The sequence below is a fragment of the Ornithorhynchus anatinus genome, chromosome 4 (assembly GCF_004115215.2).
Source record: "Ornithorhynchus anatinus isolate Pmale09 chromosome 4, mOrnAna1.pri.v4, whole genome shotgun sequence".
NCBI classification, from domain to species: Eukaryota; Metazoa; Chordata; class Mammalia; order Monotremata; family Ornithorhynchidae; genus Ornithorhynchus; species Ornithorhynchus anatinus.
Genome location: NC_041731.1, coordinates 113,344,544 through 113,921,259, shown reverse-complemented (window position 1 = coordinate 113,921,259; position 576,716 = coordinate 113,344,544). Strand labels below are relative to the sequence as shown.

Below are 576,716 nucleotides of genomic sequence, written 5' to 3'. Positions count from 1 at the left end.
TATATCTCCAGCTCCGATTTTTCTCCCTCTCTGCAGTCTCTTCTACGTTCAGGACATCTCTATTCGGGTATCCAGCAGACACCTCAAACTTATTATGACTAAAACCAAATTCCTTCTATTCCCACATAAACCCTATCCTCCTCTGACTTCCCAATCACTGTAAACAGCACCACCATCGTCCCTGTCTTGCAAGCCCATAACCTTGGTGTTATCCTTGACTTTTCTCTCTCATTCAATCCACATATTCAGTCTCTCACCAAACCCTGTCAGTTCCACCTTCATGACATAGATAAAATCCACCGTTTCCTCTCCATCCAAACTGCTACTATATTAATCCAAGCACTTATCCTATTCCACCTTGATTACTGGGGCATTCACCTCCTTATTGACCTCCCTGCCTCTTGTCTCTTCCCACTCCAGTTAGTCAATCGTATTTTGGAGCGCTTGCTGTGTCAGAGCACTGTTCAAGTTCTTGGGAGAGTACAGTATAACAGACACATTCCCTGAACATAATTAGCTTACAGTCTAGAGTCGGAGACAGTCATCAATATAAATAAAATTACAGATAAGTACTTAAGTGTTGTGGGGCTGGGAAGGGGGATGATTGAAGGGAATAATAATAATACTAATGGTAGTATTTGTTAAGCGCTTACTATTTGCCAGGCACTGTTCTAAGCACTGGGGCAGTTACAAGATAATCAGGTTGCCCCAGGTGGGGCTTGCAGTATTAGTCCCCATTTTACAGATGGGGCGCAGAGAAGTTAAGTGACTTGCCCAAAGTCACACAGCTAACAAGTGGCAGAGCTGGGATTAGAACCCATGACCTCTGACTCCCAAGCCCGGGGTCTTTCCACTTAGCCACACTGCTTCTCTAGGAAGGAACAGGTCAAGTTGATGCAAAAGGGAGTATAAGAAGAGGAAAGGAGGGCTTAATCAGGGAAGACGTCTTGGAGGATGTGTGCTTCCATAAGATTTTGAAGGTGGGGAGAGTAATTGTCTGTCAGATATGAAGAGGAAGGGAGTTCCAGGCCAGAGGCAGGATGTGGGCGAGAGGTCGGCAGTGAGATAGACGAAATTGAGGTAGTCCATATTTCATTCTGCTGCCCAGCTCATTTTTCTACAAAACCATTCAGTTTGTTTCTCTTCTCCACAAGAATCTCCAATGATTGCCCATCCACCTCCACATTAAACAGAAACTCCTTTTCATAGGCTTTAAAGCACTCAGTCATCTTGCCCCCTCAAGATTCCTCGCTGATTTCTTTCTACAACCCAGCCCACACACTTTGCTCTTCTAATGCTAACCTACTCACTCTACCTCTCTCTCATCAATCTCACCACCAACCCGTCGCCCACATCCTGATTCTGGTCTGGAACACACTCTCTCTTCATTTTCAGGCTATCGCTTTCCCCACCTTCAAAGCTTTATTGAAAACACAACTCCTCCAAGACACCTTCCCTGACTAATCCCTCATTTCTTCTTCTTCCACTCCCTTCTGTGTTGCCCTTGAACTTGGATTTGTTCACTTAATTCACCTCTCCCTCAGCCCCACAGCATTTATATGCATATCCACAATTTGTTTATACTAATGTAGTTATCCTCCCCTAGACTGTAAATTCACTGTCGGCAGGGAACCTGTCTACCAAATCTGTCGTATTATACTCTCTCCAAAGTGTTTATTACAGTTCTGTGAACACAGTAAGCTCTCAGTAAATAGGACTGATTTTTGATTGTTAGAAATAATACACATTTCCATCCTAAAGGAGGCTAAATTTAAAGCCACATCTTTCCTAACTGGCTCTATGCACCTAGCCCTGAGCTCTAGGGAACAGTCAGAATCTGAGCCATTCTCTTGCCAAGAAAGTATGCCCAGAGTGAATTCAAAGTAGGCTACACACTTTGAATCCTCATCATATTTAATATATCTAAAATTAATGGAGCAGATAAAGTCTCAGGCTTTAGGAGAAAGAAGAGGATTCACTTAGGAGAAACAGTAACAAAAATCTCCTTAAATCATATGTATATAACAACAACTTTAAGAAATGTCATATTGGGTCAAACTGATGATTTATTTAGGAGCCTGTATTCCCTCTCCAGTTGGGGCAGCAAAGCTATTTTGTCGAAAGCAGTGTGATGACTGCACACTCTACATCCATCTTGTAGTAAGTTATATACCTTATAATACCCCTAACCTGACCTTCTAATCACACAATCCAAACCCTTTACTAATTTTCTGGATGCACAACTTCCTGTAGCATCTATTCCCAACTGCCTATCCAGCACCCTGCGAAGTTTCATTGTGTTTCATTGTGTTTGACTTGAAACTATCATCTTGAAGTTTCAGGGAATGTCTCCAAGTTCTAGTACTGTGGGACTGGGAGTCCATTATGTTCATCTCTTTTAATTATTATGCTCATCCCTTTGAGAAGCAACATGACCTAATGGATAAAGGGTGGGCTTGGGAATTAGGAGGACCTGGGCTATAATCCTCTCTCTTCCACTTGTCCACTATGTGACCTTGAGCAAGTCATTTAACTTCTCTGGACTTCTGGTGTCTCATTTGTAAAAAAATGGGGGGTAAGACTGTGAGCCTAATGTGGGACAGGGACAGTTTCCAACCTGATTTGCTTAAATCCACCCCAGAGCTTAGTACAGTCATGGCTAAAAAATACAAGCATTATCGTTATTATTATTATGATTAATCAACTAATCAGTGGTCTTTATTGATTGCTTAATTTATATAGAGCCCTGTACTAAGTACTTGAGAGAGCACATTAGAGTTAGAATGCACATTAGAGTTAGAATGCACAATCTTACTCTCATGAAGTTTCAAGTCTAGTGGGAAAGATCGATATAAATAATAACAGATAGGATCATGAATAAGCATATAATCAATAAATAGCATTTATTAAATGCTTACTGTGTGCAGAGCTTTGTACAAAATTGTTTAGAAGAATACAGTACAACAGAGTTGGTAGGCATGTTCCCTGGCCACAAGAAGCTTACAGCCTAGAGGGGGAGACAGATATTAATCTAAATAAATTACAGATATGTACATAAATGTCACAGAGAGTGGGGCACCTACCAAATGTCCAGAGGGTACTGATTCAAGTGCTTAGATGATGAAGAGGGGAGAAGGAGTTGGAGAAAAGAGGGATTGAGGAAGGCCTCTCAACAGAATTGTAAACAGTAGAGTATGCAAGTCTTTATGTACAGTATTACCCTTCCTAGGATTTTTGTACACTGCAATTTTTCCCCACTCAATCTTCATCTTGCCAGACTAAAGGAGGCTAAATTTTTTCAACTATTCCCATATAACGACCGTATTAAATGCTTGCTATAGGCTGTGCTAACCGCTTGAGTAGATATAAAAGAATCAGATGGGTCATAGTCCCTGTCCTACATGGAGTTCACAGTCTAAGAAGGAAGAACAACATGCATTTTGTCCCCATTTGACAGAAGAGGAAACTAAGCTACCATGCAAGCACTTGAGGATTTTGTAAGCTTTCATGACTGCACATTAAGTTAATGATTTGAAGGGACTTTGACTTCTGTTCTACAGATCTATGTATTCACAGGGTCTGGCTTCACTTACTCTCTTGTCTTGGTCTCATGACCGTTTTGAAGTTTCTGCTCAAATCGAGCCACTCCTTTCTTGATTACAGTTTGTCATGGCAGTTTATCTGCCACAGTTAACTCCCAGCTCTCGGCTGTGTTGCCATGGTGTCTGTGAACCTCAGGCTTTAGTAGCTCACCTTTAGCTGTTGATTCAACAGCTCCTCACATGCAGTGCCAGTGAAGTTTTATTGACCTGAGTATGGTTTCCTCACTAGTTAACTGGTTTTGTTATAGAACTATTTTATGATCCTATTTTACTGCTTATTTCTAATATAGTCCATAAATAACACTGGTGGAAGTCTTTGTGTCCCTGCAATAGACTGCAGAAAGGCTTTTCAACCTGCCCCAGCCTTGGGTAAAAGATCCACACTATTCTAAGCTCCCTTGCAGTCTGAAATTCTCTTATTCCAGGATGTCTGCCAAATCACCAGGTGAAAGGCCAAGTCCAAGACCGTCCTGGATGATACTGGGTTTAGCGTTACCGTTAAATGCCATAAGGAGTTTTTTGTCTTTTTTAATAGCATTTGTTAAGAGCTTACTATGCATCAGGCACTATGTTAAGTGCTAATCAGGTTGGACACAGTCCCTGGCCCATCTGGGGCTCACATTCTTAATTCCCATTTTAGAGATGAAGTAACTGAGGCTTAGAGAAGCTAAGTGACTTGCCTGAGGTCACACAGCAGGAAAGTGATGGAGCTAGGATTAGAGCCCAGGTCTTTCTGACTCCCAGGGCCCCGCTCTATCCACGAGGCCACACTTCTACTCCATGACCTCACTTATAAATTAGAATCCGAATTAATCGAAAATATGTTCGTTAAATAAGAATCAGAAAGTTCTACTCTCATGAACAGCTGAAATATGAAATAATGGGCAGTTTGGGAACTGAAGAAGAGCCCACGTTATAAGGGATTAATTCTGCTCTACAGAGACATCCATGACAGATGCCCAGGGTGCTATTTTCCTTGTACAAGAATACAGAAAGTGGCAAGCTGCTATTGATACAATAGTCACCTGCAGAAATGAAGAGGAAAGAACATCTGAAGATTGGATGATAGATCATTGCAGTATTGTGGGTGGAGATGATTTAGCACTTAATCTATTATCTTGCTGCCTGAGACAGCCACATGAATCCAGGAATTTCCACATATGTTCGTTATCGCAGTAGAAGGTTGCCATGCGGTCTCAGGAAAGATCAAAAGGACTACAGGATAGAAAATGATTCTTTGAAGCAATAATATTCCCTACCATCTGGATTTAAACATGAATATATAAATGATGCAATTTAATTATTCAGGAGCCAGTTGTTTGGAGTTGGGCTATCCAGTTCCGCTTTGCTCCCAGCTGCCGGGTTTAGGGTCTTTTCAGGGACTAAATCCAGCTCCTCCCCAGGATTTAGTATGGAGGGGAAAAACCAAAGTAGTCATTTTAGCTAATTGTTGATAGTGTGGATGAGATGTTGGATGAGCAAGGTGGAAAAAAAGGTAGCTCAAATGAAACTCTATGTTCTTAGTTCTCAACAACACATCCGTCTCTTTTCCCCCCGATTGTCCAAAGTTGGTGGTCCTTCAATCGTTGCTCATCTCAACTTTGGATGCACGTTTTACAGAACTTATCTACAACATAGAGAGTGCCCTTCGAAGGACAGCCCCCTTAGAGAGATTTGCCTGTGAGTGGCTGAGGAAGCAAATGAGGGTCCTGCAGTCCCAAACACTTGGTAGATATAAAAAGACTGGCTGTCCCTCGTAGTATGGTCACATTCAAAATCTGCAGCAACCAGTGCTGTAGTCTCTTCTGCTTCCCTGTCTCTCATTCATTTAAAAAGAAGCACTGTGAATACCTGGAGCAATATCCCAAACCAAAGGAGACACACGAGTGAGGAAGGCAAAGCTCAGCAAATGGATTAGACAAATGGCTCAAGAACAAGTAAAGAACTCCTCAGTTAATGTGTCACATAATACAAATGCTAGTTTCATGAGTTAAAACAGCCCACTCAGTGTGCATCAAGTTTCTGCTGGCAGCCAGCAGGCAATCCAAGCAGCGGGATGGCAATACTCCCAAGTGAAAGTTATGTGAAATTAAATGTCTTCCTGTACAGCCTCACAGAATCATGAAATTAGAGAGGGAAAAGACCTGCTAGATCTGTAATTCACTCCCTGCTGATGCAAAATCCTTCCCTCGTTTATATGTAAACCAGCACTTTCTATAGACCCATTTTAAGTTCCTAAGCAATAGAATCGGTATTTCTTCTACTAGGGACACCGACTGTTGGAAAACTGATATTCAGTCCAAATTTTATTCTCCATAAATTAATTTATATTTTTATATTTCCATGGGTGTCTGTGTTCATGGACGATACATGTATAGAGGGTTGTGAGATTCATTCAATAGTATTTATTGAGCGCTTACTATGTGCAGAGCACTGTACTAAGCGCTTGGAATGTACAAATCGGTAACAGAGAGAGACAATCCCTGCCCTTTGACGGGTTTATAATCTAATCAGGGGAGATAGACAGACAAGAAAAATAGCAATAAATAGAATCAAGGAGATGAACATCTCATTAAAACAATAGCAAATAAATAGAATCAAGGTGATGTACATCTCATTAACAAAATAAATAGGGTAATGAAAATATATACAGTTGAGCGGATGAGTACAGTGCTTAGGGGAGGGGAACTGTACTAACCGCTGGGGTAGATACAAGCAAATCAGGTTCGACTCAGTCCCTCTTCCACATGGGGCTCACAGTCTCAATCTCCATTTTAACAGTGAGGTAACTGAGGTGCAGAGAAGCAAAGTGACTTGCCCAAGGTCACACAGGAGACAAGTGGTGGAGCCAGGATTAGAACCCACAACCTTCTGATTCTCAGGCCCGTGATCTGTCCACTACGCCAGGCTGCTGCTCTGTATTCACTGCAAACATTCTAAAGCCTCCATCAGTAAATTGGCATATAAATGTTTGGTCAAGGGGGAATATAGAATAAGGAAGTGAAATCTTGCCAGCGTGTTTGTTGTCTATGGACCCAAACATCTTCCCTCTAGAGATAGTCCAACCGTCTCCCCAGAGACAATTTAAATCACAACCGTGACTTCCAGATGCACAGAAGAACATTTGACTAAATCCATAATGGCAGCTGAAAATGTTGAATAGCGGAAAACTGGCAGGGATGGCTTTAGAGCTGGTAAATAAATAACTGGCTTGTTGTCCCACACGCTAGTTGATACTCTCAAGAGGTTCTTATGTTGCTTGCATTTAGAGGGCATGTAAACGAAACTCCCGTTGGCTCTGGCAGGTATTGGCCTCTTCGGTGACCTTGTTTGAGGTGTGTAGAGCACTGTACTGAGCGCTTGGAAAGTACAGTTCGGCAACAGACTCAGCCAGGCCCACCTTTGATGAACTTATGCTAATGCAGTAGGAGGAACAGTATTCATTAAGCACGTACTGCATGCAGAGCACTGTACTACACTGGGAAAAAATACACAGATGGCTGCAGAGAGAGAAAGGAGAGATGAAGCGAAACACTAAGGCAGCAACAAGTTAAAAAAGATCAGTATTTTTTCAACCTTCCTTCCCAAGTTTGTCTTCTTTAGACCAGCTGTCTACTTCACACCCTTAGACCTCATTAGATGGGTTCTCTGCCCATCCTGTGGAGAGAGCGGGTATTTGAGCAGAATATAGCACAGCTCCCTTGAAGCAGCATAGGCAGAAGCAGTACATTCTCTATAAGGCCCTTTCCAATAATCTCTCCCAGGCCAGAGGGTCCCAAGTGGGTCACTATACCATCACTGATATGGTCAGTATCAAGAACCACATAGTTCCACACCCACCCTGATGGTGACCATTTTGAGCCATGAGGTTCTATTTAAATGTCTCAAACGTCTCCAAGACCAGCGTATGTACAGATGAAGTTTTCACAAGTCTGTCAACTTGGATTTCTGATCCCAAAGACATGGAAAAATAAGCTTGGAGACATATAGTTCCAATCCACCAATTAGAGACCAACAGTGTTTTATTCACAACCTAAAATTTAAGGATCAGAGTGACTTGCCTGCAAATGACCAACACACACTGAAGAAAAGCCTGATTTTGGAATAAGTAAAAGGAAATTGCATGTGATTCTTATCACTTTGCAACTGTGGTCTGTGAATTACCCACAAAACAAGTTTCCTTTTGGGAGTTTACCCATTTGATTAGCCCCACAGACAAAGCCAGAACCTATTGTTAAACAATCTTTTCCCTAAATTATCTTGCATTTCCTTCAGCTCTTGACACCTTAGCTGACATATTTTCTGCCCTGCATAACTTTCTTCATTGTTTGGGGCTTCAAATGCAACCCGAACTCCTGTAATTTGGAGATGAAGGGGATCTCAATTCCACTTGGAGTCTATTAATGTCTTAAAGATCTTCAGGGATGGATACTCCACCACTTCCCTTGATAAGATATTTTTAGCAGGAAGTTAGCTGAGATGGAAGATTTCCACCCACTCAGTAATTTACTTCTACTCCCAGTGGGAATTTATTAATGGTGAGATTTGCATTATAGGAAGAATATTGAAATGTCTTGCTTAATTCCCATCATAATTCTATTTATTTATAGTGATGCTATTGATGTCTGTTTACTTGTTTTGATGCCTGTCTCCCCCCTTCTAGACTGTAAGCCCATTGTGGGCAGGGATTGTCTGTCTTTATTGCTGAATTGTACTTTCCAAGCACTTAATACAGTGCTCTGCACACAGTAAGCGTTTAATAAACATGATTGAATGAATAAATGAATGAATCTTCAATGGGGTTGCCAAGAGTCTGTGCTGGTGTAGGCAGAGAATAACAACAAATATTAAAGGTCAATAAAACTTAAGAAGGACCTGCCATCAACTTTCATAATTACAAGTGAGTTTTGTCCCGTAGTCCTTTGCTTATGAATTAGTGATTGTGACACTGAAGCTATCATACTCAGGAAGGACTGGAAAGACAGGCAAGACTGACCATCCATCTCACAAATTTTGCTGCTTTCAAAAGTTCACTAAGATTCTTAGGCTATTTTACAAGATACCATCTGTGAGTCGAGACCGAAGCTGCTCCGATGCTTTTTCTCTCACTACCAGAGTGAAGCAAAGCAAATGATGAGCAAATGATGCCCAACCTATTCTACTCCAGGCACGGGTCTGAGGAATCTGAAAGTTGGAATCAGCATATCAGTGACACTGATTGTTTACTATGTGTACAGCCCTGTATTAAATGCTTGGGAGAGTAGAATTCAACAGAGTTTGCAGTCCCCAAGGAGCTTAGAGCTTAAAGAGGTGGTAGCTGTTAAGAGTTTACTATATGCCAAGCACTGTACTAAGTGCAAGAGTAGATACAATCAGGTCCCAGATGACTTGTAAGAGGGAGAAGAGGTATTGAATCCCCATTTTGCAGGTAAGGAAACTGAGGCACAGAGAAATGACTTGTCCTTGCTCATACGGCAGGTACGTGGTGAACTCGGAATTGGAAGCCGGGTCCTCTGACATTCAGGCCCATATTCTCAGGAAGCTGTACCAATTCAGTAGTCTAGGGGCATCCATGATTGTTTCTGCGACCACCAGAGGCCGACCACTAACTCCTTTACCCCTTCAGTGAGGGGAGGAGGGAGATCATGGCTGAAAATTACATCGGGCCTCTCAGGCCCTGCTCGGAGCATCCTTCCACAGGGAGAGGAGAGGAAATGTGCAGAAGGGTCTGTCTTATCCCCATTACCATACTGCCTCTGGTGTCCTTTTCCAAGGAGAGTAGTGGACTGACCACTGTTGGACCCAGGCTTCTGTTAGTCATCCAACCCAGTAGATGAAGTGATCCTGACAAAAGGATTTGCTATGCTGGGAAGATTGGAAGCCATAATTATACTTCTGGAACAGAGCTCATATTTAGACCCTCTCATTTGGTGAATTCTCCAGGATGATCAAATAAGTTGCCACCTACCTGGAATTGCCTGTAAGCCCGTCATTGGGCAGGGATTGTCTCTATCTGCTGCTGAATTATACATTCTGAGTGCTTAGTACAGTGTTCTGCACATAGTAAGCACTCAATAAATACTATTGAATGAATGAATTGCCCATAAGCAGCATGGCATAGTGGATAGATCACAGGCCTGGGAGTCAGAAGATCAAGAGTTCTAAACTCGGCTCTGCCACTCGGCTGCCGTGTGATCTTGGGCAGTCACTTCAGTTCTCTGGACCTCAGTTACCGCATCTGAAAAATGGTGATTGGGACTGTGAGCCCCAAATGGGACAGGGACTGTGTCCAATCGGATTTGCCTATATCCACCCCAGTGCTTAGTACAGTGCCTGGCAGATAGTAAGCATCTAACAAATGCCATAATAATTATTATTATGTGCATCTGTATCATCTACCCCTAAGAACAACAACCTTAAACCTGGACTAATGGTAGAGAAGAGAAGCCCCTTCCTTCGTCCTCTGCTCTTCTCTGCACTCTTCTCTGGAGAGTTGCAGCCTAAGATGAGGTGAGCGTTACAAATGCCTGCAGTACAACTTTAACATAAAACTCTCTGAAATGCAGAATGACTAATAACAACTGAGCATCTCTCCGTCACCAACAACCCTATCCAGATTTCCTATTGAGACTATGAGCCCCACATGGGATAGGAACTGTGTCCAACCCATCATGCTCTGATCCACCCTAGGGCTTAGTACAGTGCCTGGCACATAGTGAGCACTTAATAAATACAACAATCAATCGTCTGCTGACATTCAAGGCAATCTGGCATAGTGGAAAGAGAACAGGGTTGGGAGTCATGACACTTGGGTTCTAATACCAGCTCTGCTACTAGTCTAATGAATGAGTCCTGGAAAGACGCTTAATTTTTCTGTGCCTCATCTGTAAAATGGGGATAAAATGTCTTCCCTCAGACTGTGAGCCCCATGTGGGACAGGGACTGTGTCTTTTGTATCTACTCCAGTACTTTTTATTATTTCACACCATTGCTTATGCTGGGTGTGTTCATTCATTCATTCAATAGTATTTATTGAGCGCTTACTATGTGCAGAGCACTGTACTAAGAGCTTGGAATGTACAATTCGGCAACAGATAGAGACAATCCCTGCCCATCAACGGGTTTATAGTCTAATCTGGGGAGACAGACAAACAAAAACAAGACAACTTAATTGCAATAAATAGAATCAAGGGGATGAACACCTCATTAACAAAATAAATAGGATAATAAAATAAATAGGGTAATAAAAAATATATACAAATGAGCACAGTGCTGAGGGGAGGGGAAGGGAGAGGGGGAAAAGCAGAGGGAAAGGGGGGAAAGGAGTTTAGCTGAGGGGAGGTGAAGGTGGGGCAGAGAGGCAGCAGAGGGAGCAGAGGGAAAAGGGGAAGCTCAGTCTGGGAAGGCCTCTTGGAAGGGGTGAGCTCTCAGTAGGGCTTTGAAGAGGGGAAGAGAGTTAGTTTGGTGGGTGTGTGCATGTGTTTGTATCTTTGTAGAAACATGCTTAGTGTGGTTGAGACTGAGGCCCTCACTCATCCCAGTGGGTGAATTTCACAGTCTGTGGCATTAATTTTATTTATGGAGGGCAACGATGCTGAAGTGCAGGGGCTAAGAACAATTGGCCACCCCAGGGGAGAAGTGGAGTGTAGCCTGACATTTCTGGTGTCACAAAGTAAGCATTCAATAAACACCACTGATTGATTGACTGATTGGAGAATGAGACTGTGGGGAGGAGGTGGAATGAGAATGGAAGAAGGGGAACACAGTGGTTTTCCTCATTTGAGAGGTAAATTTAAAGCTGCTGTTCAAGGATTTTTTCTTTCAGAACTGCAACTTCATGAGATCCACAGGGAAAATTCTGAGAAGTAACTTTAAATTAAAAACAAAAATAGAAAGCCACATCTCTCCTCTCCTCCCTTTTACCTCCCTCACCACTTCCTGATGATGATAAACATCACTGGTTGAGAGATGATCAGGGGTGTGGGGAGCCCAGCACAGGGATAGAGGAAGGGAAATATGGGTTGGGGTTGGGGAGTGGAGGGAATGAAGGGAGAAAGGGAGGAGGCAGAGAGGTGGGAAGAAAGTGGGAAGTGTGTGAAGAAAGGAGGAAGGAAAGTAGAGAGGGAGGGAGGAGCATATGAAAAAAAGATGGAAGAAAGAAGCTAAAGAAGAAAGTAGGGAGGAAGAGAGGGAACGGGCATGGAAAGAAAGAAGGGAAGAAACTATGGAGGGAGAGAGGAAGTAAAGGAGAAAGGGAGGGAGGAAAGGAGCATGGGAGAAAGAAGGGAAGAGAGTAGGGAGGGAAGGAGCATAGGAAGAAAGAAGGGAAGAAAGTAGGGAGGAAGGAAGGGAAGGAAATGCCCTATGATCGTCCTCCTTTGCTGAGGGCTCCAGGACACACAGTAGAAGCTCAGTAAGCCCTGTTGCCTAGTTGAATTGCTGATTTAATTGAGCCCAGAGAGCCCAGAGATGTTTTGACTTGGATCACTGGAATAACTATACACCCTCTACTTTAACTGTTCTACCTTAAAACTGAAGCAGAGTTTGAGTTCATTTAAAAAAACGAATTCTCTTTAAGTCAAATGTATTTTTCCTCTTACTTTTGTTCAACTGTTTGGCTCAGCTTTATACATGCTAATGAAAAATACAACGGAAAATAAATAAAAATGAGGAACACAAACTCATTTCCATTTACTAAAGTCTGCATGTGAATTTTTCACTGAAATCATGGGTGGGGTTTTTTCCTTCCATACAGATCCCATTAAAAAAAAATCAATTTATCATTGGGGTTAAACAACATTCTAGTCAAACTGTAGGTAAATATTTGGAGAGTCGATCATACTTTCCACAAACAACATTTCCAGATTCGGGTTTAGAGATTTTTGGACTTCCAGAACCATTTTTGTCTGAAATTATTAGCTGTTGTTTTTGATATAAATGTAGGTTTTCTTTCTGGAAGACTGAATATATGCTGCCATCTACTGGAATGTGCTGTTTAATTTAGAAAAAAACCATGAGTAAAGTTCGTCGTTCAGTTTGAAATGCAGGTGATGATGAGCTTGCATCCATTAACGTGAATGCCTTAGAGAGAGAAACCCTTGCACAGGTCGTCCATTGAAATACCGTAATGCACCTTTTCTGATCTCGTGGCATTTAGGTGAGCACACCTCAGGCATCAGTGGATGAGGGAAAAGGTATGGGCTTCTATGGGCAAAATTTCCACTTGAGTTGGTTTTGCAGTAGTGGTGAGGGTTTACCCTGAATCATCCAGACACTCTTGCCAAGTTCCCTTGTGACCAGCAGGAAGCATGGTGAAACAGTGAGCAGGGAGAATAGGTGGAGTCTGTAGTCACAGAACAGAAGATTTCAGAGGACTCAATAGCAGTTGAAAACATTGGGTCTGTCATGGAGAAAAAAGCTCAGATTGGCTAAGGATAGGGGTTCTCTTTCAGTTTCTATGCACAAAAATGAACTATGGTATTTACTGAGTGCTTACTAAGGTGCAGAGCACTGTAATAGACTGTAAGCTCTAAACTGTAAGCTCGCCCCTCTAGACTGTAAGCTAGTTGTGGACAGGAAATGTGTCTATTGTTATACTGTACTCTCCCAAGCACTTAGAACAGAGCTGTGCATATGATAAGTGCTCAGTAAATACGACTGAATGAATGCTAAGTCCTGGAGAAGACTACCATACAATAGAGTTGGTAACCGTGTTCCCTGCCCACAAGGAGCTTTAAGTCTGTAGAAGCAGCAACTTCAAGTGGATAGAGCACGAACTTAGCAGTCAGAAGGACCTGGGTTCTAATTTCAGCTCTGCCAGTCGCCTGTGTGACTTTGGACAAGTCAGTTCTTCTCTCTTTCCTCAGTTAGCTCATCTGTAAAATGGGGTTTTAGACAGGGAGTCCCATGAGGAACATGGACTGTGTCCAACCTGATTAGTTTGTATCTACCCCAGCACTTAATGCAGTGCCAAGAACATAGTAAGCACGTAAATATCATAAAAAAACAGATAAAGCTGTGATGACCAGTTCCACTAGCCACCACATTTAGCAGGGGGAGGAGGAAGCCAGGAGTGACACTCGATAGTGATCTCACAAACCCCACTCCAGAGTGCCCTTGCATGAGGGTAGGCTGGAGACTTAGCCAAATAAATCAGAGAGAGTGACTGGGGTGGGCCGGGGGTAGGGGGTAGGGGGGCAGGAGCAGGAAGAGCAGTTTGGGGGAAGAAAAGACGGGTACACTCAGCCATATTGAGGAGAGGGGAAGTGTAAGCCTGTCACTGGGCGGGGATTGTCTCTATCTGTTGCTGAATTGTACATTCCAAGTGCTTAGTACAGTGCTCTGCACATAGTAAGCGCTCAATAAATACTATTGAATGAATAGATGATCTGGGTGCTTGGGAGAGCAGGAGATGGGGAGTGCCCAAGCTAAGGACCCTAGATGGAAACCAGGTCCTAGAGAGTGATCAAGAGGATCTTTCTCCCTCTTAAGCTATAAGCCCCATGTGGGACAGGGATGTGTCCAACTTAATTCACTTGTATCTATCCCAGCACTTAAAACAGTTTGATACACAGTAAATGCTTAAATATAAAAAGAGGGTCACAAACTAGGGTTAGGATACACTGGAGTTTTGGGGTCCAGGGGCTAGGATTCCAGAGGAGTGAGACCCCCTACCCTTGAAGGGGAGAAAGGACACCTTGACACCAAGTAATAATAATAATGTCGGTATTTGTTAAGCGCTTACTATGTGCCGAGCACTGTTCTAAGCGCTGGGGTAGACACAGGGGAATCAGGTTGTCCCACGTGGGGCTCACAGTCTTCATCCCCATTTTACAGATGAGGTAACTGAGGCACCGAGAAGTTAAGTGACTTGCCCAAAGTCACACAGCTGCTAAGTGGCTGAGCCGGGATTCGAACCCATGACCTCTGACTCCAAAGCCCGTGCTCTTTCCACTGAGCCACGCTGCTTAAAGCATGAAAATGGAAGCTGGGCTATCTCAAGAGAAGAAGGGGAAGACTTAGAGGAACATGAGACCCACAGGGAAGTACAAAGGATCCTAGGAAGTAGGCTTGGAGTCAAGGAAAGGCATTTGGAACAAAACGTACTTTTGTAGTTACCTTCAGAGCTCATTAAATATTGTTGGAGATTTCAGATCTTGCTGCCTGGTTGCAGTAGCGGCTGGAGGAGAAGCTACCGGTGCCAGAGGGACACGTGGACCTGGGGATCTGCAGAAGCAGGAGGGAACTCTTTGCAAGCTTCCTGAGACCAGAACTGAGATGGGGGTTGTAGACTAGCCGCCAGTGACTACTATGCTTTGAAAGCTGCCTGGGATTCCGTTGTAGGATGGTAGCAGTGATAGGGTTTAGGGAACCTGAGAAGCCCTAAGCAGGTACTCAAAATCTCTGATAGAAGGGGAGAACTGAGAGGCTTTAAAAGCTAGCAGAGGCTGACCAGGGTCTAGGTGCTTCTAAAGTGATCCCCTTTTCCCTCTGCTGCCTCTCTGCGTTCCTTTCTTCACCTCCCCTCAGCTAAGCCCCCTTTCTCCCCTTTCCCTCTGCTCCTCCCCCTCTCCCTTCCCCTCTCCTTAGCACTGTGCTCATTTGTATAGATTTTTATTACCCTATTTATTTTGTTAATGAGATGTACATCCCCTTGATTCTATTTATTGTTAGTGTTTTTGTCCATCTGTCTCCCCCAATTAGACTGTATGCCTGTCAATGGGCAGGAATTGTCTCTATCTGTTGCCGAATTCCAAGCGCTTAGTACAGTGCTCTGCACACAGTAAGTGCTCAATAAATACTATTGAATGAATAAATGATCCCAGGGCTTGTTCTGGCTGGGATTTGGGGCTGCAAACTCCCTTAAAAGCAAAGAAGAAAAAAAAATCTAACAAAATCACATCAACGACGAGCAGCAGCAACAAAAACAACCAAAATTACAGAATCGTCCTCCCTGCAACGAGACAGGATGGAACCAGACGAGCAAGAGTATCAGAACAGGGCACACGTGGGCAAGGGCAGTCATTTCAGGGGGACAGACCTGCATCACCTGATTTCTACTTCTGACCAGGTTTGAAGACCTGAATCCAGCAACTGAGCCCAGCAATTGCCTGCCTGCATAAACAGCTCCCTTTAAATTTCTATCACGTAGGTAAGGAAAGACGTCTCTCCAAACAAGTCTGTCCAGATCACACCTGCCTGAACCATCCTACAACTCGCTATATGGCCTGGACCAGAGCATCTACTGAAGGCACAGTACTGTACAAAACCTGGAAAGTACCACAGAGGCACAATATTCCCAAACAGGGGAATCAAGCATGAAGAAAATAGAATCTTCAACCAAATATACATTATGACACAGGCCCTGAGGGTAGGCAAAAGTAAGCAAAAATTAACTTCCAAAGGTGGTTGAATATGGACAGTGAATTCTCATGATCATACAGTCAATCCTTAGAACATTGTTTGGCAAATAGTAAGAACTTAACAAATACCATCATTATTATAAAGAGAAATTACCAGTGCCACTAAAATGAGAAAGAAAAGGAGGGACAAAGGGGAGGAAGGGAGGATAAGAGAGTGAAGCGAGAGGAGGAGGGGATAAATGAAAGGGGGAAGGAAATTTTCAGAACCTCCACCAGATTGTAAGTTCTCTATGGGCAGAGATCTGCCTGTCAACGTTCTTGACTAAACAATTAGCTCAATGCTCTGCACACAGAAAGCTGTCAATAAAAACCATTGATTGAGATAGCAGGGAGGAGGACAGGAAGGAAAAAGGGTTAGGGGAAAATGGAGAGAAAAAAGGGAGGGGAAAAAATAGGAAAATTTGGATGAGAATGTAGAGCAAGAGGCAGGGAGTGTGATGATCGGTTCCACTGCCCCTCACACTTAAATTAGAAAGGAGGAAGACATGAGCCTCCTTCTGTGGTTCCTCTCCCAAAGGGAAGTGTAAAAGCTTAGCTGAATCAATCGGAAAAATTGGGGAGGAAGTACAAAGATCAGGTTGTGGAAGATGGAGACCCTTGGCCATCTGGAGGTTGGGTGGAGGCATCTGTGTGCCTGGGAGACCATGACACGGGGAGAACTTGTGCTTTATATCCTTAATGAACACAAGACACAAGGAAGGATCAAGAAGGTCTCTGGTCGGGGTTAGGATACACCAGAGCTTCAGCTAGGACTCTGGAGGAGTGAGGCTCCTGCCTCCAAGTGAGAGAAAGGACACCCTGCAACCAAAAGACTTGGAGATGTTGAAACAACCTGGGACATGTGGAGGGAAGATGGGAAGGATCAGAAGAACATGAGGCCCTGGACATTTACAAGGAAATAGAGAGGATCCTTGGGGGCAAAAGTATTCGATCCAAAGAAAGACAGCTTAAAGCTGGTTTTATTTTCACCGTTACCTTGTTCTAAAACTATTAAATATTGTTGGGATCACAGATCTTGGTATCTGCCGGGAGCAGGGGCTGGAACTGAGGAGCTGTGGGAGCAGAAGGGAGCTCTCTGTCTGCAAACTTGTTAGAACCAGCCCTGGGACAGTGATGGTATTCTAGTTGCCGATGACTCCTACACCTTTTGAGGGGTGAGGAAGAAGGGTCATGCCTGGGCTTCAGTTATAGGTCAGTGGCAGCAATTGGGGTGCAGAAATTTGGGGGAGTCCTGAACAGGTCCCCAAAGTCTTCATTAGAAGAATATGAGAACTGGGCCCAGCAGAGGCTGACCAGTGTTGGGGCACACCTAAAGTGACTCCATGGGGTCTTTTGGTTGGGATTTCGGGCTGAGGAATATTGCCATGGAGGTAATGGGAGATCATGGAGGCAGAGGGGGAAGAAAATGGAGAAAATGACAGGGGTCAGGAAGGGAAAATGACAGAGGGAAAATAATAAAGTCATCACTATTTTATCATCATCATCATTGTCTATGTTAAGCACTTACTGCGTGCCAAGCACTGTATTAAGAACTGGGGTAGGTACAAGTTAATCGGGTCAAAAAGAGTCCCTATCCCATATGAGGCTCACCATCTAAGTAGGAGGAAGAGCAGATATTGAATCCCCATTTTTCAGATGAGGAAATTGAGGCATAAAGAAATTAAGTGACTTGTCTAGGGCGACATGGCAGGCAAGTGGTGGAGCCAGGATTAGAAATCTGGTCCTTTGACTCCCAGGCCTATGCTCTTTTCATTAGGCCATGCTACTTTTCAAATTTGAAGGAGAGAAGTGAGGATATTAGGCAGGGCAACTGTTTAAAATAAAATCAGCATGTAGTCTATTATCAGTTCATTTGAAAAAATAAAACATGTTTTCTTTAGGGCCAGAGATTTGAACAAATCTGACTGCTGACAATACTGCTCTGATGCTATTTTTAATATAGCCACATGCCCAAGAAGTAAAAGAAAAAAATCTAAATTGCCAGAGAAATTACAAGATTTAGTTCCCATTCTGTGTTCTTCTGAACAAAATCAATGTTTCTACCTGCTACAGCTCATGCACCCCCATAGCCTAGATAAAGATCAATTCTCTGATAACTTAAAACCATTAGAACAATGCCCTCTAGATCCATTTTAGTACTAGTCACTTTTGTGTATTTTGGGATTTAATTTTTTCTCTTCTCAATAATGTCAAGCCTTACGATGAGATGAATAGCCATGACAGTTGCATAGGCAACACTTCCAAGATCTGCAAGCAGGCCAGGAAAAGATGTCGAGCAAAGATGACCTTGTGGACAATATAGAAAACTCAACTTTTCAAACAGAAATAGAAAAATAGAAAAGCCAGCAATGATACAGATTCTCACCCTTTGTCTTCCCACATCAAACGATCGATTCCTTCATAGCATCTACTGTTAGCAGAACTTTGTACTAAGTGCTTGGAAGTGTAAACAGATTTAGCAGACATGATCCCTGTCCTTGAGAAATTTACAATCCAGCAGGAGTGGGGTTTTTTTATGGTATTTTTTAAGTGCTTATTATGTGCCAGGCACTGTTCTAAACACTGGGGGTGTTACATTGTAATCAGGTTGGACACAGTCCCTGTCCCAGAAGGGCCTCACAGTCTAAATAGGAGGGAGAACAGGAGTTGAATCTCCATTTTGCAGTTGAGAAAACTGAGACACGGAGAAGTTAAGTGACTTTCCCAAGGTCACACAGCAGGCAGGTAGTGGAGCTGGGATTAGAACCCAGGGCCTCTAGCTTCCAGGCCCCTGTTTTATCTCCTAGGTCAGGCTTCTAGTGATGCTAGAGAAAGGGCAGCCTAGGCTACATAAACAAAGTGGACTTTGTCTGATCTAATTATTTTATAACCTATCCCCAGTGCTCAGCACATTGCTGGACATATAGTAAGTGTTTAATACAATTACTCTTGAAGGGAAAAATTATTTAATCAAAGCAAGCCCTCCACTTTGTACCAAATAGATTTAGCCTAAGCTCTGCTTCAATTAGAGATTTTTATTTCGATATTCTTACCAGAAAATTCATAGGATGCTCTCATTCTCTAGTTATCTCCAATATAGTTATAGTATATAGTATATATATAGTACATTCATTGTCAGTCATATTAATTGAGCACTGTGTGCAGAGCACTGTACTAAGTGCTTGGAAAGTACAATTCAGCAATGGACAGAGACATTCTCTAGCCAACAATGGGCTCTCAGTCTAGAAAATAATATATGATTATCTCCAATGAGAATGAAATTCACCTGTAATAATTATTATTATTATAGTATTTGTTAAGCTCTATGTGTCAAGCACTGTTCTAAGTGCTGGGGCAGATACAAGCTAATCAGGTTGAACATAGTCCCTGTCCCACATGGGGCTCACAGTCTTAATCCCCATTTTACAGATGAGGCAAGTGAGGCACAGAAAAGTGAAATGACTTGCCCAAGATCACTCAGCAGACAAATGACAGAGCCAGGGATATAACCCATGACCTTCTGGCTGCCAGGCCCAGGCTCTATCCACTATACCATGCTGTAAGTGCATGAGTGACTGAAAATGCGAACGTAGAACCCACAGTTCCAGGCATATTGGGTGTATAAAAGGTTGCCATTTTATTTTTATATACGGTGTATAAAAGGGCAGGAGATAATTGCCCCTATCCTGCATCCCAGTGATTGTAACCGCAGGGATGAAATCAATGGTTTTAGAGGTTGGCCTGTTCCAGCTCTGTGGTTGGTTAGTGGGCAGGTCCAAAGCAGCCAAAAAGCACCTTAAACCTCATGTTGCCCCACGTTGGTCAGCAGCCCCTTCTGATCCATAAATAGCAAGCCAGGGTGACCCTCTGATTGCTGCAGAGGGCTCAACTTGGGGTAAGGCAACAGACCGGAGGGAAGGGAAGAAGGACAAGGAGGGGAATAGGGACAGAGAGAAGATGGGACATGGTATTAGGGGATAAGGGAGGGAGGGAGGAAGACAAGGGCAGCACTCATTCAATTCATCCACATCTGTCTATGGCCCTGCTTCCTCCCAGAGACACAACCCATGACTGGCCCACTAGTTTATCCATGCCCAGTCCTCTGGCCCTGCCCAGGCAGCAGGGAAGGCTCTCTAACCCTGGTAAGCTGGCTACCCGGGGCTGGCTACTGGAGTGAGCCTTCCAGCTGACTCTCTTGGCCGTACTATCCAGCCTGCTCCTGAATCACAGGTCTGGAACACCGGCAGCTCCAGTACTGAATGAGCCAGAAGTTTGATGGGCAACTGCAGTCACCAGAGCCCTGTACCTACAGACCCAGACCCTACTAACAAGTCATAATCCCATTACCCATTCCCAACTTCCCATCCCAATCTGTCCCTTCACCTGTAAGGAGAGAGAGATAAATGAATGTATTTAAGTAAACTGTTGTGTTCCTTTGGGATTCTTGGGGATACGTACACCAAGTTTTCCCAATCAATTCCCAACCCTGCTTTTAGCATTGATATATTTATACCCATTTTCAATATATACATTCACACTATGTATATGTATATATATACACACACACACGATATTATATATGTATTGATTCCACTCTTCATAACTTATTTTATTTCTGTTTCCCCCATTAGAGCATGTACTGCTTACAGGCAGAGATTGCATCTTGTAATTCTGCTTTACTTTCCCAACCTGTTAAAACAGTGCTTTGTACCCATTGGGTGCTCAATAAGCAATTTCTACTCTGAAAAACCTAAGGCAAGGTGGGACGGAATTAAGGATTTTGAGGTTGGTTCAGTGAAATTAGAAGACCTCCTACCCTCATCCCAGGTACAAAGCTGGTCTGACTTGTGTCCCTAATCCATGGTTAGTCCATTTCCTCCTCCTCCCAGTGACAGACCCAAGGAAGAAATACACATGTGCTTGTTCTCATATTTGTTCTCTCTATTTCTCTCTCTCTCTATCTTCCCCAGCCCCCATCACATTCTTTTCAGTCTTCACTCTCCTCCCCGATCTGAATCTGTTTCTCTGTATCAGTATGCAGTCTTTGTGACTCTTTAGTTCTGTAGGCATCTCTGGGTCTCAGACAGAGTATCTGATGATCTTTTTTGATCTCCTTTCTGTCCTTTTTAAACCCCACCTGTTCACTCCCAAGGTATAAATGAAATCCAAAACCCAGGACTACATATAATGAAGTTTCTGACTGTTGTGCTTTTGTTATTGTCCAGACCAGGGTTGTCATCCATGTAACTCCGCTTGCTGGAGCGTGACCAGTGACTAAAAGGTAGACTCCCCTCACGGTAAGCTTCGCTGATGCAAGACTCACTGACAATCAGAGAAAAAAAAATATGAAGTGAAATTAATGCACGACACCATTTCTGAGGAAGGAAGATTTTCACTCATGTGTAACTGTGGCTTTTTCATTTGGCAACTTGAATTTTATTCACACACAACTGCCCCATGCCCACTTGAACACGTGAAAGACTCTTCAAAGGAGAGAAAACACTACTCTTCAAACAAACTGCGCTGACAAAGAATCTTCAGAATACACAAAACAACCTGCGAGATCTGTGTTATATAACTCAGGGCAAGTATGGTTTGCCAAAAGGGGGGAAAGTGCAAATTTGACAATTTGATACATTTCTGCAAGCATGCTCTACTTTGACAGCTTCAGGAGGATAGAATATGTTCTACACAATAATAGCTTCCACTGCGATAGACGCTTAGGCATCTATCAAAAACAAACAGTGGCCAGTCAAAACTTTGACACACTTTCGAAGTAGATGACATTAATCCAGTGACAGAGCTCTCTGCGAACGTGAGTTGATTCAAACGCTTTTTTGGAGGAGCAAAAGTAGACACACCATTGTTTGCTGTGTCATTCTTGAATAATTGCACCTCTGATTGTTCAAGGACAAGCCAATTGTTCCCATCAGCCAGAGATGATAATGATGAAGGTATTGTCCTTTGACAATAATCTGGTTACCATATTGCTGAATTTTTAATACCTCCTTTGAACATTTCTCAGTGACTTCAGGGAAGATAGACACCGCACCCTACACCCCATTTCCTGTCACATTCATTTTGTTATAATTGGTAATCAAGCCAATAAAGCACTGAGCATTTAAGAGCAATTCATAATCTAAAAATAAAATTGCATGTAACTGTCAGTGGAATTTACAAAACTACACTGATGGTCTAATATCTACCCTGTGTGAAAGATAAATGAGAAAAGATTTTTCCTAAAAAAAAAAAAATAGCCAGTCTTGAAATTTTGAATGCTTAAAGATGCAGCTTCGAGAGTAACTACCAGGAAAACATTGGGCTTCCTAAATTCATCTTCTTTTTTGTAGATTTGCATAATATAACCAGACTGTGGACCATCAAAGGGACTGGGACCAAATTGAGTTGCCGCTCGTGCCCTGTTTCCCAGGTCTTAATACAGTGCTCTGCACCCAGTAAGTTCTTAATAAACACTACCATTCATTCATTCAATCATATTTATTGAGAGCTTACTGTGTGCAGAGCACTGTACTGAGCACCTGGAAAGTACAACCAGTACCACTATACTATTACCACCAAATATTCACTCTGTATTTCCCCACTTCTCAAGAACCTCCAGAGGTTGCCCATCACACAAAAGCTCCTCACCATTGGATTTAAAGCAGTCAAACACATTGCCCCTTCCTACCTCATCTTACTACTACAACCCTGTCCACACACTTCACGCTTCTAACGCTAACCTTCTCACTGTACCTCGATCTCATCTACCTCACCACCCATCTCACAGCGTGGCTCACTGGAAAGAGCACGGGCTTTGGAGTCAGAGGTCATGGGTTCGAACCCTGGCTCTGCCACTTGCCAGCTGTGTGACTTTGGGCAAGTCACTTAACTTCTCGGTGCCTCAGTTCCCTCATCTGTAAAATGGGGATTAAGACTGTGAGCCCCACGTGGGACAACCTGATTCCCCTGTGTCTACCCCAGCGCTTAGAGCAGTGCTCGGCACATAGTAAGCGCTTAACAAATACCAACATTATTATTATTATCTCACACCCACATCCTTCCTCTGTCCTGGAAAGTCCTCTCTCCTCATATCCTCCAGACAATTAATCTCCCCTCCTTCAAAGCTTTACTGAAGGCACATCACCTCCAAGAGACCTTCCCTGATTAAGCCCTCCTTTCCTCTTTTCCCATTCCCTTTTGCATCATCCTGACTTTGCTCCCTTTGTTCATTCACCTTCCCAGCCCCATAGAACTCATGTACATATTTGTAATTCATTTATTTAGATTAATCTCCATCTCACTCTGGGCAGGGATTGTGTCTATTATATTGCTTTTTTCCAAGTGCTTAGTACAGTGCTCTGCACACAGTAAGCATTCAATAAATACGATTGATTGAATGAATGAACTAGATTATGTCTTTTTTTTCCCCCCGAATTGTCAGTGGGAACAGTTGGTTATTCATTTGGGAAATTTAACCACGGTTTGTAGCCAAAACTTAATTATCACATTAACAGTAATAGAGAAAAGAATGTATAATTATTGCCACAGATACTTAAAAAATCTTCTTTGCTCCAACCTTTGTTCCTTCAAAACTTTCTGCCAGACCATCTCATTAGTAGAAAAATGTACTGACCAGTTTCACCTCTCCCTACACCACCCACTCTCTGGTAGAGGTGCTAATGAGTGGCAAAATGACCCAAAGGTAGGCACCAAGAGGAAGGAGAGAAATTTCCAAGGGACCAGAAAACTAACATACTGGAAAATCAATTCCTGAATAATTGGGAGTTGATGATAAAGTTCAGATCATTATCCTTTCTATCAAAGAAAAGAAAAAGTTGGTTGCATTGAATAAAACACTCATGAAACTTTAACAGACCAATAGCAATTAGAAAACCCACACCTAGTCTCCCTAGACATTACCTTTGTGATATCTTCTAAGTCTCTATGTGCTTACAACAGCACAAACAATTAGAATCTGTTTGCTAAGGATGTTACCCAACCCAAGGTGAAACCTAAAGAAGAAAGGTTTGAATAACTGAGACAGATTGGAGAGGGAGCTACCCAAGAGCGTCAAACTCAATTTCATTCTGTCATTTGAGTAAGGGGTAACTTGAACTAGCTTCAGTTCTAGTTTGGATAATTGGCTTTGTACTCTATTACTCAAAACCTCTGCAAAATGAGAACTGTTTCCATGCCAGACCAAGTCCAAATCAAGTTGAACATTAATTTTTATTTTGGTTAGTTTCTAAACTAGAATGGAATCTAGTAGTAAAAAAACAAAAAAACACCAAGACTACTAAATTAAGGATTCTAGACTTGATAAATATTGCTTCCCTACCACTCAAACTCTAGCCTTTATTTTCCCTTTAATAATAATAATAGAATAGCAACATTTATTCAATTTGTTGATCACTATAGCCCTAGAGCACTTTAGTAGATCTCCTTACACACACTCTTTTCCCCTAACTGTAATTTATTCTAATGTTTGTCTCCCTTCCTAGACTGTAAGCGCCTCATGGAGAGGGCGCCATATTCTTGTTTATCTAGCACTTAACACAGTGCTCTGCCCATAGTAAGTGCTCAATAAATACCATTCATCAGTCAACTGATTGACCGTTTGGCACTTACTCTATGCCAAGTCCTTTGCTAAGTTCTGAGGTACATACAACAGTTCATTATGGATCTCTCACACAGGCATATATTAATTCATTCATTCAGTCATATTTAGTGAGGGCTTACTGTGTGCAGAGCGCTGTACAAAGCACTTAGGAAGTACAATTCAGCAACAGAGACAATCCCTGCCCACAGTGGGCTCACAGTCTAGAAGGGGGGAGTCAGACATCAAATCAAGTAAAGAGGCAACCAAAGTAGCATTATAAATAGAATTATAGATATATGCATATCATTAATAAATAGAATTATATTTATAAATGTGTACGTAAATACACAAGTGCTTTGGGGCAGGGAAGGGTAGAGCAAAGAGAGTGAGTTGAGGCAACGAAGATGGGAGGCGGAGCAGAGGAAAAGGGGGCTTAGCCTGGGAAGGCCTTCTGGAGGCCAAACTTCTTTTAAGCCATCTGGTATTCTGGATCTACACAATCTCCTCTGGGAATGAATTTCATATGCTTTCCACTTGGTATATGAAGAAATAATCACTTCTGTATTCTGCCCTCCCAGAGGAATCAAATTGTAAATCATTTCATCAGGTAAGTTCACTCATGCCTTATCATAAACCCCCCTTTTGAAAAAAAAATATATTATTTAAGCTCTTACTGTGTGCCAGGTACTGTTCTGAGCACTGGAGTAGATACAAAGTAATCAGGTTGGACACAGTCCCCGCCCCAAATGGGGCTCACAGTCTTAATTCCCATTTTACAGATGAGGTAAAAGACACAAAAATAAATGGCTTGCCCAAGGTTAAACAACAGACAAATGGCAGAGCCAGAATTATAACCCAGGTCCTTCTGATTCCTAGACACATGCTGTATCCCCTAAACCATGCTGCTTCTCTGCATCTATTCAGTAGCTGTCCTTCCAGTCACAGATGAAGCTGCTGAGAGTGTGATTGCATCCATGAATGTCTTTGAGAGAAAATATCTGGCATTCTTTATCAGTAAAAATATAGTAGGCCCCTTTTCCAGCCCCTCACACTCAAATGAACATTTTTCAGCCACAAACGGTTAAAGGGGGAAAGCTATAGCCTAACACTTGTCTTGTCTTATGCCAAGTCTTTTCCGACCCATAGCGACACCATGACACATCTCTCCCAGAACACCCCGCTCTCCATCTGCAATCGTTCTGGTAGTGGAGTCACAGAGTTTTCTTGGTAAAAATCCAGAAGCGGTTGACCATTGCCGCCTTCCGCCCAGTAAACTCGAGTCTCCGCCCTCAACTCTCTCTGTACCACTGTTGCCCAGCATAGGGGAGTTTTGACTTGTAGCAGGTTGCCTTCCATGCGCTAGCCACTGCCCAAGCTAGGAATGGAATAAATAGGCCTCTACTTGCCTCTCCCTCCCGTAGCCGAGACTGGTAGAGGACTGGAAAGTCTCCAGGTTCAACCATGAGAGGGGAGTCTGCCACTTGGAGACAAAAATTACTTCAGTTTTTTTTATATTAGTGGTTCCGGTTGGCCCTGAGTCTTCCCCACCCCCTTGCCGTATGACCCTGTCCTCAGTAGCATGCATCGCTAGGAAGAATAGGAGCAGGCTGTAGTTGCAGACCAGAATCTCTCTGAGACCTCAACAGCAGCAGACCCTACCATACACTCACCTACAGACCTGGATTCTAATCTCAGTTCCACCTTTCGCCTGCCGTGTGACCTGGGGAAAGTCACTTAGCTTCCCCCGAGCCTCAGCTACTGCATCTGTATAATAGGGATTCAAAACCTATTTTCCCTCCCTCTTCAACTGTGAGCCCCATGTGGAGTAGTGACTGTGTCTGCTAAGCTTGTACTGTATCAACCCCAACACTTAGAGCAGTGTTTTGCCCATAGTAAGCTTTTAATACTACAGTTACCATTATTATTCTTATAAGTGTTAGTTAAGCCATCATCGGCCACGATATTCAGATTGGCTTGGTAAGAGCTAAGAGGGCACTCTACAGATCCACTTACACCATCACTGAGAGCAAAGCCTCGTTTTGTGCCAGATAATACAGCACGGTGTGTCCTAGTCCTAAACAGACCTGGCTTTAATGGCAGGACAGATGGTTGTCACACCTCAGGCTGTTAATTCAGTGGTAACAGGCTTAAATTGATCACTGTAGGGTCACTGTCAAAAATGATCGCTTCTAAAAAGTTTAATCCTTCCTTTCATCTATTTTTACAGAATGCATCTTTCCATTTTTCGTAGCCTATACTCTCCCATCTAACTAAAACTGAGGAAATTGAAATGATTGTAGGCCATCAGGTTTTTAATTAAAATATGTATCCAAATTTTCATCTAGAAGTTATTGGCAGCTCTACACTGAAGGGCTCCGTAGAGATTTAGACAATTATACCAAATGCTGAAGACAAATGAGCGCCTCAAACAATGCTCTAGTTTTGCACACAATAAGGAAAACAATTGGTCAGAACAGAGATCATTATTTGAGAGTCGCAGCAATGTATTCTCAACAGTGAGATTGTTTTGAATTATGAATACAGCTTGAGGATGCTTGTGCTGTGACCTTCAGAAAATACAAATTTTATTGCTCCTTTCGAATATCATTCCAAGTAGGACGAGGTCATGAGAAAATCATTCTAGTGATGATTTCCAGCCCAACCATTTAGTTAAGGTTAAAAAAAAAAAAGAAATCAATGCCAGAAAGCTTGCTTTTATGTTTATTCAAATGACCTCTACGCACAAACCCTCACAATTTTCTCATATTCTTTTATCATTCAGCTTAAGTAGTTTGTAAAAGTTCTTTAAAACACTTGAAAATATTTTCTTGTTTTCCTTTGTCCATTTGGTAAGCTTAATAATGTATTTCAGGTTAAAAATGGACCCAAAAGAAACATTTTTTTTCACATCATTTAAGAGAAGCAAAGCCTAAGCATGCTTGTGCAAATATTAAATGTGTTTTCCATGTGACAGGGAGCTGTCTTAATATCAACCTAATTTACAAATTTGCAATTTCAGGTAAAAATCCAATTTCAATTCAACATTAATGTTTAGAAACACTACTTGGTAGTTCTATAATTCTTCTCTTCCAATAATTACAAAGTGTCTTTGTTTGCAATCTTTGTGATGTGTTTGCACTTACAGTCTGCTCTCTTAGGATCTGGGCCGTTTCCACCTTCCCCCTCCCACATCCCCCTAACTCTGATGCCAGATGGAGGAGAGGCAGGGACACTAAGAGATTAATGAAGCAACCCATCAAATTGTTCACTAAGCAAAAAATAAGATGAGAAAAACCAAATCTGTTGAAATGGTCTTCCAGAAATGACAGTTGCATGTTTGACTTAATACATCTAATACGCTTGATGGAAACTTAAATAAAGCTGGTAAAGAGAGAGCCGACAGCTGTTAGGGAAATTGTCCATTGCTTGTGCTTGGGTGTCTATTACTCATTTTAATAAATTGAGGAAGTGATGAGGGTAAGTCAGATCACAGTTCTTCTTTGTATCTGGGAGATCTCTGGTCTGTCCTGCTCAGATTCTCTTGAGGACACTAGTTGTTAATCATCTTTGAGTGTCTACTGAACACAAAGCATGGTACTATATGCTTGGAAAGTACAAATCTCATATCCTGTCCCACAAGGAGTTTAAATTCTAATGGGCATGTGTCTTATTTTTGTTTTAATTGCATTTGTTAAGAATTTACTGTGTGCCAGGCAATATACTAAACTATGACGTAAATACAAGCTAATCAGGTTGGACGCAGTCCATGTCCCACATGGTGCTTACAGCCTTAATGCCCATTTTCCAGAGGCGGGAACTGAGCCAGAGAAGTGAAGTGATGTACCCAAGGTCTTATAACCACTAAACTCTCTCAAATACCTAGTATAGTGCAGTGCACACAATAGATGCTCAATAAATACTACTGGATAAAGCTGCAGTGGTTAGAGCACTCAGCTCCCTTTGGTAATGGTGATGGAAAAGACTTCTCTCCTCAAATGCACACTATGTGTGGAATGGTCTCTTAGGGCCACCCAGCATTCCCCAGATATTACTCCCATAAGTAGTATGACCTAGTGGATAGAACATGGGCTTGAGCGTCAGAAGGATCTGGGTTTTAGTCCCAGCTCTGCCACTTGTCTGCTGTGTGACCTTGGACAAGTCACTTCACTTCTCTGGGCTTTGGTTACCTCATACGTAAAAGGAGGCTCACAGTCTTAATCCCCATGTTGGACATGGACTATACTTAACCTGATTTCCTAGTATCCACCCCAGCATTTAGTGCAGGGACCAGCATATAGTAAGCACTTAATGAATACCAAAAAAAAAATGAAATAAATCATACACCAGGCAAAATGATGGAACTGGGATTGGATTCCAGGTCTCCTGACTCCCAGGCCTGAGTTCTTTCTACTAGGCCATTCAGCGTCTCAAATATTTTTTTTTCCCCTTCTAGGATCTTTACCCCTTTCTCTCACACTGAGATCATTCCCCCTTATAGGTCTCTGTCTCTCCCTACCATAACCAATTTAATGTACTCTCTATATCATGGTGTGTGTGTGTGTGTCTTAGTATGTGTGTTGGGGGGCTGTTCAGGGGTCAGGAGGAGGAGAAGGAAGCATGGGGGCATTGATGAGGAGGGTAAGAATCAGAGTTGAAAACCCCTGTAAGGCCAATAAGGTAGAATGGGAACCTCAGAATATCCTTCCAAACAAGTTTCCAGCTTCATTTCAGGACACGAACTAGAAAAGAAGGACAAGTATTGAGGAAGCAAGATCTTCTCCGTAATCAGTGAAAGCAAGCAAGGGAAAGAGTGGGATTTCAATTGGAGCTGGCCCTGCTTCGGACTTATTTTAGAAAAGAATAAAAGCGGGCCAGCAGCCGATGAGAACCAGTGGGAGGTAAAAGACGAAAGCCTTGAAAACTGAGCGGCAAAACAGACAGCTCAGTTTGACAATGGTCCTTTGCAAAATGTATTCCATCAGCTATGACTTCAGTTTACATTGTTATAGCTTCAAAGAATCTAAGGCAAAGAACTACAGTAAGTAATACTATGAATTACGGTCTTGATAGCTTGATAAAACTTACACGGCGGGCAAATGATCCTCTGCATGTGTATAAGTGAAGAAAGGGTCATTGCCTCCAGGTCCCCTGTTTGCCTTGGTCTCTGTCTCTCTGTGTTCTTTCCTAACCTCAGGTGAAGTCTGGGATATTCTGCTGGTTAAATATATTTGTAAGCTTCTGTGCCCCAAATGAAGGGTAAATGATATAGGGCAGCCTCTCATTTGGCCAGTGAGCAAAACAGACATGTGGATTGATGGGAAGAAGGCACAGTACAAAAATTTTGAAAGGAAATATATGGGAAATAGGAGTTCTTTTTCATCATTGCCTTTTGTCACTGTTGGAGCCCTGGGACTGAGAGTGGAAGCTAAGCATGTTTACACTTGCAGTTGGATCTGTGCTCTTTGGGCATTTGGTATTAGCCCCACCCACAAACCCACAGCACCTATGAACACATCTGCCAATTATTTATTTACATTAATGTCTGTCTCCCCCCTCTAGACTATAAACTCATTATGGCCAGGAAATGTGCCTGGTGGTTAATCAGAGCTCTGCGGATGGTAATGACTCAAATACCATCGATGGATTTCTTGCTTGTTTTAGATGAAGGCACAGGGATATCAGTAGGTCACTCACTAAAATTTCTGGGCAGATTTGGGCAGCCAGAGATGAAGGACCTCCAGATTGCAAACACAAAACTCAGAGAGAGGAGGCCGCTCCAGGAAATGGTGCACTTAGCATCTCTCTGTGAGATGTCCATCAGGCAGTCTCAATCAGAGTTGTACTATCAATTACCAGGTCACAGTTAAAGTGTCCTCTTTCTCTGGGATGACTGTTGCTATCCCTCTCCTGTATGTCCTGGTGTTCCCTGGCACGATGGTTATATTCTGCCTTTGCAGAATAACTGCCCAGGTACAATTAAAGCTCAGTTTGGGGTTTGTCTTGAGGGAACTTTTCCTAGCCTCTCCCACATTTGGGGAGATCATCAGTTTCTTACAGCACCTGTAAGAAAACACTAAACCTCATTCTGAACGTGCTGATTGAGTTGGTTATATTTTTCACCATGCCTATCCAGAAACAACCCGTGGCTCACAGGAATGAAACACCACCATCCCAGTGACTTAGCTGCAAGATGAAACAAGTCACAACCTGGGATGGTGAGAATACCATTTTCAGGAAAGAGCTTATACAGACCCCCCATCTGCTATTAAACTGAGATATTTATTGTTCTTCCAACCCCCTTCTGAGAAAACAGAGACTCTCACATCAAAAAGGGCTCCACAGAGATAATCAGTAATGCCAGTTCTGGGTACATATTAAAAAAGTGAAGTAAGAGTCAAAACCATTAGACTACAGGTATAGGGTAAGGGGCACGTTCCTCCCTAACACGTGATCAGAAGCCTGCTGGACCTGAGAGCATGATACCATCCACTGATCCCTCCTCCCTCCTCCTGACCACAAGAGACTGTGGAGAAGCCTGCCTTCCCCTGAAAGGTTGGGCCAGTATACAACCCTTATGCACTTATCTAAAATTATTTATATTGTCTACCTTCCCCTGTAGACTGCAAGCTTGTAGGCAAGGAACGTGTATACCAACTGTGTTGTATTGTAACTCCCCCAAGTGCTTATTATATTGTTTTGTACAAACTAAGTGCTCAATAAATACTTGATTTACATCCAGGATTGTTTGCCTGGCTAACCCTTCACTCACCTCATTTTACCTACCAGTATTTTTCACCCACTACTTCCCAGCTCACCCTCTTCTTCCTGCCCAAGCTCCCCTTCTATATCTTGCTCTTTATTCTTCCACCATTTATTCATTCATTCATTCAATAGTATTTATTGGGCACTTACTGTGTGCAGAGCACTGTACTAAGCACTTGGAATGTACAATTTGTCAACAGATAGAGACCATCTCTGCCCATTGACGGACTTACAGTCTAATCGGGGGAGATAAACAAAAACAATAGCAATAAATAGAATCAGGGGGATGTACATCTCATTACCCCTCCCTCATGCTGCCCCCCAAGCAGGGATGTCACTCCCACCCCAAACTCACCAAACCATAGTTCTCCCCATTTCAAAGCCCTAAAACTCTCCTCCTCTGGGAAATCTTTCCTGATTATTCAACAACACCCAGTTGTGTCAAACCAACAGCCACCTTTTATGCTTATGACCAATAATTGATTGTTTCCTATCCTAAATGTTTATATAGGTGCATGTTTTTATTTACACATTAAATTATATCACCCTACAAAATCAATAGATGGTATTTATTAAGGACTGAGTGCAGAGCACTGAACTAAGTGCTTGGGAGATTACAGGGCAATAGAGTTAGTAGACATGAGCCCTGTCCTCAAAGACTTAACATTCCAGAGCAGGAGATAGATGCTAAAATAAAATTACATATAGGGGAAATGGGAGAATTTAGGGATAATCATATGCTGGGTCTATATAGATGCATACATGTAGCATATATGCATATCTACACACATTATATATATGTATATGTACACTGTAGGGGTGGGGTACTAGAGAGGTAATAATAATAGTAATAATAATAATCATAGTATTTGTTAAGCACTTACTATGTGCCAGGCACTGTTCTAAGCGCTGTGGTGGGTACAAGCAAACTGGGTTGCACACAGTCCCTGTCCCATGTGGGGCTCACAGTCTCAATCTCCATTTTACTTATGAGGTAACTGAGATACAGAAAAGCAAAGTGACTTGCCCAAGGTCACACAGCAGACAAGTGGTGGAGCTGGGATTGGTACAGACTCAAGTGCACAGGTGAAGCAGAGTGAGGGGGGCAAAAATAGGTTTAGGAAGTGAAGCGTTAGTTGGGAGAGGCTTCTTAAAGGACATACATTTGTGGTAGAGCTTTGAAGTTGAGGAGAGTGATGGTCAGTCAGATATGAAGTAAAAGGCCTTTCAGGCCAGAGGTAGGATGCGGGTGCAGTGAGATAAATGAGATAAATTATGGAGAAGCAGCATGGCTCAGTGGAAAGAGCATGGGCTTTGGAGTCAGGGCTCATGAGTTCAAATCCCAGCTCTGCCACTAACAAGTGGCTGTGTGACTGTGGGCAAGTCACTTAACTTCTCTGTGCCTCAGTTCCCTCATCTGTAAAATGGGGATTAAGACTGTGAGCCCCACGTGGGACAACCTGATTCCCCTATGTCTACCCCAGCGCTTAGAACAGTGCTCGGCACATAGTAAGCGCTTAACAAATACCAACATTATTATTATTATTAGATAAGTGTACAGTGAGTAGGTTGGCATTAGAGCTCTTTTTTTTTAAAAAAAAAAAGTGGCACTTTTAAAACATTTTCTATGTGCCAGGCATTCTTCTAAGTGCTGGGATAGATATAAGGTAATCAGGTAGGACATAGTCCATGTCCCTCATGGGGCTCAGAGTCTTAATCTCCATTTTAAAGATGAGGTAACTGAGGCACAGAGAAGTTAAGTAGCTTGCCCATGATCATATAGCAGGCAAGTGGGGGAGCCAGAACTAGAACCCCGGTCCTTCTGACTCCCAGGCCTGTGCTCCATCCACTAGGCAACGATGCTGCTCCTCAGTTGCAGTATGCAGGCTAATTTATAGCAGGAGACTAATGAGGTAGGGAAGAGGAGGGAGAGCTGATTGAAAGTCGATATATTTGTAATATTTCACATTATATTTTCTTCCTGTTCTAACTATTTAGAAATAGTATTTGCCTACTGCCCATTTTGGATAGTACACTCCCTGAGGTCAGGGAATGAGAATGTTTGCTTCTGTTGCTTCTCCCACGTTTTAGTTGAATGTTACATCCGTGGTGGTATTCAGTACATAAAAATGTTTAGAATTGCAAACTTCTTGTGGAATGCCCTTCCAATGTTGTGTAGCTAATACCCCTTTACTATTGATATATTTGTTTAATTTTATAGCTTGTGTTTATTTTGTTTATAGGATATTGATGTCTTTACTGGTTTAGAACATGAGCCCCTAATGGGCCAGAAACTATGCTTTTCTGATCTTTTGAATTCCCTCCAGCCCTTAGTATAATGACTTGAGCATAGTAAGCTCTAAATGTTAAACTGCTACAATAATATTAACCAAATAGTGATGATAAAATCTCATTTCCCCCAATTTCTTGCCCTTAACGACCTGGCCACATACTTTATTGATAAAACTGAAACCATCAGAAGGGATCTCCCTAAAATCTTTCCTGCTCCTCTGCAAATCTCTTTTTCTTCCTGCCCATTCTTGGACTCTTTCCCAGCAGTATCTTAGAGATCTCCTACCTTTTCAAAAATTTACCCCCGCCATCTGCACCTATGAATCCATCCCTTTGCACCTTACTGAAACACTTGGACTTTTCCTTCTTCCCTCCCTTACCACCATCTTCAACTGCTCACTCTCCAATGGCTTCTTCCCCACTACTTTCTAAACATGTTCATATCTCTCTTACCCTAAAACACACACACACACACACACACACACATCCTTGGCCCCATGACTCCCTCCATTTATCACCCCATGTCTCTCCCTCCTATCAACCCATTCCTCTTTGGACTCTGAGTGAGTTGTCCACATCTACTACCTCAACTTCCTCTACTCCAATTGTCTCCTTAGCCCAATCCACCTTCCCCACCCTCTTCACTCCAGGGAAACTATCCTCTCAAAGGCCACCAATGACCTCCTTCTTGCCAAATCCACTGGTCTCTACTCCATCCTAATCCTCCTCAATCTCAACTGGCTTTGACACAGTGCACTAGCCCATCTTCTAGAAACATTATCCAATCTTTGCTTCAAAAACACTCTCCTCTCCAGGTTTTCCTCCTATCTCTCTGACTGCTCATTCTCAGTCTCTTTCATGGGCTCCTCCTCTGTCTCCCACCCCATAACTGTGGGAGTCCCTCAAGGCTCAGTCCTCAGTAGCCTTCTATTCTTCATCTACATTAGCTACCTTGGAGAACTCATTTGCTCCCATGGATTACCATATCTGTGCAGATGATCCCCAAATCTGTATCTCCAGCCCTAATATTTCTCATTCTCTGCTGTTTTGGATTTCCTCCTGCCTCCAGTACACATCTACTTGGATGTACCACCAACACTACAAATTTTAAAAGTCCAAAACAAAACTTTTCTTCCCACTTAAATCATGTCTTCCCCTTGACTTTCCCATCACAGTAGACACACCACTATCCTCCCTGTCTCACAAGCCCATCTTGTCATTGTCCTCGACTCATCTCTCTTATTCACCCAATATATTCAATCGGTCATCAAATCCAGTTGTCTTTACCTTCACAAAATCTCCAAAATCCACCCTTTCCTCTACATCCAAAATGCTACCATGCTGATCCAAGCACCGATCCTATCCCATGTTGATCCTACATCAGCCTCCTTCCTGATCTCCCTGCTTCCTGTCTCTCCCCTTCCAGCTTATACTTCACTCTGCTGCTGCCTAGATCTTGTTTCTAAAAAAAAAACATTTAGTGCTTGCTTCCCCACTCCTCAAGAATCACCATTGCTTTCCTATCCACTTCTGCATAAAACAGAAACTCCTTGCCTTTGGCTTTAAAACACTTATTTACGCTGTTTCCCCCATCTTACCTCACTGATTTCATTTTACTCCTCAGATTACAATTTACTCACTCTACCTCAATCTCATCTGTCTCGCTGCTGCCTCCTGCCTGGAAGTCCCTCTCTCTTCATGTCCAATACACGATCACTCTCCCCACCTTCAAATCCCACCTAAAAATCACATCTCCTCCAAAAGGCTTTACCTGACTAAGCCCTCATTTTCCCTACCCTCTCCTTGTCACCCTCGAGCTTGGATTTGTACCCTTTGTTCACCTCTCCCTCAGCCCCACAGCACTTATATACATATCCTTTATTTCAATGCCTGTCTCCCCCTCTAGATTGTAAGCCTAGACCGTAAGGCTGTGTACCAGCTCTTTTACAGTGTACTCTTCGAAGTGCTTAGTACAGTGCTCTGCATGCAGTGACTTTGCATGCAGTGAGCACTCAGTAAATAAGGTTGACTGATATGGTGCTATGATAATAATAATAGTAACAGTATTTGCTAAGCACTTATGATGTGCCAAGCACTGTTCTAAGTAGGGGTAGATACAAGGTAATCAGGTTGTCCCAAGAGGGGCTCACAGCCTTAATCCCCATTTTACAGATGAGGTCACTGAGGCACAGAGAAGTTAAGTGACTTGCCCAAAGTCACCCAGCTGATAAGTGATGGAGCCGGGATTAGAACCCATGACCTCTGACTCCCAAGCCCGGGCTCTTTCCACTAAGCCATGCTGCTTCCCATGTTACTTGGTCTGACACCCCCATCACAGTATTAGCGAAGTCTGTGCTAGCCCTCTGGAACCTGGCTCTGTCTGGGGTGAGGCAGTGCCCGACGGCTGATTTCCCTTGGGTGTAGATATCACTTCCTGAGTCCCCTTGGACGGGGAAGCAGCGGTGGCGCAGTGGAAAGAGCACGGGCTTTGGAGTCAGGGCTCATGAGTTCAAATTCCGGCTCTGCCACTTGTCAGCTGTGTGACTGTGGGCAAGTCACTTAACTTCTCTGTGCCTCAGTTCCCTCATCTGTAAAATGGGGATTAAGACTGTGAGCCCCGCGTGGGACAACCTGATTCCCCTGTGTTTACCCCAGCGCTTAGAACAGTGCTCTGCACAGAGTAAGCGCTTAACAAATACCAACATTATTATTATTATTATTACTTCTTAAATCTATGAGATGAATGATGTGGGATAGGTACCATCGTCCATTGCTGTGTCCTACTGGGAGCTCCCCATTTCAACTGAGCTTTCCATTTCCAATAGAGGCAAGAGGAAGGAGGAGGAAGACTTTAACCCAACTCCACAATTAATAATAATCTGGGGTATCTGTTAAGCACTTACTACGTGCCAAGCATTGCATTAAGTGCTGGGGTAGATACAAGGTAGTAGGGTTGGACATAGTCCCTCCCCAACATGAGGCTCCATAGATGAGATAACTGTGGCACAGAGAAGTGATTTGCCCAAGGTCACAGAGCAGACAAGTGGTAGAGCTGGGATTAGAACCCATATCCTTCTGACTCCAAGAAATGTGCTCTATCCACTAGGCCAGGCTGCTTCTCTAGGAGCAGCTGTGAGATGGGAGAGTGATTAGTCTCCTGGAGCTACAGAGGGACACTATCCTTGGATGGGTGACTTTATGGATGTGCCGTAGGCCAGAGATGAATGAACATGAGGATGCATCATGGTACGTCATTGGCTTTTCTTGTTATCTTCCAATGTGCAACACTTTCTATTGAAATTTTTGTTAGGGTATTTTCCCACTTTTATCCATATCAATCAAAAAACACATTTCAAAATAACAGTGTAGGAATTAAAACCCTTTCCTTTTATTAAAGTATATATTATTTTACATGGTGGGGTTTGCCGCATGCACTTTCAGATGCAAAACCAGAAGATGATGGAGGAAGATGAGGGAGGAGGGAAAGAGGGGTCTTTTGAACAATTCAAAAACAACCAAATCTCCCTGTTCCCCACCTGCCATAGACCTAGAATTCATCAGAGCATCCCTCAGATCTTTAGGGGTATTAGATTTCTTCCCAGGCTTTGTAGGCACCTCAATTCTGTGCAGTTTTTTGAACTAAATCGCCACTTTCCTAATAATAATAATGTTATTTATTAATCATTTACTATGTCCAGACAGTGTGCTAAACTCTGTCCTAGATAAAAGATATTTAGATTTAAAATAATCCCTGCCCATATGGGGATTAGAGCCTAAGGGGAAAGAACAGCAAATATTTCCCATTTACAGATGAGGAAACTAAGATGTAGATAATGTAAGTAAGTTGCCAAAGATATTACTGCTACTAATGCTATCAATGATAATAGTGTTATTAAGTGTTATGTGCAAAGCAGTGACATAAGCCTGGGATTGATTTAATAGAAGCAGATCATATATATTCCTTGCCCTATATAAGGCTTGCAGCCTAAGAAGATAAACAAGGTATTTTATCCCCATTTTAGAGATGAAGTAACTGAAGCAGAGAGAAATTAAATTAACTACCCAGGGTCATATTACAGGCAAGTGGTGAGGTCAAAATTAGAACCCAGAACTCCTGACTCCCAGACATATGCTCACTCTACGAGATACCGCGTGCCAAAGATAGTGGTGGCCACAGGCCCCGTAGTTCCACAAACCCAGATTTCAGTTCCCTACAAAGACAGGTCCCTAATTGTCCTGGAATTAGGGAAAGAATATGTAGCTGGTTGTAGGAGGAGTTGGGATGATGCTTATTTCTTGCTGGGATTATAGGCTCTGACAGAGCCCACAATATCTGGAGGAGACCCTGAACCACAAGAGCCAGGAGATCTTTCCACCTTTATTTCCCACAGTGGAGAGGTGGGACTCTGTAGAATCAGCGTGGCCTAGTGAATGGAACAAGGACCTGGGAGTCAGAAGGTCATGGATTCTAATCCTGGCTCTGCCACTTGCTTGCTGGGTGACCTAGGACAAGTCACTTAACTTCTCTGTGCCTCAATTCCCTCATCTGTAAAATGGGGATTTAAACTGTGAGCCCCACGTGGGACAGGAAATGTGTCCAGTCCAATTATCAGGTTTCGACCCCAGCACTAAGAACAGTGCCCAGCACATAAAAATAATTTAAATACCTTAATTATTATCTTACTATAGCCAACCTTCCTCCATCTTTTCCAGCATTATCTCAAGAGCAGATCTCCCACATCTACTCAAAATCTATCCGCACCACCTGTGCCCATGATGACCCCATGCCTTCTTCATTTTCAACTGTGAACTCTCCATTGGCTTCTTCCCCACTGCTCTCAAATATGCTCATGTATCTCCAGTAGCGAACCCGCAGCAAGCCCTTTTACAAGTGACTGTTTCTGATCCCTCGAAAAACAACAGCGAAGAATGTATTCACGAAGGAACTAGGCTGCTCTGCTCCAGGACAGATTGTTGCAGGACTGGCCCGTGGGATTGGGGCATGGAGAGAGAAGTGGCCTTCCCTCCCTGCTCTACCCAGTAACAGGCCTAGACCAAACAACAACTGCCACATAGAGCCACCTCTGCAACACCCAAAGCAAATAAAAAACGCTCGCTCTGAAACCAATGGAGGCTTGCGTCAGAAGTCTATGCCGCGAGCACAGACTTGAGCATGGCCAAGCCGGCAGGAACTTCTCCAAAATCTTCCATCGTGGCCTGGACTAGTAGCATGGACTAGTGAAAGCCGTCAGATGGGCATCTACATTTTTTTGGAGTGGTTGTGAATGTGTTTGTGTTACTCAGTAAAGCTGTCCACAGTAATCTTGGTGGTTTGGCTTTTAACTCTGAGCTGTCACAGAGTACCTGATCTAGGAAATTCCTGGTTGGTACGATAAGCCCATATGTACTCCAGTACATACTTCACTCTGCTGTCCAGATCACTTTTCCACAAAAATATTACATCACTCTCCTCCTCAAAAATCTCCAGTGGTTACCTATCCACCTCCATATCAAACAAAAACTCTTTATCATTGGCTATAAAGCAGTCCATCACCTTGTCCCCTCCTGCCTTACCTTCTCTCCTTGTACAACCCAGCCCACAAACTTCACTTCTCTAGTGCTAACCTTCTCACTGTGCCTCAATCTCTCTTGTCTCGACACTGACCCCTGTCCCACATTCTGCTTCTGGCCTGGAATGCCCTTCCTCCTCAAATCCACTCTCCCCACTTCAAAGCCTGATTGAAGGCACAATCCTCCAAGAGGCCTTCCCAGACTAAGCCCCACTTTTCCTCATCCCCCACTCCCTTCTGCATCACCATGATTTGCTCCCTTTGCTCTCCCCTCCTCCCACAGCCCCACAGCACTTATATATTTATCTGTAATTTTATTCATTTGTATTGATGTCTGTTCCCCCCACCCCCAACCCTGCCCCAGACTGTGAGCTCTTTGCAGGCAGGAAATGTCACAGTTAATTGTTGCATTGTACTTTCCCAAACATTTAGTACAGTGCTCTGACACAGTAAACACATAATAAATATGATTGAATGAATGAATGAACCTCCATGTGTCCCAGTTTCATCATAAGTAAAATTGGAATTAATTACCTGCACATCCTCTCCATTAGGATGTGAACCCCTTCTAGATCGGAAATGCATCTGATCTTACATTGCAGCTACCCTAGCACTTACCATATTGCTTGGCACATAGTAATCACTTAAATATCATGATCAAAATATTATTATTACTAGTAATAATATTTTCTAGTGCATATAATATGGCTGGCATGAAACACCAAAACAGCCCTACTATATAAATTGTGATTATGTCATTATAGCTCTCTAAAGAATGAAGACACCTTTCTCTATCATCCCAAAATCTTTTCCCAAGCATATTAACATTAATTCAATCTTCCATTAGCTCAGTTTTAACGATATAGTAAGACAAAGTTTCATATAATCCTATATTCCAGATGAAAACTGGGAGTCAGTTGCTAATAGTAGACCAGCATGATGCACAGTCGAGAAGTGTCTCACTGAACAAAAGCTTCATGTGGAAAAGAGAGAAGGAGACAAAAGAGAAACATGGCTCTTGCATTGGCCTATTCAGTCAAAACACACTCATAGGTGAACTTCACCATCAGTGGTTTTGTCTTCAAATTTCAGGAAAAAACTATATATCTAGTAAACAGGATTTCACCCAAGATTCCTTGCTTTATCTACTCTTTGGGAAAAATCAGGCCATAGGCTTTTTAGAGTTTCATACAGCTTGATAGAGTTGTATATCATTCAAGCTTTAGCGTATTAAAGATCATTGCTTCTCAACATCTATCCTGTCTCCTAGTCAGGTGATTCATAGATGAAGCAGATATTGCAATGGATGCCATATCTCAGATGCCTAGGCTCTAAGATCAATCATCCATTATGACCCTGAGATGCAGCAGTACTGAATAGCCTTAGTGAGATCACAAAAGTTATTCAATTAGATCTGCTTTTGACTGTGGTTTGAAAAGTATGTACAACAATTTCATCTCCTGAGTCATTACCATGTACGAAGATGTTGGGAAGAGATCAAACGATTTATTACCTGATTTTAGACCTTTCTGGGAAATACGATTCGCAAGTTCTTCGAGTTTGTTCTTGCGGTGGAAAGTCTTTAAGGTGAAGGAGCAACTCTCAGGCAAGAAAAGAGACAACCTCAGCAATAGTGTAGTCATCCAATATCTGCAGAAAAAAAGGGCTTGGGCTCTGAATTTTTAAATTAACCTTACGAGCCCTTTTTGAGCTGGTAGCATTTTGCTGACATCACTGGAAGAGATAATGGTGGAAAAGGTTCCAGGAAAATCAACACCAGCCATTAGTCTTCATTGGCTATGCAGATACAGATTCTGTCTTCACTCTTATAATAATAATAATTTAGGTGCTATCTCCCCTGCTACATTGCAAGATCATGTCTACTAATTCTACTAATCAAAGATATTAAGCAATTACTATGTGCAGAGCACTGTACTAAGCATTTGGGAGAGTATAACAGAATTAGCAGACGTTCATTGCCCATTATTAAGCTCTTCCTAGTGCTCAGTAAAGTGCTCTGCCCTCAGTGAGTGCTCAGTGAATATGACTGACTGATTGTTGGGGTACTTGGTGTAGACATAGAATAGTTTCAATCTTCTTGGGACTCATCAACTAAGGGGACAAGAGAACAGATATTAATTCCCATTTTACAGATAATGAGTCCAAGACTCAGAGAAGTTAAAAAAAAATTCCCGAGTTTACCCAGCAGGTCAGCAGTGGAGCTGGGATTAAAATCCAAATTCCCCTGACTCCCATTCCAGTGCAGTTGCCATGTTTTCAATCTACCTGGAAAGAAATCAGGATCTCATCAATTTCAATGTGTTTTTATAGCTCTTCCGCTGCCCCTTAAAGCCATCCCAGGAAGGTTTGAAATCAGGTAACAAGTGGTTCAGGTTTTTCTAAATTGGTAAGCAAGATTCACTTAGGGAAATAGGAATCCCCGGGATCTTTGCTCACTTTTGCTAAATATTTGGCCCTGATTCCAATTCGTGGCTCATTGGAATGAGCACGGGCTTTGGAGTCAGGGCTCATGAGTTCAAATCCCAGCTCTGCCACTTGTCAGCTGTGTGACTGTGGGCAAGTCACTTAACTTCTCTGTGCCTCAGTTCCCTCATCTGTAAAATGGGGATTAAGACTGTGAGCCCCATGTGGGACAACCTGATTCCCCTGTGTCTACCCCAGCGCTTAGAACAGTGCTTGGCACATAGTAAGCACTTAACAAATACCAACATGATTATTATTATTATTAATTGCCTATGAAGAGGGTCTGCCTCTTGGTAGGAGTCTCCAAACCCTTGGTCAAGAAGAGAGGTTTGAAATTCTTCACAGTTAAACAAGAACCTATTGGACCAAATTGGCTTCTGTAAACTCATCCAGGGATTCAGTCTTTTGAAAACTGTGTTTTACCAAACAGAAATTCATTATAATAGCACAGTGTTAAGTGCTAAAGAGAAGGAGCTTCACTAGAGCCCACAATCCTGGAGGTGGAGTGGGAATAAAGGATAATCTGGTTCGATCACACTCCAGTAGACTTCTTTTTTTTATTTGCTTTATGGTATTTAAGTGCTTACTATGTGTCAAACACTGTTCTAAGCACATGGGGGTCACAGTCTAAGTAGGAGGGAGAACAGGTACCCTCATTTTACAGTTCAGAAAGCTGAGGCACAGAGAAGTTAAGTGACTTGCCCAAGGTCCCACAGCATACAACTGGCAGAGCCAGAATTAGAATCTAGATCCTTCTGACTGCCAGGACTATGCTCTCTGCACTAGGCCATGGTGCTGCTTCTCTTTCAATTCTCCCTGCCTGGTTTTGTTGCTTATCATAATCATCAGTTAATATTTACAAGGCTCCCAAGTCTTCAAACATAGCTTGTCTTTCTGATACATCAAAGTTAGGAGTTTAGCAACAGGTTCTTTCTTTGACTTTTGCAATTCTCTGAGACCTTCCTCCACCATTCCTCCAATTAATAACCACTGTCGGAGACAAGATCCTTGTGTTCCTCCATCCCATGGTGACTGCCATCAACCATCGGTCTTTCTAGACTGCTGCCAAGCTGTCTCTAGCCTCTCTTTGCCCAAGCCTCAAAAGCCATCTTATGGGAGCAAGTTCTGAAATGACATACCTCACTCCTTATCCTTTTCCTGCAATGTACTGGGGCAGAATAAATAGGACCAAACAGATGTGGCCAACAGCAAGAGCTGATAGTTGTGGTGCACATGGGGACAATAAGACAAAAGCCTCCACCCCTTATTCCCTAACTCTCCTCATATTTACAAACATCCAAGACCTGGACACTCTGCATCAGCGGCCTATTCCCTATAAAGATGGTCCATATCTGTTCAGTTCGACCACAGAGCAGACATCCGTCCTGTTGGACAGCTAATGATACCACTAAGTGTGATAAGGGCATCAACTTGGTTTTTGCTCAAAACTTCAGTGGCCTCTTGGGTCTCTATCATTCTTAGCAGCCACTGGCTACCTGTGCAGTATCCATTTTGTCTTAGGCCACTGAGTCACCTCTGACCCATAGCTATGTCATGGACACATTGCTTCCAGAAGATCTGCAATCATTCTAGTAGTGTAATCATAGAATTTTCTTGGTAAAAATATGGACATGTTTTACAATTGTCTCCTTCCGCGTGGTAAACTGGAGTCTCTGCCCTCAACTCTCCCATGCCTCTGCTGCCCAGCACGGGTGAGTTTTGACTCGCAGCAGATTGCCTTCCACTTGCTAGCCACTGACCAAACTATGAAAGGAATGGATATGCCTTTGCTTGACCGTCCCTCCCATAGTCGAGACTGGTAGAGTACTGGAAACTCTCCAGGTGCGACCTTGAGAGGGAGCAGTATCCATACTTCTGTTCAATAAAGTACAGGCCATTATTCGTACATCATCCTTTCCAATGTAGCACATATCCAAGGATCACCATCACGGGTGATGCCGGCCTCAGTTCTCAGACGGCTTCTCGAAAACAATCAATGTGCTCCATTAGAGTGGCAAGGCAAGCTAGCTGCAGTATTCTCTCAGTCCAGGCACTCAACCCACGCCAGAGTCTAGGGTGGGCTACCAGCCCACCGATGTTAAAAAGGACATCAATCAATGATTGAACACTTACAATGTGCCGAGCACTATACTAAGCATCTTGGAGAGGACAATATAACATAGTTGGTAGACATGATATGGCTTTGAAGGTGGGAAGAGTAGTGGTCTGACAGATGAGAGGAGGGAATTCCAGGCCAGAGGCATGATGTGGGCAAGAATTTGGTGGCTAGTTAGATGAGATCGGGGCACACAGTTTACTGTTGTTTACTAGCTTGTAGTGGAAAATCAGTGAGGTAGGATTAGTATAGTGCTCTGCACAAAGTAAATGCTCCATAAATACAAGTGATTGGATTAGCTGAGATGACTTTAAAGCTGACAGTTTCTGTTTGTTATGAAGGTGGAATGGGCAACCAGGGGAGGTTCTTGAGAAGTGGGGAAAACATGGACTTTATTTTTTTTTCTTTTTCTAGGAAAATGGTCTGGGCAGCAGAGGGAAGTATGGACTAGAGTGAAGAGAGAAAAGAGGTAGTGAGGTCAGCAAAGAAGCTGATGCAGAAGTCGAGGCAGGATGGGATAAGTGCTTGGATCAGCATAATAGCAGTTTGAATAAAGAGGAAAGGATGGATTTTAGCAATGTTGCAAAGGTTGAATTGGCAGGATTTGGTGATAGATTGAATATGTGGGTTGAATGACAGATTGTCAAAGCTAATACCAAGGTTATAGGCTTGTCAAACAGGGAGGACGGTGATGCTGTCTTCGGTGATGGGCAAGTCAGGGGGAGGACAGGATTTTTGTGGGAAAATGAGGAGTTCTGTTTTGAACGTGTTAAGTTGGAGGTGTCATCCAAGTCAAGATTTCCTGAATGTAGGAAGAAATATGAGACTGCAGAGATGAAGAGACATCGGGATGAAGATGTAGAATTGGGAATCATCAATTTAGAAATGGTAGTTGAAGGAAAAACTTAGTCAATTCAGATGAGAAGCTTATTATTATTATTATTTATTACTCAGTAGAAAAAAAAAATTGCTGCTAGTGGAGAGTGCAGCTCTAAATCATTCACGCCCAGTGCAGTGAGGTAGCTGGTTTGATATCAGATTCTTAGTCAATCTGACTCTTTAATGGAAAAGATTCCAAAGGAGAAACCTGCACAAAATGAAAAGCCCAGGAGAAAGCAGGTAACAAGTTTCCTCTAGATAGTAAGCTCTTTGTGGACAGGGAACCTGTCTACCAATTCTGTTGGAGTGTACTCGCTGAGTGCTTAGTACGGTGCTCTGAACGCAGTAAGTGCTCAATAAATATGTTTAATTAACAAATTGAGTGGAAAGAAGGTAATAGTATCAGGGAAGAAGGAATGGGCAATATCGTTGCATTGCAATATGTAGCCAAGGTCATTTTTGGTTGCAGCAACTCCTTGTGGCCAATTTATGGGTTCCAACCCCGACACTCCTCCTTTGCTTTTGAGAAGCAGAATCAGTGGCATTTATTGAGCACTTATAATAATAATAATAATAATGTTGCCATTTGTTAAGCGCTTACTATGTGCAGAGAACTGTTGTAAGTACTGGGGTAGATACGGGGTAATCAGGTTGTCCCTCGTGAGGCTCACAGCCTTAATCCCCACTTTACAGATGAGGTAACTGAGGCACAGAGAAATTAAGTGACTTGCCCACAGTCACACAGCTGACAAGTGGCAGAGCCGGGATTTGAACCCATGACCTGTGATTCCCAAGCCCGGGCTCTTTCCACTGAGCCACGCTGCTTCCCTGATGTGCAGGGCACTGTACTAAGCACCTGAGAGAGCACAAAAGAGTTGGTAGATACGTTCCCTGCCCACACGGAACTTATAGCCTAGAAAATGAGACAGACAATATAAAGGAGACATGCATAAGTCCTGTGGAAGAAAGGGTGGGAAGAGTTTGATGTGTTCCGACGAACAGATCCAAGTGCTTAGGCAAAGTAGAAGGGAATGGATATAGGGAAAAAGAGGGCTCAGTCAGGGAAGGACTTTGGGAAGAGTTGTGAGTTTAATAAGGCTTTGAAGATGGGGAGAGTGATAGTGTGGCATATATGGAAGGGGAGGAAGTTACAGGCCTAAAAGAGAATGTAGGCAAGGGGTCAGCAGCGACAAAAATGAAATCGAGGCACAGTCAGTAAGTTGGCATTAGACGTGTGAGGCAAGCAGGCTAGGGGGTTTAGGAATCAGAGATGGAAGATAGTAGAGGGAGAGCTGATTGAGTGCTTTAAAGCCGATGGCATGGAGTTTTTCTCTGATTCGTGGTGGATGGGCAACCACTGGAAGTTCTTGAGGAGTGGGGAGATATGGACTGAAAAGATTGCAATAATAATCACCGTGTTTATTAAAACCTTACTAGGTTCTAAACACTGCTTTAAGCACTGGGGAAGATAGCGGATAATCAGGTCCAAAGCAGTCCTTGTACCACATCTGAATTAAGGAGCACCAGAATCTTATCTCCATTTTATAAATGTGGAAAAAGACTCAGAGAAGTTAAGCAACTTGGCAAGGTCACACAGCTAGCCAGTGACAGAGTTGGGATTATAATCTAAGTCTCCTGTCTAGCATCCCCACACTCTTTCCATTACACAGTGCTGCCAAATTGGAGCAGGTCCAATAGAGATCAAATCAAAAGAATTTGAAAAAACTTAGTGTTCTGAGCACTGTACTAAGCACTTGGGAGAGTGACAAAAATGATAAAAGAAATATAAATAAGAAGTTAGAAATTCCGACGAACTGATGAGCTTGGAGAAGAGAAGGGTGACAACTGAAGAAAATATTTACAAGAGAAGTTCTGACTCGCTCTTCATATCTCTCAAAGACCAAAAGAGTGGGCTTTAACTGAAATAGTTGGACCAAAGGAAGAGCTTATTGCCTATAAGGACGATAGAAAATGAAACAGCTACAAGGGAGCCAAGGACATCATGAGATAATCAAGCACTTAATACAGTGTGTTGCAATCTGTTGGTGCTCAAAAATAAATGACTAAGCACCCATCTGTGTTGGATGCTTGAATCCTTACAGCTATTCTCCCTTAAATTGCCTACTGGTCATGCTATAACTAATCCAGTAATATCTTTCAACAGAATGACGACTCACCCTACAAAAAGGCATAACGTTACCAATATCACTGTGAAACATGGCTCCAGAAATAGTGTCAAAGAGCAGGCATTATTCCATTACAGACAATCCTATAAAAATCAGGATAAATGGAAAACTAGATCTAAGCAATATCTTGCTCTACTCAAATATTGATTTGTTTTAGCGAATCTTTTTTATGGGGGAGGATTTTAACTAGAACTTGTGTGAAGCAGTGTAGCATAGAGGAAAGAACATGGGTCTGGGAGTCAGAGGACCTGGATTCTAATCCCAGTTCTACCACTTGCTTGCTGTGTGACCTTGGGTAAGACACAGGAATTGCACTTTCCAAGTGCTTAGTACAGTGCTCTGCATACAGAAAGCACTCAATAAATATGATTGAATGAATGAATGCCTCTGTCCCTCAGGTTTCCCATCTGTAAAACAGAAATTAAATCCTGCTCCTACTCCCACTCTTGTATCTACGCCAGCACTTAATACAGTTCCTTGGCACATAATAAGTGCTTAAATACCATGGAAAGAAAAATTGGGGGGGAAGAGTGGCAGGCTAAGCCTATCTTTGCCCCCTTGGGCCACAGTCCACTCTGAAATAGGAAACAGACTCCTATTTCAGGGTGTCTAGATGACGGACATGGGGAATTCTGGAGGATTTTAGATAGGACCAGGCTTCTTTGAGTACTGACCCAAACCCCCGAGACACCCCATCCAGATGAGAAGCCAGCCTAACCCAGTGAACGTGTGGCTAATTACCTCCTGAATTGCCAAAGTGGCCTCAAACCCTAATCCAGCCAGGCATCTAGGAGAACCAGTTACCAGTATTAACACTGAGCTGCAGGGCATGGCTAACCCATCAAGAGAAATACCTAAACACTAGTGAAGTTTGAAATCTTTTCTCAGGTCTGGACTCTATGCTTTGCAATCCAGTGAATTCTGTGGACACAAACAAGGGTATTGTCAATAATGGTCTCTGACTACAAAGCTCAACTTGCAATTGACCCCACACTCAGAGCACCATAAGATGTAAACTCCCAATGCCAACAGGTAGCCTTGCAAATCATTGCAGGATTTCCAAATCAGTCAGCGGTATTTGAATGTTCATTGTGGTAAGAGCATTGTTTTAAGAAAATACAACAGAATCAGCAGAAACTATCTCTGCCCAAAACAAGCTTACAGTCTAGAGGGGGAAACCAAAATTAATATAAAGAAATAAATTGCAGATACATACATAAGTACTATGGCGCTTAGTTGGAATGAATAATAGTAATAATGGCATTTAAGCACTTACTGTTTGCAAAGCACTGCTCTAAGCACTGCGGGGGGGATACAAGGTGATCAGCTTGTCTTAAGTGGGGCTCACAATCGTAATCCACATTTTACAGATGAGGGAACTGAGGAACAGAGAAGTTAAGTGACTTGCCCAAAGTCACACAAATGACAAGTGGGGGATTCAGGATTCAAACCCATGACCTCAGACTCCCAGGGCTGTGCTCTTTCCACTAAGCCGCACCCTAAGGGTTCAGATATAAAGGAGTAGACAAATCCAAGACCATAGTGCAGAATCTTACCACATGAACTCCAAGTATATTTTTTCAACCCCTGAAGAAAGGCATACACATTCCTGTACGTTCCCAAGGGACGGTGTGACCTGGTTTTAATAAGCTTACTTATGATGAGAGCTCAGCTAGAATATTACTCACTTCTTGCTCTCAGCATGTTCCCAGTGGTATAATGCATTTTACCTGGATACGGAATCTTGCAAGCTCAGCTCCAAGGAGGCCACTCGGGGTCCAAGAATGAAGTACTGTTATCAGGATCGGAAGAAACAGCCAGCAGCCAAGCCCCTGATTGGAGGAAATCTTCACCCAGATGCACCTGAATGAAATTTTCAAAATCCAAGCCACCTGGACAATCCCTTCATGAGCAGGAGAGAGGGCAGTAAATTAGTAAGTGAGCATGAGTTAGAGAGACTGAAAATGAAAGAAATGCAAGTTGTCACTTCTTCCCTTTCTCTCCTTCCTTTTACCTATCGTTAGCTCCTTGTTACAGCTACTGGGAACAGCATTCTCCCTTCCCCAGGAATCACTTTTCTCTTGAGCACACAGGTCTCTTTCTTGAATTCTTGATCTCTTTTCTCTCCTCCCACACTCCCTCTTTTGAGCCCTCCTCTTTCTTACTCTTAGATCTCTTTCCCCTTCATTCAACCTCCAGTTCCGGTTCCTCTGATTGCCTAACTCTGATTTAGTCATGTGACGGAGATCTCTTTTCACCTTTCTCCATATGGGGGTGTCACAGCTCCAGGGCCTTGGCCCCAGCTACAATAAATCCTGCTAGTGTGAGAGAAAATCTGGGGCTTTGTCTTGTTTCATCAATCAGTGTCTTTTAATAATTATAATAATAATGGTGGTATTTGTTAAGCACTTACTATGTGCCAAGCATTATTCTAAGAACTGGAGTAGATAGAAGGTCATCAGGTTGTCCCATATAGGGCTCACAGTCTTCATCCCCATTTTACAGATGAGGTAACTGAGGCACAGAGAAGTTAAGTGACTTGCCCAAGGTCAAAGAGCTGACAGGCGGCGGAGCCGGGATTAGAACCCATGACCCCTGACTCCCAAGCCCCATGCTCTTATTGAGTGCTTATTATGTGCAGAGCACTGTACTAAGCACTCGGGAGAATGCAATGCAACAGAGTTGGCAGACATGTTCCCTGCACAAAATGATCTTACAGTCTGGGCAACAAACTAAATCTTGTTGTTGCTAAGTTCTATGAAAGTGACCACTAGTATTGAGAGGGGGAAAAAGACTTTAGAGGGTTCTGTTCCACTTCAGTCCAGGGTGGCAGATGAGAAGCAGCATGGCCTAGTGGTAAGAGCCTGGGCATCAGGGGATCTGTATTTTAATCCCAGCTCTGCCAGTTTCCTGCTGTAGGAACTAGGACAAGTCACTTCATTTCTCTATGACTCGGTTTCCTCATCTATAAGATGGAGATTAATTTCCCTGCTCTCCCACCTCCATAAACTGGGAGCCCCGTGTGGGCCCGGGGTTGGATCCAACCTATTATCGTCTATATTTCCCAAGGCTTAGTGTAGTGCTTGACACATAGTAAGAGCTCAACAAATAGCACTATTATTATCGTAGTAGAAGTGACATGGGGGATGGCAGTGGCTGACTGGCTCCAGCCCAACTGCTTGAATTTGACAGCAGCAGATGGCAGGGGATGGTGATGGAGATCACCAGTTTGCACCTGTGACTCTAGTGGTAGAGGTAATCCACCACACAAGTAGGGTGGCCTAGTGGTAAAACCATAGGACGGGGAGTCAGGAAACAAGAGTTCTAATCCTGGCTCCACTACTTGTCTGCTGTGTGAATTTGGTACCTCATTTGGTACCTCAGTTTTTTCATCTGTAAAATGGGGTTAAATACCAATTCTCCCTCCCCCTCTGAGAGATTTATGGGACAGGGACTGTGTCCCACCTGACTGCATTGTATCTACTCCAGATCTTAGTGCTCAGCACATAGTAAAATCTTAATAAATGTTACTATCGTCACTATCACTTTTTCTCTCCCCCTACCCCTTTCTCATTTGTCTTCCCGATTTCCGTTTTCTCTTTCTCTTTTCCCTTTTGTCAATCTTTTTTTCCTTAATTTTCCAACCAACTAATAGTATTTATTCAGGGCCAACTACATGCTGAGCACTCTATTAGTCTCTTAGAGAGTATAAGAGAATAGGAAGACAGGATCCCTGTCCTCAAGGAGTTTACAATTTACTCACTCCTCTCTATGCTCCCTTTTCCACAAAGTTGACCAAACCTGGGATCATCTTAGGTTCCACCTTACTGAATTTCCCTCTGTGACATTACCAGGGATTCTCAGCCCTAAATCCTGTCCAAAAGGGCCCCTGGCATCACTTTAAGAGATTTCTGAAGTTGTCTCCATTAGGTCTGAAGGAAGTTTTCCCTTCTTCTAATGCAGGTTCAGAGGCATTTTCCTCAGTGCCCCTCAAGTTCCTTCATCCCTTTAGCTATCACTCTATGGCTGAATCCCAGCTGTCTTCCTAGAGGTAGAGCGGTCATGGGGGCTGCAAGAAGCTCAGAGACAAAAAGTTCCCTCCACCCCAGTCTGCGTGAGCTTCTCCTCCAGCTCCTACCCCAGGCAGAAACCAAGATCTGAGAGCTCACAAATGTTTAATGGATTTTTAATTAGGTAACAATAAAAACAATTCTGGTTCAAACTGGTTTTTCCTAGATCTAATACTTTTCACCCCCAAGACCCTCTCCACTTTCCTGTAGGCATCCCAGGGCTCATATTTCTCTGATACTTTCCCTCTTCTCTAGGGGTATCATAGGTTCCAGGCTCACCCTCTCTGAGTTGCTTGAAAGAAGGGCTACTCTCAGGAGTCCTAGTCATTGGACCCTGAACCTCCAGGGCATTTTAAAGCTTCCCCTGGGATCCTCTCTGATCCCTTGTTGTGTTCTGTGTCCATCCAAAGTCACAGCATGAGTCCTTCCTGGGTCCTTCTCTCCCAGGCATATGACTCTCAACCTCTCACCTCCATGATAGCCAAGGGTCTCTTTTTCCAATTACCTGGCCTCTCTCATTGGCCTAGATAAGTATTTATACTTCTCCCAGGAAGCAGCACCATGGTATGACTCTCCTGGTTTCCTTCTCCCCTTCCTAAGTGTGGGGGTAAACTAAATCAGCTGTTGTAATAATGTTGGTGTTTGTTAAGCGCTTACTATGTGCAGAGCACTGTTCTAAGCGCTGGGGTAGATACAGAGTAATCAGGTTGTCCCACGTGAGGCTCACAGTTAATCCCCATTTTACAGATGAGGTAACTGAGGCACAGAGAAGTTAAATGACTTGCCCACAGTCACGCAGCTGACCAGTGGCAGAGCCGGGAGGCGAACTCATGACCTCTGACTCCAAAGCCCAGGCTCTTTCCACTGAGCCACGCTGCTTCCCATGAGCTGTTATACCCTCATGTTGTCATCTCTTGTGCTCTCTTGCCTTCTGCACCTCAACCAAAGCCTATAAATCACTAAATTAGTATGAGGGTGCCCTGGTTTCCCACATTTCTTCCCTTTTCACCATTATTTCTTATTAAATTATAGACTCTTGTAATCTCAATGGACCGATGTTAAAACTAGAAGGGTGACATCTTTATCCATTGTGAAAAAAACTGCAGAAATCAGGGTAGAAACAATGTGTCCAACTCTTCTGTGTGGTACCTTCCTTCCTCATCGTCAGGAAGCACAGCTTCCTGACAAGCCAACGTGTACATTAAGCAATCTCACCCCCAGTGGAAGTAGAAGGTTTTTTCAAAGCCGCAAATCAGCAGTATGAGTCTGTGTTCTCTTAGAGACTCTTCCCACAAGACATTAACTATACAATATTGATTAAGTTGGGTTTTAGGACATTTATTTACATCGAAGTGGAGGCATAGACACACCACTCAAAACAAAACACACCAAATCTTTGTACAAAACAAACTGAAAACATAATGACATATTAGAAAGCAGGTAATTAAACAATTAAAATACCTGATATCTTGATGAAAGTTAGCAGCTGGCACAGAATGTCCGCACTAAGAGACTGAAGATTCATCCTAGCTACGTCAAGTGGTATATGAGGGGGCAATATGGATACAGTAACTAGAGCTACACGAGTCAAACTTTAGTAAAGATCTCTGCAAAACATTTTGTCACCAGTTTAATCATCCTTTCCTTGCTCTCACAACAATCAGCATTAGAACATATTCAATCAATCAATCAATCAATAACATTTAATGAGCACCTACTGTATTAAGTACTTAGAAGCAGCATGGCTTAGTGGAAAGAGCACAGGCTTGAGAGTCAGAGGACACGGATTCTAATCACAGCTCCACCATTTCTCTGCTGTGTGACCTTGGGCAAGACACTTAATTTATCTGTCCCTCAGTTACCTTATCTGTAAAATGGGGATTGAAACTGATAGCCTCATGTGGGAAAATGTGTTTCCCTTGTATCTACCCAGAACTTAAAACGGCTTGGCACATCGTAAGCGCTTAACAAATGTCATAATTATCATTATTATTATCATAGAATGTTTACATGTTCCCGGGCCTCAAAGACCTTAGATTCTATCCTGGAAGTCTTGGAAGAAGTTTCAGCATATGAAAGAAATGTACATAAGTGCAGTGAGGGGGTTGTGAATCCTTACGTTCCTCAGGGCCCAGACTCTGACGTGGAGTGTTCTTGTCACTTTGAGTCTACTTTTCCTGTCTAGTAAGAGCAATGGAAAGCAAGGGCAGATTGGCATTCTTTGTTTAAGGGGCATTTTGCCTGGCATACCCAAGTACTGGAAGCAGCATGGCGTAGTGGATTGAGCACGGGCCTGGGAGTCAGAAGGCCATGGGTTCTAATCCTGGCTCCGCCACTTGTCTGCTATGTGACCTTGGGCAAGTCACTTCACTTCTCTGTGCCTCAGTTCCCTCATCTGTAAATTGGGGATTGAGACCGCAAGCTCCATGTAGGACAGGGATTGTGTCCAAAGTGATTTGCTTGCATCCACCCAGCACTTAGTACAATGCCTGGCACATAGTAAGCACTTAACAAATACCCTAATTATTATTACTTTCCCAGGCTCACAGTATAGTACTCTGCAAACTGCAAGCATTCAATAAATACCATTGACTTATTGATTGATGAGGAAATCTCCCATTAGCCTTCATTCCATCCAATACTAATAGAAAGGGCAGAACTAGCCAAACTAGCAAAAAACATTCCATCACTTAGCTCCAAAATACAGTTTCTTACAAATGAAAGTTTATTACATAGACTACTCTGGAAGAAATGGAAAAGTAGGAATTGGGTCAGAAGGACTTGTGTGTGGACTTTGTTTTCTCATCATAGCAACTTTTGCCTTGGCTTGCAGTATTCTCTCATTGGCCATCTGGAAAGCACAGATATTAACAGCCAAGTTTTCTTCACGTAACTTTGCATGTTTCAGCGCTCGTCTGGAAAATGAATAGAAAAAATTGAGGTTGCTTAATATTAAAAAACGGGTTACTGATGGATTGTTGGGTGATGAAATCTGGGCTCTTTTGCCAGCAGCTCAACAACACGCTACCAAAGATCCAACCTTTTCTCTCCATCCAAATTGCTACCACATTGATCTAAGCTTACTCACTGTTTCCTGCTTGCCTGCTGCATCAGCTTCCTTGCTGACCTCCATAACTCCTGTCTCTCCCCACTCCAGTTCTTATTTTATATTGCTGCCCAGATCATCTTTCTGAAAAAACATTCAGTCCATTCCTACCCGCTCCTCGAGAAAGTCCAGTGGTTGCTCCCCACATCAAACAGCAACTCCTTACCATTGGTTTTAAGTCAATTATCTCTCACCCTCCCACCAGACCTTGGATACAAGCCTGGAATGGCCACCTTCCTAAATTGCAGGTCCCTCCAGAGAAGTAGTTGGAGAAGCAGCATGTCCTACTGGATAGAGCATTGGCCAGGGAGTCAAAAGGATCTGGGTTCTAATCCCAGCTCTGTCACTTGTCTGCTGTGTGAACTTGGACAAGTCACTTCACTTCTCTGTGCCTCAGTTACCTCATCCGTAAAATGGGGATTGAGACTGTGAGCACTATGTGGGACAGAGATTTGCTTGTGCCCACCTCAGCGCTCATTACAGTACCTGGCACATAGTAAGCATTTAACAAATACCACAACTATTTTTATTCCAATTTAGTCCATTGTTTTCTATGGCAAGAGAGGCTGAGCTACAGCAGAAGTAGGGAGCCAGGGAGGGGTGGATCACACTGAGCATGGGAGCCTCATCACTCCGTTGTGGAGCTGCTGGGGTGAGGCAGGGTGGGAAGTCACCAGAAAGGCTGGTACGGAACCAAAGTGGTACACCAGCAGCATTGGCCATCAAAGATGATGCGGGGGCTATTTGTGTTTTCCAGAAATGAGTTATAGAGGGAAGAAAAAACTACTCTCATGGCTCTCCTGCTCTCTCTACCTCCCACTTGCTTCTTCTTTTTTCTATTTCTCCCCCTCCCTACACATATATATCTTTCATTTGAGATTCTTGATGTTACATTATTACTTTCAAAGTCATCGCAAACCTTGGCAAATGCGTACACACACACACACACACACACACACGTGCATTCCAATTAATGAGTTTAGTTGAAATGTTTTATGACAGAACATGGGGTTAAGCTCAATGTATTCCTGGTTTACACAGCCCCAGACTTGGGTCTGAGTTATTAATACCTGTGGTGAACCCACAATAAGCTGCCTTACTAGTGATTGTTTTTGATACATGAACGACAACAAGGAAGAGATTGGCAAAGGCGCTGATGGGCTCTACCTGAGACAGGTGATTGTCGGTTTGAGGGGGCGGAGCACGGAGGAAAGCACGGCGGGAAGCAGGGCCTTCTCCCCCGCACTACCCGATAACGGGCCTGGACCAATTAATGACTGCCACACAGAGGCCCAGCCGCAATGCCAAAGGCAGATAAAAGGTGGTCGGTTTGAATCGTGAGGAGGCATCTAAGAGGCAGGCAGAAAAGGAGATGGAAGCATCTGGAGCAGAACCTCGGCACAGAGAAGCAAGCACTGACGAAGCAAGCAGCAGAAGGGGTTTAAGCTTTTGCAGAATGGGTTCCCTTGACCAGCAGCCTGGTATTGGACCCTTGGTGGAGTGGAGTGAGTGAGAGCGGGTATGTGTCACTCCCTTCCATGTTGGTAAAACTAAGTGAACAACTTTTCACGATAACCTTAGTGATCAGAAGTTTGGTTTGACTATACTATGTGTTAGGGAGGTTCTTTGTTCCAGGAAGGTCCTGGTTGGTACGAGCTAGGGAGCTTGTGACAATACCTCCACAGTTATCCAAAAAAAAAAAAAATCTGAAGCACAATTGGTCTTGAGCCAATAACCTGTGGAAGGCTGTGGGCTGGATGTGAACATAAAGGAGGTAAACACTCCTCAACATATCCTGGCTAGACTACTGTGTCAGCCTTCTCTCTGATCTCCCTTCCTCCTCTCTTGCCCCGCTCCAGTCTATTCTTCACTCCGCTGCCCTGATCATCTTCCTGAAGAAACGTTCTGGGCATGTCACTCCCCTTCTTAAACACCTCCAGTGGTTGCCTATCAACCTCCGCTCAAAACAAAAACTCCTCATTCTAGACTTCAAGGCTCTCCATCACCTTGCCCCTTCATACCTCTCCTCCCTTCTCTCTTTCTACTGCCCACCCCGCACGCTCCGCTCCTCTGCCACCCACCTCCTCACTGTCCCTCGGTCTCGCCTATCCCACCGTCGACCCCTGGGCCACGTTCTCCCGCGATCTTGGAATGCCCTCCCTCCTCACCTCCGACAATCTAATTCTCTTCCCCTCTTCAAATCTCTACTTAAAGCTCACCTCCTCCAAGAGGCCTTCCCAGACTGAGCTCCCCCCTTTTTCCCTCTGCTCCCTCGACCCCGCCCTTCACCTCTCCTCAGCTAAACCCTCTTCTCCCCCCTTTCCCTCTCCTCCTCCCCCTCTCCCGTCCCACCCCCTCAGCACTGCACTTGTCCACTCAACTGTATATATCTTCATCACCCTATTTATTTTGTTTATTTTGTTTAATGAGATGTACATCACCCTGATTCTATTTATTTGCCATTGTTTTTATGAGATGTTCTCCCCCTTGACTCTATTTATTGCCACTGTTCTTGTCTGCCTGTCTCCCCCGATTAGACTGTAAGTCCGTCAAAGGGCAGGGACTGTCTCTATCTGTTGCCGACTTGTACATTACAAGTGCTTAGTACAGTGCTCTGCACATAGTAAGCGCTCAATAAATACTATTGAATGAATGAATGAACACTGAAATAAAATTCAATAAAGGCCTTCTATATGAGCATGATGTGGGAAGGGAATGTGTCTGTTTATTCTATTTTACATTCCCAAGCACTTAGCACATGGGTCTGCACACAGTAAGTGCTCAATGAATATGATCGACTGACTGATGTTCCTTGTACCAGATCTGAATGGGACAGCACCCAGATAGTCTGTGTTACTCTGGACGTTATCTTTGATGTAGCTTTAACTGGAGAGTAGAAGTAATTCAGTCAAGATCCATTAGGAGCTGTTACTTGACTCTGAATCCTCTACAGTTTAACGATGGCCAGACATTCAATTTGCTATGATAAAAGCTAAGCTAATTAAATTGTCTTAATGATGATGTGCCTAGATTTAGATTCCAATACCCTGCACTAGCATTCAATCTCTTTTCATTTATTCAAATAAATATTGATGCTTTTCTCTGCAAGATTATAAATATATACATACTGGTGTATGTAATGCATTTATTTAGCATATAAAATACAGAAACAACTTTGAGATTGCTATTCAAAATGGATTTGTAGAAATTTCTCAATAGCAATTTATTAAGCACTTAAATACTGAAGGGGATCAGGCTCATAATTAAAGTACCTCAGTGAACAGTCTCAAATTGCTTATAAAAAAGGAAGGGCAGATGTTTCCTATGGCATAGTGAAATGAAGTCATGCTGAAATGATTTAAACTTATTTCTGTTCTTATTTAAAACTACCATCTAGAGCAGAATAGTTTTTGTCCAAAGAATAAAATTCAAAATGTAGATTAAAAAAGCATAGCTATAGTTAAAGATCTGTAAGAATCTCCATTACAGGTTTCACTTTACAGGGGTTGATATAATTTGGGATTTCAAACTGCATCATCATGAAACTTTGGCTGATAAGCTAAAAGACAATGCATATTTATATTTAAAAAACCCTCTGAGTTTAACAAAAGTGATGGGCAATTCGAAGTCTCTTCACCAAATACATATTTGAGCTGAAAATTTTCATCTTTGTCCAAGTTTTTATACATCCTACAGCACTGTCTCTTGATCCCGAAAACCAATATGTAAGTTATAATGGAGACAATAGCTGCAGACTGTCGACTTGGGGAGAGCAAACATTGCGAGTGGCGAGGTGAGGATAATTGCCATTATGTAGGATGGAGTCAGCTGGTGGACAGCTATGAAGCCAGGAGTTCATTCCATAGTATTTATTGAGCACTTACTATGTGCAGAGCACTGTACTAAGTGCTTGGAATATACAATTAGGCAATGGGTAGAGATTGCACCAGTTAGGGATCGCGGGCTGGTGGTTATTGGTGCTACTGATGCCTGTTCATTTGTTTTGAGGTCCTTCTCCACCCTTCTTGACTGTGAGCCCATCGTGGGCAGGGATTGTCTCTACCTGTTGCTGAATTATACTTTTTAAGCTCTTAGTAGAGTGCTCTGCACAGAGTAAGGGCTCAATAAATATGATTGAATGAATGAGCTGAGGATGTAGAAGCACCAAAATAAAGTGTGGAAAGTAAAAAAGTGTGGAAAACTGCTCCCTCACCAGGCTAGTGCTAGGCAGTAGCTAAAGAGCAGCAAGCTGCAGGCTACTGACAGGTGGGCTGGCAGCTGGCAGAAGGCCGCATGCTGGGGCAGAGAAGATCAAGACTCAAGCAATGAAAAGCAGCATGGCATAGTGGATAGAGCACGGGCCTGGGACTCAGAAGGTCATGGATTCTAATTCCGGCTCCACCACTTGTCTGCCGTACCATTTGTCTGCCGTATGTGTTTGGACACATCACTTCTCTTCTCTGCACCTCGGTTAACTCATCTGTAAAATGGGGATTGAGGATTGAGAGCATGAGCCCCACATGGGAAAAGGACTGTGTCCAACTCGGTTTGCGTAGATCCTCCCCGGCACTTAACGCTATGTGCCTGGCCCATAGTAAGGGTTTAACAAATACCATCATCAGCATCATCAGGCAGTGCCATAATGGAGCAGTCCAGATATCTCTAGATGATCGTTTTTTGTTGGTTCTCATTCTCTTAACAAGTAGCCTAAAAGGTATTGATTTTTATATCCCAATTAAAGAAAGATAAAATGTATTAAAAATGCAGTGTTCAGAAAATGATAAATTGTAATAATGGTAGTTAGTAAGCACTTACTAGGGAGTAGGCTACAAGACAATCCAATTGGACATAGTCTCTCTCTCACAAGGGGGCAAAGTCTTTGAGAGAAGCAGAACAGGTGTTTTATCACCATTTTATGGTGAGGGAACTGAGGCTTCAAGAAAGTAAAGAGCATGCCCAAGATCCCACAACAAGGATTAGAATCTATGCTTTCAGATTGCCAGTCAGGTGCTCATTCCACTAGGCCATGGCAAAGACTAGGTGAAGCGTCAAAACCAAACTTACCCCTCTACCTGCTTTTTTCTAACCACCTCTTTCCAATGTTTGTGATGTTCTTTGCATTCCTTAACAATGCTGCTTTTTTCTTCCAGAATATCCTCTTTCTTCCTCGATCTGTCAAGTTTAAACAATTCTTTCGTCAGAGCGGCATGTTGATTGCTAAAGCTTTGAGCCAATAAACGCTCCGCTGCATTTTGCCTCTTTTCTTCTAGAAACTGAGACATTCTTTGCCTGGCTTCTTTGATTAATTTGGATCTTCTCAGCTGAACTTTTTCCAAACTTTCTTTAATTTTCTTATTATCTTTTTCATATCGCTTTTGGACATAGCCTTTTTTCTCCTCAAAAAACTCCCGAACATTTTGGTTCATTTCATTCCTGTCCATTTGGAGTTGATGAATGTTGTGGGCTCTTTTCCTCCATTCTTCACATTTATTTTTCTCCTTATAGATTTTGTCAATGGCATATAATGGTGCAAGTTGAACAGTACTATGTGTCTTAGCAAAAGGTCTCTTCTCCTTTCTCACCTGGTCGTAGTCAATTTTATGTTTGAGAGTGTGGTGAAGAATAGGAGCAAATCGGGAAATCACAGGTTGGTGATCTTGTTTTAGCTGTTGGTAAAACATTCCAATATTCTTCTCCGGTTGTGGTTCGTACACAGGTGCTTTAGAAATGGAAATCCTGAAGTTCATGTCTAGGTTTTCTTCCACATTGAGGTCCTCTTCATCCTTAAAATAATCTATGATACAAATAGCAAAAGCTTACTCTAACACATTTGTAATTTATAAATCAATCATTTAATCACAACAATAATAATAATGGTATTTTTTAAGGGCTTTTTTTTATGTGCCAAGCGCTGTTCTAAGTAGATAGAAGGTAATCAGGTTCTCCCACGTGGGGCTCAGAGTCTTAATCCCCATTTTATAGATGAGGTAAATGAAACACAGAGAAGTGAAGTGACTTGCCCAAAGTCACACACTACATTTGGATTTTCTGACTTTGATTTGTCTTAGTGAACAAAGACTACTTTAAAATAAGACTGAAAAACTACATGATTCATGATCTAGAAGCAGAGAGGCCGAGTGGAAAAAGCATGTGGCTGGGAGTCAGAGGACCTGTGTTTTGATCCCAGTTTTACCACTCGCCTGCTTTGTGACCTTGGGCGAGTCACCTAACTTCTCTGTGCCTCAAATTCTCAATCTCTAAATTAGGGATTCATTCATTTTTCACCTTCTCTTTTAGTCTGTGAGCTTCATATAATAATAATAATGTTGGTATTTGTTAAGCACTTACCATGTGCAGAGCACTGTTCTAATCGCTAGGGTAGATACAGGTAATGAGGTTGTCCCATGTGAGGGTCACAGTTAATCCCTATATTACAGATTGGGTAACTGAGGCACAGAGAAGTGAAGTGACTTGCTCACAGTCACACAGCTGACAAATGACAGAGCGGGGATTCAAACCCATGACCTCTGACTCCCAAGCCCGGGCTCTTTCTACTGAGTCACACTGCTTCTCATGGGACAGGGACTGTGTCTGACCTGTTTACCTTATATCTACCCATGGTTTAGAGGGTTTGGCACATAGAAAGCACATAACATATACCATTATTATCGTTATCATTATTATTATTTTCACTTAAAACAGTCAAGATTTCAGTAAAAAATTAATCATCAGCAGACCAATGCTTGATGCATAGTAAGTGCTTAACAAATACCATAATAAATAAATAAGCAGAAAACGCTGAGACTACTATAGGGGTAATCCTCTTGCTACAAAGGGCCGTGATTTGAGGTAGAAGAACCTTTGTTTATTCAATTGTATTTACTGAGCACTCACTGACTGCAGAGCACTGTACTAAGTGCTTAGGCGAGCACCCAGGATGGTTCACTGATTTGAACGGACCATGCTGTGATTACATCATTGTGATTCTGGTCATCATTAGTTGTTATCGATGCCAGTCTTGTCCTTTATACTTGTGTAGGGTTGTGTATTTGATATTGTTGTCTTTCTCATTAGGGTGTAAGTTCTTTGCGAGTGAGGAATTTATATTTTCGTGCTTTTCTGATGCATCTTCCCAGCTCAGTACAGGGTCCTTGGGAGGTGATCAACAAATGCCACTAGGACTAAAACATGACAAATGCAATTCTCACGACTCTTTACTCAAATGCAGTTTTATGCTCTCAGGTAGTGATGGAGCATTCATTTGGGCCTCCAAACTATCAGAATGTAGTAGAAATTGTAGGAATCATATTTTAACGAAAGGCCTTTGTCTGTAACTAAATTACCAAAGCTACAAAAGAGAGAGAGCCATGATGCTGTGCAGTTCTGATTCTAGTCCTGCCACCAGAAATGACCAGAAGAAAGAGTTCCCTAGACCCCCTCCACATCTCACCCCGGGGGCCAAGGCCATAGGAACTGGTTGCTAGGAAGCATCTCTCCAGTTGCTTGGAATTTACTCTCCTCCAAAGCTAAATCTTCCTCAAATTTAGATTTTCTAGCTGGATCATTTGTAGAGTGAATTTTGTTCTAGATGAACAAACCTTCTGTCATCGTAAAACTAAACATTTCTTGTTTACTCAACATACCATTTAAATGTACCAGAAGACAGGGTGTAGTAAAATCCATTCGTTCATGTTATTGTGAAAATGTATATTGTGGAGCTCATGATTTTCTAAATATTTAAAGGAAAATCATAACATTTCACAAATATAGGCTCATGCTTATCTTCAAATTGAGAAAAACATTTTCATTAGCTGTGGGAGCTTAATTACACTTGCATTTAAATGATCATCTTAAGCTTTGATGGACGGTAAAAGGAAAAAATTGCATCATTGCTGTAGATAATTTTCAATAAATATTTTAGGCCCGAATTTTTAAGCGCTGTTGTCCTGTTTTAAACAATTTTTTTTTGCAAATAGAATTTTCACACTCAACTTAACCATGCCCACATGTGATTACCAGATTCAAGGTTTAGTGTTTGCAGTTAATTTAAATTAACTACTGCCGGTGCTGAATATACTGTCCTTGCATTTTGTCTCTAAGAGTCTGGCTCTGATACTGATCTCTTCCTGTTTCAGCTAGTGGAATAGATTAGAATGGGGAGAGTGGCACTTGTCTGATTACAGTTTTCTAGTTATTGGAGCACATTGGAACATGAGGGAAAGGAAATGTCACCCACGGCCAGCGACATTTGTTTATATCCCATATGGACTGAAGGTTTATAAATCTATCCGAGAGCAGCGATAGTCACAGCAAGATTTTACGAGCCAACTCTCAAACAGAAGCCTGATTGACAGAATTCATGGCGAAATCCAAACTGCCGATCTCCCCTGACACTGAGAAGCAGACAATTGGGAAAATTATCTGAACTCTCCAAATGAAAAGGACTTTTGGCCTGAATTACATGGATAACTGCCCTACCTTCTATTCCTTCTTAGCTGTGAACACGTTTTGCAGGAACAAAATGAAGAAACACAATAGCAAAGTTCCCTAAAAATCTGCCCATTTTTATTTTGCACTGGTTTATTTTCTTCACTTTCACTCTCCTAAGAAACCATATAGGAGAGCATAGAGATTTCTAGTTCAAACATGAATAAATGTATTCTAATTGATCATAGGGAAGAACCAATGCAACTGATGTGTTGTATATGTCAGGCTACGATCCAGAAAAGGATACTGAAATCATTCCAGCAAAAAAAATAAAAATAAAGGAAAAAATGGGAAAATCAGGGAAATAACACTTAAAATGGCCTCAAGCAATGATAAGTTAAAATCGGCAAGATAAGATAAATTGCATGAATTTGGCAGAAAAATATAGGAAGTAAAAATGTAATCTGTTTCAATGGAAACCATAAGATTCCTATAGTGTATCTAATCTCAGACCTCTAAGTGGGTTTGGAGCAAGACAAAGTAGGTAATGGAGATAATATCACTGAAGATTGTATAAATTTGATCAAAGGCACTTTGATAGAATGACCCTCAAAAAATTAACCCTCTGACCTTATCCCATGAAGAGGAAATTTCAGTTTTCTTCTTTGAAATACCTCTTAGTTTAACGACCTCACTTTCTGTTCAAGATTTGGATTTTTTATTTTTAAATGTATTTGCTGAACCATTTATCCTCCCTGAAATAGCCATGGAGGGCTGATTTGTTCTACAGTAATGTTGACTATGGAGACTTTGTGAGGAGGATAACATAACTGTTACAGTTCAATTGCAGCCCGTGAAGAACTAATAGAAATTGTAAAAGTTGCAAGCTTCATTCATTTCATTACTTATTATTATTATTGTTGTTGTTGTATGATTATTCTTTTTATATTAGGTGCTAAATTCAATCATGTTATTTCACATATTTCATACATACAAAAAGGGAAAATGAGGCCATTGAAAGTAAACTGAATGAGTTATTTGAAGTTATTGCAAAAACCATAACACTATCCAAGTGGAAGACAGTGAAAGAGAAACAGCTCAGGATTGCTGAATAGCACTCACTATGCAGTGCTCCCCATCTCAGGGTCGCACCTGGAGAGTTTCCACTCCTCTACCAGTCTCGACTACGGGAAGGAGAGTCAAGCAGAGGCATATCCATTCCATTCTTAGCTTGGGTGGTGGCCAGTGAGTGGAAGGCAGTCTGCTACAAGTCAAAACTCCTCTGTGCTGGGCAGCAGTGGCATGGGAGAACGTTGAGGGTGGAGACTCAAGTTGACTGTGCGGAAGGTGTCAGTGGTAAGCTGCTTCTGTATTTTTACCAAGAAAAGTCTATGGATATATTACCGGAATGATTGCAGATGGAGGTGGGGCGTTCTGGGATAAATGTGTCCATGGTATCGCTACGGGTCAGAGGACTGGACAAAGCCCTACTGAGAGCTCACCTCCTCCAGGAGGCCTTCCCAGACTGAGCCCCCTCTTTCCCTCCGCTCCTCCTCCCCTCCCCATTCCCCCTACTCCTGCCTTCTGCCCTCCCCCCCCGCTCCCCGCAGCACTGTGCATATTTGTATATATTATTGATTACCTTATTTATTTTGTGAATGGTGTGTATATATCTATGATTCTGTTTATCTTGATGATATCTATGCCAGACCTATTGTTTTGTTTTGCTCTGCTGCCTGTCTCCCCCGTTTAGACTGTGAGCCCGTTGTTTGGCAGGGATTGCCTCTATCTGTTGCTGAATTGTACATTCCAAGTGCTTAGTACAGTGCTCTGCACACAGTAAGCACTCAATAAATACAATTGAATGAATGAATCAATTAATAAAACATCAACAATGCAATATCTACTGAAGAGTTCCATTTTATGTGCCAGTAAAATTTCTTGCTGCCCTTTCTTCCTGCTGGGAAGCAGCATGGTCTAGTGGATAGAGCACCAGTCTGGGAGACAGAAGGTTATGGGTCTTATTCCCAGCTCCATTAGACTTGTCTGCTGTGTGACCTTGGACAAGTCACTTCATGTCTCTGTGCCTCAGTTCCCTCATCTGTTAAATGGGGATTAAGACTGTGAGTCCCCACATGAGACAGGGACTCTGTTCAACCTGGTTACCTTGTATCTACCCCAGTGTTTAGAACAGCGCTTGGCATATAAGAACCTAACAAATACCATAATTATTTTCACTCTGGGACCTTTATTAAAGCAAAAAGAAAATACCTGGAAGTGAATTCAGAAAAAGCTTGCTATGATTTGAAAATATGATCCAAATTCCTGGATGGTGAATAAATATGGAAAAATAAAATGTCATTTTTACTGAATCATTTTACTGGTCATAAATACACTTCGTGAACAACTGAGTACAGATGTTTCTTTCCATCTTGCAAAGGCTTCAGAAAACAAATGAACTTGGGTTTAGATGAAAAATCCTTCTTCTAGAATTTTATAGCTTCGTGCGAATGACTTTTTTAAGGTGGGGTCTGAAAGTGTTGGATTGGCCTGTGGCTGGATAACTTTGTTCATTGTTTCACTAGGTTGTGTCAAATCTTATGGACACAGACTACAATTGTCTTCCTGTGTTTTTGTGGAATTAGTGAATGAACTGTATTTATGGATTACCCCTTGATGTTCTCATCACATGAAATAGACTACATGCTATTCCATCTTTGACACTACAGTATATCCAAATCATCTGAAAAGCCAAGGCATTTTTCTCTTGAAAAATTGAGTGAGTTAGTGGAAATTACTTGCTCGAATGTGATATTGGGGATTTTTGGTTTCCAGTGTCAACATGTCGTGTTTCCTGAGGGGGTCTCATGTTGAGAGTTATTACAGAGCCACAGTACAGTTAGGGCCATGAAGCTCAGCATGGGTCTTGTTGACACCACTTGCTCAAAATTTCCCAGTTCTTTCTACCATAAAGCAGGCACTCAACTGATTTAGTTGAGTTTAGTTAAACCTTGGAGTATGTGTACATTATAATGAAATATATCTAGTTTATTTGAAATTCTTTAAAAACTAGGGTTTGGGGATTTGGGACTTTTTTTTTTTTGAGGGCGATGGGATAAACTCTTTTTGGTTGTTGTTGTTCGTGGCGGATCTTTGGCATTGCTTAGAGCTATTCTAGAATTATTGACTTCCATGTCCAAACCCATTTGTAATTCTACTAATAATGATAATAGGAAAATCAGGTGTGACACCATCCCTGCCCTTCATGGGGCTCACAGTCTAGTGGTGAGGATGAACAGGTATTTTATCCCCATCTATAGAAGAGGAGGCTAGTGGTGAAGATGGTATTATTACTGTTCTAAGTGAAGTTTATTATGTGTGAATAAGATTCCCCCACTAGACTGTAAGCTCCTTAAAGGCAGGAAACATGACTACCAACTGTATTGTATCTTCCTCTCCCAGTGCTTTTTACAGTGCTCTGCACACAGTGAGTGCTTAATTCTACTATTAATATTGATAATAATTGTGGTATTTGTTAAGCATTTACTAAGCACTATTCTAAGTGCTGGGGTAGATACAAGGTAATCAGGTTGTCCCACGTGGGGGTCACAGTCTCAATCCCCATTTTACTGGTGAGGTAACTGAGGCACAGAGAAGTGAAGTGACTCACCGAAGGTTACAAAGCAGACAACTGGTGGAGCCAGGATCAGAAGCCATGACCTCTGACTCCCAAGCCTGTGTTCTTGCCACTAGGCGTATATGACTACTTTCATAGCAAATGAGATATACTATGCATTTTTCAAAATGACTAACATTTTTGCACTCGGTGGCCTCCCTTAATGGGTGCTGCCTTCTCTTTTCTTTTTAATTCTGATAAAACATAGGAAGCCAATTCTTTGTGCCCTGCGGAGTGGAAGCCAGATAGTGTTTGTAGATCAACAGCATGCACAATCTGTAAGGAAAAAAAAAACAAACTAAATGATATTCAGATGTGCCATGTTATTCCTGAAATTTAGTATTCTATATTAAAAAAAAAAACTACTGTGGGGTTTTCTTTCCACCTTTTTGCTTTGTTTTTTGGTGATGGTTCCTTATTCTTTCCTAGACAACCCATTTCTCTTTATGCAGAGTCATTTTCTGCATGGATGGGTGAATTCTTACTGTAAACTCAAACCTACCTGCTCCTGGAATAAATCCCAGGTTTTAAACTAAACAATTTCTCACTCACCATCTTTTACGCAATGTGCATTTCTCCCAGTCTGTAGATGACAAGGGCATCTTGCTTTTAGCTATGAAGACAAATGTTTCCTTCTTCGCTTATGTTCTATTTTCTTTATTTAAAACACAACAGATAAAAAACCTGTGTTTCTAAATGGATGCCTGTGTATTCAACTGAGTGCTTAAGTATTTTAATATTGGCTAATTGGAGGTCTTCACCTAAAAAACTTAACCTAAGGTACCTCTAGAACTAAGAGGGAAAAGTACCTGACCCTTGCTCCTCTCTCTCTTTAAAGCAGGATGGCAAGTCAAAACTGACAAACTTCTCTGCTGCTAAATTAACCAAGAACATTAACTCCAAACCCTTGACTTTGAACTTTTTCAGGCCTCCACTACACTACTGAAGACATTTTTCTTCTACCCTGATACTCCATCTATTTCCCTTTCTGCAGTCCAAAACCTTCTCTCAACCCTTATCATCTGTTTTTCCATTTCACAACAATGTTTTCTCCAACTTTATGCTTGGAAAAATGCCCATCTCTAGAAGCAGTCTTTACCACATAGTGTTGTTGAAAGTCTAATAGCACCATGTGGACAGGAACTGTATCTGATCTGATTAACTGAGAACAGTGTTTTGCACATAGTTAGTGCTTAATAAATACTATAATTATTTTTACATGGAAATGATGTCTCACTCTCTTGCCTGTGATGGAGGTGGTATTAGAACTCAAGACTAATTTTTGGCTGAGCTATAGCATATTTATTGAACACTTACTATGTGATGAGGACTGTACTAAGCAGCTTGGGAGAGTACAATACAAAAGAATTAGCAGATACGCTCCCCACCTATAACAGGTTTATAGAGAGAGTGAGAGAGAGATGTGTCTCAGAATGTTATCCCAATGACTAAGTAAATAGGCTTTTGACAACCCTGACCAAGCCCCCCTTTCCTTTACTCCCATTTCCTTGTGTGTTTTTCCGTGTTCTGTGTTGCAGACACAGGGAATGTCTGTTTATTGTTGTATCGCACTCTCCTAAGCATTTAATATAGTGTTCTGCCTACAGTAAGCACTCAGTAAATACAATTGAGTGAATGAATGAACAACATTATACTGTCAAACCTGTTACTAGAGAAGGGCATTTTTCCAAGCATAAAGTTAGAGAAAACATTGGTGTGAAATGGAAAAACAGATGATAATGGTTGGAAGAAGGTTTTGGACTGTAGAAAGGGAAATAGATGGAGTGTCAGGGTAGGAGAAAAATAGCATCTGCAGTATAGAAGAGGCATGTAAAGAGTTTAAAGTCAGGGGTTTGGAGTTCATATTCTCAGTTGTTAATTTAGTAGCAGAAACGATGGTCAGCACTGACCTGTTCTCTTTTTTAAAGAGGGCAAGGAACCAAAGGGTGAGGTGCTTTTTCCCTCTTAGTTCTAGAGGTGCAATAGGTCAGTTTTTAGATGAAGACCCCTAACTATATATAGCTCCTCTTCTGGACTATAAGGTCCTAGAGGGCAGGAAGTGTGTCTAACAACTATACTGTACACTCCCAAGAGTACAGTACAGCATTCTGAACACAGTAAGAGCAAAACAAACACCACTGAATATTGATATATTCTCATATTTTGCCACCCATCCCCACCCTTATCCTGTTTTTGAAATGGGGGGGATGAAAAAGAAGATGGAGGCAGAAATGCACTGCCTTTGCTCTGCAGGTGTTAAAATGAAAATTCCTCTTTTCTGTGTAGCTTGGGAGGAATGTCTGGATCCTGAAAGCAGTTCTTTGAGGTATCTGGTTGTCATTCCCAACTCAGAAATTTGACGAGAGGAAACTTTCAGAAATGAAATTGAGCTCAGATGAAGTTAATTTTTCTGAGGGCCACACGCTGACCCTGGGAACAATAATGACTTTGGTTTTTGTCTACTTGTTCAATAGTCTTATAAAATGTTTACTGCCATTTTTTACCTCCCTGGATTGGAGATTTTAAAACTGATGCTTGAGAAGAATAATGCATGCACCGAGAAATTATCTTTAATTTATACTTACCTGCACAATTTTTTTAAATTTCATGTTCAAAATTAAATTGAATCAGGACTCCAATAATATTAAATTACAGGGCATTAATTCTAAAAATGGAGCACTGGGAATTTTCCATCTCTCACTAATCCATTCATTCAAATAGAAAGGTTATGATTTTTTTTCCAGAATAAGTCATGCAGGAAGAAAAAACAAACCTTTACTCCTCCTCTGTCTCTGCTCAGCACCTGACAGAGAGGCAGTGACAGGAAGAGTTGAAACATAAGTAGCAGATGTGAAAGGGACTGTGCAAGGTCAAACAGGGGTGATATCCTGTAGCTCCAGCTAAACCCTATAGTGCCAAAATGGCAACAGGCAATCCAAGGGTCAGACTTACAATGGCCTTTGTCAATGACCACCAGATGAGTGTGAATTACATGTCTACTTTATATTATCACATGTGTCCAATATCATAAAAGTGACTGGGGGAGAGGTCAGCATAAAAAAATTGAAGGCTTATTTATTCAAAGCCCAGAGATGGAGGAGGAAATTGTACTACATATTTTCTCTAAATTAGGTTTAGAAAAAATAGAGAAATCTCTTCCAAGAATGTCAAGCCATATTAATCTTTACTATGTTCCTCGGAGGAAGACACTAATAACATGGTGATTGCTTCTATCATTAAAAATTTAGAATGCACCTTTTATATTTACAGAGTTTTTCACTAAAGTTTTCCTTGTTGGGTGAATCAGAGTTGAGGGTGTCACAACTGACCCATTTTCCATCACAACTCATTCTACACAACTCTGTGGGATTTGGGAGGAGCTGAGAGGAACCTCAATGCCAGCTTAGAATACCAAGGTAGCAGTTTGGATGGAGAGGAAAGGGCGGATCTTGACAATGTTGTGATGGTGAGATAGGCAGGTTTTGGTGACGGATTGGATGCGTTGGGTGAATGAGAGAGCGGAGTCAAGGATGACACCAAGGTTATGGGCTTGTGAGACGGGAAGACTAGTAATGATGCAGAAGGGAGGGAGAGTAGGAGAGAGACGGCTTAAACTTAAAGGCATCTTGGAGAAGGCTTTAAAAGCAGGGAGAGTGGTGGTCTGTTGAATATGGAGGAGAAGGAGAGAGTTCCAGGTCAGGGGAGGATGTGGGAAAGGGGTCGGTGGCGAGATAGATGAGATTGAGGGAAAGTGAGCAACTTGGTGCTAGGGGAGTGAAGTGTCTGGGTCAGTGAGGTAAGGGAGGAGGGGACAAGGTGATTAAGTACTTTAAAGCGTAGGGTAAGTAGCTTTTGTTTGATGCGGAAGTGGAAGAGCAACAACTGGAGGTTCTTGAGGAGTGCGGAGACATGGAATAAACTTCGCATAAAACAATCTGGGAAGCATAGCGAAGTATGGACTGGAGTGAGACAAGACAGGAGACAGGGAGGTAGGTCAGAAAGGAGGAAAGCAACGATCCATGTCCAAAAGGAACTCACTGTCTACAGGGGGAGGACCTGGGTTTCAATCAGTTAATCATTTATTTATTTATTGAGTGCTTATTGTGTGCACTGTACTAAGTGCTCGAGTGAGTACAATATAAATATAACAGCCACACTCCCTGCCCACAGTGATCTACCACTTGTCCGCTGTTGTATGATTTTGGGCAAGCCACTTAACTTCTCTGTATCTCAGTTCCCTCATCTGCAAAATGGGGGGTCCAATACCAGTTCTCCCTCCTATTTAGACTGTAAGCCCCATGTGGGACCTGATTTTCTTGTCTTTACCTCGGCACTTAGTACAGAGCTTGACACAGTAAGCAGTTAACGAATACCACAATCATTATTGTTATAATCAGCAGTAGTAATTCTAATAGTAATAGAAATAAAATAGACTAGGGGTGAAAGAAACAGTAGGGTAAATATCAAACAGATGGATCTAAGTGTTGTCCTGGAGTTGGGCTACCTAGGCAACTCTGGCAGACAAGTGAAAACAGAGTGAAGACAACCCCAATCTGTCATTTGGGCAATTTATAGTGTAGCAACACTAAGTCAGTGAATATCAGAAAGTTTATGATGTTGTCTGTGGTTCCAAGTGGTTGTGAAATCTGGACCCACCACATCAGATTTCTTGAGCAGTTCTGTCTGCATTGAGTAAAACAGATAGTCCACATCAAGTGAAAAGACAGGATCACATTTAATTTATAATCTGGTATTTTGTATCCTCAGCTTCCAACACTCCTTAAAGTACTCACCTGTCACCCCTATGCCTATATCCTACATACTGTATTATTTCCTCCTATCTATATTTTACTTAAGTGTCTGCCTAAGAGCAGGGATCATACATACTAATCATATGGTACTTTCCAAGCACTGAGTATAATGCTCTGAACACAGGCATTTAATAAATACTATTGCTTGATTGGTCATAAATGACAGCTCTATAAATAGCACTGTTGGATTGATTGAAGACTTCCATTAATTTATTGGTGGGGTCCAGGAAAAATGGCACGCTTCCAGCTTCAAAACCATAATTTCCTTAAAGCACCATCAATGGGTGGTATGTTTGCAAAGAACGATAACAATAATTATGATATTAAGTAAGTGCTTCCTCTGTGCAAAACATTGTGGTATCCATTCAATCATTGAATCATATTTATTGAGTGCTTACTGTGTGCAGAGCCCTGTAGATTCAAGGTCATAAGGTTGGACCATGTTCCCGCCCCACAGGTGATGTACAATCAATCTTGAATGAAAGAAAATATGATACCACAGAATGTCTAATCTCCATCTGCACCCTTTCACTGAATAACTCATTTGCTTCCATGGCTTCAACTATCTTCTTTATGTGGATGATTCCCCAATCTATATTTCCAGCTCTGACCTCTCTCCTTCCCTGCATGCTCACATTTCCTCCGGCTTTCAGGTAATCCCTGTGTTCTGTTGACACCTCAAACTAAACATGTGCCAAAGTGAAATCCTTATCTTTGCATACAAACCCCGTCTCTCTCGCTCATTCCTACCCTATAGACAATACAACTCTCCTTCCTATCTCACAAGCCCATAATGTGGACGTTGTCCTCAACTCAATTGTCACCAAATTCTGTAAGTTCTATTCTCACAACATTGCTACAGTCCCCTTCTCTCTCCACACAAACTGCTATCATGCTGATCCAAGAATTTATCCTATCTCGTCTTGACTAGTGTAGCCGCCTCTTTGCTGACCTCCCGACTTCCGGTCTCTCCTCACTCCAGTCCATAATGCACTCTGCTGAATGGATCATTTTTCAACAAAAATGTTCAGACCATATCATGGTCAGACCATATCTCCCCACTCCTCAAGAACCTCCATGGCTGCCCATCCATTTCCACATCAAAAAGAAAACCTTTATCCTTGGCTTTAAAGCACTCAATCAGCTAGCCTCATCCTAACTCACCTCACTGATCTCCTACTAGTCAGTCAGTCATATTTATTGAAAACTTACAGTGTACAGAGCACTGTACTAAGAGCTTGGCAGAGAACAATATAACGACTCATTTTCTCCCCACATTGAGCTTACAGTCTAGAGGGGGAGACAGACATTAAAATGAATAAATAAAAGTACAGATTATGTACATAGGTTGTGGGGCTGGGAAGAGGGATGACTGTGGGCAAGTCACTTAACTTCTCTGTGCCACAGTTACCTCATCTGTAAAATGGGGATTAATTGTGAGCCTCACGTGGGACAACCTGCTTACCCGGTATCTACCCCAGTGCTTAGAACAGTGCTCGGCACACAGTAAGTGCTTAACAAATACCAACATTATTATTATTATTATTATCATTATTAAAGGAAGCAAGTCAGGGCAATGCAGAAGGAAGAGGTAGAAGAGGAAAGGAGGGTTTAGTCAAGGAAGGCCTCTCGGAGGAGATGTGCCTTCACTAAGGCTTTGAAACAGGGGGAGAGGAATTGTCTGTTAGATATGAGGAGGGAGGGCATTCCAGGCCGGAGGCACAACGTGGGCAAGAGGTCGGTGGCATGATAGACGAGATTGAGGTACAGTGAAAAGGTTAGCATCAGAGGAGAGAAGTGTGCAGGCTGAGTAGGAGAGGAGCGAGGTGCGGTAAGAGGACACAAGGTGATTGAGTGCGTTAAAACCAATGGTGAGGAGTTTCCGTTTGATGTGGAAATGGCTGAGCAACCACTGGAGGTTGTTGAGGAGAGGGGAAACATGACCTGAACATTTCTATAAAAAAATTATCCGGGCAGCAGAATGACACGTCACTCCATTAGTGCCAGTTTACTGTGCCCTGATCTCATCTATCTCACCACTGACACCACTCCCACATCCTCCTCATTGCCTGGATCTCCCTCCCCCTCCTTATATGCCAGACCACCACTCTCCCTATCTCAGAGCATTTTTAAGGTCACATCTCCTCCACGAGGCCTTCCTAATTAAGCCCTCATTTCCCCACCTCCCTCTCCATTCTGTGTCATCTTCGCATTCGGATCTGTGGCCTTTGGGCATTTGATAGTCACCCCACCCTCAACTCCACAACATTTATGTACATATCTTTGTGAAGCAGCGTGGCTCAGTGGAAAGAGCACAGGCTTGGGAGTCAGAGGTTATGGGTTCCAATCCCGGCTCCGCCACTTGTCAGCTGTGTGGCTTTGGGCAAGTCATTTCTCTGTGCCTTGGTTACCTCATCTGTAAAATGGGGGTGAAGACTGTGAGCCCCACATGGGACAAGTGATTACCATGTATCCTCCCCAACGATTAGAACAGTGCTTGGAATATAGTAAGCATTTAACAAACCTGAGACACACTGATTACCTTGTATCCCTCCCAGCGCTTAGACCAGTGCTTGGCACATAGTAAGGGCTTAACAAATACCATTATCATTATTATTATTGAAATTATGTAATATGAATCATTTATTTACATTAATGTCTGTCTCCTCCTCTAGACTATAAAGTAGACATGGGCAGAGAATGTGTCTTCTGACTCTGTTGCATTGAACACTCCCATATGCTTAGTACAGAGCTCTGCACATAGTAAGCACTCAATAAATGTCACTGATTGATTGATTGAAATAAAGTACCAAGAGCAAAGACAAAAGAAATACTTTCAGGATTCAGGAAAATGTAACCCTGGACGATATGGTGTATTATTTGCATTTCAGGAAACAATGGTTTTTACAAAGCGCTTTACTATGTGCCAAGCACTGGTCTAAGCACTGGGGTAGGTACAAGTTAATCAGGTAGTAGACAAATAGACTCATGCAACTAAGAGGTAAAACCAAAGATGCTGGCAAGTGCTGTTCTCAACAAACATATCAGTCCCAGAGGGGTTAGTCTTTGTGTTGCAGTGTTGTTGTGATTGTTAATTAGTCAATTAATCAATCAATTAATCAATTACATTTATTGAACATGAGTGTAATATAAAACACTGTACTAAATGTTTGGGAGAGGGCAATATAACAGAGTTGATAGACACTTTCCCTGCCCACACTGGCCTACAGTCCAGAAGAGGAGAAGGAATTACTAAAGATAAAAAAAAATATGGATATGTAGATGGAGTGCTCTGGGTCGGTGGGAGAGGTAAATGAAGGGTGCAAATCCCAGAGCAAGGGTTCCACGGAAAGGAGTGAGAAGAGAAATGATGCGGGCTTAGTAGGGGAAAGCTTTTAATAAGACTTTGAAGGTGGGGAGAATGATTGTCTGCCGGATACGAAGAGGAAGGGTGTTTCAGACCTGAGGCAGGATGTGGGAGAGAGTTCGGTAGTGAGATAGATGAGAGAGAGGTTCAGTGAATAAGTTGGCACTAGATGAGTGAAGTGAGCATGCTGGGTTGTAGTAGGAAATCAATTAGGTAAGATAGTAGGGGGAAAGGTGATTGAACACTTTAAAGGCAATAGTAAGGGGTTTCTGTTGATGCACAGGTGGATGGGCAACCACTGGAGGTTCTTGAGAATAGTAACAATAATAATAATAATGTTGGTATTTGTTAAGATCTTACTATGTGCCAAGCACTGTTCTAAGTGCTGGGAGGGATACAAGGTAATCAGGTTGTCCCACATGGGGCTCACAGTCTTAATCTCCATTTCACAGTTAAAGGAAGTGAGGCCCAGAGAAGTGAAGTGACATGCCCAAAGTCACACAGCTGACAAGTGGCGAAGCCGGGATTAGAACTCACAACCTCTGACTCCCAAGCCCGGGCTCTTTCCACTGAGCCATGCTGCTCCTCTAGATGTGAGGAAACATGGTCTGAACTGTTTTGTAAAACAGTGATCCTGGCAGCGGAGTGAGGTATGGACTGGAAGGGGAGAGGCAGGAGGCAGGCATGGCAGAAAGGAGGCTGGAGCAGTATTCAAGGTGAGATAAGATAACTGCTTGGATTCCCGTGACAGCAGTTTGGATGGAGAGGAAAGGGTGGATTTTAGTGATGTTGTGAAGCTTGCACTGAGAGGATATAGTGATTGAATATGTGGGTTGAGTCAATCTATCAACTAGCATTTACTGTGTGCCAAGCACTGTAGTATGTGGACAAGCACAATATAATGGAGTTGGTAGATGGATTTCCTGCACACAAGGAGACACGGATATGTGCATAAATGTGGTGAGACTGAGGGTAGGCTTACTATCAAGTACTACATTTCACCCCTTCAAAACCCTACTGAAGGCTCACCTCCTCCAAGAGGCCTTCCCAGACTAAGACCCCTTTTCCTCAGCTCCTCCTCCCCTCCCCATCGCCCCGACTCGCTCCCTTTGCTCTACCATCCCCCCCCACCACCACCACACCCCCCCACTATTTATTTACATTCATGTGTTTACTTGTTTTGATGTGTATATATCTATAATTCTATTTATTTAGATTGATGCTATTGATGCCTGTTTGTTTTGATGTCTCTCTCCCCCCTTATAGACTGTGAGCCCACTGTGGGCAGGGAGTATCTCTCTTTATTGCTGAATTGTACTTTTCAAGCGCTTAGTACAGTGCTCCGCACACAGTAAGTGCTCAATTAATACGACTGAATGAATGAATGACTCAGAAAGAAGATGGAGTAGAGAAAATCGAGGATTTAGTTAGGGCAGGCTTCTTGGAGGACATGTGATTTTAATATGGCTTGGATGGTGGGGAGATTGTTGGTCCTGTATTGTCTTTTTCGGTCACATTGTACACGGGGTAAAGTTGAATATGAGAGGCAACATCATTGCATACTCAAAATATCTTATATCTTAGATAACTCTAGATATACACTCTGAGGGAACTCTCAGTATAAATCAACAATAATTATTGAACTCTTACCATGTGCAGAACACTATACTAAAGCGCTTGAGAGAGTACAATACAACAGAGTTGGTAGACACATTCTCTACCAACTTTCAGATTAGAGCTTTCAGACTAGAGGAGGAGACGGACATTAAAATAAATAAATTATGGCTAGGTACATAAGTGCTATGGGTCTGAGGGTCAGTAAAATATCAAGTGCTAGCAAGGTTACAGATCTAAGTTAATAATAATAACAATAATTGTTGTATTTAAGTGTTCACAATGTGCCTTAGTTGCCTTACTGAAGGTACATCTTCTCCAAGAGACCTTCCCAGACTAAGCCCCACTTTTCCTCATCTCCCACTCGCTTCTGTGTCACCCTGACTAGCTCCCTTTGCCCTTCCTCCCCTCCCTGCCCACAGCATTTGTATGTATATCTGTAATTTTAATTATTTATATTGCCATCCATTTACTTGTACTGATGTCTGTCTCCCCTGCCCTCTACATGGTGAGCTTGTTATGGCCAGGGATTAACTCTCTTTATTGCTCTATTGTACTTTCCAAGGCTTTTAGTACAGTGCTGTGCACACAGTAAGCGCTCAGTGAATACGAGTGAATGAATGCATGAATGAATGAACGAATGAATGAATATGTGCCAAGCTCCGTACTAAATGCTGGGGTGGATAGAAGCAAATCGGGTTGGACACAGACCCTGTCCCACATGAGGGTCATAGTCTTAATCCCCACTTTACAGATGAGGGAACTGAGGTACAGAGAAGTAAAGTGATTTGCCCAAGGCCACACAGCAGACAAGTGGCAGAGCCGGGATTAGAACCCAGGTCCTTCTGACTCCCAGGCCTGTGCTCTATCCATTATGTCATTCATAGGCAACACAAGGGAGGAGGAGTACAGCTAGGTGCATAAGTGCTCTGTGGAACTAAGGGTGGGTTAAATATCAAGTGCTAACAAGAGACTATAGATCCAACTTTCTAAACACAAGGGAGAGGGAGTAGAGAAAATGAGGACTCAAGAGGGGAAGGCCTTCTGGAGGAGATATGATGATAGATACGTTCTCTGAGAGAACTCTAGATGTACTTTCTGACAGCACATTTACAAGGCACTTCACAGAAAGTTGTTTCTAGTTGTTTTGTCGGGTTTTTTTTCTTTTTAGTTGTCTTCAGGTGCTTTGATTATCCTGCCAAGGATTTTGTTTGAATGATCAGGTTCGTGACAGGTTGTCTCGGGAAGGACTAAAGGTGAAGAAGAAGCTGAGAGCTTGATCAATCATCCCCTGGAGGTGAGAATGTCCGGTTATCCATGTGGATGAGGTGATAATATTCTTCCCATATTTTACAAAGTTAAGAAATAATGATGTGTCAATTTAGATGTATGATTTTGCCGAGACACCCTCCAGCAAAATTAAGTTGGTTATAATAATATCTTGTGAATTTGTGGTATTTGTCCCTGGCAAATCTCTCATCTCTCCACCCAATTCTCCATTCCCATTTAATAATAATGATGGTATTTATTAAGCACTTACTATGTGCCAAGCACTGTTCTAAGCACTAGGGCAGATACAAGGTGATCAGGTTGTCCCACTTGGGGCTCACAGTTTTAATCCCCATTCTATAGATGAGGTAACTGAGGCACAAAGAAGTTAAGTGATTTGCCCAAAGTCACACAGCTGACAAGTGGTGGAGCTGGGATTAGAACTCATGACCCTTGGCTCCCAAGCCCGTGCTTTTTCCAGTAAGCCTCGCTACTTCTCTGTGTATTTAGTCCTATCTTCTAAGTACTTAAGCATTCACCCTACCCTCACCAACAAACACTTCAATGGATGGATCAATTATTTGAATCCAGATTGCATTTATATTCGGAGGTCCTGACCATTTTGTTAGGTTTTCAACTTCAAATTCTTATTCAACGCTTTTAAAAATCTCCAACTTTTAGGGAATTTATGAAAGATTTGAATCTCAACCCACTGAAACGATGTCAAAACAGTCCAAAATTTCTATTTTTTTTTTACCTCAGTAATATCCTGTCAATCAACATTTTCAAATATAACAATGATCCCTGCAACAACTTTGGATGCCAGAGTGGTAGCAAGGTCTCAGATTTATCAAATTAAATGAACAATAAAATAGCCAAATATCTACAAACTTCTTAAAAAGCAGCTGAGTGGAATTCAAATTTTCAATTAAACCCTAGTACACTGTTTCATTCAACAGGTAAAATGAGTCACAAACATAAACACATTTAATAGAAGAAAATCTTCTCAGTAGTTTATGGATAGAAGTAAAGCACAAAACAGGAAATGAATTGCTACAAGCAATGCAACATTTATTATGAGTAATAAATTGCTCCAGTTTCCAAGCTACTTTTTTGGGTCTCCTAATGGGAACCGAGCATGCTCCCTCTCTTTTAAAGATCCAAGTACAAACTGTTGAGCAGCAACTGTGAATCATAATGAATCAGCTTTCAAGCTAGGTGATTTAGTTCGGAAGAAGTGGTTCTTGCCCAAAGACAGAGTCTCAAACACTGTCCAGACAAAATGCTGTCAAGTTGAATAGTGACTCATTTTCGTATAGTTTCAATCCCTCAAAATATAGACTGACTCTCTTCAGGCTCAAGAAAACTTCCCTTCATGAAATTCATTGTGTTTTGGTGCTATAAACAAGTGCAGCCTAGTGAAAAGGGCACGGGCCTGAGTGTCAGAGGACCTGAGCTTTAATCCCCATCTCTGCCACCACTGTTGTGGTGACTGTTGTGTGACTCTGGGACAAGTACTTCACTTCTCTATGCCTCAGTTACCTCATCTGTAAAATGGGGATTAATATTAAGACTTTGAGCCTGCTTGGTACATGGACTGGGTGCAACCTGATTAACTCGAATCTATTCCAGCACTTAGTATGGTGCCTCAATAGTAAGCGCTTAACAAACTGAATCCCCCTTTTCCTCTGCTCCCGTTCCCCTCTCCTTTGCCCCCACTTGCTCCCTTTGCTCTAGCCCTCCTCCCCGTCCCACAGCACTTGTGTATATATGCACATATTTACATTTATAATTCTATTTCTTTTATTAATGTCTATAGATCTATAATTCTATTTATTTTGTATTGATGCTACTTATGCCTGTTTACTTGTTTTGATGACTGTCTCTCCCCTTCTAGGCTGTGAGCCTGTTATGGGCATGGTTTGTCTCTTTTTATTGTTGAATTGTACTTTCCAAATGCTTAGTACAGTGCTCTGCAAACACTAAGCACTCAATATGTACAATTGAATGAATAAATGAATGAATACCTTAAAAAAAAGCTGGTGGACTTGGGTTCTAATCTCAGCTCTGCCATGTGCTTATTGTGTTACCTTGGGCAAATCATTTAACTTCTCTGAGCCTCATTTTGCTCATCTACAAAATGGGGATTTAATACTTGTACCCTGTCCTCATTAGACTGATGCTGGGACTGTGTCTGACCTGATTACCTTAGGGCTTAGTACATAGTAAGCACTTAACAAATACCACAGTTATTATTCATACTTACGTTCTTATCTTGGACTTGGAAAATAACTGATATATAATAATGATAAGATGGTATTCGTTAATGGCTTCCTATGTGCCAAACACTGCTCTAGGTGCTGAATAGTGTTCTAAGTGCTGGCACTGTTCTAATTAAGAAGATATGGGATTTCAGAAGGACTTCGAGGTGGTGAGAGCAGTGCTCCGTTTTCAGGTAGGAGGAACTCCAGGTAAATATCATCTATAATAATAATAATAATGATGGTATTTGTTAAGCAGCGTGGCTCAGTGGAAAAAGCACGGGCTTTGGAGTCAGAGGTCATGAATTCAAATTCCAGCTCTGCCACTTGTCAGCTGTGTGACTGTGGGCAAGTCACTTAACTTCTCTGTGCCTCAGTGACCTCATCTGTAAAATGGGGATTAAGACTGTGAGCCCCACGTGGGACAACCCGATTCCCCTGTGTCTACCCCAGCGCTTAGAACAGTGCTCTGCACATAGTAAGCGCTTAACAAATACCAACATTATTATTAAGCCCTTATTATGTGCAAAAAGCACTGTTCTAAGCGCTGGGGGGATGATACCAGGTGATCAGGCTGTCTCACGTGGGGCTAACAGTGTTTAATCCCTATTTTACAGGTGAGGTAACTGAGGCACAGAGAAATGAACTGACTTGCCCAAAGGAGCACAGCTGACAAGCATCAGAGCTGGGATTAGAACCCATGACTTCTGACTCCCAAGCCCAGGATCTTTCCACTGAGCCACACTGCTTCTCTTTGATGTGAAACTCATATAATCCACATATAATCACAGGCACGGTTAAGTGCTGAAGGAGACTATCAAAATTCATTGTTTGGCGCTGTTATTGTCTGTACAGGGAAAGCAGGAACGAGTAAGGTGTGACTGGTAATCACTCTACACTGTGGGGTAAATTCTCCCTTGTTGGTTTCCCAAATGTTGCTGAGTCAATGGCCTTGTTCTAGTTTCTGGGTCAGGGCATCACAATTTTCCCGAAGCTTTGCTCCCTAATCCAGGCAGTTCTGCTTCTGCTGCTGTATCACAGCTGCTCTCAGCTACTAATCACTCAATCAGTGGTATTCACTGAGCAGAACACTGCACTAAGCGCTGGGGAGCGTACAATGCAGTAGGGATGGTAGCTGTATTGTTTGAAGTTTGGCTTTGGGTTTTCAAATTGTTTCTTCTGTCAGTCAGTCAGTCCATCGTAATTATTGGGTGCTTACTGTCTGCAGAGCACTGTACTAAAAGCTTGGGAGAGTACGATATAACAAGAAACAGATGCATTCCCTGCCCCCAGTAGAGAGAAGGAGACAGACATCAAGCACTTAGTACACTGCTCTGCACAGAGTAAGCACTCAGTAAATACATTTGAATGAATTGAATATAAATAAATTTACAGATATGTTTCTAAGTGCTGTGGGCTGGGCAGGGGATGAATAAAGGGAGCAAGTCAGGGAAATGCAGAAGGGAGTGGGAGGTGAGGAAAGAAGCAGTGTGGCTTAGTGGAAAGAGCAGAGAATATGGGCTTGGGAGTCAGAGATCATGAGTTCTAATCCCGACTCTGCCATTTATCAGCTGTGTGACTTTGGGCAAAAAGCCTTCCTTTTCTTCTCTGTGCCTCATTTACCTCATCTGGAAAATGGGGATTAAGACTGTGAGCCCCATGTGGAACAACTGATTACCATGTATCCTCCCCAACGCTTAGAATAGTGCTGGGAACATAGTAAGCACTTAACAAATGACATCATTATCATCATTATTCTCTTCGGGCCCCGTGATACACTCAGTTAAGAGCACCAAGGGGACGTCAAGAGGGAAGAAGTGGAAAAAGGCGGTAGCTCGCCTGGTGGCTGACTGCCATCTTCTGCTTTCTTTGTTAATGGCTTCTTCACTGTCATCTCATCATACAGCAATTGCTTTGGTCTCTATCTGTCATCCCTATCCCACCAAGAGATGATGGGAAATGAGACCGATAGATGGAATTTATTGAGAGCTTACTGTGTGCCGCCTGGTGTACTAATAATAATGTTGGTATTTGTTAAGCGCTTACTATGTGCAGAGCACTGTTCTAAGTGCTGGGGTAGATACAGGCTAATCAGGTTGTCCCACATGAGGCTCACAGTCTTAATCCCCATTTTACAGATTAGGGAACTGAGGCCCAGAGAAGTGAAGTGACTTGCCCACAGTCACACAGCTGACAAATGGCAGAGTGGGATTCGAACCCATGACCTCTGGCTCCCAAGCCCATGCTCTTTCCACTGAGCCACGCTGCTTCTCTGAGCACTTATACTAAGTACTAAGCACTTATGTGATATGATGAATATTGCTCTGAAGCTGGTAGATCAATTTCAATGGGCCCTTATTAGTCTTGTTGCAGCGTGGCTCAGTGGAAAGAGCCTGGGCCCAGGAGTCAGAGGTCACGGGTTCAAATCCCAGATCTGCCACTTGTCAGCTGTGTGACTGTGGGCAAGTCACTTCATTTCTCTGTGCCTAAGTTATCTCATCTGTAAAATAGGGATTAAGACTGTGAGCGTCACGTGGGACAACCTGATTACCCTGTATCTCCCCCAGTGCTTCGAACAGTGCTCTGCACATAGTAAGCGCTTAACAAATGCCAACATTCCCCCGATTAGACTTTAAGCCCATCAATGGGCAGGGATTGTCTCAAACTGTTGCCGAATTGTACATTCCAAGCGCTTAGGACAGTGCTCTGCACATAGTAAGCGCTCAATAAATACTATCGAATGAATGAATAATTCGATGAGCTTTGGGTAGTAGTTGTAAGATTTATTGAGCACTCTCTATGTGCAACATACTATCAATGAATGAATCAATCAATGGTATTTACTGAGCACTTATGTGCACAGCGCTTGGCAGGATGCAAGACAACATAGCAGTCATGTTCCCTGCCCATAATGAGTTTCCAGTCTAGACGGGGACTACACTAAGCAGTTGGGAGATACAAAAGAAGAACAACCAGGTCATTCATTAAGGGACAGAAAGATGAAAATAAAATAATTGTGATATGTGTTAAGCAGCATGTCATAGTGAATAGAGCACAGGCCTGGGAGTCAGAAGATCATGGTTTCTAATCCCGGATCTGCCACTTGTCCAGTGTGTGACTCTGGGCAAGTCATTTCACTTCTCTGTGCCTCTGTGACCTCATCTGTAAAATGAGGATTGAGACTGTGAACCCCAAGTGGGACAGAGACTGTGTCCAATCCTATTTGCTTGTATCCACTCTAGTGCTTAGAATAGTGCCTAACACATAGTAAGTGCTTAACAAATACCATAATTATTATTGTTATTTACTATGTGTCAAGCGCTAATCAGGTCAGACACAATCCCTGTCCCACATGGGTCTGACAATTTTGGTAGTAATAATAATATTAAGCACTTTCTGTGTGTTCTAAGCATTGGGAAGGAGTATGCAGGTGGGAATTAAAAAACAGACTCTGACCCTTGAGAAGTTCACAGTCCATATGGGAAGGGAAACAGATACAGGAGCCCATTTTACAGGTGAGGAAACTGATGCACAGAGAGAAGTTAAATTACTTGTGCAAGGTCACATTGCATGCTAATAGTGGCTTTGGGATTAGAACTCAGGTCCTCTGATGCTCAGGCCCACGTTCTCTTCCTCTAGGCCAAGCTGCTTCTCCTCCTCCTGGTTTGTTATGATTCTGTAACAATACGAGCACATTCAGTATTTGCTATCTTTCTAGTCCTAAATTCTGAAATGTTGATATTGTATAAGAGACCTGGATCATTCCTGGTTCTGAAAACTATGAGAGGTGGTGGCCTCGCTAACTAGAAGTCAAGTCCACTGTAGAGCACGCTGAGAAGTTTTAAGTTGTTCTGTAAAGAATACATAACATTGGGACAGCATCTAGGTTTTGGATCACCAAACTCAGTTTGAACCTAATATGGTCAATTTCTTTGAGTTCAAGTTTGTTGTTCTCCCCAGACCAAACCCATATCTTTGGAGCTGGACAGAAACTAGCATAAATATTGGGGTTTGAGGAGCAAAACACCATTACTCTGTTGGAAAATAATGGATTTGCACCTTTCATCTCCAATACCAATAGCATTTATTAAGCTTATTGAGCACTTGCTATGTGCAGCACCCTACGCTAAGCGATTAGGTTAACACACAATAGAAACGATGAAAGATGTAGTCTCTCCCCGCAGGGCATTTACAACTCCAGTTCTGTGATAAAACATCTTCACAACATTTAATGGTGAGGGTTATAATAATAATAATATTATGATGGTATTTGTTAAGCGCTTACTATGTGCAGAGCACTGTTCTAAGCACTGGGGTAGATACAGAGTAATCAGGTTGCCCCACATGAGGCTCACAGTTAATCCCCATTTTACAGATGAGGTAACTGAGGCACAGAGAAGTTAAGTAACTTGCCCACAGTCACACAGCTGACAAGTGGCAGAGCCGGGAGTGGAACCCGTGACCTCTGACTCTGAAGCCCCGGCTCTTTCCACTGAGCCACGCTGCTTACTATCTGCCAAGCACTGTTCTAAGCGCTGGGGTAAATACAGGGCAATCAGGTTGTCCCATGTGGGGTTCACACTTTTAATCCCCATTTTACAGATGAGGAGACCAAGGCACAGAGAACTGAAGTAATTTTCCCAAGGTCGCCCAGCAGACAAGTGGCAGAGCTGGGATTTGAACCCACATCCTCTGACTCCCAAGCCCAGCCTCTTTCCACTAAGCCACGCTGCTTCTCTATCCATTGTCCATTGTCATCAGGAACTAATCTACACAATCACCCCTAATCACATAGAGTTCTAGTGTGATTTGATGACTATTCATGTTATTTAGCATAAGTCCCTTAACCTCTCCACTATTCTGTTTTTCTACCTCTAAAATGGGAATCATACATATAGGAGCAAACTCCTTGTAGACAGAATTCTCCCTCCCTAAAAGTCCCTACCACACTCAGTTCAAGGTTTATCACCTCCTCAAAATGAAACATTGATACCTACTATAATTGGCATAACAATCCCAAATTCAAAAGGAGGTTGTGAGCATGCAATAAACAAAAATGTCACTTATGAAGGGTTGAGATCTCTTAGAAGAAACATTGAGGCAGCCATCGTATTAAATATGCATATATAGTAAATATTTATTTACATGGAATTCTTTATAGTTAATGATGATGATAGTAACAATAATGGCATTTGTCAAGTACTTACTATGTGTCAAGCACTGTTCTAAACCCTGGGATAGATATAAGTTAATCAAGGTGGACACAGTCCTCGTCCCACAGGGGGCTCACAATCTAAGTAGGAGGGAGACAGGTACTGGATGCCTGACCAATGAGGAAATTGAGGCCCAGATAAGTTCAGTGGCTTGCCCAAGGAAACTCAGTAGATGAGAGGCAGAGATGGGATTAGAACCCAGGTCCTCAGCCTTAGGCTTGGGCTCTTTCCACTAGACCACTCTGCTTCTCTTATGATGTTGATGATTATATGATGATAATCATGCTCACAGAGGTATTTCTCTTGTTGGATTCCAACCAGCAGCAGACCATATCCATCTGAAGTTTCTTTTTATGGCTTGTGCTGAATTTCATTCATTCATTCATTCATTCATTCATTCATTAATATTTATTGAGCGCTTACTATGTGCAGAGCACTGTACTAAGCACTTGGAAGGTACAAATTGGTAACAGATACAGTCCCTGCCCTTTGAGGGGCTTACAGTCTAATCAGGGGAGACGGACAGACAAGAACAATGGCAATAAATAGAATCAAGGCGATGAACATCTCATTAAAACAATAGCAAATAAATAGAATCAAGGTGATGTACATCTCATTAACAAAATAAATAGGGTAATGAAAATATATGCAGTTGAGCAGACGAGTACAGTGCTGAGGAGATGGGAAGGGAGAGGGGAAGGAGCAGAAGGAAAGCGGGGAAAAGAGGGCTTAGCTATGGAGAGGTGAAGGGGGGGCGGTAGAGGGAGCAGAGGGAGCTGAATCTTTCCTGCACTCTTACTCATGATCCTGTGATTCAGCAGCACATAATTCAGGATGGCTAGCAGGAGTTTAGGTGCAGTACATACCCCTGCTGGATTTCTTGGTGACATTTTTTAGTAGATTCAGAGAAATAGTAAGTTCCATTGTCAGTTATTCATACCCCGTTTACTGAGAAGAGGAACATCAAATCCATCATGACACTTGTTGCTTTCTTGCTGTTAACCACTCTTACTATTGCTTTAAGAAAAAATGTGCAGAAAGAAGTGTAGATATTGGTGTTTCTTTGAGAGTGCCCGAGGGAAAGCATGGAATAGACCTTAGAACAATAGGAACAATGAGGGAAAGATCCACTAGACTATACAGTCCTATTTATTTTTATGGTATTTGCTAAGTGCTCGTGGCTCAGTGGAAAGAGCCCGGGCTCGGGAGTCAGAGGTCGTGGGTCCTAATCCTGGCTCTGACGCTTGCCAGCTGTGTGACTTTGGGCAAGTCACTTAACTTCTCTGTGCCTCAGTTCCCTCATCTGGAAAATGGGGATGAAGACTGTGAGCCCCATGCGGGAAAACCCGATCACCTTGTATCCCCCCAGTGCTTAGAACGGTGCTTTGCACATAGTAAGTGCTTAACAAATACCACCATTATTATTACTACATGCTAGGCACTGTTCTAAGTACTATAAGATCATCTCTAGATTCTAAACTCATTTGTAGACTGCCAGCTCACTGTGAGCATGGAACGCATCTACCAACTCTGTTATACTGTACTGTCCCAAATGCTTAGCACTATGCTCTGCATATAGTTGTTGTTGTCTTATGCTGTCGAGTCGTGTCCGACCCATAGCGACACCACGGACACATCTATCCCAGACCACCCCACGTCCAACTGCAATCGTTCTGGTAGTGGATCCATAGAGTTTTCTTGGTAAAAATAAGGAAGCCGTTTACCATTGCGCAGTAAACATGAGTCTCCACCGTCGACTTTTTCCCATGCTGCTGCTGCCCAGCACAGGTGAGTTTTCACTTGTAGTCACTGCCCAAGCTAGGAATGGAATGGACAGGCCTCTGATTGACTCTCCTTCCCATAGTAGAGACTGGTAGAGTCCTGGGCACTCTCCAGGTGTGATCCTGAGGGGTGACTGCACATAGTAAACACTCAATAAATGGGATTGATCGATTGATTGGGGAAAATAGAAAGTAATCAAGTCAGAGATTTGGCATGAGCTAGAGCATGTAGATGGGAAAAGAAATGGAGTGATTTGGGCTACCTCTACTAATTGCAGTCTAATAATAAAGCAGTCCTAAATGTCATTCCCCACTGGTACTTAATGTCAAAGAGAAACAAATAGAAAGAAAAAAAAAAGGAGCGCTAATTCTGTATGGAAATCTAAAGCCATATGATGGACAATTCAAGAGTTTCAACTTCATGGTTGGTAGCAGCCTGAGCTTCATTCACCATTTAATTCAAATTAACAAATTCCCTGCCAGAAACTGAATGCAATTATGTTTAACAAGAATGTGCTGTATGAACAAAATAAAACAGAATTAAGTGAATGAACAGAACAACAGCAAAAGAGGATATTGTACAAAGTTGAAATTAGCTGCAAAAAAATAGATGGAGGGTTAAGAAGTGGTTTCTTAGAACTTCTTTCACATTTCCCTTCAGTTCATCTGATTTCTTTTTCCTCCTTCAGTATCTTCTCAAATCGGGGGAGAATCACTTTGTATTAATCGTTTCAAAGTAAAATTTCTGACAATCAACCAACAAAATTATAAAAAAAAGGTAAGAGCAGCCAAGACTGGATAGGTTAATTTGTTCTGGTATCAATTATGTGCTTACTAAGTGCCAAACACTGTGCTACACACTGCGGAGCCTCAAGATTACAGATCAGAGGTTGGAAAAGATAAGATCGACCAAAGAAACTACATTCCTGAGAAATGAAAAAGGATTTAATACTAAAATTCATATTTTTAATTAAAAGTGGGAAGTCTTCATAAAGCCATTTCAATTGAAGATGAAGCACCCAGATGTACTGAATAGCTAAACAGTGGGATGGTGTAGTTTCCAATTTTCTATTGATGAGCATTGACTTGACATGAGAAGCAGTGTGGTCTAGTGGAAAGAACCCAGGCCTGGGTGGCGGGGGAACTTGATTCAAATCTGACTCTAACACTTGTCTGTAGGTGACCTTGGGCAAGTCACTTAACTTCTCTTGGCCTCAGTTTCCCAATCTGTAAATAATGATTTAATACCTGTACTCCCTCCTACTTAGATTTTGAGCCCCAAGTGGCTCGTATTTACCCCCCGTATTTATCATGTCTGAATCTTGAACAGTTTGCTTGCATCCCCATGAGCTTTCTTTCGTTCACACATGTGCACCTCTGGCCTGAAACTACATCCCCCTCTAAATCCTCCAGACTTCAGCCTTCTCCACTTTCCAAGCCCCTCGGAAAGACTGCCTCCTTCAAAAAGCCTTCCCTGATAAGTTCCCATCACCTGAGATCATATCTAACGAAGCAGCATGGCTTAGTGGATAAAGCATGAGCCTGGGAGTCAGCAGGTCATGGGTGCTAATCCTGGCTCCGCCACTCATCTGCTGTTTGATCTTGGGCAACTCACTTCACTTCTCTGGGCCTCAGTTCCCTCATCTGTAAAACGGGAATTGAAACTGTGAGCCCCATATGGGACATGGACTCTGTCCAACTTGATTTGCTTGTATCTACTCCAGCGCTCGGAACAGTTTCTGGCACATAGTAAGTGCTCAGCAAATACCATATTTATTATTATTATTATTAATGGTGTCTATGGTTCCCAGGAAAGAATGGACAACAATGATGGCAAATTCCTTAAGGATTGGCAGCGATGAAGCTGAATTAGCAAGCTGACTGGATGTCTTCCCATGTCCTTTACCGGTACTAGCGAAGAGGGGGCGACTCAGGGAAAGTAAGCAGCGTGGGACTTTCCTTTTGCCTGGGAGCACACCGCTTCCCTGAGAGTACATTCATTCATTCATTTAGTCATATTTATCGAGCGCTTACTGTGTGCAAAGCACTACTAAGCACTGGAGCTGTTGCCACGGCCACAGCGACCCCCCCAGGATCAAGCTTCAAACCCAAACCCTGCTACAGAGGGCCCCACCAACCCCTTTCCTTACCTGGGCCCATTTGGACTGCAAATATTTCATTATAAGCATTTTAAAACAAAATGTAAAATGTGAAATATGAAATTCCCTCCTGGCAAAGTTTGCAGCCACCAACATACCCTTTCCTCCCCACCCCTCACCAATCAGATCATCAATCAAGCAATCAATCCATCATATTTATTGATAGCATATTATGTGCAAAGTACTGTACTAAGCTCTTGGAAGGGTACAATATAACAGAGTTGGTAGAGACGTTCTTTGCCTACAATAAGCTCGCAGTCTACTGGGAGATACAGACATTAATATAAATGAATAAATTACAGATAAGCACATAAGTGCTGTGGGGTTCAGGAGGGGTGAATAAAGGGTGCAAAGGTGATACAGAAGGGAATGGGAGAAAAGAAAATGAGGGCTTAGTCAGGGAAGGACCCTTCGAGGAAATGTGCTTTGAAGGTGGAGAGTGCAACATGGCTTAGTGGAAAGAGTATGGGCTTGGGAGTCAGAGGTTGTGGGTTCTAATCTCAGCTCCGCCACTTGGCAGCTGTGTAACTTTCGACAAGTCACTTAACCTCTCTGTGCCTCAGTTACCTCATCTGTAAAATGGGGATTAAAGACTGTGAGCCCCACATGGGATAAACTGATTACCTTGTGTCTATCCCAGGACTTAGAACAGTACTTGGCATAGTTAGTGCTTAACAAATACCATCATCATTTTTATTACTATTATTATCTGTCGGATATGAAGAGGGAGGTTGTTCCAGGCCATAGGCAGGATGTGGGTGAGAGGTCAGCAGCAAGATAGACAAGATCAAGGTACAATCAATAAGCCAATAAATGGTATTTTTTCAGATCTTACTATGTGCAGAGTACTGTACTAAGCACTCGGGAGAGTACAATACAATGGAATTAGGGGAAAGGTTTCTTGCCCATAACTAGTTTACAGTCTACAGGAGGAGGCAGATATTAACAATAATAAACAATTTATAATATACAATTTAAAGATATGTGCATTAGTGGTGTGGGTGGTGGGACAAATATCCAACATCCAAAGGTCACAGAGTCAAGTTCATAGACAACGAAGAAGGGAAAGGGAGTTAGGGAAAAGAGGGCTTAATCAGGGAAAGACTCTTGAAAGAGATGTGACCTTAATAAAGCTTTGAAGTTGGAAAGTGTGGTGGACTGGTATATACGGAGAGGGAGGGAGGTCCAGGCTATGGGGAAGATGTGGAAAAGTCATTGGCAGTGAGATAGATGAGATCGGGGCACAGTGAATGAGTTGGCAATAGAGGAGTGAAGTGTGCAAGCTGAGCTATAGTAGGAGATGATAATAATTTTAATAATTGTGGTATTTGGTAAGCACTTACTATGTGCCAAGCTCTGTTCTAAGCACTGGGGTAGATACAAGGTAATCAGGTTGGAAACAGTCCATGTCCCTCAGGGGGCTCACAACCAAGATTCCCCATTTTACAGAAGAGGTAACTGTGGCACAGTGAAGTTATGTGATTTGCCCAAGGTCACACAGCAGACATGTGGCAGAGCCAGGATTAGAACCCCCAACCTCTAACTCCCAGGCCTGGGCTCTTTCTACTAAGCCATGCTGCTTAGGTAAGGTACAATGGGGCAAGCTTTAAAGCTTTAAAGTCAACTGTAAGGAGTTTCTGTTTGATGAAGAGATGGATGGGAAGGCACTGGAGATTCTTGAGTGGAGAGATGTGGACTGAACATTTCTGTTGGAGAGACATGGACTGAACATTTCTGTTGAAAAATGAGCCCTGCAGCAGTGAAGCACGAAATGAAGTGCAGAGAGACAGAAGGCCGGGAGGTCAGTGAGGAGGAAGATTCGGTAGTCATGGTGGGGTAGGATAAGTGCTCGGATCAGCATGGTAGCAGTTTAGGTGGAGGGGAAAGGACAGACTTTAGCAATATCGTGAAGGTAAAACTGACAGGATTTGGAGACAGATTGAATATGTCAGTGGAATGAGAGACGAATCGAGGACAGTGCCAAGTTTAGAGGCTTATGAGGGGAAGGGTAATGGTATTTTCTACTGTGATGGGACAGACAGGGAGAGGACAGGGTTTGCGTGGACAGATAAGGAGTTCAGCTTTGGACATATTTAGTTTGAGTTTAGTTTGGTGGGACATAAGGGTAGAGATGTCCTGAAGGCTGTAGGAAATGCGAGAATGCAGGGAAGGCTAGCGATGGAGGCTGGAGATGTAGATTTGGGAATCATCTGCATAGATGTGGAAGTTAAAGCCATTGTAGCGAATGAGTTCTCCAAGGGAGAGGATGTAGATGGGGAATAGAAGTGGATCTAAAACTGAGCCTTGAGGTTCCCCCACTGTCACTGGGTGGGAGGCAGAAGATGAGCCCCCGAAAGAAACTGAAAAAGAGCAGTCGGAGATATAGGAGGAGAACCAAGAGAGGACAGTGTCAGTGAAGCCAAGGTTAGATAAAGTTTCAAGGAGAAGGAGGTGGTCTAAAGTTTCAAAGGCAGCTGAGAAGTCTAGGAGGATTAGAATAGAATAGAGGCCATTCATTAGTTTTGGTGAGAAGAAGGTCATTGTTTACCTTAGAGATTACTGTTTTTGTGGAGTAGAGGGGGCCTAAATCAGGTTGGAAGGAATCTAGGAGAGAACTGGAGGAGAGGAAGTGGAAATGGTAGGTTTAAACAATGGTCTCAAGAAGTTTGGAGAGAAACGGTAGGAGGGCAATGGGACAATAGCTGGAGGGAGCCATGGGGTCAAGGGAGAGGTTTTTTTAGGATAGGCGATACATTGTTCTATTATACTTTCCCAAGCACTTAGTACAGTGCTCTGCAGACAGTAAGCACTTAATAAAAGCAACTGAATGGAATGAATGAATGAATGAATGAATGAATGAATGAATGAATGAATGAATGAATAAGCAACAATAAGAGGAGGTCAACAGAACGGTGTTCTCTGTCATGGAAAATACAGATCTGTCACGGGTGGGTGTGTGGGAAAGAGAACACGTGAGGAGGTTGTAGTAGGAGGAAAGAAGGGAAGTAAGGTAGGAAGGGGCAAGGTAATTGAGGACCTCAAAGCCTGCGGTAAAGAGTTTCTGCTTGATATGAAGGTGGACAAATAACAGGAAACCACAGGAAGCAGTGTGGCCTAATGGAAAGAGTACAGGCCTGAGAATCAGAGGACCTCAGTTCTAATCCTGGCTCCACCTTGCCTACTATGTGACCTTAGGCAAGTCACTTAACTTCTCTGTTCCTCAATTCCTCCATCTGCAAAATGAGGATTAAATACCTGTTCTCCCTCCTATTTAGACTGTGAGCCTCTTGTGGGACTCCATTATCCTGTATCTACCCCAGCATTTAGTACAGTTTTTGGTACACTCTGCTAAGCATTGGGGTAGAAGAAAGGTAATCAGGATGGATAGAGTCCCTGCCCCACAAAGGGCTCACAGCCAAAAGGTGGGGAGAACAAATATTTTATCTTCATTTTACAGATGAGAGAGACGAGGCAAATAGATACAAAACGACTGGACCAAGTCATATCAATTGATATATTGATATGTTGATAATATATTATTATATCATATATTGCTAATAATATATCATTCTCAGATGGTAATTATTACTGCTATAATGATGGTATTTGTTAACCGCTTAGTCTGTGTTAAGCACTGGGGTGGATACAAACTGATCAAGTTGGATACAGTTCCTGTCCCAAATGTGACTCACAGTCTTAATTCCTATTTTACAGATGAGGTAACTGAAGTACAGAGAAATGAAGTGACTTGCCCAAGGTTGCACAGCAGACAGGTGTCAGAGCTGGGATTACAACCCAGATTCTTCTAACTCCCAGGCCCATATTCTAACCGCTAGGTCAAGCCGCTTCTCAATCTAGGTTAGACTTGATTCCATGCATTTAGTACAGTTCATTGTATTCAGTGAGTGCTCAACAAATACTAACAATAACATTGGTATTTGTTAAGAGCTTACTATGTGCCGAGCAATGTTCTAAGTGCTGGGGTAGATACAGGGTAATCAGGTTGTCCCACGTGAGGCTCACCGTCTTAATTACCATATTACAGATGAGGTAACCGAGGCACCGAGAAGTTGTGACTTGCCCAAAGTCACACAGCTGACAGGTGGCAGAGTGGGGATTAGAACTCATGACTTCTGACTCCTAAGCCCAGGCTCTTTCCACTGAGCCACACTGCTTCTCTACTGCCAGAGCAATAGAGTAATATAAATGTGCAGTCTGGCTTATAAAAAGAGTGGCATGTTTACAATCAAGATTCCATACTACTTACTTCTATTGTACTATGTTCTTCTTTCCTCTGGTATTAAATGTCAGAGAAGCATCGAATTTCTAATTATATTTTTAAATTTTAAGAACGAGGATTTTTAACAGAGGTTCATCGGTTTTTTAAACCTATCCCTACTATCTGCAAATAGTTCTTAGCAATCTGCTGAATACACAATTTTATAAAATAAAGTTTTAACGTGAACATTTAATAGCATACTTACTGGCGTCCCAGTTGTAATCTTTCCTTTTTCAGTTTTCTGTGCTGATTTAAAGATATGATACATAAAGCTTTTATCATACATGGTAGGTTTGTAGAAAACGTAAATCTGTTTTGCTCCACTGAAGCTGTAATGTCTCTGCCATTTCCTTTTAAGACGGAAAATCTTCCTATAGGAAAAAAAAAGTTGTGTGTGTGTGTGTGTGTGCGTGTGGTTTACCACAAACTTTGCCAGTGTTGTGGGCTGGAGAAAAAGGGAAAAAATATTCACAGGGAATCATGGCAGCTGATCAAGTGAACCTGGGTTGAAGTTCAGGAATTCCACAATGGTTTGGATAGTCCAGTGATAGTGGTTAGAACAACCACGTCCAATGTAACCTAAATATTGAAGTCACATCTCCTCCAAAAGGCCTTGCATGACTAAGTCTTCCTTTCTTCTTCTCCCACTCCTTTCTGCATCACCCTGATTTCCTCCCTTTATTCACCCCCCCTTCCAGCCCCACAGAACTTATGAACCTATCTCTTATTTATTTGTTTATATTGTCTCTCCCTCTAGACTGTAAGCTCACTGTGGGCAGGGAATGTCTGTTTATCATTATATTGAACTCTCCCAAGTGTTTAGTACAGTGCTCTGCTCACAGTAAGTGCTCAATAAACATGACCGAATGAAGGGGACTACATATATAATCTTCAAGATTCTTCTAGAATATTAATGAAACCAATCTGGATTCTTGCTAAGAGTTACAGCATAACTACAGTCTTCAAAAACATTTTCCACTAGGCATGCATTCATTTTAAAGGAAAACATTGGAGGATTGACTTGAGAAGGGTAATAAAAGTCAATATCCCTCAAATTTAGAGAGAGAAAGAGAAAGACAGAAAGGGAGAGAGATAGTGAGGTAGAGAGAGAGGGAAGAAGAACACTGTGCTTGGGTCAGCTCTTTGTGGGCAGGGATCCTGTCTATCTTCTCTATGATACTGTACTGTATTCTTCCCAAGTCAGATTTTATCACTACATGAAATCTCCAGCTCCTTTTGAATGCTCAATATAATAATAATAATAATAATTAATGTTGGTATTTGTTAAGCGCTTACTATGTGCCAAGCACTGTTCTAAACGCTGGGGTAGATACAAGGTCATCAGTTTGTCCCACGAAGCGCTCACAGCCTTCATCCCCCTTTTACAAATGAGGTAACTGAGGCACAGAGACGTTAAGTGACTTGCCCAAGGTCACCCAGCTGACAAGCAGCAGAGCCAGGATTAGAACCCATGACCTCTGGCTCCCAAGTCCAGACTCTTTCCACAAAGCCACGCTGCTTTTCGAGATGCTGGGCAATTCCTACTTCTCCCGAATGCTCTTTCTTGATTAAGATTTTCCCATATCCATCTCTTTCCCCACCTGAGCAGATACAGTATGAGTGATTCACATAGCATTTCCTCAGCCTATATTACTTCTTCCACCAAAACTCAGTGGTAAATGTTTATTGGACAATAGGAAGGTGGAGAGCTTCTTAGAAAAGAACTGGAGCACACAATGGAGGGGAGGATGAACATTCTAAAGCAGACAAAATGCCCTCTCTCAATCATTCAATAGTATTAATTAGCACTTACCCTGTGCCAAGCACCACAATCAATGAGTAGTCTTTACTGAGTGCTTATTGTTTGTAGAGCACCATACAAATTGTTTGGGAAAGTACTCTAGAGAAAGTAGACGTGATTTCTGCCCTCAAGTTGCTTCCAATCTGCAGATTATTTTTTTCTGTTCCAGGCAGGCATGGAAATAAAATGAAGTGGAGAGTCCAGTGAAGGTGACCCAACTGGGTTATTCAGCTCCTGATCTAGATTTCTTTTTTTGCCTGAATAATTCAGTTAGGTGGCCTCTAGGAATAATAATACTTGCGGTATTCGTTAAGCACTTACTATGTGCCAAGCACTGTACTAAGCATTGGGGTGGGTTCAAGTTCATTAGGTCAGTCACAGTCCCTTTCCCTTTTGGGACTCAGAACAGGTAATGAATGCCCATTTTACAGATGAGGAGATCAATCGATCAATGTATTTATTGAGGGCCTACTTTGTGTAGAGCACTGGGATAAGCACTTTTTATGGTAGGTTCAGTGCTTATTATGTGCCGGGCATTGTACTAAGCCTGGGGAAGATACAAGCTAATCAGATAAGACATATGTGGCTACCAGTCTTCATCTCCATTTTACAGATGAGGTAACTGAGGCACAGGGAAGTTAAGTGACTTGCTCAAGGTCACACAGCAGAGAAGTGGCAGAGCTGGGATAAGAACCCAGATCCTTCTGACTCCCACGTCCGTGCTCTATTCACCAGGCCACACTGTTTCTCACTTGGGAGAGTACAATATAACAGAGCTGGTAGACATGAGTCCCACCCACAAGAAGCTTGCAGTCTAAAGTTGCAGTTTACAAACTTGCTGAAGGTCACACGGCAGGCAAATGATGGAGCTGGGATTAGAATCCAGTTGCCCTGACCCCCAGACCTATGCTCTTTCCACTAGGCTATGCTGCTTTAAACACCATACAAATTTTTAGTAGTTAATCTTTTCAACAGTACTGCATATCAACCATGTCTGAGAAATGCAAATACTATGTATTTCATTAGCAGTTAGCAAAAAGATAACAGTAATAATGTTGGTATTTGTTAAGCACTTACTATGTGCAGAGCACTGTTCTAAGTGCTGGGGTAGATACAGGGTAATCAGATTGTTCCACATGAGGCTCACAGTTAATCCCTGTTTTACAGATGAGGTAACTGAGGCACAGAGAAGTTAAGTGACTTTCATTCATTCATTCAATAGTATTTATTGAGCGCTTACTATGTGCAGAGCACTGTACTAAGCGCTTGGAATGAACAAGTCGGCAACAGATAGAGACAGTCCCTGCCGTCTGACAGGCTTACAGTCTAATCAGGGGAGACGGACAGACAAGAACAATGGCAATAAATAGAGTCGAGGGGAAGAACATCTCGTAAAAACAATGGCAACTAAATAGAATCAAGGCGATGTACAATTCATTAACAAAATAAATAGGGTAATGAAAATATATACAGTTGAGTGGACGAGTACAGTGCTGTGGGGATGGGAAAGGAGAGGTGGAGGAGCAGAGGGAAAAGGGGAAAAAGAGGGTTTAGCTGCGGAGAGGTAAAGGGGGGATGGCAGAGGGAGTAGAGGGAGAAGAGGAGCTCAGTCTCACCTCTTGGAGGAGGTGAGTTTTAAGTAGGGTTTTGAAGAGGGAAAGAGAATCAGTTTGGCGGAGGTGAGGAGGGAGGGCGTTCCGGGACCGCAGGAGGACGTGACCCAGTGGTCGACGGCGGGATAGGCGAGACCGAGGGACGGTGACGAGGTGGGCGGCGGAGGAGCGGAGCGTGCGGGGTGGGTGGTAGAAAGAGAGAAGGGAGGAGAGGTAGGAAGGGGCAAGGTGATGGAGAGCCTTGAAGCCTAGAGTGAGGAGTTTTTGTTTGGAGCGGAGGTTGATAGGCAACCATTGGAGTTGTTTAAGAAGGGGAGTAACATGCCCAGATCGTTTCTGCAGGAAGATGAGCCGGGCAGCGGAGTGAAGAATAGACCGGAGCGGGGCGAGAGAGGAGGAAGGGAGGTCAGAGAGAAGGCTGACACAGTAGTCTAGCCGGGATATAACGAGAGCCTGTAATAGTAAGGTAGCCGTCTGGGTGGAGAGGAAAGGGCGGATCTTGGCGATATTGTAGAGGTGAAACCGGCAGGTCTCGGTAACGGATAGGATGTGTGGGGTGAACGAGAGGGACGAGTCAAGGATGACACCGAGATTGCGGGCCTGCGGGACGGGAAGGATGGTCGTGCCATCCACGGTGATGGAGAAGTCTGGGAGCGGACCAGGCTTGGGAGGGAAGATGAGGAGCTCAGTCTTGCTCATGTTGAGTTTTAGGTGGCGGGCAGACATCCAGGTGGAGACGTCCCGGAGGCAGGAGGAGATGCGAGTCTGAAGGGAGGGGGAGAGGACAGGGGCGGAGATGTAGATCTGCGTGTCATCTGCGTAGAGATGGTAGTCAAAGCCGTGAGAGCGGATGAGTTCACCGAGGGAGTGAGTGTAAATGGAGAACAGAAGAGGGCCAAGAACTGACCCTTGAGGAACTCCAACAGTTAAAGGATGGGAGGGGGAGGAGGCGCCAGCGAAGGAGACCGAGAATGACCGGCCAGAGAGGTAAGAGGAGAACCAGGAGAGGACAGAGTCCGTGAAGCCAAGGTGAGATAAGGTATGGAGGAGGAGGGGATGGTCGACAGTGTCAAAGGCAGCAGAGTGGTCAAGGAGGATCAGAATGGAGTAGGAGCCATTGGATTTGGCAAGAAGGAGGTCATGGGTGACCTTAGAGAGAGCAGTCTCGGTAGAGTGGAGGGGACGGAAGCCAGATTGGAGGGGGTCTAGGAGAGAATGGGAGTTAAGGAATTCTAAGCATCGATTGTAGACGACTCGTTCTAGGATTTTGGAAAGGAAGGGTAGTAGGGAGATAGGATGATAACTGGAGGGGGAAGTGGGGTCAAGAGCGGGTTTTTTAGGATGGGGGAGACGTGGGCATGTTTGAAGGCAGAGGGGAAGGAGCCCTGGGAGATTGAGTGGTTAAAAATAGAAGTTAAGGAAGGTAGGAGGGCAGGGGCGATGGTTTTAATAAGGTGAGAGGGAATGGGGTCCGAGGCGCAGGTGGAGGGGGTGGCACTTGCGAGGAGGGAGGAGATCTCCTCTGAGGATACTGCAGGGAAGGATGGGAAAGTAGGGGAGGGGGTTGGTGGGGGGGAGGGGAGAGGCGGAGGGGTGACTTTGGGGAGCTCAGACCTGATCGTGTTCATTTTCGTGAGGAAATAGGTGTCCAGATCATTGGGGGTGAGAGATGGGGGAGGAACAGGGGGCCTAAGGAGAGAGTTAAAGGTCCGGAACAATCGGCGGGGGTGACGGGCATGGGTGTCGATGAGGGAGGAAAAGAAGCTTTGCCTGGCGGAGGAGGAGAGGGCAGAGTTAAGGCAGGAAAGGATAAATTTGAAGTGTGTGAGGTCGGCTTGGTGCTTGGACTTTCGCCAGCAGCGCTCAGCAGCTCGAGCATAGGAGCGTAGGAGGCGGACGGAGGAGGTGATCCAGGGCTGTGGGTTAGTGGAGCGAGAGCGGCAGAGGGAAAGGGGGGCGAGAGAGTCGAGATGAGTAGAGAGGGTGGAGTTGAGAGCGGAGACCTGATCGTCGAGAGTGGGAAGAGAGGACAGGGCGGCAAGGTAAGGAGAGATGCTATTGGAAAGACGGATGGGATCGAGAGAGCGGAGGTCTCTGTGGGGCAGTAGCGAAGATTTGCAGGGGGAGGGAGTGTGAGAGATGAGGCAGGTGAGAAGGTTATGGACTTGCCCACAGTCACACAGCTGACAAGTGGCAGAGCCACGAGTCGAACCCATGACCTCTGACTCCTAAGCCCAGGCTTTTTCCACTGAGCCATGCTGCTGAATATTACATCATTACTAAAAAAACCCATTAAAAACTAAAAAAAAAAAAAATAGGCTGAGTAGACCCCCACTCTTACCACATAAAATGGAAAATAGTTTGGAACAATGGAGATAATTGGTCTTTCTTCCTAGTAACAGGGCTTCTGCCAAAACAATGTGAATGCTCATTGTGAAAAAATGGGCACTTGGTCAGTCAATTTCCTGAGGACCATAGACAAATGGAAGTTAAAAATGTATATTCAACGACTTTATTAACTTTCAACTTTGTTCTAAGCAGAAATGGAGAAAGCATGCATTCTCTTCCCAATAATGAGGTAGTGGACTTGATTTTTATTTAAGCTACCTGTGAGAAAGAACAATTTGCACCATTATTTTATCTACAAGGTTTTAACCTTAACAAGCACTTTCTCTTGTTATGCTCAGTGTAATCAGCTATGGAAAAAGACAGGTATTTGGTAAACTCAGAATTTGACTGGAGTTGGTTCAAAGTTTTAATTTGACTGGCAAACCTTAGGTTTCTTATCCAAAATGTGACATTTAGAAATCCTATGCCAAATATTAACATAAGACAATCCCTGTGGTGAAATGACAGTAAGTTATAAAGTGAGAAATGGAAAAAAAAATTTCTTTAATGGTATTTGTTAAGCACTTATATTTATGCCGCTCACTATACCAAGCACTGGGGTAGATACAAGTTAATCAGTTTAGACATAGTCTCTGTTCCACATAGGGCTCACAATCTTAATCCCCATTTTTCAGATGAGTTAACTGAGGCACAGAAAAGTGAAGTTACTTGTCCAAGGACCTACAGCAGACTTGTGGAGGAGTCAGGATTAGAACTCAGGTCCTCTGACTTCCAGGCCCACACTCTAATCCACTAGACGTCTCACTGAAGGTGGTTATGGAGGTACGTCATTATCCATCCTTATTCAAGTTAAAGGAGAATTCTGTTGTCATAAAATAAAATAGTAACATATGTATTCTTATGTTGAAATGCATCTGCATCCTACTATGTAAAATGGATCCATGGGCATTTGAAAATGCTGAAATCTAGTATTTTTAAAGTAGTCTTTTAACCAGTCCTTTGTTGAGCTGCTTGTTTGTGGTGGAGGTAGGGAAGTGGGAAGGGAACAGGGATACGAAGCAAAGGGGGACTGGAATACACTGGCACTCTAAGGTGCGGAGAAAAGCTTCCGAAAGAAAGACAGTTCAGCTGGATGTAAAGCACAGTTAAGATGCAGTGCCCCACATCAGAGATTCCTCTTTAGTATTGGTGTTTTATTTAGCTGAGCAGCCAATCTCCTGAATAGATCAATTTGCTGTGTAGTCATCTGGATGATCTTACATAGCTTTAAAGCTAAGGGTAATATTTTGTGGTTAGGGCATATATTGCCAAATAAACAGAATTTAACCACATTCGAGCTTCTATCCAATACTCGGATAACTGCTAACTTGTGCTTAGACAGTGTCCCTAATTCAAATTAAATTTCTTAGTCTGAATAAATTTTTAAAAATCTCCCACATCTCCTTCTCTAAAATCCTAAACACCTTGTAAGTGTACCCACATAAATTGAAAACATTGATAAAGTAGAAAGCTGTGCTCTATAAGATGGGATTTTGAAACTGCAACAAAGACATTATGTCAGCAAGTTTATGCTTTTAGAAGTAGGGGAATAGCAATATGAAAGTAAACCATTATATTCTGAGATTTGAGGGAGAGAGAGGCATTATACTTTTCAAAGTCAAATAATATTTGCTATGCATCTCTTAAAGGAGTTATGGACATTTACCCAATCTAAGTTTGCAATGGAATAAGAAAATGAACAGTTTGGGTTCAGATTGGGTGAAGTTTCCAGATTTTCCCCCTTCGTGGGGCTGGGAGTTTAAGGGCATTGGGAATGGGGCATGGGACACTTTCAGTGACCGGGGGTCTGGGTAGTTTTAGAAATGAGAATTCAAAATGGGGATGGTGGTTAGAATCTTCTCTCTGGGCAATTTTAGAAATGAGAATTCAAAATGGGGATCGTGATTAGAATCTTCTCTCTGGGCAATTTTAGAAATGAGAATTCAAAATGGGGATGGTGGTTAGAATCTTCTCTCTCATTCAACCCACATATTCAATCTGTCACTAAATTCTAGGGGTACTACCTTCACCACATAACTAAAATCTCCATCCAAACTGTGACCACATTGATCCAAGTACCTATCTTTTCCTCCCTTAACTACTACATAAGCCTCCTTGCTGACCTCCCTGCCTCCTCACTCCAATCCGTATTTCACTCCGCGGACCTGAAACATTTTTCTATAACATGTTTTGCCACTTCTTAAGAACCTCTAGTGGTTACTAATCCACCTCCACATCAAACAAAAATTCCTTACCATTGACTTTAAAGCATTCACTCACCTTACTTCCTCCTATCTTATCTTGCTGATTTGCTACTATAAACCAGCCCTCATGCTTCACTCTGATGCCAACCTACTCAATGTGCATCAATCTCCTGTATCTGCATCAATCTCCTGTATCTCACTGCCAATCACTTGCTCAGTCCTACCTCTGCCCAGGAACTCCCACCCCCTTCACATCTGACAATCACTCTCCTCACCTTCAAAAATTTAATAAAATCACATCTCCTCCAAGAGGCCTTCCCTATGTCCCCATTTCCCCTACTCCTTCTCCCTTCTGCATCACCCTTGCACTTGACTCTGTAACCTTTTGTTCCCTCAGTCCCTCTAAACTGTAAGCTCCTTTTGGACAGGGAATGTGTCTGTTTCATGGTTACACTGTACTCTCTCCAGGGTTTAGTATAGTGCTTTGCACACAGTAAATACTCAGTAAATACAATTGACTGATGGAGGCAGTCCAACAGGACGTTTACGTGTCCATAATTTATTTTAATGTCTAGCTCTCCCTCTAAATGTAAACTCTTTGTGGGCAGGGAACCTGTCTACCAATTCTCTTATCTGAGCTCTTCCAAGTGCTTAGTACAGTGCTCTGCACACAGTAAATGCTCAATAAATATGTCCGATTGTAAAGGAGGATTGTGACTGCTTTGCAATATAGCAACCATTGAAGTAGTCTTCGGGAGCAGACTACATCGGGAGCAGCATGGCTCAGTGGAAAGAGCAAGGGCTTGGGAGTCAGAGGTCATGGGTTCAAATTCCGCCTCTGCCACTTGTCAGCTGTGTGACTGTGGGCAAGTCACTTAACTTCTCTGTGCCTCAGTTACCTCATCTGTAAAATGGGGATTTAGACTGTGAGCCTCACGTGGCACAACCTAATTACCCTGTACACCCCAGCGCTTGGAACAGTGCTCTGCACATAGTAAGCACTTAACAAGTACCAACATTATTATTGTTAGTCTAAAAGGATTGACCACCCAAATGTCTACATCATCCCAGGCAAGTATGATAGGTCACGGGCCTGGGAGTCAGAAAGACCTGGGTTCTAATTCCAGTTCTGGCACCTGTCTGCTTTGTGAACTTGGGCAAGTCATTTAACTCCTCTATGTCTCAGTTCTCTCACCTGTAAAATGGGGATTAAGACTGTGAGCCTCATATGGGACATGGACTGTTTCTAGTTGGATTAGGTTATATCTACCCCCGTGCTTAGTGCAGTGCCTGGAAGATTGTAAGTGCTAAAAAATATCATTAAAAAAGAGCAAAGTACTGAACTGATTAATATATCAGGGAGTGATTAAATAGGGAGAATTTCCATTAATTTAACAGTGATAGCTGGTTCACTACACCTTACCTACCCATTGTTCAATGACTATGGCCTACAAACCACTATTTCTACACCTCCATATCACCCCCCAAAGCTCTTGTACTGTGTCTCAATAATGATAATAATTGTAGCCGATTAATGAATCAATCATATTTACTGTGCCCTTACTGTGAGCAGAGCACTGTGCTGAGTGCATGGGAGAGTACATTATAACAGTGTGGGTAGAGATGTTTCCTGCCCACAACAAGATTTCAATCTAAATCACTGTGCTATGGCATAGTGAATAGAGCACGGACCCGGGAGTCAGAAGTCATGGGTTCTAATCCTGGATCTGCCACTTGTCTGCTGTGTGGCCTTGGGAAAATCACTTCACTTCTCTGAGCCTCAGTTACCTCATCTGTAAAATGGGGATTGAGACTATGAGCCCCACGTGGGACAGGGACTGTGCCCAACCTGATTTGCTTGTATCCACGCTAATACTTAGTACAGTGCCTGGCATATAGTAAGTGCTTAACAAATACCATAATTATTATTACTATTATTATTATTATTACTAAGTACATGGGAGAGGCAATACAACAATGTTGACTGTAGTATTTGTTAAGTATTTACTATGTGCTTAGCACTCCGCTAATAGCAAGGGCAGATTCAAGCATCCTGGCCTTGTAAATATTATATTATCGAGCACTTACTATATGCAGAGCATAGGGGAGTACAACATAACAGAGTTGGTAGAAATTTTCCATGCCCACAAGGAGAGGTTCTGCACATGGTATGTGTTTAATAATCCTGTTGCTGCACCTGCTGACGATACTAATAATTAAGGAAAAAATGCAACTATTGTCAGTGTCTGTACTAAATCATTTGTTGATAAAGGAGAGCAATGATTAATGTGAACAAAAGATGGAGTTGCAATTAGCTAAATATCCAACTATATTCATATGGTAATCTCTAATTGGTGGATTCATTTTCTGAGGTCACGGTTAAGCATAAAAAGGAAGCATATAACATTAAGTTTAACTTGAGGGCCTCGAAACATTGATGTTGGTCATTCGAAATGATACAATTGGGTTCAAAGGAAAATATATAGCTCAAAAATGCAATCAAAATTCAAAGAAATTTATTGACCACCGTAATTACTCAGTGAATACAAAGAATAAGTATATAATTTATAAAGAGCATTGTACGGTACTTCAAAAAGATCTAAGAAACATCATCTGTAAAGGTTTCGTATTAACATATTAATGAAATAGTTTTCTAGCTACTATGAAGGCATTGAGATTTTTATGGTAATATGTAATGTGCCATTAATAACCTGTAAAATGCATAGGCATGAAGGACAAAATTTTTGAAAGTCTGGACTCTGAACCGTTATTAGTTTAGGAGAGTACAACTGCGGTATTATGGATTTAGGTATTTAGTCTATTTGTATCCCCCCAAAATTATTAAGACATTGTAGCTAATACCTTATAGGTATAGGCTCTTTGAGAATAACAATAAGAAGCCTGTATAAAAGGATTCAAAAAATAGTAAGTTCACACTACAAAGAGAAGTGCAAAGTTAAAAAAAAAGTAAGCTAATGGGAGGCATCACAAGAGCATATTTTTGTCAAAGCCTGAAAAATTTTACAGTCTTTGAGATTTTGGATGATAACTGTTCTGTGTGTTTCCATTTCATTAGGTATTTAGAATGTGAGTGTTGAATGTGCATTTTTGCAAGTTTCTGCAATTGTGCACAAACTTAGCTCATTATTGACTTGCAAACTAGTTTTCTTCATAAGGAAAAGTACCTCACCTAGGATTTTTAGGAATAATAATTAACAATGCCTTCAATTTACATAGCATATCTCGTCCCCTTGGAAGAATACTTCCTAAATGTTTTCCTAGATGATATTTCCTTTATCCATGCAGCATTCCTGTGAGATAGGAAGGGCCAGGTGCCATTTTCATTATACAGGTGAAGGAACAGGACAGTTAAGGTCAAAACATGACAGGGCAGGACCTAGAACTGAGTGGGATTTACAGTATGAGGTAGTCTAGAATTTGGGGCTTCTGGAGAGTCCTATTTGGGGTGAATGCACCAGATTAATGGCCTCAGCAAGTGTCTGAACTCTGAAACGATTCAATGTGATGCTTTGATGCTTTCAATGTGATCCATTTTCATTTCTGAAAATAATAATGATAATAACAATATTTGTTGAGCACTTACTATGTGCCAAGCACTGTTCTAAGCACTGGGATAAATACAAGTTAATCAGGTTGGACACAAACCTTGTCCCACATGGGGCTCACACTCTTAAACTCCTTTTTTTTTTTTTTTAAGATGAGGTAACTGTGACCCAGAGAAGTAAAGTGACTTACCCAAGGTCACACAGCAGACCAGCAGTGGAGACAAGATTAGGACCCATGACCTTCTGACTCCCAAGCCGGTGCTCTAGCCACTACACCAAATACAAGCTCCTCCGGTGGACACACACTCCACGTCCCAAATGGGGGCTCACAGTCTTCATCCCCATTTTACAGATGAGGTAATAGGGGCAGAGAGAAGTGAAATGACTTGCCATGGATTACACAGCAGACAAGTGGCAGAGCAAGGATTAGAATCCACGTCCTTTGGACTGCCAGGCCCAGGCTATATAGACCAGGCCACACTGCTTCTCACTGGCCATAGTACTTCTCTGTGCTGGAGTGGTAATTCCACCCTGAGACACAGGAAGCCACTCCCTCACTCACACCTAACCCCTGTTGTCAGATCAGGTCAACAGGGCCTACATGGAACTGGAAGTCAGGAGAAGTCAGAAAGCTCATCTCCTCCAGGAGGCCTTCCCAGACTGAACCCCCCCTTTTCCTCTGCTCCTCCTCCCCTCCCTATCGCCCCGACTCCCTCCCTCTGCTCTCTCCCCTTCCCTGCCCCACAGCACTTGTGTATATTTGTACATATTTATTATTCTATTTACTTTATTAATGATGTGTATATATCTATAATTCTATTTATCTACTTTGATACTATGGATGCCTGTCTACTTCTTTTGTTGTCTGTCTCCCCCTTCTAGACTTTGAGCCTGTTGTTGGGTAAGGATTGTCTCTATCTGCTGCCAAATTGTACTTTCCAGGTGCTTAGTACAGTGCTCTACACACAGTAAGCACTCAATAAATACGATTGAATGAAGGAAAGGAGACACAGATTCAAGAGCCAAACCTGCCACTTGCTTACAGTGTGACTTGACGCCAGTCATTTACCTCTCTGGCTCTCAGGTTCGTTATCTGCAAATTGGGGAGAAAATGGATTGTGAGCCCTGTCTATAATGTTGTTTCTAACCCAGCACTTAGCAACTAGTAATACTGAATCCCAATTTTGACTTTTATAACTATGGATGTCTTGGTAATCTGCTCTCCTGATCTGTAGCCCAGGAGACACACAACTCTGCAGGCAACAGAGTCACGATCAATGAAGTGCAATGTTAACGACTTGATAGAGCACAGGCCCGGGAGTCAAAAGGAAGTGGGTTCTAATCCCAGACCCGCCACTTGTCTGCTGTTTGACCCAGAGCAAGTCACATAATCTATCTGTGCCTCAGTTACCTCATCTGTAAAAAGGGGATTAAAATAGTGAGCTCCATGTGGGACAAGGACTGTGTCCAACGTGATTAGCTTGTATCTATCCCAGAGCTTAGTACGGTGCCTGGCACATAGAAAGTACATAATGAGCATGATTTTTAAAAATGTGAGAAACACAGAAAACCCTGACAGTTTGAAATTCAGTAAACCAAAAATACCTCTGGAAAGGAGAACTCTTTTGGAACTTTTGAATAGCCCTGATTACTTGTAAATGGAGGAAAGCTGAGGTGGGGAGAGAAATGAAAAGGTTACTTGGTTTTCAGTGCTCATCTTTTCCCTCTCTCCTATTGGCAAACAAGTGTCTTTCACAGATGCTGATTCACTTCCAGATGATTTACACCACCTGCTTCAAATTAACCAACACATTTGTGAAGGCACAGGATCTTAAGCACTAAATTCCTATTTCAAATTTCACGTTAGACATATGTTTAGTTAATGTTATCAATTAAATCCTACATGGCTGTATGGGAAAAAATAACTGGCTTCAAATTCAGATCTTGAATAATAAATCAATGAGATTTTTACTGCTGTGATTCTACAGTTCTCCGTTAGATGTGGAAATTCCCAAACTAAGCCGTTCAAAATTCTATCAACATTCCACCGACGTTTCTAAAGCAACTCCTAAGTGATAATGATAATGGTATTTGTTAAATACTACTATGTGCCAAGCACTGTTCTAAACACTAACTCAGGAAAACAAGGAGAGTGTCCATGTTATGTGTGCAGCAAGGACCCTGTGGAGTTTAATCATCATAAAGAAACGGGATCAAACAGAGTAATGGAAATGGCCAGGGGCCATATCTAGTTCCCATCTATGAAGTCTTTCCCAGTTCTCAGTGTAGTGCTCAGCACATAGTCAACACTTATGACTATGGGACTATTTATAAGAGCTCACCTCCTCCAGGAGGCCTTCCCACACTGAGCCCTCCCTTTCCCTCTGCCCCTCTTCCCCTCCCCAGTCCCCCTACTCCCTCCTCTGCTCTACTCCCTTCCCCTCCCCACAGCACTTGTGTATATTTGTATATATTATTTATTACCCTATTTTATTAATGATGTGTATATATCTATGATTTTATTTATCTATTTTGATGGTATTAATGCCTGACTACTGTTTTGTTGGTCTGTCTTCCCCTTTTAGACTGTGAGCCCGTTGTTGGGCAGGGATTGTCTCTGTCACCCAAATTGTACATTCCAAGCACTTAGTGCTCTGCACACAGTAAGCGCTCAATAAATAGGATTGAATGAATGAATTGAATGAATGCTTAATGAATACTGTTACTACTTCTACTTTATGGCTGGAGCCCAACATTTGGACTGGTGACTCAGTGGTCCTTTTCCCTTTTTTTTATAGTGGATAGAGCACAGGCCTGGGAGTTCCCGGCTATGCCACTTCTCTGCTGTGTGACCTCGGGCAAGTCACTCCACTTCTCTGTGCCTCAGTTATTTCATTTGTAAAATAGGGATTGAGACTGTGAGCCCCACATGGGACAGACTCTGTGTCCAACTCAATCTGCTTGTAGCCACCCTGGCACACAGTAAGCGCTTAACAAATACCTCTTTGTTATCGTTATTTTTACTGTAAAACACCAGCGGGCTAAGCCACTACATCTGCACTCGGCCTTGGCTGCAGGAGAAAAATGCAACTTCTTTCCCTTTTGCATCCTGAAGGCTTCTTCTAGTCATATTATTTACTTGTATCCCTCAGTTCCTCATTTGTAAAATGGGGATTCAATACCCGTTCTCTTTCCCATTTAGGCTGGTAGCTCCCTGTGGGACAGGGACTGTGTCTGACCTGATTATCTCATATCTACCCCAGTGCTTAGTACAGTGCTTGGAACATGCTGCGATTATGGTTATTGTTATTGTAGTACCCACTGCTGAATGTTGAGCTTTGAAACCATGACTGTAATCTCACTGTCCCTTGAAATTTCACATCACCAGTGTGAGAGGAAGAAAAATGGTAGGAGGCACCTCAAGGTTATACACTGACCGTAGAATTTTTAATTAGCTGTATCTGCCACTAATGTTTTTGTTTTTGTTGTTGTAGAGGGCATTTTATGAGAGGCAAATCATGAGAGGCAAGAGCACAAAAGATATGGAAGCAAAAGAATTGAAAGCAAGCTTCTAAATTATCGAGCTACCTCACGACAACCCTAACCTCTTAAAAGCAAACGGGAGAAAAGAAGAATACTCTAGAAAAAATTAAAGGTATTTTTTAACAGTTTACAAAAAAAATGAAAAGAATAGATTCTGCTAGCAAACCACAGACCCTAATGGGGTCAACAAAGAACTTGGTCAGTCAGAGAAACTGGATCAACTGTAACAGCACGGCATTGATGCTGTAATCAGGGGCATTTATTGACCACTTATTCTATGTGGAACACTGCACTAACCAGGTGGGAGAGTGCAATAGAGATAGAAGACGCAACATCCGCCATCAAGGAGCTTATACTCTAGCGGAGAAGTAAGTGTTCATTCACCCAGAGTTACCTCAATTTTATTCAACTATTGCCTACCAAAAACTCTGTCCTCAAAACCTTAGGATGGTGTTAGTGGCAATGACGCTTGCTTGGATTTCAGTCCATCAGTTGTATTTATTGAGAGCTTACTGCATGCAGGGCAGTGAACTAAATTCTTTGAAGAGGATAATACAACGGAGTAGATATCCAGGGGTTAAGAGTTTAGAGCGGGAGACAGACATTAAAATAAATTATGGATTTGTACATAAGTCAGTGGAACTCATGGTGTGGTGATTATCAAGTGCTTAAAAGGTGATGCATAAGGGAAAGGGAGCGACAAACTTGTTGAATTTCACAGAATTTTGAAGATTGCTTTGCCTACAAAAAAATCTTCCAAAACTAGTGATATTTGGTAAATGTTGGGTATTTGATAATCTATTCGGGAGGCTAGATATCCAGGCAAATCTGTAATTGGCAAATCTGGTATAAATTAGATTTTATATTCAGTATGTGCAAATAAATATTTTGAGAACATAAAGAGATTTTGAGCAAGATGAAAGGAATGATGATCCCTAAATGTTAACGAAATTAGAAAACTGAAATGCCTAAAATGCTATGCTTAACCGGTTCTTCCCACTGACGCCACATTCAAATTCTGGAATAGTTCTGTCAAAGCCACCTGCTTCCCCTTCTTAAAAACAAAGATAAGACAAAATGAAAAATATTGAGATTCTGGAATTTAGTCAGCCCAACATCAAACAGAAGTTAGCAATTCTTATGGATCCTACAGAAAGGGTGGCCAAGAGCTTGACAGAGAGTTGTAGTAGACTTGTTGGAATCTGGATCCTCATATTAAAGCTCCACCAAATAATAACTTGGACATTGTTTGAAAATTCTGGTTTCAAAAGTACAAGTCAAGGACGTTGGCTTTTATGAGGACCCTAAAGCCAGGTCTTTAGCCTGGGATGTAGGTTTCATCTTCTCCTCTCGTAAAAGAACAAATAGACTTTGAATAAAACCTGAGAAATGTTTTAGTCAAAGAAATACTTTTATAAATAATTTTCTTTTTGCCTTTCTCCAAATAGGAACTCAGAGGAACTACCAGAACAACAAGAATGCAGTTGACTCTTGAATCATTACTGAATAACTGAACATTTTATTTCCCTCATCCTTTAAAATTACTTTTCTTTAGACAAGGTGGATAAATATTATAGTGAGAATGCAATAACTGGACCAAACAGAGACTGGACCCAAATCATACATATCGCTGAAAATAAATTCCCTGAGTTCAAAACATTGTTACATTTCTTTCTTCTCTTTTCAATTCTTAATTTCAACAAAATTGGATGCATCAAAATACGTTTTGAATGTGAATCCTTCAACTACAATCAGTTCAATTTATCTTAGAAAACCAGTGAAACTCTCATGATAGAATTGTCTTCATTGAAAAGAATGTATAATAATTGTTTAAATTTATGGATTCTAATTACAAACAAATTTGTTCTAGTTCATCAATCATCAGAATCTCCTGGTTACTTGAATATTCAAAATTATTTTCCGATCATAAAATGGTCTTCTAATTTCCTACCATATCTTAATAAAAGTCCTTTTTTTTTGTTATGCCACAACATTATGTGAAATACCTGAGTTCTAAGAGCAAGATAAATAGATTACATTTTAAGGGTACAGAATACTACATGATACTGCTCCATATGGGGGTGAATCAACACTCAAGTAGCTGAAGATATTACTCGAGCTTCACACATTTATAAAAAAAGTTCCGATATGAATCTCTACGCTGTCTTCAGAGAGGAGATAGGTGCCAGTGGATTTTTAACCTGTTGTAAAAGGAATCTGAGGAATTTAACTATTGATCTATTCCTTCCTGACTGACCCGCCCAAAGTCACACAGCAGACGAGTGGCAGAATGAGATGGGAACCCAGGATCTTCTGAATCTCAGGCCTACGCTCTAACCACTAGACCATCAAATACCACAGTTATTATTATAACACCAAGACAACTAAATGAGTAGTTGGTGGAGATGAAATCTTTAGATTCTTCAGAGTCCCCAGATGCTAGAATTCTGTTTTCTGGAAAATTAAAACATTCTCAGCACCAGAAGGATTCATTTTCCCAGTATGCTTCAACGAGAAGAAGTTCATCTGACATCAGAACTTGCACTATAATAAAAATAATTGTGGTATTTGTTATGCACTCACTATGCACTCATCACTGTATCAGGCACTCAGGTAGATACAAGGTAAGCAAGATATAGGCCCTGTCATACGTGGGGCTCGAAGTCTAAGTAGCGGGGAGATGGGGGAACTGAGGTATAGAGAAGTGAAGTGACTTGTCCGAGGTCACATAGCAGGCAGGTGGCAGAACTGGTATTAAAGCTCCATTCTTTTGACTCCCAGGCTGTGCTCTTTCCACTAGGCCACACTGTGGTAATAATAATAATGTTGGTATTTGTTAAGCGCTTACTATGTACAGAGAACACTGTTCTAAGCCCTGGGGTAGATACAGGGTAATCAGGTTGTCCCATGTGAGGCTCACAGTCTTCATCCCCATTTTCCAGATGAGGGAACTGCGGCACAGAGAAGTGAAGTGACTTGCTCACATTCACACAGCTGACAAGTGGCAGAGCTGGGATTCAAACCCATGACCTCTGACTCCCAAGCCCGGGCTCTTTCCACTAGGCCACGCAGCTCTAACCAAACAGGCCTTCTGATTGTATGCACATCCTCCAATTCATGGAAAACAGAGTTATAGCAGCTGGGGAGTCTAAAGTATCTAAAGACTCCCACCTCTACCAACTAAGAGAAGCAGCGTGGCTCAGTGGAAAGAGCCCGGGCTTGGGAGTCAGAGGTCATGGGTTCGAATTCCGGCTCTGCCATTTGTCAGCTGTGTGACTGTGGGTGAGTCACTTACCTTCTCTGTGCCTCAGTTCCCTCATCTGTAAAATGGGGCTGAAGACTGTGAGCCTTACGTGGAGCAACCTGATCACCCTGTATCTACCCCAGTGCTTAGAACAGTGCTCTGAACATAGTAAGCACTTAACAAACACCAACATTATTGTTATTATTACTCATTTACTTGTCTCAGTATTATAATGATAATTGTGGTACTTGAGAAGCAGTGTGGCCTTCTGAATAGAGCATGGGCCTGGGATTCAGAAGATCCTGGGTTCCGGTCCCGCTCTGCCAGTTGTCTGCTGGTTGACTCTGGGCAAGTCAATTAACTTCTCTGAGCCTCAGTTCCCTCATCTGTAAAACGGGGATTAAGACTGTGAGCCCCACGCAGGACGTGGATTGTGTCCAACTAATCTGCTCGTATCTACCCCAGCCCTTAGAACAGTGCCTGGCACATAGTAAGCACTTAACAAATACCACAATTATTACGGTTATTACTATTAAGCACATACTTTGTGTGAGACACTGGTGCCAGACACTGTACTGAGTGCGAGGGTAGATACAAGCTAATCAGGTTGGACAGAGTCCCTGTCCCACATGAGCCTGGCAAAACGCAACTGCTTAATAAGTACCATCATTAACCAATTATCACAGAGTGAAAACAGTAGTCCTGGCAGAATTTAGGATTTGTGGATGGGTGTAGTCTATATGTATGTGTGTGTGTCTTTGGGGGTTGGGGGGTGTCTATTCAAGTTATCAGGTACACAAAAAAAGGCAATTAATTGAACTAATCATTTAAAAACTACTAAGAAAAGTGTCATTAAAGATAAAGTATACTTGAGTTTTCTCCTATAGCTTTACGTGTAAAACACGTTACAGAACCACTCACTAAATTATCTCTCTGTGCAATTATAAAGTGGTATTCCTTTGATTGTCATTCATAATAATATAAAAAAATCCCAGAATAATTTAGGGCATTTGGCTATTTCCAACCAAGTCCTTAGGGTAATCCTTGTTAAGGGAAGAAAACGACAGGGAGGAGCCTCTATGAATATTTTTACAACAGACACCCCATGCCTGTGAGAATTAAAGAAATAAATTTGATACAGCGCTCTTAATCCCTTTGAAGCTTTCTATGTTCTCACTGCATAAATATATTTTCTAGAGGAATGCTATCTAAAAATTATTCCATAAGATGGAAGAATTATTCCTCTTTGATGTACTGTTTGCCTTTGATGTACCATGATGCATTCTTAATTTAGACAACATTGGTGATAAATAAAAAATTTTAAAGCATTTCCCCAGCCCAGAAAATTCCAAGTTTAATAACACGGGTTAGATCATGACCATCATGATAGGAAATGGCAACTGTATATTAAAATGCTAATAATCTCAGCACGGGTCCCCAATATAAGGACTGAGCTTCAAGAGCCTATATACATCAAGTTGGAGAATGAGGTGGCCGTGCCATAAATCTTGTACATATAGCCAAACATACATATGCAAGTGACAAGGGAGAAGCAGAAATATACAAGGTGCTGTCTAGGCAACACAAGTATCTGACTTCAAATGGACTGAAGGATTTAAATGGAGAGCTCAGGAAAAAAAAGGCCTTCTCTAAAGTGAAAAACTAGCAATTAACTTCAGAGATAAGAGGATGTTAGTTGTTGAAGGAATTGGTACCTCCGGCCATCTGAATTTAAACTCTAACCACTGCAAGACAAATTGTAAGCCTTGTTAGGGAGATGAGAACATACCCCCTCAGTAAATTCATTTATGTCACTAGTTCTGAAACAAAATTAGGATTTACGTTCAGCGGAAGACAGGGCTGAAAGTAATCCAGAATTGATGCTAATCAGTCCCAGAATGAAGACGAGTGTGTGGGTGTGTGGGGGTGTGTGTGTGTGGGGGGGGAGAGGTTAGTGGAAAGTGCACGGGTTTGGGAGTCAGAAGACATGGGTTCTAACCCCAGCTCCGGTACCTGTCTGCTGTGTGACCTTGGGAAAACCACCTAAATTCTCTGTGCCTCAATTACCTTATCTGTAAAATGGGTATTAAGACTGTGAGTCCCACATGGGATAGCCTGATTAGCTTCCATCTACCCCAGCGCTTAGAACAGTGCTTGCCACATAGTAAACGCTTAACAAATACCATAATTATCATTATTATTTTTTTAATAATTGTTGTATTTATTAAACACATGTGACAGGCACAGCACTAAGCTCTGGGGTAGATAGAAGCTAATCAGTTTGGACACAGTCCATGTCCCCATGGGGCCCACAGTCTTCATCCCCTTTTACAGATGAGGTAACTGAGGCCCAGAGAAATTAAATGACTTGCCCAAGGTCACGCAGCAGACAAATGGAAGAGCTGGGACTAGAATTCAGGACCTTCTGACTCCCAAACCCGTGCGCTATCCGCTAGGGCACGTGTGTGTTTGTGGTGGGGGGTGGGAGGGGATGAAGGGGACCATGTGTGTGTGAGGGTGTGCATCCCCGTAGGGCCAGGGAGAAGTAGGCCTGCCCAGCTCCACTCCCAGCTCCTGCCCTGTGACGTCTGCTCTCTGCTGTCTCTGGGGCAAAGCCAGCTGGAGCCCTATCTTGCCTACTGTGACAGCGTGGCTCAGTGGAAAGAGCCTGGGCTTGGGAGTCAGAGGTCATGGGTTCAAATCCCGGATCTGCCACTTGTCAGCTGTGTGACTGTGGGCAAGTCACTTAACTTCTCTGGACCTCAGTTACCTCATCTGTAAAATGGGGATTAACTGTGAGCCTCACATGGGACAACGTGATTACCCTGTATCTACCCCAGCGCTTAGAACAGTGCTCTTCATATAGTAAGGGCTTAACAAATACCAACATTATTATTAGTAGTACCATTCTCTGCCCTGAGGCCATGAGTGGCAGGCCTGACATCTTCTTCAGTGGATGACCACCCACCCTCGGCCCCACCAAAAGTCTACTCACTCATTCATTCAGTAGAATTTATTGAGTGCTTACTATGTGCAGAGCACTGTATTAAGCTCTTGGAACGTACAATTCGGGAACAGATAGAGACAATCTCTGCCCAATCACATCCATCACTCCCGCTCCCACCCTCTCTCCCTCCCCAAATCCTGCCCACCACTCGGGCAGAAGGGGTAGCTGGTGTTCTGCTTAGAAATTAGTTTCACGTTCAGCACTGGTTGAGTGTTTTGAGATTTTTTTTTCTTTCTTATAGTATTTTTTCAAGTACCTATTACATACTAAGCATGGTTCTAAAATCTGGAGTAGATACAAGACAGTCAGGTTGGACTCAATCCATGCCCCACATGGGACTCAAAGTATTAACCTCCATTTTACAGATGAGTTAACTGAGGCACAGAGAAGTTAATCGACTTTCCCAAGGTGATACTGCAGACAAGTGGCAGAGCCAGCATTAGAACCCAGGTCCTTCTGACTCCCAGGCCTGTGCTTTATCCACTAGATCATGCTGTTTCTCTATTAACTATTCAGTAAAGATTTAATTTTATCATTGTCATACTGTAATAAAAATTACCACAAAACTAATATGACTTTATGGCCAGGGATCCTCACATTTGGCAAATTCCCCAACCTGGATGATTTTAGAAGCGGCTTGTACAAAATGATTTTTCCCTTTCTCGAATCTCCTAAGACTCGATTTTGGCAGTGCTAGTGAAGAAGAGGAGAGGCTGGGGGAGGATGCAGCATCCTTCCCTCTCTGCCTCAAAGCCAACCCTGACATTTCCCCATTTTCCTGAATCTGGAAGCCTGGAAAGACGGCTCACCTTCCCCTGCCTTTCCCCCCACCAAGGAAGAAATCCACAGAGGTGTTGAGGGAGTCCAAGGAAGCAGAGAAAAGGCTGTCAGGAAGGCTGAATTAGACCCATGCTGAGTGGAACAAGGTCCAGCATTCCCCCTCCGAGCCCCACTGCCTCTCCATATACCACATGTGTACCTCAAATGTGTCTGACATCCCTTTTCCCAAAGTTCTTGCTTTTGGAAGTCCTATGGAAAGAGTACGAGTCTTGTAGTCAGGAGGACTGGGAAACCAAGAATGCCTGAAGCCACGAGAACTGAGATGCAGTTGGCTCTGGGTAGGTTAAATGGAAGACTGGAAACAAGGTTCTGCTATGTGTGTTTGAGGGAGGGAATTTGGATGGCTATTTGTGGGGACATTTTATGAGAACAGAGATGAGAGAAAGAGCTGCTGGAGACCCAAAGTAAGTGGCCCCATGAGCTCCCTTTCCCCTTTCCCTGGGTTCAGCATTACTGGTGTGAGAGGGTCATCAGGCAGACGTGCCCAATCACATCCTGCCAAGTATGGTGAGCACTCAACAGGCAGATTGACACACCAATCGGATCATTCATCCAGTAGGATTTATTGAGGGCTTCCTATGTGCAGAGCACTGTACTAAGCGCTTGGAATGTACAATTCAGCAACAGATAAAGACAATCCCTGCCCAGTAATCATGCCTGAGGGAACGAATCAAAGAAGGATGGGAGATGCGGATCATAGACCAAGATTTGAATCAGAGGAAGAGAAAATAGAAGAGTTGCCCAGAAGCCTTTCATTATTGAAAGAGCTGTAGATTAGCAAACTGCAGGCCTATTGGCTACCCCTCCATTTCAGAGATGATGACCCTGAGACACAGAGACAATAAATGAATTGCAGTTAAGTAATTTGCCTCACATCACACAGCAGGCCAGTGGCAAAGCTGGGGCTAGAACCCAGTTCTTTTGACTTTCAGCCCACGCTTTTCCCACTAGGCTATGCTGGCCCCCAAGCAAATTTGTAAAAGTAAAGACTGTCTGCCACAGCATGCCAGGCATGCCACTTGCTAATCTCTGTCTCCCTCGACAGCGAAAGTTCTGGGTAACCTCAGTTTGTCAGCCTCCTTCAATTAAAGCATTGCTTTATGATCTGCCCTTCTGATCTCTTTTCTCGCAATGGTTCCTCCAAGTGGGACCCGATCGGTGTGCTAATATGGTTGAGGAGTGTTTGCCACGCCTAACCCAGATATAACTGAAGGGAAAATCTGCCTGTGAGACCCCATCCCAGTGAAGAACCCAGAAGAATACCCCATATTCCTCACTTGGCAGCTTTCCAGGTCCCTTCTTACTCTCCAATCTGACCAACTGTCTCCCCACACCACCCCTCACTTTAGATCTTTTCCTGTAAGTTTTATTTTTCTACGGTTTCAACCAATGGACTTCACCGCTGCTTCTGCAACTCCTGCCACTAACATGGGTGGCCTGCCCCTCCCGGGGGTGTGATTCAGGAGACCAGAGCAGGATGTGGGAGAGAGGTGGAGAAGAAGAGCTGGGAAGAGGGGAGGAGGTCTGAGACTCTCCCGCTTCCCTGTTTAGCCACATCTTCTCCTCCACAGCCACAGTCTCAGTCTCTTTCACAGACTCCTTCTCTTCCTCCCACCGCTTAACTGTGGGAGTCTCTCAAAGGTCAGTTCTGCATCCCCTTCTATTCTCCATCTATAATCAATCCCTAGAAGAACTCATTCACTCCCATGACTTCAAAATTATCACCTCTATGCAGATGGTTCCCAATTCTACATCTCTAGCCCTGAGCTCTCTCCTCTGCAGTCTCAAATTGTTTCCTGCCTTCAGAACATCTCTACTTTGATGTCCCACCGACACCTCAAACTTAACATGTCCAAAACAGCACTTTTTTTCTTCTCACCCAAACTCTGTCTTCCTCCTGACTTTCCCATCACTGTAGACAGCACCACCAACTTTCCACCTCACAAGTCTATAACCTCGGCGGTATCCTCGACTCATCTCTCACATTCAACACACATATTCAACCTGTCACCACATCTTGTCAGTTCGACCTTCACACCACCCCTAAGATCTGCCCTTTCCTCGCCATCCAAACTACCACTTTAATTCAGGCATTTATCTTATCCCGCCTTGATTACTGTAGCAGCCTCCTTGCTGACCTCCCTGCCTCCTGTCTCTTCCGACTCCTGTCCGTACGTCACTCTGCTGCCTGGATCATTTTTCTACAGACCATTCAGTCCACATTTCCCATTCCTCAAGAACCTTCAGGGGTTGCCCATCCACCTCCACAACAAAAAGAAACTCCTCACCATCGACCTGAAAGCTCTCAACCACCTTGTCCCCTCCTACCTTACCTCCCTGATTTCCTACTACGCCCCAGTCCGCACACTTCACTCTTCTAATGCTAACCTACTCACTGTACCTCAATCTTGTCCATTCACCTTCACCTCTCTCCCATGTCCTGCCTCTAGCCTGGAATGCCCTCCCTCTTCGTATCCGAGAGATAATTGCTCTCCCCGCCTTCTGAACTTTGTTGAAGGTACATTTCCTCCAAGAGGCCTTCCCTAACTAAGCCCTCTTTTCCTTTCCCCCCACTCCCTTCTGTGTCAACCTGACTTGCTCCTTTCATTCATCCATCCTCCCATCCCTACAGCGTTTGTCCATAATTTATTCATTTACATTAATGTCGGTCTCCCCCTCTGGACTGTAAACTCATAGTGAGCTCATTGTGGGAATGTGTGTGTTACATTACTATATTTTACTTTCCCAAGCCATTAATTCAGTGATCTGCACTCAGTGAGTGTTCAATCAATATGATTGATTGATTGAGCATTTACTGTGTGCCGAGCACTATTCCAAGCACTGGGGAGGGTACAATATAATAGAGTTGATGGACATGTTCCCCACCCCCAGTGAATTTCTGTGTCATCTTCGCACTTGGATTTGCACTTTCTTCACCCCTTCCTCAGCTCCACGGCGTCTGTCTTCTCCTCTAGACTGTAAGCTCATTGTGGGCAGGGAACCTATCTACCAACTCTGTTATACTGTACTCTCCCAGGTGCTTACAGTACAGAGCACTGTATACAGTAAGCACTCAAAAAATTATTTCATTCATTCTTTCAGTAGTATTTATTAAGCACTTCCTTATTATACTTATTGTATGCAGAGGTGCTAAGCTCTTGGGAAAGTACAATACAACAATAAACAGTGACATTCCCGGCCCACAAGGAGCTCTTAGTCTAGAGGAGGGGAGGCAGACATAAATACAAATAAATGAAACTACAGATATATACATAAGTATTGTGGGGCTGGGATGGGGGTACAGCAAAAGGAGCAAATCAGGACAACGCAGAAGGGAGTGGGAGATGAGGAAACATGGGGCTTAAAGTGGGAAGGCCTCTTGGAGGAGATGTGCCTTCAATAAGGTTTCGAAGGTGGGGGGAGAGCAATTGTGTGGAGGATTTGAGACGAAAGGGTTTCCAGGCCAGAGGCATGATGTGGGCCAGGGGTCGGCGGCGAGGATCACCCGTCTCCCGGGACAGGTTCTTTCGGAATCGGCTCAGCGAGACAGAGAGAGAGAGAGAGAGAGAGAGAGGCCGGGGATGGAAAACCTGAGTTTTGCATAGAATTTATTCCGCCGGGCGAATTGAATTAATCAATTATTTAGACGCGACAAATCGGCCTTCCCTTTTGGGAGAAATATGGTGTTAAAGCTTCCTTAATGGGAGGAATACACTGGTATGTTACTTGAGTGTGTCCAGACACCTGAGCCCACTTATGATTCTCTCACAATGTGGTGAGACGGCTGGCTCCCACCATGTGCTCGCCCCACCCAGGAGGAATCCACCTTTGCATTAAATACACTTATGCGTTAAACACTAATGAGTTACATACACTTACGAGTTACATACACTTATGAATTGCATACACTTATGCGTTACATACACTTATGCGTTAAACCCAGTTATGCATTACCCACTTATGGTTACTCGTACTCGGTGAGGCAGCTAGCTCCCACCATATTCACGTCCCACTCGGGAGGCACCCACTTAGGCATCAAATCCACTTATGTGCTACTCGCACTTGATGAGGCGGCTAGCTCCCACCCTGTTCACGTCCCTCTGGGGAGGCACCCACTTAGACATCAAATCCATTTAAACGTTACATACCCATGGTGAAGCTTCCAACCCCACGAGGGCTCAGCAGGATAGGTCACTCACCCATCCCACGGCTCCTCACTCGGTGCAGGCAGAGCGGCCTTCTGACGCTCTGGACAGAGGCGACCTGCAGCCGGCTGCTGCAAGTCCAGTTCCTCTGCACAGGAGATTAGAGGCGGCAGGTATCTATCACCTGTGTCTTTAGGCCATTCCAGCTTCCGGCCTCAGTTTATCCAATCTCTGCCCTCCACCCCCCTCCATTCTTAATTTGATTGGCACGGGGGCAAGGGGCACCTTCTGTATTCCCATCTTGGGCTGTCAATCTGGCAGTTTCAGGTGTGGGGGTGGTGTCCCACCCTCACGCCTGAGTTCCACCTGCTGGCTCAGGAGGTCAAGAGATAGCATTTGACCTTGAGATGGTTGGTACCCCAGGGTCACCTTGAGACAGCGAGAGAGGTGAGATCGAGGCACACTGAGAAAGTTAACACCGGAGGAGTGAAGTGTGTGGGCTGGGTTGTAGAAGGAGAGAAGCGAGGTAAGGTAGGAGGGGGCAAGGTGATGGACTGCTTTAAAGCCAATGATAAGGGGTTTTAGTTTGATTGGGAGGTGAATAGGCAACCACTGGAGATGTTGTGAAGGAGGGACCGACAGAATTTGATGACATATCTAGTATGTGGGTTGAATGACAGAGGGGAGTCAAGAATAACGCCCAGAAAATACGATTGATTGAATGATTGATTGATTGATTGATTGATTGATTACACCAATTCTCCCCCAGTCCAGCCTCAGCTCTTCCCACTTCCCAGTCTTTTTAGTTGGGGACTGCCACCCTCAGAAGAGTCTGAGGAGGAAGAAGTGGGGAGAGCGGTAGTGAGGCCCAGGGCTTTGGGGCTGTGCTACAAATGGTTAAAATCAGTCATTCAATCAGTCAGTTGTATTCAATGAGCACATAATGTGTGGAGAACACTGTACTAAGCGCTTAGGAGAGTATAATATAACAATAAATGGACATATTCCCTGCCCACGACAAGCTTACAGCCTAAATGGGGACAGGTGAACAGTGACGAGAAGAGTGGGTAGAGAAAGGAAAAGGTATCTGTCTGTGGGTCCCCAGAGCAGTAAAATCAGCTCCTCTCATATGTACCAAAAAAATTTGAATGAATTCTGGATTATCACTATTTAGATAAAGTCATTTGGTCACTAAGTGATCTGAATATAGAACCCTTATTTCAATTGTTGTCTTTCATTAAATGATATTAAATTACATGATTACATTTAGAATGCATGAGCTATATTAAGTTGCTAATTAAAAGCATTTAACATTTTAAAGTGAAAAACAAACATACCTATATCTCCTCCTGGTTAAATATCCCCGAATCCATTTTTGAACAATTACCACTGGAGAATATTGAGCCACGATTGTATTGACTTTTGAAAGAATATTTGTTATCACGTTCATTTCCTCCACAAAGGATGTCTTCTGCATAAATTAAATGCAAACTAATTAAAAACGTTTTTCAGTAATGTATTTTAAAAGTTGAATACTTCAAAAACCTAGAAAGCAAGTAATTTGAATATGAACCTCCTCTTTGGAAAAAACATGATTGGCAGAGTGGAACTGTGAAATAATTTTAGGGGAAAGAGGAAACTTATTGAGACATGATATTCATCTTAAAATACAAATTAAAAACACTTTCTTTGACATGCTTCTGTTAAAAAAAACAAAAACAGGAAACTGCAATCTTGGGGGGAGTGGAGGTGGTTGACGGATTTTCTTCTAGAATCAGGTACCTTGTTCTGATTCTTTTCATTTGTTTTTTTCTTTAAGTAGTGGAGAAAGTGGACTGATTTTTCCAAATTAGAAAAATTCAAAAGAGGGGAAAAAGAGATGGTCCTTCCCACCTCCTACCTCTAAGAGATGCCATAATTTACTTTCCAGAGTCCCAGGGAAATTGCGTTTATAGCAACTTCCCCGAAATAGCTGGGTGATGCAGGAGTTGGCCACATTGGCCTGGCAGGCTCAGAATGCCCATGCCACCAGGGCTCCAGAAGATGCTAAAGGGGTTGTAAGGGACTGGGTAATAGGGGCAGTGTGGCCTAATGGAAAGGGCACGGGCTGAGGATCAAAGGATGTAGGTTCTAACTCCAGCTCTGCCATTTGACTGCTGTATGGCCCTGGGCAAGTCACTTAACTTCTTTTTGCCTCAGTTGATCATCTGTAAAGTAAGGTTAAATCATATTCCTTCCTACGTAGACTGTGAGCTCTTCATGGGTCAAGAACTGTGTTCAACCTGATTATCTTCCACCTACTCCAGGGTTTAGAACAGCACTCGGCCCAAGTTGTCTTGTCTTATGCCGTCGAGTCATCTCCGACCCATAGCGACTCCATGGACACATCTCTCCCCAAATGCCCCACTTTCCATCTGCAATTGTTCTGGTAGTGGATCCATAGAGTTTTCTTGGTAAAAATCCTGAAGTGGTTTACTATTGCCTCCTTCAGTGCAATAAACTTGAGTCTCCACTCTCAACTCTCTCCCATGCCTCTGCCTCCCAGCACAGGTGAGTTTGGACTTGTAGCAGGTAGCCTTCCACTCACTAGCCACTGGCCAAGCTAGGAATGGATTGGGTAGGCCTCTGACTCTTCCTCCCATAGCCAAGACTGGAAACTCTTCAGGTGCAATCCTGAGAGGGGTAGTTGGCACTTAGTAAGCGCTTTATAAATAGCATAATTATTATTAAGATCACACGATGACCAACATGACAACAGTGGAGGGCAGCCTTTCCTGAAAGAGTGGCATCGGATTTTAACCAGTGAGTGTTTTGCTCGGTGGATCTCAGAACGAACCTTCCCTCCCCCAGTACCTTTGAACTGCTAGATTTTCACTGTTAATATTTTAATTATTGAATTTTACTCTGCTGATATTGAACTATTTTCATTGCATTTGTTTTCTAATTCTTTTGGGCGACGGGTCTGTCCTCTTTGACTAAGATTGTGGGCCCCTCGTGAGTCAGGAATCATCTTAATTAACTTTCTTGTAATCGCCCTAGAGCTCGGTACAGTTCTTTGTATAGCGTAAGCACGTGATCCATTTCAGTATTGATAATAACGACAATGGCAGAGGAGAGCAGGGGAGAAGTGGGTGAGTAGGGAATTAGGGAACTATGTGCTGCCGGCACAAAACACTGACAGCAGCTCTGTCTTCGAGTGCCCGTGGCGACTCTTGGATGGTATCAAGAGGATGCAACGTCAGTGGCATTTTTCGAGGATCTACTACATGCGAAGCACAGTATTAAAAGGCAGTCCTTGCCACAGGAGTCACAGACAGCCTGGGGAAATCAGTTGGTAGCCATTGGGAAGCAAAATAGCGCAGCATACCTTTCCCTGGAATACATGCCAGGGTTTGGCAAATGCTTGTTCTAGGTTTTACCTACTAACATCAAGTTCTAAAAAAAATCCTTCCGAAGGGAAAATGCTCATTCAATCATATTTATTAAGTGCTTACTGAGTGCAGAGCTCTGTAAAAAGCACTTGGGAAAGCACAATACAGCAATAAAGAATTACAATCCCTGGCCACGATGAGTTCACAGTCTAGAGCGGGGGAAATGCTGAATTCTAATTTTCCAGAGAAGTCACCATATTCAAATATACAGTTTTTTGCTATTTAAATTTTGCTTTCTGACTCTCCTTTCAAGGGTGTGAAGTTCAGTTAATAATGCATTAGCAAAATAAGGGGATACTTTTACTAGGGAAATTTTGCCATAATTTTTCAGATGAACAAAACTGGGCAAAGGAAAAGGAAATTTCACGTGATCTTTGGAAAAATCAGTCTTTAACATCTATCTCCTTTGATTAAAAAAAGTTACTGAGATTTTAGCAAAACAAAAAACTGAAAATATTGGCACTGTTTTTTTAAACATTTCAGAGAAATGCACAGCTCCAACCTTGCCAAGTTTCAGAGAGTGTTTTGACGATGATAACAATAGTATTTGGTATATGTCAAGCACTGTACTAAATGCTGGGGTAGGTACAAGATAATCCAACTGTACACAGGCCCTGGCCCACAGGGACCCACAGTCTAAGTAGAAGGAAGAATAGATAGTTGAACTTTATTTTTACAGATGAATAAACAGAGAAGTCAAGTGACTTGCCCAAGGTCATACTGTAGGCAAGTGGTAGAGCAGAGGTTAGACCCCGGTTCTCTAAAACCTGGGCCCACTTGGTCTCCCTGCTTCCCACTTGCTCTTTTTACCTCTTAAGACTGTGAGCCCAATACCTGACCTGACTACCTTGTATCTGTAGCACTGTATTTATCACTCATTAAATGCTAAATAAATACTATTTCTACCTAACTATAACAAGTCAAGAAGGGCACCGTATTTGTGAGGGAAATCAATGCAACTACTCCATGACCATTATTTTTTTACAGTTAAATCAAGGAAGTCATCATTTTTCTAATTTCAATCATCTTTCATGCAAAACTATCATTATGGGGCATGGGGTGGAATTGGGGAGAACCCTGTTGTTGCCTTTCAAATTTTAACCTTTAAACTCTCCAGATCACATGATTCACATTTTAAGGATTCTTTCCATCCCTACAGAGAACTAAAATTGTTAGAATTCACAAGCACCTTAAAGCACCTCTGGAACTTACTGTTTCTAAGGCAAAGTTAATATTTGCAGACTATCTTTAACTAAAGGTGCGCCTCAATCTTTTTAAACTGCATTTGCATTTCCCTTTAAACTATATTCATGAAATCTGCCTCAGGAAAAAAAAGTGAATAGGAAGATTATGGGTCCATTTTCATTGAAATAGGCTGGATTTACCTATTCCTTCCTCCCTGGCATTGGTAGGAGTTTTGCTTTTAACTCCCTGAGCATTCCGATAATAATAATTGTGGTGCTTGTTAAATGCTTAGTACTTGGCTAAGCAATGTACTAAGTCTTGGAGTAAATGCAAGTTATTCAGGCCTCACATAATAATGTTGGTATTTGTTAAGCGCTTACTATGTGCAGAGCACTGTTCTAAGCGCTGGGGTAGATACAGGGAAATCAGGTTGTCCCACGTGAGGCTCACAGTCTTAATCCCCATTTTACAGATGAGGTAACTGAGGCACAGAGAAGTTAAGTGACTTGCCTATAGTCACACAGCTGACAACTGGCAGAGTCGGGATTCAAACCCATGACCTCTGACTCCAAAGCCCGTGCTCTTTCCACTGAGCCACACTGCTTTGCTAATGGGGCTCCCAGTCTAAATAGGAGGGAGAACAGGTATTGGATCCCCATTTTGCTGATGAGGGAATTGAGGCACAGAGAGTGACTTGCCCAAGGTCGCACAGTAGACAAGTGGGAGAGCTGGGATTAGAATCCAGGTCCTTTGACTCCCAGACCAGCGCTCTTTCTGCTTGGTTGCTTCTCTGCTGATGAAAATGGGCTTCCGATTGGCACCTGGGGATAGATCAGGTTCACCTTTGTCCAAGATGCCACAACCTTCTGAAAGTCTTGCAAACTGGCATTATCCTATTAGCTTAGGACAAAGCATAATATTCATTCATTCAATCATATTTATTGGGCACCTGTTGTGTGCAGAACACTGTACTAAGTGCTTGGAAAGTACAGTTCGGCAACAGAGATAATCCCTACCCAACAATGGGCTCACAGTCTAGAAGGGGGGAGACAGACAACAAAACAAAACAAGTAGGCAGGCATCAATATCGTCAATATAAGTAGAATTAGACACATATGCACATCATTAATAAAATAAGTAAAATAATAAATCTGTACATATATACACAAATGTTGTGGGGTGGGGAGAGGGTAAAGCAGAGGGAGGGGAGGAGGAGCAGAGGCATAGGGTGACTGTACACAGCCGATATTATAGCTGTGGGGTGAGCTCTTTCCCTTCCCCAAGGCACAAGGCAATGTGGCAACATAATGTGGTTCTGCCACTTGCTTGGTGTGTGACCTTGAGTAAGTCACTTAACTTCTTTCTGCCTCAATTATCTGATCTGCAAAATGGGGACTAACACTGTGGTCCCCATATGGGAGATGGACTGTGTCCAACCTGATTATCTCAAATCTACCCGAGCTCTGAGTAGAGAAGCAGCGTGACTCAGTGGAAAGAGTCTGGGCTTAGAGGTCAGAGGTCATGGATTCTAGTCCAGACTCCACCATCTGTCAGCTGTGTGACTTTGGGCAAGTCACTTAACTTCTCTGTGCCTCAGTTACCTCACCTGTAAAATGGGGATAAAGACTGGGATCCTCACATGGGACAACCTGATTACCCTGTATCTATCCCAGCGCTGAGAACAGTGCTCTGCACATAGTAAGCGCTTAACAAATACCAACATTATTATTATTATTACCTCACGTCACTAATCTCCTACAGCCCAGCCCGAGCGCCCCACTCCTCTATCGCCAGTTTAATCACTCTACCCTGATCTCATCTGTAAGAAAGTAAGTACTTATGAAAGTACTTATGGATTTTCCATATAGAATAGAGTAGATATATTATTGTAAATTAATTTGGCTCCAAGATCAGGTAAGTCAAATAATTTTAGGTCACAGCCTTCGAGATCAGGCCAGTCAAATAATTTTAGGTCACAGAGTATTCAAGCAAGCATTTAGTGCAGTGTTCTGCACATAGTAAGTGCTCCATAAATACAATTGAATGAATGAATGAATGTCAACATTTGCCCTAAAGGTTTTATCATCCATTAATTTCTGCTTCATCTTTTTTTCCATCAAAACTTCACACAGCACAGAGTAATATCAAATAGCAAGTAAATATAGGCAGTTAGCGGTCCTGAATGCAAGCTTAAACTAGCAATATGCGGATTCTCTTCTGGGGTGATTTTTTATTACTAAACCACACGAGTAGGAGAACCAGGCTTCAGAGACATGGACTTGCCGAAGCGTGAAACTCTTTGGCAGGTCGGTGTATGCTGAGCTGTGAGGTTCACAGGAGATGTTGGGAGGCTGATCCTGCCTGCAAGATCCCCAAGGGAGAGGAAGGTCAGTCTAGCTTCCAATTAGGGGACTGCCTTGGGGCTGGGAAAATGACAAAGAGGCAGTGAAATTCCTCACTTCTGGGAGGGCATGTGTGCGTAATTGTTACGATTATGATTTAAAGATGAACTTCTTTGACAGCCCCAAAAATGGCCTGAAGACCTTATTATGGTTTGGGAGCAATGGCATGTATATTTAACTGCTTGGTTTTTTGTCTTGAATTTCATTTTTTAATGTATGTAAAGCAGCTCTGAAGAATCCCAAATCAACTTTTATGAAAAATTTCCCAGGATTCCATATAGTATATTTCTGCAACTCTACTCTAGTCAACTCTATAACCGGGTTGGTGAAAAGGTCAAAGGAATAAGTAAAATGCTCTTAAAACAATTGTTCTACTCAAAGGAGGATGGTATATAGGAGTGAAGACTTTGAGTTAAAAGGATAGTTGCATCTATCTGACGATTAATTCAGCGGTATGGAGTTGCAATATTCATTCATTCAATCATATTTATTGAGCGCTTAGATTCCAGTTTCCCCCTCTAGCCTGTGAGTTCCTTCTTTTAATGGTATTTGTTAAATGTTTACTATGTTCCTGGCACTGTACTAAGCATTGTAATAGAAACAAAGTAATCGGGTTGGACACAGTCCATGTACCATGTGGGATTAACAGTCTGAATCCCCACTTTACAAATAAGGTAACTGAGTCCCAGAGGTGTTAAGTGATTTGTCCAAGGTCATACAGCAGTCAAGTCGAGGAGCAGGGTTTAAAACCCAGGTCCTTCGGACTCCCAAGCCAGGGCTCTAATAATAATAAAAATTATGGTATTTGTTAAGCACTGATTCTGTGCCAGGCACTTTTCTAAAAGCTGGGGTAAATAGAAGATAATCAGGTTGGACACAGTCCACATCCCACATGAGGCTCACAGTCCTATTGTGGTATTTATTAAATATTTACTATGTGCCAGGCACAGTACTAAGCACTGGGGAGGATACAAGTAAATCAGGTTGGACCAGGTTCTCCCCTTCTAGACTGTGAGCCCACTGTTAAGTAGGGATTGTCTCTATCTGTTGCCGAATTGTACTTACCAACTGCTCAGTACAGTGCTTTGCACACAGTAAGAGCTCAATAAATGCGACTGAATGAATGAATGAATTAATCTCCATTTTACAAATGAGGTAACTGAGGCACAGAGAAGTTAAGTGACTTGCCCAAGGTCACAGAACTGACAGAAGGCAGAGCCAATATTAGAACCCAGGTCCTTCTGACTCCTGGCCTATATTCTATCCACTAGGCCATGCTTAATTATCTTGATTCAAATGCAACTTCAAGTCCGTATAAACATTTACCAGGCTGAAACATTTTCATTAGTTTTTTATTTTCATCCTACCTCTATCAGAAAGATGATGCAGGAGCCTGACCAATAAAAGTACCACATAGTTTGTAAACATCTTAGTTGTTTGGAGCCTGATATCTTTTAAGCCCAATTACTTCTTTCAAAATAAGAAATATTTCTAACTGAGGTCTCTAGGCATATACTTGGCCTACTGGGAGAGCTTTGGACAGGGAGTCTAACAGTTGTTTGCTGAGCGACCTTCTGTGATGCACCACTGCGTGCCTCTATTCTCCCATCTGCAAAATGGGGATAAACTACCCATTCTCTTTTCCTCTTAGACTGTAAACCCTGTGTTGGACATGGACTACATCCAGGTAGGCTACCTTGTATCTATCCCAGTACTTAGGGCAATACTTGATACATAGCAGGTGCTTAATAAATACTATTATTTTTATCGTCACAATGTACTTATTAGCATATCTGAAAAAAGCGGACACCAATTTTCTTACTGATGATATTTTATACATTACTCAATTTTATAGATTTTACATTATGATTAGAAGGTTATCAATTTAATAATAATAATGGTGGTATTTGTTAAGTGCATACTATGTGCAAAGCACTGTTCTAAGTGCTGGGGGGATACAAGGTAATCAGGTCGTCCCACACGGGGCTCACAGTTTTAATCCCCATTTTACAGATGACGTAACTGAGGAACAGAGAAGTGAAGTGACTCGCCCAAAGTCACACAGCTGGCAAGCGGCAGAGGCAGGATTTGAACCCATGACCTCTGACTCCCAAGCCCAGGCTCTTTACACTGAGCCACGCTGCTTCTCTCTAACACAGCACAACACAACATTCAATAACAGGAAAGTCAATTCAATCGATTTGACATAACCATACCTTCAAAATCAAAACTTGACAGGTAAATATGCACGCTTACCTTTCCCAGTACAGGGCATAAATCAAGAAAAAGATGACGGCTAAAAGTTTTGTATTTGTCGGGAAGATGCCAGTCTTGGATTATTTCTTCGTCAGAAATTACATAATGATCCAGGACTTTGAGAGACTGCACACAATTGACAACAAAGTGTCGGTATGCTTTTTTTAAGCTCACAGGAGTGTCAAACATCGTGAGGATGATCAGATTAGGACAGCTAGAGAGCGAAGACACACTCTCTAGACTTCCAAACCCATTATCATGAAGATAGAGCAGTTTTAATTTCTTCAGCCTAGTCCAAAATTTGGAGCCTGGTAGACTCTGCATCTGAAATGATATTGGAAATCATTCTCATCCATTATTCCGTTTGAACCCCATTCATTACGAACTTTCTTTCGAAGGAGTATGAAGTCCAAAGGAAAATCTGAAGTTATTGTTGTCCTTCATTTGTCCAGAGCAGGGCAAATACAGAATTATTGCCATTGTTCTTATCTATCTCCCCCGATTAGACTGTAAGCCCGTCAAAGGGCAGGGACTGTCTCTATCTGTTACCGATTTGTACATTTCAAGCGCTTAGTACAGTGCTCTGCACATAGTAAGCGCTCAATAAATACGAATGAATGGATGAATGAATGGATGAATGAATGAACGAATGAATGAATGAATGAATGAATGAATGAATGAATGAATGAATAGCACAATGATGGTGAAAAGCGAAGAATCAGGCCAGTGAAGCTCATTGACTATAATCCAATCAACTGCAGGTCGTTTTTGTGGGAGGTTTCTTTTGGTTTTGAGTGGGTTTTTTTGTGGAATTTGTTAAGAACTTATAATGGGTCAATCATGGGGGTAGATACAAGCTTTTCAGCTTGGGCACAGTCCATCTCCTATATGGGGCTCGTAGTTTAAACTGGAGGGAGGATTTAATTCCCATTTTACACATGAAGCAATTGAAGAATAGAGAAGTTAAGTGACTTGCTCAAGGTCACACAGCAACCGCTGGCAGAGGTGGAATTAGCACCCAAGTCCTCTCACTTCCAGGCCTGAGCTCTTTCCTCTAAACCATGCTGTTCCACTCTTCAGTGATCACTGAGATTACTACTTCTACTGCAAGATTCAAACATCCACTCTCCTAGATTGTAAAGTCTTCAAGGGCAAGGTATTATGCCTACTCACCCAATTTTTACTCTCCCAAAAATTGAGTATAACCTTCTGTAACAGAAGGCACCCAATAAATGCTGCTGATTGATCCACCATTTGGAGGGGTTGCTAATGCAAATAATAGTGTATCTTTTCCATAATTTGAAATTTCTCTCTAACATGCAATGAGGGCATTTCTGTTATTTCTTAAACAACGTGAAAATTAAGGATTGCGCATACATCTTCAGTTTAAAAACAGGCAGCTATTTCTAAGATCGCATACCTGTTTTCATACAACTACCAAAGTTTCCAAACACAATTCTTTTCAAAGAGAATATTTCAGTAAACTAGAAAACCTTCCCTTTTCCCATTTCAAAAATCTAATATATTTTTTTTTTTGCCAGTGACGATGAGGCCAAAAGCCATCATCCTGGAAAATAAATTTAATTGATAATAAACAGGGCAAAAAAAGACTGTTCCTAAGGGTATTTGTGATGACATTTGGAAAATTATTTTATCTTTTTATCATGGTGTGTAGTCAGATATGATGACAAGAAAAAACCCTAGCACAAGCAATTTTAGGGGCTGCTTTAGGGAAACAAGTTTTGTCTCATTGCTGCTGAAGGAGACCCTACCATTGTGGTTTTGAAAAACGATAACAGATTTGTTTCAAAATATTTTTCCATAAACATATAGATATCAGTAATTAATAAAAAACTAAAGTGAAATAATACATTTATCAATTAATTGATTAGTTCAAAACATTAGTTTTTAGTTTTAGTTTTAACTATTAGTTAAAAACATTATATTCGGGTTTTGAAGATTAATTACTGAGGGAAACAACATACTTGGGTGCATGTGCACATATAAATAAATGGATATATACATGTAAAATTTTTATTAAAATATGCATATAAACCTTGTGTTAACCACTCAAAGTCTAAAATAAGAAAACTAAATAGCAACTCCACCTGAAACAAATTTGCTTCCAAAAGAAATATGGCATTGATACAATACGTGTTTAAAGACTAATTTATTCCATTGGGAAATTTGGGGGTTGCAAATTTCTAAGAGACTTATTGTTTACCTGATTTCCATGGAGATCTAGTTTAACCAATTGAAAACAAAATTCAAATGCATCAATGTTTTGAATATAATTGTTAGACAAAATGCAAACTTTAAGTGAAAGGCAGCACTGTAAATTTTCCACGCTCCTTAAATGTAGGCCGCTGAACTTTACGAACAAGAGGTCTTTTAGGTCATTTACTTGGTTTTGATTTATGATTTTTCTGACTGCGAAGTTTTCCGTGGCTTTTTCCATGGACTCTATCATTCCTAAGGTTCTGACACAGACGATCTAAGACAAATAAAAAATCACACAGCAGATCATACTTCTTTCACTTTTAAAAGGAAACAAACTAAACACTTAACAAATATGATAACTTCAAAATCTCAATGTTTATTTTCAGTTGTTCATTACTGGTTCAATATGTAAAATGATATACATCTGAAGGGAAAGTAGCAATCTAAATTAGCTGTTATTTTGAAACATTCAATACGTTTGTTAAGAAATAGTCATAATGAGGAATACTGCTAGTATAATTTAAATAAGAATACAAGACAAAATTTAATCCCAAAGTAGCTAAAGCAGCGGGGCTAGTAGAATGAGCAGGGGTCTGGGAGATAGAGGACCTAGGTTCAAATTCTGGCTCTGTCTTGTTTCTGCTGTGTGATCTTGGGTCTGGTATGTGACCTTGGGCAAGTCACTTAATATATCTGTGCCTCAGTTTCCTCTACTCTAAAATGGGGATTAAATCCTACTCCTTCTTACTTAGACCGTAAGCCCCATATGGAAAAAGCACGGGCTTGGGAGTCAGAAGTCATGGGTTCTAATCCCAGCTCTGCCACTTGTCAGCTCTGTGACTTTGGGCAAGTCACTTAACTTCTCTCTGCCTCAGTTACCTCATCTGTAAAATGGGGACTAAGACTGGGAGCCCCACTGGGACAACCTGATTACCTTGTATCCTCCCCAGTGCTTACAACAGTGCTTTGCACATAGTAAGCACTTAACAAATACCATCATTATTATCATTATTACTTTAGGGGACAGGGACTATGTCCAACCTGACAAATTGTAAATACCCAGGCCTTAGGACAATGCCTGGCATATAGTAAGTGTTGAACAAGTACTTCATTACTATTATTATTATTGTTATTATCATCTTAAAAAAACTGACATACGGCAATTCCTCATGAATTTGGGGAGTTCAAATTTGGGCTGATTGGACTACAGATAAAAACCAGCCACATAAATGTCCATCCAAGGCAGTGAGAGAGGCAACCCCAGAGCAAAGGAGAGGTGTGGTGGTGAAGAAAGGGATAATGTCTGATGCAGATACATTAGGAAATTGGAGTGAGGCAGAGGAGAGGACATGGATGAAAAGAAAGTCAGAGCAGAGCACCCGACTGGAATCTCGTACCTTTAATCAATCCAGAACCCTACTCTCCATCTATGCTCCCTTGGAAGGAAGTGCACAGTTAGGGTAGGGGGAGTGAGAGGGAATAAATAGAAAACTGGAAAGGGAAGGAGAAAGAGAGAAAGAGAGAGAGAGAGGCAGAGAGAGAATTTAAATGTAATATACTTCAATAACTGTCTCCCCATGTAGACTGTAAAATATATATGGATAGGGATCACATCTACCAACACTATTGCATTATACTCTTCCAAGTACAGTGCTTTGCACAAAGTGAGTGCTCAATAAATTCTGTTCATTGATTGAAATGAATGAGAATTAATCAAAATGCACCTCATATCATTATATCTTGGACCGCTGACACCCAAAAACAGTTTTTGATGACAGAAGAGAGATTTCATTACTGGTTCAATGTATGAAACGATATACATATACATGGAGACAGAAGAGCTCTCACTAGCAATAGGCCCATCAGTCAATTCCAAGCGATTAATACAGTGCTCTGCACATAGTAAGCACTCAATAAATACTATTGAATGAATCAACAGACTTTCCTGAGTACCTAATGAGGACTAGACACTGGACTAAAATTCTGTAGAGGTGTTCTTCAGTTTAGATGTGGCACTGTTGAAGGAGGGACTGAATGAGTGTGACTGGCCTTGACAGAGGGAATCTCTTACATGCTTACACATGGAGAACATAAAAATACCATAGTACAGCTCTTCTAGAGATTAATAATAATAATAATAATAATATTTGTTTAGCACTTATGCTATGCCCAGCACTGTACTAAGTACTAGAGCAGATACAAGATAATGAGGTCAGACATAGTCCCATTTCCTGATTGAGCTCTCAGTCTAAGTAGGAGTGAGAACAGGTATTAAATCCCCATTTTAAAGATGAGAAAACTCAGGCACAAAGCAGTTCAGCTCCCTCCAGACTGAGAGCTCGTTGTGGGCAGGGAAGGTCTACAAACCCTGTTATATTTTACTCTCCAAAGTGCTTAGTACAGTGCTCTGCACACAGTAATCACTCCAGTGCTCAGCACATAATAAGCACTTAACAAATGGCATCATTATTAATCAATCAATAAATTTGATTAAGTGGTTTGCCCAGCTTCACCCAGCAGGCATGCAATCAATTAATAGTATTTATTGAGTGCTTAGTGTGTGCTGATGACTGTATTACGTGCTTAGGAGAGTTCAGTACAATGGAATTTGCAGAAATATTCCCAACCCACAAGGAGCTTACAGTCTAGAGAGAGAGAACGGCATTATAGTAAACTGTCGCGTTGAAGATGGGGTGAATATCTTAAAGGATACAAATCCAAATGCATAGGTGATGCAGAAGGGAAATAGAACAGGGGGAATGAGGGGAAGATATTTTGGAGGTGTGATTTTAATAAGGATTTGAAGTGGGGAAAGTGACGGTCTGTCGTATAATGAAGGGGAGGGAGTCTGGAAGGAGGATGTGGGCAAATGGTCAGCAGCAAAATAAATGAGAAAGAGGTATAGTGAGTAGTTAGGCCTCAGAGTGAAGTCTGTGGGCTGGTTTATAGTAGGAAATCAGCTAGGTAGGGTAGGAAGGCGCCAACAGTGTTTCAAAGCAGTGAGAAAGTTAGTATTAGAAGAGCAAAGTGCGTGGACTGGATTGTAGTAGGAGAGTAGCAAGATGAGGTAGGAGGGGACAAGGTGATTGAGTGCTTTAAAACCAATGGTAAGGAATTGCTGTCTGATGCCCAAATGGATAGGCAACCACTAGAGGATCTTGAAGGGTGGGAATGGTGGACTGAGCTTTTTTTTTTTTAGAAAAACTATCTGAGCAGCAGAATGAAGTAAGGACTGTAATGGGCAGGGAGGCCAGAGAGGAAGCTTATGCAAAAGCCAAGGCAAGGTAGGATTAGTGGTTGTATCAGTGTGGTTCAGATGGAAAAGAAATAAAGGGAAAATTTTAGCAATCTTGTTCAGGTAGAAGAAACAGAACTCAGGGATGGACTGAATATGGGGGTAGAATGAGAGAGATGGCGAGGAGAGAATAATAATACTAATAATAATAATCGTGCTAATTGTTAAGCGCTAACTACGTGTCAGGCTCTGTACTAAGCGTTGGGGGAGATACAAGGTAATTGGGTTAGACACAGTTAGACACCGATAATGCCAAGGTTATGGACTTGCGAGACAGGGAGGATAGTGTTACCATCTACCATGATGGGAAAGACTGGAACAGCAAGCTTTGGGTGGGAAAATGAGGAGTTCTATTTTGGACATGTTAAGTTTGAGGAGTCAACAGGACATTCAAGTAATAATAATAATAATAATGTTGGTATTTGTTAAGCGCTTACTATTTGCAGAGCACTGTTCTAAGCACTGGGGTAGATACAGGGTCATCAGGTTGTCCCACGTGAGGCTCACAGTTAATCCTCATTTTACAGATGAGGTAACTGAGGCACAGAGAAGTGAAGTGACTTGCCCTCAGTCACACAGCTGACAAGTGGTGGAGCCCAGATTAGAACCCACGACCTCTGACTCCCAAGCCCCTCTTTCCACAGAGCCACGCTGCTTCTCTACATAATAAAGAGCTGTCCTGAAGGCAGAAGGACATGAAAGACTAAAGATTCATTCATTCATTCAATAGTATTTATTGAGCGCTTACTATGTGCAGAGCACTGTACTAAGTGCTTGGATTGTACAAATCGGTAGATCGGGGTGGCGAGGAAGATTTGGGAAACCACTACAGAGAAATGGCAGTAGATGCTGTGGGAGAGAATGTAGACAGAGCTGAGCTGAACTGAGCTTCGAGAGTTTCCCTCAGAGAGAAGGTGGGAGGCAGAGGGAGAGACTGTAAGAGAGAATGAAAAGGAGTGGATAGAGAGATAGGAGCGGAACCAGAAGAGGACAGTGTCGGCGAAGTCGAGGTTAGATCTTCTGACTCCCAGGCCCGTACTCTTTCCACTAGGCCACGCTGCTTGTAGGTCATACGGCTTAGAGAAGCAGCGTGGCTCAGTGGAAAGAGCCCCGGCTTGGGAGTCAGAGGTCATGGGTTCTAATCCTGGCTCCACCGCTTGTCAGTTAACTTCTCTGTGCCTCAGTTACCTCATCTGTAAAATGGGGATAAAAACTGAGTCCCACGTGGCACAGCCTGATCACCTTCTTTCCCCCCACAGCTTAGAGCAGTGCTTTACACATAGTAAGCGCTTAACAAATACCACCATTATTATTATTATTATTCCCCATGCGGGTCAGCGTTGCTCAGACACCCATAGTTAAGAAGAGAAAGTGTGCCCTACTGTCAGTAGAGTACACATTTGAGTTGCTTTTGGAGTTATGGTGATGGGTGGCTCTGGTCAGACTTACTTTTTGGTTACAGGACAGGTTAACTCAGACCCCAACAGCAGCAGATATCACTGCGCCCTCACCCATTTGACAAGTCACTGGACCGGTAGAGTACGGCAACATATCATGACCAAGACCCACATTCCCTACCTCCACAAGCTTATATTTGACCTGGGGAGACATATAAATGTTACTAAATATGATGGATAGAGCCCGGGATGGGCAGTCAGAAGGTCATGGGTTCTAATCCCAGTTCTGATACTTGTCTGCTGTGAGACCTTAGGCAAGTCATTTTACTTCTCTGTGCCTCAGTTACCTCATATTCATTCAATCGTGTTTGAATATGTAAATGTGTATGTAAAGTCATATGTAAAATGGTGATTGAGACTGTGAGTCCCACATGAGACAGGGACTGTGTCCAACATGATTTGCTTGTATCCACTCCAACGCTTAGTACAGTGCCTGGCATATAGTAAGCTCTTAACAAATACGATCCTTATTATCAAATCTCCATCTCCAGCCCTGATCTCTCTCCCTCTCTGTAGTCTCGCATTTCCTCTTGCCTTCAAGACAGCTCTACTTGGATGTCCTCCCGCCAACTCAACCTTAACATGTCCGAAATTGAACTCCTTGTCTTCCCACCCAAACCCTGTTGTCCCCCTGACTTTCACATCATTTATATGGGACCACCATCCTTCCTGTCTCACAAGCCCGTAACCTTGGCGTTTTCCTTGATTCCTCTCATTCAACCCACATATTCAAGCCATCACTAAATCCTGTCGGCCCCACCTTCACACCATGGGTAAAATCCATCCTTTCCTCTCTATCCAAACTGCTATGTGAATACAGTTACCCATCCTATCCCGCCTGGATCCGATCCCCTTCTTGCTGACCTCCCAGCTTCCTGTCTCTCCCCGCTCCAGTCCACACTTCATTCTGCTGCCTGAATCATTTTGGCCCCTCCCTTAACTTTGATACATTTGAAATGGCATTTAAGTGCTTACTATGTGTCAGGCACTAAACGCTGAGGCTAGATATTAGCTGATCAGGTTGGACACAGTCCTTGTCCCCCATAGGACTCACTGCCTTAATCCTCACTTTTCAGATGGGGTAACTGAGGCACAGAGAAATTAAGTGACTTGCCCAAGGTCACACAGCAGACAAATGGCAGAGCTGGAATTAGAACCCAGGTCCTGACTCCCAGACCCATGCTTTATCCACTAGGACATACAGCTTCTATATTTGCTCTTTTGTGGCAGGGTCACACCCCAGAACCTTTACCACTTCCCTTTAATTCATTACCCTCTTCCAGCCCCACAGTACTTAATAATAATAATAGTATTTGTTAAACTCTTACCTGTACCAAGAACCGTTCTAATCTCTGGGGGAGATACAAGGTAATCAGGTTGCCCCACGTGGGGCTCACAGGCTTAATCCCCTTTTTACAGATGAGGCAACTGATCTGTAAATGACTTGCCCAAAGTCACACAGCCGACAAGTGGCGGAGCAGGGATTAGAATCCACGGCCTCTGACTCCCAAGCCCCTCTTTCCACTGAGCCACGCTGCTTCTCTATGGACACATCTACGGACACTTACAGACGTATCTGTAATTTATTCATTTATATGAATGTTTGTCTCTCCCTCTAGACGGTAAGCTCATTTGTCGGCAGGGAATGTTTCTGTTCACTGTTGCACTGTACTCTCGCAAGTGCTTAGTACGGTACTCTGCACACAGTAAAGGCTCCATAAATATGATTGAATGAACTTCACTCTGTATGAACGCACCCTGCCATAACCCCAGCTGGTGCTGGACAAAAAGTTTGGGGGCCATGTAGCAGTTTCAGGCCCCATCTGTAGCAGAAGTGGTTCTCTTTCACATGTAAGGTCACGCACGAGATTCTTCAATTTCCTTTTTTGCAATACTGTCCGGAGATATTGCTGAGCTGCAAACCTGGTATTTAGCACTCAGTCTCCAGTAGTGGGGCCTGAGGGCATTTCAAAAGGCTTTCAGTGGAATGATTGAGGACTGGGAACAAATCAGTTCAAATGTTTTAAAAGCTCACTGATTTGGGCCTAACCTTCCCCACCGTTCAGCTCATGACCAGAGTCGTGACCGGGTAGAACCTCTTGCATTAGTTTCAAGTTTCTTCATATTCATCATTTGGTTCTTTATTTCCCATGCTATTTTACACTTTTAAGATCTGTGCTCTGAGGGATAATCCTTTCTCTACCATCATCTCATAACCCTGCTGTTTCATTAAGCCCCTCCTGTTTCAGGAGTCTTGTCTGTTTTAGATTTCTAAAATATTCCAGTCCATAGTGTGATTTCTCACAGCATCCTACGCTCGGGTCTTCATCCTTTCTGTGGTGATATTTTATCCAAGCTCTGTTATAACATGGAGCCAACCCTTCCCGTCTTCTTCACCATATTAAACGCCCCTCCTCCTTTAAATCCCATTTCCCTAACTCTATCCCCTATTACTGTATTTGTAAAGTGCTTACTCTGTGTCAAGCACTTTTCTAAGCACTGGGTAGATCGATTAATCATATTTACCGAATACTTTCAGTGTGCAGAGCACCTTATTAATTGCTTGGGAGAATCCAATATAATGATATAACAGAAACACTCCCCACCCACAATGAGCTTAGAGTCTAGAGCGGGTAATTAATCAGGGAATTAATTAATGAATTAATCTCCACACATTGAATCCTCCTATCACAAATGAGGAAACAAGCACAGAAGAGTTAAGTGACTTGCCTAAAGTCATGCAGCAGGCAATGGGGAGAGCCAGGATTCAAATCCAGGTCTTCTGACTTCCAGGCCCATGCTCTTTCCTCTCATTCCTCACACCCATTTTCTATCCACTTAAACCATTCCCTGCCCTCTCCCTTCAATTCATTCTTACAATTACTAGACTTTATTTTATTCTCTTACGTATATATGTAAATGTCTATGAACATTTATGTGTGTGAATACATATACATAATAATAATAATTGTGGTATTTAAGCCCTCACTATGTTCCAGGCACTGTACTAAGCACTAGAGAAGCAGCGTGGCTTAGTGGAAAGAGCACAGACTTGGTAGTCAGAGGTGGTGGGTTCTAATCCTGTCTCTGCCACATGTCTGCTGTGTGACCTTGGGCAAGTTACTTAACTTCTCTGTGCCTCAGTTACCTCATCTGTAAAAATGGGGATTAGAAAATGTGTGTGAGCCCCACGTGGGACAATCTGATTATCCTGTATCGACCCCAGCGCTTAGAACAGTGCTCTGCACATAGTAAGTGTTTAACAAATATCATCATTATTATCATTATAAGTTAATCGGGTTGGACACACTTTCCGTCCCACACAGGACTCCCAGTCCCAATCTCCATTTTACAGGTGAGGGAACTGAGGTACAGAGAAGTTAAGTGACTTGCCCAAGGTCACCCAGCCGACACGTGGTAGAGCCAGGATTAGAACCCAGGTCCTTCTGACTCCCAGGCCCGTGCTCAACCCACTAGGCCATGCTCATATATAATGAATATTCGAGACTGTGAGCCCATTGTGGGCAGGGATTGTCTCTCTTTGTTGCTGAACTGTCCTATCCAAACACTTAATGCATTGCTCTGCACACAGTAAGCGCTTCATAAATATGACCGAATGAATTAATGAATATCCGGGCATGCCCCAGAATTCCCCACCCGAGGACAGAACCTGGGGTTTGCTTGATCCTTTCCCTCAGGTTCCAACCAGCCCTTGACAACCACCACTTGGACGTACAATCTGTATCATTTGATGCCTTTCTCCACACATAGGCCCAATGGGGCCCCATTCATTCATTCAATAAATACTATTCAATACTTACTATTATTATTAATTATTAATACTATTATTCAATAAATACTATTGAATTAATGAATGAATTCTTTCTTATTTATTGAGCGCTTACTGAGTACCAAGCACTGTATTAAGCATTTGGAAAGTACAATTCAGCAATAAAGAACGACAATCCCAGTCAGTGGCTTTGGGAAAATAAATCCCATACAGCGGGGTGAAATGAAGCAATCAACAGTAGGAGAATGTTGAAGGAAACCCCCAGCAGATAACCAGAGAAGTGGTTGAAGTGAGGAGGGGCCTTATACAGATGCAGATAATTTAACGATATCTAATTCAGAGGCAGGCCCCAATTGACTTCAATAATCCAATTTATCTTTGCAAGCGGTAGAAACAGATGGAGGTGAAGTTACGGCTGCTCCGCCAACAACTAACATTTTGGAATTGAAAAGTCTTGCATCAATTTTCAAGTAAGCTGATGGATGTATAAATATCAATCAGTAGTATTAATTGAGCATTACCGCGTGCAGAGCATTGAGAAGGTACACAAGATGACTGAAGAAGAAACGCTTAATGAGGGAAGAGCTTCAGGTGTGCTAAAGTGTTCTGCAGGCATCCAGATGTCGCAAGGTGCATTACAAAGCAAAAATGACTATTATATCACCGAAGTTGGACAAATTCTTCACCAAAGTCAAAAAGACACTTCCAAAGTCAGCAGAATGAACTTCGACTTTTGTAGCCTCTCATTAACACTCCTAATAAAATTACAATTTATTTAATTTTGTCTTTTTATACCTTTAATCACTTACTATCTCTGTGATGTGTACTATTAATGAATCCCATCAACTGATTGATGGACTGATATTCCAGGGAGTTATTTATTGGGAATGTTGAATGACCCTCCATCCTGATATTTTAGGACCGAGAATCTGCCAAGAGAAATCTGCAAGGGGCTTGTTCAGAACTACTCACACTCCCTCAGGTGAGTAGTCAGACAAGGATGCAACACATTGTGGAATGCATGCAAACAAAAGGGGTTTTTTTTGTGTGTTTGTTTCATTTTTTTTTGGTTTTTTTTTTACCTAAAGGAACTATTAAGGCCAAGTACTGAACCATAATTTCAATGCTGCATAAAATCCGTACCAACTCTGTCGTATTGTCCTCTCCCAAGTGCTTAATACAGTGCTCTGCACACCCTAAGCGCTTAATAAATACGATTGATATACGATGCCACAACTTTTTGCCTTGGTAAATGCTATATTGCCAGTCCTCTTTACCCATTTCAGGACATCCCTTTAGTCGGAAACTTTTATCATTGATGCCCTAGCTCTAGCAGGTAGAATTAGGACTAGAGCCCAGGTTTTTGGGTTTCCAGAGCAGTATTCTTTCATTTAGAACAATGGCAGGGCTATTAGAGAATGGATCACTATTTTCTTTTACAGAAGTTCTGAAATAGAGCCCAATTTAGAAAATCTAGGGATATGAGGAACTCTTTCTTATGATACTACCATTAACAATATCGCATGTGTATGAGTGTATAATAATAATAATCGTGTTTGTTAAGTGCTTACTATGTGCCAAGCACAGATCTAGGTACTGGGGGAGATAGCATGGCTCAGTGGAAAGAGCCTGGGCTTTGGAGTCAGAGGTCATGAGTTCAAATCCCGGCTCTGCCACTTGTCAGCTGTGTGACTGTTGGCAAGTCACTTAACTTCTCTGTGCCTCAGTTCCCTCATCTGTAAAATGGGGATGAAGACTGTGAGCCCCACGTGGGACCACGTGGGACAACCTGATTCCCCTGTGTCTACCCCAGCGCTTAGAACGGTGGTCTGCACATAGTAAGCGCTTAACAAATATCAACATTATTATTATTATTACCAGGTCATCAGGTTGTCCTACATGGGGCTCAAAGTATTCATCCCCATTTTACCAATGAGGTAACTGAGGCACAGAGAAGTTAAGTGACTGGTCCAAAGTCACACAGCTGACAGTTGGCGGAGCCCGGATTAGAACCCACGATCTCTGACTCCCAAGCCCATGCTCGTTCCGCAAAGCCACGCTACTAAACAGAATAGGTTGTCCAGAAGTTTTTTTTATGGTATTTGTTAAGCTCTTACTATGTGTGCAGCATTGTTCTAAAACCTGAGGTAGATAATCAGGTTCGACACAGTCCCTGTCCCAAACCTCTCCAAATTCCTTGAGCGAGTTGTCTACACCCACTGTACACCCACTCAAATTCCTCTCCTCCAGTTCTCTCCTTGACCCCCTCTAATTTGGCTTCCCTCCCCATCACTCCACAGAAGCGCCCTCTCAAAGGTCACTAATGATCTCCTTCTTGCCAAATCCAACGGCCTCTACTCGATCCTAATCCTCCTCAACCTCTCAGCTGCCTTCGGCACTGTGGACCACCCCCTTCTCCTGGAAACGTTATCTAACCTTGGCTTCGCTGACACCGTTCTCTCCTGGTTCTCCTCTTATCTCTCTGGCCATTCATTCTCAGTCTCCTTTGTGGGCTCCTCCTCACCCTCCTGCCCCCTAACTGTGGGGGGTCCCTCAAGGTTCAGCTCTGAGTCCCCTTCTATTCTCCATCTACACCCACTCCCTTGGAGAACTCATTCGCTCCCACAGCTTCAACTACCCCACTACTATGCAGATGATCCCCAAATCTACATCTCCAGCCCTGATCTCTTTCCCTCTCTCCAGTGTTGCATCTCCTCCTGCCTTCAAGACATCTCTACTTGGATGCTCTTTCATCCCTTCAAACTTAACATGTCAAAACAGAGCTCCTTACTTTCACACCCAAATCCTGACTTTGCCATCACTGTAGATGGCACCACCATCCCTCCTGTCTCACAAGCCCGTATCCTTGGCATTATCCTTGACTCCTCTCTCTCATTCAACCCACATATTCAACCCATCACTGAATCCTGTCAGTCCCACCTTCACAACATCGCTAAACCCCTTTGTTCCTCCCCATCCAAACCGTTACCACGTTAATAATACAGTCACTCATCCTATCCCGCCTGGGTTATTGCATCAGCCTCCTTGCTGACCTCTCAGCCTCCTGTCTCTCCTCACTCCAGTCCATACTTTACTCTGCTGCCCAGATCATTTTTCTAAAAACCGGTCAGGCCAGGTCACCCCGCTCCTAAAAAACTCCAGTGGTTGCCCATCCACCTCCACATCAAACAAAACCTCCTCACCACTGGTTTTAAAACACTCCACCATCTTGCCCCTTCTTACCTCACCTCACTTCTCTCCTTCTACATCCCAGCGCACACACTTCGCTGTTCTGATGCTAACCTTCTCACTGTGCCTCGATCTTGCCTGTCTCACTGCCGACCCTTAGCCCATATCCTGCCTCTAGTCTGGAATTCCCTTCCTCCTCATATCCGACAGACAACTACTTTCCTCCCATTTCCAAGTCCTACTGAAGGCGTAACTCCTCCAAGAGTCCTTCCAAGACTAAGCCCCACTTTCCCTCATCTACCACTCCCCCTCCATCTCGCTGACCTGCTCCCTTTGTTCTCTCCCGCCCAATCCCACAGCACTTATGTACCTATCTATAATTTGATTTATTTGTATCTATGTCTGTCTCCCCCACTCTAGATTGTAAGCTTGTTGTGGGCAGGGAATGTGACTGTTTATTGTTGTATTGGACTCCCCCAAGCACTTAGTACAGTGGTCCGCATACAGTATGTGCTCGATAAATACAAATGAATGAATGATTGAAAATTGAGATCATTGTCTAAGTTGGAGGAAGGAGGAATGGATCTCCACTGTACTGTTGAGGTAACCAAAGCCCAGAGAACTTAAGTGACTTGGCCAAAGTCATGCAGCAGGTAAGTGGCGGAGCTGGGATTTGAACTCAGGTCCTCTGACTCCCCAGCCCATACTGCAGTTGGTAGACACATTCCCTGCCCACAGAGAGCTTACACTATAGAGTTTATAGCATATGACAGGAGAGGCTAACTGTGGCTCTTTTTCACAGGTTGTAAGGCTCTTGATTAATTATTTTTGCTATGGAGGGTGACGGTGCTAAGTAGAGTATTCTGCACATAGTAAGCGCTTGAGAAATATCATTGATTGATGGAGTGACTACCCAGTCTTATCTTCAGTGTAACAATAATAATAATAATGATAATGACAATAGCATTTGTTAAGCACTTACACTGTGCCCGGCACTGTACTAAGCGGTGGGGTAGATACTAGCAAATAGGGTTGGACCCAATCCCTGACCTGCATGAGGCTCACAGTCTTAATCCTCAATTTATAGATGAGGGAACTGAGGTCCTGAGAAGTGAGGACCGCAGCAGCCAAATGGCAGAGCCTGGATTAGAACCCAAGTCTTTCTGACTCTCAAACCCCTGCTCTATCCACCAGGCCATGTTGCTTCACTTCAATCGGGGCTCCCTGGATGTCTCACTCACTGCCCCCACATCTCTCGCCAGCATGCCTTCTCTCCACCACCTGCACCCACAGAACTCTTGCTCTCTGCTGCTCCCTTTCCCTTATCTCGGCCCACCTTCTTCCCCGCAGGATGCCTGCTCGATGTGATTGATCTGTGGCTGGAGGTCATTAGGTTTTTGGTTTGTGACTTTTCATTTAGGTTTGTGGCCTGTGGTTCTTTGATTCGTGACACTTGCCCACCCCGACGCAAATAGAATTGGGCCCAGAACACAACTCTGCTTTATTCTATTGCCAAGGCCCTGATCTGAAGCAGCCCGCCATATGTATACTAGCTTTAGGTTGATTTTACTGTATTTGATGGTTTTGCCACTCTTTTGTAAGCTCCTAGAGGGGAGGCCTCTTGTCACCTCTTCTTTCCTTTCTTCCTCAAATCTCTGATCAAGGACTTCACAGTGATGAAGTGAGGGGACATACAGGAAATCACTTTATGTTCTCCGTAAGAGCTTCAAAGATTCAAGATATTGTGTTCCTAAATTCTGCTTTCATTTCCTCCCAATTTGGCCTCCTTGATTTAAAACAGCCTTGGAAACCATTCTGTTTGTGAGAGGGCCTCTTACTAGTATCGTGGCTACTTGTACGGTGGTATTCCATTATTTTTATGTCGCCCATCAATTCTTTCCTTCTGCTGAGCATTAGAAGACATTAGCTGCATTCTCTGGCTTCTAGGCGTTGAGTAGTTCCCTATTTTACTTTGGAAACTTCCTGATGGTTTGCCTTTGGCTACTTTTGTAACCACAGCAAATGGATATCACATAGCCCTGGGTGTCTGGTAGACCAGGGAAGTGGTGCTGCGTATATTGTTCTGTAACTACTCTTGTTTCATAGGGCTCTCTCCTCTAGATCTCCTGCAAAGATGCCATTTCAATTAACAAAACGATCTTAACGTGTTTCATTCTAAGTCATAACTTCATTAATGGATGTTTCTGCTTTACCCGGCTCATACTCCCTGCATCTTTGGCTTCAACTACCACCTCAGTGTGGATGATTCCCCAATCTACATCTCTTCCCCTGATCTCTCTCCCTCTCTACAGTCTCGCATCTCCTCCTGCCTTCAAGGCTTCTCTACTTGGATGTCCTCCCGTCACCTCAGACCCAACATGTCTAAAACAGAGCTCTTTATCGTCCCACCCAAACCCTGTCCACTCCCTGACTTTCCCATCACTGTAGATGGTACCATCATCCCTCCTGCCTCAAAAGCCCATAACCTTGGCTTTATCCTTGACTCCTCTCTCCCAATCAATCCACAGATTCAACCCATCACTAAATCCCGTCGGTCCCACCTACACAAAATCCCTAAAACCCACTCATTCCTCTCCAACCAAACTGTTAACACGTTAATACAGTCACTCATCCTACCCCTCCTGGATTACTACATCAGCCTCTTTGCAGACCTCCCAGCCCACTATCTCTCCTCATTCCAGTCCATACTTCACTCTGCTGCCCAGATCATTGTTCTACAACAACGTTCAGGACACATCACCTTGCTCCTCAAACCACCTCCTCATCAAACAAAAACTCCTCACCATTGGCTTTGAGGCACTTCATCACCTTGGCTCCTCCTACCTCACCTCGTTTCTCTCCTACTACCATCCAGTCCAAATACTTCGCTCCTCTGTTGCCGACCTGCTCACGGCACCTCGGTCTCGTCTGCCTTGCCGTCAATCTCTTGCCCATGCCCTGCTTCTGCCCTGAAACACCCTCCCTCTTCCTATCCCACAGATAATTACTCTCCCCCGCTTCAAGGCCTTCTTGAAGACACATCTCCTCCAAGAGCCCTTCCCTGACTAAGCCCTCTTTCCCTTTCGTCCCACTCCCTTCCGCACTGCCCTGACTTGCTCCTCGGCATGGTGTGGTGGATAAAATATGGGTCTGGGAGTCGGAAGGTCACGGGTTCTAATCCCGGCTCTGCCACCTGTCTGCTGGGTGGCCTTGGGTAAGTCACTTGACTTCTCCGTGCCTCAGTTAGTTACCTCATCTGCAAAATGGGGATTAAGATTGTGAGTCCTCTGCGGGACAGGGTCTACGTCCAACCCGATTTGCTTGTAGCCACCCCAGTGCTTAGAACAGTGCCTGCCACATAGTCAGCATTTAACAAATACCATAATCATTATTATTTTTTATCAACCCCTTCTGACCCTAAAACATAGTATCGCTGTATTGTACTTTCCCAAGCACTTATTACAGTGCTCTGCACACAGTCAGTAACACAAATACAATTGAATTAACTGAATTTATATATTAGCACTTCGCATTAGTATCGTTTTCCAGATACCAAGACTCGTCTTACATGACATCAACCTCTTTTCTATTTTGTGTGTTCGAAATACACGGGGGATTACTTTAGCCAAAGGCTAATGCCATTTTCTCCTTTATACCCGGCTTGATGTCGGCTTAACAAGCCAGACCCATTTCGAATGCGGACATGAACAGTTGGACTCGGTAATTTTTGTTCCTTTTAGACTTTGATCATTTTAACTTGAGAAATGCAAATACAAATGTGTAAATTGTTAAGTTCAAATAATACAATAATGTTCAGAAGGCAAATTTGGTTTAAATAACAGTAACACTTTAGAGAAAGCGTTAGGGCTCCAATTATAGCTTCAAAGAAGTACTGCAGTTAAAAAGAAATCAGTATTATTGTCAGTAAACCTTTCATTAGTTTGTATCTACAGCAGTGCTAATTTTTAAATTATCATACATTTTTAATCACACTGTGGAAACTAAGCTTTTGTGGAATACAATACACACTGCTACAAGCAGCACGTCTTTGCTTCCAACTTTGGTCCGTTCAGAACGACGGCGGGGGGGCATGCACAAAGCGGAGGAACATAGGCAGCTACAAGGAATGAGGATCTAATGACAATATTAAAGAAGAGTTGAAATCCTTTATTTCAGCTCTTTTGCCACTAAAGTAATAGCATTCAAAATGTTTTTTGCTGAGGATAATGAATTTGTGCAGACCTGGCAGTCACTGAATGAGACCTTTGGATTTGGGAGGATGATAATAATAATAATAATCCTGGTATTTGTTAAGTGCTTACTATATACCGTACTAAGAGCTGGGGTAAGATGCAAGCAAACCAGTTGGACACAGTCCCTGTCCTACATGGGGTTCACAGTATTAATCCCCATTTTTACAGATGAGGGAACTGAGGAATAGAGATGTTAAGTGATTTGCCCAAGGTCACACAGCAGACAAGTGACAAAAGGCAGGATTAGAAACCAGGTCCTTCTGACTCCTGGGCCTGTGGTCTACGCACTAGGCCACACTGCTTCTCTTGGATTGCGGAGGCATTAGAGCCTGAGTGCTTGGAGCAATCATGGAGGGACAAGAGTGGGGATAAGTGTTTTATAAGAATACGAAGGGATTAAGAAGCAGTGTGGTTTAGGAGAAAAACCATGGGTCCAAGAGTCAGGAGATCTGGATGCTAATACTGGTTCTATCACTTGCCTGCTGTGTGTCCTTGGGCAAGTCACTTCACTTCTCTTCCTCTGCATAATGGGGATATAAATCCACCCTTTCCTCTCCACACAAATAACAATAATTATGGTATCTGTTACGTGCTTACTATTTGCCAGGCACTGTACTAAATGCTGGAGAGGATACAGAGAAGCAGCGTGGTTCGGGGGAAAGAGCCCGGGCATGGGAGTCAGAGGTCATGGGTTTGAATCCCGGCTCTGCCACTTGTCAGCTGTGTGACTGTGGGCAAGTCACTTAACTTCTCTGTGCCTCAGTTACCTCATCTGTAGAATGGGGATTAACTGTGAGTCTCACGTGGGACAACCTGATTACCCTGTATCTACCCCAGCACTTAGAACAGTGCTCTGCACATAGTAAGCGCTTAACAAATACCAACATTATTATTATACAAGCAAATCAGGTTGGACACAGTCCCCGTCCTACTTGGGGCTCGCAGTTTCAATCCTCATTTTCCATATGAGGTAAATAAGGCACAAAGAACTTGACTTCCCCAAGGTCACACGGCAGACAAGTGGCTGAGCCGGGATTAGAAGCCATGACCTCCTGACTCCCAGGCCTGCGCTCTATTCATTACACCATGCTGCTTCTCAAACTGCTATCACTCATCCTATTCCTGACTGGATTACTGCATCAACCTCCTTACTGACCTCCCAGCCTCCTGTCTCTTCCCACTCCAGACCATAGTTCACTTTGCTGGCCGGCTCATTTTTCTTCAAAAGCACTCGGGACAGATTTCCCCAAGTCTCAAGAAACTCCAGTGGTTGCTCATCCACCTCCGCAACAAACAAAAACTCCTCACTATTGGCTTCAAAGGTCTCCATCCCCTTGACCCCTCCTACCTCACCTCCCTTCCCTCCTTCTACATCCCAGCCCGCACACTCTGCTCCTCTGGTGCTAATCTTTTAACTATGCCACGATCTCACTTGTCTTGCTGTCAACCCCAGCCCACAGACTGCCTCTGGCCTCGAATGCCCTCCCTCCTCAAATCCGACAGTTACTCTCCCCTGCTTCAAAACCTTAATCTCTTCAAGAGGCCTTCCTTGATTAACCCCCCCACTTTCCTCTCCTCCCACTCCCTTCTGCTTGGCCCTGACTTGCTCCCATTGTTCACGTTTGCTCCCAGTCCCACAGCTTTTCTGTACGTATTTAGAGAAGCAGCATGGCTTAGTGGAAAGAGCACGGGCTTGGGAGTCAGAGGTCATGGGTTCTAATCCCGGCCCCCGCCACCTGTCTGCTACGTGACATTGGGTGAGTCACTTAACTTCTCTGGGCCTCAGTTCCCTCATCTGTAAAATGGGATTAAGACTGTAACTACCTGATTATCTTGCATCTACCCCCACGCTTAGAACAGTGCTTGGCACATAGTAAGCACTTAACAACTACCGTCTTCATTATTATTATTAAATTTGTAATGTATTTATTCATTTATTTATATTAACGTCTGTCTCTCTCCCCCCAACCCCCGGGACTGTAAACCCATTGTGGGCAGGGAATGTGTCTGTTTATTGTAATATTGTAATTCTCCCAAGCGCTTAGTATATTCATTCATTGGATTTATTGAGCACTTACTGTGTGCACAGCACTATATAAGCATTTGGGAGAGTACAGTATAACAACAAACAGACACATTCCTGCCCACAGTGAGCTCACCGTCTAGGGACAGTGCTCTGTGCATAGTAAATGCTCAATGAATACAGTTGAATGAGTGAATGAATTACGGGATCAGAGGTGCCGTGGGTGGGGGTGGATTTCAAAAGCAACTGGGAGAATTCCACATGAGAGATGGATGGGAAGGATGAGACAGTGGAATGGTGCGGAGCGGGGGAAGATAGGAGGGAGGTGGGCAAGTGAAGGCCACATACACCCGAGAGTATCGATTTTGTCAGCAGAGTAGTTGGCAAGGTCGTGAGGGATGAAAGTGGTGGGAGCACTAGGGTTTTGGAGCTGGATGACAGATGAATAGGACCTGAAATGCTGAGTTAATCCGGGTGACAAATTGGAGGAGGTGGGCCTCCAGGAAAGGCTCTGAAAATGAGAAGGTCTGATGAATCTGGGGAGAGAGGGAGATCTAAGCCTGAGGAACGGATGGCGAGAGGGCGGGGGGTGTTGCCACATTACCACATTAATTACCGCGTTAATCCAGTCACTCATCCTATTCCGCCTGGATTACTGTATCAGCCTCCTTACTGACCTCCCTGCCTCCTGCCTCTCCCCACTCCAGTCCATATTTCATTCTGCTGACCGGATCGCTTTTCTAGAGAATAGTTGAGGATATGTTTCCCCACTCCTCAAGAACCTCCAGTGGTTGCCCATCCACCTCCTCATCAAACAGAAACTCCTCATCTTTGGCTTTAAAGCACTCAATCACCCCGCCCCTCCCACTTCACCTTCCCACTCATTTATTTATTTATATTAATGTCTGTCTCTCCCCCCCGCCCCCAGGCTTGTAAACCCATTGTGGGCAGGGAATGTGTCTGTTTATTGTAATATTGTAATTCTCCCAAGCGCTTAGTACATTCATTCATTGGATTTATTGAGCACTTACTGTGTGCAAAGCACTATACTAAGCATTTGTACACTACACTACACTCCTCTAATGTTAACCTTCTCACTGTAGTTCCATCTCGTCTATCTGACCGCCGACGTTTCACCTTAGGCCCTGCCTTTGACCTGGAATCCCCTCTCTCCTCATATCCGACACACAGTTACTCCCTCCCCATTCAAAGCCTTCATGAAGGCACTTCTTTTCCAAGGGGCCTTGCCTGACTAAGCCCTCCTTTCCTCTCCTCCCACTCCCTTCTACTTGACCCTGACTTCTTCCCTTTATTCATCCCCCTCCCGAGGCCCGCAGTACTTATGTACCTATCTGTAATTTATTGATTTATATTAATGTCTGTCTCCCCTTCTAGGCTGAAAGCTCACTGTGGCCAGAGAATCTGTCTGTTTCTTGTTGTCCTGTACTCTCCCAAGTGCTTAGTACAGTGCTCTGTAAGTGCTCAATAAATACGAATGAGTCTGACTGAGCTCACCCATCCCCAGAACCCTTGGCTGTGAGAGTGCTGACCTGGGCATTGGTGGTGCCAACTACAACCTCGGAGCCCAAATGCTAACCGCCCGATTAGCGACTGTTAGTGGGAGAGGCTCCCTGGCCATCCACCGGGAGAAATATCCGTCTCCAACAGCTGGGGGTGGCAGTGTGGAGATGAGGGGTGGCTCCTTTTTAGGCACTCATCGGTAATATCTGGGAGAAGACTTGAATGTAGGGTCATATGCAGCATGATTTAATGACAGGGCATGTCACATGGGTTGTGACATGTCACATGGGCGCCCGTGCAAAAATCTACTAGCCCTAGAGGCATTTAACATGGCCCCGAGAGAGTGGAAGGGGCAAATACCCGAGAGATAATAATAATAATTATGGTATCTGTTAAGCCCTTACTATGCGCAGAGCACTGTTCTAAGTGCTGGGGTAGATACAGGATAATCGGATTGTCCCATGAGGGGCTCACCTTTTCTAATCCCCATTTTTGCAGATGAGGTAACTGAGGCACAGAGAAGTGAAGTGACTTGCCCAAAGTCACGCAGCAGACAAGTGGCGTAGCCAGAATTAGAACCCACAACCTCTGACTCCCAAGCCCAGGCTCTTTCCGGTTAGGAAGAAGCGAGCGGGCACAGGAGCCAAGGTTGACTTCCTATGAACTCTAGTCCCACGGGAAATTCCCAAGAATTAAATTTCACTTTACAAAAGACATAAGGCCAACCCTCAATCTCCAATTTTCACCTAATCCATCGTCCAGGAGAATGTGGCCTAGTGGATCCAATTTTCACCTAAACCATCCTCCAGGAGAGTGTGGCCGAGTGGATAGAACACAGGCCTGGGAGTCTGAAGATTTGGGTTCTAATCCTGGCTCCGCCACTTGACTGCTGTGTGACCATGGATAAGTCACTTTGCTTCCCTGTGCCTCAGTTTCCTGATTGGTAAAATGGGGATTTAATACCTTTTCTCCCTCATACTAAGACTATGAGCCCCATAAAGGACAGGGACCGTGTCTAACCTGATTAACTTGTCTCTACCCCAGTGCTTAGAACAGCGTTTGGCACATTGTAAATGCTTAACAAATACAATGATAATAATGATGATGATAATAATGATAATAACATCGATAATGAATGCTCCTAGGTGATAAACTGCTTAGGGCACATTAAGACCCTGAAAATGGAGGAATGCATTTCTTAGTCGATTGAATTGCTAGACCAGGATTATCGTAAGAAAAGCAAACAATTATCCACAATTTAGAACTACGTCAGGATGTTGAGTTTTATCCATGTTCAGCCATATAAATCAGTTAAATTTCTCCATAAGGTCTAATTTATCTGATCAGTCTCTTCATGTTCTAAAACAATGCACATTAACTATAATCACCATATTTTTTGATGAGTAAATGATCAGATGTAAAAAGGGTGACCAATCTGTGGTCTAGAAATCAGGTGAGGGGCCAGTAGGATAATAATTGTAGTTATTATTGAATTTAAGACAGATGAAAATGGAAAATGTTTTTTTAATTGCGTATGAAATAACCTTTCAAATATTTGAAATATTAAATTGTCTTGGCATACTCTGCCTGCTGGAAGATTAATGATGTTTAAGGAATCACTAAATTAAACTCAATTATATATTGGAATTATTGCTATATTTCACACCCATCATGATGATCGCTCCAAATTCTTATTATAGAGCGCTTATAGCTATAAAACAAAAATGATTTTTTCTATTTATCATGAGACTGCTTTTTCTTAAGGTTCACTTGGTAAATCCTGTTCACTTCCAAGGGTTTATTTTATTGAAATTAATATGTTGGGACCCCTGGAAAAGAACACCATCATCTTAACTTCTATTGATAATCCACAGTCGTGGCCTGTAAAATCTTAATCTTAAGTGTATTATAATAATGTTGGTATTTGTTAAGCACTTACTATGTGCAGAACACTGTGCTAAGCGCTGGGGTAGATACCGGGTAATCGGGTTGTCCCACGTGAGGCTACAGTCTTCATCCCCATTTTACAGATGAGTAACTGAAGCACAGAGAAGTGAAGTGACTTGCCCACAGTCACACAGCTGACAAGGGGCAGAGCGGAATTCGAACCCATAACCTCTGACTCCCAAGCCCGGGCTCTTTCCACTGAGCCACGCTGATAAAATCCATAGAACTCAAAGGACACCGCAGATAAGAAAACAAATGTTCAAAAGCTGAAGAACTACTAAGCAGCACGAAACTTCTCTTCCTTGCCTCTCTATTGCAGCTCTTTGGCTTCTGTTTCCAGTATTCCCTGTGCACAGTGCGTCGACTATTTGAGATTTAGCCGCTGGTCATTGTGGCCTGGACCATCCCACCACATGGCTGCGTGACTCCTCCAGCGTCCTGGCATGTCCCATCCTGGCTCTCGGGGCTCTAAGCATCCCCTGCTACTGGACTCCACCTTGTCTCCTAGGGACCTGGCCCTAACTCTTCTCCACATTCCCAAAAACCTCCATCCCAGTCCACCTTCCACCACCTGGGCGGGACAAAAGAAAAGCAGCCACAGCCTGGTGATGCCTCCGCAAAACCTCAGAAAGAACGTGGCAACTGCTGTGTGCCGATCTGTTTTTGTCTTTACGTCGTCTTAGTGCTTTGTTTCATCTTTTCGTAAGCATCTGTCACCATCTCATAATAATAAGAATACTGGGTCTATTTGTTTCTATGTGTCGAGCACCATTCTAAGCACTGGGGTAGATACAAGTCCATTGGGTTGTCCCACGTGGGACTCACAGTCTTAATCCCCATTTTACAGATAAGGCATCTGAGGTCCAGAGAAATGAAGTGACTAGCCCAAAGTCACACAGTTGACAGGTAGTGGAAGCGGGATTAGAACCCATGACCTCTGACTCCCAAGCCCGGGCTCCTTCCATCAAGCCACACTGATTCTAGATTGTGAGCCCCTCAAGGGAGAGGGACTGCTAGAGGACGGTCCTGGGAGTCAGAAGATTCGTGGGTTCTCTCCCCGACTTCACCCCTCGTCATCTGTGTGACTTTGGGTAAGTCGCTTCGCTTCTCTGGGCCTCAGTCACCTCATCCATACAATGGGGATTGAGACTTTGAGCCCACGTGTGTCCAACCCAATTTGCTTGTATCCACCCCGGTGTTTAACACAGTGCCTGACAGTAAGTGCTTAACAAATACCACGGTTATTATTATTATTAATTCCCAGCTGTGTATTCTCTCCTACTACTTAGTACAGCGCCTTGTACTTATATGCCACAAGTTCTTCGAAAATACCACTACCATATCATCATCATTTCTCCATCCAAACTACGACCCCGTTAAAACAATCACTCATCCTATCCCATCCGGATTACCGCATCAGCCTCCCTGCCGGTCTCCTTGCCTCCTGTCTCTCCCCACTCCAGTCCACACTTCACTCCGCTGCCCGGATCATTTTTCTACAGACACGTTCAGGATGTTTTTCCCCAGTCCTCAAGAAACCACAGGGGCTGCCCGTCCACCTCTGCAACAAAGAAAAACTCACCATTGGCTTTAAAGCGCTCCGTCACCCTGTCCCTTCCTACCTCACCCCGCTACTCTCCGATTACAACCCAGCCCACACGCTTCGCTCCTCTAATGTTAACCTCTTCACTGGGCCTTGATCTCATCTATCTCGCCGCCAACGCCTCGCCCATGGTCCTGCCTCTGACCTGCAACTCCCTCCCTCTTCAAATTCAACAGGCAATTACTCTCCCCTCCTTCAAAACGTTATTAAAACCAAACCTCCTCCAAGAGGCCTTCCCTGATTAAGCCTCCCCTTTCCTCTTCTCCCAGGCCCTTCTCAGTCGCCCTGACTTGCTCATCCCTGCCCCAACCCCACAGCACTTCTGTACCCATCTTATTCATCTATATTAATGCTCTCCCTCTAGACCGTAAGCTTGTTTGGGACAGGGAATGTGAATGTGTCCGTTTATTGTTGTATTGTAAATAACGATAATTATGGTATTTGATAAGCACTTATTAGGTGCCAGGCTGGGGTGGATACAAGCAGATCAGATTGGACACAGTCCCCGTCTCACACAGGGCTCCCAGTCTCCATCCTTTTTTACAGAGGAGGTAACTGAGGCACAGAGAAGTGAAGTCACTGGCCCAAGGTCACGCAGCAGACAAGTGGCGGAGTCAGGATTAGAACCCATGACTTCTGACTCGCAGGCTCATGCTCTATCCACCGCTCCATGCTGCTTTTCGATATAACTGAACTAATGTTCATGCATTCATTCATTCCTATTTATTGAGCACTTACTAGGTGCAGAGCACTGTACTGAGCGCTTGGAATGGACAATTCGGCAACAGACAGAGACCATCCCTGCCCAATGAGGGGCTCACAGTCTAAATGGGGGAGACAGGCGGCAGAGCAAAACAAAACGAGACACTGTCATCGAGATAAATAGAATCAAAGGGATGGACACCTCATTACCAGAAGAAATAGGGTAATAAATAATATATACAAATGAGCACAGTGCTGAGGGGAGGGGAAGGGGGAAGAGGAGAGGGTGGGCGGAGGGGAGGGGGAGCAGAGGGAAACAGGGGCTCAGTCCGGGAAGGCTTCCTGGAGGAGGTGAGCTTAATTGAGCATTTACAATGTGCCCTTACTAAGAGCTCGGGAGAGAACAATACAACGGAGTTGGTAGACGTGTTCCCTGCTCACCACAGACATACAGTCTTAGAAATTTACAGGGGGAGATTATTCCATTCAATTACCGGGTCTGTTTACTCTCAAAAACATCTGTGCTCTCGAAATGCCCGATCAGACACTTCGTCAGTGGGATGGAGTGGAATGAGCACCGGTCTTGGGAATCTATTTATTTTGTTAATGAGGTGTATATCCCTTTGATTCTATTTACTGCTATTGTTTTTGTCCATCTGTCTCCCCCGATTAATAATGATAATGTTGGTATTTGTTAAGCGCTTAACAAATACCAACATCATTATTATTATTATTATTATTATTATGTGCAGAGCACTGTTCTAAGCGCTGGGGGAGATACAGGTTCATCAGGTTGTCCCACGTGAGGCTCACAGTTAATCCCCATTTTACAGATGAGGTAACTGAGGCACAGAGAAGTCAAGTGACTTGCCCATAGTCACACAACTGTCAAGTGGCAGAGCCGGGATTCAAACCCATGACCTAAGCTCGGGTTCTTTCCATTGAGCCACGCTGCTTCTCTAGACTGTGAGCCCGTCAGTCGGCAGGGACTGTCTCTATCTGTTGCCGAATTGTACATTCCAAGGGCTCAGTACAGTGCTCTGCACATAGTAAGCGCTCAAGAAATACTATTGAATGAATGAATGAATAAATAAATCAGGATACCCTGAGCACTGCCCTGAAATCAAGAGGCCTAGGTACTAGGTGCCTGCTGGGTGACCCTGGGCAGAGAAGCAGCATGGCTCAGTGGAAAGAGCACAGGATTGGGAGTCAGAGGTCATGGGTTCGAATCCCGGCTCTGCCACTTGTCAGCTGTGTGACTGTGGGCAAGTCATTTCACTTCTTTGGGCCTCAGTGACTTTATCTATAAAATGGGGATGAAGACTGGGAGCCCCACATGGGACACCCTGATGACCCTGTATTCATTCATTCATTCAATAGTATTTACTGAGCGCTTACTCTGTGCAGAACACTGTACTAAGCACTCGGACTGTACAAATCGGCAACAGATAGAGACAGTCCCTGCCCTTTGACGGGCTTACGGTCTAATCGGGGGAGACGGACAGACGAGAACAATGGCAATAAATAGAATCTAGGGGAAGAACATCTCATAAAAACAATGACAAATAAATAGAATCGGGGTGATGTACATCTCATTAAACGAAATAAATAGGGTGATGAAGATATATACAGTCGAGCGGATGAGTACAGTGCTGAGGGGGTGGGACGGGAGAGGGGGAGGAGCAGAGGGAAAGGGGGGAAAGGAGGGTTTAGCTGAGGAGAGGTGAAGGGGGGGTGGTAGAGGGAGTAGAGGGAGAAGGGGAGCTCAGTCTGGGAAGGCCTCTTGGAGGAGGTGAGCTTTAAGTAGGGATTCGAAGAGGGGAAGAGAATCAGTTTGGCGGAGGTGAGGAGGGAGGGCATTCCGGGACCGCGGGAGGACGTGGCCCGGGGGTCGACGGCGGGATAGGCGAGGACGGGGGACAATGAGGAGGTGGGTGGCAGAGGAGTGGAGCCTATGGGGTGGGCAGTAGAAAGAGAGAAGGGAGGAGAGGTAGGAGGGGTCAAGGTGATGGAGAGCCCTGAAGCCTAGATTGAGGAGTTTTTGTTTGGAGCGGAGGTCGATAGGCAACCATTGGAGGTGTTTAAGAAGGGGAATGACATGCCCAGATCGTTTCTGCGGGAAGATGAGCCGGGCAGCAGAGTGAAGAATAGACCGGAGCGGGGCGAGAGAGGAGGAAGGGAGGTCAGAGAGAAGGCTGACACGGTAGTCTAGCCGGGATATAACGAGAGCCCGTAATAGTAAGGTAGCCGTTTGGGTGGAGAGGAAAGGGCGGATCTTGGCGATATTGTAGAGGTGAAACCGGCAGGTCTTGGTAAGGGATAGGATGTGTGGGGTGAACGAGAGGGACGAGTCAAAGATGACAACCAGGTTGCGGGCCTGAGAGACGGGAAGGACGGTCGTGCCGTCCACGGTGATAGGGAAGTCTGGGAAAGGACCGGGCTTGGGAGGGAAGATATGGCCCTCAGTGCTTAGAACAGTGCTCTGCACATAGTAAGCGCTTAAACACCAACATTGTTATTCTTATTCTCACTGTTTCTAACCCCCCCCTCCACCAAAGGCGCTTAGTACGGCGCTCTGCGGAGAGTCAGAGCTCACTAAACATGATTGACTAATCCCCTCCACCACCCGCCGGGCCCCGGTAAGGTGCCGGGGCCTAATGGAGGCCGAATTCAGGCCACGACGTTCCTCCCCCTGTTGACCTCGGGTTGGGCGGCTACTACGGAGGCCTGGCCCCACTCACCGGAGGGAGGCCCGGCTGGGAAGGCCCGCCGATGACATGGACGGATGGGTGGGTGGATGGAAGGATGGACGGACGGATGGATGGAAGAATGGAAGGTTGGTTGGATGGAAGCATGGATGGAAGGAAGGATGGATGCTGCTCGGTTGCCATGGAAACCGGAGGATGCTCCGAAGGCCGGGCTGGGTGGGACCCGGTGACGTCATCGGGCAGGTGGGCGGAGCGAGGGCAGATGGCTAGCGAAGCCCGGGTTGGGGAGCCAGAGGTCACGGGTTCGAATCCCGGCTCTGCCACTCGTCAGCCACCCGGGATTCGCTTCCCTTCTCTGGGCCTCAGTGACTCAACTGTAAAATGGGCAGGAAGACCGGGAGCCCCACGTGGGGCAACCTGATCACCTTGCATCTACCCCAGCGCTTAGAACAGCGCTCGGCACCTACTAGGTGCTTAACAGATACCAACGTCGTTATGGTTGTCGTTAGGAGGCTCGGTGGCGTCAGCGGGGCTGTGGGCGCGGCCCTTTCGGGGGCGGGGGGGCGGGGGGCGGGCATAGTGACGTCACGGGGGTACGGGCGGGGCTGGCTCCGGGTGACGTCACCGATGCTGTGCGGGTACCGTGACGTCATCGGAGAGGTGGGCGGGGACGAGGTCGCGGGCGGGGAAACTTGAGGTTGTCAGGGGAAACGTAGTGGCCTGAATTAATAATGGTAATAATAATGAGGTTGGTATTTGTTAAGCGCTTCCTAGGTGCAGAGCACAGAGCTGGGGGGGGCGGGGGAGGGGGAGATACAGGGTCATCCAGTTGTCCCACGGGGGGCTCCCAGTTTTAATCCCCATTTTCCGGAGGAGGGCACTGAGGCCCAGCGAAGTGAAGCGACTTGCCCCCAGTCCCACGGCGGGCCAGGGGCAGAGCCGGGATTCGAACCCAGGACCTCGGACTCCCCAGCCGGGCCTCTTTCCACGCAGCCCAGCCGCACTTCGCTCGGGCAGCTTGGCGGTGCCCGGGACGGGACGGGACGGGGATTAATCAGTCAGGTTGAGTGAGTGCTGACTCTGTGCAGAGCGCTCAACTAACGCCTCGGCAGGTGCTTAGTGACAGCGAGACGAGGAGGAGCGCTTAGTACGGCGCTCGGCCCAGGGTAAAGCGCTCATTCCAGCCCCCTGAATAATAACAACAGAATAACGACATCCCTCGGTTAAGCGCCGGCTCTGGGCCGAGCCCCGTTCTAAGCGCTGGAGAGGAGGCAGGGTGATCAGGTTGTCCCCCGTGAGGCTCACCGGCTGCAGCCCCATTTTCCAGAGGAGGTCACTGAGGCCCTCCAGAGAAGGGAAGTGACTTTTCCACTGCCGCACAGCTGACAAGCGGCCGAGCGGGATTGGAACTCCTGACCTGTGACTCCCAAGCCCATGTTCTGGGGGGAAGCAGCGTGGCTCAGTGGCAGGAGCCTGGGCTTGGGAGTCAGAGGTCATGGGTTCCAATTCCGCCTCCGCCACTTGTCAGCTGGGTGACTGTGGGCGAGTCACTTAATGTGGGTATTTGTTAAGCGCTTACTATGTGCCGAGCACTGTTCTAAGCGCTGGGGGGGACACAGGGGAATCAGGTGGTCCCACGTGGGGCTCACAGTCTTCATCCCCATTTTACAGAGGAGGGAACTGAGGCCCAGAGAAGTGAAGTGACTCGCCCACAGTCACCCAGCCGACAAGTGGCAGAGCCGGGATTCGAACTCATGACCTCTGACTCCAAAGCCCGTGCTCTTTCCACTGAGCCACTCTGCTTCTCCATTCGAACCCATGACCTCGGACTCCCCAGCCCGGGCTCTTTCCCTTCACGACAACGTGGGCATGTGTTCAGCGCTCACTAGGTGCAGAGCGCTGTTCTCAGCGCTGGGCTAAGAAGAATAGTAGTAATAATAACGTTGGTATTTGTCAAGTGAGCCCCGTTCTAAGCGCTGGCTGGGGGGAGAACCAGGGTGATGGGGTTGTCCCGCGTGAGGCTCCCCGGCTGCAGCCCCATTTTCCAGACGAGGTCAGTGAGGCCCAGAGGGGGGGGATTCGAACCTATGACCTCTGAGTCCCCAAGCTCAGTGGGCGGGGCCGTGGGGGGGGGCGGGGCGGGGCGCGCGGCCGTTGAAGGGGGGGCGGGGCGCGCGGCGGGGCCGGGGGAGGGGGGGCGGGGCCTTCGGGGCGCGCGGCGGGGCGCGCGGCCGTCGGGGGGCGGGGCCTTCGGGGCGCGCGACGGGGGGCGGGGCCGTGGGGGGGCGGAACCTGGGGGCGGGGCCTTTGGGGCGCGCGGCGGGGGGCGGGGCCGTGGGGGCGGAGCCTGAGGGGCGGGGGCTTTGGGGCGCGCGGCGGGGGGCGGGGCCGTGGGGGGGGCGGAGCCTGAGGGGCGGGGCCTTTGGGGCGCGCGGCGGGGGGCGGGGCCGTGGGGGGCGCGCGTCGGTGACGTCACGGTGGGGCGGTGGGGGGGGGGCCATGGCGGGGCGGGGGCGTCTGGCGCGTTTTTCCCGGCTCAGAGGTAACGGGCGGGGGAAGGGCTCGGGGCCGGTGGGGGGCGGGGGTCAGAGGTCCTGGGTTCTAATCCCGCCCCCTCCCACCTCCCTCCCCCTGCGACCGTCACTTGGCCTCCGGGGCCTCGGGCCCCTCGTCTGCAAGAGGAGGGTGAAGCCTGGGAGCCCCCGGGCCGCCGCCGCCGCCGCCGCCCTTAACAAATACCCCCCTTATTGGGTCCTGGGTTCGAATTCCTGGCCCGCCACGTGTCAGCTGTCTGACCGTGGGCAAGTCCCTTCACTTCTCTGGGCTTCAGTGACCTCCTCTGGAAAATGGGGATGAAGCCTGGGAGCCTCCCGTGGGACAACCCCATCACCTTGGATCTCCCCCAGGGCTTAGTACAGTGCTTGGCACATAGTCAGCGCTTAAACAATGCCATAATTATTATTATTATTGTTATCAGTGTGCCCCCCCCGTGGGACATCCTCATTACTTTGGGGCTTTGGAGTCAGGGCTCATGAGTTCGAATCCCGGCTCTGCCACTTGTCGGCTGTGTGACTGTGGGCAAGTCACTTCACTTCTCTGTGCCTCCGTTCCCTCATCTGTAAAATGGGATTAAGACTGTGAGCCCCACGTGGGACAAGCTGATTCCCCTATGTCTACCCCAGCGCTTAGAACAGTGCTCGGCACATAGTAAGCGCTTAACAAATACCAACATTATTATTATTATTATTATTACTTTGGATCGACCCCAGCCCTTAGAACAGTACTTGGAGCATAGTCAGCACTTAACCAATACTATAATAATTAGTATTATCATTATTATCAGTGTGCCCCCCGTGGGACATCCTCATTACTTTGGATCGACCCCAGCGCCTAGTACAGTGCTTGGAGCATAGTAAGCACTTAACAAATCCTATATTATTATGGCTATCGGTGTGCCCCCCCCATGGGACATCCTCATTACTTTGGATCGACCCCAGCGCTTAGTACAGTGCTTGGAGCATAGTAAGCACTTAACAAATACTATAATTATTATTATTCTTATTAGTGTGCCCCCCACGGGACATCCTCATTACTTTGGATCGACCTCAGCCCTTCGTACAGTGCTTGGCACATAGTAAATGCTCAACAAATACTATAATTATTATTATTATTCTTACTAGTGTGCCCCCCGTGGGACATCCTCACTACTTTGCATCGACCCCAGCGCTCAGTACAGTGCTTGGCCACAGTAAGCACTTAACAAATACTATAATTTATTATTATCATTCTTATTAGCGTGGGCCCGGGAGGACCCTCCTCCCCCACCCTGCCAGCTTTCCTTTGCCACGGCTTGTGTTTTCTCCCGCTGCTGGTTTCTGAGAAGGCCTCGCCTTCCCTCCGCCATCTCGCTCCTGGACCCCGTCCAATCCGGCTTCCTTCCCGTCCCCTCCACCGAAACCGCCCTCTCAAAGGTCACCCGTGACCTCTTTCTTGCCGAATCCCATGGCTCCTCCCTCCATCCTCCTCCTCCTCCACCTCTCAGCGGCCTTTGACACTGTGGACCATCCCCTCCTCCTCCACACCTTGTCTCACCTTGGCTCCGCGGACTCCATCCTCTCCTGGTTCCCCTCTTATCTCTCTGGACGCTCATCCTCCGTCTCCTCGGACCGGACAATCGGGCAACAGATAGAGACAATTCATTAATAATGTTGGTATTTGTTAAGCGCTTACTATGTGCCGAGCACTGTTCTAAGTGCTGGGGGAGATACAGGGTAATCAGGTTGTCCCACGTGAGGCTCGCAGTTAATCCCCATTTTACAGATGAGGGAACTGAGGCACAGAAGTGAAGTGACTTGCCCACAGTCACACAGCTGACAAGTGGCGGAGCCGGGAGTCGAACTCATGACCTCTGACTCCGAAGCCCAGGCTCTTTTCCACTGAGCTGCTTCACATCCTTAATAAAATAGAGTAATAAATAATATATACACATGTGCACAAGTGCTGTGGGGAGGGGAAGATGGAAGAGCAGAGGAAAGGAGTAGGGGGAATGGGGAGGGGAGGAGGAGCAGAGGGAAAGGGGCGGCTCAGTCTGGGAAGGCCTCCTGGAGGAGGTGAGCTCTCAGTAGGGCTTGGAAGAGGGGAAGAGAGTTAGTTTGGCGGATGTGAGAAGGGAGGGCATTCCAGGACAGCCGGACCCCCGTCTCACATAGGTACATATTCTATTTATTTTATTAACGAGGTGTATATACCTCTAATTATATTTGTATTGATGCTGATGATGCCTGTCCCCTTGTTTTGCTGTCTGTCTCCCCCCTTTTAGACTTTGAGCCCGTTATTGGGTAGGGATTGTCTCTGTTACCGAATTGTACTCTCCGAGTGGTTAGGACAGTGTTCTGCACGTGGCGCCCCATAAATACACTTGAATGAATGGGGCTCACAGTCTCCATCCTCATTTTACACGTGAGGTAACCGAGGCACCGAGAAGTGAAGCGCCTTGCCCGAGGTCACGCAGCAGAAAAGTGAGATGGATGAGAAGCAGCGTGGCTCAGTGGAAAGAGCCCGGGCTTGGGAGTCAGAGGTCATGGATCGAATCCCAGCTCTGCCACTTATCAGCTGTGTGACTGTGGGCAAGTTACTTGACTTCTCGGTGCCTCAGTTACCTCATCTGTAAAATGGGGATGAAGACTGTGAGCCTCACGTGGGCCAACCTGATGACCCTGTATCTACCCCAGCGCTTAGAACAGTGCTCTGCACATAGTAAGCGCTTAACAAATACTTTTTTTTATCATTTATTATTTTTATTATTATGAAATGACCAGTAGCTCATCAAGGATTACCTCCAAGTCGGACACACCGAAAATAGAAAACTGCTGTATTACCACCATTAACACCTGTGTGTTGTAGTGTAAACCAAAATAATTAGGTATTAAGCACTTACTACGTGCCAGGCGCTGTACTAAGGGCTGGGGTGGTTGCAAGCAAATCGGGTTGGACACAGTCCCCGTCCCACCCGGGGCCCACAGTCTCAATCCCCATTTTACAGACGAGCTGAGGCCCAGAGAAGGGAAGTGACCCGCCCGAGGTCACCCGCAGCGGATAAGTGACGGAGACGGGATTAGAACCTGTGACCTTCTGACTCCCCTGCCCGTGCTCTGTCCACTAAGCCAAGTAAAAAGCGTGGTGATAGTGGCCGAGATTCATTTTAAAAGCAGCGCTGGAAATAATCCTTGCAGGATTTTCTTCCGTTTGTGGTCAGAAACCAAGGCTTAACCGTCCGGAGTGAAAAAGGGCAGTGATTTATTTTAGCATCCAAGAAACAGAAGGTCTAGCTGTCCACCAACGGCTCCGCTTGTTGCCTTTCTCGTGACTAGAATCTTGTGTGAATGTCAGAAAACGGATCCTCTTTTTCTAGAACCTGGTCTGCACCCGGCTCAAGTCCTGAAAGCCTTGTGTTGGTGAAACTCTCCGGAGAGTAACAAACAGGTGCCGCACGTAATAATTCCGGCACCGAAGGGCCGGATCCCTAGGTGGCCGGAGAGCGACCGCTTTTCCCCTGGTCGGCCAACTCGGAATGGCTGTCATCTGGGAAAATGGATTTTTTTTTTAAGGCATGAGCTTCATTTCTGTGTGCCGCTCTCCTCATCTCCTTGAAAGATTGAAATAAAAGCCTGTGACGAGTCAAAGATCCGTCTCTTAATCAAGAGACGTTATACGTTCGGTGCCTCCACAGTTAATCCCTTTCATCTCGGGGACCCGTTCTGTGGCGGGAGCCGAGGGAGCTGTTTAAAAGTAAAGTTTGTGCTCCAGCCTTATTAAAACGGCCTTGATGCTAACTCGCCCCTCATTACGGATACCCGGTTGGTTCCCAGCTGAAGGGATGCCCCCAGAAATTCGTCAGCGCATCTGGTTTATGGATTTCTCCTTTTTTCCGCCTAGGAAAAACCGTGAAACCGGGAGAATTCTGGGACGCCGTGGTAATAACCGCCGCTGACGAGAAACAGGAATCCGCTTACCAGCAACAGCTGGCCTCAAAGCTAAAAAGAAAGGAACTTCCCTTAGGTGTTCATTATCACGTTTTCGCCGATCCCGCCGGAACCAAGATCGGTGGGTATTTCCGCCCCAGTTTAGCGCCTCTGAGTTTGGTGCGGGCCGATCGTCGGGAAGAGCCGTCCGCCCGCTTTCCAGATCCTTTCCTCTGTAATTAACGGCTTCTCAGCTAAGTCAATTTAAAGATTCGGCCGGCGGATGGTTCAGGATGCTTTCTGTAACATGACCCATTTCCAGCCAGGTAGAGAGTTGGCATTCTTAGAGTCGGGCTCCTTGGAGGGACAGATTTCCAGAGGGTAATTTAAAATGGAATTGTGTTTAAATCACAGGACGTTTTAACGGCAGCAAGGGCTTATATTCTTTCGGTTAACGTGGAAGATGCTCTTTAGGGCCTCGTCAACCAAGCCATTAGGATTTTTTCCAAATCCCCTCAGAACCCCTAGTGTGAATTTGCGGCATATTTTGGAGCGGTTTAAACTAAGCCAGTAGATCAGTAAAAATGCATTTTGGGCACCCCGGGAACTTATAATAATAATGTTGGTATTTGTTAAGCGCTTACTATGTGCAGAGCACTGGTCTAAGCGCTGGGGTAGATACAGGGTAATCAGTTTGTCCCACGTGAGGCTCACAGTCTTCATCCCCATTTTACAGACGAGGTAACCGAGGCCCAGAGAAGTGAAGTGACTAGCCCACAGTCACACAGCTGACAAGTGTCAGAGTCGGGATTCGAACCCATGACCTCTGACTCCCAAGTCTTGGCTCTTTCCCCTGAGCTATGCTGCTTCTCTAAAACGTCAAGGAGCATAGTGTGGAAGCTGAAGTGCTAAGATCTACCCAGATCCCTGGAAACCTCCTGTGGAAATCTTATTCCGTGTCAGTTCAGCGTCATTTCCCTATGGCAAATAGAATGGGCAATAACGGCTATTTTGAGCCCAGGTCTTCGCGGACCTTAACACAAGAACTTATTTATGACATGACTGGTTTCCAACCACCCAACTGCAGCTTTGCCGACTGCCCTTCCTTGCTGCAGTGGTTTGCTCACCGTACGAAAATAAATTTTGGCTTTTGGTGTATCGATGGTGCTAAAAATCCATGTGGCAGGCCTCAACAAATACACTTGTCTGCTTGTTAACGGTGAATGAGGGGAAAAAAATAAGCCAGCTGCCTTAATTCTGTCGGCAATTGCAAAGCAATAGCGGGAGATGGAGAGGGATTGAATAATAATAATATAATTATGGTAATCAGGCCTCAGAAACAGGCAGAAATCAACGGATGCCATAAATTTGGTTGCGTGTACCTGCTCAGGACTGATTCTTGAGATTGTGTGACGTTTGATGTCCTTCGTCCACTTTTCGTTTTCTCACATCACTCACACACAAATCATTGTTCACCAACTAGCCTGTGTTTTTGTGTGTCATTTTTTTTAGAGGAGCAATTTGGCAGTGGTACATTTGGCTTCCCGGCTTTCAGCGTGGCTCAGTGGATCGAGCGGGGGATTGGGAGTCAGAGGTCAAAAGTTCGAATCCCCGCTCTGCCACTTGTCAGCTGTGTGACTGTGGGCAAGTCACTTCACATCTCTGTGCCTCAGTTCCTTCATCTGTAAAATGTGTAAAATTTGACTGTGAGCCTTACGTGGGACAACCTGATGACCCAGTATCTACCCCAACGCTTAGAACAGTGCTTGGCACATAGTAAACGCTTAACAAATGCCAACATTATTATATGTTAGGTATCGATGTAATCAATTCAAAAGACGTTTTTCAAAAACACTAAAACTTCTTTAATGGGGAATCTAATGAATAAAAATGGAAAATAAGGGTCTAATATTGAGAAACTTTGTAAATGTGCATCTATTTAGAATATTGTACTATATTTCACATCTCATATTGCATGTTTTCTGGAACTGCTCTTTACAGTTTTAGTTTGTGGCTCTTAGTTGTTTTTTTTTTTGTTGGGGGGGTGCTTTGTGGAAAACACAAAAGCGAATTACTTCCTCTAGATGCTTAACTAATTAAAATATCCACGTTTTTAGAATTGAAGGCACGTTCATATTGCTGTGAGAAAGGCTCCTGAATGTTTTTCTTAGTCTTTAAAACATGTAAAAGTTATTTGAAAGCATCTGGTTTGTATTTGGGGGGGTGTTTTTAAAAACCACTCATGCTGGGGCTTTTTATATGATCTTTCTGAGCAGTTAGAGCTGAGAACCATTAACTTGAAAATCACGATACTACAACCGCCTTTCTGTTGAAAGTTTAAATGTAAAGTTCCATTAACTGATTTTGCATCTGATGTACATTTGAATATTTTTTAGGAAACGGAGGAGCAACACTCTGTGCCCTTCAGCGTTTGGAGGAACTGCATAGGGATAAATGGAATTGTTTCACCATCCTGTTAATTCACTCTGGTAAACTCCTACTTTTACTAATTTATGTTTTCCTATGACTGTGTCGCCTTTGATACTGTGGGGATTTCTTTCTTTCCCCCCCCAACCCCTTGGGGAAATTTTTGTCTTAATCCTTGAGATTGTTCCCCTTTGTAAACAAACATTTCATTTTTTTCCTTTGTTGTTTTTTTTTATTTTGAAGACAGCATAATGTGGCTTTTGGAGTTAGTGTTCTTAAAATTGCAGATCACATATTTTCTCATAAATGTTTTGTTAGAAATTGCTTCTGATATGAAAATTATGTTCTTATAGTTATACTCGTCAAAAAATGCACACAAATTTAGTGATTTTTTTTTTTGGAGGGGTGGAACCGCTGTCAAATTGGAATTAGTAAAGTAAATTTAATTTGGGTGGGACCGAGTTGAGGTCCTAACCACAAGATTAAAAATCAGAAATCATCATTCCACTCTAAAGTAAAAAAACACTCCTCATGTTACCTTAAATCAGGGTAGATGAGTTCTAAAATTCATTTTCTACTCCCAGTGGGGTTTTAACTTTAAATGATAATGATAATAATTGTGTATTAAATGATTACTCTGTGCAAAGCATTGGAATAAGGTCCAGAGTAGAGACAAGGTAATCGGGTTAGACACAGTCCCTCTCCTCTCTGCGGCCCGCGGTCTACGCTGGGGTAAGAGCAGGTATTGAATTCACATTTTCAAATTGAAGAAATCAATCATGTTCATTCATTCATTCATTCAGTCGTATTTATTGAGTGTTTAGCCTGCGCAGAGCACTGTACTAAGCGCTTGGAAAGTAGAATTCAGCAACAGAGAAGCAGTGTGGCTCAGTGGAAAGAGCACGGGCTTGGGTTCGAATCCCGGCTTGTCAGCTCTATGACTGTGGGCAAGTCATTTAACTTCTCTGTGCCTCAGTTACCTCATCTGTAAAATGGGGATGAAGACTGTGAGTCTCATGTGGGACAATCTGATTACCCTGTGTCTACCCCAACGCTCAGAACAGTTGTCTGCACATAGTAAGTGCTTAACAAATACCAACATTATTATAAAATACCAACAAATAGAGACAGTCCCTGCCCACAAGGGGCTCACAGTGGGAGATGAGCACTCACTCTGTGTAGGGCGCTGTATTAAGTGCTTGGGAAAGGGTCATCCAGCAGAGTTGGTAGAGACGTGATCCCTGGCCACAAGGAGCTTATAATCTATGGAGAGCATTCAACACAGAGAGGAGGGCGGATAGGGGAAATGTAGGGCGTAGTCTGGGAAGGCCTCTTGGAGGAGATGTGATTTTAGGAAGGTTTTAAAGTTGGGAGAGTGGTGGGTATGTGGTGGGGAGAGAAGGGGTGACCGGGCCTGAAGGAGAACGGGGACGGGGGACCGGGAGCGGGATAGATGAGATCGAGGTACAGAGAGAGTAGCTGGGTGTTAGAGGAGGATAGCCTGCAGGTTGGGTTGGATTAGGATAGGCTCAGTGGAAAGATCCCGGCTGGGGAGTCAGAGGTCATGGGTTCGGATCCCGGCTCTGCCACTCACTCGTCAGCTGTGTGACTGTGGGCAAGTCACTTCACTTCTCTGGGCCTCAGTTCCCTCATCTGTCAAATGGGGATTAACTGTGAGCCTCACGTGGGACAACCTGATGACCCCGTTTCTCCCCCAGCGCTTAGAACAGTGCTCTGCACATAGTAAGCACTTAAATACCAACATTATTGTTATTAAACCCTTACTCTGTGCAAAGCACTGTTCTCAGCCGAGTTAGGAGACCGCCGGTGGAGTGCTTTAAAGCCAGTGGTAAGGAGCTTCTGTTTGAGGCAGAGGTGGGCGGGCAGCCATGACAGGTTTTTAGGAGTGGGGAGCTATGGCCTGAAAGTGTTTTTGGAAAAATGATCCGGTCAGCTGATGAAGTATGGACCGGAGAGGGGACTGGACGGAGGCAGGGAGGTCGGCGAGGAGACTGACGCAGTAGTCAGCATGGGAACTATGAGCATTTGGATAAGTGTGGTAGAAATTTGGAGAGGAAAGGGCAGGTTCTAGAGATTTCGTGACAGTAAAAGTGACAGGATTTAGTGGCAAATTGAATAGGTGGCTTTAATGTGAGAGATGAGTCAAAGATAACATCAAGGTTGTGGGCTGGGGAGAAAGGGAGGATGGTAGTGCCGTATACAGTGATAGGAAAGTCGTGGGGAGGACAGGGTCTGGCTAGAAAGATGAGTTTCTGTTATGGACAGGTTTGAGGTCTCAGCAGGACGTCGATCAATCAGTGGTATCGAGTGCTCACTCTGTGCGGAGCACTGTACTAGTTGCCAGGGGGACATCAGAACAGAGGTGGTAAATAGGTTCTCTGCCTACCACGAGGTTACAGTCTGGAGGGGGACACCAACGTTAATATAAATAATCTGTAATCTCGAATTTATAAATAGGTGTCTAAGTGTTGTGAGGCAGAGGGAAGGGCGAATACCACATGCCCCAAGCTCACAGATCTAAGTGCAGGTTGGGGTGTTCTGAAAGCAGAAGGAAAGATGAGACTATTGAGATTAAGTTAATTAAAGCTTTTTTCTTTTTCTGGGATTTAAGTGCTTACTATGTATTCAGCACAGTTGTAAGCGCTAGGCTAGATACAAGTTAATGTGAGACCTGATTATGTCGTATCTACCCCAGCACTTATTTAAGTAGTCCAATGCTCTGCGTACAATAAATGCTCAGAAAATACCATCGATTGATCATCGGAGATCGGATTAGCTTTAGTGGTTATATTTCCACTCAAAATAAGAAGCGTGATGGCTTTAATGTTTTTTATTATCCGTAACAAAACTATCACTGACAGTAATAGTGTCAATAACAAAAAATAGCGATATTTAGGTAGCTCTGTAATAGAATAATTCATTCAATCGTATTTATTGGGCACTTACCGTGTGCAGAGCCCCATACTAAGAGCTTGGGAAGTATAATTAGGCAATATACAAAAGAAACATAGGACGTACTCCCTGCACTCAAGAACAGTACACTCTGAGAGAGGTAAAACAGTGAGAGTAGGTGAAAACAAGCCTGGAAGAATTAGTAAATACATAAGGAGATTGACTTAAATCATGTCCGTGGTGACTGAAAGGATTGCATTACTAGGAAACTAGGTAATCTGTCACAGAGGAGTAGCTTTTTGGAAGGAATTTAAAGGTTGAAGAAGGACAGGGTTGAACATTCATTCATTCATTCATTCAATAGTATTTATTGAGCGCTTACTATGTGCAGAGCACTGTACTAAGCGCTTGGACTGTACAAATCGGCAACAGATAGAGACAGTCCCTGCCCATTGACGGCCTTACAGTCTAATTGGGGGAGGCAGTCAGACAAAAACAATAGCTATAAATAGAATGAAGGGGATGAACATCTCATTAAAACAATAGCAATAAATAGAATCGAGGTGATGTACATCTCATTCACAAAATAAATAGGGTAATGAAAATATATACTGTTGAGCGGACGAGTACAGTGCTGAGGGGAAGGGAAGGGAGAGGGGGAGGAGCAGAGGGAAAGGGGGAAAAAGAGGGCTTGGCTCAGGGGAAGTGAAGCGGAGGCTAGGGATAGACCAAGCTCCTTTTGGACAGGGATCGTGTCTACCCTTCTGTCATGGTGTACTCGCCCAGCAGAGTGGTCAATAAATGCCATGTGATTGATCGATGGACAAGAGATTGTAGTAATAATAATAATAATGGTGGTATTTGTTAAGCACTTACTCTCTGCAAAGCACTGTTCTAAGCGCTGGGGGATACAAGATGATCAGGTTTTCCCACCTGGGGCTCACAGTTTTAATCCCCATTTAACTGATGAGGGAACTGAGGCACAGAGAAATGAAATGACTTGCCCAAAGTCACACAGCTGGCAAATGGCGGAGCCGGGATTAGAACCCATGACCTCTGGCTCCCAAGCCCGGGCTCTTTCCACTGAGCCATGCTGCTTAAAGGATAGGTAGGTGATCTGTTTGGGAGAAGCCATTTGTTGCTAGGCACGATTGTGCCGGCTTTTGGACAACCTGTGAAACCCAAATCAAAACTTTCGGTGTATGTGGAGTAAAGAAGAACTTTGGTGTCTTTGAGGAGTGTTTTTCCCCAGTTGGTATGTATAGAAAGGTGATTTGTGTACATTTACCTTGTTGATAATTGTGTAGATAATTGTAGATATTGCAGATAATCGTGTAGATTACACAATGGATAATTGTGTAGATTTACCTCATCTGTAAAGTGGGGATTAAGACTGTGAGCCCCACGGGGGACAATCCGGTTACCTCGTATCTACCCCAGCGCTTAGAACAGTGCTTGGCACATAGTAAGCGTTTCACAAATGCTATCGTTATTAAAACAGAGCTCCTTATCTTTCCACCCAAACCCTGTCCTCTCCCTGACTTTCCCATCACTGTAGGGAGCACCACCACCCTTCCCGTCTCACAGACCTGTAACCTTGGCATTATCCTTGACTCCTCTCTCTCATTCACCAAATCCCGTCAGTCCCACCCTGACAGAAGGGCTAAAATCCGCCCTTTCCTCTCCTTCCAAACCACTACCACGTTAATACAATCACTCATCCTGTCCCGCCTGGATTACTGCATCAGCCTCCTTGCGGATCTTCCAACCACCTGTCTCTCCCCACTCCAGTCCATATTTCACTGCTGCCCGCATCATTTTTCTACAGAAACATTCAGGACATGTCACCTCGCTCCTGAAAATCTACCGTGGTTGCCCATCCACCACCTCCGCATCAAACAAAACCTCCTCACCGTTGGCTTTAAAGCCGTCCATCACCTTGCCCCCTCCTACCTCACCTACCTTCTCTCCTTCTACAACCCAACCCACACACTTCATTCCTCCGGTGCTGCTAACTTTGTCACTGTGCCCCGATCTCTCCTGTCTCGCCGCCGACCCCTGGCCCACATCCTGCCTCTGCTCTCGAACGCCCTCCCTCCTCAAATCTGCCAGACAATTCCTCTCCCCCTGCATCAAAGCCTTATTGAAGGCCCATCTCCTCCAAGAGGCCTTCCCGGACTAAGCCCCGCTTTTCCTCCTCTCCCACTCCCTCCTGAGTTGCCCTGACTTGCTCCCCTTGCTGTCCCCCAAAATTTCCAGCCCAGAGCACTTAGGTATATATCCGTAATTTCATTTTCTTGCATTGATGTCTGTCTCCCCGCCTATAGACTGTGAGCTCCCTGGGGACAGGGAATGTCTCTGTTTATTGGCGTACTCTCCCAAATGCTTTGTACAGTGCTCTGCACGCAGCCGCCGGCGTGCTTGCTTGGTGACTGATTGGATGGACGGGAAGGGGTGAGAGTTGAACCTGTAACCAGCTTGCTTTGTTCGTTTAATTTCTCTAGGACAGTCCTTGAAACTTGGAGTGAAAATTCCTTTTTAAATGATTACATTTTTACAGCATTTTTCGATCTGTTCATTTTAGGTGGTTATAGTCAACGCCTTCCAAATGCAAGTGCCTTGGGAAAGATTTTCACAGCTTTGCCTCTTGGCGACCCGATATTTCAGATGTTGGAACTAAAATTAGCCATGTACATTGACTTTCCGGCCCACATGAATCCCGGAATTCTGGTTACCTGCGCAGATGACATTGAACTTTATGACACTGGGAAAACAGAGTTCATTAAGTTCGATAAACCTGGCTTTACCGCGTTAGCCCATCCTTCCGATTTAGGAATAGGTACATCCCATGGGGTGTTTGTGTTAGAGCACTCTGATGTTTCAGAATATGCCGACCTCGAATATCAAATCTGTAATCTTTACCTCCATAAGCCTACAGTCGAAGAGATGCATCGGTCTCGTGCTGTGTACGGCAAGAGATACGTTCCCCAGGGAGAGGCTTCAGCGTACTCTCGCTTATCCGATGACTTATTCAGTGAGTACGTGTTCACAGATAGCCTGTATTATATGGATCATGCTTCAGCCAAAAAGCTGTTGGCCTTTTATCAAGGGCTGGGTACCCTTAACTGTGAAATAGATGCGTACGGTGACTTTCTACAGGCTCTAGGGCCCAAAGCGACCATCGATTACACCAGAGACGCGTCGAACGTCACAAAAGAAGACCCCGAGTTGGTAGGAATGAGAGAGAAAATATTTCTCCTCCTCAAAGGAACGCCACTCAACGTCGTCGTCCTCCGTAACTCCAAATTTTATCACATTGGAACCACTCTAGAGTATTTACATTATTTGACTTGCAGCAGCCTGAAATCCGAGCTTGGCTTACTGTCAGAAGCTTTCAGCATCGTTCCGGCGAAATCAGGATGCGTCTCCCCGAAACCGTGTATAATTCAGAGCATTCTTGATTCAAGCAGTTCTGTGGCCCGGGGCTCAGTTGTGGAATATTCTAGGCTGGGGCCAAATGTTTCCATAGGAGAACAGAGCCTCATCAGTGGGGTTTGCATTTTAGATAAAATGGAACTGCCCTCAAATGCTTTTGTGTGTTCGTTAAGCCTAAAACTCAGCGAGCGCGTAACGTTTGCCACGATGGCGTGCGGGGTGAGAGACGACCCGAAAAAGAGTGTGAAAGGGCTCTCAGATCTGCAGTCGCTTCAGTTTTTTGGAGTCGGTTTTCCAGACTGTTTAGCGCTCTGGAACCTGCAGATTACGGAAGAACGGTTCTCTGGTGATAAAACGAGTTTATGGACTGCCCGGATTTTCCCAGTGTGTTCTTCTCTGAGTGATTCCGTAGCCATGTCTCTAAGAATGCTCAGAGCTGTGACGAGCAAGAAGTCTTTCCCACTGAGCGGCTACAAGCTTCTGTCGATGGAAGAAATGCTTATCTACAAAGATGTAGAAGACATGTTGAAATTCAGGGAGCAAATTTATGAAGAAATCACTGGGCAGAGAGAGCAGTCTGGTTTGTGAAAGTTTCATTATTTGTAATTTTCTTCCATTCAGTGTAAGGATGATCGTCGAGAACCTCTAGGTCGCATGTATTTTTTGATGGTGTCACCAAAGCGGAAAGAATGAAAGTACATTAGTGTCGTTACTGTAGCATGACACTAATAATGTAAAAGTAGAGATAAATCCTTCACTCGATGAGGGCCTCAATTAAATATTTCAGTTCTAAAAGTTCAGAAAGCAACATATTAGACTGTTCCTGTTTTGGGAATTTTCTTTGGATGTGGATCAGGGATTGTGGGTAGTTCACTGGTGGTTTTCACTGAAACACCTAGCTCTGTGACTTGGCATACCATATTCATTCAATCAATCATATTTACTGAGTGCTCACTGTGTGCAGAGCACTGCACTAAGCGCTTGTGAAAGTACAATACAGCAGGAAAGAGAAACAGTCCCTTCCCACCATGGAGTTCTTTGTATCCGTGTTCATGGTTTCACTTGGGAAAATAGTTAAGGGTCTTAGACCATTATTTTGTCTAAAGAATGCTAAGGTATTTGTCTCAAGTTTAAGTGAGGGAGAGGTGAAATGAAGACACTTTGGAGTTAAATATAACTCTACTCCATCCTAAACCGCCTCAACCGGTCAACTGCCTCTGACACCATGGACCACCCCCTTTTCTTGGAAATGTTATCTAACCGTGGCTTCACTGACACCGTCCACTTCCGATTCTTCTGTCTCTTCGGCTGTTCATTCTCCATCTATTTCACAGGGTCCTCCTTTGTTTCCCACCCCCAAATTGTGGGAGTCTCTCAAGGCTCAGTTCTGGGTCCCTTTCTCTTCTCCCTCTACACCCATACCCTTGGAGAAATGGAGGAATCATTTGCGCTCATAGCTTCAACTGCCATCCCTATGCAGATGACTCCCAAGTCTCATCTCCAGCCATGACCTTTCTTCTCCTCTGCAGTGTCAGATTTCCTCCCGCCTTCAAGGCATCTATCAAATGGTTCCCCTGCTGATCCATAACCCGTCCAAAATGGAATTCATCTTCCCACCCAAACCCTGTCCCCCCCCGACGTTTCCATCACTGTAGACAGCACCACCAACCTCCGTCTCACCGGCTCAAACCGTGGCATTTTCCTTGAGTCATCTCACTCATTCAACCTGCATATTCAGTGTCACCAAATCCTGCCAGTTCTACCTTCATAACATTGCTAAAATCTGTCCTTTACTCTCCATCCAAACTGCTATTATGCGGATCCAAGTACTCATCCCACCTTGGCATCTGCATCGGCATCTTTGCTAACCTCCCTGCCTCCTGTCTCTCCCCACCCCAATCCGTACTTCACTCTGATGCCTGGATCTTTTTTTTTTTTTAAACCTTTCAGTCCGTTTCCCCACTCCACAAAAACCCCCAATGGTTGCCCACCTACCTCTGCATTACCAGAAACTCCTTACCATTGACGTTTAAGCACTCAATCCTATTGTCCCCTCCTATCTTAACCTCGCTGATTCCCTACTATAATCCAGCACACTCACTTTGCTCCTCTAACCCCACTTAACTCACTCTACTTTCATCTCAACTTCCTTGCCCCTGCCCTGGAACTCCATCCTCTTCATCAAACAACCACTTTCCCCACCTTCAGTGCCTTATTAAAATCACATCTCCTCCAAGAGGCCTTCCCTAACTAATTCATCGTCCCTACTCTCTCTCCCTTCTGCGTCATCCATGATGTTGAATTTCTACCCTTTATTCACCCCAACCTCATCTCCACAGCACTTATGTAGAAATCCGTAATCTTTTTGAGTGTCTTTCTCCCCCTGCTAGACTGAAAGCTCACTGTGGGCAGGGAACGTCTACCAGCTCTGTTATACTGTAATCTCCCAATCACTTAGCGCAGTGCTCCATATGTATGACACGCTTAATAAATGCTTGATTATAAAAACTCTTAAAATCCCTTTCCACTTGAAATGTAATCTTATTTCGTGAAATAAATATAGTCTCATACCTGTGATTATGATTCCTTTCTTACAATCCTTTTATTTTAGGAGCAAATCCACCCGCCGCCAGCTAAATTGCAATTAAATCAATGTCCTACACCGTGAGATTCATTTTAAGCTACAGATCGACCCGTGAGGTCCTAGTGGTTTCAGAAATTGACAAAAAAATTCTTCTATCCCTCAATTAGTGTGTGCTGATCTTATCAAAGTAACATGAGAGGTTATGCCTGTGTGCATTTTTGAATGTGTTTGAAGTCCTTAATGCATAGATACATTTTCAGTTAATATTAGGCTTCGTCGAGCACTCTCCGCCATCCACTCCTGTTCACTCTGAAATAATCGAGCTGGAGGGGCTGGGCTAAGCTTATCTGGTTCAGCTCCGTCCCTTCAGGCAAGTGAAGGACTAAAATGAGCATGACAGAGAGCGCTGAAGAGCACAGGACTGGGAGTCACTAGACTTGAGTTCTAATTTCAGCTCTGCCACCTTCCTGCGGGTGACCTTGGGCAAGTCACTTTACCTCCCTGTGCCTCAGTTCCTTCATTGTATAATGGAGATGAAGTATCTGTTCTTCCCCATTAAACCCTGAGCTCCGTGTGAGACAGACTGTGTTTGATCCCACTGTATCCACCTCAGTATGGTGCTGGGCACATAGGGCTTACAAGTGCTATTATTACTAGTAGTAATAGTAATATTGCTTCTAATAATAGGGAAGCAGCGTGGCTCAGTGGAAAGAGCCCGGGCTTGGGAGTCAGAGGTCATGGGTTCGAATCCACGGTCCGCCACTTGTCAGCTGTGTGACTGTGGGCAAGTCACTTCACTTCTCTGGGTCTCAGTGACCTCATCTGTAATAATAATAATAATAATGTTAGTATTTGTTAAGCGCTTACTATGTGCCGAGCATTGTTCTAAGCGCTGGGGTAGACACGGGAATCAGGTCGTCCCACGTGGGGCTCACAGTCTTAATCCCCATTTTACAGATGAGGTAACTGAGGCACCGAGAAGTTAAGTGACTCGCCCAAAGTCACACAGCTGACAAGTGGCCGAGCCGGGATTCGAACCCATGACCTCTGACTCCAAAGCCCATGCTCTTTCCACTGAGCCATGAAAATGGAGATGAAGACTGGGAGCCTCACGTGGGACAACCTGATTACCCTCTATCTACCCCAGCGCTTAGAACAGTGCTCTGCACATAGTAAGCACTTAAATACCAACATCATTATTATTATTAATATGAGTTCTAACAACCTTGAAGGATGGAGTTACCTAGGTAACCTTAGTAGTACATTACAGTTTTTGATCACCTGGAGTCCTCTGGACTATAAACTCCTCGTGGGCAGGGAAAATGTCTACCAACTTTACTCTGCACCCACAGTAAGTGCTCAAGCAGTAGGACTGATTGTCTAAAAAAATCTTTCCCTTGGTCAAACCACTTTATGGGAGCCACTTATTTGGGCCTCTGCAGACCTGGAGCATAACTGATGAGAAGCAGAGTGACTTAGTGGAAAGAGCCCGGGCTTGGGAGTCAGGGGTTGTGGGTTCTAATCCCAGCTCTGCCATTGATCAGCTGTGTGACTTCGGGCAAGTCACTTGACTTCTCTGTGCCTCAGTGACCTCATCTGTAAAATGGGGATTAAGGTTGTGACCCCCACGTGGGACAACCTGATTACCTTGTATCTACCCCAGCACAGTGCCTCGCACATAGTAAGTGCTTAACAAATGCCATCATTATTATTATTATTATTGATAGGCCTCCTGTCCATCCAAAGTCGTATATTTCAAGGTAATCAATACTATTTATTGAATGCCTACCACGTGCAGGGCACTCTATCCCCTCCACAGTGCTGCCAAGTACGACCTGTGGGGAAGCTCCCCTTTATCCTTGACCTGTTCCTGTTTCAGTCCCTCTTCCTCCTCCTCGCCATCACTGAGCCCTGGCCCTTCCCAGGCGACACGGTCTCCCCTGCTGCTCTCTCCAGAGGGGGCCTTTTCCCCCAGACTCACGGAGAAAGGAGGAGGTGTTGGCTTCCTTCTCGTGCCCCGGTGTTGCTTTCGCATCATCCCACCCCTCCCTTCCCTTTTTTTTCTCTCCTCTGAAGCCCATATCATCCGTCCCTCCCACCCCCTCTAGCAGCGTGGCTCGGCGGAAAGAGCCCGGGCTTGGGAGTCCAGAGGTCATGGGTTTGAATCCCGGCTCTGCCACTTGTCAGCTGTGTGACTGAGGGCAAGTCACTTCACTTCTCTGGGCCTCAGTTCCCTCATCTGTAAAATGGGGGTTAAGACTGTGAGCCTCACGCGGGACAACCTGATTACCTGGTATCTACCCTGGCGCTTAGAACAGTGCTCTGCACATAGTAAGTGCTTAACAAATACCAATATTATTATTATTCTAGTAGCTGTCCCACCTCCAACTTCTCTAACTATTTGGATCCCTTCTCTCTTTCCCTATGCCCACTTTGATCCTTGGGGACTTCAATGTCCATATAGATGTTCCTGTTGACCCCTCCGCCACCTGCCTTCTATCACTCCTCAACTCCGCCTACTCCGTGTTCCACCCCGCCTCCTCCACTCACCAACCTGGACACACGCTCAATCTCATCATCTCTAACGACTGCACGATCTCTACACTCACCGACTCTGAAATCCCTCTATCGGACCACAACCTTCTCACTTGCCTCCTCTCCCACCCTCTTCCTCCCTGTCCCGTCCTCACTGACCCCTGGCCCTCATCCTACTGCTGGCCTGGAACGCCCTACCTCCTCAAATCCGACAGACCATTATTTTCCCCCCGTTTCAAAGCCTTATTGAAGGCACACTAGACCCCACTTTTCCTGATCCCCCACTCCTTTTTGTGTCACCCTGACTTACTCCCTTTGCTCTTCTCTCTCCCAGCCCCAGAGCACTGATGTATATATCCATAATTTTATTTATCTGTATTGATGTCTGTCTCTCCCCCCCCCCGACCCAAGACTGTGAGCTCGTTGTGTTCAGGGATTGTCACTCTTAATTGTTGTATTGTACTTTCCTAGGTGCTTAGTACAGTGCTCTGCACCCAGTAAGCACTTAATAAATCTGAATGAATGAATGAATTGATTTACTAGGCATTTGGGAGAGCACTGTAGAATTAGAAGACACTGACTCGACCCTCAAGGAGTTTATAGTCCAGTGGAGTAAAGTGATATAAAGAAGAAAGAAGAAAAAAGGACAAGAACCTCCAGTGGTTGCCCACCCATTTCCACATCCATTCATTCAGTAGTATTTATTGAGCGCTTACTATGTGCAGAGCACTGTACTAAGCGCTTGGAATGGACAATTCGGCACCATCAAGCAGAAACTCCTTACCACTGGCTTTAAAGCACTCAATACCTTGCCCCCTCATACCTTACTTGGTTGATTTCCTACTACAACTCAGCCCTCTCATTTGGACTCTAATGCCAACCTACTCACTGCACCTCAATCTTTTCTATTTTGCCACCCATCCCTCACCCACATCTTGCCTCTGGGCTGAAACTCCCTCCCACTTCATTTCCAACAAACTATTGCTCTTCCCACCTTCGAAGCCTTATTAAAATCACTTCTCCACCAAGAGGCCTTCCTTGACTAAGCCTTTAAGGTCCTACTCCCTCTTCTGCATCACTCCTACATTTAGATTTATACGATTAGCTCCACGACACTTACGCACATTACCCAAATTTATTTTAATGTCTCCCCCTCTAGACCATAAGATCCTTGTAGGCAGGGAATATAGCTGCCAACTCTGTGGTATTGTACTCTCCCAAGTGCTTAGAACTGCTGTGTCCACAATAAGCGCTCCATAAATATGATTAATTGATGAACCCAATTAAGTTAGCTCCTAGCCTTCCCTAGATGAAACAATACCATGTCCTTTTTTATTTCTTAACAGTGTCCATTTCTCTCCTTTCATTCATTCATTCAGTAGTATTTATTGAGCGCTTACTATGTGCAGAGCACTGTACTAAGCACTTGGAATGTACAAATTGGTAACAGATAGAGACAGTCCCTGCCCTTTGATGGGCTTACACTCTAATCGGGGGAGACGGACAGACAAGAACAATGGCAATAAATAGAATCGAGGGGATGAACATCTCATTAAAACAATAGCAAATAAATAGAATCAAGGTGATGTACATCTCATTAACAAAATAAATAGGGTAATGAAAATGTATACAGTTGAGCGGACGAGCACAGTGCTGAGGGGAGGGGAAGGAAGAGGGGGAGGAGCAGAGGGAAAGTGGGGAAAAGAGGGCTTAGCTGAGGAGAGGTGAAGGGGGGGTAGAGGGGAAGCAGAGGGAAAAGGGGGAGCTCAGTCTGGGAAGGCCTCTTGGAGGAAGTGAGCTTTAAGTAGTAGGGTTTTGAAGAGGGGAAGAGAATTAGATTGTCGGAGGTGAGGAGGGAGGACATTCCAGGACCATGGGAGAACGTGGCCCGGGGGTCAACGGCGGGACAGGCGAGAACGGGATATGGTGAGGAGGTGGGCGGCAGAGGAGCGGAGCGTGCGGGGTGGGCAGTGGAAAGAGAAGGGAGGAGAGGTAGGAGGGGGCAAGGTGATGGAGACCCTTGAAGCCTAGAGTGAGAAGTTTTTGTTTCAGTGGTGTGTGTTTGCTCTTCTTGGAGCCTTCAGTTAGTCTGCACCCTCCTTGAAATTTTCAAATAGACGCAAGTGTCCAAAAAGAGTTTGAGCTAATTTATAGCCTAGCAGAAGCATTACCTTAGATGTTCGAGTCCCGTTTACAGATTCCAGTATAGCAGAATCCCAAACTACTCATATCTGACTTTGACCTCTGTGTCTTTTCCTGCTGTATTGCTGCCAAGCCAATCAACGCCAAAATTTTGTTCGTTTTTCATTGCTAACTGTATTTCATTGCACCCGACCCTAGTGAATTCCATCCAATTTTTGTGGGAATATTTTTCCATCCTAAGTCATTTCGAATTCTATTCCTCCCTACCAAAGTGTTGGCAATCCCACCCGAAATGATGTCACCTGCAGATTTGAGCAGTTCATTCTTTTTCCCTACATCCAGGTGATCGACGTATTAACGCCCACACTTAAGGGGTGACCCTTGAGTCAGCATACCCCCAACTAATGTCAACCTGGTCATGACTGTACTTCCTTCCTCATGTGCCAAGAAGAACGTTGTTCTTGTCTGTCTCCCCCGATTAGACCGTAAACCCGTCAAACGGCAGGGACTGTCTCTATCTGTTGCCGACTTGTTCATTCCAAGCGCTTAGTACAGTGCTCTGCACATAGTAAGCGCTCAATAAATACTATTGAATGAATGAATGAATGAACGTCCATAGGAATAAAATCCAAAGTCTTACTGAAACACAGATAAATTAAATCTACTGGTTTTCCCTCCACTGCATTAGTCTAGCATAATCATGAAAGTAAATTCAATTAGTCTGGCACAATTTGCTCTTCACAAAACCTAGATGGCTGCTTGTTGGCTGCGTTATCTAGGCAATTGCCGATTAATGGTTTAATCATTTGTTCTAGTTTCCCAGATTTCAATCACAAACTCACTCGTCTCTAGTAATATAGATATAGTTGTCCTTCCTATTCTGAGAAGAGACCGCTGACAATTATGTTCATCCGTGAGCACGCGTGAGGCTGAAAAGGCCAATGAGGCATCTGGCCATTTTGGAGTGTTCAGCACACAGTAAGCACTCAATAAATATCTTTGATTGCCAGACTTACAAAAACACACGAACATCCCTCTCATTCAGAATCGACCATACTTAGGTGAGATTTTTATCTACTGTGTAATAGGCTCTTTAGTAATAATAATAATATTTGTTAAGCACTTACTTTGTGCCAGGCACTGTACTAAACTCTGGGGTGGATACTCAGCACTGTACATATTTGTATATATTATTTCTTACCCAATTTATTTTGTTAATAACGTGTATATTTCTACGATTCTATTTACCTTGATGTTGTTGTTTTGTTTTGTTCTGCTTTGCTTTGTCGTCTGTCTCCCCCGGTTAGGCTCTGAGCCCGTTATTGGGCAGGGATCATCTCTATTTGTTGCCAAATTGTACATTCCAAGCACTTAGCACAGTGCTCTGCACATAGTAAGCGCTCAATAAATATCTTTGATTGACAGACATACACAAACACAAGTACATGCCTCTCATTCAGAATCGACCATACTTAAGGTAAGATTTTTATCTACTGTATATTAGGTTCTTCAGTAACAATAATAATAATAATAATATTTGTTAAGCACTTACTCTGTGCCAGGCACTGTACTAAACTCTGGGGTGGATACTCAGCACTGTGCATATTTGTATATATTATTTATTACCCTATTTATTTTGTTAATGACATGTATATCTCTACGATTCTATTTATCTTGATGTTGTTGTTTTGTTTTATTCTGTTTGGCTTTGATGTCTGTCTCCCCTGGTTAGACTGTGACCGGTTACTGGGGAGGGATCATCTCTATCTGTTGCTGAATTGTATATTCCAAGCGCTTAGCACAGTGCTCTGCCCATAGTATGAGCTCAATAAATACTATTGAATGAATGAATACAAGCAAATGGGGTGGGACACAGTCCCTATGCCGCATGGGACTCAGTCTCAATCCCCATTATACAGATGAGGGAACTGAGACAGTGAGAAGTGAAGTGACTTGTCCAAGGTCACACAGGAGAAAGGGGCAGAGCCGGGATTAGAACCTCCATACCTTATCTCACCTTGGCTTCACGGACTCCGTCCTCTCCTGGTTCTCCTCTTACCTCTCTGGCCGATCATTCTCGGTCTCCTACGCTGGAGCCTCCTCCCCCTACCATCCTTTAACTGTTGGAGTTCCTCAAGGGTCAGTTCTTGGCCCTCTTCTGTTCTCCATTTACACTCACTCCCTCGGTGAACTCATCCGCTCTCACGGCTTTGACTACCATCTCTACACAGATGACACGCAGATCTACATCTCCGCCCCTGTCCTCTCCCCCTCCCTTCAGGCTCGCATCTCCTCCCGCCTCCGGGACGTCTCCACCTGGATGTCGGCCCGCCACCTAAAACTCAACATGAGCAAGACTGAGCTCCTCATCTTCCCTCCCAAGCCCGGTCCGCTCCCAGACTTCTCCATCACCGTGGATGGCACGACCATCCTTCCCGTCCCGCAGGCCCGCAATCTCGGTGTCATCCTTGACTCGTCCCTCTCGTTGACCCCACACATCCTATCCGTTACCAAGACCTGCCGGTTTCACCTCTACAATATCGCCAAGATCCGCCCTTTCCTCTCCACCCAAACGGCTACCTTACTGTTACGGGCTCTCGTTATATCCCGGCTAGACTACTGTGTCAGCCTTCTCTCTGACCTCCCTTCCTCCTCTCTCGCCCCACTCCGGTCTATTCTTCACTCCGCTGCCCGGCTCATCTTCCTGCAGAAACGATCTGGGCATGTCACTCCCCTTCTTAAACAACTCCAGTGGTTGCCTATCGACCTCCGCTCCAAACAAAAACTCCTCACTCTAGGCTTCAAGGCTCTCCATCACCTCGCCCCTTCCTACCTCTCCTCCCTTCTCTCTTTCTACCGCCCACCCCGCACGCTCCGCTCCTCCGCCGCCCACCTCCTCGCCGTCCCTCGGTCTCGCCTATCCCGCTGTCGACCCCTGGGTCACGTCCTCCCGCGGTCCTGGAACGCCCTCCCTCCTCACCTCCGCCAAACTGATTCTCTTTCCCTCTTCAAAACCTTACTTAAAAATCACCTCCTCCAAGAGGCGTTCCCAGACTGAGCTCCTCTTCCCCCTCTACTCCCTCTGCCATCCCCCCTTTACCTCTCCGCAGCTAAAGCCTCATTTTCCCCTTTTCCCTCTGCTCCTCCACCTCTCCCTTCCCATCCCCACAGCACTGTACTCGTCCGCTCAACTGTATATATTTTTGTTACCCTATTTATTTTGTTAATGAATTGTACATCGCCTTGATTCTATTTAGTTGCCATTGTTTTTACGAGATGTTCTTCCCCTTGACGCTGTTTAGTGCCATTGTTCTTGTCTGTCCGTCTCCCCCGATTAGACTGTAAGCCTGTCAAACGGCAGGGACTGTCTCTATCTGTTGCCGACTTGTTCATCCCAAGCGCTTAGTACAGTGCTCTGCACATAGTAAGCGCTCAATAAATACTATTGAATGAATGAATGAATGAAAAGGGTCAGTTCTTGGCCCTCTTCTGTTCTCCATTTATACTCACTCCCTCGGTGAACTCATTCGCTCACACGGCTTTGACTACCATCTCTACGCAGATGACATGCAGATCTACATCTCCGCCCCTGTCCTCTCCCCCTCCTTTCACGCTCGCATCTCCTCCCGCCTCTGGGACGTCTCCACCTGGATGTCGGCCCGCCACCTAAAACTCAACATGAGCGAGACTGAGCTCCTCATCTTCCCTCCCAAACCCGGTCCTCTCCCATATTTCCCTATCACCGTGGATGGCACGACCATCCTTCCCGTCTCTCGGGCCCGCGATCTCGGTGTCATCCTTGACTCGTCTCTCTCGTTCACCCCACACATCCTATCCGTTACCGAGACCTGCCGGTTTCACCTCTACAATATCGCCAAGATCCGCCCTTTCCTCTCCACCCAAACGGGTACCTTACTGCTACGGGCTCTCGTTATATCCCGGCTAGACTACTGTGTCAGCCTTCTCTCTGATCTCCCTTCCTCCTCTCTCGCCCCACTCCGGTCTATTCTTCACTCCGCTGCCCGGCTCATCTTCCCGCAGAAACGATCTGGGCATGTCATTCCCCTTCTTAAACACCTCCAGTGGTTGCCTATCAACCTCCGCTCCAAACAAAAACTCCTCACTCTAGACTTCAAGGCTCTCCATCACCTTGCCCCTTCCTACCTCTCCTCCCTTCTCTCTTTCTACCGCCCACCCTGCACGCTCCGCTCCTCCGCCGCCCACCTCCTCACCGTCCCTCGGTCTCGCCTATCCCTCCGTCGACCCCCGGGCCACGTCCTCCCGCGGTCCCGGAATGCCCTCCCTCCTCACCTCCGCCAAACTGATTCTCTTCCTCTCTTCAAAACCCTACTTAAAACTCACCTCCTCCGAGAGGCCTTCCCAGACTGAGCTCCCCTTCTCCCTCTACTCCCTCTACCACCCCGCCTTCACCTCTCCGCAGCTTAACCCTCTTTTCCCCCAATTTCCCTCTGCTCCTCCCCCTCTCCCTTCCCATCCCCTCAGTACTGTACTCGTCCGCTCAACTGTATATATTTTCTTTACCCTATTTATTTTAATGAATTGTACATCGCCTTGATTCTATTTAGTTGCCATTGTTTTTACGAGATGTTCTTCCCCTCGACTCTATTTATTGCCATTGTTCTTGTCCATCTGTCTCCCCCGATTAGACCGTAAGCCCATCAAACGGCAGGGACTGTCTCTATCTGTTGCAGACTTGTTCATTCCAAGCGCTTAGTACAGTGCTCTGCACATAGTAAGCGCTCAATAAATACTATTGAATGAATGAATAACCTTCTGAACCTAAGGCCCGTACTGTATCCCTTACACCATGCTGCTTCTGCTGTCTAAAGCCTGACCTCCCTGATAACCACGGAGCAGCTATTAGCTCTCCTGCTGTTGTCCGCTGGGGATTAACTGTGAGCCTCACGTGGGACAATCTGATGACCCTGTATCTCCCCCAGTGCTTAGAACAGTGCTCCGCACATAGTAAGTGCTTAACAAATACCAACATTATTATTATTATTCTTTACAATTAGCCCCACGCTTAAGATGAGTTGTGCTTCTGACTGCATTGCGAGAACTCGTTGTTTGTGATGCTCCACATCCATAGAGTTTTGCTAAGATTTGGCTTCTAAATGCGATGAACGTGTGAGCTCATCGTCTAGATTGTAAGCTCGTTGTGAGCAGGGAACGGGTCTACCCAACGCTTAGTACAGTCCCCTGCACACAGTAAGCGCTCAATAAATATGATCAATTGACTGATTCCAGAGCACGGTCCTCATTATATAGAAGCAAGTATGGCCTAGTGAATAGAGTTTGGGCCTTGGAATCAGGACCTGCCTTCAAATCCCAGTTCTGCCATTTCCCCGCTGTGTGACCTTGGGCAAGTCACTAAACTTCTATGGGCCCCGGTTATCTAATCTGTAAAATGGGATTGAGACTGTGAACCCCATGTGAGACATGGACTGTGGCCAACCTGATTAACTTGAATCTACCCCAGCGCTTAGTACAGAGCCTTTCACTGTCCAGTCCTTCCCTCTCCTCCCCACTCTTTGACTCATTCATTCATTCAGTCGCGTGTATTGTGTGCTTACTGTGTGCAAAGCACTGTACTAAGCACTTGGGAGAGTACAATATAAAAATTAACAGACACGTTTCCTGCCCACGACAAGCTTATTCTCCCATCTTTCCCAGCAGTATCTCAAGAGGATATCTTCCTCTTCCTCTCAAAATCTGCCTGTGCCTCTGACTCTTCACACCTTATGAAAACCCTTGCTCCCTCTCTTCTCCCCGTTTGACTGCCATCTTCAACTGCTCACTCTCCAATGGCTTCTTTCCCACTGCTTTTGAATATGCTCACGTACCCCATCCTTAAAAAACTCGCGACACCAAGTTTCCCTCCAGTTATCACCTCATCCCCCTCCCAGCATTCCTCTCCGAACTCGAGTCGCCTATGCCTCCTCCTTCCATTTCCTCTCCTCCAGTTGTCTTCTTGACCCCCTCCAATCCGACTTCCACCCACTTCACTCTGTTGAACCAACACTTTCAAAGGTCACCGGTGACCTCCTTCTTGACAAATCCAGTGACCTCTACTCCATTCTGTTTGTCCCAGAATCCCTCAACTGTCTTTGACACTGGGAACCACCTCCCTCTCTTGGCTTCACGGTCGCTGCCCTCTCTTGGTTCTCTTCCTATCTCTCTGGCCGTTCATTCTTCGTCTCATTCACGGACTACACCTCTGCTTCCCAACTAACTACGGGAGAACCTCAAGTCTTGGTTCTGGGTCCCCGTCCCTGTAGACTACACCCACTCCCTCAGAGAACTCATTCGCGTTCACAGCTTTAATTACCAGCTCTATGCAGATGGTTCCCCAAACTACATCTCCACCGTGATCTTTCTCCAGCATCCTCAGATTTCCTCCTACCTTCAGGACGTCTCTTTTTGGATGTCCCACAACACCTCAGACTTAACACGTCCAAAACATTTCCTCAGCTTCCCATGCAAAACCTGTCCTCCCACTGACTTTCCCATCATGGTAGGCAGCACCGTTATCCTCTCTGTCTCACAAATCCATATCCTTAGGGCATTATCCTCAATTTGGCACTTAGAACGGTGCTTGGCACAGAGTAAGCACTTAATGAAGGCCACCATTATTATTGTTATTACTATTCATCTCTCATTCAACCCATTTATTCATTCCTGTTGGTGCGAAGCTACCTTCACAACATCTCCACAGTCTGCCCTTTCCTCTCCAACTCTGCTAGTGCTTACTTGATTCCTGCCTCATTCTCCTCAGAGACCTCCCTGCCTCCTGTCTCCCCATACTTCAGCCCATTCTTCACTCTGCTGCCCGGATCATCTTTCCAAAAAAAAGTTCAGTCCGTGTTTCCCCACTCCTCCAGAACCTCTAATGGTTACCCCTCCACCTCCACATCGAACGGAAACTCCTATCATCGGCTTTAAAAATCACTTTTCCCCTCTCTCTCTTATCTCACTGCTCTCCCACCACATTCCAGTCCACACACTTGGCTCTTCTAATGCCAACCTGATCACTCTACTTCGATCTCATCTTCCTTGTCGTTGACAGTTGTCCGCATCCCTTCTTTGGCCTGGAACTCCGCCCTCCTTCAAATACGACAGACCACCACTCTCCCCACCTTCAAAGCCTTATTAAAATCACATCTCCTCCAAAAAGCCATTCTCAACTAAACTCTTACTTCCCCTATTCCCTCTCTCTTCTGTATCACCCATGCACTTGGATCTATTCCCTTTAAATACGTGATATTCACAACACCCTCAGCCCCTCAGCACTTGTGTTCACATCCATAGTTCATTTTAATCTTTGTTTCCCCCTCTAGACTCCATTCATTCATTCATTCATTCATTCAATAGTATTTATTGAGCACGTACTATGTGCAGAGCACTGTACTTAGTGCTTGGAATGTACAAATTGGTAACAGATACAGTCCCTGCCCTTTGACAGGCTTACAATCTGATCAGGGGAGACAGACGAAAATAATAGCAAAAATAGAATCAAGGGGATGTACACCTCATTAACAAAATAAATATGGTAATAAAAATATATATGAATGAGCAGATGAGCACAGTGCTGAGGGGAGGGAAAGGGAGACGGGGAGGAGCAAAGGGAAAGCGGGGGAAAAGGGGCTTAGCTGAGGGAGGTGAAGGCGGGGGCAGAGAGGCAGCAGAGGGAGCAGAGGGAAAAGGGGAAGCTCAGTCTGGAAAGGCCTCTTGGAGGAGGTGAGCTGTTCTAAGCACTAGGGCAGATTTGATATAATCGGGCTGGATACAGTCAGTGGTATTTATTGAGTGCTTACTGTGTGCAGAGCACTCACTCTTAATCCACATTTTCAGATGAAGCACAGAAAAGTTCAGTGATTTTCCCAAGGTCACACAACAGACAAGTGGTTGCGCCAGGTTTAATAATGTTGGTATTTGCTAAGCGCTTACTATGTGCCGAGCACTGTTCTAAGCGCTGGGGTAGACACAGGGGAATCAGGTTGTCCCACGTGGGGCTCACAGTCTTAATCCCCATTTTACAGATGAGGTAACTGAGGCACCGAGAAGTTAAGTGACTTGCCCAAAGTCACACAGCTGACAAGTGGTAGAGCCGGGGTTCGAACCCATGACCTCTGACTCCAAAGCCCGTGCTCTTTCCAGTGAGCCACGCTGCTTCTCTAGGTTTAGAATTCAGGTCCTTATGACTCCCAGCTACACGCTCTATCCAGTAGGCCATACTGCTTCTCAAGGAGCTTAGAGTCCTATAGACGCCTATCCCGCTGTCTCCACGTGCTCCCGCGGTCCTGGAATGCCCTCCCTCCTCACCTCCGCCAAACTAATTCTCTTCCCCTCTTCAAAACCCTACTTAAAGCTCACCTCCTCCAAGAGACCTTCCCAGACTGAGCTCCCCCTTTTCCCTCTGCTCCCTCTCCCGCCCCCCCACCGCCTTCACCACAATGGGCAGGGATGGTCTCTATTGCCGAATTGTACATTCCAAGTGCTTAGTACAGTGCTCTGCACATAATAAGCACTCAATAAATACTATTGAATGAATGAACAGTGCCCAGCCTATAGTAAGTGCTCAACAAATATCACGATTATTATTACTACTATTAGTAGGGCAGGGAACGGGTCTACCAACTGTGTTGTATTCTACACTCCTAAGTCCTTAGTAATGTGCTCAATAAATGCCATTGATTAATTGATTTGGAAGGCAGTGAGATCCCAGGGTCATTTCTCTAGTCACCTCTCTTCCCTTTCTTCTTGATGGTGACAGTGAGCGTGGCATCTTCGGTATCCTGCAGTGTTTAGCGTTCCATATGCTCAGTAAGAGCCTGTGCAGATGACTAAACAACTTTACTTGTAGTTCTTGGCTGGTATATGAGCAGATCTGGGAGTTATGCCATTCTTCACGGCTCTTAACAGCAGTGGTGACTTCATTAAGTGTTGAAGCGAAAACCATGTCTTTGTAGGTTGGCAGGCAAACCTTTGCAGTGCAGCCTCATTCTCCCTGGTGGAGAGTGTTCTGAGGAGATCATCGAAGAGCTATTATCAGGTCTTTATTAATACTAATAATGGTGGTATCTGTTAAGCGCTTACTATGTGCAAAGCATAGTTCTAAGCGCTGGGGGATACAAGGTGATCAGGCTGTTCCACATGGGGCTCACAGTTTTAATCTCCACTTTACAGATGAGGTAACTGAGGCACCGAGAAGTGAAGTGACTTGCCCAAAGTCACACAGCTGGCAAGCGGCGGAGCCGGGATTAGAACCCATGACCTCTGACTCCCAAGCCCGGGCTCTTTCCACTGAGCCACGCTGCTTTATTCTGATAACAGTGGACCCATCTTTCTTCTTCCCCATGTGATGCGGCAGTATAGGATTTCATTTTTAGGATGGGTACAAGATAAGATCAATAAATATAATTTTTTGATTGATGTGCCCTTTTATATCCCTTACATCATCCCTTCCATACAATATCTTTTCAATACAATGAGAAGAAGCGTGGCCCATGTGGAAAGGGCACAGGCGTGGGAGTCAGAAGACCTGGACATTAATCCCGCTCCACCTCATGTCTGCTACGTGACCTTGGGCGGGTCACTTAACTTCTCTGTGCCTCAGTTGCCTCATTTGTAAAATGGAGATTAAGACTGTGAGCCCCATGTAGGACAAGGACTGGGACCAACCCGCTTACCTTGACTCTACTCCTGATTATCTTAGTTCAGCGCCTGGCACATAGCAAACATTTAACAAATACCACAATTATCGACAGCTGGTGGTTTATTCATTCAATCATATTCACTGAGCACTTACTGTGTGCAGAGCACTGTACTAAGCGCTTGGTTCTGTTGGTACCACAGATTCCTAGGATAAGTAACATCAGATCTGGAGAAGCAGCGTGGCTCACTGGAAAGAGCATGGGCTGTGGAGTCAGAGGTCATGGGTTTAAATCCCGGCTCTGCCGCTTGTCAGCTGTGTGATTTGGGGCAGGTCACTTCACTTCTCTGTGCCTCAGTTGCCTCAACTGTCAAATGGGGATTAAGACTGTGAGCCCCACGTGGGACAACCTGATAACCTTGTATCCTCCCCAGTGCTCAGAACAGTGCTTTGCACATAGTAAGCACTTAACAAATGCTATCATTATTATTATTACCTGTTTGATTTAATTATATCTGCTTTCATTCATTCAATAATATTTATTGAGTGCTTACTATGTGCAGAGCACTGTACTAAGCACTTGGAATGTACAATTTGGCAACAGAGACAATCCCTGCCCAATAACGGGCTCACAGTCTAAACGGGGGAGCCACTGAAGCTTGGGAGATGCACGCTGTTTGGATCAGTCTTCCTCTCCCTGCCAGGCTCCTCTGTAAAATGGGGTTAAGACCGTGAGGCTCGTGTGGGACACGGATTGGGTCCAACCTGATTAGCTTGTATCTTCCCCAGTGCTTAGAACAGTGTCTGGCACACAGTAAGTGCTTAACAAATACCATAAAAACCAAAAACCACCCTGAGCATGAAGGCCCACCACCCTGCAGAAACAGGTTGAGCAGAAGCCTGGAGTCCCACAGCCACAAGACCCAGACCAGCCTCCCAACTCCCGCTGATCATCGGGGGAGCGAAGCTCTCCCACCCTCTATAGAGGACCAAGGTACAGATAGAAACTCGTCCTCTAACCTCTCGGGACACGGGGAAGGTTGTGGCAACCAAGGATGTACCCATGAAAGGCCCCTCCGAGTTCTGTTTAGTTCACAGAATGATTACCATTCTGTGGCTCAGTGGAAAGAGCCCGGGCTTGGGAGTCAGAGGTCATGGGTTCGCATCCCGATTCTGCCTGACTCTGTCCCTTGTCGCATCCTGACTCTGCCCCTTGACAGCTGTGTGACTGTGGGCAAGTCACTTCACTTCTCTGTGCCTCAGTTCCCTCATCTGTAAAATGGGGGTGAAGACTGTGAACCTCACGTGGGACAACCTCATTCCCCTGTATCTACCCCAGTGCTTAGAACAGTGCTCTGCACGTAGTAAGCGCTTAACAAATACCAACATTATTATTAGCATTTATAGTTTTCGTTCTTTTACGGGAACTTGTTTTAAATGGGGTACCATAACATCCTTCCCTTATATGTGCTGTCTCCCCCAACTTGGACTTTGAGCCCCCTGTGAGCCATGCGACGAGTCTTAACGTGAGCTTCCCTATCCCAGGATGTAGTATATTGCCTTTGGCATAGTAAGCACATAATAAACGTCAGGAATAATCTACACCAAAAACTAATCCAAATCTGCCCCACACTGGTTTATTAACATGTCTTCTATTCCAGCAACTGTAAATGGAAAACTGAAAATTGGCTATGCAAGAAGCTAAATCAAACAATTAGATGACTAGTTAGTCAACTTCATGTAACTTGAAGGGTGAGTTTCTCCTTGGTTAACAAAGATATTGGTTATCCTTAAAAAAAAAAAGCCAACTAGTTTTTAAATGGATAATCAGAAAATTTGAAGAGTTTATCAGGCATTTTAATCTCAAATAAATTCACATCCCTCTCTCTCAACTTTGTCTTTCCATGGGGAACACATTCCCTTCAAGGATTACTCAATAAAACAATCATGGCTTTTTTAAATCACCTTTCTAGGTTTTAACCCCTATTTTACTTTGACTTACCCCTTCCCCAATCCAAAGACACTCATTTTAGGCAGTGATTCTCATTTGATCTATTTTTGTAAAGGTGGAGGTGAAAATGCATGAAAAGTCTCCCCCATTTCAATGACCCAAAAACAGTTTCTCCTATTGCCTACCAAGGGAGCAATGCTTTCTCCGGTCTTCTTTGGCCTAGAGTACTTTGGTTTCCTTTTATGTCTTGTCCTAGCAGCTATGATTTAGCTTTTCTCTTATTATCCCTTCACGTGTTAGCTTTTTACTCTTTGATCATCGAGTGTAATTTTCACCAGTTTTAGCTTTTCCATCAGTTCCACTGGGGTCTTGTAGGGTCTGGGGTAACCATCGAGACAGTGATCATCCAGTCATAGCAGTGGAAGCCCGGGAATGCATGGATTCTTAAAATCCATGAGCAAATTCCCTTTAAAGTCATTCATTTTAGCCTCTTTCTTACTCAGCTTTGTTACACAGCTGCTAGCAGGGGGCAAAATAGGTAGCTTTGAGTTTCTTCACCTTTCCTCTTCCCTGCCTAGCCTCTGATGCCGGCAGTTTCAAGGAATTTTTTGTTGTTATTCTTCTTTGTAGGTTTTTTTTAGGTTTTTTGCAAAAAATTAGAAAAGACTTTCCTCTCACAGAGCCAATCTAAGTATCATGCGCAAGGTTACCAAAGCGGCACCCGTTCTCCCATCTCCCATGGAAGTATATGCCACTGGGACCCGGAGGACCTGATTCATTCATTCATTCATTCAATAGTATTTATTGAGTGCTTACTATGTGCAGAGCACTGTACTAAGCGCTTGGAATATACGATTCGGACCTGATGAGAGAGCGTGGATGACTTAGAGCAAACCATCACCGTTATAGCGATAGCAACTCAAGGACATGTCTTGCTGGCGGTAGGACATTCCTTCTCCTCTTAATCAACTACTGGTCTCTGACCTCAATGGCAAGAGGTCAGAAAAGATGTCTCAACATGTTTCAGTGGACGTGAGCAATTTGCAACTCTCACTGTCACCAGCGTCATCTTGGAACCGAAGAACAACCGTTGGGATCAAAACCCGATGATGGCCTGAAGATAAAATTACCTCACTGTATTTTGATTTTTCCTGTCCAACAAACAGTAAATAAGATGAAATAGAGAATTGATAGTTGACCTTTTAGTGCTGAATTATATTGTCCTTGTTTCCCAGATCCGAATTAATCAACAGTGACTGGAGTTGGAGTATTTGGTTCTGTTTCTCCAATCCCCTAATAAAAAGGGGGCAGTAACACTAAAATTTAAAGGATTGTTAACTTTCTTTGAAATAAGGAATCTTTTTGAGGGAATAGGAATGTTGGTGTAATAAAATGAATACTAAAATATGCTAGAGTGTAACAATAGAAATAGAGAAATTATTGATGACCTACTCTGCGTTTTCTGAATTTTCTCAGGAGCACAGAACTAAATCAAGACAAAATTTTTAAAGAGAAAAATATTCAAAATTACACTCATTTTTCCTCAGGGTTTCAGTATTTGGCTTCCTAAAACTTACATTACTAATCTCCCAAGAGCAGAGCCTTTATAAATGGAGAGTGAGTCATAAACTAAATTTGTTCTAAATCACATAGATTGAGGATTATGTTTAAAATTTAAATATACCATAAAATGTTTAGCTGGATTTAAGGCAGACATCCAGACAATCTAGTGAATGTTCTAAATTGGTAGTCCGAGAGGATTTTTTTTTTTAATACTATGTGATTGAATTTTTTTAAATTAGTTATACCAGGGACTATACTTGTAGAAAGTACAGTTCTGCAGGGCTCTTTCATGCCAAAATGGATTGATAGTGTCTCAGTTTTGGAGATTATTTACATCTCCATGGTGAAATTATATTGGGAATGAATAATACTCTCGTAATGAGTTCTGATCTTTAGAGAAGCAGAATGGCCTATAGGCCTGGAAGTCAGAGGGACCTGGTTCTAATCCCAGCTCTGCCACTTGTCTGCTGTGTGACCTTGAGCAAGTCACTTAACCTCTCTGGGCTCCAGTTTCTTCATCTGTAAAATGGGGATTGAAACCTATTCCTTTCTACTTAGACTGTGAGCTCCCTATAGGACAGAGACTGTGTCCAAACTGATTATAACGTATTTGCCGCAGGACTTAGTAGAGCACTTGACACATAGTAAGCACCTAATAAATACTATTAGCATAGTATACTAATGATAATAATAATAAGAATTATAATAAATAATATCACTACCAATTCTGTTATAAATGTCAGTACTACTATGGCAAAGCTTCCCAAATTCATCGAGCATTAAGGTTACAAGTCCAATTAAGTTACTAATGCAGGGGAGAGTGGCTTGTTTTGGAAAATCATATCAAGACAGCAGCATTCTTTTGAAAGATTGACAATCTGCTCTGGGTTTCTAGGCTGGGTGAAAACAAAATCGTCCTTTTTCCCTTCACAGAAGGAAAAACAGAGGTCAGGGTTCCCTACCAACCCAAGATCTTGCTATGGAAGCAATATGGCCTAATGGAAAGAGCATGGGCCTGGGAGCCAGAGGACCTGGATGCTAATACTGGCTCCGCCGCTCATCTGCACTGTGACCTTGGCAAGTCATTCAAGTTCTCTGTGCCTCAGTTACCTCATCTGTAAAATGGGGAACAAGACCGTGAGCCCTCTGTGGGACAGGGACTGTGTCCAACCTGATCTGCTTATAGCTACCCCAGTACTTAGTACAGTGACTGTCACATAGTAAGTGCTTAATACCATAATCATTATTATTATTGTTAAATTTTCTGTGCCTCAGTTACCTCATCTATATAATGGGGATTCAATTCCTTTTCAACCTCCTTCTTATACTATGAGTCCCACGTGGGACCTGATTATCTTATGGCTATTCCAGCATTTAGTACATAATAAGCACTTAACAAATACCACGTTGGGCTCCCCGAGCTGTGCACTTTGCCGCTGGGGCACAACTGCCTAGCAAGACCTTCGGTCACCGTGGATGTGTTTGGGAAACCGAACACCCTGTGGGAGTCGGCTCTGAGTGAGAACTGGTCCCGGGAGATCCGGGGCCCGGCCCCCCTCCAGCTCACTTCTCACAGATCGCGTCTCTGACGGCCGGCTCTTTTGGTCTCACAAATATCCGAGGGCTCCGGCGCTGGGACCTTTCCAACATTCTGACTGATTACGTCTCGTGACCTTGGGTAAGTCGCTTCACTTCCTTGTGCCTCTGTTACCTAATCTGGAAAATGAGGATTGAGGCTGTGAGCTCCATGTGGGACAGGTACTGTGGCCAACCTGATTATCTTGCATCCACCCCAGCATTTAATACAATGCCTGGCACATAGTAAGTGCTTTACAAATACCACAATTATTATTATCATTATTTCATCGGGAGCGACACCCTCGGGGGCCTCCATCAGCTGGGGGAGCAGGACCTCTCCGGAAGACGCGTTCATTCCTCTCCATCCGCTCGTCCTCCTGGGTTCGGAGGGGAATGCGGGGAGCTGCATGTGTGATCTCTATCCACTGGCCCCCTTTCTGAGAATGGATAAGGCTCCTCCACCTGGACACTCGGGAATGCTGACCATCTCAGCCGCCGGGCTTCCCGACATCTGGCTGTAGGAAGCCAACCGTGATCTCTGGCCCTGGATTTGGATTCTGATTTTCAAAGACCAGCGGGCCCACGTTTGCTTTGCAAGTACTTTGCTCCCAGATGGCTGTCAAACATCCTTTCAGGGACCCCAATTCCTGGACTGCCTGAAAAACACCAGGGCTCATGGAGAATTATTATTATTCTGATGGTATTTGTTAAGCGCTTACTATATGCCAAGCACTGTTCTAAGCAATAGGATAGTTACAAGGTAATCAGGTTGTCCCACTTGGGGCTTAAACACCATTTTACAGATGAGGTAACCGAGGCACAGAGAAGTGAAGTGGCTTGCCCAAGATCACACAGCAGACAAGTGGAGGAGCCGGGATTAGAACCCACGTCCTCTGACTCCCAAACCCGGGCTCTTTCCAGTAAGCCACGCTGCTTCTCTACTTCTAGTAGGAGAGGTAATAATATTTAGAAAGCACTTACTGTTGTGAGACCACTGTAGTAAGCACTGGGAGAGAATACAGAGGTGGGAATTAGACATGGGTCTTGGTCCCTGGGTGGAAGATGGCCACTGGTCACCTATAGAATCTTTCTTATAGGTGTGGTATGAGTATTTCCTTAACTCATAGGCACTCAGTGTATAACATTATCAATCAATAATAATAATGTTGGTATTTGTTAAGCGCTTATTATGTGCCGAGCACTGTTCTAAGCGCTGGGGTAGACATAGGGGAATCAGGTTGTTCCACGTGAGGCTCACAGTCTTAATCTCCATTTTACAGATGAGGGAACTGAGGCACAGAGAAGTGAAGTGACTTGCCCACAGTCACACAGCCGACAAGTGGCAGAGCTGGGATTCGAACTCATGAGCCCTGACTCCAAAGCCCGTGCTCTGTCCACTGAGCCACAAAATAGATTCAATCATCTATTGAGCACTTACAATATAATGGACATATTCCCTGCCCACAGTGAGCTTACAGTCTAGAAGAGGGCAGCGTGGCTCATTGGAAAGAGTCCGGGCTTGGGAGTAAGAGGTCATGGTTCGACTCCTAGCTCTGCCACCTGTCAGCTGTGTGACTGTGGGCAAGTCACTTCACTTCTCTGTGTCTCTGTTACCTCATCTGTAAAATGGGTATTAACCGTGACCCTCACGTGGGATAATCTGATTACCCTATATCTACCCCAGTGCTTAGAACAGTGCTCTGCCCATAGTAAGCGCTTAACAAATACCAACATTATTATTATTATTCTTAAACATTAATATAAATTGCAGATATGTACAGAAGTGCCAAGGGGCTGGGAAGGGGGATGAATAAAGGGAGCAAGTCAGAATGACACAGAGGGGAGTGGAAGAAAAAGAGAAGAGGACTTAGGGAAGGCCTCTTGGAGGAGATGTGCCTTCAGTAAGGCTTTGAAGTCGGGGAGGGTAATTGTCTGTAGGATATGAGGAGGGAGAGCGTTCCAACCCAGAGGCAGCATGGAGGCGAGAGGTTGGCAGCAAGATAGAAGAGACTGAGGTACGGTGAGTAAATTGGCCTTAAAGGAGCAAAGTCTGCAGGCTGGTTTGTAATAGGAGAGTAGTGAGGTGAGGGAAGAGGTAGCAAGACGATTGAGTACTTTAAAGGGGGTGATAAGGAGTTTCATTCATTCATTCTATAGTATTTATTGAGCGCTTACTATCTACAAGCGCTTGGAATGTACAATTCAGCAACAGATGGAGACAATCCCTACCTGATGACGGGCTCACAGTCCAACTGGGGTAGACAGATGGACAAAATAAGACAACATAATTACTATAAATAGAATCAAGGGGATGTACAACTCATAAACAAAATGAATAGGGTAATAAAAATCTATACAAATGAGCAAATGAGCACAGTGCTGAGGGGAGGGGGGAGGAGCAGAGGGAAAGGGGGCTTAGCTGAGGGGAGGTGAAGGGGGCAAGGGGGAGGGAGCAGAGGGAACAGAGGGAAAAGGGGTAGCTCAGTCTGGGAAGGCCTCTTGGAATTTAATTCATTCAACAGTATTTATTGAGGGCTTACTATGTGCAGAGCACTGTACAAAGCGCTTGGAATGTACAATTCAGCAACAGAGACAATCCCTACCCAATAACGAGCTTGATGTGGATCAATCATTACTATTATTATTAGTAATATTACAGTAATTATTAAGTGCCTAATCTGTATTAAGCACTGGACTAAGCCCTGAGGTAGGTACAATATAATCAAAGTAGCCACAGTCCCTGTCTCACACTGGGCTCATAGTCTAAGAGGGAAGGAGAGAAGCTATCTTATGCCCATTTTGCAGAGGAGGAAATTGAAATCAAGAGAAGCGAAGTGGCTAGCACGAGGTCACGCAGAACTCGAGAGGCAGAGGTAGAGGCAGGCACATAGGTCTTCTCACTCCCAGATACATGATTTTTTCACTAAGGCACAATGTCGCTGATATTCTGAACCAGGTTGCCTTTTATTAAATATACCTGAGCTTGTTTGACCTGAAAGCAAATCAAGAAACCTCACCTGCTACTGAATTTGTGCAGGTAGATCTAGGAATACCCACGGGTAGGGTCTGAGGAAAATTTCCTTTGCTATCACAGTTTGCTTGGAAGGTACATTCGGGAGTCCGTTTTTGTTCAAATGAATGAATGGAATTACAGATATTAGAGAAGAAAAAGCCCGATTAGGTCACTTCGACTTTAACCCTTCTGGTGTAAGAGAAGCAATTGGAGTAACTATTATCTGCTCAGCTGAACTGAAATCTGTGCTTCTTTAGATTGTGAAATTTACTTCAGACCAGTCAGGTATATTTCAACTGAGGCCAGTTATATTCAGATTTTATTATTTCTCTTTCTGAAATTGGAGGGGGTTTTTTGCTGTGAATGAAGGTTAGTATGGTTTGAAAATAATAATAACAGTTATTATTATTATTTTAGTACCTGTTAATCACTTCTATGTACCATGTTCTGCCCTAAGCACTGGGGTAGATATGAGATAATCAGGTTGGACACAATTCTTGTCCCACATGGGGCTCACAATCTAAGTAAGAGGAAATAGGATTTCAATCCCCATTTTAAAGATATGGAAACGGACACAGAGATGTTAATGATACTAACAATAATCGCGACATTTGTAGCATTTTGTTAAGCCCTTATTTTGATTCAAGCACAGTAATTGTCTCTATCTGTTGCCAAATTGTACATTCCAAGCGCTTAGTACAGTGCTCTGCACATAGTGAGCGCTCAATAAATACTATTGAATGAATACTGAGCACAGGGGTAGTTGCAAGATAGTCAGGTCCCACATGGGGCTCACATTCTCAATGTAGGTGGGAGTATAGGTATTGAATCCCCATTGTGCCAAAGAGGAAACTGAGGTCCAGAGAAGTTAAGTGACTTGCCCAAGGTCACACAGCAGACAAGTGGCAGAGTCAAGATTAGAAACCATGTCCTTTGACTCCCAGGCTGTGCTCTTTCCACTAAGCCACACTGCTTCCCTATTTGTGGTGATGGTATTTGTTAAGGACTTACTACGTGCCCCCTTGGCCCCCTGCTTTGGTCGCTGAGGCAACCGTGCCACCGACCAGCTGCCGGGTATCTTGGGCAGCCCGTTTTAGGGCTGAGTGGGCGAGGTGTACAACGATCCATGAAGATTTGTATCCCGGACTCAACTCAGGCCCGCTAGAGGACTACAGAGCATCTCCAGAGAAGAGAATGGTTGAGAATAGTTAAGCACTTTCAATTCATCAGGCAATAGGTTACGGTGATTAGTCCTGTCTTTTTCGACCTTTCTGCCCAATTGCACTTGCCCAAGCAGCACCTTAAATGTTGCTGTAAAAATATCATTATATTTGTCGTAAATTCCTGACTTAGATTTGAGCGCATCATTGAAAATCTTTGAAACGCTTTTATTAGGGTTGCGTTACATGGACGAGAGGATTTGCAAATGATTAGGGATTGATTGGGTGGCCTGGTAAATAGCGATAGAAAATGCACTGCTCCAGATTACCTTCACACTGTGGTGTAAGAGCAACACAGTGTGACAACACAACAGCCTGACATCCAGTCCAGTACGGAAAATACCAGATCTCCAACGTTCAGCTCAGTTTCTGCAAACAGTCAACCAGTAGCAGGGCCTAGTGGTGTAGAACACCGGTCTGGAAGCCAGAAGGACATGGGTTCTATACCCAGCTCTCCCCCTTGTCTGCTGTGTGACCTTGGGGAAGTCGCTTCACTTCTCTGGGCCTCAGTTACCTCATCTGTAAAATGGGGATTAAGACTTTGAGCCCCAAGCGGGACGAGATTGCGTCCAATCCAATTTGCTCGTATCCGTGCCAACGCTTATATAGTGTCATGCCTGGCACATAGTAAGTGCTTATTCATTCAATAGTATTTATTGAGCGCTTACTATGTGAAGAGCACTGTACTAAGTGCTTGAAATGTACAAATCGGTAACAGATAGAGACAGTCCCTGCCCTTTGACGGGCTTACAGTCGATTATTATTGATATTTTTACTGAGCACTGACTCTATGTAGAGCACTGTGCCAAACATTCGGGAGAGTACAATCAATTTCGTGGACACGATGCTGCTCTCAAGAGACTAACAATCAGGTGTGGGTAGAGAGATGCTGTGATAAATTAGAGATAAGAGGAAGCGACGGGGTTTAAAGATATGTACGTACGTGTCGTCGGAGGCCGAGGGGAGGGCCTAAGTCCCTAAGTGCTCGTGTCCAGTATGATTAACTCGAATCTATCCCAGCACTTGGTGCTTGACGCACAGTAAACATTTGAATATCCAAATTATTAGGGAATGAGGACTCAGCTTCATAGCTGATATAGCAGGAGAAAAAGTAGGGGGGGTGGGGAGAGATTAGCCTAGCAAGGCTTCGTGGAGAAGATGCGATTTCGGAAGGTCTTTGAAGATGAGGAGCGTAGTAATCCGTGGAGGTGAAGGTGGAGGGAGTTCTAGGCAGAGGGAAGGCCTAGAGGGAAGGCAAAGGTCGATCGAGGGGCCCGAGATCGAGGTAGGGTAGATAGGTCGGCAAGCGTGGCTCAGTGGAAAGAACGTGGGCTTGGGAGTCAGAGGTCACGGGTTCTAATCCCGGCTCGGCCACTAGTCAGCTGTGTGACTGTGGGCAAGTCACTTCACTTCTCTGGGCCTCAGTGACCTCATCTGTAAAATGGGGAAGAAAACCGTGAGCCCCACGTGGGACAACCTGATCACCTTGTATCCCCCAGTGCTTAGAATCATGCTTTGCACATAGTAAGCGCTTAACAAATACCACAGATTATTTTTGTTAGAGGTGTGAAGCATGTGGGCTGGATGTAGTGGGAGGGGAGGGAAGAGGAGGGGAGAGAGCTGATTGAGTGCCTTAATAATAGTAATCATAATGTTGGTATTTGTTAAGCACTTACTATGTGCAGAGCACTGTTCTAAGCGCTGGGATAGATACAGGGTAATCTGGTTATCCCACATGAGGCTCACAGTTATTCCCCATTTTACAAATGAGGTAACTGAGGCCCAGAGAAGTTAAGTGACTTGCCCACAGTCACACAGCTGACAAGTGGCAAAGCGGGGATTCAAACCCATGACCCCTGACTCCCAAGCCCAGGCTCTTTCCACTTAAAGCCACCGAGCGAGCGTGAGAGCAGGGAGGTGAAAATGGGTGACTTTTCTCACCATTATACGTGGATGCAGGAGTCTCCGGTTAGGGTCTTCACCCACTTTGGTCTGGTCAACATTTCCTGGAGTGACTTTGGGGAAAGAAGCACGGAGTACCCATGTGGCTTCAAGCTTCAGACCAAATGAAATAACTGTAACGCATATAGCATGAGCTATGTGTGTGCCCAGGGTGGAGATCGATTATGATGATGATAATAACAATGATAATGATATCATATAACAATATATAATCATGATAAATCATATCATAATAATAGTATTTGTGAAGCAATACTTTTTGCTCCAAGCCCTTTCCTTAGAGAAGCAGTGTTGCTTAATGGAAAGAACCCAGGCTTGGGAGTCAGTGGTCATGGGTTCTAATCCCAGCTCTACCACTCAGCTGTATGACTTTGGGCAAGTCATTTCACTTCCCTGTGCCTCAGTTGCCTTATTTGTAAAATGGGGATTAAGACTGTGAGCCCCATGTGGGACCACCTGATTACCTTGTGCAGAACAGTGCTGGGCACATGGTAAACGCTTAACAAATACCACTATTATTATTATTAAGTGATGGGGTAGATAGAAGATATCCAGACGCAGCTCCTGTCCCACGTGGAGCTCAGATTCTAAGTCAGAGGGAGGACAGGTATTGAATCCCCATTTTTTACAGATGAGGAAAGTGAGCCACAGAGAAGTTAAGTCACTTGCCTAAGATCACAGAGCAGACAAGGGGAAGATCCAGGATTAGAACCCAGGCCTTCTGAAGGTTTTCCACTAGCTCACACTGCTCAGAAAGGCAGCGTGGCTCAGTGGAAAGAGCCCGGGCATGGGAGTTAGAGGTCATGAGTTCGAATCCCGGCTCTGCCACTTGTCAGCTGTGTGACTGTGGGCACGTCACTTAACTTCTCTGTGCCTCAGTTACCTCATCTGTCAAATGGGGATTGAGACCGTGAGCCTCACGTGAGACAGCTGATTACTCTGTATCTACGCCAGCGCTTAGAACAGTGATCTGCACATAGTAAGCGCTTAACAAATACGGACATTATTATAATTATTCTCTGAAGAACACACAATGACTTTAGTTTTCATGCGGTTTAAGTATCTTTGGAAATTGAGTGCAAGTCGTTGCGACAGCTGAATGCAGTTTTGCTGAGCCATCCCGGAACACAACCCTGATTGCTGCTGGCCCACACAGTCGTTTTCCAGCAACCGACATGAGAATTATATTCATTCAATAGCCCTTCAGTTCTCCACTGAAGTGTTCTAAGTCCTAATCTCTGTCTTCTCCCCTCCAAGCCCCCAGCATTTATGTTCCTATCTGTAATTTTTTTTTGTTAATATTAATATCTGTCTCCCCGGGCTAGACTAGACTAGACTAAAAGCAGAGTGGCTCAGTGGAAAGAGCACGGGCTTTGGAGTCAGAGGTCATGGGTTCGAATCCCAGCTCTGCCACTTGTCGGCTGTGTGACTGTGGGCAAGTCACTTCACTTCTCGGTGCCTCAGTTCCCTCATCTGTAAAATGGGGATTAAGACTGTGAGCCCCATGTGGGACAACCTGATTCCCCTGTGTCTATCCCAGCACTTAGAACAGTGCTCTGCACATAGTAAGCGCTTAACAAATACCAACATTATTATTATTATTAGAAGCTCACTGTGGGCAGGAATTGTGTCTGTTGATGGTTATATTATACTTTCCCAAGTGCTTAGTACAGTGCTCTGCCCCAGTAAGTGCTCAATAAATATGATTCATTCAACAGTAATTATTGAGCGCTTACTATGTGCAGAACACTGTACTAAGCACTTGGAATGGACAATTCAATAACAGATAGAGACCATCCCTGCCCAATGACGGGCTCAAAGTCTAATGGGGGGAGAGAGAAGGCAGAGTAAAGGAGAACGAAACAAAAACGAGACAACATTATCACGATATATAGAATCAAGGGGATGTACACCTCATTAACAAAATATGTAGGGTAATAAAAAATATATACCAATGAGCACAGTGCTTAGGGGAGGGGAAGGGAAAAGGGAAAAAGCAGAGGGAAACGGGGAAATGACTATTCTACAACAATATGCTTGGTGTAACGTTTAATGAGGTGTCACCAATCTGCTTGTTGAACGTCCAGTCTACTTCTGCTGCTTGGAGAAGCAGCGTGGCTCAGTGGAAAGAGCCCAGGCTTGGGAGTCAGAGGTCAGGGGTTCGAGTCCCGGCTCTGCTACTTGTCAGCTGTGTGACTGTGGGCAGGTCACTTCACTTCTCTGTGCCTCACCTACCTCATCTGTAAAATGGGGATGAAGACTGTGAGCCTCACGTGGGACCACCTGATGACCCTGTATCTCTCCCAGTGCTTAGAACAGTGCTCTGCACATAGTAAGAGCTTAACAAATACCAACATCATTATTATTATTATTCTGCTCTAAAAGACTTTGCTGCCCACCACATTTTGCAACTAAGTAACTCACCCCATCTTTCATTTATTCATCGGTACTTTTGGTCAAGTTTCTGGGCGTCCCACTCGTCTTCCTGGGGTGTGTCATTTGAAGCTCATTTTCATTTACCGCTTCTCAGTAGGAGAGCGAGGCAGTGTCCAAAGACAAATTAGAACATTTACATCTTGAGGCAAAAATCTTTTAAAAAGCGACTCTTTTGAAATCAAGTAAGTGTACATTTCATTTGCTGGTTGAAAAATGTTACGCTTCTCTATGGGATTGCATGTGATTGGTTTCTTTCCTATTATTTTTAGCCTTGGGGTTCCAGAAAGTAAATTATAATCTCAAAGATGCTTATGAAATGTGTTGTTCTTTATGAAAATGCTTTAAATATTTTGGGCAAAATCTAAAACTAAGAAGGTTTTACTGCTCAAGTGGTAATAATATTTAGTCCAACTGCACAGTTAAAAATGTTCAGTCACAGTTACATACATCTTAGGCTGCTCAGAGTCTGCACTGAAGCTGTTGCTTTACATAGCTCGGTGATCGATTTTATCGATTCCATATGTCATGCAAAATGGCTGCTGCTCTTAGCCATAATATGAACACAAGAGGAGGTGCGTGGTAGCTGGGAACAAAGCCGAGAAGTGATGGAGTTGCATTTTTTTTTCAGTTAACTGCTTTGTGCCTCAATGTCCTCATCTGTAAAGTGGGTATTAAAGATTAGGGAAGCAGCATGGCTCAGTGGAAGGAGCCTGGGCTTCGGAGTCAGAGGTCATGGGTTCGACTCCCGGCTCTGCCACTTGTCAGCTGTGTGACTGTGGGCAAGTCACTTCACTTCTCTGGGCCTCAGTTACCTCATCTGTAAAATGGGGATTACCTGTGAGCCTCATGTGGGACAACCTGATTACCCTGTGGTTTTTGATACTTCATTTCTTGCCTAAGGAAGCCACCTTGATGTATGTAGATGTAATTAAGGTTAGGATTAGTGAAGGTACATTGTTTGAAATCTGTGGGTGTTTTGGCATTATCAGTCGGTCAATAGTATTAATTGAGTACTTACTATGTGCAGAGCACTAGGCTATGTGCTGAAAGAGTACAATAAAACAATATACAGGCAAATTCCCTGCCCACAACGAGCTTACAGTCTAGACACGCAATATGGTACAGTACTGTTTGGGGGGCAAATAACATCCCTAAAAGCAGCACTAGGCCATCAGAAAAGAGTGTAATAGCTTCATGATTATCCATATGCATAGAGGCAATAGAGAGCTTAATAGAAAATTCAAATTGACTTATGCTAAATTAATAAATTGAACACATGTGCTATCCAAACTTTAAGGGTGCTCAAGATTAACAAACATAAATAGAACATAATGTACATCTGTCACAAAAGAAAGAAAAATATGTTTTTGAGGATCAGTGTCAATCAGCGATTTATGATTGCCAAGCTCTTTAGAGGATGTCAGAGGTCTCCATGATATTTCTGGAAGCTGAATCTTGTGTTTTCATACTCTGAGTTAATCTAAACAATTCCTAAAATCACATGTAGCCAGATGGCTTTCAATTGCCTATGCTTATGAGAGATTCATGTGCATTATTTATTCTAGCCAGTGCCTAGAATAGAGCACACTCCTGATGGGTGTTGCTGAACTCTGACCTCTGTAGATGGAGTAATAATGTCTTTTTGTTTAAGTCTTACCAAGGACAGTGATGTTTGGGCCTAAGAGACAGGGCAAGGGGACCGAAACGGTACATGATATTCTGCCTTGACTACAGCATTAGCCTTCTCACTGACCTCCTTGCCCCCTGCCTCTCCCCTCTCCAATTCATACTTCCCTCTTTGGCCTGGATTGCTTTTCTGAAAATATGTTGAGGAATAATAATGTTGGTTTTTGGTATTTGTTAAGCGCTTACTATGTGCAGAGTGCTGTACTAAGCGCTGGGGTAGATACAGGGTAATCAGGTTTCCCACGTGAGGCTCACGGTTAATCCCCATTTTACAGGTGAGATAACTGAGGCACAGAGAAGTCAACTGACTTGCCCACAGTCACACAGCTGACAAGTGGTGGAGCAAGGATTAGAACCCACCACCTCTGACTCCCCAGCCCGTGATCTTTCCACTAAGCCACATTTGGTTGATCAGCCACTTGATGCAGTATGCAGTACCAGGAGCTTGGGCAGTATAGAATCAATCTAAATCATTTTTTTAGCATTTTCTCTATGCAGAGTAACGAACTAAGTGCTTCAAAGAGTTAGTAGAGTAGGCGAGTGGGACAAGATGAGAGATTAGTCAGGGAAGGTGTTATTTTAGCAAGGGCTTTGGAGGTGAAGAGAATAGTGCTCTACTAGATATGGAGGGTTAGAAATGATAACATAAAGAGCTGCAATATTCCTTCCCTGCAAGGAGATTACACTCTAATGGGGGAAAAAATGGGGGAGAGGTCACCTCCTCCAGGAGGCCTTCCCAGACTGAGCCCTCCCTTTCCCTCTGCTCCTCCTCCCTCCCTCTGCTCTACCCCCTTCGCCTCCCCACAGCACTTGTGTATATTTGTACATATTTATTGCTCTATTCATTTTATCAATGATGTGCATTTATCTACAGTTCTATTTATCTCTTTTATTGGTAATGATGCCTGTCTACTCGTTTTGTTTTGTTGTATGTCTCCCCCTTCTAGACTGTGAGCCCGTTGTTGGGTAGGGATTGTCTCTGTTGCCGAACCGTACTTCCCAAGCGCTTAGTACAGGGCTCTGCACGCAGTAAGTGCTCAATAAATCCGATTGAATAAATGAACGAATGAACTAGCATAAAGATGTTTACAACACTTTTAAAATAAAGAAATTGGAGGACATATATACGGGAATGGTAGACATTGGAAAGGTCCATAGTGGAAGCTTGCTCCACCGAGGCCAGTAGAAAATGAGGTCTCCAGTTGGGAATGCCTCAGTTTGTAACAGAGCTCATTAAACAGAGGAAGATTAAGGTAACAAAACCTTTATTGCATCCCTACTCACTGGATCTTTTACCAGAAGAATACTGTGTCTGAATGTTTCATATGATGCCGCATCTCACATGGAAATTATTCTCCAAATTGGCCCTACCCATAAGCAGATTTCAAAATAATCCATTTTAAAATGTAAATCCTCTAGGTTGACTGGATTGGAATAGACACTAAGAAGAGTTTTCTCATTAGATTATTTTAATATGGGTCAGAGACTGTGTCCAATGTAATTATCTTGTATCTACCCAAATGCTTAAAACAGTGCTTGGAACTGGGTAAGTGATTAACAAATGCCGTAACTAACCACATCTTGAGTTTGCTATCCTTTTTCAAACTCCATCCGTCCCCTTTTGAACTCTTTTTCTCTGTTGTTCTATTGGTCTTTTTCTTTTAATTTCCAAACTAGATCACTTTTCTGCTACCTAAGTAATAAAACAAATCCAAAAGGCGATTTACATGATTTTTCACTCTTCAACTCAACTACTGAATTTGTCAGGAAGGAAGAACGCAGGTGAGGAAGGATAGAAGCAGTTATCCGTCCCGTCTCTATAGTCTAGATCCCGAAACTTTTCTTAGTGGTTATTTATTCTGGACTGAAGTAAAGGCATTATATGCCAGATTTTTTTAACATCTTTAGCCCTTGGCTTTTATACTGCATACTCTCTTTTCAACCCATTTCTTAGCAATGTTCTTATTTGGACAGTTCAAGTTACCTTCCTTCTAAGCAGCATGACTTAGGGGAAAGAGCACGGGCTTGGGAGTCAGAGGTCATGGGTTCTAATCCCAGCTCTGCCACTTTTCAGCCTTGTGACTTTGGGCAAATGACTTCACGTCTCTGTGCCTCAGTGACCTCATCGGTAAAATGGGGATGAAGACTGTGAGCCCCACGTGGGACAACCTGATAATCTTGTATCGCTCCCCCACCCCCCCCCAGCGATTAGAACGGGGCTTGGCACATAGTAAGCACTTAACAAACCCCCCATTATTATCATTATTATTCTTTCTATCTTTCTCCCTTCATTATCTTCAGTGAGCTGAGTTTAGTTTGCAATAGGCTTCTTCAGTGAGAGTGAAATGCACGCCCCCAAGATGATGGAATTACTCCAGAGTGCCCACATGGAGCAAAGCCATCATCATTATTCTCAAGAAATTGGTTATTAAGAGTACTTTGTTGTGTCAAGCACTGAAAAAAAATGCAAAGAAAATTGTAGGTCAGGTCTCCAATCTCCAAAGATTTATCATTTAACTAGGAGAGGACAGCATTCATAGAAAAAGCCCTAATCTTACAAACTGCTGATATAGTCCATAATAACAAAATAACAACTAATAAAGAGCACCAGAAAGAATGCAGTTCCATTGATAACATTTATTGAGCACCCCCTAAAGGAAGAGTACTAAGCTAAGTCCTCATGAGGATAAAATACACTTAAATATATCCCTGCTCTCAAGAAGCTTACAGTCTAGCATGGGAGATGGACACCCAAATTACAGCTAGGGAGTGTAATAGAGTATACAAGAGCAATCAGTGGTATTTACTGGACACTTATTGTGGGCAAAGTTCTATATTAAGTGCTTGGATGAATACTCCAGAGTTTGTAAACACCATCCCTGCCCTTAAAGAACTTAGAGTCTAGTGATATATGTACAAAAGTAGAACAGTCTAACTGTTGGGGCCTCTTTCTGACATCAGAGTCGGGTCTTTCCCAAGAATAAAATCTTGGGTGGGGTTTTAAGCCTTCCTAAAAAATGCAAACAGCAATGAAGGTTGCTAATTAAGACAGGAGGGGTTCTGAGTTTTTTCTTTTTTAAGAAGCACTGGGCTTTTCCCATGCAGATAAAACATTTACGGTTTCCAGCTATTCTACAGAAAGGTCATATTTCATCATTCTTAGCAAGGAACTAATAACAACAATTACCAAAATCCTGACACAAATGCATATTTTATAGACTTTGATGACACAATAGCAAAAACAATAAAAAAATCTTCCAGGTTTTCCAGCAAAAAAAAAATGTGGCTGAAAGCTAAATGGAAGAAGAGAGGCTCTGAACCATTAACTACATGGTTTACTTTTACCGACTTGCTCAGTTACCAAAATTTCTCTTGAAAAATGGGATAGGCCATGAATGCATACTATGGGAAATATCAGTCGCAAAGAGATTAGCAAAGAGATAAAGTACTTTTCAAACACAAAAACGTTAGAAATGGTAGCAATAGGTTAGTTACCATAGTTATAGTACCTAAGAAAACTAAATGAAATTACCAAAGGTAGTCTACACTGACAACTAACTGTACCACATACTTGAATTTATTTCTTATTTTTTCTTCTTATCTGTCTCTTCTTCATCTTTCTCGTGAAATCTTTCTTCATCATCTCTAAATCTGAATGCAGCTTTTGAATGTAGTCAACAACATTGATGCAATGGATCAAATTATTTTTCCCCCCTTTTATGCCACAATAATGCCCAAACAACTCAATTTACCCTAGTGAATTTCTGGTCAAAATGCCCAGTGAACTCTGATCCAGGTTTCTGCTCCTCATCGTTTGTGAACCTCCTTGATTCTTGCCCTCTGTGAGGTGTTTCCCTGCCCTTTGATAACTGTGATTTCACTGCTTTACCAAGACTTACCCATTTACATTTAATCCAGATGAAACTCATTTTTTCTTACTTGCCCAGAGTTCATTCTTTCTTCTTTAAGTTCCTTTGTTCAATTTCTCTATCATTACTTGGGTTTGCAAATCTCCTGATTTAGTTTCATTATTAGAATGTTTCAAAGAAAGGCGACATGAAACTTTAAATTATTTCATTCCTGTCAGATGTATTTAATTTGTTTTACTGTGTAGCGCAATAATAGGGGTTATAATGAACATCATCCTAATAATTTCCCTGAATGCTCCAAGGCGGTGATATAATGAACTAAATGTAAGTTGGTTCTCCATCTATCATTTTACGAAACTTGGGGAGAAACTGTTTCAAGAGACTCTGACTCTCAAAATACGGGAAGGCTAAGGAATCGAAGAAGAATTCTGGGCTATCATCCACCCGAAAAGTGAATCAGACTCAACTCAGAATGAAAACAATAAATACTATGGCCAAAGAGGTGTTATAGGAAGTCTTCAAATCAATTCGGCCAAAATATATGAAAATCCTTATATCTGGGGATAGTTAGTTATGATATTCATTCAATAGTATTTATTCATTCGATAGTATTTATTAAGCGCTTACTATGTGCAGAGCACTGTACTAAGCGCTTGGAATGTACAAATCAGCAACAGATAGAGACAGTCCCTGCCCTTTGACGGGCTTACAGTCTAATCGGGGGAGACAGACAAGACAAGAACAATGGCAATAAATAGAGTCAAGGGGAAGAACATCTCATTAAAACAATAGCAAATAAATAGAATCAGGGTGATGTACATCTCATTCACAAAATAAATAGGGTAATGAAGATATATACAGTTGAGCGGATGAGTACAGTGCTGAGGGGGTGGGACGGGAGAGGGGGAGGAGGAGAGGCAATGGGGGGAGAAGAGGGTTTAGCTGCAGAGAGGTGGGGGGGGGGGGTAGAGGGGGCAGAGGGAAAAGGGGAGCTCAGTCTGGGGAGACCTCTTGGAGGAAGTGAGCTGTAAGTAGGGTTTGAAGAGGGGAAGAGAATTAGTTTGGCGGGGGTGAGGAGGGAGGGCATTCCAGGCCCTGGGAGGATGTGGCCCAGGGGTCGACAGCGGGATAGGCAAGACCAAGGGACGGTGAGGAGGTGGGCGGCAGAGGAGCGGAGCATGCGGGGTGGGCAGTGGAAAGAGAGAAGGGAGGAGAGGTAGGAGGGGGCAAGGTGATGGGGAGCCTTGAACCCTAGAGTGAGAAGTTTTTGTTTTGTGCGGAGGTTGATAGGCAACCACTGGAGGTTTTTAAGAAGGGAAGTGACATGCCCAGAGCGTTTCTGCAGGAAGATGAGCCGGGCAGCGGAGTGAAGAATAGACTGGAGCAGGGCGAGAGAGGAGGAAGGGAGATCAGAGAGAAGGCTGACACAGTAGTCTAGCCGGGATATAACGAGAGCCTGTAGCAGTAAGGTAGCCATTTGGGTGGAGAGGAAAGGGCGGATCTTGGCAATATTACAAAGGTGAGACCGGCAGGTCTTGGTAACGGATTGGATGTGTGGAGTGAACGAGAGAGACGAGTCAAAGATGACACCGAGGTTGTGGGCTGAATATGCGGGATGAATGTTTGATCAGTTTAGTAGCAATCTAGACGGAGAGAAAAGGGCCAATTCTAGAGATGTTGTGAAGGTAGAACCGACAGGATTTGGTGACAGATTGAATGTGCGGATTGAACGAGAGAGGTGAATCAAGGATAATGCCAAGGTTATGGGCTTCTAGAGCTTACCCTGTGCTTAGTTAAGTGGGGGGTAGGGGCTAGGGTACCATTGTGGGCAGGGATTGTCTCTCTTTATTGCTGTATTGTACTTTCCAAGCACTTAGTACAGTGTTCTGCACGCAGTTAGCACTCAGTAAATGTGACCGACTGAATGAATGTACATAATATAATGAGATTATGCACGGGGAGTCAGTGTCAGAGCACTCCACTTACTGGGGACCCAGTGGACCAGATAAGTGGCATATAGACTTGACATTCGTACCAAATAGTATGTGCCAGTTGTGGGCAACACCAATCCAGTACCTGGTCCCTTGGAGTTTCCCTAAGAGTGAGGGCTTCAACGTACTGAGCTCGGGAGATAGACTGTCAGCTTGGAAAATTCCAGAGCCTGAAGGCTCAGGCAACTCTAGCGCCTAACTTGGCCAGGAGACGTGGGTCTTAGTGCATCTGGCCTACAGAGTGATTTTTAGACAAGATCCCGGACCTTGGTTTCCTCCTCTGTAACATGAACAGCTTCCTGTTCTCCTTCTCTCTGGGAATGTCAGCCCCTATCATTCATTCATTCAATTGTATTTATTGAGCACTTTCTGTGTGCAGAGCACTGTACTAAGCGCTTGGAAAGTACAATTTGGCAACAGACAGAGACAATCCCTACCCAACATCAGGCTCACAGTCTAGAAATCTGATCTGATTATTATCCGCTTCTCTTTAAAATAAATGGTGGTATTTGTAAAGTGCATACTATGTGTGACTGTGGGCAAGTCACTTCATTTCTCTGTGCCTCAGTTCCCTCATCTGTAAAATGGGGGTGAAGACTGTGAGCCTCACATGGGACAACCTCATTCCCTCCGTATCTACCCCAGCACTTAGAACAGTGCTCTGCACATAGTAAGCGCTTAACAAATACCAACATTATCATTATTATTATTATTATTATTATTATTATGAGCAAAGCACTGTTCTAAGCGCTGGGGGATACAAAGTGATCAGGTTGTCCTACATGGGGCTCACAGTTTTAATCCCCATTTTACAGATGAGGTAACAGGCACAGAGAAGTTAAGTGACTTGCCCAAAGTCACACAGCTGGCAAGCAGCGGAGTCGGGATTCGAACCGATGAACTCTGACTTCCAAGCCCGGGCTCTTTCCACTGTGCCATGCTGCTTCTCTTTACTTACCCCAGTGCTTGATACATGCCAAAATTTCATAATGTTTTCATTACAGAGGTAAGCCAAGAATACATTCCTTAATCAATACTATTTGAGGGTTTACTGTGTGCAAAGCATGACGTTATGCATCTGGGACAGTACAATAGAACTGGGGAAGAAGAGTGGTCTAGTGGGTAGAGCAGCGGCCTGGGAGTCAGGAAGAGCTGCATTCTAATCCGACTTTGCCTCTTGTCTGCTGTGAGACCTCGGACAAGTCACTGAACTTCTCTGACTTCAGTGACTTCATCTGTAAAACGGGGGTTAAGACTGTGAGCCTTATGTGGGACATGGCTCAGTGGGAAGACTCCAGGCTTGGGAGTCAGAGGTCATGGGTTCTAATCTCAGGTCTGACGCTTGTCAGCTGTGTGACCTTGGGCAAGTCACTTAACTTTTCTGTGCCTCAGTTACCTCATCTGTAAAATGGGGATGAAGACTGTGAGCCCTACATGGGATGAGCTGATGACCTTGTATCTACCCCAGCACTTAAAACAGTGCTTGGCACATAGTAAGCACATAACAAATACCAACATTATTATTATTATTATTAGCTTGTATCAGCCCAGCATTTAGAACAGTGCCTAGCACATAGGCAGCTCTTAACAAATTCCATAAAAATATTATCAATGATGATAATAGCAGTGCTTGTTAAGCAATTACTATGTGCCAAGCACTGTTCTAAGCACTGGGGTAGATACGAGTTAATCAGGTTGGACTCAGTTCCTTTCCTACCTGGGGCTCACACTCTTATCCCCATTTTACAGATGAGGCAACTGAGGCACAGAAACGTTAAGTGACTTGCCCAAGGTCTCACAGCAAATATGTGGCAGAGCCAAGATTAGAACCCAGGTCCTCCTGACTCTAGGGCCTGTGCTCCATTAGAGAAGCAGCGTGACTCAATAGAAAGAGCCTGGGCCTGGGTGTCAGAGGTCATGGGTTCGAATTCCGGCTCTGCCACTTGTCAGCTGTGTGACTGTGGGCAAGTCACTTCACTTCTCTGGGCCTCAGGTTACCTCATCTGTAAAATGGAGATTAACTGTGAGCCTCACGTGGGACAACCTGATGACCCTGTATCTACCCCAGTGCTTAGAACAGTGCTCTGCACATAGTAAGCACTTAACAAATATCAACATTATTATTATCCACTAAGCCACGCTGCTAGTAGGTGTGAATCTGCCATGGACTTTACAGTGCAGCCGAGGAGACAGATACTAAAATAAAGTACAGGTAAGAGGAAGCAATAGGGTATAAAGATACGTAGTTCTGTGCTACAGCATGGTGGGCTTCGTTGAATGTTCAAATGCTTAGGTTATGTGGAGTAGATAGAAAGAGGGATAGAAAGAGGAGTAATAAGATACTATCAGAGAAGGCCTCATGAAGGAGATATGATATCAGAAGGGCTTTGAATATGAGGAGAGCAGTGACCTGCCAGACGTGAAGGGGAAGAGAATTCCAGGCAGAGAAGAAGTTGACAGAAGGAGAGAAGGGAATAAGGCACTGTGATTAGGTGGGCTTGAAAGAAAAGTAGGATGCCGACTGAGGTGAACTGTGGCGGGGGTCCCTAAAGGCTCAGTTCTGGGTTCTCTTCTAATCTACATTTATACCCGCTCCCTGGAAGAACTAATTCATTCCAGATACCAGCTTCAGTTTCTACATCTATTTGTTAAGCACTTACTATGTGCAGAGCACTGTTCTAAGCGCTGGGGTAGATACAAGGTCATCGGGTTGTCCCACATGAGGCTCACAGTCTTCACCCCCATTTTGCAGATGAGGTAACTGAGGCAGAGAGAAGTGAAGTGACTTGCCCACAGTCACACAGCTGACAAGTGGCAGAGGGGAATTCGAACGCATTACATCTGACTCCCAAGCCCGGGCTCTTTCCACTGAGACACGCTGCTTCTATGCCTCCTCAGTCCAGACCTCTCTCCTCTACAACCTCCCATTTCCTTCTGCCTTCGGGATATCTCTCTTTGGATGTCCCACTGACACCTCCAACTGGATACGTTCAATGCAAAACTTCTCATATTTCCACTCAAACCTGCTCTTCCACCAGACTTTCCCATCACCATCTTCCCCATCTCACAAGGCTGTCACTTAAGCATTACTTTCAACTCTTCTCTTTTATTCAACCCACTCATTTTGTCAGTCACCAAATCCCGTTGGTTCTGCTTTAATGACATCTCTGGAATCCATGCCTTCCACTCCATCCAAACCGCTACCATGCTGGTCCAAACACTTGTCGTACCCAGATCTCGAATACTCCGCATCCTTCCGTTGTGTGTCACCTATGCAGTTGGATCCGTATCCCTAAGCACTTTAATACATCCCTTCTCCCCCCACCACGGTCCTTGTGTACATATTCTTAAACTCTGTTGCTTCCCCTTTTAATAATTTATTTCAATTTCTGTTTCCACAGCTGGACTGTAAGCTCCTTGTGGTCATGCATCATGTCTACCAACTCTATTGCATTTCAGTCGATCAATTAATCAACCAATAGGTTTTATTAAGTGCTTACTGTGTGAGGAGCACTGTACTAAGCGCTTGGGAATGTACAATGCAATAGTGTTGTTAGACATGATCCCTGTCCAAAAAGAGATCACAGTTTATGGGGGGAGACAGACAATAAAATGAATTTGAGAGGGAAAATAATAAAGTACATAAGGATATGTACATAAATGTTTGGGCCTGGGGAGAATATCAAAGTGCTTAAGGAGCACACAACCATATGCATCACAGAGGGGTGGGGAGAGGAAAAGTGGGCTGTCAAAGATGGCCTCTTGAAAGAGATGTGATTTTAGTAGGCTGTGTGATTTTAGTTGGGCTTTGAAGGTGGGGAGAGTGGCGATATGGAGAGGGAGGGAGTTCTAGGCCAGAGGAAGGATATGAGCAAGGGGTGAGATAAAGCGATCGAGGTACAGAAAGGAGGTTGGCTTAGAGCAGTGGCGTTTGTGGGCTGAGTTGTAAGAAATTGGTGCTGTAAGGTGGGAGGGAGCTAATAAAGTAACTTAAAGCTGATGGTAGGGAGTTTGTGTTTGATGCAGAGGTAGAGTCATTCATTCAATCATATTTATTGAGTGCTTACTGTGTGCAGAGCACAGTACTAAGCGCTTGGAAAGTACAATATAGCAGTAAAGAGAGATGATCCTGGCCCACAACGGGTTCACAGTCTAGAAGTGGGGAGACAGACTTCAGTACAAGTAAACAGGCATCAATATAAATAAATAGAATTATAGACATATACACATATACATAAGTGCTGTGAGGCGGGGAGAGAGGGGAAGAGCAAAGGGAGCGAGTCGAGGTGACGTGGTAGATGGGCAACCACTGGGAGTTCTGGAGGAATGGGGAAATATGGCCTAAGCAATTTTTTCAGAAAAATGATCTGGGCAGCAGAGTGACGTATGGACTGGAGAAGGGAGAGACAGGAGGCAGGGAGGTCAGCCAGGAGGTGGATGGAGTAGTCGTGGTGAAAAATGATAATCGATCAATCAATGCTATTTATTGAGCACCTACTGTGTGCAGAGCATTCATTCAATTGTATTTATTGACCAGTTACTGTGTGCAAAACAGTGTTCTAAGCACTTGGAGAGTACAGTGCAACAGAGTTGATAGGCATGTTCCCTACCAACAATGAGTTTACAATCTATAAGGGGATATAGACATTAATATAAATAAATAAATGACAGATAGGTACATAAGACTGGTGGGACTGAGGGTGTGGGGGGGAATAAAAAAAATAAATGTTGGTATTTTTTAAGCGCTTACTATGTGCCAAGCACTGTTCTAAGCACTGGGGTAGATACAAGGTAATCAGGTTGTCCCACATAGGGCTCACAGTCTTCATCCTCATTTTACAGATGAGGGAACTGGGGCACAGAGAAGTTAAGTGACTTGCCCAATGTCAAACAGCTGACAAGTGGCGGAGCCGGGATTAGAACCCATGACCTCTGACTCCCAAGACCGGGCTCTTTCCACTGAGCCACGCTGAATACCAAGTTTCCTGAGAGTACAGATCCAGATACCTAGATGATGCAGAAGGGGGAAGGAGTCGGGGAGAAGAGGGTATAGTCAGGGAAGATCTCTTGGAGAAGATGAGACCTTAATACAACTATGAAAGCGGGAAGAGTGGTGGTAGGCCATATATAGAGAAGCAGTGTGGTTCAGTGGAAAGAGCCCGAGCTTGGAAGTAAAAGGTCATGGGTTCGAATCCCGGCTCTGCCACTTTTCAGCTGTGTGACTGTGGGCAAGTCACTTAACTTCTCTGTGCCTCATCTGTAAAATGGGGATGAAGACTGTGAGCCTCATGTGGGACAACCTGATTACCCTGTATCTCCCCCAGCGCTTAGAACAGTGCTCTGCACATAGTAAGCGCTTAACAAATACCAACATTATTATTATTATTATTATATATGGAGGGGACTGGAACGCCCGGCTAGAGAGAGGCCATGGGAAAGGGATTGGCGATGAGCTAGATGAGATCAAGTCACAGGGAGCCATCTGGCACTCAGTGAGTGAAGTGTGTGGGCTGGGCCGTGGAAGGAGATCAGCAAGGTAAGGTAGGAAGGGGCAAGCTGACCGAGTGCTTTAAAGCCAATGGTAAGACGCTTCTTTTGGATGTTGAGGCGGGTGGGCGACTACTGTAGGTTCTCGAGGAGTGGAATGATGTATACTGAAGAGCAAGCGGGAGACTGATTAGAGGGTGAGAGGTAGATCGGGGAGTCGTAATAACAAGAACTGTGATATGTGCCAAGCGCTTACTATGTGCCAGGCACTGTACTAAGCACTGGGGTTGATTCAAGCAAATCGGGTTAGGCACAGTCCCCATCCCACATGGGGCTCGCGGTCTTCATCCCCATTTTACAGATGAGATAACTGAGGCCAAGAGGAGTGAAGTGGCTTGCCTAAGATGACACAGCAGACAATAATAGTAATAATAATGTTGGTATTTGTTAAGCGCTTACTATGTGCAGAGCACTGTTCTAAGCGCTGGGGTAGATACAGGGTAATCATGTTGTCCCACGTGAGGCTCACAGTTAATCCCCATTTTACAGATGAGGGAACTGAGGCACAGAGAAGTCAACTGACTTGCCCACAGTCACACGGCTGACAAATAGCAGACTCGGGATTCGAAACCACGATCTCTGACTCCCAAGCCCGGGCTCTTTCCACTGAGGCATGCTAGCACTGCATTCTGTCTTCAATTCTTCTACCTTCTCTGCATTCTGCATTCTGACCACATTCTCCTCTTGATCTTCAAATCTCTAAAGCCCAGAATCGACTTTTCTACACAGTCTCTGGGCAGCTCAACTGATGACTGTGAATATTAATACCATTTTTTATGGTATTTTTCAAGTGCTTACTATGTTCCAAGCACTGTATTAAGCTATGGGATCCATACAAAATAATCAGGTTGGACAAAGTCCCTTTTCATTTATTCATTCATTCATTCATTCATTTCCTCCTGCCTTCAGGACATCTCAATTTGGATGTCCTGCCTTCACCTCAAACTTAACTTGTCTAAAACAGAACTCCTTATCTTCCCACATAAAGCCTGTCCTTCTCCTGAATTTCCCAGCACCATAGGCAGCACCACCATCCTTCCTGCCTCATACGCCCGTAAGCTTAGCATTATTCTTGACTTCCCTCTCAGTAAATGCACATAATCTATCACTCAGTCCCATCCATTCAACTTCAACAGCATCACTAAAATCCATCCTTTCCTCTCCATCCAAACTTCTACCATGGTAATCCAATCTTCTATTCTAACCTGCCTTGATTACCGTATCAACCTCCTTGCTGACCTCCCAGCCTCCTGTCTCTCCCCACTTGACACTTCACTGCAGTCTATACTTCACTCCATTCATTCAATAGTATTTATTGAGCGCTTACTATGTACAGAGCACTGTACTAAGCCCTTGGAATATACAATTTGGCAACAGAGACAATCCCTGCCCAATGACGGGCTCACAGTCTAATCGGGGGAGACGGACAAAAACAAGACAACATAATCACGATAAATAGAATCAAGGGGGTGTACACCTCATTAGCAAAATAAATAGGGTAATAAAATCTATATAAATGAGCACAGTGCTGAGGGGAGGGGAAAGGAGGGGGGAGGAGCAGAGGGAAAGGGGGGGAAAGGGGGAAAGAAGGCTTAGCTGAGGGGAGGTGAAGGGGGGAAGGGGGAGAAGCAGAGGGCGGAGCAGAGGGAGCAGAGGGAAAAGGGGAAGCTCAGTCTGGGAAGGCCTCCTGGAGGAGGTGAGCTCTCAGTAGGGCTTTAAAGAGGGGAAGAGAGTTAGTTTGCCAGAGGTGAGGAGGGAGGGCATTCCAGGACAGTGGGAGGATGTGGACCAGAGGTCAACGGCGGGATAGGCCACTCATAGGCTTATTCTCCATTTTACAGATGAGGTAACAGAGGCACAAAGAAATTAAGTCATTTGCCCAAGGTCACACATCAACAGAGAGGCAGGGCTGCATTAGAACCCAGATCCTCTGACCCAGAGACCCATGGATCCCCTAGGCCAAGCTATTGTTATATAAGGGTTATAAAAATATTAGTGAAATTTTTTCATGCCCTTTAATCTACCTTCCCAATTGGGACATGATGAGTACCTGTTTAATTTGCTGGCATATTGATTTCCTTCTTTTAATTTTCATAAAATCTGGTTTATTTCTCAAGTGTTTTCATTTTTGATGATGGATATGAATATTACCCAAACACTGTTAAGATGGGAGATGATGATTTATTGGTCTCGCCAAGACGTTATAGATTTGGATATCCTCTGTTGAAAGTTATGTCTCAAATGGCATGAAAAGAATCTTATGAGCTGTGTGTCCTCAAATGCAAAAAAAGGACAAAATGTAAAATACATTAATCAAACCTGAATGTAGCTATTTCATTTAGAGGCATTTTCATTTAAAATACTGCTCTGAACTCTTTAGTGCTAAATGTCCTGCGTTGGAACGATTGGACATATCTGTGTTTAAGTTAAAAAAACCCAGCTCAAATACGTAGCAATTAGTAATTAGAGTTTATTATGTTTAAGGTAATAACCCTCTCAATTGCTTAGCAACCAGATGCATCATATTAGAGGGTGTTATCGTCTCAAAATCTTGAGAGCTAAAGGAGGCCTTATAATTTATTTTTTTTAATTACCCTTAGTTCTATATTTATCCAATATAAAGGAATGTATACACTTGTCCAAGGTTGGAAGATGCTTTAGGTCTTATCCTATGGTTAGAATGAGGGACATTTAGAAGTCCTATATATATCACTGATGTAATTCTGAAAAGTAAGAACGGTCAAGTTCATTTTTTTATCCTTTACAACCCCCAAGCCCATAGTATGAGGAAACAAGAAAATTACAGGGTATTGGACTAGTCTCCCTTATGTGAAGACAGAGCAAGGACAAATATCTAACTGAGATGGTCAGTTCAAAAGTCAGTTGCATGGTGGCTTAGTGTAAAGAGTCCGGGCTTGGGAGTCAGAGGTCGTGGGTTCTAATCCCGGCTCCGCCACTGATCAGATGTGTGACTTTGGCCAAGTCACTTGACTTCTCTGTGCCTCAGTTCCCTCATCTGTCAAATGAGGATTAAGGCTGTGAGCCCCACATGGGATAACCTGATGGCTCTGTATCTCCCCCAGTGCTTAGAACAGTGGTCGGCACGTAGTAAGTGCTTAAAAAATACCAGCATTATTATTATTGCAAGACAAGAATTAGTGGGTAGAAGAACGAGGCAGCTACATCTGCACCCTAGCCTTGGGAATGATGCAAAGGGAACCTGTTGCAAATGAAAAGTTCTGAACAGAGTCCTACTTCAATTGGTAAAGTCTCTTGACTCTCATACTTTCAGGCAGGGATTTTGTTCGAGAAGACAGTGAAAAGTAAAGCCCTGGGAAGTCATCAGTGGGGGAGATTTGTAGGGTACAGGGTGGGTCAGTGTTTTGGAGCAGAATTTTCTAGTGGGAAATTCTTCTTGTGATAAGAATCATGGCAAATCTGACCGGCAGCATCAGGGCAACCCTGGAAGATGCTCTTTTCCCTTTTATATGCTATCTAATAATCCTTTCAAAGCTTCTGCTCAAAACCAACCATTTTCATAATTGCAGTGCAGCAAGCTGATCTATGTGTAACAACTGACTCCCCGATTTCAACTGGGCTACAATACTGAACGAGCTTTTATGTACTGTACCCTTCAAATGCTTTACGTCCTTCTTGCTTTTAGTTTCCCAATCTCAGGTCTCTAAATTAGCAAGCATATCCTACTATTGGCCAATTTCTGTGCAGAACATCTGGGTCGAGGTGAACTGAACTTCGATGCTAGGGGCCAAGCATGATCGTGTACTGCCATTTTGGGTGTATGTGTGTATCTGCCCCACATTTTCAAAGATGCTGCTGATAATTTATTGCCATTGTTCTTGACTGTCCCTCTCCCCCGATTAGACTGTAAGCCCGTCAAACGGCAGGGACTGTCTCTATCTGTTGCCGACTTGTTCATTCCAAGTGCTTAGTACAGTGCTCTGCACATAGTAAGCGCTCAATAAATATTATTGAATGAATGAATAATAATGTTGGTATTTGTTAAGCACTTACTATGTGCAGAGCACTGTTCTAAGCGCTGGGGTAGATACAGGGTAATCAGACTGTCCCACGTGAGACTCACAGTTGATCCCCATTTTACAGATGAGGGAACTGAGGCACAGAGAAGTTAAGTGACTTGCCCACAGTCACACAACTGACAAGTGGCAGAGTCAGGATTCGAACCCATGAGCTCTGACTCCCAAGCCCGGGCTCTTTCCACTGAGCCACGGCCTAGTGGAAAAAGCACGGGTCTGGGAGTCAGAAAGACCTGGGTTCTAATCTTGGCTCTGTCCCGTGTCAGCTGTGTGATCTTGGACAAGTAACCTGACTTCTCTGTGCCTCAGGTACCTCATCTGTAGAACGAGGATTAAGACTGTGAGCCCATGTGGGACAGGGCCTTTTTCCAACCTGATTAGCTTCTATCTACCCCAGTGCTTAGAACCGTGCATGGCACACAACATGCACTTAGTAAATACCACAGTTATTATGATTATTATTTTTTAATTCATATCTGCAGGTGTAGTTGGAAAAAAAACTCACTACACTCCCTTCCCTATCATTTGTGCCTAAGAGTAGACCCCCCGCTGGGCTTACCAGCTTTGTCTTAAGAGGGAGGCCCATCTCTGATTTCAAGTCTGCTCCTCAGTAAACCCAGTCTCTGCAAAGGCTTTGTTCAAGGAGAGAAAACTCTCTTCTTCTTCCAACCTTCTAGAACGACCGCCACCTACATTATTAAGAACATTGGCACCATCAAGTGTCAACTCCCTAAAATCACCCCTGTCCCTCCTCAGTCCCTCCCACTTCTGGTCCCGTTTTACGCTCTCCCATTCTTTCCAGCAGTATCTCTAAAGGACATCTCCTACCTCCTCTCCAATACCACCCCCTCCACCTTCACATAAGACCGCATTCCTTTGCACCTTATCAAAACTCTCACCTCCTCCCTTCCTCCCTCCCCAACAGCCATCTTCAACCGTTCACTCTCCAATGGCTTCTTTTCCACTACTTTCAAACATGCCCGTGTCTCCTAAAAGTAACCTCCCTTTATCCCATGGCTCCCTCCAATTAACTCCCCATCTCCTTCCTACCATTCCTTTCCAAACTCCTTGAGCGAATTTTCTACACCCACTGTCTCAAATTCCTGTCCTCCAATTTTCTCCTTGACCCCCTCCAATCCGGCTTCTGTCCCCTTCACTCCACAGAAGCTGCCCCCTCAAAGGTCACCAGTGATCTCCTTCTTGACAAATCCAGTGGACTCTACTCCATCCTAATCCTCCTTAACCTCTCAGTTGTTTCAACAACGTAGACCAACCCCTTCTTGTGGAAACATTATCCGACCTTGGCTTCACTGACTCTGTCCTCTCCTGGTTCTCTTCTTATCACTCTGGTTGTTCATTCTCAATCTCCTTTACGGGCTCCTCCTCTGGCTCCCTAATTGTGTCCCCTTCTATTCTCCATCTACACCCACTCCCTTAGATAACTCATTCACTCTCATGGCTTTCTGTCCTCCCACTTACTGTCCCCTCACTGTAGATAGCACCACTATCCTCTCTGTCTCACAAGCCCATAGCCTTGGCCTTATGTTCCACTCATCACTCTCCTTGTTTCCAGGAATGTATTTAGCCACTCTGTTTCACTGTACTCTCCTGAGTGCCTAGTACAGTGCTCTACATGCAATAAGTCCTCAATAAATACGATTGATTGTTTGATCACTGTAGACAACACCACCATCTATCTTGTCTCACAAGCCCATAATCTTGGAATCACCCTCAATTAATCTCACTCATTTAACCCATGTATTCAGTCGTGGCTTAGTGGAAAGGCATGGGCTTGGGAGTCAGAGGTTGTGGCTTCTAATCCCGGCTCTGCCACTTATCAGCTGTGTGACTTTGGACAAGTCACTTAAATTCTCTGTGCCTCAGTTACCTCATCTCTAAAATTGAGTGAGGTCTGTGAGCCCCATGTGGACAACCTGATTACCTAGTAGCTACCCCAGCACTTAGAACAATGCTTGGCACATAACAAAAAACAAAAAACATTTAAAAAACATCATTATTATTATTATTACCTGTCTCCAAATCCGTTTTGTTCTCCCTTCACAACATTGCTAAAATCCTCCCTTTCCCACTATCCAAACTGCTTTATCATTGATCCAAGCGTGTATCTTGCCTTGAATTCTGCTGACCTCCCTGCCTCCTGTTCATCCCCACTACAGCCCATACTTCACTCAGCTGCCCGGATCATTACTTTAAGAATCCCATCAGTTCATGTTTCCCCACTCCTCAAGAACTTCCAGTGGTTGCCCGTGCATGTCCATATCAAACAAAAACTCATTTTAGCTTTAAAACAATCAACTTGCTCCTTGCTATCTTACCTTGTTGATTTCTTACTACAAACCAGGGAATTCTCCATCACTGGACCCCTCCTACCTCACCTCCCTTCTCTCCTTCTATAGCCCAGCCTGCACACTCTGCTCCGCTGCTGCTAACCTCCTCACGGTGCCTCGTTCTCGCCTTTCCCACCGTCGATCCCTGGCCCATGTCCTACCACTCACCTGGAATGCCCTCCCTTCTCACGTCTGCCAAACTAACTCTCTTCCCCTCTTCAAAGCCCTACTGAGAGCTCACCACCTCCAGGAGGCCTTCCCAGACTGAGCCCTCCCGTTCCCTCTGCCCCTCCTTCCCTCCCCATTCCCCCTCTTCCCTCCGTCTGCTCTACTCTCTTCCCCTCCCCACTGCACTTGGGTATATTTATCTATATATTATTTATCACTATTTTATTAGTGATGTGTGAATACCTATGATTCTATTTATCTTGATGGGACTGATGCCTGACTACTTGTTTTGTTTTGTTGTCTGTCTCCCCCTTTTAGACTGTGAGCCCATTGTTGGGCAGGGATTATCTCTATCTGTTGCTGAATTGTACATTCCAAGCGCTTAGTAAAGTACTCTGCACACAGTAAGCACTCAATAAATACGATTGAATGAATGAATGAATGAACTTCACTCCTCTAACACCGACCTACTCACTGTATCTCGATCTCATCAATCTCACCACAGTCCCCTTGCCTCTGACCTGGAACTCTTTCTCACTTCATAGCTGACAAACCTTCATTCTCCCCACCTTCAAAGCCTTAATAAAATCACATCTCCAAAAGGTCTTTCCCAACTTAAACCCTCATTTCCCCTACTCCCCCTCCCTTGCACTCAGATTTATACCTTTTATACAGCCCACTGTCAGCCCCACAGCATTCATGTATGTATCTGTAATTTAATGTCTGCCTCCCCCAATAGATGGTTAAGCTTCCTGTGGGCAGCGAATGTGTCTACCACCCGTGTTACATTGTACTCTCCCAGACACATAGGACAGTGTTCTGCACACTGTATGTGCTCGATAAATATGATTGATTGATTGAGACATTTGTGCACTCAGAGGTGAATTTAACCATCAGTACTGTCTTCAAGTATGAAGGACAACTATATATAATTATATTGAGCCCATACACTTACCGTTTTTCCACAGGAATAATTTAGAACCATCCCCCGACCCTTCCGAAGGATCGGGACTCAACATCCCATTGGTTTTCCCTTGCCTCATCAATCAATCAATCAATCTTATTTATTGAGTACTTACCGTGTGCAGAGCACTGAATTAAGCTTTTGGGAGTGTACAACATAATAGAATCGGTAGACGCACTCCTTGACCATAATGAGCTCACAGTCTAGAGGGGGCAACAGACACGAATATAAATAAATAAATTGCGGATATGTAAATACATGCTGTGGGACTGAGGGAGGGGCGGATTAAGGGAGCAAATCAGGGTGACACAGAAATGGGAGTGGGAATATAGTAAATGAGGACTTAGGGAAGACCCCTTGGAGGAGATGTGCTTCATTCCGTACTTCTTTCTCCCGCTCTTCGGGTTAAGTTCTGGATCGACTTGAAACTCCTTTGTCAGTGTATGAAATGGTAGATCCCACCGGCTCGGTTGTAGTCCAGAGGATGTGGAAGGCCATTCCTCTTCCTACACAGGGCTGTCCAAAGGTCCAGTGGACAATAGAGAACAACCATTTTCCAGGGGAATACAGAAACCTAGCAAGAGATTCCTCTAGCTGTATTTCTCTCAGGTTGTCCACCCACTATGCTACGGGCTCTGTTGGCTAACTGAAATATGCCTAAAAGGAAGGTCCCCTAGAACAAAACTAGTCTGCAATTTGCAGTACGTTTTAAAGAACGTTTCCTACCGACCGCAGTAAATGCCATAGCTGCCAAGGGGAGAAAGAGGCAGACGCTAAAGCAGGAAACAAAGCAGGGAATTTTTAACATGCACTTTATAAATGTGCCATTAGCAGACAAGTGGCTTTTACTTACATCACTCTGACACTCGTGAATAGTTCAGCCAGTCAGTCACCATATTTTTCTAACCTCTTATCGTTGTTGAATATTTATTTAGCTTTGCAGAACACATTCTTGACGGATCTTCTCGTTAGGAGCTGCCATTCTGAGACCTGCATTTTACTATTGTGGGTTGATTTGTGAGAAATATATCTTTCTTACTTTGCCCAAGCCTCCTTCTCTCCCTCTCGTCGCCTGTCTACCTTTGTCTCTGTTCCTTCCTTGTTCTCTCTTTCTAATCTTTTTTTCTCTTGCCTCTCTCTAACAAATGCAATTCTCTATTCCTTACAGAGATAAAACTTCTATTCATTTCTAGGAGAGACATGGTTGCTTAAGAACCGCAGATTTGAGCCCTCTGTTATTTATATGGATATAATTCCAAATTCTGCCTTCGAATACCCACTAACTCCCATTGACTTGGATCGAGAGAGATTGGTAGTGAAAGATTGCTTATGCTATTTTAATAACTTTTTTGTGAGCCTCAGATGGAACCAGACTATTTTTTAGATTTATCTATTTAAGACAAAGATACATAACACGTACATATGGGTAGGTAATCAATTGATGGAAGCCAAATAACTCTATTGGATCATTTGCAATTTATTTTTGATACTTTCTTTAAAAACAAACTGATTAGTTACCTTTATTATTTTACACTTGATAGCACACACTGTTTGGCTCTGTGTCATTGTTGCATGACATTCCATTTGGCACACGGTTTATTTTTAGCCTGAGTCTATCAAAGTATTTTTCAGCAGGACTGTCATTGCAGTTGAACAAGGAATCATATTACAAGGAGAACTTCGGAGAAACGAAGAAGAAATATTGAACAAATGGGGAATTATAAATCTAGACCAACCCAAACATGCACTGGTAATTAATCTTCTTTCTTTAAATCTAATATGATCCAAATGTGATGGTAGCTAGTGTAGCTTTGGAAAATGAAGTCTTTTAAATTTTTAGGTAAAGGATGAGATCTTTTTAGGGTAGGGAGTTTTGAAGATGAGATGGACTCAAACCAACTCTCTTCCTAAAGGAAAGGTCTGCACAGGACCTGTTAAATGACTTGAAAAAATTCTAAGTGGATTATATTGTTAAACCGGCTTGGACATTTCACTGGAATATTCAAAATGTAGAGATTTTAAAAGTAATTTAAGCACTTCCTATTTAAAGATCTCAAACTCAGCCTGAAACCTAACTTTACGATTAAGTGTACATAAATGCAGTAGCCTTACAGAAAAGTGTACTACCTGATTGAAGAAAAAAATGGGGTCTCAATTCCTGAGATACCATTTTTAAGTATGTTTTTAAGTTCGCAATCAGCAATTTAACCACGTAATAGATTTTAAAATGAAAACTATAGTGTTGATGACTTGTATGTTCAAAAATGCCTCTGCCTGGTGAAATTCAATGGTCAACCTAACCTTGTTCGTTTCCCTTCATTAGATGAATGGAAAAAGAAAGTCGGTGAATCTTATGCTATTATCATCGAAAAATTGGAAGAAGACTTGCAGATTCAAGAAAAGGAGCTAACCGAACTGACCCATGTTTTTAGGTAAGTAAGCCCTCATGCATTACTTTTCTGCATGCCAGCTTTAGGATGTGATAAGAAGCCGTATCATTTCTGTTGCACCTGCGTCTCAAAGGACAACGCCATTTCCCCAGCCTGGATTCCCATTTCCATCTCCTCAGACTTATTTCCTCAAAGACATAATGCACCCACTGCTCTCCTCCGGCTTGAGGAGACTGGTTTTTAAAGCAAAAGTTCCATTGAGAGACCCATTTTGTAATGTAAGTCTTGCCAGCACCGTGAGGCGAGACTTATCCTTCTTAATGGCTGGAGCAAATAGTCCCCATTGTTCTCTAGAGCTATTAGGTCGAGTCCAATTTTAGCAAACCCTGCAGTCGCCTGACATTTGAAAAGATGGGCCGCAAAAGGCAGAGTGTCATTGCACTCCGGGTCATTCACAGAGAAGTAGGTAAGATTAGCAGGGTTTTGCAGAAGGTTTTGTTCTCAGAGAGCAGGAGCAAAATAATTTGGCATCGTGTCACAACCTCTGAAGAAGTAATATGCCCAAATAGGGGTGGCAGGACCCCTCTCTGTGTTAGAAGTGATCGGCGGAAATTGAATTTGCTATTGAAAGGCTGAATGTATTTTAGGTAGGGTGAGAGAAGATGACTGGCTGAGTGTGGAAAAATTAAATGCGAGCGATTCAGCTGGTTCACTCTGAAGCTAAGTTATTCTCCAGGATGTTACAGGAAATGCTATTTCCCTCCCCACACTCTGAAAGCGTGGGTTACTGAGGACTAAATACCGCTGCACAGGAAAAGATGTCCAGCCACTTGGGTATTTTGGTATAAATGTACCTAAGCACGAGTGGGTGTGTGTGTCTCTGGGTGTGCATGATTGTCCCTTGGGGGATTGGTTAGGGAAACTCCAGCTTCAGGGTGAAACGGCACATACCATCCACACTGGAGGACAAAGGCTAATTCACCAACTCATGGGTGTCTGTGAAGGAAGGGACAGAACTGCGGCTGATGGTGGCCGAAGGGGAGGCAGATGTTGAAGTGGAGAAAGAGATGGAAATGCAGGTGGGCTCCAGTTGCCGCTGCAGCAATGACTATGAATCCAATTAACTGCAAATAAGTGAATCTGTTTATCTGTCTGCTTGTTTTATGCCCCATGTTAAGCACTTACTATGTGTCAAACACTGGTCTAAGGGCTGGGGTAGGTACCAGTCAGTTAGGTCGGACACAGTCCCTGTCCCACATGGGGGCTCACAGCCTTAAGTAGGAGGGAGAACAGGAATTGAATCCCCATTTTCCAGTTGAGAAAACCAAAGCACAGTGAAGTTAAGTGACTTGCCCAAGGTCATACAGCAAGAGATTGGCAGAACCTGTCCTCTGACTCTCAGGCCCATGCTCTTTCCACTAGGCCACTCTTTGTTTACCTATATACACATATGCAAATATATGTATCATTTTAACAATCAATCAGTGGTATTTATTGAGTGCTTACTATGTACAGAGCACTGTACTAAGTGCTTGGGAGAGTACAACACAAAAGAATTAGTGGTCAATTCCCCGCCCATGTTATATATGTATGAATATATAGCATAACATAAAAAAGATCGTGTTTAATGCCTCTAGTGTATGCTTCCAAGCACAGTGCTCTGCACACAGTAAGTGCAGTGGGCAAGCAGTGTGGTCTGGTGGAAAGAGCATAAACCTGGGAGTCAGAGGACCTGGCTTCTATTCTCAGCTCCATTATTTGTCTGCTGTGTGACCTTAGGCAAGTTACTTTTCTCTGTGAAATGGAGATTAAATCCTCCTTCCTCCTACTTAGACTGTGAGCTCTATGTGGGACAAGGACTGAGTGCAACCTGATTATCCTGTACCTACCCCAGAGCTTAGTACAGGGTCTGGCACATAATGAACACATAGCAAGTACCATAACAAAATCCAACTGATTGATAGACCTGGAATGAAAAATGCCAATCTGACCCATAGGAGAGATATACATCACTCCCTCCCACACCTCTCCCATTCTCCTCACAGCTATAAGTTGAGATCTCTGTGGGGTAACTAAAACAGCCTAGGAATTCAGGTCTGGAATCAAAGTGGGGTTTTGTGTTTGTTTTTTGTTGTTGTTGGTTGTTTTATTGTTAATTGCTTATTTTCTGCAGGCACTGTACTAAGCACTAGGGTAGAAAGAAATTAATCCAATTGGACACAGTCACGACCCACGTGGAGCTCAGTCTTAATCAACATTTTACAGATCAGGCAACTGAGGCTCAGAGAGGTTAAGTGACTCGCCCAAGGTCACACAACACAGTGACGGAGTTGGGATTAGAATCCAGGTCCTCTGACTCCCAAGCCCGTGCTCTTTCCACTAGGCCATGCTGCTTCCCATTCAGGTTCCTGTTCAGTCTGGAAATCCCAGGAGTCCTAGTTTGGCTCATGCTTTGGTCTTGGTCCAGAGGACTCCTATGAGTGCCAGGGTATTTTGGAAGTTAGCCTGGGCCCTGGGTTGATGAGGAGAGTTTGAAATGAGAGAGATTCCTGGACTCCCCTTGATGAGCCCTGTAGCAGTCCAGGAATGGGCCTTTGGGAAGCCCGTTGGACAGGGAGTCACCGAGGGCTAAGCATTCCATGACCACAGTCAACTACTTCTAAGCCTCCATTGGACATTAGATCCACATCCCACGACAGCTTGAAATATTCAGGAGCCAGCTCAGAGATCCTCAGTGAAACTCCACATGGGACTACCTGATTAACTTGCATCTACCCCAGCACTTAGAACAGTATTTGGCACGTAGTAAGCGCTTAATAAATACCATAATTATCATTATCACAATTTGCCAAAATGTACATTCCAAGTGCTTAGTACAGTGCTCTGCACATAGTAAGCACTCAGTAAATACTACTGAATGAATTATTAGGTCCCAGGAGGCTCTTTTTATGATATCTGTTAAGCGCTTACTATGTTTCAGTCACTAGAGTAAGCCATGGTTAGGTTCAAGGTAATCAGGTTGGACATGGTCCCTGTCCCACGTGGGCCTCACAGTCTTACATCCCATTTTACAGATGGGGTAACTGAGGGACAAAGAAGTGAAGTGACTTGCCCAAGGTCACGCAGTAGATGAGTGGCAGAGCTGGAATTAGAAACCAGGTCCTTCTGACTCCCAGGCCTATATGCTACTCATTAGGCAATGCTGCTTCTCTCGTGCAGTGTCTCAAATCCTGGTTCCTAGGAAGTACTACTGTGGTAAGTCCTGGGCCCCTGACTCTCCCCTCAAAGCCCATGGGTTCTAAATTGATCCCGACCTCTGGCATCAAACACTGAAGAAGAAATCTGTCTAGACCCAAATTAATCACTGTCCCGCGCTAATAATAACAATAATAATAATGATGATGACATTTGTTAAGTGCTTACTCTGTGCCAAGCATCCTTCTAAGCTCTGGGGTAGATACGAGGTAATCAGATTGTCCCACGTGGGGCTCACAGTCTTAATCCCCATTTTACAGATGTGGTAATTGAGGCACAGAGAAGTCAAGTGACTCGCCCAGAGTCACACAGCTGATCAGTGGAATTAGAACCCACGATCTCTGACTCCCAAGCTCGGGCTCTTTCCACTGAGCCACGCTGCACTATTATGCAGGTGACCCACTTTGGGATTGTCATCATCACCATGGCCCAGTGGACAGAGCCTGGGACTTGGAGGTAGGAGACAGTCATTTATTCACTCGTATTTATTAAATGATTACTGTGGTGAACACTGCTCTAAGCACTTGAGAGAGTTACCCTCCCACGGGCAGCTGTGCCAATCTGGGCCATCAAGGAAAAGTCTGCCACGGGTGAGGCTTCCCGGGTGCCCCTGACCCGACGTCTGGCCACAATGGCTCCAGGTCACTGCGAAGACACCACTTAGTACGGTGCTTGGCACATAGTAAGAGCTTAACAAATGCCATCATTGAGAAGCAGCGTGGCTTAGAGGAAAGAGCACAGGCTTGGGAGTTAGAGGTCATGGGTTCTCATTCTTTCATTCATTTATTCAATCATATTTATTGAGCGCTTACTACGTGCAGAGCACTGTACTAGGTACTTGGAATGTACAATTCGGCAACAGATAGAGACAATCCCTGCCCAACGAAGGGCTCGCAGTCTAAACGGGGGAGACAAACACAAAACAAAACAAGTAGTCAGGCATCAATACCATTAAGATAAATAGAATCATAGATATATGATAAAATAAATAGACTAATAAATATGTTCATTCATTCAATAGTATTTATTGAGCTTGAGTGGTTACTATGTGCAGAGCACTGTACTAAGTGCTTGGAATGTACAATTAGGCAACAGATAAAGACAGTCCCTGCCCTTTGATGGGTTTACAGTCTAATTGGGTACACACCCAAGTGCTATGGGGAGAGGAAGGGGGAAGAGCAGAGGGAGGGAGTAGGGAGAATGGGGAGGGGAGGAAGGGCAGAGGGAAAGGGAGGGCTCAGTCTGGGAAGACCTCCTGGAGAAGGTGAGCTCTCAGGAGGACTTTGAAGAGGTGAATTTGTGTGACTTTGGGCAAGTCACTTAATTCTCTCTACCTCAGTGACCTCATCTGTAAAATGGGGATTAATGATGATGATGGTGGTATTTGTTAATCACTTCCTATGTGCCAAGCACTGTTCTAAGAGCAGGAGGGGGGGATGCAAGATGATCAGGTTGTCCCACGTGGGGCTTACAGTCTTAGAGAAGCAGCTTGGCTCAGTGGAAAGAGCCCGGGCTTGGAATTCAGAGGTCATGGGTTCGAATCCTGACTCCGCCCCTGTCAGCTGTGTGACTGTGGGCAAGTCACTTCACTTCTCTGTGCCTCTGTTCCCTCATCTGTAAAATGGGGATGAGGACTGTGAGCCACACGTGGGACAACCTCATTCCCCTGTATCTACCCCAGCACTAAGAACAGTGCGCTGCACGTAGTAAGTGCTTAACAAATACCGACATTATTATTATTAATCCCCATTTTACAGATGAGGTCACTGAGGCACAGAGAAGCTAACTGACTTGCCCAAAGTCACACAGCTGACAAGTGGTGGAGCTGAGATTAGAATTTCTGTCCTCTTACCCCCAAGCCCGTGCTCTTTCCCCTGAGTCACACTGATTAAGGGTGTGAGCCCCACGTGGGTTAACCTGATTACTTTGCATCTACTCCAGTGCTTAGACCAGAGCTTGGCACATAGTAAGTGCTTAACAAATACCATAGTAATTATTAGTACATTTCTGCCCCTGCTCTGCCGTTTGCCTGCTCTGTGACCTTGGCAAAGTCACAACTTCTCTGTGCCTCTCTTTTCTCATCAATAAAATGGGGATGAATAATAATGTTGCTATTTGTTAAGCACTTACTATGTGCAGAGCACTGTTCTAAGTGCTGGGGGAGATACCGCACTTAATATGTGCCGGAAACTGAACTAAGCACCGGGATAGGTGCAACCTAATCAGATTGGACGCAGTCCCTGTCCCACATGGGGTTCACAGTATTAATCCCCATTTTGCAAATGAGGGAACTGAGGCCCAGATAAATTACGGGAGCAGATCTGTGCTATCAACCCCATTCCATATTTCTTTGTGCCAACCCTACACCACTGGCCCCAGGCGAGGAAGAGACAAATATGGCTAGAACTGAGGAGAATCTGGCTACCATAATCTACCAAAGCTTTCCTTGACTAGAATTTCATTAGACTATAAGATTTTTAAGGGCAGGAAACATGTCTGCTAAGTCTATTGGACACCACTAAACACTGAGTATAGTGCTGTGCACACAACGAAAGTGCCCACTATATATCACTGGTTGAATGACTGATTCTCCCGCTCTACCCAATGATCATAGGTCCATGCTCTAATAATAATATTTATCAACTGCTTACTATGTACCAGGCACTGTACTATAAGCTGGGGTAGAAACAAAGTAATTGGGTTGAACATAGTCCCTGTCTCACAGGGGGCTCACAGTTTCTATCCCCATTTTACGGATGAGGTAACTGAAGCACAGATAGGGAAGTGACTTGCCCAAGGTCACACAGCCAACAGGTGGCAGACCTGGGATTAGAACCCAGGTCCTTCTGACTCCCAGGCCCGTGCTCCATCCACTAGGCCACAAAGCTTCCCTAAAAAGCTGTGCTGGGGCTCACTTTTCTTGGCTACAACTTGCCAAATCCCAGCTGTTGATGTGGTGGGCAATTCTTTGGGGGTGTTGGAGTAAGTGGGAGGTCAGGAAAAATAGAAATTATCTTGGGGTAACTGGCTTGCTCATTCTGAATCCTCACTCCCAAGACATCATCTTTACAGAAGCTATAAAGTTACCCAAAGAGGATACATTTAACTGGAGAGTCACAGGTGGAAGATCACTGATGTAAACATGTGTTTTTCCATTTGTTAACAAATCTCTATGGCATATCTAGTGGATGTTAATTCCCTTCATTAAAATAGATTTTCCAGTACATAATGGCCAAAGCCTCTGTCAGTTGCAATATATATCCTCCCAGGCATGGTTTTCACCCACAGTATAGAGCTGAGAGTGAACAACTAAAGTGCAGTGAGGCAGTGAGAGTTACACTACTGTCCTTCATCTTCCAATAATGATCTGAAGGAAAGCGAAATGGAATTGTAAGCAGATTTCAAATTTAAAGATGTCTCACTGAATCGACTTGTATATTTTCTCTTTGATGAACTGGAAACTGTGTTATTTCATATCGTAGTCCACTAGTTGGTCTGAGCCTGGAATTTTAGCTTCACCAAGGAAGACTTTTGGATCATCGTGGGAAATGGCGGTTTTGTTAACAGTGAAATGCCAAATTTTAATGTGAGGAAAATGAATAGATGAAATGACTATGATAGGCAACTCCAATTGGTTAAGATGGTTCCACCATGTGTTTGGCACATTTTGCTCTATGAAACATTATTCAGGGGAAATTCTTCAAAATGTTGTAATGAATGGGTGGTTCATAACAGGTGCTGATCAATCATCTCATAACTTAAACTACAAGGTCTCCATATATTCTGAGAAGAGCGAGGTGTGGGAGGAGAGGGGGTCAGGACTTTCCGTGGAGCTTCATAGGAGGAAAGGACTGTCACGTGGGGAGAGGACGGGAGCAGCAAGCACACGTGGTTTCCTCCAAAATTGAACTGTGTGGGGGTGAAGCTGGAGCTGACCTCCGCCCAAGGGGCAAGGGAGATTCCCCACCTGTGACATTGCACCTGCAGCTCTCTCAGCTGGTTGTGGAGAGCTGCAGCTCTGCGTGGGTGATAGCATCAATCAATCAATCAATCAATCAATCAATCGTGGTACTGTGTGCAGAGCACCGTACTAAGCACTTGGGAGAGTACAATATAAAAAAAATTGGTAGACATGTTCCCTGGCCACCACTAGCTTACAGTCTAGAAGGGAAGACTGACAGTATAAGTAAATAAATTACAAATAGGTACATAAGTGCGGTGGGATGAGGGAGGAGTGACTAAAGGGTACAAATCCAAGTTCAAGGGTGACTCGGAAGGGAGCGAGAGAAGAGGAAGAGGGTCTGGTCGGGGATTCTCCATGAGATTCCAAAGGCCTGAACTAGGTCTGCTTCTTTGAATTTTGGTGACACCTTTGTGATCCATATTTTGCCTGGGGCTCCAGTGTTGCACTTTAATAAGTTCTCATTTGGGGTTACATCTGATGTCCGCTAGAAAAGCAGGATCATGGAAAAATAAGTTTAATGGAATGATGAACTGCATTTCTTTCTGAGTAAAAGGTAGAGGCTAAAAAAGTGGGTTCATTATGCTAACAGAAATAGATAACCTTCAAGTGCAGAGCAACCATTTTTATTAATATCAGGCAGACACTGAAGGAATTTATGTGATTATGTATTTGTAATATTTGCTGCATTTTAATTAGGAACTTCATCCCTGCCGCAGTAAGCACTATGCACTCAGTAGGATGTGGAAAGAGTGTGGCATGGCAGGTGATTAAAAACATAGAGAAATTTTAAAAAATGAACTGAGCTTAGAATGTTGGAGTGCATAAATAGGATTCGATTGGCGGTGAATCTGATACCCTATTACTTGTAGAAAGATGAAATTTCTCTTTAAAGAAGGGTGAGTTTTAAAGTCTTGAATATTTTAATTGCATGCATCAAAACAGAAACATTTGACTAGAAATGAATGGGAAGTGAGAATTTGAAAGTAAATATAGTCCAAAGTTATTTTCTTTTAAAATATAACATTCCAATTATTAATGCTAACACAAGATTTTACAATTGAACTCACACATGATGGTGAACCACTGTACGTCAAATCTCCCACTGATTCACAATGGACTAGTTCCCTACCATCAAATGTGAATTATTTCTATTCAGAGAAGGAAGGATTAAGCCTGGTGGAGTAGCAAACTTCTGAGCAGGGGGAAGTATATGAGCTCTCGCTACGAGCTATGTAGAAACCATCCAAGGGAAGATTCAGTGAGGAATTAAAGAGCAACACATAATATTTTGAAACAAAGGTTATTCTTCCTTTGATTTTCTCTTTTGTCAGCAGAAGTAGTAATAGCACTGATTAAGAAGCACTTTATTTATAGAGAGGAAGCACGGTCTACTGGAAAGGGCCCAGGCTTGAACCAGAGGACCTGGGTACTTATCTCAACAATTCTATTTTCCTGCTGTGTCACTTTGGGCAAATCACTTAACTTCTCTGGGCCTAGTTTCCTCATCTCCTAAATGAAGATTAAGTTCCTATTCTCTCTCCTACTTAGACCATGAGCCACCTGTGGGACAGGGACTGTGTCCAACCTGATTAACTTGTATCTCCCCCAGTGCTTAGAACAGTGCCTGACACGTGGTAAGCAGTTAACAAATACCATAATTATAATAATGATCATCATAATTATTCATTGACTGCTTTCTGTAATTCGTTTTAGTAAAGACTTGGGAAGTACAGCCCCCCAAAATGATGCACTTAGTGCTTAAAAGGAACTTACAGGCTAGTGAATGAGTTAGATGTAAAAATAATTACAAGTAGAATAATAAATTGTATTTCTATGACTGAATACATTGACAGATGGAAGTCTTGACTTTTCTTTAGACCAGAAGCTACATGGACTGTGTAAGTGAATTGTGGTGATTCTGTACGTGGCTCAGTGGAAAGAGCCCAGGCTTGGGAGTCAGAGGTCATGGGTTTGAATCTCTGCTCTGCCGCTTGGCAGCTGTGTGACTGTGGCAAGTCACTTAACTTCTCTGGGCCTCAGTTACCTCATCTGTAAAATGGGGTTTGACTATGAGTCTCACGTGGGACAACCCGATTATCCTGTGTCTACCCCAGCGCTTAGAACAGTGCTCTGCACATAGTAAGCGCTTAAATACCAATATTATTATTATTATTATTTTCTCTCTCTGGGGTGGGAAGATGTAGGAGATGTAGAGTTAAAAATCTTGGGCTTACACTTTTAGTCATTTAGCAATCCTATTAAATAGAAAGTCACTTAACACCAAGCTATGGGACTGAGGTTCATAGAAGATCTAGGACAGGTTATTTATGAATTTGTAAAACAGGCATGATTGTGAAGAACCAGATGGACCCGTGGTCTGAGAAATAATTTGGAACAAACTTTGAGGTCGGGTCTACAATGAGCAAGGTGAAAAAGAGTGTTTAGCAGTTACTCACTTAATTTTAATCAGAGTAGATGACCAATTCAGCAGTTGCTTAATTCAGATTATATGGCCTGAATATCAACTCTCCTTCAGTTTGTATTATTCAGATGTAAAGCAAGCTTAAGTTTCCTTCAACTTAATAATAATAATTATGGTACTTTTTAAGCGCTTACTAAGTCCCAAGCACTGTTCTATGCACTGAGTAGATACAACTTAATCAAGTTGGAAACAGTCCCTGTCCCACATTGGACTCACAATCTTAATCCCCATTTTTTACAGATGAGGTAACTGAGGCCCAGAGAAGTGAAGTGACTTGTCCAAGGTCACATAGCAGACAAGTGTCAGAGCCAGGCTTAGAACCCATGATCTTCTGATTCCCAGACCCATGCTCTATCCACTACACCATGCTGCTTCTTGATTTCCCTTCATTCTTTCATTCATTTAGTAGCATTTATTGAGCGCTTTCTCTGTAAAGAACACTTTACTGAGTGCTCAGAAGACTATAGTAGGTGCAAAAGACCTGATATGATTTTTATCCTTATTCCCATGACTCTATCGTACATGGCCTAGTGTTGAAAGCACAAGCCTGAGAGCTAGAGGACCCGGGTTCTAATCCCTACTCCTCCACTCTCCTGCCGTGTAAATATTGGGCAAGTCTTATAACTTCCCTAAGTTTCAGTTTCCTCAACTGTAAAATAGGGATTCACTCTTTGCCCTTCTTCCTTCTTTGTCTGTGAGCCCCATATGGGACAGGGACTGTTTTCTCCTTCTAGTAATATTGTTTCTACCCCAGAACTTAGTTCAGTACTTGATACATAATAGGCATTTAATAAATGCCACAACTGTTTGTCAGTATCAAAACTGCACGATGTCTTTTAAAGTTCTGAAAAGTTCTTAGATGGGGTTAAGTCTTTCAAAAGTAAATAAATGTTTTCTTGGGGTTTTTAAAAACTGCATGAAAGGAAAGTCAATCATTTATTTATTTACATGGCTGGAGTCAGGTCACTTTGATACATAAATAATTGGACCAATATGAGAAAAAACTGCAAGAGAGCAGTCTTAATGTACAGAAATACATCTAAGGTTGGAAATATTCCCATTAAATTTGTCACTGAAAAATTGTGCAGTTCAAAAGAAAGTTTCAGAATAAATGTGCAAACAATTTGATGGTCTAGATTTGTTATAGGACTGAAATATAGTCTTTTGTTGGTCCTTTTCCACTTAGTGCAACCTCCTTATTGGGGGCAAGGTATTCTGGAATGTGAGTTCACTTTGGGGTTTTAATTAATTAATTAATTCATTCCTTCAATAGTATTTACTGAACATCTACTGTATGCCGCTTGGCACATAGTAAGCACTTAACAAATGCCAACATTATTATTAACTGTTTGGGTGAATAAAATAGATGTAAAAGTTCTGGTCTCTGCTCTCAAAGAGCTTACAATTCTGGGAGATTCCCTTGGGAAAAGAGTGGATACCAACCCTAGAAACTGTTTGAGGGGAGAGACCATTAAGCTCGTTGTGGTCAGGGAATGTGGCTGTTTATTATTATATTGTACTCTCCCCAGTGCTTAGTACAGTGCTTTGCACAAAACAGGTGCTCAGTAAATATGATTGAAAGAAAATATGATTGAATGAATACTTCTCGAGCATGGTTCCAAGAATCTAATACAGAACTATAAACCTAGTAGGAGTGTAAGCATGCTGAGGGCAGGAAACTTCTTTGTTGTGTAGTCCCAAGTGCTTAGTACTTTGAATACATATCAACTCTCCTTCAGTTTGTATTATTCAGATGTAAAGCAAACTTAAATTTCCTTCAACATAATAATAATAATTATGGTACTTTTTAAGCGCTTACTATGTCCCAAGCACTAATCAAGTTGGAAACAGTCCCTGAACACAGGGAGAATTCAATATATACTATTTCCACTACTACCGTCCTTAATGATTGATATGCCCATTAGCCCACATAATACTTCAACTCACTAAACCAAACTTAGGGAAAACAATTTCAATTGCTCTGCAAAGGGCTGGAAATGTACATTTATACATAAGATGAGTAACAGGATGAAAGGAACAGATTTATCACGGTGATCCATAAATGAAAAAAGCAACTATAAACCAATCCTGGCAATACATGCTCATCTACGTAACCATTTCTTCCATTCTCTTGGCACTCGATCAGCTCTTTCTTCCTCATATTTATCCTTGCTACTCTCCCACTACATTCCAACTTGCATACTTCACTTCTCTTGAACCAAACTACTCACCGTGCCTCGTTCTCACTCTCTCTTGCTGCTGAGCTCTTGCTCACACCCTCTCTTCTGCCTCCCTCTTCACATCTGGTAGGCCCCATCTTCAAGACCCTTCTGTAATCACATCTCCTCCAGGAGCCCTTCCCTGCTTATCCTCTCCTCTCCCTGTCCTATTTCTCCCCCTACTGCTTCTTCTGAATGACTTAAGCTCTTGGATACTCCTCCCTCCGCCTCCACATAGCACTTAGGTAACATATCTTTAAACACTATTACTTTTCCCTACTTATAATTTATGTTAGTGTCCCTATTCCCTGCTAATTTGTAAACAACCTGGGGACAGGGGTCATAGAGAAGCAGCGTGGCTCAGGGGAAAGAGCACAGGCTTGGGAGTCAGAGGTCGTGTGTTCGAATCCCAATTCGGCCTCTTGGCAGCTGTGTGACCTTAGGCAAGTCACTTAACTACTCTGTGCCTCAGTTACCTCATCTGTAAAAGGGGGATTAAGACTGTGAGCCTCACATGGGACAACCTGTTTACCCTGTATCTACCCTAGCGCTTAGAACAGTGGTCTGCACATAGTAAGTGCTTAATAAATACCAACATTATTATTATATGTACTAACTCTATTGTACTCTACCAAGTATTTAGTACAATGTTCTGCCCAGAGTGAGCACCCAATAAGTACTCTGGATTGGTCTATTCTATCTATAAATTATTTTGTGTCTGGTATATTCGATCTATAAATTATTTTGTGTCTTCCTCCCTCTCTTTAGGCTCTATGCTTCTTGAGGACTAAAATTGCATCTAATAATAATAATTCTGGTATTTGTTAAGTGCTTACTATGTGCCAGGCACTGTACTAAGCACTGGGGTAGATACATGCAAATCAAATTGGACATAGTTCCTGTCCCACTTCGGGCTCACAGTCTCAGTCCCCATTATCCAGTTGAAGTAACTGAGGCACAGAGAAATCCATGACTCGGCCAAGGTCACGCAGCAGACAAGTGATGGAGTGGAGATTAGAACCCATGACCTTATAATAATAATAATGTTGGTATTTGTTAAGCACTTACTATGTGCAGAATACTGTTCTAAGCACTGGGGATCAGGTTCCTTAACTCCCATTCTCTCCTAGACCCCCTCCAATCTGGCTTCCGTCCCCTCCACTCTACTGAGACTGCTCTCTCTAAGGTCACCCATGACCTCCTTCTTGCCAAATCCAATGGCTCCTACTCCATTCTGATCCTCCTTGACCTCTCTGCTGCCTTTGACACTGTCGACCATCCCCTCCTCCTCCATACCTTATCTCACCTTGGCTTCACGGACTCTGTCCTCTCCTGGTTCTCCTCTTACCTCTCTGGCCGATCATTCTCGGTCTCCTACGCTGGAGCCTCCTCCCCCTCCCATCCTTTAACTGTTGGAGTTCCTCGAGGGTCAGTTCTTGGCCCTCTTCTGTTCTCCATTTACACTCACTCCCTCGGTGAACTCATCCGCTCTCACGGCTTTGACTACCATCTCTACGCAGATGACACGCAGATCTACATCACCGCCCCTGTCCTCTCCCCCTCCCTTCAGGCTCGCATCTCCTCCTGCCTCCGGGACGTCTCCACCTGGATGTCGGCCCGCCACCTAAAACTCAACATGAGCAAGACTGAGCTCCTCATCTTCCCTCCCAAGCCCGGTCCGCTCCCAGACTTCTCCGTCACCGTGGATGGCACGACCATCCTTCCCGTCCGGCAGGCCCACAATCTCGGTGTCATCCTTGACTCGTCCCTCTCGTTCACCCCACACATCCAATCCGTTACCAAGACCTGCCGGTTTCACCTCTACAATATCGCCAAGATCCGCCCTTTCCTCTCCACCCAAACGGCTACCTTACTATTACGGGCTCTCGTTATATCCCGGCTAGACTACTGTGTCAGCCTTCTCTCTGACCTCCCTTCCTCCTCTCTCGCCCCGCTCCGGTCTATTCTTCACTCCGCTGCCCGGCTCATCTTCCTGCAGAAATGATCTGGGCATGTCACTCCCCTTCTTAAACAACTCCAGTGGTTGCCTATCGACCTCCGCTCCAAACAAAAACTCCTCACTCTAGGCTTCAAGGCTCTCCATCACCTCGCCCCTTCCTACCTCTCCTCCCTTCTCTCTTTCTACCGCCCACCCCGCACGCTCCGCTCCTCTGCCACCCACCTCCTCGCCGTCCCTCGGTCTTGCCTATCCCGCCGTCGACCCCCGGGTCACGTCCTCCCGCGGTCCTGGAACGGCCTCCCTCCTCACCTCCGCCAAACTGATTCTCTTTCCCTCTTCAAAACCTTACTTAAAAATCACCTCCTCCAAGAGGCCTTCCCAGACTGAGCTCCTCTTCCCCCTCTACTCCCTCTGCCATCCCCCCTTTACGTCTCCGCAGCTAAAGCCTCATTTTCCCCTTTTCCCTCTGCTCCTCCACCTCTCCCTTCCCATCCCCACAGCACTGTACTCGTCCGCTCAACTGTATATATTTTCGTTACCCTATTTATTTTGTTAATGAATTGTACATCGCCTTGATTCTATTTAGTTGCCATTGTTTTTATGAGATGTTCTTCCCCTTGACGCTGTTTAGTGCCATTGTTCTTGTCTGTCCGTCTCCCCCGATTAGACTGTAAGCCCGTCAAATGGCAGGGACTGTCTCTATCTGTTGCCGACTTGTTCATCCCAAGCGCTTAGTACAGTGCTCTGCACATAGTAAGCGCTCAATAAATACTATTGAATGAATGAAAGGTTGTCCCACGTGGGGCTCACAGTCTTAATCCCCATTTTACAGATGAGGTAACTGGAGCACCTAGAAGTTAAGTGACTTGCCCAAAGTCACACAGCTGACAATTGGCCAAGCTGGGATTCAAACCCATGACCTCTGACTCCATAGCCCGTGCTCTTTCCACTGAGCCACGCTGCTTCTGCTCTTTCTCCTCCTGCTTCTTCTGACTACCAGGCCCAGGTTCTATCCAATACACCATGCTGCTTCTTATAATAATAATGATGGTATTTGTTAAGCGCTTAAGAGGTGCCAAGCACTGTTTTAAGTACTGGGTTAGATACAAGGTAATCAGGTTGTCCCACTTGGGCTCACAGTCTTAATTCCCATTTTACAAATGAGGTAACTGAGGCACACAGAAGTTAATCAATCAGAACAAAGTCAGTTCAAAGCTGGTAAGTGGTGGAGCTGGGATTAGAACCCATGACTTCTGACTCCCAAGCCTGTGCTCTTTCCACTAAGCCATGCTGCTTCTTTTTCTAACTCTGTTCTATGCTCTCAAGTGTTTAATATATTGCTTCATACAGTCGGAGCCCAATAAATGACTGATGAGGTCAATATGGCCTAGTGGATAGAACATGGACATGGGAGTCAGAAGGATCTAGATTCTAATCCCAGCTCCAGCAGTTGTCTGCTGTGTGACCTTGAACCAGTCACTTAACCTCTCTTGGCCTCATTTATCTCATCTTTTCAATGGGAAATAAGACTGTGAGCCTCACAGGGGATATTGCTTCCAACCTGATTAGCTTGTATCTACCCCAGTGCTTTGTACAATGCCTGGCACATAGTAAGTGCTAAACAAATACCATAAAAAATACACATTTATGGAAGCCTAAGCTCTAGTACAGAATATGAGCTTTTTAAGTTAGTCTTGAATATAACAATGGGGTGGTGCCTCTAAGACTCCTAGGATCTTTTGGTAGGAGTCCCTAAAACAGCTGAACCAAGTCTGAGGGTTTTCTCACTTTCTCTAACTGCTAATTCTCAGCGGCATAAAAACTCCAATTAGGAGGAATTGGGAAGCCTATTACCTGTTTCCCTTCTCTTCCCTTTAGCACTTTGAAGTTCAACAGCAACCCGCGATTTGCTAGTTCTCATTGTGTGAAGTCTTTCTGAGTTCAGTCTCCTTCCAGGGTCTGTCTGTTATTGTTGTTTTTCATTCAGAAGCTGCTAGCATTTAGCTTTTTCTGCTTCAGCAGCTCTGATCCTTAGCTGTGTGACACAGACTGCCCTGCCACCCTGCAGCTCTGCCCAAAAGAGAAGGTATAATACTACAGTGTCCTTTTACTACCCTCTCTTACTTCTCCTCTTTTCTCTATGGCAGGAAAAGGCTTTAAAGGTCTGCACCCTCTGGACTATATTAAACACAGTAAAACCTTATTATGGAGAGGGCTTTTTGAGGGTATTGGCTAGAGTGACTCTTGCATTAGGACTGTCCTCTTTAGAGCAGCCAGGGCCCTGGAAATGTCCCCATCCGCTATGATGTCTTTGTGATTTTATGTTTATTATTTTTCTTGTGTTACGTTTTGGGGTCTTTGTGTGTTCAGTTGTTCTTCACTGCCAGTCTCTCACCAGACTTTTTTTTCTTTTGTGATCCAGGAAAAGGACTAGGGCAGTTAGAGAAGCAGTGTGACTTAGTAGATAAAGCATAGGCCTGGGAGCCAGAAAGACCTGGGTTCTAATCCCAGGTCCACGATTTGTCTGCTGTGTGACCTTGAACAAGTCCCTTAACTTCTCTTGGCCTCATTTAGCTCATTGGCCTCAGTTCCATCACCTGCAAAAAGGGGATTCAGTATCTATTCTCCCTTCTACTTAGACTGTGAGCCCCATGTGAGACAGGGACTATAGCCAGACTGATTAATTTTTAACTACCCCTGTGCTTAGAACAGTGCTTGACACATAGTAAACACTTGAGAGGCCATGAAAAAGGGAACAGGTACTACGTGTCATTCATTCTTTGTCATATTCTTCCTCAAGACTTTAATATAGTGCTTTGCTCGTAGTGAGTGTTCAATTAAAAACTTTGAAGGAACGAATTCATAATCTATCCCAGAATTTGGGCTATACTGGTAGAAGACCTTTATTCCTTGTGCTTTCCTTTATCCTTCCTGCTTCTAAAATAAGAAGACCATTTTGAGAGCAAGTTGCATTAATGAAATTTATTAAGCACCTAAAAAGTGCAATGCACTGTACCATGTATTTGGGAAAGTACAACAGAAGGAAAAATCAATTGAGGGGTAGTTGTTGAATACTTACAGGCTGGAGAACCTTGAACTAAAAATTGGGAGTGTACAATGGAGTTGGTAGAAACCATCCCTACCCTCGAGTTTACAGTCTAGGAGGGGAAGACTGATATTAAAATAAATTTCAGGTAATAAAGCAACAGAACACAGGGATAGGTGTGTATGTGCTATGGGGGTGAGGTGAATATCAAACTGCTTATGGTGTAAGGACTTTGCACAAAAGATGCAGGAGGGAAGAAGAGAAAATGAGGGGAGGTGAGAGATTAGTCAGAGAAGGCTTTCTGGAGTAAATAGATATGGTTTTTATGGGGCTGTGAAGAGGGGGACACAGGTGGTGGTCTGTTGGATACCAACATGGGTGGTAGAGTTCCCCACAGGAGTGTTGATGTGAGCAAGGGATTGACGGCAAGAGACAAGATCAAGGCACAGTAAGTAGAATGGTGGAATGAAATTTTACTACATTTGTGTTCCCCTTCTCCTATTGTTCTAATATAAAAATTTCTTTATCTTTGTAATGAAATGTGTGTACCTTCAGCTGCTGCTTAGCCTAAGACCTAATTTTTGCTTTAAAAGTCATATTTCCCAATTTAAAAAATAAATTGTGGATTTCAACTACATTTTATGTTCTTTTATTTAACCGAGGTCCCTTTTCTGTCAGGAATGACTAGTTGCTTGACCTGGTGGCTTTTTATGTGATTTTCTTCCTGCACAATCGAGTGGCAAAGCCAAAGCACCTTAGAGCTTATCGTCCTGCAGCACTTCTAGTTAATCACAATTTCCTTTTCCCTTTTATTTATAGTCATCAATTCTGGCATTATTTCTTGGTCAAATCAAAACAAACCCAGAAAGGATTCAAAGAGCTGGCTCTGTTCTTTCAGCTTGTATAAAAGCCAAGCTCAGCTCTTGAAAACCCCTGTTCTTTTTGAAAATCCTTCACAGCAGCCCTCCTTTCCAACTCCTAGATGCTGAAAAGCATCTCTTGGGTATTACTTTCTCTATGGGGTCTTTAATTTTTCCCAGGATATTAATTTGTGGAGCTGCTTGCTTAGATTAAGAAACTGTGACAGGGCTCAATCCTGACTTCTGTAAGACTGTTATATATAGTGCTAAACGGTGTAAGATTTTTGAATAGGCTCCAGTTGTTTTCAAAGCTTCAACAAACCTTTCCAGATTTAACTCGTTAATAGCTAACTTTAAAGGCAGAACTTTACAGCAGGTGGAATCGAATTCTTAACCATCTGGCACCAACTCCAAGCCACCTTAATATTTCATCTTTATGCCATTTCACTTTTAGATATGGTAATGTGATTTGATTTGGAAAATGGAAATTGGTTTATAAACATTCTTATACCAAATTTCTGCTGTTTTTTCCATCAATAATAGGCAGAGGCAAAACTTTAAATCACCAGAGAAATTATTGGCTAGGCTCCTTTTTGTGCTCTTGTTCATTTCTCTTATGTTCTCTTTTTTAAATAGTATTTGTTAATCATATTTAATGAGCGCTTACTATGTGCAGAGCATTGTACCAAGCACTTGAAAGCATCTAACACAACAGAATTAGCAGACACATTCCCTGTCCATAATGGTGAAAAGTCCGGAGAAGGGGAAAGACAGTAGTATGAATGAATAATTTATAAAATATAATTTAAAGATATGTACATAATTGCGGTGGGAGTCGGGTGAGCATCAAATGCCCAAAGGTCATAGATCTAAGTACATAGATGACACAGAAGGGAGATCAAGCCTGGGAAAAGAAGGCTTAATCGGGGAAGGCCTCTTGGAGGAGATGTGATCTTAATAATGCTTTCAGGTGTAGAGAGTGATGGTCTGGCGTAAAGGGGTTTTCCCCTAAAATTTACTACCACCATGAGGCTGTATGGGTTAATTAATCAATGAATTATATTTATTGAATGCTTACTATGTGCAGAGCACTTTAATGAGCTCTTGGGAGAGTACAACACAACAATATAGCAAACACATTCCCTGCCCGCAGTCAAATGTGCTATTTGTTAAACACTTCCTTTGTGCCAATCTCTGTGCTAAGCACTAGGGTAGATACAAGATAATTGGGTTGCACACTGCCCCTGTCCAACATAAGGTTCACAGTCACAATCCCCATTTTACAGATGAGGTAACTGAGGCATAGAGACATGAGCTAACTTGCTCAGGGTCACTGAGCAGACAAGAGAGAGTACAGGATTAGAACTCAGGTCCTCTTATTCCCAGGCCCATGTTCTCTCCACTATCCCATGTTGCTTTTCAGAGTGTTCTCTCTTTCCTTCTCCTAGAAGTCTTTGGTATTTCTAAGGGAGCACTTGGATAGTAGTGCTCCCCGGCAGAACTCTCTCAAAGGCCAGCTGGGCATTGCCTGATGGTCTGTGGGTTAATTGGTCTTAGAGAAGCAGTGTGGTTTAGTGGATAGAGGAAGGACCTGAGTTCTAATTCTGACTCTGCCACATGTCTGCTTTGTGACCTTGGACAAGTCACTTAACTTCTCTGGGCCTCAGTTCCCTCATCTGTAAAGAGGGGATAAGACGGTGAGCCCCTAGTGGGACAGGGACTTGATTAACTTGATTAACTATCCCAGTGCTTAGAAGAGTGCTTGGCACATAGTAAGTACTTAGTAATTACCATTATTTTCACAAAGTATGATAGAATTGCAGCATTTCTGCTCTCCTTTAAACCCCAAACCTTAGATTAGACATCCCTAAATCATGTGGGAAGCAGCATGGCTCTGTGGAAAGAGCATGGGCTTGGGAGTCAGAGATCATGGGTTCAAATCCTGGCTCTTCCTCTTGTCAGATGTGTGACTGTGGGCAAGTCACTTCACTTCTCTGTGACTCAGATACCTCATCTGTAAAATGGGGATTAAGACTGTGAGCCTCATGTGGGACAAATGATTACTCTGTATCGACCCCAAGAGCTTAGAACAGTGCTCTGCACATAGTAAGCACTTAACAAATATCAACATTATTATTATTATTATGTGGTCTTCTGATAGCTCTGAAACTGGCCAGCTATCTAATTTTGGGCAAGTCACTTTTTTTAATGGTATTTATTATGTGCTTACTATGTGCTGGGCACTGCAGTAAGCTCTGGGAAGATACAAGTTAATCAAAGTGGACACAGTATAGGTTCCACATGGATCTTAATCCCCATTTTACTGATGACATAACTGAGGAACAGATAAGTTAAGTGACTTATCCAAGGTCACACAGTAGACAAGTGGAGGAGTGGAATTAGAACCCAGGTCATTCTGGGTTAGCGCCTTAACATTTAACTTTTCTAAGCTTCAGTTTTAACAGCAGGTAATGATTGCAGGGAGGAATCACGGAAGGGGTTTTATACCTTAAACTTGGAGACATTTATGTAGGTAAGGGATGGATTGGAATATACCTGGGAAATCAAAATTCTGCTTCCATCACTAGTAAAAAATGTCCCAGGAGTCTGAAAGATGATAAGGTATTTTGACCCCATTTAAAAGACTAGTCTTGCCTCCAGAGGTCACCTCGGGGTTCCGGGTCATTGATCGCCCAAAGGCAGGGGTGTCACTTGGGGAATCACCCACACAACCGGGTATGTCGTCACTCACTCCTAGCCAAGAAATCAGTCCTGCTGAGCCCTCCTGCCTTGTGAAATCTGATCCCATCAAGAATACAGGCAGGTATGGCTTCAGGCAGAATTTGTCTTGCACTGAAAATGTATTCCTATCACTGATTCTTTCACATATGCTCTTCAGAAAATATTGCATTGAATTCCTGTATAAAGCTGATGGGTGTATTCTTAACATGACTGGTGCCTCTTCAGAATGGCTGTGTCTTCTGATTTCACACATTTCCCATTCACCCACTTGCCTTAAGAAGCCTAAACAAAATACAAGATTCTGTATCAAAACATTGATGTGTTTTCTTTTTTTTAAAGCCTTTGACAGGTTGGTTTTTAATATCCTCCCTCTTGCGTGTAGAGTTATTTTCAGTAGCATTTGTCTTTACGGAAAGGTGATTCGGAAAAGAAATGTCCACGGGAAATTATAGTTACAAATTTCTCTTCTATAATTTTCCAAATGAAAGACAATATACCAGAAGATGAAATCTGTGACCATCTGTAAAATCTCTTTTTTCAGCTCTGATGAAGCCTTCAGCAAAGTCAATTTAAATTACCGCACAGAAAATGGGTTGTCTCTACTTCACTTAGGTTGTATTTGTGGTGGTAAGTACTTCAGCCCTGCTACTTACAAAAGGGTACATGTATATGATCTGGGATTTGTGCTGCCTGGTAAGATTCAAAAGCTTCTTTTTCTAATCAGTTTCTTCCTGTACTTTGCCCCGATGAACTGAGAGAACTCCCCGGCCTAAATATCAACTGGGCAGGGCAACGCGGCTCCGTTATGCTTGAACCCATGTTTGCTAATTCTCCTATCCAGCAATATTTCCATTGATTTTGCTGTGAATTTAAGTGTAAAGGTGCACAGAGCCCTAGAGAATTTAACTACATTTATTTGGAAATCACAGAATATTCTTCAGGAGTGAGTGCTCTTATCAGCGAAGTAGCGAACACTGGTCTCTAGGAAGTTTATTTACAGTTTTCCCCAAAACATCGTTTAGTGCTCGCTTCACTGAATGTGGAAATGGATGGTCTGTGATAAACACAAAATCAATCAATACTTTTGAGAAAAGGATTAATTGATAAGGATTTAATTTGGTCCATTTTTAAATTTCCTTTGCTTCAACTCTCAAGTCTTGAAAGCACCAGCCTTTGAGGAGGACACAGGCAACCTGACTTTTCTCTCTCCCTGTTGGAACAATAGGGTTGGTAGAATTGATTGAGTGGGTGAAAATATGATGGAGTGAAAAAAGGTGTGTGTCCTGCACAGATTATTCCCACTAATTAGGTTAATAATAATAATAGTGGTGTTTATTTAGCACTTTCTATGTGCAAGCATTATATGAAGATACTCAGGTTGGATTCATTCATTCATTCAATTATATTTATTGAGCACTTACTGTGTGCAAAGCACTGTACTAAGTGCTTGGGGGACTATAATATAGCAACAGACACATTCCTGCCCATAATGAGCTCACAGTCTAGAGGGGGAGACGGACATTAAAATAAATAAATGAATAGGTAGATATATAAATTACAGATATATACATATACATACATATGTGCTGTGGGGATGGGAGGAAGGATGAATGAAGGAGCAAGTAAGAGCAGCAGAGAGAGGAATGGGAGAAGAGGAGAGGAGGACTTGGTCAGGGAAGGCTTCTTGAAGGAGATGTGCCTTCAACGTTGGATGTATTCCCCTGGCCAGCATGAAGCTAGCAGTCTAAGGGGGAGAAGAATCACAGTTGAACCCTCATTTTACAGATAAGGGAATTGGCGACTAAATGACTTGCCCAAGGTCACATAGCAGAGAAGACGTATCAGAGCTGGGATCAGAACCCAGTTCTCCAGATTCGCAAACATTGGTTCTTTCCATTAGCCATGTTGCTTCTCAGAACATCCTTTTTGGGGTGATGGAGAGAAAAGGAGGATTGGAGTGGGTGGAAAGGGAGATCCCAGTGCTTTAGAATGAGAGAGCATAATCTACTTGAAAAAGACACATCTACTGGTTTTTTTTCCCCAGATCTCTCTGGTTCACTATAGCCTTTCTGTTATTATTATTATTATTATTTCTCGATAGCATACAAGTAAGCTCTTTTGGACTCAATATTCCCATCTCTAAAATGGGAATCAAGTTTGCCACATATCCATTTATGTAAGGAATGTTGTGAAGATGAATAGTTTTCTTCTGTAAAGTGACCATGTCGATATAGGCCTTCCAAAAGGAACTTCAGAGGTAGAGGCTCAGAATCTGGGGAAGATGAAATGGTGAAATGAAAGTTTATCAGGCTCATTTGAAAGTCTTATGAAATGGCTGATATGAAATTGGTGCTTGGAATAATTGTCACCCATCTGTGTTTAATTCACTTTTCTTCTGCTTTCCCATTAAAGCCAATAAATCCCATATTCGGACTCTTATGTTAAAAGGGCTGCGACCGTCCAGATTAACAAGAAATGGATTTACAGCTCTGCACTTGGCAGTTTACAAGGTCAGTAGCTTTTATGTGATATTGGTGCTCTTCAGGAGCCAAAGACGAGGTTTGCCTCTATCTAGGAAACATCCCGATCACTTTTTTTGGAAATGGCATCAACGGCATGTCTCAAGGCAGTGTTGGTCCTAGCTGTGCTATCAGAGGCCCGGCGAGTGGAATGCGATCACCACTTTCACCAAGGTACCCGCTGCTTTGCGGGACGAAGGAGATGGGATGCTGCGGGCAACGATGACTCGCACAACACAGTGACTCTCCATCACTCAGCGGAAGGCACTCCAGATGAGACCCAGCCTCATTCTGGAAATGACTAACGAGAAACAAAAAAGGAATCCCGAACACGAATGTCCTCTAGGATTGGGAAGCAGCATGGTGTAATGGACAGAGTATGGGCCAGGGAGTCAGAATTTAATTTTCTCTTCATTTCTAATCACCTGCCTTGTCACACTCTTCCTTAACATATCCTAATGAGTTCATAGTGTTTGCTGGGGGCATGGATGAAGTTCCTAATTAAAATGAAACAAATATTACAAATATAGGCATATTGGATAAAGCATGGATCTGGGAGTCAGAACGTCATGGGTTTTAATCCCAGCTCCACCACTTGTCTTCTGGGTGACCTTGGGCAAGTCACTTTACTTCTCAGTGCTTCAGTTACCTCATCTGTAAAATGCCGATTGAGACTGTGGGCCTCACGTGGGACAGGGACTGTATCCAACCCGATTTGCTTGTGTCCAGCCCAGGACTTAGTACAGTGCCTGGAACATAGTAAGCGCTTAACAAATACCACAGTTATTATTCTTATTATTATCATTATTAATGTTATTCTACAATATACCAAATTCTGCCTAGAGACCTCGACATCTGATTCTGGGCCTCCCCCACTAGACTGAAATGTCCTGGTGGACAGGGGCCATGTTTTGATTCTATTTCCTGAGTACTTAGTACAGTTCATTAGATTTTGTGGGTTTTCTAAAAGTATTATTACTACTGCTAATATTACTCCATTGCCCCCAAATTGATATTCACCCAATGAATTTGCTCATTTTTGAGATGCTTTTGGTGGAAGGTCCTTATGAGTGACCTAAACCTTAGATTCTATAAAAACCACCTCAACTGAGTTTCTTTCTTTAATGAGTGAAATAGCCGATTGTTTCCCAAAGTAGCACACCAAGGTCAGTGGGAACCTTTCTATTCTACATAGAGAAAATGAATAGAAACTGGAATGTTCACATCCGATTCTAAAGTAAATTAGAGATCGAACAATCCAAATAGCATCAATTCACCCTGTCAAGGTAAGCAAAAGTAGTAATGGGGTCTGCACTCAAGGATCTTACATTTTCAGGAGCTTGAAACACTCAATCAGTGGTATTTATTGAGTGCTTACTATGTGCAGAGCACTGTACTAAGCACTTGGAAGAGTATGACATAATTTAACAGACATATTCCCTGCCCACAATGAGCTTACAGTCTTTAAACATGATCTAACTTGCTGCTATATTAACCACATGCCCCTTCTGATGAATAACAATTCCCAGGACTACTCTTAGCTTTCTTGGTTAGGAGTGGATTCCTTAATGTCCATTAGCACAGAATGTGCAGCAACCCATGTTCCCCCATTGGTTTGATTGCATGTTGTTCAGAAAAAGGTTAAAGACTGTGGAATCATACTGGAGCCTGGAGCTTTAATATTACTCCCTTGAGGAAAATGCATTATCGTTGCAAATAATGTATTTGAAACTGCTTGGGAAGCATGCCAGAGTTAGGTGAGGTGGAGATATGTTGGCCATAGATACAACGGGAAGCATCATGGTTTAGTGGCAAGAAGAGCACTTGCTTGGGAGTCAGAGGATGTGGGTTCTAATCCCGCCTCTGCCACTTGTCTGCTGTGTGACCTTGGGTAAGCCATTTAACTTCTCTGCACCTCAGTTACCTCATCTGTAAAATGAGGATTAAGACTGTGAGTCATACATGGGACAACCTGATTAGCTCATATTCATTCAATCATATTTATTGAGTGCTTACTGTGTGCAGAGCACTGTACTAAGCACTTGTATCTACCCCAGTGCTTAGAACAGTGCTTGGCATATAGTAAGCGTTTAACAAATACCATAATTATTATTATGATGATTATTATCCCAGATGTACCTGGCTCAGATTTAGCTAAGGTTTCACTGAGGAAGAGTTAGGAACTAAACCAGGGGTTGGGTTCTAGGTAGCTGCATCATGAGGCCTAGAGGCTGGAAGAGGCCTGAAAAGGTCACTGATCAATCAGTCAATTCATTCATTCATTCAATAGTATTTATTGAGCGCTTACTATGTGCAGAACACTGTACTAAGCACTTGGAATGTACAAATCAGTAACAGATAGAGACAATCCCTGCCCTTTGACGAGCTTACAGTCTAATCGGGGGAGAGACAGACAAGAACAATGGCAATAAATAGAATCAAGGGGAAGAACATCTCATTAAAATGATCGCAAATAAATAGAATCAGGGTGATGTAATAATAATAATGTTGGTATTTGTTAAGCGCTTACTATGTGCAGAGCACTGTTCTGAGCGCTGGGGGAGATACAGGGTCATCAGGTTGTTCCACATGAGGCTCACAGTTAATCCCCATTATACAGATGAGGTAACTGAGGCACAGAGAAGTTAAGTGACTTGCCCACAATCACACAGCTGACAAGTGGCAGAGCCGGACTTCGAACCCATGACCTCTAACTCCCAAGCCCAGGCTCTTTCCACTGAGCCACGCTGATCCATTAACAAAATAAATAGGGTGATGAAGATATATACAGTTGAGCGGACGAGTACAGTGCTGAGGGGATGGGATGGGAAGGGGGGGGAGGAGCAGAGGGAAAGGGGAGAAAAGAGGGTTTAGCTGCGGAGAGGTGAAGGTGGGGGGGTAGAGGGAGCAGAGGAAAAAGGGGAGCTCAGTCTGGGAAGACCTCTTGGAGGAGGTGAGCTTTAAGTAGGGTTTTGAAGAGGGGAAGAGAATTAGTTTGGCGGAGGTGAGGAGGGAGGGCATTCCAGGACCACGGGAGGACGTGGCCCAGGGGTCGTTGGTGGGATAGGCGAGAACGGGGGACGGTGAGGAGGTGGGCGGCAGAGGAGCGGAGCGTGCGGGGTGGGCAGTGGAAAGAGAGAAGGGAAGAGAGGTAGGAAAGGAAGGGGCAAGGTGATGGAGAGCCTTGAAGCCTAGAGTGAGAAGTGTTTGTTTTGCGCGGAGGTCAATAGGCAACCACTGGAGGTTTTTAAGAAGGGGAGTGACATGCCCAGAGCGTTTCTGCAGGAAGATGAGCCGGGCAGCGGAGTGAAAAATAGACTGGAGTGGGGAGAGAGAGGAGGAAGGGAGATCAGAGAGAAGGCTGACAAAGTAGTCTAGCCGGGATATTACGAGAGCCTGTAGCAGTAAGGTAGCGGTTTGGGTGGAGAGGAAAGGGCAGAGCTTGATAATATTATAAAGGTGAGACCGGCAGGTTTTGGTAACGGATCAGATGTGTGGGGTGAACGAGCGAGCCGAGTCAAAGATCACACGGAGGTTGCGGGCCTGAGAAGGAAAGGATGATTGTACCATCCATGGTGATAGGGAAGTCAGGGAGAGAACCGGGCTTGGGAGGGAAGATGAGGAGCTCAGTTTTGGTCATGTTGAGTTTTAGGTGGCGGACAGACATTCAGGTAGAAACATCCTGGAGGCAGGCAGAGATACGAGCCTGAAGGGAGGGGGAGAGGATGGGGCAGAGATATAGATCTGGGTGTCATCTGCATAGAGATGATACTTGAAGCTGTGAGAGCGGATGAGTTCACCGAGGGAGTGAGTGTAAATGGAGAACAGAAGAGGGCCGAGAACTGACCCTTGAGGAACTCCAACAGTTAGAGGATGGGAGGGGGAGGAGGCACCTGCAAAGGAGACCGAGAATGACCGGCCAGAGAGGTAAGAGGAGAACCAGGAGAGGACAGAGTCTGTGAAGCCAAGGTGAGATAAGGTGTGGAGGAGGAGGGGATGGTCCACAGTGTCAAAGGCAGCTGAGAGGTCAAGGAGGATTAGAATAGAGTAGAAGCCATTTGATTTGTCAAGAAGGAGGTCACGGATGGCCTTAGAGAGAGCAGTCTCGGTAGAGTGGAGGGGACGGAAGCCAGATTGGAGGGGGTCCAGGAGAGAATGGGAGTTAAGGAATTCTAAGCAGCGAGTGTACATGACTCGTTCTAGGATCTTGGAAAGGAAGGGTAGTAGGGAGATAGGGCGATAACTGGAAGGGGAGGCGGGGTTGAGAGAGGGTTTCAGTAGTATTTATTGAGAGCTTACTGTACACAAAGTACATCCTAAGTGCTTGGAAGAGTACAATATAGCAGAGTTGATAGATACATTCTCTACCCACAAGGAGCTTGTAAATTATTTATTCATATTAATGTCTGTTTCCCCTTGTAAACCATAAGCTCAGTATGGACAGGTAACATTTCTGCTAATTCTGTTTTAGTGTTCTCTCCCAGAAAGTAAGTTCAGTGCTGTGTGCATAGTAAGCACTCAATAAATATGGTTGACTGATTGAGGAGGAGCAGACATTAATAAGAATAAATGAATTACAGATATGCACATAAGCATTGAGGGCCAAGAATGGGGTGAATGAAGGGTGCAAATCCCAAGTCCAAGGGCAGAAAGGAGAGTCTGGCCCTTTGCCAACATGCAAGGCCATATTTAACCCAGCCCAAATGGAGCAAAATCTCTGTTATTCACCTACCAAAATCCTTTACCTTTCTAATGGAGGGTCCAGGGAGAGCTTTATTTAAAAGCTTGCCTGCCACTATTAAAACTGTCCTTATTTTCTTGTCAGCAGAGCTTCAATTGCAAAGTCAGAAAATATAGAACCAAAAGAACTTGATTTATAAAGAAAATTTCCCAAACCTTCACTTCTTAGGGAGCACATCAGAGAACTGGCACTATTAGCTTAATGGCATTTCCTTAAATCTAAGGATCCCTTTTAAATTTGCACAAAACCCCAAATGCAGTGTCTGAGATTAATCAAGGCTTTTCTTCTTCCCATAAATATTGATCACTAAGAGGGTAAGGAAGGAGAAAGACTTTGAAGTGCAATATTTCAAAGAGGAAAGCCCTTTTTTGCATAACTGATTAACTTCACTCACTAATGACCACTTTGACAACTCTAAGACATTTGATCTCATGATAAAGGAGTTGGAGACTGGTCAGAACCATATATTTTGATAGCCACACATGGATGCCAAATATTGGTGCATGTAGACAAAAAAGGTTATTCCCCTTATCCAGGATAGGTATGGATAGATGTCTCCTAGTAAGATAATTATGAAACAGAAAAGTATGTGGAACAAATTAACTTACCATGAAACTAGAATCAACCAGAGTCTCCCTTTGAATTGTCATAAGCATCCTCGATCACAGTCAACCACTGGCTTCCTTACTACTATGACACCGAGATTGCGGGCCTGCGGGACGGGAAGGATGGTCGTGCCATCCACGGTGATGGAGAAGTCTGGGAGCGGACCGGGCTTGGGAGGGAAGATGAGGAGCTCAGTCTTGCTCATGTTGAGTTTTAGGTGGCGGGCCGACATCCAGGTGGAGACGTCCCGGAGGCAGGAGGAGATGCGAGCCTGAAGGGAGGGGGAGAGGACAGGGGCGGAGATGTAGATCTGCGTGTCATCTGCGTAGAGATGGTAGTCAAAGCCGTGAGAGCGGATGAGTTCACCGAGGGAGTGAGTGTAAATGGAGAACAGAAGAGGGCCAAGAACTGACCCTTGAGGAACTCCAACAGTTAAAGGATGGGAGGGGGAGGAGGCTCCAGCGTAGGAGACCGAGAATGATCGGCCAGAGAGGTAAGAGGAGAACCAGGAGAGGACAGAGTCCGTGAAGCCAAGGTGAGATAAGGTATGGAGGAGGAGGGGATGGTCGACAGTGTCAAAGGCAGCAGAGAGGTCAAGGAGGATCAGAATGGAGTAGGAGCCATTGGATTTGGCAAGAAGGAGGTCATGGGTGACCTTAGAGAGAGCAGTCTCGGTAGAGTGGAGGGGACGGAAGCCAGATTGGAGGGGGTCTAGGAGAGAATGGGAGTTAAGGAATTCTAGGCATCGATTGTAGACGACTCGTTCTAAGATTTTGGAAAGGAAGGGTAGTAGGGAGATAGGACGATAACTGGAGGGGGAAGTGGGGTCAAGAGCGGCATTTTTTAGGATGGGGGAGACTTGCCCAAGGTGCCATGAATATAGAACATTAAGCACAAGAGCACTAGGATGGAAGTATAATTTCTCATAGAAAAAAAGTGTAACGTACATTAACAATTACGAAAGTCTCCGTAGTTGATTCAAACCACATGACTTTATTAAAAACAGTGATAACATATGGAATACAGTTACGGTTTGTGTGATCCTGTAAGAAATACGTAGTCTGTGTGCAGGACACTGTACTAAGCACTTGGGTAAGTACTAAAGCAGCGTGGCTCAGTGGGAAGAGCCCGGGCTTGGGAGTCAGAGGTCATGAGTTCGAATCCCAGCTCTGCCACTTGTCAGCTGTACGACTGTGGGCAAGTCACTTCACTTCTCTGTGCCTCAGTTCCCTCGTCTGTCAAATGGGGATTAAGACTGTGAGCCTCATGTGGGACAATCTGATGACCCTGTATCTCCCCCAGCTCTTAGAACAGTGCTCTGCACATAGTAAGCGCTTAACAAATACCAACATTATTATTATTACTAAAGACATGATTCCTTTCCTTAAGGAGCTTACAGTCTAGCAGGGGGAGAGAGGCTAAAATATTTGGTCTTCGGTGTTTCCTGAAACTTCGCAATGTAAGTAGTTACTAGGTAGGTTTATGTCTTAGGTATTCATTTGGGTCCAGAACAAGGTGTTGGTGTCTCTTGTTTCTGTCCTGGTTTTCCCACTGCTCATTAAAGTACATTGCACGCAGGAAGTGCTCAATAAATATCATGGCTATGATGATAATGATAATAATAATAATTATGGTATTTGTTAAGCACTTACTATGTGTAGAGCACTGTTCTAAGCGCACAACGACAACATCTACTATTACTATGATGGCTTAATTCTCAATCTTTGTTACAAGGTTTTACGGGGGTGTATTTCAATTGGATTCATTTTTTTTCCAACTTCTTTCTGCCTCTGTCTCTGACCAGAGAGATATTCTACCTTTCTTTCTGTATTTAATTCTCCTGCAACAGGTCTGGGCTTTGTTACTCCCAGGATTCAGCTTACATCTGCAAGTGATTCAGTGAAATATTGTCCTTAAGCCTGGATCTGAGGACATATCCATTCCACCCTTAGAGTGCCTGTGTGTGGCATATAAAAAAATAATGATGTAAATTTGGCCTGAGATCATATAAAGAAAAACCTGCTAATTCCCTTGGAAATCATTCCTCATTCAATCCTAATTAGCCTCCACATTTCTTTTAGAAAAGCAAAGGTTATTTACACATTGTCTTTTGAATTCATTAATTAATGATGGTATTTGTTATGCGCTTACTATGTGCCAGGCACTGTTCTAAGCACGGGGGACATACAAGGTAATCAGGTTGTCCCACGTGGGACTCAAAGTCTTCCTCCCCATTTGACAGATGAGGTGACTGAGACACTGAGAAGTTAAGTGACTTGCCCAAGATCACACAGCTGGCAAGTGGAGCGGCCGGGATTAGAACTCATGACCCCTAACTCCCAAGCCCAGGCTCTTCCCACTGAGCCACGCTGCTTTGGAAGCTCACTGTAATGCTTGCAGTCAGCTTTCGAACCTTCGTGATCTGCATTATGCATAGATTTGATATCAAATGTGAATTTACTGCATAGCTGACTTTCTCAATTCATCTAAGAGTGCAGGAATAGGTCTATACTAGGGGCAAAACAAATACAGACCCAGTCTTGTGACTGTACTTTGTGTTCAAGTAAAAGGAAACATCATGATGAGGAGAAATATGGAAATGGGGAGCATAGGGAGCAGCATGGCTTAATGGACAGAGCTTAATGGCTGGGAATCAAAAAGACCTGGGTTCTAATCCTGACTCCGCAACCTGTCTGCTACTTATCCTTGTGGAAGCCACTTAACTTCCCTGGGCCTCAGTTACCTCATCTGTAAAATGGGGAGCCCCATGTGGGACGTGGACCGTGTCCAACCTGTTTAGCTTCTGTCTTTCCCAGCGCTTAGGACAGTGCCTGGAACATAGTGACCATCTAACAAATCCCATAAAAAAACTGTGTTCTCATTCACCTAATTAACCTTGCCTCTAAGCTGTTTGATGCAATTTGGCAACTTGCCTCTAACCTCTCTATTTACCGATCGAGAATCGGCTATTGCAATGGCAACTTCAAAATAAACAGGTTCCTCTAGGGTTAGGGTGACCGCTAATGAGGGTTTCTTAGGGACAGGTCTCACAGCCACATGGCCTAAGGCCCCAAAGGAAGCTCTCCCACTTTTACATTCCCACAAGCTGCTGTCCTTTTGTGGCTTTATAAATAGGAAGATCAGACTAAGAATGTGATTCCAGTGGTAGGGATACCAAACCCACAGGATGGAAACTGGGTAATCCCTAACACCATTTGGTCTTGCCACCGGGAATACTGGGCATGGCACAGCATGATCTAGTAGAAAGAGCAGAGGTCTGGCAATTAGGAGAGTCTGAGCTCCTTGCGGGCAAGGAACTTCTCCCAACTCTGTTATATTGTACTCTCTCAAGTGCATAATACAGTGCTCTGCACACAGTAAGTGCTCAGTAAATAATAATAATGTTGGTATTTAAGTGCTCGCTATGTGCAGAGCACTGTTCTAAGCACTGGGATAGATACAGGGTAATCTGGTTGTCCCACATGAGGCTCACAGTCTTCATCCCCATTTTACAGATGAGGTAACTGAGGCCCAGAGAAGTGAAGTGACTTGTCCACAATCACACAGCTGACAAGTGGCAGAACTGGGATTTGAACCCATGACCTCTGGCTCCCAAGCCCATGCTCTTTCCACTAAGACACATTCCTTCTCTGACCATTGACTGATTCTAATTCCAGCTCTGCCACTGGCCTGCTTTGTGACCCTGATCAATATTCCTCTGCTATAGAACAGGGATAACATACCCACTCTCCTTACCTTTCATACTTTGAGGTTTGAGTGGGACAAGCACTGTATCCAATATGATGGGCTTGAGCTTGAGAGCTCACCTTCTCCAAGAAGCCTTCCCAGACTGAGCTTCCCCTTTTCCCTCTGCTCCCTCTGTTCCCTCTCTGCCCCCCTTCACCTCCCCTCAGCTAAGCCCCCTTTTCCTCTGCTCCTCCTCCCTCCCTTCCTCTCCCCTCAGCACTGTGCTCATTTATATTTATTTTTATTACCCTGTTCATTTTGTTAATGAGGTGTACATCCCCTTGATTCTATTTATTGCGATTAAGTTGTCTTGTTTTTGTCCGTCTGTCTCCCCGATTAGACTGTAAGCCCGTCAATGGGCAGGGATTGTCTCTATCTGTTGCCGAATTGTACATTCCAAGCACTTAGTACAGTGCTTTGCACATAGTAAGCGCTGAATAAATACTATTGAATGAATTTATACCCTGGGGATGGCATAGTGCTTTGCACGGAGTATGGGCTCGTTAAGCCTGTACCATAACTAATGTCTTCTCAGAGTGAACCCTAGGAGTGTCTTGAGAGATACTAAATGGAAATCCATGGGTCTTCCCTTTTATTTAATGACACTGATGTTATGAGACTTATTTTCACCTTAAACAAAGGGGTCATGATATGAATACTTTTGCCAATATGGCAGGGCTGAAAAATACTTAACTGGGCTTGTGGAGAGAGGGCTGGGCTGCCTGTGGAATTGCTTCCTTGCTTATTTGGGTATGCTGATAGTCTTCTACTCCCCTTTAACGTCACAAAGTGTATCCTGGGGACTTCCATGAAGCTACCAAGTTGCAGAGGGTGGAGGAACTAGGTCATCAGTCCATCGGGAAGAATTGGTGACTTCAGGATTTCTGGTCTGAGTTTGCAGTTTCTTAATATTTGTTGGATCTGCCTGGTTTAATCATCACACACAACCACTACACATTTACACACATGGCCAGACACACACACACACTCACACACACCCACATACTCAGGATTTGGCAATTGGTTGAATATGCAGGTTGAATGAAAAAGATGAATCATGGTTAATGCCAAGTTTGTGGCCTCATGAGACAGGGAAGGTGAAAGTAGTTTCTACAATGATGGGAAAGTCATGGGGAGGATAGACCTTAGGTGGTATAATGAGCAATCCTACTTTGGAAATGTTAAATTTGAGATATCAGTTTGACATCCAAGTCCCGAAGGCAGTCGGACATTTGAGATTGGACAGAATTTGGGGATCATCTGCGTGGAGATGGTAGTTGAAGATGAAAGCGAGAGTAGCCAGGAATCAACACCTGAGCCTTGAAATATTGAGCAGTGTGTCACAGCTAAAGAGTGGGAGGCAGAGAAACAACTTCTAAGAACTACTAGACGTAACCCAGGACACAAGCATAGTGGATAGAGCATGTACTGGAGAATCAGAAGGACTTTGGTTCTATTCCCACCTCTGCCTCTCTTCTGCTGTGTTACCTAGGACAAGTCACTTCACTTCTCCATGCCTCATTTACCTCATCTGTAAAATAGGGATTGAGGCTGTGACCCCCACATGGGACCAGGGACTGTGTTCAACTCGATTTGCTTATCTCCACCCCAGCGCTTAGTACAGTGCCTGGCACATAGTAAATGCTTAAACAAATACCGTCAGCTTTATTTTATTTATCCGACTGCCAGCCGCCCCAGCTGTGACTACCTCCGGGCTCCTCCTTTTTAGCTTAGAGCAAGAATGGAGGCACTTGGAGTCAACCATATTTATTGATTTCTTACTGACTGCAAAGCACTCGAAAAAGCACAACTGAGCAAAACACGTTCCCTCTCCGCAAAGGGCTTAGAATCAAATGGGGAAGCTGTGGACACCCAGCATTTCCTGGATCTGACCCTTCCTCTCCCCACCCAAACAGCTTGACCATTTTAGTATAAGTTTGGCTCGCAGGTGAAGATAGATGATTGTATCAGGTTGGCCTCCTTCATGCCAGCTTCTCCCTTCTCCAACCTAAACTGCATGTTGTTGTGAGGATCATCTTCCTGAAGTGTCTTTCAGCGCAAGGCTCACTCTTCGTCAGAACTCTCCCTGAATCCTGGTATCCCTCCTCATCAAAGACAAGTTCTTCACAATTAGCTTCAAAGTTCTCCATCAACTCACCCCATTTCATATAATTGTTCTTTTCACCTACTATATCCCATCCCTCTCTCTTTTGTTTCTCTCAAGCTAAAATTCTAGCTATCCATGTTCTTGACTTTCTCCTTCAATCCCTTTGATTAAGCTGTTCGCCATGATTTGAACTCCCACATAAATCAGACCACAACCCTTCCCATATTCAAAGCCATTCTTACAGCCCACTTCTTCCAGCAAGCCTTCTCAGATTGATTCCCATCATCTCAAACCATAAAAACCCACCAGTCAAATCTATCAGTTAAGAATTTATTTATGGTACTTGTTAATTATGGTCTTTATTAAACATTTACTACGTGCCAAACACTTTACTAAGCACTTGGGAAGACTTGGATAATCAGGTTGGACATAGTCCCTGCCTCACATGGGGCTCAGAGTCCAAGTAGAGAGGAATAGGATTTAATCCCCATTTTAAAATTGAGGTAATTGAAGCACAGGGAAGCAGCGTGGCTCAGTGGAAAGAGCACGGACTTGGGAGTCAGAGGTCATGGGTTCGAATGCTGGCACTGCCACTTGTCAGCTGTGTGACTGAGGGCAAATCACTTAACTTCTCTGTGCCTAGGTTACCTCATCTGTAAAATAGAGATTTAGATTGTGAGCCTCACGTGGGGCAACCTGATTACCCTGTATCTACCCCAGTGCTTAGAACAGTGCTCGGCAAATAATAAGTGCTTACCAAATGCCAACATTATTATTATTATTATTGTTATTAAGTGACTTGCCTAAGGTTGAACAGTAGGCAAGTAGTGGATCTGGGATTAGTGGTCTTTCCACTAGGCCATGGTACATCTCATGAACTTGCATTCTTCAAAGCTCTTGTACTCTCCCCATTCCACTTCAATCAGTTAATGGTATTCAAGCACTTACTGTGTGCAAAGCATTGGATTAAAGCTTTTGGGTGACTACAATATAACAGAGTTAGTAGGTGCATTCTCTGCCCCCAAGAAATTTACAGTCTAGAAAGGAAGACAGAAATTAGCATAAATGAATTATGGCTATGTACAGAAATATTATGGGCTGAGAGAGGGGTAAAATAGAGGATATAAATCCAAGTTCAAGGGTGATGCAGAGGGAGAAGGAGTAGAGGAATTGAGAGCTTAGTTAGGGAAACCCTCTGGGATGAGATGTGATTTTATTAAGGCTTTGAAGGTGGGGAAGATGGTGGTCTGTTGTATATGAAGGGAGAGGGAGTTTCAGGCCAGAGGCAGGATGTGGAGGAGAGGTTGGCAGCAAGGTAGACGAGCTCACAATAGAGAGAATAGATTGGTGCTAGAGGAGTGAAGTTAGTGTGCTGGATTGTAGGAAATCACTGAAGTGAGATAGGAGGGGGAAAGGTGATTGAGTACTTCAATGCTGCTGGTAAGGAGTTTCCATTTGATGTGGAGGTGGAAGGCAACCCAGAGAGGTTCTTGAGGAGTTGGGAAACATGAACTGAACAGTTTTCTAGAAAAATGATCCAGTCAGCAGAGTAAAGTATGGCCTAGAGTGGGGAGAGACAAGAGGAAGGGAGGTCAGCAAGGGGGCTGATGCAGTAGTCAAGGCAGGATAGGATAAGTGCTTGGATTATGTGGCAGCACTTTAGATAGGGAAGAAAGGATGGATTTCAGCAATTTTCTGGAGCTGGAACCACCAGGATTTGGTGACAGATTGAATATTTGGGTTGAATGAGAGAGAGAAGTTGGGGGTCATACCAAGGTTACCAGTTTGTGAGACAGGGAGGATTGGTGGTGCGGTCTATAATAATAGGAATGTCAATGAGAAAGACAGGATTGTGGTGGGAAGATGAGGACTTCTGTTTTAGACATGTTAAGTTTGAATTTTCAGAGGGACATACAAGTAGAGATAATCTGAAGGTAGGAGGAAATTCAAGACTGCAGAAAAGGAGATAGATCAGTCCTGAAGATGTAGATTTGGCAATCATCCACATAATTATGGTAATTAAAGCAGTAAGAATGAATGAGTTCCCTGAGGGGGTGGGTGTAAATGGAGAATGAAAGAGGCCCCAGAACTGAGCCTTGAGAGACTCCCACAGTTAGGAGGTGGGAGGCAGAATAGACTGGGAATGAGCATCCAGAAAGAGAGGAGGAGAACCAGGTGACAACTGTGTCAGTGAAGCCCCGGATAATGTTTCCACTAGAAGGCCGAGGTCCACAGGGTCAAAGGCAGCTGAGAAGTCTAGGAAGATTAGGATGGAGTAGAGGCTGTGGGATTTGGCTAAAAGGAAATCACTGATATCGTTTGGGAGGGTAGTTTCTTTGGAGTGAAGGGGATGGATGTCAGATTGGATAGAGTCAAGGAGAGAAGTGGAGAGGAAGTGGAGGCTGCAGATGTAGTCCGCTCGCTCAAGGAGTTTGGGGAGGAATTGAGCGCTTACTGTGTACCAAGTGCTTGGGAGAGTACAGAAAGTAGAGTTAATAGACAAAATCCCTGCCCATAAGGAACTTATAGACTAGAAGGGGAGACAGATATTAAAAGAAATTACAGGTAGATGAAGCAGAGAGTGAAAGGATAGGTACCTAAGTGCTGAGGGGCTGGGGTGAAGTGAATATCTAGTGCTGAAGAAGTTCGACTCAAAGTGAATAGGCGATAGAGAAGGATGGGTGAATGCTTTCTTTGCCCTCTCCACTGTCTCATCAATTTCATGCATTCATACCAGGCTTTTCCATAAAGAATTTGAGATCCAACTCTACCCTGCTAGTAATTTCTATTGGCAGTCAGCCTAATAAAAAAAATAATCACTAATAGAAAATGCCTAACCTAGCCGCATTATATAATATTGTCAATAAACACAAATGGTGACCATGATATATTGCATTTAGAGCAGTGATAAGGTTCCCCTAGCAGCCCTCGACACAGCTGCTGTCCCAGTTTTCAGGATCCTCTTCTTACATGGAAACTTTCTTCTGCCATTCTAAAAGTCCTTCACAAATGAACTTAGAAGATGCTCCTGAAATAATGGGGCTGGTGACCTCTTCGCAGGGCAAATGATGGATGCTGAGGAAAATGCTCTCATTTGAAATGACCTTCTTCCTGTGGGCCAACCTCAGCCTGCAAGGCCCAAGTGTGTGTCTGATAACGGCACTTTAAATAAATGTTATTACTGACTTTCAGAGTGATGTGGCAGAGGTTCCACCAGAACTTAGGGCCCTTGACAGGAAGCGGCGTTACATAGAGCAATTCAGGAGTTTGTCATAGTGGCCTGCTGAAAGTCTGGACACACGAACCCAGGTTTATGTTTTCTCCACACCTGACCCAGCTGACAGGCAGGAAATCAATAGGGCTTTGCACTGGGTTTTGGCAGCCTCTGTTGAAAGAGAAGTCACACTGATAATATGTTTTCTTTCAGGACAGTGTGGAACTGATTACAGCACTGCTGCACAGTGGAGCTGATGTTCAACAAGTGGGATACGGTGCCTTAACCGCTCTCCATATCGCGACCATAGCTGGTCACCCTGAGGTAAGTTCTCCACTGGGAAAAACCATTTCACCTAGTGAGATCCTGCTGAGCTCTGTCAGGTTGTCTCCTCAGGGAAGTCCAGATAAATTTTCCTGCCACAACCCTGGGTGGAGCTTCCACTAGGCACAGTTTCCACGGGTCTGGGTTTGAATAAAATGGAAATATTCCCCTGGAGTAAAGTGTTGTTCTCTGCAGCAAGAACTGTGAGCCCCAAGTGGTGCAGAGACTTGTCCAAACTGATCATCTTGTATCTATCTCAGCGCTTAGTACAGTGCTGGCACATAGGAAGCACTTATTAGTAGAAGTAATAATAATGACTGGTGATTTGGACCCTATTTCATTTCCCCTACCTTCCATTGGGGGCCAGTTTCCCTTTCCATTGGCAGCCAGTTGTAGTGGACAGTGTAGTCCCAGTGCTCTGTATAATATAGTCCTTTAGTTTAACTTTAAGCATTTTGATAAATCCTAGACTAGGAGTAAACCCAGGAAAAAATGAAAGAAAACTCAGCCCAAAGTGTCCATTTTTATGATTGATGGTAGTTGATGACTGATGTCTCATGGACCACAGACACCCAGATAGCCTTTCCCCCATCACTGGCACCCCCATTTGGTTCTATGTTTCTGCTTTCCTCTGCTCAAGCTTGCTCCAAAATCACATCCACTATCCTCTTCCCTTCTTCTATATCCTAATGGGAAGCCCATTCTGCTCCCATGATGACTCAGACACCTATGGCTTCAAAGATCAATTATCTTCCTTCCCTTTTCTTCCAAGAGGCCCTCCCCAACTGCACCTTCATCTCCCCTAGTCCCTCTCCATTTTGCATCACACTGCACTTGGATGTGTATCCTTTAAGCACTTGCTATTTACCCTACCCTTAGCCCCAGAGCCCTTATGTACTTATCCATTACTCTATCTCCCCCCTGACTTTCCCATCACTCTAGACAGCACCACCATCCTCCTTGTCTCACAAACCAGTAACTTTGGAATGATCCTCTACTTCTACCTCTCATTTACCCTACAGATATATTATGTCAGCAAATCCTATTGGTTCAGCCTCCACAACATTGCTGAAATCCACCCTTTCCTCCCCATATGACTTCAGTCCCCTTCCTTTCCACTGCTGGCCAGCTGGGTCAACTTGGTCAAGTCACATAACATCTGGGTGCCTACGTTTCTTCATCTGTATGAGTGATTGATTAAGAAATAGATATTACAATAAGCTCCTTAAGGGAAGGGACTGTGTCTACCAACCCTACTGTTCTCTCCAAAGCATTTAGCATAGAGCTATGTACATGATAAGACTTCAGTGAATACCACTGTTTGATTGAATGAGAAAGTTGTTTTTCTGTTTGTTTGTTGTTGTTTTTTAGGGGCTGGAGGTTGCCAGGGAAAGGCTAATGTTGGAAAGGATTATTGCAGGCCCTGGTGGCAGGGTGGAGGAAGAAAGCAGTGTGACAGGATTTTGCAGTGTGTTGCAGGGAGAGTTCTTGTTCTCATGGGTGTTTCCAGAGGGTGGGAAGGGGTTCCCAGAAGGCCTGGAGGGCAGACAGGTTTACCAAGCTCTCATTCTTTCAATCAATAATATTTATTGAGCATATACTGTATGCATAACACTGTGCTAAATGCTTGGGAGAGAACAACAGGTTAGTGGGTTTGGTCCCTGCCCTTAAGGAATTGACATTTTTGCAGGGGAGACAGATGTTAAAGTAAATTTCAGATAGTAAAAAAGAAAAAAGGGACATGTCCATGAATTAGGGCGTACATGAGGTATGGGAAGGAGCGTGGACTAATAATAAAAATTGTAATATTTCTTAATCTGGGCCAAGTACTGTAATAAACACTGGAGTAGATACAAGATAATCAGTCTCTGTCCTACATGGGGGTCAGTGTCTAAGCAGGAGGGATAATAAGTATTAAGTCCTGATTTTACAGATGAGGAAACTGGGACACAGAGAAGTTAAGCCTAGAGGAAAGAGCTCGGGACAGGAAATCAGGAAACTTGGATTCTGATTCTAATTTCACCACTGGCCAGCTGGGTCACCTTGGTCCGGTCACAGAGCCTCTGTGTGCCTCAGTTTCTTCATCTGTAAAGTTGGGATAATATTAGATGGTGAGACACGTGTGGCACAGGGACTATGTTCAATCTAAGTATCTTGTACATATGTCATCACTTAGGACAGTGGTTGGCTTGTAGTAAGTGCTTAATAAGTGTTGATAATATAACAATTAATATAATAATAATAATAATAATGTTGGTATTTGTTAAGCGCTTACTATGTGCCGAGCACTGTTCTAAGCACTGGGGTAGACATAGGGGAATCAGGTTGTCCCACGTGGGGCTCACAGTCTTAATCCCCATTTTACAGATGAGGGAACTGAGGCACAGAGAAGTTAAGTGACTTGCCCACAGTCACACAGCCGACAAGTGGCAGAGCTGGGATTTGAACTCATGAGCCCTGACTCCAAAGCCCGTGCTCTTTCCACTGAGCCACGCTGCTTCTCTAGCAGTCTTGGCTCTTCTACTATAGGCCACCATGGCAGTTTCTCTTCCAGTACCCACATAGGTCTGCTTTCAGCTCCCTCAAACCTGGGTGGGTTAATGCTCGGCTCCCCTTCTTCTGTCCCCTTCTCCTTCCCTAGGACGGAGACTGTGTTTCAGAATATAAGGCTGATGGAGGTGAGGAAGACCAATGATTTGTTCTGAAACACAGTCTCAGAACAAATCATTGGTCTTCCTCACCTCCATCAGCTTTATATTCTGTTCTCTGCTGCCCAGATAAACCCAGGCTCAGCCTTCCTGGCCCTTGCTAGCTTCTCTCACTGGCCTCTGTGACTTAGAATGGTTCAGTGTCTCAGACTGGAGTGTGAAGACCCCTTCTTCCTGTCCGTCTCTCTGCCTGACCTCCCCTGCGAGGCCCCCATAAGCTCTATGGGCCCTCTACTATACAGACATACCCTCCTTCATTTATTCAATTGTATTTATTGAGCGCTTGCTGTGTGCAGAGCATGGTAGTAAGCACATGGAAAGTACAATTCAGTAACAAATAGAGACAATCCCTGTCCACAGTGAGCTCATAGTCTAGAAGACTCTACTCTCGGATGGAACAGTTGGACATGTTATTCTACATTGGAACCCATTTCACACAGAGATTCCTATTTGAAAAGTACATTTCTTCATCTTATTATTCAATCGACAAATATATCTTTTGTCTTATGAGGTTATGTTTGACCATTAAATGAATATGATGCCGACAGCTCCATAAATCCTATAATCACATTTATAGCAACTTAAAAATATTGCCAGAATTAAACATTTCAAGATGGTTGTACCCTCCTCTTTGGATAGGGTTTCTATGCATTTTATTTATAGGGAAGTTTTTAAATGTTCCTTCTAGACACTGCTTTGTGGTCACTGTTCTTCCATTTGTTCCTTTCCATGTTGTGCTTGAAAAGACAGGGCAGGTGGGTGGAATGACCGGCGATTTGCTTACAAATGGTTTACCTTCATGTTTGACTGATGTTTCTGTTTCACTTCCTATTCAAGGAACTACTTCACTGTTCCACTTGGGAAACTTACTCATTGTATTGTATAGCAAGAATGGAGAGGGGCTGGAAATGTAATTGAGGTGCGAGAGCAGAAGGGAGGTTGTATTTGCTGTGAGAAAGAAGTGGGGGAGAAAGGGGAGGGCTGGGGGGTTGTGCACGAAAGGTTTCCAAGAAGCCAATCCTACCTTATGGACAGGGATCCTCCTATTTGGCGAGTTCCCTGAATATTGACCGTTTGAAATGATTTTACAAAATGACTATTCCCTTTCCTGAGCAAACTAAGGCTCAGTTTTGGCACTGCTAGAGAAGATGGGGTGAGGTAGGGACACTGAGGCAGGGTGGGGTTCTCCCTACATCCAGGATGGAGATGGTATTTGGGAACAAATAGCCGGATGCTTTCATTGCCTGGAGTTTTGGCTTGCAGCAGCGGAGGTGTGAAAAAGCTGCCTGGTATGCCGGTCAGTCGGGTGTATTTTATTTATTTGTTTTGATGTCTGTCTCCCCTCCTCTAGACTGTGACTCGCTGTGGGCAGGGAATGTAGAGAAGCAGCGTGGATTAGTGGAAAGAGCCCAGGCTTGGGAGTCAGATGTCATGGGTTCTAATCCCAGCTCCGCCTCTTATCAGCCACGTGACTTTGGGTAAATCACTTAACTTCTGTGTGCGTCAGTTCCTTCATCTGTAAAATGGGGATTAAGACTGTGAGCCACAAGTGGGATGACCTGATTACCTTATATCTATCCCAGCGTATAGAACAGTGCTTGGCACATAGTAAGCATTTAATAAATACCATCATCATCATCACGGTTTACTGTTGTACTTTCCCAGGCATTTAGTACAATGTTCTGCAAACAGTGATTAATAAATACGATTGAATGAATGAATTGTGATTAAGTTGGTACTAGATGAGTGAATTGTACAGCTTGGTTATAGTAGAAGAGTAATGAGGTGTGAGGTAGGAAGGACAAGGTGATTGAGTGCTATAAAGAAGAATAGTAAAGTATTTATGTTAGATGTGGTGGTGGATGGCAACCACTGGAGGATTTTGAGGAATGGAGAAATATGGATTAAATGCTTTTGGAGAGAAATGATCCAGGCAGTGGAGTGAAGTATGGACTGCAGTGAAGTATCAACTGGGGAGAGAGAGGAGGCTGGGAGGTCAGCAAGGAGGCTGATACAGTAAAGGTTAGAATAAAAGACTGGATTACCATGGTAGACGTTTGGATGGAGAGGAAAGGATGGATTTTAGTGATGCTGTTGAAGTTGAATGGATGGGACTGAGTGATAGATTATATGCATTTATTGAGAGGGAAGTCAAGAATAATGCCAAGCCTACAGGCGTATGAGGCAGGAAGGATGGTGGTGCTGCCTATTGTGCTGGGAAATTCAGGAGAAGGACAGGCTATATTTGGGAAGATAAGGAGTTCTGTTTTAGACAAGTTAAGTTTGAGGTGAAGGCAGGACATCCAAATTGTGATGTCCTGAAGGCAGGAGGAAATGTGAGACTGCAGAGAGGGAGAGAGATCAGGTCTGGAGTTTAGATTTGGGAATCATCTGCACAGAAGTGGTAGTTGAAGCTATATGAATGAATGAGTTCTCCAAGGGAGTGGGTGTAGATGAAGAATAGAAGGTGATCCAGAACTGAACCTTGAGGGACCCACACAGATGGGGGATGGGAGGCAGAGGAGGAGCCATCGAAAGAGTGTGAGAATGAGCGGCCAGAGAGCTAGGAGGAAAACCTGGAGAGGACAGTGTCAGTGAAGCCGAGGTTAGATAAAGTGTCCAAGGAGAAGGGGGTGGTAAACAGTGTCTAAGGCAGCTGAGAGGTCAAGGAGGATTAGAATGGAGTAAAGGCTGTTGAATTTGGCAAGAAGGAGATCATTTGTAACCTCTGAGAGGGCTGTTTCTGTGAAGTGAAGGAAATGGAAGATGGGAGGGGATCAAAGAGAATATTGGAAGAGAGGAACTAGAGGCAGAGAGTATGGACAACCCACTCAATGTGTTTGGAGAGGAATGGTAGGAGGGATATGGGTGATAACTGGAGGTAGCTATTTGTCTACCCCAGATCTAAGTACATTGCCTGGCACATAGTAAGTGCTACTCTGCATAGGATAAGAGCTTAATAAATACGAGTGAATGAAATACTATTAAAAAAAAATGAGCTGACAATCTATAGGGTGTCTATATGTGTGTGTATCTACTGAGAAGATGGTGGGGACTGTCAAAGCCCAACTACTGCTGTTTCCTAGTAACCTCTGTGGAGAGATTAGCAGTCCACAGTTCCTCAAACTTAAGATCACAAAACGGTCCATCCGTCCCAAAAATCGGTTTCCAAAAGCAACACCACAGATTATGTAGAGGGAACACGTGATGGCTATCCTTTCCAACTTGACAATATCTTAGGTGAAGTAGAAACTCCTTCTAGTTGACTTGAATTCTTCCCATTTCTCCAAGTCTTACGTGGTTTCTTTCCCACTGTTGTCCAGTTTTGTTCCTCCCAATCTAACTTTTTTTTTACTGTACCTCTTTCTCAAAGTCTCCTGCCTCCCTCCCATCACTCACCCTGTTCCCCAGCTTGTTACTCCCTCCTGTCAGGAAACCCAGGTTCCAGCCCCATCTGCAATCGTTCTGGTAGTGTATCCATAGACTTTTCTTGATAAAAATACAGAAGCAGTTTAGCATTTCCACCAACTTGAATCTCTCCCCTCGACTCTCTCGTGCTGCTGCTGCCCAGCACAGGGGAGCTTTGACTTGTAGTAGATTGCCTGCCACTCGCTAGCCACTGCCCAAGCTAGGAATGGGATGGGTAGGTCTCTGCTTGACTCTTCCTTAGCCGAGACTGGTGGAATGCTGGAAACTCTCCAGGTGCGACCCTGAGAGGGACATACTAGAATTAGCATACATATTCCCTGTCCTCCAGGATCTTACAATCCTGTATTGGGGAGAGGAAATTGAATAAATCACTGATAGGAAGAAGTGATAGAGTTTATGAGTGTTCAGAGCCATTTTTTTCAGTGGCATATATGAAGTATTTACTTTCTGCCAAGCACTGTGCTAAGTTCTGGGGTAGATAAAAACTAATGAGATCAGGCACCTTCTCTGCTCCTCAAGGGATTATAGTTAAACAGAGAGGGATAAAAGGCATTTTATCCTCATCTTACAGATGAGGAAACTGAGGCACAGAGAAGTTAAGTAACTTGCCCAAGGTCACACAGCAGACAAGGAGCAGAGCTGGGACTAGAACCTGGGTTTGCTGACACTCAGGCCCAGGCTCTTTCTATTACTGTGCTCTGCACACAGTAAATGCTCAGTAATCATATTTAACTGACTCACTGACTACTAGGTCAAGCTGCCTTCCATAATGACTGAAATGGCCATCTGTGGCTTGTAGGTGCATGTGTTTATTAATTTATAATAATAATAACAGCAATTATTATGGTATTTTTAAGTGACTGCTACATGTCATGCTGTGGGATCGATACAAGATAATCAGGTAGAACATAGCCATTTGGATACTTAGATATTTATTTTATTATTCATTTTATTCATTTTAACTTCTCTAGTTGTATTTTCATGTCTGTCTCTTTCATTAGACAACAGTAAGATTTGTGTGGTCAGGAAATGTGTCAATTATCTGTTTTGCATTTCCCAAGCATTTAGTACAAGGCACTGCAAAGAGTGGGAACTCGAAAAATACTGTTATGACTACTATAAATATTACTCCAACCTCCTGTGAGTGGACATATCATCTCACATCCCTAATTTTCTCTTCAAGAATCCACCAGGAGGCTAACACAGGTTAAATCTTCCTAGGTAATCTTCAAGGACTGGGGAAAGATGAGTTTCCATGCATTTGCCTGGAATTTAGCATCTTCATGGTTCAGTGGACTCTCCCTAATCCTGGTATTGTAGGATTTGGAGCTAATCCATTCCTTGCTATCCTATCCCTTTGCAAAAGCTTCAGTTTGACACCAGGGGTTACAGGCCGATGGACATTTAACTCCGATAAATCCATCCTGTTTATACAAACAGTAAAATGTCTTAACCAAGAGGGGCACAATATGTGGGCTAATCATCATCAGCAGCAGCAGCAGCAGCACAGCCTAGTGGGAAGAGCATAGGACTGGGATTCAGGAGAACCGAGTTCAAGTCCCAGCTCTGCCTCTGGCCTGCTGTGTGACCTTGGGAGTCACTTAACCTCTCCGGGCTTCAGTTTCGTCCTCTGTAAAATGGGGATTAAGATAAAATGTTGGACAGGGACTGTGTTCAATTTCATCACCTTTATATCTACCCAAACACTTAGCAGCTAGTAATAATTGTGATAATTGCAGTATTTGTTAAGCATTTACTATACATTCATTCAGTTCAATCATATTTATTGAGACTGTGTGCAGAGCACTGTACTAAGTACTTAGAAAGTACAATACAGTAATAGAGACAATCCCTGCCCACAACAGACTTACAGTCTCGAGGTATAGAGTCTAGAGTCTGTATCAGTCACCATACTAAGTGCTGGGCCCAATACAAACAAATTGGATGGACACAATCCCTGCCCCATATGGGTATCATAATCTTAATCCTCATTTTACAGATGAGGTAACTGAGGCCCAGATAACTGAAGTGACTTGCTCAAGGTCACATAGCAGACAAGTGGTGGAACTGGACCACCATTCATTCATTCATTCATTCAATAGTATTTATTGAGTGCTTACTATGTGCAGAGCACTATACTAAGTGCTAGGAATGTACAATTCGGCAACAGATAGAGACAATCCCTGCCCATTGACGGGCTTACAGTCTAATCAGGGGAGACAGATGGACAAAAACAAGACAACTTAATCGCAGTAAATAGAATCAAGGGGATGTACACCTCATTAACAAAATAAATAGGATAATAAAAATATATACAAGTGAGCACAGTGCTGAGGGGAGGGGAAGGGAGAGGGGGAGGAGCAGAAGGAAAGTGGGGGAAGGGGGATTAGCTGAGGGGAGTTGAAGGGGACACAGAGAGAGAGCAGAAGGAGCAGAGGAAAAAAGGGAAGCTCAGTCTGGGAAGGCCTCATGGGGGAGATGAGCTCTCACTAGGACTTTGAAGAGGGTAAGAGAGTTAGTTTGGTGGAGGTGAGGAGGGAGGGCATTTCAGGACTGCGGGAGGACGTGGGCCAGGGGTCGACGGCGGGATAGGCATGAATGAGGGATGGTGAGGAGGTGGACAGCAGAGGAGTGGAGCGTGCGGGGTGGGCAGGAGAAAAGAGAAGGGAGTAGAGGTAGGAGGGGCAAGGTAATGGAGAGCCTTGAAGCCAAGGATGAGAAGTTTTTGTTTCATGTGGAGGTTGATGGGCAACCACTGGAGGTTTTTAAGGAGAGGAGTGACATGCCCAGAGCGTTTCTGCAGGAAGATGATTCGGACAGCGGAATGAAGAATAGACTGGAACGGGGAGAGACAGGAGGAAGAGAGATCAGAGAGAAGGCTGACACAATAATCCAGCCGGGATATTATGAGAGCCTGTACCAGTAAGATAGCCGTTTGGATGGAGAGGAAAGGGTGGATCTTGGTGATATTGTAAAGGTGAGACTGCAGGCCTTGGTGACGGATTGGAAGTGTGGGGTGAATGAGAGAGTGGAGTCCAGGATGACCCCAAGGTTGCGGGCTTGAGAGACGGGAAGGATGGTCGTACCATCCACAGTGACAGGGAAGTCAGGAAGAGGACAGGGCTTGGGAGGGAAGATAAGGAGCTCAGTTTTGGACTTCTATCACCCAGGCCCGGGCTCTACTCATTAGGCCACACTGCTTTGCTTCTTAAATGCCATAATAATATTCAACATCATTTATAATGTGTCTGAATAAAGAGCATTGCCCAGACCCTTGGAGAACACACAGAGATGCAGCATGGCATAATGGAAAGAGCATGCACCTGGGCTCTAATTCCGACTTTGACATTTGCTTGCTGTTTGACCTTGGGCAAGTCATTTAACTTCTCTGTGCCTCTATTTCCTCAACTGTAAAATGGGGATTAAATACTCCCTCCTCCTTGGACCCTGAGCCCCATGTGTGAGAGGGATTGTGTCCAAACTAATTAACTTTTATCTACTCCAGTGCTTAGAACAGCATTTGACACATAGTAAGTACTTAATAAATACCATTAAAAAAGCCCACAAGAGAAGGTAAAGACGCAAAACAAAGCTTTGAATGCAGCTGACAGTCCACTGGGGACGGAATTTCAGAGGGTCAGCAACAAAGAAGGTCAGCTATCAATGTTCTTTCCATCTGATCTTCAAAATTCTGATTTGGGGTTTTCAAATCTCTTCTAAAGATTGACATTCTGAACATCCAGGATAATCCCTCAAAAGGATCTGCTCCTTTATTCTCTATCATGACAGTTCTTCTCTTGGAAATATTTCCATCTCCCCAAAGTGCTGACCAGACTTGATGTAATTATAGAGACCAAACCCTTATTGTCCTAATCATAGCTTCTTCTCCCATTTTCATCTCCTCCCTTCCTGGAGAACGAGCTACCTTTTATGTGCTGTCTTTCAGAATCTGTGCCCACCTATCTCCAGGAAACAATAACTGATGCTAGATTTGACAGGCCTCTTTGTCTCCACTTATCAAATTCAGACCCTCCATTAGCATCTCCAGTGTGTTTGTCCTCCTATAACACAGAATCCTATTTAGCAATTTTACAATAAAATTGCACTGACTAGGCAGCTGTCTGCCTCAGTAATATGAAAAAAACAAAAACAAAAAACCCATGTCCTTCACTCTCTAGATGAGCTGACTGCTGTTGAGTCATGCACGCAGATTTACTGGGTTTTGGAAATGAGGATTCTGTGGCTTGGGCCAAGGCTTAAGTTTTCCTTTGATTAATACATGTACACAAATCAAACACATATTTAGCTCTCCTGTTCAGTGTCTACTCCATTTTTGGCTGTCAATAAACATGGATTATTAAACATATGCCAGGGTCAAAAGGCACTTTGGTTCATTAGTCATTGCTTATGCCTTCTCAGATCTATAACAAGTGCTTAGTACAGTGCTTTGCACACAGTTAAAAAAAATTGTGGTATTTGTTAAGCACTTACTATGTGCAAAGCACTATTCTAAGCACTGGGGGATAGAAGGTGATCAGCTTGTCCCATGTGGAGCTCACAGTTTTGATCCCCATTTTACAGATGAGGTAACTGAGGCACAGAGAAGTTAAGTGACTTGCCTAAAGTCACACAGCTGGCAAGTGGCGGAGCCGGGATTAGAACTCATGACCTCTGACTCCCAAGCCCAGGCTCTTTCCACTGAGCCACGCTGCTTCTCACTGACTGATTAACAGTCTTTAATTTCTTCAGCACATCTGGACATTGTCAATATTTTCAATGTTTTTGCTCATCTTCAACCTCCCTAAAGGGAGAGTGAGAAGCCAGTTGGAGAAAAAATAAAAGAATATCCACAAGGCTTTGCCTTGAATTCTAGGAAAAAAATAAAATGAAAGAAAGTTCAAATAAATCCAAGCTTTCTGCTTCCCTCTCCACCACCTCCCAAATTCCTTCAGATGTGACAAAGCAGTGCCATAGTTTAGAAAAAAAACATAAAACACTTTTACACTTCCCCCAAATAACTCCATTAAGAAGCTGTTATTCTCCTGAGTTTCGTGCGGCAGCTTCTAAAAGTTATCAGGGGACAAATCAATTTTCAGTAACCGTAGACAACTGTGTAATTCAGTGAAGGGAGAAGCATGTTAATACCCCAGGCAGATACGACGCTGGGTGGTCGTTGAAGTTGTGAGGATCGTGGGAGCGGTGAAGAATGACTGATTTTGGTGTGGACGTGTTGTAGCTGAGATTAATGTGGCCATACTAGGGTTTGTATGGCTCCTTAACTTACTCATTGGCTCTTCTAACCTTCCAGTGTCTTTGCACAAGCATCATTTCCATTGACTTTGAAATGCATTTATAATAGAAAAGAATTGTATAACTCCAGAACAGTAATAAAATCATCTAAGGTTTGTTTTTTGGAGAGTTACTGTTTTAGAAAAAGTTGATTTTTTTTTGCCAAAGAGGATAAATGTCAAAATAATTAGAACTTATCATTCTAATTAATTGTTCTTTGATTCTTGGGTTAATCGTAACTGGTCTCCCCGAAAGCCATTTGGAGCAGTCCCTTGCTGAATGTGCTTCTCTGCAGGCCGGGCCTTTTCACTTTGATTTCCAAGTCCAAATTTAACAGACTCCATTCAATTAATAAAAGAGATAGGAGTTTCTATCTGGAAGTTAGGAAGCAGCAAAGTTATCAATTTGGGGAAGGAAGGACGGAAGGAGAGTGATAATGGAGTTAATCATTCAGCATTATGGGACATTTCACATAGGGATTCCAGAATGCTGGAGACATTAATCTCTCACTTCCCCCTGCTCTCATCCCTAATTTCTTGGTCCCCAAGAGAGGAGAGGGATGGAAAGTGTGCAAGCTTCAGGTGGTATTCTGAAATTTCAGTTTTCAATCAATCATCATCAATGGTGTCTACAGATACCGTTACTAATTGTACTTTCCAAGGACTGCACACAGTAAGCACTCAACAAGTACAACTGAACGAATGCTTACTCTGAGCAGAGAGCACAGTACCAAGCACTTGGGAGAGTACAGTACAACCGAGCTTGTAGACACGTTCCTTGCCACAGTGAGGGGGAAAAATAATAGGGTCGGCAGATGTCTGGAAAACTTGAAGCAGTCCCTAAATTTACAAACAGGGAGTAGATTTGGCAGAGAGAAAAGAGAGAAAATCTGACACATTTGACCCATTCCTGTTACATTAAATGAAGAAAGAATACATTTTGGACTCTGTCTGCATCATCAGGGATGCTTGCAGCTCGGCATACAAAGTACGGTATGTTTAGCCTGTCAGGGCAGAGCCTGTCAAAGAGGTCACCTAATTCTACTAATACACTAATTGCATTAGTGGAGTCACAGACCCGCTATTGCTATCTGTTGAACATTCTTAAAATCTCTTTCCCAATGCTTGACCGAGCCATCTAACAGGTTTATCAAAGATGTATTATAGGGTTACCCAATATCAGCGACCCCTGCTACGGCCTGGTACCAACCAAATCCAGGGCAATTGCCAAATCGCCTTAATCCTAGATATGAGGACAAGCAGAGCCTCACAGTGGTGAACCCATTGGCAGTTGGAATTCTGAAGGTTATCGAGCACATACTGAATACAATGCATTGTGCTAAGCATTTGGGAAAGTATAGCAGGAGCTAAAGGTGCATTCTCTGCCCATGAAGAGAAACACCAATTCAAAGGGTTTGGAAATGATGTAATGTGAGTAAGACTACATGGGGCTCGGTTCCAAGGAATCTCAGGACTGTGTCCTCCACAGAATCTCCATTTGTCCATAACCTGTCTGTAATTTACTGTGAGCCCCCAGTGGGACAACCTGATTATCTTGTGCTTGGCACATAGTAAGCGCTTAACAAGTACCATTATCAGTATTATTTCCCAGCGCTTAGTACAGTGCTCTACATCCAGTAAGTGCTCAATAAATATAATTGAATGTTGAATCTACCCCAGTGCTTAGAACAGTGCTTGGCCCGTAGTAAGCGCTTAACAAATACCATCATTATTATTATTGTTATTTCTTTTTCAGAAATGTGTGTCCTTGCCCAACAACTAGTTTGATTAGCTAAATCAACCCTTGTAGGATAGTGTCCAAATTTGTTTATTTTGTATTATCTCCAGTGATCGTATTTATTGATAAGGGTAGTATTTATTAAGCCACTACTTGGTGCCATCTAGGTGTTAAGTGCTGGATTGAAAGCAATATAACTAGATAACACACAAGCCCTGTCCTATGTAGGGCTCAGTCAATCAGTCAATCCATTCTATTGGGCTCTAACTGCATGCAGAGCATTGTAAAAGAGCTTGGGAGAGTACAACAGGACAATGTAACAGACACGTTCCCTGCTCACAATGAGCTTATGGTCTAGAAGGAAAGACAGACATTAATATAAATGAATATATTATGGATATGTACAGAAGTACTGTGGGGCTGGGGGAGAGGATGGGGAATAAAGGGAGCAAATCAGCTGACCCAGAAGGGAGTGGGAAATGAGGACTCAGGCACGGAAGGCCTATAGGAGGAGATGTATCTTCAATAAGGCTTTGAAGGTGGGGAGAGTAATTGTCTCTCAGTTATGATGAAGGAGGGGGTTCTGGGCAAGAGGTTGGTAGTGAGAAAGATGAGATGGAGATATGTTGAATAGGTGTTCAACAGAGGAGTGGAGGGTAAGGACTGAGTTGCAGTAAGAGAGCAGCAAGCTAAGGTAGGTAAAGTAAGGTAATGAATCCTATTACTACTGCTCTCCCAAGCACCTCCTACTCTGCACAGAGTAATTGCTCGATAAACACTGATTGATTGAAGTCACTGTTACTATGTAAAAGCAACTCATTTCCTACCACATGGATGGGATTAGATAAAGCACACACCACACACACACACACACACACACACACACGTTGAAATAAAGTAGTTACAGTCTCCAGGAGCCCCAATGCCTTTCTCAAGTTTTTTAACAGTTAAAAGTCTCTTCAGTGTCCCAGAGCTTAGTGGCAAGAACACGGGCTTAGGAGCCAGAGGACTTGGGTTCTAATCCCACCTCCACCACTTGTGTGCTGTGTGACCTTGGTTGATCCACTTAACTTCACCGTGTCTCAGTTACCTCATCTGTGAAATGGAGATTAAGACTATGAGCCCCACATGGGGCAACCTGATTACTTTGTATCTACCCCAGCGTTTAGAACAGTGCCTGGCACATAATAAGGGCTTAAGAAATACAATTATTATTATTATTGTTATTATTATTAACATTATACTCCATGCCCCATGATGGTTTTCAGCTTTATCTGCATTGCATTCCATACTCCCTGGAAGCAGCGTGGCTCATTGGAAAGAGAACGGGCTTTGGAGTCAGAGGTCACGGGTTTGAATCCCAGCTCGGCCACTTGTCAGCTGTGTGACTTTGGGCAAGTCACTTCACTTCTCGGTGCCTCAGTTCCCTCATCTGTAAAATGGGGATGAAGACTGTGAGCCCCACATGGGATAACCTGATTCCCCTGTGTCTATCCCAGTGCTTAGAACAGTGCTCGGCACATAGTAAGCGCTTAACAAATACCACCATTAACACTCAAGGATCACCAGACTGACCCACCTACGCAATAACAGCAATCTTAAAATCCAGTCAATCAATCAATCAGTATTAATGGAGTGCTTACTATCTGCAGAACACTGTACTATGTTCAGGTACAGTACAAAAGAATTAGCCTCCCCGCTTCTAGACTGTGTCCCGCTTTCTAGACTGTGAGCTTGTTGTTGGATAGGGATTGCCTCTATCTGTTAGCACTTAGTACAGTGCTCTGCGCACAGTAAGCACTCAATAAATACTATTGAATGAAAGAATGAAGTAACAGACACATTCCCTGACCATAATGAATTTAGAGTCTAGAGTGGGAGACTACATTAATAAAAATAATTTATAATATATTATTTAAAGATATGTACAGAAGTGCTGTAGGAATGGGAGTGGGAAAATATCAAAAGTCTAAAGATCCCAAATCCAAGTGCACAGATGACACAGAGGGGAGAGCGAGCTGGGGAAGAGACGGCTTAATCAGGGAAGGCCTTTTGGAGAAGATGGGACCTCAGTAAAGCTTTGCAAGTGGAGGGAGTACTGGTCTGGCATATATGGAGGAAGAGGGAGTTCCAGGCAAGGGGGAGGATGTGGGAAAGGGGTCAGCAGCAAGATAGATGAGATTGGGGCACAGTGAGTAAGCTGGTACTAGAGGAATGGAGTGTGCAGGCTGGGCTGTAGTAGCAGATCAGTGAGGTGAGGGGGGATGGGGCAAGCTGATTGAGTGATTTAAAGCCAATGGTAATAATAATAATGTTGATATTTGTTAAGCACTTACTATGTGCCAAGGACTGTTCTAAGCGCTGGGGTAGATACAGGGTAATCAGATTGTCCCACGTAAGGCTCATCCCCATTTTACATATGAGGTAACTGAGGCACAGAGAAGTTAAATGCTTTGCCCACAGTCACACAGCTGACAGATGGCAGAGCTGGGAATCGAACCCATTACCTCTGACTCCCATGCCGGGCTCTTTCCACTGAGCCATGCTGCTTCTCTAAGAGTAAGAGTTTCTGTTTGATGTGGAGGTGATGGGCAGGCACTGGATGTTCTTGAAGAATCAGAGATGTGGAGTGAACATTTTTTGTAGAACTATGATCCATGCACCAGAGTGAATTATGGATTGGAGTGGGGAGAGGCAGGGAAGTCAGCAGGGAGGCTGATGCAGTAGTCAAGGCAGGATAAAGGGCAGGGAATGTGTCTGTTTATTGTTGTATTATACTTTCCCAAGCACTTAGTATAGTGCTCTGCAGACAATACGTGCTCGATAAATGATTGAATGAATGATAGGAAAAGTGCTTGGATCAATGGGGTAGCAGTTTGGATGGAAGAGAAAGGGTGGATTTTAACAATGTTGTGAATGTAGAACCAACAGGATTTGGAGACAGATTGAATGTGTGGGTTGAATGAGAGAGATGAGCCGTGGACAAGGCCAAGGTTTTGGACTTGTGAGATATGGATGATAGTGGCCTACAGTAAAGGGAAAGATGGGGAGAGGCCAGAGTTTGGGTGGGAAGTTAAGGACTTCAGTTTTGCCCATGTTTAATTTGATGTGGGACATCCAGATAGAAATGTCCTGAAGGCAGGAGAAAATGTGACATTGCAGGGAAGTAGAGGACTTGGGACTGGAGATGTAGATTTGGGAATCTGCCTAGAGATGGTAGTTGAAGCCATAGGAGCAAATGAGTTTTCCAAGGGAGTGGTTGTAGATGGAGAATAGAAGGGAACCTAGAACTGAGCCTGGAGGGACCCCCACTGTCAGAGGGTGGGAGGCAGAGGAGGAGCCAGCAAAAGAAACCGAGAAAAAACAGAGGACAGGGTTGATGAAGCCTAGGTTGGATAAAGTTTCAAGAAGAAAGGGATGGTGTACAGTGTCGAAAGCAGCTGAGAGGTCTAGGAGGATTAGGATAGAGTAGAGGCCATCAGATTTGGTGAGAAGAAAGTCATTGGTTACCTTAGAGAGGACTGTTTTCATGGAGTGAAGGGGATGGAAGCCAGATTGGAGGGGATTTAGGAAAGAATTGGAGGAGAGGGAGTGGAGACAGTGTGTAGGAACAATTCTCTCAAGAAGTTGGAAGAGAAATGGTAGCTACTTTTAAAGCTACTTTAATCTCCTTTTAGGATTCCCTTTTGAATTGAAGATTCCTAAAGGAGTTTAACACATGTACTAATCTACCCTTTTCTGTGAATTTAGAGTATTCAGGGGTGAACATTTATCAGCTTGAATCACTGCCCTTGTGATGCCAGGAAAAAATGACTTCTGTCTTCCTGCTCTTTAAGTTTCTGGTTCAAGAGATAGTGTCCTAGATCTGTTTTCATACTTCATGATAAAGGTACTGCTGGAATTTCCTTAGCGAATGACTTTACAGTTTATTGTACTTCATTTTTATGTTTGATCAAGGAGATGTCATCTGTGTTGTCCCTAATTAGAGTTGGATGGCTATTAAGCTGTTCAAATCTAAGTTTATGAAGTTGTCTAAAGCTGTTATAAATTGGTTTATCTCCAGAAAACGATTGACTCCACTGATACTGATAACCAAATTTTCATATTTAAATCCTGGATTAACCGTGGTTTAATTGAATAGATTTCTATTCTATTTAAAAATATTGGGAGGTTAATTTTTCATAATGTCTTATAGTGAAAAGATAGAGTCTTTTACACATTGCAGTTGCTTAGTAAGTGGATGATGGTGCTGAAAATTTACTCAGTATTATTTCGTGAGCCTTAAGAAAGTACATTCTTGACATTGATTCAATGGCTTTCATGTATCATCATAATCAGGATGCATATGATCTTTCCTGCTTACCCTCCCTCCCTCTTAGACTGTGAGCTCCAAGTCGGACAGAGACCTGTACCTGACCTGGTTATCCTGTATTTACCCTAGAGTTTAGTACAGTGCTTGGAACATAATAAGTGCTCAAAGAATACCACAAAAAATATTGTCCCGGAGAAAGAGCGTGGGTCTTGAATCAGATTAAGAGGCTGTGAGTGTAGAAGAGATTGGAGTCCACTCACTGACCCGAGGCCTACTGCTTGCCCCAGGCTCAACCAAACAGGAGCTGGGATGGCACTGGAGATGATAGGAGCAAGACAGAGGGTCACTGAGAACTCAAACTTCCCATTATATATAAACTGAGTAGAAGTAGAGCTAATTTGAAAACTATAGTAACCCAATGAGAGATTCCATGCCCTTAACTGAACATCTGGCCTGAATATGCATCGGGGCAGGAGACCCTAAATACATATGCACTCTCAAGCACACACGTCTACAAACACACACACACACACACACACACACACACACACACACACATTTACATCTATACTCACAGTTGCAATCCCATTAGCCCACAACCAAATATTCTCCATGATTGGAACACATGAGGACACATGATGACCAAAGGAAAAATAGAGCAAATGAATACAGTGAAAAGAGAAGAAGAGAAAGGTGAGACAGAGTCTGATCAGGGATTCATGTGGAAGGCAGGAGAGCGTAGGAGGAAGAAGGTTGGGTAATTTGACAGACTTTGTCAAATGCTTCTGTGATTTTAATGCCCTCAGAGTGGCCTAGTGTAAATAGGGTGGGGAAAGATGTAGTGGTTAATGGTGGAGCGCAGCCATTCTTTCAAGGAATGTTTCAGGGAGCCCTCATTGTGGGGGACTATCTGGCTCCAATTTATTTAAATTTTATAAGCTGGATATCCTCCTAAGTATCATCCAATTGTGAGAAGCACTGTGGCCTAATGGAAAGGATAAGGGCCTGGGAGTCAGGTTCATTCATTCATTCATTCATTCAATAGTATTTATTGAGCGCTTACTATGTGCAGAGCACTGTACTAAGCGCTTGGGATGAACAAGTCGGCAACAGATAGAGACAGTCCCTGCCGTTTGACGGGCTTACAGTCTAATTGGGGGAGACGGACAGACAAGAACAATGGCACTAAACAGCGTCAAGGGGAAGAACATCTCGTAAAAACAATGGCAACTAAATAGAATCAAGGCGATGTACAATTCATTAACAAAATAAATAGGGTAACGAAAATATATACAGTTGAGCGGACGAGTACAGTGCTGTGGGGATGGGAAGGGAGAGGTGGAGGAGCAGAGGGAAAAGGGGAAAATGAGGCTTTAGCTGCGGAGAGGTAAAGGGGGGATGGCAGAGGGAGTAGAGGGGGAAGAGGAGCTCAGTCTGGGAACGCCTCTTGGAGGAGGTGATTTTTAAGTAAGGTTTTGAAGAGGGAAAGAGAATCAGTTTGGCGGAGGTGAGGAGGGAGGGCGTTCCAGGACCGCGGGAGGACGTGACCCAGGGGTCGACGGCGGGATAGGCGAGACCGAGGGACGGCGAGGAGGTGGGCGGCAGAGGAGCGGAGCGTGCGGGGTGGGCGGTAGAAAGAGAGAAGGGAGGAGAGGTAGGAAGGGGCAAGGTGATGGAGAGCCTTGAAGCCTAGAGTGAGGAGTTTTTGTTTGGAGCAGAGGTCGATAGGCAACCACTGGAGTTGTTTAAGAAGGGGAGTGACATGCCCAGATCGTTTCTGCAGGAAGATGAGCCGGGCAGCGGAGTGAAGAATAGACCGGAGCGGGGTGAGAGAGGAGGAAGGGAGGTCAGAGAGAAGGCTGACACAGTAGTCTAGCCGGGATATAACGAGAGCCCGTAATAGTAAGGTAGCCGTTTGGGTGGAGAGGAAAGGGCGGATCTTGGCGATATTGTAGAGGTGAAACCGGCAGGTCTTGCTAACGGATAGGATGTGTGGGGTGAACGAGAGGGACGAGTCAAGGATGACACCGAGATTGCGGGCCTGCGGGACGGGAAGGATGGTCGTGCCATCCACGGTGACGGAGAAGTCTGGGAGCGGACCGGGCTTGGGAGGGAAGATGAGGAGCTCAGTCTTGCTCATGTTGAGTTTTAGGTGGCGGGGCCGACATCCAGGTGGAGACGTCCCGGAGGCAGGAGGAGATGCGAGCCTGAAGGGAGGGGGAGAGGACGGGGCGGAGATGTAGATCTGCGTGTCATCTGCGTAGAGATGGTAGTCAAAGCCGTGAGAGCGGATGAGTTCACCGAGGGAGTGAGTGTAAATGGAGAACAGAAGAGGGCCAAGAACTGACCCTTGAGGAACTCCAACAGTTAAAGGATGGGAGGGGGAGGAGGCTCCAGCGAAGGAGACCGAGAATGATCGGCCAGAGAGGTAAGAGGAGAACCAGGAGAGGACAGAGTCCGTGAAGCCAAGGTGAGATAAGGTATGGAGGAGGAGGGGATGGTCGACAGTGTCAACGGCAGCAGAGAGGTCAAGGAGGATCAGAATGGAGTAGGAGCCATTGGATTTGGCTAGAAGGAGGTCATGGGTGACCTTAGAGAGAGCAGTCTCGGTAGAGTGGAGGAGACGGAAGCCAGATTGGAGGGGGTCTAGGAGAGAATGGGAGTAAAGGAATTCTAGGCATCGATTGTAGACGACTCGTTCTAAGATTTTGGAAAGGAAGGGTAGTAGGGAGATAGGACGATAACTGGAGGGGGAAGTGGGGTCAAGAGCGGGTTTTTTTAGGATGGGGGAGACATGGGCATGTTTGAAGGCAGAGGGGAAGGAGCCCTTGGAGATTGAGTGGTTAAAAATAGAAGTTAAGGAAGGGAGGAGGGCAGGGGCGATGGTTTTAAGAAGGTGAGAGGGAATGGGGTCCGAGGCGCAGGTGGAGGGGGTGGCACTTGCGAGGAGGGAGGAGATCTCCTCTGAGGATACTGCAGGGAAGGATGGGAAAGTAGGGGAGGGGGTCGGTGGGGGGGAGGGGAGAGGCGGAGGGGTGACTTTGGGGAGCTCAGACCTGATCGTGTTGATTTTCGTGAGGAAATAGGTGGCCAGATCATTGGGGGTGAGAGATGGGGGAGGGGGAGGAACAGGGGGCCTAAGGAGAGAGTTAAAGGTCCGGAACAATCAGCGGGGGTGACGGGCATGGGTGTCGATGAGGGAGGAGAAGAAGCTTTGCCTGGCGGAGGAGAGGGCAGAGTTAAGGCAGGAAAGGATAAATTTGAAGTGTGTGAGGTCGGCTTGGTGCTTGGACTTTCGCCAGCAGCGCTCGGCAGCTCGAGCGTAGGAGCGTAGGAGGCGGACGGAGGAGGTGATCCAGGGCTGTGGGTTAGTGGAGCGAGAGCGGCGGAGGGAAAGGGGGGCGAGAGAGTCGAGATGAGTAGAGAGGGTGGAGTTGAGAGCGGAGACCTGATCGTCGAGAGTGGGAAGAGAGGACAGGGCGGCGAGGTGAGGAGAGATGCTATTGGAAAGACGGATGGGATAGAGAGAGCGGAGGTCTCTGTGGGGCAGTAGCGAAGATTTGCAGGGGGAGGGAGTGTGAGAGATGAGGCAGGTGAGAAGGTTATGGTCAGAGAAAGGGATTTCAGAGTCGGTGAGGGAGGAGATAGTGCAGCGGTAGGAGATGACGAGATCGAGGGTGTGCCCGAGTCGGTGAGTGGGCGCGGTACGGTGGAGGAGGAGGTCGGCAGAGTCGAGGAGGGATAGCAGGCGGGCGGCAGAGGAGTCGTCGGGTACATCCGTATGGATGTTGAAGTCTCCAAGGATCAGAGTGGGCAGAGAGAAGGAGAGAAGGAAGGTGAGAAAGGGGTCAAGGTGGTTGAAGAAGTCGGAGGTGGGACCGGGAGGGCGGTAGATGACGGCGACAAGTAACTGGAATGGGTGGTAGAGGCGAATGATATGGGCTTCGAATGAGGGGAAGGAGAGGGAGGGGGGAGGAGGGATAGTGCGGAAGCGGCATCGGGGCGAGAGGAGGAAGCCGACGCCTCCTCTAGGTTCTATTTCTGGCTCTGCTCTAGCCTGTTGTGTGTGATCTTGGGCAAATCACTTAACTGCACTGACCCTGCTTACTCTGCGGCAGAATTCTGACCCTGACCTTACCAGAGTTAAATAAAAATATGCTTCAGTTTTGTTAATCTCTAACTTCATTTCAGAATGAGTGCATAGCGGTGCAGTTTTCTTAGGAAGTTATAGTCATAAGCTTTCTGGGTTACAGTGATTGCTTTTTGTCCTGGCCCGCACATGTTGTTTGCTAAGGGAAAGAGAGTGTCCGCCTCAGTTTAGGCTTTGGGATAGAAACCAAGACAAGCTCCCAGATCATGGGTCATAATCAGGACTGTTAGAATCCCAGAAGGAAATACTTTCAATATACCCTATTTTTTAGTGCTCCTATAAGAGATCGAAGGCAATAATAGCACTTGTAGCTTTGAACTCTGCTTTATCATTTCTATAAGCTGCTGGATTCTGCTTCCAGGGGAAAAGGGTAAGGGACTACAAGTTGAGAAAACTTAATAGGAAAATGCAAAAGAAAATGAACAGTTCCCCATGCTGCTGCACCAGCAAAGGAAGGAGAAAAACATCAGCCGGAAAGCAGGAATCTGAGATCATTGCTAATCAGATCACCTCAAAAGACAAGTCAAGTTGGGGCAACATAAAATGTATGCTAATTTACCTAGGCTAACGTCTCGGCATGTTCAGTCAGATTCTCTCGCTCCTATAGCCACTCACTGTAACGCTCCTAATTATATCATGTTGTGTCAGAATTCTTTGTGCTCATTTGACCAGCAGCACATTTCCCTGTGAAGGCCTCCCATTGTGCTAGTTGATGAGACGGGGCCATGGTTTGACTGCAGCGAGGTGCAAAAATGTCTTGCTCCAAACCGAGCAAAGCATCAGAAATTTGGTCTTTCATATTTGCATTCTATGTTGCCTGCAAATCTCATCTAACTAAAGCAGTTTCTCCACTCCTTTTTGACAACCACATATCCCCCTGCCCTCTCCCTCTCCTTTCAACCCCTTTCCTTATTAAAATCTGAAGTAGCACCCCCAACCCACATTTCCTTGTCTTCCTTCCACCCCACTCTTCCCAACAATTCAGTTGTCCTCTCCCCAGACTACCTCCAGAGAGTTGAGGTGATAGAGCTGCTTTTGTTTCCTTCAGAGGAGTAGCCCACCCATCACGGCCCAATTCCTGATGTAGACCATTTTCCTAGTCTCTTCAGGGTGAAAAAGTAGTCAGGACAGTGCTTTACCTTTGGTCCTCAGAGACTTGAGCAAATCGGAAAATCTTCCTCAGTTCTGATTAGGTAAATTGCCATGGTTCCAGGCCACTGGATAATAATAGTAATGATGGCATTTGTTAAGTGCTTACTATGTGTCAGGCACTGTACTAAGCATTGGGGTGGATAGAAGCAAATCGGGTTGGACACAGTCCTCGTCCCATGTGGGGCTCACAGTTTCTACCCCCATTTTACAGATGTGGTAACTGAGGCCCAGAGAAGTGACGTGACTTGCCCAAGGTCACAGAGCAGACAAATGGAAGATCCAGGATTAGAAACCATGACCTTCTGTCTCCCTGGCCTGTGCTCTATCTACTACGCCACGCTGCTTCTTACTGGATGGTTCTTCCGGAGAAGTCTGGGGAATTTCTTCTGGTCTGTGTAGCATCACTGTGGTGCAGTGATAGGGACAAACTAAAGGGCAGCAGCTCCCAACTCTACTTTGGAAAGAGAGAAAACCTGTTGCTGGATTAGGTAGATGCTCAAATCCTTTACAGAGTAATCTCTTGATAGTTGTGGGAGAGGCAGGGCAGAACTATCAGAGGCAGGAGAAGCAGCATGGCATAGTGTATAGAGCATGAGCCTGGGAGTCAGCAGGTCATGGATTCCAATCCCAGCTCCATCACTTGTCCTCTTCGTGACCTTGGGCAAGTCATTTAACTTCTCTGGGCCTCAGTTACCTCATCTGTAAAATGAGTACTGAGACTCTGAGCCCCACATGGGCCAAGGACTGTGTCTAACCCAATTTTCCTGGATCCAACCTGGCACTTAGTACAGTGCCTGGCACATAGTAAGCACTTAGCCAATACCACAATTATTATTTAGTATTATTAGTCAGGATCCAACTTTGATTTTAAGGCTATTGTCAAGTACAGGGAATTGAATAACCCAACAGAGATGCAGAAAGCTCATGACAGAGCTTCCATTTTTTACCATCATGCTTTTGACTGTAAATTCCTTGAGGACAGAGATCATGTCTGCTATATCTGTTGTACTCCCTCTCTCCGTCTCCTTTAGTACAGTGCTCATTCTACATACTGATATTGTTCAGGAAATGCTGTTGATTGAATGATCGATTAAAGCAAGTGAGGGGTGCGTGTAAGATGTTAGGTTTAAAACAAAGGCGTGGACTTCATTGTCACTGGAAGTTGTGTAGACTGAACATACCAGCAGGTTCAAGAGGGGTTTTCAAAAGTTCATGGATGGTCCGTTTCTAATTATTAGGATAGATGTCACATGTTTCTCTTAGCATCCTATTGTCACAGTCAAAGGCAGAATTGTGGGTTGGATGGACCATTGATCTGACCCAATAAGGAATGACTATGAGCATATGACCTGGTTTTGATATCTTGTATTCAGAAGAGAACAGTGAAAGTGGCTAGAAGTTTGGATAATGGATCCTATGAGACAAGGACATCATTGACGTTACAGAGAAGATGGGCATTCAGGAGTTATCTTCATCAAGCAGCTGGGTGCCCTCAGAGCCAGAACACGGAGAAATTGGTTTAAATTACTAAAGGAAAGGTTAGTTATTAACAGTAATTTCCCATGTGAGACCTCACTGGATCTGAGACACTGTGGATTATCAAATCAATCGATCCATGACATTTATTGAGCACTTAGTGGTACTGACTGCTTGGAAGACTAAAGTACAACAGATGTGGTAGACACGGTCCCTGCCCACATCAAGTTTATAATCTACCAGCTCTGTTATACTGTACTCTCCCCAGGGCTTGTACGGTGCTCGGCACAAAGTAAACTCTCACCAAATAGCATTTATTGACTGATTGATAGAATATTCTAAGAGCAGTCTTTTTATTCCTAAATGAGCTTTCTGGTTGGTGCTGACAGTGGAATTCGGGGGAGGAGAAAGGCAGAGTTTTGCATCTGGTTGCCTGAGGTTATTGATGCACTAGGCCCTAACAGAAGTGAAGTTAATGGGGGTGGTATTATGGGGCTGGTTGAAGAATGGAGCAGCTGCCGCTTCTTGATGAGGCATCATCGTCCCGTTAATGAGCCGCCATGTTCTTCCCATTAGGAAACCAAGTTACCTCTTACTTTAGGACTGGCTCAACCTAATCACCATCGAAATCAATGACCTCTACTCAAATAGAACAGGAGAATTGTATTGTTTGGCACGAAATCAGTTCCTGAGTCAGAGCCTCTTGGTATCATAAGCTTTACAGCAGCTGCGGTATTCATTGTTAGCTTGGGAGCCGTTTGTGAACTGTCGAGATGAATAAAGATCGTCAGATGATATATGCCTACTTTGTACATGAACTGAGTGCATAAAGAATTACCTATACTGGCACTGCTTTGCCAGTTGATTTTCCTATCTTCCATCCCAATACCTATTTCTAAATTTCTCTGGGCCTCAGTTCCCTCATCTGTAAAATAATAATGATGATGGTATTTGTTAAGCGCTCATATATACCAAGCACTGTTCTAAGCACTGAATTGAGTTAGTTTGTCAGATGTGAGGAGGGAAGGCATTCCAGGTCAGAGGTAGGACTTAATAATAATAATAATAATAATAATAATGATGGTGTTTAATAAGTGCTTACTATGTGCAGAGCATTGTTCTAAGCGCTGGGGTAGATACAGGGTAATCAGATTGTCCCTCATGAGGTTCACAGTTTTAATCGCCATTTTACGGATGAGGTAACTGAGACACAGAGAAGTTAAGTGTCTTGCCCACAGTCACACAGCTGACAAGTTGCAGAGCCGGGATTCAAACCCATGACCTCTGACTTCCATGCCCAGGCTCTTTCCACTGAGCCACACTGCTTCCCACGCTGCTTGACTTGGGCCAGGGGTCAATAGAGGGACAGGCTAGAACGAGGCACAGTGAGGAGGTTATCGGCAGAGGAGCAGAGTGTGCGGGTTGGGATGTAGAAGGAGAGAAGGAAGGTGAGGTAGGAGGGGGCAAGGAGATGGAGAGCTTTGAAGCCAATAGTGAGGAGTTTTTGCTTCATACGAAGGTTGATAGGCAACCACTGGAGATTTTTGAAGAAGGGAGTGACATGTCTAGAGCGTTTCTGTAGAAAGATAATCTGGGCAGCAGAGTGAGGTGTAGATTGAAGTGGGGAGAGACAGGAGGATGGGAGATCAGAAAGGAGGTTGATGCAATAATCCAGTCGGGATATGATGAGAGATTGTACCAGCAAGGTAGTAGCTTGGATGGAAAGGAAAGGGTGGATCTTGGTGATTTGTGAAGGTGAGACCGGCAGGTTTTGGTGATAGATTGGATGTGTGGGGTGAATGAGAAAGCAGAGTCAAGGATGACACCAAGATTGTGGTTTGTGAGGCAGGAAGGATGGTAGTGCTGTTATTATTATAATTATTATTAATAGATATGTGCCTTGGGCTTTGGCAAGAGTCACTCCTCTGATAGAGTAGCAGCCATCTCTGAACTCCTGCTGTTCTACAGGCTATGAGAAGGTTGGGGTTTTTTTATCTGAAGAGTGAGGTTTGCCAGTAAACCGTAAATAATCAAGGTTGGGCTGTTGGTGGGCATTCAGGAATCTTTTCCAGGAGAAAAGATTAGTGCAACCTGATACTACCTTCTTAGCTGAATTAGTTTCGAGATTGGATCCTCTCTAATTTCCTCAGGCTGGACACTACTAGGCAAATGAATTTGTGGTGCTTTATCAGTCATTAATATTTCTTGACCATCTACTGTGTGCAGCTCACTATACTAAGGGCTTGGTAGAATAATTATGGTACTTGCTAAGCACTTACTATGTGCCAAATTCTGTTCTAAGCACTGGATACAAGATAATCACCTCAGACACAATCTCTGTACCATATGGGGCTCACAAACCTAATGTGGGGAGGAAGAACAAGTATTCTATGTCCTTTCATATAGATGAGGTAACTGAGGCACAGAGAAGTGAAGTGACTTGTCCAAGTTCTTTAAAGCTTTTTCATTCATGAAATTCACCAGTTGCCCTATAAACATTCCCCCAGACCAGAATCTGATTGCCATTTTTGCCTTGTTTAAGGCTAACAGTCATTATCCACATCTACTGTCCTTCTAATTCTTTCATGCCAATGTCAACCATCTAGTTGTGTATCCCAAGTCTGGACATGTTCAGATCAGTGATCCTTGTTTGTTCTCTCCCAGTGCAAAACGCGCAGGAGATATACTGAGCACTCCCTCCAAGAAACACTCAATTCATGTCTACCTGTTTATGGAAATAAATCTCAGAATCATTTCAAGCTCAATTTTAGAGGAGAGTGACCTCACAGGTCTTTCCTGGCTCAGAGGTGTGTAGTACAGTACCAGAATACAGTACATGATCAACAATACTACATTGCATTCTATATATTGCTAAATGCAGTGTTCTGCATACAGTGCTCGGTAAATTCCATTGAGTGATGATTATTGCTTAGTTCCAGCCATTTATGTCAATCAGATAGTAGATGCAGTGAGTGGTCTTGACCTCTGCAGAAGAGTCAGACAGGTCTGCTAGAAAGTGGCTATCTCTGCTCCAGGTAGCTTCTTTCAGCTTCTTCCCTAATCATCAACATAATAATAGCTTAAACAATAAACAATAATATTTAGCATTTACTATGTGTTCTAAGCACTGGGGTAGATCCAGGTTAAGCAGGTCACACACAGTCCCTGTCCCATATGGGGCTCACACTCTTAATCCCCATTTTACAAGTGAAGTAACTGAGGCCCAGAGAATTTAAGTAATTTCTCCTGGGTTACACAGCAGACATGTGGCAGAGCTGGGATTAGAAACCAGATCCTTCTGACTGCCATGCCCATGCTCTATCCACTAGGTCACACTGCTTCCCTGTGGCCAGCATAGGCTCTGTAAAGCCATGGGGGGAGTCTGATGTTTGAGGATTAATCAGTCAATCACTCAATCATATTTATGGAGCACTTACTGTGTGCAGAGTTCTTTGCTAAACATTTGGGAAAGTACAATGCAACAGAAGTGGTAGACACATTTCCTGCCACAAGGAGCTTCCAGTCTAGAGGGAGAGACAGACATTGATATAAATAAATTACAGATGTGCATAGGGGCTGTGAGGACGAACTGAGAACCTTCACACCTTTACAAAACCTTCTGAGGGGGAAACGGACTGGATATGGTAGCTCATTTTATTACAATGACAAGCAGCAAATAAAATTTCAAATTTGCTTCTTCCTTGCTTTAGAATATAGATGAACTGATTATTTATAGTTAATTTTAACTTGATTTGCGAATGGAGGAAAATGTTGAAAGAAAACAGACAGTTCCAAATCAATTAATCAGTTGCATTTATCCAACATCTTCTGAATGCATGCATTCTCAGTGTTAGGAAAGTAGAGGATAAACAAAAGTTCCCTGTGTCAGTGGTCAAGGTCCTGCATTTGACACCTTCCTCTCTGATCTTTCCCTCTGCCTAGGTCCCCTTGACCACTTCGGGTGTGCCTGATGGGTAGAGTAACTCCGGGCTGGGTTCCTTGATTCAATGAAGTCAAGCCTAGAAGTTTCATTAAACCAAACTATCTGATTCCTTGATTTACTCAAAGCCAAGTCCACTCATTTGATTGACTTAAACAACTTGGCTATATGATTGACCCAAATAAGTTGGTTTCACGATTGACTCAAATCGAGTAGCCGACCTTGATCTGAGTCCAGCACATTACAGCATGGTAAAACCACTCACTCTCTTGAACTAATCAAGCCTCTAGTCCCTCTTATCACTTATCAAAGGAGATCAGGACTAAACAGAAATGCCCCAGGGACTCACTGCTTTCTATCCTAAAGTATTTCTCTTATTGAATTGTTCTGATCATTATTAATGTGGTACTAATAACATATAAAGAAACTCCGTATTGCTTGAAGTTGAGCTGGCCTTGACTAGCAGAGGGAATCTCTGATATTCGATGCCTCTCCCTACTAGTGCTGGATGAATCTCTAGTAGTAATAAACTTGTCTCTGACATACCCTTTTCTAAACACAATGCAGTCTGTAAAGTTTTTCTTCCGCACCTGCCTTCAGGAGGCTTACAATCTAAAGGATGATAGCCAGAAAGGAGTAGGTAGGTGGACTACTACATGAGTGAGGTATTTTTTGAAAGGACTTTTCTTCAGGAATATTCCATTTTTAACTCAAATGTGTGCAGTGGAGCCAGTGAGAGGCACCCAGATTATTTAATGGGGAATGCCCTGTGTTCTAACCATTAGACCATGCTGATTTTCATGGGTCCCATTTTGGGGATCAGCCCAGAGACTCTGAAGTACCATGTCTTTCTCCTCCTGGCTGACTGTCTCATTTCTAGCCCCAGGTCTTTTCCCATAACCTCCTGCTCCTGTGGGGAGCTTTGGGGCAGACTCGAGTTCAGAGCCTACAGTGTGGGGAGAGCAGGAATCATGATGTCTACTAACTCATAATTGCTCTCATAATATCCTGAATGGATTATGGTGACAGCTTTTTCTCTGATCTCCCCTCCTCCTGTCTCTCCCCACTCCAGGCTATTCTTCATTCTGCTGCCCGGATCATCTTCCTACAGAAACTCTCTGGGCATATCACTCCCTTCCTTAAAAACCTCCAGTGTTTTCCTATCAACCTCCGCACAAAGCAAAAACTCCTCACTCTTGGCTTCAGAGGTCTCCATCACCTTGCCCCCTCCTACCTTACCTCCCTTCTCTCCTTCTATTGCCCACCCTGTACTCTCCGCTCCTCTGCCGCTCACCTCCTCACTGTCGCTCACTCACGCCTATTCCGCCGTCGACCCCTGGCCCACGTCCTACTGCTGTCCTGGAATGCCCTCCCTCGTCACCTCCACCAAACTCTCTTCTCCTCTGCAAAGCCGTACTGAGAGCTCACCTCCTCCAAGAGGCCTTCCAAGACTGAGATATCCCTCTTTACCCTCTGCTCCCCTTCCACCCTCTGCTCCTCCCCCTTCCCCCTTCACCTCCCCTCAGCTGAACCCCTTTTCCCTCTGCTCCTCCCCTCCTTCCCCTCCCCTCAGCACTGTGCTCATTTGTATATATTATTTATTACCCTATTTATTTTATTAATGAGGTGTACATCACCTTGATTCTATTTATCGTGATAATGTTGTCTTGTTTTTGTTTTGTTCTGTTTTGCTCTGCCGTCTGTCTCTCCCAGTTACACTGTGAGCCCATCATTGGACAGGGATTATCTCTATCTGTTGCTGAATTGTACATTCCAAGTGCTTAGTACAGTGCTCTGCACAAAGTAAGTGCTCAATAAATATTATTGAATGAATGAATACTAATTGCACTGAATTGTACTTTCCCAAGTTCTTAGTACAGTGTGTTGAAAACAGCATTTTGTGATGGTATTTGTTAATTTCTTATTATGTGTCAAGCAGCGTTCAAAGTGCTGGAGTAGAGACAAATTAATTAGGTCAGATCCAGTCCCTGTCCCACATGGGGATCACAGTCTAAGTAGGAGGGAGAACAGGTATTTAATACTCATTTTATAGTTGGGAAACTGAGGCACAGAGAAGTTAAGTGATTTGCCCAAGTTCACACAGCAAGCAATTGGCAGGGTCAGGATTAGAATGCAGGTCCTCTGACTCCCAGATCCATCCTCTTTCCACTGAGCCATGCTGATTGATTGATTGATTGATTGGTGACCCAGAATCACTACTTCCATTAGGCAGATTATCCAGCCACCTTAGCCAACTGTATTATTTCCTAACCAAGACAGTCTTAGATTTAAAAGAAACTTCTAAAATTGTATGCTTGGTGTAGAAATTGATTCATCTCTCTTGCCTTACTCCTTTTGTCAAACATCTCTTTTCCTCTCCTTCTCTTGTCTTTAAAAGATACCTTACAGTGTTCTTTTGGGAAGAGCAGAAAATATCTGAAGGTTTAACCTAAGGTGGTACCAGGAGGTGAGACAAGAGGTTCACCACCATGAAGGCATAGAAAAATGCTGTTTGAGTCAGAGAAAAGACAGAGTTAGATTTAGGAACAAAGAGAGAGAGAGAATCTGAAGGACTCTGAACAAAGAGACAGACACAAAGAGCAGAGCGACTAAGGAAAGAAAAAAGACATAGAAAGTAAGAGAGACACCTCAGGGGAGAGCCTATAAGTTATTTCAAAAATAGTAGCATGGACACATGGATAGAGAGTATGGGCCTGGGAATCAGAGGACCTGAGTTTTACTCCCAGCTTTTTATTATTATTTTGTCATGGTATTTGTTAAGCACTTACTATATGCCAGGCACTGTACGAAGCACTGGGGTAGATACAAGATATTCAGGTTAGACAGAGTCTATGTCCCACATGGGGCTAAATCTTAATCCCCATTTTACAAATGAAGTAATTGAGCATACAGAAGTTGAGTGACTTGCCCAAGGTCACACAGCAGACAAGCAGTGGAGCTGGGATTAGAATCCGGGTCATCTAACTCCTAAACCTGTGCTCTTTTCACCAGACTATGCAACCCTCTACATTTTGAGCCCATTGTAGTCAGGGATTATCTCTCTTGATTGCTGTATTGTACTCTCCAAGCCCTTAATACAGTGTTCTGAACACAGTAAAAGCTCAATAAATATGAATGAATGAATGCTTCTCTCCTACTTGCCTTGCCATGTGAACTTGGGCAAATCACTTAACTTCTCTGTGTCTCTCAGTTACCTCTTCAGTAAAATGCAGATTCGGACTGTGAGCCCCATTTGGGACATGGACTGTGTCCAACCTGATTAGCTTGTATCTATCCCAGTGCTTAGTACAGTGCTTGGCACATAGTGAGAACTTAATGAATATCATTTAAAAATACCCAAAAGTCAAACAAAAAAAAATTATCTTTTTTTAGTTTCCTCAACTGCAAAATGTGTCAGTACTTTCTCTCTCTCTCTCACTCTCTCTTAGACCATGAGCCTAATGTAGGACAGAGACTGTGTTTGACCTGATTATCTTATATCTACCCCAGCTCTTAATCCAGTGCTTAGGAAATAGTAACACTTAAATGCCACAACTGTTATTATTATTATTGTTATTATTATCATACTTGACATTCTTTCTCAATTATATCAGAGAGACTGATATTGATTTTTTTTTGAGGTGTGCCAAATTGCCCGCTACCATAAAAGTTAATAGCATTCTACCTGACATACACTGATCTGTGAATATCTTGAAATATTTTGTTCCTCTTGGAAAATGAATTCTGCTTCTCTATAAGGAAATACCACTTTTAATTTTGCAGCTGAAGGTGTGTTTTTGAGAGTACTGTCCATTTACCTAGGTAGGTAGCAAAGCTGTACGCATTTGTGGTTTGGTCATATCATAAATGTACATATAGCTATATTTCTATATGAATATATATGTGTGTCTATATATATAGACACACATATATATTCATATGTATATGTATGCACACACATATATATATTCATATATATAAAATAGAGACTCTAAATAGTCTCTATTTGTTGCCAAATTGTACTTTCCAAGCACTTAGTACAGTGTTCTGCACACAGGAAGCACTCAATAAATATGATTGAATAAATTTATATATATATGTGAATGTATATACACATATATATACACACACAAATATGTACATAACTATCTCCCTATCTCCTCACATAAATAATCATCTCTCAAGAACTTGTTCAGCAATCAAGTCCTGAAAAAATATCTTTTCTAAACACAGTCCAAGAAATAGAGCGTAATAAAGCAGGCATTGTGTTCTTCTCAAAGGCTTTACAAGGCTTGTATGTATTTTGACATTTCAGCACTGCATGTACTTCCTTCCGCTTTGGATTTAGCTGCTTTGGATAAAGAAATATCTTTGCCACCTGATTTATTTTTAGAAACAGAGTTAAGGGCAATCTGTCATCTTTGTCATTGTGTAGAAAAGCACCAAGCGGGCTACCGCTCGTCAGAAAGGATAATAGGCTGGATGGAATCTCTATAAAGGATCTTCATTTGCCAAAAGGATGAGATGTGGCTTGAGAATAGCCATCTTCTTGTTTTTGTGCAGAAAAGACCAAAAATAGCCACAGAGCCACTAGTTAGCTTAAGTTTTTTTAAAAAAAATCTTTGAATGAACTCAAGAATCAGAAAGCTTCCTGGAAGATCAACTGGAAGAAATATCATTTGAAATTTACAAATTGCCTCACATCCCTAAAAATGCTTTCCAGGGATTTTTTAACAGTTTACCTTCCCATGATCCCTGTGGGCAAGCAGTCTACTAAGTCTCATTCATTCAATAGTATTTATTGAGCGCTTACTATGTGCAGAGCACTGTACTAAGCGCTTGGGATGAACAAGTCGGCAACAGATAGAGACAGTCCCTGCCTTTTGACGGGCTTACAGTCTAATCGAACTGAAAAACATGCTTATGGGAGACACTCCAACTCTAATCCCACCGTATCTCCCCTACAGCCCAAGAAAGAACTTTTGGTGACATCTGTGCAGAAGGTCGGCCCTGAGGAAGTGGGGCCACAGACTGCTCTTTTTGAGTGGGCTGGTGGGTAGGGTGTCCTGTTTGGGCTCCCCTGCAACATTTCATCATCATAGCTTACAGTGTCATCGAAAAGGATGGGAGTTTTTCTCCAGTCACCGTTGTCTGGGAAATGATTTCTGGACATTGGGGCCCATCTGCTTCAAAGAAGAATAAGGTTTATTTCCCCAGGTGTTTGAGCTTAGGTTTTACTCACTAGTGATCTTGAATGGGAGAATAGAGTTGGTTATCAGTTGTCAGCTGTGTGACTGTGGGCAAGTCACTTAACTTCTCTGTGCCTCAGTTACCTCGTCTGTAAAATGGGGACTAACTGTGAGCCTCACGTGGGACAACCTACTTACCCTGTATCTACCCCAGCACTTAGAACAGTGCTCTGCACATAGTAAGCGCTTAACAAATACCAATATTATTATTATCACCAATTTCCACCTCTGTATTCATTCCCATCACTTAGTACAGTATTCTGCACACATTAAGTACAAGTAGATATCATTGCTTTAATGTTGGTATTTGTTAAGCGCTTACTATGTGCAGAGCACTGTTCTAAGTGCTGGGTTAGATACAGGGTCATCAGGTTGTCCCACCTGAGGCTCACAGTCTTAATCCCCATTTTGCAGTTGAGGTAACTGAGGCACAGAGAAGTGAAGTGACTTGCCCACAGTCACACAGCTGACAAGTGGCAGAGCAGGGATTCGAACCCATGACCTGTGACTCTCAAGCCTGGGCTCTTTCCACTGAGCCACATGCTTTATTAACTAATTGATGATAAATACTATTACAACTATTATTACTGTTACTCAGCATATAATGACTGAAGTTAGAGAGAACCTTCCAGCGGAAGGCTGGATTAGAATCCCGATCATTTTTCTGCTTCTTCCTGCCATGGACGATTTCCATACTTGAATGAAATTCTCTCTTTCACAGTCTTCCTCTTCCTGTGGCTTTAAACTATGTTCCAACACTGGAAAATTCCCTACACAGGTAAAGAAAGATGGGCTCTCCCTTTCCAAGAGTGTTATGTTAAAAAAAAAAGAGATGGGTGAATCAGTTCCAGGCAACCCAGCTTCTGTAGTCACAGTGTAGTCATTTAACTTCTCTGCACTTTGGTTTCCTCATTTGTGAAATGGGGATTAAGACTGTAAGCTCCATGTGCGACATGGACTGTGTCCAACGTTATTAGCTTGTATCCAACCCAGTGCTTAATACAGTGCCTGGAACATAGTAAGTGTTTCACAAATACCACTAAAAAATGGCTTTATAGAATATATGTGAGGAGTAACTATCACATTCTTCCTCAAAATATCCTTTGGCACCAATGTCGGAGTTAAAAGTGCTGGGCTGGTTGAGCCAGTAAGCTTGAGCCAAGGCTGCTTTGCTTAGATTCTCTGAGAACACAGTTGGCCTAAGCCCCTAGATAGCCCACATTTCTTCCTCAAGGTTGGACCTTCAAACTGTGGAGTCAGGAAGCCAAGGAAAATAGCTTTTTTCTTATTGTCAGCTCGTTATGGGACTCTGACAGTTATTTGCTTTGTGACCTTGGGCAAATCACTAGCTTCTCTTTGCCTCATTTTCTCATCCCTAAATTGGGGATTACATACCTGTTCTCCCTCCGACCTAAACTGTGAGCCCTATGTGGAACAGGGACTGTGTCCAACCTAATTAACTAGTATCTACCCAACTCTTAGAACTGGGTTTGGCACATAGTAAGTGCTTAAAAAATACCATAAGAAAAAGTACTACTTCGGGATAATACTTAACATGAAATTCAGGGCCCCTGAACACTTTGAAAGTGTAACTTGGTTATTTTTTTTCTGCACAAATGCCGAGCTATATTTGGAGGTGAATGAGTTTATCGAATGCATTTTAATTTCTGGTTAGCTAGGCAAATTAGTGCACAACTTGTGGGCCCTCGGTTTTCAAGAAAAGATCTGTCGGAACAGCACATTTTTTATTACTTAATTACAGATACTTGCTTCGAGAAAAAAGTCATTGGTCCAATTAAAAGCCATCTTAACTATAGCTGTAATAAAGTGGGATGTAAATGGCACCTCCTTTTTTTGGCAGACCTAAACTGCAATTTCATATGATCATGAAAGAGAATAATCCTTGTAATTGATACAAATTTTTATGCTGCTTTTGATTCCCCTTCGTAACTCCCAAGGTGAACTCTGGGGGTGAGTCCAGCCCACTAGATTGCTTGGGGGTAATTAGAGGAAATATTGTAGGGAACTTCAGTTTTGATTGTTCTTGGGCTATTTTATCATGTAAATGTGGGCTAGTACTGGATGCAGATCTGTGAAACAATTTTGTCCTCTTTGTTTTGGTTGCTCCTCTGAATATTGAAATTATTTATCCAGTAATTTTCCTGCTATTCATGAAGAGGCCTGGGCAGAATGACATTAGCACAGTAAATTTTCTGTAGGTGTCTGTTGCAAGGGAATGTACAAACCTCCCAGCTTCATGTTGGCCTAAGCAGAAGGAATTAAAATAGAAAATTAGGATTTTTGCTTCACATCTTCCTATATAACCTCAGTGAAATGCAGTCCTCCAAGTTGGTTGGGGAATTTTGCTAGGAATCTTCTTTAGAGTGATACTGTGTTCTCTAGGTGAATAATTGCTCTTTTCACAGATGAACAGATTTCACAGGAGAACAGATTTCATGGAAAAAATATGAATATTGTATTTCTTTTGAAGGGAAACTGGATTTATTTTATTTGAAACATTTGGCTAGATAAGATGAATGGATTTATATAAACCTATCTCTCTAGGTATAATAATAATTCCCTCACTCTCCTCAACATCAGTGTGGTTGACAGCAAAGTACTGTTGTGTATTCCATTTTAGGACTCCTTGTTTTAAAGCAGTTGTGGATTGATGGGGAATGTTCAGTGGAGTGTAATGGAAATTATTAGAGAGTTGAAAATATGATCCAGAAGAGAGAGCTGAAGAACTGGGCTTATTTAACCTGAAGCAAAGAAGACTGGGAAGTGATTTAATAAGGGTCTTGGAACAGACGGAAAGGCATTAGGGGGAGGCTGCTTCTACATCTTCACTACAAGTAAAGCAAGAGAGAAAACAAATTTAAACTTCAGTGAGAAGTATTTAGCTGAGAGCAAGAATGGCGCTTTGCAATCCAGTCCATACAATCCAAATGATTTTCAAGTTGGTTTTGTTACCCTCATTCTTCAGTTCTTTTCTCTCCTGTTAATTCCTGGGGATCATACTGCACCAGAATTAAAGTTGAGTGAGGATCCAAGTCGAACAAAGCAGGATAGTTATTGGCTCGTTACATACTTTGGGTTGGTCAGTGATGACGGCAGTACCAGGCAAGAGAACAGCTTGGGCTCCGGCTCGATAATAATAATAACAAATGCCAAGTATTGTTAGACCTAGTCCCTGTCCTACTGCAGGCTCATAATCTAAGGGGGAGAGAGAACATGCTTCTAATGGAATTGGCCCAGGCCGATAAGGGAAACAGAATTCTGGTCATCTCAAGTGGGCTGGCAGGAGATTATAGGATTAACTCTTTGTGGGAGACCAAGAGAGAGATGGTTGATGATGAAGGAAAAAGGCAAATGGAAGAAGGAAGAAGAAAGAAGCCGGAAGGAAGGAAATGGGAATAAAAAGGAAGTTTAGAAGGGCTTCAAAATGGTCACCACTGCCATTTCCATCACTTTTCATAATTTTGGTAATAACAATAATAATATAATTGTTATAGCTAATACAGTCTTCTAGACGGCAAGCTCCTTATAGGCAGGGTACATTTCTAAAAATTATATCATACTTTCCCAAGCACTTAATACAGTGCTCTGCACATAATTAAGTGCTCAATAAATGTGTGACTGATCGATAATATTAATAATTGTGGTTTTTTAATTAAGCATGCTGTGTACCGAGCATTCATTCATTTGATTGTATTCATTGAGTGCTTACTTTGTTCAGAGCACTGTATTAAGCACTTGGAGGAGTACAATATAACAATAAACAGACACATTAGCTGCCCACATTGAGCTTACAGTCTACAGCGGGGAAGACAGATATTAATATAATAAGTAAATTATAGATATGCACATAAATGCTATGGGGCTGGGAGGGAGGACAACAAAGGGAGCAAGTCAGGGTGATGCAGAAGGGAGTGGAAGAAGAGGAATGGGGGGGCCTAGTCAGGGAAGGCCTCTTGGAGGAGATGTGCCTTCAACAAGGCTTTGAATGTGGGGAGAGTTTGTCGGATTTGAGGAGGGAGGATGTTCCAGACCAGAGGCAGGAGGACATGGGCCAGGGGTTGACAGCAAGATAGACAATATTGAGGCACAGTGAGAAGGTTAGCATTAGTGGAGTGAAATGTATGGGTTGGTTTGTAGTAAGAGCGAAGCGAGGTGAGATATGAGGATGCAAGGTAATGGACTGCTTAAAAGCCAATTCATTCATTCATTCAATAGCATTTATTGAGCACTTACTATGTGCAGAGCATTGTACTAAGCACTTGGAATGTACAATTCGGCAACAGATAGAGACAATCCCTGCCCAGTGACGGACTTACAGTCTAATTGGGTGAGACAGACGGACAAAAACAAGACAACATAATCTCGATAAATAGAATCAAGGGGATGTACACTCATTAACAAAATAAATAGGGTAATAAAATATATACAAATGTGCACAGTGCTGAGGGGAGGGGAAGGGAGAGGGAGAGGAGCAGAGGGAAAGGGGGCTTAGCTGAGGGGAGGTGAAGGAGGGAAGCAGGAGGGAGGAGAGGGTGGAGGGGGAACAAAGAGGGAGCAGAGGGAGCAGAGAGAAAAGGGGAAGCTCAGTTTGGGAAGGCCTCTTGGAGGAGGTGAGCTGGTGAGGAGGTTTTGCTTGATGCAGAGGTAGATGAGCAACCACTGGAGTTTTTGAGGAGTGGGGTGGCATGTCATGAACATTTTTGAAGAAAAATCATCCAGGCAGCAGAGTGAAGTATGGACTGGAGTGGGGAGAGACAAGAGGCTGGGAGGTCAGCAAGGAGGCTGATGGAGCAGTCCAGGCAGGATAGGATGAGCGATTGTATTAACATGCAGTGGTTTGGATGGAGAGGAAAGGGTGGATTTTAGCAATGTTGTGAAGGTAGAACTGACAGGATTTAGACTGAATATGTGGGTTGAATGAGAGCCAAGGATAATGCCAAGGTTAAGATCTTGTGAGACCAGAAGGATGGTGGTGCCATCTACAGTGATGGAAAAGTGATGGGGAGGAAAGGGTTTGGGTGAGAAGATAAGGAGTTCTGTTTTGGACATATTAAGCTTGAGGTGATGAGAAGAGATCCAAGTATAGTTGATTTGAAGGCAAGAGGAATTGCAAGACTAAAGAGAGGGAGAGAGATCAGGGCTGGAGATGTAGATTTGGGTATCATTTGCATAGAGGTGGTAACTGAAGCCGTGTAAGTGAAAAAGTTCTCCAAGAGAGTGGGTGTAGATAGAGATTAGAAGGGAACCCACAACTGAACCTTGAAGAACCCCCACAGTTTGGGAGTGGGAGGAAGAGGAGCAGCCTGAGAAGGAGACAGAGCACTGTGCTAAGAGCTGGGGTAGATACAAGAGGATCAGATAATAATAATAATGATGATAATAATAATAATAATAATTGTGATAGTGGTTAAGCAGCATGGTCTAGTGGAAAGAGCACAGGCCTGGGAGTCAGAGGTTGTAGATTCCATCCCGGCTCCGCCACACATCTGCTGTGTGACCTTGGGCAAGTGACTTCACTTCTCTGTACTTCAGTTACCTCATTTGTAACATGGGGATTAAGACTATCCCCACGTGGGACAGGGTCTGTGTCCCACCTGATTACCTTGTTTCTACTTCAACACTTAGAACAGTGCTTATCACATAATAAGCGCTTAACAAATACCATTATTATTATTATTATTATTATTATTATTATTATGCATTTATGTTAGACACTTTTCTAAGCACTAGGGTTGATACAAGATAAGCAAGTTGGACACAGTCCCTGTCTCTCATAGGGCTCACAATCTTAATCCCCATTTTACAGATGAGGCAACTGAGACATAGAGAAATGAAGTGATTTGTCCAGGATCACACAGCAGAAAGGTGGCAGAGCTGAGACTAGAACCCAGGTCCTTCTGACTCCCAGGCCTGTGCTCTATCTACTAGGCCACACTACTTTTCTAACAGATCTAACACAGTCTCTGCCCCACAGATGACTCGCAGTCTGAGGGGGAGGTAGAGCAGGTTTATCATGCCAATTTAATAGGTGAGGAAATCGACCAATCATTAGTATTTACTGAGTGCTTACTTTGGGCAGAACACTGTACTAAGCACTTGGGTAGGTAAAATACAACAGTTGGTAGACATGTACCCTGCCGACAAGGAGCTATAGTCTAGGGTGGGAGATAGACATAAAAAATAAAATTATGGGTATGAACTGAAGTGCTGTAGGTTCTGAGGGTGGGATGAATATCAAGTGATTAAAACGTGGCTCAGTGGAAAGAGCCCGGGCTTGGGAGTCAAAGGTCATGGGTTCGAATCTTGGCTCTGCCACTTGTCAGCTGTGTGACTGTGGACAAGTCACTTAACTTCTCTGTGTCTCAGTTACCTCATCTGTAAAATGGAGATTAAGACTGTGAGCCTCACGTGGGACAACCTGATGACCCTGTATCTACCCCAGCGCTTCGAACAGTGCTCTGCACATAGTAAGTGCTTAACAAATACCAACATCATTATTATTATTATTAAAGAATACAAATACAAGCAGAAGGGAGAGGGAGTCAGGGAATGGAGGGCTTAATTGGGGAAGGCCTGTTGGAGGCAATGTGATTTTAATAAGGCTTTGATGGTAGGAGGAGTGGTGGTCTAGTGGATATAATGGGAGAAAAAGTTCCGGGACAGAAGGAGGATATGGACAAGGGATCAGTGGTGAGATAGACAAGATCGAGATACAGTGAACTGGTTAGTGTTAGAGGCGAGAAGTGTGTGAGCTGGACTGTAGCAAGAAATCAGTGAGGTGCAGTAGTAGGGAGCCAGGTGATTGAGTGCTTTAAAGTTGATGGTAAGGGGTTTCTCTTTTATGTGGAGATCAATGGATAACCTCTGGAAGTTCTTAAGTAGTGGGGAGATAGGGAAAAAATGCTTTTTAGTTTTTGGTTGTTGTTTTGTTTGTTGTTTTTTCAGAAAAATGATCCACGAAACAGAGTGAATTATGTACTGGAATGGAGAGAGAGAGGAGGTAAGGAGGTCAGAAAGAAGCTGATGCAGTAATCAGGGATGGATAGGATAAATGCTTGAATCAGCATCATGGCAGTTTGGTTGGAGAGGAAAGGATAGATTTTAGTAAAGGTGTAAATGTAGAACAGACAAGATTTGTGACAGATTGAATGTGTGGGTAGAGTGAGAGGGATGAATCATGGATAATGCCAAGGTTACAGTTTTGTGAGAGAAGAAGGATGATGATACTCTATACAGTGATGGGAAAGTCACAGAGAGGACAGTGTTTGCGTGGGAAGATGAAGAGTTCTGCTTTGGACATGTTCATTTTGAGGTTTTGGCGAATCATCCAATTAGAGATATCCTGATGGCAGGAGAAAATGTGAGACTGCAGGGAAGGGGAGAGATCAGGGCTGGAGAAGTAGATTTGGGAATCTTCCATGTATTGACATTGTTGAAGGCAGGTGAATAAATTCATTCATTCAATAGTATTTATTGAGCACTTACTATGTGCAGAGCACTGTACTATGCACTTGGAATGTACAATTCAGCAACAGATAGAGACAATCCCTGCCTGATAACGGGCTCACAGTCTAAACAGGGGAGACCAATGGACAGCAAGGCAAAACAGAAATAAACAAAAACAAGACAACATCATCAAGATAACTAGAATCAAGGAGATATACACTTCATTAACAAAATAAATAGGGTAATATATAATGTATACAAAAGAGCACAGTGCTGAGGGGAGGGGAAGGGGGAGAGGGAGGAGCAAAGGGAAAGGGGGCTCAGCTGAGGGGAGGTGAAGGGGGAAGGGGGAGGAGCAGAGGGCAGAAAGGGAGCAGAGGGAAAAGGGGAAGCTCCGTCTGGGAAGGCCTCTTGGAGGAGGTGAGCTCTCAGTAGGGCTTTGAAGAGGGGAAGAGAGATAATTTGGCGGAAGTGAGGAGGGAGGGCATTCCAGGGCAGTGGGAGGACATGGGCCAGGGGTCGACAGTGGGACAGGCGCGAACGGTGGGTGGTGAGGTGAGTGGCAGAGGAGCAGAGTGTACGGGGTGGGCAGTAGAAAGAAAGAAGGGAGGTGAGGTAGGAGGGGGCAAGGGGATGGAGAGCTTTGAAGCAAAGAGTGAGGAGTTTTTGTTTCGTGCGGAGGTTGAGAGGCAACCACAGGAGGTTTTTAAGGAGGGGAGTTACAGACCCAGAGCCTTTCTGTAGGAAGATGACCCAGGCAGCGGAATGAAAAATAGAATGGAGCTGGGAGAGACAGGAGGAAGGGAGATCAGAGAGGAGGCTGACACCATAATCCAGTCGGTAGGTTCTATTCCCACTCTCGGTTCCGCCACTTGTCTGCTGCATGACTTTGGGCAAGTGAAGCAGCATGGCTCAGTGGAGAGAGTGCAGGCTTGGGAGTCAGAGGTCATGGGTTCAAATCCCGACTCTGCCACTTGTCAGCTGTGTGACCGTGGGCAAGTCATTTCACTTCTCTGTGCCTCAGTTCCCTCATCTGTAAAATGGGGATTAAGACTATGCGCCTCACAAAGGACAACCTGATAACCCCATATCTTCACCAGCTCCTAGAACAGTGCTCTGCACATAGCAAGCGCCCAACAAATACCTACATTATTATCAAGTCACCTCACTTCTCTGGGCCTCAGTGACCTCATCTGTCAAATGGAGATGAAGACTGGGAGCCCCACGTGGGACCAACTGATGACCTGGTATCGACCCCAGCTATCTCCTACTACTTAGTATCTACTTAGTTCTTACTCTGAGGGAGTAGGGGTAGATCTAGACTGGAAGGAGACCCAGAACTGAGCCCTGAGGGACTCTTTACAGTTAGGAATTAGGACGCAGAGGAGGAGGTCATGAAAGAGAATGGGAATGAGTGTCCAGGTTGATAGGTGAACCAGGATGGGGCAGTGTAAATGAAGTCAAGGTTAGATAATGTTTCAAGTAGAAGGGGGGTGGTCACAGTGTTGAAGGCAGCTGAGAGGTGAGAAGGATTGGGATGAAGTAGAGGCCATTAGATTTGGCAAGAAGGAGATTATTGATGATCTCAGAGAAGGCCATTTCCATGAATTAAAGGCTGGTAGCCAGATTGGAGGGGGGCAAAGAGAGAATTGGAGGTGAAGAAGTGGAAACCACAGGTGCTGATAACTTGCTCACAGAATTTGAAGGGGAATGGTATGAGGGAGTTGGGGTAAAGATTGAAGGAAACGGTGGAGTCTAGGGAGGAAACTGAGGCATAGAGCACTTAAGTGACTTTCCTAAGTTTACACAGCAGTCAAGCAGCCACCCAAGTGTTAATGGTGAAAGAGTCCAACCCAAGGTAGTCAGTAAGCTGCGGCTAGAGTGAAGAAAGCACCCAGTCCCGAAGGGACTAGACCTCTATCAAATGAGCCCATTAGCTCTCTCATCTTGTCTGTAACCTAAACAAGGTCTTCACCCAGAGACATGCCAACACATAGCACTTACTTGACCCAAGGAGGGAATGTAGGACATCCGATTGGGCCAGAAAATGCTAGATCCAAATTCTAGAGCAGTTCCAATGATTGGCTGAATCCATGAATGGCCCCTCCTGCCATGCTTGACATCAATGGCAAGACAGGATGGGAAACGATGAGGTCGAGGACCACTGCAAATCCATCAACATCGGAGCAGTCATCTTGGCTTGTGATGAAAAGTGAATGTACGGCGGCAGGATACCCAAAAAGCTTTTGAAGGGGGAAACATAAATGAGGAAGGCAGAAGAACCATTTGAAGACGCAAGGAAGCAAAACGTCTAAGGATGCGCTATATCTCCAGGCAGCTGAATGACAGCAGTAGACGATAGGTCCGCCTGGGGTGTTTTCTTAGATCGGAAACTTCAAGAAGATTGTGACATCAAGGGATAAAAATGAAAATAGCATTAGACATTACAGGTAATGAATGCCTTAACCCATCAAAGTACTATTTTTACATGCATGTCACGGTAAAATGATTGTCAGTTATTCATCATCCTTAACGGCCATGTTTTCACATACAGAAACAATTTCACCTCCGAGACCATCATCTTAATACTCCAAAGGGCAATGCATCACGTGGGCACATCTTCTTTCTCTCTCTACCTCATATATACTTGAATATAAGAGAATGCATAGCATATAACTATATATATGTAAGTCTATATATATATAACATAGATGATCTCCAGTTGTTGCCCATCTATCTCCTCATCAAACAGAAACTTCTTAGCATCAGTTGTACAGAACTTGCCCCTTCCAACCTTACCTCCCTGATTTTCTACTCACCCAGCTCACACACTTCACTCCTCTAATACCAACCTACTCCCTGTAACTCAGTTTCATCTACCTTGCCACTGACCCCCTCACCCACATCCTGCCATGGCCTGAAACATCACTCCCACCCACCCTACCCCAGCATAACTGATAGGAGACCACTTTCCCCACCTTCAAAGCCTTATTAAAAGCATATCTCCCCCAAGAGGCTTTCCCCAGTTAAGCCTTCATTTTCCCCCACTCCCTTTTGCATCACCATTGCACTTGGATTTGCTTCCTTCACCCCTCCCTCAGCCCCACAGCACTTATGTACATACCCAAAATTTATATTAATATCCGTCCCCTAGACCGTACACTTGTTGTGTTCAGGGAATGTGTCTACAAAATCTGTTGTACTCTCCCAAGTGCTTAATACAGTGCTCGGCACACAGAAAACACTCAATTAATGCAATTGATTGATTGCTTGATTGATAAATGCTTGACTAACAATACTTGCAAGAGACAGGTTTATCTGGGGTGAAACAGTCAAGCACTGTATGAGAGATTGGAATGGAAGCACATTTCCCACAGGGAAGGGTACAAGAAAAGGGGACTTTATTCTCCCTTGAAATTCCATGATTTCTAATTGTTGTATTCTACAACTATTCCTAATATTCACATGAACAGATCTTTGGGGGATATTTTTTACATGGTGATATTCCGAAACATCAAAAGAAAGGGAGAAGTTATGAAAAGCTAGAGAAATAAATCATTCCATTTTCTTTTCACTTTTAAATAGACATGCTCATTATATTTTATTAATTGAGGAGACTTCTGAGTTCTTAAAATATATTTGTAATTCAATAGTGAAGATAACATTGTAAAAACTTTTCAGGTTTTTTGTTTTGTTTTTATGTTTTTTAAAGGGGAATGAAATACTACATATTGCATTTATTTTTGCTGCTGGCTTGGAACCTGCCAAGATTTATAGCTAGGGTTTTATGCTATCTCTCTCTCTGTCTCTCTCTCTATATGTATGTATATGTACATATATGTACATATATATGTAAAATGCATATATATTTTTGGTAACTTTAAAATTTTCAGGCTGCTAAGAATATTTTTGCTGCCTTAACTAAAGTGTTTACCACTAAATTTCATAAACATTCATGGAATTGTTATAGCATGAAAATAACTAAAATTGTAATAAAGTGAGAGAAACAGAGAATGGAAAGAAAAAATTTATTTCTGAATATACATGTTTCTGAATATACGTTTCTATATAGAAACATATTTGCTTAAATCATTAAGCTAGGAACAAGCCATGGCCTACATATTTTTGCAAATTTAAAAAAAAATGACTTGGGTCAATATGATTTAATATTTGAGAAATGAAACCTAGGAAAGACTTGGTGATTTCAAACGTAAATCTCCCCTTCATTACCGGGGTATTTGTTAATTTGTTAATTAAAATGGAATTTGTTAGTTTGGAAACGTGAAAACACACCACCTGCATGGCAAACATGCCTATAAAACTAAGACATTCAATGATATTCTTCCCAGAGACATATTCCATTTGGCTTAAAGTAGCCTGGTATATGACTATTTCATCTGTTCCATGACTGTGTCATCTGTCCTCACCTTGAACAAATCAGATTTTCCCATTGTATCCATTTATGTTTAACTATGGGCCATTTCTACATGGAGAGGGTGGCATCTCTGGACTGATCTTTAGGGAGAGGGAAAATGGAAACCAAATTGGAACAGAAATATTACATTTGAGTTCAAACCTATTTCCTAGCTTGGCATTTTAAAAATCTTGCAAGAATTCATCCCAGAGAGAAATCACCACTAAATAAATGATATGCTTTAATGTGTATTTAAAGTTTGCAGTTTTCCATGTAGAAAAAGTATTTTTATTGCATATATCATTTTACAAATTAATGTTGGGATTGGAAATTACAATATCATTGAGCTTGTGAAGTGAGCTGAGGTACAATTTGGAAAAGAGTAAATTTATGTGGCTTGTCTCCCTAAGCGTTTGAAATATATGACTTGTGTTTTATTTAAGAATTTGTAGAATTAATGGTTGGTATGTGTCCCATCAGGACAGTTTCCCTACCTGCAATTTCATGGCTCTAATTACAAATGCATTTCCATTATCAGGCCATGTTTCCCAGTAGGTGGGAAATTGTCATCATTTGTTTCTTCTTCTGTGACTGCCATTTTTGCTACAAATGTATACACCTCACAACTTCAGGAGCTCTTCTAAGAGCTTGTTTTAATCAATCAATCTATCATATTTATTGAGCGCTTAATGTGTGCAGGGCACTCTAGTAAGTACTTGGGACAGTACAACATAAGAATATAACAGACACATTCCCTGACTACAATGAGCTTATGATCATAAACTTAGAGGGGGAGACAGACATTAGTATAAATGAATAAATTATGGACATGTACATAAGTGCTGTGGGTTTGGGTGGGGAGGTGAATAATGGGAGCAAGTCGGGGTGACACAGGAGGGAGTAGGAAAAGAGAAAAAGAGGGCTTAGGGAGGGCCTCTTGGAGGAGACATGTCTTCAATCAAGGTTTTATTGAAAGCCTTATTGTTTCAGTGTAGTAAATCCTCCCTTTCCACCTTCCCCAGATCCTCACATCACAGACAATATGTTAATAATAATAATAACTATTATTATCATTGTAGTATTTGTTAAGGACTTAGAATTTGCAAGACATTGTAGAAAGCACAGGGGCGGATACAAGCAAATTGGGTTAGACCCAGTCCCTGTCCCATGTGGGGTTCACAGTCTGAGTCTCCATTTTACAGAGGAGGTAACTGAGGCACAGAGAAGTGAAGTGACTTGCCCAAGGTGACACAGCAGATAGGTGGTGTAGCTGGAATTAGAACTCAAGTCCTCTGACTCCCAAACCCGTGCCTTATCCACTAGGCTGCACTGCATCTCAGCATGTTGGGTAACAATGTGGTCCAAATGGGAAGAATGAAGTCAGGATGGTAAATATTAGGTAACAGTGACTATGGATAGATTTGATTTTAAAATTTTAAAGGAGGAAAGAATAGGAGGAACAACACCACCAAAAAAAAAAAAATCAAGAAAACAACCCATAGGAAGAAATGTCAAGGGGCAAAGGGATTTAAGAGAGTTGTTCCAAGAGGAAACAGTAACAAGAGCACTCCCTTTCTCTGATTCTCTCTTCTGAGGACTTTAATAATGTTTAAAAATGTAAAGAAAGTTTGTTGAACTAAGAATTCCTTGCTCATCATCCGCATTAGGGTCTTCTAAAGGTACTTCATTCATTCATTCAATAGTATTTATTGAGCACTTACTATGTGCAGAGCACTGTACTAAGCGCTTCGAATGAACAAGTCGGCAACAGATAGAGACAGTCCCTGCCGTTTGACGGGCTTACGGTCTAATCGGGGGAGACGGGCAGACGAGAATAATGGCAATAAATAGAGTCAAGGGGAAGAACATCTCGTAAAAACAATGACAACTAAATAGAATCAAGGCGATGTACATTTCATTGACAAAATAAATAGGGTAATGAAAATATGTACAGTTGAACAGACGAGTACAGTGCTGAGGGGATGGGAAGGGAGAGGGGGAGGAGCAGAGGGAAATAGGGGGAAAAGAGGGTTAAGCTGCGGAGAGGGGAAGGGGGGTGGTAGAGGGAGTAGAGGGAGAAGAGGAGCTCAGTCTGGGAAGGCCTCTTGGAGGAGGTGAGTTTTAAGTAGGGTTTTGAAGAGGGGAAGACAATCAGTTTGGCGGAGGTGAGGAGGGAGGGCGTTCCAGGACCGCAGGAGGACGTGACCCAGGGGTCGACGGCGGGATAGGCGAGACCGAGGGACGGTGAGGAGGTGGGCGGCAGAGGAGCGGAGCGTGCGGGGTGGGTGGTAGAAAGAGAGAAGGAAGGAAAGGTAGGAAGGGGCAAGGTGATGGAGAGTCTTGAAGCCTAGAGTGAGGAGTTTTTGTTTGGAGCGGAGGTTGATAGGCAACCACTGGAGTTGTTTAAGAAGGGGAGTGACATGCCCAGATCGTTTCTGCAGGAAGATGAGCCGGGCAGCGGAGTGAAGAATAGACCGGAGCGGGGCGAGAGAGGAGGAAGGGAGGTCGGAGAGAAGGCTGACACAGTAGTCTAGCCGGGATATAACGAGAGCCCGTAATAGTAAGGTAGCCGTTTGGGTGAAGAGGAAAGGGCGGATCTTGGCGATATTGTAGAGGTGAAACCGGCAGGTCTTGGTAACGGATAGGATGTGTGGGGTGAACGAGAGAGACGAGTCAAGGATGACACCGAGATTGCGGGCCTGAGAGACAGGAAGGATGGTCATGCCATCGACAGTGATGGAGAAGTCTGGGAGAGGACCGGGTTTGGGAGGGAAGATGAGGAGCTCAGTCTTGCTCATGTTGAGTTTTAGGTGGCGGGCCGACATCCAGGTGGAGACATCCTGGAGGCGGGAGGAGATGTGAGCCTGAAGGGAGGGGGAGAGGACAGGGGCGGAGATGTAGATCTGCGTGTCATCTGCGTAGAGATGGTAGTCAAAGCCGTGAGAGCGAATGAGTTCACCGAGGGAGTGAGTGTAAATGGAGAACAGAAGAGGGCCAAGAACTGACCCTTGAGGAACTCCAACAGTTAAAGGATGGGAGGGGGAGGAGGCGCCAGCGAAGGAGACCGAGATTGACCGGCCAGAGAGGTAAGAGGAGAACCAGGAGAGGACAGAGTCCATGAAGCTAAGGTGAGATAAGGTATGGAGGAGGAGGGGATGGTACTTCTTCAACTCTTAAGTACACTTGGCCTTTAACTAGGGATTGTGAGAGAAAATTGAATGGAAGAGGGTCCCACCCTCAAAAACTATAGATCTGAAACAGGGAAATTATAGAAAGTTTAAGCTGGAATACAGTTTCAGTCATATTTTAGTCAGTCTGACTATCTCTCTCAAACCATCTCAGAGAGGTGAGAATATTTTCCTTACCTCTTGGAAAGGTGATTTCAAAACTGAGCTCAATAGCTGTGGTTCCATATGGCTACTTAAATAATTACTCAACCAATCAATAATCAATCATATTCAGTGAGCACTTACTGTGTGCAGAGCACTTTACTAAGTTCTTGGGAGAGTAAAATATAACAGAGTTGGTAGACATGTTCCCTGCCCACTTGGGAGTTTACAGACTAGCATTAAATTCTAGCATTAAACTAATTTCTCTTTTTTCCTTGCTTCATGGAAAGGGAAAAGGTATGATCATCATCTTGGGTACAAGAGTTCCTCATAGACTTGAAGAATGCTATTAAACTACTCTTCAAACTTCTCAAGGCTACGCAATCCCAGTTCCTTTAACTTTTCCTCAAAGGTCTAATTTTCCAATTATTGATTCCTCCGTGGCTACTTTCTGAAACCTCTCCAAATCCTTCTGGAGAGAAACAATGAGGCTTAGTCAACAGAACATGGTCTGGGAATCAGAGAACCTGAGTTCTAAGTCCAGCTTTGCCACCTTTTTAAATGGTATTTGCTAAGCACTTACTACATGTCAAACACTGTTCTAAACACTGAGGAAGATACAGGTTCATTGGTTCAGACACAGCCCCATCCCCCATGAGGCTTATAGTCTAATTAGAGGAGAACAGGTATCCCCATTTTACAGTTGAGGAAACTCAATCATAGAGAAGTGAAATAATTTACCCAAGGTCACACCGTATGCAAATGGTAGAGGCAGGATTAGAACCCATGTCCTTCTGACTTCCAGGCCCATACTCTGTCCATTAGGCCACACTGCTTCTGTGTGATCACTTAACTCTCTGGGCCTCAGTTTCCTCATCAGTAAAAGGAGGATAAAATACCTCTTCTCCCTCTTAAATGGTAATCTCCATGTGGGACAAGCACCCGAAGCACCTATAGGACATACATATGTAAACACATGTGCACAAACACACAGGGACACATAAAATCCTCTAAGATTTGCATCTGTATGTAACATTTATATATGTATCTGTCTCTCCCACTGCATTGTAAATTCCGTGGGGCCTTTATCTACCCCAGCACTTAGGCAAATCATACGGACTTACTACCATAATTAAGGAACTTTTGCCCTATTCTGAATGTGAGAGAGCATTGCCTTAGAGTTTTGAGTATCTAACGAAGACTTTTGCAACCTTAAACAATATTACTTTTCGGTGGTTATCCACGCTGACCCTTAAAGAGCTTTCTGCTCTAACAGCTCATAATTAGTGCTTTGCCAAGTGTTAATGTGTGCTACTTTTTCACCTGGCTAGGTGGCTACTCTTTACTTGTTCTTCCTGAATCTTCTCCCCAGGATGCCCAGTAAAGAGGGTGGCTGCAGGTTGGCTTGAGGTCAACCACCTGGGGCCCGAGGTGGGAAGGGGGATCAGATTTTGGAAAGGTGAAAGTAACTAGTCTCCCTCCGCTCACATCGAAAGCAACGTACATAGTAACAGGGACCTGAGAAGGGTAAACTGTGGCGTAAAAGGGAGAATCAGGGACCCTCCTGGAAAACAACTCTAATTTTGGGGGTTTGGACAGACTCTCTTATGCTGACATTATTTGAGGTTGCAATCCTGCAATCTTGGATTGTGAGCCCCTTGAGGGACACAATTCCCAACTTTGTATTGTCTCCCATTGCTCAGTAAAGTGTGGTAGACACAGAAAGCACTTAATAAATAATACTACTAGTAATTACCATGAACCCCCAGAACCCTTAGAACCTAAAGCTAGAACTAGAGCAGGCATGAAGTGGAAAAAAAAATCAGAATCATCCATCTCCCCCTTAACTGCCTCTGAAGCAAAAATTATTCAGAGATAATTAGTGTAGTGCTTCAAACTGTCAATACCTACAGCTTTCCTTTTTGATTCTCATCTCTAGCTTATCTGCATTTGTCTTTGTTTAATAGGACCGACAGAATGCTTGAAATAGTTTACCTCAATTCTGCCTTCTGTTTTCTGTTCGCGTAATAGGCGTCTGACAAGGAGAGGGCATTCCTCATTTTTAATAGGCTTCTTCTCTGGAAAGCAAATTTTCCCTAATTAATTCTTACACCTTTCATCAGCAAGAGGATGTCATAATCATTGGGAACTTACTTTTCAACACTGCTTTCTTCAATTGGATGAGGTCTAGTTCCGAAATTCTCCCAGGCCAATGGGTTATTATTCTATCGCTAAACAAATTGCTTTCTCAGAAAGCAATTGATTACCCATATCTGTATCATTTAGGAGACTTGAGATAGCAACTTGGAACGGTAATAATAATTGTGGTATTTGTGAAACACTTACTCTGCAGAAAGCACTATAGTAAGCCCTGAAATAGATACTAGATGATCTGTTCGACTGCAGTAATGACAACAATAATAATGATGGCATTTGTTAAGTGCTTACTATGTGCCAAGCACTGTTCTAAAGCACTGGGGTAGATACAAGGTAATCAAGTTGTCCCACGTAGGACTCACAATCTTAATCCCCATTTACATTTTACAGATGAGGTAATTGAAGCACCGAGAAGTTAAATGACTTGCCCAAGGTCTCACAGCAGACAAGTGGTGGAAATGGAATTAGAACCCACATCCTCTGACTCCCAAGCCCGGGCTCTTTCCACTAAGCCACACTGCTACTTTAAATATGTCCTACATAGGACTCACAGTCTAGAACTCATCATATTGTGAGTTTACTAGATTAAGCATTGTGGAAGCCCAAAAAGTCAATCAATCGGTCAAATGTATTTAGCACTTACAGTGGACATAGCATTGTACTAAGCATTTGGGAGAATACAGTATAACAGGGGTGGTAGATATGTTCCCTGCCCACAAGGAGCTTACAGTTTAGAGGAAGAGACAGATATTAAAATAAATTACAGATATGTACACTTGTGTTGTATGGAGTGAATAAATGGTGCAAATCCAAGGGTAACGGTGACACAAAAGGAAGAGGTAATAAGGGAAATGAGGGCTTAATCAGGGAAGGCCCCTTGGAGGAAATGTGATTTTAATAAGGCTTAGAAGGTGGGGAGAAGTGATGGTCTGTTGGATACGAAGAGGGAGGTCCAGGCCAGAGGCAGGAAGTAGGGGAAGGTCTGTGATGAGATAGAGCAGATTGAGGTAAACTGAGCAGGTTGATGACTAGAGGTCAGAGTGGGGGTTCTGAGTGGTGGAAGGAAAGTGGGAGGCAAGATAGAAGGGGTCAGGATGATTGAGTGCTTTAAAATCACTGAAAAGGAGTTTTCATTTGATGTAGAGGTGGATAGGCAACTGGAGGTTGGATCACTGGAGGTTCTTGAGGAGTTGGGAAATATGATCTGAACTTTTTTTTAGAAAAATGATCTGGGTAGCAAACTGAAGTATGGACTTGAGTGGGGAGAGACAGGAGGATTGAATATTCTGTAGATATTATAACTCCAGGATATAACTGAACTGATGGACCTGCATGTGGCTTAATTGTTAAAATTGTCTTTCCGTTTTTACTTCTTCCCACTAGAAATTCAATAAGCACTGATTTAATTTTGTTAAAAGAATTATTGCTTACCCTTCTTTAAAAGACAAAATCTTTCTATGTTCTTATGTTCTATTTGTTAGATCTATCTGCCCTTCAAAGTGTAACTAAAGATGTGCTCTCTCATTTGGACAGAAATTTCCTTGTTTTTCACAATGTTCAGGAAGAGGCAGCTTGAAGAAGAAAATCTGGGCAAACTGTGAGGCAAATTGCCAAGAAGCTTTAGTGGAAAATTGCAAACTTATGTGATTCTCAACTCTAGGAATTAGGAAAAAACAACAACAACAATGAAGGCTGAGTCATGGGGACCGAGGGAAAAGATGCTTATGGATCTTGATCACATTTCTTCTTTGTAAATCACTTTTACCTATGTGTACATCACTTTTTATCTTTCAGACTCCCCCATCAATCAATTAGTGGTGTTTACTGAGTGCTTACTGCATGCAGAGGACTCTACTAAGTACTTGGGAGAATACAATACAACTGGGTTGGTAGACACATACCCTACCCACAATGATGATGCTATTACTTAAGCACTTACTACATATAAAACCCTGTTTTAAGTACTTGGGTAGATACAAGTTAATCACACTGAATATAGTCCCTGTCTCACAATGGGCTCACCATCCACACAGGAGGGAGTGGGATTTAATCTCCATTTTACAGATGAGGTAACTGAGGCCCAAGAAAGTGAAGTCACTTTCTCAAGATCATACAGCAGACAATTGTATTGTACTTTCCCAAATGCTTAGTACAGTGCTTTGCACACAGTAAACACTCAGTAAATGATTGAATGAATGAATGAATAATTGGCAGAGCAGGGATTAGAACCCAGATCCTTTGACTCCCAGGCCCGTGCTCTTTCCTCTAGCCATGCTGCTTTTCGGTCTTACTGTCTAGAGGGGGAGGATCCAAGAGAAAGTGAGGGCACTGACCAAAGAGAAAAGAAAGTGTAGGATGGGAAAACATGACTTGCGGGGAAGACAGACAATGCCACTGCATTTTCCTACTGGGTCCTTCTGTGCCATTTTGGTGGGCACTATGGGTCTAAGGGGCAGGATGGATCCCACCTGCAGAGCTGTAGGTCCTGCCTATCACAGCCCCTGGCTTCAGCCTCCAGGGATGCACCTATCACCACCTGGGCCATTCTACTGCCTTTGCATATCATGGTTAGACTATTGCAGACATAGGCTCACTAATCCAATGTCTCCAACCTTTCCCAGCTCCAATTCATTATGTCTCTTGCTTCTCATAAATATCTAATAATGCCCCATATTTGGGGGTCCTCACATTTGGTTTCAAGACTATCCAACAAGTCTTTCCATCTTATATAATGGATCTGTTCTCCCTCTGCTACTCAAGCTCACCCTTTTCATTCCTCCCAACCCAACCTTTTAGCTGTTCTTCAATTGACTTTTCCACCTCCATTCACTTGCTCTCGCTCCCTCCTCTCAGCCAATCAACCAATTAGCCAATCAATCCATCAGCTGTATTCATTAAGGAGTTACTGTGTGCAGAGCCCACTACTTAGTGCTTGGAAGAGTGTGATATAGAAGAATTGGTAGGTATGTTCCCTGCCCACAGGGAATTTACAGTCTAGAGGGGGAGAAAGACATTAATAGAAATGAACACATTATGGATATGTACCTAAGTGCTGTGGGAGTGATAAAGCAGTCCAAGTGCAAAGGCGACCAAAGGGAGAGGGGAGTAAGGGAAATGAGGGCATATTCTGGGAAACACTCTTGAAGGAAATTTAATTTTATAAAGGCTTTGAAGTTGGGGAGATTCATGGTCTGTTAGATATGAACAGGGAGGAAGTTCTAGGCTTGAGGCAAGATGTTGGCAAGGGGTCAGTGGTGAGATAGGCAAGTCTGAGGTAAAATAAGTAGGTTGGCAGTAGAGGAGCAAAGTGAATGGGATGGGGTGTAGGAGGAAAGCAGGGAGCTAAGCTAGCAAGAAGTAAGGTGATTGAGTGCTGTCAAGACAATGGTAAGGTGTTTCTCTTTGATGTGGAGGTGGATGGGAAACCACCTGTTTGTTCTTAATTTGTTCTTTAGAGAAGCAGCATGGTGTAATGGATAGAGCCAGAGCCTGCAAGTCAGAGGGTCATGGATTCTAATCCCAGCTCCACCACCTGGCTGCTCTGTGACCTTGGACAAGTCACTTAATTTCTCTGTGCCTCAGTTACCTCATCTGTAAAATGGGGATTAAGACTGTGAGTCCCGTGTGGGACAACCTAATTACACTGTATCTACCCCAGCGCTTAGAACAGTGCTTGGCACATAGTAAGCGCTTAACAAATACCAGCATTAGTATTATTATTATTAAAAATGATGAAAGAGTCAATTTGTCCCTAGTTTTATATGGGGACTCTGGGGTAACAGAAATTCCATACTGTGTCTTTTCAGAAGTCACAGTTGAGCTAATGACAGAGCTGGCATGTGAACCTCGATTTTCTGACATTTTGCCCAGTCCTCTTTCCATCAATCCACACTCCATCCCACCTTCTTAAGAAAGTGCTTAATAAAAGCCATAGTTTAATATATGACATATAATATGTTTTGGCCTCTTGGAAGCGGTTTCTTTTTTCTCAAGATTCCAATTCTATTTTTGAGCTTCTTGCAAGCATTCCGAGCCCATTTCAGGACCCTTTTTTCTCAGAAGAAAAACGCTCTAATTCTAAGGCAGGCTGAAGAAGCAATTTTTCTAATAGGTCTTCAACCATAAACCCCTAATTACTGCAAGGCCAGGTGAGAGAAGTCATTTTATCAAAACATTCCCTGGTGTTAATAGAAATATTCTAGAAGAAAGAGATCAAATAATCTCTCCTGAACTGAAACGTTTGGTATGAATGTCAAGAAGCAGGTATGTTTAAGAGAAAAATGCATAATTCTGCTGGAAATGGGCTGGAAATAGAAGTCTTAGTGATACTGGATGAAGTTTGGGGATTGGTTTTATTTCCAAACAAAGCATAATGCAATTTTGATATGAGCGTAAAACGATATTTATGTACTGCTGTTCAGTTGAAAGTGGTCTTCTGATCCTTCAGTTTCAAGCTTGAGAACTCTAGAGAAGTGATTTAGAGACTCTTGCTAACTCTAAAGGACTAGCAGTTCGAGGAAAGGAGCAGAGTGAGGAGTTGCGGGTCTCCTTAAGAAAAAGAGGAAGCAGCCTGGGGCGCCCACTAGAACCAGAAAAGGGAGAAATTATGTGGAAGTGTAGTGGAACAACAAAACCTGGCATTTGGTCCTAGTAAGAACTGTTTATGGTGAAGTTCATGTGAATTTGGACTACCTGTACAGTATACTATTTGGTCGAGGCAGGTGAAACATTTATAAAAGGAATTTCTTTCTGACAAACTTTCCAAAATAATGAAGATTTCTGGGTTCCTCATTGCCCTGTATTATTTAGTTTACTTTGGAATCCAGACGATGAACCAAATCTTCACCAAGTAGCTTCCACTATTTTCTCGAAAGAGGTTTGGCTGCTTATTGGCCCAAGTGCAGCAGAAACATCAACAGTTGATTGCTTTTATTAACTGCTTACTGTGGATGGATCACTAGTCTAAGCTCTTGGGAAAATACAATAGCATTAATAGCCATGATCCCTGTCCTCAAGAAGCTCTACCCACTCTGCCCTGCTGCTCTCAGAAGAGCAGCTTCTCGGAAGAGCTGTGCTGTCTGGCCAAAAGATAGGATTTGGGGGCTGTAGGCTCTTCCTGCTTGACCTTACATGGAGAGGAACTGGAGGCAGAGCTTAGATCCCCAGTGGGTATCCCTACTCTTCCCCTACAGCACAGACCTACCCACGCACCTCAACGCATTTATCCAAATTTCAGATAAAAGCTTCTTCCTGCTTTTAAGATTTCTGTATGGATTTTTTGCTCCCATCTAGAATGTAAGATGCTTGTGGGTTAGGATTGTATCTACTATTGTACTCTCTCAAGCACTTAGTACATGTTCTGTACACTAGGAGTATTCAATAAATACAACTGCTTGATTTATTGATTGGTTGATTCTGATCACATTAATCCTGTAGGTAGCAACCTTAATTTGACTAAAAGCAATGAAGGATGGGAGAATTATTATAGATGGGAAAATCAAGCCATCAAAACGTCTCACTGGAATCTTCCAGACAGATTGAGGAAGGTGGGAATTAGTGATGTAACAGCAAGGAAACTCATCCATCATAACCAAGATCCAATAAGAATAGCAGTGACCTAAGATTTTAACAGACTGTAATATGAAAGTTGGTTATTGTTGTTAATGATTATTCAACATCAACAGTAAGGTAGGTGACAGGGGTTAAATTTGCATAAGAGGCATTTAGTGGATTATGGTTGTTTCTGTATGTCCTGCCAAATTCATTCATTCAGAGAAGCAGAGTGGCTTTGTGGAAAAAGCATATGGAGTCAGAAGATGTGGGTTATAGTCCCAGCTCTGCTACTTGTCTGCTGTGATACCTTGGGCAAGTCACTTAACTTCTCGGTGCCTCAGTTATGTCATCTGGAAAATGGGAATTAAGACTGTGAGTCCCACGTGGGGCAGCCTGATTACCTTGTATCTACCTTAGTGCTTGGCACATAGTAAGCACTTAACAAATACCATAATTATCATCATTATTATTATTCATTCAGTCATATTTATTGAGTACTTTATGCAGAATACTGTACTAAGCACTTGGGTAAATATCATGCAACAATAATAAAAAAAAGTGACTTTCCCCACCCACAACAAGCTCATAGTCTATAATGGGGAAAACAAACATCATCTACCAATCCCTTGTAGAAGGGGTTGAACTATGACCCAACCCGATACCATTTTCCTATGATTGACATCTGTCTGTCATATGGTGCAATCTGATGTCGGCCTGGAGCCTGCCCCCAGTCCAGAGGAGGAAATACAGGCAGAGCCACAGCAGCATTAAACCATGAAGACCATGGGTATGAAGCCGATGTAAACTGCTAGTTTACTCGTGTATCATCTCATCCTGAAGTATTTTGCCTGATTAACATGTAATAGCACAAATTGTACCCTTCCATCAGGGAACCCAACAATACAATGAATACTGAAATTTTGTTCCATTACAGTTCCCATGTACTCTACAAATATGGGGGAGGATAGGATGCCAGAGAAAATATCCATCCCATCCTAATCCAAGGCCATTTCATTAAAACATCCATTTTGACAGTTGTTCAGAAGGCCAGCATTTTATCACTAATAGCTGTTCAGCTCAAAGGTGATCCTTTAAATGGCTGGAAAGCACAAACTGAAAGAAAAATCCACTCTGCATCATTTTATGAAGACTCAGAGTAGTTTCCTTGTGAAATGAGAGTGGGTCTTGGAATCGTGCCTCCCAAATTCCCTCTGTGTTCCCACTTTACAAAGCCCTATAAGAATAAAATGGGTGCTGTGACTGTGATGGGAGCTTTATGCTCCATTTCAAAAACCGACAGAGTTGTCCTTTCATTTAGAGATGATGGTTCTTATAGTGACAGTGTATCCTTGAGTGGTCTTTGCACACTTTGCCTGTAAAAATACTAAAATTAACGGTACAAACACCAATAGTTAACAGGTAAATGTTTGCCCTGCTTCTGGTAGAATGAGGCCCTAAATTGGTTTTGTCACAGTAGGGACAGAACGGTGTCTGACCTGGTTAACTTGTTTCTGCCCTGGTGGTGAGAACAAGCTTGACGAATAGTAGGTGCTGAACAATTGTAATGACAATGACATCATCAACAACAATGATAATAATAATGGTGATGATAATATAGCAATGACAATAATAGTGGTGATAACCTGGCCTGAGTCATCCCCACTCTCTTGCCCTTTTGTGCTGCAGCAAGTATATTGAAAAAGAGCAGGTAGGGGGAGTGCATGCTATCTGAAGATTCAGAGCAGAAGATCTCAGGGGGATCAAAGTCCCTGGTCTAAGCAGCAGTGTCCTGGAAGAGTGTGGTCTTATGAGAAGTGAAGTGAGTTGCACAAAGCAGACAAGTGACAGAGTCATGATTAGAACCCAGGTCCTTCTTACTCTCAGGCCCATGCTCTCTCCTCTAGGTAACACTGCTTCTCACCCTGGGTTCTAATCCTGGCTCTGCCTCTTTTGGGCTGAGTGACCGTGGGCAAAACATTTAACATCTCTGTGCCTCAGTTCCCTCATCTGTAAAATGGGGATTAAGACTGGGAGCCCCACGTGGGAAATGGACTGTGTCCAACCTGATTATTTTGTATCTACTCCAGCACAGTTCCTGGTACATAGTAAGCACTTAAATACCATTAAAAAAAGAGAGAAAAGATTGGTTCATTAATTCATTTAATAGTATTTATTGAGCGCTTACTATGTGCAGGGCACTGTACTAAGCACTTGGAATGTACAATTTTGCAAAAGATAGAGACAATCCCTGACCATTGACAGGCTTACGGTCTAATCAGGAGAGACAGACGGACAAAAACAAGACAACTTAATCATGATAAATGATAAATAGAATCAAGGGGATGTACACCTCATTAGCAAAAATAAATAGGGTAATAAAAATATATACAAATGAGCACAGTGCTGAGGGGAGGGGAAGGGAGAGCAGGAGGAGCAGAGGGAAAGGGGGTAAAGAGGGTTTAGCTGAGGGGAGGTGAAGAGGGAGCAGAGGGAGCAGAGGGAAAAAGGGAAGCTCAGTCTGGGAAGGCCTCTTGGCAGAGGTGTCCTCTCAGTAGGGATCTGCTGAATATGCTGTGCTCAGTTGGGCCGTTGGAACTTTAATTCTTCATTTTTAGTGGTTCATACCATTACAACTTCAACTGCCTTTCTCATTATAAACCCTCATTTTCCTGCAGCCGTTTTACTACCAAAGAGATTTCAGGTAGAAACGATCAAGATTTCCTGACAGTAAAGATGATTCAAATCTTGTCAGTTTACCAAGAGAGGTTACAGGATCCCTCTCCAAGGATAACTCACTGGTTTGGATCATTTTTGTTGAAGGCAGGAGGCTGAATCTGAAGACTTCTTTATCCTTTCTAAATATTGTGATTCTCAGACTATTTAGGAAGTCATAGAATGTAAATCATTGCCGGCAGAGAAGACATATGTGGCATACAGTAGATGATTGATAAGTCCCATTATTGCTCCTATTGCCTGTTTACTTGTTTTAGTGTCTGTCTTCCCCATTCTAGACTTTAAGCCTGGTGTGGGCAGCTATTGTCTCTCTTTATTGCTGGACTGTACTTTGCAAGCGCTTCATACAGTGCTCTGCAAACAGTTAGCATTCAATAAGTACAACCGAATGAAAAAATGAATGAACTCACTGTATTCACCAGAAATTACCTCGTCTGTAAAATGGAGATGAAGACTGAGGCCCACATAGGACAGGGACTGTGTCCAACCTGCTAAACTTGTTCAGCTTGATAAGCTGATCAGCCTAATAAGCTGATCTGCCCAAGTACTTAGAACAGTGTCTGGCATACAGTAAACGCTTAACAGATACCATAAAAAATGACCTTATCATGCCCTTCCTCAGGCCTGAACTCCCTGCCTGACCCGTCAAATCCAACAGACCACTGCTCGTCCCAGCTTCAACAACTTTCTTAGATCACACCTCCCAGAGGCCTTCCCTGATGAATCTCTCATTTCCCCTGCCTCAGTTCCCCTCTACTGCCATTTCAGCACTTCTGCCTCACTTAAGCATAGAAATTTATTTCAACGTCTGTCTCCTCTGATAGGTTTAAAGCTCCCTGAGCCCAGATGATTATGCTTGTACAGGACTGTACTGTGCAGTATTAATAATAATAATAATGAAGGTATTTCATTCAATAGTATTTATTGAGCACTTACTATGTGCAGAGAACTGTACTAATCGCTTGGAATGTACAAATCCACAACAGAGAGAGACAGTCCCTGCCCACTGATGGGCTTACAGTCTAATCGGAGGAGACAGACAAGAACAATAGCAATAAATAGAATCAAGGGGGTGTATATCTCATTAAAACAATAGCAATAAATAGAATCGAGGTGATGTACATCTCATTAACAAAATTAATAGGGTAATAAAAATATATACAGTTGAGCAGACGAGCGCAGTGCTGAGGGGAGGGGAAGGGAGAGGGGGAGGAGCAGAGGGAAAGGGGAGGAAAAGGGGGTTTAGCTGAGGGGAGGTGAGGGGGCGGTGGAGGGGGAGCAGAGGGAGCAGAGGGAAAAGGGGAAGCTCAGTCTGGGAAGAAATGTTTTTAGTTTGGTGAAGAGACACTTAGGTGAAATAAATTACTAAAGAAAGATTGTATGTGAATTATTTTATGGTATCTTATAAGTGCTTACTATGTGCCAGGCATTGTACTAAGAGCTGGGCTAGAGATAAGGTTGGACACAGTCCATGTCCCACATGGGACTCACATTCTTAATTCCCATTTTACAGATGAGGTAACTGAGACACAGAGAAGTAAAGTGATTTACCCAAGGTCACAGAGCAGACAACTGGCAGAGTTGGGATTAGAACATAGGTCCTTCTGACTCCCAGGCTCGTGCTCTATCCACTACGCGCACACACTGCTGTGAATGATGATGGGTGACTTCTTTATTTAGGCTAATGGCAGGCTGGAGGGAATGGAATTTAAATCAAAGACTGGGGAATTTAGGAATTCAAATCAGATACAAGGAAGAACTCACAGACTGAAGTTAAGATATGAAGTACATACATGACATGTAGTCTCCTCTTCAGAAAATGTTAAAGTTAAGGCAACAATATTTCAGAAGAAGCGTGGCTTAGTGGAAAGAGCATGGGCTTGGGAGTCAGAGGTCATGGGTTCTAATCCCGGCTCCACTGCTTGTTAGCTGTGTGACCTTGGGCAAGTCACAATTTCTCTGTGCCTCAGTTACCTCATCTGTAAAATGGGGATGAAGACTGTGAGCCCCATGTAGGACAACCTGATTACCTTGTATCTACCCCAGCGCTTAGAACAGTGCTTGGCACATAGTAAGCGCTTAACAAATACCAAAATTATTACTATTATTATCATTATCATTTTTAGAAACACAGTGTTAGTGGATATTTTGTAGGGAAGGAGTACCTCAGAAAACTGGATGACTTAACAAAAAGAACCTGGGCCAACCAGTCAGAGGACCTGGTTTCTAATTCTGGCTCTGCCACATGCCTGCTGTGTGTCCTTGGGCAAGACGCTAAACCTTCCTGTGCCTCAATTATCTCATCTGTAAAATGAGGAGTCAATACCTTATTTTAGGCTGTGAGTCCCATGTGAGATAGGAACAGTGTCTGATCTGATTATCTTGTAGCTCTTCCAGTGCTTAGGAAGGTGCTTGGTGCATACCAAGCTCTTAACAAAGACCACTATAGTTAGAAAATATCTTCACCTCGGTGTCTTTTTTTCCAGGCGGTTGATGTTCTGTTGCAGCATGGAGCTTATGTCAACGTTCAAGATGCTGTCTTTTTCACCCCTCTGCATATTGCAGCTTACTCTGGCCATGAACAGGTGAGGCAGGTGGGAAGCCCAGACACATTCAATGATCAAAGAAAGAAAGAATTAAGGAAGCAAAGATTGGAAGCTTGGTAGTGTGTTGGACAAGTCAGCACTTCATTCGTATATAGACTGTCACTGCTGCCAATACTGAGAAACAGTGTGGCCCGGTGGGAAGACCGTGGACCAAGGTTCAGTTCTGGGTCTCCTTTTATTCTCCATTTACACCCACTCCCTTGGAAAACTCATTCACCTCCATGGTTTCAACTATCACCTTTATGCAGGTGACACCCAAATCTCCATCTCCATTCTGATTTCGCTCCCTCTCTGCAGTCTCACATTTCTTCCTGCCTTCAAGACATCTCTATTTGAATGTCCTCTCGTCACCTCAAACTTACATCCAAAACAGAACTCCTTATGTTCCCTCCCAAACCCTGTCCTCCCCATCACTTTCCCATCACTGTAGAAAGTGCCACAAAACTTTCTGTCTCTCAAGTCCATAACCTTGGCGTTATTCTTAACTCCTCTCTCTCATTCAACCAACATATACAGTTATCACTCAATTCTGTTGGTTCCACCTTCAGAGCTTCACTAGAATCCACCCTTTCCTCTCCATCCAAACGGCTGCCACATTAATACAGTCATTTATCCTAACTTGTCTTGATTACTGTATCCGCCTCCTCGCTGACCTCCCTGCTTCCTGTCAGTCCTCACTCCAGTGCATACTTCATTCACTCTGCTGCCTGGATCACTTTTCTAGAAAACATTCAGGGCACATTTCCCCACTCCTCAAAAAACTCCAGTGGTTGCCCATCCACCTCTGCATCAAACAAAAACTCCTCACCATTGGCTTTAAAGCAGTCAATCACCTCACCCCATCCTACTTTACCTCGCTATTCTCCTACTACAACCCAGCCCGCACACTTCGCTCCTCTGTTGGTAACCTTCTCGCTGTGCCTCAGTCTCATCTATCTCACTGCCAACCCCTCGTCCACATTCTGCCTCTGGTATGACCTCCCTCCCTCCTTAAATCCTAATTCTCCCCCTCCCTTCAAAGCTTTAGTGAAGACATATTTCCTCAAAGGGGCCTTCCCTTACTAAGCTTCCCTTTTCTTTTCTCTAACTTCCTTCTATATTGCCCTGACTTGTTCTCTTTTTTCTCACCCCCTCCCAGCCCCATAGCACTTATATACATATCTGTAATTTATTTATATTTATGTCTTTCTCCCCCTCTAGACTGTAAGCTCGTTGTGGGCAGGGAATATGTCTGTTTATTGTAATACTATACTCTCCCAAGTGCTCAGTACAGTACTCTGCATATGGTAAGTGCTCAATAAATATGATTGATTGATTGAATGAATGAATGAATGAATGAATGAATGAATGAGTTCAGAGGCATAGGTTCAGAGACATTTGCTGTGTGTGACTTTGGGCAAATCACTTAAATTGTCTGTTTCTCTGTTTCCTCATATGAAGAATGGGGATTAAATATCTGTCCTCCCATGCCTCTAGACTGTGTCCCCCATAACATTATTATAATCATTGTATTTGTTAAGTGCTTTACCAAGCACTGCTCAAGCACCAGAGAGGTACAACACATTATTTGAACTTCCCAAAGTCCATGAACAAGAATCCTTCATGATCTTTGCTGGTTACTTACCCTGTAGTTATAACCTGTAAAATGATACCAATAGAGTTTGACCAACTTGGATTTTGCACTGGAGGAGAAATGGTCAGCTCTACCTTTTATATTTCCTTCTTTCTGCTCACTCTGATTGGGTAAAACTGTAACCACAACCCAAAGCACCAACACTTATCCCGTCAGCAAATAAAATGATAATTGTGCTTTGGAGAACACAGTAGTGGTATCTGTTGGGCATTGAGCGCTTTAAGATGTCTCAGAGTATAATTATCAGCATAGAACTGATTTAGCCACATAGCATTTATTGCTAGCTGGTCTGTCAAGATTACTGGTAAAGGGGACCAAAATAAATTCATGTTGTCTCTAGACATTCCCAAATGAAACATAGAAAGAAATTTAATTTTAAAGTACGAACGAGAAAGATGAGAAAACAAAACCAAATCGAAATTACAACACCCCTTGCCCCAATTTGCAAGCTTCTATAAACACACAAACACATCTTTATGAAGTTCTTTAGATAACTTTCTAAGAGGGTATGCTCCTGAATGGCAAATGACATTCCACAAGTTAATAAATTAATCAATCATTGGATGGTATTTATTGAGTAGTTATTGTGTACAGAGCACCATTCTAAGTTCTTCTTGGGAAAGTGCAGTACAGCTGAGTTGTTAGATATGATCCCTGTTCACAAAGAGCTTTCAGTCTACATGAGGAGGCAGACATTAAAATAGATTACAGAAAGGGTAAAGAGTCTATCTATATATGTCTATCTGTACAGTTCCTCAGCTTGGCAGAAAGAGAATGACAGAATCCTGGAAGAGCCAGAGAGATTCCTCTCCTGAATTTAAACAATACCACCCAGTTTGTTTTGGTCTCATACCTCAATCAATCAATCATATTTGCTGAATGCTTCCTTTCATTCATTCATTCAGTCATATTTATTGAGAGCTTACTGAGTGCAGAGTGCTGTACCATGCGCTTGGGAAGTGCAATAAAGCTATAGAGACAATTCTTGGCCCACAGTGAGTGCACAGTCTAGAGGTGGGGGAGATTGACAAATATATAAATAAACTACAGACATTACATGAGCTCTGAGGGGCAGGGAAAAGGAGGAAGAGCAAAGGGAACAAGTCAGGGTGATGCAGAAGGGAGTGGGAGATGAGGAAAAGTGGGGGTTCGTCCAGGAAAGCCTCTTGAAAGAGAGGTGCCTTCAGTAAGGCTTTGAAGTGGGGGAGAGTAATTGTCTGTTGGATCTGAGGAGGGAGGGCATTCCAGGCCAGAGGTAGGATGTGGGCCGGGGTCAGCAGTGAGACAGGTGAGATTGAGGTTAGCACTATATGAGCAAAGTGCATGAACTGGGTTGAGCAGAGAAGGGAAGTGAGGTAGGAGGGGGCAAGGTGATGGAGAGCTTTAAAGGCAATGGTGAGGAGTTTTTGTTTGATATGGAGGTGGATAGACAACCACTGGAGATTTCTGAGGAGGGGGTTGACATGCCCTGAACATTTCTGTAGATAGATAATCTAGGCAGTGGAGTAAAGTATGGACTGGGGTTGGGAGAAGCAGGATGATGGGATGTCAGAAAGGAGGCTGATGCAGTAATCCAGTCAGGATAGGATGAGTGATTTTACTAACATGGTAGTGGTTGGGAGGGAAAGGAAGGGTGGATTTTAGTGATGTGAAGGCAGAACAGTGGTCGTTGTTGGGCAGGGATTGTCTCTATCTGTTGGCAAATTGTACATTCCAAGTGCTTAGTAAAGTGCTCTGCACATAGTAAGCACTCAATAAATACGATTCAATGAATACTAAGTGCTTGGAAGAGTTGATAGATTCATTCCCTGCCCATAAGGAGCTTGCAGCCTAGAGGATTAAACATTTAATGCGAATAAATCAATTTTGGATAGGTATACAGTGCTGTAAGGTTTAGGGTGAGGTAAGTAAACTCACGAGCAGGGAACGTATCTACCAACTCTATTATATTGTACTCTCCCAAGTGCTTAGTACAGTGCTCTGTACATGATAAGAGCTCAATAAATATGATTGATTGATAAAGGGCACAAATCCAATTGCAAAGGCGAGTGGGAGAGGAAATGACGGCTTTAATTGGGGAAGGCCTTGTGCAGGAGATGTGATTTTAATAAGGTTTTAAAGATGAAGAGAGTGATATGGTTCTGAGAAAGGTAGACAATTTTCCTTCTGGGAAATGTAGTTCCTGGACAGTCTTCTTCCTCTCTCTTATCCTCAGCTCCACTACTGAAGGAATACGTGATAGTCCCAACAATGTCTTTCTTCATTCTGAAAACTTTCCCCATTTTGAAGTGCCGTGCTTCCTGTGGTGTGTTACAGCATCTGTCATTTCCTGCCAATGCATTTCAGTGGCAACAGGAGAGGTTCTCGTGTTCACAGGCAAGCTTGTCTGCGCAAAATGGGTCACTCCTTATGCTTCATCTTTACCAGTAAAGATGCAGGCACTTTCAGGGTTTTGAATCATGACCTCCAGGCAGAATAGCAATCTCATTTCATCGATGTGCTCCTTGGAGGACACTGGGTGCATTTGAAGAGCTGAACGCGGATAATGTTTTTGAAGGGACAACAGCCATCTTACCCACTGATTGAAATCTCTGTACTTCTCCAGTTCAGTCCCTGAAAGGATGTGCATAGTGCATGCCATCCTGAGTTTCTCATTCTTTTAGGATTAATCCCATCGTCAAGGAATAGCTAAAGAAAAACCTTTACATGTTAGTTGCGGAGATAAATTTACACACCTGCCGAGAACGAATGGACACAGTCTTGTGAAACTATGCTAAAATAGCTATGGCACTTTGGTAATAAGGGACTCATCCTCCTTTCTGAAAGTGGAAGGATCACGTATGTAATTTGGAGAAGTTAGGGTGATTTGCAGTGTTATGCTGACGAGCAAGATGGTGCCTTATTAAGCCGTATGTCTTCGTTACTACCCTCTTTGCCTGACAGCCATTTATAAATGGATGAGGGCATATTATCTTGCAAGTGTAATACTTCCTACACATGGAATAATAATGCTTAATACACTGTAGATTTCTAAGATAACTACACTGTACACGTATTGATTTTCAGCTCAAAAACAATTCATGTGTTTCAGGACCCTACACATGCAAGTGTCCTGAAAGACATTTTTAAAGTTCTGATTCCTCGTCTTTAAATGGTTTGTCTGAGTGTAAATGGGGGAGTGATGAGGGACTCTGACATCACCCAAAACCATATGACAAGAGTTTTTTATGGGTAGAGCATGGCAAATGAGCCTTAGGGATCCCAGATACAGAACAGTATTTGGTGTGATACCCTCCCTGAAGGAGTTCGTTCATTCACTCGCATTTATTGAGTACTCTCTGTGTCCGAAGCACTGTGCTAAGCACTTAAGGAGTTTCAATATAATTTTCCACTACAGCACTTAGCTTGAAAACACAACATCCTTTTGTATAGGATACATGGATATCAGTACGTAAATCTTTGAGTTTTACATTTCTTCCTTCCCTTTGTTTTCCCCCCCAAATATCCACGTCCAAAAAATGGATGTTCAGGTGACCCGTCTCCTCTTGAACTCTGGTGCCGACGTGAACGTAAGTGGGGAAGTTGGGGACAGGCCCATGCATTTAGCCTCTGCTAAAGGATTCCTCAATATCGTAAAACTCCTGCTGGAAGAAGGCAGCAAAGCCGATGGTAAGATGATGTTTTTACCCGATACATTCAAATGGGGATGGGGAGATTGGTTTGGAAATGTACTCAAGAAAGAAAGCGAAATCTTCAGAATTGCTCCCTGTCGTGACATCTCTGCTCTTCATTTGAAGTTCCCTTAATCACTGGGAAAATATTTTGAAGCCACTTAACCCTGAACTAATAGGCAGTGGGGTCCTTGAGCATGGTTTTGATCTCCTTTCTACAAATACATCAAAGTTGTCTCCGAATCCCTATTCCCAGGTTTACAGCCACAATGTTGATGTTCGTGAACAGGAATGTTGAAAGTGAGTAGTGGGGAGATGATTTTCCAAGAGGAACTGTTTTTCAAGTGAAGAAAGGGGGTGCAGTGTGATGAGAAGTGTGACAGGTGATGTCTGTGAGGGATGAAACCTGTGCAAAAATTGAGCGTAATCCAAGATCACCCTGACAGGCCCCTTTTTGATTCTTGCAAGGGCCGTTTTGAGCTGAGTCAGGTAATCAGGGTTTGTTGCATTTTTTTTAGGATACAGACTCTTAGAGGGTTGTACATGCCATTAAATCCCCTCAAGCATATAGAATCCGACGGTCTCCCTTTGATCCCCAAGAGACCTAATTAAAAACACAGCTGGAAAATCTGCTGGCCTTTGCTGTGAGAATGCTACACTTTTCAGAAAGGACAAGGTTGTCAAACCTCTCCAGCTGGCAGCTCCTGGTCTAAAATTTTGATTGTTTTTCAAGGGCTAATCAATCTCTTTTCCTTCACCGAACAAAAGCCCAAAAGCTCACCTTGGGGAAACGGAGGAAAGGATGTTATTTTTGATTCTACCCTGAAAAATGGCATTATTGAATGGGTAAGAATCCAGAGAATAGTGTCCCATCTCTATGAAACCTCTTGATGAGTTTTAAAAAATTGAAGATAAGGATCTTAATTGTATATAATTCACTAGGCCCATAGTTGAACAGTGCAAACCTTGCCATTTTGGCCAAGAACTCTTTATTCAAAGGCAGAGAAACCTGCCTTTTATTATGGTTATCAATACATTAATTGACTGAATTTCTTGACTGCCTACTGTGTGAAAGACACTGGACTAAACACCTGGGACAGTACAATGGAGAGAAGCAGTGAGGCCTAGTAGATAAAGCATGGTCTTGGAAGTCAGAAGGACCTGTGTTCTCATCCAGACTCCGGCATGTTTCTGCTCTGTGACCTTGGGCAAATCACTTAACTTCTCTGTGCCTCAGTTTCCTCTTCTGCTAAATGGAGATTAAGACTGTGAGCTCATGTGAGACATGGACTATGTCCAAAATGATTAGCTTGTATCTACCCCAGGGCTTAGTACAGTGCCTGACATATAGTAAGTGCTTAAAAATACCATAAAACAAATAGAGTTAGAAGATACACCCTGTCTTCAAAGAAGTTATCATTTTGTTAGGAAGACAGACACAAAAGAAATTACAGTCGGGAAGAAAACAAAATTGAAAAATGGCTATAAAGATGAGTTTGTACTTAAATATTGGAGTATCAGATAAGCAGCATGGCCTATGGGAAAGAGCATGGGCATGGTAGTGAGAGGACTTAGGTTTAATCCTGGATCTGCCACTTATCTGTTCTGTGACCTTGTAAGTCACTTCACTTCTCTGTGCCTCCGTTTCTTCATCGATAAAAAGGAAATTAATTACTATGCCCTCTTACCTATCCCTCTCTCAGGGTCACACCTGGAGAGTTTCCAGTACTCTACCAGTCTCAACTACGGAAGGGAGAGTCAAGCAGGGGCCTATTCCATTCCTAGCTTGGGCAGAGGCTAAAGAATGGATGGCAATCTGCTACATGTCAAAACTCACCTATGCCGGGCAGCAGCAGTGTGGGAGAGAGTCGAAGATGGAGACTCAAATTTTCAGCGCAGAAGGAGGCAATCTTAAACCACTTTCAAATTTTTACCAAGAAAACTCTATGGATCCACTACCAGAACGATTACAGATGGAGGTGGGGCCTTCTGGGAGAGATGTGTCCATGGCGTCACTATGGATCGGAGATGACTCGACGGCATAACACAAGTCCTACCTATTATTCAATCAGTCTGTCATAGTTTTTGAGTGCTTACTGTGTGCAGAGCATTGCACTTAAGCTCTTGGGAGAGTACAGTATAACAGAGCTGATAGACCTGTTCCCTGTCCACAGTGAGCTTGCAGTCTAGAGGGAGAAGCAGACACTAACATAAAAAATAAATTAGAAATATGTACATGTTGTGTGGAGTTAAGGGAGGGGGGAATAACAGGAGCAAATCTAACTGCAAATGCAGCCCACATAGGAGTGAGAGAAGAGGAAATGAGGACTTATTTGGGGAAGATCTCTTGGAGGAGATAGGTTTTTAGTAAAGCTTTGAAGGTTGGGAGACTAACTGTCTGTGGGTTATGAAGTGGGAGGATGTTCCAGTTCAGAGGTACTGACGTGGGTGAGAGGTCGGCTGTGAGATAGATGAGATCAAGGTAAAGGAAAAAGGTCGACATTAAAAGAGAGAAGTGTGTGGGCAGGATTACAGTAGGAAATTTGGTAGATAAGGTAGGAGGGGGCAGGGTGATTTATAGCTTTAAAGACTATAGTAAAGTGGTTCTGTTTGACAGAGGTGGACCAATCAATCAATTAATCAATAGTATTTACTGAGCACTGTATTTACTGAGCACTTACTATGTGCAGACTTGTTTACTTTAGTGCTTGGGTGAGTACAGTATAACTGAATTAGCAGACATGCTCCCTGCCCATAATGAGCTTACAGTCTAGAGGGGGAGAGAGACATTAATACAAATAAATAAGCAATTTATAAAATATAATTTAAAGATATGTACATGAGTGCTGTGGGTTTGGGAATGGGATGAATACCAGATATCCAAAGATCACAGATTGAAGTGTATAGATGCTGTAGATGGGAGAGCGAGACAAGAAAAAAGAAGGCTTAATGGGGGAAGGCCTCTCATGGGAGATGTGATCTTAATGATGCTTTGAAGGTGGAGAGAGTGGTGGTCTGGTGTATATAGAAGGGGAGGGAGTTCCAGACTAGAGGGAGGATGTGGGAAAGCGCTCAGCGGCGAGATAGACGAGATCAGGGCACAGTGCATAAACTAGCTCTAGAGGAACAGAGTGTGCAGATTGGACTCTAATAGATTAGTGAAATGAGGTAGAATGGGATGAGTTGATTGAGTGCTTTAAAGCACTCAAAGCTGACTGTAAGGAGTTTCTTTTTGATGTGGAGCTGGATGGGCAGCCATTGAAGGTTCTTAAGGAATTAGGAGATGTGAACTGAACGTTTTTGTTGATAAATGATTTGTGCAGCAGAGTGAAATGTGGATTGGAGTGGGGAGAGACCAGAAAAGGGGAGGTCAGCAAGGAGCCTGACACAGTAGTCAAGATGGGATAGGATCAATGCTTAGATCCAAGAGGACTTCCCAGAATGAGCTTCCCCTTTCCCCTCTGCTCCCTCTCTGCCTCCCTTCAACTCCCCTCAGCTAAGCCCCCTTTACCCACTTTCCCTCTGCTCCTCCCCCTCTCCCTTCCCCTTCCCTCAGCACTGTGCTTATTTGTATAGATTTTTATTGCCCTATCCATTTTGTTAATGAGGTGTACATCCCCTTGATTCTATTTATTGCGATTAAGTTCTCTTGTTTTTGTCTGTCTGTCTCCCCTGATTAGACTGTAAGCCCGACGATGGGCAGGGATTGTCTCTATCTGTTGCCAAATTGTACATTCCAAGCGCTTAGTACAGTGCTCTGCACATAGTAAGCGCTCAATAAATACTATTGAATGAATTGACATGGCGTCAGTTTGGATGGAGAGAAAAGTGTGGATTTTAGCGATGCTGTGAAAGTTGAACCAAAAGGATTTGGTTGAATGTGTGGATTAAATGAGAGAGAGGTTTCGAGGATAACCCCAAGGTTAAAGGCTTGTGAAACAAAGATGATGGCGCCATCTACAGTGATGGGAAAGTCAGGGGCAGACAGGGTTTGGGTGGGAAAATGAGGAGTTATCTTTTGAATGGGTAATGGTGAGCCCTATGAAAGACAAGGAGTATCTCCAACCTGATAACTATGTTTCTACCCAAGGATTTGGAATAGTGCATGGCTTATAGTGATCACTTAACAAATACCGTTATTATCATTATTATTATCACTATTAGTATGGCAGTAAATTCACACAGGTGTGCTGCAGGTATTGGAAAGCATAAATATCCAGAGGTAGCATAAACGATCTGAGGTGGTGTCGGGAGATTTTGACTTGGGCAGAAGAAAAATTAATCAAAGAGGGTAAGATTTCAGGATGGTTTTGAAGATGGAGAAAGCTATGGTTTGGTGGGTTTAAAGGGAAGGGAGCTCTGGGCAGTATGAAGGGCATGAGGAGTCAGAGAAGTGAGACCCAGGCTCGGTAAGTTGATTAGCTTGAAAAGATACAAGAGGGTGAGTTGGGATGTAGTTGGAGAAGAAAGTACTAAGATTGTTCTCCCAGTGCTGTGACGGGGCAATTTGCATGACAATCAAACAAACAATCAATTGTATTTACTGAGCACTTACTGTGTGCAGATAACCATACTAAGTGCTTGAAAGAGTACCATATAACCTTTGGTAGACACATTCCTTGCCCACAATAACAATCCCACAATAAATAAATAAATTATGGATAAGTATTCAAGTGCTGTGGGGCGAGGCAGAGGAAGGGGTGGGTAAAGGGAGCAAATCCAAGTCCAAGGGTGACACAGAAGGGAGTGAGAGAACAGGAAATGGTGTTAACTTCCAATGTCTTTAATGGGATCATCCCAAAGAATGATGCTTCATTAACTTGGCAGAGAACCAAGTCCGGGTAGTCACTGTGGGATTATTTTTCCCCTTTGTGATCTTTAAAGTCGCTCGGATACAAACCAATGTCTTTTGTGCTCCACCACTCAAGTCTCCAGGGTCTCAGAGAAGCTGGCACCAACAGCTCTGTACATGTGTCTACCATCAGCATCCCCTCCTACATACTAGTCTCATGGAGTAAAAATGTCATGTTTTCTCTGTTAGTATTACAACCCTCCTACTCCTCTCATTAGAAAACTGTGGTGCCAGTATTTTTTTTCCCAAGGGCAAGCTTGATATTTAAGACACAATGTACTTAGCCAGCATCACTAAAATAAATGGAAGAGTTCAGGCTCTGCCATACGATATCACACAGGACTTGTTATCAGTGAATTCGTTCAATCCGAAAGTAGGATAAGCTTCCAGATGATTTATTTCCCCACCGGACCTTTCCTGTAGAATAGAAAGAGGAGGATGAAATGAGTGACCCAGAAAGTAGTACAATTTGAAACCTGCTATTTACAGTGGGTTGTCATGGCAACCAGGGATGTCACAAACACTTCAAAACGAGAATAAATTCAGGATGTAAAATTAACCAAACAAATGGTCTCGGCGGTCGAGGATGTTGGAGGAGTCAGGTCCTTTTCCTTTCCAATGCTTTTCACTCGTTGGTCATTTTCTTCCAAGCTCTTGGGTCAGAGAAAAAAAGAGGATTTGCGGGACTCGATGAAGCAGATTGAAAAGATTGAAATACTTTCAGATTTCAGTAACATTTGCAAAATGCGAGCTGTATTAAAGTTCCTTCACTTCACCCTGCTGATTTTAAAAATGCAGGATTTATTCATTTTCACCTCTAATGGAAATGCTACATACTCTAGCCCTTTTAGGTGACATAGTTCTGTAGCAAGGCACACTGCGAATTGCAGTAAATGGCAAAGAATTTCTAAGTGGGATGACCAAATAAATGAAGCATTTTACTGTGTGAAATGTGTCCCGTCAGAGGTATTGCCCTTTAGCAGGGTTCTTTTCAATTGGGAGCTCAATTTACTGCCATTTATGGTGATTTTAAAGTGCAGTTTACTGCTGTGAGCAGTTTCTTAGTCATTGAAGTAAACTTTTGTGATCATTCGCTTAATGATCTTCCTTGATGAACTTGGAAAATAATAATAAAATCGCCAGACAGCTGAAATAGGGGCATTGCTCTACAATGAGGTGCCATTTAAATAAAGTCTCCTAGGTGTTGTCCTAATAATAAAATGCCTCCTCTGATAATTGAGAGTATGTGTTACTTTGATTCTCTGAAAGGCAGAACCAAGGAACAACCAAAACAATGCAGAGAATAAGGTGCAGGGTGGGAAGAGAGGGTCGGGGTGTGGCGGGGTAGCTGTGAGCGGAACAAAAAGGAAGACAGACTGTTAAAGAAGACGACTGGAGAGGGAGAGAGGAAGAAAATGAAAGTGCAATAATGAAGCCAGAGCCAACTGTTAAACATAGAGGTTCACTTTGCTACAATATTCTGAGTCTGAATTCCGTGGGATAATTGAAACTCAGTGATTCTGTCAGAAATTTAATTGAGTAACAAATGCCATGCTCTGGGGGACCTTCAAGTAAGTAGCAAAAATCAGAGGGCACCAAAGCATCCCCCAGAATCTGACCTGGAAGTATTCAAGGTTGGAGGATTTCCTTGCCCACTCCTAATCAGTCAATGAGAACCTGCAGGGTGCAGAGCACTATACTAAGTGCTTGAGGGAGTAAAATACAGTAGAAATGATAGACACTATCCATGTCCACAGGTGCCCTGAGATTCAGTAGGTGCTCTGAAGACTCCAGACTTTGGAGAAATTCTGTAAGGAGGTTCAGAAAGGCTTTTGGATTCATTCCATTTTTCTCAGTCCTTGGATCTTTGGAACCAGCTTAGTTAAAAATTGTGGTATTTGTTAAATGCTTACTATGTGGCAGGAATTGTATTCATTCATTCATTCATTCAATAGTATTTATTGAGCGCTTACTATGTGCAGAGCACTGTACTAAGCGCTTGGGATGAACAAGTCGGCAACAGATAGAGACAGTCCCTGCCGTTTGACGGGCTTACAGTCTAATCGGGGGAGACGGACAGACAAGAACAATGGCACTAAACAGCGTCAAGGGGAAGAACATCTCGTAAAAACAATGGCAACTAAATAGAATCAAGGCGATGTACAATTCATTAACAAAATAAATAGGGTAACGAAAATATATACAGTTGAGCGGACGGGTACAGTGCTGTGGGGATGGGAAGGGAGAGGTGGAGGAGCAGAGGGAAAAGGGGAAAATGAGGCTTTAGCTGCGGAGAGGTAAAGGGGGGATGGCAGAGGGAGTAGAGGGGGAAGAGGAGCTCAGTCTGGGAACGCCTCTTGGAGGAGGTGATTTTTAAGTAAGGTTTTGAAGAGGGAAAGAGAATCAGTTTGGCGGAGGTGAGGAGGGAGGGCGTTCCAGGACCGCGGGAGGACGTGACCCAGGGGTCGACGGCGGGCTAGGGCGAGACCGAGGGACGGCGAGGAGGTGGGCGGCAGAGGAGCGGAGCGTGCGGGGTGGGCGGTAGAAAGAGAGAAGGGAGGAGAGGTAGGAAGGGGCAAGGTGATGGAGAGCCTTGAAGCCTAGAGTGAGGAGTTTTTGTTTGGAGCGGAGGTCGATAGGCAACCACTGGAGTTGTTTAAGAAGGGGAGTGACATGCCCAGATCGTTTCTGCAGGAAGATGAGCCGGGCAGCGGAGTGAAGAATAGACCGGAGCGGGGCGAGAGAGGAGGAAGGGAGGTCAGAGAGAAGGCTGACACAGTAGTCTAGCCGGGATATAACGAGAGCCCGTAGCAGTAAGGTAGCCGTTTGGGTGGAGAGGAAAGGGCGGATCTTGGCGATATTGTAGAGGTGAAACCGGCAGGTCTTGGTAACGGATAGGATGTGTGGGGTGAACGAGAGGGACGAGTCAAGGATGACACCGAGATTGTGGGCCTGCGGGACGGGAAGGATGGTCGTGCCATCCACGGTGATGGAGAAGTCTGGGAGCGGACCGGGCTTGGGAGGGAAGATGAGGAGCTCAGTCTTGCTCATGTTGAGTTTTAGGTGGCGGGCAGACATCCAGGTGGAGACGTCCCGGAGGCAGGAGGAGATGCGAGCCTGAAGGGAGGGGGAGAGGACGGGGCGGAGATGTAGATCTGCGTGTCATCTGCGTAGAGATGGTAGTCAAAGCCGTGAGAGCGAATGAGTTCACCGAGGGAGTGAGTGTAAATGGAGAACAGAAGAGGGCCAAGAACTGACCCTTGAGGAACTCCAACAGTTAAAGGATGGGAGGGGGAGGAGGCTCCAGCGTAGGAGACCGAGAATGATCGGCCAGAGAGGTAAGAGGAGAACCAGGAGAGGACAGAGTCCGTGAAGCCAAGGTGAGATAAGGTACGGAGGAGGAGGGGATGGTCGACAGTGTCAAAGGCAGCAGAGAGGTCAAGGAGGATCAGAATGGAGTAGGAGCCATTGGATTTGGCAAGAAGGAGGTCATGGGTGACCTTAGAGAGAGCAGTCTCGGTAGAGTGGAGGGGACGGAAGCCAGATTGGAGGGGGTCTAGGAGAGAATGGGAGTTAAGGAATTCTAGGCATCGATTGTAGACGACTCGTTCTAAGATTTTGGAAAGGAAGGGTAGTAGGGAGATAGGACGATAACTGGAGGGGGAAGTGGGGTCAAGAGCGGGTTTTTTTAGGATGGGGGAGACGTGGGCGTGTTTGAAGGCAGAGGGGAAGGAGCCCTTGGAGATTGAGTGGTTAAAAATAGAAGTTAAGGAAGGGAGGAATTGTATTGGTATTAGGTGGATATTGGGTTGGATGCCATCCCTATACCACATGAGGCTATACGGTCTCAATTCCCACTTTACAAATGAAGTAACTGAAGCACAGAGAAGTGAAGTGACTTGTCCAAGGCCACACAACAGACAAGTGGCAGAGTTGGAATTAGAACCCATGACCTTCTGACTCCCAGGGCCGTGCTCTATAAATGACACCATGCAAGCTCTACTCAATCTTGCCTTGCCTTATGCTTTTGGTCGCTTCCGACTCAAAGCGACACCACAGACACATCTCTCCCAGAATGCCCCGCTCTCCATCTGTAATCATCCTGGTAGCGTATCCATAGAGTTTTCTTGGTAAATTGTCTCTGCTGCCGAATTATACTTTCCAAGCACTTAGTACAGTGATCTGCACACAGTAAGCACTGGAGAAAGAAAGAAAGAAAGAAAGAAAGAAAGAAAGAAAGAAAGAAAGAAAGAAAGAAAGAAAGAAAGAAAGAAAGAAAGAAAGAAAGAAAGAAAGAAAGAAAGAAAGAAAGAAAGAAAGAAAGAAAGAAAGAAAGAAAGAAAGAAAGAAAGAAAGAAAGAAAGAAAGAAAGAAAGTGGTTTACCACTGCCGCCTTCTGCGCAGTAAACTCCAGTCTCCACCCTCGATTCTCATGCCACTGCTGCCCAGCACAGGAGAGTTTTGGCTTGTAGCAGATTACCTTCCACTCCCTAGCCACTGCCCAAGCTTGGAATGGAATGGGTAGGCCTCTGCTTGACTCTCCTTCTGGTAGCCAAGACTGGTAGAGTACTGGAAACTCTCCAGGTGCGACCTTGAGAAGGGGTCTACTCAATCAAATGAAGGTACTTATTGAGCCTTTCCTGTGTGCAGAGCAGTATGCTAAGTGCTTGGAAATGTGCAGTAGAGTTAGCAGGCACCGTCTCTGCCTTCAAGGATCTTACAATCTGCAGGAGCCTTCCTGAAATGAGAGACCGGAGCAATTTCAGATCAACCAGTGGTATTTAATCAGTCAATCGTTTTATTAAGAGAAACAGCATGGCCCAGTGGAAAGAGCCCGCGCTTGGGAGTCAGAGGTCATGGATTCGAGTCCCAGCTCTGCCACTTGTCAGCTGTGTGACTTTGGACAAGTCACTTAACTTCTCTGTGCCTCAGTTCCCTCATCTGTAAAATGGGGATGAAGACTGTGAGCCCCACGTGGGACAACCTGATCACCTTGTATCCCCCAGAGCTTAGAGCAGTGCTTTGCACATAGTAAGCATTCAACAAATACCAGCATTATTATTATTATTTATAAGCACTTACTCCATGCAGAGCACTGTATTAATAACTGTTTGGGAGATTACAATACCTCAGAGTTGGCAGACAAGTTCCCCTCCCACAATGAGCAGAAGGAATGAGGAAATGAGGGAAACACTATTTCCTAGTGGTTAGTGAACCGGCCTGGGAGTAGGAAGGACCCGAGTTCTAATATAAGCACGGGCTTGGGAGTCAGAGGTCATGGGTTCTAAACCCAGATCTGCCACTTATCAGCTATGTGACTTTGGGCAGGTCACTTAACAAGCCCACAGGAATCAGCGCTCAGAAATAGAGGTCTGTTTCACCCAGCTGCTAGATGGTACTAAATGAATAATAATGTTGGTATTTGTTAAGCGCTTACTATGTGCAGAGCACTGTTCTAAGTGCTAGGGTAGATACAGGGTAATCAGGTTGTCCCACGTGAGGCTCACAGTTAATCCCCATTTAACAGATGAGGTAACTGAGGCACAGAGAAGTTAAGTGACGCCTATAGTCACACAGCTGACAAGTGGCAGAGCGGGGATTTGAACCCATGACCTCTGACTCCCAAGCCCGGGCTCTTACCACTGAGCCACGCTGTTGAGTAGAAGGGAGATGCTTGGAAGCATAGAGCAGATGAAGACAGTAGGGTAAAAGTAATCCCTTCTTCTACCTCCCAATACCACCTAGCTGAATCTTGCTCACTTTCATGGTGGACCAAGTGTCTGCCCTCCCATCCCCCCATCTCACATGTTTCTGAACTAAAATTAGCACTTCTGTAAGCTGAGAAATAATTTGGAAAGCAATCCCTCCAAATTTCACTTTTTAGCTGTAGCTCTTCCACCTCCCATATCTCGTTAACCCTCTCCTTCCCATCTGGGATACTCTCTCCTCTCAAATCCCCCCAGACCACAAGTCTTCCCAACTTCAAACCCTTCTAAAATCCAGCTTTGTCTAAGAAGTTTTCCCCAGTTTTAATTTGCAACCCCCTCAGCCCAATATTCACCCTTTGATATAGGTGTTCTTTCATTCCAGTCCTCAGCAATCGTGTACGTATGTTTATTTCTTAATGTATTCCTCCATTTATTTGTGCATTCTTTTCCTTATTCAGCTATCTCCTCCAGGCATGTTTGTCATCTTCCTGCTCTAATCTCCTTCTTCCTCCTGTTCCCACTACTCGTGGGTGGTTTTTGCCTGTTTGTCACCTCCTCTAGATTGTAGGCTCCCTAAGTACAGGGAATTTTTACAGAGCTTGGCTGAGTTCTCCCAAGCACTTCAGTGTTTTGCTCTCACATTGCACTCAGTCATTTGGTTGATTGACTGATCCTGTGTCTTTGGTGACAGTGAATGCTCAGGACAATGAAGATCACGTGCCTTTGCATTTCTGCTCTCGGTTTGGACACCACGATATCGTCAAGTTCCTGCTCCAGAGCAATTTTGAGGTTCAGCCCCATGTTGTCAACATTTATGGAGATACACCTTTACACTTGTAAGTAATTTTAACCAGGAAGGTCTCCTCGAGCTATTGCGTGGTCCATACCATTCCACAATTAAAAAGTGATTTAATTTAACTTTAGGGCATGCTACAATGGCAAGATTGAAGTTGTCAAGGAAATAATCCAACTCTCGGGGACTGAGAGCCTGACTAAGGAAAACATCTTCAGTGAAACAGCTTTTCACAGGTAAAGGATTTTAAACACAGTGACCTGTCAAATTCAGCAGTTGTCCAAGTGGGGGTCAAATATGGTTTGCAGCACACAGTCGTGGATACCACAGAAGCAGGCCAGAGGCGTGGGCTTGTGCCTGACAAAGTGGTAAAGGTAGGAGCAGATGCTGTCGTCAAGACAACAGATGGGGGATAACACCAGATGCTGCACTCACGGCAAGAGCATTAAAGCCAGGGATGATGATTGCTATGGCAACGAGGGCAGCAACATCTGCGAACATGTTGCTTCTATCCCATCTATTCTTCAGAAAACTGCCCAGAGTGGCAACGTCTAATCGCTGTTCATACTCAAGATTCTCAATTATAATAGTCCTCTGCTACCTGCATCCTCATAGATTCATCTACCTTGCTAAGGACTCCATTAGCCATTCTTGAAATGGTCACTAAATACCTGATGATATACTAGTTTTCATTTTAGGAATCTGAGAGAACCCTCCAAAGAGACTTTGTGAAATAAGCTCACAGAAGGAAACAATTTTTTTTTAAATTAAAAATGCAGAGGGGTAAAAACCAGAACTGGAAAAATGGTGCGACGTTGTGGAGACATTTATATTATAATAATTGTAATATTTGGTAAGCGCTGACTGTGTGCCAGGCACTGTACTAAGCACTATGTTGAATACAAGCAAATCAGGTTGGGCACAGTCCCTGTCTCATATGGGGCTCACAATCTCAATCCCCATTTTACAGATGAGGGAACTGAGGTCCAGTGAAGTGACCTGCCCGAGGTCACACAGACGACAAGTGGCAGAGCTAGAATTAGAACCCATGACCTTTTGACTCCCAGGTCTGTGCTGCTTCTCGTTTTTATTGATTGGGTAGCCTTGCTTTGAGGGATTTAACTTGAAAAGAGACTAACCTGGAGTACTCTGGCTCTACCCAAGGCTTGGGGCTACTCTGATTGGACCATCATATATGACAATATGAGAAGAACAATTGGAGTGTGATTTGTGACCTCGAGAGAAAGAAGAGAGAGACAAAGAGATTTTCTGGGTTAAATGGGACTGAAACATTGGTCTGCTGTATATGATGTGGGAAGGAGTTTGAGGCAGGAGGAAATGATTCCTATACTTGTCTTACTCTGTCATCGGAGCTTTTTCATTTTACAACAGTAATTGAAGGGGCCCCTTTGGTATTTTTCCAGGGGAATGGGAAGATAAGTGGTCATAATGTAGCTATTGAGTTCCCACTGTGTACCATATACTTTAATACATGCTGAGGGAAGTCCAATGGAAGACCAAGGCATGTTCCATGCTAGAATAAACTTCCACTCCATTCCCTAATATTCATGCTCCAGTTTATTTTCTTTAGAAGTTCCGTTTTCTAGACTTCCTTCCACATGAAAGTGCAGTGCTTGACGTTAGAGTACTTTTCTGGGACACAGAGGAGATTGTGGGTTGGCTTAGATTTGCGTGAAATTTGAGCTTTTTAATTCTAAACCACCAACCCCACCCAGCCTATTTGCTATGAAATGTTGGCAGAGATTTTCTTTGGACACAGTGCTTATTCCTGGTAAGCAAATTCCAGAAACACTGCTGTTCTGCCATTCAGGACGGGGAGGAGGCCATTGTGAGAACCATCAGGAAGTTACCCTACTTTTCTTACATTTCTGTTCTGCCTTAATAATCACAGCATGTGTTTTCACATAAGCCCACCATTCTCTTAACTAGTGCCTCCAATATCAATGGTCCTGGAAGCTGGCTGCTGATTTCTTTGCTCTCAATTTTCACAGTGCTTGTACTTACGGCAAGAACATCGAACTTGTTAAGTTTCTTCTTGACCAAAATGTGTTAAGCATCAATCATCAAGGAAGAGATGGTCACACGGGTAAGATTAGGACCCCAGCATGTGATTAAAAGCACGGTAAAAAAAAGCCCCTTTGACGGCTTTTGCTCTCATTCTTTTAAAAGTTGCTAGTTTCTGCTTGTGGTAATTACAGTATGTTTGAAATGAGTTAGACATTCTGCTGATGCCAGAGGCCCGCAGTGGCTTCTATAGATGCTCTGTCTTTTCCTTCGAGAATCCTATCATTTGCCCAATAATAGGATTGATTCCTTATCAAGGAAATCAATCCTAGCTTTATGGCTATTGCTGCAGTTCTATTAGTGGATAACAATTGTCTTTATGGCAGAAAGGACGTCGTTTTCTTTCTCCTAGGACTCCACTCCGCTTGCTACCATGGGCACATTCGTCTGGTCCAGTTCTTATTGGACATTGGAGCCGATATGAATCTGGTGGCCTCTGACCCCAGTCGATCTAGTGGGGAAAAGGACGAGCAGACCTGTCTGATGTGGGCTTATGAAAAAGGTATTTTAATCCTCTCGTTCCTAAGAGAAACACATTTAGGCAGAGTCGTAGATTCTGACAGTTCCCGGGGAAATTCCTTTATCCCTACTGATGATACTCTCATTTTTCCCCAGGGGATTGTGCAAAGGCATACTCATACCTAGATCAAAAAGTGAAATGGAATCAATACAGTGGAGATCTGGTGGGTGTCAGAATGCTAGAGATGTGTGGCTTTAAAGAAGAACTCACTGTTAACCCCAAAGGGGTTTGCAGAGAAACTATCGGAAGCAAGGAGAGGGGAACAGATAATGGGATCGAAAAGGAGGAGGAAAAGACTTGAATGTAAGGGATTTCCTATTGTATTGAGAAAACTAGGAATAGTTTAAAGGTAGAAGAAGAGAGATAGCAAAATATTAAAGGATATCATCAAATTACCATTGTCCCAAAAGAGGGTCTACATGAGGTGTTGGTATTTTTGATGTTATCTCAGAACACGATTCCAAGACAACAGACCACAGTTACCTATCTAGATGTTTTGTGAGCGACAGTCTGTTAGGGTTACTGGAAGAGGAACCTGAGAGAAATTCATGCTGCCTCCAAACAAATCTGTAAATTTTGGGTGGCTGTGTATCAGGTTTTATACCAGACAGTCTAGGTTTCATCTGGTCCGCCACCTGCTTGGTACAGAATCATCATCAGACCCCTTTATCTGGTATTTATATTTTCACACAAAAGCTTCCTCAACCTTAGCTCTTAATATTGAGTCCTTCAGCCCAGAAGCAGGAATTGTTGAATGAGGTGTGGCAAGACCAGGGACCAGTTCTGGAAAAGGGATCAAAGTGCCCTTGGGAAACACTCTAGATTTGGACAGATTCAGTCAGATAGAGCAAACTTTCAAAATTGGTATCTGAATGATGGCACTGTGAGACACTGTGAGCTGGTATGTCCCATGAGAGTTGGAAATCTCATGGCTGGTTAGATCTCTTGATGCATTTTCTTTTTTTTTTCTTTTTTTTTTTTCTATGCACTCTGGCCACTCTACCATACCCTCAGAACCAGGCATAGTTGTTTGATTTAATTTAATATACCGGAAGAGAAAGAAGGGAAGCTAAACACAGCCAAAATGTCTCCATGACCCTAGATAGGTATAGGCTCTTTAAAGCACACAAACTATTATATAGCTTTACAAGCAAAATTCCTTAGGTCTATTAATGTTCTGAGCATATGGACTCACAGATAGAGGCTTTTCAACATATCTATCGGCACAACTCAACAACAAGGCAGGGAGAGAGAGAGATCCCTCTCCTAAATGTAAAGAGCTATCCCCAATTTGATTGACTCTCTTTCCCCATCTTTGGCTGATGCATTAGTCGATACTAGAGATGACAAGTGCTTGGACCAGAGCAGAAGCAGTTTGGATTGAGAAGAAGGGGTGGGGCTTGGAGATGTTGTGAAGAAAGAAGCAACAGGCTTTTGTGACTGATTGAATATGGGAGCTGAAAGTGAGGGAGGGATAATGCCAAGTGGTGAATGTAAGAGAGGGAAGTAAGGTAATGTTAACAGGGATGAGAAAGCTGGAAGGAAAAGAGAATTTGAATGGGAAGATGAGGAGTTCTGTTTTGGATATCCTCAATCTGAGATTCCAGTGGATTTATCCACGTAGAGAAGTAGAGATGTCATGGAGCTAAGGAGAAGACGAGAAATTGCAGAGAGGGAGAGATCTGAGAGATAGCGAAGTAGATTTGGGAGTCATCCATTGTCAAAACTGTGGGAATGAGTGAAAATTGTGAATAGAACTGATCCTTGAGGGACTCCCATAGTTAGGGAGTGGGAAATAGAGAATGAGCTGGCACAAACAACTGAGTAGGAGTTGGTAGAGAGGAGAAACAGGAGAGAACTTAGTCAAAGAAACCAAGGTTTGATAGTGTTTCCAGAAGAAGGGGCTGATCCACAGTGTCAAAACCTGCCAAGAGGTTAAGGGTGATTAAGATGTAGTAGATTTCATTAGATGTGGCTAGGCGGAGGTCGCCGTGATAATGGGATAGAGCAGGTATAGAGTGGAGAGGGGAAAATGTTGCATTTTAAAGGGTCAAGGAGGGAGATGGGAAGAGGAAATAGAGGCAGTGGATGTAAATAATCCATTTGAGGAATTTGGGCAAAGATGGAAGGAAGGAGATGTGACCAAAGCTGGAGGGTATAGAGGGCACAAGATAAAGTTCTTTTAGGCCAGAAGTCATTTCAGAGTGTTTGAAAACAGAGGCTTCAGAGAGTGAATGGCTCAAGATGGCAGTCAGAGAGTGAGGAAGGGTGAGAGTGAAGAGTGAACAAGTGTGAAGAACATTTCCTATATTCATTCTATCGTATTTACTGATCACCTTCTGTGTGCGGAGCATTGTCCTAAGCACTTGGGAGAGTATGACACTAAACGGGCACATTCCCTGCCCACAGTGATTTTATAGTGCGGGATTGGTGTTGAAGTTGTGGGAGGTGGGCAGAAAATGTTCTCCCTCCCCAATTTGTTCCTTATGGAGTGATATTCCACTGGATGTGTTCTGCTGCCCACAAATGTGATGACATCATTTGGAATTCTACTCAAATCCCTGAACCCCACCTCTGATCCTTTGTGATCCTGCCCAGGTCCCTGAAGACAGAAGGGCCCATTGCCCCTTGAGGGCAGGAGGGCTTTGGAATCTTTAAGAAGCAGTCTAGTCTAGTGGAAAGAGAACTGGGCTAGGAGTTTGGCGTCTCCCCCCCCCCAATAATAATCCCAGCTCTCCCACTTGTCATCTGCGTGATCTTGGGAAATCGATTGACTTCTCTTGCTCGTTGTGGGCAGGGAACGTGTATATCAATGCAGTTATATTGTACTCTTCTAAGCACTTAATACAGTGTTCTGCAGATAGTACACACTCCAAAATTATGATTGATCGATTCTCTGCACCTCAGTTCCCTTGTCTGTAAAATGGAGATAAAATACCTGGAGTTAAAATACCTGCTCTCTTAGGTGGTGAGCCCCATGTGGGTCAGGAGGTATATCTGATATGATCCTCTTATATCTACCCCACTGCTTAGCATAGAGCTTGACACATGCTAAACCATATTATATATAATGTGTTGTTATATTATCATACAATGATAGTAATCATAATAATAATAATTATGGTATTTGCTAAGTGCTCACTCTGCCAGACACTGCACTAAGCAAATTGTGTTGGACACAGCCCCTGTCCTGCATGGGGCTTACAGTCTTAATCCTCATTTTGCAGCTAAGGTAACTGAGGCACAGAGAAGTGAAGTGACTTGCCCAAGGTCACACAGCACAATCTAAAGTCATTATTGATAACAATAACCGTGACTGCCCTGAGGCAACTGTCGCCATTGCTTAGCATTTGTAGCCAGCACTGAGTTCAGGGCTGGATCAGGCCTGTACCAAAGACCCGAGCCCAGTGCCACTGGGGAGTAGGCATCCCACAAACTGGAGCTTCAGGAGCCTGAGGAGTCTGAGGCTCCAGGTGAGAACTGATCTTTGCCTTTGAGATGAATTAGTGGCCAGGACAGCTGGGTCCATAGGTTAAATGACTTTCTCAGAGCACTCAGTCACGCCCCAGTGCCTCGCAAGGTCTAATTGGACCTATTTCGGGATGAACTGCCTCCTGAGAAAACAGCTTACTCCTTCTGGCTCAGTGGCGGGTCAGCTTATTAAGAAGATTTTATATTTCTAAGAACTTTTTCAGATAAAACCCTCCAAACAGACCTCGTGATGATCTTAGACTTCTTGCTTCAAAACAGCCAGTTAGAGGTTGACATTTCAGTATTTCCTAAACCACTTTCTGCATCCTACTGTTTTAGAATCTTCTCAGTTTTCCATTTTGCTCTCTTCTGTGAATCCATCTGAGTAGGTCGAGATAGCCATCTTTTCTTTCTCTCATCTCTTTGTCTCTCTTTGTCTCTTTCTGTTTCTCTCTGCTTCTATCTCTCCCTTTCTGTCGGTCTCTCAACCCCTCTCTTTCTCACTCACTTGGATTTTCTCAGTCTCTTCTCTGGGATACAAAGAAGTTCTATGAATCAATTTAAATTGTCCAGAAGAAATGGCCAGCCACCTGTTATGTTCAAATCCTCTGTCCTGATCACCAGTATGGAAAAACCATTGAAAAGGCTCGCACCTAATCTTACATCCATTGAATTAAAGATGAAACTGTGGAATTGAAAAGAATGCAGCCAATTAGAATTGAGCGTGGAGCCCATTGCAGTTTGCCGAGCAGTTAGATTTGAAAGGCAGACAGAGAAAAAGGCTGACAGAGTTTGGACCACTGAGGGTCAAAAAATAGCCCAAACTAGGGGTAGAGCTGAAAACTTCTTATTTACTTCAGTTTTGATACCAGTTAAAGTAATTTGACTGAGCCTCACATCCCAATATCTAATTATCTGAAATACAATATTTGTTCAAAGCAGAACCGCTCTAATCCACAGTGACAGAGAGCTAGAGCTAGAGAATTAGCAAGTGAGTGAACAAAAACAATAAAAATCTAGGGTCCTGCATCATGATATATACTTTGCTCATTCATTTTGACAAGTATAGTGCGGTGTGAATTATTTATCATAAATGTCCTATAGTGTATTCTGTAAAAGTAATGAAGTCTTGCAGAGCTGAGATCTCGCCTGTAAGAGTTGGCTACTAAAAGGGGTGTAACTCTCAGATTCTAAGAGAATTGTTAGCAAAATGTCCGTTCCTAAGATTCTACAGATGGCATTTTCTGAGATGTTTAATTTCAATCCATCACCTATATTTACTGAGGGCCTACTGTGTGCAGAGCACTGTACGAAGTGCTTGGGAGAGTACTCCGGACCAGGGTCGATAGGTTAGCTGCCTAAAGTGAGTTTACAGGGTGGATTTCAGGGGCCACATCTAAGCACTCTAAGAAGCCATGGAAGAATGGTCACTCAGCTCCCCACTCCCATACAAATCAGTCAGTCAGTCATCCATATATATTGAGGATTTACAGTGTGCAGAGCACTGTACTATATGCTTGGTAGAGTACAATATAACTACAAATATACATGTTCCCTTCCCACAGCGAGCTTGCAATCTAAAAGCTGTAAAAGAAGCAGCATGTAGGAGAAGCAGCATGGCTCATGGAAAGAGCACAGGCTTAGGAGTCAGAGGTCATGGGTTCTAATCCCACCTCCGTCACCTGTCAGCTGTGTGACTTTGGACAAGTCACTTCACTTCTCGGGGCCTCAGTTACCTCATCTGTAAAATGGGGATTAAGACTGTGAGCCTCATGTGGGACAACCTGACTACCCTGTATCTAAGCTAGTGCTTAAAACAGTGCTTGGCACATAGTAAGCACTTAATGAATATCAACATTATTATTATTATCATAATTAAAAGGGGGGATGGATATATGCTCATAAGTACTGTGGGGCTGGGAGGAGGGCAAGTCCCTTTCCCTTCACATTTCATTGCAACTTATGCTTTCATTCATTCAATTTATTCATTTAAATAGTATTAATTGACTGCTTACTGTGTGCAGAGCACTGTTCTAAGCGCTTGGAAAGTACAGTTCATTCATTCATTCAATCGTATATACTGAGTGCTTACTTTGGGCAGAGTACTGTACTAAATGCTTGGAAAGTAATAACAATGTTGGTATTTGTTAAGTGCTTACTATGTGCCAAGCACTGTTCTAAGTGCTGGGATAGATACAAGGTGCAGTTCATTCATTCATTTATTCAGTCGTATTGTTTGAGCACTTACTGTGTGCAGAGCACTGTACTAAGCACTTGGAAAGTACAATTCAGCAACAAGGAGAAACAGTCCCTGTCCATAATGGGTTCACAGTCTAGAAGGGCAAAGACAGACAACAAAACAAGTGGAGAGGCATCAATAGCATCAAAATAAATGGAATTACAGATGTATACACATCATTAATAAAATGAAAGAATAAAAAATATATCCATTCATTCAGTCAGTCATATTTATTGAGCGCTTACTGTGCGCAGAGCTTTGTATTAAGTGCTTAGAAAGCACAATTCGGCAACAGAGACAATCCCTACCCAACAAGCTCTGCGGTCTAGAAGGGAGACACAACAAAACAAAATAAGTAGACAGGAATCAATAGCATCAATATAAATGAATAGAATTATGGATATATACACATCATTAATAAAATAAATAGAATTATAAATCTGATCATAATAAAGATGGCATTTATTAAGCACTTACTATGTGCAAAGCACTGTTCTAAGCACTGGGGGTGATCAGCGCTTAGAGATTTAGAATTCCAGATTTAGATTTAGAATTCTAACAAGGTGATCAGGTTGTCCCTCCTGGGGCTCACAGTCTGGATCCCCATTTTCCAGATGAGGGAACTGAGGCACAGAGAAGTGAAGTGACTTACCCAAAGTCACAGAGCTGACAAGCCGCAGAGCGGACACTAGAACCCATGACCTCTGACTCCCAAGCCCTTGCTCTGTCCACTGAGCCATGCTGCTTCCCTACATATATACACAAGTGCTGTGGGGCGGAGAAGGGGGTAGAGCGGAGGGAGGGAGTCGGGGCGATGGGGAGGGGAGGAGGAGCAGAGGAGAAGTGGGTAAACAGTAGTGGCGACAAAGGGAGTCTAATTTCTTCACCTCAGCTGAGGACTTGGGGTGGCCCTTCAGGCCGGGCAGGGTTGGTAAGCAATGGGGTTGGGCAGCTCATCCTAGTGGTCTCTAGGCATGAGTTTCTGGCCTAGCCCTAAGGGTCATGAGGTCAGCCCCAAACCCACCACTTCAAAACCTTATTGAAGGCACGGCTCCTCCAAGAGGCCTTCCCTGACTAAGCCCTCCTTCCCTCTTCACCCACTCCCTTCTGTGTCATCCTGATTAGCTCCATTAAATCGGTTCCCCCTCCCAACTCTCCAGCATTTATATACATATCTGTCATTAAGACTTTGAGCCTCAAGAGGAACAGAGACTGTGTCAAATCCGATTTGCTCATATCCACCCCTGTGCTTAGTAATAATAATAATAATGAGATTTGTTAAGCGCTTACTATGTGCAAAGCACTGTTATAATAATAATAATAATATTGGTATTTGTTAAGTGCTTACTATGTGCAGAGCACTGTTCTAAGCGCTGAGATAGATACAGAGTAATCAGGTTGTCCCGTGTGAGGTGCACAGTCTTCATCCCCATTTTACAGATGAGGTAACTGAGGCACAGAGAAGTGAAGTGACTTGCCCACAGTCACACAGCTGACAAGTGGCAGAGCCGGAATTCGAACCCATGACCTCTGACTCCAAAGCCCGGGCTCTTTCTACTGTGTCACGCTGCTTCCCTAAGCGCTGGGGGGGATACAAGGTGATCAGGTTGTCACACGTGGGAATCACAGTCTTAATCCCCATTTTACAGATGAGGGAACTGAGGCCCAGAAAAGTGAAGTGACTTGCCCAAAATCACACAGCTGACAAGCGGCGGATCCAGGATTAGAACCCATGACCTCTGACTCCCATGCCCATGCTCTTTTCACTGAGCCATGCTGCTTCTCCAGTACAGTGCTGAGCACATAGTAAGCGCTTAACAAATACAATTATTATTATCATTCTTTAATTTTGTTTATATTAATGTCTGTCTCCCCCTCTAGACTGTAAACTCATGTGGACAGGGAATGTGTCTGTTATATTGTTATATTGTATGATAATAATAATAATGGCATTTGTTAAGTGCTTACTATCTGCAAAGCACTCTTCTAAGTGCTGGAGCACTGTTCTAATTAGTACAGTGCTCTGCACACAGTAAGTGCTCAATAAATACGACTAACTAACTGACTTGACTACTGACTGACCAGTTCTGGCACTGAACCAGAGAGGGACAGTGGAGAAGTAGAGGAAACATGGCCTAGTGGAAAGAGTATGGGCTTGGGAGTCAGGGGACCTGGGTTTATTCCCAGCCCTGCCACTTGTAACTGTGGGCAAGTCATTTCATTTCTCTGTGCCTCAGTTTCCTTAGCTATAATATTAGAATTAAACCCCTGTTCTCCCTCCCCTTTGACTGTAATCCCCATGTGAGGCGGGGTTTCATATCCGGTAGAGAAGCAGCATGGCTTAGTGGAAAGAGAAGCAGCGTGGCTCAGTGGAAAGAGCACGGGCTTGGGAGTCCGTGGTCATGGGTTGGAATCCCGGCTCTGTCACTTGGCAGCTGTGTAACTCTGGGCAAGTCACTTAACTTCTCTGTGCCTCAGTTACCTCATCTGTAAAATGGGATTAAGACTATGAGCCTCATGTGGGACAACCTGATTACCCTGTATCTACTCCAGCGCTTAGACCAGTGCTGTGCACATAGTAAGTACTTAACAAATTACCAACATTATTACTATTATCTACCCCAGTGCTTAGTGTAGTGCTTGGCACATATTAAGAGTTTAACAAATACCACAAGCGTGATTGCCACTGACACCTTTCTGGCAGGAGTGGTTAGGTATGACCACCGATCACTTTTTTTAAGGTATTTGTGTCAAGCACCATTCTAAGCTCTAGAGCGGATACAAGGTAATTGGTCGCTTACAGTCCCTGTCCCACATGGGACTCACAGACTAAGTCTATGCCTAAATCCTGCCCCCAAAGCTGAGGGAGGAGACAAATGGGTTCTCCCCCACCATTATGGTGGTGGTGGTGGAAGTGATATTTATTGAACGTGGAAAGCAACGTGGCTCAGTGGAAAGAGCCTGGGCTTGGGAGTCAGAGGTCATGGGTTCTGATTCCGGCTCCACCACTTATCTGTTATATGGCCTTGGTCAAGTTATATAACTTCTCTGTGCCTCAGTTACCTCATCCGTGAGCCCCAGTGGGATAAGGACAGTGTCCAACAAAATCAGCTTGTATCTACTCCAGTTCTTAGTACAACTCACAGAATAGACTCACAGAGAAGTAGCGTGGCTCAGTGGAAAGAGCCTGGGCTTGGGAGTCAGAGGTCATGGGTTCTAATCCTGGCTCCGCCACTTGTCAGCTGTGTGACTTAGGGCAAGTCACTTCACTTCTCTGTACCTCATTTGGGACAACCTGATTACCTGGCATGCCCCACCCCCCCGGTGCTTAGAACAGTTCTTGGCATATAGTAAGCGCTTAACAAATACTATCATTATTATTATTATTACAATGCTTGTATCCATCCCAATGCTTAGTACAGTGCCTGGCACCTAGTAAGCACTTAACAAATACCAGAATTATTATTATACACTGGGTGCAGTGCACTATGCCAAGTATTTGATCAAATATAAGAGAATCATGAGGCATGATCCCTTCCCACTAGCCGCTTAATATCTAATGGGGAAGACAGGCATAAATTACTTATAAGTCAAATAATTGTCAAGCCTATGGGGACAATTACCTCCTTTGCCCCACTGGAGTCAGCACCACTATTTTGGTTCAAAAACATGTCTCCACTATTTGGTGATTTTTTCCTCACCTGTAAAAATTGGGGTCAGGGCAGGGTGGGACATGACTCTTGAACATCACTGAATGATCATTTTTTTGTTTTATTTAGCATGTAACTAACTTTAAAACAGTAAATTTCAACTGCAGAAGAAAATATGATGCAACTTAAAAAATATCTTTTTACTTATCAAAAAGAATAGTTCCCTTATAATTCAGCTTCCTTGAAACCACTGGATCATTTTCTTTTAAATGGCATTGAGCACATACTAGGGGCCAGGCACTGTACTAAGCACTGAGGTGGATGCAAACAAATCGGGTTGGAAACAGTCCCTGAACCACAAAGGACTCAGAGCCTTAATCCCCATTTAACAGATGAGGTAACTGAAGCACAGATAATTGAAGTGACTTTTCCAAAGTCACTCAGAAGACACGTGGCAGAGACTGGACTAGGAGAAAAGGGCTAGTTTATAGAATCTATGAATTGGTATATGTGGATAAAAATCAAAAATTCTAAAAACAACACTGGAGTAGGGTCTTGGGGAATTCCAACTACAGAACCAACCAGAAGGCTTTGAAAACCTCACAGAAGTATCATGCCTAGTAGATAGCACATGAGCCAAGGAATCAGAAGACCTGGGTCCTTATCCTGGCTCTGCTAACTGTCTGCTGGCACACTGTACTAAGTACTTAACCATTGAAGCAATAAAAATTATTACAAATAGTGTTATTTCTAAAGTACTTATTATTAGCCAAATTATGTACTAAACACTGGGCTAGATTTAAGATAAGCAGGTCAGGCACAGTCCTTATGCCATATGACACTCACAGTCTAAGAAGGCAGAACAGGTATTGAATCCTCATTTTAGAGATGAGGAAACTGAGGCACAGAAAGTAAACAAATTGCCTAGGTCACCGAGTGGGAAAGTCACGGGACTGGGATTAGCACCCAGATCCTTCGACTCCCAGGCCTGTGCTCTTTCCACTAGGAGGAAGAGATGTAGAAAAGAATGGTATAAGAGGAGGAAGAGATGGCGCAGGAAGAGGAGTGGAAGCAGAAGGAGGAAAAGAGGATTAAGAGCATAGGGTTTAGTAGCTGACCTACCCCGCTAATACTGACAAAACTGAAAAAGCCCATTTCCACAACCACAGCTGGTAGGGAGCGTCTAATGGATCTGGCTTTGGGTCTTTTTTGGGGGTGGATCAAAAACTGCAGAGCTGTGACTAACCATTGCCCCATCTCAGCCTGGGAAGAGTCCAGCGTGGCTCAGTGGAAAGAGCACGGGCCCTGGAATCAGGACTCATGAGTTCGAATCCCAGCTCTGCCACTTGTCGGCTGTGTGACTGTGGGCAAGTCACTTAACTTCTCTGGGCCTCAGTTCCCTCATCTGTAAAATGGGGATTAAGACTGTGAGCCCCACGTGGGACAACCTGCTTCCCCTATGTCTACCCAGCGCTTAGAACAGTGCTCGGCACATAGTAAGCGCTTAACAAATACCAACATTATTATTATTATTATCTGATCAATGGGTTAATCAGCGGTTTTTAAACCATGAGAGAAGTATTTATCTCTCCCTCTCTCCTTCTGCATCTCTTCTTGTCTCCTTCTTTCCCTCTTCCTCCCTCTCCTTCTATTTCTCTCTCCCCCTGCCTCTCCCTCTATCTCTTCCTCACTCTTCCCCATCCTCTCTCCCTCTCTTTCTCCCTCTTTCTCTTCTTCTCACTCTTTTCCATCCCCCTCTCTCACCTTCTCCCTCTATCCCTCTAGATATTAAACTCCTTGTGGGCAGGGTATGGGTCTTCCAGCTTTCTTCTAAGTGCTTAGTACAGAAGTCTGTACACAAGGAGTGCTTGATAAATATGATCAAGTGATCTCCCCGGTTCTGAATTTCTCCCTCTCTCTCTCCTTTTCTTTCTCCCTCTCCTTTTTCCTACCTCACTTCAGCAAAGCAGTGCAGCTTAATGGATAGAGCATGGGTCTGGGAGGGAGAAGATCCTAAGTTCTAAGCCCAGCTCTGCCACATGTCTGCTGCATAACCATGGGGAAGTCACTTCACTTCGCTGGGCCTCAGTTAAGTCATCTGTAAAACAGTGATAAAGTGGGACAGGGACTCCGTCCAACCAGATTAGTTTGTATCTACCCCAGCACTTAGAACAGTGCTTGGCACATAGTAAATGCGTAACAAGTATAATTATTATTGCTTCTGTCTCTTTTTCCACCCTCTTGTGTGTACTGTCTCTCCCCAGGAGTGGAACTTTTAGATTCAAACTCAGGTCCTCAGCTCCCCCCAAATGTGATGTAACTATCAAAGTGTAACAATTCAGATTTAGTTTTTTCTATTATATCCTATTCTATTATTCATTCTGAAAACAAATCCTGTCAGCTCTATCTTTACAACGCCTCTGGGATCTGTTCCTTTCTCTCCACCCAATCTGCTACCAAATTGATCCAAGCTCTTATCCTCTCCCTCCTGACTACTGCATCAGCCTCCATGTGACCACCCTGCCTCATTTCTCTCCAATCTCTAAACCAACTCCACTTTTTAAAAAAAGCTAAATCCATCTCCCTCCACTCCTAAAAAACCTCCAATGGTCCCGCAACTCTCTCCCCATCAAACAGAAACACCTCACCTTTGACTTTAAAGCACTCATGTCATGCCTCACTGATCTTACTACAGCCCATCCTCTCACTTGGCTCCTCTAACTCCAACCTACTCAGTATACCTTAATTATGATATTTGGTTAAGTGCTTTCTATGTTCTAGGCACTGTTCTAAGTGTAGAGGTAGACACAAGGTGATTGGGTTGGTCATAGCACTCTTCTTTGTACTTAGTGCTCTGCACACAGGAAGGATCCTATAAATATGATTGATTGATTGATGAATGTTTGAACTTGGTCATGTCCTTTCTCCCCTAGACCCATCCAGGTTTCCCCAGGTTTTGGGGCTGTCTGAGGATACTAGAAAATCAATTCCCATTTGGAACAACCTTGAAGCATTGTTCATGATGCTGAAAGAGCCAACTTCTAGGCTAGACCAGATAATAATGATGACAACCCCACACATTTAATCTGTCACCAACACCTGCCAGTCTCACCTTTATCACCAAGATATCACCATAATATGATATTATCACCATAATGTCGCTAAGATCCGCCCTTTCCTCTCCACCCAAATGGCTATCTTACTGGTACAGGCTCTCATAATATCCTGGCTGGATTATTGTGTCAGCCTTCTCTCCAGTCTCCCTTCCTCCTGTCTTTCCCCGCTCCAGTCTATTCTTCATTCCGCTGCCCGGCTCATCTTCCTGCAGAAACGCTCTGGGCATGTCACTCCCCTTCTCAAAAACCTCCAGTGGTTGCCTATTAACCTCCACACGAAACAAAAACTTCTCACTCTAGGCTTCAAGGTTCTCCATCACCTTGCCCCCTCCTACCTCTCCTCCCTTCTGTCTTTCTACTCCCCACCCCACACGCTCCGCTCCTCTGCCGCCCACCTCCTCACCATCCCCTGTACTCGCCTATCCTGCCGTCAACCCCTGGGCCACATCCTCCCGCTGTCCTGGAATGCCCTCCCTCCTCACCTCCGCCAAACTAATTATCTTCCCCTCTTCAAAGCCCTACTTAGAGCTCACCTCCCAGAGGCCTTCCCAGACTGAGCTTCCCCTTTTCCCTCTGCTCCCTCTGCTCCCCCTCTACCCCTCCTTTCACCTCCCCTCAGCTAAACCCTCTTTTCCCCCCCTTTCCCTCTACTCCCCCTCTCCCTTCCCCTCCCCTCAGCACTATGCTTGTCCACTCAATTTCATATATTTTTATTACCCTATTTATTTTGTTAATGAGATGCACATCTATTTATTGCTATTGTTTTAATGAGATGTTCATCCCCTTGATTCTATTTATTGCTATTGCTTTTGTCTGTCTGTCTCCCTGATTAGACTGTAAGCCCGTCAATGGGCGGGGACTGCATCTGTTGCCGATTTGTACATTCCAAGCGCTTAGTACAGTGCTCTGCACATAGTAAGCGCTCAATAAATACTATTGAATGAATGAAAGAATAATATTAACAATTATTATTATTGTTATTGTATTTTGAAGTCCTTAATATGTGTCAAACAATGTACTAAGATGTACATTGGTCGTGGTAGTTTAGCAGGTGCACTGATTCGCCATGCTTGACAAAGCCCAGAGCCAATGTACTAGATTCAAGATAATCAGGCTGGACATAGGTCCCATCCTGCATAGGGTGCAGAGGCTGAGGGGAAGGGTGACCTGATATTAAAGCCTTATTTTGTAGGTAGGGAAACTGAGGCTCAGAGCATTTAAGCGACTTCCTGGAGGTAACAAGCAGGCAAGTGGCAAATCAGGGGTGAGAATCCAGGTCCCCTGGCTCCCAGGCCCATGATCTTTCCGTGTGGTCAAGCTGGATGTTTGAGTTGACCTTAGAAAGGGCCTGATTCAGACTGGATAATACTTGGGACCCAAGACTGCACTTCCACACTCCTCCCCAAAAGATACACCCACTCTTTGTGGCTCTTCAGCTCAAGAGAAATCTCTAGGGCTTTTCTTCATCTGAAGTAGCTATTCTGGCTTTCATCTGTCCTCACCCTGACCCTCTGAGCCAGGCTGCTGCGGGGAGGAAGGATAGGGATGGAGGAAGGATTGGCACATCCTCATATTTGCAGGAGCTCAGTTAATTGATTTTATAACCTCGGGCAAGTTGGCTTGCTTCTGTGCTGGCCTCTGTCCCATACAGTGGCCAACAGAGTGTTGGGGAGGAGAATTTAGAAATTGGAGATGATGAAACCAAGTCTAAGAAGAGGAGAGGCGAGGGAAGCATCAAGGGGCAAGGAGATCGGAATCCAGGAGAGGAGTTGAGAAGAAACAAATGGGACAGGGAGACCCAGAAGTTTGGAGAAGCAATAGAAGGAGAGGTAAGTGAAGGTGGGAAGTCGGGGAGAATTTGAGGTCAAGGCAGAATAATTTAAACTTCGATGAAACCCAGAGCATCTGCAATGGAAGACTTCCTGGTTTGAAGCATCATCATCAGTGAAGCTAATTAAACTGGTTTTAGGAAAGATTCTGGGCGAAACCCTGGCCTATAGATCCTATATAGTTGAATGTAGGAAGTTAATTATAGGAAGTTTGATTATTTCCAGATAAGCACTCCCAGAGGGCATTTGGGGTTGTTATTGAGATTTCCATGACCAGTATCAGTAATTTGGTTTAACAAGTCTATATGTTGTTCTCCAAGAGATTTCTTTTCTCCTTTTAACTCCTTGAGACCAGTCACAGATGGCTGGACAGAAAGGATGTTAAGCACCTTTTTGCCTCTGCAGGCTTAGAAATTGTTCCAGGAGGTAGGTGCTGCAGTTTTAGCATGAAAGGAAGGAAACAAGCCAGGGGACGGGGTGGAGGAGGGAGGAAGGAGAGGTTGCTTTCAGTATTCCAGAGAAGCGTCTGTCTGTGGCCGCAGATGTAAGCTCTGGTGAGCAGGCCTCCGTGGTCCAAAGATTTTACTGGCATTTCCCTGGCAGGCGGGTCCTTATCCCCAGCCAGAACCCATGCACTCATTAGACACTTGATGAAAAGCATCCCGAAGAAAAATGCCAACAAATTGTGCCACCGTGCTGGCAGGAAATTAAAACTGCTCAGAGCAAGTGGAGCCGGGAGGGCTGTTGAAATGAAAGGTAGCATTCAGAGCAGGCTCACTGACTCCCAGGCACGCTGAGAATGCACCGTCTCCCTCCGCGTCCACTCCCCCCTCCCGAGTTGTGGGCCGGGGCCCACCTGGCCGATTGCCCACCGGCCTCCTTCGTCCGCAAATGGGGCTGTGGCAGGCAGACTGGGGATCTGGTTGAATGAAGCTTCATTATAGGAGAGTGGTGGAGAGTTGGTTTCTCTTTCCCCAAAAGACTTTCACCTGGGAAAAGCAGAAATAATAAGATGGGGGATTTCCTGGCTCCAAACAACATTTTAGAGCCCCAATTAAACAAGAGAAAAGCTCCAAAAGCCCCATCGGCTGTTTTTCTTAATGGAAAAACATAGACTCTGTGAAACGGGGAGAAGATGAGGAAACCAACGCATTTCATTGCCAAGGGAATTTCTGATCTGGTGGCAACTTTTCTTCTGGCAGGAAGCAGGACAGATTCAATGCCAAAGTTGCTCCCTGCACAACTTATTTCTTTCCCAAAGTCATAGAAGGAACATAGAAAGGATAGAAAGTTGGCAGTGAAGTCTGGGAAAAACTCTCACTTCAGATTAGGATGCAGGGCTAGCTCCTTTACCAATCCATAGATGCCAGTGTCCAGGGCTTGGAGGTGGCATTCAGTCAGTCTGTCATTCACATTTACTGAGTGCTTACTGTGGTCAGAATAATAATGTTGGTATTTGTTAAGCGCTTACTCTGTGCAGAGCACTATTCTAAATGCTGGGGGAGATACAGGGTGATCAGGTTGTCCCACATGGGGCTCACAGTTTTAATCCCCATTTTGCAGATGAGGGAACTGAGGCACAGATAAGTTAAGTGACTTGCCCACAGTCACACAGCTGACAAGTGGCAGATCAGGGATTCGAACCCATGACTTCTGACTCCAAAGCCCGTGATCTTTCCACACTGAGCCACGTTGCTTCTCTTTATTATAGTGGAAGGAGCACGGGCCTGGAAGTCAGACCCGTTCTAATGGGTTCTAATCCCACTCTGCCACATATCTGCTATGTGACCTTGGGGAAGTCATTTAACCGTGCCTCAGTTCCCTCATCTGTACAATGGGGATTAAGACTGTAAGCCCCATGTGGGAAAGGGACTGTGTCAGACCTGATTAGTTTATATTTACTCCACCGCTTAGTACATTGTCTGGCACATAATAAACGCTTAACAAATACCAAAATTATTATTATTATTACTATTATTACAATACAACAATAAGCAGACTTGTTCTCTCCCCCAGTGAGCTTATAGTCTAGAGGGAGGCAGGGGAGTCTAGAGGGGAGATGGTCTAGAGTGGCAGAACTTCACTCCGGGACCATGAGAGGCATTGCCCCGACACTAGGCAGTTTCATGTGCTTAGGTAGGGTAGTGTGGACTCGGCGATCAGAGCGCTGCTCAGATTTTATTGGGAGACAGTTTGGTGCTTACCCTGGGGAACAGAAGGAGAACTTCAGGGCTGAGAATTGAGGACCAAGTACCTACCCGGAGGAATTGATTATAAACATAATGGTATGTGCAGTACTAGTCAACCAAAATGAGCTTATAGTCTAGAGACATTAATATAAATAAATAACTTACAGATATGTCCGTAAGGACAGTAGTGCTGGGTGGGGGGATGAATAAAGGGAGCAAGATGGGAGTGGGAGTAGAGGAAAGATGGGCTTAGTCAGGAATGCCTCTTGGAGGAGATGGGCCCTCAGTAAGGCTTTGAAGAGGGGGAGAGTAATTGTCTGCCAGATTTGAGGAGGGAAGGCGTTCCAGGCCAGAGGCAGGACGCTGACAAGGAGTTGACAGCAAGCTAGACAGGATCGAGGAACAGTGAGAAGGTTGGCTTTAGAGGAGCGAAGTGTGCGGGCTGGGTTGTAGTAGGAGAGAAGCAAAATGAAGTAGGAGGGAGAAAGGTGATCGAGTGCTCTGAAGTCAATGGTGAGGAGTTTGGCACAGTGCTGTACATGCAGTAGGCACTTAACAAATACCACAATTATTAGGATTTCTAACAGTCCTTGCCTGCTGTTTAAATGGGGAAATTTAGAAGAAATCAGGAACGTTTTACTGGTGAAACAGAGAACATCTGGGACGGGAGCCTGGAAAACAGTACTACTATGCGGGAGTGCTAGAACACCATTCGTTAGCTCAAGGTAAATGGACACTTTGGGCCTCGGTTCCTCCTGGCGTAAGGTTGCTGTAGGGCCCAAGGGGTCTTTAGCTTTGTCTTTTGGTTCAAAAATGACTTTACTGGCAGTGAGCCTGCATCCGTGATTGTGACTATCTTTGAAAGAGAATCTAATTACACTGAGTCCAGAATCTTTTTAATAATAATAATAGCAGCATGGGTTAGTGGAAAGAGCACGGGTTTGGGAGTCAGAGGTCATGACTTCTAATCCTGGTTCCACCACTTGGGCAAGTCACTTAACTTCTCTGTGCCTCAGTTATCTCATCTGTAAAATGGGGATGAAGACTGTGAGCCCTACGTGAGACAACCTGATTACCTTATATCTACCCCAGTGCTTAGAACAGTGCTTAGCACATAGTAAGCACTTAAAAAATACCAACATTATTATTATTATTATTATTTGTTAAGTGCTTACTATGTGCCAAGAACTGTTCTAAGTGCAGGGAAATATGGCTCAGCATGGCTTAGTGGGAGGAGCGCAGGTTTGGGAGTGAGAGGATGTGGGTTCTAATCCCGTCTCTGCCACTTGTTTGCTGTGTGTCCTTGGACAAGTCACTTAACCTCTCTGTACCTCAGTTCCCTCATCTGTAAAATGGGGATTAAATTTTATGCCCCATGTGGGACAACTTGATCACCCTGCATCTACCCCAGCACTTAGAAGAGTGCTTGGCACATAGTAAGCACTGAACAAATGCCATGATAATAATAATAATAATAGTGACTAGGAGTGGGTAAGGTATGCCTGATCACCAGCAGCACGTGATAGTAGGGTTTTTTGGGGTTTTTTTTTACAATAGTAGGTATGGTTTACTGTAAACCATCCATATTCTCTTTCGTATCCCCCAATGCCAATATACTTGCATTTTGAAATGTCTGGTTGGGAGAGCAAACAGTCTGTGGTCACCCAATTAGATCTCTCAGAGGTCAGTCATGTAAAATCAGGTCATGATCAAATATTTACATGAAAAAACTTTTTACAATTACACTGCTGCTCCCTTCTTATTCTGTCCCTGCAAGATATTGTTTGTTCCATGATCTCATGTCCATTTCTGTGCTTTCCCCTAAAATCCCTCAACCCAGCTCCCCAGTCCACTTCTACAAGGTCCGGTGTTTGACTCAGAAATTCTCACACATGATGTTTTCCTCATACATCAGGTTCTCCATTTTCAGATCCTTCAGCCCTTGTGCCCAATCCCTCTGGAGATCCTTTGTCACCACACCCTCCAACAGCAAGTACTCTTCATTCAATCAATCGATCATTGGTATTTACTGAGTGTTCACTGTGTACAGGACACTACACTAAGCATTTGGGGTGAATATAACACAACAGAGTCGCTAGACGTGATCCTTGCACACCAGGAGCTTAAAAGTCTAGAGGTAGAGCCGGGCACTAAAATAAATTATGATTTCTACATAAATGCTGTGAGATTGTGGGTAGGCTGAATATCAAGTGCCTAAAGGATATAGCTCCAAAAACAAGGGTACGCAGAAAGGAGAGGGAATAGGGGATATGGGGGCTTTATGTTTCTATTCATGTGCATCTCACCCTTCAACCTGCTTTATCAATGCTCCCCCTGGTTTTAAGTGGTTGACTTTTTTCATTGAAAATAAAGAAATATTTATGAGACCTGCCCAGGAGGAATCACCACAGAGTCAAACAGCCACACAGCAGGCAAACATTGCTCGCGGGTGGTAGGGGGTGGGAGGCTTGCAGAGAGAGGTGGGTGCAGCTTTTGAACACCTTGTAGCACAGAGACTTTGTCCAACCTGATTATCTGGTGTCTGCCCTGGCACAGTGCTTGGCATATAGTGAGTGCACATAGTAACAGATATTATTATTATTGTTATTATCATTCCCTTACTTGGGACATGGAGCTGGGGCATGAAGCAGTGTGGTTAAATGGGCTTGAGAGTCAGAGTTCATGGGTTCTAATCCCAGCTCTGCCACTTGTCAGCTGTAGTAGTTTAGGGCAAGTCACTTAACTTCTCTGTGCCTCAGTTACCTCATCTGTAAAATGGGGATGAAGACCATGAGCCCCACGTGGGACAACCTGATTACGTTGTATCTACCTCAGGGCTCAGAACAGTGCTTGGCACATAGTAAGCACTTAATACTATCATCATTTTTATTATTTTTATCTTTGAGGAGGCATGTACCCAGCACCAGCTCCCCAGAGGACAAATCCATAAATCAATTATAATTATTAAGTGCTTAATGTGTGCTGAACACTGTACTCGGTGCTTGGAAGAGTACAGTGCAACAGAGTTAGACACATTCCCTGCCCATGAGGAGCTCAGATTCTAGCGGGGAGATATTGGACTGGCCAGTTGTGGTGTGGCTGTTGCCTGTTTGGGGTTAGGATTATCACCAGGTGTGGTTCTGGAGAACTGCCCAAGCCCCAGAGGAATTGGCTATCCAGGTGAAGAGAGTGGGCAGAAGAATAAAAGCTGAGCCTATTCACTCCTCTGTTCTTTTGCAACATCCCTCTATTCCACCTCTTTCTGCAGACTCTTTTTTCCTTTGGATTCTAAACCATTTGTGGCCTAAACCTGCATATAGCTTGCAAAGTGTAGTCGTGAGATGAGTTGATTTTTCAGGCCATTTTTCAGGTAGGAAATGCAAGTAGACAATTAAGGCTTCGTTTTCAGCGGTTGGCACCGACCCAAGGGTGCTGCGAACCTCTGCCTCTCCTGTCAGAGGGGCAGGTGCGCTCAGCCTCTGGGATCGTGGTCGTTTAGCAGGTGCACCGATTTGCCATGCATGACAAAGCCCAGAGCCAGGAAGGGTTGAGGGTGAATGTTGACAGGGGTAATGGGGCTAGATGAGACTGACAGAACGACAATATGAAGAAAGTGACTGTGGGGATTTCTGGACCAGACTTCATTTTCTTCACTTCTTTCGGGGGCTTTACGTAGAACTTTCTCTCTTTCTCAAAAAGCATGCATGTCCTGAGCACTACTTTCTCCCTGCAGAGAGACAGAGTGGGAGAACTCCCTAGCACAGGTTTACATTCCCATGTCTCTTAACTAGGTCCAGAGATATTTAATAATAATTGTGGTATTTATTGCTTATTAAATGCCAAAGACTGGGGCAGATACAGTAATCAGAACAGACACAGTTCTGGTCACAGAAGGGGGGCTTCATAACCTAAGAGGAAGGGAGAGTAGATACCATATACCCATTTTACAGATGAGGAAACTGTGACCCAGAGAGGTTAAGTGACTTGCCCAAGGCCACTCAGTCAGTAGGTGGCAGATCCAGGACTAGGACATGGATCAAGAGAGGACCAGGCAGGCAGGATCAGGACTAGAGCACGGGCTTGGGAGTCAGAGGTCATGGGTTCTAATCCCAGCTCTGCCACTTGTCAGCTGTGTGACTTTAGGCAAGTTATTTCACTTCTCTGTGCCTCAGTTACCTCATCTGTAAAATAGGGATTAAGACTGTGAGTCCCAAGTGCGAGCCCCATGTGGAACAACCTGATTACCTTGTATCCGCCCCCCCCCAGTGCTTAGAACAGTGCTTGGCACGTAGTAAGTGCTTAACAAATGCCATCATCATTGTTATTATTTTTATTATTATTATCTCTTGACCCCACAAAGCCAAGCTCCCCCCTTGTTCAAGGATTGCACCCTCCCTCTGCACAGGGCCAAACTGCATGACCCTGCGGGGTGCAATGTCAATTGCTGGTCATCAGGCGGTTGGCCAGGAGTGGACACAGCCCCTCCCTGGCTGCTGCTTTAAACGCCTGTACTGTGCAGCCCTAGCTTCCAAGGGCACAGCACAGGGTAGGCCAGCCTGCTTCAAGCAGCACATCCTGGAGAAGATTGGATGGAGCAGCGCCAGGCGACCAGCTTCTGTTGGGGGCAGAGTGTATGGTTTGGTGGCTTGGAGGGCTGATAGACCTAGGCACTGACCCTTGGAGTGCCTACCACCCAGAGCAGACTCCCAACCCCCATGGTCTTGGTAGGCCATGGGAGCAGAGAGCTTACTCAGAACTGTGCAGGTTAGGGGGCTTGGGAGCAATTTGGTTTCCACCCGACCTCCCATCTGCCTTTGACACTTTGTACCACCCCTTTCTCCAAGAAAAAATTATGCAACCTTGGCTTCACAGACACTGTCCTCTCCTGGTTCTCCTCCTATCTCTCTGACCCCTGGTTCTCAGTCTCTTTAGTGGGCTCCTCCTCTGCCTCCCACCCCCTACCTGTGGGAATCCCTCAAGGCTGAGAGGCAGTATGGCCTAGTGGAATGAGAACAGGCCTGGGAGTTAGAAGGACCTTGTTTTCAATCCTGACAATTGCTTTCTGTATGACCTCGGGCAAGTCACTTCACTTAAGAAGCATGGCTCAGAGAAGCAGCATGGCTCAGTGGAAAGAGCTCGGGCTTGGGAGCCAGAGGTCATGGGTTGGAATCCCGGATCTGCCACTTGTCACCTGTGTGACTGTGGGCAAGTCACTTCACTTCTCTGTGCCTCAGTTCCTCATCTGTCAAATGGGGATGAAGACTGTGAGCCTCACATGGGACAACCTGATTACCCTGGATCTATCTAGTGCTTAGAACAGTGCTCTGCACATAGTAGTGCTTAACAAATACCAACATTATTATGATTATTGTTCTCAGTGCCTCAGTTTCCTCAACTGTAAAATGGAGATACCTGTTCTCCCTCCTACTTAGACTGTGAGCCCATATGGGGCAGGGATTGTGTCTGACCTAATGAACTTGTACCTACCCCAGTGCTTAAAACAGAGTTTGGCAGCTAATAAGCACTTGACAAATGCCATAAAATAAAATTTTAAAAATGAATGGTTCAGTTCTAGGTCGCCTCCTATCTTCCATCTACACCCATTACCTTGGAGAATTTATTCACTCCCATGCCTTTAAATGCCATCTCTACGAGGATGACTACCAAATCAACATCTCCAACCCTGACTTCTCTCCTTTTCTGTTATTATATATTTCCTCTGCCTTCTGAACAACTCTACTTCATTCATTGATTCCTTCATTCTTTCAGTCATATTTATTGAGCACTTACTCTGGGCATGAATACTGTATACTAAGAGCTTGGGAGAGTACAATATAACAATAAGCAGACACATTCCCTGCCCACAGTGAACTTAAAATCTAGAGGGAGAGACAGACATTAATATAAATGAGTAATGAGCTGGGTTGTAGTAGGAGAGTAGCAAGATGAGGTAGGAGGGGGCAAGGTGATTGAGTGCTTTGAAGCCAATGATGAGAAGGTTTTGTTTGATGCAGAGGTGGATGGGCAACCACTGGAAGTTCTTGTGGAGTGGGAAACACGGCCTGAATGTGTTTGTAGAAAAATGATCTGGGCAGCAGAGTGAAGTATGGACTGGAGTCGGGAGATACAGGAGGCAAGGAGGCCAGCAAGGAGGATGATGCATTATCCCAGGATGGATAAGATGAGTGATTGTATTAATGTGGTAGCATTTTGGATGGAGAGGAAAGGGCGGATTTTAGCAATGTTGTGAAGGTCGGACCGACAGGATTTGGTGACAGATTGAATATGTGGCTTGAATGAGAGAGAGGATCAAGGATAACACCAAAGTTAAGGGCTCATGAGACAGGAAGGATGGTGGTGACATCTACAGTGATGGGAATTAGGAGGAGAACAAGGTTTGTATGGGAAGATAAGAAGTTCTTCCTCGCCTCTCTCTGCCCCACAGCACTAATGTATATATGTGTAGATCTATAATGCTATTCATTTATACTGATGCCTGTTTACTTATTTATTTTGACATCTGTAGTCCCCCCTCTAGACTGTGAGCCCGTTGTGGATGGGAATTGTCTCTCTTTATTGCTGTATTATACTTTTTAAGTGCTTAGTACAGTGCTCTGCACATAGTAAGCACTTAACAAACATGATCAAATGAATGAAGTTCTTTTTGTGGACACTTTAAGCTTGAGGAGATGGGAGGACATTCAAGTAGGGATGTCTTGAAGGCAGGAGCCAACACCCCAAACTTAACATGCCCAAAACAGAATTCCTTATCTTTCCAGCCAAACTCTGTACTAAACCTGACTTTTCCACAACTGTAGACAGCACTCCATCCTTCCTGTCTCACAAGCCTGTAATCTTGGTGTTACCCTCAATTCATCTCTCTCATTCAACCCACACATTCAATCTATCACCAAGTCCTGTCGGTTCAACCTTCACAACATCACGAAAATCCACTCTTTCCTCTCCATCCAAGCTGTTACCACATTAATCCAAGCATTTGTCTTATCCTTTCTTGATTGCTGCATCAACCTCCTAGCTGACTTCCCTTCCTCTTGTGACTCCCCAGTCCAGTCTATATTTCACTCTGCTGCCTGGGTCATTTTTCTCTAAAACATTCAGTCTATGTTTCATCAGTCATCAAGAATCTCCAGTGGTTGACCATCCACCTCAGCATCAAACAGAACCTCCTTACCGTAGGCTTTAAATCACTCAATCGCCTTACCCCTTCCTACCTCACTTGACACTTCCAACCTCACCTCACTGCTTTCCTACTACAACCCAGGCTGCACACTTTGCGCCTCAAATGCCAACGTCCTCACTGTACCTCTATCTCATCTATCTCTCTGCTGACCTTTTGCCTACATCCTGCCTCTGTCCAGTCAGTCAGTCATAAATATCGAGCACTTACTGTGTGCAGAACACTGTACTAAGTGCTTGGGAGACTACACTATAATAATAAAACAAACACACTCCCTACCCACAACCAGTTTACAGTCCCACCCTCCTCTTCATATCCAACAGAAAATTACTCTCCGACCTTCAAAGCCTTAATAAAAACACATCTCTCCAGTGGACCTTCCCTGACTAAATCCTCATTTCCTCTTACACCCTTCTGCATCATCCTTGCACGTGTATTTGCACACTTATTCACCCCTCCCTCTGCCCCATAGCACCTATGTACATATCCATAATTTATTCTTAAGCAGCAGCATGGCATAAGGGATAGAGCACGGGCTGGAAGTCAGAAGGTTATGGGTCCTAATCCTGGCTCTGCGACTTATCTGTTTTGTGACCTGGGGCAAGTCACTTTGCTTCTCTGTGACTCAGTTACCTCATCAGTAAAATGGGGATGGATACTGTGAGCCCCACGTGGGACAGGGACTGTGTCCAACCTGATTTACTTATATCTACTCCAGCGCTTAGTACAGTGCCAGTCACATAGTAAGAACTTAACAAATACCATTATTATTATGATTATGACTATGATTATTCATTCATATTAGTGTTTGTCTCCTCCTCTTGTCCGGAAGCTTGTTGTGGGCAGGGAATTCTGTTATATTGTCCAGTGCTCAATAAGTATGACGGATGATTGCTGGATGGATTGATTGGGAGCAGGTGGTGAGACAGGGCACTTGGTGTTGCAAAGAATAATAATAATAATGTTGGTATTTGTTAAGTGCTTACTATGTGCAGAGCACTGTTCTAAGTGCTGAGGTAGATACAGGGTAATCGGGTTGTCCCACATGAGGCACACAGTCTTAATCCCGATTTTACAGATGAGGTAACTGAGGCCCAGAGAAGTGAAGTGACTTGTCCACAGTCATACAGCTGACAAGCGTCAGGGCAGGGATTTGAACCCATGACCTCTGACTCCCAAGCCCAGGCTCTTTCCACTGAGCCAAAATAACCCTTAGGCCACCTGCAGGAAGGATCACTGGGCCTGATACTTGGTAGACTCTGCAGATTGAGGAGCAGGTGGCCTCAGGAAAGCTCTGCACAGCCAAAATCAGAGGCTTAGCTGCCCGCCCTGTTAGTGATGGAACATCCCCTGAAGGACCTTTTGAACCTCAACCTGACAATACTCTTAATTTAGTCTTTCAGCGTCTTCCAAATATCTTTCCAGTGGTCTCCAAGAGAGCCACCATGTCTCCAAGAGAGCCACCAGGTTGCATCAGAGGTTCAGTCTCCCTCATCAGCCCACAGTGATGCGTGCACACACACTAATGCATGCAGTGATGAATGATGCTGTGTGCAAAGTGCTTAGTATAGTGCTCTGCACATATTAAACATTGATGAATTAATTGATTTGCAAAATCTATTTTCATTAATGGTGCCTCATTCTCCTCGATGTTTCCTCAAAGGGCATGATGCGATTGTCACCCTTCTGAAGCATTATAAGAGACCTCAGGATGAATCCCCTTGTAATGAGTATTCCCAGCCCGGAGGAGGTAAAGTGTGTTTGTGACTCCGTTTGGGTTTTGAGCTGAACATTACAGCTGGAGCTGGTTCAGCACTGCTGTAATTACTATGCATGGGCCCCTCTCTCCAGAACAGAACCAATATTCGGTATTTTTTCTACTCAAATTTTCTAATCATCTCAACCCAGTGGAATCCTCCTGCTGAAATATCTGGATAATTGAGGCCAGTGTGCATGTATATTTGGAGTCTGAATTTTCCAGATAGTTTCTCTCACTAGCACCCATTTCCTTCCAGTTTTACATCATGAAAGCTGGGCGCTGGTTGAACATAAAATATTGGTTTTGGACTCCTCTAAGCCTCAGTTTCCCCAGAGGGATGGGTATACCATTGACATTTGTGTAATAAAAAGAAAGACTAGTTTTTCATTTTGTTAAACTATCAAGACATGGCAAGGCATCCCAGAATCCACAACGTTTAATCTACTGAAGTCAGCTAGCCCTTTTTTTTTTTAATTGATTCTCTCACTTCCTAAACAAACCCAGCATGTGTCAGTTCTTGTTCTAAGACCCGCAATCCTAGTCAGTTTCTTTAATGAAATTCCTTTCCACCTACTTATTGCCTCAATATTCAACTTCTAAGAAAAGGTGGTTTGCAGCTCTCTTCAAAAAGGGAAATGTACCATCTCCTAATTCTATTTTTTTTTTATTTGATTTGATTTCAGATGGCTCCTATGTGTCTGTCCCATCACCCCTGGGGAAGATTAAAAGCATGACTAAAGGTATTTTTAATGATAGGTGGCAAACTCCGCTTTCATATTTTATTGATGATGGCATTTATTACCTAGAACATAATTACTTTCCACCTATGCTCTGTATATACAAATTTGAAATGAGCCGAACATAATAAACAGTATTCTCTAAGGTTCATTTTGGAAATCATTAACCTCATTTAATGATTCCATATCGATACTTAGCCTTCAATCTGTGCCTGGGTTATAATCATAGAAATTTCATTTGTTTACTAAGATAATATATGGTATCATGGGAGTTCTTAGGTGCTAGTTTATGTCTCTTTGATGTACTGTCCCAGAGAGTTGCAAGAATTAACAACTGTTATCAGGAAAAATGGGTAAAATGAAAACTCTACTGGTGAAAATTGGAATGAATTACATGGAAATTAGTTGGAGATTGTTGTAAGAAAAACCATATCCCCCCTTTTTTAAATACTTTATCTGTAAAGTTTACTTGTTTTCAGAAATTTGGTAACTTAGGTTCCTATTATGTTTCTATTTTAGTAGCTCCTTCTGGTTGACTCCTGGTAAGAATACTGCTATTGAATTAGCCTGCCTTTAATCCTCCCACTACTGGATTTTTTTAATGGTATTTGTCAAACACATACTGTGTGTCAGGCACTGTAATAAGTGCTGGAGCATATAAAAGCTAATCAGATTGGACCTAGTCCATGTCCCACATGGGGCTCACAGTCAATCTCCATTCTACAAATGAGGTAATTGAGGCACAGAGAAATTAAGTGACAAGTGATGGAGTCAAGATTAGAACCCAGGTCCTTCTGATTCCCAGGCCCATGCTCTATCTACTATGCCAGCCTGCTTCTATGATTTGATGTTCTCATAAAGTTGTTCTGATAGGCCTGAAAGCATGGACAAGATCACATTTAACAGGATGTGATATAATCTGAGTCTGCACCAACTCTGAAATGCCTCTATCTGACCACAACCTCTTCACCTGCCTACTTTCCCACACACCTCCTCCCCACAAATCTGTGCTGTTCCCTCACAGAGACCTCTGCTCTATTTTATCCCATTTAATTTTCTCAAGTCATGCCCATTTAGCCTCCATATCCAAACTACTTTTTCTTAATGACCAAATTGATGCTCTCAAAACCACCCTCTCTACTGAACTCAACTCACTCACTCCCCTCTCCCTTCATCAGTCTCTTACCACTCACCCACAGCCCTGGATCACCACCACAGTCTGCTTCCCTTGCTCCTATGCATGAGCCGCTGAGCGCTGCTGGCGGTAATTCAGCTGTCAGGCCGACGTCATACACTTCAAGTTTATACTTGCATGCCTTAGCTCTGACCTCTCCTCTGCCCAGAAAAATGATTTCTCCGTCCTTACTGACACCCATGTCCATTGCCCTCACCAGTTGTGGTAGACATTTAACTCCTTCCTCAACCCCCTGCCCCATGATTTTCCCCATTCCTTGTCCCTAATGACCTGGCCACCTACTTTATTGAGAAAATTGGAATTATCAGGCTTGATCTCCCCTCTTCCTCTTCAGTCCCTCCCTCCAACTGCCCCTTCTTCAACTCTCCCATCTTTCTCGTGGCATCTCAAGAGGAGATTTCCTGCCTTCTTTCAAAATCTATCCCCCAACTGTAAGTTCGACCCCATCCCTTTCCATCTAATCAAAGCACTTGCTCCCTCCATCCTTCCCTCCATGGCCACCATCTTCAACTCTTTGCTCTCCAGTGGCTTTTTCCCCACTGCTTTCAAATGTGCCCATGTCTCCCTTATTCTGAAGAAAACCTTTCCTCGACCCCACAGCTCCATTCAGGTATTGCCCCACCTCCCTCCTACCATTATTTTCCAAACTCCTTGAGCAAGTTTTCTATACCTGCTAAAAGGTGAATGAGATTGTCCATCAAACCTGCAAAGTCAGTTGAGAGAGGGGAAGGTTTTGGTCACATGGAGTGTATGAATGAGAGAGAGACAGAGAGAGAGAGAGAGAGAGAGAGAGAGAGAGAGTTTTATACACTTGGCAAATAGAACCCCAATTCACTTTTGCAGAAAAGGCAGATGTTCTCGTCCTGCGTGCCGGCCTGCCTTCCCATTTCCATCTTCAGCTCTCTGAAATTGAGTTCCACGAGATTATTGGCTCAGGTAACTGGAGGAAAAATGAATCTGATTTAGAAGTTCAATAACCTCCGAAAATATGTGTTCACTTATTTACTCTGAATCATTTCAGGTTCTTTCGGGAAAGTGTATAAGGGAAGATGCAGAAATAAAATTGTTGCTATCAAACGGTAAGTCTTTGGAGAACTCAGATTTAGGAAAGTCCCTACCCTATTTTAAAACAATGGCTAGGAATTGTGTTTTGCTTACACTGCTGTTCATTCAGCTTTCCCTCTCCCTGCCATTTGCAGTTACCGAGCCAACACCTACTGCTCCAAATCAGACGTGGATATGTTTTGCCGAGAGGTGTCCATTCTGTGCCGACTCAACCATCCTTGTGTGATCCAGTTTGTGGGGGCCTGTTTGGATGACCCAAGTCAATTCGCTATCGTCACCCAGTACATATCAGGGGGGTCCCTATTTTCCCTGCTGCATGAGCAGAAGAGGTATTGATCCTTGTTTTTATCTTGACTGGGACAGTAACTTAGATTGCTTGTATGGATGTCTTCCATCAGGGACAATAGGTGAGCCTGGGTTCTGAATCTTCAGGATAGAGAACATGGGAAAGGAGTCAAATACTGGGCTAAAGCTCACATGGTACCACTTGGACTCTCTCTTTCCTACCCATCCTGTTCCCCTTCTAGCAAAAAGTGCCACATCCAAGTAGGTGGCCAGGGAAGGCAGCACACTGCATTGTGCTTATGAGGTCTTCATCCACGTTCTCCAGCTCCGACAAAACCAAAACTAAAACCCAACAAGTCTCCCGCTTCTCAGAGAAATGCTCCTCCCACTGTCAGGATAGAATTGGATCATATTTTTGGGTGGTGCTGTGTTGGGGTGATGGTTGCATTTTTGGAGATATGTTGTATGTATCAATCAAAATACCTTTTTGTTGAAATATTTAATCCCTTGTTATTAGGTCTCTTCAGGCAGGTAGCAGTCATGGGGTTCCTTTTGAGCAATTGTAGTTAACAGATGTTATCGATTTTGAAGGTGTTGCTTAGAGCCAAATTAACTGAGTTTAGCACACCAATAAAATTGACAGGCCAGGCATACTAATGTGAGCCACTGATAAAATAACGTCTAGGGTCCAAAGGGTCTGAGCAATAAAAGGACGGCTTTTCAAAATCAATGACACTCTACGATTCTAACTTAGAACATTGTTTCCTGTGTCAGCTTGTTACAGTTAGGAAACAGTTCCCCCAGTCAATACTCAGAACTAGTTTCTATTTCGCTTCAAATGTAGCAGAGAATCAGACAGAGAATGTCCTAAACCAACATTTCAGTGAGAGGGTTTGTTTGGTATGAGGGTCGATGCACTACTAAACGTTGTCTGATTCAGAAAAGTTATTTTCCCCTTGATTTGTTACATTTCTGATTTAAAGAAAGAAAAGGATAAGACCGTCTTATGCTCACATCTGCCTCTAGAATAAGTAATGTTGGGATCTGATCATCTTAACCTGTTTAATTCAATTGCTTGTAGGATTCTCGATTTGCAGTCAAAGCTAATTATTGCTGTAGATGTGGCCAAAGGAATGAAGTATCTTCATAATCTGACTCAGCCAATTATACATCGGGACCTGAACAGGTATCTTCTTCTTCCTCCTCCTCTTCTTTACTAGTCCAGAAATCAAAGTCTTCCTAGGTCTGTGCAGATATAGCCTGGAACCTTGTTCTCATCTTCTCTGTTAACATGGAACTCATGAAAAATTAAACTTGGGGTCCCAGTTTTCTACTCACTTTCTGGGTGACCCTGGGTTTTTTATGGTATTTGTAAAGCACTTACTATGTGTCAGGCACTCTAATAAGCTTTGGGATAGATAAAAGCAAATAATAATAATAATAATAATGGTATTTATTAAGTGCTTACTATGTGCCAAGCACTGTTCCAAGCACTGGGGTAGATACAAGGTAATTGGGTTGTCCCATGTCGGGCTCATAGTTTTAATCCCCATTTTCCAGATGAAGTCACTGAGGCCCAGAGAAGTGAAGGGACTTGCCCAAGGTCACACAGCAGGCAAGTGACAGAGCCAGGATTAAAACCCATGTCCTCTGACTGCCAAACCTGGGCTTTTGCCACTGAGCCATACTGTTTCTCAAGAAATGATGGTATCTGTTAAGTCCTTACTATGTACCAAGCACTGCTCTAAGCACTGGGGTAGATACAAGGTAATCAGGTTGTCCCACAAGGGGCTCATAGTTAAGCACTTAGTACAGTGCTCTGCACACAGTAAATGCTCAATAAATATGATTGAATGAATGAATCCCCATTTTCCAGATGAGGTCACTGAGGCCCAGAGAAGTTAAGTGGCTTGCCCATGGCCACAAAGCAGCCCAGTGGTGGAGCAGGGATTAAAACCCACATCCTCTGACTCCTAAGCCCGGGCTCTTGCCACTAAGCCCCGCTGCTTCTCTTGTTTCTCTCCTGCCTCTCTTGGCCCCAACCACCAAAGTGCTTCTATTCATGTATAATAAAAGATGTTTGCTTAAAGATACTGACCTTCCTGGCAAAGAACATAGTATGTTTTGGCAATGACAAATATCCCTTCTCTCCAGAGTGCCTGTTTTCTTCTGATTTCATTACCAGCCATTTACATGGTCAAAGCAGAGTTGGGAAAAGCTATTTCAGGAGAAACTAACCAGCACACTTTGTTCATTTGTGTGGTGTAAGCCCAGCCATTAAGTCAGTGACATGCCAGAAATCAGTTCCAGGTTTCCTGATTTCTAGTTCTATTTTGTTGTTGTTTTATGGTGCTTGTTAAGCACTTAGTACAAGTCAGGCAGTGTACTTAGCATTGGGGTATATATAAGATAATCAAGGTGGACCCAGTCCCTGTCCCACAAAGAGCTAACAGTCTTAATCCCCATTTTACAGATGAGGAAACTAAAACCCAGAAAAGTTAAGTGATTTGTCCAAGGTCACACAGTAGACAAGTGGTGGAGTCCGAATTAGAACCCAGGTCCTCTGGCTTCCAGACTCATGGTCTTTCCACTAGGGCTCACGACTTGTCCAGTTCATTGTTTTTTTCTTCCAGAGTGGGATACCTCATTGTTTTTCCCTTTCCACTTTTAGTGATTTCTCTGACATATGAAATAAAAACACTAGAGATCATTTTGAAAAGGACAAGTTCTTTATGACGGCAGAACGATAATTAAAAAAGACAAAACAACTAGCAGCTAAAAGTATTGCTAACTAAAATGGCACCTTTCAGTTTTAAAGATGTGATAGCTGTCATTAGCTAGTGACAAAAAGCTAAGCCTAATGAAGTGATAATAATTATGACATTTATTAAGTGCTTTCACTATGCCAAAGGCTGAGATAGACGGTTATCAGGTTGGACACAATCCCTGTTCCACATTTCACTCACAAACTATTTTATCCCCATTTTACAGATGAGGAACTGAAGCTCAGAGAGGTTGTGGCTTGCCCCAGGGTATTTAATTCTAGGGACCAGAATCTGAATCTCCTGTGTTTCCACTAAGCCAGACTGCCTCTTTAAATCCTGTGGAAAGACACAGTCCTCTACCACAAACCTCCTACTGAAGTGCTTAATAATAATAATAATCATCATCACTGTATTTGTTAAGCGCTTACTATGTGCCAAGCACTGATCTAAGCACTAAGGGGGATACAAGGTAATCAGGTTGTCCCAAGTGGGGATCACAGTCTTATCACCATTTTACAGATGAGGTAACTGAGGCACAGAGAAGTGAAGTGACTTGCCCAAATTCACACAGCTGTTTTGAGAACCCATGACCTCTGACTTGTAAGCCTGTGCTCTTTCCACTGAGCCATGCTGCTTCTCTACTAAGCACTTGGGAGACAGGATTCCAGCCCACAAGCAGCTTATGATCTAGAGAGGCCGAATGCCTTGTAGAGCTTTCGGTGGGCTTCTTAGTACCCCAGCCTCCTTGAGGTTGGCAAGTTTGCAAGGAGCCCCGGGTGGCAGAAAGCAGGACGGGGTGAGGTTGCCCGGCTCCCAGACTTGCTTTCAGGGAGACTTTACTTGATTTGAGAACACCGGAAACCATTTATGAATACAGTGTACTCATTTCATAACTAACTACCCAAATGAACAAACAAAGCATATTTCTAAAGAGTTTCTATTACACAGATACGTTGGGGAAAAAATGGTTTGAAATTGCGGCATCTCTACTGGAGAGGTTTTCTCCAAGATAAGAGCAGTGAAGTAGTTTGTGTGCAAAGCACTGAGAGATCCTCCAGAGAAAGCAGAGGGTGACTATCATTATTATTATTATTACCAATTAGAATAATTGTTAAGTGCTTCCTATGTGCCTTACCACACTAAGTGGGTCAGATAGGTACAAGATAATCAACTTTAAATGAGTTACAAGCAAGATAATCAACTCATTGAAAGCCTTGTCTCACATGAAATTCACAGTCCAAGTAGGAGGGAGAAAGGGAAGGTAGTGTCCCATTTTACAGATGAGAAAGCTGAGGCACAGAGAAGTTGAATGAAATCACTTGCACAAGTAAGTGCTCAAGAAATACTGTTGATCGATTGAAGTGACAGAGCTGAAATTAGAACCCAAGCTATGACTCCCAGGCTACCAAGCTCTCTTCCCAATGGGAGGAAGGAATACTGAAACAAATGGAGGAGGAGGAAGACAAGGTGAACCAGGAAGATGAGGAAGAGCCTCTTCCGACGGGTACAATGAGGACTAACACATTTGAATGGCTATGCCAAACACGTATGACATACATATGTGCCCTAAACCTGCTCAGTAGACTGTGTGGGTGGAAAGGGCAGTGACCAGTGTCCCTCTGTCCTTGTAGGCCTGGCTCTATGGTCTGTAGAGAGCCCTCTGCAGGGCCTGGGAGTCAGATGACCTAGGTTTTAAATGCCAACTATATCATTTATCAGCTGTATGACCTTGGGCAAGTCAACTTTTCTGGGCCTCAGTTACCTCACCCATTAAATGGGAATTAAGACTGTGACCCCCAGGTGGGCCATTAACCGTGTCCACCGGTTTAGCCTATATTTACCCCAGTGCTTAGTACAGAGTTTGGAACATAGTAAGTGCTTAACAAATGCCATAAAAAATTTCATAAGAAAAATCAAATTATGGATCATTAACTTTCAAATTGGAATTTGGCCTGCTATTTTTGGCAGGGAAAGCAGAAGTGCTTAGTACAGTGTTCTAAACACAGTAAGCACTCAGTAAATAAATACGATTGAATGAATATTCACAATGGCCATCACAGGGATTTTTACCTACTCGGACAGGGATGTCCTCAAAGAATACCCCAAACTAGTGAGGCAGAGCACTGCTTCCCTGAAACAATGTCAGCTCCCTTTAACTGGGCTGTGCTTTTAGAGCAGTCAGGGTTACACCCCTTGATCCACTCAAATAGTTTCAAATGTGTTCTCTAGAACTTGTGGTGAACTAACTGGCCTGCAATTTTCTAGTGTGTTACTGGTTTCTTACATTGCCATTTTCTAGTCTGTAGGGAAGGCTCTCAAATTAAGTCAGCTTTTGAAATGTCAGCAGAGGGGTCTCTTACTTCTGATGGGTTCTCTATTCTGGCTCATGTTCCTGGCAGTATCGTAAAGCCTGCCAGTGACCCCTTGTTGATTTTATGGGTCTCTAACCTTGCAATAATAATAGGAAAACAACCAAGAGTTACACTTCTTAGCTCATCTTGTTCCTTTCTTGTCTCTGAAATACTTTTGTTGGTTTCTGCATACACGATAGTTCAAACCTCCAGGTTCCTTCTGAGTGGGAAAGTGCAGAAAAAGTTTCAGCACAAAATATTTAAAGCAATTTTAATGGATGGCTGCTTATTTTATTATTTTCCTGTTTAATTTCTCTACATATATGTGGAGATATATATATAAATTAAATTATATATGTATATATAGAAATTAATACATAGAGAGAGGCAGCCTGGCCTAGTTGAAAAAGCATGGCTCTGGGAGTCAGAGGACCTGGGTTCTAATTCCAGCTCCACCACATGTCTGCTGTGTGACCTCGGACAAGTCATCCCTGTGCCTCAGTTATCTCACCTGTACAATGGGCATTAGGAGTGTGAACTCTATAAGGGCCAGGGACTGGGCCAATCTGATTATCCTGTATATTCTCCAGAGCTTAGAACAGTGCTTGACACAGAGTAGGTGCTTAACAAATACCACAAAAAACATCTTGATGTCAAAGTCTCCACTTTCCCGCTTACACAGTCAAGGTAACTGAATAGCATTTATTTTAAGGAGGGAGTGGGGCAATATATGTGTCTCTGCTACATATGCCTTTGTTTGACAGGTCGATAGTGTGGTGTTATACTACAATCCATCACAATTAATTTATCAGCCAGTGGTATTTGTTGAGCACTACCTCTGTGGAGAGAACTGTACTAAGTGCTTGGGGGAGTACAATACAGTACTAGTACTAATGTAGACCGATTCCCTGCCCACAAGGAGCTATATTCACATCTCTCAGTGGATATTTTCAGATCAGCCAATCAATAAATTATATTTACGAGGCACATACTGTGTGCAGAGCACTGTACTACAGATTTAGGAGAATACTGCATGATGAAGTTGGTAGACACGTTCCCTTCCACTAATGAGCTTACAGCCTAGAGGGGGTGACAGACATTAATGTAAATCAAGAAAATACAAATATATATATGTAAGTGGTGTGGGCCTGAGGAAGGGGTGAATAAAGTGCAAATCCAGGTACACAGAAAGATGTGGGAAAAGAAGAAATGAGGGCCTAAGTGGGGAAGGCCCCTTAGTTTTAAGGCTATGAATGTGGGGAGAGTGATAATATGTTGAATATAAAGAAGAAGGGCAATCCAGTCCAGAAGCAGGATGTGGGTGAGATAGATGACACTGAGTTTCAGTGAGTAGGTTTGGCATTAGAGGAGTGAAGTGTGAGGGCTGAGTTGTGTAATAGAAGAGCAGTGAGGTAAGGCAGGAGGAGCACAATGATTGAGTGCTTTAAAGCCAATGGTAAGGAGTTTCTGTTTAATATAGAGATGGATGGGCAAGCACTGGAGGTTCTTGAGGAGTGGAGAAACAGACTGAACATTTTTGCAGTAAAATGATCCAGGCAGCAGAGTGAAGTGTGAATTGAAGTGGAGAAAGGAGGCTGGGCGGTCAGCAGGGAGGCTGAAAGAGTAATCAAGGTGGGTTAGATTAAATGCTGGGATTAACGTGGTAGCCATTTGGATGGAGAGGAAAGGGAGATTTTAGCGTTGTTGTGAAAGTTGTACTGATAGTGGTGACAAATTATGTTGGGTGAATGAAAGAGATGAGTCAAAGATAATGCCCAGGATATGGGCTTGTGAGACAAGGAGGATGGTGGGTCTGTCTACAGTGACAAGAAAGTCAGGGGAAGGACAGGTTTTGTGTGAGAGGATAAGGAATTCTGTTTTGTTAAATTTGAGGAGTCACTGGACAACCCAGTAAGGATGTCCTGAAGACAGGAAGAAATGAGAGACTGCAGAGAAGGAGAGATACCAGGGCTAGAGATGTTGATTTGGGAATCATCCACAAAGAGATGGTAATTGAAGCTATGGGAGTAAATGAGTTCTCCAAGGGACTGGGTGTAAATAGAGAATAGAAAGGGACCCAGAACTAACCTTGAGGGATGCCCACAGTAAGGGAATGGAAGCCAGAGGAGCAGCAACCAAAAGTGAGTTAGAATGAGCAGGGAAGGGAAGGTAGTTTGGGTATGGAGACTAAATGGGGCACGATGACTTGAGAAAATGGGATGGGATCAAAAGATTGGAGTTCTCTGGTGGGGGGAGATGGAGGGAACAGGACAGATTTGCTGGAGAGGGTATTTGGAAGAGAAGAGGGATTTCAGAGTTGGTGAGGGTAGAGATTTTACAGTGATTGGAGACGATGAGATCTAGAGTGGGTCCAAATTGGTGAAAGGCCAAGCTGGGGTTGAGCAGGAGGTCAGTTTAGTTGAGGGGTGTTAGAAAACAGACAGCAGAAGGGTCATCAGGAACATGCATAACAAAAATGAAGTCCCGAAAATCAATGTAGGGAAGGAAAAAGAGAGCAGGAATGTGAGAAAGGGATTAAGGTGGTTCAAAACGTTGAGCTGGAGCATGGAAGGCAGTAGATGAGTGTGACCAGTATTTGGAGAGGGTGGTAGAGGTGGGATGATATGGGCTGCAAAGAAAGGGAAAGAGAGGGATGGGGGAGTTGGAATGGTGCAAAAGCAGGAATAGGGAGCCAGAAAGAAGAAAACTCCTTCCTCTTTTTCAGTGAGACTGGGGGAGTGGGTGAAGATGGGGTTCCCTTAAGAGAAAGAGGCTGGGAAGATCCAGATTTCAATTATGGCGAGAAGGAACAGTGATTGGGACAAGACAGGCCAAGGATGAAGGGAGGTTTTCCCATAATGTATGGGTCATTCCGCAGGGTGTGTTTGGCTGAGGCTGCTGGAAGAGGTGAAGGGGGAAGGGATAGGCAAGATGTCCCCAGGCTAAAATAATTTGTTATTCCTTATTAAATTAGTTGGATTTAGAGGACCAATTTCTGTCAATCAATCATATTTCTTGAAGGCTCACTGTGTACAGAGTACTGTACTAAGTCCTCAGGAGAGTACAGCACAACAGAACAGACACATTCCCTTTTCACAATGAGGGGGAGACAGACATTAATATAAAATATATAAAATATATGTGCAGAACTGCTGTGGGGCTGATGGAGATGTGAATGAAGTATGAAAATCCAAGCACATGGATGAAGTAGAAGGGAGAAGGAAAAGAGGAAATGAGGGCTTTATAGGGAAAGGAAGTCAATCACATTAATGAGCACTTACTATGTGCAGAGCACTATATTAATAACAATAATAATAATAATTGTAGTATTTGTTAAGCACTTTGTGCCAAGCAGTGTACTAATGGCTGGGGTAGATACAAGGTAAATGGGTTGAACATAGTCCCTGTCACACAGTTGAGGTAACTGAGGCACAGAGAAGTTAAGTGACTTACCCAAGGCCACACAGCAGACAGGTGGCAGAGCCAGGATCAGAACCCGTGACCTTCTGACTCCCAGGCCCGTGCTTTATCTACTATGCCATGCTGTGTCACACAAGAGCTTGAGAGATTTCAGTAAAAACAGAGTTGGTAGACTCATTCCCTGCCTCCTCCAGATAGCCTTCTCGGATCAATTCCCTGCTCTTCCATCCCAATCTTGTCTTCCCTTCAGCCCTAGAAGGCATGGAAGTTGCCAGTGTGACCTAGAGTGGGCTGGTTCTGATCAGGCGCCCTTAACTCTTGTGACTAGGAGATCGGAGAAGATGCTGCACAAGGCCCTGCACAAGGCTAAACTGTCCTGTCGTGGTATTCATGGCACCTGTTGTGGGCAGGGGATGTGTCTGTTCATTGTCATATTGCACTCTCCCAAGCACTTAGTAGAGTGTTTTGCACACGGTAAGCACTGAATTAATATGATTGAATGAACGCCACCCTACAACTGTGGGGAGGAGTGGCAGTGTGGCTCAGCGGAAAGAGCCCGGGCTTGGGAGTCAGAGTTCATGGGTTTGAATCCCGGATCTGCACCTGTCAGCTGTGTGACTGTGGGCAAGTCACTTCACTTCTCTGTGCCTCAGTTACCTCATCTGTAAAATGGGTATTAACTGTGAGCCTCACATGGGACAACCTGATTCCCTTGTGTCTACCCCAGCGCTTAGAACAGTGCTCTGCACATAGTAAGTGCTTAACAAATACCAACATTATTATTATTATTATCAGTGAAGTTTTCCCTCTCTTCCATTTATGTTCCCCTTTCCCTTTCTGCCTTTTTCTTCCTTTTTTCCCTCTTTCTCTCTCTATCTCTCTCCCTCTCACTATTTCTTTCTCAGTCTCTCTGTTTATGTATCTCCCTCCCTCTCTGAGCCCACCCACTTTTCAGGTCCTAACTCTAGCATTCCTTACCCCTTCTCTGCCTATGGACAGAAATTTGACCGCTTTCAGCTTGGCCCATGTGCCTTGCCCTAGATATTCACCCCCAAGGGCCCCAGTGCAATAATCATAATAATAATAATGGTAGCATTTGCTAAGAGCTTACTCTCAGTCAGACACAATACTAAGCATTAGGATAGATACAACATAATCAGATCAGACACCATCAGTTTTTGGGTTTTTTTTCCATGGGGCTCACAGTCAAAGGGGGAGTTAACACAGGGATCTTATCCCCATTTTACAGATGACGGAAATGAGACCCGAAGACATTAAGTGATATTCCGAAGGTCACATAGCAGGCAAGTAGCAGACCCTGTTAAGGAATACTGCCAGGAAGAATACAAAATATTCTCCCACTTCTCTCTATAAAACTTCAGAGCTCCTCTTTCATGCCCCTGCAGCAACTACAAACTCCCTGCCTAAGCAGGGTCAGGTTGATTAATTTATTCACTCATTCTTATTAGCAGATGAAAAACACAATATTATAAAAGCCCTCTAGATAGAGTCCACTTCAGTCTGTGGGTTATACAGTATTTAGAGAACAATATGGCCGTTTTTTCTTCTTTTTTTCTGGCCTCCTCTCTGAAGGTGAAAGGTTCCCTGATTGCTAAATGGTGGAGTGAGCAACAGACTCCTTCTCTCAAAAGCTTAATATTGCTTGGAGTGAAATAGTGAAAAAGAATACCAGGCCCCTGCTGAATGATTAGAGCACTTTAATCCAGGAAGGACCGTCTTAGTATCAATCACATTTAAAGCATTCTGCGAAGTATGGAGAAAGCTGGTCTTTCGGTGCCTAAGCCTTATTAAATGGCTTTAACTACCTACAGAAAGTTTGTACAAAGCATGCTTGCTGCTGGAGATGAAATGCTGGAGGGCAGTGATGGTGCCTAGCTTGTCTTTGTTGGAGAGAAAAATCCCCTTATAAAACCTTAAAATCACCGGTGCCTTTCATTAAATCTATAGTGAGTTAGAGGTCAGGGGATCTTTAGTGAGCCTTTTCTTTAGGAAACCAACACATGTTTAAAATAGGCTTTTCCTGTTTGTGGTCCTGAAAGACTTAGTGACAGGCAGGCCTTCCAAACTCCTGGATTTTGTAAAACAGAGGATTGATTACATGTTTCTTCTAATTCTTTTTTCTAATTTCTCCTTTTCCCATTTCATATAAAGAATGAAGAAAAGGTATACTCAGACTTCATCTTTTGAGATGTGGGTGGCCTTCAGGGCAGACAATTTAACTCGAACTTTTTATTAACCTCTTCTTGGTTTTACTTCAAATTTTCATCTGACTCCCTGAATAGCAGGCTTAAGAGCTGCCAATAGATGCTATATGTATTGTCCATGCTGAAAGCACCGTGGAGAGGACAATAGCATCTGTCAATGTCTTTGAAACTTAAAGACACTGATGTATCTCATTTTTTTCCCTCCTACTTTGTGTTTTTGTGTTGGTGAAAGTTAGGAGCTCAGATCTCTAGAAATTACAGTTCAGCAGTAAAGCACCAAAGTTGAGATAGCATAGACATCTTAAGTCAACGTTTCTTGCATTATCTGGATAATGTAGCCAATTCCTAACCTGGACGGGCTATGGAGAGCCAGGTGAATGGATTTCCGACTTTGTATGGAACCATTCTGGCCCCAGTTTAAAGGTCCAGAAGAAAGCTCTAACGTTTAATGACTCCCAGCAGGTCTGTGAAAATTTGGTTTCAGGTAACTAAATACTGAACTGATATGCTTAGGGTTGACAGGTAAGCTTCCTAAAATGAATCTTCTTTTGAGTCTTGCTGACGGGAGGATATAAGCAGTTTGTTCCCCACACTTAGCTCTTAGGAGTGATTAACCGTGATCAAGATCCAGGATCCAATAAAGGTATAACCTGTATTATTATGGTTATCATTACTATTAAGGTATTTTTAAGCCCTATCTCTGTGTCAAACATTGTTCTAAGCACTAGCATAAATATTAGTTTATCAGGTTGGACAAATTCCTTGATCCACATGGAGCTCACAGTGCAAAAAATAGATAGTCTAGATAGTCACAGTGCAACCCCAAAACGTTTAGGCCATGTTTCCCCTGTCCTCAAGAACCTCCAGTCATTGCCCATCCGCCTCAGCATCAAACAGAAACTCCTCACCATTGGCTTTAAAGCAGTCATTCACCTTGCCCCCTCCTACCTCACCTCACTACTCTCCTACTACAGCCCAGCCTGCACACTTTGCTCCTCTAATGCTAATCTGCTCACTGTACTTCAATCTCTATCTCACCGCATACCTCTTGCCCCTTCCTGCCTCTGACCTGGAGTACCCTCTTTCCTCAACTCCAACAATTACTCTCCTCATCCTTCAAAGCCTTAATGAAGGCACATCTCCTCCAAGAGGCCTGCCCTGACTAAGCTGTCCTTTCCTCTTCTCCCTCTCCCTTCTGTGTCACCCTGACTTACTCCCTTCATTCACCCAACATTCACATCCCCACAGTATGTGTGTAACTGTAATTTATTTATTTTTATATTAATGTCCGTCTCCCCTTCTAGGTTGTAAACTCATTGTTGGCAGGAAATTTGACTGTTATACTGTGCTCTCCCAAGGGCTAAATACAGTGCTCTGCACATGGTGAGTGCTCAATAAATAGCACTGAATGAATGAATTAGCCCTGGGTCTGGGAGTCAGAGGACCAGGGTTCTAATCCATGCTCCACCACTTTTCTGTTGTGTTACCTTGGGTAAGTCATTGAACTTCTCCATGATTTAATTACTGCATCTGTAAAATGGGGATTAAGACTGTGAGTCCTATCTGGGACAGGGACTGAGTCCAACCTGAGTTGTTTCTACCCCAATGCTTAGTAGTTTCTGGCTTTACAAATACCGTTAAAAACAAAAATAAAAACAAAAGTAGATACAGGTATGCATATATAGCTATACATATGCAATCATATCCGTATATATAAACTGCTGAAACTCACCAAATAAAGCTGTTTAGATGTCATTACTAACAAAGATTCCCTTTTTCTAGGTTGACATCTTCTTTCTCAAAGAAAACACTTTTATTTTTGCCCACAGCACTTTCAGGACTGCCTGGAATATATTTGCATTTGATTAATGTTTTCATTTGACTTTCAATGAGATCTCAAAACAATTCCACTTGTCATCAGCAAATCACTAAAATATTCCACAGAAAAGAATGTGTGGGAAGTAAAATCAGATTCACTTGCACCTGGGAAGAATCCTGGCAATGTTGTATGAACCTGTTATATTTTTATGATTGAATTCATCATCTTGTGGTTTTGTTTTACATGATACTCAACATCTTGAAGACAGTGATGGGTAGCAGTCCTGGCTGGGAGAGTTCTTTTTTGTCTGTCCTAAAAGTTGCTACCTGGCAAGAATTTGTGTTTCTCACTTGACTAGAATCAGCAGCACTAATCCATTTTGCATTCCATAAAGGACATCAATATTGTTTTCATTTACCCTTTGTAACAGATACCAATACCAAATAATGAATTTATTTCTTCTCAGTATTCCTCCCACCTCTATAAGGACCATTAAAAAGTGTGATGAAAATTTGTAGTGCAATTCTCCATTCACATTCAGCTCTCAGAATGGTTATGAATGCACCAATCAATCAACCAGTCACTTTTATTGAGTGCTTACTCTGTGCAGGGCACTGTACTAAATGCTTGGGAGAGTAGAACCCAAAAATATAACAGACACATTCCCAGCCCACAGAGAGCTCGCATTCTAGAGAGGGAGACAGGCACTGATATAAATAAAATAATTTTAGGTATGGGGAATGGATTGGAGAGGGGAGAGACAGGAGTCGGGGAGGTCATCAAGGAGGCTGACACAGTAGTCAGGTGGGATAGGATAATTGCTTGGATTAACATGGCAGCACTTTGGAAGGAGAGGAAAGGATGGATGTTAATGACATTGTGAAGGTTGAACCAATGGGATTTAGTGATTGATGAAATATGTGAGTTGAAAGAGAAAGTCGAGTCTAGGATAACGCCGAAGTTATGGGCTTGTGAGAAGGAAGGATGGTGGTGCTGTCTACAGTTATGGGAAAGACAAGGGTGGGACAGGGCTTTGGTGGGGAGATAAGGAGCTCTGTTTGCAAGGCTTACAGGGCTTAACAAATATATTTTTAAAAATTTATTAATAATAATAATGATGATGGTATTTGTTAAGTGCTTACCATGTGCCGAACACTCTTCTAAGCACTGGAGTAGATACAAGGTTATCAGGTTGAGCCACGTGGGGCTCACAGTCTTAATCTCCATTTTACAGATGAGGGAACGGAGGCACAGAGAAGTCAAGTGACTTGCCCAGGGTCATACAACAGAAAAGTGGTGGAGGAGGATTAGAACCCCACGTCCTCTGACTCCCAAACGTAATAGTAGTAATAGTAATAACAAGTGTGACATTTGTTAAGCACATACTACGTACCGACTACCGTGCAAAGCACTGGGATAGAAACAAGACCATCAGGTCCCACATTGAAAATAGGAGGGAGAACAGGAATTGAGTTCCCATTTTACAGATGAGAGAACTAAGACCCAAAGAAGTTAAGTGATTTGCCTATGGTCAAACAGCAGGCAAGGCTTAGTGGAGGGATTAGAACCCAGGTCCTCCAACTCCCAAGCCTGTGCTCTTTCCAGTAGGCCATGTTGCTTCACAGTAATAGTACTAATAGTAGGAAATAGTGAATAAATTCCATTGATTGATAGTAGTTATAGTAGCAGCAGGAGCATTTTTTATGTTATTTGTAAAGCACTTATTATGGGCCAAGCACTGTTCTAAGTGTTATTGAGCTACCATCTGATGGAGTGCACTGCATTAAGCATATGGGAAGTACAGAATAAAGTGACACATTCCCTACCTATAAAGAGCTTACACTCTAATGGTGGAGACAGACAGATAAATACTTATAACTAGAGGGGTCAGAATTGGTGTGTACACAAATATACATGAAAGCAGGGGGGATGTAAATAAATGTGTTAGTGTTAAAGTTATCAGTAGATGACTGAAGGGATGAGATGGCTCCCGATGCTGGGAAATTATGTGGGAAAAGCTTGTTGGAGTAGGTGGGATTTTAGGAGGGATGTGACCCTGTGGAAAAGCAGCATGGCCTAGGGGTTAGAGTACAGGTCTGGGAGTCAGAAAGACCTGGGTTCTAATCCCAGTGCCACCCACTTGTCTGCTGAGTGACCTTAGGTAAGTCACTTTAAGTTCTTTGTTGCCTCAGTTACTTCATCTGTAAAATGTAGACCGTGAGGCCCATTAGGAAGATGGACAGTGTCCAACCTAATTAGTATGTGCCTACTCCAGCCCTAGTAGAGTGCTTGGCACACAGTAAATGCTTAACAAATGCCATGAAAAGGAGAAAGCTGTGGTCTGCCTGATGGGAGTAGAGACTGTGTGTTTCCTGTAGTGTTCTTGATTCTGCATTGGTGGCATGTGCACTCCATTGTTTAAACAATTTCTCTTTCACGAGCTTAACTGTAAATTAAATCATTTAGAATAGGTTTTCTGAGTCACTACATCAATTTTCATTAGCTTCTTCACTCTTAAAAGGCTTTGTAAAAGATGAATACCATTTTAACTGCATTCCCACGATCTTCAGTTCCAGGCTGCATCGGAGAATAATTCTGGCTTAATCCCACTTGAAAATAGGCCAAAACACTCTCTCCCTTTATGCCAAAATTTTGAACGTTCATTCATTCACTTATTCATATTTATTGAGTGTTTACAGTGTGCAAAGCACTGTACTAAGAGCTAGGGAGAGTACAATTCAACAATAAATAGACATATTCTCTGCCCACAATGAGCTTACAGTCTAGAGTGGAGAAGACAGACATTAATATAAATAAATTACAGATATGTACATCTGTGCTACGGGGCTGGGAGGGGGGAAGAACAGAAAAAGCATGTCAAGGTGATGCAGAAGGGAGTGGGAGAAGAGGAAAGGGGGGCTTAGTCATGGAAGACCTCTTGGAGGAGAAGTGCCATCAATAAGGCTTTTAAGTGGAGGAGAGTCAATGTTGGATTTGAGGAGGGAGGGCATTGCAGGTCAAAGGCAGGATGTGGGCAAGGGGTCAGCAGTGAGACACTATCGAGGCACAGTGAAAAGGGTAGCATTAGAGGAGTGAAGTTTGTAGTCTAGGTTGTAGTGAGAGAGTAGTGAGGTGAGGTAGGAGGGGACAAGGTGATTGAGAGCTTTAAAGCCAATAGTGAGGAGCTTTCATTTGATGTGAAAGTGGATGGGCAACCCTTGGAGTATTTTGAGGAGTGGGGAAACATGTACTCAATGTTTTTGAAGCAGCAGAGTGAAGTATAGACTGGAATGGGGAGAGACAAGAGTCTGAGAGGTCAGCAAGAAGGCTAATCCAGCATTCCAGGCAGGATAGGATGAGTGATTGCATTGATAGGATAGCAGTTTGAATGGAGAGAAAAGAGAAGATTTCAGTGATGATGAAAATGTGGGACCAACAGGATTTAGTGATGGACTGATTATGTGGGTTGAATGAGAGAGAAGAGTCAAGAATAATGCCAAGGCTATGGTCTTGTGAAACAGGAAGGTTGATGGTGCCATCCACAGTGAGGGGAAAGTCAGGGAAAGGACAGGGTTTGTGTGGGAAGATAAGGAGCTCTGTTTTGGACATGTTAAGCTTGAGGTGATGGGAGGACATCCAAGTAGAGATATCTTGAAGACCGGAGGAAATGCGAGACTGCAGAGAGGGAGAGAAATCAAGGCTGGAGATGGAGATTTGGGGATGGAGATTTGGGTATCATTCACTTAGGGGTGGTAATTGAACCCATGAGAGCAATGAGTTCTCCAGGGGAGTGGGTGTAGATAGAGAATAGAAGGGAGAACTAAACCTTGAGGGACCCCCACAGTTAGTGAGTGGGAGGCAGAGGAGGAGCCCGAGAAGTAGCCTGAGAATGAATGTCCAAAGAGATGAGGAGAGAAGGAGAGGGCATTGTCAGTGAAGCCAAAGTTAGATGATGTTTCCAGGTGGAGGGGGTGGTTGACAGTGTCGAAAGGAGCTGAGAAGTTGAGGAGGATTAGGATGGAGTAGAGGCCATTGAATTTGGCAAGAAGGAGATCACTTGTGACCTTTGAGAGGATAGTTTCTGTGGAGTAAATGAGAAGGAATTCAGATTGAAGGGGTTCAAGGAGAGAATTAGAGGAGAGGAATTTGAGACAGTGGGTGTAGACAACTTCACTCAAGGAGTTTGTAGAGGAATGGTAGAAGGAAGATGGGGTTGTAACTGGACGGAGCTGTGGGAACAAGGGAGGGTTTTTTCAAGATAGAGAAGACATGGGCATGTTTGAAAGCAGTGGAGAAGAAGCCACTGGAAAGTGAATGGTTACAGATGGCTGTTAGGGAGAGTGCAAGTGTTTTGACAAGGTGTGAAGGAATGGGGTCAGATGTGCAGGTGGAAGAGGTGGATTTTGAGAGGACTCACGAATTCTTCTCTAGAGATGCTGCTAGGGAAGATGGGAGAGTTAAAGAGGGGGCAGAACCAGGGAGGGATAGAGGAGTGACGGGGGAAATTTTAGGAAGATCATGACTGATAGTGTCAATTTTCTTAATAAAGTAGGTGGCCAGGTCACTGGGGACAAGGGATGGGGGAGGCAGGGAGACAAGGGGCCTGAGGAGGGAGTTAAATGTCTGGAAAAATTGGTGGGATTGATGGACATAACAGATGGTGGGGAAGAGGGATGGGCAGGAGATAATAATAATAATGATAGCAATTGTTTAGGCACTTACTATGTGCAAAGCACTGTTCTAAGCACTGGGGAGATATAAGGTCATCAGGTTGTACCACATGGGGCTCACAGTTTTAATCCCCATTTTACAGATGAGGTAACGGAGGCATAGAGAAGTGAAGTGACTTGCCCAAAGTCACACAGCTGACAAGTGGCAGAGCCAGGATTAGAACCCATGATCTCTGACTCCAAAGCCCAGGCTCTTTCCACTGAGCCATGGAAGACCAGTGAGATGACCTAAAACCAAGAAGGGTGTTCCTTTCCTGGAGCAGGAGCTTGGACAGGACTGTGAGAAGGGGGGTGCGGGGGAAGCACTATAAACCCTGTGAGATGCTGGAAAAAGGCAAGAACCTGAGAACCACTGAGAACATCCTTCAGGTCTGCATGGGGTGTGAGTAATGGAAAGTCCTACACCAGTCTTCTCTGTGCACCTAAACACTTTTCCATCACACCTGTACACATAGGTCAAATTCAGCACTGAAATGGTGTACTCTTTGAATAACCAGACTCACCATGTACACATTCACCTTCCCATTTGACCAAGTCATGAAGTGTTCCCTATCTACCTGGTACATTGTACTCATCAGATCAGAACCTGATAGTGAACAGACCACTCCTCACAAAGATGCTCAACACCCTCTCTCCCTGTCAATTTGGAGGTTCGTGTGACTTAGCATTAGTGTTTGCAGTTCCCTTAGATGCATTAATCAATCAATTGTATTTGTTCGCCACTTATTGTGTGCAGAACATTTTACTAGGGGCTTATGACAGTTCAATAAAACAGAATGGTTAGACATATTCCCTGCCTATGAGGAGCTTACCATCTAGAAGGGAAGGCAGTCATTAAAATAAAGTATTAGTACATAATAATAATAATAGTAGTAATGATGATATTGGCTTAGCACTTGTGCCAGACACTATACTAAGGTGGATACAAGCAGATAATAATGTATTTGTTAAGCGCTTACTATGTGCAGAGCACTGTTGTAAGCGCTGGGGTAGACACAGGGGAATCTGGTTGTCCCACGTGGGGCTGACAGTCTTAATCCCCATTTTACAGATGAGGCAACTGAGGCACAGAGAAGTTAAGTGACTTGCCCACAGTCACACAGCTGACAAGTTACAGAGTCGGGATTCGAACCCATGACCTCTGACTCCAAAACCCGTGCTCTTTCCCCTGACCCATGCTCCCTGTCCCATGTGGGGCTCACAGTCTCAATCCCCATTTTACAGATGAAGTAACTGAGGCACAGAAAAGTGAAATGACTTGCCCAAGGTCACACAGAAGACAAGAGGTGGAGTTAGGAATAGAACCCATGACCTTCTGACTCCCAGGTCCATGATCTATTTACTAGGCCATCCTGCTTCATTGGGCAGGGATTGTGAGCCTGTCATTGGGCAAGGATTGTCTCTGTTGCCAAATTGTACATTCCAAGTGCTTAGTACAGTGCTCTGTACATAGTAAGTACTCAATAAATACTATTGAACGAATAGGTACTGTGCATTCCTTGAGGACACCTCTGAAAATCTTTTCCCTTTTAGTTATGGCAGGACTTCAGATTTCACTGTCACCTTAAGATGTACTATTTATGAATTATTATTTCACCACATTAATATTTTTAATAAAAAAGGCAAATACTTTTTACATTGCCATTTTTCATTTCCTTTGCAAAGATCTTTAGGATGATTTTCCTTTCCAACTTCCAAGTCATCTCAGTTAGACCATTTACTTGGAGTTGCACTGGAAGAGCTGAAGTGAATTGAGAGCTATTGAAGGAAAATCTAATCCATATGCAACTGGATGCAACCTTGTGCATTGTGTGTTTGCCATTTTATTATTCTTAAAATCCTTTTCTTTACTCCTCGAGGATGGGAGAAACCAATTTCTCTTCCTTAGAAGACATGCAAATTTTTCGGCTCCTGAATTTCATACTGACCTTCTGTTTTCAGAAGTTTGAGTTTGTTTACCTTTGTCACAAAATAACTTCCTGACTTAAAGAGAAAACAGCTTCTAAAAGTAGGGCCCTAGGGATTTGAGGGTATTAAACCTTGCTTTTGGAGCAATATTTGGCTGTTACATTTAAATGGTATAGAAACCCAGAGATTGAATTTCCCTTAAAATACCTTCCAAAGGTGCTTAAGAGAGCAAACCTTTTATATGCTTAAATCCCTAATCTCCTGACAGAGAGGAGAGAGAAGGAAGTTCTTGATTGTCCCAATACGAGGTCAAAACTTCTTCACTAAGTGTCAGACTACTGGGGAATCAGAAATACCTTGATTAAAAACTGCTTCCTACTGCTTATTCTTTCTTGGCTGCAGCTTGTAAACTGAAAGGGGAAAGCAGTATTTCATGGAAAACCTAACAGGATGTGAACTGAGCTATTCTTTTGAAGCAGTGTAGCCTAGGGGAAAAGGCATGGACTTGGGCATAAGAAGGCCTGGGTTCTAATTCTGATCTGCCACTTACCATGTGACCTTGGGCAACAACTTAAATTATCTGTGCCTCAGTTTTCTGGTCTGTAAAATGAGGGTGTTTTCTGTTCTCCCACCCTCTTACACTGTGAGCCTCATGTGTCCAACTTATTTAATCAACTCTAGTGGTTAGTATAGTGCCCGGTATATGCTAAGTGTTTAAAACAAATGTCCTAACTATTATTTGTGGAATGGTCACAATGTAAGCCTAGTATAGCAACATAGGCTGCATTGAAAAATCAGCTGGAGCCTCTCCCTTCCCCTCAAAAAAGCTAATATTTTAAAACCAATGATTTATTGCACTCACTATGATGTGCAAGTACTGGGCTAGACCTGGGGAAAATATAATGAAAATTAGCAAGTTGTTACTTTCCCACCAGCAACCCTAGGCTTCTTCTTGCCTCCAGTCAGAAATCAATCAATCATATTTATCCATCACTCATTCATATTTATTGAGTGCTTACTGATAGCAGAGCAGTGTATTAAGTACTTAGAAAAATACCACAGGGTTGTTAGACATCTTCCCGCCCACAGTGAACTTACAGTCTAGAATGCTTCCTCAGTCTAGAGCGCTGTATGGGAAAGTTTTCCTTCATCCTTTACCTGTTTCTGACCCTATCGCTGCTCCTCCTTGCCATCACTGAAATCCGGCTTTCCCCAGACTCTCTCCTGAGGAGAACTTCATCTTCACCCACTCCCCAAGATTTGATGGGAAAGGGGAAGAAGTCAGCTTCCTTCTCACTCCCCAATGCCGCTCTTGCACCATTCCACCTCCTCCATCCCTTTTTTTCCCTTCTTTTGAAGACTCATATTCATTAATTCATTCATTTATTTGTATTTATTGAGTGCTTACTGTGTGCATAGCACTGTATTTAGCGCTTCAAAGTACAATTCAGCAACAGAGACAATCCCTACCCAAAAACAGGCTCACAGTCTAGAAGGGTGAGTCAGACAACAAAACAAAACAAGTAGACAGGCAATGCTACCATCAAAATAGATTAATAGAACCATAGATAAGTGCATATCATAAAAAATAGAGCAATAAATATGTACAAATATATACAAGTGCTGTGGGGAGGGGAAGCTTGGTAAAGCAGAGGGAGGGAGTAGGGCCAATGGGGAGGGGAGGAGTAGCAGAGGGAAAGGGGAAGGCTCAGTCTGGGAAGGCCTCCTCGAGGAGGTGAGCTCTCAGTTGGGTTTTGAAGAGGGGAATAGAGTTAGTTTGGTGGATGCGAGGAGGGAGGGTATTCCAGGTCAGAGGTAAGACGTGAGCCGGGGTCGTCTGCGGGACAGGCGAGAACGAGGCAAGGTGAGGAAGTTAGGGGCAGAGGAGTGAAGTGTGCGGGGTGGGTTGTAGATGGAGAGAAGGGAAGTGAGGTAGATGGGGGCAAGGTGATAATAATAATAATAATGTGGGTATTTGTTAAGTGCTTACTATGTGCAGAGCACTGTTCTAAGCGCTGGGGTAGATACAGGGTAATCAGGTTATCCCACGTGAGGCTCACAGTTAATCCCCATTTTACAGATGGGGTAACTGAGGCACAGAGAAGTTAAGTGACTTGCCCACAGTCACAGAGCTGACAAATGGCAGAGCCAGGAGTCGAACCTATGACCTCTGAGTCCAAAGCCCAGGCTCTTTCCACTGAGCCATGCTGCTTCATGCCACCTTTATCTCCCACTCCATTTACGAGTCATGGTCATTTACTGACCCCCAGGCTCCACCTCCAAATTTTTGAACCATTTTAATCCCTTTCTCACATTCCTTCTCACTTTCTCCTTCCCCACAATGATTTTGGGAACTTCAATATCCTTAGGGATGTTCCTGACAACCCCTCTGCTGCCCGCTTTCTATTGCTCCTCAACTCCATCCAATTCCTGCTCCATCCCACCTCACCCACTCACCAACTTGCGCACACACACTTGAATCATCTCTAGTCACTCTGCCCTTACCAGCTTTGAAATCCCTCTACCCAACCACAACCTCTTCACCTCTTTTCTCTCCCACACACCTCCTCCCTGCAAATCCATCCTGTTCCCCCAGAGACCGCCTATCTTTTGACCAGTTCCAATTTTCTCAACTCATCATGTAGTCTCCATACTCCCTTGATGACCCAATTGATACCCTCAACACCAGTCTTTATACTGAACTCAACTCACTCCCCTATCCCTCTGTTGACCTTTTACCACTAAGCCGCAACCCCAAATAACCTCCACTATCTGCTTCTTTCGCTCCTCTGCATGCATCACCACTGAGCACTATTGTTGAAAATCTAGATATATGGCCAACCTAATCCACATTAAGTTCATCCTTGCATGCTTTAATTCTGCCCTCTCCTCTGCCCGGAAAATTCACTTCTCCGTGTTTATTGACACCTATGCCTACTGCCCTCACCAGTTGTTGCAGATGTTTAAGATCATCCTCAAACTTCCATCTCTATTTCTAATGACCTGACCATGTGGTTTACTGAGAAAATTGAAATCACCAGGCTTTGTCTTACTAAAATCTTCCCTGCTCCTCTCCAAATCCCTCCATCTTCCTACCCCTTCTTCAAGTCTCCTATTTTTTTCAAATAGTACTTCAAGAGGAGATATCCTGCCTTCTCTCAAAATCCACCCTCTCCACCTTTGCATCCAACCCCATCCTCTTGTACTTTACCAAAACACTTGCCTCCCCTCGCCCCACTTCTTCCCTCCATGACCACCATCTTCAACAGTTTTCAAATATGCTTATGTCTCCTCTATCATAAAAGACCCTCCCTTGACCCACAATTCCTTCCAGTTATTGTCCCATCTCCCTCCCAATATTCCTGTCCAAACTACTTGAAGTGAGTTGTCTACACCAGCTTTCTCACATTCCTCTCTCCCAATTCTCTCCTTGACTCCTACCAATCTGGCTTCTGCCCCATTCAGTCCTCAGAAACTGACCTCTAAAAGGTCACCAGTGATCTCCTTCTTGACAAATCCAATGGCCTCTACTCCATCCTAATCCTCCTCAACCTCTCACATGCCTTCGACACTGTGGACCACCCCCTTCTCCTGGGAAAGTTATCGAACCTTGACTTCACATACACTGTGCTCTCCAAGTTCTCCTCCTGTCTCTCTGGTCACTCATTCTCACTCTTTTTCACAGGTTCTTCTTCTCCCTCCCAGATATTATATAGCCAAGCCCTCACACTTAGCCCCTCTAATGTCATAGTATTCATTGTACCTTGGTCTCATCTATGTCACTGCTGACCTCACCCAAATTCTACCTCTTGCCTGGAATACCCTCTCTCTTTATACCCAATAGATGATAACTTTCCCCACCTTAAAGAATTATTGATGGCAAGTCTTCACCAAGAGACTATCCCTGAATAAGACCTCATCTCCTCTTCTCCCACTCCTTTCTGTGATGTCCTTGAACTTGGATTTCCTCCCTTTATTCACTTGTCTCAGTCTCACAGCACTAATATATATATATAATTTATTTGTTTATAGAAATGTCTGTCTCCCCTCTAGACTGTAAACTCACTGTGGGCAGGGAACATGCCTACCACATAATTATTATTATTATTACCAACTCTGTTATATTGTGCTCTCCTAAATTTTTAGTGCAGTGCTCCGCACACAGTAAGCACTCAATAAGTACAATTGATTGATTGAGAGTTCACTCTATCTGCCACATCACAGCTCTCTCCATCTTCAAAGCCCTTCCTAATCCCACCTCTTGCAAGAGGCTTTCTCTGATTCATTTTTGATTCAACTTCCTTCTTATCACCTCTATAATCAAGCACCACTTTAGCATGCTTGCATTCACTATTTCACTCGAGTACATATCATTTTCCTACTCTACTATTTGAGCACTTTGTCTTCCTGTTGAAAAATCATTTTAGGCCTGTCCACCTCCCTAGATTATAAGATTCTTGTGGGCAGAGATTTTATCTCCTCCTTTTATTGTACTCTCCAAGTAAAGTACTTGATAAACATCAAGGCCTAGTGGAAATAACATGGACCTGGGAGTAACAGCTTTGTGATGTACTTATTGCGTACTTATTGTGTGACCTTGGGTAAATTTAGGTTTACAGGAGTGAAGAGTCCAGATTGATTTGGAGTAGGAAATCAGTGAGATAAAGCGGGGGGGGGAGTTGATTAAGTGCTTTAAAGCCTTTTGGTAAGGAGTTTCTGTTTGACATGGAGGTGGATGAGTAATTACTGGAGGTTTTTGAGGGGTAGGGTGGACTGAACAGTTTTTGAGAAAAATTATCCTGACAACGGTGTTAGGTACAGATTGGAGAGAGGAGACACAGGAGGTAGGGATTCGGTGAGGAGGCTGATGTTGTTGTCAGTATGTTTAGGTCAACACGGTAGCATTTTAGTTGGAGAGGAAAGGGAGATTAATGATGTTGTAAAGGTAGAACTTGAAGGCTTCGTGTCAGAATGAATATGTGGTTTGAATGACAGAGTTAAATTGAGGATCATGCCAGGTTTATGGTTTTGTAAGGCAGAGAGAATAGTGTACCTTCTACAGTGATGGGAAAGTCATCATCTCCAATACAACGTAACCAACAATCCCCATTTCTCTCAAAATAACCAACTCAGTGGATTTCATTCTTATCCCTCTCTTTGCCAACAACTTCCTCACACCCTACCTGGAACTCCTTCCCCATTTAGATCTGACAGATCACAGACTTCCACCTCTTTAAAGCTCTTCAGAGATCGCAACACCTCTAAGAAGTCTTCCTTGAATAATCTTTAGTTTTCACAATATATATCCTTCAACTGCCACTTTGGTCCTTCCATGCTCTAAACACTTAAATTATCACAATCCACAAGCAGCGTGGCTCAGTGGAAAGAGCCTGGGCTTCGGACTCAGAGGTCATGGGTTCTAATCCCGGCTCTGCCACTTGTCAGCTGTGTGACTGTGGGCAAGTCACTTAACTTCTCTGTGCCTCAGTTACCTCATCTGTAAAATGGGGATTAACTGTGAGCCTCATGTGGGGCAACCTGATTACCCTGTATCTACCCCAGCGCTTAGAACAGTGCTCGGCACATAGTAAGCACTTAAATACCAACAATATTATTATTATTATTATAGCAGTTACTTACTCTTTCTCTATCAAAAATTCACTCAATTCTTACCCACTAGACTAATCTCCTAGCAGGCAAGAATCAGTCAGGCAGTCAGTGGTTGATCAGTGGTATTTATTGAACACTAGTTGGTAGACATGATCCCTGCCCACAAGGATCTGACATTATAGACAGTCAGGCATTAAAATAAATTATAGATAGGGGAAACGGGAGAGTAGAAGGAGACTTATGTAAGTGCTATGGGGCTGAGAGTGGGTCAAATATCAAGTGCTTAAGGGATACAGATTCAAGTGATTCTGTCTTCTCCCAAGAACTTAGGACAGTGCTGTGAATACAGAAGACACTCACTGAGTGCTATTGCTTGATTGAAGTGGATCACTATCATCTGAATATCACAGTCAGCTAGAGTGTGAGTTCTGTTTTTGTCTTTTTTTTTCCAGTAGTATTTGTTAAGTGTTTTCTATGGGAACTGTCCTAAGCTCTGGAATAGATACAAGCTATTAAGGACACAGTCCCTGGCCTGCAAGGGGCTCACAGTCTTAATCTCCATTTTTCAGGTGAGGTAACTGAGGAATAGAAAAGTTAAGTGACTTGCTCAAGGTCGCACAGCAGACAAATGACAGAGCTGGGATTAGAATCCAGGTCCCTTTGCTCCCAAACCCTTGCTCTTTCCATTAGCCCACACTGCTTCTCCTTGTAGATGGTAATATAGCTTGTCCTTATGTGGTATTTTCCCAAGCATTTAGCACAGTACTTGGATCTGTACCCTTTGAGAATTTGATATTCACCCCACCCTCAGCCCAACAACATTTACTTACATAGCCACAATTTATGTACATATGTTAAAGCCTGTGTCCCCCTCTAGATTGAAAGGCTCATGATGAGCAGAGAACATGTCTACTGGCTCTGTTGTATTGGACCCTCTTAAGTGCTTTCTACAGTGCTCTACACACAATAAGCATTCAATAAATACCATTGATTGATTGATTGCACTGTCCTGAGCGTTCAACAAGTTATTAATTCTACTTCTCCAGTGCCCCTGGGAAAACATACAGCTATATGAGATGTCCTATCTTGTACTATCTTCAAGTTGCTTAAAATTTCTGAGGGGTCATTACCCCAGTATAAATGGATGAGTATATAGTAGTTCAATAAACATTAGAATATAATCCTTATTTAAATGGAAGACAGAGTGTGTAGTGGAAAGATCAAGGGCCTCGGTGTCAGGAAACCCAGATTCAAGTCTCAGCGCGGCTACTTGCTTATTGTGTGACCTTGGGAAAATCACTTAACCTCTCTGCGTCTTAGTATCCTAAACTGTAAAAAGAGTATGAAATACTTAGAGTGGGAGCCCCATGTGGGACTGAGACCATGCCTAATCTGATTGCCCTGTATCTACCTTAATGCTTAGCACAGTGCTTAGTATACAGTAAGGATTAATACATGCCATGAAGAAAAACCTGGTTCTCCTGAAACCCAATCCCAGGTCCTTTCCGCTAGACAATTCTGCCTTAACTCTGCCTAGGGCCCCATCCTCAATGGTAGAAGATGGATTTTGCAAATCTTTGGAGTGTTGAGAAATATCATGGCCTAGTGGAAGGGGCATGGGCCTGGGAGTCAAAGAGTGGAGGTTCTCCTCCAAGCTTTTCCACTTACCTGCTCTGCGACTTTGGGCAAGTCACTTTGCTTCTCTGGACCTCAGGTTCCTCATCTGGAGAAAGGGGATTCTATTCTCGGTTGTTCTCCCTCTCCCTCTCCCTCTCCTTTAGACCGTGTGACTACTACTGTGTGATCCGTATAGACCAGGGACTACTTTTAATCTGATTATTTTGTATATACTCCCATGCTTAGTTCAATGCTTAGCATATTATAAGTGGTTAACATATATTATTATTATTACTATGATTATATTACATTAATTTATGGCTTATTATTATTATCATTATCACGTTTGCCACATCTGCAGGATTGCCTCCTATTCTGTAAAAGTGATGGTAATCTACGTTCTTCAAAGGTGCTGTTACGATATGTACTGAGCTGCATAGTTTTAGCAATGAGTTAGAGTCCTCAGTTTTGAGTTGATCAGCATAGCCGTGGGTTTCTTCTGCAATTGAAGCCCTCGTTTGGTCACTTGCTTTTCTTTGCTTTGGGGAAGCAGCATGGCTTAGTGGAACGAGCATGGGCTTGGGAGAAAAATGTCATGGGTTCTAATCCTGGCTCTGCCACTTGTCAGCTGTGTGATTTTAGGCAAGTCACTTAGCTTCTCTGTGCCTCAGTTACCTCATTTGTAAAATGGAGATTAAGACTATGAGCCCTACGTAGGACAACCTTTCATTCATTCATTCAATAGTATTTATTGAGCGCTTACTATGTGCAGAGCACTGTACTAAGCACTTGGAATGTACAAATTGGCAACAGATAGAGTCCCTGCCCATTGACGGGCTTACAGTCTAATCGGGGGAGACAGACAGACAAAAACAATAGCAATAAATAGAATCAAGGGGATATACATCTCATTAAAGCAATAGCAATAAATAGAATCAAGGTGAAGTACATCTCCTTAACAAAATAAATAGGGTAATAAAAATATATACAAATGAACAGATGAGCACTGCTGAGGGGAGGGGAAAGGAGAGGAGGAGGAGCAGATGGAAAGGGGGGAAAAGGGGGTTTAGCTGAGGGGAGGTGAAGGGGGGGCCTAGAGAGGCAGCAGAGGGAAAAGGGGAAGCTCAGCCTAGGAAGACCTCTTGGAGGAGGTGAGCTCTCAGTAGGGCTTTAAAGAGGGGAAGAGAATTAGTTTGGCGGAGTTGAGGAGGGCCTTCCAGGACTGTGGGAGGACTTGGCCCAGGGATCGGCGGCGGGATAGGAGAGAATGGGGAACGGTGAGGCGGTGAGCGGCAGAGGAGCGGAGCGTGCGGGGTGGGGAGTAGAAAGAGAGAAGGGAGGAGAGGTAGGAGGGGGCAAGGTGATGGAGAACCTTGTAGCCCAGAGAGAGAAGTTTTTGTTTCATGTGGAGGTTGATAGGCAACCACTGGAGGTTTTTAAGAAGGGGAGTGACAGGCCCAGAGCATTTCTGCAGGAAGATGAGCCGGGCAGCGGAGTGAAGAATAGACTGGAGTGGGGAGAGAGAGGAGGAAGGGAGATCAGAGAGAAGGCTGACACAGTAATCCAGCCGGGATATTTTGAGAGCCTGTACCAGTAAGATAGCCGTTTGGGTGGAGAGGAAAGGGCGGAACTTGGCAATATTATAAAGGTGAGACCGGCAGGCCTTGGTGACAGATTGGATGTGTGGGGTGAAGGAGAGAGACGAGTCAAAGATGACACCGAGGTTGAGGGCCTGAGAGACAGGAAGGATGGTCGTACCATCCACAGTGATAGGGAAGTCAGGAAGAGGACAGGGCTTGGGAGGGAAGATGAGGAGCTCAGTTTTAGACCTGTTGAGTTTTAGGTGGCGGGGCAGACATCCAGGTAGAGACGTCCTGGAGGCAGGAGGAGATACGAGCCTGAAGGGAGGGGGAGAGGACAGGAGCAGAGATGTAGATCTGTGTGTCATCTGCATAGAGATGATAGTTGAAGCTGTAAACTGAACCTGATAACCTTGTATCTACCCCAGTGCTTAGAACAGTGCTTGGCACATAGTAAGCGCTTAACAAATGCCATTATTATTATTATTCTTGTTGTTATTATTTTCTTAGCTTGATCTGTATTCCAGTTCACAGCTTCTTGGAGGTCTCTTTTTGATTTTGAGCCTGTGGAACTTCTGGAGTGGTTAGTCTGTTTCTTGCTCAGGAGCCAAGCCATTTTAATCAAATATTGCAGGGGATTTCTATTGCCAGCATTGTTCTCTTTCATCACCCTGGCTCCAAATAAAGCTGGGAGGTAAAGACCAGGTACAAGACTCTTAACAATTCCTTTCCCTACCTAAACCCTTTCTCATCTCTCTGCAACCTCCTCTGTCCTGATCATATGACCTCCTTTATGGGTTTGCGGAACCGAAAGCTAGGGAAAACAGATTGAGTATTGTTGGCGATCTGGGGGTAATTTAGCAGAGATGGGATGTGGGGGGAGAGGGAAGGATTCTTTTTAATCATTCAAAAATAAATGTCCTAATGATTTCAGCCTTTGTCTATGAATCTAAAAGAAGAGAGGTTTATGAAGGTGAACATAGGTCTGGGCACATTTGTCTTTTCCTTTATTAGATTTATCTGGGAAAATTGATTATTTCATATAATAAATAATGAATAGTAATAATGTATGAATAATGACAATGTAATGATCATATAATAAATAATAAGAAAAGCAGCATGGCTTAGTGGATAGAACACAGGCCTGGGAGTCAGCAGTACTCCACTGCATGTCTGCTGTGTGATCTTGGGTAAGTCACTTAACTTCTCTGTGCCTCAGTTACTTCATCTGTAAAATGGGGATTAAGAGTGTGAGCCTCACGTGGGACAGGGACTGTGTCCAATCTGATCAACTTTTATCTATCCTAATGCTTAGAACAGTGCTTGGCATGTAGTAAATTTTAAAAAGTACCAATAATAATAATAATTATTATCCATTAGTCTTTCCATCATATCCATAATGATATCTAACTCCCACGTCTCAGTTCAGTGTTCTGGAAACAGTAAGCACACACTAAATACTATTAATACATTTGAATGCTCCTTACATAAGGATTGCTACTGTACCTCCTAACGAGACTCAAACAAATGATCAATCGATCAGTCAGTCGATCATATTTACTGAGCACTTATTCTGCAAGGCCTCCAAGCTTAGATCACAATATTGACATCCACCTGGTTTACCCGAATGTTGGAGCCAGTCCGCATTTCGTGTTAGACTTGAACTCCTAGGCTGCATGAGCAGAGGATCTGCCAGACCAATGGGCTTCCATCTGCAGAATCTTGCTCCCTGGAGCCATGCTAACCTGCAGGTATCAGGTTGGAGTGAGCTGTGGCAACCAACTGTGAGGAGGGAGCACGGCGGAGAGGGTCCACTGTGCAGACCCATCCCTCTTCCCTTGCCTGGCCACTTTACAATCAGTCGATGAACAATTAATCAAACAATCACTATTACTTTCTGAATGCTTCCTGCGTGCAAACACTACTAAGCCCATGGGAGAGTCCAATATAACAAGAGTCGGTAGATATATTCCCTCCCCACAGTGAGGAACAGCAGTGTGTTGGGTAGTGGATAGTGAATAGAGCATGGGCCTGGGAGTCGGAAGGACCTGGGTTCTAAACCCCACTCCACCACATCTGCTGTGTGATCTTGACTAAGTCATTAACTTCTCTGGGCCTCAGTTATGTAGAGTGAGCCCCATGTGGGACAGGGACTGTGTCCAACTCAATTACCTTTTATCTACCCCAGTACTTAGAACAGTACTGGGCACATAGCGCTTAACAGGTACCATAATTATTAATAATAATTACCATTACTATTATAATTATTATTAATGAGCTTACAGTCTAGAGGGAAAATTCAAACATTAATCTTTTCAATCCCCAATCCAACCCCCCATGCTGGGTAGTTTTCATTCAGTAGAGGGAGCTGACCCAATGGAATGGTAAAACTGTATGCCTCTCATGGTCACCTACATTTACCTTTTGTACCTGTTAAAGGGCTCTGAACCTTAGCTGAGGCTGTGTTCCTTCTCCTGCCCCACAAACCTTCCTGAAATCTTTGAATTGACACCAGTGCCGTGCCATAAAATTTTAAAGCCACTTATGGAGAACTCGAACAGTGCCTCTGCTAGCATCCACCTATGTCCGGGGAATACACATGAAAAGAATCGAGACCCAATAACCACACCCCAGGAAATAGCAATCTCAACAGTATTGCTTGGTACGAGGCTAGGCCTGGTCAGCATTGAGGAAAGAATGCCTTATGACAAAAACCTAATTGTGTGGGTGTGCTTTGTGTGTGCGCTTGCCCGTGCGTGTATACACATATCTTTTGTGCCCCAGACTATTGCTTACAAGTCTTTGATGGGTCTACAAAAAGTAGATTTCCTCTTAGTTCTTTGAGTAGTCCTAATGTTTTCAGATGCAAAGGTCCCTGATTCAATTTCTTGCTGGAATGGATTCTTCACAAATAAGGATAATCCTTCATTTCATGTTTACTCACTTGGTTGCCTTCCTGAATTCTATACCCTTCCCCAGTAGGCTTTGCAGTTTTATTTCCTGCAACATTCAAATAAATGCAAGTTGGTCTGGGGAGTAAGCATGTACTGAAATTCATAATTTCCCCCTCCTTTGATCATTTTGAAACTAATGAATTGCAAAGGAGCTACGATAATAGAATGTTTAATTTTGCATATGCTGGAAAGCCTAATTAGGGTTCAGAAAGCCATAAGTGACTTTAGGAATTTGAAATCCCCTGCATTTACATTTGAAATATAGAGATTTTTTGTTTAGGCATACACCCTCTTCTATGCACAGTCTCAAGCCTCAGATGTGTTCAGAAATCAATCAATTACTGTGTGCAGAACACTGTGCACATGCTTTGGCTCTGTACTAAGAAATCTCCATGAAGTTTAAATAAGGTGCTATTCTCCTTGTAGACTGCAAGTTCTTCATAGACAAGATTCACATCCACAAACTCTGCAGTGTTGTACTTTTCCAGTATCTTGGTACGATGCTCTCTGCATACAGTAAGCTCTCAGTAAATTCCACTGATTGTTTCACTGATTGATTATCCCAGATCTTTACTGCCCAGCTTTGGAAAAGTGATCCTCAATCTTTTAAAGCCTAGCAGTGATAGAATAAGAATTAGCCTGAATGGAAGTAATTGTCAATCATAAAAACTGTTGAATATCCAAGGATGAAATGGTTGGAGAATTTTATCTTTTATAATTTAATAAGAAGACCGAGAATATACTGTAAGGTCATATATTCTGCCCTAGGAACAGCTCCATTCGAGCCTTGGATACAGTACCAGTTGATTAGCACTTTAGAATTGACAAGAAAGAGGACAGAGAGGAGGAAATGAGAGCTGGTGGAGAGCAAAAGTATCTGGGTGAAGTTTTCATCATTTTTTGAAGGAGTCCCTCTGTTATTTCTTCAATTATTTTTTCCTTCACTTATTAAAAAAACACCAGGAGCAGGCAGCAAATAAACTATTTTCCCCTGAAAGCTCATCATCTAGACTGTAAGCCCATTGTGAGCTGGGAGTATGTCTACCAACTCCATTATATTGTTACACTATACTCTTCCAAGTACTAAGTACACTGTTCTGCACCCAGAAAGTCCTCAATACATATGATTTATTGATTGAGAACGGCCTCAGGTGGTTGAATGATATAGGGAAGCAAAGTAATGATCTCCAGGAAAATATTCAGATCCAAGAAGGGATTCAAGGCTTAACAATCAAGGGGGTGGATTACAAGAGACAGTTGACAGCGATATGGTGTCAAAACTGGACAGTCAAATGCTCATGGGCCAAAAGGTTGTGTCAAAAACGATGTGTCTCAAAATGGCACAATAGCTAAAATGATGCTGGGGTGTGGCCGGAGAAAGGGATTAAAGGGGAAGCTGAAAGATGAAAATGAACTGGTCATGCAGGGGGCCCAGAGATGATCGATTCTTTGCAGGGCTGTTGGGATCATTCTGAAGAACGTTTATCGCAGTGCATGAAGGGATCCTGCATCCCATATTTCTGTTGACACCATTACTTTTCTGCCCCAAGGCTTCTTTTTCCTCTCCATTTCTGTCCATCCTCTACACAAGTTCAGCAGGGGGCTGATATAATATATATATTGCTATCTACATATATAAATGTATTATTCATTAATTAATTATTCATTTATATTATTGTCTCTCCCTCTAGACTCTAAACCTGCTGCGGGTAGGGAACGTGCCTGCCAGTTCTGTTGTATTGTACTCTCCCAAATCTTTAGAACAGTGCTCTGAACATAACAAGTGCTCAATAAATACCAATGATGATGATGATGACGTGGAACAGCTCTCCTGAAAAACTCATAAAAATGTAAGCTCCTCCTGTATAGCCTATTATGGGTACAGAGTGTGTCTTGTGCAATATTATGCTATGTCAAACACTTAAAATAGTATACTGCACTCAGATGCTTAATCAATAGCATAATTACTACTTACACTATTCCTACTACTAGACTTTATGGAGCTTGATGGTAAAAAGGTCAAACAAAAGCTGTTTTCTCACTGTCATTTTGATATCTCTCCTTTGATATGATCATTTTGACTCTGTTGCTTTTTCAACATATTCATTACATTCCTTAAACTATCATTAACATTTATTGAGCCCCTACTGAGGGTTGAGCACCGTACTAAGCCTTTGAGGGAAAACATCAGATGCAAGACATGTGCTCCTGGCTACCAAATGGGTCAGGCAGAAACAACCCCACAAGGAACCTCTGATGCCTGGCTGGTCTGAGGAAAACCCCCACATTCTTGCATCGATCAGGCAGGACCAAAGAACACCACATGAACCTGAAGTCTTTAGTACCTTTTAACCCTAGTGGCCTAGTGGCAAGAGCCTGGAACTGGGAGCCAGAGGACCTGGCTGTTGAGAAGCAGCGTGGCTCAGTGGAAAGATCCCGGGCTTTGGAGTCAGAGGTCATGAGTTCGAATCCCGGCTCCGCCACTTGTCAGCTGTGTGACTGTGGGCAAGTCACTTCACTTCTCTGTGCCTCAGTTACCTCATCTGTAAAATGGGGATGAAGACTGTGAGCCCCACATGGGACAACCTGATTCCCTTGTGTCTATCCCAGCGCTTAGAACAATGCTCGGCACATAGTAAGCGCTCCCATTCTCTCCTAGACCCCCTCCAATCTGGCTTCCGTCCCCTCCACTCTACCGAGACTGCTCTCTCTAAGGTCACCCATGACCTCCTTCTTGCCAAATCCAATGGCTCCTACTCCATTCTGATCCTCCTTGACCTCTCTGCTGCCTTTGACACTGTTGACCATCCCCTCCTCCTCCATACCTTATCTCACCTTGGCTTCACGGACTCTGTCCTCTCCTGGTTCTCCTCTTACCTCTCTGGCCGATCATTCTCGGTCTCCTACGCTGGAGCCTCCTCCCCCTCCCATCCTTTAACTGTTGGAGTTCCTCAAGGGTCAGTTCTTGGCCCTGGTCAGTTCTTGGCCCTCTTCTGTTCTCCATTTACACTCACTCCCTCGGTGAACTCATCCGCTCTCACGGCTTTGACTACCATCTCTACGCAGATGACACGCAGATCTACATCTCCGCCCCTGTCCTCTCCCCCTCCCTTCAGGCTCGCATCTCCTCCCGCCTCCGGGACGTCTCCACCTGGATGTCGGCCCGCCACCTAAAACTCAACATGAGCAAGACTGAGCTCCTCATCTTCCCTCCCAAACCCAGTCCGCTCCCAGACTTCTCTATCACCGTGGATGGCACGACCATCCTTCCCGTCTCTCAGGCCCGCAATCTCGGTGTCATCCTTGACTCGTCCCTCTCGTTCACCCCACACATCCTATCCATTACCAAGACCTGCCGGTTTCACCTCTACAATATCGCCAAGATCCGCCCTTTCCTCTCCACCCAAACGGCTACCTTACTATTACGGGCTCTCGTTATATCCCGGCTAGACTACTGTGTCAGCCTTCTCTCTGACCTCCCTTCCTCCTCTCTCGCCCCGCTCCGGTCTATTCTTCACTCCGCTGCCCGGCTCATCTTCCTGCAGAAACGATCTGGACATGTCACTCCCCTTCTTAAACAACTCCAGTGGTTGCCTATCGACCTCCGCTCCAAACAAAAACTCCTCACTCTAGGCTTCAAGGCTCTCCATCACCTTGCCCCTTCCTACCTCTCCTCCCTTCTCTCTTTCTACCGCCCACCCCGCACGCTCCGCTCCTCCGCCGCCCACCTCCTCACCGTCCCTTGGTCTCGCCTATCCCGCCGTCGACCCCTGGGTCACGTCCTCCCACGGTCCTGGAACGCCCTCCCTCCTCACCTCCGCCAAACTGATTCTCTTTCCCTCTTTAAAACCTTACTTAAAACTCACCTCCTCCAAGAGGCGTTCCCAGACTGAGCTCCTCTTCCCCCTCTACTCCCTCTGCCATCCCCCCTTTACCTCTCTGCAGCTAAAGCCTCATTTTCCCCTTTTCCCTCTGCTCCTCCACCTCTCCCTTCCCATCCCCACAGCACTGTACTTGTCCGCTCAACTGTATATATTTTCGTTACCCTATTTGTTTTGTTAATGAATTGTACATCGCCTTGATTCTATTTAGTTGCCATTGTTTTTACGAGATGTTCTTCCCCTTGACGCTGTTTATTGCCATTGTTCTTGTCTGTCCGTCTCCCCCGATTAGACTGTAAGCCCGTCAAACGGCAGGGACTGTCTCTATCTGTTGCCGACTTGTTCATCCCAAGCGCTTAGTACAGTGCTCTGCACATAGTAAGCGCTCAATAAATACTATTGAATGAATGAATGAATGAATGAATAATAAATGCCAACATTATTAACATTATTATCCAAGTTCTGCCACTTGTCTGCTGTGGACCTCAGGCTAGTCACTTGACTTCTCCATGCCTCAGTTTTATCAACTGTAAAATGAGGATTAAATACCAATTCTCCCTCCTACTTAGACTATGGGCCCGATGCACTACAGTGACTTGTTCTGACCTAACTAACTTGCACATACCTCATGCTTAGAACAGAGTTTGACATAGTGTAGCCTAATGCCTGTTTAATTCTTGAGATGTGTCCATATCTCTAATTCTATTGATTTATATTGATGCTATTGATGCCTGTTTACTTGTTTTGATGTCTGTCTCCCCCCTTCTAGACTGTGAGCCCATTGTGGGCGGAGATTGTCTCTGCTGCAGAAACTTATACAGTGCTCTGCACACAGTAAGCACTCAATAAATACTATTGAATGAATAATAGAGTGCAGGACTGGGAGTCAGAAGGACTTGAGTTCTAATTTCACCTTTTCTACTTGTCTGCTGTATGAACTTGGGCAAGTCACTTGACTTATCTGTGCTCAGTTGCCTCATCTGTAAAATGGGGATTAAGACCGTGAGCTCCATGTGGCACAGCGAACTGTGTCCAATCTGTTTAACTTCTATCTACCACCATGCTCAGAACAGTGCTTGGCACATATTAAGCACTTAGCAGTACAATAATAATGATAATATAATAATAATAATGATAGGCCCCAGGGCCATCCCTGGGACTCTCTTTGTCCCAAGCACTTAGAACAGTGCTCTGAACATAGCAGGCATTCAATAAATACGATCACTGGATTGATTCTGAGATATTGACCACATCCTCCCCTGGATGCAGTTGAAGTTGGCATTATTATCAATATTATTATTATCATTATCATATATCATAAAAAGTCCAATTAGGATGCTGAGGGCTGCTCTCAGCAGTAGCACAACACCTATATCTCTGCCTTTAATCCATGCCTTCAACTCTCATTTCTCCTCATCCCACCCCTAAGCTGGGTTCAGCCAGGGTCTCTGATTCTGTGATCTTCTTTATCTTCTGCCTCTCATTCCCCAATTGTCCCTTCCCTAGGGAGTCAGGGACAGACTCTCAGTCAGTCATCCCAGAACTTACAGGTCTCATTGTTTCTTAGAGAGATAACCACAAACCAGGCCTTCCCCACCCCCAAAGAAAATAGGGACTTGAAGCTGCTTATTTATCCCTGAACATAGGGAGATAGTTACCATCTTCAAAAGGTGTCAATCTACTCTCGGTTGGGTCCAGCTGGAGCAAAATGTTGGATTGAGAGGAATGTCCAGGAAAAGAGTCATCCTTCACTCTTGGTTCCATTATCCCACTGTTTGAGTCAGTCGGGCCACTCATCAGAACTAATCTATTGCCTAGGCAACACTCCCCTCTCTTCAGGAACCTGCAATCTAAAGAAGAAAATGGAAAAAAAGGATTTACAAATAGTGAGTTCAGGAGGAAGAACAAAGATGTAGTAGAAAGTAATAGAAATGTATCAAGAAAAGTTCCTCGTTTGGCACTTAGGATAGCTAATTGAACATAACCGTTATCTCTAATCTAGTCTCTCAATGTGGCTACATAGAGGAATATGCACTATATCTTGCATTTTCAAATTATAGCAATTATATCCTACTGTGTAGTTCTTTACAATCACCTAAAGAAAATTTCTTTTATAATGCGTACATTTTAGTAAGCCAGGACTTCTACTTTTTATTTGTCCTTTTTCATATTTCAATAAGTAATACGTCTTCATATTTATCAACAGTATTGAATCCTTAATAGCACTATGGATGAAAGTTTGTTTACCTATCTGCATTTTATAATAAAAGAGGAAATATGTAGATAGCCCACTATTGTTTGTTCAAGTCTACAGTTCACTCATGTGGGAGAGAAACAGACTGGGAGGAAGATAAATAAGACATATACCATAAAAAAAAGGGTTTACAGAGGGCATTCGAAGAAACTCAGAAAGAAGTATTTCCACTGGATTGAATTCATTTTCATAAATGTTGCAATAGAGGCAATTGCTCAATACAATTCTAGTATTAGGAGGTTAAGAGTGATAATAGCTTAACACAAAAGGAAAATAGTAAAAGAAATAACATGTCAAATACAATCAGATCCATCTTGGCCATGTAAATCCCCACAACACAATTAGTATACTTCAAAATTCTGTTTTTTCTTTTTTGTTTGGCTTTTTTTTTTTTTGGTTTTTGGGGAGCTAATTTTAAATCCAGAACTCAGAAGTCTGTTCTATCTGAATTTGGTCTTAAACATAGAATGTGTAGCCACAGGGTCTCTCCTTAGAAGAGGTGGAGGGAATTAGCCAGCTTTGAATCAATCAATATAACGAATTAATCAATCAGTTGTATTTATTGAACACTTACTATGTGCACAGTAATGTATTAAGCCCTTGGGAGAGTCCAGTATAGCAAAGTTGGCAGACACGTTCCCTGCCCACAGTGAACTTACACTCTATAGGGGAAACAGAAATTAATATAAATAAACAAATTACAGATATGTTTGTAAGTGCTATGGGCATGAGGGAGGAGTGAATAAAGGATGAAAATCAAAGTGCAAAGGAAATGCAGAAGGGAGTGGGGGAAGAGGAAATGAGGACTTAGTCAGGGAAGTCCTCTTGGAGGGGATGTGCTCTGAAGGTGGGGGAGAGTGGTCGTCTGCAGGACATGAAGAGAAAGGGAGTTTCAGTCCAGAGACAGAACGAGATCAAGGGATCCGTGGCAAGAGAGATGAGATGGAGGTAGAGTGAGTAGGTTGGTTTTAGAGGAGTGAAGTGGGTACGCTGGGTTGAAGTAGGAAAGCAGCAAGGTAAGATAGGAGGGGGCAAGGCGATAGAGTGCATTAAAGCCGATGGTAAAGAGAGTTTCTTTTTGATGTGGAGTTGGATGGTCAACCACTGGAGGTTCTTGAGGAGTAGGGAAATATGGACTGAATGGTTTTGTAGAAAAATGATCCAGGCAGCAGAGTGAATATTGACTGGAATGGAGAAAGACAAGAGACAGGGAGGTCAGTAAGGAGTCTGAACCAGTAGTCAGGACAGAATAGGATAAATGATTTGATTAATGCGGAGAGGAAAGGGTGGATTTTAGCGATGTTGTATCAGGTGAACCAATACCATTTGGTGACAGATTGAATATGTGGATTGAATGAGAGAGATGAGTCAAGGATAACACCAAGGTTACTGGCTTGTCAATCATATTAATTGAGCACTTACTGTATGCAGAGCCCTTTACTAAGTGCTTGGGAGAGTACAATATACCAGTTCTCTGCCCACAGTGAGCTTGCAGTCTAGAGGTGAGAAAGGGAGTACAGTCTTTCAGTACTGTACAGTCTACTGAAAATGTAAACGATAGTAATGAAACCCAAGCGTGGCCCAGTGCTTCTCTAGACTGTGAGCTTATTGTGGCAGGGATTGTCTTTCTTTGTTGATGTATTGTACTTTCCCAAGCACTTAATACAGTGTTCTGCACACAGTAATTGCTTAATAAATGATCGAATGAAAGAGTGAATGAATGAAAAACACGGGCCTGGGAATCAAAGGACCTGGGTTCTAATCCAGACTCTGCACTTTACCTGCTGCGTGAGCCTGGAAAAGTTATTCAATTTCTCTGGGCCTCATTTTCCTCATTTGTAAAACAGCAATTCAATACCTGTTCTCCTTCCTACTCAGACTGGAGCCCCATGAGTGACCTGATCTGCTGAGAAGCAGCGTGGCTTATTGGAAAGAGCATGGGCTTGGGAGTCAGAGGTAATGGGTTCTAATCCCAGCTCTGCCCCTTGTCAGCTGTGTGACCTTGGGCAAATCATTTAACTTCTCTGTTACCTCATCTGGAAAATGGGGATGAAGACTGTGGCCCCATGTGGGACAACCTGATTACCTTGTATCTACCCTAGTGCTTAGAACAGTGCTTGGCACAAAGCAAGTGCTTAACAAATACCAACATTTTTAAGCACTTAGTATGGTGCTCTGCACACACTAAGCTATCAATAAATACGATTGAATGAATGAATCTTCCCCAGCACTTGGTACAATGCTGGCCAAATGGCTCAATTATTATCATTATTAGACTTAATTTTGAATGTTTGATAATCAAATTGAGTGGAAAATATGAAGGTGAGAAGCTATCACCTTAGACATCATGATTTTCTTGAATGGCAGGAGCTGTCTGTCTTGGGAAGCCTTCTTTGGTGAAAGTTCATTCAAAGGGTCAATTCCCAGCCTGAAATTGACCTAAAGGATTTGCCCTTAAAGGAACTGTAAGAGTAAGGTGTAAAGTGTAAGGTGAGAAGCAGCATGGCCTAGAGGATAGAAGGCAGGGCTGGAAGTCAGAAGGACCAGAGTTCTAATCCTCACTCAAGCCTCAATCCTGAATCCTCTAATCCTCAATCTTGACTGCTCTGTGACCCTGGGCAAATCATGTCACTTTTCTGTTCCTCAGTTCCCTCATCTGTACGACTGTGAGGCCCATGTAGAACATGGTGTATATTCAACCCAATTATATTGAGTCTATCCCAGTGCTTAATACAGTGCCTGGCACATAGTAAGCACTTTACAAATACCGTGAAAGAAAGGTGTTTCCAACACTTTCCTGCCCAGGGTCTACAGGGTCATGGAGTTGATGGGGCTGCACAAGATTCCTTCAGAGAAAGTCAATGGATCCCACATGAGCATAAGCACACTCCATTGCCTCCCCTTGGCAGGGTCCTGCTTTTGTCTACTTGTTGGCCTTTCAAAATGGCCATCCTCTAATCCTATCTTGGCCTAATCACCTTGCCATTTCATCTTCAATGTCTGAGTCACAGAATTTGAATTTGCTGAGAGAAGGCTTTCTGTTAACTCTCAATTGTTTAGGGATTTGTTTCCACTGTGTGGCCTGCCCTTAGTCCTTGTTTTTCTGTTTCCCTCTTCTTGCCCATTTTGAGGAGAGGGGATAAACCACAAAGCTATTTAGTAATTTGTAATTTGTTTAGAATAAGATTGAACTTTGGTCAAAAATGCAACCACTGACTACGGATGTCATATCTCCCCTGACTCCCACATCACAAGTTGTAAAGCAGCAGGGCCTAATGGATAGAGCACAGTTCTGGGAGTCAGAAGGACCTGGGTTCTAATCCCGGCTGTGCCACTTGTCTGCTGTGTGACCTTGGGCAAGTCACTTCATTTCTCTGTGCCTCAGTTACCTCATATGTAAAATGGGGACTGAGACTGTGAGCCCTGTGTGGGAGAGGGACTGTGTCCAACCCGAATAGCTTGTAACTAGCCCAATGCTTAGTATAGTGCCTGGCACTAAGTAAGCACTCAACGAATACCACACTCACATCAGAAGCAGGGACACTGTCTTTCACTTTTTCATCCATTCTTTCAATTGTATCGTACTAAGTGCTTGGGAAAATACAATACGACAATAAATAGTCACAATCCCAGCCTACAAGGAGATCATTTCTATCACATCATATGGTCTTAAGGGCCTAGTACAGTTTGCTGTATACAAGTGTTCAATATATGCTGCTATTGCTTTTGTTGATAATCACAAGCATGATGATTGCCTCAAATGACCCAACTGGCACAGATGTGTCTTGTTCCTCTCGTTTTACACTATCTTTCCTTTTTTCATCTGAGATGGAAACTGAAGTCTTCAGGTTCTAGAAGCACCTTTAAACATTTGTCCCCTCTAATGGGCTCATATTCATTAGCCAAATAGCAGGATTAAGGCAAGAAAAACTGCATATTCCTTTGCCACATATGTCTTTGGAAAGAATGAAACTCCTCTCCGGAAGCTGATAGGTAAGAGAGTAGGAAGAGACAGAGTACAGAAAGAGATGGTACGAAGTGAAAAAGAAACCCAAAAGGAGGCAGGAGGAAATATGATCAACCACAATTTCACCATTAATTGTCTTTTGTTGGTGTCCATCATTTGCAAAGAGGCAAATTCACAATGATCTTGAAGACCTTTGGTAGTTTATATGGTCTGCCTTTGGGGACTTTGAAAAGCCTTCTTAACCTCTTCTTACATGGAGGTTAATGCTCTGCATTTAGCAAGGCGATACGGGAGAATTGCATATGTAATTTTGCTCCCATTATTTGTCACGCACTGTACTTCTGGCCATAAGACAGCAAGAAATGCCTTGCAGCAAATTGGAGCTTCTCGACAAATAGCTGCCATCACCACTGCGAATCAGATTGAATGCTTTTTGGAAAGGTTTTCTCTTGCTCTCTTCTTGCCTCATCCCCTGCTCGTTTGAATTTCTGATTTCCCTAAAAATGCATTTCTGTCAAAGAAAGCCAGCAATTAGTAAGGTGCCGACCTGACCTGTTCTCTACTAATGCACCCCCAATCCTGAGATTTCCAAGTGCCGTCAGACATTTTCTAAGGGTGGCTGAGAGGCCAGCCGGAGAATTGCTCTACTCGATTTTTTCAACAGGGAGATTGTTCTACCCACGCTTAGGCACATTTTTTTCTCTCCAGAAAAGTCAATATTACATGAAAAGTAATTCAAATATTGATGAAGTCAATATGTACTGAAGAGTACTTTGGGGGCATCTACAGAGAAATGTGCCATTAAATCAAAATTCTTCATAAGATTTAATCATTTAACACCCTTTACTGCAGTTATATTGATGTGCTGCCTAGGAGCAGAGATTCTCAAAATACAGAAATAAGGTATTCTAAAGATAAAATCCAATAAGGATAGGATGTGACAGAATCGAGAGGTCAAAGGGCCCTCCATTACAAGAGATATGTAGAGGATAAAGACAAAATTTGCTTCTAAGACAATATCCTTTTAGTTCCTAACTGGAGGACATTAAGTTTTTTTTTGCTTTTGTGTAATTACAAATTGCACTGCAGGGGTGAAATTAGGATGGCAGTGGCTGTGTCTGCTTGGGGCCACTGAGTTTCTAGAAGGTAATTTTTCATTATAAAAATCCATTCTTGGCCCAAGTCAAGATGAGCCAAACTGTTGCTGAGCTGGAATCAGTCCATTAGCAGGGATTGTGCTGTATAGGCAGAACTACCGATGGTTCTGCAGTCACACGGGAGGTGGTGAAAGTGTGGAGTTTGAGTCCCCAGGAAGTTGTAGGGAACTAAAGTATCAGAGAACTCGAGCCGTGTTTAGATAAGGGTAGGGAGAAGAGGACAACACCAAATGACTATGGGCTAAGCTTAGAGTCTAAAGGGACAACTTACAGGCGGTAAATGACATTTCCCTAATCATCTGAATGGATGTCAATTAATCAGGCAATCAATGGTATTTATTTAGTGCTTACTATGTGCAAAGCACTGCTCTAAGTACATGGAAGAAGACAATACAATAGAAGTAGCAGAAATGTTCCCTGCTCATAATGAGTTTACAGTCTAGAGGAAGAAGAGAACCATCATACAATTCCTCCAAGTATCCTACCGAACAAGTTGCCAACTCTAGAAACAGAATACTGGATTTCTGATGGACCACTGTTGAACTATCAATGCGTGGTATGAATTGAGCGCTTATTGTGTCCTGCACACTGTACTAATACAACAGAGTAGATAGACACATTCCCTGTCCACAAGGAGGTTACAGCCTACAGCAGGAGATGACATTGAAATCAATTAGGGATAGGGGAAAGACTAGCAGGATGATCTGACTCTGTAGTGAAAATTAAGGAGTGGGACCGCCCCCCACCCCCACCCCCTCACTAGGTTGAGGTGAGAGTCATTTGTTCCTGAGGGAGTCAGGTTCTAAGATTCTTGTGGGAGGAATGCTCCAGTCATTTCCCCAGTGGTCGGGTTCTTCCAGAATTGGCAGCTCTGAAGGGAAGGGTGCCATGACCAAGCCTGCACACTTCACTCATCTACTGCTGACCTTCTTACTGTAACTCAATCTTGTCTCTATCTCACTGCTGACCTCTTGCCCACGTTCTGCCTCTGTCTTGGAATGCCCTCCCCCCTCATATCTGACAGACAATTACTTTTCCCACCTTCAAAGTCTTACTGAAGGTACATCTCCTCCAAGAGGCCTTCCCTGACTGAGCGCTCCTTTCCTCTTCTCCTACTCCCTGCTGCATCACTGAGACTTGCTCCCTTTATTCATCCCCCCTTCCAGCCCCACAGCACTTATATACATATCTGTAATTTATGTATTTACATAGATGTCTGTCTCCCCCTTGAGACTCTAAATTTGTTGTGTACAGGGAATGTGTCTGTTTATTGTTGTATTGTAATAATAATCATAATAACAATAATGATGGTATTTGTTAAGCACTTACTATGTGCCATGCACTATTCTAAGCGCTGGATAGATACAAGATAATCGGGTTGTGCCACGTGGAGCTCACAGTCTTAATCCCCATTTTACAGATGAGGGAACTGAGGCACAGAGAAGTTAAGTGACTTGCTCAAAGTCACCTAGTTGACAAGTGGCGGAGCTGGGTTTAGAAGCCATGACCTCTCCCAGCGCTTAATACAGTGCTGTGCACCCAATATGCACTCAATAAATGCAATTGACTAACTGACTGGAAGGAATCCCTTCAGGTCTCTGGATAGTTGCCCTGAGACAATTTATGGAAAGGACACCTCTGCCACAAACATCCAGCACCTGCAAGCCCTGATCCCACCTCCCAGTGACACTCCAGACCAGGAAGACCCAGGGAACTTGATGCACAAGGACCCTGTAGGGTCTGTCTGTGCACAGCTAAACGGCAAGTGGAGAGATGAGGTGATTCTTGCCCTCCTGTATAAGCTTTTTGATTTTCCCCATGGGTGGCAGAACAGTTTAGGCTCAATGATAACCAACAGGTCATTCTTAAGAACTGTGTGGCAGTTACCAAATAGCCCTAAGAGAGAATAATACTACTTAGCAAGCAAAGCTTCATTCTCTCTTCTTTTGCTTTGATTTTCCTCCTTGCTCAGTCACTCCTGTGAGGCTTTAAGAAATCTCAAGCTCCTACAAGTAAATTTTGAAAAACAAAATTCCTAATCCCAGATTTCTTATTGATTATCAATTACTCAAGATGATCTCTGGCTCTAACCCTGGTGCTCTAAATCCTTCTTTATTCAGGCTCCTACAATAAGCATATCAAACCCAGAAAATTTGCAGCTAAATGTGAATGCTCTTTCTTTGTTCCACCATGATCTTGTATTTATTCAGTCCTACAGACTGAAAACACGGGCTTGAAATTCAAGCTGCCCATTTCTTAAGGGAGGAAGTTTAAATCCACTTTCAGATTGAATTTTTCTTCAGAAGTTGCTTCTTCTTAGCCCATGGAGTCTTGAATTTGATAAATATGTTTAATTATTGTATTAAAATGTAGACCCGACAGTATGTAAAAATGATAAGGCGATCAGCATGGCCAAAAGTGCAAAGGATATAATTTAGCACAAGATTAGACCCTCCATCAAATCCAGTTCCTTTTTGCCACTGTGAATATGAAGGATAGTCATTTAGAGGCTTACTCTCCCCTGCAGTTTTATGTGTATATGGGTTCATAGGATTTTCTGTCTGGCAAAGAGAGGACTAACTGCTTGAAGAGTCAAAGGTGGTTCCTCTTCCCTCAGAGAATTTTCAGACACAAAATAATTTACAGACAAAAGGTAGAAGAACTAGAAAGAAGGACATGTGGAAAAGCAAGTATTGAATAGCAGAACAGGTTCAATGTATAAAGAAAAGAGTGTTACAGGATCTATACCAACATTGTCTGAGGTTGTGCTCTATATGTCTTTTAAATATTTGTTTTGGTGACCCTGGTAATCACAGAGCAGCTATTTGGGCATCCTGCCATCATCCATTATGTCCATACATCACACTCAGAGAAGCTGATTTGCTATGAGTGTTTCAGTATGGCTGGTGGATTGGCTGGGCTTCAGAAACATGATGTTAATGGCTCTCTTGCCATTTCTTAATGTGGTTGGTTCAGGATGATGACATGATGGGCTATGGGAGATCAATATGTTTTCTGTGGCCAGTCTAGGTTTCCCAGCTCTCTATAAGATTGGATAGTACTAGAATTCTGTAGAATTTTGTTTCCAGTTGGGACTACCTTCTATCTGTCAACCTCCAAAGACTACACTGGTCTTCTTGATTCTGACAATCATATTTTTGCTATGCATTTTGGCTGGAATGCAATAACTGAATAGCTGACAAACCAAACCTGTGAGGATGTCATGCATAATGGTGTTGGAAGAAATGTTTTTCTGCTCATACTAGTTGTGAATACTGCGATGCTTATATTCCTTGATGTGAAGTTCTGTTAGTATGCAATCCCAGATTTACAGTGGCACTAGGGGTGCTTCCATTTCCCAGGGCTCCCTCCTCGCCCACTTGGAGAAGCCCAGTATGGAAAGAACTTTATTATCATACTGATCATTACTATTATTATTATTACTAAGCCCACATCCAGCAGAAACTGTCCCACTGCACTGACCCCAATTCCTATTCCAAAAGTCTTCCCTTCAACTGGCAGGCCAATTACTCCTAAAAGAAGTTCCCTAAACTGAAGTCTGGGACAACCAGGTGCTCCCCACAAAACTCCACAACTCAAAATAAATTGGCATATTTAAGGATAAGAACTCAAGTTTGTTGGAGAAGCAGCATGGTCTAGTGGAAAATGCACAGACCTGGGTTCTAATTCTAACTCTGCCAATTTCTTGCTGTGTGACCTTAGGCAAATCATTAAACTTTCCTGTGCCTTGGTTTCTTCATCTGTAAATTGGGAGTTAAATAACTGCTCTCCTTCCTACTTAGACTGTGAGCCCCATTTGGGACAGGGACTATATTCAACCTGATTAACTTGTATCTATTTAGAACAGTGCTCGACACATAGTAAGTTCTTAACAAATATAATAAAAAACAAAAACCAGCAATGCCAAAATTAATTAATTGGCACTTCATGAATATCACTTGTGTGTGGAGACTATTGTGCTCCATTATGTAGCTGCAGTCTTTATAGATTCTTTTTCCACTTGCAAATGTATTTTCAACATCTGATACTTTCCTTTTAGCCTTTAAAATGTTGCTAACTGCATTGGTCAAATGGTCAACTGTATTTCACTACCTAGAAACAGGCAAATTTTTATCCATTTTCCCACATGGAATAATCCATCCATCTTTCACAGCTCTTCATCAGCCAATCAGTCAGTTCGTCTTAAAACGCTTCTCTAAACAGAGATCCATCTCTGGAAAGGTTCCCTTACTGATAGTGATTTGATTTTATTGTGTTCTCCACATCAATCAGTCAATCAATTCATGATCTTTACTGAGGGCTTACTGTGTGTGTGCAGAGTAGGCTGTGCAGAGCAGGCTTTTGGTCTGTCAGTGTACCCCAGCTTGGAAATTTGACTTTTAAAACTTTCACTTCAGCTGAGGTCCTGTTTCCCCTGACTGTGGGCAGGATGTTTTCATTTTAATTGCAGTTCTTTTCCCAAAGCCCAGTCTTCCAGCAGACTGGAAAACTGGAGTCTTTCTGCTGGCTGAGATTTTGGCCGGTACCGGGGTGTCTCACAGGAGTTCATATTCATCGGCATCACCCGCCCGGCAACATCCCTCCCGGCTGATGAGAATTTGGAGGTGGGAGAGGTCCAGCCTCCATCTACTTTTGGAAAGCAGCGTGGTTCAGTGGAAAGAGCCCGGGCTTGGGAGTCAGAGGTCATGGGTTCAAATCCTGGCTCTGCTGCATGTCAGCTGTGTGACTGTGGGCAAGTCACTTAACTTCTCTGTGCCTCAGTTCCCTCATCTGTAAAATGGGGATGAAGACTGTGAGCCTAATGTGGGACAATCTGATTACCCTGTATCTACCCCAGCACTTAGAACAGTGCTGTGCACATAGTAAGTGCTTAACAAATAACAACATCATTACTTTTTATAATTTTTCAAAGAATGGCATCATTTTATCTGAAAATGATGGTGGAGCTACATGCCTCATGATCAAAAAACTTTCCGCTGATACAAAATAGAATAAGCTTAAAGATATGGATGTTTTGTCCATTCACACAACCATTTATTTAAGAAGAAGCAGAGAAGCGGTGTGGCTCAGTGGACAGAGCCCAGGCTTGGGAGTCAGAGGTCGTGGGTTCTAATCCCAGCTCTGTCACTTAGCAGCTGTGTGACTGTGGGCAAGTCACTTAATTTCTCTGTGCTTCAGTTACATCATCTGTAAAATGGGAATTAAGACTGTGAGCCCACGTGAGACAACCTGATCACCTGCTATCTACCCCAGCGCTTAGAGCACTGCTTGGCACATAGTAAGCACTTATCAAGTACCATTATTCATTTATTTAAGGCTTTCAAATAATGTAAGCTTCTAGAGGGCTGGAATTGTGACTACCAACTCTATAGACCTTTCCCAAACACATGGTATAACAGTCAGCATGCAGTAAGTACTCAATAAATACTACTTATTGATTGACTAATAGGCAGAAAATTATTAGCAGTGTTGATACAACTGATTTCTTTTGGGCAGTGTGGTTTTCACCTCTCTTCTTTCCATGAGAGTTGATAGAGTGGGCAAGTGAGCCTCTGTTGCCCTTTCCCAAGCAATTAGTATAACTAAATATTTCAATGGCTACCATGACCACACAGTTTATAATAATAATGTTGGCATTTGTTAAGCGCTTACTATGTGCAGAGCACTGTTCTAAGCGCTGGGGTAGATACAGGGTCATCAGGTTGTCCCATGTGAGGCTCACAGTTAATCCCCATTTTACAGATGAGGTCACTGAGGCCCAGAGAAGTGAAGTGACTTGCCCACAGTCACACAGCTGACAAGTGGCTGAGGCGGAATTCGAACTCATCACCTCTGACTCCCAAGCCCAGACTCTTTCCACTGAGCCACGCTGCTTCTCTGAGATAGAGAGCTTCAAAGCCTATAGTGAGAGGTTTTTGCTTGATATGGAGGTTGAGAGGCAACCACTGGAGATTTTTGAAGAGGTGGGTGACATGCCCAGAATGTTTCTGTAGAAAGATAATCCAGGCAGCAGAGTGAGGTATGGACTGAAGTGGGGAGAGACAGGAGCTTGGGAGGTCAGAAAGGAGGGTGATGCAGTAATCCATTTGGGATAGAATGAGTGATTGCATAACATGGTAGTGGTTTGGATGGAGAGGAAAGGGCAGATCTTGGAGATTTTGTGAACATGAGACCAGCAGGCTTTGGTGACAGATTGGTTATGTGGAGTGAATGAGAGAGCGGAGTCAAGGATAATGCCAAGGTTGTGGGCTTGTGAGATGGAAAGGATGGTGGTGCCGTCCACAATGATGGAAAAGTAAGGAAGAGGACAGGGTTTGGGAGGGAAGGTAAGGAGCTCTGTCTTGGACATGCTGAGTTTTAGGTGGCAGGAGGACATCCAAGTAGAGATATCCTGAAGGCAAGAGGAAATGCGAGCCTGGAGGGAGGGAGAGAGAACAGGGGAGGAGATATAGATACCTGTCAAGAGCTGTTCTAAGAACTGGAGTAGATACAGGTGAATCAGGTCGATCACAGACCTGTCCCACGTGAGGCTTGGAGTCTAAGTAGGAGGGAGAACAAATCTTTAATTCCCTTTTTTAATAATTGGGGAAACTGAGGCACAGAGGAGTTAGGTGACTTGCCCAAGGTCACATTGCAGGCAAGTGGCAGAGCTGAGTTAGAACCCAGATCTCTTGTCAAACAGTCTATGCTCCTTCCCCTAGCCCACACAGCTTTCCATGGTCCTTCAGTCACCTTGGAATAAAATATTCTCTATAAGTGTCTCTTTATAACAAGGGATCAGATGCATTTCAAAATAGAAGGGACAGAATGAGCCCTGACTATGGTTTATGCCTCCTTCTCATAAATCCCAAACAAAGAAGGAGGAAAAAAAAGCCGAAAACATTTTAAGTCCCTGGTATCTTCCATGGTGCTGCTTGGGAAATAGCCAAGACAATACAAGTGCTGTCACTGCCAAGAGCAATCTTGAATTGAGATTTATTTCTGAAGTCCTCACCACACTTTCATGGTGCTCTTAAAAGCAGTAGTGTCTGTGAGTGAAAACGTTCTTTGAATGATCTGTCCGAGAGTGTCAAGCAGACTGATGATATTCAATGCCCACTGCTGTCTATGGCAATTAAGAGGTGGTTGGGAAAAAAAAGATTTTTCTTTCTGACACAGGGTAAGTTGTTGAGGGATTTTTGCTTCTATGTGCAGTTGTTTCGCAGGGCACTCTTCATACAAGAAGGCTAAGGCCCCCAAAAGCACTAACAGTCTTCCATATAACTATTTAATTCCTGCATTGCTTAGTTTCTGGCAACTGCATAGCATTATCAACCTAGACATTTAGGGTTTCTATGCATTGTGGGATTCTTTTGTTTTGAAATTCTTGGTAAAGGATAATGACGGGAAAGATCCATTATATAATAAAAATTATTGCAAAGTCCTTGCAAATGTAAAATTCCATAGAAGTCCTAGTCATCCTTATTTTCAACAGACTAAACCTCTGCTCGTTTGAGATACATATTTCATTGTGAGTATGTCTGAGGAGAGTTGAGATACTACTGGGTGAAAAGAAGGATGATTAGGATTTCTGTGCAATTTTTACATAGTTGAGGGCCTGCTGACTTTCTGAACCTGGGGCAGAGGAAGACAAGATTTGAGGGGTAACCCTAATACTAATGAAGGAGGATCAGTCATAGAGACATAGCCTGAGGTGTCCTTCTTTCTGATTCGGAACCAAACTGGAGTGTCCAGGCAGAGAATGAACTCTATTTTCGCTGGAGTGAGCTCCCCATTGCCCAGCCCAGTACGCTCTCTGCCTCACAGGATGAGCTCGTCACCGCCGCCTTTAGCAAATGTGACCCTGTCATCTTCCAGATCTCCTCCCTTACAACCAGGACTGCACTGAGTATGTTTGATGCCTTGTCCCTATTGGGTCTGAGTTGGGTCAAGCAGCGGCTTTCTCAGAAAAGTCTCCATTATGATGATGAAGTGGTGATCTCATTACCCTATGTGTTCTTCATGGATATTTTTAGCAAGGGTATTTTGATTAATTAGTGTTCAAAATTAGCAGCACTTGCAAAATGAAAGGTATACAGTGAAAAATGCAGCTGTTATTAGCGTGCTGAATGTAAAAATAATCCACCTCCAGCCTGGCCTAATGGTTAGACCACAGCATGGGGAGGCAGAAGAACCTGGGTTCTGATCTTGTCTCCGTCACTTGTGTGTGGTGTGACCTTAGGCAAATCACTTCACTTCCCTGGGCCTCAGTTACCTCATCTATAAAATGGGAATTAAAACTGTGAGTCCATTTTGGGACAGGGACTGTGTCCAACCCAATTACCTTGTATCTAACCCAGTGCTTAGTTCAGTGCCTGGCACATAGTAAGCACTTCACAAATACCACGATTGTTATTATTAATAGTAGTAGTATTTGTTTTGTGCCCCTTTGGTCAGGTATATTATTACTGCTACTTCTACTGTTAATAATAACTGTGGTGTTTGTGAAATGCTGACTGTGTGGCAAAAACAAGATTCAAGATAATCAGGTCCAACATGGGGCTCACAGTCTAAATAGCAAGTAGCACAAGTTGTTGGATAGAGATTGTCTCTATTTGTTTCCAAATTGTACTTTCCAAGTGCTTAGTACAGTGCTCTGCGCACAGTAAGTGCTCAATAAATACAATTAAATAAATGAATTTTACAGATGAGGCAACTGAGGCACAGAGAAGTTAGGTGACTTGCCAAATGTCACACAGCAGGCAAACAGTGGAGCTAGGATTAGAACTCATGTCCTCTGGCCCCCTGGGCACCTGTTCTTTCCACTAGGCCATGCTGCTTTTAAATAATTGGGAAGTACACAATGAATATGGGATATGCCCTCTCCCACAAGTAGCTTACACTCTAATGGGCTCAATCAATCAATTAATCAATCATATTTATTGAGTGATTACTGTGTGTAGAACACTGTACTAAGTGCTTGGGAGAACATAGTGAGATTAGATTGAGAAGCAGCAGTACAGTGAGATTGAGAAGGAGCATGGCTTAGTGGAACGAGCGTGGGTTTACGAGTCAGAGATGGTGGGCTCTAATCTCACCACTTATCAGATGTGTGACTTTGGGCAAGCCACTCAATTTCTCTGTGTCTCAATTACCTCATCTGTAAAATGGGAATTAAGACTGTGAGCCCCACATAGGAAAGCCTGATTACCTTGTATGTACCCCAGAGCTTAGAATGGGGCTTGGCACATAGTAAGCGCTTAACAAATGCCATCATTATTACAATGTAACAGAGCTGATAGACATATTCCCTGCCCACAGTAAAGGGCTAGAGTTGGCTGAAAGAATGATAGGGTTCAGTGTTCTGGGTAGTTAGCCGGGGAAGACTTGCTGGAGGAGGTAGAATTCTGGAGGAATTTGAATGTGGGAGGATGTTTGTGAATAAATGATGATTCATGGTCTCCAGAGTGAAGGAAAGTACTCAAAATATGTCCATTCTCACGTGCTTGCCCCAGGTCCCATCGCCACCCTGCTATGTCAGGGTCTTAGTGGACGATCGAAATCCCTTGTTTCTGTTAATTTCCTTTTAAACACTTGAAACACATTTCAGAAAGTATGAAATGGTTCCATAATAAGAGTATATGGATTCTAACACATTGAGTGTGTTACATTCAGGTGATTGCAGATGCTTTAAAAATCTGTAATTCTATTAGTGCATTATGGATCCTTTAAGTTACATATCATGAATTCAACTTCTGACAAATGAGCATGTCTTTTTCAATGGGTACTTGCTAGATGATAGTATAAACTAACTTTAACTTAACTAGTTAAACTAGGGAGTTTAACTGACTATACTACCATACTATACTAACAGTCTTCACCACTCATTGGATCGAAACCTACTGTGGAAATTTTTAGCTCATGGATTATTGAGTCAATAGGCAGTAATGGTTCTATTATGGAGCTGCTAGGGTTTATTAGCTCTTTACATGCTAGTTCCACATACTAAACCTCCTTAGAAGGTTTTTATTATGAATGTGTACTGTGTGAATGCTATTCCTCAACTTTATTATTTTCAGAATACTCTGATTGCCCATACATATTATTTGCCTACATTCTCATTCTACATTTTGGACTGATCAGTAAAAAGCGACATTATTACCATCATTGTCTTTATCACCATCATATTTATTATGTGCTTATTACATACCAAGTACTTTGCTAAGCTGAGGTAGAATGCAGGTAATGAAATTGGCAGAGTACAATAAGGGATGGAAAAGGGGTATCTCTCCAAAATTTCATTTTAAAGGGCTTGCTATCTGTGGAAGGTTGTGGTGGGGAATTATTATTGTTATTTTCTATCTGGGAATAATAGCAATAATAATATGTTATGTGTTAACATGCTTACTTTGTGTCAAGTACTGTTCTAACTCTGAAGTAGATGAGAGTTAATCAGGTGGGGCACAGTCTTTTCCCGAAGGGGGCTCATAGTCTAGGTAGGAGGAAGTAAGATTTAATCTCCATTTTATGGACGAGGATACTGAGGCACAGAGAAGGTAAGTTACTTGTCCGAGGTCACACAGCAGAAAAATGGCAGAACTGACTCCCAGGCCAGTGCTCTTTCTACTAGGCCATGCCACTTCTCATCGTGGGAAACTTATTATCTCATCTTACCTTCCAGATACACCATGAATGCTATGTGATAGGTTTATCAAAGGCCCTGAGCACTTGGAAAAAGTGGCATGAAATTAGTTTGAAGGTATAATTAGGCTATCTATGTAGAGTCACACACTAATTTAGTGGGCACACTAAATTGATTTTTTTTTAAATTAGTAATCCATGGGTACATTAAAGTGGTTGTCATTTTGAGGGCAAGAGACATTCTCACTGAAACTGGTTGGGACAACTGCAACAGGGATTAATTGTTCCTGAACATTGTCTGTGCAGTTTAAAAGGGTGAAAGGCATTTTAATGAATCCATCCTGAAGAGTTCAATGGATTTGCACTCTTGAACATCAGCACAAAGGTATGTTTGTGTATCTATGTGCCCTGATGGTGCAGATGCAGAGCTGTCGTATACTGCTTTTTCAGGAGGTTTGGGTTATTTACATGCCACTAGTATATGTAAATATCTTCTCAGATGTCTGTCTCTCCCTCTAGACCGCTAGCTAGATATGGGCAGGGTATAAACTCTGTTGTATTCTCTCAAGCACTGAGTGCGGTACTTTACACCCAGTAAGCACTCAATAAATACCATTGTTGATGATAAATAGATGATGTGATTCTTCTTTTTGTCTCTCCTTGTCTCCCTTTCCTTCTTACTTCCCTATCTTTTCCTGTCTTTTAGTTTCTCTCCATTTACTTTCCATCCGTCCTTGGCACCCTTCTTCTCCCATTTGCCACCTCCCCTGTTTCAACCCAGTGACTTCATCTGCCCTTCCTCTTCTAATTTGCCCTATATCGTGCCCTTTTGTATTCTCTTTTTGAGGAATAGTAAGCTAGATTGAAAGTTCACTGTGGGCTGAGCACATGCCCACATCTCTACTGTACTGCACACCCCAACCTCTTAATACAATGCTCAGTTGGGAGAGCGTAGAATAACAATATAAAAGATACATCCTCTGCCACAACAAGCTTAGTCTAGAGGGGGAGACAGACTTATTGAGTAAGTGCTCAATGAATACTACTGATCGATAGAGAAACAGAAAGAGACTGGTAAGAAGAGAGAGAGAGGAGAGAGGAAGGGAAAAGAAGAGAGGGATATTTTTAACTATCCCTACTTACATGATAAAACTCTGGTAAATATTAAAGTTCTCTAAGGGGAGTTCATGATTCTTGTGCATGTCTAAAATTCAAAGGAGATGGATAAAAGATATTTTATGTGTGCTCCATACTGAAATAATAGGTAAAAACGTGTCTGCATTTCCATAATTTTTTTATTTTTCCTTTCCCTTTGCTGTCTGTGGCAGGCACATGACTGAATCACAGAAAAGAGAGTGTGCTTGTTGCATGGGTTTACCCAAGTTCTCATAACTTTCAGAATTATCAAATGCCAACATGCCTCTCCTTCTATTACTTTATCAAGAAAGGACATTGCAGACAGCACTGCAGTCTTCAGAGCTCGTTATCACCACCATATACCAGCTGCAGGAAAACTAAAATCCCTTTGCTGAAACCATAATAATGCAATGTTGGCATTAAGAGGTAATGTCCCACAGATGCCAGGCTGAGCAATAGATGCTGAAAGTGTCAGAGGGAAATGTACTGAGTATTAGCAAAAGTATGCAACTCCAGGTTGGGAATGTGACTTTTATCAATCTTCTAGAGGTAATTGTTATACTTTCAAAAATGCCATTCTAGAAGATGAAGTTTGCTGTGTGCTTTCTTTTCACTGTCTGGCATTTCAATGAGTTCTGTTACTCTTCTACTGGGCACGTTCTACCATCAGCAAGAGCTGCCTGCTTGATTCCAGATGGCGCTCAAGGTGACGGAGGCCTTCTCCGCCAAACCCACCAGGCACGGGTTCCCACTCCTCAACAACCACCAGTGGTTGTTGTCCATCCATCTCAGCATCAGAAAGGAGTTCCTCCCATCATAAGCTTTAAGGCACTTAATTTCTAATCCTCCTCCTACCTTACCTTGCTCATCTACCACTACACATTGCAGTCCTCAACAGTTCCCTCTTCTAACCTTTTTACTGCACTTACCTTATCTCTCTCACCCTGCCTCACGTCCTTCCTCCTGCCTAGAACTGCCTCCCAATCGATCAGTGTGGCATTTGCTGAGCATTTATTGCACACAAAGCACTTGGAAAAGTGCAGCACAGCAGAGTTAGGGAGTGTGATTTCATTCATTCATTCATTCTCTCTGCACACAGTGAGCGCTCAGTAAATATGATTGAATGAATAAATGAATTCATTCATTCTAGCTTACAGTTTAGAGAGGGGGAGACAGACATAAATAAAATTATGGATATATACATGTGTTTGGGGGTTGGGAGGTCAGAAGAGGAAAGGAAGCAAGTTAGAATGGTGCAGAAGGGAGTGTGAGATGAGGAAATGTGGGGCTTAGTCTGGGAAGGCCTCTTGGAGAAGATATGCCTTCAGAATAAGGCTTTGAAGAGGGGGACAGTAACTGTCGGATTTGAGGAGGGAGAGCTTTCCAAGCCAGAGGCAGGATGTGGGCTAGGGGTCAGTGGTGCGACAGGTGAGATTGAGGCACAGTGAGAAGGTTAGCACTAGGAGCGAAATATGCAGGTTGGGTAGCCGAAGGAGAGAAGCAAGATAAGGTAAGAAGGGACAAGGTCATGGAGTGCTTTAAATAATAATAATGGCATTTGTTAAGCACTTACTATGTGCAAAGCACTGTTCTGAGCACTGGGAAGGATACAAGGTGATCAGGTTGTCCCACATGGGGCTCACAGTCTTAATCCCTATTATGCAGATGGGGTAACTGAGACCCAGACAAGTTAAGTGACTTGCCCAAAGTCACACAGCTGACAAGTGGCTGAGCCGGAATTTGAACCCATGACCCCTGACTTCCAAGCCTGGGCTCTTTCCACTGAGCCACGCTGCTTCAAAGCCACTGGTGAGGACTTTTTATTTGATATGGAGGTGGTTAGGCAACCACTGGAGTTTTTAGATAAGCAGGGGTGACATGTCCTGAACATTTTTGTAGAAAAATGATCCAGGCAGCAAAGTGAAGTATGGACTGGAGTGGGGAGAGACAGGAGGCTAGGAGGTCAGTAATCTGGGAGGGATAGAAGAGTGATTGTATTTATGTGGTAGCAGTTTGGAAGGAGAGGAAAGGGTGGATTTTAGCGATGTTGTGAAGGTGTGATTGACAGGATTTGGTGACAGATTGAATATGTGGGTTGAATGAGATAGAGGAGTCAAGGATAACACCAAGGTTATGGGCTTGTGAGACAGGAAGGATGATGGTGCCATCTATAGTAATGGGAAAGTCAGAGGGAGGACAGGGTTTAGGTGGGACGATATGGAGCTCTGTTTGGAACATGTTAAGTTTGAGGTGACAGGAGGACATCCAAATAGAAATGTCTTGAAGGCAGGAGGAGATGAGAGACTTGAGAGAGGGAGAGAGATCAGGACTGGAGATGTAGATTTGGGTATTGTTTGCATAGAGGTGATTTCTGCCCACAAAAAGCTCACAGTGTATGGGGGGGAGGCTGACATTTAAGGGAATTGGGGTTAGGGGAATAGTAGAGTGTAAGAATATTTATGTCAGCATTTTGGGGCTGGCATAAGTGTCAAAGTGATTAAGTGGTATTAGGCCATATCCAACAGACACCCCTTCATATCTGACAGACACCACTCTCCCATCTTCAAAGGCCCTCTGAAGTCATAATTAATGCAAGAAGCCTTCCCTTGTAAACTTCTCATTTCCAAGGCCACATGTGGCAGAGCCAGGATTAGAGCCAAGATCCTTCTGACTCCCAGGCCCCTGACTTTTCCTCTAAGCCACTCTGCTTAACTCTATAGTCATTTGCTGCTGAGTCATTTATCTACTATGTTTCTACATATGTCTACTGGTCTTTACCATCACACTATAGCCCCACTGAGGACATGTACCTTGTAGGTATTTTCTGCATGCTCCCTAGGTCTACCTTTCCATACTTATTCTTTGCTCCAGCCCAACCCCACAGCAATTATATATATGCCTTTAAATTATATATAATGAATTATTTATTTATACTAATGTCTGTCTCCCCCTTTAGACTGTAAGCTTGCTATGGGGAGGGAACATGGCCGTTAATTCTGTTGTACTGTAGTCTCCCAAGAACTAGAACAGTTCTGTACATTAATCATGTGCTCAATAAATAGTATCAATTGATGGATTATTTCTGATATTTATGGAATTATATGAAGCTGGGCTCCCATTTTAAATATCAGTGAACATCGGTCAATTAATTACCTACCATGGGCAAAGCCCTGTGCTAAGTGATTGAGAGTACAAAGGAATTAGTAGACACTATCCTGGCCCTTAATGAGTTTGCAGTGTTTACTCACACACTAAAATAATAGAGTATATTATTTAAAATTATTATTTAAAATAGTAGAGTATAAAGTTTGGTACAAATGTGTTACTGTGTTGGGTTAGCTCCCAAGTCTTGAGTGGTATGAAAGTATTGAACTGGCGGTTGAGGGAGATCGATGCTAAGGAGATGAGAGATTAATTATCAAAGGCCTGGGGGAAGATGTAATTTCAACTGAGATTCACAGCACATATGTATATATCTGAAATTATTTATTTATGTATATTCATGTCTGTCTCTTCCTTTATACTGTGAGCTCATTGTGGGCGGGGAATGTGTCTGTTTACTGTTGTTCTGAATTCTCCCGAGTACTTAATACAGTGCTTTGCACACAGTCAGAAGTCAATAAATACAATTGAACAAAGGAACAAATGAAGATGGAGAAAGAGGTGTCCTGCTGAGCATGAAGGACAGATTTCCTCTTCATCTGAACTGCTACAACATTAATCCAAGCACTTATCCTGTCCCCACTTGTATACTGTATCAGCCTCCTTGCAGACACCCCCTCTCCCCCCGCATCCTGTCTCTCCTGACTCCAAAACCATAATTCACTTTCCAGCCTGGATCATTTTTCTATAAACCCATTCAGTCCATGTTTCTCTGCATCTCAAGAATCTCCAGTCATTACCCATCAATCTCCTCATTATTCACCTTGCCCCTTCCTACCTTACCTCCTTGATTTCCTACAGCCACTCGGGCCACTCAACTTCGCTCCTATAATGCCAAACCTACTCACTGTACCTCAGTATCAGCTATCTCACTGCCCACCACTCACCCACATCCTGACGCTGGTGTGAAACGCCCTCCCTCTTCATTTCCAATAGACCATTACTCTTCCCACCTTCAAAACCTTATTAAAGGCACATCTCCAAGAGGCCTGCACTTACTAAACTCTGATTTCCTTTTCTACCACTTCCTTCTGCATCACTCTTGCACTTGGTTTTTCAGCCTTACTCATCGATCCTTCAGCCCCACGGTATTTACATATATATTCATAATTTATCTATTTATTTTAAAGTTTGTATCCCCCTTTGGACTGTAAGCTCATTGTGGGCAAAGAATGTGTTTACCAACTTTGTTATACAGTACTTTCACAAGGTTTTGTACAGTTTTCTGTCTACAGTCAGTGCTCAATAAGTATGATTGGTTGACTTATTGAGTGGGGGTATTAACAAGAGATTGGAAATGGGAGAGATGAGAATGGGATCTGAGCAGTTCGGTTTGAAAAGAATGAAGCACGTAAACTGGGATGTAGATGGAGACGTTTGAGGATAATTAGGAGGTAGAAAATTGATTGGATGCCTTAAAGCCAGTGATCATGAGTTTCTGCTTGATAAACAGAGAGATGGGCGACCACTGGGAGGTTTGAGGAATGAGGAGATGTGGACAGTATGTTGTTTGAGAATAATAATCCAGGCAGTAGAGTGACGTATGCAAAGGAGAGAGGCTGGAGGCAGGAAAGTCAGTGAGGAGGAAATGATAGTTAAACCAGGATTTAACAAGTGTGTGGACCAGAGCGGAGGACCTTTGGATAGAAAGGAAGGGGCAAATCCTGGAAATGATGTGGAGGAATAACCAACATGATTTGGTAACTGAAGATGGAGTTAAAACATCGAGACGAGCCCAGGATAATTCCCCAGTAGAGTGATACAGCTTTTAACCTTGAAACTGGTTAAAAAATTGGGAGTGGCAGGGGAGGAAGAAAATGGTAGAGGACTGCTGTGGAAGTCAGACCTAATGGGCTCAGATGGGCTTGGAGAGGTCGACTGAGGAAAGGTGCCGAAGAAAGAATGTGACCTTTTGGATAGAGCACAGGCCTGGGAGTCAGAAGAACCTGGGTTCTAATCCTGGCTCCTCCACTTGTCTACTGTGTGCCCTTACGCAAGTCACTTAATCTCTCTGTGCTTCAAATACTTCACCTATAAAATGGGGATTAAAACTGTGAACCCTATGTGGAAAAGGGACTATGTCCAACCTGTTTTTCTTGTATCTACCCCAGCACTTAGTATGATGTCTGGCAGGTAGTAAGTGCTTAACAAACACCATTATCATTATTATTTAAAGAGTTTAAATTTGGTTGTCAGTAATAGGCCTCCTTTTGAGGGGTGGAAGAAAGACAGTAGGATGAAAACAAGTTAATAATAATAAGATTATTTGTAATTTTCAAGCACTTGGTTAGATACAAAGTAATCAGGGCAGACAGAGTCCCTCTCCCAAATCCCTGTCCCTGTCCCTGATGGGGTTCACAGTCTAAGGAGGAGGGAGAGCAGCCTTCTTATCCCCATTTTACAAGTGAGGGACCTTAGATACAGAGAAGTTAAGTGGCTTGCCATGGTATTGCCGAAGGCAAGAGGCAGAACCGGGATTAGCACCCAGGTCCCCTGACTTCAGATTCATGAACTTTCCACTAAGCTACTCAGGCCCCACAGGAGGAAAAGAGTTGAAAAATTCCCATGAAATTATAGAGCATGGGGACCACAGATTTTCTTCCTAACCTCACGGTTGGTGACTTGCATTTCAGTGGTTCCCTGAGGATCTTGTCTCGTCTGGGAGTGGGTATGAAAAAACAAACATTCTGCCAATCTCATGGGAACCAGACACACTGCCTGTTTCACAAGGGAGCTTTTCAAAATGCCTCACTTTCCTTTAAAATTTCAAAGTATCCTTGATGGAAGACATTTTTGGTAAACATATTAATCCTCCTCTTTTGCAGAGAGGTGAGTGTTTGTTCCTTTGGGGTGCTCTCAGGGAAAATCAAGGCCTGTTAGAAAGAGACAGGAGTTTAGATTAGTATTGTGGATGAGCCCTTTCCCTCTACTGAGCTCCTCTTAGGGATATTACAAATCCCAGCTCCATGTAGAGATGCAAACCGAATATCCTTAAAGAGGTTCCTTTGTACAGTCATCTACAGCATCATCTGGGAGGTGAGAAGTTGAAACCCCTTGGAGGCTGAAGCACTGCAGGAGTGAAACTTCTGCTTCTCAGAGATAGAGTTAGCCAGGCCCCCGTGTCATGGAGGTGCCAGAGTCTGAGGCTGCTTTGCTTAACTTAGAGAAGCAGCGTGGCTCAGTGGAAAGAGCACGGGCTTTGGAGGCAGAGGTCATGAGTTCGAATCCCAGCTCTGCCACTTGTCAGCTGTGTGACCGTGGGCAAGTCACTTAACTTCTCTGTGCCTTAGTTACCTCATCTGTAAAATGGGGATTAAGACTGTGAGCCCCACGTGGGACATCCTGATTCCCCTGTGTCTACCCCAGCGCTTAGAACAGTGCTCGGCACATAGTAAGCGCTTAACAAATACCAACATTATTATTATTATTATTAACTCCATCAAATCTGACTGCTGATAAAGCACAGTGATCCTCTCTGCTGTGCCCTTCTACGAGAACCCCGCTTGACCTGACATCTCCAAGCTCACCTGCTTCAGGATCTCTTCACAGGGAATTTGCCATGCACAAATACACACTTGATGTCTGCTCTGTTCAGCCCTAAGATTTCCCTTCTCTTTGTTCTCACTGCCACTCTGCCTCCATAGTTCTATGTCTTTCTTGAGCCTATTCTGAGGAGTGTCTTTTTGAGGGTACTTTTCAGCAGACTGGATTGTTTTAGCTCAAGTCTTCCTCAAATGCTCTGCACCAAATGAGTGTTAGGTAGGCCTTCACCTTTTCTCTGTGGCAAACATTTTGGGGACTTTTGGATAGTATATCACTTCGAAAATCTTCACATCTTCATCCTGCTGCCGGTACATAGACCTTTAGAAAGTCCTGAGAGAGCAGGCCTGTCCTGTCAGCGTCAGGATGAGGACGAGGGCAGGGTCCTCAACCATCAGCAGCATGTTGTAATAGAGCATGGGCCTGGGAGTCAGAAGGTCATGGGTTCTATTTCTGGCTCTGGCTCGTCTTCCATACGGCTTTGGCAAGTCACTTCACTGCTCTGTGCCTCAGTTACCTCATCTGCAAAATGGGAATTGAGACTGTGAGCCCTATGCGGGACAGGGACTATGTCCAACCCAATTTTCTTGTATCCATCACAGTACTTAGTACAGTAAGCTTACACAAAGTAAGTGCTTAACAAATGCCATAATGATTATCAATATTATCATCAATCAGGTGACCTCTAGCCAATCAGGAGGCCTGATAGAAGAAACATTCCCCTTCTCTGCTCTCCATCACCCACAGTCTTGTCTCCACAAGCCCAGATTATCACTTTCAAGACAAGCTGTCCTGATCTGCAGCAAAAAGACAGTTCCCTTTCCACTTCCCTAGCAAATGACAGAGATGATGTTTGCACCATTAGACAAATTACCTAAAGGGATTCTCATCCCTTTATTTCTCCCACCAACATCAGAAAATCTGGATGTTGAGTTGGGGACCTGAAACTTAAATTTCATGTCATGGGCAAAGAATGTATCAACAACTCTGTACTTAGAGAGTACTCTGTACTCTGTCCCAAGAGCTTAGCACAGTGTTCTGCACACACTAAGCACTCAATAAATATGTTGATTGATTGATGCCAAAGATGTAGTTATTATAAATTTTTATTTTCTTAACTTTGATAGAAAACCATGATGACTTCTGTGACTATTGACCCACTAGGGTAAAGGGACTATCCCATGAGGTAGCCATTAGCAAAGGGAAACACAACAGGATCATGGATTAGAACAGATTGTCTTCACTAATGTGACCCAGTTGGACCCACTTGTCAGGATGCACCATCCCAACGTAATCTGGTAGATGCACACTAGCCCCACATGCAAGAATTCACCAACCCAGCATCATCTGGTAGACCCAGACCTTAATCATAATAATAATAATTATGGTATTTGTTAAGCACTTACTTTGCCAGGGACTGTTCTACCTGGCTGCTGAGAAGCAGCGTGGCTTAGTGAGAAGCAGCGTGGCTTAATAAGAAGCAGCATGGCTTAGTGGAAAGAGTCGGGGCTTGGGAGTCAGCGGTCATGGGTTCTAAACCTGGCTCTGCCACTAATTGGCTGTGAGACTTTAGGCAAGTCACTTAACTTCTCTGTGCCACAATTACCTCATCTGTAAAATGGGAATTAAGACTGTGAGACCCATGTGGGACAACCTGATGGGCTTGTACCTATCCCAACACTTAGAATAATGATGGTATTTGTTAAGCCCTTACTGTGTGCAAAGCACTGCTCTAAGTGCTGGGGTAAATACAAGTAAATTGGGTTGGACCCAGTCCCTGTCCCATATGGGGCTCACAATCTCAATTTCCATTTTACAGATGGGATCACTGAAGCACAGAGAAGTGAAGTGACTTGTCCAAGGTCACACAGCAGACAAGTTGGGGAGCCGGAATTAGAACCCACGACCTTTAGACTCCCAGGTCTGTGGACTAGTCACTATACCATGCTGCTTCTTACTCCTTACTCTTACTCCTGTAAAGCTGCACCTTTACAACAAAGGCCTTTTATAACCAAAGAAATCCAAAGCCCCAGATGGTTTCCAGACTACTCCCCCTAATTCCCAGTCAAACATAGAGTCCTCTAGGTGAGCAAATTCCTCTCTTCTTTTGCTGATCAAACAATCAATCAATGTATTTTTTTTTAATGGTACTTGCCAAGTGCTTATTACTATGTGCCAAGCACTGTTCTAAGTGCTGAGGTAGAAACAAGGTAATCAGGTTGGACACAGTTCCTGTCCCACTTCAGGCTCACTCTTAATCCCCATTTTACAGATGAGGTAACTGAGGCACAGAGAAGTTAAGTGACTTGCCCAAGGTCACACAGCAAATGACTGGTGGAGCCGGGACTAGAACCCAGATCCTTCTGACTTCCAGGCCCGTGCTCTGTCGACTAGTCTATGCTTCTTTAATTGATCCACTTTCTATTTGCAGAGCACTGTACTAAGTGCTAAGGAGAGTACAATAAACAGCATGGGAAGCAGCGTGGCTCAGTGGAAAGAGCCTGGGCTTGGGAGTCGGAGGTCACGAGTTTGAATCCCGGCTCTGCCACTTGTCAGCTGTGTGACTGTGGGCAAGTCACTTAACTTCTCTGGACCTCAGTTACCTCATCTGTAAAATGGGGATGAAGACTGTGAGCCTCACATGGGACAACCTGATGACTCTGTATCTCCCCCAGCGCTTAGAACAGTGCTCTGCACATAGTTAGCGCTTAGTAAATACCGACATTATTATTACAATATAACAGAATTAAGAGACACTTTCTCTGCCCATAATGAACTTACAGTCTAAAAGGAGAGATAGCATGCAAGAATATAAGGTAAACTCTTTTCAGGTAATCCCTACTCAAAGAAAATTCCTCTTCTAGCATTACAAAAGTACTGACACCTCCCCTTTTATTGATAGTGAGCTTAAAGTCTACAGGGGGAGAGATACATTCATGTAAAGAAATAAATTATAGTTATGAACATTATTACAGATATGTGGCACAGTGGAAATGAAGAAATCAAAACCTGGGATTTCTCAGTTCCGGGGGAACTAAGAGATACATAAATAGAGCCATCGTTCATCCAGTCCTACATCTCCATCACCTTTTTAGGATCCGACAGGACCAGAGAAAGGAAACAGGGAGTCCTCCACTTAGCTCTGAATACACAGCATTCAGCCTTTGGTTTTATATGCAAACCAGCTCTTTCAAGGACCAGTGTAAGTCGATTCCGTTGTTCCCCCATCACGGCACCAGATCAGGCCTGATTCAGCCAGTTTTGGAACGGTATTCCACATTGGACCTCATGTCCCACTCTGCTCATTTCTAAAACTACCTTTCCGAAGCTGAGATCATTAATGGGCTCCCCATCATTTTTCTCTCGAGCCCGCATACAAGATCAGTAATTCAACTATCTGGTGGTAATACCCTATCTCCCCTTTGCAAATGTTTTCTCAAAATAAAAACGATCCCGCAATTACTCCCTTTCCTAACCTCAAAGCTGGTATGGATTTTCCCTCCATTAAACTAAAACATGACAAACACGACATATGTAATAAGCTGACACTAGTGTACCCTGTCAACATCCAGATTGCAGTTTCAACATCAACAGTGTTTAGCTATGCTTTCATTTCACCTTGGATTCTTGGTGAGAAATAATTGAAACTATATAGAACAACTGAAATTTCATTGTGATAATTCTAAGAGCTTTTTTGTGGTGCTCTCATAATTAATAGTATTTGTATGAGTGAGTGTGTGTGAGTGTAGATTTATTTAGTCATTATCACCATTCTTTTTGCATTTCTTGATTCTGAACCCGTAGTAAGAAGAGTGAAGTTTTGGTTTTTTTTCACATTACCCTCAATAAATGGGTTTAACACAATACAAATCTCATAATTCACATCCTCAGTCCCAGTGGCTATTGGACAAATCCAGTAGCTTTAGCATTAAGCCTTCAAATATACCTCCACTGACAGTCTTAAGTTTGTTTTAGAAAAAGTCAAGGTTCTTCAATCCTTTGTATTTATTGGAGTTATCGGTTGCTATGGTTTCCAAGAGTTCGCTGAAATTAAACGTTCAATGTAGGAAAGTTCATAAACAATGATTTAGTAAAATCTGCCTCCCCTCACCTCTTGGACCTCCAACATGAACTGCTAAACTTAATCGCCGCTGATCAAAAGTTAGTTCACAGAACGTCATAAGCTTTTTGTGGTGCTATTCTGAGATGCCTCTAGAATCATTCCTTTCTGAGGAATTTTTACTGTAGCTTTGATCCCCCGGGAATGCTGGGGAGGAGACAGGGGTGCGTGAGGCCTGGGGACGAAGGTGGTGGTTGATCAACCAGGCTTGAGAGGTGAGGAAGGCAGAGAGTGAGAGGCTGGAAGGATTCTCACTCCACATCTGAGAAAGGAGTGTTATAAATCCAAGAGCTTAAAAAGAGAATATGGACATTCAGCATATGAGGAACAAAAAAGCTGGGGGGATAGGAGGAATGGTCCTTTAAATTAGAAGGAAAAATGATAGAGACACTAAATATTTGGGGCATTATATAAGTCCTCAGAGTCCAAATTGCCTCAGTCAGAAACCTGAAAAGGGCCTTGGGATAGATCTTCCTGGACTGTTACTAACATTACAGGGCTCAGGAACATAAATTCATAGTAGTAGGGGTAGCATAAGAGAAACAGCGTGGCTCAGTGGAAAGAGCATGGGCTGGGGAGTCAGAGGTCATAGGTTCCAATCCCAGTTCCACCACTTGTCAGCTGTGTGACTCTGGGCAAGTCACTTAACTTCTCTGTACCTCAGTTACCTCAACTGTTAACTAGGGATGAAGACTGTGAGCCCCACATGGAACAACCCCAGTGGTTAGAACAGTGCTTTGCACATAGTGTTAACAAATGCCATCATTATTATTCAATAGTATTTATTGAGCGCTTACTATGTGCAGAGCACTGTACTAAGCGCTTGGGATGAACAAGTCGGCAACAGATAGAGACAGTCCCTGCCGTTTGACGGGCTTACAGTCTAATCGGGGGAGACGGACAGACAAGAACAATGGCAATAAACAGCGTCAAGGGGAAGAACATCTCGTAAAAACCGATGGCAACTAAATAGAATCAAGGCGATGTACAATTCATTAACAAAATAAATAGGGTAACGAAAATATATACAGTTGAGCAGACGAGTACAGTGCTGTGGGGATGGGAAGGGAGAGGTGAAGGAGCAGAGGGAAAAGGGGAAAATGAGGCTTTAGCTGCGGAGAGGTAAAGGGGGGATGGCAGAGGGAGTAGAGGGGGAAGAGGAGCTCAGTCTGGGAACGCCTCTTGGAGGAGGTGATTTTCAAGTAGGGTTTTGAACAGGGAAAGAGAATCAGTTTGGCGGAGGTGAGGAGGGAGGGCGTTCCGGGACCGCGGGAGGACGTGACCCAGGGGTCGACGGCGGGATAGGCGAGACCGAGGGACGTTGAGGAGGTGGGCGGCAGAGGAGCGGAGCGTGCGGGGTAGGCGGTAGAAAGAGAGAAGGGAGGAAAGGTAGGAAGGGGCAAGGTGATGGAGAGCCTTGAAGCCTAGAGTGAGGAGTTTTTGTTTGGAGCGGAGGTCGATAGGCAACCACTGGAGTTGTTTAAGAAGGGGAGTGACATGCCCAGATGGTTTCTGCAGGAAGATGAGCCGGGCAGCGGAGTGAAGAATAGACCGGAGCGGGGCGAGAGTGGAGGAAGGGAGGTCAGAGAGAAGGCTGACACAGTAGTCTAGCCGGGATATAACGAGAGCCCGTAATAGTAAGGTAGCCGTTTGGGTGGAGAGGAAAGGGCGGATCTTGGCGATATTGTAGAGGTGAAACCGGCAGGTCTTGGTAACGGATAGGATGTGTGGGGTGAACGAGAGGGACGAGTCAAGGATGACACCGAGATTGCGGGCCTGAGAGACGGGAAGGATGGTCGTGCCATCCACGGTGATAGAGAAGTCTGGGAGAGGACCGGGTTTGGGAGGGAAGATGAGGAGCTCAGTCTCGCTCATGTTGAGTTTTAGGTGGCGGACCGACATCCAGGTGGAGACGTCCCGGAGGCGGGAGGAGATGCGAGCCTGAAGGGAGGGGGAGAGGACGGGGCGGAGATGTAGATCTGCGTGTCATCTGCGTAGAGATGGTAGTCAAAGCCGTGAGAGCGGATGAGTTCACCGAGGGAGTGAGTGTAAATGGAGAACAGAAGAGGGCCAAGAACTGACCCTTGAGGAACTCCAACAGTTAAAGGATGGGAGGGGGAGGAGGCTCCAGCGAAGGAGACCGAGAATGATCGGCCAGAGAGGTAAGAGGAGAACCGGGAGAGGACAGAGTCCGTGAAGCCAAGGTGAGATAAGGTATGGAGGAGGAGGGGATGGTCGACAGTGTCAAAGGCAGCAGAGAAGTCAAGGAGGATTAGAATGGAGTAGGAGCCATTGGATTTGGCAAGAAGGAGGTCATGGGTGACCTTAGAGAGAGCAGTCTCGGTAGAGTGGAGGGGACGGAAGCCAGATTGGAGGGGGTCTAGGAGAGAATGGGAGTTAAGGAATTCTAGGCATCGATTGTAGATGACTCGTTCTAGGATTTTGGAAAGGAAGGGTAGTAGGGAGACAGGACGATAACTGGAGGGGGAAGTGGGGTCAAGAGCGGGTTTTTTTAGGATGGGGGAGACGTGGGCATGTTTGAAGGCAGAGGGGAAGGAGCCCTTGGAGATTTAGTGATTAAAAATAGAAGTTAAGGAAGGTAGGAGGGCAGGGGCGATGCTTATAAGAAGGTGAGAGGGAATGGGGTTCGAGGCGCAGGTGGAGGGGGTGGCACTTGCGAGGAGGGAGGAGATCTCCTCTGAGGATACTGCAGGGAAGGATGGGAAAGTAGGGGAGGGGGTTGGTGGGGGGGAGGGGAGAGGCGGAGGGGTGACTTTGGGGAGCTCAGACCTGATCGTGTTGATTTTCGTGAGGAAATAGGTGGCCAGATCATTGGGGGTGAGAGATGGGGGAGGGGGAGGAACAGGGGGCCTAAGGAGAGAGTTAAAGGTCCGGAACAATCGGCGGGGGTGACGGGCATGGGTGTCGATGAGGGAGGAGAAGAAGCTTTGCCTGGCGGAGGAGAGGGCAGAGTTAAGGCAGGAAAGGATAAATTTGAAGTGTGTGAGGTCGGCTTGGTGCTTGGACTTTCGCCAGCAGCGCTCGGCAGCTCGAGCGTAGGAGCGTAGGAGGCGGACGGAGGAGGTGATCCAGGGCTGTGGGTTAGCGGAGCGAGAGCGGCGGAGGGAAAGGGGGGCGAGAGAGTCGAGATGAGTAGAGAGGGTGGAGTTGAGAGCGGAGACCCGCTCGTCAAGAGTGGGAAGAGAGGACAGGGCAGCAAGGTGAGGAGAGATGCTATTGGAAAGACGGATGGGATCGAGAGAGCGGAGGTCTCTGTGGGGCAGTAGCGAAGATTTGCAGGGGGAGGGAGTGTGAGAGATGAGGCAGGTGAGAAGGTTATGGTCAGAGAGAGGGATTTCAGAGTCGGTGAGGGAGGAGATAGTGCAGCGGTAGGAGATGACGAGATCGAGGGTGTGACCGAGTCGGTGAGTGGGCGCGGTATGGTGGAGGAGGAGGTCGGCAGAGTCGAGGAGGGATAGCAGGCGGGCGGCAGAGGAGTCGTCGGGTACATCCGTATGGATGTTGAAGTCTCCGAGGATCAGAGTGGGCAGAGAGAAGGAGAGAAGGAAGGTGAGAAAGGGGTCAAGGTGGTTGAAGAAGTCGGAGGTGGGACCGGGAGGGCGGTAGATGACGGCGACAAGTAACTGGAGTGGGTGGTAGAGGCAAATGATATGGGCTTCGAAGGAGGGGAAGGAGAGGGAGGGGGGAGAAGGGATAGTGCGGAAGCGGCAACGGGGCCAGAGGAGGAAGCCGACGCCTCCTCCCTTACCGGTGAGTCTGGGGGAGTGGGAGAAGGAGAGGCCTCCACCGGAGAGAGCGGCGGCGGAGACCGTGTCTTCGGGAGAGAGCCACGTTTCCGAAAGGGCGAGGAGGAGGAGAGAGCGGGAGAGGAAATGGTCATGGATGAAAGGTAGCTTGCCTGTAATAGAGCGGGGGTTCCAGAGGCCACACTTGAAAGTAGCTGTGGGTGCAAGGGGGGAGGGGGGGAAGGGTGGGGGGAGGGAAGGGTTTGGATGGGAAGGAGGTGGCGGGGCCCTGGACGGGGAGAGGGGGAGGAGGGGTGGCGGTGGGACAAGAGGACTGGGATGGGGCATGGGTGGGGAAGAGAGAAGGGGGGAGGGGGTGAAGAGGGGGTTTGGTGGGGGGAAGAGTAGGGGGAGGGGGAAGAGGGGTAGCGCTGGTAAAGTGGGGTTCTAGGGCGGGAGAGGGGATGGGGGGAGGAGACAGAGGAGAGAGCGGGAAAGAGCTGAGCGAGAGAGGGGAAGGGGAAGGGGAGGATAGGAAGGGGCAGGACGGGGGGGGGAGGAGGGACATGGCGAGGCCAGAGAGGTGGGTGGCAGCACTGACAACAATAAACAGTAATAAACGAAATCGGTAATATAGCAACATGATACAGTATGATACAATATAGTCGTGTTAATAAAAGGGGTGATGATCAGGGTCGGGGGTAGACTCGATTAAGGGGCGACCTGATCAGATTCAAAGTCTGACGACAATAAACAATGACAAGCGAGATCGCTAATATAGCAACATGCTACAGTAAGGCACACTACAATAGTGTTAATAAGCAGGCGATGACCAGGGTCGGGGGACGAGCCGACCCTACCCGATCAGACTCCAAGTCAAGCGGCCAGCGGCCGAGAGAGTCCCAGAGCTCATGACCAAATAACCCTGTGGCGGCGGGGGGGCCCTGAGGTTGTCCGGGGTGGGTGGCGGCCGTGGGCGGCGGCTAAGGTAAGGTAACATGGTGAGCAGTAGTAGTAGTAGTAGTAAAGCTGTTGGCAGGGAATGTGTCTGTTTATTGTTGGATTGTACTCTCCCAAACGTTTAGTCCTGGGTTCTGCACAGAGTAAGCGCTCAAGAAATACGATTGAATGAATGCATGAATGACTAGTAACCCCTCTAGGTGATAAACGTCTTTTGGGCAGAGATCATGCGTACCAACTGTACTGCATTGTACTCTGCCCGCCGCTTATTATAGCAAGAACTTGATAAGTATCATTGAGCCCAGGAGAAAAAGTAGGTTTGGGAGTCAGAGGAGCTGGGTTCTATTCCTGGCTCTGCCATTTGCCTGCTGTACTTAGCTTCTCTGTGCCTGAATTTCCTCATTCGTAAAAATGTGGATTAAGTACCTGTTTTCTTATTTATTCTGGGAGCCCCATTTGGAACAGGAACTGTTGACTGACCTGATTATCTCATATCTATCGCAGGGCTTAGTACAGTGCTTGGTACATAAGCAAACATGTAACACACATCAGAATTATTCTTACTAGCAATAGGAATAATTGTTTCTTAGTACCTACTGGGTGTGGTGCACTGTACTAAGCATTTAGGAAGTAAAGCAGAAGCACAAGGCACATTCCCTGCCCACAAGTAGCTTATACTTGATAGGAAGTGATGGGCATAAAAATATACTACAATCTGGGAATCGGTTATAATAACATTCTCAGTAATGGACACATCACATTTCCACCTTTGCATAAGTCTTCAGGATGGGCTCATTTAATGCGAGGTCCTTATTCCCTGAAAACCTAATCATTCTTTGATGTCACTGAGCAACCAGCGTGGGAGACAGAGGCCCTGGGTTCTAATCCCTGCTCCACCACCTACCTGCTTTATGATCTTGGGCAAGTCACTTTGCTTCTCTGAGCTTTACTTCTCTGAGCCTCACTGCAAAATAGGGATTCAATACCTGTTTTCCTTCCTACTTATTCTGTCAGCCCCACGTGGGACCTAATTATCCAGTAGCTACCCCAACACTTAATACAGTGTTTGGCATAAGGAAAGACTTAAGAAATATGAAATTATTATATGTTGATAAATCAGATCAACAGAGAAGTGAATCTTCTAAGCGTAGCCACCGAGGCCTTCCCAGACTAAGCCCCCCTTTTTTCCTCAGCTCCCCCTCCCCTCCCCTTCGCCCTGACTCACTCCCTTTGCTCTACCCACACTCGTCTCCCCACAGTACTTGTGCATATATGTACATATCTTTAATTCTATTTACTTATATTAATGCCTGCTTACTTGTTTTGATGTATATATATGTGTAATCTTATTTATTAATATTGATGCTATTGATGCCTGTTTACTTGTTTTGTCTCCCCCCTTCTAGACTATTGGCCCCTGGTAGGCAGGGATCATCTATCTTTGTTGCTGAAGTGTCTTTTCCAAGCATTTAGTACAGTGCTCTGCAAATAGTAAATGCACAATAAATATGATTGAAGGAATGAATGAATTCAGTCCTGAAGAATTTCAACAAACATAGCTCATTAGGTTGATGATAATGATTCGTATACCTCATTTCATTTTAGAGAGCTACCAAGGTGAGAATCAGTGCTTATTTACAAAAAGTTGATCTCAGATGCTGTGAAGACCTCAGAGGTCTTCAGGGGTGAATTATCCCGAGCTTTAGGAATCTAAGCCAACACCTTACATACGGGAGATAGTGTGGCTTAGTGGAAATCTAGTTGTCTGGAAATCCGTAGACTTGAGTTCCAGTCCTAGCTCTGCCATACGTCTGCTAAATATCCCTAGTGCCTCAATCTCTCTGTGCCTCGGTTTCCTCATACTAGCTCTCCCTGCTTCCTAGATTGTGAACCCAGGTTGGGACAGATGTTATGTCCAATTTGATCTTCTTGTGCCTAACAGAGTCCTTATTATTATTATTATTATTATTATTATTATGAAGCAGCGTGGCTGAGTAGGAAAAGTCCAGGCTTGGGAGTCAGAGGTCGTGGGTTCTAATCCGGCTTCACCACTTGTCAGCTGTGTGACTTTGGGCAAGTCACTTCACTTCTCTGTGCCCCAGTTCCCTCATCTGAAAAATGGGGATGAAGACTGTGAGCCCCATGTGGGGCAACCCGATTCCCTTGTGTCTACCCCAGCGCTTAGAATAGTGTCCGGCACATAGTAAGCACTTAACAAATACTAGCATTATTATTATTATTATAACTGTACTTGAAATGAATTAGAAGCCTTTGCAGGATCAGGAATCCAGGTTTCTAAGTCTCAGGATTGTGTTGGACTTTAATTGCGAGCAGGTAGCTCCTGAAGTTCCCAGGTGCCATGGGTCACAGAGGACCTGGTCACAGTTCCGCAACATGCCTGAGGGTCTACTCCCAAACCCTGTGCTCCTAGGAAGCTGTCAAAACCTGCAGATTCCCACATTCCCTCTGAATGATGGCACATCAGGCAGCTGTGTTTGTAAACTAATGACTTTAGCAATGTGACGAGATTAAAAATGAAGCCTAATTGCTTCCATTCATTTAACCCTTGGCTCCCTTCCAAGAATGCCATGAGCGATGTGTTTTTCATCGTGTAAGGTCATCACGGCTAGGGAGGCAGCTTGAAAGCATTATCACGATGAGGTGCCCGTCCAGGGTCAGAAGGAATTATTAGGTGTTTAGCTCTGGGGACAAATGATGGCACAGGAAGGTTACCTTAGGGAGCTGGGAGCAGATATTTGGCAGACTCCATGGATCCATGGAGACTAGAAGCAATGCTAGAAAAGGTTTTGAACTGAAAGGATGGAAATGAACTTTCAGGCGCCCCGCTCCGGTCTATTCTTCACTCCGCTGCCCGGCTCATCTTCCTGCAGAAACGATCTGGGCATGTCACTCCCCTTCTTAAACAACTCCAGTGGTTGCCTATCGACCTCCGCTCCAAACAAAAACTCCTCACTCTAGGCTTCAAGGCTCTCCATCACCTTGCCCCTTCCTACCTCTCCTCCCTTCTCTCCTTCTACCGCCCACCCCGCACGCTCCGCTCCTCTGCCGCCCACCTCCTCGCCGTCCCTCGGTCTCGCCTATCCCGCCGTCGACCCCTGGGTCACGTCCTCCCGCGGTCCTGGAACGCCCTCCCTCCTCACCTCCGCCAAACTGATTCTCTTTCCCTCTTCAAAACCTTACTTAAAAATCACCTCCTCCAAGAGGCCTTCCCAGACTGAGCTCCTCTTCCCCCTCTACTCCCTCTGCCATCCCCCCTTTACCTCTCCGCAGCTAAAGCCTCATTTTCCCCTTTTCCCTCTGCTCCTCCACCTCTCCCTTCCCATCCCCACAGCACTGTACTCGTCCGCTCAACTGTATATATTTTCGTTACCCTATTTATTTTGTTAATGAATTGTACATCGCCTTGATTCTATTTAGTTGCCATTGTTTTTACGAGATGTTCTTCCCCTTGACGCTGTTTAGTGCCATTGTTCTTGTCTGTCCGTCTCCCCCGATTAGACTGTAAGCCCGCCAAACGGCAGGGACTGTCTCTATCTGTTGCCGACTTGTTCATCCCAAGCACTTAGTACAGTGCTCTGCACATAGTAAGCGCTCAATAAATACTATTGAATGAATGAATGAAAGATAGGGACATTTTTCAATGGTTCCGAACAGAGAAGAGCAAGTCTGGTTGGCCCAGTGATACAATGCACTGAGACTGTCATTAGATTGCAAACTCTCTGAGGAAATGGAATTTGTGTCCTATTTCTTTTATCTGATTAGTCAATCAGTGGAATTTACTGAGTGCTTTCTGTGTGCAGAGCACTGTACTAAGTGCTTGGGAGAGTTCAATACAACAAGGTTGTATGTATGGGTGTAGGTGTGAAGACTAAATTGTCCACTATATAATTAAAATTAAAATAGGATTACATTATCTTTCAAAAGATCTTGATGAGAAACCTGTCCTTAATTTCAACATGCTCTATCCCCCTAGGCCGTATTATGGTTTCATTCAATCGTACATGCAAATAAGCCTCTGTAAACCACTTCACCAAATCAGCCAGATGTCTCAGCATGACAATTCGTATAAAGAAAACTGAGGTGAAGTATTAGCCTGCCCCAAGGAAGTTACACAAATGAAACATGTTTATTGGCAGCCCCGAGCTGTCATAGAGTTCTGTTACCCAGCACCATGCCAACTAATGATGCAACAGCAATAATAATAATTATAGTATGAGAAGCAGCGTGGCTCAGTGGAAAGAGCACGGGCTTTGGAGTCAGGGCTCATGAGTTCGAATCCCAGCTCTGCCACTTGTCGGCTGTGTGACTGTGGGCAAGTCACTTAACTTCTTGGTGCCTCAGTTCCCTCATCTGTAAAATGGGGACTAAGACTGTGAGCCCCACGTGGGACAACCTGATTCCCCTATGTCTACCCCAGCGCTTAGAACAGTGCTCGGCACATAGTAAGCGCTTAACAAATACCAACATTGTTATTGTTATTGTTGTTAAGCATTTATTATGTGCCAAACTCTATTCTAAGCACTGAGGCAGATATAAGGTAATCAGAAAGTCCCACGTGGGCTTTACAGTCTTAATCCCCATTTTACAGATGAGGTAACTGAGGCCCGGAGAAGTGAAGTGCCTTGCCCAAGGTCACACAGCAGACAAGTGGCAGTGCTGGGATTAGAACCCACCTCTTCTGACTCAAAAGCCCTTGCACTTTCCATTAAACCACTCTGCTTCTCATAATAAGTGAGGACATAGAAAACTAAATTCAGAAGGGGCCAGTGCACCCTTTGGGAGGGTGTCAGACAAGAGAGTGATGTTCAAAAGGCTGCGGCTGCCATGGTGATGGTGACTTTATGACAGTAAGCCGTGAGGAGCCCAGAACTCATTCTTTCAGTCCTATTTATTGAGCACTTACTGTGTGCAGAGCACTAAACTAAGCATTTGAAAAGTACAGTTCAGCAACAAATAGAGACAATCCCTACCCAACTGCTCCTCTAGTCATAATGTCCTATCTCTCTTGTATCCATCACTGTCCTTGCCTTTTCCATTGTTTTTGTGCCTCGATTGTTTCATCCTTTCATACGGATTTGTTGCCTGACCACTCTCCCCTCCCTTAAACTTAGATTCTAGTCTCATAAGGATCTGGGCCAGTGTCTCATTTTCTCCTTCGTTTTTTCCCCAGAGCTCAATACAGGCGTCAGCACTAAGTAAGCACTAAATAAATGTCATCACTACCACTTCTAAGACAAAGTCACAAAAAACGACCATCTAGAATGTCACCATTCGCTAATATGAAAATTTAGCTTAATTCAACACAGCTATCCTGACTGGGATAGGAGAGAAGAGTGAGCAACTACAGGGTATCCAAACTACCCCAGCACTTAGAACAGTGTTTGAAACATAATAAACATTTAGCAGATACCATAAAATTAATGCTTGAGGCTGAAGTAAAACAAAGTCTTCTGGCAATGCTGTATCCCTACTAAAACTGAGAGTCAAATCCTGAAGTTAAACCATAATAGAAGATACCTTGTAAAAAGAGCATTTTACGTAAATGATGCAATAAATAATTAATCCTACCACAGGTAGCTTATGCTGGATCTCAACACTGAAAAAAGTAGGAATTCTCTTGAGGCATCACTTATAAAGCAGCCCCAAAAGCATGACTGGGCACTGGCAGTTCCTTCAGCATGTCAAGAAACCCTGTCTCACTTTTTTGTTGGGTGGTATTCGTTAACTGTTTGCGCATGTCAAACACTGTTTTAAGAGTTGAGGTAGATACAAGTTAATTAGGTTGGAGACATCCCCTGTCCCACAAGGGGCTCACAGTCTAAGTAGGAGGGAAAACAGTTAAGTGACTTGCCAAAGGTCACACAGCAAGCAGTTGGCAGAGTGGGATTAGAACCCAGATCCTCTGATTCCCAGACCCTTGCTCCTTCCACAGTTCGTGCTGCTTCTTTTATGCCAGTTATGCAGTGGCGAATATTGTAGACAGTTGGTAAGTCAGTCCACACACAGTAGGTGCTCAATAAATACCCTCAAATGAAGAGTGCTACTAATCCATAATGATGCATCCATAGAGATGTGGACCTACAGACACGCCTCACCCCTAACTCCAGTATAGCAGGGACTCATGACTGAATTCTCTCTGAGGGGCATCACCATCCTCTCCTCACTCAGCATTAGCATGGCTTAGTGGAAATAGCTCAGGCTTGGAGTCAGAGGACATGGGTTCCGATCCTGGATCCGCCACTTGTCTGCTGGGTGACCTTGGGCAAGCTGCTTAACTTCTCTGTGCCTCAGTTTCCTCATCTGAAAAATGGAGATTAAAACTGTGAACCACACGTGGGACAATCTAATTACCTTGTATCTCCCCAGTGCTTAGAACAGTGCTCAGCACATAGTAAGCACTGAACAAATACCATAATTATTATTACTATTATTATTATTGTTATCAGGCACCAGACCAAAGAAGATGGGGCAGTTCTCTTCCTCTTTTTCCATTCTTCATCCACAACCTCGAGTGCTGGGGCTGTACAGGGATGGTCACTCATCTGGTTTTATATTGGACAGTTTGGTGTTCAGTTGATCTGGCTCCACTCCATATTTCTGCCTGGGGGAAGGAAGGAAAGGAGAGAAGGAGGGAGGGAGGATGGATGGATGGATGGATGGATGGATGGATGGATGGATGGATGGATGGATTCTGGAATGCCATCAGTGGCCATTCTAATCGGGATTCCCCCTCTTCAGCACTTCCTTCTTTAAGCAAAAATCATAGGAATGGTGGCAGAACCCATCCAAGGGGCTTGTTTGATGGCCCCTGCCCTATGCAAGATGATTATTCTTCTCACCTTCAAAGCATTAATGAAGGCACATCTCCTCCAAGAGGCCTTCCCTAAGCCCTAATTTCCTTTTTTCCCACTCCCTTCTGCATCTCCCTGATTTGGTCCCTTTATTCACCCCCACCCCCACAGCACTTATGAACATATTCTATATTAATATAGATATTATATATATGTATATACTGTATATATTCTATATTATAGAGCAATTTCTATATTACCTATATTAATGTCTGTCTCCCCTTTGGACTGTAACCTTATTGTGGGCAGGGAATGTGTCTTTTATACCATTGTGTTGTCCTCTCCCAAGCGCTCTGCACACAGTAAACCCTCAATAAATATGATAGATCGATTGATTGGCCAATCGACAAGAAGGGTGATAGCAAACACCAACAGTGACGTGATTCACACCTATCCTTTCTTTCAGTCACAACATTCTCCTCTATGAAGACGGCCACGCTGTCGTTGCTGATTTTGGAGGTGAGATTTTTAGGACTGATCCCCAAATGAGCATCAAGTCCTCCTCTATTCCTAATTAGTGTTTGATATGGCATGATAAATCAGGAAATTGATTTTATAGAAGCAGCTGCCTTTCTCTCATCACACCAGCTCCAATGAAATTTAATAGACTAGATTTGATGTCCGGTATTAAGTCTTTACATTTATCAGCCTGATGAAAAGAAGTGGACTTCTGAATAAAAATAGGGACCTTGTCTTGTATTGTTTATGTTTTAGCCACGTTCTCTAAAAGAGGCTTTGAGGCATTGATAAATTCTGTTTATGTGTGTCTTTTTTTCTCAGAATCCAGATTCCTACAGTCTCTGGATGAGGACAACATGACAAAACAACCTGGGGTTTGTTTCCTTATATTCTGTATCAATAGAATGTGATTAGTGCTCTGCACACAGTAAGCGCTCAATAAATGCTATTGAATGAATGAATGAATTAAAATGTCTAGTTCAAACCGTAAAGGAAATGAGGAGATTAGACTATCCTGAACTGGGAAAAAATATTTTTGACCCAGTGGCAATAACATTTAAAAAAAAAAATTTGCTTACTGAAATAGAAAAATGTGTGAGGAGTTTGCTAGAAAAATATTTTTTAAATATATTTAGAGAGATGGATGGACATAAAATAATATTTTTTGTTTCCTGTAGCCATGAATGTATTCTCTAGGAGGCATAGGAAATTAAATTTATTCTTTGTTCTCCTTTTGCTGCAGTACACAACACTTTTAATCAATACTAATTACTTATCAAAAACATGATTTTTTTTAACTATTTTGACCAGGCTACCTAAGATGGATGATGTTTTATAAATAAAATCATATTATTGTTAGTACTACTTTTTTTGTGAAAAGGAAGTACCCTGAATAAAGTTGATGCTTTGGGGGAGAAATTACTATTATTATAGATTTTGTGATATTTCAGTCAGAAAATTTACCCCTCAAAGAAAGCTGAACATGAACCACAAATGCAATATTATGTGGCCAAGATATTGCTTCAAAAAGGAGAGTAATATTAATCTTGAGAGTTGAACTGCCCAAATGTTTGCTTTTATAGCTGAATGTCTGGGTTCCTAGTCTACTATTGGAGTTTGTGGATAACTCTTTTTCACTCACTTTACACACCTCTATGAATGCATAGGTTGTAGTCATAGTGCCATACACTCAGCAAACATATGTGTAATAATAATAATAATGATGGTATTTGTTAAGCGCTTACTATGTGACAAGCATTGTTCTAAGCACTGGTGTAGATACAAGGTAATCAGGTTTTCCCACGTGAGGCTCACAGTCTTAATCCCCATTTTACAGATGAGGTAAGTGAGGCCCAAGGAAGTGAAGTGACTTGCCTAAAGTCACACAGCTGACAAGTGGCGGAGCCAGGATTAGAACCCACGACCTCTGACTCCCAAGCTTGGGCTCTTTCCACTAGGCCACGTTTACAAGTACTTATACACATGTTTGCTCATGGGAAAATCAGTGTGGGCAGAGAACGTGTCTGCCCCCTCTGTCTATTATACTCTCCCAAATGATTAGTGTGGTGCTCTGCACACAGTAAGTGCTCAGTAAGTATGTTTGATTGATTTATCAGTGTGGCTCAGTGGAAAGAGCATGGGCTTGGGAGGCCGAAGTCATGAGTTCGAATCCCAGCTCTGCCACTTGTCAGCTGTGTGACTGTGGGCAAGTCACTTAACTTCTCTGTGCCTCAGTTACCTCATCTGTAAAATGGGGATTAACTGTGAGCCTCACGTGGGACAACCTGACTACCCTGTATCTACTCCAGCGCTTAGAACAGTGCTCTCCACATAGTAAGCGCTTAACAAATAACATTATTATAATTGATTGGAAACAGGGATAATAATTTTCCCAACCTATGATTGTACATTGGAAAGGGGATTCTCGAGAGCAGATATCATGTCTACTTACACTTTCGTATTGTCCCAAGCACTTGGTACAGGGCTCTGAACACAGTAAGGACCCGATAAATCTTACTGATTGATTGACTGATAGGGACTGAGACAAAGCAGGGCCAGAGGGGAAAGAGGACACATCTGTCTTGCATATTTGTAGTCTGACAGATGTTTGCAGACAGAGAACTCAGGGATAATTAGATTTGAGAAGTTAACACATGAATGAATGCAACATATCCAATAGAAGTTGGAAAAGCAGCGTGGCTCAGTGGAAAGAGCCCGGGCTTGGGAGTCAGAGGTCATGAGTTCTAATCCTGGCTCCAACACTTGTCAGCTGTGTGACTTTGGGCAAGTCACAACTTCTCTGTGCCTCAGTTACCTCATCTGTAAAATGGGGATTTAGACTGTGAGCCCCACGTGGGACAACCTGACTACCTTCCCCCCACCTCAGTGCTTAGAACAGTGCTTGGCACATAGTAAGCACTTAACAAATACCAACATTATTACATAGTAAGCGCTTAACAAATGCCATCATTATTATATTATTATTAAATATGTTCACACTGTATGTACTAAATGATCAGCTAATGCAATATTGCTCTTTCCTTGTTGCACAGAACCTGCGCTGGATGGCCCCTGAAGTATTTACTCAGTGCACACGCTACACTATAAAAGCTGATGTCTTCAGCTATGCTTTATGTCTTTGGGAACTGCTAACGGGTGAAATTCCATTTGCCCATCTCAAGCCAGGTAAAACACGCTGCAATTAAAATGCTCCAGTTTCTGAACAGTCATCCATTCTGGGAAGAAATGGGTTAAATCAATAATCCCACATGTTTGATAGGTTCCCTTTTGTCACATTTATCCTCGAGTTCCATTTTTGAACATTTTTTAAAGTCCAGGGTTTGGACTTAATATTTAATCAATCAATCAGTCAATCAAACGATCATATTTATTGGCCATTTACTGAGGGCAGAGCACTGAACTAAACACTTGGGACAGAACAGTATAACAGAGTCGGTAGACATGTTCCCTGCTCACAGTGAGTTTGCAGTCTACAAGAGGAGACACACATTAATATAAATAAATTATGGATATGTACATAGTCTATCAATCATATTTATTGAGTGCTTACTAAGTTCAGTACTAAGTGTACTGGGTGCTTGGGAGACTACAAAATGACAGAATTAGCCGACACGCTCCCTGCATGTATCAAGCTTACATAATGCTGTGGTGCTGAGAGAGTGGTGAATAAAGGGAGAAAATCCAAGAGCAAGGGTGACGCAGAAGGGAATGGGAGAAGAGGAAATGAGGGCCTAATCATGGAAGTCCTCTTGGAGGAGATGTGCCTTCAAAAAGGCTTTGAAGGTGGGGAGAGTGATTTTCTGTCAGATATGAAGAGGGAGGGCATTCCAGGACAGATGCAGGACGTGGGCCAGAGGTTGGCAATGAGATAGATGAGACAAGATACAGTGAGTAGGTTGGCATTAGAGGAGTGAAGGGTTGGGTTGTAGTAGAAGAGCAGCAAAGTAGCATAGGAGGAGGAGGCAAGGAGATTGAGCCTCCTAAAGCCAATGGTAAGGAGTTTCTGTCTGATATGGAGGTGGTTGGGCAACCACTGGAGGCGTTGAGGAGTGGGGAAACATGGACTGTATGTTTCTGTACAAAAGTGATCCTGGCAGTATAGTGAAATATGGACTGGAGTGGGGAGAGTCAAGAGTCAGGGAGGTCTTAAAGGAGGCTGATACTGTAATCAAGGTGGGTTAGGATAAGTAAATGTGATTGAATGAAGTACAGTGCTCTGCACACAGTAAGTGCTCAATTAATACTATTGAATGAATGAATGAATGGATTGATGAATGAATAAGTGCTTGGGTTAACATGGTAGAGATTTGGATGGAGGAGAAAGAGTGGATTTTAGTTATATTGTGTAGATTGAACTGATGAGATTTAGTGACAGATTGAATATGTGGGTTGAATGAGGGAGACGAGTCAAGGATAACACCAAGTTTGTGGGTTGTGAGACAGCAAGGATGCTGATTCATTCATTCAACTTATCTGTTGAATGCTTATTGTGATTCTCCAGGTAGTGATGATCTTAGTTCTGCCACACTGTTGGAGCTGACAATGTGTACAATATGTTCCCTTGTTCTGTATTGCCCTGTAGGCTATTTTAAGATTTTAAGGGAGGGTCATATTAGATTCCCCACTCAAGGTTGCACCTGGAGAGTTTACAGTACTCTACCAGTCTTGATTATGGGAAGGAGAATCAAGCAGAGGCCTGTACTTCCCATTCCATTCCTAGCTTAAAGAATGGCTAGCAAGTGGAAGGCAATTGTCTACAAGTAAAAACTCACCCATGTTGGGCAGCAATGGCTTGGAAGAGAGTCGAGGGCAGAGACTTTAGTTTACTGCACGGAAGGAGGCAATGGTAAACCACTTCTATTCTATTCTATTTAGTTGCCATTGTTTTTACGAGATGTTCTTCCCCTTGACTCTATTTATTGCCATTGTTCTTGTCTGTCCGTCTCCCCCGATTAGACTGTAAGCCCGTCAAACGGCAGGGACTGTCTCTATCTGTTGCCGACTTGTTCATTCCAAGCACTTAGTACAGTGCTCTGCACATAGTAAGTGCTCAATAAATACTACTGAATGAATGAACTTCTGGATTTTTACCAAGAAAACTCAATGAATACACGAGCAGAATGATGGCAGATGGAGGTGGGGTGTTTGGGGAGAGATGTGTCCGTGGCATTGTTATGGGTTAGAGACAGCTTGATGGCATAAGACAAGACATATTAGATCGGACCTCTAAGATTAGGATTTTAGCTCCATAATACTAGAGCTTGATCTCTGAAAGACTGTCTAGGCACAGCCCCCAGTGAGAGAGCATATACAAGTGCTCCATAAATAGTTATTTTGAATGATAACATTCTGTGTGTACTCCCACGTGTATGTACATGTATTTGTGCTTATTACCCAGAAGAGAATCAAAGACCCCTACCCCTGCCAAGACAGATTCAAATGAATCGAGCTATTGGCCGATATCTGGAAGGATCCTGAGAACAACCCTTGGCGCCTTGAGGGTCCCGGTATATAACTTAAAAAGAATCAATAATAATAATAATAATGTTGGTATTTGTTAAGCGCTTACTATATGCCGAGCACTGTTCTAAGCGCTGGGGTAGACACAGGGGAATCAGGTTGTCCCACGTGGGGCTCCCAGTCTTAATCCCCATTTTACAGATGAGGTAACTGAGGCACCGAGAAGTTGTGACTTGCCCACAGTCACACAGCTGACAAGCGGCGGAGCCGGGATTCGAACCCATGACCTCTGACTCCAAAGCCTGTGCTCTTTCCACAGAGCCACGCTGCTTCTCGATATTCACACACACACATACACACACACACACGCACACACACACACACACACACACACACTTTACTTCAAAGGATAGAAAATTAACAGAAATATAGGAAACTAACAGAAAATTCCAAGTCTTCCATCTCCTTGTCTGCGCTTCTCCTATAAAGTCAGATGGGCAACTCATTGATGAAAAGTGATTGCTTATCTATCAGATGCTTTTGCCAGATGATAAAACTTATGATTTCCAACAGAACCCTCAACCCCACCCAACCAGTTCTAAGTCAAGAGAGAAACAAAAACCCCCAAATGGCTCACCTTGCCTGCCTTTTTAAAGATATACACCCTCACCCCACCCCTGCTGCCTCAGGATCCCTGATCAAGCAGGAAGTACAGCAAAAAGCCTTCTAGGAAATCTTGTCTCTGAAGGAAGTTCTGTTTTTTCAGGTTTCTGTTTATGAGCAAAAAATGTTCTCTGCCTTCTGGGAAACTTGGTCTCCTTAGGGAAAATTCCATATTCCTCTTTCTACCAGTCCTTGGCTCTGCTTTTTTTTTTTTTGCAAGACAACACAACCCAACAGCTTCACACTGACACATATGTCATTGGGATCATCTACTGATAGTAGGGGGTGCTACTGATAATAACTATTATTTGGGAGACTGCTACGGGCTATGGTTTTCCTTGTGTGAAGCCTTTGGTAATGGCTTCTGTTTTTGTTACTGTCTAGGAGAGAAGACAGACATTAATGTGAATACATTACAGATGTGTACATAATCACAGTTCTGATTCTAGGCAGATCATTATTTAATTCTAATTGAAGCTTTTCAGCTCTGAAAACTTTCAGAGCTGTAGTGGAGCATTTCTGCCTGATTGCACAAGGCAGATCCAGCTTCTTCCTCTGGATGGACCTGTTACTGAGGTGTTACATCCTAATGTGCGAAACTACAAATGGAAGATAAATTCTTGGTAAAATACTTAGCACTGTAACACATTATTGCAGAATATTCATTCATTCATTCATTCATTTGCATTTATTGATCGCTTACTATGTGCAGAGCAGTGTACTAAGCGCTTGGAATGTACAATTTGGCAACAGATAGAGACAATCCCTCCTCATTGACCGTCAGTCTAATCGGGGAGATGGACAAAAACAATAGCAATAAATAGAATCAAGGGGATGTACATCTCATTGACAAAATAAATAGGGTAATAAAAATATATACAAATGAGTAGACGAGCACAGTGCTCAGGGGAGGGAGAGGGACCACTACTTGTATTTAAAGGACCAGGGAGGGGAAAGTAACAGATTTGGAACTCAATCAATTCTGCAAATTTCCACAAAAAACCTCTTCAGGTGACAATCAATCAATCAATTGTATCTGATGAGTGACTAAGCCCTCATTTTCCTTACCCCCCTCTCCCTTAGATATTATCTATACACTTGGATCTATACTCTTTAAGTATTTGATATTCATCCGGCCTCAGCCCCACTGAACTTTGACTCGTTTAGTGGCTAAAGCATAGGCCTAGGAGTCAGAAGTTGATGGGCTCTAATCCCAACTACTGTCTACTCTGGGGCCTTGGGCAAATCCTTTCATTTTTCTGTGCCTCAGTTACTTCTTCTGTAAAATGGGGATAAAGACTGAGCCCCATGGCAGACAAGGACTGTGCCAAATGTGATTTGCTTGTACCCACCCCAGCATTTAGTACACTGCCTGGCACATAGCAAGTGCTTAACAAATACCGTAAATATTATTATTATTAATATATCTGTCTGCACCTCCAGATTGAAATTTCCTGGTGGGCAAGGAATGTGTCTGCCAAAATTATTGTACTGTACTCTTCCAAGCGCTTAGCACAGACTCTGCGCACAGTACATGTTCAAAAATATTATAACTAGATTTCAAAAATATCATATACCTAGAATTAGTAGACATGATCCCTGTCCTCCTGGAGTTCTTAATCTCTGACACCCTTACGTTACAATACTTACATTCCATAAAATATGTAGTGAATGCCAATGTACATGCAGCATGCAGAGAAGCAAAATGCCATAGTGGATAGAGCACAGTCCTGGGAGTCAGAAGGTCATGGGTTCTAATCCCGGATCCACCACTTGTCTGCTGTGTGACTTTGGGCACTTCTCTGTGCCTCAGTTACCTCATCTGTAAAATGGGGATTGCGAATGTGAGCTGAACCTGGGACAGAGACCTTGTCCATCTCGATTTGCTTGTATCCACCCCAGCACTTAATACAGTGCCTGACACATAGTAAGCACTTAACAAATACCATAATAATAATTACTATTTTTATACAAAGAAAGTACTGAAGCCAAACTAGCTGAGTGACCAACAAAGGATGAAAAGAGATGGCCATCAGTGTATGTCTCTACCCCTGATTCCATGGGATGCAGTCCACACGTTTAATCACTGAATGGAACTCATTCTGCTTGTCCATCCAATCACAGTTTATTTGGGAATTATCCATGTACAGAGCCATGGAAGCAAATTAGTTTTCCAGGTGAGCAGGTGTAGATGGAGAATAAGGGACCCAGAATTGAGCCTTGAAGGTCTTCCACAGGTAGATGGTGAGAGGTCTCATTTCCCCTACTCCCTCTCCCTTCTGTACTTCTCTTGCTCTTAGATTCTATCCTTTATTCACCCCACCCTCAGCCCCACAGCATTCATGTACAAATCACAAATGTACATGGCACAGGGATTATGTTCAACCTGATAATCTTTATTAATCTACTCCAGTGCTTAGTACAGCACTTGGTGTATAGTTTGTGTTTATCAAATAATAATCTTTATTAATCAACTCCAGTGCTTAATACAGCACTTGGTGTGTAGTTTGTGCTTACCACATACCATAATTATTCATTATTATTATTTTTATTAGCATTACAACACAACAGAGTTGGTAGGCCCATTTCCTGCCCACAAAGAGCATGCAGTCTACAGAGGGAGACGATCAACAAAATAAATTATAAATATGTAGTTAATTGCTGTGGGGCTGAGGGTGGGGTGAATATCAAGTGCTTAAAGGGCAGGGATCCCAGTGTATTGGTGATGCAGAAGGGAAAGGAGTTATGAATTTAATAAGGCATTTAAGGTCAGGAGAGTGGAAGTCTATCATAAATGAAGAGGAAGAGAGTTCCAGCCCAGAGGGAGGATATGAGAAAAGAGCCAAGGATAGGATAGAAGAGATCAGGATACAGTGAGTAAGTTGGTGTTGGAGGAACAAAATGTGTGGCCTGGGTTGTAGTAGGAAATCAACAAGGGAAGAGGGAAAGATCTGATTGCGTCAAGGACAATCCCAATGTTAGGGGTTTATGAGACATGGAGGTTGGTGGTACTATCTAAAAAAACCAGAAATCATGGGGAGGACAGGGTTTGGATGAGAAATGAAGAGTTCTGTTTTGGACATGTCAAATTGGAGGTGTTGATGGGACAGCCAAGCACAGATGTCAATCACTGAATCAAGTGGCTTATTATGTGCAGAAAATTGTACCAAGCACTTGGGTGAGTACAGTAAAACAGTAAAACTATTCCCTGCCACAAGGAGCTTACAGTCTGTAGGGGGAGGCAAACATTAAAATGAATTGGGCAATAATAATAATAATGATGGTATTTGTTAAGCTCTTACTATGTTCGAAGCACCATTCCAAGCACTGGGATAGATACAAGGTCATCAGGTTGTGCCACGTGGGGCTCACACTCAATCCCCATTTTTCAGATGAGGAAGCTGAGGCTCAGAGAAATTAAGTGGCTTTCCCAAGGTCATACAGACAAGTGGCCGAAGCGGGATTGGAACCACATCCTCTGACTCCCAAGCCCCTGCTCTTTCTGCTAAGCCAAGCTGCTTCTCTTATGCTGTGGGGCTTAAGGTGGTGTGAATAAAGGGTACAAATCCAAGTACAAGGGTGATGCAGAAGTGAGAGGAAGTAGGGGAAATGAGGGCTTAGTTAGGGAAGATGTGGTTTTAATAAGACTGATGCAGTAGTTAAGGTGGGATAGAATAAACGTTTGGATCAATGAGAGCATACAGAGAGAAGGGCAGGCAATCTGTCAGATATGAAGGGGAGGGAGTTTCAGGTCAGAGGGAGGCCATGGCCAAGGGGTTGACAGTGAGATAGACAAGACTGGTATTAGAGGAACAAAGTGTGCAGGCTAAGTCATAGTAGGAAATGAGGGCTGTAAGGTGAGGGAGCAAGGTGATTGAGTGCTTTAAAGCCAGTTGGAAAGGAAATTCTTTTTGATGAGGATGTGGATGGATAGGTGTCTTAAAGGCAGGAAGAAGTAAGTAAGTGTAGAGGGAGAATAGGGGATGCAAAATTGAGCCTTGAGGGACTCCCACAGTTAGAGGGTAAGAGGTCTCATTTTCACCATTCCCTCTCCCTTCTATGTTGTCCTTACTCTTGGATTTCTCCCCTTTTATTGACCCCTAACTCAACCCCACAACATTTATGTACATTTCCCAAATTTCATCTCCAGGCCTGACGTCCCTCCTTCCCTGCAATCTCACATTTCTTCCTACCTTCAAGACATATCTACTGGGATGTCCCAACGACACCTCAAATGAAACATCCAAAACTGAACTCATCTTCCCAGCCAAACCCTGCCCTCCCTGTCCTTCCCTTCACTGTAGACAACACCACTTTATTCCCTATCTCACAAACCCAGAACCTAGGCTCTGTCTTTGACTCATCTCTCTTATTCCACCCATATATTTAATCTGTCACCAACTTTTCTCAGTTCTACCCTCATAACATTAATACAATCCACACTTTCCTCTTCATCCAAACTGCTACTATGCTGATCCAAGCACTTATCCTACCCTGCCTTGGCTACTTCCTCTTCACTCACCTCCTGGCCTCCCATCTCTCCCGACATTAATCCATACTCCATTCTGAGAAGCAGTGTGACTCAGTGGAAAGATCACAGGCTTGGGAGTCAGAGGTCATGGGTTCTAATCCCGGCTCTGCCGCTTGTCATTTGTGTGACTTTGGGCAAGTCACTTAACTTCTCTAGGCCTCAGTTACCTCATCTATAATAATGTTGGTATTTGTTAAGTGCTTACTCTGTGCAGAGCACTGTTCTAAGCGCTGGGGTAGATACAGGGCAATCAGGTTGTCCCACATGAGGCTCAGAGTTAATCCCCATTTTGCAGATTGAGGGAACTGAGGCACAGAGAAGTTAAGTGACTTGCCCACTGTAAAATGGGGATGAAGACTGTGAGCCCCACGTGGGACAGCCTGATCACCTTATATCCCCTCAGGGCTTAGAAAAGTGCTTTACACATAGTAAGCACTTAACAAATACCAACATTATTATTATTATTATTCAGCTGCACAAATCATTTATCAACAAAAACGTTCATTCCCTGCCTACTCACTCCTCAAGAGCCTCCAGTGGCTTCCCATCCACCTCCATATCAAACAGAAACTCCTTATCAGTATTAAAACACTCAATCAGTGTTCTCCAAACTACTCACCTCACTTACCTCCCACTACACACACTCCGCTCCTCTAGCGCCAGCTTACTCACTGTGTCCCAATCTCATCTATCTCACCGCCGACCCCTTTCCCACATCCTCCCCTTACCTTAAAATTCTCTTCCCCTCCATATATGCCACACAACCACTCTCTCCATCTTCAAAGCATTATTAAGGTCACATCTCCTCCAAGAGGCCTTCCCCAATTAAGCCCTGTTTTCTTGACTTGCTATCCCTTCTGCATTGTCTATACACTTGGATCTGTGACTTTTGGACATTTGCTATTCACCCCACTCAGAATCACACAGCACCTAAGTACATAGCTTTAAATTATGTATTATAAATTATTTACTCATATTAATATCTATCTCCCCATATAGACTGAAAGCTCGTTATGGGCAGGGAACATTTCTGCTTATTCTGTAATATTGTACTCTCTCGAGCACTTAGTACAGTGCTTTGCACATAGTAAGTGCTCAATAAATATCACTGACTGATTGTTTGATATCCATAAGTTATCAATTTATAGTAATGTCCGTCTCCTCTAGACAATAAGCTCTTTGTGGGCAGGGAAGGTGTCTACCAACCCTGTGATAGTGTACTCTTCCAAGTGCTTCATATAATGTTCTGCACACAGTAAGTGCTCAATTAATAGAGAAGCAGTGTGGCTCAGTGGAAAGAGCATGGACTTGGGAGTCAGAGGTCATAGGTTCGAACCCCTGCTCTGCCACTTGTCAGCTGTGTGACTGTGGGCAAGTCACTTCACTTCTCTGTGCCTCAGTTACCTCATCTGTAAAATGGGGACTAACTGTGATCTTCATGTGGGACAACCTGATTACCCTGTATCTACCCCAGCGCTTAGAACAGTGCTCTGCGTATAGTAAGCACTTAACAAATACCAACATTATTATTATTAATTAATATGACTGATTGATTGAGTGACTGAGATGGGTGGAGGAAGAGCCCACAGAAGAGACTGTGAAGAGGTGACCAGAGAGATAGGAGGAGAACCAGGAGAAGTCAGTGTCTGTGACAGGAAGGTTAGATAATGTTTCCAGAGGAAAGGGGTGGTCCACATTGTTGACAAGGATCAGAATGCTGTAGATACAATTGTATTCGGCAAGAAGGAGATCACTGGTGACCTTTGAGAAGGCAGTTTCCATGGACTAAAGAGGATAGAAGCCAGATTGGAGGAGATCAAATAATAAATTGGAGGAGAGTAAATGGGGGCGAATTTATTTCCCCCCTTCTAGACTGTGAGCCTGTTGTTGGGTAGGAATTGTCTCTATTTGTTGCCAAATTGTACTTTCCAAGCTCTTAGTTAAGTGCTCTGCACACTGTACATGCTCAATAAATATGATTGAAAGAATGAGTCAGGGAATAACTGGAAGGAGTCAGTCAAGGGAGAGGGGTTTTTTTTTAAATATAGGGGATATAGAAACATGTTTGAAAGAAGTGTGGAAGAGGCCATTGGAAAATGAAAGGTTGAAGTTGGCGATCAGGAAAGGTAGAAGGGAAGGGGCAAGTTTTTTGATAAGGTGCATAGGGATGGGGTCTGAGGTGCATATCCCATCCAAATATTGAAACTCATGAATACAGTTCTTGGGAAAGAGGTCAGTTTTCTAGATCATGCTGCTTTTGCTGTTGGAAAGAAACACTTTGAAACTCTTTGGAAATGAAATACTTTTCGTGACAGTATAATTTTGTTTTGTGCAGCTCTAAATTTTGAATAGAAATATGTGAAAAGGAATAAGAGTAACAAACCTGAGTAGTGACTACAGAAAATGGAAGTCTCATAAAAAATTAAACATGTCAAGGAACAAATCAGAAACAGCAAATACTAAGAAATCAATCATATTTGGTAATTACTAGTATCCCTAACAAGCCAAATACATCATTGTGAGTAAGGGAATGCTCATGAAAAAACAATTTATCAGTAGAGATAAATAAAACAGTCTCAGATGATGGCAAACTTTCATTAATCCATCAATAGTATTTACTGAACATTTGTATTTGCATAGAACTTCATAATGTTTGATAGAATGTACACCAGAAACGAAAGACACAGTCACTGCCTTAGGGTTTTTGCACCTATGCAGTTAATGCCCCCAAGTAGTAATATCATTTTAGATACCATTTGATGACAGAAATGATCTATGAAGCTATTAATCTAAATACCACTGAGTCCATTTCCCCACTCCTCAAGAACCTCTAATGGTTGCCCCTCCACCTCCACATCAATCAGAAACTCCTTACCGTAAACTTTAAAGCACTCAATCACTTTTCCCCCTCTTACTCTATCTTCCTGGTACCATATTATAACCCAGTGCCCAGTGCACCCACTTTGCTCCTCTGATGTCAACCTACTCACTCTACCTCAATCTATCTTGATTGCAACCCCTCACTCACGCCTCTCTTCTTGCCTCGTACGTCCTTCCCCTTCAAATCTAACAGACGATCACCCTCCCTACCTTCAAAGGCTCATTAAAAGAATATCTCCTCCAGAAAGCCTTCCCCAACTAACCCATCATTTCTTCTTCTTCCGCTCCCTTTGCATTGTCTTGCACTTGGATTGGTACCATTTATTCACCCCTTCACCAGCTCCATAGCATTTTGGTTTGGGCAAGGGATGTGTCTGTTTAGTGTTGTACTGTACTCTCCCAAGCATTTAGCATAGTGCTCTGCACACAGAAAGCACTCAATAAATATGATTGAAGGCATGAATGAATGAATGAATTATGTACATATCCATGATTTATTTATTTATATTAATGTCCCTCTCCCCCTTTAGACTGAAAGCTCATTGTGGGCAGAGAATGTGTCAAACAAATCTGTTGTGTGGTACTCTCCCGAGGGCTCAGTACAATTCTCAGCACCTAATAACTGCTCAATAAACATTCATTCATTTATTCAATAGTATTTATTGAGCGCTTTCTATATGCGGAGCACTTTACTAAGCGCTTGGAATGTACAAATTGGTAATAGATAGAGACAGTCCCTGCCCTTTGACGGGCTTACAGTCTAATAAGGGGAGACAGGCAGACAATAACAATAGCAATAAATAGAATCAAGGGGATGAACATCCCATTAAAACAATAGCAAATAATAGAATCGAGGTGATGTACATCTCATTAACAAAATAAATAGGGTAATGAAAATATATACAGTTGAGCGGACGAGTACAGTGCTGAGGGGAGGGGAAGGGAGAGGGGGAGGAGCAGAGGGAAAGGGGGGAAAAGAGGGCTTAGCTGAGGGGAGGTGAAGGGGGGCAGGTAGAGGGGGAGCAGAGGGAACAGAGGGAAAAAGGGGGGAGTTCAGTCTGGGAAGGCCTCTTGGAGGAGGTGAGCTCTAAGTAAGGTTTTGAAGAGGGGAAGAGAATTAGTTTGGCGGAGGTGAGGAGGGAGGGCATTCCAGGACCGTGGGAGGGCGTGGCCCAGGAGTCGACGGCGGGATAGGCGAGGACGGGGGACAATGAGGAGGTGGGTGGCAGAGGAGTGGAGCCTATGGGGTGGGCAGTAGAAAGAGAGAAGGGAGGAGAGGTAGGAGGGGTCAAGGTGATGGAGAGCCTTGAAGCCTAGAGTGAGAAGTTTTTGTTTTGTGTGGAGGTTGATAGGCAACGACTGGAGGTTTTTAAGAAGGGTAGTGACATGCCCAGAGCGTTTCTGCAGGAAGATGAGCCGGGCAGCTGAATGAAGAATAGACTGGAGCGGGAAGAGAGAGGAGGAAGGGAGATCAGAGAGAAGGCTAACACAATAATCTAGCCGGGATATTACAAGAGCCTGTAACAGTAAGATAGCCGTTTGGGTGGAGAGGAAAAGGCGGATCTTGGCGATATTATAAAGGTGAGACCGGCAGGTTATGGTGACGGATTGGATGTGAACGAGAGAGCCGAGTCAAAGATGACAGCGAGGTTGCCGGCCTGAGAGACGGGAAGGATGGCCGTACCATCCACAGTGATAAGGAAGTCAGGAAGAGGACAGGGCTTGGGAGGGAAGATAAGGAGCTCAGTTTTGGCCATGTTGAGTTTTAGGTGGTGGGCAGACATCCAGGTAGAGACGTCTTGGAGGCAGGAGGAGATGCGAGCCTGAAGGGAGGGGGAGAGGACAGGGGCAGAGATGTAGATCTGTGTGTCATCTGCATAGAGATGATAGTTGAAGCCATGAGAGTGAATGAGTTCACCAAGAGAGTGAGTGTAAATGGAGAACAGAAGAGAGCCAAGAACTGACCCTTGAGGAACCCCAACAGTTAGAAGATGGGAGTAATCAGTCACATTTATTAAAAATGACCATATAAGCTCCTTGTTGCCAGGAAACATGTCTCATACTTCTGTTTGTGCTTTCCCAAGCACTTAGTACAATGTATTGCACTCAGTGGTTACTCAATAAATAATAATAACAATAATGGCATTTGTTAAGCACTTACTATGTGCCAAGCACTATTCTAAGTGCTGGGGTAGATACAGGGTTTTCAGGTTGTCCCACATGGGGCTCACAATCTTAATTCCCATTTTACAGATGAGGGAGCTGAGGTACAGAGAAGCTAAGTGACTTGCCCACAGTCACACAGCTGACCAGTGGCGGAAGTGGGATTAGAACCCACAACCTCTAACTCCTAAGATTAGGTTCTTTCTACTAAACCACGCTGCTTCTCATACCCAAATTACCTTTACTAATATCACTAAAACTACCACTAACATTAATTGTGATAATTAATTATGGTACTTGTTATTTCTTGATAATGGTATTTGTCAAGTCAATACTATGTGCCAAGATCTGTACTAACAGCTGGGGTAGATACAAGATAATCAGGTTGGACACACAGTTCCTGTTCCACTTGGGGCTCACAGTCTAAATCAGAGGGAAGAGGATAGAAACTCAATACCACTGTGGTCAGGGAATATGTCTGTTTATTGTTATACTGTACTCTCCCAAGGGTTTGGTACAGTGCTTTGCACATACTAAGTGCTCAATAAATACAATTGAATGAATAAATATTACAAATAAAGTAACCGAGGCATAGTTACCCCTTCTTAAATCACCTCCTTTCTCTCCTATATCCCAGCCCCCACACTCCACTCCTCTGGTGCTAACCTTCTCACTGTGCCTCGTTCTCACCTATCTCGTGCCCGACCCTTGGCCTACGTCCTACCTCTGGCCTGCAGTGCCCTCCCCCCTCAAATCTATCGCATAATCACTCTTCCCTCCTTCAAAGCCCCACTGAAGGTACACCTCCTCCAAGAGGCCTTACCAGACTAAACCCCCTTTTCCTTCTGCCTCACCTTGACTGGCTCCCTTTGCTCTTCCCACCATCTCTTCACCCTATATATATTTTTGTATATATCAATAATTATATTTATTTATATTAATGCCTTCTTACTTGTTTTGATGTCTGTCTCCCCTCCTTTAGACTGTAAGCCCACTGTGGGCCGAAATTGTCTCTCTTTATTGCTGCATTGTACCTTCCAAGTGCTTAGTACAGAGCTCTGCACACAATAAGCACTCAATAAATACAATTGAATGAATGAATGAAGGAATGAACTACTACCAATCAATCAATGGCATTTATTGAACACTTACTGTGTTCAATAAGTGCTTGGGAGATATACTAGAGTAAGTAGGCATGACACCTGCCGTTAATATACTTACAATTTTGCAGGGGAGTTTAAGAGCTTGAGAAAAGTGTAAAAGAGGTAGAAGACATAATGGCTGCCTTACAAGGACCTCAGAAATAAGTGAGTGTGGCAAAAATAAAATAATATACAAACAGGAAGAAGAAGTGTTCAAATCACAGAGGATGTAAATCAAGATGCACAAAAGTGCATTGAGAAATTACTGGTGAAAGAGTGTTCAGGTGATTATGGGGAGGATTTCACCTGGAAAGAAGAAAAATTGACTGGGGAAAGACTCCTGGAAGCGGTGGGATTTCCAAAGGGCACTGAAGATAGGTAGAGCCGTGGTCTGGCAGATCTGAAAGGTCAAGGATTGCAGACAGGAAGGAGGCTATGCTCCAGGGAAGAGAAACAGGAGAACCAGGAATGAGGTGCAAATGAGAAGAGGGGCTTGACAGTTTTTTTTTAAGCTGTCCAATCACAGCAGACTGTATTTTAGATTATTTGTTCGTAATTACCTTCCAAATGTTAAATTTGAGATGGAAAAGTTTATATTGTTAATACAGTTTGATTTGATAGTCTGAAGTAAATTCCTCTCTATACTATAAACTCCATGTGGGGAGGGAACTTGTCTGCCTACTCTGTTGCATTCTCTCGAGCGTTTAGTACTGTGTTCTGCACCTAGCAAGTACATAGTAAATAACACTGATTGGTTTATTCATTGATAGGTAATGCATATCCTAGGGATATGCAATAGGGAATAGAGAATAGGGATATGCAATAGGGAAGCAGCATGGCTCAGTGAAAAGAGCCCAGGCTTCGGAGTCAGAGGTGATGGGTTCGACTCCGGGCTCTGCCACTTCTCAGCTGTGTGACTGTGGGCGAGTCACTTAACTTCTCTGTGCCTCAGTTACCTCATCTGTAAAATGGGGATTAACTGTGAGCCTCATGTGGGACGACTTGATTACTCTGTCTCTGCCTCAGCACTTAGAACAGTGCTCTGCACATAGTAAGCACTTAACAAATACCAACATTATTATTATTATGATTCATTAAGTACAAACTACTTAGAAAACAAATGTCTGGGAAGGTTTTTATGCAATCCACAGTGAATGAAGTGAAATATTTGATTCTGTAGAAGACAGATACTAGCAATTACTATAAGTAACATGTCTATTGCAATATCTTTTAAAGTATCTTCATCAATTTGATTGATTATTCAATATTTTTTATGACCGGTCAATGATCTGGGTTCCAAACAAAGATGGAGACATTTATTGAGCTTAAGTGATGAGGAAGCTTTGTGTGCCATGAGGTCTTAAGAGAAAAAGAGCCATGTAAATCTGAGATATTATTATTTTTGTTCCACACCAACATCTTGATATTTTTTTAATACTTGGAATAGGTCATTTTTGTCCTGAGGTGCTTTAAAATTCTTTTCTCTGTTCCTATAAGGGCTTATTCCAGTAATAGTTTGAATAATGATGTAACCCTGAAGGGCTAGGCAATAAATGCATTAAGTTGCTGCTGCTTAGATCATTTTCTGTGGACACAAAGCAGCTCAGAAATACCACTCTGACTTAGACAAAAGGTCTGTCTTCCGAATATTCTGTTTCCAACAGAGGGACCTCGTAAGAGTAATAGCAATAACATTTATTAAACATCTGCTGTGTGTAAAACACCGTACTCGATTGGAAGCTCCTTAATTGTGTCTTTTAACTCTCTTGTACAGTGCTCTGCACACCACTGACTCTTGCTATCTGCTGTTGATTAAATAATAATAATACTGGTATTTGTTAAGCGCTTACTATGCGCCAAGTAGTGTTCTACTGGTTTATTCATTCATTCATTCAATCACATTTATTGAGCACTTACTGTGTGCAGAGCACTGTACTAAGTGTTTGGGAAGTACAATTCAGCAACATATAGAGCCAATCCCTGCCCACAGCGGGTCTAGACCTATTATGTCCTCACCAAAAGGAAAAGAATTATCTGGAGAGCTAGTGGTTCAATCGAGGGTATTTACTGAACATTTACTATGTGCAGAGCTCTGTGCCAAGTGCCTAGTACTGTTTATGGTAGGCATTACCCCAGAAATTTGCCAGATTGTGTCACAGCGCCGTGATATACTCTATGATTGCCTTAATACAGTACTCTGGTCTTTTCCACCCACAAAGCCAACTATTTTTCAGGACCCTTCTTTCTTGTAGGGGGTCCTTCTTTCTGAAAACTTCACCACTGTTGACAGAGCTCCGACAGCCAGAACTAGGACTAATTATTATAATAATAATTTAGTATTTGTTAAGAGCCTACTATGTGCCAGGCACTGTTCTAAGCACTAGGGTAGGTGCAAGATAATTTGGATTAGACCCATCCCAGAGGGCAGGTATCTTAGATAATAATAAATAATTGTGGTAGCTGTTAAATGCTTACTATGTAATAATAATTATGGTATTTTTTAAACGTTTACTATGTATCAAGAACTGTTCTAAGCACTGGGGGAGATACTAGGTTGTCCCAGGTGGGGCTCACAGTCTCCATCCCCAATTTTAAGGATGAGGGAACTGAGGCACCGAGAAGTTAAGTGACTTACCCAAGGTCACATAGCTGACAAATGACGGATCTGGGATCAGAACCCACAACCTCTGACTCCCAAGCCCGTGTGCTTTCCACTGAACCACGCTGCTTCTCATGTACCAAGTGCAGTTTAATCGCTAGGGTAGATATAAAGATATTCAGGTCAGACACAATCTCTGTCCCACATGGGCCTCATGGTCTGAAAGGGAGAACAGATATTTAATCCCCATTTTACAAATGAGGAAATTATGGCTCAGAGAAATGAAGTGACTTGCCCAAGAAGCACACACAACAGACAAGTGGCAGGGTCAGGAGTAGAACCCAGTTCTTCTGACTTCCCAGCCCGTGCTCATTCCACTAAACCACACTGCTTCTTAATGCCAGAGCAGCGCTCTTTTCTTTGGACCAACAACAGAATATTAGGGAAAATGCAGTGGGAGAAAAGTGCACTTTTCCTGCTCCAAACCAGCTTGCTAGATACTCTCCCAAGTGTTTAGTATGATTCTACACATTCAATAGGCCACTATGTAAATACCATTGATGAGAATCATGGCACCAAAGGATTCTTGAAGGAAATTTATGATGATTGCCCTCCTAGACACAAACCATTTTCCCTCTAATCTAATCACCCATTCTTAATCTACACTTTTATTTCACTTCATACTTTAACTTTTCCCTCTAACTTCCTAAAGCATTCCCCCTAGTGACTCATCATAGACGTCACCCCCCCACACCCACCCTGCCTCCCGCCGCCCCATATATAAATTAATTCAAATTCTTGTAGCTTTGGAGCACATGTATTCAGACTTCCTCCAAGAGCCCACCAACGGCAAATCTCCATGATGAGGGAGCCTGTCTTATGGAGGCAGTTTTGAAAGCTAGCAGTCAGTAAGCAGAGACTTTGGAAAGTAGCTCTTAGGTTGATGAACCAACTATGATCCAGACCTGGAGTTTAGCTGGGGAAAAGAGGAGGAAAAGGAGATAAAATGAACTGAAAGCTCTGTACCTAGGAGAAGGAGACCAGGGAGACCTGGGGAGTTTGGGGTTGATGGGTGAAATTACAAACAAAAGGGGAATTAAAACTCTTGAAATGAAACTTAGGATTTGACTGTAATTTATGGCACAAATGACTTGCATTTCAATACATTTTGAACACTTTTGGGGGGTCTGTCTCACTGGCATGGATAGCTCATGTTGTCTGTAATGGCACATTACCTATTTCCCTCAGGCAGCTCCACATGAATGTCCCGCCCCACCGCAAGCTCAGTAGCTCTTCACTCAACTCATCTTCCCCTCTCAAATCTACTTCTCCGTTTAATTTTCTCATCACCATTTTCAACACCACCAACCACCCCATCCCAGAAACCTGCAACCTTGGAATTATCCTCGTCTCCTCACTCCCTTTCTACTTCACATTCATCTTGTCACTAAATTCTGCCTGTTTTTCTTCCTCAGCATTTTCCAGATCAACCCCTTTCTCTCCATCCAAAAGGACTCCACAGGTATTTGCAAATACCCCAGCTAGACTATTGTATCAGATTCAACTTTTAAGCATTCACAGTGACCTAACACATTTTTGCATTAATGACATCTGTTGATTGCTCACCATGTGTGGAGCACTGTACTAAGTGGTTGAGAAAGTACAGTACAATAGACTTGGTAGATCTGTTCCCTGTCCATAAGGTCCTCAGAGTCTGGTCTAGATTTGCACATAAATACTGTAGGACTAAGGGTGGAATGAATACCCAATGTTTAAGGGCTACAAATACAAGTGTATATGCAACACAGAAGGGAGAAAGTGTAAATGAAAGGATGGCTTAATCCCGGAAGGCCTCTTGGAGGAGATGTAATTTAAATAAGGCCTTGAAAGTGTGGAGGGTGGTTGTCTGTAGAGTAGAAGAGAGAGAGAATTCAAGGCCAGAGGTGGGATGGGGGAAGGGATTGGGGTTGAGATAGATTAGTTTGAGGTACAGGGAGCAAGTTTGAATTGCAGTTTGTGTTACAAGTGTTCTTTCAATCATTAATTCATTCAAACATATTTATTGAGCACTTACTGTGTGCAGAGCACTGTACTAAGATCTTGGAAAGTACAATTCAGCAATAAAGAGAGACAATCCCTGCCCACGCTGGGCTTACAGTCTAGAGGAAGGGAGACAGACTTCAAAACAAGTAAGCAGGCATTGATTTAAATGAAAAGAATCATAGATGTATATCCATCAAAACAAGTAAACAAGCATCAATATCAATAAATAGGATTATAAATATGTACATATATACACAAGTGCTGTGGGATGGGGTGAGTGTGGTAGAGCAAAGGGAGCAAGCCGGGGTGACGCGGAGGGGAGGGGGAGCTGAGGACAAGAGGACTTAGTCTGGGAAGGCCTCTTGCAGGAGGTGAGCCTTCAGTAGGGCTTTGAAGGGAGGAAGTGTGATTGGCGGAATTGGGGAGAGATGAAGTTCCAGGCCAGAGGTAGGATATGGGTCAGGGGTCGATGGCGGGTCAGGCGAGAACGAGTCACAGTGAGAAGGTGAGCACCAGAGGACCAGAGTGTGTGGGCTGGGATGTAGGAGAGAATGGTGGTGAGGTAAGAAGGGGCAAGGTGATGGAGAGCTTTGAAGCCAATAGTGAGGAATTTTTGTTTGATATGCAGGTTGATAGGCAACCACTGAAGATTTTTTTGGAGGGGGATAACATGCCCTGAGCATTTCTGTAAGAAGATAATCCAGGCAGCAGAGTGAAGTATAGACTAAAGTGGGGAGAGACAGGAGGTTGGGAGGTAAGAAAGGAGGATGATGCAGCAATCCAGTCGAGATAGGATGAGTGATTGTAATAACAATAACAATAACTATGGTATTTGTTAAGTGCTTAGTATGTGCCAAAGCACTGTTCTAAGCTCTGAGGTAGATACAAGGTAATCAGGTTGTCCCACATGAGGCTCACAGTCTTAATCCCCATTTTACATATGAGGTAACTGAGACACAGAGAAGTTAAGTGGTTTGCCAAAGGTGACACAGCAGACAAGTGGCCAAGCAGTGATTAGAACCTGTGACCTCTGACTTTCAAGCCTGTGCTCTTTCCATTAAGCTACACTGCTTTTCTTCTAACATGGGGGTGGTTTAGTTGGAGAGGAAAGGGCAGATCTTGGAGATGTTGTGAAAGTGAGACTGGCAGGCTTTGGTGATAGATTGAATATGTGGGTTGAATGAGAGACATGAGTGGAGGATTTTGAATTATGAGCTTGTGAGACCGGGAGGAGAGTGGTGCTGTCCATAGTGATGGAGAAGACTGGGGAGTACGGGGTTTTGTGTGAGAAAATGAGGAGTTCTCTTTTAAACAAGTTTAGTTCGAGGTCTTGGAGGGACCTCCAAATAGAGATGTCCTAAAGACTGCAGAAAAGAAAAGAGATCAAGGCTGGAGATGTAGATTTGGGAATCTCCATGGAGCGATGATAGTTTAAAGCCATTGGAGTGAGTGAGTTCTCCAAGGGCACGGGCATAGATGGATAGTAGAACAGGACTCAGAACTGAGCTTCGAGGTAATCCTACTGTAGAGGGTAGGAGGCAAAGAAGAAAACTTTGAAAGACACTAAGACTGAGCAGGCAGGGAGATAGAAGAAGCAGCAGAAAGTGTTTGTGATACCAAGGTTGGATGATGTTTCAAGAAGCGGATGGTCGACAGTGTCACATGCAGCTGAGAGGTCGAGGAGGATCAGTATGGACTAGAGGCCACTGACAATAAGGAGATCATTTGTGACCTTTCAGAGGGTCGTTTCTGTGGAGTGATAGGGGCAGAAGCTTGATTGGAGTGGTTGAGGAGAGAATTGAAGAAGAAGTGGAGGCAGTGGGAGCGTCTGGAGTTTGGAGAAGAATGGGAGTAGGGAGATTAGGTGATAACTAGAGGGAACCATAGAGTCAAGGGAAGGTGTTTCTAGGATATGGGTTGTTTGAGAACGTTTGAACGTTCGAAATTCACTGGAAAATGAATGATTGTATATCGCCATCAGGGAGGGCAGAGATGGGGCAAGTGTTTTGATGGTGAAGAGTTGGAGTCAGAAGCACAGATTGGAAGGAGTACCTTTTGAGAGGAGGCAGGAGATCTCTTCTAGGGAAAATGCTGGGAAAAATGGTAACTTTGAAGAGGAGGCAGGAGGACAGAGGGGCTGGAGGGGAGCAGGGAAGATTTTAGGGACAGCATACCTGATGGTTTCAATTTCATCAGTAAAGTATGTGACTAGGTCATTAGGAGAAAGAGCTGGGGATCTGTGGATATAGGGGTTTGAGGAGGGAGTTAAATGTCTGAAACAGCTGAAGTGAGGATGGAGAGATATTGTCAGATAGACATCCATCCTCCACTTTAAAACATATATTCACCTATACACATTTCCATTCTCTTTTTCTCATACTTATAAATTATTTTGTGTTTGTCTCTCTGTTAGAGTGCAAGTTTCTTGGGAGCAGGATGATTTCTGCCCTTATTGCACTTTTCCAAGCACTTACTAAAGAGTTCTGCACTCTTAGCACTCAATAAATCTTATTAATCGATTGGTAAAAATAGTATGTTTTCATAGTACCGTGAAGACACTTGTATCCATCCCAGCACTCAGTACAGAACCTGGCACGTAGTAAACACTTAACAATACCACTATTATTGTTATTACTTGTCTGAGTCAACCTGCTGCCACTTTCAAAGATATAACTCCATGATGGATAAGTCTTTGCTCTGATCCATTAATTACGTTGTTTGTGGCCTTCTACCCATTTGAATGGTGTTTATTTCATCAGAAAAGCTGTAGAAACATGTCTGCTGGTTACATGGGCAAGGGAAAGAAAAAATGAGGCAGAGAGAAAGAAGGAGGGAGGAAGAGAGAGAGAGAAAGCACCCATGATAGAGACTAAAACTTCACTAAAGCCTCTTTTGCCAGCTTGACAGGGGTTTCTTCGATCAAATCATCTGTGCCTCAGCTTTCCTTCTGTAAAATGGAAAAATATAACATTAAATACTAACCTACAAAAGAAGAATAGAGCACTTTGAAGAAATAATTCTTATCTTAATGTGTAATGAAGCTGTGGATGAGGAAATTGGGCTTCTAAAATTATGAAGCAATTTAACTATCCTCTTCTCTCCTTTTCTCGAAGAAAAACAAAACTGTAAGTGAGCAACTCTGAAGATGTCAGTAATAAGGCACAGCATAGAGAGGATCAAAGTGGTACAACTTAGAGTGATATTCCAATAACTAGAACTGATATTAACATCATGGTACTTTATTACAGCAACAAAGAATGTAACAGGAACAGACTATAGCACAAATTATTCTTGGGACAAAAACTGTAAGGAGAATAGGATACTGTTAAAAAAAAACCTTAAGCTCTTCTTGCTACAATCTCAAGATTAAAATTTCCCAGTTACTCCGATGCTGTATATTATGGTGATACATCATTTCAAAGTGTCAGTTTAAGAAAGGATTAGACTCAGGACTTTCTAAAAGACAAAACTTAGTTTGTATTTACTTATCACATCTCTGTCTATTATAAAGAATGCCGTGAACTAGTGTGTTTTTTAAATCATTTTATATGCAAACACAGAGTAGCATGCTGACAGTTTTATCTTAGAATAACTACCAGAAAGGCACTTTTTATTGGGTTTTTTGTGTGTTTTTTTAATGTCTACAACTAATTTTGTACATTACTCTTAAAGAACTAACAAAGTGTTACTTTAAGAATTCTGATTCTAGAACCTAATTTATCAACAAGTGGAGTACATCTCATATATGAGTTCTTTATTGAATCTTTTACTGTCACCTTGTCTATAACAACAGTTTGTAAACCTGGATAACTTGGCAGATGAGGTGACTCGCAGCTCTGCTGCCAAACACAATATAGTTCATACAGTTCATGTTGTATTCACAGCTTCAGATCTCAGTTTACAAAGAATCAGAGAACTGTGCACAATATAATATTTTCCACGCTTTCACAGAAAAGTAGTCCAAAGCTTTCGGTTTCTGTTTCAGTGCTTCTTGGTCTAGTGGTTGGAGGACACATCATTCTTGGGTCTTGTGAAAAATCCAGACTATGCGAGGTTGTTTTTCCTCAAGGGAGCAGACATAACGTTGTTTACATTGCAAAATAATGAGAATAATAATAATGAACTGTGATATTTCTTAGGTGCTTACTATATGTCAAGCACTGTACTAAGTGCTAGGAGAAGATACAAGATCAGATTCCGTATGGTATCTGGTTCCATTCAGTATAATTAGGAGAGAGAACAGATACTGAATCCCCTTTTTGCAGTTGAGGAAACTGAGGTACAGAGAAGTTAAGTGATTTGCCCATCATCACACAGCAGACAAGTGGCAGACCTGGGATTATAACCCAGGTCCCCTGTTTCCAGGACCCATGCTCTTTCCACTAGGCCATGCTGCTTCTCAGAAATTTATGGAAACTCATGGAAGGCCAACACAATATTGGTTGGTCTTCAGAAAATTGACTTGTTTCTATTTGTCCAATAGAAGTCCAGTCAGAAATACAGGGGTAGGGCCTGCAACCTAGGAAGAACTTAGTGATCAGCCTTTCCTCTGTGATCTGATCCCCCTGCTGATGGATGGCATTTATGTATCTTCCTGACCCCTCCCTCTTTCTTCTTCCATTGCTGTCAAAACCTGAAGAAGCAGATCCCCAGAATAATTAGGTTGGATGTTCCTAGTGGGAAGGAAACATGTCTCGGCATCTGTTGTATACTACCATACTTTGACCTTGATAAGTCAATTAATCAATCAAATGGGTTTTTTTGGTATTCATTAAGCTCTTATTATGTGCCAGGCACTTTTCTAAGTGCTGGGGTAGATATGGGTAACTAGGTTGGACACAGTCCCTGTCCCACATGGGGTTAACAGTCTTAATTCCCATTTTACAGATGAGGTAACTGAAACACAGAGAAATTAAGTGACTTGCCCAAGGTCACTCTGCAGACATGTGGCAGAGCCAGGTTTTATTTTATCTATTTACTGGGCCATATTTATTGAGCTCTTCCTGTGTGCACGGCACTGTATACTGAGTACTTGAGAGAGTATAATACAACAGAGATGGTAGACACATTTCCTGATCATGACGAGGTAGTGGCTCAATAAATACCTTTGGTAAATTGAGTGACAATTGGAAATGCCTATATCTCTGGTGTGATCAGGTAGAAAGGTGGATTTAGGGTTCAAAGAGGACACTGATGTTGCTTTGAACTTTCTCCCTCATCACCTGTAGAAATCAACCAGGCAGGAAGCACCTCAAGTGTCAGATCTTCAGGGCAAGGGATCAGGCAGGTGTAGCAGAGGCAGAGAGGCTGGTGAAAGACAAAAGCGTAAAGAGTTGAGAGGAAACTGTGAGGAGGAGCAAAATGGAGGTTGACTGGTCAATAATTCATAAATATACATGGGGGTTTCTGATGACTAACTGATATCCTTGATGCCTTAATATAACAAATGTCAATGAACAAGTGGTAAACCAATGTGCACCCAAGCAGCTACACAACTGATGCTGGACTCTGATATAAGAGTGTGCTGTGTGGATAGGGGAGAAGGGGGCGGTTCAATCAATCCATCAATCAGTGGTATTTATTGAGCATTTACTAAGTAATGAGTACACTGTTCTGCATTAAATGTGTGGGACAGTGCAATACAGTAGAATTAGCAGACACATTTCCTGCCCATAACAAACTTACAGTCTAGAGTCGAGTTTACAAGCTTACGATTTGCAAGTTTACCATTTACAAGGTAGAGATGATTTTGAGAAGCAGCATGGCTTAGTGGCAGTCAGAAGGTCAGGGGTTTCTAATCCTGGCTCTCCCAAGTGTCTGCTGTGACCTCGGGCAAGTCATTTAACTTCTCTGTGCCTCAGTTACCTCATCTGTAAAACGGGGATTGAGACTTTGAACCCCACGTGGGTCAGGGACTCTCTGCAACCCAATTTGCTTGTACCCACCCCAGCTTTTAGTACAATGCCTAGCAGGTGGTAAGCGCTTAATAAATGCCATTAATGTTGGTATTTGTTAAGCGCTTACTATGTGCTGAGCACTGTTCTAAGCGCTGGGGTAGACATAGGGGAATCAGGTTGTCCCACATGGGGCTCACAGTCTTAATCCCCATTTTACAGATGAGGGAACTGAGGCACAGAGAAGCATTATAATTATTATAGTGGTGGTTGTCACAGGGCACCTTCCAAATGGCTGACCAATAGGTTTATCTTAACGACAAAACTGGATCTCCACTGATTGAGTTGAATTAGTTATTCTTTCCATCCAGGCCAATTTCTTTAAGATAAATTCCTCTGCCAAATGAGTTTCATAGCAAGCATCTTGGTATATTCTTCTTCCTGCTGGGTTTCTGGGATTTTTGTTTGTCTGTAGCTTTAAAAATGAAAGACATCTTTGAATTTTAGGGTGGATTACACGGACCAATCAATATGCAGTGTGCTTATGTGTTTCCTTAGGGAAATAGCTGATTTCCATAGGTCTGATCAAATCGTTTTCATTCTAGCGGCGGCTGCGGCAGATATGGCGTATCACCACATCAGACCTCCCATTGGCTACTCTATTCCCAAGCCCATATCATCCCTGTTAATGAGGGGATGGAATGCGTGCCCTGAGGTAAGCAAGATTCCCAAAAAAGGCTGTGGCTCAAACTGTCTTAGCCTTTTCACTTCCAAGTCTCGTTTAATTGCTGATTTACATTCTCCTCTGCTTTTTTACAGCATTTGTTAAGCACTTATTACCTGCCAGGTACTTTATTAAGTGGTGAGGTAGATACAAGACAATCAGATTGGACACATTCCATGTCCCACATAGGGCTCCCAGTCTTAACTCCCATTTATAGTGGAGGTAACTGAGGCACAGAGAAGTTACATGACTTGCCTGAAATTACACAGCAGACAAGTGGTGGAGCCAGAACTAGAAACCGAGTCCTCTGACTCTCAGGCTCTTCAACATGTAATGGCTGGAGGAGGCTTAATTTTGTGTATGTCCTCCCCTTTCTCCACAGAATTTGAAATGAATAATAGAGAATGCGACAGCAACCGGTAACTTCTGCTAAGGTCCAATTTAAAAGTAACTTCTGCCTACTCAACCGAAGTATTTACAAAAGAGAGGCAGGTGATCAAAAGTCATTATTCTTTATGGAATGACTTATGGCAGCATAGACAACCATAACAGTAACATGGGTGAAGATCATGTGGATGGTATTTATTCAGTGCTTACTATGTTCCAAGCCCTGTACTAAATGCTGAGATGGAGACAAGACATCAGATTAGATATAGTCCTTGATCCACATAGGGGTACCAATATAAGAGAGAGGGAGAGTGGGTATTCTATCCCCTCCCCATTTTACAGATGAGAAAACTCAGGAACAGAGAAGAGAAGTTACATGCCCAGCATCGTACAGAAGGGATGTGACAGCCAAGGCCTCTGAATTCCTAGTCCCCATAGTTTTTCCACACATTTGAGAAAAACGAATCCTAGAGTTGACATATGTTCCATTAATGTTTAGATCACCAACAGCACATCTGCCAGTATTGTATCAGTCCATCAATCAATCATATTTAATGAGAACTTGCCATGTGCAGAGCCCTGTACAAAGTATGGGAGAGACTACAATAGAGTTAGAAGACATGATCGCTTCCCTAGAGTAGGTTAGGGGGAAGCAATATGCTACAGTTGATAGAGCACACAGGCCTGGGAGTCAGAAGGTCATAGGTTCTAATACCTGTTCCGCCACTTGTCTACTGTGTAACCTTGGACAAGTCACTTCACTTCTCTGGGCCTCATCTGTAAAATGAGGATTGAGACTGTGAGTCCCACTTGAGACAGGAACTGTGTCCAATCCAAATTGCTTGAAGCACTCCAGGGCTTAGTAGACTTAGTACAGTGCCTGGCACCACAATTATCATTATTATTATTATTATTATCATTTATGGTCATGCAAGCTTCTGCTAAAGAGATGTTTGTGTTGCCAGTGACTTCGTTATCTGCATTTCCTTTCTTTGTCCACACAAAAGAAAGAGAAAAACTGTCAAACAACGATAGTGGTGGAAGAGGAGAAGGAGTCAGAAGGTCATGGGTTCTTATCCTGGTCCTCCACTTGTCTGCTGTGTGACCTTGGACAAGTCACTTCACTTCTCTGTGCCTCAGTTACCTCCTCTGTAAAATGGGGATTGAGACTGTGAGCCCCATCTGGGACAGGGACTGTTTCCAACCTGATTTGCTGAACCCATCCCAGTGCTCAGTACAGTGCCTGGCCCATAATAAGCACTTAAGAAATACCATTATTATTATTAGGAGAGAGTATCCACATGTAAAAAAGTTAAATACCAATGAAAAAAAGGAAAGGGTGTAGCTAGAGGAGTCAAGGAAAGGTGGAAGAGAAAGAGCAAGGGTAGGATTAAAATGAAATTTCCCAAGCACTGATGGGGGGAGAGGAAGAGGTCTGGTGCAGTTTCTTCCCCCTGACAGAGTGGCTTTTCCTGGCAGAGGTCAGAATGGAAGACCCCACTGGTCACGGATCTTAACAGGTCCAAAGTGGCATTGGCCTAGCCACTTTGGGTAACCAGCATGTCTCCATGGCAACCATAGCCAGGGCCAAAGGCGAACCCTGCCTCTGAAGGAGGTCAGCACTGACAACTCCATATTGGCACGGGACTGGCCGTTTATGCAACCATTGCTTATGATATCACATTACGCCTTGTGCTTGGCATTTTGTGACTGAGTCACGTGTCACGTGGAAGCAACGGTTCAGGCTTTGTCCTCGGGCATTCAAAACGCTGAAACCTGTTGTGTTCCCTAGTTCCTGGAAGCAATTCTCTCGTTAATCTTTCTAAGCAGATTGAGGCCTACGTATTTCTTCTCGATCCCTGGAAGAGCTTGCACGGTGACAGAGATTGAGAGGTGAGAGAAGAGGAGATCGTGGTCATGTGGAAAGGGGAATCTCATTTCTTGGAAAAAGCTTGAACTCCTGGCTGTGTGAGAGGAGGTTGATCGTAAGCTCCTTAAGAGCCGGAAATGTGATTACCAACTCTACCAACTCTATTGTAATCTCCAAAGCTCTTTCTTAGCACAGTAAGCACTCAGTACATACCATGGATTGAATGAATGATTGATTGTTGAAAATGAAGGAGAGTTGGAAGTAGATGGAACCTGATGAGTGACGATTGTTGTGCTGTTTGACCTGGCCTAACATTGGAGATAGAGAGCAGAGCAAAATGAATTTGCAGCTCTAACACCAACTTTGCATCAAATGTACTCTGCAAAACATGGGCAGGAGGGAAAAAAAGAATGGCAAGGGGCATGCTTACTGATGTTTAAGGTTAGGGAACAGAACAGAAATGTAGGAAAAGGAAAGGGAGGTAATGAGCAGCTCTCTGATTGCCTGGAAGAGAGATAGGCTGGTGATGGAACAATGTTGACAACCTCAGAGACAGTGAACAGGAGCTGCTGGGAAAGCCTTTAGGAACAGAAAACCAGGCAAAAATGGAGGAAAGGAGTATTAATTAGGAAAAATGTTGGAAACTGTGCGTCTTTTCCCTTTAGGAAAATGGCATTGAAGCAATGAAAATTTGTTTTCTACATTTTATTGCTATAACTCATCACAGTCAGGTTGTTTTAGTAAAACTACACTTCCTTTAATTTGATGTTGCTTGAGTGTGATTCATTCTCTTCTACGTGCTTTTAAAATCTCATTTGCATCAACACACTCCCTTTTGGGTTGGTGCCTTTCTCTTGAAGGACCCATTGTGCTTCTTCACTAGCTGAGTGGTGCTCAGACCAAAGAGGAGTGTAGCTCTAAACCCGAGAGATCAAACCTCGAGAGCTAACATGCTAATGGATTATTTATTTTTTCAAAATCTTAAATTAATAGCAATTGGAGATAAAGCGCCCTAATTTGTGTGTGTGTGTGTGTGTGTGTGTGTGTGTGTGTGTGTGTGTGTGTGTGTGTAGGATGGGCTGCGTTGATCTTTTTAGCTCTAATTTTCTCGAGTGCTGAGATGACTGAATCTCAGATCTCCACCTAGTGGCTATGATTTAGTTTGTGGATTTTATGGAAAAAAGCAGACACTTAAGGATCCTGGATAAAAACAGGGTTCAGTGCTTACTCTCCAAGAGAAAGAAAGGATTCAGGGGTTCTCCCACTTGATGCTTTAGACCCACGTAAGCTCCTGAGGACATCTCGGTGGTTCCAAATGAAATTATAATTTGCAAGTGATTAACGTTATCAGTAAAGTAGCAGTCAACCTATCCAGAGCTGGTTTGTTTGGTTTTTTTTTTTTCTTATTCAGATTGGGAAAACATAGCACACACAGAAACAGAGTCTTCGTTTAAACTCAGATGTGAACAAAGTCACATGAAAGTACACAGGATTGAGGAAATGTAATCATTTCTGATGCAAACATCAAGTGAGATTCAGTGCCTTTCTTTATCTCCTCCCCCCGTTTCTATTTTGGCTGTTTAAGGTCTGTGATTTTTTGGTTCCTTTTCCATTTTCAGAAGCATCCTTTCTTTCCGATTGCCACCTTCCTTAGGGATTGTGATTCAATTAATTGTATAAAAAGAAGCCTTCAGTAGATTTGGGGTTTGCTGCCTTACATTCAAACCAAATATTTTCTTTTTATTGATTTTGTAGACCTTTGGAGAATCTCTCCACAAAATAACATATTTGGAATAGAAAGGAGGGAGGAGTGGTGTGCCTGTCTTGAAGGAAATGAAAGAGGAAAGTGATTATTGTTCAAATTCTTGTTCTCACTTGCTCTGCCTGCAAAGGTGGTCATATTAGCATATTCAGCAGATGGTGGCTACAGCGTGGGTTTTGGAGCCGAGTTTTCAGTTCCATTTATTCTGCTGAGGACTAGCAGATCTCCATTCTCTGCCTCAAAATGACTCTCTTTTAACTCCGGAAATGGAGAAAGCTCTTTAATGCATTTCCAGGGTCGCGTCATCTTCTTTACCGATGCTGTCACCTTCACGGGGTTGAAGATTTTGATCTTCTTGCAAAGCATGCCCATTATCTCTGTGCACATCACTTTTCTTTTGCAGCTCCTTCTCACCCCATGGTGGTCCATTTGGGGCGGCATCGGAGTCGCTGGAACCCAGTGAGTGAGGCAGACTAGATATTTTGACTAGGCTTGTATCAGATAATGCCTGGACTTCACTTTTCCCATTTTCTGCAGTTGGCGGGACTTCATTTTTCACATCATTTGAGTCCATCTGGGTGAGCTGGGTTACCACTGGAGACTCGACCTCACTTCTACCAGATAGGTTTTTAATTTCTTTCCCTATGATTTTTCCCACTGGTGCTTCAGTGCTATCAGTTCTATGTAATTCATCTGCATCATGGATTCCTTTTTTGCTGCTACTGGTTAGGTGCCAGTTGGCTTGTGTGTCAGAAAGAGATGTACTGATATCCTTGGAAAGTTCTAGGCTATTTTGAGAGGGAATTAAATGTGTTTCCATGAATGCTGCATTGCTCTTTGAGAGAGTGGGGAGAGATGGGGGAAATTCACAAGATTCTCCCTGCAACTGATTTCTTCCAAGAGATTCAGTCTCTTCCCCTCTTCTATACTCCTTTATTCTTTCTTCAGTTATCTGACTTTGATTCCTTTTCTCCTGCCCCGGTTGTCCCAGTTCAAGGCTTGATCGTGGCAACTGACAGTCTGCCCCTTGATCCAGATTCCCATTATATTCCTTGCTGAATGTGTCTATTGTTGATTCATATGTCTTCTGGGCTTCTTCTTTAAGCCTAGAATAACAATGGACCTCTTTCAGCTCCTCAGTGGGTAGCCAACTGTGGAACTTAGAAGGCTCTGCAGACTCTGATACTATGTGTTCAGATGCTACCCTGGAAGGCAGTGACTGGGAAACATGACAAGCCAAACTATCCCAGGGACCAAGTGTACTGTGGGATCCCTGAAATGAATCACCAAGAGCATTTTCCATTTCCTCATGTGGAGTTTGGTGCAGTGGGTGGCTGTGGTCTGGCGGAACAATTAAAGTACAGATTTTGGTATGATTTCCATTGGAGATGTTGTCAGAGGTGTGATGAGCACTTTTTAGCGGATTTTTTTTGACTATAAGCAGAGTGTTCTCACCTATGGAAGTTATCTGAACCGCCTTTCCAGAATCTTTGTTCCTACCCGACATCAGTTCCTTATCGGGTTTAAGTAAAAAATTTGGGGAAACAGTCCTCATGCTTTTACAGATCTCTGCTGATCCAGTGGAGCCTAGAAATGGTGCTTCTGGGACTGTGTTGGCTGGCTTTCTCTTTGTTTCATTTCTAGGACCTTTGGGGGATTTCCTGGGAGCTGATGGCTGTTTGCTTGATTTGGGCAGGGATTTCTCTCTGTGGGGTGATTTTTCTGGATGGATCCGTGCTTTTCTAAAGGGATGTACATTAAATTTTTTGCTTAGGTTAGGTCTCTTCATTTCATGCTTTGATTTAGGTAGACCTGTTCTTTCCTTTTCAAGGATTCCCATACCCAGAGACAAATTTCCTTCTTGGCTCCTTCCCCAAGAATGTCGATGCCTTTGAGCATCCAAGATGACCACTTGGCTTTGAATCGGCCTTTGCCTTTGTTGCCGTCTGAGTCCTGCCTCAGTGGTGTCGATCAACAATGCATCCGACCTGTTTACCCTCTCCCAGTTGGGATCGTGGAAGCTGACTCTCTCTGAAGTGGATCTTTTCTTGATTCCTCGCACTGATTCCATTTGCCCATCCCTCTTGTGGATACGTGTGGGATCATTTTCTTCTAGCTTTCTCTCGGCCTTGACATGTTTCCTGTGTTTCGGTTTCTTTCCTCTCCTACAATCTCGCAGCTGCTCCCAGGGTACATATTCAGAGATAAGAGACCCGTTTGCCTGCACGTAAGTAGGTTGTTGTCCTCTTAACGCTCTGCCCGGATCTTCATATTTTGATCTACGATTTTGTAGAGTCTTTAGTACGCAGTGTTCACTTGGCAAGCTGGGTTTGGAGGAAGAGCTTGTAATAAAACGTCTTTGCCTGTGAGGTTGTAAGGCATTGTCTTCGGTTTCTATTGGAGGCTGCCACGATTCATTTGTTAAATGCTTTTGAAGACTTCCCCTTGCCAAGGCTGAAGTGGGTGTTGCGATTCTTCTGTTCAATGTGCCATTGCTGATATCTCCTAAACGATAAATGCCGAAATTTAGCACATGGCAGGGTTTTATTACATCAACTAAACAGATGTTTAGAAACCCTATGTAAACAGCTCCGAGAGGCTGCCTCGGCTTATGCCATCCCCCCTGAACGTTTTGTTAAGTCTCAGTCAAATCTGCAGAGGATATTTCAATTTTATAGAGCTTTTGCAATTAGGGCTACACATTGTGACCACATTCGATCAGTTGTGACGCTGAATTAAAATTAGTTATCTGAGAGTTAGAAATGCTCACCCCAAGTTATGAGGCAAGAAAATGGACACTATTGTATTTTCATAGTACTCTTGTCCTGTCTTATACCATCAAGACACATCCGACCCATAGCAACACAATGGACACATCTCTCCCAGAACGCCCTGCTTTCCATCTGCATTTGTTCTCCTACTAAATCCCTATAGTTTTCTTGGTAAAAATACAGAATTGGTTTGCCACTGCCTTTCTTCTGCGCACTCAACTTGAGTCTCCGCCCTCGACTCTCTCCCATGCCGCTGCTGCCCAGCACGGGGGAGTTTTGACTTGTAGCAGATTGCCCTCCACTCTCTAGCCACTGCCCAAGCTAGGAATGGAATGGATAGACCTCTGCTTGGCTCTCCCTCCCTTAGTTGAGACTGGTAGAGGACTGAAAACTCTCCAGGTGCAACCCTGAGAAGGGTCCATATTATTAGCAGTAGTAATTGTATTTATTGAGTGCCCACCAGGTGCAGTGCACTGGACTAAACAACTGGAAAATAATACAGAAGCACAAGATACATTCCCTACCTTCAAGGAGCTTGCAGGAGAGACAGATTTGGAAATATTGAATATGATATGCACACGTGTTGATGATTAAGCTCATTGTAGTCAGGGAATGTGTCTGTTTACTGTTGAATTGTACTCTCCCAAGGGATTAGTACAGTGCTCTGCACACAGTAAGTGCTCAATAAATACAAATGAATGAATTAGTCGAAAAGTCATGTTAGATGAGGCAGTGTGGCCTGCTTGCAAAGGTGCCTTACTGGTCCATCTTACTGGTAGGCCCTTATGTGCTGTGCAATCTTGAATAAGTCACTGACCTTCTTTATGCCTCAGTTTCTTCAGCTGTAAAATGAGGATAAAATACCCATTCTCCCTTCCTCAGACTGTGAGAGCCGGGTGGAATAGGGACTGGGTCCTGATGGGATTATCTTGCATCTCCCCCAGGGCTTAACAGAGTGCTTGGCTCACAGTATGTGCTCAATAAATGCCATCATTATGCTCAAGTGGATTTTAGAATGAATTAAAAGGTGGGAGGGGCAGAGTTCTGGCATATATTTTAGTGAATGGAGTTCCAAGTCCTGGTAATCATGTGACCAAGGGTCAGGTGTGGGCAAGATAAGAGTGGGATAACCCAGGAGGTGAGTTTCAGGGGAGTGAGGAGGGCAAGAAAGGACTAGAGAGTGAGGAGTGTCAGCAAGTAAAGCCGAGAGAGCAACTGAAGAGCAGCATGCGCAGTGCGCAGTGCACGCAGTGCGCAGCGTGGCGCAGTGGAAAGAGCATGGGCTTTGGAGTCAGGGCTCATGAGTTCGAATCCCAGCTCTGCCACCTGTCAGCTGTGTGACTGTGGGCAAGTCACTTAACTTCTCTGTGCCTCAGTTCCCTCATCTGTAAAATGGGGATTAAGACTGTGAGCCCCACGTGGGACAACCTGCTTCCCCTGTGTCTACCCCAGCGCTTAGAACAGTGCTCGGCACATAGTAAGCGCTTAACAAATACCAACATTAACATTAAGAGACTTAAGGCCAGTGGTCAAGGGTCTTTGCTCTGGAGGGATATGGAAAACGGCTCAAGGTTTTTGGCAAGAGGAGAGATGGGATGAGCAATACTGCATGAAGGGACTCTAGGCAGCTGCATGGAGGATGGGCTAATTATGATGCAATACACTAGTTCAATTGCAGTGTATCAAGTGAACTCAGACAGTGGATATTTGGGTGATGATGATGATGATGATGACATTTGTTAAGCACTTACTATGTGCCAAGCACTGTTCTAAGCACTGGAGAGGAGGGGGCCCAATGGGTTTAATAGTAGATTGGAGAGCAGAACAATAATATGGAGTCAAGAAGGATGCCAGGTTCCTGACCAGTCACAGAGAAGATGGTAGAGTGGTCATTGGAGAAAATGAAGTTTAGAGGTAGGGAAAATATAGACTGTAAGCATGTTGTGGGCAGGGGATGTGTCTGTTGGTTACCTTGTATTTTCCCAAGTGGCTTGTACAGTGTCCATAGTAAGCGCTCAATAACTATGACTGACTGACTGGCACCAGGGACTTCTATCCAGAACTTCTTTGGTGATGGGGAGGGGAAAGTGCACCTGGCACCAGTAAAGGGACTTGGGAGGTATGTGTGGCAGGGGAGAGCCTCAGCATGGGGATGGGGAATAGGGAAAGGTCTCCTAGGCACCAGGATGAGGAATGGGGGAGAAAGCATACAAATGTGGATTATATTATTCCTCAACATTGTTCACAATTCAGGCACTCTGGCATGCAATCTCTCCACTGAAAGGATCATCTTCAACTAAAGGACAAAGCTGCTGCTACTCCTAATATTACTAGTATCATTAATACTTATCCTGCTGCCACAATAGATTTCAAATATAGGAGCATTTACCCCAAATAAGAGGATTTAGCTCCTGCACACCCCCCAAATAAAATTTTCAGGAGACAAAAATCTCAAATTTTCCTCCTCTTTCCTCAAATATAATTTTCAGAGATTTTACTCCATGCTCTATATGGATATTATTCCATGCTTCCAAATATTTTAGTAAAAAGAACCCAAGTAAATTCAGGTACAATTCTGGGAATGCAAGATCTGAAAACTCCAGATTTGTAAAATTCATTTTTCCATTTCATGAAAGATATTGCCAGTGAAATATTTGAGGAAATATGAGGAGTATCAAGGAAACACGAGATTCTGTCATCCTCTGGTTTACTATTATTATCTCTATAATTATCATTATTATTACTAATGATAGTATTGATAATTTTTATGAAGTGTTAACTACCTTTCAAGCACTAAGCACCTTGGGCAAATAGAAGCTAATCAGATTGGACTCTCCCTGTCTCATATGGGACTCATAATCTAAGAAGGAAGGAGAACAGGTCTTGTATCCCCATTTTACAGATGAGGAAATCAAGGCACAGAGAAGTAAAGTGACTTGCCCAAATCACATAGCAGACACGGAGCAGCGCCGGATTTAGAACCCAAGTCCTCTGGCTCCCAGGCTCAAGTCGAATCAGGCATTGTAATAGGTTGGGCTATGGCACAAATGATTAGGTTGCATCATATATGTCCTCTGCATGGAGGTCTCTAAGCAAAACGTGGTCTTGTCCATTAGCAATTGTGACCCAGCATCACAGGAGCCTGTTTGTGAAATCAGGAAGTGGGAGAAAGTAGAGTGAGAGAAAACATGGGAATAGAATGATTGTTGTGTTCACTCTGGGTGGGACTGAGTGCGAGATGTCCTCAAGTGATGTTGCCTTGCATATCACCTCCCCGAATGTGTATATATCTGGTCTGAGGCCCTCGTAAGAGCCATGGCCCTGAAGCAAAAGTCTGGTCCTGGAGGAGATTTGCCTGCTCATAGTTTTCTCATCAGCTCCCAATTCTGTCCATGTGATGCCCCAAGGGAAGCTGGAGATGATGGTAGTGAAGCCACCCTAGGTGAGGATTCAAAGAAATTCTTACTGTATTAAAATTTTGAGGCGATCCTCTCAGCGTTCTTATGAACCTCTCTCTTTGGCATTGGGCCAGAGGCCTGAAAACTGGAGAGAATTGAGGGGAAGTAGGATCTGGGCTCTCATGGTCCTGCCCAGTGGCAACAACTCCATCATCACACTCTGGAGGGTTTTCTCAGCACAAAATGGAAAGCAGAAGCAGCATGGTATAGTGCATACAACACAGGCCCGGGAGTCAAAAGTGCAGAGGTTCTAATCCTGGTTCCATCACTTGTCTGCTGTGTGGCCTTGGGCAAGTCAATTCACTTGGCTGTGCCTCAGTTACCTCATCAGTAAAATGGGGATTAAGACTGTGAGACCAATGTGAGACAGGGACTGTGTCCAACTGTGTCCAAGAGCTCAGAACACTGCTTGCCACATAGTAAGTGCTTAACAAATACCAGAATTATTATTATTATTATTATTATTATTATTAAAGCACTGATCCTGTTTTCAGAGAAAGCTTGGCTTGTGACAAACTAGTTCTGATCAGTTGTAGTAGTACCATCCACAGCATCTGCCAGCGACCTCGTTGTCGAGTACTGTGGCATCATCTTGTTATGCAAGGAGCAAAGAAAAAAATGGGAAAGCAATTCTTCCCACTTAAACATTGAAAATGTCCATTTTCAGAGGGACCATGATCGGTCCAGGGTCACCTGACTCCCAGCCTGGGAGTCTAAATTGAGTTCTGAATTTTCCTGGACTCTGAGTTTATTATCCCTGACAGCTCAGCTAGAAAAAGATTTTTCTTGCCACCATTCCTGGAATAATTCACAAGCATTAGAAGGTCCATTCTTCTGAAGTGTCACACTCTGGGAATGGGACTTACAACTGGAATGTTAGTGGATAGAGCCCGGGACTGGGAGTCAGAAGGACTTAGGTTCTCACAGCGGAGTGGATAGAGTACAGGCCCGGGAGTCAGAAGGTCATGGGTTCTAATCCCAGCTCTGCCTCTTTTCTGCTATGTGACCTTGGGCTAAAGTCACCTCACTTCTCTGGGCCTTGGTTACCTCATCTGTAAAATGAGAATCGAAACTGTGAACTCCACATGGGACAGAGACTGTTTCCAACCCAATTTGTTTGTATCTACCCCAGTGCTTAGTACAGTGCTTGACACATAGCAAGCACTTAACAGTTATTATTAATCCTGGTTCTGCCACTTGTCTGCTGGGTCTTGGCAAGTCACTTCATTTTTCTATGCCTCAGTTACCTCAGTCTCATGTGGGACAGGACCTGTGTCCAACCTAATTTGCTTGTATCCACTCCAGTCCTTAGTACAGTGCTTGGCCCATAATACTATTATTATTATTATTATCTGGAAAATGAGGATTAAGACTGTAGAACATAAATTATGACCAACGTGATTAGCTTGAATCTATCCAAGTGCTTAGTACACATCCATGGCGCATAGTAAGGTGTTTAACAAATATCATTAAAAATAAAAGGATATTTGAACAGGAGCAGCTATTCATATAGCCACGAATCTCTAATAAGATTACTGCCACTTTAAAAGTCATCTTTATTTTTCAACATTCTTGGGTTCCTGATTAAAAATCTCACTTTCAAACTGGTTTACTCAGTCCTACTTCCTCCCCTTCATGACTGTCCCTTGGAAATTTAAGAGAACACTCCAACTGCTGGAGGGGGTGAGGTGTGGCTGGGAGGGTCTCTGTCATTGATAGTAATATATTCAGGGAAATAATAATAACAACAATAAAAATAATGATAAGAATATCGGTGGTATTTCCCAAGTAATTACTATGAGCCTATCACTGTGCTAAGCCCTGAGTAGATACAAGTAATCCGATTGGACACAGTCCCTAACCCACATGGGGCTCACAGCTTAAGTGAGACAGGGAGAACTGGTATCTTATCCCCATTTTACAGATGAGGAAACTGAAGCACAGAGACAGGATTATAACTCAGATCTCCTAACTCCCTGGAGGTGTCTATGCCCCATTAGATGCAAAGCCCCTTATGGGTAGGGGCCAAGTGCTTACAACAGTAGCAGACCTGCTGAGGGTGCTCAATAAAAGATCACTGTAAATACTTCTGGAGCAGAAGGACTGAAGTCTCCTTCAGTTACCTGGTGCTTGGGGAAGCCGCTGTGTTGCCCGGGACCATGGCTTTTCCCCCAGGTGCACAAGTCCAAGCTGAGGGCCTCTCTCTTGGAAACACCTTGTCAGTCGACCAGGGCCAGTCACCACCTCCTGACCCACACTGGATTCCAGAGGATATGAATGCTCTGATCTGCAGTTAAGACATAAGAAATAGCAGCCAGCCCCTGGATCCTTTCTCCTTGGAGTGTTTCTGATGGATGCTCCAGGGCCTGTGGACTTGGGAATCAACTCCGCTGTAGCTTGACTGCCGCTTTCCTGCAACGGTGGCATTCCGTTTCCACATCCCACACTGGACCTCACCTTCATCTCATTTTCCTGCAGGAAGCTGCAGTTACAGAATCCCTTAGTGAAGTTCTGTCTTGCCTCATGGGTACAAGGGGATTCGTTTAGAGTTCTGCAACAGATCTTTTCTGATGTGTGTTCATTTGCTTTGCGTTGTTGGAGTTTCCAGTTAAAGATGGCTAGGACTAGGCAAGTGAGCCCAACAGCTCCTGTGACCGATAAAGGGATGATTATAAGACATCAGAAAAAGGAACTTGGACTTCACCAAATGGGAAACTCACAAATATGATGGAAAATAAGATAAAAGCACCTCAGCATATGTTGTTGTCCCAGATGTTTATGTCTGTTGGGAAGAAGTCTGAAAAATATCTTATAGGGCAGTTGCTATTTAATCTATAATACTTTCTCTTCCTGTTTCTACATTCACTTTCATATATCGTGAGAGAATTAGCAAAGAACTCTTTGGGATAAGGAAGCATTTCATTCTCTTTCTGGGAGGTGGTTTAATTCATCAACATCTATGAGGCTTGCAGCTCCTTCTCTAATTAAAAAATTGAATCTGACTCTGATATCCTTTCTCCCTATGTTTATTGAAATGGACTGAACACCCATCCCCCCTTGCCACACACATCCCAGCCTCTAACAGACTTAACAACAAAGCCAACACACACACTCACGCACATACAGCTGATCACAGACATGTCCACCAAATACCAAAACAAATAGAAAAAGATAATAATCATGAACCATACCTTCTTATACTGTAAACTCTGAGGGCAGGGATCAGGTCTACCAACTCTCTTGTATTCTACTATCCTGAGTATATAGTACAGTATTTGGCACACAGTAAAGACTTAATAAATGCCATTGACTGATGGATTGAGTCTAGCCACATAAAGAGAGGAATAGACCTTTTCAAATGAGGACAGCAGTAACTACTGAAAGCTGAAAACCCATCAGAAAACACCGGTCTTTGTGTTGTAGGCACTCAGCTGCCTGACTGATTCAAATGTGTTGAGTGCATCACTCTGCCAGAGCCATGAAGAAGGAGTTTTAAAAACTAAAGTGAATCTATTTGGTGGAAGATATTTTTAGGCTTATCAAAAATTCTTATTTTTGAGGCAGGAGAAGTAAATCAGGACATGAGAACAGTAATTGACCTCATCAATAACCAGTTGAGATTTATCATAGAGATTAGCAAGCCCAGACAGACCCTGTAAATAATGAGAATGTACACACACACACGCACGTATTCAAAGAGTCCACTAAACTAGAAACAGAGTGCCAACATTTGATTCTGCCCTAGATAACAAACTGCAGTTTCTTTCTTAATTACACCTAAAGAGCAAAAAACTTCTGTTTCCTGCAGATGTTGTCCTAAGTAAGACTGGTTCCCCTTTACCCAAAAGTATGGCTTAGCCTCCATGAATCAATCAATCAGTCAATTGTAGCATTTAATGAGCATCTATTGTGTGGAGAGCATATTACACAGCACTTAGAATATATTAGACACTATCCCTGCCTTTAAGAAGTTTACAGTTTAGTGGGGGAGACACACTAAAATTAATAACAGAAAGAGATGATAGATTTTGAAGACTTTGAAGATTTTGAAGGAAAATGAGTATCAAAGTGCTCAGGTGACATGCAGATGCTGAAGTGGCAGATGGAAGGTGAGTAGGATGGGGAAAGGAGAGACCAGGCAGTGAAGACCTCCTGGATGAGATATGATTTCAGAAGGGTTTTGAAGATAGCGTGTCTGTTATATCTTATACCGTACTCTCCCAAGTGCTTAGTACAGTGCTCTCCACCTCTAAATGGTCAATAAACAAAATTGACTGAATGAAGAAAAGGAGAATAGCAGTCTGGTGGGTGTGAAGAGTGAGGGAATTCCAGGCAGGAGAGAGAGTGCGAGCGAGTCGGTTATGCCAGAGAAGAAAGAGAGGCACAGTGGTTGGCTTCAGAGGACCAAAGTGTGTGAGCTGGAGTGCAGTGGGAGGGGAGCCAGATGAGATAGTAGGTAAGGAGCCAATTGAGTTCCTTATAGCAAAAGGTCAGGAGTTTTTACCTAAGGCAGAGAGGAATTGGCAACTATTGGAGATTTTTGAGGAGTGGAGAGACACATGTAGAACACTGTTTCCGAAAAAATGATCCCGGCAGCAGAGTGTGGGGTGGACTGGCAATGGCAGAGGAAAGCAATCAGGGAGGAGGTGGATGCAGTGAAAGGAACAAGAGCAGGAAAAGATGCTTGCCGGCTAACCCTGCTGGTACAGAATCAAGAAGAGTTTTCATTGCCAAGGCACTCGTAGCTCCTACTAAAACAACGACGAAGGAGAGTTTGGAAAATCTCCAATTTTGGCAAAGTTTAAAAATAAGAAAGGCCTTCATTGCCTGCAATATACAGGTCACAGTGTAATACCACCAGTCTCATCCTGCCACAGATCATTATGAAAATGATAACATTTGGTATTTATACGTGCCGTCTGGACCTTCATTTCTAATTATGCAGGTGCTAACTCTTTTCTACATAGACCGAGAAGTGAGCTGCATCAAAATGGAGATTGTAACTCAAATGCCTCTGCCTTGGATCTGGGATTTATGGTTCATGAAGAGCATTTTGCTTTGAGACAAGAGGGTATTCAGACAGGGGTAAATTGAGAGGAGCCCAGGTGATGTCCTCTGTAATAGGAGTGATGGATCTGTGCACCACACCAGTGGCCGGATAGATCAACATCTATCCGCCAAATTGTCTGCTGTGTGACCTTGGGCAAAGTCACTTCACTTCTCTGTGCCTCAGTTCCCTCATTTGTAAAATGTGGGTTAAGACTGTGAGCCCTATGTGGGACAGGGACTGTCTCCAACCCGATTATCTTGTATCACCCCAGTGCTTAGAACAGTGCCTGGTACATAGTAAGTGCTTAACAAATACCATGATAATAATAATAATAATAATTAATGCTTGTGGTGCTGTCACCCACCACAGATCAGAAGAGGCTCACTGTGGGCAGGGAATTTGTCTGTTTATTGTCATATTGTACTCTCCCAAGAGAATAGTACAGTGCTTGGCACACAGTAAGCACTCAGTATTTACAACTGAATGAATGAAAGGTTCAAAGAGGTGCCTCAGTTTCCATTGATATTACCACCAGTCTCAACCTGCCATAGATCATTATGAAAATGATGATGTTTAGTATTTGCACATGCTATCTGGTCCTACATTTTTAATTACACAAGTGTTAGTTTTCCTACTGTCCCCTCTCAGGGTGGCACCTGGAGAGTTTCCAGTACTTCACCAGTGTTAATAATGATAATAATGTTGGTATTTGTTAAGTGCTTACTATGTGCCGAGCACTGTTCTAAGCGCTGGGGTAGACATAGGGGAATCAGGTTGTCCCACGTGGGGCTCACAGTCTTAATCCCCATTTTACAGATGACAGAACTGAGGCACAGAGAAGTTAAGTGACTTGCCACAGTCACACAGCCAACAAGTGGCAGAGCTGGGATTCGAACTCATGATCCCTGACTCCAAAGCCCATGCTCTTTCCACTGAGCCACGCTGCTTCTCCATTGGCTCAGTGTTGGCTACGGGAGGGTCAAGCAGAGGCCTGTCCATTCCAATCCTAGCTTGGCCGGTGGCTAGCGAGTGGCAGGCAATCTGCTACAAGTCAAAACTCACCCATGCTGGGCAGCAGCGGCACGGGAGAGAGTAGAAGGTGGAGTCTCAAGTTGACCGAAGGGAAGGAAGCAATGGTAAACCATTTCTGTATTTTTACCAAGAAACTCTATGGATACGCTACCAGAACAATTGCAGATGGAGGATGGGGCGTTTTGGAAGAGATGTGCCCATGGTGTCGCTGTGGGTCAGAAAGGAATCGACAGCATAAGACAACAGTGTGTCTACCCCAGCACTTAGAAGAGTGCCTGGCACATAATAAGCACCACAACAAATACCACAACAAACAACCTGGGTTCTAATTGGGGCTCCACCACTTGTCCACTGTTTTAACTTGGGCAGATCAATCAACCAATCAATCATATTTATTGAGCATTTACTTTGTGAAGAGCAGTGTATTACACACTTGGAAGAATATGCTATAATGCAGTTGGAAAAACTCTGTTAAGTCACAACTTCTCTTTGCCTCAGATCCCTTATCTGCAAAATGGGGATTCGATACCTGTTCTCCCTCCTCCTTAGATAAGCACTGCACACAGTAAGTGCTCAATAAATACGATTGAATGAATTGTGAGTCCCATGTGGGACCTGATTGTTTTGCATCCATCCCAGCACTTAGCACAGTTCTTGACACGTAAGTGCTTAACAAATCATCGTCATCATCACCATCATAATGGTATTTATTGAACTCTTGCTATGTGCTGAGGACTGTACTAGGCACTTGAGAAAATACAACAGAGTTCATTCATTCATTCATTCAATCGTATTTACGGAGCGCTTACTGTGTGCAGAGCCCTGTACTAAGCACTTGGAAAGTACAATTCGTCAACAGAGTTGTCAGATATGTTTCCTACCCACAGTGAACTTACACTCTAGAGGGAGAGACAGACAATAATATAATTTTTAAAAATATATATATATATAATTTATATATATGTACATAAATACCTTGGAGCTGAAGCTGGGAGAATATCAAATTCTCATGGATCCAAGTGCGGAGATGATACAAGAGGGAGAGGAAGCTGGAAATAAAGTGGGCTTAATCAGCAAAACCCTCTTGGAGGAGATGCAACCTCAGTAAGGTTTTTGAAGATAGGCAGAATCGTGGCCTGGTGTATATGGATGGGTGGCGGGGGAATTTCTAGTCAAAGGGAGGATGTGGCAAAGAGGTCAGCCGTGAGATAGATGAGATGGGCACAGTCAGCAAGTTTGGCACTAGAAGAGCAAAGAGTGCCAGCCGGGCTGGAGTAGGAGATCAGTGAGGTAAGGTAAGAGGGGGCAAGCTGATTGACTGCTTTAAAGCCGATGGTAAGGAGTTTCTGTTTGATGCGGAGGTGGATGGGAAACCACTGGAGGTTCTTGAGGAGTGGAACGACATGGACTGAACGTTTTATAGAAAAATGATCTGTGCAGTAGAGTGAAGTGTAGACTGAAAAGGGGAGAGACAGGAAGCAAGAAGTTTAGAGAGGACGCAGATACTGTAGTCATGGCAGGACAGAATAAGTAGTTGGATCAATATTCTGGCAGTTTAGATGGAGAAGAAAGGCTTGATTTTCGTGACGCTGTGACAGTATTTGGTGATAGATTGAATGAGAGAGATCAATCGTGGCAACACCAAGACTGTGGGTTTGTGAGGTAAGAGGGATAGTGGTATTGTCTACAGTGATGAGCAAGACAGGGTTTGGGTGGGAAGATAAAGAGTTCTGTTTTGGATATGGTCAGTTTGAGTGGTGGGTGAGAGCTCCAACTAGAGATGCCCTGAAGGCAAACAGAAATGTGAGATTCCAGAGAAGGAGAGAGGTCAGGGCTGGTGATGTAGATTTGGAAATCATCCATCTAGAGATGGTAGTTGAAGCCATGGGAGCGAACAGGTTCTCCAGAAGAGTGGATGTAAATGGAGAATAGAAGGGGACCCAGAACTGAGCCTTGAGGGACCCCTGCAATTGTCAGAGGGTGAGAGGCAGAAGAGGAGCCTGTAAAAGAAACTGAGAAGGAGCAGTCAGAGAGATAGAGGGGAACCAAGAGAGGACAGTGTCAGTGAAGTCAAGGTTGTATAGAGTTTCAAGCAGAAGGGGGGAGTCCACAGTGTGGAAGGCAGCTGAGAGTTCTAAGAGGGCTAGAATGGAATAAAAGCCATCAGATTTGGAGAGCAAAAGGTCGTTGGTTACTTTAGAGAGGGCCCTTTCCAGGAAATTAAGGAGGTGGAATCCAGATTAGAGTGGATCAAGAAGAGAATTAGAAAGAAAGTGAAGACAGCAAGTGTAAACTCTTTCAAGGAATTTGGAGAGGAATGAGAGGAGGGAGATGAGGCACAAATTGGAGGGAGCCATGGAGGTCAAGGGCAGGTTTTGTTTGGGTTTTTTTAGAATAGGGGTTACATAAACATATCTGAAAGCAGTGGGAAAGAGCCATTGGAAAATGAATTGTTGAAGATGGCAGTCAAGGAAGGAAAAAAGGAGGAACCAAGTGTTTTAATAAAGTAGGCAGGGATGAAGTCAGAAACTAACATGGGAGAGGTAGATTTTTGGTGTAGTGGATAGAGCATGAGCCTGGGAGTCAGATGTGTATGGGTTCTAATTCTGGCTCTGCCACTCTTCTTCTGTGTCACTTTGGGAAAGTAAGCGTGGCTCAGTGGAAAGAGCCCGGGCTTGGGAGTCAGAGGTCATGGGTTCAAATCCCGGCCTCTGCCACTTGTCAGCTGTGTGACTGTGGGCAAGTCACTTACTTTTCTGTGCCTCAGTTACCTCATCTGTAAAATGGGGATTAAGACTGTGAGCGTCACGTGGGACAACCTGATTACCCTGTATCTACCCCAGCGCTTAGAACAGTGCTCTGCACATAGTAAGCGCTTAACAAATACCAACATTATTATTTAACTTCTCTGTGCCTCAGTTACCTCATCTGTAAAATGGGGATTGGGACTGAGCCCCACATGGGACAGGGACTGTTTCCAGCCTGATTAGCTTGTATCCACTCCAGCATTTAGTACAGTGCCAGACACATAGTAAGTGCTTAATAGATGCCTTTATTAATATTATTGTTATTATTACTTCTTGAGGAATTGCAGGGAATATTGGGAGACAAAGAGGGCAAAGGAGGAAGGAGGTGGATTTGGAGACCAGCAGGGGGAATTTTTAGGGAGATCACTCCTGATGGTTTCAATTTTGCTAATGAAGCAGGTGGCCAAGTCATTAAGGGAAAGATGAAGGGGGCAGGGGCACAGGAGGCTTGAGGAAATAGTTAAGCATCTGAAACAGTCGGGGGGGTACAGGGGGGAGCAATTGGTATGGTGTGAGTTAAAAAGAAGTATTCTTGTTGGGCAGAGGAGAGGGCAGGATTGAAGCTGGTAAGAATGAATTATAGGCGGACAAGGTCAAACAGATGTCTGGATTTCCACAAGCAGCATTCCGCAACTCAGTCAGTCAATCAATGGTATTTACTGAGTGCTTCTTATGTGCCTAGCACTGTAGTAGATACCTGGGAGAAGACAATATGGACGGAGTTGGTAGACATGATCCCTGCTCACAAGAAGTTTACAGTCTATATGGGAGGCAGACATTAAAATAGATTATGGCTAGGATAGGATAATCACATTATCAATCATATTTTTATCAATCAATTGTATTTATTGAGCAGAGCTTTGTACTAAGCTTTTGGGAGAGTACAATAACAGAATTAGGAGGCACATCCCCTGTCCATAACAAGCTTACAGTCTCATTATGATAAAATCCAAAACTTAGCTTATAAACTATTATCCTAAAGGATAATGCAGGTAAGGATTTGGATAGTAACCAAATAATATTTTCTGTGTTATTGTTTCCAGAGTGCTGGCACGAATTGTTAATCAGCATTTGTGAGACAACCCCAAACAGCACAACCCCAAGTGACAGAACCAATTACAGATTTGAAAGAGCATTTGGATTCCTGCAAGACAAATGGTTCAACTAAGGCATATTTACCCTGTCCAGAATTGGTGTTATCTTAATTTATCCCTACTTGAAGTATTAATGATATCTCTGGTAAACTAATGAGTTGCCTTAAATAGTGTCATTGCAATTTATGGTTAGTGAACCAATTGTCAAGATTTATGATGGAAAAGATGCTTATTCCATTATCGGTTATAAGTGCTTAATGACTCCAAATCATCTCCCAGGGAGGCCAGCACAGCCTCAATTCTGCCCAGGCCTAGTGGGTGGCCTTGGGCAAGGCCCGGAACCTCTCTGTGCCTCATTTTCCTCATCTATAAAATGGGGACAAAGCTGATTTCACAACCTTTTAGACTGAGTCCAGGAGAGTTTGTATCTGAACTGCACATCATAACTGTTCTATAAGTACCATTGATTTATCTACCCCAGTGCTTGGTACAGCTCTCTAGCAATAGTAAAAATGAACTAATGAAATAAAATATCAGAGACCGTGTCTAATTCTCACCTCTGTATTGTCTCCAGGTCCTTAGTATGGTGCTCTGCATAGAGTAAGTTTAATAAACTCTATCACTATGACTACTCATTCATTCAATAGTATTTATTGAGTGCTTACTATGTGCAGAGCACTGTACTAAGCTCTTCGAATGTACAATTTGGCAACAGATAGAGACAATCCCTGCCCAGTGACGGGCTCACAGTCTGAATGGGGGAGACAGCAAAGCAAACCTGAACAAAACAAAGCAAGACAACATCATCAAGATAAGACTAAAAGACTACTAAGACTAAGACTAAGATAAGAAAGTTGGGATTTGTTAAGCATTTACTCTGTGCTAAGCACTGTTTTAAGCACCGGGGTAGATGCAAGGTAATCGAGTTGTCTCACGGGGGGCTCGCAGTCCTAATCCCCATTTTCCAGAGGAGGTAACTGAGGCACAGAGAAGTTAAGTGACTTGCCCAAAGTCAGGCAGCTGATAAGTGGCGGAGCTGGGATTAGAACCCACAACCTCTGACTCCCAAGCCCGGGCTCTTTCCACTAAGCCTCGCTGCTTCTCTAGTATTATCATTACTATTACTACTATGATTACTACTGCTGTTACTAATCCTACTAGTCCATGAGCTCTGGTGTTTTTCAGGCAGTTGAGAAATGGGGGATTCCAAGGGGAGAAGGAGACAAGGGGGAGACGCTTGGCCTCCACCTGTGAGGAAAGTACCTGCGAAGCAAACGACGGCCACCAGGGCTGCTTCCTTCCCAGAGCCTTGGGCCCGCTGGTCTTTGAAAATCAGAGTCCAATTCCAGGGCCAGAGATCACAGTTGGCTTCCGACACCCAGAGCCCGGGAGGCCCGGTGGCTGAGATCGTAGGCATTCCCAAATGTCCGGGTGGAAGACCTTGTATATGTCCTCACGGAGGGGGCCGACAGGTGGAAATCGCATGTGAGGCTCCCCGCGTTCCTCTCCAGGCACAGGAGGATGATGAGGTGGAGAGGAGCAAAAACATCCAGGCTGTGGGCCTGGATGTTTCCAGAGACCCTTGCTGGTGTCCTTCCCAATGTGGCTAGTCAGGCTGTGGGACAGGTCCCGGGGCCAAAGCCCTTGGAGATTTGTGTGGCCAAAAGAGCCCACCGTCAGAGAAGTGATCCAGTTCCCATCCAGCTGGAGGCAGACCAGGCTCCAGATGTTCCAGAACCAGTTCTCCCAGAACCAGTTCTCATTAAGTGCCGGCTCCCACAGGTTGTTCAGCTCCTCGAATGTGTCGTCAGCGATGGGAGATCTCGCTAGGTAGCTGTGCCCCAGCAACAAAATTCTAAGCTCAGGGATCCCAGAGAAAGTTCCTACCTGAGTGTCCTCGATGCCTTTTGGGCTCAGGGCGAGCACAGCCACGTCAAGCAGAAGGGGCACGTTGGAACTCTTTACCGTTAGGATGGAGAAGCAGCACGGCCTAGTGGATAGAGCACAGGCCTGGGAGTCAGAAGGACCTGGGTTCTAACCCCAGCTCCGTCACTTTGTCTGCTGTGTGACCTTGGGCAAGTCACTTAACTTCTCTGTGCCTCAGTTACCTCATCTGTAAAAATGGGGATTAATTGTGAGCCTCACGTGGGACAATCTGATTACCCTGTATCTACCCCAGCACTCAGAACAGTGCTCTGCACGTAGTAAGCGCTTAACAAATACCATATTATTATTATTATTGTTAATCAGGGGAGACAGACGGACAAAAGCAACGGACCGTTGTGTAGGAGGTGACTCTTCAGGGCTTATGAGAGTGAGGCCCAGAGGACACAAATGCCTGAGCCCAGGATGGGCAGACTACATGCAGACTCTCCACACAGCACATTTCTGCCAGTGCAATTTTGTTCTCCTCTGAGCTTCCATCAGGGCTATTCCAGTGCAGATACTCCCCTGAGCAGAGAGCCTTTGCTACAGCTTCCCAGCCAATTTACTGTTGGAAACGTTTATTTATTCCTTTGCAGTTTTCTCTTCCAATATAGATTTTTTTGGCTTAGGGCTAAAAGGAGGAAACTCGGTGGGTCCTATTCTCCCATCGATGAGCGGAGGATTTGCCGGTGGGGTTCTCATTACTGCTGCAGCATTCAGAGTTTCCGTCTCCTACATGTTCCCTCCAATAAAGTCCACCCTCTGATGACTGGTGTTACTTGGGGCTTCCAAAGACAAAATCTGGTCACGTTAATCACCTTAGAGTGATCAAAATGCTGCCATTAGAAACCAGCCTAACGGGGGAAAAGATGTATTTTAATCATGAATTATTGTAATATTTCTTAATCTACCAAAGAGAATTTGGGCTGCAAATGATGGGCTCATAATGAAGGGGGAAACTGCTATTCTTGAGAGGTCAGTAGATGGTACTAGAGCAGACAATTTCCTTAAGAAAACCTGACCGCAAAGCCAAGATAAGAAGGGCTTTCTTGTTTCCCGTGTTCGGTCTTTTTTTTTTTTTTTGCATGGCTCTCTCCTGTTTCTGCAGCAGAAAAAAATATAATTACTTAGCAGAGCAGGTTTGAAGCAAGATCTTTTTTATGCTTACTGGTGATGGAGGGTAGATCGTTGATGATTTCAGCTCAATATTTCATTTGTCTTATCATTGCTTCTGATACTTGGGAAAGGTTTGGTTTTTTTTAGTTTAATTTTGTTTTCACCAAGTCCCTTTCTATCTTCGGGGATTTGTTAACGCTAAGTAGCCAAGCGTCTCCCCTCTGTCAGTTACGACTTGCACAGGCCTAGGGAGACCTAGCCTTAACAAGGCAGACATTCAGTCCTGTATTTTTATGAAATCCAGTGTTACAAATTTGACATTCTGCAAATGAGGGGGTCGGCCCTGGTAGGTCCCAAAATGCCTATCAACAGGATTTTTCCTTGAACAGGCAGTAACCGTCTCCTCGTCTCAGAATGGAAAGGGGCAGGGTGTCCATTTTCCAGGGTGGGTGTTTTAATTTTTAATGGTCTTCTTGCATAGAAGAAGAAAGTCTTTGCACTAATGAGCCTAAGATCAGACTCTGTCCTATTCTCCTATTGTATCTTCTTCCAGCCAGCTTGATTTCTGAAGCGTTTCAAAAACATCTCTTCTAGATGTGTTTATCTCTTACCAGACATCAGTATGTATATGGCATTCTGTTTAGATTTGTTAATAAGGTGTCTTATTAAATTGTTGACTTAAGCAAGCAATATGTAATGAATACAGCCACTGTATCTTGTTAGCATTTCCACAGCTCATTTACCCCCAATAAAAAGAGACTACTCTTTCAAAATTAGATGCACTTTGATACTAATCTGAATCACTGGTACATCACTTAATCTTACTAATGCTTTAGAATGGTACTGCAGGTTTGTGAGCATTGATTGTGCTTTCAGCCAGTGGCAGGGCTGAGCTCTGTACAACATTTGGACAAAAACATATTAAAATGATCCATTTCCTTTTTCTTTTAAGTGTTTTGCTGCATGAAATGACTCTATTCATTCTCAGTAACAAAGGTTTTCAATTACCTCTGAAGACCTTAAAATAGTTTTGGTGTGGCCGCCAGGCACAGGAAAATAAAATAATGTTATCAGTCTTTAGTCACTGTGGGAATGGTTTACTCCTGGAAGTTTAACTTTTGCCGGCAGAGCCCAGAGAGGAGTCAATACAATTAAAGGCCTGACTGCGAGCGCACCAAACACGAAAAATGTATGTTCCTTCAGAGTGGTTTGTTTTGTTACCTAGCATATACGTTAGCCTGTGACAGAGAGTTACGTCTTCAGAGCCGAGCAAACACGAGGAGGGGAAGGAAGCTACTAACCCATTTGCGATTATAAAGCGCACGAGCCAGCCACCTGAAAGAAAATAGAGAGGATACACTTCACCCCAGGGACATTTATTATCCACGGTGGAATTACAATCAGCTTTTGAGGCGTTTGGGTGATTTCTACTTTTGAATGTGCATTTTAATGCTCTTGTACGTTGCCAGATTAATGACATAGGAGTCTGGAGCCCTCAGCTTGCCTAGAACCTTAATACAAAATTGTTAGGAGTAAATGACAGAGGGTACATGCCAAATAGTTTATGGCAAATGTGAAATGCACATTACTGTATTTTGTCAAAATAAAACTGCAGGCCCTGACACCTTCATGATTACCTCCGTATGAGTATGCCAGGAACGAGTACCCTTCTGCTTCACCTATGGACTTGGATTTTTACCTTTTAAGCACTTGATATCCATCAATCAGTGGTATTTATCGAGGGCTTACTGCGTGCAGAGCACTGTACTGAGCGCTTGAGAGAGTACAGTATAACAGTTGGTAGACACGCTCCTTTTCCACAGTGAGCTTACTGACTACAAAATCAAGATAATGAGATTGAACACAGAGTCCCACATGGGGCTCACAGTGTTAATTCCCATTTTACAAGATGAGGTAACAGAGGAATAAAGAAGTTAAGTGAATTGCCTAAGGTCACACAGCAGACAAGTGGCAGAGACAGGATTAGAACGCAGGTACTTTTGATTCCCAGGCCTGTGGTCTATCCATTAAGCTACACTGCTTATCACCCCCACAGCACTTATGTACATATCCATAATTTACCTATATCAATGTCTGTCTCCCCCTCTAATAATGGTATTTGTTAAGTGCTTACTATGTGCCAAACACTGTTCTAAGCACTGGGGTAGATATAAGGTTATCAGGTTGTCCCACGTGGGGCTCACTGTCTTCATCCCCATTTTCCAGATGAGGTAACTGAGGCACAGAGAAGTGAAGTGACTTGCCCAAAGTCGCACAGCTGACAAGTGGTGGAGCTGGGATTAGAACCCATGACCTCTGACTCCCAAGCCCGTGCTCTTTCCACGAAGCCATGCTATACATTGTAATGTCCTTGTGTGCAGAGAACGTTTACCAACTCCAGTGACGAAGCTGTGGAGCTTAGTGGTAAAAGCACCAACCTCCTAGTCAGAGGTTATGGGTTCTAATCCCAGCCCTGCCACTTATCAGCTGTGTGACTTTGGGCAAGTCACTTAACTTCTCTGTGCCTCAGTTACCTCATCTGTAAAATGGGGATTAAGAATGTAAGCCCCACATGGGACAACCTGATTAACTAGTATCTACCCTAGCGCTTATAACAGTGCTTGGCCCATAGTAAGTACTTAACAAATACCATCATGATTATTATTATTATTACTCATCCAAGCACTTAGGACAGTTCTCTGCACACAGTAAGTGTTCAAAATGTATCATTGATTTATTGATTGATCGATCAAAGTAGATCCTTAGCAAACTCCCCTAAAATGCATTGTTGGTTGTCTGCTATTTTTCTAATATCCCGCGTGGGCTCTTGGCCTAAATCTGCAGGGTGTATTAGAGGACCCAGGTCCCAGAAGTCGCTTTTTAAACTTAATTTAGCTTCTAGAAGTCAGGAGCACTAGACATAGGGTGAGGGGAAATCTGCCGCTGTATGTGGCTTCAGCAGACCTAGGGGCACCATCAGCCAGCCTAAGGAAAGTCTGCTTCTGCTGCTCTACGAGGCCTCAGAGGCCCTACGGCTACCGTGCCCCTTCTGAGAGGGAGTCCTCCCCTGTGGGGAGCCTCATCGGGCCGAGCTGCACCATTCCCTAGGCTGGTGGGCTTATATACTCAGAGGCTGCTTAAGGAGGTCTAGATGAGGCCGGGAGACTTCGTCTTCCTCTACTTTACTCTGTCACACAGCCTGCCCCTGCTCTGCTCCTCATGGGGCCAGGTGTTGTTCGGGGAGAGGGCTGGGCCCAGCAGCAACTCCACCACTCGCCTTGCTCCACCCCACCCCACCCAGGGCAAACGCTGCCCACTGCCTCTCTATACCGTAAATTTGTTGTGGGAACTGGATGTGTCTACCAATTCTATTTTACTGTACTCTCCCAAACGGTACAGGGTCCTGCACACACAAATATGATTGACTGACTGATTGGTGATTTGGGGCCATTTGGGAAGAGAAGAGGAGTGGTGATGGAGTTGGGTAAGTGGGACTCTGGCTTCAGCAGCACAATCTTAGAGGAGCAACGTGGGCTATTGCATACAGGCCTGGGAGTCAGGGGCCCTGGGTTCTAATTCCAGCTCCTTTACTTCTCTGCTCTGTGACCTTGGGCAAGTCACTCAACTTCTCTGTGCCTCAGGTTTCTCATCGGTAAAATGCGATTAAATACCTGTTCCCCCATGTACTTAAGACTGTGAACCTATGTGAGAAATATTTATTTATATTAATGTCTGTCTCCCCCTGTAGACTGTAAACATGTTGAGGGCAGGAAATATGTCTGTTTATTGTTGTATTATCCTTTTCCAAGTGCTTAGTACAGTGCTCTGCACAAAGTAAGGACTCAGTAAATACAATTGACTGGCTGACTGACTGAAAGAGACTGTATCCAAGCAGATTATCTTACATCTACCCTAGTGCTCAATACAGTCCTTGACACATAGTAAGTGCCTAAGAAATACCAATTATGATTATTATTACATCCTGCCTGGGACCGATTTCCTTCCTCTTGCAGAGGCCCCTCAGGAGAAGGTGAGAGGGGTGGAAGGCCGACTGGGTTGGACATTGATACAATTCTGCAGCACGATTGAAACTGTGTATCCTTAGAATGCCATTCAGTTATCTCCTCCAAGAGGCCTTCCCTGACTAAGCCCTCCTTTCCTCTTCTCCCACTCCCTTCTGCGTCGCCCTGACTTGCTCCCTTTATTCACCCCCCCACTTCCAGTTCCACAGCACTTTTGTACATATCTCTAATTTATTAATTTATATTAATGCCTGTCTCCCCTTCTAGACTGTAAGCTCACTGTGGGCAGGGAATGTATCTGTTTATTATCATATTGTACTCTCCCAAACACTTAGTACCATGGTCTGCAAACAGTAAGCACTCAGTTTATGTGATTTAATGAATGAGAGCTCCACATTTGCCCCATATCCCTTCCCTGTTGCACTTTAGGGAGTCCTTGTTCAAAGGGAAGTCATTAAATGGGGGGGTGGGGAGGGACTTCTTCTCTCTGACAATCTTCTCAAACTGGCTGTGAATTCATTCATTCATTTAATTGTATTTATTGAGCGCTTACTGTGAGCAGAGCACTGTACTAAGCACTTGGAAAGTACCATGCAGACACAAATAGAGACAATCCCTGCCCACAATGGGCTTGCATTCTAGATCCTGGATTCTAGAATCTTCTAGATTCACAGTCTACAGCTCTGTGAATGAGCCCTGTGAAATCCCAGGAATTGTGCCCAGAAGAACCTTTGGACAGAGAATGTAACAAGCTATTTCTAGGTGCTAAACTTTGGTGCAAGCTTATCAGTCGATCAACCAATCGGTGGTATTTATTGAGGGCTTACTGTGTGCAGAGTACTGCATAGAGAGTTTGAGAGGATACAGTACAACAGAGTGGGTAGATGAAATCCTAGCCCACAAGGAGGTTACAGTCAGGACACGATCCCTGTCTATCCTAGCCCCAGATTTTAGGTCAGAAAAATTCAGAACAGAGAGGCAGAGCTGGGACTCGAACTCAGTTCTCCTGACTGTCAGGCCTATGCTCTTTCCATGAGGCCACACTCATTCAGGAGGATGAGTAAACCAATGTGAAAAACCTTAGCCTGGGAACATAGTGCATGGTGTATCACAAGGCTCTGAAAGTTTTTGCTTTTAGGGGGAGTTCATTTGCATTCTTCATTTTGGGAGGGTGGGAAGGACAGCTATTTAAAAATATGCAGAACTAATTAAAGTTTTTTCCGCTGTTTCGTTATCTGAACATAGTGGAGAATCCTGACAAACTCTTATCGGAAGTGACTCAACATTCGCCCAAGAACGGCAAATGAACATTCAATTAATACTTCAATACAAAAGTGTTTTCATAATAAATATACTTTATTGTTAATCTCGTTCTCTTTACACATGCAAATCTCCCCACTTTGAAATCCAAAGAGAGTTGCCACTCTTTGATTCTTCAAAGAAAAACCTCTTGCTTTTTTCTAATTCCAGGGAAGACCTGAATTTTCTGAAGTAGTTACAAAACTCGAAGAATGTCTCTGCAATATCGAGGTAAGGTCCCCCACACCTGAAACGGGCCACCTCTAAACCATAAGTTTCTCCTACTAGACCATAAACTCCACCATCTAGATCACACACTCCTCCCTCAAGACCATAACCTCCTCTCTCTAGGCTGTAAATTTCTCCCTCCAGTCATTCATTCATTTATTCATTCAGTCGTATTTTTTAAGTGCTTACTGTGTGAAAAGCACTTTTCTAAGCATTGTAGACTGTAAACTCTTCCCTCTACACCATAAGCTCCTCCTTCTAGACCTTAACATCCTCCCTCTAGATCCTAACCTCTCCCTCAAGACTAAACTCTTTGTAGACAGGGATCATGTCTACCAACTCTAGTCTATCGTATTCTCCAAAATGCTTAGTACAGGGTTCTGCAAACAGTAAGTGCTCAGTGAGTACTATTGATTGATCCTGTCATATTTATTGAGAACTTACTGTGTGCAGACCACTCTACTAAACGCTTGGGAGAGTTTGGAGACCAAACTGAATGTGGAAAGGGGTCAGGATAGATGGTGTTCACTGAAACAAAGAACACCTTTGCTGTCTAGCCTGAGTCTTCTGATTATTTACAGTAGTCAACCTCCACTCTGCAGGCTAGAAGTTAATCAGGGTGCATGTCCTCTGATCAGTACGAGAGAGGAAAATTTATAACATTCAGGCTAATGTGCTTTTCTTTAATTGTAGGGAAGGGGACATGCACAATCTTCATAATAATCCCAGTATTTTCCACTTCACTTTGCCTGTTGCTCACTAGCACAGGTATCAATGGCTCCAGGAGGCATGTCCAAGGGTAGGCTAACAGGAGCAGCCTTCTCTGAAAAAGGCTCAGTCCCCATTCCATTCCGGGGTCTGTGCCCTTTTCTAGACTCCTATCCTAAAGCCCCTTCCTACTTAACCTCCCTCATTCTCCCCTGCCCACTGCAATTCTTCCTTTAATGGTATTTGCTAAGTGTTTCCTACAGGCACTGGCACTGTACTAAGCACTGGGGTACATAGAATAATAATGTTGGTATTTGTTAAGTGCTTACTACATGCCCAGCACTGTTCTAAGTGCTGGGGTAGATACAGGGTAATCAGGTTGTCCCACGTGGGGCTCACAGTCTGAATCCCCATTTTACAGATGAGGTAACTGAGGCCCAGAGAAGTGAAGCGACTTGCCCAAAGTCAAACAGGTGACAGGTGGCGGAGTTGGGATTAGAACCCATGACCTCTGACTCCCAAGCCTGGGTTCTTTCCACTGAGCCATGCTGCTTCTCTTAACAAATACCAATGTTATCATTATTATTGTCATCAACTCCTTGCCTGAGCAGGAGCTGAAATCTGAGGGGAGAGGCCTAGCGCAAGGGTCCCCCACAAGGCCTGCCCAAGGGCAACCGGAAGACCACTCATAGAAGGTAATTGGGTTGGATACAGAGGGCTCAGAGTCTTAATACCCAATCTACAGAGGCGGTAATTGAGGCGCAGAAAATTTTAATGACTTGTCAAAGGTCACACAGCAGATGAGTGGCAGAATCAGGATTAGAATCCAGTTCCTCTGATTCCCAGGCCTGTGCTCTTTCCACTAGGCCACACTGCTCCTTTCTCCACAGTGGCACCACAAATAGAAGGTCAGGAATCTTGAGGATCAGTGTAGAAAAGGCGGAAGGAACAACCACAGATGCCCTGATAGTCTGCCTTCCTCTGAGAGTCCAGCATATTCTCTCTCTCTTGCTCTCTCTCTCTCTCTCTCTCTCTCTCTCGCTCTTTCTTCTTCTCTCCCGAGCTCCTCCCTGATGGTCACATTGTCGTAGGAACTTGTCTATGACCCTCTTGAGGATGGTGCAATTCTAAAATGGGCAAAGTGAATTAAAGTCAGTAGGAAAATATAGGAAAACGATTTTGGCAGACACCATGATTATTTTCTCTCTGGATTCTGGTTTTTCAGAGGAGTGTCTTTTTGGACTTGCAAAATGAAAATTCTACAGATATATTGGTTTGGGAGGAAGAAAAGCAAAGAGAAAAAAATCAAACAAGTGGCTTGAGGGAAGAAAGAAAAAAGGAAAAATAACTCCATGTATACCAGGCTCCTTAAACCCGTGAGAAAAGAAGACAGCCAGGCAAATAATCAGTGCTATTTGTTGAATGCTTACTGTGTGCAGAGCACTGTCCTAAGTACTTGGGATAGTACAATAGAGTCAGTAGACACAATCCCTTCACACAAGGAATTTACGATCCATCCTCTTGCCCATATAGGCCCTTTTCACTTCCCGAAGGGGAGAGTGTGTAGCTCAAAAGAGAGTAGCTTTTAGAAGCAAAGGCCATGGAGAAAGTGGTTGTGAGCTCTGGGCCCTTTCTTATGTTCTTACTATTTGCCAAGCATTGTGCTAAGCAATGGAGTAATTACGAGATAGCCATCAGATACACTCCCTGTTCCTCTCAGTGATCCCAGTCTAAGAGGAAAAGAGTAAACAGGCATTTTATTCCCATTTTACAAGTGAAGAAACTGAAGACTCTAAACTCATTATGGGCAGGGATTGCAACTGCTAATTCTGTTGTACTGTTCTCGCTCAAGCACTTAAAACAGTGCTGGACATAAAGTAAGCGCTCAGTAAATACCAATGATTGATTGAAGAATAGAGAAGTTAAGTAATTTACTCCAGGTGTGACCGGGCCCAGAATAGAGCCCAGATTTCCTGACTCCCAGTCCCATGCGCTCTGCCACTTGTCTGCCCTTTGACCTTGGGCAAGTCATTTCACTTCTCTGTGCCTCAGTTATCCCGACTCTACCACCTGTTAGCTGTGTGACTGTAGGCAAGTCACTTCACTTTTCGGTGCCTCAGTTACCTCATCTGTAAAATGGGGATGAAGACTGTGAGCCTCACGTGGGACAACCTGATTAGCCTGTATCTACCCCAGCACTTAGAACAGTGCTCTGCACATAGTAAGCGCTTAACAAATACCAACATTATTATTATTATTATCTGTAAAATGGAGATTGAGACCCTGAGCCCCAGGTGGGAGAGGAACTGTGTCCAACCAGATTTGCTTGTATCCATCCCAACTCTTAATAGAGTGCCTGGCACATAGTAAGCACTTAACAAATACCGTAATTATTCTTATTCCCACTTGGCCCCGCTGCCTCCCAGTTGGTAAAGGATCACTGACTGGAGAACCGTGAGTTCAGCTGAGACACCTCAGAATTGCTGCTGTCCTTGGCCCTGGATCCTATCAGGTGCAAAGGCTAAGTCCCCTGAACCTATTTGCCCTTATCCTGGTTTTCCACCTCACAGTCTGATCTGAGACCACCAGCCATAGTGTGAATTATTAAAACTATCATTAAAGCTATTGATCCGATTCTGCAGGTTGTACCAACTGAGTCTCTTCCAGGTAGCTTAATCTACAACTGTGATCTAGTCAGGGATATCCCCATGGCTACCATAAAATGTCTGGCGGTTGGTTCGTTTGTTTTGATTACTGGGTGAGGTGCTATCAGATGGATAGCTATGATATAGCTCGTGAAATTAAAATGTACAGAAACACTTGAGCTGGCCGGTTGGGCAGTAGCCAGTACACAAACCCCAGCTGTCGCATATTAGAAATAGAACAGACACAATGAATTCTGGACAGATAACGAGTTATCCTTTTTCTTTTCCCATGCTGCTTCTCACTTCTCCCATTTGCGGTTTGAGAGGGGCCTAACTCATTTTTTAAGGCCTCTGCCTAGCCCTCAGTCTGACTTTAATACCAAGAACTCAACCACCCCTTTTGCTCACAGTGAATGCCCAATTCATGCCATGACTACTACTCTAAAAGACCTCCTAGGAGACCCCAACTCTACCTCTGATGCCATTATTATTATTAATAATAATAATGTTGGTATTTGTTAAGCGCTTACTATGTGCAGAGCACTGTTCTAAGTGCTGGGGTAGATACAGGGTAATCAGGTTGTCCCACGTGAGGCTCAGAGTCTTAATCCCATTTTCCAGATGAGGTAACTGAGACAAAGAGAAATTAAGTGACTTGCCCACAGTCACACAGGTGACAAGTGGCAGAGCTGGGATTCAAACTCATGACCTCTGACTCCCAAGCCCGTGCTCTTTCCACTGAGTCACGCTGCTACTGTGCTAATCAGGTTGGACATGGTCCCTGCCCCATATGAGGCTCACAGTTTTAATCCCCATTTTACAGATGAAGTTACTGAGGCAAAATTAAGTAACTTGCCTAAGGTCACACAATGAAGTGGAGGAAGCGGTATCAGATAATAATAATAATTATGGTATTTTCTAAGTGCTCACTATGTGCCAGGCACTTTACTAAGTACTGGGATAGATATGAGCAAATCCAGTTGGACACAATCTTTGTCTTGCATGGGGCTCACAGTCTCAATCCCCCTCAGATGAGGTAACTGAGGCCTTGGGAAGTGAAGTGACTTGCCCAAGGTCACACAGATGACAAGTGGCAGAGCCGAGATTAGAAGTCAAGTCCTTCTGACTCCCAGGCCCGTACTCTACTAGGCCTTACTGCTTCCCCATTGAATTAACAAAGTGTTCCTGGATGATAGGCTTTTGTCAGCCTGCCCAGGCCCTGCTGGGGTGGAGCCTCCAACTCTTGGTGGCCCTGCTCCTTCCAACTGGGTCCAAAGCAGAAAAGCAGGAAAAGGAAATGAAGAATCATGGGTGCTACGACTCTAACCAATAGGCCTCCCTAGGGCTCACCTCGAAAGGGGTACTCTCCATCACTGATGATGATATTGATGATGATAGAGAAGCAGCATGGCTCAGTGGAAAGAGCCCGGCCTTGGGAGTCAGAGGTCATGGGTTCGAATACCTGATCTGCCACTTGTCAGCTGTGTGACTGTGGACAAATCACTTCACTTCTCTATGCCTCAGTTACCTAATCTGGAAAATGGGGATTAACTGTGAGCCTCATGTGGGACAACCTGATTACCCTCTATCTACCCCAGCTCTTAGAACAGTATTCTGCACATAGTAATCGCTTAACAAATACCAACATTATTATTATTATTATGCTGCTGCTGTTGAAGATGATTCTGGTGACGAAGGCTCCCATTTCTGTAAACAATTAATGAGCCCCACTGCAGTCTCAAAGATGGCATGAAGAATCAATTACTGTGTTCGTGTTCTCACAGCTCCACCCACACTCTCTCATCTCTGCTGATCGTGTTACCGCTGGGCCAGGGAATGCAAAGAGGGAGGAGGCCGGCAGGGACCAATCAGTCAGTCAATCAGTGGTACTTATTGAGCACCTATGGTGTATTTGGTACAGTACTAAGCTTGGAAAAGTACAATACAAAAGAATTGGAAGAAATGTCCCCTGCCCACAATGAGCTTGCAGTCTGCGGGGGGAGCACATTTGAAAGGGCACACTAGATTTTTCTTTCAAAACCCATTAAATGCCCTTGGTGATCCCAGCAAAGTTACCATCCCTCACCAATTTTGGATCACAGGCTAGAATGCCAATGGAAGCAGTGTGGCTCAGTGGAAAGAGCATGGGCTTGTGAGTCAGAGGGCATGGGTTCGAATCCCTGCTCTGCCACTTGTCAACTGTGTGACTGTGAACAAGTCACTTAACTTCTCTGTGACTCAGTGACCTCATCTAGAAAATGGGGATTAAGACTGTAAGCCTCACGTGGGGACAGCCTGATTACCCTGTATCTACCCCAGCGCTTAGAACATTCATTCATTCATTCAATAGTATTTATTGAGCGTTTACTGTGTGCAGAGCACTGTACTAAGTGCTTGGAATGTACAAGTCGGCAACAGATAGAGACAGTCCCCGCCTTTTGACGGGCTCACAGTCTAATCGGGGGAGACAGGCAGACAAGAACAATGGCAATAAATAGAGTCAAGGGGAAGAACATCTCATAAAAACAATGGCAAATAAATAGAATCAGGGTGATGTACATCTCATTAAACAAAATAAACAAAACAAATAGGGTGATGAAGATATATACAGTTGAGCAGAACAGTGCTCTGCACATAGTAAGCACTTAAATACCAACATCATTATTATTATTATTATTTACCACCTATCAATCAAGCAATCAATGGTATTTATTGAGCATTTACTGCGGGCAGAGTCCTTTAGTAATAGCTTGGGAAAGTACAATATATCAGAGTTGGTAGACACATTCCCTGCCCATAAGGAGCTTACAGTCTACTTCATCCTAGAGAGTCTGTTCCTTGAATTGGGTCGAGAAGAATGCATCGGGGGTTCAAGGATGAAAGGCAAAAGCAGAAAAGGGGAAGTAAAATGACACGGGGGGATGAATAAGTTATATTATTCTGGGCCTCAGAGCCGGCCAAGTCATTCACCGGACAGGTGATGAAGGCTGTCCTTCTACTTGCAGTTGATGTCCCCGGCATCGAGCAACAGCAGTGGCTCTCTGTCTCCTTCCACGTCTTCGGACTGCCTGGCGGCCCGCGGTGGTCCGGGCCGGAGTCACGTAGCAGCTCTTCGCAGTCGTTTTGAATTGGAATATGCCCTGAATGCGAGATCTTACGCAGCTTGGCCACAAAGGTAAGGGATGGCCTCTTGGCTATCGGCCAATTGTCGGCATGCATGCCCTCACACATATAGGCACGCATCTGAACGTGCATATCCATATGCATATACATGTTGGGCATGTATAAACACACATCTCTCCCCTTCTAAGACTGTAAGCTCATTGTGGACAGTGAATGTGTCTGTTGTATTGTGTTCTCCCAAGCATTAAGTACAATGCTCTGAACACAGTAAGGCTCAATAAATACAGCTGACCGGCTCACTGACATTCCTGCATGAATATTCCCATAATAGACATTTTGGACCCACTCCAGTCACTCTGGTGAGATACGTTTGCTTCACATGCACCTCATTGAAAACCACTTAGTGTCGATGAGTGGAATTTATCGAGCATTTGCTGTGGGCAGAGAATTATACCAACATTTTGGAAACTACAACAGAGTTGAGAGACACAAATCCTGCCCACAAGGAGCTTACGACCTATGGAGAAACAGACATTAAAATAACATACAGATAGGGGAAATAGAGTATAAGTACACCTATAAATGTTGTGGGGCTGGGTTGAGTATCAAAGTGCTTAGGCATACACAGCCAAGTGCATAGTTGACACAAAGGGGTGGATAGATAGGGGAAATAAAAGCTTAGTAACAGGGAACAACAACAGTAAAGCCTGTTCCCAGTGATAAGAGGTCTCTCTGTTCTGCAGGTGGTAACACAGGCTCTCTAAAAGCTGGAAAGAATCTCAAAATGTGGAGAAACCGCTATCCCGATTAGTCAACTAGATGTCCTACAGAGCTTTAGAACTCGCTCCTGGTATGGAGAAGTAACTATAGACATTGATCTTTGCAGATCACTTTATGAAGCATGAAGCTTTTAATTTACATGTCATAAAATTAGGAATCATGGTTATTGAGTGCCAGACAACTAAACAAGAAATAAGGCATGTATTATTTCACCAGGGTCTAACACATATAAATACAACCCAAATGTAGGCTTCGTAGCTCTGAAATAGTCTCGTGAAATGCAGTCTTCATAGATCCTAGCTGATGACTTTTATTACTGTCAATGATTTTCTTTTCCATTCAGTGTTCCTTTGCAGAATTTAACACCCAAATATGCATGACTGGCCAGCTTGGGTGAATCGGATAAACAAATAAAGAAGAGAGCTGTTGATCAGAGGGTAGCTCTCTCTCCTTTCAACTTACAAATCGCAGGCAGGGCTATTGAACCCTTTCAGCCCACTTTATCTCCTTTACTCCAAACCTGGGATCACCTGACAGTCTCCATGGAAGCCAGTTGGTAATTAAAACTGAACGTATGAAAACAGGCAGATTGAACATTCATTTTACTTTACAGTTGGGTAGGGGGAGCAGGGAGCTTTCTCTATATACATAAATTAAGATCAGTGCACTGTCTTTCCTGCTGAACTTTGACCTTCCATCCTCTCCTCATGGACTCTCTTCCTCTCTCCCCATCAGATCGGCTCCGTGGGTTTCACTGATCTGTGGGAAATTGGAGAGTCAGGACTATTAGCTTCCTTGCCCTACCTGGTCCCCAAATTACTTAGAAACGGAAAGAAGATTTTTTTACTCCTTTCTCAAGTGCTTGTAAGTGCAGGAAACTATCCCTGAAGGTTGGGCCAGGTAAATACCTTAAGAGAATGAACCCAAACCGGTCTGGTTTTCTGTGTGCCACTTTCTCTAAGAAAAGGGATGACCCTGCCCAGGAGCTCATGGATAGAAATGGGAGGAGGAGAAGAAGGAGGGTGGAGGTTGTTCTCCCCAGGGGACAGGGGGAATCTGACAGGCGGTCAGCCTGTCACCATCTTCACAAAGACCCCATGGCATACCTGTAGGGAGTGATCAGTGGGGCATATGATCGTATGTTACAAGGGATGCCATTCAAGCGTTTTAAAAGTAAGATTTTAAGTGTGACAATATTCCTGTGAAAAATCAGAATGGGCTGGGTCCTGCAGACTCAGATAATGTAGCTGAAACTTGGCTCTGTTGCCTAGAGCCCTCCACCTGCAGCCGGCAACTGCTGCAGTCATCCGTTACTCTTCTCTGCTAAGATTAAAGTCTGGGGACTCTTGGGGTCTTGAGGGGTAGGGGAGGTTCCACCTGATCGATTTTGAGGGAAATGTATTAGATGATGAATCCATCCTCCACCCCTCAGCTTTTCCTTCGAAAGGGGTAGTGGGGCCCCATGAATTAATCTCTCTGACAACATAAATTAGCCAATTTAACCTGTAAGGCAGAGAAAGGCAAGTGCTAAATCCCTACACCTCAAAAATGTTTAAAGGTTTTTCTTCAACTAATACTGTGAAGGAATGAAATGTACGGCATTTCTTCCTCTACAGTTTCCGTTCTCTCATTTTGTTGCCTGGGTGGCATTGACTAAGGGAACAAGGCCAAGCTGTTTTAAAAGCAAATTGGTGCTCAATTATGCTGGGCTGAGTTGTGAAAATGCTTGCCTCTTTAGCCAGTTAAGGGATAGGTCACGGTAGAGGATTTCTTGGCTGACCACAAGGTTATACTGAGCAAGGAAGGACCTGCCCTGAGAAGAGGGCCAGCCGGGCTGCAGCTACGGTCATTCCTGGCAGCAGGAGTAGCAGTGTGGAAATGTGAGAGGCCAGAAAGGTGAGAAGCAGCATGGCCTAGTGAAAAGTGCCAGGACCTGGAAGTCAGAGGATTTAATTTAAATAGCGCAAATACTCCAAAGAGTCCATATTTTTCTCTAGACAGCACAGAAGATGCCTCTATCAGTGTGTTCTGATACAGAAGAGTCTCCTGATGTGAGTAAATAACCCCGACTGCACCCACTGCTCTAGCCCGGGGATGGCTCATGCTGCATTTGCTTCAATTCCCCGTTTGGCAGTTTAGTTACCGAATCGATGCCCGTTGGAATGTGTTTTATCTGCCGTTCCACCATATTTGCACACCCGAGGCTGTTGGGTCCTTGAAGTTCATTGTGTTAGAATCAACTCGTAATGGCTTTAGTTTTTAAAGTGTCTTGTTTGGGGTTTGAATATCCTCATTACCAAACTTCTAGTCTAGCCTTCCCCACCTCCGCCACCCGCCCCTTACTTCCTGAACAGATGGTTGCCTAAGAGGATAATTAGGAGAGGGATACACATCTGGGAACGTTTTTCCAAAGGCCTTGAGGGAGTCTGAATCATGGCCTTTGGTGCTCTGGAGATTATCCCCTTGAAACTTTGACTTTCAAGTCAAAGTTGCAGGGTACAGCGTGGCCTAGTGGCAACAGCATCGGTTTGGGAGTCAGAGGATGTGGGTTCTAATCCTCATTCTGCCACGTGACTGCTGTGAGACCTTGGGCAAGTCGCTTCACTTCTCTGTGCCTCAGTTACCTCATCTGTAAAATGGGGATTGTCTGTGAGCCCCACGTGGGACAACCTGATTACCTTGTATCTACCCCAGGGCTTAGAACAGTGCTTGGCACATAGTAAGTGCTTAACAAATATAATCATTATTTTATTACTACTACTGCTGCTGCTGCTGTTGTGGTTGATTCATGGAGTAAATATCCTGAAACCATACCTCCTATTGATTGCTCACAGGCTGCGGAGCACTGTGCTAAGTACTTGAGAGAGTATAACACGACACCGTAACGGACACTTTTCTTCACCAAAAAGGGCTTACAGTCTAGAGGGGGAGACAGACATTAATATAAATTAATAAATTACAGATCTGTGCTTAAGTGCTGTGGGGCTGTTCTGTGTTGAACTTTCCCAAGTACTGTATCACACCTACTGGGTACTCAATAATTACTACTACTCCCACTACTCAAAAGCAGGGTGTCTTAGTGGCAAGATCACAGGCTTGGGAGTCAGGGGACATGGGTTCTAATCCCACCTCTGCCACTTGTCTGCTGTGTTACCTTGGGAAAGCCACTTAACCTGTCTGTGCTTGTTACCTCCTCTGTAAAATGGGGATTAAGAATGTGAACCCCGCATGGGGCAACCTGGTTACCTTGTATCTACCCCAGCACTTAGAACAGTGCTCGGCACATAGTAAGAGCTTAACAAATACCATAATTATTTTATTTTATTTCTACTGCTGGTGCTGCTGTTGTGGTTGATTCATGGAGTAAATATCCTGAAACCATACTTCCTATAGCAATGTAAGTGTTTGTTGAATTTTCCTTTGCGGTCTAGTGTAAAGACCATGGGCCTGGAGTTGTGAGAGGACCTGGGTTCTAATCCTGTATCCAGCACTTGTTCTACTGTGTGACCTTGGGCAAATCACTTCATTTCTCCGTGACTCGGTTTCCTCATCTGCAAACTAGGAATTCGATACCTGTTTTCCCTCCCACTTACACTGTGAGTCCCATGTGAGACATGACGATCTTGTATGTAGATAGAACATGGGCCTGGGAGTCAAAAGGATCTGGCTTCGAATCCCTGCTCTACCATGTGTCTGCTGTGTGACCTTGGACAAGTCACTTAATTTCTCTGTGCCTCACTTACCTCATCTGTAAAATGGAGATTAAGATTGTGAGCCCTTATGTGGACAGGGACAGTGTCCGGCCCAATTTGCTCATATCTATCCTAGTGCTTAGAACAGTGCCTGACACACAGTGTTTAACATACACCCCAATTGTTTTCTCAAGAAGCAGCAAGATCTAGTAGGTAGGGCACAGGCCTGGGACTCAGAAGGACCTGAGCTCTAATTCCAGATCCACCACTGATCTGCTGTGTAAACTTGGGCAAGTCACTTAACTCCTCCGTGCCTCAATTACCTCATCTGTAAGATGGAGATGAAGACTATGTGCCCTATGTAGGACAGGGACTGCGTCCAACCCAATTACCTTGAATTTACCCCAGCCCTTAGGACAGTGCCTGGTACATAATAAGTGCTTAACAAATTCCACAATTATTACCCCAGTGCTTAGTACAATACTTGCCATATAGTAAGTGCTTTACAAATTTTATAATTATTATTATTATCATTATGACTAAAAGAGGAATTTTCAGATTTGCTCCAATCTTTTCACTTTGTGAGCATGTTCCTGAGGCTCTCGATCTTGACTGACCATAGAGTCTTCCTGGGGAGAAGTGCTAGATACAAGTGCAGGGCAATAAAACTGGCCAGGAGGAATGCGACACACCCAGCAGCTAGGTGAGGGGATGCTCATGCAGCTAGTGTATAAGGTTAGGAGGGCATTCCCCTTGTCTACATAGGATTCAGCATCAGGTGTTTAGACCGCCCAAAGACACTGGGTCAAAAATAATATTCCCCAGTCCCATTTAGACTCCTCAGTGATGATGGCAAAACACCAAATGAAGATGATGGTGACAAAACAGAGATGAAAAAACAAAACCAGGACAAAAATGAGCTGAAGAGGAGGCTAGAAGTCACATAATAATAATATAATAATAATGTTGGTATTTGTTAAGCGCTTACTATGTGCTGAGCACTGTTCTAAGAACTGGGGTAGATACAGGGGAATGAAGTTGTCCCACCTCATTCATAATCAGACACCCCTTGCCCCATGCAGCTTTTAGTTTTATTAGAACCTTACCATAACCCCTCAATCTGCTTCCTCTAATCACCCCAACCCTGTCCTCGTCTCCCAACGCTGCCCCACTTTCCCCTCACCTGGCACCAGAGCCCATCTGCCCACGCCCATCCAAGTCTTCCCCTGGCACTGCCCTTCGCACTCTTCTCCCCACTCCCCCACCCCACAGCCTCAGTCAAGTGCAGCCTGTGGAACTCCCACTCCATCATAGGAAAGCTTCCTCTTTTCCTTGACCAGATCCGGACCCTATCAGTGCTCCTCCTCACCATTGCTGAAATCTGGCTCTCCCCAGATGACAATGTCTCCCCTACCACTCTCTCTAGAGGGGATCTCATTTTCTCCTACTCCCCAGGACTCAGTGGGAAAGGGGAGCTGGCTTCTTTTTTGTCCAACAATGCCATTTTGGTACCATTCCACCTCCCTTCTCCCTTTATTTTTCTTCCTTTGAAGCTCCCTCCATCTGCCTCTACCATCCATTCCAATTACTAGTCACCCTCACCTACCTCCCCCTCCACACACTCCACTCCCCCACCACCGCCCCGTCCAGGTATTTCCTCCAACTTCTGAGCCATTTTGATCCCTTTTTCACATTTCTTCTTACTAGACACCATCACCTAACACTTCCCCCTCCAACCCCCACCCCAGATACCTCCTCCAATTTCTGAGCCATTTTCTCACGTTCCTTCTTTCTCTCTCCAATGCTTCACTAATCCTTAGATGCTTCCATGTCTGTGTGAAGGTTCCTGATGACCTTCGTACTGCCCACTTCCTCTTGCTCCTCCCCACTGGCCACCTGCTCCTCTCCATCCACCCCACCTCACCCACTCACTGATTTAGACCCAATCACATCATCTCTAGTCACTGTTTTCTCTCCTATACTCCTCTCTCCAGCAAAACTATCTTATATCCCCCCACAGAGACCTCCAATCTCTCAACACCATCCGATTTTCCAAGGTCATAATTCCCATTTGGTCTCCAAATTCAACCTGGCTTCTTTTTTTTAAGTGGTATTTGGTAAGTACTGACTATGTGCCAAGCACTGCTGTAAGTGCTGGGATAGATAGAAGCAGAGTGTCTCAATGGAAAGAGCAAGAGCTTGGGAGTCAGAGGTTGTGGTTCAAAGTCCAACTCTGCCACTTGTCAGCTGTGTGACTTTGGGCAAGTCACTTGACTTCGCTCTGCCTCAGTTGCCTCATCTGTAAAATGGGAATTAAGATTATGAGCCCCAGGTGGGACAATCTGATTACTTTGCATCTCCCCCAGCACTTATTACAGTGCTTGGCACATAGTAACTGCTTAACAAATACCATCATTTTAGGGAAGCAGGGTGGAGTAGTGGATAGAGCACAGGCTTGGAGTCAGAAGGTCATGGATTCTAATTCCAGCTCCACCACTTTGCTGTGTGACCTTGGGCAAGTCACTTCATTTCTCTGTGCCTCAGGTCCCTCATCTGTCCAATGGGGATTGAGACTGTAAGCCCTACATGGTACGGGGACTGTGCCCAACCCGATTTGCTTGTACCTACCTCAGTGCTTAGTACAGTGCCTGGCACATAGTAAACACTTAACAAATACCATTATTATTATTATTACGATAAGGCAATCTGGTTGGACACAGTCTACCTGGGGCTCACAGTCTTAATCCACATTTTACAGATGAGGTAACTGAGGCACAGTGAAGTGACTTACTCAAGGTCACACAGCAGACAAGTGGCAAACCTGAGACTGGAATCTAGGTCCTTCTGACTCCTGGGCCTGGGCTTTAACCACTAGATCATACTGTTTCTCTGTACATAAAAATCCATGCCTTCAACCCCACCCTCTCTACTGAACTCACTATCTTTGCTCCTCTGTCCCTCCATTGCTCTCATACTACTAACCATCAGTCCTGGATCACCTGCACAGTATATTTCCTCAGCTCTTGAACTGCAGAGTTCTAGCAAAAATCCAGACATTAGGCTGAGCTCCAACTCATACTCATCTGTTTCAATTCTGCCATCTCTTCCATCAGCAACAATATTTATCCATCCTTAGTGACTAGTTGCCCATCACCAGTCCCAGCTGCTTCAGATTCTTAACTCCTTCCTCCATGTCCACCCACCCCCCGACCTCCATCGTGTCTTGTCCCTAATAATCTTGCTACCTATTCCAATGGGTAAACCAACAGGTGTGGTTACACTAAAATCTTCCCTGCACCTCTCCAGCCTCACCCTCCTCCTGCCTCTTTAACCCTCCCCTCCTTCCCAGTGGTATCACAGGAAGAAATCTCCCAACTCCTCTTAATATCTTCCCCTTCTGCCTGTAACTCTGAACTCATCCTTTTGGACTTCATTAAAATACTTGCCTCTTCATTCTTTCCTCCTTGATTTCCATCTTCAGCTATTCATTCTCCATCTTAAAAAAACTCCTTAAATTCCTCCAGGTATCACTCCATCTCCCTCCTACCATTCCTTTCCAAACTCTTCCACCGTGTTGTTTACACATGCTGCTTCCACTTCCCTCCTCAATTTTCTCCTTGAGCACTTGCAATCTAGCTTGTGCCCTCTCCATACCACAGAAACAGCGCTCTCTATTTTTCTTATATTTGTTAAGCTCTTACTATATTCCAGGCAAGGATATAAGTACTGGGAAAGATACAAAGTAATTAATTCATTCATTCAATAGTATTTATTGAGCTCTTACTATGTGCAGAGCACTGAACTAAGCACTTGTAATGTACAATACGGCAAGAGAGACAATTCCTGGCTCACAGTCTAAACTGGGGAGACAGACAGCAAAGCAAAACAGAACAAAACAAACACAAGACATAATCAAGATAAATAGAATCAAGGGGATGTATATCTCATTAACAAAATAAATAGGGTAATAAATGACAATTACAAATGAGCACAGTGTTGCGGGGAGGGGAAGGGGAAGAGAAGAGGGTGGGGGGAGAAGAAGGGGAGGAGAGGGAAACGGGGGGGGGGGCTCAGTCTGGGAAGGTCTCTTGGAGGAGGTGAGCTCTCAATAGGGCTTTGAAGAGGGGAAGGGAGTTAGTTTGGCAGACTTGAGAAGCAAGGGCATTCCAGTACAGTGGTAGGACGTGGGTCGGGGTCGACGTGGGATAGGCGTGAACAGGAGACATTGAGGAGGTGAGTGGCAGAGGAGCAGAGTATACGGGGTGGGCAGTAGAAAGAGAGAAGGGAGGTGAGGTAGGAGGGGGCAAGGTGATGGAGAGCTTTGAAGCCAAGAGTGAGGAGTTTTTGTTTTGTGTGGATGTTGAAAGGCAACCAGTGGAGGTTTTTGAGGAGGGGAGTGACATGCCCAGAGCATTTCTGTAGGAAGATGATCTGGGCAGCGGAATGAAGAATAGACTGGAGTGGGGAGAGACAGGAGGAAGGGAGATCCGAGAGGAGGCTGACACAATAACCTAGTAGGGATATTATGAGAGCTTGAACCAGCACGATAGTCGTTTGGATGGAGAGGAAAGGGTGGATCTTGACAATATTGTAAAGGTAAGACCAGCAGGTTTTGGTGACGGATTGGATGTGTGGGGTGAATGAGAGAGCAGAGGCTAAGATGACACCGAGGTTGCGGGCCTGTGAGATAGGCAGGATGGTCGTGCCGTCCACAGTGACAGAGAAGTCAGGGAGAGGACAGGGTTTGTGAGGGAAGATAAGTAGCTCAGTTTTAGACAAGTAATCAGGTTGGACACTGTCCCTGTCCTGCAGAGGGCTCGTGATCTTATACGCATTTTACAGGTGAGGTAACTGAGGCACAGAAAAGTGAAATGACTTGACTGAGGTCACACAGCAGACACATAGTAGAGCTGGGATTAGAAGCCAGGTCCTTCTGACTCCCAGGCCCATGCTTCAACCACTAAGCCACACTGCTTCCCTTTCCTTCACTTCTCTAAAATTGCTAACAACCTTCTTCTTGCCAGATTCAATGATATATAGTCTATCCTAATCCTCCTAGACCTCTCAGCTGCTTCTAACACTGTGACCACCCCCTTATCTTGGAAACACCATCTTGCCGTGACTTCACTGACACTTTTCTCTCCTGTTTCTCCTCTGACCTTTTGGCTGCTCCTTGTTAGTTGCTTTCACCAGCTCCTCCTCTGCCTTCCACCCCCTGACTGTGGGAATCAGTTCTAGTCTCCATTTACACCAACTTCCCTGAAGAACTCTTTCACCACACCAACATCCCTGAAGAACTCTTTCACCCCCACACTTTAAAGTCATCCACATGGATGATTCCCAAATATACTTCTCTAGCCCCAACCTCTCTCCTTCTCTGCAGTCTCGTATTTCCTCCTACCTTCAAGACTTTGCTACTTCACTAAAATCCCCTTTTCCTTCTATCCAAACCACTATTAGGCAATCCAAATACTTTTCCAAGCCCACCTTGGCTATTGTGTCCGCCTTGCTCCTGATCTTCTTGCTTCCTGTCTCTCCCCACTCCAGTCCAGATTTCACTCTGCTGCCAGGATAACTTTTCTAAAGAAATGTTCAATCCACATTTCCTCACCCCTCAAGAATCTCCATTAGTTGGTTTCCTGTCCAACTCTGCATCAAACAGAAATTATTTACCATTGGCTCTAAAGTGCTCAATCATCTCCCCTTCTCCTTTCTGATCCTGCTATCTCCTACTACAACCCAAACCACACACTCCGTCCCTCTAATTCCAACCTACTCACTGTACCTCAATCGCACCTGTGTTGCTGCTGACCATTTGTGTACATCTTCCCTCCATCCTGTAACTGCTCCACTGCATATCTGATACCACTCTCACCATCTTCAAAGTCTTACCAAAAAATCATGTCACCTCCAAAAGGCCTTAACTGGCTAACTTCTCATTAGCCCACCCTATTTGCCCTCCAATCTGTGTCACCTAAGCACTTGAGTCTGTACCCATTAAGGACTTTGATATTCCCTGCACTCCAAGCTGTGCATTAGTTATGTCCATATCCTTATGTTCTGCTTGTTCTTCTACCTGCAGTCAATTTTAATGTCTGCCTTCCATCTAAGCTGTGAGCTCCCTAAGGGCAGGGGTTGTATCTTGGCTCAGTAGAAAAAGCCCGGGCTGGGGAGTCAGAGGTCATGGGTCCTAATCCCAGCTCTGCCACTTACTGCTGTTTGGCCTTGGCCAGGTCACTTTACTTCTCTGTGCCTCATCTGTAAAATGGGGTTTGAGAACATTAGCCCCACATGGGACAGGGACTATGTCCAACCCTATTTGCTTATATCCTCCCCAGTGCTAGAGATTCTATTCTAGAGATTGTCAGAGAGGCATTCCACAGCCTCCTCTCCAGCTGGTTCAAAAATAATCCCACGGGCACCTCCGGCACCATCCCTCGCACACCATCCTAGGAAAGCAACGGAAAACAGAAGCTACCATGTTTTGATCTAGGTATGCTGGAGAAGACCATTGATCACTTAAACTGTGAGCCCTATGTGGGACGGGGACCATGTCCTACCAGATAACTTGTACCTACCTCAGTGCTTAGAACAGTCAATGACAGGTAGGAAGCACTTAACAAATACAATCATCATCATCATCATCATCATCAATTACATTTATTGAGTGCTTTTCCATACAGAACACTATTCTAAGCTCTAGGGGGAGTACACTAGAATAGAGTTGGTAGACATGGTCAGTGCCCACAATGAGCTAACAATGAGTCATGAACTGAGAGCAGACTGAGTCCTCCAGTGGTTTTTACAGATATACCTTATGAAAATGGTTGGCCAATTTACCCCAAAAGCTGGGGCTGCCAAGGGACTTTTCAGCAAACATTTTACCACATCCAATTTAAAGGAGATAAAGTGAGGAGTCAAACCCTGAAGTTTCTTTTTACTTTTTCCTCCTCCCTCTGCCATCAAATCTCAGGTGCAGGTAGACATAGAAAGAGCTGTTCTGGGGACATTTCACTTAACTGGAACAGGGAAAGCTGCTGATATGAATTTGAAAAAGCATCAAAGCCCTCCTAAAATCACATCTCCTCCAAGAAGCCTTCCCTGATTAAGTCCTCATGTCTCCTATCCACCCTCCCCTCCACAATGACTATGTACTTGGCTGTGTAATTGTTAATAATAATAATGGTATTTGTTAAGTGCTTACTATGTGCCAAGCATTATTCTAAGTACTGGGGGAGGTACAAGGTAATCAGGCTGTCCCATGTGGGGCTCACAGCCTTAATACCCATTTTACAGATGAGGTAACTGAGGCACAGAGAAGTTCATAGACTTGCCCAAAGTCACACAGATGACAAGTTACGGAGCCGGGATTAGATCCCATCTAATTGTAGGATATGATGCAGCCTTACTGAATTTAATCAATCTGATGAAATCAGTTTGACCAGTTCTCTAGACTGTAAGATCGTTGTGGGCAGGAAACGTATGGCTAATTTTGTTGTATTGTGCTTTCCCGAATGCTTAGCACAGTGGTCTGCCCATAGTAAGCGCTCAATAAATACAATGGATAGGTTGATCCATCTGAGTGGGAGAGAGTAACCTCCTCTTACAGGGCTTCCCTAAGACAAAAGCAGGCAAAGCATGGAATGCAGGAAGTAGCACGAACATTAGCCCTAGAACTCATTATTAGGAGTGGGGCTATGCAATTGTTCCAGACCTCAACTCCAGGGAAATACAGATGGCAGAAAGCTCATCCTCTTGTGTTTCAATATCTGCTCCCTCTCCCTGCTAGGGGCCACCTAGGGTGTTGGACACCCACTTCCTAAATACAGAATTAGAACCAGTCAGATTTGGATTCATGGAGACAGACAAGTGAGTTACTAGCCCTATGAATGGAGGCTGATAGAGCAGGCAAAACACCACTATGTATTTAGTGACACCATCCCCGGACCACTCCAAGTCCTCAGAACCCCAGAGAGCGTGAAAACCTATGGACAGAAGTCTCTTGAACAGCTTTTCTTTAACAGGGCCTAGCTAGCCACAACACCACCAACCCACACATAGAGTTAGTCATCTAATATTCACCTTCTTACACCACACCACAATCATAAGGTCCACTGTGCTAATAACTCTTCATGACAGGAATGGGTTTTTATTTTCATTTTAGTTATATTTTAAGAGCTGAAATTGCTGAAATCTTGGATTTTTCGCTCAAGTCAGACATATGATCTGCTCGGGTTCCAGTGCCACCTAGGGACTCTCTCTTCCTGAGGATCTAGAAACAGACTCCTGATGGCATTACCTTCTCTGCTCTCTGCATTAGGGTATCTACCTTTGGCCCTCAAGAATTCCAGACAAGTTGATGCATGTGACATCACATAGAACACACCTGTCACATAATCAAATGCAAATTCAGTGACCTCTAGGGTGCCATTCTGCAAAAATGCACCCTAGGCCATCTGAACCTGTAGTGTTTTTCCAGATGTCCCCTTGACATCCCCACTTCATCCAGAACCATTGGGTATCCCTTCCAGATCCCACTGAACACAGGTAACTCCTCTGACTCCTGAGATTCAGTGGCTTACAAAAGCCTAGGCAGAGGGAAGATGGGTACTGAAAAAAATAATAAAATAGAGGTGCCTTATCCATACTGGAGTGGAAGCAGGCTGGCTGTAATACTTGTAATATTTATTAAGCATTTTCTATGTGTCAGCCACTGTTCTAAGCACAGGGGTAGATATATGACAATCAGGATGGACACAGTCCTTGTCTCACATAGGGCTCACAGTCTCAATTCCCATTTTATAGATGAGGGAACTGAGAATTGGCCAATTGGTCATCCATTTTAATGATATCTCTAATGGAGTCCTGTAACCTGAAGAGGCTGCTATCGATTTCTTGATTTATCTTGGTTTCATATTGTTACTTCTCAGCACTTGCAAAGCAACCACGTGAATGCCCACCCAATAAGCACGTTGAAAACTGACTATTGTGGTGGCAAAGTGCAGTCCTGAGCAGTGAGGCTGTCTCTCCAGGACAACACTGCAGTGGCACAATGGCCCAAAAGGACCAGCCACTATTCAGAAGTCCCAAAGGCCTGCTGTCCCCTGGAGGATTGGGGAGGAAAGAGACTCTTTGAGCCACAGTTGGAGTTAATTCCACTCTAAATTTGACAGCAGGATTAGGATCTGTCTTTTCCTTTCTCTTCTTTTATCTTCAAAAAAAAGTCAAGCTTAAAGCACTCTCCTAACTCCTGAAAACCATCCCCACCTTCAGAAACTAATGAAATAGCAGCCAGAATCAATATTTCCTGCTGGGAAGTGCAACATCCCCAGTTGCCCGAATGTCCCTCAAGGTGTCACGCAGTACCCTGTCAATCAGTCAACTAATCAATCACATTTATTTAGTATTCACTGTGTGCAGAGCATTGTACTAAGCGCTTGGGAAAGTGCAATATCACAATATAATAGACACATTATTGTCCAACAACAAGCTTACAGTCTAGAGAGGGGAACAGAAATTAATATAAATAAATAAATTATGGATGTGAATATAAATGCTGTGGGGCTGAGGTGGGGGTGGATAAAGGGAGCAAATAAGGGAGAAGCAGAAGGGAGTGGGAGAAAAGATAATGAGCACTTATTCAGGGAAGACCTCTTGGAGGAGATGTGCCTTAAAGATTTGCACCTGGCAAGCCTAGATCCCATTAATAATAATAATTTTGGTATTTGTTAAGTGCTTACTGTGTGCCAAGCACTGTTCTAAGTGCTGAGGTAGATACCAGGTAACCAGGTTGTCCCACATGGGACTCCCAGTCTTAAGCCCATTTTACAGATGAGTTAACTGAGGCTCAGAGAAGTAAAGTGGCTGGCCCAAGGTCACACAGCAGACAAGTGGCAGAGTAGAATTAGAACCCACGTCCTCTGATTCCCTAGCCCATGCTCTTTCCACTAAGCCACGCTGCTTCTCCATTTAGTCCCAGATCCTGGCTCCTGGGCTTCTCTCTGGGGGTTGAATAAGTACGTTTTACAGTACTATTCCTGGCCCTTACCCTGTGGCTTCATTCAGGTGACGCCCTCCTGGGGAGTTCGGAGATTTTGCTCTTGGGGTTGAGGAGCATCGTTCAGATATTCAGTGATTGCTACCAAGACCGATGAGTGACCATCAATCCCCCTTTCCCAAATCGCCAAGGGAGGATCAGGCACCTCCATTCATAAGGCAGTTTGGATGCAACGATATTGAAGGGCTCTTTTCATCCTGCCTTTCAGTGTTACACAGCCTTAATGTCCCAAACCTGAAAGGAATGGAAACTGTTTCCAGGTAAATGACATAAAAAATACATGCAGACAACCACTCCTTTTCAGATTTACAGAGCATCTATCACCCCAGCCCCCAGGTGCTTTATACCCTGGAAAAGGGAACATTAAGACAAGGAAAGAAATGAGGAGAAACGTGGAAAAAAAGGAAAGTTCTGAACTGATCGCTGAACTGCGCTGTTCATATCATGAAAGCCTATTGAATATGAAATAGGCTGTGCTGAAATATGCCCTGCCTGGGTCCCAGAACAACCCCAGAACTCTCTCTTTCCAAGCTGCTTGGAGCAGGCTGAGCTCCTGAAGGCACTGTCAAATCGCTCTCTGCGGCTTATTCTTTACTCTCCAGCACCATCTACAGTTATCTGGTCAAGAAGACCAGGCAAGGCCCTCCATCGGCTACTCCGACCACCTTTAGATGCCAAGAAAACAGTCCATCACAAGGGAGCTAAGGGAATCGGGTAGACTGAAAGAGATCACATCCAAACAAGATTAAAGTCTCTCCCCCTTCAGTGCCTCATGCGACTCCACGTGACTGGGAAAGCCCCATCGCTAGTGTAAATGTTAAAGAAAGGAATTTACACGGTGAAGCTAGCTCACCGCAGAAAAAAGATCTGAGGTAAAACGTACAACTCAGTGAGAACTCACCCTGCGTCCCTTAGACTGTCACAACCGGACAAGAATTTACGAGAGGCTCTCAGAGATTTACATGAGAGGAGAGAGAGAGTGACACATTTAGGTTACAGCACTGGCACTCCAGGGAGAGAATGAGAAGCAGCTATCACTGCAGTGATTGTGATCCTGTAATTTAGCCTTCCCCATGATCCTTCATCCAAGCTTGTTAGCACACAGAAATGGATTTCGTTATAACCCAAAGGGCAAGGTAGAGTGTTTTTCTTTCCTCTAACTCTTTGTGTTACTAATTAACTAAATCTCATTCACATAAAAGGAGCGAGGAAACAGTCACCCTGAGGCAAACCAAGAAATAAATTGTGACAGGTTCTGCACTTTTCAGTGAAATGAAATGACATATTGAGACAACTAATAGCTTGACTGACTAATGACAGAAGGTTTATGCGTATTTCATTCCTGGAAGTGCAGAAAAATCTTGGACAATTATCGACTCTTCAGCTTCCAACAGGGAAAGCCCTGGTCAAGGCTCAGATTCTTGAGAATGGGCAAATCCCAATGCCGGTATGGAGATGGGCTTGCTCTCCTTACCAGGTAGGATTAGCAGTAATAGTATTTCACTAAAATCCCATGGAGTGTAATGCACTATCTAATCAACAAATCAAACAAAAATATTTATTGAGTGTTTATTAAGTCAGAGCACTGTACTAAGACTGTAAGCCCATCACACGGCAGGGACTGTCTGTATCTGTTGCCGACTTGTTCATTCCAAGCGCTTAGTACAGTGCTCTGCACATAGTAAGCGCTCAATAAATACTATTGAATGAATGAAAGTGCTTAGGAGAGGACAGTAGAGTTAGAAGATTCCTGTCCTCAGGCTTCAGTGATGACAGTTTACATTCTAAACTCTTGAGAAAGGAAAACAGAATCAAGAGTCACCATTTCTGACCACTGGGAGTTAATACTCTTAACAGGGAAGGTGGATTAATCAATTAATTGTATTTATTGAGTGCTTACTGTGTATATAATATAACAAAGTTGGTAGACATTTTCCCTGCCCAAAAGGAGCCTAAAAGCTAGAAGGAGGTTACAATATTTACAGCTAATGAAATCAGCATAAATAATTGAATGTACAACTAACTGTGCATACTATAGACATTATATATATGTATATATAAATATATACATATATTTAACACATGTATTATAGGCAGAGTTGTCCTTCATTGTCCTTCAAGAAAACTCCCCTGATGCTGGAATTCACCTCTGAGTGTGTGTGATACTGAAAAATTAACGAGGGGCCCACAGTCCCAGCCACATAGTGCACCCTACAAAGTTGTCTCTTGTTGTGCGGTCATGTTTGATGTTCCCAACACCTGGAGTCATTTTGGCTTTGGCCTCCTTGTCCCACAATCTTTAGGAAGGTTCTCCTCAAAAAGGGTGTTCTTTCTTGAGAACAGAATACTAAGCTGGTCTAACCAAAGCAACTGACTCCCAGTTTCCAGCTGAGATCCAACATTGTCTGAGAATTTGCTCTTCCACATCCTCTGCCCTCCTTGCTTTTGATTTCCTAATATCAGCTTACTATAGAGCAGTGATTTGGGTATCCTGCTGGGTTGAACCAATCATAACTTCCGTGCTAGCAAACTGACATCACTCTAGATCACTGCTCTGTGATTCTGTTTTGCTATCTGATGTTGAGTATAACCCATAAATGATGCTGATAGTGATTCAAGGAGTTGAGTATGACATTTGTATGGGGTCCAGATGTAAAGAAAGAGAAGTTTGAACAATATTACAGTGAGTTAAAGCTTTAATTTGGAAAGAAATCTAATACCAAGTTGACACTATACTCTCACAAGCTTGAAGATGATGTGCTGAATTTGTCGATTAGGTTTTCAACAGTTGCCAGCTTTTGGGCTGGTATTAATCAGGGAAGCATGTAGTACAGCACTTTGCTCATTGAAAGGACTCAGCAAATACCACAGATTGATTATGTTTTGCCTACGTCCAGGGCCTGTTCTCCCCTTTATGTAGACAGAGGGGCTGAGGCTGAAGTCCCCATCTATTCTTCTTTGTTACTCCTTTCCAAGAAGCAATTTTTTCTCTCTAGGTTCTACCAGACATAACCAGTCTCATGCCATGGTCCAGCAGAAGGACACAAGATCAGCCACTCGATCCGTCAATTGTATTTATTGAGCGCTTACTGTGTGCAGAGCACCGTACTAAGCACTTGGGAGAGTACAATATAGCAAAGCTAGTAGACATGTTTCCTGCCCACAACAAGCTTATAGACAAGAAGGGGAGACAGACATTAACATAAATGAACAACAGACATGTACATAAGTGCTGAAGGGCTGAAGGGTAGGTGAATTAACAGTGCAAATCTAAGTATAAGGGTGATGAAGTGGATGTGGGGGAAGAAGAAATGAGGGCTTATTTGAAGGAGGCCTCTTGGAGGGGATGGGCCTTCAAAAGGATGGTGAAGGTGGGGGAGAAGAATTATTGGATATGAAGAGGGAATGTATTCCAGGCCAGATGCAGGATGGGAGAGAGAGGGGAGTGTGTGGCCTGGGTTGTAGTAGGAAATCAGCGAGATAATGTAGGAGGGGGCAAGGTGATTGAGTGTTTTAAAGCCAGTGGTAAAGGAGTTTCTGTTTGATGCTGAGGAACAAGAGGAACAGTTAGTCTAGTGAAATCTGTCTTTGTGGCATGATGCATGAAGTTAAACAGGCTTAGCAGTCAATGCATTGTTCCCCTCTAGTCTCTAGACTCCTGTGTTGTGCTTCCTGAGTCTCTCTTGCATGGCAACTGTTGCCATGTTACAGTAATATGAAGTGGATTGTGGAGTCCTGTAATGATTCAGATGCAAGAGCAATGATTTCCAAATGGTTTTCTGAAGCATCATAGCAGAGAGGCAAATTCCAGTTTAACAGACTTAATTCCTGGTCGATTTGCTACTGCTTTTCACCTTTCCCAACTTTCATGCAGCCTAAGTACATTCTTAAAGATCAATATCCTCCCACTTGCATCTAGGGCTTGGGCCGGAGGCATCTCTTTAAAGGAGTGTTTTTGCATCCCATCTTTCTTATTGTCTGGAAGAGCCAGTGAGATGGAAGGTTTTTAGCCATATCTTTGATGGAGGGGCACTAGTAGCAAAGAAAGCTAAGGAAGGTCGATGATGAAATCAAGTAAATGAAAGAAGAATTCCAGAAGGCTTCAGCTATTTTCTTTGGTGCTGTTTGATCATTTTCTAGTGCTAGTCCTCACATATGTGAGTGTCTGTGTGTGTGTGCCTGACTGCTTTTCCCTAATAAAGTATTAGTATCATTATCAATGATGTTATCATTATTAATAAAGTATAACATTAAATATTAATCAAGTATAAATTCTAAGCCTGGCCTCATCAAAAGTCACTGGCTGTAGTAAAGAATGGGTCTCTATTCATCCTCACCGCCCACACCTCACAGCTACTTTTGACACTGTCGATAACCCCCTTATCCTGGAAACATTATCCAACCTCGGTTCCACTGACAATCACCGCCCCTGGTTCCCTTCCTATCTCTCTGACCATTCATTCTTAGTTTCTTTGTCAGTCTCTTCCTCTGCCTCCTACTCCCTAACTGTGGGAGTCCCTCAAGGTTCAGTTCCAGATCCCCTTCTATTCTACATCTACACCCACTCTCTTGGAGGACTCATTTACTTCCATGGCTTCCGCTACTATCTCTATGCAGATGATTCCCAAATCCATATCTCCAGCCCTGATCTCTCTCCTTCTCTGCAGTCTTGCATTTCCTCCTGCCTTCAAGACATCTTTTCTTGGATGTCTGCTGTCACCTCAAATTTCACATGGCCGAAACAGAACTTCTTATCTTCAAAGCCTTATTGAAGGCACATCTCCTCCAAGAGGCCTTCCCCAACTAGGCCCTTGTTTCCTCTTCTCCCATTTCTTTCTACGTTTTCCTGGCAGTTTGGATTTGCACCCTTTATTTACCCCTCAGCCCCCCAGCACTTATGTGCATAGCCATAATTGATTAATTTATATTAATGTCTATCTCGTCCTCTAGACTGAAAGCTTGTTGTGGTCATGAAACATGTCTAGAACTCTGTTACATGGTATCAGTCAATCAATCAATCGTATTTATTAAGCACTTACTCTGTGCAGACCACTGTACTCAGCTCTTCGGAGAGTACAATGTAACACTGTAGTAGACACATTCCCTGTCTGCTATAAACTTATAGTCTAAATGGGGAGACAGACATTGATATAAATTAATTGTACATATGTATGTAAATGCTATGGGGCTGAGTGGGCAGGTGAATAAAGGGAGCAAATCAGAGCGATGCAGAAGGGAGAGGGTGAAAAGGAAATGAGGGCTTATTCAGGGAAGGATTCTTGGGAGAGATGTGCCTTCAATAAGGCTTTGAAGTTAAGGAGAGTAATTGTCTATGAGATATGAAGAGGGAGGGTGCTCCAGACTAGAGGGAAGATATGGGTGAGAAGTCAGTGGTGTGATAGATGAGGTCGAGGTACAGTGAGTAGGTTGGCATTACATAAGCAGACTGTGTGGGCTTAGTTGTAATAGGAGACCAGCAAGTTGAGGTAGGAGGGAGCAAGGGGACTGAGTGCTTTAAAGTCCATGGTAAGGACTTTCTTGTTGATGCAGAGGTGGATGGGAACCACTGGAGGTTCTTGAGGAATGGGGAAACATGAAATACATGTTTTATAGAGAAATGATCCTGGCAACAGTGTAAAGAACGGACTGGAGTAGGGAGAGACAGGAGGCAAGGTGGTCAGCAAGGAGGCTGATTCAATAATCAAGGTGGAATAGTGCTTGGATCAATGTGGTAACAATTTGGATGGAGACTATAGGGTGCATTTTAGTGATGGGAAGGTTGATCTGACAGGAGTTGTTGACAGATTGAATAGGTGGATATTGAATGAGAGAAATGAGTTGAGGATAACTCTAATGTTAAGAGCTTGTGGGCCGGGGAAGTTGGTGGTTCTGCCTAAAGAGATGGGAAAGTCAGAGGGAGGAAAGGATTTTGGTGGGAAGATGAGTTATGTTTTGGACAGGTTACGTTTGAGGTGAAGAGAAGATATACAAGTAGAGATGTCTTGAAGGCAGGAGGAAATGCTAGACTGTAGAGAGGGAGAGAGATCAGCTGGAGATGAAGATTTGGGAATCTTTCACTGAGAGGTGATAGTGGAAGCCATGAGAATGAATGAGTTCTCCAAGGGAATGGGTGTAGGATGGAGAATTAAAGGGGATCCAGAACTGAACCTTGAAGGACCCCCAGAGTTAATGGATGGGATGACGAGGAGTCCATGAAAGAGAATGAGAATGAGTGGCCAGAGAGATAGGAAGAGAACCAGGAGAGGATAGTGACCGTGAAGCCGAGGTTGGGTAATATTTCCAGGAGAAGGGGGTGATAGACAGTGTCACAGGCCACAAAGAGACTATTTAGGATTAGGATGGAGTAGAGGCTGATGGATTTGGCAAGACTCAGATTTGTACTCTCCCCAGTGCTTAGTACAGTACTTGCACATTGTAAGCACTCAATAAATACAACTGATTGATTTATTGATGTTAGCTGTTGAGCTAGAAAGGAGAGAGAGGATCTTACAGGCCAGATTTGTAAGTATTGAAGTGAGGAGAGGTTTTCTCAACCATCTCAGAGAGGCATGAGGGAAAGACACCCTCAGAGGCAGAACCACAGTTGAGCCATGATTCTTCTGAGATAATCAATCTCACTGTGGTGCTTACCGCTGGACTTTCCAATTCCATCGGGCACGAGGGCGGGGCAGGGCTGGTTTTCCTCAATGATGTGAAAGCCCTCAGTAGCAGGAGGAGAGGAGAAGCCCTTACCCTCTCAGCTCAATGCTCCCCCACCTTCAGAGCTCGAGGAGGAACCCGACAAGGGGTCACCTCAGGATTGGAGCCATTCCTGCCATGTCAATTGCAGAGCCTGCCCCTCACAGCAGTGGATGCCAAGCTGAAGATGGAAGCCCGGGAAAGTGGTGGCAGTTGTTTACTGAGGACTGTTTAGCTTAAGCTAGGCAATCAACGAATCACCCAGCTCCTACCTAACAAACTTCCCGGATTTCCTACTATTCATTCATTCATTCAATAGTACTTATTGAGCGCTTACTATGTGCAGAGCACTCTACTAAGCACTTGGAATGTACGATTCAGCAACAGATAGAGACAATCCCTGCCCGATGACGGGCTCACAGTCTAATCGGGGGAGACAGAAGGACAAAAACAAGGCAACATAATTATGATAAATAGAATCAAGGGGATGTACACCTCATTAACAAAATAAATAGGGTAATAAAAATATATACAAATGAGCACAGTGCTGAGGGGAGGGGAAGGGAGAGGGGGAGGAGAGAGGAAAAGGGGGCTTAGCTGAGGGGAGGTGAAGGGAGGAAGGGGGAAGAGCAGAGGGAAAGGGGAAGCTCAGTCTGGGAAGGCCTCTTGGAGGAGGTGAGGTCTCAGCAGAATTTGTTAAGCACTTACTATGTGCCAAGCACTGTTCTAAGCACAGGGGTGGAAACAAGGTAATTAGGTTGTCCCACATAGGGCTCACAGTTTTAATCCCTATTTTACAGATGAGGTAACTGAGGCACAGAGAAGCAAAGTGACTTGCCCAAGATCACACAGCTGACAAGTGGCAGAGCGGGGATTAGAACCCATGACCTTCTGACTCCAAGACCCAGGCTTTAACCACTAGGCTGTGCTGCTTCTCAGCATAAACATACTGAGTGGGACATAGGAGGAGAATAGTATCTGTCAATTCTGTGTATCGTACTCTCCCAAGCACTTAGTATAGTGTTTTGCATAGAATAAGTGCTCAGTAAATACCACTGATGATTAAAGATGACTGCACTACTTCCCAAGCATCTGTTCCATGTTAAACCAAAACGTTTTAATTGTCAGTGTCCCCCAAATTCCAGCTAAATATTTAGGAGAAGCACTGCAATTAATTGTATTCATTGAGCGCCTACAGGGTGCAGAGCACTGTACTAAGCCCTGGGGAAAGGACAGTAGATTCAGTCAGTAGCTAATCACTCTGACCCTAGGTTACAGTCCACATCAGTGTCATGGTCCATTTAACTCTGCTCCACAAGACACAGTTAGGAGACCTAACTGTAACCATTATTCCCCTAGCTTGTCACACTCTGCAGTGTTGCACACTTTCAATTAGGATTCCACTTGGAATAAAATTTGGAATTTTGAGGGGTTTCTGGGTTTGTTGGTTGCCTGGTTGGCCTAAATCGACAGCTATATAACTAGAAATGTAAATTAAAAACAGAGAACAAAACAAGTCCTGTGACTCAGGTTTGTTCTCTGTTTCTGTTTTCTTCATCTTAAGTAATAGATGTTATTGGAGGAGGAAAAATGAGATATTCACATAACAGAGATTCTAAATGCAGTCATTTTATCCTAATCCTTTTTCCAATTTAACAAAGAATGTTCATTTGTTTTCAATATGCAAGTGTCCATGTTTTTTTTTGAAATAAGACATTACCAAACTGAAATATGTGTTCCCAAAATAAGTGAAATGATTGAAAACATAAAATCCCTGCAGAAAAACTGCATATAAACATGGTTATCTGTTTATTACTACTGACTTCTAACAGATAACAAACCATGAGGTCACCAAGATGACTGTGAAATGATTTCTATTTTGAAATAGCCTGTTATTTTCACTGGTCTGGCAACTCAAGGAAAAGCATAGCTACTGATGGAGGCCTTGTAATTTAACATGGAAATTTGGGAATATGAAGCCTGTATCAAATTATACCTGGTCAGGGGCTTTTTGCATACTACTTCTATTTCAAAACGGAAGCCTATAGGAGTCCCAGGTGGCTCAGATTGTCTTCGGGAGCACTTTTTTGAAGTTTTAAGGAGGGATATGATATAGTCTAAGAGACTCTTGACTAAGAAATTATTTGTTTGGAGTAAAGCTATAGATGAGAAGGCCCAGTCAGTAGTTATTGTTATAGGCTGGGCTAACAACCATCAGGTCTGGGCTGTGATAAGAGATGAGGGCCAGAGAAATCTGGAAGATTTTGCAGAGGAAGGCATTATAGTCAAATAAAACCCCACAGTTATGATAACTCGATCAATCAGTCACTGGCATTTGTTAATAATGTTGGTATTTGTTAAGCGCTTACTATGTGCAGAGCACTGTTCTAAGCGCTGGGGTAGACACAGGGGAATCTGGTTGTCCCACGTGGGGCTCACAGTCTTAATCCCCATTTTACAGATGAGGTAACTGAGGCACAGAGAAGTTAAGTGACTTGCCCACAGTCACACAGCTGACACGTGGCAGAGCTGGGATTCGAACTCATGACCTCTGACTCCAAAGCCCGTGCTCTTTCCAATGAGCCATGATTTGTTGACTACTGTGTGCCAAGCACTGTGGAAGAGAATAATATGATAGAAATAATAATAATAGTAATGATGGCATTTGTTAAGTGCTTACTATGTGCCAAGCTCTGTTCAACGACGGGGGAGATACAAGGTAATCAGGTTATCCCTCGTGGGACTCATAATCTTAATCCCCATTGTACAGATGAGGTAACTGAGACACAGAGAAGTTAAGTGACTTGCCCCAGGTCACAGGGATTGTGTCTTTTATCACTACTGTACTCTCCGAAATGCTAAGTACAGTGTCCACACATACACTATACATACACTGTATGGACAGTGTGGACAGTGTCCACGATCAATAAGCAAGAAGAGGGAAAGGTAGGAACCTCAGATTGCATATCACAAAATGAGGAGATGAATATCAAAGGATAAATTTTATATGGTTTTTCCAAGAATCCTGTTGCCACTCTCTGAGAAGAAACACCATGTGGACCATTGACTGGTCCAGGAGGAGCTTCTTCATAGTCTTTGGTTTTACAGAAAGATAAATCTGGCCCATTTCATAAACCAAATCAGCCATATTATTACTGCACCCCAATTTGAAACATCATTATTATTATTATTCATAAAACCTAAGGAAACCTACACTTTACCACAGGCAGCTGGTGTTTTAATGTAGGAGTGTTAAATGTTTAACATCCTGTCAGGTGTGTAACTGATTGAGTCATTCTTTTTTGTTTCATAGTTTCCTGCTTAAGGGTTGAAAAGCTAGATTGATGAGCATTACCAGAGAGAAATATTTTTTTGAAGAGTAAGTGAAGCTGATGACACATTACTTTACAGTTTAGTGAAATTCAGCAAATCTAATTCTATTATCCTGTCATAGTTACACAAAAAGGAGACCTGAAAGCATATATTAGGATATCCTTTAAAGAATCCTGAAACCACAAATGCATCAGTGAAATTCAAATGCGTCTGGTACTAAGAGACCTTTGTTATTCTATAGATTATAGAGTAAAAATATCCCCAATTACTAATTAAGTAAATTAAAGTTCTCTTTAGTAATATAGTAATATAGCTTCTGCCTTTCCTTTAAAAGGGTGTTAATATACCAGAAGCAAGAGAACAACTGTTTTTTTCCATTCAAAGGCTTTTTCAAGGTTTGCGTAAGCAAATTCACTGAAGATAGATGGAAAGACTTCCTTTTGGAAGCCCAGTAGTCAAATGCAGACTTAATGGAGCATTTTAAGCCAGTAGTCCTTGTTTATTCTCACACTCGAGTGAGTGTAAGATATAAAGTAATAGATATATTCTAACTGAAATACCGGAAGCCATTCAAAAGCATTTTGGTCCATTTGATGGGCTTGAAGAATGCAGATAAAGCCTAAAAAAATGTTGATAATTTGTCAGACAATCAGCTTGACTGAAGACAGGTGGACTCTGAGTCCAAAAGATTATCTTGGGGAGGAAACGCTTCACTTGAAGAAAAGGTTTATTATATTAGCATTCACAGTTTTTGTCTTGCTGTGCATTGAAGGCTTTGCACCCTAGAACAATTCACCAACAGGTAGCTGCATCACCTGAAACGTCAGTAAGATAGACACCAACATTTGAAGCAGGACTTCTAGTGTTTTATGCTGGATAAATGTAGTTGTTTTTTGTTCTCAAAGAAGAAGCCACTGACTCTATTACTTCTCTCTCTCTCTCTCTTTCTCTCTCCATATATATATATATATATATATATATGTATATTAGTGTCAATCATCCCTACTAGATTGCAAGATACTTGTGGACATTGATGATGTCTTCTAAATTCTCTTGTACTCTCCCAAGCATTTAATACCGTAATTTACACACAAGGGCTTAGCAACCACTATTGATTGATTGATTGATTGATTGATTGATTGATTAGTGGTATTTATTAAGCACTTACTCTGTGCCAGGTACTGTACTAAGTGCTGGAGTAGATACAAGATGATCAGGTGGGATGCAGTACATGTCCCACATGGGGTTCACAGTCTAAATCCCCACTTTACAGATGAGGGTAACTGAGGCAGAGAACTGGAATGGCCTGCCCAAAGTCACAAAGCAGACAAGTGGCAGAGCTGGGTTTAGAACCCAAGGTCCTCTGACTCCCAGGCATGTGCACTGTCTATAAGACTATGCTGTTTCTCCAAATTCAAGGCCAAGATCAGTGCTCAGTACCTAATAAATAGACCTTGGGGACTAATGACTGACATCCCATGGAGCCTTGACTTGCTCCCTTTATTTATCCCCCCCACCCCTCTCACCCCATAACACTTACATACATATCTGTTATTTATTTATTTATGTTTACCTGTTTCCCCCTCTAGAATGTAAGTTCACTGTGGGCAGGGAAAGTGTCTGTTTATTGTTATACTCTACCAAGCACTTAGTACACTGCTTTGCACATAGTAAGCACTAAATAAATACGATTGAATGAATGAATGAGTTAGCCTTCAGGTATCAAAGATGCCTTTCTGATTGAGTACCATGCAAGTGTGAAGAGTCTCAATGACAATGTCTAAGTTATATTAATGTCATCTCTCCATTTGGAGCCTAGCCAAGTTATTCATAGGCTTATTGTCCCTACTGGGATAGAGGACTGTTGCTCCTAGAATCACTATGGATGTGAGAGGGAGGAAGAGTTTATGTGAGGGATTCCTGGTGCCATCCCTGGAATGGCTAGTGGAGTCCTCAGGACCTAGCCCAATGTGGCTCCACACCAAAATGCCACTTGCCAGGTGGATAAAGTTGCCAAGGGATCTTTGTCTGAACCGAAGGGAAGACTCTATCCGGTTTGCTTTATCATCTCAGTCTGGCTCATCGAATATAGCCAGAGTTCCTTCAAAGACCAAGGAAGCGGCATGTGAATAGGTATAGACTATGCTTCACTCCCTAAGTTTCAAATACACAGTAATATGGCTCGGGAAAGGCATGCTGTCCATGAACTGGAACAGTGAGCAAGAAGAATTGGTTTTCCATGAGGTGACAAGGGAGAAGTCAATACTGGACTATGCAGCCTTCCAGGGTGTGGTACAAGCTAGCCTCAATTCTTGGTGTTTTTCACATAAGACTGATTTATTTTATTTTTATGGTATTTGTTAAGTGCTTACCAAGTGATAGAAAGCACTGGCGTATATACAAGCAAATCAGGCTGGACACTGCCCAAATCTCCCATGGGACTCAGTCTTTATTCTTCATTTACCAACTAGGTAACAGACACAGAGAATAATAATAATAATAAAAAAAGAATATAGGTGAGGTAACTGAGGCAGAGTGAAGGGAAGTGACTTGCCCAAGATCACACTGTAGACAAGTGGTGGAATTGATATTAGAACCCAGGTCCTTCTGACCCCCAGGTCCATGGTCTATCCACTTGGCCACACTTCTCCTCTTAAAATCCACTTCTCAACCAATCTTTCTATGACATCTGTCATGTACCAACAAGCCTTCCAAATGAAAAAACCAGTCCAAGAGGTCCAAGGCAAATTATTGATTATCCTCTAGAATGTAAGCTCATTGAGGGGAGGGAATCTGTCTCATATTGTCATACTGTACTCTCCCAAATGCTTAATATAGAGCTTTGCACAAATAAGAGCTCAATAAGTGTGACTGATTGACTGACTGGCTGACTGACTGACTATCCATAGGTGTAGGGCTTGAAAGAATGAAAATCAACATTCTAGTCCTGGCTCTGCCCCTTGGCCTGTCATGTGATCTTGGAAAAATCAGTGCTCCTCTCTGAGTCCCAGTCTCCTCATGTGTAGAATGGGAATAATAGTACCCGCCTTCCTCTAATTCTCAAGGATGTTATGAGGATAAAATGAGATAAAATGAGATAAGCAAGGTGAAAGCACTATAGAAAAATAAATAGCTCTGTACAAAATTCAAGGTATCGTTATTGATCATAAAAATACTTTATACCTTACAGAGCCCCTCTCAGGCAAATTATTGTGATCTTTGGAAGAGACCATTTAGTTCACTTACGTAGCACTTTATATGGGCCAAATGGTTTGTGGTAAACTTCAATTCTCAAAAAGATAGCCAAGATAATTCCATTTCACAGATGTCTATAGGAGGCCAAATGGCAAATGACTCCTAGCCATTCGGCATTAGCATATATATCCTGCCAATTTCCTATTTTAGCTGCCCTTGCTCAATACGTACCCTTAATGCTGCATTCACTGTCACCCACTTCTCCTCAAATCCATCTCTAATTTCCAGAAGCCTGGATAATTTCTGGCAGATTCCAAATTAAAAGTCTAAGGAAGGATTTCACAAGAGAATGTGATTCAAATTTTCTGCTTCGGAGCACTTTCCCTGTTCCCCTACAGGGTCTCATTTCTACTTCCATGTATCTTTCCAAGGCCCAACTGCAATGCTCTGTACACCTTAGGTATTCAATTGATACTACTGAAGGGATGAATCATAGATACATTCATAAACTTTGTTCAGGTCAAGAGATTAAGGATTCATTCACTCATTCATTCAATCCTATTTATCGAGCACTTACTGTGTGCGGAGCACTGTACTAAGTGCGTGGAATGTACAATTCGGCAACAGATAGAGACAGTCCCTGCCCCAAAATGGGATCACAGTCTAAAGGATGATTTTAGGATATACCTGCCAGAAGGCACTCTGTGTGACTGCTAACCATATCATCTTAAATGATTTCCATGCTACTTTCCTTAATGAACTCATCCCCATTCCCAGTACTGCCTCCAGCCATGTCCTCTGGCCCTAACCTTCCCATCTCAGTTCTCAGGACCTCCTCTGGCCAAACCCTCCTTTAGTCTGATCATTTCGTTATTTGTGAGATCTCTGTAGTGCTTTCCCCTCTCTCTCACCTTGGAAGAGTGTAGCCATGACAGTCTGTCTATTATGAGGAGCTGATGCGGGGGGAGGGAACAGGTTCATCTTTTTTCTGATGGTATCTGTGAAGCACTTAACTGTGTGACAAATATTGCTGTAAGTGCTGGGGTAAATATGAATTAATCAGGTTGGTCCCAGTCCCACATGGGACTCACAGTCTGAGGAGGATGGAGAAGTGGTATTCAATCCCCATTTTACAGTTGAGGAAACTGACACACAGAGAAGTTAAGTGGCTTGCCCAAGGTCACAGGGGAAGCAATTGGCAGAGCCAGGATCAGAACCCAGGTCCTCTGACTCCCTGGCCTGTCTTCTTTCCACTAGGCCATGGGACTTCTCTATCTTCATTAAGACTCCCACATGCCATTTTTAAGGCCATGCACTTAGCGTGAAGAGGAAGCATCTCCTCCGCCTCCTTTTTAAAGCCCAGGGAGCCCCAAGCAGGTGTATAATTTACCTGCTTGCATTGCACAGATCTGTGAGACTGGCACAATGAGGAAGCCTGAGGACTCCAATCAACTGTGCATTCAGTATCACATCCTTTTGAGAACAACACAATTTGTATTTACCTCCTTTTCATTTGTAAGAATTCAAAAAAATTCTTTTTCCAGAAAGGATGGGGGGGGAGTTTTGCACTTCACAAGTAGATACTTTCTATGGCCTATGGATTTAGAATCAAGTGTGTCTATTCATGCTGCCTTAGTTAGAGGATGCACTGAATTGTCTATTTTCTAAAGTGAGAACAACGCTGTGTCTTTTAGATTCCAAATCTGGGGATGCTACTGAGAAGTTATCGCTTACAGCAGTTGCCTGTGACAACCTCCGGCAGCCCTGACAGGATTGGAACAGCTTCCAAAGAAACAGAGGAAGAAATGGCATGTTCCTGCCATTTCGTCTCCTGTTTCTTTGGAAGCCGGTCTCTGCATTCAGTCTGTGTGTATGTGTGGGGGGGGGGGAGGGGGAGGAACCAGAGAGATCTTTAAAATGGCCACCAGCTCATTCAAAATATTCTTCCCGATATGAAGCAGAACTGCAACCAATCCTGAAGTAATTCTGCTCCTTTCTCAAATTGCTATCTTTCGTGTAGATCGGGACCTGAGTCCCAGGAGGTGGAATTGAAAATAAGTGTATCCATACCTCCCTCAGTCCCTTTGGAGACAGGCGGGAAGAGTTACATATATCCTGGTCTCTCTCCTAACCTCCCTTCTACCCATCCATCCATCCCACACTAAAATTCAGGAACTCAGGTCTGTGCTGAACTTCGCACAGCAGGTGAAACATTCAGAGCGGAGGTGAGTAGTGAGGCTAACAGACACGAGGAAGAGGCAGCAGGCTCAAAGGCTTTAAAGAGCTTGTTTGTCATCTGGGAGAGTACTTTTACTGCAGAATTGCTCCTGGAGCTACTGTCTGTGCCTTCTGAGCACCAGATTCCACATGAGGCAGCTGTTCCTAGCACGCAGGAATAAAAGGAGTGTACGTTCCTATGGGAACCTTTGGCAGCTTGCATTCCCCATTCCCCAGATACAGTTTCCTTTCCCTTTAGTATCTCACATTGAATGCTAGACCAAGGGGCGGCATCACGAGCGGTGCTTAGGGAATTATTCTTCGTGAGAAGTTGCAAGACGAACTCTCTAAACGCATCAAGGAAGATTTCCCCCCAAGAATGCGGTCCCTTCTTAAAGGAAGCATGAACAGTGCACTATACATAGTTTGCACTCAATAAATACGATTGATTGATTGATTGATTGATTGATTGATTGATTGATTCAAAAAATTAAAGAGAATGAGGATCTCATCTTATGTTCTAACAAGCCAAGTGCTCATTAGACCAAACTAGGGCACCAACAGCTCCAGAATAGGTCCATTTTATGCAAATTCAAAGTTAATGGCAATTCATAATTCTACCGAGGTCCCAAAGGAGTCCTTAAAAGCCAGGTATCTGAGTTCGGAGAAAGCCCTTGGCCTTGGCAAAGAAGCCAGGGTAGAATTCAGTCAATCAGTAATAATCGTTGACTGTATTCACAGCATTATACTAGGCAGTTGGAAGAGTAATTAAGAAACACAATCCCCTGCCCTCAAGGAACTCACAGGTCCTCAGGGAAGACAGACACAAAATAATTTACAGATAGAAGTGAAAAGAAAATTGAATATATGGATAAGTGCTTAAATAGCGGGGAATAAGTCAATCAATGAATGAATGGTATTTATGGAGCGCATATGGTGTAGAGTACTGTACTAAGCACTTAGGAGAGAACAATTCAACAGGGATAGTAGATATGTTCCCTGCCCACAATATATATCTGTATGTTTTCATTTACTTATTTATTTAATTTATTTATTCATTTATTTATTCATTTATTTATATTACTGTCTGTCTCCCAACCCCTAGACTGTGAGATTGTTGTGAGCAGGGAATGTGTCTGATGTTACATTGTACTGCCTCAAACACTTAGGACAGTGCTTTGCACATAGTAAGTGCCTAATGAATATGATTTTTAATAACAATCAATAATAATAATGAGCATACAGTCTAGAAGGGGAGATGGATATTAATATAAATACATAAATTGCAACGATGTACAGAAGTCCTGTGGGGTTAGGGAGCGGTGATTTTAAGGGGGAAAATCCAAGTGCAAGGGCAACTCGGAAGGGAATGGGAGAAGAGGAGAGGAGGGGTTAGTTTGGGAAAGCCTCCTGAAGGAGATGTGCCTTCAATAAGGTTTTGAAGATGGGGAGAGTGATTGGCTGCCTGATATGAGGAGGGAGGGCATTTGAGCACCACTGATTAAATGGTGCATATGCCTTTGGTGCTATCTGTTGGTCAAATGCTGTTCTACTTGGATATAGATCTGTAGGTTGGCTACTGTTCTATTCAGATTCATATCTGTTGGTTGAGCACTGTTCTACTTCTACTTGGATACAGATCTGTTAGTAGAATTAACAGGTTCTACTCAAATGGATATCCTCAGGGTGGCTCAGTGGAAAGAGCCCGGGCTTCGGAGTCAGAGGTCATGGGTTCGAAACCCAGCTCTGTCCCTTGACAGTTGTGTGACTGTGGGCAAGTCACTTAACTTCTCTGTGCTCCAAATACCTCACCTGTAAAATGGGGATTAACTGTGAGCCTCACGTGGGACAACGTGATTACCCTGTATCTACCCCAGCGCTTAGAACAGTGTTCTGCACATAGTAAGGGCTTAACAAATACCAACATTATTATTATATCCTCTGGTAGACCCCGCAGTCTTCACTGCTCATATTAGCCAGGATTTTTTTGTATCCTTGCTAAACTAATCCACCTCATGGAAACCCCCAAATTATTCTTTGTAGTGTGGCCTAGTGGAAAGAAGTCAGGAGACCTGAGTTCCAATTCTTTTCTCCCCCTTGACTTCTGAGTGACCATGGGCAAGTCACTTAATTTCTCTGTGCCTCAGTTTCCTCATCTGGAAAATAGTGTTAAAAATCTGTTCTCTCCTCCTTAGACTGTGTAGAACAGGGGCTGTGTCAATCCTAGTAATCTTGTATCTCCCCCAGTGCTTAGTTCAGTGTTTGGCACATAGTAAGTGCTTAATAAATACCAGCAATATAGAAGCCTTGAACACAGGTGGTATAGCCCCGGGAGGCATTCTACATGCAAAGCCAGGACTAGAGTGAAAGTGTCCTGCTTGCCAGAGCCATGCTCTTTCCACGGGACCAGCTCCATCTGCGGAGCTAACTCGCCGTTTGCAGAACTTAACAAAGGGTTAGGTAGAAACAAACCCTTGCCCCCACCTATTATGATGACAATTGATGATACTGGCATATGAGACTGGAAAGAACCATCAATAGACCTGTGAAAATCCCACTTCAGTTCTGATCTTTCATCCATTTAAAAGGAGGCAGCGACAGTCTCTTTCCCCAGCAGCAACTGCTTCTCACTTGGAGTAAAGGAGCTAACTTAAAGAAGCAGTGTGGCTTAGTGGAAAGAGCATGGGATTGGGAGTCAGATGACGTTGGTTCTAATCTCAGGTCTGCTGTGTGACTTTGGGCAAGCCACTGAACTTCTCTGGGCCTTAGTTACCGCATCTGTAAAATGGGGATAAAGATGGTGAGCCCCACGTGGGACAACCTGATTACCTTGTATATACCCAAGCACTAAAAACAGTTCTTGGTACATAGTAAGCACTTAAATGTAATTATTATTATTATTATTATTATATTTTCATTTTGAATGCAAGTGTGAAAAGAGAACAGGAATTTTAGGGTCAATGACAACTGGAATGAGACAACCTTCAAAGCACTAATAATAATTGACCAGCCGATCAGTCAATCAATCATATTTATTACATATTTATTATTCCTGTGTGCAGAGCATTGTACTAAACATTTGACAAGACCTGTTCCCTGCCCACACTGAGCTTACATTCTAGAGAGAACTGTACTGAGTAATTGGGGAAGTAGGTAGACCTGATCCCTGCCCTTGAGAAGCTTACGGTCTAGTAGGAAAGGCAGACATTAAAATGAAGCAACAGTTCATAAGGATATAGACTTATTGATACTGTGGGGCTGGGGTGAGTGTCGAAGAGCCTAGTGGACACAGGTTTAAACAGAAACAGAAGGGAGAGAGAATAGAGTGGGGAGATGAGAGATTTAGTCAGGGCAGGCTTCCTGAAGTAGATTAATTTTAGAAAGACTTTGAAGATGGAGAGAGGGGTGCTCACTCTAGTATAAAGGGGGAAATAATTCCAAGGAGACAAAAGAATGTGAGGAATGGTTCGATGGTGAGAGAGACCCAAGCGAAGCACAGTGCGAAGGTCGGTGTTAGAGGAGTGAAGTGTAAGGGTTGGGCTGTAGTGGGAGAGGAGAGAGGAGAGATAGGAGAGGGATAGCTGATTGAGTACGTTAATATTTTCAAGGAGGGAGGAGGTGTGTGCCGAAAGTTATCTTAGAAAATTGATCCAGGCAGCAGAGTGAAGTATGAACTGGAGAGGAGAGAGCTGAGGCAGGGAGACCAGAGAGGAGGCTGATGCAGCATTTAATGCAGGAGTTAAGATGGGCACAACAAGTGACTGGAACGGCAAGGAATTGGTTCAGAAGGAGAAGAAAGGGCAGTGTCTAGAGATGCTGTGAAGATAGTACCAACAGGTTTAGGTGTCTGACGGAATATGTGAGTTGAATTAAAGAGTGACTTAAGGATAATGCCAATGTTGTGAGACAGTGACGATAGTGCTGATGTCTACAGTAATGGGAAAGTCACGGGGAGGAAAGGGGTCAGCCACCAATTTGAGTCTTTTCAGCCTCTGGGTTGAATGCATGGCACAAACGAATACCACCGCAAACATCCCTGATTGGATCAGATCTTTTCAGAGATCTGGATTGAGTGTGTCTGGGAAACTCACTCAGAAAGCATCGGGGGCCACCCCCACCCCACAGACCCAAGAATTGGGTTCTTATACCCTCAGAGATAGAAATTAGCATCATGTTGTTCTTCACCTGGATGCACGCAGGAGTATATAAACAGTTTTCGGCAAGAGGCGAGAAGGGGAAAAAGATTTGATACTCCAGCAGAACACAAACTTGGCTTTTGTTATTCATGGTTCAGCTGCAGATGGCTGAATGGAGAAAGAAAAAGAGGCTTTAGCCTCATGGATTGAGGAGAGGGTCCCAGAGGGTCAGGATTCTTTCACTTAAAACAAAGAAGTGATTTGTAATTTTGTAGTCTCGACAGTGTATTGGGAGCGGTTGGCAGAGATCAATGTTTTACACGTTCTAAGTATTTGGAGGGTTCAAGCGTTTCTGGGCAGGCCAGCCTGTCTCACAAGAACAAAGCAACTTGAAATTTCATGTAGGTATAAGAGTTCATGCAACCCAGAGAGGGGATCTGAAGTAAATACAGATGACTTTTGATCTTGCTGGCTTCCAAAACGAAAAGAAACCCATATACTGCAGTTTGAGTTTAATCAAGATGCATCCTTCACTGCCCTGCAAGAAAACTAGTATAACTATTAAGACTCATGAAACCTATTCTTTCCATTACTCCGCATCAAAGTTATTGTTGGTTTTCTGTCTCTGTTTCACAGTTTCTTCAGGCAGCCTAGCCTGGCTGTCCATCTTTTTCTTTTTTTTTCTAGAAATCTCTAAAATAGAACAAGGAAAAGGAATCATATTCTGTTAAGGCTACTTTTTTTTTCTATGATATTTGTGAAGCGCTTATTATGTGTCAGGCACTGTACTAAGCACTGGGGTACGTACAAGCTAATCAGGTTGGACAAAATCCCTGTCCCATGTGTGGCTTGCAGTCTTAATCCTCATTTTACTGATGAGGTAACTGAGATCCAGTGAAGTGACTTGCCCAAGGTCACACAGACAAGTGGCCGAGCCAGGATTGGAACGAACCCAAGTCCTTCTGACTCCTGGGCCCATGCTCAATCTATTCGGTCATGCTGTTTCTTAGTTGCCACTTAATTGCATAAACTAAATAACCCTCTAAAGGGTTCACACGATAACTGGATTTGCATAGAGAAGAAAGAAAAGTGCATGGAATATACATTAGCCAAAAGGCCATAGAATTAATAGCTTGATTTATATTGAAATTCAGTAGATAAGAGATATTGGTCAAATCCCCAGACACATGGAGTAAATAGCATGCATTTTGATAGTTGATTCATAGTTAATACTAATAATAATAATGGTATTTGTTAAGCGCTTACTATGTGCCAAACACTGTTAACTCTTTCTGTAAACTCATTATGGGGAGGAAATGTCGACTAATTCTGTTACATTGTACTCTCCCAAGCCCGTAGTACAGTGCTTTGTGCATAGTAAGTGCTCAGTAAATACCATCGATTGATCGATTGTTGACCAAATGCTAATTTCCCAGTTTTCCTTTCTTGAGTCTTTCTCCGCTTGCTCTTGGTCTGGATTAACTTATGCCTGAGACCTCACTCAGTCAATACACCACTAGTATTTTCTAAATAAATAATGACAACAATGAATAATAATGATGATTGAAGTATTTATAAAGGGCTTACTATGTGCCGAGCACTGTACTCAGTGCCAGGGTAGATACAAGATAATCAGGTTCCATGTGGGGCTCAGGGTTTAAGTAGGAGGGAGAACAGGTATTGAATCCCCATTTTATAAATGAGGGAACTGAGGCACAGAGGAATGACTTGCCCTAGGTAACATAAGCTAGTGGCATAGCTGGGATCAGAAGCCAGGTCATCTGTCCCCCAGGCCCCTGCTCTTTCCACGAGACCACGCCACATCTCAATAGATATGTTTATTCTTTGTGCCTTTAGAGTCAACAAATAAAAACTGATATTTTTGCAAGAGAAACACTATCCTGACTCTACCTCAATACACATTTTGACTCAAGCCCATGCCCTGTTATGGGAATGCCAAAAGAATTTGAATTTAGAAGATGGTGGGGTAGGGAGAGACAAAGACAGAATATTTTTCTGTAAGCAGCCAGAAGCAAATTATTAATAAATAAACACATTGAACCCAGCCAGTGAATTAAAAAATGTTTGAATGTTTGAGGATTTGAATCCATGGGGCCAGGGGCTGGAGAAGTCGTAACAAAGGTCAACTCACCACCCACAGGAATGTTCAACTCTGTAACAGAAACTCCTGAAAAGATGGTTTGCAAGGAACTGAACTGAAGGGCACAGAATTATTTGTCAGATAAGTCAGATCTGCTTGGAACATGCCTCCTAGCTCGCAGCAAAATTGCAGATGCTCTGACGAGATGACTCCGGTTGCTTTTTTCTGGGCAACGGCTCCTTATTAGACATCAGAGCAGCCTTCTCCATTTGGCTTTTTATTGTTTTATTTATTATCAATGAATAATGATTCTGGGTAGATATTTTTCCCATGCATCCTGCATGTTATTTCTCTTGAGCCAAGGAAACAACAACCAGAGCTGAGAACAGTGCTTGACCCATAGTAAGTGCTTAACGGATATCATCGTTAACTAATGGTGATATCATTGAGGTACAGGCACACAGCCACACAAACAACAGTCTCATCTATGAAAAATACCTTCATCAGTCAATCGATGCTTTCTATTGAGCGTTGTGTGCAGAGGACTGTACTAAGCACTCATCAGCGATGTCACAAGAGGTTTACAACTGATAGTCCCAAAAAGTAATAAGACATACTTCCTAAATATTCCTGCTTAGAGATAGCTCTAGGAATTAGATTCACGTAAAAGATAAGGGAATTTTGCAGAATTTAATCATAGAAGTGGCGAAGGTTTTCCGCTCCATCCAGCTAGGATTGCCAATAATGAGGCCCAGGCATTCAATCATTTCACCATTGGGCTTTGGCTTCATGGAGCAGGACGTGTGAGGATAATGGATAGTAGCGGGAAACCCAAGCAGCTGCTTTATGTTGCACCAAAATGGGACACAGGCTAACAGGAGTACAGAACATATGCTTTAAAGACACCGTGAATCACAGTATTAATCGTGTGGGCTATCAGCGGGCTGATGGGAGCCAACAGGGGCAGACAGACCCATCTGGCAGGTGGCAATGAAGAGAGAGGTGACTCTCCAAGAGAGACATTGGGAAGATCTTAATACCAAGAGGCAGCGTGGAGTACCACACATTATAAATAGAGAATGAAGAAAAAAAAAACCCAAAACAGAAGTGGCCTAGTGGAAAGAGCACAAGACCGAGAATCAGGGGACCTAGGTTCTAATCCCAGCTCTGCCCCTTGCCTGCTGTGTGACCTTGAATAAGTCATTTAACTTCTTGGGGCTCCAGTTTCCTCATCTGCATAAGGGCGATTAAATTCCTGTTCTTTTGCCATCATCATCATCATCATCATCACCGTCATCAATTATATTTATTGAGTGCTTAATGCATGCAAAGCGCTTTAATGTTGGTATTTGTTAAGTGCTTACTATGTGCAGAGCACTGTTCTAAGCGCTGGGGGAGATACAGGGTAATCAGGTTGTCCCACGTGAGGCTCCCAGTCTTCATCCCCATTTTACAGATGAGGTAACTGAGGCACAGAGAAGTGAAGTGACTTGCCCACAGTCACACAGCTGACAAGTAGCAGAGCCGGGATTCGAACCCATGACCTGTGACTCCCAAGCCCACTGAGCCACGCTGCTTTACTAAGTGCTTGAGAGAGCACAGTAAAACAGAGCTGGTAGAAATGTTCCCTGTTCCCAACAAGCTAATACAGTCTAGAGGGGGATTTGGACATTAATATAAGTTATTTGTAATAATCTATACTTATCCATATGGGCAAGGAACCTGTTTGCTAATTCAGTTGTATTATACTCTCCCAAGCACTCAGTACAGTGCTCTGCACATAGTACTTGGTAAATATTATTGATTGGTTGATCGATAAAGACATAAATGTTGTGGGGCTGAGAGCGGGGCAAATATCAAATGCCCAAATATCACAATTCCAAAAACATAGATGACCTAGCAAGGAGAGGGAGCCAGGGAAAGGAGGATGTAATTGAGAAAGGCATATTGGAAGAGCTTAATAAGGCTTTGAAGGTGGGGAGAGCGGTGTTCTGGCATACACTGAGGGGGAAGGAGTTCCAGGCCAATAGATACTGGGCTCTATCTGGTATTGGCACTGTCCCCTTCCCAAACATCGTGTATCTACCATTACCCCAATTCTTAGTCATAATCGTGATATTTGTTATAATAATAATGGTGGTATTTGTTTACTATGTGCCAAGCACTATTCTAAGCACTGGGGTAGATTCAGGGTAATCAGATTATCCCACGTGGGGCTCACAGTTTTAATAATGTTGGTATTTGTTAAGCACTTACTATGTGCCGAGCACTGTTCTAAGCGCCAGGGTAGACACAGGGGATTCAGGTTGTCCCACGTGGGGCTCACAGTCTTAATCCCCATTTTACAGATGAGGTAACTGAGGCACCGAGAAGTTAAGTGACTTGCCCAAAGTCACACAGCTGACAAGTGACCGAGCCTGGATTCGAACCCATGACCTCTGACTCCGAAGCCCGTGCTCTTTCCACTGAGTCACGCTGCTTCTCAATCCCCATTTTACAGATGCCCCACTTGGGACAACCTCATTACCTTGGTATCTACCCCAGTGCTTAGAACAGTGCTTAACACATAGAAAGTGCTTAACAAATACTATCATTATTATTATTATTATATTACTCTCCCAAGCACTTACTAGAGTGCTTTGGACACAGTAAGCTCTCAAAACATACCATTGATTGATTTTTGATTGATTGGATATATCAAATCAGACTCAGGACCTAATCAGTGGTCCCTGACTTGACCAAACATCTTTCTCCAGAACTCCAGTGAATCAGTCAATGCTATTTATTGATCCTCATTTGCATGCATAACAAAAAGTTCTAAGTACTTAGAAGAATACTTCAGAAGTAAAACACAGGTACCCTGCCTTCAAAGAGTATACAATCTAATGGGGCAACCCAGAATGAAATCATCCCCACTGAGTGGGAGCAGGTAGAAGACCTAGGTTGTGACATTATTTATTGGTTGCCTATTCTATGCAGAGAATTTTGCTAAGACCTGGAAGAGAATGGACTTAGTAGATACAATCCTATCCCCTAGGAGCTTACAATCTAGAGGGGGAGACCAGCACAAAATTATTACAGACTGGAAAATGATCATGGAAAGATAAACTCTTAAATAACAGAGGAAGCAAGTCTAGATAGTAAGGAAGTGATACAGGTGGTTGTGAATGCATAAATACAGAGAAAGTAGCATAAAAGTAAAAATCCATCCCTTCCTCAGCTCAATCTGCCATGCTGTCCTCCAACCCAGTTAGTACTGCCATCAGCCAGGCATCTGACTCCTGTTCTTTCTCTTCTTCCTTTCATCGCCGCACTAGCATCTCTGCCATATGGAGGTGGTGGTTCCTGCTGAGGTTTTTCTCTTTGGATTTTTATAACCATAACCAGATTATTTCAGAGCTATATAAAAGCACAGATGAAAGGCATAGAAGACATGAGGCCAGCCACCAGAAGTGGTCACTTCAAGTTGGCCGCCTTGCCATTCACTATGTGGCCTATGACAGGGGTAAAATAAGCAGGGCAGGTATTAGGAAATGAGCCAAGCCTTGGGTGGAAAATCCTGAAATGTGTGGTCTTTCTGTTCTCCTCAGGGAAATTCAGCCTCTTTGCCATCCCGGCGATTCTGAGGAGACCCAAAGGAACTGTACCCCTTAATCAATCAATAAATCAATCAATCATACTCATTGATCTCTTACTTTGAGCAGAGCACTGTACTAGTGTGAGCCCCACGCGGGACAACCTAATTACCTTGTATCTACCCAGCGCTTAGAACAGTGCTTGGCACATAGTAAGCACTTAACAAATACCAAAATTATTATACTAAGTACTTGGGATAGTACAATATAATGGAATTGGTAGAAACATTCTCTCTCACAATGAGCTTACAGTCTAGAGTGGGAGACAGAGAAGCAGCGTGGCTCAGTGGAAAGAGCCCTGGGTTGGGAGTCAGAGGTCATGGGTTCGAATCCCTTCTCCGCCACTTGTCAGCTGTGTGACCATGGGCAAGTCACTTAACTTCTCTGTGCCTCAGTGACCTCACCTGTAAAATGGGGAATAACTTTGAGCCTCACGTGAGACAACCTGATTGCCCTGCATCTCCCCCAGCACTTAGAACCGTGCTCTGCACATAGTAAGCTTTTAACAAACACCAACATTATCAACATTATTATTATATAAATAAATGAATTATGGATGTGTACTTAAGTATTGTGGGCTGAGGGAGGGGTGAATAAAGGGTGAAAATCCAAGTGCAAGGTGATGCAGAAGGGAGTGAGAGAAGAGGAAATGAGAGCATAGTTGGGGAAGGCCTGTTGGAGGAGATGTGCTTTTCATAACATTTTGAAGGTGAGGACAGTTATCATCTGTCGGATATGCAGAGTGAGGGTGTTTCAGGCCAGAGTCAGGATGTGGGTGTGAGATAAGCAGCGAGATAGACAAGACTGAGGTATAGTGAATAGGTTGGCATTAGAGGAGCAAAGTGAGCTGGACTGTAGTAGGAACTCAGGGAGGTAAGGTAGGAGAGGCCAAGGTGATTGAGCACTTTAGGCCAAAAACTTTAGATTTTCTTTTTGTTGCGAAGGTAGATGGGCAATCATGTGACATTCTTGAAGAGTGGGGAAACATGGACTGAACAGTTTTGTAGGAAAATGATCCGGCAAGCAGAGTGAATTGTCGCCTGGAAGGGGGAGAGACCGAAGGCAGGGCGGTCAGCAAGGAGGCTGATGTAGTTTCAAGGAGGGATAGGATAAATGCTTGGATTAAGGAGGCAGCAGTTTGGATGGAGAAAAAAGGACTTTTAAGCCTTAAACACTTTGAAACCCCACCCTCAGCCCCACAGCAATTTGTACATATCCTTTCTTTCATGTTTGTACTTTGCAAGCATAGTAATTAGTCATCAGATTCAATCTGATTGATTCAGGGACCTTCAAAATTACTCAAATCATGCCAGAGTGCTGGAAGCATAATCCTAATACCTGCTTCCAGATCTCTTGTTGTGTCCTCAAGCTTGTATTGTATAGGTCAAGGGAGAGGGCCTTATTACAAAAAAGGTCAGGCTGGGCACCTTTTATTCTGACAGGACTGGCCTTATCACAGGGAAATAGCCTTAGGATCTTGATAAACTTCTCAGGCCAGACAAACTTGTTTAGTCGCTGCCAGAGCCCCAGTTTGCCGAGGGTGACAAATTCCTCCGTCAGATCTACAAATAGAGTAAAGAAATCTCGCCGTTGCTCACTGCACTTCAGCAGCAGACTGCAGTATCCGTTATACTCTCCCAAACCTAGTGTAGTGCTCTGGACTCAGAAGGCTCTCAATATATGTAACCGATCGATAGATTGATTGATCGCACTTGTCTTGGACTGCTAGCCTCACGTGGAATGTGAACTGGGCCTATCTTGATGTAGGCTCCCAAAGGGGAGGGTTCACATCTATCAACTAAACTCTACTGTACAAAGTAAATTACTCAATAAATGCTACTGACTGATCATCTGGTAGTCAGCTCATCTGTAAAATGGGGATTAAAAGTGTGAGCCCCACATGGAACAACCTGATTATCCTGTATCTATCCCAGCACTTAGAACAGTGCTTGGCTCATAGTAAGCACTCAACAAATACCAACATTAATATTATTATCTATATCAGTGCTTAGTAGTCAGCCGGTCAGTTGTATTTATTGAGCGCTTACTGGGTGCAGAGCACTGTACTAAGCACTTAGGAGAGTTCAATACAATAGACACACTCTCTGCCTATAATCAGCTTACAGTCTAGAGGGGGACACAGACATCAATATAAATAAATGAATTTACAGATTTATAGAGAAGGGCTGTGGGTGTAGCGGTGGATGAATAAAGGGAGCGAGTCGGGGTGATGCAGAAGGGGCTGGGAGAAGAGGAAAGGAGGGAGTGACTGGCACATAGTAAGTGCTTAACGAAAACCAATTATTGTAGTTCAAACAATGACCAATCAATCAATGAGCACTTAGTGGGTGCAGAGCACCGTACTCAATGTTTGGGAGAGCATAATACAATAGAGTTGGTGGAAATAATCCCTTCTCCCAAGTAGTTTACAATCTAGTGCGAGGGGGTGTTGACAGATTGATTGATAGCCCATTGCTTATGATAATAATAATGACGGCACTTGTTAAGCACTTTCTATGTGCCAAGCACTGTTCTAAGTGCTGGGCTAGATACCAGTTGAGCAGGTTGGACACATGTCCCTGTCCCACATGGGGTTCACATTTTATAGAACCCCATTTTACAGATGAGGTAACTGAAGCCCAGAAAAGTGAAATAATAATAATAATCAACACAGTATTTAAGTGCTTACTATGTGCCAGGCACTGTACCAAGCACTGGGGTGGATCCAAGCAAATCGGGTTGGACACAGGCCCTACCCACATAGGGCTCACAGTCTTATGGTGACTTGTCCTAGGTCACCCAGCTGACACATGGGAGTCCTTCTGACTCCCAGGCCCATGCTCTATCCACTAAGCCACACAGTCACTTGACACTCAACAAAACCTCCCAAAGCCACGTGAGCTCCTTACCTGCTGTTAGATCGAAACCCAAGGAGCAGCCGCAATGTGTTGTGAGGGGCTCACACATTTCAGCCCAACGGGGTTGCCCATGTATCTCGGCCTTAACCGGGGACCAGGGCCCACTGCGGGTTTCAGAACCAAATGATTCGACGAGGTCTCGCTCCACTTACCAGCGTCTGGTTTCTTGTTTCCTGTCTGCTCTGGGCAGGCTCATTTTCTACTGCCCCAACGCCCAGTGCCACTAATTAGAGCTGATCTCAGGGGACGCCCGGCCAGCAGAGATGCTAGATATGCCTGGAGATGATAGAGGAGGCAGCAGGCAACAGCTTGGGGATGCTACGTTCTCTAGGAAACCAACCTGAGGGAATCGGATAGCAGAGCTGAGGATAAAATATTTATTCAAAAACATGATCTCACCTGAGTTTAGAATTGCCACTTGAAAAAGAAGGTTAAAGGCTAACCTATCAACTGGGGAAAGTTATTTTGACAAATGTGTTGTGTGAGGTTCTCTTCTGATCATTCCTTGGCCCCCAGCTCCCAGTTGTTTTACAAATTGGTCAAGTGTTTAGTACAGTGCCCTACACACGGTAAGCTCTCAGCAGATATGACGGATTGATTGAAGTTAATCATTTGTTGTTTAAGATTGTTGAAAGATTGATTGATTGCCTCTTCCCTTGGATTCCGTGTTAGGTTTCCCAATTACCCTCTAAGGAAGGATGTCTCGATTTCACAGATTAGGAGACTGATATCCAGTTGGCAGATAGCTTTCCTGAGCCTCAAATGGAGCCAGACAGAAAACAGTCATTGTACAAATCGAGGCAGTCAGGGTACCTCCTATATGCAAGGCCCTGGGGTCACTCAAATATATAGTAATAATTATTATTATTATTATGGTATTTGTTGAGCGCTTACTATGTGCCAGGTACTGTTTTAATCACTGGGATAGATACAAGGTAATCAAGTTGGACACAGTGCCTGCCCCACAAGGGGCTTCATAGTCTTAATCCCCATTTTACAGATGAGGGCCACTGAAGCCTGTAGAAGTGAAGTGACTTGCCCAAGGTCAAACAGCAGATAAGTGGCAGAGCCAGGATTAGAACCCAGGACCTTATGACTCCCAGGCCAAGCTGCTTCCCTACATAAAGAGAGACAGAGTCCCTGTCCCTCGCAGAGCTCAAGAGATTCATGGCATCCTGCACTTTTTATGATATATGTTAAATGCTTACTGTGGGCCAGGTAGCAGCGTGGCTCAATGGAAAGAGCACAGGCTTGGGAGTCAGAGGTCATGGGTTCAAATCCCAGCTCTGCCACTTGTCAGCTGGGTGACTGTGGGCAAGTCACTTCACTTCTCTGTGCCTCAGTTACCTCAACTGTAAAATGGGGATTAAGACTGTGAGCCTCTTGTGGGACAACCTGATTACCCTGTATCTACCCAGCGCTTCGAACAGTGCTCTGCACATAGTAAGCGCTTAACAAATACCATCATTATTATTATTATTATTACTAAACACTGAGGTAGATACAAGGTCATCAGGTTGGACACAGCCCATGTCCCACATAGGTCTTACGGTATTAATTCCCATTTCACAGATGAGGTAGCTGAGGCACAGAGAAGTGAAGTAGACTCCCCAAGGTCTCACAGTCAGTCAATCATATTTATTGAGTGCTTACTGCATGCAGAGCCCCGTACTAAGCGCTTGGGGGAGTACAGTATAACCGACACTCTCCCTACTCATCCAGCAGTCAAGTAGCAGAGCCAGGATTAGAACCCAGCTCCTCTGGCTCCCAGGCCTGTGTTCTATCCATTCATTCATTGATTCAGTTGTATTTATTGAGCGTTTACTGCATGCAAAGCACTGTATTAAAGGTTTAGGAGAGTACAATATAGCAATAAACAAACACGTTCCCTGCCCACAACAGCTTACATTAGGACATGCTGCACTGCTGGGAGAAGCTGGTCTGAGAGGCAGCAGCAGACCTAAAACCTTGGATTTCAGGACACTCTGAGTTTGCACACAGTAAGCACTTTATAAATATGATAGCTTGATTGATTAACTGATCAATTAGTCCCCATCTACTCACTTCCAGCCAGGGAATGGAGCTTCTCGTTCACTTTGCACCGCAGCACTGGGGAAGGTTGGTGGCCGCAGCCAAAGATTTCTGGACATTCTCAAAATTGGACATTCTCTGTCATGCTGGAGAAGGGGCTGCTGGAAGCCCGGATGTGTGGAGCTGGGTGATCTCGCTCTGGGCTGGCGGGCCTCCAGCTCCAGTTTTGACAGATTAATCAATCAGTGGCATTATTGAGTATTTACTGTACTAAGTGCTTGGTAGAGTACAATGCAATAGAGTTATATAGCACAATTCAAGAGAGTTATTAGTCACGATCGCTGTCAACAAGAATATCGAAGTCTAGAAGGGGGGACAGACATTAAAATAAATTATAGATAGGAGAAATGACAGTGTAAGAATATGTCCATAAGTGCAGTGGGCCTGAGGGGATGGGAATATCAAGGCATAAAGGGTACAGATCTCAGAATGGCGCATAATGAGGAAGGGATGGAGGAGAGGGGAAATGAGGACTTGGACAAGGATGGCGTCTTGGAGGAGCTGAGATTTTTAGGAGGGTTTTGGGGAGAGTGGTGGTCTGTAGGATAGGAAGGGGGAGGGAGTTCCAGGCCAGAGGGAGGACATGGATGAGGGGACAAACCAGCCCACCTCTCTTCTACCAAGTCCTGGCTTCAGTCAAGTGGAAGAGGGGAGGTCCTGGTCCTGTCCAGTGGCTCAGGCATCTTCAGGCCGTCATCACTTGTTCAGACTGATCATTGTTCTCAGAGGAATGTTTTCAAAACTCTATTGCATGAAACTGATACCTTGTGAATTTTTCAGTTCGGAACAATACCAAGGTCCAGGCCTGTCTTTGGAAGATATGCGGAGGAGTTTTCAGTGCCCACCTGTTGACAAAAATGGTAAGTGTACCAGAATGCAACTCAGGCAAAAAGGAGGGAAATAGACAACAGGCCATCTCTGTGGGGGCTGCAGAGCTGGGGAAACCAGCCTGTTGAGAGCCCCCTTAACGATTTTAAACCGGTGGAAACTGATTACAGCAGCCTTTCCAGGAACTGAGAGGTCTGCAGCTAAGTGTTGAGAGTGCCCAGTGGGAGAACTGATAAATCAATGAGTCAATCAATCAAAGGTATTTAGTGAGTGCTTACTGTTTGCAGAGCAAGCGCTTGGGAGAGGACAACACAACAGAGATGACAAGGTCCCTGACTAAACACTCATTTTTTTCAATTTGCCCTCCCTTCTACCTCCTCATCTATGCACGTGGCACTGTAGCCCTTAAGCACTTTGGTTATTTTCATTTTGTGGGAATCAGTGCCCACCTACTGACAAAACTAGCAAGGGTCCCTAGAATTCAACTCTAGTAAAAGGAGGAAAACAGTTATCTCCTAAGGGCCCTGTCCTGCCCCTGTCTTTCCCATCACTGTAGACAATACCATTAACCTCCCAACCTCACAAGCCCACTTATGTACACATCCATCTGTAATTCATTTTAATGTCTGTCTCCTTCTATGGATGGAAAAGATCCATCCATATCTGAGTGAGTGGAGATCATGCCTACCAACTCTATTTTATTTTACTTATTTTAAGGTCTGTCTCCTCTTTTAGATTGAAAGCAGGGATCATGTCTAACAACTCATTTGTATTTGACTTTCTCAATTTCTCAGAACAGTGTTCGGCACATGATAAACACTCCATAAATACCATTGATTGGTTGATTGATTGATAGATGTGGTTCCTGCCTTAAAAGAGATTATAAACTAGTGGTGAATCTAGATGATTTTAGTATGACTTTCTTATCACTGTCAGAGCTTGCATCTCTGGAGGCTACACCCTAGTTCCCTGTCTCCTCAGTATGACATAGTGATTGTCCTTTAGGGAACTGAAAATTCCACTCCAGCTAGGTGACTTGAAGTGGGTTAGCATATGTTTGTTTGTTTGTTTTATGGTGCTTTGTTAAATGCTTTCTATGTGTCAAAAACACTGTTCTAGGAACTGGGGTAAGTATAAATCAATTATTAATAATAATAATAATGGTATTTGTTAAGCACTTACTATGTGCAAAGCACTGTTCTAAGCGCTGGGGGATACAAGGTGATCAGGTTGTCCCATGTGGGGCTCACAGTTTTAGTCCCCATTTTACAGATGAGGGAACTGAGGCACAACGAAGTGAAGTGACTTGCCCGAAGTCACACAGCTGGCAGGATCCGGGATTAGAACTCATGACCTCTGACTCCCATGCCCGGACTTTTTCCACTGAGCCAGGTCAGACACAGTCCCAGTGCTGCATGGAGCTCACAGTATTAAATAGTAAATGAGTATTTCTCATAAGTCGTTTAAACAAAAGTCAGCTCCACTATCATGGAACCCAAGGATATAGGGTTGCTGACTTGATTTCCAAAAAAAATGATAATAACCTGTAATCCCTATTATCACTTTGGGCTTTGATGCTTTCCATGTTGGAACACAGTTTCTTGTTCTTTACTTGTGCTCCCAGAAAGTTTAGATCATCTCTGCTTAGAGAAACATTTCTGCATCCATGACCCCACAAAGACTTTCTAGGCTTTGACTTTATGAATGGAGACCCCTACATCTTCTCCCTCCCTTTTCATCTGCTTGGGAAACGGGAAAATGTTGTAGGTGAACCAGACCAGTTTGATTTGGGCAGGTGGTCCTTTCCTAGAGACGGAGACTGAGGGCAGGTGGTCCTCTCTACCTGATGAAGCTTTTGATGATGAAGCTCAGGGAAGCAGTGTTTTCTGGTGGAAAGAGCACAGGCTTTGGCATCAGAGGAACTGGATTCTAATCCTGACTCTGCCACTTACTTGCTGATTTTGAGTAAGTCACTTAACTTCTCTGTGCCTCAGTTCCCTGAATGGCAAAACGGGGAACTTTTCTTCCTCCTACTTTGACTGTGAGCCCCACGTGGGTCCTGATTATCTTGTATCTACCCCGATGGGTAGTACAGTGCTTGACACATAGTAAGTGCTTAACAAATACCAAATTATTATTATTATTATTATGGTGCAGAACTAAATCCTTAGTTCTGGCAATATGGATTCCTTTTCTGGTCCTTATACATCCAAAACAGAACTCCTTATCTTCCTATCCAAGCCCTGTCCTGCCCCTGTCTTTCCCATCACTGTAGACAATACCATTAACCTCCCAACCTCACAAGCCCATAATCTTGGTGTTGTCTTTTACTCAACTCTCTCATACAAAACGCATATTGAATCTGTGATAAAATCCTGTTGGTTTCACCTGTACAACATCACTAAAATCTATCTTTTCCTTCCCATCCAAACTGCTGCCACATTGAACCGAGCACACTCCCGCTCTGGACTGTAAGCTCCATGTGGGCAGCGAATGTATCTATTAACTCTATTGTCTTGTACTCTCCCAAGGGCTTTGTAAAGTGTTCTGCACACAGTAAGTGCTCAATAAATACTGATGGATTGACTGATTAATTGCCAAGCACTGATGGATTGACTGATTAATTGCCAAGCACTATAGTAGCTACAAGATAATCAGGCCAGACACCATCCCTGGCCCACATGGAACTCCCAGTCTAACTAGGAGAGAGAACAGGTATTGAATCCCTATTTTACAAATGAGGAAACTGAAGCATAGCAAAGTTTAAGTGACTTACCCAAGGAGACACTGCAGATAGCACTCACCTCCTCTAGGAGTCCTTCCCAGACTGAGCCCTCCCTTTCCCTCTGCCCTTCTTCCCCTCCCCATTCCCCCTACTCCCTTCCTCTACTCTTCCTCCTCCCCTTCTCACAGTATTTGTGCATATTTGCATGTATTATTTATTACTCTATTTATTGATGATGTGTATATATATATGATTTTCATTTATCTTGATGGTATTGATGCCTGACTACTTGTTTTGTTTCATTGTCCATCTCCCCCGTTTAAATTGTGAGCCCGTTGTTAGGCAGGGATTGTCTCTGTTGCCAAATTGTACATTCCAAGTGTTTGGTATAATACTCTCCACATAGTAAGCGCTCAATAAATACGACTGAATGAACGAAAGGTAGGCAGCCCAGGCCTGTGCTCTTTCTACTAGCTCAGGCAGTCAGTCGGTCTATCATATTTATTGAGTGTTTACTATGTGTAAGGCACTGTGATAAGCACTTGGGAGCATACAATGTAACAAAATAACTGATATTCCCTGCCCTCAGCCTAGAGCTTACAGTCTAGAAAGGGAGGCATTAATATAAATAAATAAAACTGCAGATAGAGGTAAGATACAGATAAGTGCTATGGGACTGGGAGGGGGGATGAATAAAAGGAGCAAGTAAGGGTGACACAAAAGGGAGTGGTAGAAGAGGAAAGGAGGGCTTTGTCAGGGAAAGCCTCTTGGAGGAGATGTGCCTTCAGTAAAGTCTTGAAATTGGAGAGACTGTCTAGTAAAAGTCAAGTTGCTTCTTACCTCCTCCTGCTGCACACTGCATCTCCTGCTCCTCACACCCTCCTGCAGCCTTGTGCTGTGATGGCCATAATAAATATAATCATAGTATTTGTTAAGTCCTTACTTAGGCACTGTACCAAGCGCTGGGGTAGATACAAGAAAATCAGGTTGGACACAGTCCCTGTCCCACATGGGGCTCACAGTCTCAATCCCCAATTGACAGATGAGGTAACTGAGGCACAGAGAGATAAAGTGACTCGCCTAAGGTCACAGAGCGGGCAATTGGCAGAACCGGGACTAGAACCCATGACCTTCCGACTCCCAGGCCGTGGTCTATCCACTATGCCATGCTGTTTCTCCAATGTCCAAAGGCTTCCTCCCCCATGGTCTGCTGGTCCCTGTTGCTCTTTCCCCTAAATCTGTCCACCTCCTAAGTTCTTCGGTCAGCCAGATCCTGAGCCTCAAGAGCTGAGCGGACACACGGTAGGGGCAAGAAGGATGACACAGCCGGTAATTCCTTCATTATTGTGTCCTGATAGCCTTCATGTCAGAATAAAGGGCCAGCACTACCCCCAAGTCCTCTGTCTCCAAGCTGCAGGTCGGAGCCTGAGGTGAGGTGTTGTCAACAGAGGCGATGGGAGCATGTTGTCCTTCCTGTCTACTTTATGTGCTGCTTAAGGGATTTTGACAGAGATCCTATTATGAAAATAAATATTCCCTTCCAACTGCCCATTTCTGGATGCCTTGATGAAAATTTAGATGGCTGGGTTGGATGGGGAAATTCAACGCTCCGTGAAAGGGCAGCAAAGCAGCCGTAACTGCTGACATACAGTCCAGCTCTTATAGAGGCAATGCTAGGGATTTACTCTTTGGATTGGAAATGCAGTCACTGGAAAACAACAGTTCTCTGGACCATAGGTTGCCAAAAGCAATTAAAACCTGATCCTTAGGGGCAGGGCACCAGTGAGTAGCCAAAGAACATCATTGAGTCTAATAGAAAAAACTAATTTTGCCGGTGGTAATAGTAGTAGTGGTCTGCTATGTGACCTTGGGCAAATCACTTCACTTCTCTGGACCTTAGTTATCTCATCTGTAAAACTGGGATTAAGACTGTGAGCTCCATGTGGGACAGAGACCGTGTCCAACCTGATTACCTTGAATCTACCCCAGTGCTTAGAACAATGCTTGGCACACAGTAGGTACTTAAAAATACCATTATTAATAGCCTTAGAAGGCATATTAGGAGTAGTATCTATCGAATATCCATTTATGTGAGGCACTGTATTCACCCTCTGGGAAGCACAGAATAATCAATCGATCAATCATATTTATTGAGCACTATCAATTAATGGTATTTACTGGCCACTTACTATATGTGGAGCACTGTATTAGGACTTGGGAGATTATAATTAATAGAGCTCAGATGACCCCTGCCCGCAAGGAACTTGCAGTCTAGAGGGAACTTCATTCATTCATTCAACCCTATTTATTATGTACTTACTTTGTGCAGAGCATGGTAATAAGTAATTATAACAATAATAATTATGGCATTTGTTAAGCGCTTAACTATGTGCCAGGCACTGTACTAAGCGCTGGTGTGGATACAAGCAGATCGGGTTGGACACAGTGTTTGGGAAAGTACAATGATAAAGTGTGACATTCCCTGCCCACAGTGAACTAGCAGTCAAGAATTTGCCAAGCAATACTCTCCACCCACAAGGAATTTACAGTCTAATGGGAGTAGACAGAGGTCTTGGGCATAGTTTACCTTGGGCAACTCACCTAACCTTTTTGGGCCTTAGTTGCTTCATATTAATATCTGTCCTCCCTCACTGGACTGTAAACTCATTATGGGCAGGGAACATATCTTCTAATAATGTTGTATTGTACTCTCCCAGGAGCCTAGTATAAAAATCCGCACATAGTAAGCACTCAATAGCTGCTATTGATTGACTGACCTGCAAAATGTGGATAATAATCCCAGCCTACCAGATTGTTTCTATGTGCTGCCGAATTGTAATAATAATAATAATAATGTTGGTATTTGTTAAGCGTTTACTATGGGCACTGTTCTAAGCGCTGGGGTAGATACAGGGTCATCAGGTTGTCCCAGGTGAGGCTCACTGTTAATCCCCATTTTACAGATGAGCCAACAGGTACAGAGAAGTTAAGTGACTTGCCCACAGTCACACTGCTGAGAGTGGCAGAGCCGGGATTCGAAACCATGACCTCTGACTCCCAAGCCCGGGCTCTTTCCACTGAGCCACGCTGCTTACTTTCCAAGCTCTTAGTACAGTGCTTTGTAGACAGTAAGTGCTCAATAAATATGATTGAATGAACCTCACTGGAAAGTCGTGAGGGCAAAAATGTGATATGTAATGTTTCAGGCCTTTGGAAACTAAAAAGGGCTCAACGTGGTTAAAGCGTGAGGTCCCTATTGCCTTCTGTAGCAGAAAATCTCGGCAAGTAAACACCCCACAGTATGACCCAATTAACAAATGGAGGATTTGTGTTCCTCTGGCATCTGGCTGTGAGTTCTCTGCCATGAGTAGTAACATTGAAAAAACTTCATTTTTGCTTCTGCACTGTTCTCCAACAGCTGTTACCGGATCCTCATATACAGGGAGCAGAAAGATGTCTGCAAAGCAACTACTTATCTCAGAAAATACATCCTCCTCTTAACCACACCTGGTAGTGGCCGGAAAGGGAAAAGCGGTGTTTCTGGATCGTGAGAAACTTGGGACTAAAAGTTGAACTTCTCCTTTGCTTTTGCAGGCTATGTGTCTGATCCCCTGAGTACCATGCGTTTTCATTCCTTCAGTAGCAGTGGCAGCTTTGAAGACAGCAGCTGACAGTGAGGCACATCCACCTGAGGAGAGCTTCCCCCACAAGTGACAGCAACCATCCTAACCATGTCAGACTTGCTTCCAATTAGACTAGGTTGGCCCGGAAGATCTTTAAATTGGCTTGTTTACTTACCCATTCCGTTCCTTTACTGCTATAAATCAAGATTTCATTTGGAGCCCAAAAGCTCCATGCAAAAGCTCTTAAGTGAGAATCGGTTTGAGGGATAGTTTTAATTTCGAAAACCCAGTTATTAGATTCATTACTGGAGATTGTGGTTCGACAGACTTTTCAGGAAGAAGGTAGCATTCTGCCAGGCTGCACCGCGCTCTCTCTCTCAGACTGAATTATATAGACATTTGGGTCTGAGAGTTATATGTTTTGTTTCTGGAGATATTGCTCGATATTTTTTTTCCTAGCATTATATGATTTCAGCTTTGGGGTTCAGAGATTAAATCTCTTTTGCTAGAATTCAGATTACGTACATGTACTCCATTTCATTGACAAACTTCTGTCGATGCATGTTATTATTAGACATGTAAGAATAAAAACAAGGTTGGTTCATAAGCCACACAAAGCCATTTTTTGTCTGTATTTCATCCTCCTGCTGAGCACTGGGGGAGGTGAAGTTGTTGGGCGGGGGGAGGGCTAGTGAGGGAAGGGAAATGTCTACATGGGCTGGCTCCTACCACCTCCTTGCCTGTCAACAAACGAACACTCTTGGACCAGTCTGGGACGATTTCAGAGGCTGTGTTCTGCCTCATTTCCAGAAAGACTGCTTCTGTATATCCTCCGTATAAACACCCAAGAGCGAATCTTCCCCTCTAAAGGGAGTGGATCCCTCACCTGAGCTTTCTGGCACTCTGCACGTAGTAAACGCTCGAGAAATATCATTGCTTGATGGATCGATAATGCCATTTCCAGCTTCTTGAATTTAGTCCAACTATATGGGCCCAAGCTGCCCCTCCCCTTCCTGGAGATGGATAACCAGATCCCTAGAAGAAAAGTGACTATGCTAGTGAAATTCTCAGCCCTCCCAAACCAAGCTCAGAGGCTTTGGAAAGGAGGAGGGTTATCTATCCTCTGGAAGAGTGGAGAAAGTGAGACTGGCTCTGCCACTCTTTCACTGTTTGACCTCGGACAAATTAGCACTAACCTTCCTCCCACTGGATTATGGAAAACCATACTGACACAGAAGGGCTTACAAAGTTTAAGTGCTTGGGTGTTGTTGGAGTTGTATCTCCTCTCTCCTCCCTTCCCTTTCACTTTTCCCTTTCCTCTAACCCCCAAACACAAGTTCTGCTCCCACACTCTTCAGCACAAGCAAGGTGTCAGAAAGGGGCAGCATTCTCCCAAAACTAGCATTTTCTGAGCCTTTCTTTTCCATCCTCAGAGCTCGTCTCTAAACTGTAAACTCATTTCTGATAAGAATAATAACAATTATGGTACTTGTTAAGTGCTTACTATGTGCCAAGCACTGTTCTAAACTCTGGGGTAATCAAGTTAATCAGGTTGGACACGGTCCCTGTCCTGCATGGGGCTCACAGTCTTAAATCCCATTTTACAGATGAGGTAACTGAGGCCCAGGGAAGTGAAGTGACTTACCCAAGGTCGTTATGGGCAGGTAATGTGTCTGTTTATCGTTGTATTGTTCTTTCTCAAGCACTTAGTATAGATATCTGCACCCAGTAAGCGCTCGATAAATACGATTGACTGAATGGCCTTGAGGAAGCTAAGGCTCAGGAGCTCAAAAAGCGTTTTCCCAAAGCATTGAGAATTCATTCAATTATATTTATTGAGCACTTACTGTGTACAGAGCACTGCACTAAGCACTCAGAAAGTACAAGTCAACCACAAATAGAGACAGTCCCTGCCCACAACGGGCTCACAGAGTCCGCTTCAATCTTGGAATCTGAGCCAGGCAGTTGGACAGACATACAACTGAGGCAAAAAAAGGAAAAGGAGGCGTGTCAGGTCAAAGAGCATCCCTCCCCTTCCCTTCTCTGCCACTTCTGCCTCTTTCCACATCCCTAGGGCAAGAGCATTATTGAGGATTAAAATGTGCTCCAGTTTAATGCATTAGGTAATTCCGCAGATAGAGAGTTTATGAGTTGAAATGAATACCTAACGAGGTGGGGAAAATCACTGAACAATTTTAATACAAAAAGATTTACAGTATGTTTGAGGCATAATGTGTGCTGCATCAAGATCCTGCAGGGATTTTGAGCATCTGCAGGGGTTCTGAATGAAACGAGACTGGTATCCGGGTAGGGCATGGTTTGGTTCTAGAGAAAACCATTTTCACGGGTCTTTATTTTATGGTTTTATTATGGACGCTTCAGCCCCCTCTCTTTTGTTTCATCTCATTACCTGCCTCCTTTCTCAATCCTACATTTCTTCATATGTTGCTCCTTCTCTGGCTCTTGTCTCATCAAGTGTCCATAAATAATGAAACTAATGTGTCTTGATGCCTCCGTGTGGGAAGCTTTTCTCAGATGCCAACCTGTGGCACACTCACGCCTGCCTCACTCCAACACCTTTAATAAGGCACCTAGATCAGCCTGATGCTTTCCCCTCCACCAAGTTTTTTTTTTTTTCCCTGCTGAAAACTGTCTCACTAATTGCCTCTTCATCTGCCGATAAAAATGAACTTTTATGATCATGTTTTTGCATGCTTAGCACATTAAACTCTTCTTTTTTCCTCTCATGCAACATGAGTCCTCACTTCGAAGATGTTCAATTAGCTATAATTGTGAGCCAAATTAGAGCGGCACCACAAGAGACGTATTCCAATGAGTGAGTATTTAGGTGAAATTATTTCCATTGCTGGCATTTTCCTCCGAGAGACACAAAAGTAAGGGGATGGTCGGGGCTAGTGGAAGGAGAGGGGGTTGATTTTTTCCAGGCTACTAAAATGCAAGCCTTTTTTCCTGGTCCAGAAATCAATCAATCGTATTTATTGAGCACTAAGTGTGTGCGAGCACTAAACTAAGCACTGGGAAGAGTGCAATATAAAGCATGTGATTCCCATCTTCTAGTGGAGCAAACATAACATGGGAGTTTAGGTTTTAGTCCCGTAAACCTGCACTGTGACCTGGGGTAAGTCACAGGACCTCACTGTGACTTGAATCTCTTCTATGCGATGGGGAAAAGACATCTGATTTTCTTCTTAGATGACTCAATCATATTTATTGAGTGCTTACTGTGTGCAGAACACTGTACTAAGCGCTTGGGAGAGTAGAGTATAGCAATAAACAGACACGATCCTTGCCCGCAATGAACTTACAGTCTAGAGAGGAGCAGCATATGAGATTGTGACAGATCTGATTATCTTGTGTCTACCCCATTGCTCAGCACACGGTAAGTTCTACATAAATAAAATTCATTGCTATTCATTTAGAGAAAAGTAACGAGGGGCCAAAGGCAAAGAAAAGTGAGAAGAGACTGCAGAGATTCCTCATTCCACTTCAGTAAGTTACCACCAAAAGGACAGATACAAGAAGGAAATAATAATCATAACAATAATAAGGATGGTATTTGTTAAGCGCTTACTAGGTGCCAAGCACTGTTCTAAGTGCTGGGGTAGATACAAGGTAATCAGGTTGTCCTATGTGGGGCTCAAAGTCTTAATCCCCATTTTCCAGATGAGGTAATTGAGGCACAGACAAGTTAAGTGACTTGCCTATAGTCACACAGCAGACAAGTGGCGGAACTAGAATTAGAACCCACAACTTCCGACTTCCAAGCCTGTGTCTTGCCATTAAGCCACACTGCTTCTCAGTAGAATTTCTCCTTTCTAATTGAATAGAGATCAACCAAACAATAGTATTTACTGGGCACTTATGGTGTGGAGAACACCATACCAAGCACATCTTTGTGGTATTTGCTAAGCATTTACTATGTGTCAAGTACTGGGGGAGATACAAGTCTATCAGGTTGGACACAGTCCCTGTCACTGGGTCACAGTCTAAATTGGAAGGAGGTGGATTTAATGCTCATTTTCCAGATGAGGTAAGTGAGACACAGAGAAGTGAAGTGGCTTGTCTCAGTTCCCACAGCAGACAAGTGATGGAACTGAGACTAGAATCCAGGTCTTTCTGATGACCAGGGCCATGCTTTTTCCACTGGGCCATTCTACTTCTCACTTGGGACAGCTCAATACATTAGAGTTGTGAGACATGAGGAGCTTCAAATCTAGTGGGAGAGATAACTCAAGTAATAGTAGTAGAAACAGTAATTATATTAATAGTAGTTCTAGTAATAGTAATATTTACCGATTCCCCACTGGGTGACATGCACTGTACTAAATGATTAGGAAGTACAAAGCAAGCAATTGATATGTTCCCTTCCCATAAGGAGTTTACAATCTAATGTGGGAGATAGGAGAACAATATGAAAATATTTACAACTAGAGTAATCAAGGTAAGTAATTGAATGTTTAATTGAATAAGATATGTACAAATGTGCTCAGGTTGGGTGTAAATAAATAATAATAATGTTAGTATTTGTTAAGTGCTTACTATGTGCCGAGCACTGTTCTAAGCGCTGGGGTAGATACAGGGTCAGCAGGTTGTCCCACGTGAGGCTCACAATCTTCATCCCCATTTTACAGATGAGGTAACTGAGGCACAGAGAAGTTAAGTGACTTGCCCACAGTCACACAGCTGACAAGTGGCAGAGCCGGGATTCAAACCCATGACCTCTGACTCCCAAGCCTGTGCTCTTTCCACTGAGCCACGGTGCAAACTCAAATTAAGATTCATCAAATAAACAGCATGACCTACTGGAAAAAGTACGGACCTGGGAGTCGGAAGGGCCTGGTTTCTAGTCCCGGATCTGCCACTTGTCCGCTGTGTGACCTTAGGCAAGTCACTCAACTTCTCTGTGCCTCAGTTACTTCATCTGGAAAATGGGGATTAAGACTGTGAGCCCCAGGTGGAGAGGGACTGTGTCCAACCTGATTATCTTGTATCTACCCCAGTGATTTAGAACAAAGCCTGGCACATAGTAAGCGCTTAACAAATACCACACACACATACATTTTCATCAGTCTACCAGTCACTGTCTTCTCTTTGTGCCTCATTCATTCTGTCGTATTTATTGAGCACTTACTATGTGCAGCGCACTGCACTAAGTGCTTGGAATGTACAATTTGGCAACAGATAGAAACAATCCCTGCCCAACAACAGCCTCACAGTCTAACAGTAGTTGAAAGGGGGAAGGATATATAAGGTTGTTGTCATCACGCTTCGGCACAATGCAGAGGAGTGAAGGGGGCTGGGATCACAGAAAGGAAGAGACTAGTTCTTGTCGGGGAAACAGAATGGTCTAATTTGTTAAGGTATTTGTTAAGTGCTTACTAAATCCCAGGCACTGCACTAAGCTCTGTGGTAGATACAAGTCAATCAGGCTGCATACAGTCTGTGTCCCACCTAGGGCTCATAATCTTATTCCCCATCTTATAGATGGGGTAACTGAGGCACAAAGTTAAGCAACTTGCCTAAGATCACAAAGCAGACGTGGTGAAGCAGGATTAGAACCCAGGTCCTACAGACTCCCAAGTCCATGCTCTATCCACTAGGCCATGCTGTTTCTCAGGAGGCTTAATGGAAATAGCAGAGGCTTGGGAGTCAGAGGACTTGGATTCCAGCCCCAGCCCCACTACTTACCTTCTGTGTGACCTTGAGCAAGTCATTTAATTTCTCTGTGTCTAGGTTTCCTGTAAAACAATGATTTAATACCTCTTGTCCTTACTACTTAGACCCTGTCTCACATGAGGGTCACGGTTTGTGTCTGACCTGATTATCTCATATCTACCTCAGCATTTAGAACCATGTTTGGCATAGAGTATGTGCTTAAGAAATACTACAGTTGTCACTGTAATTAGAAGCAGTAAGCAAACTGAATATTTTTCTGTTCAAACCCTCTTCGATATTAAAAGTAAAAAGGTTAAAAGTGGTGGGATAAGAGATTTATGGGTTCTTGTTGGTGTGAAAGCTCTTTTTGGACAGGAAATATATTACTTTGTTTTGTATTTTCGAAGTGTTCAGTACAGTGCCTCACTCTCAGTGGGTACTCAATAAACATTATTTCTTCTTTTAAAATAAGGTTTATGGGTCTAAGGATGCAGCAGTACTAAATCAATGTTGTCGATCATGATAAATCAACATTTTTAGCTGTAATTTAGCCAAGTGCCTTGTGCACGTTAGGTTACCCAATTAATATCCGTTGGCTGGCTGCCAGTGGTGAATTCTGGGAAATTGAATTAGTAGTTATAGCAATGAAGATTTAAAGCGATTGGGAATTCATGAAAGTCAACTCCAGCGTCCGTGTTAGCTTAAGGAAGGAGACAAGGGCTCAAAGCATGAAGAACTAAGGAACACATGGATAAGCAATCAAGAAACAGGGCCTAATACCCCTTAATGATGAAAAGAGACCTCTCTTGGGGATATTAGAAGAGAAAAGAAGACAAAACTACTGGAGTATAAATGCAAAAAGACTGAGAATGCTGCTAAAGAGATCCTTAGCGGAAAATAATGAGTCAAAGATTTTAGAAGAGTGACACTCCTCTCTTCCCCAGTGATACTATAGCACCAAGGGAGAAAACTGAGTTAGCCACAAATGCAGATGAAAAATGTCTTTCTCATCTTTGACAAGAAAGGGTTAGAGGTACCGACTTCTGAGAAGAATTCAAAGTCACATGAAAGTCAAAATGGACGCTCCATTTTGAAGGATAGTAGAAACTAGGAGTACAGGTTCAGAGATTGAATTTATTGTTATATAATGAAAGAAAAAGCAAAAGGAAATCCAAATGTGGCTTTCCAGGGGGTTAATTTAAAGGAGGTACAGCAAGTTTAGCTATGGGAAAGTGCAAGTTCATGTCTCTTTTGTGTGGCCTCCCTTTACATGTAAACTGGTTTCACAAAGAAATAATTTCCTCTAGTCTGTGAGCTCCTCGTGGGCAGGTAACTTGTCTACCAGCTCGGTTATCCTGTAGTCTCCCAAATGCTAAGTATGTGCTAAGTGCTCAAAAAATACAATTGGTTGATTCCACTGGGATTTTGAACAAGAATAAGGTAGAATATCACCTTGAGGGAAAGGAGGCAGTGGAGGAAAACAGAGGCCCTTTATTCACTAACTGAATAACTGCTTCTTGACTGACTGGCTATCTGGAACCTAGAATCCATTTTGAACAAAAGAAGAGGATTCATGAATTCTACTTCCCTTCACCAAACATGTCTTTAAAAGCCCTCAAATGCATAACTTCAAGGATTCTCTTGAAGTTATTTGCTGATAGATAAATTGAGGAAAATTAATATTTTTCCATCTGGAAGACAGGTAGTGGGACAATCTCAAGGCTCAGAGAGCATTGATTACTATTTCTTAGGCAAAGGGAAAAAGAAATAATTGATTGACAGGAGCAAAAGAGTGGTCCCTGATAAGAAGGAACCAGAAGGAGGCGAGTACATCAGTTCCACTCCATTTCCATACCCAGGAGAAGTCAAAAACCATCGCCAATCTACTATTCACCATTTCTTTATATCCCATTCCTTCCAGGGTTGCACTGCCTTCAATGATTTAAGCACACAGATCAGAGAATTCTTCTTGAACAATTATCTGACATGATCCACCTTGAGGATGAGCTTTTTTTGAAACTCACAGTACTCTGAAAGGACAGCAGCCTCAGTACCTGGACCACTGGGCCCAAACATGAGGCAGAAACAACCTTCTTTCTGTTCTCATACTTACATGACCTTTATAAACTTTATAAGCTTAGATTCAGTACTTAGAACAGTGCTCCAGTGCTTAGAACAGTGCTCCAGTGCTTAGAAAAATTTCTTAAGTGCGTAATAAAAACAAATTATTATTATTATAAATAAAATGATCCAGAAATTGCCTCTTCCTCTAAGCTATGGATACAAGGAAGCAGGCTGCTAATTAAACTAGACTTGACAAATTAAATTCTGCCACCAGGATCCAGGATGTGTTTCTCAATGTATGCTTCCTTAGCACCCCCAGCTTTTTTTTCTAATGGTATTTGTTAAGCATTTACTATGTGCCAGGCACTGTCCTATGTACTAGGGATGATATAAGTTAATCAGGTTGGAAATAGTCCCTGTCCCACATAGGGATAGAGAACACATCCCTATGTGGGAGAAGGTGGGGGAGAGAAGAGTCCCTGAATCCCCATTTTACAGTTGAGGAAACTGAGGTACAGAAAAGTTAAGTGACTTGTCCAAAGTCCCACAGCAGACAGGTGGCAAAGCTGGACTTGGAAACCCAGATCCTCTGACTCCTAGGCTGATGCTCCTTTCCGCTAGGCCACACTGCTTCCCCAAAAAGAATGATTTGTCACTGGGTGGGAAAGGGATAAAGATGCAATCTGCTATGGCAAATTTGAACAGTTTTACTTAACATATGAATATTGTTACACAGCTCTCCACCATCAGTTATCCATATTTCCCCTTAGAGTAAATGTCTGTTCTTTGTTTCATTCTACAGGGAATCACTTCCCAGAATAGGCAAGGTAACTCTAGAAAGAAAATGGACTATTTTATTTTTTAAATGACAGAATGTTTAAGTGTGGTGGAAAGCAAGCAAGATATTTGTTTGTTATTCTGCAAAGTCAACATGTCTGCAAGATTGCTGTGGATCCAGTCACACACTAAAAATCTTCAGTATTTTGAATCCCAAGTTAGTGTGTCCTTTGGACAGTTCAACTGGTCAATACACACAAGCAAACATATCTTTGCCAGTAATTAAAATAATTGCTAGCAGAAGGAAAGCGGGCCTTCATTAATTGGTCTCTGCAGAAGAAACATTAGACCCTAGAGGAAACATGCTTTAATAGAAGTTATTAATACAAATGGAAATTCTACAATACAAAAAGTACTGAGTGGAGAAAACCACTAACGTTGCTTGCTGAAGCTGAATTAGCTTGTTTCTTATCTAAGTCTACCTCTTTAGCTTGTTAATTCATTTAAAGTATCAATAAAGGATGAGAGACACTGTAAGGCCCTTCTCATTTTTTGAGCTTTCCTGTCAGTGGTAGCCATGACTTGTTAGAAATGAAAACACAAGTCTTCCTACAAGTCACATGACCAAATAACTGAGATCTCTAACACAGCATTTCATCCCAATCTGTTTCCTATCTCCACCTGATGCATTTTTAATAGATGTTTAATTCCAGTGTAAGAAACGATGGTAGAAACTGAAAGCAGAGGTTTACTACAGTAGTTTAAATGGTGATATCAGGAGTATTTTAAATTCAGTTTTTGTAGTAGCTGGAGTTCCAACTAACATTTTTATAGTCAATCTTTATTTTACTACAGAAAATGTATACCTAGGTATTATATGAATTCATTTTTCAGACAAGAATGATCTCTAGCCAATTATTTCCACATTTTAATAGATTTTACTCTTTTCAGGATATGAAATATTTTACATGCTGAAAGTGATATACTGATTTCTGTCTAGACTTTACTCAAAACTTTTAAAAGAAACTGGGAGAAGCAAAAATGAAATATCACTTAAAATACATGAAGGAGTAACATGACAGGCGTCGGCAGAATGTAATCTGAATTTGTCTTTCCCCAAACATCACTTAGATCTGCTCACAGATTTGTTCAGGTTGGAATCCTATTTTGTGATATGGTTAGGTGTGACACTATGCTATTGAAGTATGGGAAAGCAGAATGGGTTATCATTCCCAAACGAGTTAGTTGGCTTGATTCATTCAGAATGTATATGGACCCTTGGATAGGAAGCTAATGGAAAAACTGGACAATTTTTGTTACCACCTTGACATTTCCAGTAAGTGCTAGAACACAATGAGAATGACATATTTACCTTAAGGGACGTCCATTCACTACCAACCAAAATATTTATTACTTACCCAGCATTGGAAATGTGCATTATCTCTTGTAAATTGCAGGCTCTAACAGTGGGTTTCTACAATGGATTTTCTGTTGCTTAAAATAAAGCTAAATGCATTTAATGTTTTCTGGCAGAAAATGTAATCGTTACTGAATACAGGACCCACTACGTACTGCCCTCATTTTTCAAATGCTCCAAAAAAAAAAAGCACAGTACATTTGCTGACAAATGTTTTTTCTATTTTTAAAAAATGCTGGACAAACACATTAAAACCACACAGATTCATCATCAACTGGGTGATTTTCCATGCTTTTCTATGAATTGTATTCTCCTTAATTGATCTCAGGGCTTAGTTACAAATGATAAGATTCAACATTTTTAAAAATACACAGTATATCAGGTGCTGCATAGATCATATACTGGACATAATATCCTGGTTCAGTCAAAGTTAAAATATAAGTCATTACCTATCCTTTCAAATGCCTAGGCAGAGAAGCAAAACGTACTTACTGTAAAGGGAGAGTTTTTTTTAAGTTTTCTTTATTTTGTTTTAATGAAGAAGGATTAAACTGGGGACATCTATGAAAAATTCAAACAGCTGTTATTTCCTCTCTTCCTGCAACTCTTGCTACCAGCCCCTAGCTAGATGACAGGGAATTTTTGAAATGGCTCACTTTGGTGGTATAAAAGACAGCTGGGAAATCTTCCACCCAGCCAACTGCTGCTTCTTCCATCTTTAAAGCCAATAAGAGGTATTTCATTCAATAGGTGAAAAGTGCTTTTTCCAAACCAGTCCCTTTCCAAGGGCAATATCACCTGCCACTGTGAGTGTGAGTTCATTAGCTAGTACATTGATGTAAGATGTATTCACAGAACTCTGTCACAACTGGAAACGATGCGGCATGACCAGACTGCTGGGAGAAGCAGTGGCAGTCAAACCAGACATATAGAGTTTAGCTGGCATGCGGCAATCAGTCGGTGGAGTTCTCTTTGAGCAAGGGTGACAGGGAGAACTCAGGGTGAAGAGTCAGATGTGGAGGGCATAGGGTTCCGCAAATAGCGGCTCTAATCACAAACTGGATGACGGTTATCAGGTATAATCAGCCCAGGAGCGAACAATGTTTCTGTCCACCTGATTTTTTCATCCCTGATCCTCGACACCATAGAGGTAGCTTCTTTTGCCAACACGAAGGGTGGGGTTATACCCTCTGAATCGTACACTCAAGCCCTCCAGAAGATCTTAACTCAGCTAATTCAAGGAACATTTTTCCCCTTAAAATCCCTTGGGACTTTTTTTGCAGTTTTTCGTTCCCTCAACTCTGATCACC

General features: G+C 43.7%; 3 protein-coding genes and 3 non-coding genes across 10 annotated transcripts; 3 read left to right on the top strand and 3 right to left on the bottom strand.

The window, feature by feature from the left end:
* Positions 1 to 53,663: 53,663 nt before the first annotated feature.
* Positions 53,664 to 157,464, bottom strand: LRRIQ3 (leucine rich repeats and IQ motif containing 3). Its single transcript, XM_029063547.1, has 8 exons — positions 157,291 to 157,464; positions 130,774 to 131,043; positions 128,550 to 128,873; positions 120,613 to 120,746; positions 93,130 to 93,295; positions 66,308 to 66,446; positions 59,132 to 59,861; positions 53,664 to 53,876 (listed from the first exon to the last, which is right to left on the bottom strand). The coding sequence occupies exons 1-8, from the start codon at positions 157,438 to 157,440 to the stop codon at positions 53,699 to 53,701; spliced, it is 2,091 nt and encodes a 696-aa protein (XP_028919380.1). The 5' UTR covers positions 157,441 to 157,464; the 3' UTR covers positions 53,664 to 53,698.
* Positions 63,629 to 63,766, top strand: LOC114811433. The gene has a single exon (XR_003759135.1). It is a non-coding gene; the product is annotated as a small nucleolar RNA SNORA7 (small nucleolar RNA).
* A 2,288-nt stretch (positions 157,465 to 159,752) lies between the features above and the next one.
* FPGT (fucose-1-phosphate guanylyltransferase) lies at positions 159,753 to 173,301 on the top strand. Its single transcript, XM_029062875.1, has 4 exons — positions 159,753 to 159,799; positions 163,693 to 163,860; positions 166,115 to 166,207; positions 171,643 to 173,301. The coding sequence occupies exons 1-4, from the start codon at positions 159,757 to 159,759 to the stop codon at positions 173,079 to 173,081; spliced, it is 1,743 nt and encodes a 580-aa protein (XP_028918708.1). The 5' UTR covers positions 159,753 to 159,756; the 3' UTR covers positions 173,082 to 173,301.
* Positions 173,302 to 225,412: 52,111 nt separating this feature from the next.
* On the top strand, positions 225,413 to 566,093 carry LOC103170225 (serine/threonine-protein kinase TNNI3K). 5 transcript variants are annotated; one of them, XM_029062871.2, is made up of 26 exons: positions 225,413 to 225,528; positions 226,102 to 226,210; positions 247,238 to 247,323; positions 249,109 to 249,206; positions 263,844 to 263,954; positions 325,536 to 325,634; positions 330,819 to 330,957; positions 342,211 to 342,355; positions 342,444 to 342,548; positions 344,325 to 344,419; positions 344,750 to 344,899; positions 370,273 to 370,359; positions 371,052 to 371,108; positions 373,144 to 373,236; positions 373,322 to 373,379; positions 373,500 to 373,694; positions 374,732 to 374,836; positions 450,473 to 450,525; positions 450,847 to 450,899; positions 453,078 to 453,210; positions 478,026 to 478,135; positions 506,910 to 506,969; positions 513,325 to 513,494; positions 516,220 to 516,273; positions 559,077 to 559,156; positions 565,444 to 566,093. In XM_029062871.2, exons 1-26 carry the CDS (start codon positions 225,489 to 225,491, stop codon positions 565,518 to 565,520), a joined length of 2,562 nt encoding a protein of 853 aa, XP_028918704.1. In that variant the 5' UTR covers positions 225,413 to 225,488; the 3' UTR covers positions 565,521 to 566,093. The 5 variants fall into 5 exon arrangements, with proteins under 5 accessions (XP_028918704.1, XP_028918706.1, XP_028918705.1 ...); XM_029062873.2 differs by lacking the exon at positions 344,750 to 344,899; XM_029062872.2 differs by lacking the exon at positions 516,220 to 516,273.
* On the bottom strand, positions 340,276 to 340,413 carry LOC114811568. The gene has a single exon (XR_003759265.1). It is a non-coding gene; the product is annotated as a small nucleolar RNA SNORA7 (small nucleolar RNA).
* On the bottom strand, positions 485,214 to 485,351 carry LOC114811589. Its single transcript, XR_003759285.1, has one exon. It is a non-coding gene; the product is annotated as a small nucleolar RNA SNORA7 (small nucleolar RNA).
* Positions 566,094 to 576,716: the final 10,623 nt, after the last annotated feature.

Bases quoted from the DNA above. Each gene is read 5' to 3' on its own strand.
- LRRIQ3 (XM_029063547.1), bottom strand. From the start codon at position 157,440: ATGGCAACCGAGCAGCATCCATCCTTCCTTCCATCCATGCTTCCATCC. The intron at 120,747-128,549 runs GTAAGCGTGCAT...TAATTTATGCAG, and splicing joins TATGCCCTGTACTGGGAAAG to AAGACATCCTTTGTGGAGGA. The intron at 53,877-59,131 runs GTAAGTTTGGTT...TTCATTTTCCAG, and splicing joins AGAAAAAAGCAGGTAGAGGG to ACGAGCGCTGAAACATGCAA.
- FPGT (XM_029062875.1), top strand. From the start codon at position 159,757: ATGGCGGGGCGGGGGCGTCTGGCGCGTTTTTCCCGGCTCAGAG. The intron at 159,800-163,692 runs GTAACGGGCGGG...TTTTCCGCCTAG, and splicing joins GCGTTTTTCCCGGCTCAGAG to GAAAAACCGTGAAACCGGGA. The intron at 163,861-166,114 runs GTGGGTATTTCC...AATATTTTTTAG, and splicing joins TCCCGCCGGAACCAAGATCG to GAAACGGAGGAGCAACACTC.
- LOC103170225 (XM_029062871.2), top strand. From the start codon at position 225,489: ATGGGGAATTATAAATCTAGACCAACCCAAACATGCACTG. The intron at 374,837-450,472 runs GTATCTTCTTCT...CCTTTCTTTCAG, and splicing joins ATACATCGGGACCTGAACAG to TCACAACATTCTCCTCTATG. The intron at 506,970-513,324 runs GTAAGGTCCCCC...TTCTACTTGCAG, and splicing joins AATGTCTCTGCAATATCGAG to TTGATGTCCCCGGCATCGAG.